Source organism: Pelodiscus sinensis, chromosome 10, assembly GCF_049634645.1.
Source record: "Pelodiscus sinensis isolate JC-2024 chromosome 10, ASM4963464v1, whole genome shotgun sequence".
Lineage (NCBI taxonomy): Eukaryota > Metazoa > Chordata > Testudines > Trionychidae > Pelodiscus > Pelodiscus sinensis.
Genome location: NC_134720.1, coordinates 54084342 through 54650450, shown reverse-complemented (window position 1 = coordinate 54650450; position 566109 = coordinate 54084342). Strand labels below are relative to the sequence as shown.

General features: G+C 54.1%; 5 protein-coding genes and 1 long non-coding RNA gene across 24 annotated transcripts; 2 read left to right on the top strand and 4 right to left on the bottom strand.

Moving 5' to 3' along the window:
* Positions 1-45344: 45344 nt before the first annotated feature.
* Positions 45345-119619, bottom strand: LOC142830822 (uncharacterized). Of its 7 annotated transcripts, none has more exons than XR_012906340.1 (4): positions 118737-119619; positions 99575-100453; positions 98397-98503; positions 45345-46439 (listed from the first exon to the last, which is right to left on the bottom strand). It is a non-coding gene; the product is annotated as an uncharacterized LOC142830822 (long non-coding RNA). The 7 variants fall into 7 exon arrangements; XR_012906336.1 differs by lacking the exon at positions 118737-119619 and adding an exon at positions 102475-103515; XR_012906335.1 differs by lacking the exon at positions 118737-119619 and adding an exon at positions 102862-103514.
* A 27724-nt stretch (positions 119620-147343) lies between these two features.
* On the bottom strand, positions 147344-235338 carry OPA1 (OPA1 mitochondrial dynamin like GTPase). Of its 4 annotated transcripts, XM_075938291.1 has the most exons (31): positions 235190-235338; positions 228979-229288; positions 228554-228650; positions 227634-227741; positions 226147-226200; positions 225435-225502; positions 214739-214849; positions 207291-207344; positions 205084-205188; positions 203387-203473; positions 202503-202616; positions 199012-199092; positions 198214-198288; positions 197439-197510; positions 197241-197340; positions 196414-196544; positions 195781-195853; positions 195616-195688; positions 195028-195143; positions 192268-192332; positions 191314-191390; positions 188978-189143; positions 188295-188447; positions 186118-186226; positions 185421-185500; positions 183378-183518; positions 181727-181843; positions 179981-180074; positions 178246-178356; positions 155499-155576; positions 147344-152247 (listed from the first exon to the last, which is right to left on the bottom strand). In XM_075938291.1, the coding sequence occupies exons 1-30, from the start codon at positions 235216-235218 to the stop codon at positions 155512-155514; spliced, it is 3036 nt and encodes a 1011-aa protein (XP_075794406.1). In that variant the 5' UTR covers positions 235219-235338; the 3' UTR covers positions 147344-152247; positions 155499-155511. The 4 variants fall into 4 exon arrangements, with proteins under 4 accessions (XP_075794406.1, XP_075794408.1, XP_075794407.1 ...); XM_075938293.1 differs by lacking the exon at positions 214739-214849; XM_075938292.1 differs by lacking the exon at positions 226147-226200.
* Positions 235339-245029: 9691 nt separating this feature from the next.
* Positions 245030-308848, top strand: LOC102458512 (putative cation-transporting ATPase 13A4). 3 transcript variants are annotated; one of them, XM_075938289.1, is made up of 30 exons: positions 245030-245441; positions 256992-257165; positions 257499-257636; positions 259028-259098; positions 259190-259270; positions 261916-261985; positions 262549-262656; positions 263447-263519; positions 264776-264907; positions 266054-266224; positions 268252-268409; positions 269215-269403; positions 270469-270530; positions 271234-271384; positions 280245-280331; positions 281637-281790; positions 283114-283225; positions 290537-290661; positions 291657-291820; positions 293509-293631; positions 295176-295255; positions 296053-296095; positions 296597-296706; positions 297765-297861; positions 298590-298662; positions 300075-300249; positions 300996-301216; positions 303252-303340; positions 305773-305853; positions 307199-308848. In XM_075938289.1, exons 1-30 carry the CDS (start codon positions 245379-245381, stop codon positions 307418-307420), a joined length of 3597 nt encoding a protein of 1198 aa, XP_075794404.1. In that variant the 5' UTR covers positions 245030-245378; the 3' UTR covers positions 307421-308848. The 3 variants fall into 3 exon arrangements, with proteins under 3 accessions (XP_075794404.1, XP_075794403.1, XP_075794405.1); XM_075938288.1 differs by having other exon boundaries at positions 245031-245441; positions 262522-262656; XM_075938290.1 differs by lacking the exons at positions 245030-245441; positions 256992-257165; positions 257499-257636 and adding an exon at positions 258563-258756 and having other exon boundaries at positions 262522-262656.
* Positions 308849-323271: 14423 nt separating this feature from the next.
* Positions 323272-383170, top strand: LOC102456702 (putative cation-transporting ATPase 13A5). 2 transcript variants are annotated; one of them, XM_025182497.2, is made up of 30 exons: positions 323272-323411; positions 333934-334107; positions 335648-335794; positions 335996-336066; positions 336156-336236; positions 338664-338733; positions 340869-341003; positions 346395-346467; positions 349802-349933; positions 350536-350706; positions 352044-352201; positions 353325-353513; positions 356670-356731; positions 359488-359638; positions 360838-360924; positions 363159-363315; positions 365301-365418; positions 366179-366303; positions 366624-366787; positions 371556-371678; positions 373444-373523; positions 375586-375628; positions 376150-376259; positions 376525-376621; positions 377449-377521; positions 378373-378547; positions 378757-378938; positions 379752-379840; positions 380805-380885; positions 382599-383170. In XM_025182497.2, the coding sequence occupies exons 1-30, from the start codon at positions 323349-323351 to the stop codon at positions 382797-382799; spliced, it is 3582 nt and encodes a 1193-aa protein (XP_025038282.2). In that variant the 5' UTR covers positions 323272-323348; the 3' UTR covers positions 382800-383170. The 2 variants fall into 2 exon arrangements, with proteins under 2 accessions (XP_025038282.2, XP_075794396.1); XM_075938281.1 differs by lacking the exon at positions 323272-323411 and adding an exon at positions 330401-330534.
* Positions 371675-394322, bottom strand: PLAAT1 (phospholipase A and acyltransferase 1). 5 transcript variants are annotated; one of them, XM_075938287.1, is made up of 5 exons: positions 394176-394322; positions 389287-389414; positions 388957-389095; positions 387692-387960; positions 371675-373245 (listed from the first exon to the last, which is right to left on the bottom strand). In XM_075938287.1, the coding sequence occupies exons 3-5, from the start codon at positions 389093-389095 to the stop codon at positions 373198-373200; spliced, it is 456 nt and encodes a 151-aa protein (XP_075794402.1). In that variant the 5' UTR covers positions 389287-389414; positions 394176-394322; the 3' UTR covers positions 371675-373197. The 5 variants fall into 5 exon arrangements, with proteins under 5 accessions (XP_075794402.1, XP_075794397.1, XP_075794399.1 ...); XM_075938282.1 differs by lacking the exon at positions 371675-373245 and adding an exon at positions 383479-386212 and having other exon boundaries at positions 394176-394321; XM_075938284.1 differs by lacking the exons at positions 371675-373245; positions 394176-394322 and adding exons at positions 383479-386212; positions 390481-391040.
* Positions 394323-396679: 2357 nt separating this feature from the next.
* On the bottom strand, positions 396680-501729 carry LOC102451664 (IgGFc-binding protein-like). Of its 3 annotated transcripts, XM_075938278.1 has the most exons (121): positions 501579-501729; positions 500574-500723; positions 499595-499857; positions 495391-495472; positions 493963-494043; positions 491237-491478; positions 490861-491147; positions 490485-490762; positions 489544-490142; positions 488620-489184; positions 487967-488169; positions 487480-487860; positions 486657-486943; positions 486038-486309; positions 485206-485262; positions 484953-485102; positions 484172-484428; positions 483985-484069; positions 483782-483871; positions 482624-482674; positions 481654-481901; positions 481137-481314; positions 480647-480755; positions 480006-480097; positions 479125-479301; positions 478555-478757; positions 477929-478073; positions 476976-477095; positions 476631-476893; positions 475908-475992; positions 475711-475761; positions 474201-474251; positions 473012-473259; positions 472495-472672; positions 472020-472128; positions 471378-471469; positions 470496-470672; positions 469926-470128; positions 469300-469444; positions 468347-468466; positions 468002-468264; positions 467279-467363; positions 467082-467132; positions 465572-465622; positions 464383-464630; positions 463866-464043; positions 463391-463499; positions 462749-462840; positions 461867-462043; positions 461297-461499; positions 460671-460815; positions 459718-459837; positions 459373-459635; positions 458650-458734; positions 458453-458503; positions 456943-456993; positions 455754-456001; positions 455237-455414; positions 454762-454870; positions 454120-454211; positions 453244-453420; positions 452672-452874; positions 452066-452210; positions 449768-449887; positions 449423-449685; positions 448709-448793; positions 448512-448562; positions 447177-447227; positions 445988-446235; positions 445471-445648; positions 444981-445089; positions 444337-444428; positions 443476-443652; positions 442904-443106; positions 442278-442422; positions 441443-441493; positions 441136-441222; positions 440806-440856; positions 440348-440598; positions 439831-440008; positions 439344-439452; positions 438700-438791; positions 437822-437998; positions 437250-437452; positions 436624-436768; positions 435789-435839; positions 435482-435568; positions 435152-435202; positions 434694-434944; positions 434177-434354; positions 431939-432047; positions 431310-431401; positions 430879-431055; positions 429713-429915; positions 429087-429231; positions 428250-428300; positions 427943-428029; positions 427607-427657; positions 427150-427400; positions 426843-427020; positions 424650-424758; positions 424022-424113; positions 423586-423762; positions 422419-422621; positions 421832-421976; positions 419138-419379; positions 418251-418415; positions 416701-416828; positions 415742-416010; positions 413718-413926; positions 408705-408849; positions 406406-406656; positions 404421-404550; positions 403068-403236; positions 402455-402634; positions 400756-400886; positions 399605-399804; positions 398550-398688; positions 398082-398228; positions 397117-397231; positions 396680-396947 (listed from the first exon to the last, which is right to left on the bottom strand). In XM_075938278.1, the coding sequence occupies exons 1-121, from the start codon at positions 501655-501657 to the stop codon at positions 396794-396796; spliced, it is 19305 nt and encodes a 6434-aa protein (XP_075794393.1). In that variant the 5' UTR covers positions 501658-501729; the 3' UTR covers positions 396680-396793. The 3 variants fall into 3 exon arrangements, with proteins under 3 accessions (XP_075794393.1, XP_075794394.1, XP_075794395.1); XM_075938279.1 differs by lacking the exon at positions 485206-485262; XM_075938280.1 differs by lacking the exons at positions 442278-442422; positions 442904-443106; positions 443476-443652; ... (7 more) ...; positions 449423-449685; positions 449768-449887.
* Between the last annotated feature and the right edge of the window lie 64380 nt (positions 501730-566109).

Below are 566109 nucleotides of genomic sequence, written 5' to 3'. Positions count from 1 at the left end.
GCGCAGAGCGGCCCCACGCAAACCAGGCGGCGGGCGAGGCGCCCCGCGCACCCCGCCCGGCCGCTCGCCCTGCCTGCTGCAGCCGGGGCGCGGCGGGCGGCCGCTGGCAGGAGCTGCGGGGCGGCGCCGGAGCAGCTGCCGCCGCGGGGCGGACACGTGGCGAGCGGCCGGCCTGGTCGGGGTCGGAGCCCGGGAGAGGCGGCGAAGGGGCTGGAGCGGGCGGGGCGAGGCGAAGCCGCTGGGAGAGGCCCCGGACCCCGGGCAGCGCTGGCGCCTCGGGCTCCTCCGAACTTGGCGCTCAGCTCTGTGGCCCGTGCGCCCAGCGCGCCCCGCCCCGGGGTGACACGGGGGGGGGGGCTGGTTTTACACTCTGCAGCGCGCTGGCCCTGGGGCTCAGGGTGTGTCGGGCCCTGCCGGGGGGGGGCAAGCACCCCCCGGCACCCGCCCTGGAAGAGTGACAGCTCCCGTACCCCGGCAGGCCCAGCCCTGCTGCCCCACACAGCCCCCGCCAGAGCAGTGGTTCTAAACCGGTCCTGTGGGCAGGGAACGAGCCAGCCAGCGATCCGATCCGTGGCCTTTCCTGGAGAGGGCCTAAGGCCCTGGTGTCCAGCACGCTAGCCACGTGTGGCTGTTGGGCCGTTGAGCGTGGCTAGTTCTCTCGAGCTACGGCCACTGCCGCGGCGGCTGCTTGAGAGCTGGTTGGCCCCGAGCCTAGGCCCTGTGGGCACAGTCTGGCTGATCACGGTGGCTGCCCGCGTGCGCTTTGCGCAGTCCCCCGGGGGCTCGGCTGCGGGCGCGGTGGGGAGCCAGAGCTCTGTGGCATTTCACACGAGGTCTGAGTGCACTTGGGGCTGCGCCCGGGCTAGCCGGGGGAAACCTTCACGCCCCGCAAGCAGCCTGGGCCTGTCTGGGGCTCAGTCGTTGCCGAACAATGCAGGGGAGGGGCGGAGAACTTGGATGCGGGTGGCAAACGGGTCCCCTACACGCCGCCCAGTTTGAGCAAAGGTTGGTGAGCGGCCGAATCCAGGAGGGCTCCGCTCATTTCTGTTGCAAGTGCCTCTCTGGGTAGGGGGGACGGTGAAGTGATTTCAGGCCTGGACATTAATGCCACTTACATGAGCATGACTCCCATGAGCTCGAGAGCCCCAGCGCATAACTCAGAGGAGCATTGGGCCTCGATGGGCCGAGGTCAAGAGGGAGAGGAGGATGCTTTTGCGGTGATCTGCTGTGGTCCTTTGGCATTCCCCTGGCTCAGGGAACTTGCTCTCCTGACAGGCAGGCGAATGAGGCAAGTCTTCCTCCTGCAGCGTCTCTCCCAAACTAGTGCTCATTTGGCGGCTTTGCTACTTCCGATGCCTTGGAATGTTTCCTTTCAAATCATAAACCAGCAACTGCAGAGGCAGACTTTGGGAGAGTGGTCTGCCCCTCTGCTTTGATACTGGGCTCTTGTCCCTTTGCGGTCCTTGATCTGGCTGGGATATTTCATGGGGTTGGTTTAAAAAAAATCGCTGAAGGACTTGCCTTTTTTCCCCCTCCGCTTGACTGACTTTCTCACACTCTGATTCCCATAGTCTGCCAGCTAAGCCTGAGTCACCCTGCCAAGAATTAGACTTGGCCTATTCAAAGGCTTTTTTTTTTTTTTTTTAAGTACACACAGCAATGTTTTTCCTACTGCTCAGTACCTGATCCACACCTGTACAGGGCCAGGCCCACACATATCACCTGATCTTGTCTTTTCAGAGAGCGTGAGAAAAATAAAGTTCAGGAAAGAAGAGACGTGTTTGCAGATCTCAGCAGTGCAAAAGCTCCGCTCCCTGCAGACCCTTGTGTACAGAGCCATCAGGGCTAAAGAGCCGGGTCATGTTTTAAACTACAGAAAAGCACAAATCTAGATTTTCTTTTTGATCCTGCTTCAGTGAGAAGTCTTTTGATTTAAAAGCAAATAAATCCTTCAGTGCGTTAAATTTAATTCTAGAGGAGCAATATTTGACTTAAGCTTCAATTAGTTAGAGACTTTGACAACTTATTAAAGAAGAGCTCAAGAGGGTGAACTAGAAGAGTAACTGCCAATGGCTCTTTTCTTACTATTCTTTCTTAGGCGCCCGTATGACTGCATAACGACTGGAATTTTTTTAAACTGGCCTATAGAATTCTACAGAGGAGATAAAATTCTCTATTTATAGGATTTGAAAACTCAGTAGAAAAGATCACTCTGAGTTAGTTCCATAAAATGTACACTTGAAATATGTAGAATTCCTGTTTCAATTCTGTTTTATAGCAGCGTTTCCCAAACTGTGGTCCGCGGCCTGGTACCAGTCCGGGGGAAAAAAATACCAGGCCTCAGAAAAATGTTTGCAAGAGAGCCCGCCTCGTTGCCCCCTACCCCCAAGATGAACGCCGCGCTGATGCTACCTCCAGGGACCACGGAGCCCAGAAGGGCGGGGTCGGGGGCCAGGTCTGCAGCTGTGTGCCAGGTCCCGGAGGTGCGCGGGCTGCTCTCCCCTCTGCCCCAACCACCGACGCGGTACCTACAATGCCGGTCCAGCACGTGCTGGGGACTTTGTTCCCTTGCTGCTTTCCTGCGCGTGGGAGGGGGGGATCCGGGAGTGTGCAGGCTCCGGCTGCTCGGGCGGCACATGCTGCCGTGGGGAGCGGAGGAGCAAGGCGCGCACTGCCCGAGCGGTTGAGGCTGGCGCAGTCCGGGACTCCCCCGCCCCCGCGCAGGAAGGCATCAGGCGTGCAACGGACCAGTGTGTTAGGCACCGTGCCGCTGTTTGGGGGACGGGGGAACAACCCGCACACTTCCTGGGCCTTGGCAGCTACAGGGTCCCCAGGTACCGGTCCCTGTCCCCTCCCCTCCAAACCTTCACAAGTACCCTGCCCCCGCACCCACACGCACCCTGTCCCCTGCCCCAGCACCCATTGGCACCCTTCCCCAGAACGCTGGCGCAGCCCCCACAAGCACAGCTGGGGCCACATTAGTGCGGTGTGAGGGTTTGGAGGGTTGTGTTTTTGTATCTCACTTGTGTGGCCCCGACTGACTTTTCTGTGGGCTAAACTTGGCCCCTGGGGGCTTTGGGAGGACCAGAAACAATTTATGTGCATAGTCGTCATTTGCTGAATGCAAATAAATGTTACCGGGCCTCCAAAAGCTCGTGACTGGATTTACTGGTCCCCGGTGTCAAAACATTTGGGAACCCGTTTTATTGGATTTTTTCATGAGGATGAAAAATAACTTGTTCCATTGGGTTTTAAACACTGGGTCTAGGTGGGGGCGTGCACTGGTATAAACACCTTGCCTAGCTATTCCATGTCTATACATTGTAGAGCGGCTGCCTGTCTGTCTGGCGCGAGTCCGTTGGTACAAGAACTCTTCCCCAATGGTGAGAGCTAGGACGGCCACACTGGGCAGGCGGCTTCCATCTCCTAACACGCAGCCAGGCCCGGGTTTGGTTGTGCCAGGAAAAGGGGCGTGCCTGGAATGGGACTTGGCCAGAGCAGCCGGGATCCCCTGCCAGAGGCTCCAAGATCCACCAGTCGATCCCGATCCCCTGCTGGCGGACCCCTGGCTTAGGAGACTGACAAAACCAATGCGCCGCTCAGGGGCACCTTAGCAACAAACAAATCCTAGATTCATGGAACCCCAGGGCTGGAGGAGACCTCAGGAGCCATCGGGTCCAGCCCCTGCCCAAGGCAGGACCCACCCAGCTCAATCAACCTGGCCAGGGCTTGGTCCAGCCGGGACCCAGAGTGTTCTGAGCGTTGGTGGCTCAGCCCCTGGGGGAGACAGACAGCAGACTTACTAATGTTCCTAGTGGAGTCACCTTCGTCCCCATCCGCCCTGCCCTCCCGCCTGCCACTAATGGCACTTGGTGAGGGACTAAGGGGAGCTCGGTGGTTCTCAAAGTGTGGTCCCCAGTCCACTCGTGAGCCGTGGCCACCTGCCAGGTGCTCCGTGGTTTCAGCTCAACCCCCACCCTGAAAAAGGTTCCCCTCCCTGCCATAAATGAAGAAAACATTGAAGCCTTTTTTGTTGGCCATAAGTTAACAGTTTACTTGATTTAAAATGAAGCTTGATAAACTAACGCGAGAAAGTGCATCTGTGTAATCGTTTGCATGACGCCGTTCTCCCTCGCTGCAGCACTAGCAACGGGGCTTGGGCACAATTACATAATTAACGGTCACTTTCCACTGGCGAATGCTGGTCCTCGGGAAGATTTGCATGGAGCCAGGGGGTCCACAGGCCCAAACGCTTGAGACCCCCGGGGGTAGAGGAAGGGTGTTCGTGTAGCCAAGGGTGTCTGCTGTTGTGTGACGGCGCGTTGGGGGTCCCCCGTCTCTGCACCCCGAAATGGCACAAACAGACTGCACCAGCTGGTGGAATAGAGGAAGTTTATTGCCTCTCCAGGATACAGCACAGCACAGATGGAATCTGGTCACAGAGCTGGGCTAGGATGCCTCAGGCCCCCTTGAGATGGGGGAGACTGGGCCCCTAACTCCAGCCCCTTTCCCTAGGCTGTCTCCTCCATGCTCCCAGACAGCCAGCCACTAACCAACTCTCTTCCAGCCTTGCCCCCCAGCCAGGGCAGCATCCACCTTCCTTTGTTCCTCTCCATGGGGGGTGTCTGGCCATACTGGTTTGCATAGTGACTCATCCTGTTTTGCTGGGTCGTGGTACCCACGGCAGCCAGTGGGGGTTACCCCAGAGCCAGCAGCATAGAAACCAGCCAGGTACCCCCACTACGTCACATGTTGTCATAGTTGAATGAACATGTCTCTGTCTGGAGGGAACTTTCTTTGTCCCGCATCCCCTTTATCGATCAGCTGAGCAGAGAACGTTGCAGGGTGAGTCAGCGTTCTCTTGTGGAGACGCACCTCTGATTGCGAGGCCCTGACAGGCAGCGCCTGCCTTCCTCCAGCGCTGGCCTCGGGGAGGCTGAGGCCCTGACACGTGCATTGATGGTGCTGGGGGGGCTTAGCGGCCGTTTGATTGCAGTTCCTAGCTTTAGGGTAGTAAGTTTGACGCGTCCGGCTTGTGGTTTCTGGGGTGTTCTCTGTTAATCGTTCGCTGGGCAACGTGCTGGCTGAGTTCACAGATCGACAGGAGAGCAGCAATTCGGTGGAAGTGCTCCCAGAAAAGTGCATTTTCACACTTTTCCCATGTATAAATGGGAAATCTATTCTACTCTGCGCTTCTGGGCTCCTGCCCTAGGTGTGATGGTTGGCCCAGGAGCTACTGACAGGACCAGCCAACAGCATCTGGCAGGACCAGCACCTGGGAATGACACTGGCAACAGAAGGAAACTGCACAGGTCTGTAACCGCGGCCGTGCTGGGGCACACCCCTGCGCTCACACCTACGTGCAGGCATCGCTCTACAAAGTGTGCCTGGCCAGGCATCATCTGGAAATGCCTCATTGGCTGGTCAGTATCGTCCTGCTAACACAGGCTGGAAACACTGCTGGCGACGCTCCCTCGTGTTGCATCCCCAGCCCTGCCCAAAGCAGAGAACAAAGGAGCACGTGGCTGCTTCCTGCGCACTGAAGCAGGAACCAGAGTCATGGAGCAGGAAGGGACGACAAAGGACGTTCTAAAAGGTGAAAAAGAGAAGCTGAGAATTTCCTCCCGCGTGGTTTCTGTGGCTCCTGGCTCTAGGCTGGGATTGGTTTCCCAGAGAGGGACTGGCACCCCAAGGTACTTTTCTCCTCCCTTCCCTGCCGCCGTGGGACGCTGGCGGAGGGGTGCTGGCCTGACGGGTGTGGGCGGGACGGCTGCAGGCAGCACGTCCCAGGAAAGCTGAGCTTGCGAGCTCATTCCGCTGGGTACCAGTTGTGTTTGTGGCTTGGAGTCACTTCTGACGTCTCGCGCCCACTTGCAAGCTCTGGGGAGTCCAGAACGGCTCATGCAGCGGGCGCCAGTGTGAGTGTGGGGGGCCATGGGGGGAACCAGTCGTGTGCGTGCTGGCCCCTTGACGGGGTCACAGGCAGCGTGGGCCTTCCTCTTGGGGGAGCCCTGGGACTGGGCGGCCTTGCTGGTAACTCTCAAGGCTGGTGGGAGCCGGGGCTGGTGGCTGCCGCTCCCCCGGAAGAAGGTGGGGGCGAGTCGCCGGCTGGCGGCAGATGGCCAGTGGCCGGGCAGGGAAGGGGAGCCCAGGTGAGGGGGACCCAGCTACTCGCTAGCCTGGCTTGTGCTCAGCTGTGGCCCATGACAGGGCAAGGAGGGGGTGTAGAGGGTGAGCTCATGGCAGATGCAACAGGAGACCCCTGCGCTGCTTGGGCTGACAGTGAAGTGCCGCTGGCTGCATCTTCCCACCCAAATCATTTCTGCCAACGGACGCGCCTGGTGAAACAGTGAACCTGGTTACCAGCCCCCACCCCCGTCAATATCCTAGAATCACAGAACACTAGGGCTGGAAGGGACCTCGAGAGTCATCGAGTCCAGTCCCCTGCCCCCATGGCAGGACCAAATACTGTCTAGACCATCCCTGATAGACATTTATCTAACCTGCTCTTCAATATCTCCAGAGATGGGGATTCCACAACCTCCCTGGGCAATTTATTCCAGTGTTTGACCACCCTGACAGTTAGGAACTTTTTCCTAATGTCCAACCTAAACCTCCCTTGTTGCAGTTTAAGCCCATTGCTTCTTGTTCTATCCTCTGAGGCCAAGATGAACAAGTTTTCTCCCTCCTCCTTGTGACACCCTTTTAGATACCTGAAAACCGCTCTCATGTCCCCCCTCAGTCTTCCTGTTGGGTTGTGCTAATTAGTTTAATGTTTCAATGACTTGTCCGGCAGTGGAGAAGAGGAGACTTCTGTACCGCACATGTGAGATTGTGCTAGAAAACGACCCTCCGATACCCAGGGGTTGGACGTGTTCTCATGAAGGGCGGCGTAGCTTCGTGTTGGTAAATACATGTGTGCACTTACCGTGTGCCTGGCATTTTACCCCGAGAGCATCTTCAGTTTTCTGGGTGCTTTAGTGAAACAATTTGCTACCCCATTAATGTTTCCGTGTGGGCCTTTTCCGAATCAGAGGGGTGTCCCAGAATCCGACATTTGTTTTTAACGTAGTATCCCAAGGGGGCAACATAATGAGACCCCTGCCCGCTCTCGCAGGATTAGTGTGTAACGGCGACATCAGTCTAGAGATGGTACTTTTTTGGGGAGGGACGTTCATGTCCCTTTGCAGCCCATTTAAGCAAACTGTTGGATTATTAGCCCCAGACAAGAGGCATGTTCTTTTTAATTAACAGCAAAGCCAAATTCTGCGCTGCTCTGATTTGCAGCCCCTTTGGAATCAACTGAATTGCACCAGGTTTAAGTCACTAAAGAATGTGAATGAAATCTGTCAATAATGTAAGTGTACACGGGCACGCACACATGCCATTGCTATTTGGTCGGTATTTCTTACACCAACCCTGGCTGCCTGCTCTCACTTCACTACGAAGATGTCAATATTGGCCTTTATGGTATCAGGTTACCTACAGAACTCATGTAATGCTGCAGAGTAGCTGGGTATTTGCAGAGCATATTACAGGGGATCATACATAGTCACATTTAAATCATGCCTGACACACAAAACCAGTGAGCAACATTCATTTTATGATCATGTCCTTGAATGGTTTTGCCCGTCTTTTAGTTCCCTCCTTAACTCCCAGTAAAAGGTCTCCTGGATGCGACTTTAGCTAAGCGCTGCTCCAATCAGTGGGCAGGTGTTTGCAACGCCATTGACACCTTTGCATTTGTTTGATGTTTGTGTGCGCCAGCGTGGAGCAGGATGTGCAAATCCAGAGTTGTGTGCACGTGGGCATTTGCACTCACACGTGAAGCAATGGCCTTTTTCCCTCCACAGAAGTAAAGTGCAAAAGGTTCAATTGTTCTACACTCCGGTGTCAGGAACCAACACGTCACAGATTCCAACCGTCTAAAAGACGAGTCTTCCTCTCAGAGGGAAGAAATCATTCTTTTTCAATCTTAAATTATTTGACTCAGGTTTTAATTATTCACAGCAACAATTCAATTAATTTGCATCGCAGCATTTCATTGGCCTAGAGTCCAACCCAACTGGGAGGTTTCAGACAGTAGACTGTCAATGGGTAAGAAAGCTGAGAAGTTGTATCAGAAATCGCACTTATTTCTGTATTTGTCTAAAGCAGCTAACCACAGATTTCAGGGACCCAACCCAGTTGCCTTTGAAGTCATTCAGTGGCAGAGCTCTCATTGACTTCGTTGGGAGCTGGCCTGGTCCCAGAGACGGTCGGTATGTGGAACACACCTTTGTCAGTTACAGACCTGTGAACATAAAGGCAGAAACTCCCCAAGGCCCAAACAGACCAACCGGCCGATCAGCTGCTACCTTACAGCTGATGTGACATTGTAACAGATTCCGCCCAAGCCCCGCCCTCAGATCCGTAACGCGCTACAGGTAGACACTAGCGTATTGGAAACGTTTTAAGACGGGAAGCCAAATGCAAACTCTCCTGGAAATCCTGGCCCCAGCAAAGTACACGACAAAACTCGCAGTGGGGCCCAGCTTGCTCTGCCCGCGCACCCGCTAGCTAGGGTGGGAACGCACTGAGGCCTGGCAGTGCGAGAAGTGAAACTCCCCTCGCCGCTAGTGTTGGCAGCTCTCACGCAGCCTCTTGCCGTGGGAGGGGGCTGGGGGCCATGGGACCTACAGCAATTTCAGTGTGTGGCCCTTGGGGGTGAACAGAGCCTCCTGCCCCAGTTCCCCTGCACACCTTCCCTTCTGGCCTGCCGGAGACTTTCCCCCAGTCTGCATCAATCCAGGCCACGGCCGTCTGCTACCTGTGGCACTGGGCTGGGGCACAGGCCACGGGAATAGGCACCTGCTCTTCCGTTGTTCCTGCTGGAATAGGCCTGGGCCGCGGAGGTGCCTATCTTTATTGGAGGCTGTTAAAGCCAAACCTCCAGCCAGCAATAATGCGACTACAAAGCATTTCTAGGGGGAAGTGCGTGGGAATGAGGGAGATAGCGAGATCCCAGCCAGTTCTAGAGCAATCAAAGCCAGACGCATCTGCAAAGTGCACAAGCCAGATTGAAAGGTGCGCCCGGGAGGGGGGCCAGCTGACGGACACGGTGCACCGCGGCCTCGCCGTGCCGTGGCCTTCGAACGCGCCACCGAGCGCGGTTATTCCCGCAGCCGCGGCCTCGCCGTGCCGTGGCCTTCGAACGCGCCACCGAGCGCGGTTATTCCCGCAGCCGCGGCCTCGCCGTGCCGTGGCCTTCGAACGCGCCACCGAGCGCGGTTATTCCCACAGCTACGGCCTCGCCGTGCCGTGGCCTTCGAACGCGCCACCGAGCGCGGTTATTCCCACAGCTACGGCCTCGCCATGCCGTGCTCTTCGAACGCGCCACCGAGCGTGGTTATTCCCGCAGCCGCGGCCTCGCCGTGCCGTGGCCTTCGAACGCGCCACTGAGCGCGGTTATTCCCACAGCCGCGGCCTCGCCGTGCCGTGGCCTTCGAACGCGCCACCGAGCGCGGTTATTCCTGCAGCCGCGGCCTCGCCGTGCCGTGGCCTTCGAACGCGCCACCGAGCGCGGTTATTCCCGCAGCCGCGGCCTCGCCGTGCCGTGGCCTTCAAACGCGCCACCGAGCGCGGTTATTCCCGCAGCCGCCGGAGAGAGATGAAATCCATCAGCAGAGCGTTTGGCGCATCACGCAGCGCCCAGCCCCGTGACTGATGCATTTTGGGCCACGGCGCAGACGCGGGCAGCGTTAGTTTTAATGCGGGGAAGAGCGCTCATTGAGCCACACTGCCGCTGTGCATGATGGGATTGCATGGGGGTGGAAGAGAGGAGCATCTGCCAAGGTTTCCTGTGACTTTAGCCAGGGGCTGCTGACTCTGGCGTATGAGAGCTGGGATCCCTCCCTGGCTCCCCTGGGTCTTGCCCTGTCCTGCGGGCATCAGACTTGCTAACTTTCCAGCCTCTGGTGAAACCGTCTTTTTCACATGCCCAAGGGGTGCTGCCGGCACCCGGATCCCATGCTCCCGAAGAGGGCGAGCGACGGTAAACAGCCTCCGTTTGCATCGCGTACCCATGGTCTTTGGAAAGGCCTTTCCAATGCTGGTCTGGGAATCCGTGAATTATACAGCACAAGAATCCGCAGGGAACCGACCCTGTCTGCCGTGACCCACGCCCACGGAGCCTGGCTGGTTTTACAGACAAGCAGCGAGAGACCTGCGGGAACTGTGCAGGGCAACGGGGGAGCCCTGTGCAGACTCACACCGTGGGGCCGCGTCCGATCTGCAGACGTGCCACGCGCAGAACGCGGACGCCTGCAGATTGGCCGGGCTCTAGGGAACCGTGGGGCCCTTGCCAAAGTAGATCCCCAAGCACCGTGGGTGCGAAGGTGCCGGCTCCCGCAGGAGGCGTTCGCTCCCCATCGATACAGCTGCCAGGAATCCTTGCAAGAATGGTCGCGAGAAGCAAAAGGCTCCTGCCCGGCCCAGCTCGCAGCCTTCCAGCTGTTTCCTTCTCCCGTCCGTCAACAGCCTGCTGGATTTATTCTCTCCCCTCCAGCCAGGGAGACGTGGCGATGCCAGGCGAGGCCGGCGACCTGTCGTAGCCCCCAGGCAAAGTGGCGTGGGAGCAGCTCCGAGGCTGCCGAGACCCAGCCCTCGAGAACAGCAAAGCCATCGGAGTCCGCTGGGGCTAGTTTGTGGCCAGGAAACAGGCCCACCGAGGTCTGGGAAATGACTGGCGAGGACGGGCCCAGCAGACCGGCAGGGAGCGACTCAGGGCTTGGGTTGCGGGGCTTTGTGAAACGTTCGTCAGAAACGACGCTGGACGATCTGCAGCAAGTCCCCAAGCACGTGCCTGAGAGGTGAAAGGAAGCAGCGCAGAAACCGGGGCGTTAAAAGCCAGAGAGCTGCCTGCCGGGCCGGAGCCGCCTGCCTGTTCACAGATCGGCGCTTGGCTCCTTTTTATACTTTGCTCCCAAAGGCGTCGCCAAGAACGTGCACCTGGCGGCCACCTGGGATTTCCTAGGCCTGCCGCTAGCCATGCTGAGCTGCCCTGAGCGCAGCAAACGGCCTGTCCCGACCCACGTCACCCTCCCTGCAGCAGCCACACGGCTCCGCTCCCTTGCTCAGAACGCGGCTGCAGGACACGGCTTAGCGGCTTCCCGACGACCAATGAGTGGAGATGAGCCTGAGCTGCAGTGTTGGGATTCAGAGTTGGGGGTCAAGGCTCTCCAGCTGCGGGTCGGGGTGCTCCGGCTGCGGGTCCAGGCGCTCCGGCTGTGGGTCCAGGCGCTCCGGCTGTGGGTCCAGGCGCTCCGGCTGTGGGTCCAGGCGCTCCGGCTGCGGGTCAGGGTGCTCTCCGGCTGTGGGTCCAGGCGCTCCGGCTGCGGGTCGGGGTGCTCCGGCTGTGGGTCCAGGCGCTCCGGCTGCGGGTCAGGGTGCTCTCCGGCTGCGGGTCGGGGTGCTCCGGCTGCGGGTCCAGGCGCTCCGGCTGCGGGTCAGGGTGCTCTCCGGCTGCGGGTCCAGGCGCTCCGGCTGTGGGTCCAGGCGCTCCGGCTGCGGGTCCAGGCACTCCGGCTGCGGGTCCAGGTGCTCTGGCTGCGGGTCAGGGTGTTCTCCGGCTGCGGGTCCAGGCGCTCCGGCTGTGGGTCCAGGCGCTCCGGCTGCGGGTCAGGGTGCTCTCCGGCTGCGGGTCCAGGCACTCCGGCTGCGGGTCAGGGTGCTCTCCGGCTGTGGGTCCAGGCGCTCCGGCTGCGGGTCCAGGCGCTCCGGCTGCGGGTCAGGGTGCTCTCCGGCTGCGGATCCAGGCGCTCCGGCTGCGGGTCCAGGCGCTCCGGCTGCGGGTCCAGGCGCTCCGGCTGCGGGTCAGGGTGCTCTCCGGCTGCGGATCCAGGCGCTCCGGCTGCGGGTCCAGGCGCTCCGGCTGCGGGTCCAGGCGCTCCGGCTGCGGGTCAGGGTGCTCTCCGGCTGTGGGTCCAGGCGCTCCGGCTGTGGGTCCAGACGCTCCGGCTGCGGGTCCAGGCACTCCGGCTGTGGGTCCAGGCACTCCGGCTGTGGGTCCAGGCGCTCCGGCTGCGGGTCAGGGTGCTCTCTGGCTGTGGGTCCAGGCGCTCCGGCTGTGGGTCCAGGCGCTCCGGCTGTGGGTCAGGGTGCTCTCCGGCTGCGGGTCCAGGCGCTCCGGCTGCGGGTCCAGGCGCTCCGGCTGTGGGTCCAGGCGCTCCGGCTGTGGGTCAGGGTGCTCTCCGGCTGTGGGTCGGGGTGCTCCGGCTGCGGGTCCAGGCACTCCGGCTGCGGGTCAGGGTGCTCTCCGGCTGTGGGTCCAGGCGCTCCGGCTGTGGGTCCAGGCGCTCCGGCTGTGGGTTGGGGTGCTCCGGCTGTGGGTCCAGGCGCTCCGGCTGCAGGTCCAGGCGCTCCGGCTGTGGGTCCAGGCGCTCCGGCTGCAGGTCCAGGCGCTCCGGCTGCGGGTCCAGGCGCTCCGGCTGCGGGTCAGGGTGCTCTCCGGCTGCGGGTCAGGGTGCTCTCTGGCTGCGGGTCCAGGCGCTCCGGCTGCGGGTCCAGGCGCTCCGGCTGTGGGTCCAGGCGCTCCGGCTGCAGGTCCAGGCGCTCCGGCTGCGGGTCAGGGTGCTCTCCGGCTGCGGGTCAGGGTGCTCTCCGGCTGCGGGTCAGGGTGCTCTCCGGCTGTGGGTCCAGGCGCTCCGGCTGCGGGTCCAGGCACTCCGGCTGTGGCTCCAGGCGCTCCGGCTGCGGGTCCAGGCACTCCGGCTGTGGGTCCAGGCGCTCCGGCTGCGGGTCAGGGTGCTCTCCGGCTGCGGGTCCAGGCGCTCCGGCTGTGGGTTGGGGTGCTCCGGCTGCGGGTCCAGGCGCTCCGGCTGCGGGTCCAGGCACTCCGGCTGTGGCTCCAGGCGCTCCGGCTGCGGGTCCAGGCGCTCCGGCTGCGGGTCCAGGCACTCCGGCTGTGGGTTGGGGTGCTCCGGCTGTGGGTCCAGGCACTCCGGCTGCGGGTCCAGGCACTCCAGCTGTGGGTCAGGGTGCTCTCTGGCTGCGGGTCCAGGCGCTCCAGCTGCGGGTCAGGGTGCTCTCCGGCTGTGGGTCCAGGCGCTCCGGCTGCAGGTCCAGGCGCTCCGGCTGCGGGTCCAGGCACTCCGGCTGCGGGTCCAGGCGCTCCAGCTGCGGGTCAGGGTGCTCTCCGGCTGTGGGTCCAGGCGCTCCGGCTGCAGGTCCAGGCGCTCCGGCTGCGGGTCCAGGCGCTCCGGCTGCGGGTCCAGGTGCTCTGGCTGCGGGTCCAGGCGCTCCGGCTGCGGGTCCAGGCGCTCCGGCTGCGGGTCCAGGCGCTCCGGCTGCGGGTCCAGGTGCTCTGGCTGCGGGTCCAGGCGCTCCGGCTGCGGGTCCAGGCGCTCCAGCTGCGGGTCAGGGTGTTCTCTGGCTGCGGGTCCAGGCGCTCCGGCTGCGGGTCCAGGCGCTCCAGCTGCGGGTCAGGGTGTTCTCTGGCTGCGGGTCCAGGCGCTCCGGCTGCGGGTCCAGGCGCTCCGGCTGCGGGTCAGGGTGCTCTCCGGCTGCGGGTCCAGGCGCTCCGGCTGTGGGTCCAGGCGCTCCGGCTGTGGGTCCAGGCACTCCGGCTGCGGGTCCAGGCGCTCTGGCTGCGGGTCAGGGTGCTCTCCGGCTGCGGGTCAGGGTGCTCTCCGGCTGCGGGTCAGGGTGCTCTCCGGCTGTGGGTCCAGGCGCTCCGGCTGCGGGTCCAGGCGCTCTGGCTGCGGGTCAGGGTGCTCTCCGGCTGCGGGTCAGGGTGCTCTCCGGCTGCGGGTCCAGGCGCTCCGGCTGCGGGTCCAGGCGCTCCGGCTGCGGGTCAGGGTGTTCTCTGGCTGCGGGTCCAGGCGCTCCGGCTGCGGGTCCAGGCGCTCCGGCTGTGGGTCCAGGCGCTCCGGCTGCGGGTCAGGGTGTTCTCTGGCTGCGGGTCCAGGCGCTCCGGCTGCGGGTCCAGGCGCTCCGGCTGTGGGTCAGGGTGCTCCGGCTGCGGGTCCAGGCGCTCCGGCTGAGGGTCCAGGCGCTCCGGCTGTGGGGCAGGGTGCTCTCCGGCTGCGGGTCCAGGCGCTCCGGCTGCGGGTCCAGGCGCTCCGGCTGTGGGTCCAGGCGCTCCGGCTGCGGGTCAGGGTGTTCTCTGGCTGCGGGTCCAGGCGCTCCGGCTGCGGGTCCAGGCGCTCCAGCTGTGGGTCAGGGTGCTCTCCGGCTGTGGGTCCAGGCGCTCCGGCTGTGGGTCAGGGTGCTCTCCGGCTGCAGGTCCAGGCGCTCCGGCTGTGGGTCCAGGCGCTCCGGCTGTGGGTCAGGGTGCTCTCCGGCTGCAGGTCCAGGCGCTCCGGCTGTGGGTCCAGGCGCTCCGGCTGTGGGTCAGGGTGCTCTCCGGCTGCAGGTCCAGGCGCTCTGGCTGCGGGTCCAGGCGCTCCGGCTGCGGGGCAGGCTGCTCTGATGGTGCACTTGTAGCGAGCTAGGGACTGCTACGAAGCTCACATCTGGATCTGAATTTGGTCCTAGCCTGAGTCCGGGAGCCAGGATTCCCCGTGCTGCTTTGCCGCCATAGGCGATTTGGGAGAGGAGAGGGGTAAGCAGTGCCTCCTTTGGGTCTCCTGCACCCCCCCATACACACGGCTGGACTGATTCTTCCACATAGGTTGTGATGAGGGTTTAACCATTATCAATTCAGCAGTGGGAGTGATGCCGGCAAAATAGCATCCCCGCGTTGAGATGGATGATTCATTCTAGCTGGAGCGACGCGTTTGATGTGGTCGGCTGGTTTGCTCAGGAGGAGGGTGAGTCACTGGGGAGGAATTTATGAACCACAAGTATTTGCTTATGGACAATAATTGGGGATCAGGGCGAGGGGGGGGGGCGATACACAGGGTGGAGGCGCAGCCTCTTGAGAGCAACTTGAGAAACTTTGACCTTCTCACATCTTACATCAAGGGGCCCTACCCCAGGCCCCCCTGGCCCCAGCTGCAAGGGGCCCTGTGCAGGGACAGGGCTCAAGTCCCCGGTGGGGGTGTGAGGTCCCGTTCCTGGTGCTGAGACCCACATCCCCACATTGCACCCTGCGCTCTGCAGTCTCAGCGCAGCGACCGGCAGCCAACGGCCAGTGGGGACCCCACTACTCCCCTAGCTCCTTGGCTGAGCGGTGCCCCCGTAGCGCCGCCTTCCTGTGGGCACAGAGCTGGCTGCTGGTGCCCCGCCGAGGGTGAGAGGCAGCCCAAGAGCTGGTGTGGCTGCAGCCCTCAGCACCATGTCACTGGCAGGCAGCTGCCCCTTCGAACCGGACCCAGGCTGTGGGCTGCACCCATTTCACAGACGGGAAAGCCGAGCTGCTGGAGGGGCCGTGGCTGGGTGCAAAGGGAGCCAGGAACAGAACCTCAGCTCAGGCTCCTGCCGCAGGCCCTGTGTAAATGGAGCTGGGATGGGTTTACACAGTCGGCTCCCGGGGGGTCTCAGAGGGGAGTCAGTTCCCGGGGGGGTCAGCTCCGGGGGGGTCTCAGAGGGGAGTCAGTTCCTGGGGGGGGTCAGCTCCCGGGGGGGTCTCAGAGGGGAGTCAGTTCCCGGGGGGGGTCGGGTCCTGGGGGGGTCTCAGAGGGGAGTCAGGTTCCGCGGGGGGGGTCGGCTCCTGGGGGGGTCTCAGAGGGGAGTCAGGTTCCGCGGGGGGGGTCGGCTCCTGGGGGGGTCTCAGAGGGGAGTCAGGTTCCGCGGGGGGGGAGGGTCGGCTCCTGGGGGGTCTCAGAGGGGAGTCACGTTCTGCGGGGGGGGGGGTCGGCTCCTGGGGGGGTCTCAGAGGGGAGTCAGTTCCCGGGGGGGGTCTCAGAGGGGAGTCAGGTTCCGCGGGGGGGGGGTCGGCTCCTGGGGGGGTCTCAGAGGGGAATCAGTTCCCGGGGGGGTCTCAGAGGGGAGTCAGGTTCCGCGGGGGGGGTCGGCTCCTGGGGGGGTCTCAGAGGGGAGTCAGTTCCCGGGGGGGGTCAGCTCCCGAGGGGGGTCTCAGAGGGGAGTCAGTTCCTGGGGGGGGGTCAGCTCCCGGGGGGGTCTCAGAGGGGAGTCAGTTCCCGGGGGGGGTCAGCTCCCGAGGGGGGTCTCAGAGGGGAGTCAGTTCCTGGGGGGGGTCAGCTCCCGGGGGGGTCTCAGAGGGGAGTCAGTTCCCGGGGGGGGTCGGGTCCTGGGGGGGTCTCAGAGGGGAGTCAGGTTCCGCGGGGGGGGGGGTCGGCTCCTGGGGGGGTCTCAGAGGGGAGTCAGGTTCCGCGGGGGGGGAGGGTCGGCTCCTGGGGGGTCTCAGAGGGGAGTCAGGTTCTGCGGGGGGGGGTCGGCTCCTGGGGGGGGTCTCAGAGGGGAATCAGTTCCCGGGGGGGTCTCAGAGGGGAGTCAGGTTCCGCGGGGGGGGGGGGTCGCCTCCTGGGGGGGTCTCAGAGGGGAGTCAGTTCCCGGGGGGGGGTCTCAGAGGGGAGTCAGGTTCCGCGGGGGGGGGGGTCGGCTCCTGGGGGGGTCTCAGAGGGGAGTCAGTTCCCGGGGGGGGTCTCAGAGGGGAGTCAGGTTCCGCGGGGGGGGGGTCGGCTCCTGGGGGGGTCTCAGAGGGGAATCAGTTCCCGGGTGGGTCTCAGAGGGGAGTCAGGTTCCGCGGGGGTGGGGTCGGCTCCTGGGGGGGTCTCAGAGGGGAGTCAGTTCCCGGGGGGGGTCTCAGAGGGGAGTCAGGTTCCGCGGGGGGGGGGTCGGCTCCTGGGGGGGTCTCAGAGGGGAGTCAGTTCCCAGGGGGGGTCTCAGAGGGGAGTCAGTTCCCGGGGGGGGGTCTCAGAGGGGAGTCAGTTCCCAGGGGGGTCTCAGAGGGGAGTCAGGTTCCGCGGGGGGGTCGGCTCCTGGGGGGGTCTCAGAGGGGAGTCAGTTCCCGGGGGGGGTCTCAGAGGGGAGTCAGGTTCCGCGGGGGGAGTCAGTTCCCAGGGGGGTCTCAGAGGGGAGTCAGGTTCCGCGGGGGGGGGGTCGGCTCCTGGGGGGGTCTCAGAGGGCAGTCTGCTCCCTGACATCGCAGCCGCGACCCTGCTCTGAGAGCCGTGGGGGGACTCGGCGCTTTGCAGGGGCTCCCCGTCTGTGTGAGACTGGGGGTCTCCGCCCACGGCCGCTCCCCCAAACATCTGGCAGAAGGAAGCCTCATGGCTCCAAGCCGCCTGGGCAGGTCCCTGGCACACGGGCCGTGACCAGTCCCTTGAGGGCCAGTTGTCCTGGGGCGCAGGCCTGGCAGGTGGCAGCTGCATCGGGCTGGTTGTGTGTGTGCCTGGGGGGGAGGGGGGACCCCAGTGCGCCTGCTGCTCTCGCCCGGTGTGGTCCAGGCACTCAGCACCCTGCCGGGATGGAGTCCTGCCCCTTTGGCACCAGCGGCCGCCCCCAGCCGCGGCTTTCTGCCCTCGGAGCCGCCCTTGGCCCCGGCCGCGTGCCCGTTACCCGCTGCGGGGCTGACGGGAGACCCCTCGCGGGGCCGTTCGCCTGCGCCCGGCTACGAAACACCCAGCAGCGGATCCCAGGGGCGGCGTCTCTGCCGGGTGACCTCACACCTGCAGCCGTTCCCCTGGTGTCGGTTTGCACCGCCTGTCAGCGCCACTTCATCACAGCCCGGCCTGACACCACCCTGTCGACCCCGGCCTGCGCCACGGCCTCCGGCTCCCCACTCGGCAGCGCCAGCAGCCTCTGGCTTCAATTAACCGCTGGGCAGGCGGGGGAGAGCTGTGGCACGGGGGGGCGGGGGTTCCTTTCTCTGCAGCGCGGCTGGAGAGTGCTGTGAAAGGGCGAGACGGACGCTTCCTGCTTTCTGTCTTTTCCTTAGGCTACGGCTAGACTGCCAGCCTCTTTCGAAACAGGGCGTCCAGACTACAGCCAGGACTGGCAAACGAGGAAGCCGCTTTTGCGACAGAGCGCCCAGGCAGTCTGGATGCTCTCTTTGGAAAAAGCACAGTTTGCATGATTGTTTCCAAAGAGCGCTTTCGAAAAAAGGCCTTCTTCCTTGTAAAACGAGGTTTTCCGCGGTCGAAAAAACTGCTGTGTTCTTTCGATTTACTTTAGAAAGAACGCGGCAGCAGTCTAGACGCAGGGACAGATTTCAAAGAAAGTCTAGACACGCCCTTATCGACTGGCTCATAGTTCACCGCCAGCCTTTGAAACGCAGGCACGCCGGCTCTGAGTGTGCTGGGCTGGCGTCTGAGCCACGAGCCTGCCGACGGATTTCATGGGCCTGCCCTGTGAGCAAACTCCCGGGTTTACCACAGGGCCAGACCCGCAAAAGCAGGAGGGCAGGGCCTTCGACATCTCCTGACCCTCTCCCTGGGGGACCGCGCCCCCTAAAACCATGAACATCAGGACTCTGGGCAGGGCCAGTTGTAAACTGTCAGTGCGGGCACAGCACCGAGTGGGCACAGCGCCGAGCGTTACTGCGGGCACAGCACCGAGTGTCGAGCGGGCACAGCGCCGAGCGTTACTGCGGGCACAGCACCGAGTGTCGAGCGGGCACAGCGCCGAGCGTTACTGCGGGCACAGCACCGAGTGTCGAGCGGGCACAGCGCCGAGCGTTACTGCGGGCACAGCACCGAGTGTCGAGCGGGCACAGCGCCGAGCGTTACTGCGGGCACAGCACCGAGTGTCGAGCGGGCACAGCGCCGAGCGTTACTGCGGGCACAGCACCGAGCGGGCACAGCGCCGAGCGTTACTGCGGGCACAGCACCGAGCGGGCACAGCGCCGAGAGTTACTGCGGGCACAGCACCGAGCGGGCACAGCGCCGAGAGTTACTGCGGGCACAGCACCGAGCGGGCACAGCGCCGAGCGTTACTGCGGGCACAGCACCGAGCGGGCACAGCGCCGAGCGTTACTGCGGGCACAGCACCGAGCGGGCACAGCGTCGAGCGTTACTGCGGGCACAGCACCGAGCGGGCACAGAGCCGAGTGTTACTGCAGGTACAGCGCCAAGCGTTACTGCGGGCACAGCACCGAGCGGGCACAGAGCCGAGCGTTACTGCGGGCACAGCACCGAGTGGGCACAGCGCCGAGCGTTACTGCGGGCACAGCACCAAGCGTTACTGCAGGCACAGCACTGAGTGGGCACAGCACCAAACGTTACTGCGGGCACAGCACCGAGTGTCGAGCGGGCACAGCGCCGAGCGTTAGTGAGGGCACAGCGCCGAGTGTCGAGCGGGCACAGTGCCGAGCGTTAGTGAGGGCACAGCGCCGAGTGTCGAGCGGGCACAGCGCCGAGCGTTGGTGAGGGCACAGCGCCGAGTGTCGAGCGGGCACAGCGCCGAGCGTTGGTGAGGGCACAGCGCCGAGTGTCGAGCGGGCACAGCGCCGAGCGTTAGTGAGGGCACAGCGCCGAGTGTCGAGCGGGCACAGCGCCGAGCGTTAGTGAGGGCACAGCGCCGAGTGTCGAGCGGGCACAGCGCCGAGCGTTGGTGAGGGCACAGCGCCGAGTGTCGAGCGGGCACAGCGCCGAGCGTTAGTGAGGGCACAGCGCCGAGTGTCGAGCGGGCACAGCGCCGAGCGTTGGTGAGGGCACAGCACCGAGTGTCGAGCGGGCACAGCGCCGAGCGTTACTGCGGGCACAGCGCCGAGTGTCGAGCGGGCACAGCGCCGAGTGTCGAGCGGGCACAGCGCCGAGCGTTAGTGCTGGTGGCTAACGGTGCCCGACGGCGCCTCTCCAGCCTCCAGCCTGGCGCGTGCACTGGGAGAGCCGGGCTGGCGTGCCAGGGTGGTACTGTCCTGTACTCAGTCCCCTGCCGGCCAGTGAAGCTCTCCCAGCTCTTGCTAGAACAGCGGCTCTGCAGGACTCTGGCCCAGGGCCAGGGCTGGTCTGAGGAAAGTGCGAGGCATCCTGCCAGGGTTATTCCCAGGGCGGTTCCTGTTTGCACCCCCTCCCCCGGCCCATGTTAATGCCGGTTTTACGTCCCGGCCAATGCCGGCTAGTTTGGAATATTTCTATTGCAGTGCAAGATGCTCTCGCTCTGCGGCGGTGCAGGCACGCGGACACTGCGCTCGCCAGCCCGAAACGGGGTTCCTGCTGCCCGCCGGGAACAAGCGGCGCCGAGCGCGGCCGCGTCCCCTTCCCTGCCAGGCCGGGAGCTGGCGCTTTGCTTCAGGAGTCCCCTGAGCCGACACAGTCTCCGGGAGCAGCCAGACGAGCCAGAATGGGAGTGAGCACCGGCCACTGGGCCTGGCCGTCCTTGGCCTAAGCCCTTGCCTCAGTGGCCCGTGTAGTGCCCGCACTGCAGTCGCACTGGGCTGCTCTTATCACTGCTGGGAGCGGTCTGGGGCTGCCTGCTGCTCTGGCCCCCAACCCCAGGGCCTTTTAGTAGCAGCCACCTCCTGCCCTCCTCCTGCTCACCCCTCCTGCCTTCTTCCCGGGCCACTGCCCCGTAGCCTCCACACCTGCTAGGCCCTTCTCCAGCGAGGTCCTAGTCGAGTGGCTGTCAGCCAGCGCCCCCCAGCCTCGACTGCCCTGCCCAGCACCGCTTTAGCAAGGTGCTCCTGGGCAGCCAGGGCCACCTCCCCTCAGCTCCAGGGGGAGACTGCCCCCAACGCTGCTGAGCAGGCCCTTTTATTATCGCTTTCCTCTGCTCTCATTGGCTGCCTCAGCAAGCCTCCTCCTTATTGGCTCCCTTGGCTTGCTTTAGCCCTTTCTCCTTCTGATTGGGCAGCTGCACCACTGCATCGCCCCTCCCCCAATTCCCTCTCACACAGGACTGGCCCCAGCACCCGGCCCAGCCAGGGGCAACCGCCCCGCTTGGATAAGTAAGAATGTTGCCCCAGATCTGGCCAAGGCGCTGCCAGCACTGGCCACTCCGCGCCCCTGGGCTGCGCTCTGGGCTCGCGAGCAGCACACGGGGGGTCCTGCCACTTCCCGCAGGCCTGCGCGTTCGCTCAGCACAGGCTCAGTTGCCAGACTCTGGTCCCCCAGGGCTGCCCCTCCCGCCGTCCCGTTCCACAGCCCAGTGCCAGCTGCCCGGTGGGGGCCCGGCGCCCGTGGAGCGCACTGGGACTTCGGGTTGCTGGACGCTCACACGCCCTCACGGTGCTGGTTGGGCTCAGCCCCCGCGTTGAAGGCTAGTCTCTCTGAGGAGCCGCCAGGAGCTGAGCCGGGGAGGAGGTGCCCGATGCGCGTCACGTCCTAACCTCCACCCGCAGGACACAAGCGTGGACGGGGCACGTGTGTCTAGCTAACGGGTCCGTGCCCTGCTGAGCTGTTCCATCTGCTCGCAGGCACAGGGGCCCGTCTCCCCCGGTTCAATGGTCCTGCTGAGCTTTTCCATCCATGGGTGGGATACATTTTGTTCTGTGCACTGAGGCAGGTGCAGATGTGCACCACCGGGGGAGCACAGCCCTAGCGGCGGGTGCTCTATCAGCAGGGCAGCATTGGCGAGGCCGCCCAGGCACACAGCTTGCAGGGGGCCCTGCCTGGCGGACTCCGGTTTTCCAGCAGCGCCCTGGCTGGGGACACGCTACACCCAAGGATGCTGCAGTGACGAGTCAGCGGCGTCTCTCACTGCCAGACTTCGAGCCCCTTCCTGGCCCTGGGCGGTACCTAGCCCCGAGCGGGCCGGCTGAGTCACAGGGCTCCTTGCAGACTGGGCGCTGCTCCCTGGGCGCGAGGGAGGCAGGACTTGGCCCTCTCCGTGTCCCGGCTCAGGCCCACGAGCCAACGGCCCGAATCCTGCCCAGAAGGCCCCCCCCCAGCACGAGACAAACGTGCCCAAGCCTGCGGGCCGGCCCTGCCACCCTCCAGCACAGACAGTGCCAGGAAAGTCTGCTGCCGTCCTGCCCTCAAAGGGTTAAGGGCTTTCGGCCCCCGCCCCAGCCAGAGAGCTCAGCCCTCTGCCCTGCTCCTTCCCCGCCCCGGCCGGTGCCAAATCCCCCGCTAATCAGCCGCTCTCTGTGCTGCCTTGAGCGCGGGCCAAGCGGGGCTGAGCCGCAGGCCATGTGGCAGCCCTGCCGACTGTGGGAAAGTGCTGCTCCAGTGAACTCCCAGCAGCTGCCGCGACCCGGCCTGGCCGTGTGGCGGGAGAAACCGGAGCCTGGCTCGGCAGCGCTCGCCGGCGCGTTTCCAGGCGGCTCCGCTGCCAGCCTAGGAGGCTGCCCCACGGCCGGGGCAGGGGGGCTCCTCCTGTGCCTGCCCCCGCACTGACCCGGGGGGGCGGATCTGCAAGCGAGGGGCACGTTGAAAGACGAGGATTAGTTGTGCTGCATTTTAAAGAGGGACGTGGGGGGGCCTACTATGGAGGGGGCAAGCAGCCACTGCCCTTCTCCTGGACAGACGCCAGCCCCCCCTCCCACCCATGGGGCTGGTAACCAGGCCACTCACTGGCAAAGCGTGTTGCGCACCCGGGGCTGAGGGCACCGAGCTGGCCGGGAGGGAGGCTGGCGAGGGGCTGCCGGGCTCTCCCAGACCCTGCTCCGCTGGGGGGCAGGGCCGCCAGGTGTCGGGTTTGGAACCGGACAGGCCAGTATTTGAGCTCTGTGTGCGGGGAGCAAACGGAGACAGTGGAACGGAGACAATGGAACGGAGACAATGGAACGGAGACAGACAATGGAACGGAGACAATGGAACGGAGACAATGGAACTGCCCGGTGTTTTCTGCAGCCGCTGTGCTGTCGAGCGGGATGGAATGGCAGGGGTGTCCGGGATTTTTGTTGCAACCACCTGGCCGCCCTGCTGGGAGCTGCAGGCCTCCGGGGCCCCTCGCAGCAGGGGGCCTGGGAACCCCGACAGAAGCAGCAACGCTGTGGGGAGAGGCCCAGGCCCCCAGCACATGGCACCGGCCTGGGGCCCTGGGGGGAGTGGGGCAAGGGATGAAATACTAAGGCTTCCCTGAAGACACCCGTAGGCCAGGCCAGCTCCCAGGGACCAGCAGCCCCTCTCCTCCCCGCCCCAGGCTGGGCCCTGGCTTGCGGGCTGCTCTGAGCCCAAAGAATCTGTCTCGGACAGGGGGGAGCTGGGCCCCCGCCCACCCGCTCCCCCTAGTGCTAGAGCGGCCAGGCTCCGCGCAGGGCATTCCCAGGGAGCGACGAAGGCCCTCGACGGGCTCCGCTGCCTCATGCTCTTGCCCCCCGAGCCGCGCGTCCCAAGAAAATACCCCGCCAGTGTCCCTGGAAGCCGGGCGCTTGGCGGCCGCTCAGCAGAGGCCGGTGCCGCCCCGCTGACGAGCAGAGCGCCCGGTAAGGTGTTTCTGCTGGCGGTGCACATCGGCACACGCATCGGGGCGGAGACATTTATTCTGCACATGGGTGGCACACACGAGAGGGAACGTTGCCTCTGTCTCTGTGCCAGGGGCATCCTGGGGGCTGGCTCGGGAGGCCGGCCCGGAGCCCTTCCCCTGGGGCAGATCATGGCCAGGCCTTCCTAGCGTGGGGTCTCCCTTGGGGCCCGGTGAGCTCCCCCCTGGCCAGAGGCGCCAGGGGCAGGGAGAGGGGCCCAGGGAGCCCGCGCCCTGCCCCCCCCCCCGGGGGTTCATTAGGCGGCTCTCACGAGCCAAATCAAACTGGCTAAGCTGCAGCCAAGGGAGCCCCCCCCCCCCGCCGCCCCCTGCCCCAAGCCCCCCTCAGCCAGAGGATCAGCTGCTGCAGCTGGGCTGGTGCGAGCGCACTCGGCAGGGTCACATGCGGGCCACGGCTGTCAGCCCCGTGACATGCTGGAGCAGCGGCTCCCCGGGGCAGCCCCCCCGTCACCCCTCTCGGCCCCTCTCCCTTTCCCAGGTCAGCGAGCGGGGTCCCAGGCAGCCCTGCTCTCTCCCCTGCTTCTCCCGCCCTGGGCGCTCGGGCCCCTAAGCCAGTGGGGGCAGGGAGCTAGCGGCTCTGCCCGAGGCCGGTCCCTTTGCGCTGGCTCCTGGGGGTTCCCCAGCCTCCTGCCTCGGACAGCGGAGCCCACGGTGCCACAGCCAGCACCTGCCATGTCCTTGGGCCACGCCTGGGACTCGGGCTCCAGGGACGGCCAGGGCCCTCGGCACCCTCTCTGGAGAGCAGTGACCCTCGGCACCCGCTGTCCTGCCACTCGGCCCAGCGCGCCGTGCGCCTCCCGGGGAAGCAAAGCCAGAGGTCTCTTCTGGGCAGGCTGGCCCCCGCTAGTGCACAGCAGACGCCTCCCTTGTGTGCAGCTGTCCCGGGGCGAGACGCGGCTGCCAAGGGCGGCCCGGCCTGGCGTTCGGTGCGAGGAGCCCTGTGGAGGCGCGGGGCTCGCCGGGGCCTCGGCATGCCGGGGCCGGTGCGTGACACACGCCCTCGCCTGGCGCCGGCCTGAGTCGGCCGCCGGCCGCCCTTTGCCCAGGTGCCGCGGGGCAGGGCCCTGGCGCCCAGCATGGCCTTTGTGAAGGCGCATGGGAAGGGGCGGTGCCGGGAGCCGCCCCCGGCCCTCGCTCACCGGAGAGCCCCGGCGCCGCGCAAGGCCCCTTTAAGGAAGCTGCGGCCCAGGAGAGGGAACGCTGGGCCGGGGCCAAGAAGTGTCGCATCCATGACCTCTCAGCAGCTGCCGCGCAGCAGCTCGTCCGTGTGGCCAGAGGCCGGCGCTCAGGCGGCCCCGTTCCCGCCCCGGGCCTCCGTGGGGCTCCCAGACGGTGCGGAGCGGGGCCGCCCCTCGCGCTCACAGGTGCAGGACGTCCAGATGCCTCCTCCCTGGGTCTCAGGGTTCTGAAGGGGCTTGCGGCTGCAGGGAAATCGCTGCTTGGCGGAGCAAACGCCCCCAGCACTGCCTAGGGCTGCCAAGCCTGGAGCCAGGCTGACATGGCTACAAACCCAACAGAAAGAAAGGGGAGGAAGGACGGACGGACGGACGGACACGATGCCAAGGACAGAAGAACAGGCTAGTCCAGGAGCTACAGGAGATGGGCCAGAACCACAAGCTTGGGATCTGGATGAAAACTTTGCAGGCAGCTGGCTCCTCTCGCCTGCATCCGAGCAGATCAGGAGGGGCTCCCCTGGAGTCCGCGTGTCCCGCGGGGATACAAGGGCGCAGAGGGGCCTTGGGGCCTTTGTCTCCAAAGCTGTGTCTAGACTGGCAAGTTTTTCTGCAAAATCATCTGCTTTTGCGGAAAAACTTGCTAGCTGTCTGCACTGGCCACTTGAATTTCCAGAAAAGCACTGACGATCTCATGTAAGATTGTCAGGGCTTTTGCGGAGATACTGTGCTGCTCCTGTTCAGGCAAAAGTCTTTTTCCGAAAAACTTTTGTGCAAAAGGGCCAGTGTAGACAGCACAGGACTGTTTTCCGCAAAAAAGCCCCTATGGCGAAAATGGCAATCGGGGCTTTTTTGCGGAAAAGCGCGTCTAGATTGGCCACGGACGCTTTTCCGCAAAAAGTGCTTTTCCGGAAAAGCGTCCTGCCAATCTGGACGCGCTTTTCCGAAAATGCTTTTAACGGAAAACTTTTCCATTAAAAGCATTTTCGGAAAATCCTGCCAGTGTAGACGTAGCCCAAGAGCCACGCTGGGGAGATTCGGGCCCAGCCTGCGCTCTGCACTGCGGGACTTGGGCTCGTGTCCAGATGGAGGAAGGACGTGGCTCAGCCCAGACAGGTCCCGAGCCCGGAGAAGCTGGGGCCTTGGTCCGGGAGGGTCAGACTGAGTCTCTTCTCCAGCTGGGCTTTCTGCCCTGAACTGCTCTCTGAAATGAATGCGGGGGCGGCTGAACTCCGAGTGAGAACTGGCTGCCGAGGCCAGTGCCAGCCACACACGAGCGCTGGCTCAAGTCGCACTCAGAAGTCACCCAGGTCAGCCACAGTCTCCACTCCTGGGCACGCCTGCCCCAGCTCGGGAGGGCTCCCGCCGGCTGGCAGCAAAGCAGGGCCCAGCCTGCAAGTGAACACGACGCTCCCAAACTGCAGCGTTTCCTGCGGGATCTGCAGCCGGGGGTTGAGGTTGGAACCAGGAAAACGTTCCTCACTGTCCGGGCGGTGAAACGCTGGGATACGTTGTGGAGTCTCCATCCCTGGGGATAGTTGAGAGCGGGTTGGACACACGCCTGTCAGGGACGGTCTAGAGGGTGCTGGGCCCTGCCGTGAGGGCCGGGGACCGGCTGGATGCCTCTTGAGGGCCCTGCCAGTCCGAGGGTTCTGTGGTTCATAGCGCCGGGGGCTAGCTCTGCTCTTCGGGGTGACAGATGGGTGTCTGCCTCCGGTCCAGCCTCTGAGCCTCCTGCGTGGGCCAATTGCAAGTCACCACGAATGGCAACAGGAGCACGACAGGGTCCTGAATTCAGGCTCCTGGCCCAGCGGCCTCCCCTGCCTCGAGCAAATTCGATATTCTTCCCGGTGTGCGCGGCCGCAGCCGAGCCGCGCGGGGACCCAGAGGTGCTGCAGGCCAGCCCCAGTGGGACGACAGGCTTGGATGCTCGCTTGGTTTCTTCAGGGTGCAAAGGCACGTTGATTCCCTTTCCTTTGCAGTAGCCCCTCGATTGCGGGGAGCCACATTCCCAGCGTCGCCCTGGCCACAGGCAGCAAGGAGAACGCTCCACAGGCCACAGGCGGCTTTGCCAACTCGGGCGAGCCTATTGCCGGTCGTGGGAGACTCGGCGCTACTTGAGAAGCTCGACTTTCACTTCAAACCCAGGGGAATTCTCCAGCTCGCACGGCTGCTGAGAGGAGCGCGGAGACCTGACCCCAGAGTGACCTGCAGACTCAGAAAGCAGGAGCCCAGGACCGGCCCCACGTGGATTGAGCTGTAAACTCTCATGTTTCGTAAGCCAGTCGCGGGACCCGAGGCCCGACTGCTGATTGCTGGAGGTTAAAGGCGCTGCCCAGGAATGCCGCATGCACGCTGTTCAGAATGAGTAACTGTGCTCTGCATTTCCTCTGAGGGTCTCGAAGCGCCTCCAGGCACGACGCTCCCAACAGCCTGGGGGTCAGAAATTGCATCGCTCACAGGTGCAAACGGCGGCCCGGACACACGCGAACGGCTTGCTCCTTTTCTTTGCCCAGGAGCCTTTTACACGCCAGGCCTGACTCCTGTGCGGTTTTCACCCCCTGCACGCTTTGCACACACAGCCTGCCTGTGGGCGCGAGTGGGAGCGGTTCCATTGGCCTTGTTCACTGTTTGCTCTTCACGGTGGGAGGCTGGCCCCCTAAACCACACGGAGTTCTTCTCTCCAGCTTGGTTTTTGGAAGTTTATGCAGGAAGAAAATAGCAAATAAAGGACTAACAGCATTGAGCAAGTACTCACAATCATACACAAGCAGCCCTCTGTGAGCGGCGTGGCGGCACCAAATGTAGAGGGTCAGCACAGGGGTTCTTTGAAGGCAATTTCAGTCGTATTTGGCCTTGCACTAGTCCAATCTGCACCATCATGGTGAATGCACAGCCATTTGCCACTGGTTTGTCTGAGCAAACTGCCATTCACACAGCTAGCCAAAAGGCCGGGGGCACGCTGGCACTGAACTCCGCACCAGAGTTTGCAACGTCTGTTTTCCAGTGTTTAAGAAGCTCTGACATTAAAGGATGTGCCCAAGGCCACACAACATGTCTGTGTCAGAGCCCAGAATAGAGCCCAGCTGGCCAGTCCTTGCACGGCAGCACAGTGCTAGCTAGGATGTGGCCAAACACCACTCAGGAGCCAGACAGTCCGGAGTGCAGGGGCATTCCAAGCCCAGACCTGCACTAGGTCCCAGTTGGGTGGCCCCTTTCGGCTCCCAGCTTTCAGACCTGATGGGAAGGGCCCCGCCCGTAGCTGTGGGGGTCCATTCCGAGGGGCAGAGCCAAGGGAAGTGCTAAGCACCGAAGGGCGGGGCGTGCGGGGTCCGAGGCGCTGGGCAGACGGAGAATCATGGGCGGACTCGGACGCCAGGATCCGGCTGCTGCTCCCTCCCGCCGCAGAGCAAGCAGCCTGGCAGCTCTCTGCATCCGGCCTGGCATCAGCTGCTCCCGCGGGGCCTGTTGCTCAGGGCTGGATAGGGTTTCCCCTGGCTCCTGAGCCCTGCTGACTGTGCGCATTGCTGGCGTGAGAAAGCCGACCCAGCCCTCGGGCACCAGCCTCACCTCCCAGCTCAGATTCAAGGCACCTGCTGCACCGAGCCGAGGGGAGAACTCGGCTCAGGAGCCCCCAGGCCAGGCTGCAATGACCCAGCTGTCAGCGCGTCCCGGCTAGGAGCTGGCCCAGCACCCACCGTCCAGCTGCAGGCGCCGCAGCCCCTCCCGTCGGGTCCTGCAAGGGACTGAGCCCGCTGACGTGAACTCCGCTCAGGGAAGCGAGCAGCTTTCCCCGGGGCTGGCTCTGCTGGGTGCCCCGTGGCGCTGGCACGCCCCTTCCTGGTGCAAAGTGCTTCTGAGCAAGGGACAAGGGCCGGGTGAGGCCCCCTCCTGTGCCCGCACCGGCACGCCCTGCTGCCAGGCCTTCTGCGACATCCACGCCGGGGCTGGGCCTTCTTCCCCGCCTGGAACCACCCCCTGGGCTTGCGCCCCCAGGTGCTCTCCCTCCTCAGCGCGGGCGCCAAGGGGCCAGTCCCTCCAGGGCACCCACTCAGGAGAGCAGGAGCCTGGGTGCCCCCCAGCGGAGAGGAGAGATCGGCTGGTTCCCAAACGGCCCCTCTAGGCTGCAGCCACGTCTCTCGCTGCCAAGCCCCCAAGGCAAGCGGGCGGTGGGGCAGCCTGGAGCCAGGGCAGCTGGCAGAGGTCCGGCAGCTCTCGGAGGGCGGCTGCTCCGGATTGCCGAGGGCCCTGCGGCTTTCACCAGCTGATGTGTGGGGAAGGCAGGTCCTGCAGCAGCGGCCCCTGGCCTGGCTTCTCCTGCCGCGTCCTTGTGACCCCCTCCCGCCAGCCCCTCCTGCTGGGACGCGGCTCCTTGTGCCACACGCGACCCCTCTCGTCTCAGCGACGACTCGGCCTCGTCAGGGCGCGTCCCCCTCCTGGCGTTTCTGGGTCGCCGGGAATCTACTGCTGCGCTAACTTGCACGTTCTCTGGGGCGGAGGCCTTGCATTGACTGGGCACAAGCAAGCACTTGGCACCTGACTAACGAAACAGCAGGGAATGACATCCTGGCCGTGCGAGGTGTCGGGAGCGCTCAGGTATCCCGGCACCACGGGGCGTGGGAGGTGATCCGGAGAAGTGACGTTGATTTTTAAACATTCCCATTAATTTGGTTAAGAAAACACGGAACTAAGACGGAAAAAGAGTTTAGAAAAGTTTTCAGTAAAACTCTGGTTTCCCGGACCATGAAGCGAGCGTGCGCGTCCTGAAAGCGGCGCTGGCAAACCAAACGCTGCGGCACAACCGGCCACTTTTTACCAGAAGATTTCAACCGACATGGAGATTCGCCTCCTTTCTGCTGCGCGGCTCACAAGGCTGCGTCTCAGCTGAACTCGCGCGTCAGAAAACGTGTGTGGGGCCAGTCCCGGGGCTGCTGAGCACGTTGCAGGCTCGGGCCCTACACCGTCCGTGCAAACCCAGAAAGCACGTCGCGCCGCGCCAGGGCAGGAAGTGCGAAGGGAGCCCCCAGAGCTAGACCTCGGCCGCTGCAGGCAGCCAGACGCGGGCAGGGCAGGACGGGAATGAATTCGAGCGGCCCATTCTGAAGCATTTCCAGATTGCAAATTGCCGCGAGTTTATTGGGCGCTAATTGAATCCACTCCGCGTGCAGCCCCTTTCAGAGCAGGCCCGGGCTGACTGCACCACCAGGCACATGTGCATCGGGTTAGCGTGGCGCAGCTGCGCACGCCGGGGGGTGTCTCCCTGCCTCAGTGCAAGGCAGAGCGGGAGCCCTGCAGAGCGCGTGGCCCGAGGGTTACTGGGGGTGCAGCTGCCGTGGTGTCGGACGCCCCAGGAGAGGAGCCAGCGGGTGGGCGCAGCGTGGACGGAGCAGGCCCCAGCCATGCAGCCCTGCACCTGCTCCGGGGCAGAGGCCACTGCTCCATTCGGCTTCTGGCGAGGGTGCCTGCATTGCCCGCTGCCGAATGACTCACGGACGCGGCGTCTCTCCCCCGCAGCCAAGCGGCGCCTTTGCAGAGCCGGGCTGGCGCGTGCGGAGAAGGCGAACCAGCAGCACCCAGCGGCAGAGCCCAGCACACCGGGGGAAGGTGCCGGGAGAGCCGGGCGCGTGCCGGAGCCGGGGCCCCGCCAACCTCCCCCGGCCGCTTTCGCGCAGATTCCAGCCTGAGCCCAAGTGTCTCCAGGCCGTGAGCCGTGGTCCACGGCCCGGCTCTGCCCCTCGGCGCGGGGGCTGCGCTTTGCAGTGGGGCACACCCGCCGCCGCTGCTCTAGAGAGCTCCAGGGCAGCCCAGGCTGGTGTGTGGTCCTGCGAGAGGGGGCCGCAAGGCTGCCGGAGCCAAGCCACTCTCGGGGCCAGGGCGGCCCTGGAGCGTGGGGCGGTGCCGGCCGAACTGGAGCAGCACCGGGGTGGCTGCAGAGGGAGCGCCCGGCTCTCCCAGGCACTGCTGTGTGCACGGGCCCCGGCTGGGCCGGCCTGTCACAGAAGTGCCGCTGGCAGGAACTGCCCCCCCCGGTGGAATCGGGCAGTCTCAGGGGCCGCACGCAGAGCCCCCGGGCGGCACGTGGCCCTCAGCCCGCAGGCTGCCCAGCGCTGCCCTAGGCCAAAGCAGACACGCCACGAGCGACTGAGCCGCCAAGCGGCCACCTCCCTGCTCAGCGTTCCCAGCGGCTCTGCGCTTTAGGGCCCCCCGTTTGCCAGCCTTGCCCCACTAACGCGCCTTTCCCGCGCCGGAGCCTCTGCCGCCGTGGGACGGGCCCGGTGTCCTGGCGTCCCGGCCCGGTGTGGGAAGGGAGGCAGGTCGGCGTAAGAGAGGAAAGAGGCTGCCAGGGCGGGGGCGGGGCACCATCCCTGCCCTGCGCTTTGCTCGGCACACGGCCCGAGGAATCCCCCAGAGCCCGGCCGGTGCGGGAGCTGCTACCCCCCAGCCCTGACCCGCGTGCGCACAGCTCCTCCGGGGAGGCGGGACCCACCCGGCTCTTAGGACGCCCCGGGTCTCTGGCCAGTTCCCGCCCCAGCCCTCGCAGGAGCACCGCGCGCCGTGCCGGGCGTGTTCTCCGTGCGGGCGCCACGCCCTGCCCTTGGGCCGGAGCTAACGCCACAACACGGGCCCAGCACAGAGCAACGTGACGCCGCGAGCCGGGCCGACCAGCCGGCCGGTAACTGGCCAAACTCTTCCCCCCGCTCGCTGTGCTGCGGCTCCCGGCGGGCAGCCCGGGAACACCGGCCGAGCCTGGCAGCACGGCACAGCCGGCGCTGGAAAGCAATCCCCAAGTCCAGGATCTCGGCTGCCGGCCTCCCCCGCTCAGCCACGGGCTGTCAGCTCCAGCGCAGCCGTTTGATGCTGGGAACAGCTGGAGGCCACATTGCAAACCCTTTCCGGGGGGGCGGGGGGGGGGGGGGGCCAGGCTGCGCACAAGAAGAAAAGCTGCAGGCCTGACGCCGAGCTGGCGGAATCTCACGGGAACCGGCTTTTCCAGGAGTTGGCCTGGGACCAAGTTTTCTCCTTCTAGTCTTTGGGTTAAGTGACTTGGCTGAGGTGACACAAGAAGTCTGTAGAAGAGCCAGCAAGTGACCCAACATTTCCAGCGTTCCATCCCAGGGCCCTACGCCCCTGGGACAGCGTCCTCAGCCTCCCGAGGGGCCCCAGCGAACACAAGAGCGTCCGCTGAGCCCTGCTGAGCATCCTTCCGACTGGACTAGGCTGAGTTTACAGGCCAGTTCTCGTTCCTATCCGAGATCTGAGCTGCACTTTCCCAAGTGACCTCGCCCCTCCCCTCCCCTCTGCAGCACTGAGTCCGGGCTGACCTTGTCCTGGGCAGGCCCTTGGTGTATGTCCTACCTTGTCTTGTCTGGGCTGCGTTTCCTGCCCGAGGTCCCTCCCACCCGATGCTCCGTGTCCGGGCTGCGCTTGAGTTCCAGGTGGCCGTTCGGCCCCAAGCTGGAGTGTTGGGCCATCAAACTCACAGGCCGCCCCAACCCTTTACCGTTATACATCTGAAGGGATTTTTTCCAGCACAGCCAGAGCCCGATGCATTGACTGGCCTGGCCTGTCCCTGCTGGTGTGTCCTCATGCGCCGTGCGCTGCACGATGGCCTCCTCTCCTCGCAGAGCCGCGTTCCGGCCTGGCCTGTCCCTGCTGGTGTGTCCTCGTGCGCCGTGCGCTGCACGATGGCCTCCTCTCCTCGCAGAGCCGCGTTCCGCCCTGGACTGTCCCTGTTGGTGTGTCCTCGTGCGCCGTGCGCTGCACGATGGCCTCCTCTCCTCGCAGAGCCGCGTTCCGCCCTGGACTGTCCCTGCTGGTGTGTCCTCGTGCGCCGTGCGCTGCAGGATGGCCTCCTCTCCTCGCAGAGCCGCGTTCCGGCCTGGCCTGTCCCTGCTGGTGTGTCCTCGTGCGCCGTGCGCTGCACGATGGCCTCCTCTACTCACAGAGCCGCGTTCCGGCCTGGCCTGTCCCTGCTGGTGTGTCCTCGTGCGCCGTGCGCTGAATGATGGCCTCCTCTCCTCGCAGAGCCGCGTTCCGGCCTGGCCTGTCCCTGCTGGTGTGTCCTCGTGCGCCGTGCGCTGCACGATGGCCTCCTCTCCTCGCAGAGCCGCGTTCCGGCCTGGCCTGTCCCTGCTGGTGTGTCCTCGTGCGCCGTGCGCTGCACGATGGCCTCCTCTCCTCGCAGAGCCGCGTTCCGCCCTGGACTGTCCCTGCTGGTGTGTCCTCGTGCGCCGTGCGCTGCACGATGGCCTCCTCTCCTCGCAGAGCCGCGTTCCGCCCTGGACTGTCCCTGCTGGTGTGTCCTCGTGCGCCGTGCGCTGCACGATGGCCTCCTCTCCTCGCAGAGCCGTGTTCCGCCCTGGACTGTCCCTGCTGGTGTGTCCTCGTGCGCCGTGCGCTGCAGGATGGCCTCCTCTCCTCGCAGAGCCGCGTTCCGGCCTGGCCTGTCCCTGCTGGTGTGTCCTCGTGCGCCGTGCGCTGCACGATGGCCTCCTCTCCTCGCAGAGCCGCGTTCCGGCCTGGCCTGTCCCTGCTGGTGTGTCCTCGTCCGCCGTGCGCTGCACGATGGCCTCCTCTCCTCGCAGAGCCGCGTTCCGGCCTGGCCTGTCCCTGCTGGTGTGTCCTCGTCCGCCGTGCGCTGCACGATGGCCTCCTCTCCTCGCAGAGCCGCGTTCTGCCCTGGACTGTCCCTGCTGGTGTGTCCTCGTGCGCCGTGCGCTGCACGATGGCCTCCTCTCCTCGCAGAGCCGCGTTCCGGCCTGGCCTGTCCCTGCTGGTGTGTCCTCGTGCGCCGTGCGCTGCACGATGGCCTCCTCTCCTCGCAGAGCCGCGTTCCGGCCTGGCCTGTCCCTGCTGGTGTGTCCTCGTGCGCCGTGCGCTGCACGATGGCCTCCTCTCCTCGCAGAGCCGCGTTCCGGCCTGGCCTGTCCCTGCTGGTGTGTCCTTGTCCGCCGTGCGCTGCACGATGGCCTCCTCTCCTCGCAGAGCCGCGTTCCGGCCTGGCCTGTCCCTGCTGGTGTGTCCTCGTGCGCCGTGCGCTGCACGATGGCCTCCTCTCCTCGCAGAGCCGCGTTCCGGCCTGGCCTGTCCCTGCTGGTGTGTCCTCGTGCGCCGTGCGCTGCACGATGGCCTCCTCTCCTCGCAGAGCCGCGTTCCGGCCTGGCCTGTCCCTGCTGGTGTGTCCTTGTCCGCCGTGCGCTGCACGATGGCCTCCTCTCCTCGCAGAGCCGCGTTCCGGCCTGGCCTGTCCCTGCTGGTGTGTCCTCGTGCGCCGTGCGCTGCACGATGGCCTCCTTGCTGTGGGGCACATGGGCTGTGACTGGGGCAGCCCGGAGACCGCCCAGAGCCATGTTCCGGCCTGGCCTGGCCCCCTCGCACCCCTGCTTCACGAGGGCGAGGCTCGCGGGTGGCGCAGCGCCAGATGTCAGGCCTGCTATGGCCATGGTACGGAGCGCGCCGCCCCTGCCCCGCGTCTTCCCGCCCCTGCCCCGCCCCCTTGCGCCTCAGGGCATCGGGGGGCTAGTGCCAGCAGCAGGGGTCCCCCCCACTCACCAGCGGCCGTGGGAAGCAGAGCGATCCGGCCCACTGCTCTCCCTTGAGCCCGGCTCCCAGCCTGGCGCCAGGCCGACCTGCTTCCCACCACCACTGGTGCCTTCAGGGAGGGGGCCGAGCCCTGCTGCTCCCACCAGGCCCCTGCGTAGCCCTTAGGCCCTGCAGTGCCCCCCCATGGATGGCCCAGCACTGCCCCCCCGTCCTATGGATGAGACGGCACTGCCCCCCCCATGGATGAGACGGCACTGCCCCCCCCATGGATGAGACGGCACTGCCCCCCCCCCAGGGCAGCAGGTGAGGCCGGCCTGTGCGCGCTTAGCTCTGCAATCGCCCTCCCGGGGCAGTGGGCTCGGCTTGCGGAACGGCCGCTTGGCGCTGAGACATCCCACCCGCGGCCGGACGGCCCTTCCCAGCCGAGCTCGGCCAGGGAATCCCTCGCCGGGTGGCAGGCGCTTGTGCGGCTCCTTCCCCACCGTATCCGAATTCCTCCTCCCAGCCCCATGGGACGGACGGGACCTGGGCCGTGCCCCACGCTGCACCGCCAGCCCTCCGCTTAGGGGGAAGGGGGCGCTGAGCGGGCCTGTCGGTATCTGTGTCCTTATCGCTGGAGCTGGGGCACCAGGAATTCCTCCCGATAAGATTCCTCCTGCCCAGCGAGGCTTATCAGATGGCCCCAGCGAGCTGTTCTCAGGGGGTCTGGCCACGCTCATTAATCACCCCCAGCCGCTCTGCCCTGCCTGCCCAGAGCCCCAGGCAAGGCAAACGGCCTGGCCCCCACCCTGCTTCCTGCCCCCGGCCTGCTAGGCAGGGCTGGTGTTTCCGGAGGGAGCCAGATAAGGGCCAGGGCGTGCGGTGAGAGAAGTGGGCCCGGGGAGGAGCACAGCGGCCGGCCATCCATCTCCCGAGGTCAGGGTGCCGGCCGGGTGGTGAGTGGCTGCGTGATGGATGCTGGCTCCCTGCCAGGCCCGTCTCCCGGGGAGTCCCTAAGACGGATGAGGTGGCGCCTGCGGGCGTGTCCAGGGCTTTGCAGAGGAGCTGACGGAGAAGAGCCAGGCCTGGTCGTCTCCCCCCGCCTCCTCCCAGCAAGGACGTGCCTCGGCCCACCCCCAGGCGCTGCGGGGGGGGGAGGGGGGGCGGGCAACGGCAGGCAGGAACAGCGGATGCCAAGGCCGCGCGTGTCGGTGACACCATGACCCCCAGAGCTGTGGGGCTGGACCCTCGGGCAGTCACCTGGTCCAGCCCCCCGCCCGCTCTGGCAGGGCCATCTCACCGAGCACACAACCCTGGCGCTCACCTGCTGGCCCGGGTGTCCCGCGTTCGAATGAGATTGTTTGGACTTCTACAGCCCTAAGCAGCCTGGGGATCCCGCTGCCAGGACCCCAGGGCACGTCCCACAAGAGAGCAGTACCATAGCACCCATTTTACAGCTGGGGAAACTGAGGCAGAATGCTCACTGAGCACACAAGTCACATCACCAGGGTCCCAGTGCACTAGCCGCTAGACCACACTGCTGTAGCAGCAGCTCCTGGGAAACCTCATGCTGGGAATGTCCCCCCCCCATGCATGCTTTGAAAGGCAGGGGCAGCGGAGAGCCCAGCGCAGGAGAGCAGTTCTCCCGACAAGCCCTGTTCGGATCCCTTCCACGGCCTGGGGGCACAGGCGGTCGGCGCGGGGGCCCCCATGGCCTGGCCTGGAATTGCGGACGCCCGCTGTTCGTTCCCGCCCTCCCGGGGCCAAGACGCTCCGCAGGGCCCCCCGGCGCAGAACGCCTGCCGGGCACTAGCGGGCTGGGTCTCGTGCTGCTGCTCGCCGGGTCGGGTCCCTGAGGCGCCGCGGAGCAGGGCTCTCGGCATCATCCGTCACCGGCTCAGGCCACCTGAGGGGGCTTGTGCCTCCTGCGCTGGGCTGCTCGGCCCCACAGAGGACGCCCGGCTGGATTCAGGTATCTGCCCCGTCGCTCCTCCGGGCTCCTGCTTGTCGGCTAGAGCCTTAGCTGCCAGAGTCCTCAGACTGCCACTCGCCCTCAGCCCCTTTGGCTCCACCGCACGCAGGAGCGGCCTGGTACCTGGCGGGACTGGGCACCGGCCGTTACACCCTCCGCGCGGTGCCCCTCCACACCCTGGCGGAAAGCAGCTGGCACGCTCCAGAGCCAACCGCGGTCGGCGGAAAACCCGGCCTTTTCTTCCACAGCTGGGCATTTTTTCAAAATATGGGTTTTTTCAATGATTTCTGTTTTCTCAAGGAGGCTACAAAATAAATGACCGGTCAGGTTTTCTCTTCAGTTTTTGGTTTTTATCATTTCCTGGCCCCTCGCTTTACTGCCCCCCTTTCCGGGGTCAAAATAGTAAAAGGAAGAGGGTGGGAGGAAGGGGGAGAAGCCCCCCCCCCCCCCCCGCCATACACACAGGCTACTGGCAGGTTTTTCTGCAAAAGTGGCCACTCTTGTGCAAAAACTTGCCAGCTGTCTACACTGGCCGCTTGATTTTGCGCAAAAGCCCTGACGTTCTACTGTCCGAAATCAGTGCTTCTTGCGCAAATGCTTTGACGTTCCCGTTCGGGCAAAAGCCCTTTCCCGGAAACGTGTTTGCGCAAGAGGGCCAGTGTAGACGCTAAAAACTGTTTTGCGCAAAAAAGCCCCGATGGTGAAAATGGCGATTGGGGCTTTTGTGCGCAAAACCGCGTCTAGATTGGCACGGACGCTTCTCTGCAAAAAGTGCTTTTGCGCAAAAGCTTCTGTGCCAATCTAGACGCTCTTTTCCGCAAATGCTTTTAATGGAAAAACTTTTCCGTTAAAAGCATTTGCGGAAAATCCTGCCCGTCTAGACGTAGCCACAATGTCTACAATCCAAACAGTTTCTACAAAAGTTTTCACAACTTTCGAAAGGGAATTTGAGAACACGCTCTTGGGGACTCTCATTTTCAGCACATTTGTGAATCCTCCTACGCTGCAGACTTGGCCAGTGCCACTGCTCTCTACCCACGACGAGTTATTATCAGTGTGACTAACAGCCAGGGCCACCCAGAACCCGGCACGCAGGCGGGAGCAGCAGAACGCTCCAAAGCCCCTTCCTTGACGGGTTGTTCGAGAGGTTTCTGAGCAGCAGCAAAGCTGAGTGGAACGCGAACGTGCAGCGTACGGGCCAGGCTGCGACGCTCTGCCGCCCGCAGACCGAGCCGCCCTCTCCGCTGGGAGCTGCTCTGTGTTCTGTACCCGGAGCTGCCTGGTTTCTCTCCTGCACCCTGCGCTGCGTGTGCACCCCCAAGGCAGAGCGGCCCCAAGAAACGTGTCTGACCCAGAGCCGGGCTGTGCTGCCTGCTCCCACTCAGCATGTCAGCTGGGAAGGCCCAGCACCATCCGGAGCCGGGCCAGGAGCTGGAACTGAAGCTGCGGTAGGGACACGGGTGGATGGTCCATGGGCAGAGGGCAGGATCCGTTCTCCCCTCGCCCTGTCTGCAGCACTGGATTCTGTCGGCTGCCGGGGGGCTCCCCTCTCACCTGGGGCCCAGGGCAACGGGCTAAAGAACTTTGAGTCCTTCCCCAGGGATGCTCCCAATGGACACTGCTGGAACCGCCCCTCCCCCAGGGCCAGGTCTGTCTCCAGCCCTTTCCAGCCCCTGCGTGCCGCCTGAGGGGAGCTGGTCGGCCGACAGGGACCCGCGTGCAGCGAGGCGCAGAGGACACGGCTCAGCCGTTCCTTGGCACGTGTGGCCCCACCACGGCCCCACCGCGCGCCCAGAGGAGCTGGTGCGGGCACTGGGAAGGGTCCTGAGGAGATGGTGGCTGTAGCGCCCAACGACGCCTCATGCCAGCCTGGCACATGGGAGCTCTCGGCCTTCCCCGCTGGCGCCCCGAGCGACACCAAGGCCCGGCCTCGGTTATTCCGCCTTCGCCGTCTCTTGGCCGAGCTGCAGCCACGCACTGGCCCTGGGCGGGCAGCTCTGCCTCCCCGGAGTGCAGCTGGGAATCCCCACGGGTCACATCCGCCCTGCGCTCCCTGCCCCGCCTTCCCGTAGAGCAGGGGCGCTTTTCCGGGTCGGAGGCCGCTGGCCCACGGAAAACTCAGTCGGGAGCTGCACACAAGGGAGAAGCAAAAAAAAAAAAAAAAACCCAAACAAAAAACCTCACAAAAACAACCCCCCCAAGCAACCCCCCCAAACCTTCACAGAGGCGGCAGCCCCCGACTGAGAAAGACCCTCCCCACAGTCCCCTCCCACACCCGAGCCTGGGGGCCCAAGCTGGTAGATTTTGTGAGCCCCAGGCCATGAGGGGATACCAGGGGGGCGGGGGGTGGCTAGAGCCCTGAGCCTCAGGGGCCAGGGCCAGGAAGGCTCTTAGGTTCCCACTGATGCCACGGAGTAGGGAACCACGTCCCGCTCTTCAGAGCCCCGCAAGGCCTGGCCTGAGGCCCCTGGTGCAGCGCGTGGTCGGCAGCTCACACCTCCGGCACGAGGGAAAACCCAGCAGGGAGGCTGAGTCTGTCGGTGCGGGGCCAGGCCCCTCCCTAGGAGCTGGCTGGGGCTGCGGCAGGATGCTCCCAAGACAAGGGGCCAGGCCAAACCTCTCCGCCTCCAGCCCCACGTGCAAGGGGCAGGTCCGGGACCTGCGTTCTCAGCAGAGAGCCCCGCGTCTGCACATGGCTCGCCCCTGGGGTTGCCAGATGGTTTTGACAAAAATACTGGACACACTTGATCTCAGATGGGGAGGGGGAACTGGCCGCGGGGCTGGTGGGAGAGATCGGGGGGCGGAGGGAACCAGCTGTCAGGGAGTAGGGCTGGCCGGGAGGGGGTCGGGAGGAGCGGGGCTGGCTGGAGGGTGGGAGTGGGCGGAGGGGGAACTGGCAGGCGAGAGTAGGGCTGTGGCGGCGCGTCGGGGTCCCCCGCCTCCTGCACCCCCAAAATGGCACGGACAGACTCCCCCAGCCAGTAGAATAGAGGGTGTTTATTGCTTCTCCAGGATACAGCACAGCACAGATGGAATCTGGTTCCAGGGCCTAGGATGCCTCAGCCCCCCTTGAGATGGGGGAGCCTGGGCCCCTAAATCCCAGCCCCTTGCTTAGGCTGCTTCCTCCATGATCCCAGCCAGAAACTCAAACTCTCTCCCAGCCCTGCCCCCAGCCAGGGGCTGGTCTCCGCCTCCCTCCCTTTGTCTCTCCCTGAGCGGCTGAGCCTGGGTGTCTGGTTAATCCACATTTGAGAATCCCCCATCCCAGTGCAGGGGGACCCCGGGTCACAGAGCAGGCAGCCCCCCACTGCGCCACAGGCTGGCCGGGAGGGGGTCGGAGGGAGCGGGGCCGGTGGGAAGTGGGGTTGGCCGGGATGCACACAGATCCCGGGGCGCTGTCCGTCCTGCTCAAAGTCCCGGCAGAGCACGAGCGAGTCCGGCCCGGGGATTCCATCCTGCCCCGGCTGCGCCCCCCCCCCACTGCGTAGTTGCGTACTGCCTGGCTGGTGGGCACACTGACACAGTGAGCGCATACCACCCAGGCAGTATGCAGCTACGTACTGATACTCATGATAATACTAAAACTTATTTAATTAGAAAAAACCCGACATTTCTCTGTCCGGTATTTTCTCAATTTGTTTCCTGGACAGAAAGCTCAAAAACCGGACTGTCCGGTTCAAAACCCAACATCTGGCAACCCTATCCTCTCCGGGAGAGAGGCTGGAAGAGCAGCCTCAGGCCAGATGTGTAGGCCCGTCGCTTCCTGCCCCACAGGACGGGGCTCGGGGACACAGTACGGAGCTGGCCCAGATGAGCACACAGCCAGGTCACCAGTGCACAGGAAGGGAGAGACAGGAGATCCTGGAGGCTGCACCGTGCCAAGGGCGAGCTGTCTGCAGGCGTCCCTGGCTTCCTACGGATCCATCCGGGGACAAAGAGGGAGCCGCGGGCTGCAAAGAGAAGAGGAGCCAAGCCCCAAGTCCAGTGGGCACGTTTGGCCAGCCCCCCGCAGATGACGCTCCCGCGGAACGAACTCCGGAGTCGGAGGGATGCGGATTCTGCTGCGCCTTGCAGGGGGCCATAGCTGCTGAAAGGTGCCTGGGGCTGCCCGTCATGCCCAGTCACACGTGTTTGCTCAGGGCTTCTCTGGGGACACGGCCAGGCGCACCTCGGCCTGGGAAGGGGGGTCAGGGAGGCCACCCAGCGGCACAGGGAGGGGTATGAGGAGGCTCCTGGTTTACAATTAGATCTACCGCGAGGCACCTCTGCAGGCAGCCCCGCGTGGAAACCCAGCGTGGGCGAGGGGGTGCGGCTGTGACTGATCCAGGACACGGCCGAGTCTTTTCACCTCCAACCGTGCTGCCCGGCCAGGTCATGCTGCCGCCGTGGGCCGGGCTGCGTGGCGGACACGTCAGACCACGGGGGAGCTGAGTGCGGGAAGGAGCAGCGGCCTTAGGGGTTGGATTTTTGCCGGCATGGGTCGGAGCGGTTCTGGCTGAGCACAAAGCCAGTTTCCCAGGAAAAGCCTTTATGGCGGCCAGGCAGTTTGCCCAGGGAGGGAGGGCTCTCGCTCGGTGCGCGGGGGCTGCTGCCAGCCGCTCGGAGCTAGGCCAAGCCCCTTGGCTTCACGAACGGCCGAGTCCCTTGCAGGTGAGATTCCTCCCTGGAACGGGGCTGTGCAAATGACGCGGGGGTCTGGGGGTTGTACCAAGGTGTGACGGCGCGTTGGGGGTCCCCCGTCTCCTGCACCCCGAAATGGCACAAACAGACTGCACCAGCCGGTGGAATAGGGGAAGTTTATTGCCTCTCCAGGATACAGCACAGCACAGATGGAATCTGGTCACAGAGCTGGGCTAGGATGCCTCAGGCCCCCTTGAGATGGGGGAGACTGGGCCCCTAAACTCCAGCCCCTTTCCCTAGGCTGTCTCCTCCCTGCTCCCAGCCAGCCACTAACTCACTCTCTTCCAGCCCTGCCCCCCAGCCAGGGCAGCATCCACCTTCCTTTGTTCCTCTCCATGGGGAGTGTCTGGCCATACTGGTTTGCATAGTGACTCATCCTGTTTTGCTGGGTCGTGGTACCCACGGCAGCCAGTGGGGGTTACCCCAGAGCCAGCAGCATAGAAACCAGCCAGGTCCCCCCACTACGTCACACAAGGATTCCCATGCTCAGCTCACAAGAGCGCGCCCCTAAGCACTAACCGCGCCGTCTCCCTTGGGCGCGGCAGGGAGGGGGAGCTAGGGGGCAGGAGCCGGAAAGGCACGGAACGAGTCTCGCCATTGGCCCCGCTCTCGCCACGGACTCAGGGAGTGGGATTTAACGGGCACGAGCGAGGTTACCTGGTGGGGCGGGGCTCTGGGGCGCTAACGCAGGCTCACCCACGCTCAGGGGCGCCGACTGAGGGCAGGAATGGGAAGCCAAGGCCATGGTGCCCCAGTGTGGATTTGATTAACCAGTAAGCCGAGGTTAATGTTATGGACCTCACGCATTTCTTCTCCCCCCCCCCCGCCCGTACATTGTTTAGCAGGCTGGCCAGCAGCCCGGCTCACGCCAGGCCCTGGACCTGCCCCTGCTGCAGCTCTGCATTTCATGTGTATTAGGAGCCGGGGGGCAGGCAGCCCAGCTCAGTTCCGGCTCGCATAGGATCTGGGAGCTCAGACCCACCTTAGACAGGGGCTGCTGCACCCCGCACTGCTGCCTCTGTCAGAGGTAGCAGCACAGGGCGACAGGCAGCCGGTCTGGGAGGGGAGCTGGTTTTTAAACTGGTTCCCCTCGTGGACCAGCTCCTGGCTGCCCCCCTCCCCCCCGCTGCTGCCTCAGATACAGAGGCAGCAGCACAGCCCCGCCCCCAGGGACTGTAGAATAGTCGACCAACCAATAAGAATTCATGAGGCTACTTGAATCAATTAAGCAATATTGACCATCCCTAGTGGAACCCCCACGTCCCCGAGCCTGGCGCCCCACGGAGCGGCGCCGCGCACACAGCCGGGGAGGCGGCTGCTCGCTCTGGTGGGAAATGGGTTTATTTGTCCACTCGCCAACAGTTTTGATGAAGATGAAACATTGTTCATTTTTGTCGATTTGTTTCCTTTGAAAACTTCCAATGTTCCCCTCCCCCCTCCCCAACCTGAAACTTTGGGGGTTTCTATTTCCCAACAAAAGCCGGGAATGGCTTCTATTTAGCCAGGAATCCGTTTCCATGGGACACCCTCATGCACTAAGCCCCGTGGCCGGCTGGGATTTCCGACATCACCTCAGCAGCCTGAACTTTGCCCCCGCCCTCGCTGAGAAAGCCCCTAAAACAGCAGAGATGCGAGGAAGTGTCGGGTCATTCGCTGCATCTGCCCAGCGTGTTACTGACCCGTCCAGTCCCCGTGTGCAACGAAGCATCAGCCCGTGTTACTAACAGGGACGTGGGGCCATGGCAGGCCCCACAATGCCGACGCTGCTGCTTTAACCACTAGGCCAGACTGTCTTGCCTCTGCTTTGTCAATGTCAGTCTAGAGAGGAGGGAAAGCAGCTTTGAAACTTGGCCTGTGTTTTCGGCTCCCCCCAGGGAGAGGAGCGGTTAAAAAGCAAGTGCATGTGTCTGCGAGCTGCCTGCTGGATGGCTGCCACGCTCCGCGCCGCTTATTTGTGGAGCTTTATCGGGGCCGTGGGCGGCGATAAAGTTTATGAAAATAAAAGGCGTCTCCAGCAAGCCCGGGCGAGAGCTGGGGCTGCGGCTTGGTTCCCACGCTGATTAGGATCTGGACGGGCTTCTGCGCGCCAGCCCTGCGATAAAAGCAGCCCCCCCGCACCGCCGTTGGAGGCAAGATCGGGGGCGGGGAGAGGGGGCCAGTGAGTCACCCGCCGGGACAGGGCCCTGACTCTCCTCTTGCTCCCGCTGCCCTGGAACAGGCGGAGCTGGGCAGCTGTCAAACCGGGGGGGGGAAGGGCGGCCCGCCCCTTGCTTCTAGACACATGGCACATGGGCAGGGGGCAGGGCGGGAATCTACGCACATGAAGCCAGAACCCCCTCCCAGCTGGGCGCACGGCCAGGAGCTGTACGCCGCCTCTTGCTCCCTCTTATCCCAAGTCCGGATCCTGCTGCCGCTTGCATCCCGCTGCCCGTGGGACCCAGGGATTTCTCTCTCGGCCAAGAGATCCAGGCAGAGCCTGGCCCAGCCCCTCTCCCCGGGCGTGGGGGGCAGCCGCGTGTCCATGCCCAGGCATGCACAGCCGGGGTCAGAATGGCCAGGGCCATGGTAATTTTCCAAGCCGTGGCGTGACTGAACGACGTAAGCCCCGCAGCGGCCGGAGCCTCGGGACAGTCACGGTGCCACGTGGCTGTCGCGCAACGTGGCACCATCCTGGGCATGCCTCTGGCAGCTGGAACCAGCAACGCTTCCCCCGGGCCAAGAGAATCCTCCTGGCCTGCCTCCCCCCCATCAAAGCTTCTACGCTCGGTAGGATCTGGCTTAAAGAGCCAGGTTCACACCAGGGTAACTCCAGCCTGGATTCCTGCAGCCTGCTCTGGATCCCTCCTGGGGAATTTAGACCGAACACGTCTTGGAAGCATTCTGGAGCCAAGGAGCGAGCCACTTCCAAACAATCTCTAGACTCCTCCACGCATCACGGGGCTAATGGAGCGTCCGGGGAGAACGACGAGAAAACGGGGAACATAAATCGGACAGAGATGGAAAGCTGGAAAATGGGGCTCTGATGCAGCCACCAGCCAAGAGCCCGGGAGCTTTGGCACTGACTTGCCTGGGAACGGCCCCCCAGACAGGGCTGGGAGTGGGAATAGTTACTTAGGCAACGTCTAGACTGTCGACAGAGGGGTGCAAATCAAGCACAAGGAAATTGCTAATGAAGCAGGGATTTAAATATCCCACGCTTCATTAGCATAAACATGGTCACCACGTTTTTTCAAAATGGAGGTTTTTTTCGAAAAAAACTGGCTGTCTAGACGTGGATCTGTTGAAAATAAAACTCTTTTCGACAGATCCTGTATTCCTCAAAAAACGAGCGGCGAGGAGTCCTGTGGCACCTTAGAGACTAACCGAAGTGTCGGAGCATAAGCTTTCGTGGGCAAAGACCCACTTGGTCAGATGCGTGTCACAGGACTCCTCGCCGCTTTTGCAGATTCAGACTAACACGGCGACCCCACTGATACTTCAAAAACTGAGGTTTACAGGATCTGTGGACAAAGGCTTTATTTTCGACAGATCCGTGTCTAGACTGCCTTTTGTTTTTTAAACTCCATTTTGAAAAAAGCAGCGGCCATGTTTACGCTAATGAAGCACTGGGTATTTAAATCCCTGCTTCATTAGCAATGTCCACGTAGTCTTAGTGGTGGGGTTGGTGGAGGATGGATTCGTTGGCCGACCCAGCCCCATCTTTGCCTCCAACGTGGGAACTGAAACACTTGAAAATAGCCCCGGTCGAACCCTCAAACCACAGAAATCTCACCTGCGCGGGCGGGGGCTGGGTTCAGGCCAGTTCATCGAGGGATTCCTGAAACTGTGAAGCAACCTGGGCTAGGTTTGTGGTTTTGCAAAGTCCTCACGCAGAAGGGAGGGGGAAGAGCAGCAACTCGCCGAGGGGGGAAACGTGCTGGTTTCCTTTGAGATCGGAGTTTGATTGAATTCCAAACTGGAAGGAGCCGGCGATAACGTTTGCCCGGGACAGACACCGAAAGGAGCTGTGGTCTCCCGCCTCACCCCGGCCTCTCCAGGGAGCCACTGAAATGGAACATGGAGCGGTTCTTGCCCGGGCTGGGCTTTGCACAAGCACAATCTACTCGGTGAGATTTTGCCAAACCACAAATGCCCCTTTTTGTGCGCTGGCCGGGATCAGGGGAAACCAAGCCCTCTGCGCCCGGGAGAGCCCAGTCCGGGGAGACCGGGCGCTGAAGTGGCCCTGGATGTGGTTTGCAAAAATCAAAACCTACTTGATGAGGTTTGGTAAACAGCAAACCGCTGCTGCTGGGCCCACCGCTGCCCCACGGCACAAAGCCAGCGTGCCGAGCGGGGCCAGTCACTGCATGGGGCTCAGCGCCCGCCCACCCCTGCCCGACCTGAAGTTTCTTTCTGTGCTGACCCGCACCCCCCCATCACTCTTCCCCAGGGCGGAAGCGAAGGGAAGCAGCAACACCAGCTGGGAAGGGACACGTCCCAGCCCCCGAGTCCCAGCTTTGCCACGGACGCCAGCAAATCCCTCTTGGTGCCTCAGTTTCTCCAGCTCCATTTATTCTGAGGGTAATAATGTGCCCCCATTTCACCAGGCTGGAAAAGGAGGGTGCTGGGGCGTGCCACGAGGGATGGCGATGGAACGTGCTGTAGACGTTCTATAGCACCGTACCACGTCGGGGGCAACTGGAAATGTTTCCTTCTTGGAAACAGGTAGCATAGAAATCGGATCCTCCTGCTCCAAGCGTACATGGCTGGAAGTTAATCTCCATTAGTTGTTTGCAATATAGGACCTATGACACACACAGCTGGGCCATCCCAAGCCATCTCGTAATGGGCAGTTGTGCAGACTTGTTAGCCGGTTAATTACAATATGCTTAGTATTTAAAGGGTCATGGTTGGAAGGAGAGAAGAAAAAACTCAGTAGAGGGGATGGCAGCAACACAACATCTGAGCTCACTAATAGGGCTGTCAAATTATTAAAACAATTGATTTTGATTAATAGTGAGATTAAAACATAAATTGGGATTAATAGTGAGAGTAAAAAGCTAATAGGAATAATTTGCAGCTTTAATTGCTCTGAATAATAGAGTACCTTTTATTTAAATATTTCTGGATATTTTCTACGTTTTCAAATATATGGATTTCAATGAGAGCACAGATTGCAAGGTGCAGCGTGCTCATTGCATATTATTTTTCATGACAAATACTTGCACCGCACGAGAGATAACCCAACAAAATAATATTATTCAGTTCATCTCACACGACTACAGCAGTGAAACATCTTTATTGTGAAAGTTCAACTTGCAAACGATTTTTTTACATAACTGCTCTCAAAACCAAAACAGTGCAAAGTTTTAGACTCTACAAGTCCACTCAGTCCTACTTCTTGCTCAGCCAATCACCGAGACAAACAAGTTTATTTAAATTTATGGGAGATGCAGCTCCCAATTGGTTTCTTATTTGCAATGTCACCTGAAAGTGAGAACAAGCAAGGTTCACATGGCACTGGTGCTGCAAGGTACTTGTGTGTCAGAGATACTAACCATGCATATGCCCCTTCGCAGTTCACTCACCATTCCAGACGACACACCTCCATGCTGGCTTTGGGTCAATAACTATTCAAGGTGGAGCAGACTGACACATGCTGGTTTGCACCACTGGCATCAGGCGCCCCCAGCAGAAAGTTGATTTTCTTTCTTGGTGGTGGGGTTCTGTGGTTTCCGCATAGGAGTGTTGCTCCTTCAAGACATCTGAAGCGTGCGGCGCGCCGTGGCCTGCCCGGATCTCGGAAAGCCCTTCACATCCTTGCGCCTGGGGTCGAGGGCCATAGCCGGCTGTAGAAATCAGACCTGCAGGGGAGCGAAACACATGGTTTGGAGCAGCATCCCAGACGGCTGCCACATGGCGTGCATGGCAGACGGGGGGTGAAACCACAGAGCAGAAGACGTGCTGGGCCGCTTTCCTGAGCCCAGAACCCCGTGCCGCATGTGGCGAAGCTGCTCCAGGACCTGAGCCTCCCCTCTTGGCTGCTCGGGGCCTTGTTTCCTGCCTCGCTCCTTTCCTGCTTCCACCGCTGCTGGGCTGGGAGAGCATCTGCGGCTGCACCTTGTCTGCTCGGCAGCGCCGCTGGCCCAGTCCGAAGCGGAATTCCTTGGGCCTGGGGCGCTGCCGGGTCTGTGCTGGCCGACACCCGTGCAAGAAAGGCCCAAACAAAGGAATCGTGGGGTTTACTGGCCTGTCTTCTGCCGGGCATCCCACAGTGCCCGACGGGAAAGGTCCCCGGTGCACTCTGCTCTGCAGGGACACCGGGGAGCGTGCGGGACCCCTGAGGCTGCCCGGCTCTGGTTTGGCAGCAGCCACCTGTGCGTCCTGCAATGGGCACCGGGAGCGGCACCCTGTCCCGGACGCATGGCGTGGCTGCGGCACGTGGAACACGCATCCGCCGATGCCCAGCGCCCTGGGTAGACAAACCTCAGCCCCAGCGGAGGGCAGCAGACTTTGCGCTCAGCAGTGCTTGCTTGGAAGACACGTGCGGATTGCCTGATAGCCAGGCAAAGCCGTAGGACAGTCACTCAGCTGGGTACCGCCGGCTGAGCGAGGCATGGAGAGCAAGTGGTCATTAATGTGACAATGTGCTTAGGTCTGATACAACACCCCCAGGGGAAACTCCTCAGGTCAAAACCTGGATAGAGGGGAGTGACGGTGAGTCGGGGTTCCTCCGATCCTGCAGCCCCGTAGCAGCAAGAACAGGCTCTGCCAGCCAGTAGAACAGGGGGGTTTATTGCATCCCCAGGATACAGCCCAGCACAGACATGACGGCTGCGTCTAGACTGGCAAGTTTTTCCGCAAAATCATCTGCTTTTGCGGAAACACTTGTCAGCTGTCTACTCTGGCCGCTTGAATTTCCGCAAGAACACTGGCGATCTCATGTAAGATTGTCCGTGTTATTGTGGAAATACTATGCTGCTCCCGTTCGGGCAAAAGCCCTCTGGCACAAATCATTTGCGCAAGAGGGCCAGTGTAGACAGCACAGTGCTGTTTTGTGGAAAACCCCCCGATGGCGAAAATGGCAATCGGGGCTTTTTTGTGCAAAACTGCGTCTAGATTGGCACAGACGCTTTTCCGCAAAAAGTGCCAATCTAGACGCTCTGTTCCAAAAATGCTTTTAACAGAAAAACTTTTCCGTTAAAAGCATTTCCGGAAAATCCTGCCAGTGTAGACGTAGCCGATGTGTCTACAGGAGTCTGGCCAGGACCCCTCAGCCCCCTTGAGATGGGTCCCTGGGCCCCTAGATTCCAGCCCCTCCTTAGTCTGTTTCCTTCGTGGTTCCAGCCCCAGACTCCTCGCTCCCAGACCCTGCCCCCAAACCAGGTGTTCGTCTCCGCCTCCCTCCCTTTGTCTCTCCCCTGGGGACAGAGCCTTGTTATCAGGTGTCTGGGCCAATCCCCATGTGGGTGAGTCAGTGGGAATCTCACAGCCCAGCGCAGGGGGACCCCAGGTTACAGAGCAGACACCCCCCCCCCCCACGGCATAAGGGGAGAGCAGAAGAATTCAGGGAATCAAAACCTCAGACCAAAGCTTGCTCACTTCACTGGAACAAACCCCAGAAAGGGACTCGGCACACAGCCCTGTCAGGGCTCCAAGCTGGTACGAGCATCCAAGCGGCCAGACGGGGTCAGACCAAAGGTCCCTCCAGCCCAGTGTCTGGCTGCCCACCGTGGCCAGTGCCAGGTGCCCCAGAGGGAGGGAACGCAACAGGGAATCCTCACGTGATCCCTCCTGTCACCCACTGCCAGACAAACAGAGGCCAGGGACCCCATTCCTACCCGTCCTGCCTAACAGCCCTTAATAGCCCTAAGCCCAGGAACCTATCTAGCTCTGTTTGAACCCTGTTACAGTCCTGGCCTTCACCACATCCTCTGGCAGGGAGTTCCCCAGGTTGGCTGTGCTCTGCGTGACAAAGCCCTGGCCAGGTTGATTTAGTTGGAATTGGTCCTGCCTAGAGCAGGGGGCTGGACTTGACCTTCTGAGGTCTCTTCCAGCTCTATGGTTCTAGGATTCTATAAGAAAAAAACTTTCTTTGGTTTGTTTTAAACCTGCTGCCTATTCATTTCCTGTGGTGCCCCTAGCTGTAAGGGACAGTCTGAGGCAATGGAAAAGGCCCACTTGTGTGACTGCTTGGCCTCTGGTGCAGCGTGTGAGAGCAGGCGCTACCGCGTGAGTGCGCCGATGGCCCTGTGTGGCGGAGGCCGTGCGAGCCCGCACAGGCAGGCGTCCGTGCCCCACGGCGCTGACAGACACAGACAGCAGGTGCGAGCAGCCAGCCGGCAGGGGCACAGCCCCATGGGGACATGAGCATCCGCCTGCCTGCGGGTGGGGCTGTCAGCTGCTCACACGAGAGGGCAAGAGGAGACTTTCCCCGGCACCAGTGCATCCTGGGAAGGTCAAATACGAGTTGCGGGGCCAACGCCTCGAGGCGGCCCAGCTGACACCTCAGTCCCCGGAGGCGGGCAGGTAGGAGGCTGGTTTTTCAGATGGGGAACCAGAGGCCGGAAGAGACTAAGTGACTCACAGCAAAGCGGTTAGCAAGGCTGTGGCAGCGTCAGGCACAGACCAAGGAGTCCTAGCACCCGCTGCTCTAACCACTAGCCCCTACTGCAGTGCGAGGGCAGGAGGAAATCCCAGCTCCCGGCTGAACACTGCTGCGGTGTGGATGCATCCCAGAGCAGAGCCCAGACCCCAGCAGAGACGAGAGCTAGCGACAGAGCCCCGAGGGTTGGATCTACCGCTGGGCAGTCCCTTCTCTTCCCTCCCTCCCTCCCTCCTTCCCTCCCTCCCAGGAAGTGGTGGGTCAATTGCACCCATGCATTGAATTGCGGGGGGGGGGGGGGAGTTTGCCATCCATCTGGCACTGGGGCTGCCCCCCTGCAATCTGGAAGGAGCCCAAACAATTCCAAACAGCATCTGCAAAGCCCCCCCGCTGCCACCCTCCAGGAGCAAACCGCTGGGCGGGGAACGTCCCTTCATCTTCTGTAGCGAGCGTCAGGCTGTGCGGGGCATTGGCAACACATCAGAAGCGCAGCCCGTCACTTACAGGAAAACCAGAGAGGGCAGAACTATGGCTACGGAGGAAGGTTAAAACACCTCGTTACAGGAACCAATTGTTCATCTGACATCAAAATAATGGGATTTATGTCTGTGCGGGCGGGAGCCAAGTTAGCGCCGCGCCGTGTGCCCAAGTGGCGCTGCCGGATTTCACTTTGCATACCGCTTGGGCACGATCCTGAAGCCTTCATACACTTAGGGCTCCATTCCCCCGCCCCTGAGTCCGGCCTTTGGCCCTGGCGCCGCAGAGCTCGTCCGCAGCAGTGTGCTGGGAGCCAGAGAGCCAAGTGTCGGCTCCCGGGTGGAGGAATTTGCTGGGGTGTGAGTAAGGCACCTCGGCCGCTGTCCTTTGTGTTGGGATCCAGGGAGCACAACGGAGAAAAGAACATCCGAGCGGCCAGGCGGGGTCAGACCCAGGGTCCCTCCAGCCCACGGTCCTGTCGGCCGCCAGCAGCCAGGGCCCCCGAGGGAGGGGACAGACCCAGGACTCACAGTGACCTCCTGCCGCCCTCTCCCACCCCACGGCCGGAGCGTGTGGAGAGCCGGGCTCAGGCGGGCCAGGTGGGTCACTGCACCCCGGGCTGTGCAGAGGGTGCGGAGGGGGACAGCGGTAGCAAGGCCCCAAGCTCAGAGCACCCCAAACATCTGTGTAAATAGGAGAACGGGGCTGGGTGGGGCACTGCCAAGCACGAGGGAGCAGCCCCCAGACGTCTCCCCAGTGGGGCCGAACGCCGCAGGCAGCGGTTCCCGGCTGACTCCAGACCCCACGAGCCAAGCAGGCTCCCTACTGCTCTGTGGGGAGCCTCCCGCAGGGAGGCCACCTGGCTGGGGGCCCTGGGTTGTCCCCTTCTGGGGTGGCTGGCCAGGGAAATGTGTCAGTGCCCGTGGCCGGCGGTCCCGTTGGATCCTCCTGAGCAAGCTGTGCCCAGTAGCAGGGGGCACACCAATAACCGCCGCCCGTCTGCCTCCTCCCCCCTCAGCTCTGCTCCCCTGGGCTGTGCCCGGTAGCAGGGGGCACGCCGAGAACCTCCGCCCGTCTGCCTCCTCCCCCCTCAGCTCTGCTCCCCTGGGCTGTGCCCGGTAGCAGGGGACACGCCGAGAACCGCCGCCCGTCTGCCTCCTCCCCCCTCAGCTCTGCTCCCCCCGGGCTGTGCCCGGTAGCAGGGGACACGCCGATAACCGCCGCCCGTCTGCCTCCTCCCCCCTCAGCTCTGCTCCCCTGGGCTGTGCCCAGTAGCAGGGGGCACACCAATAACCGCCGCCCGTCTGCCTCCTCCCCCCTCAGCTCTGCTCCCCTGGGCTGTGCCCGGTAGCAGGGGGCACGCCGAGAACCTCCGCCCGTCTGCCTCCTCCCCCCTCAGCTCTGCTCCCCTGGGCTGTGCCCGGTAGCAGGGGACACGCCGAGAACCGCCGCCCGTCTGCCTCCTCCCCCCTCAGCTCTGCTCCCCCCGGGCTGTGCCCGGTAGCAGGGGACACGCCGATAACCGCCGCCCGTCTGCCTCCTCCCCCCTCAGCTCTGCTCCCCCGGGCTGTGCCCGGTAGCAGGGGGCACGCCGATAACCGCCGCCCGTCTGCCTCCTCCCCCCTCAGCTCTGCTCCCCCGGGCTGTGCCCGGTAGCAGGGGGCATGCCAATAACCGCCGCCCGTCTGCCTCCTCCCCCCTCAGCTCTGCTCCCCGGGGCTGTGCCCGGTAGCAGGGGACACGCCGATAACCGCCGCCCGTCTGCCTCCTCCCCCCTCAGCTCTGCTCCCCTGGGCTGTGCCCGGTAGCAGGGGGCACGCCGATAACCGCCGCCCGTCTGCCTCCTCCCCCCTCAGCTCTGCTCCCCCGGGCTGTGCCCGGTAGCAGGGGGCACGCCGATAACCGCCGCCCGTCTGCCTCCTCCCCCCTCAGCTCTGCTCCCCCGGGCTGTGCCCGGTAGCAGGGGGCACGCCGATAACCGCCGCCCGTCTGCCTCCTCCCCCCTCAGCTCTGCTCCCCGGGGCTGTGCCCGGTAGCAGGGGACACGCCGATAACCACCGCCCGTCTGCCTCCTCTCCCCTCAGCTCTGCTCCCCTGGGCTGTGCCCGGTAGCAGGGGGCACGCCGATAACCACCGCCCGTCTGCCTCCTCTCCCCTCAGCTCTGCTCCCCTGGGCTGTGCCCGGTAGCAGGGGACACGCCAAGAACCGCCGCCCGTCTGCCTCCTCCCCCCTCAGCTCTGCTCCCCTGGGCTGTGCCCGGTAGCAGGGGACACGCCGATAACCGCCGCCCGTCTGCCTCCTCCCCCCTCAGCTCTGCTCCCCTGGGCTGTGCCCGGTAGCAGGGGACACGCCGAGAACCGCCGCCCGTCTGCCTCCTCCCCCCTCAGCTCTGCTCCCCCGGGCTGTGCCCGGTAGCAGGGGACACGCCGAGAACCACCGCCCGTCTGCCTCCTCCCCCCTCAGCTCTGCTCCCCTGGGCTGTGCCCGGTAGCAGGGGACACGCCGAGAACCGCCGCCCGTCTGCCTCCTCTCCCCTCAGCTCTGCTCCCCCTGGGCTGTGCCCGGTAGCAGGGGACACGCCGATAACCGCCGCCCGTCTGCCTCCTCCCCCCTCAGCTCTGCTCCCCTGGGCTGTGCCCGGTAGCAGGGGACACGCCGAGAACCGCCGCCCGTCTGCCTCCTCCCCCCTCAGCTCTGCTCCCCCGGGCTGTGCCCGCGCCCCCGGCACGGCCCCAAACCGGCAGCCGCGAAGTCGGAGCCAATCGCTCCGGCATCTCCTCATTGGGAACCGCCCCGCCTGCGACCGGGCCCCTCTCCGACCCCCCCGCACGGGGTAACCAACGCCAGGTCAGGCCCGGAGCGGAGGCGACCCAACGCGCCTGGCGGGGAGAGCGCGACTGACCGGGCTGCCCAGACCGTCTGCCCCGCTCGGCGCCAGTGGGGAGAGGGGTTGCGGGGGAGGGGGACGTCCGGGCGGTCGGTGGGAGCCTGGCCTGCGTGAGCGCCCAAGGGGAAGAGCAGCTTTGTGGGCGCGCTGGGAGACGTGGCTCATTGCAGCCCCCCCCCCAGCGGGCCGTGCTAAACGAAAAGGCCTGCGGGGTGATTTATTGCTGGCACCTGGCTCCAGGCCCTGGAAGCGCCGGTTTCCATGGCTAGCCTGGAGCCTGGCCACAGCAAGCCACACCCGCGCCCGGCCCGGGGGAGCATTTCCTGCCGCCCTCCTGGAGCTGGCAAAGGGCCCCTTTTCGGGGGGTCCCCGCCCCCAGAGGCTGCGGAGAAGCTGGGCATCGCCCGCCCAGTGGGTCTCACTTTTACGCTCGGCGCAATGCCATGGGGGGGCAGGAATGGAGCCAACGGAGGCGGGCCGCCCGCACGCCCTCCAGCCGTGGGAAGCGTGAGGCAGCGAGAGCGGGAATCCAGCCCCTCGGCAGGGGGCCTGGCACCGGCTCAGCCTCCTCCAGACACCCTAGCCGGGTCGGCCGGGACGAGGGGCAGGCAGCCGGGCCAGCGGGCGGGGAGGGGAAGAGCGAGAAGGGTTTTCCTCGGGCCGAGGGGGCGACGGGGCCGACACCAGCTCTTTCCGGCTGCTCTGAAGCCACAGGCCTGGCTGGACGGGGGCTGCCGTGACCCTGCCGTTTGGCTCGTAGGCCCTTGGCGGGTGGCTGCCGGGGGGGAGGAGCGGGAAGGGGGCAGGCAGCAGCTCAGGAGGGGGCACGCCACCAGCAAGGCGAGCCCGTAGGACAGGCCTTTCAGAACCGGCCCCAGCCCTCCATTACCAGGGGTCAGTTCTGGGGCCGCTGCAGCCTCATAAACTGGGCACAAAGGATCACGGCATGGCCTAGAAAACGGGGTTGCATGCCTGCCCCCCCAGATCGGCTGGGCTGCGTGCCCCCCCCACACAGATCGGCTGGGCTGCATGCCCCCCCCACACAGATCGGCTGGGCTGCGTGCCCTCCCCCCCACACAGATCGGCTGGGCTGCGTGCCCTCCCCCCCACACAGATCGGCTGGGCTGCGTGCCCCCCCCACACAGATCGGCTGGGCTGCGTGCCCTCCCCCCCCACAGATCGGCTGGGCTGCGTGCCCTCCCCCACACAGATCGGCTGGGCTGCGTGCCCCCCCCACACAGATCGGCTGGGCTGCGTGCCCTCCCCCCCCACAGATCGGCTGGGCTGCGTGCCCCCCCCACACAGATCGGCTGGGCTGCGTGCCCCCCCCTCAGATCGGCTGGGCTGCGTGCCCTCCCCCCCACACAGATCGGCTGGGCTGCGTGCCCCCCCCCCCACACAGATCGGCTGGGCTGCGTGCCCTCCCCCCCACAGATCGGCTGGGCTGCGTGCCCTCCCCCCCACAGATCGGCTGGGCTGCGTGCCCTCCCCCCCACACAGATCGGCTGGGCTGCGTGCCCTCCCCCCCACACAGATCGGCTGGGCTGCGTGCCCTCCCCCCACACAGATCGGCTGGGCTGCGTGCCCTCCCCCCACACAGATCGGCTGGGCTGCGTGCCCTCCCCCCCCACACAGATCGGCTGGGCTGCGTGCCCTCCCCCCACACAGATCGGCTGGGCTGCCTGCCCCCCCCCACAGATCGGCTGGGCTGCGTGCCCTCCCCCCTACACAGATCGGCTGGGCTGCGTGCCCTCCCCCCCACACAGATCGGCTGGGCTGCCTGCCCCCCCCCATACAGATCGGCTGGGCTGCGTGCCCTCCCCCCCACACAGATCGGCTGGGCTGCGTGCCCCCCCCCACACAGATCGGCTGGGCTGCGTGCCCTCCCCCCCACACAGATCGGCTGGGCTGCGTGCCCCCCCCCCCCACAGATCGGCTGGGCTGCGTGCCCTCCCCCCCACACAGATCGGCTGGGCTGCGTGCCCCCCCCCATACAGATCGGCTGGGCTGCGTGCCCTCCCCCCCACACAGATCGGCTGGGCTGCGTGCCCTCCCCCCACACAGATCGGCTGGGCTGCGTGCCCTCCCCCCCACACAGATCGGCTGGGCTGCGTGCCCCCCCCACACAGATCGGCTGGGCTGCGTGCCCTCCCCACACACAGATCGGCTGGGCTGCGTGCCCTCCCCCCCACACAGATCGGCTGGGCTGCGTGCCCTCCCCCCACACAGATCGGCTGGGCTGTGTGCCCCCCCCCCCCACACAGATCGGCTGGGCTGCGTGCCCCCCCCCCCACACAGATCGGCTGGGCTGCGTGCCCTCCCCCCCCCACAGATCGGCTGGGCTGCGTGCCCTCCCCCCCACACAGATCGGCTGGGCTGCGTGCCCCCTCCGGGCATTTCCATGGCTCTTAGTGTCAGGCACATAAGGGGCCGGGCTCACCTCTGGGAGCCGCTCTGCTTGGGGGCCGTGCCCTCCTGAGCCCCCTGGAGCTCACAGGCCCTTGGGGCTCCTGGGGCTTCCTCCTCATGCTCCGCTTTGGGCCCTTCCTCTGCTGCCTGCGCGTGGCCCCATCTGAGCCACTGGGCCCCGGACCCCCCTCCTTCTCAGTCACCTGGCTGAGCATCAGCTGAACTGGCTGGGCGGGGGGGGGGGGGGCAGCCGTGCCAGGGCTGCCCCCAGCCAAGAGGAGCGGCGCTGACTGACTCACCGTGACTCAGGGCAGGGCCCTGGCTGCAGCAAGCGGGTAAATCATCTCTCAGCCGTCGCTTCATGGAGCTGCGCGAGGGGGTGTCTCCTTAATGGGATTATGGCACCAATGAGCTCATAGGAGAGCGGAGTGGCTTTTACCACCGGCGTGGCGCCCATTGTCACTGGGGTGGTGGTGAGGGGCCGCAGGCTGGGGGCCGAATGGAGCCCAGACACGATGCTTCTGAGAGCGAGGCTGACGGGAGCACAGGGCCTGCCACGACTCCAGCACCCCCGGGAGCACCGCCAGGCCTGTCTACGCCACGTCCGGGAGCACGGGGCTCAGCAAGACCCCAGCACCCCCGGGAGCACCGCCAGGCCTGTCTACGCCGCGTCCGGGAGCACAGGGCTCAGCAAGACCCCAGCACCCCCGGGAGCACCGCCAGGCCTGTCTACGCCGCGTCCGGGAGCACAGGGCTCAGCAAGACCCCAGCACCTCCGGGAGCACCGCCTGGCCTGTCTACGCCGCGTCCGGGAGCACAGGGCTCAGCAAGACCCCAGCACCCCCGGGAGCACCGCCGGGCCTGTCTACGCCGCGTCCGGGAGCACAGGGATCAGCAAGACCCCAGCACCCCCGGGAGCACCGCCGGGCCTGTCTACGCCGCGTCCGGGAGCACGGGGCTCAGCAAGACCCCAGCACCCCCGGGAGCACCGCCGGGCCTGTCTACACCGCATCCGGGAGCACAGGGCTCAGCAAGACCCCAGCACCCCCGGGAGTACCGCCGGGCCTGTCTACGCCGCGTCCGGGAGCACGGGGCTCAGCAAGACCCCAGCACCCCCGGGAGCACCGCCGGGCCTGTCTACGCCGCGTCCGGGAGCACGGGGCTCAGCAAGACCCCAGCACCCCCGGGAGCACCGCCGGGCCTGTCTACGCCGCGTCCGGGAGCACGGGGCTCAGCAAGACCCCAGCACCCCCGGGAGCACCGCCGGGCCTGTCTACACCGCGTCCGGGAGCACAGGGCTCAGCATGACCCCAGCACCCCCGGGAGCACCGCCGGGCCTGTCTACGCCGCGTCCGGGAGCACAGGGCTCAGCATGACCCCAGCACCCCCGGGAGCACCGCCGGGCCTGTCTACGCCGCGTCCGGGAGCACAGGGATCAGCATGACCCCAGCACCCCCGGGAGCACCGCCGGGCCTGTCTACGCCGCGTCCGGGAGCACGGGGCTCAGCAAGACCCCAGCACCCCCGGGAGCACCGCCGGGCCTGTCTACACCGCGTCCGGGAGCACAGGGATCAGCATGACCCCAGCACCCCCGGGAGCACCGCCGGGCCTGTCTACACTGCGTCCAGGAGCACGGGGCTCAGCATGACCCCAGCACCCCCAGGAGTACCGCCGGGCCTGTCTACACTGCGTCCGGGAGCACGGGGCTCAGCATGACCCCAGCACCCCCAGGAGCACCGCCGGGCCTGTCTACACTGCGTCCGGGAGCACGGGGCTCAGCATGACCCCAGCATCCCCGGGAGCACCGCCGGGCCTGTCTACGCCGCGTCCGGGAGCACAGGGATCAGCATGACCCCAGCACCCCCGGGAGCACCGCCGGGCCTGTCTACACCGCGTCCGGAAGCACAGGGATCAGCAAGACCCCAGCACCCCCGGGAGCACCGCCGGGTCTGTCTACGCCGCGTCCGGGAGCACGGGGCTCAGCATGACCCCAGCACCCCTGGGAGCACCGCCGGGCCTGTCTACGCCGCGTCCAGGAGCACGGGGCTCAGCAAGACCCCAGCACCCCCGGGAGCACCACCGGGCCTGTCTACGCCGCGTCCAGGAGCACGGGGCTCAGCATGACCCCAGCACCCCCGGGAGCACCGCCGGGTCTGTCTACGCCGCGTCCGGGAGCACGGGGCTCAGCAAGACCCCAGCACCCCCGGGAGCACCACCGGGCCTGTCTACGCCGCGTCCAGGAGCACGGGGCTCAGCATGACCCCAGCACCCCCGGGAGCACCGCCGGGTCTGTCTACGCCGCGTCCGGGAGCACGGGGCTCAGCATGACCCCAGCACCCCCGGGAGCACCGCCGGGCCTGTCTACGCCGCGTCCGGGAGCACGGAGCTCAGCATGACCCCAGCACCCCCAGGAGCACCGCCGGGCCTGTCTACACTGCGTCCGGGAGCACGGGGATCAGCATGACCCCAGCACCCCCGGGAGCACCGCCGGGCCTGTCTACACCGCGTCCGGGAGCACGGGGATCAGCATGACCCCAGCACCCCCGGGAGCACCGCCGGGCCTGTCTACACCGCGTCCGGGAGCACGGGGCTCAGCATGACCCCAGCACCCCCGGGAGCACCGCCGGGCCTGTCTACACTGCGTCCGGGAGCACGGGGCTCAGCATGACCCCAGTACCCTCAGGAGCACCGCCGGGCCTGTCTACACTGCGTCCGGGAGCACAGGGATCAGCATGACCCCAGCACCCCCGGGAGCACCGCCGGGTCTGTCTACACCGCGTCCGGGAGCACGGGGATCAGCATGACCCCAGCACCTCCGGGAGCACCGCCTGGCCTGTCTACGCCGCGTCCGGGAGCACGGGGATCAGCATGACCCCAGCACCCCGGGAGCACCGCCGGGCCTGTCTACACCGCATCCGGGAGCACGGGGATCAGCATGACCCCAGCACCCCCGGGAGCACCGCCGGGCCTGTCTACGCCGCGTCCGGGAGCACGGGGCTCAGCATGACCCCAGCACCCCCGGGAGCACCGCCGGGCCTGTCTACGCCGTGGCCGGGAGCACGGGGCTCAGCATGACCCCAGCACCCCCGGGAGCACCGCTGGGCCTGTCTACGCCGCGGCCGGGAGCACGGGGCTCAGCATGACCCCAGCACCCCCGGGAGCACCGCCGGGCCTGTCTACGCCACGTCCGGGAGCGAGGCGGTGCAGAGGCGCGAGCAGGTCTCCACGGGACGCAGCAGGGCGCGTGGGGGCCAGGCCTGGTGGCAGAGGGACACGGCCGCGGGTGAGGGGCGGCCACGACGGGTCAGTCTGGGGCCGTCTCTGGTGCGCGGGGAGCACAGCGCTGCCGAGGCCCCTGTGCGTTCGGGGGCCTTTCTGGTGCGTGTCTCTATGTCTGGCACCCTTGGGAATAGGCACCTGAGGTAGCAAGTGCAGGGTGGCCAGGAGTCCAGTCTTCACCCCAACAGGCCGGTAAAACAATTCAGAGAATCCCGGACGCCTGAGATGTACTACAATGGCGCTATTTTCTGAATTTCTGGGCACCTGGCAACCGACAAATGCTCCGCACCCGGTCTCCCCCTCTGCTCTCAACACCCCCCGACCCCAGCCCCCATGCTTACCTGGTTCCCCAAGGATGCCGGCACAAAATGGCTGCTGGCCAAAAGACCTAGGGCCTTAGTGCTCAACCGCTCCCCTGTTGCTATCCCTGCACTCACTCTTAAAGGGGACCTGCTGTTTCAATGCTGGTTTTTGGTTTACTTGGAGTCCTTTTTTTTTTTGCTCAACAACTTCGGTCTGCCCCCCCCTTTTCCCCCTTCGACAGAATTTTTTCCCGGTGTTTTTTTTTGGGGGGGGAGAGGGGGACTCAGTGGTTTTGTTTCCACCATCTGGCAACCCTAAGCAAGAGGCCTAGGGCCTAGTGATGCTCCGGGCCCCTGCAGGGCCTGGAACTGGGCTGGGAAGCCAAGGACACGCCGGCCGCGTGGCCGACAGCTGCACAGGATGCGAGGCGGCTTGGCCCCGTGCTGAGCGTTCAGCCAGCGCCCGGCGAGGGAGTGGCCGGGGGGCAGGGCGCACCAGCCAGCGGCACTCGGCCAAGGTCGTTTACTGCTGGCCCAGGGGCGCAGCCCCTGCCGTCCCCGGGCCCCGGGCAGCTTTACGGCACCCCTGCCTGGAGCCGGGTCCTCGGGGGGCCGAGCTCACAGCCAGGGCAGCAACTGCAGGGGGCCCAGGCCTGTGGGCGAGTGGCAGAGCAGCGAAGCCGCCCCAAAGAGGAGAATTCAGGGGCTGCGCTGGTGGGGGCAAGCGAGCTGCCCGGATTCCCCCTTTCCACGGGGAACCCTGGTGCCTCCTGGGTGCCTGGGGCCTGCTCGTGGAGAGGCCGCGGAGACGGCGCTGGATTCAGAGAGCCCAGCCTGGGCAGTGAAACCTGCTCAAGCCAGGCTCGACCCCGAGGCCCCGGTGCCCTACTGATCTCCGGCTCCGCACGGGAGTCTCTGCTTGCGGCCACGGCTCTGTCGGTCGGACCCCCCTCCCGCGTGGCTCCCTCCGTCTCTCCTGGGACTCGGCGGCTCCCTCCCCGCGGCCTGGTTGCTGGAGCATCTCCTCTGGGGGCATCATCGTCTGCCACCCCAGCCCAGGCAGCTCTGAAGTCCCCTGCCCTGGCTGACTCGCACAAATGGTCCCAGGCCGGCTGCCCAGAGCCTGCCTCGGTGAGCGGCTGCAGGGACCCCAGGCCTGGCCCATCTCCTGGCTTTGTGCCACAAACCTTCCTGTCTAAACCACACTCTTCTTTCCCTCGCAGGCACCTGCCTGCTCACAGAGCCCTCAGCCTCTTCCTCCAGAGCTGCAAGGGGTGGCTACCAGCTTTGACCCTGGCGCAGTCTCGCTTTACTTGCCCGAATGCCACAAGCAACACAAAACTCCCCCAGAGGAGAGCTCGAAGCCCCCATAACGCCTGGCTTCTCCGCTGCGGCCCGGCCTGCAGCCTTGTGACACTAGAACAGAGCGCGGAGGGACCTGACGCTGGAGGAGCCGCTGCGCCGCTCGCCTCACCGAACCCGTTGCTGCCCCGCCCCCGACTTCCCGCAAAGACCCTGCCTCCGGGCATGGCAGGGTCTGGGGGGAGGGGAGAGAGGCTTGCGCAGAGCATGTAGCCGCCCGCAGCCCGTGGCCTTTGCCGACACAGACCGTCTGATAACGGGAGGATGCCTGTCCGCAAGGAGAGCCCGCTGTTCCACAGCGACTGTCCTGCTCACGCACAGGCGCGCGCACACACAGTGCACACAACTCTTCAGTTGGCTGCAACCGTGAATGCGTTCAGATACAGACTGGCTTGATCGCAGTCCAGCGGCGTAACCATGGCGATGCGGTCCAGCACACCAGACAGTTACATCAGCTCCACGCCCCTGTCCAGGGCGACTCCGTTTGATCTCAGAAACCAGACCTGACTCCTGGGCTTTGGCATGTCCTGTTTCCTACACGTGTAAACTCACTTTACCACCAGCCAGGAGGGATCCTCTGGTGGCGTGGCTGGAGCGCACGGCATGCTCTCACCAGTCGGGAGTGTTCCCGTGACCATTCCCGCGGCGTGGCTGGAGCGCACGGTGCCCGCCCCGTCAGCCCTGCTCTCACCGGCCGGGAGCGTTCCTGAGACCATTCCTGCAGCGCGGCTGAAGCACACGGCACGCGCCCCATCGGCCCTGCTCTTATTGGCCGGGAGTGTTCCCGTGACCTGTTCCCACGGCGTGGCTGGAGCACACGGTGCCCGCCCTGGCGGCCCTGCTCTTACTGGCCGGGAGCGTTCCCACGACTCGTTCCCATGGCGTGGCTGGAGCACACGGTGCCCGCCCTGGCGGCCCTGCTGTTACTGGCCAGGAACGTTCCCATGACTCGTTCCCACGGCGTGGCTGGAGCGCACGGTGCCCACCCTGGCGGCCCTGCTGTTACTGGCCGGGAGCGTTCCCACGACTCGTTCCCACGGCGTGGCTGGAGCGCACGGTGCCCACCCTGGCGGCCCTGCTGTTACTGGCCGGGAGCGTTCCCACGACTCGTTCCCACGGCGTGGCTGGAGCGCACGGTGCCCACCCTGGCGGCCCTGCTCTTACTGGCCGGGAGCATTCCCACGGCGTGGCTGGAGCGCACGGTGCCCACCCTGGCGGCCCTGCTCTTACTGGCCGGGAACGTTCGCACGACTCGTTCCCACGGTGTGGCTGGAGCGCACGGTGCCCGCCCTGGCGGCCCTGCTGTTACTGGCCGGGAGTGTTCCCGTGACCTGTTCCCACGGTGTGGCTGGAGCACACGGTGCCCACCCTGGTGGCCCTGTTGTTACTGGATGGGAGCGTTCCCACAACTCGTTCCCGCGGCGTGGCTGGAGCGCATGGTGCCCGCCCTGGCGCCCCTGCTCTTACTGGCCGGGAGCGTTCCCACGACTCATTCCCACGGCGTGGCTGGAGCGCATGGTGCCCGCCCTGGCAGCCCTGCTCTTACTGGCCGGGAGTGTTCCTGTGACCTGTTCCCCTGGCGTGGCTGGAGCACATGGTGCCCACCCTGGCGGCCCTGCTCTTACTGGCCGGGAGTGTTCCTGTGACCTGTTCCCATGGCGTGGTTGGAGCGCACGGTGCCCGCCCTGGCGCCCCTGTTCTCACCGGCCGGGAGTGTTCCTGTGACCTGTTCCCACGGCGTGGCTGGAGCGCACGGTGCCCACCCTGGCGGCCCTGTTGTTACTGGCCGGGAGCGTTCCCACGACTCGTTCCCGCGGCGTGGCTGGAGCGCATGGTGCCCGCCCTGGCGCCCCTGCTCTCACCGGCCGGGAGTGTTCCTGTAACCTGTTCCCACGGCGTGGCTGGAGCGCACGGTGCCCACCCTGGCGGCCCTGTTGTTACTGGCCGGGAGCGTTCCCACGACTCGTTCCCGCGGCGTGGCTGGAGCACATGGTGCCCGCCCTGGCGCCCCTGCTCTCACCGGCCGAGAGTGTTCCTGTAACCTGTTCCCACGGTGTGGCTGGAGCGCACGGTGCCCACCCTGGCGGCCCTGCTGTTACTGGCCGGGAGCGTTCCCACGACTCGTTCCCACGGCGTGGCTGGAGCACACGGTGCCCGCCCTGGCGGCCCTGCTGTTACTGGCCGGGAGCGTTCCCACGACTCATTCCCACGGCGTGGCTGGAGCACACGGTGCCCGCCCTGGCGGCCCTGCTGTTACTGGCCGGGAGCGTTCCCACGACTCGTTCCCACGGCGTGGCTGGAGCGCACAGTGCCCACCCTGGCGGCCCTGCTCTCACTGGCCAGAGAAATCTCTGAGCTGCTGCTTTGGCTTAGCCTGGGAGCTCTCTTGGGGAGGAAGGAGCTGGGTGTCCCTTTGCATTTGTACAGCACCTAGTGGGGGCAATGGGCCCCCAGCAGGACCGGGGCTTCTGGGCACCTCAGTCATATTCCTGTTCCAGGCTCTAGCCTCTGGTGCTTGGGAGAGTTGCTACCGCGCCCTCCGATCCCTCCTCAGAGCGTCCCTCAGCCGGGAGGCCCACGAAACGTGCTGGAGCAGGGCCCTGTGGGGCAGCTTGCAGAGACGTGAGCTGCTCCACAGCCACGGGGATGCGCCGGAGCCCGCCGAGTCTGGGCAGCGTGGGGGCCTCCGCTGTGAGCTCGCAGCTCAGGGACTGTCGCTCCATGGTCGGAGAGTCCTGAGCTCCATGGGGCCACGAGGATCTGAGAGCAGGGTGGACAGGCACCTGCAGGGATGGGCTAGAGAGTGCCTGGTCCTGCCGGGAGGGCAGGGGACTGGCCGTGATACTCTCCCGAGGTCCCTTCCCGGCAGCAATCGTCACCCTTGCAGTTAGCTCCGGGGAGCGGTCCGTGGCTGGCAGCCTGCCGTGCTGTGGCTCATGCCCAAGGACACACCCTGCCCTGGTTAACGTCTGAATTGCTCCCCTGGAGGGAGCCTGGGAGAGTCAGAAAGAATGACCCCTCCCCCCAAGCAATGAGACACACATTTCTGGTCCAGTGCCCTCCGCTGAGACTGCCAGCCAGGGGTGCTGGGGTAACGGCCACGCCGGAGCGGGCTGCTGAGATCCGTCCCCCCAGTAACTGTCACGTGGTGACGACGAGGGGTGTAAAACGCCGGTTAAAACGGTAACCGTGTAACCGCCGACAGTCTCAGCGGAGACGCGCTGTGGGCGCTGCCGTGTGAAGCTAGAATCAGCTCAAATAACCGTCATAGCGCAGAGCCTGCGGCGAAGCCACCCCAGGAGCAGGGCTGCGGGACAGAGAGGGGGAACCCGCCTGAGCTGCGCGTGAGCAGGTGGGCCCTGTCTCCCGAAACTGCTCTGGGTTCTGTGCCAGGCTGGAAACAGGCCCCGGCTCCCACAGGACGTCCCTGCCTGGACCCGAGGGGCTCGCCTGTCCCCTCAATTGCACAGCCCCCGGGAGGGGATGCGACGTCAGCCTCCAGCTTTGCACCTCGGGCGCTTTCCCGCGGCCGGGGCAGACACGTTCCCGTGGGAACCAATGGGAAACCTGTGCAGGTAAACGCTCACCCCTGCCGCGACAGTTCTACGATACTGGCCCAGGCCGGAGGGAAAAAGCGAAGTGCCAGACACTTCTGTGCTGCCCTGCAGCACCTGCATAGCCCGTCGTGCCGAGGAGAAGGACCCGCGATCTTGCCCATCGACTTCCCACTCTGCTGCTCACCTTAGCTCGCTCCATGCTCGTTGTGGGGAGGGGCCGGGGGCAGGCTGCTCTGACGTCTCTCCAGCCTCTTTTCTTTTCACCTGGGCGTTGTGTTTTCCTAAAGAAAACCCCCAAAACAACCCCCCTTCCAAAGCAAGCGCCCTCCAGACCCCACCTCTGGCCACGCCCAGCCGCCTTCCATTGGGAACGGATTTTCCTGCGGCTGGTTAGGAACTTGGAGCGCAGGCTCCGGGCTCTGGACGGCTCTGACAACAGGGATGTGAGGCCTCGCAAGGCAATCAGCCTCCTGTGCCAGAATGCTGTAGCCCCCCCACCCGGCAATCTCGCCACCCGCCGTTTTCAGTCAGACCAGCCCCCGGGGGGGAGACCCGTAACCCAGGGGAGGGGCCGCCTGGCTCCGCCCGGACTTGCCTGGAAACCTGGTTGGAACAAAGACAATCTGAGAAGGCGGAGGCAACGGAAACAGAAAACGATCCCGCCTGTGGCCCCCTCCCTGCTCCCACGCGAGCTCCCTCCAGCTGCAGGAAGGTCTCTAGGTGGGAGGAGAGGGACCATCTGGAACCAGACACGTTCAGGCCTAGGAGGCAAACATGGAGGCGCCCAAACTAGAGGCCAGTTTTGAACCCGTTTGGGGGCTGCTATTCCTCACTCTGCTGAGCTGGCCAGACTGACCTTGCCCTGTTCTGACCCGCGTGGGCAGAGACCCCCCTCCCGCCCTTCCGGGTGGTGCCCCTCCCCATGGCTCGGGAAGGGGCACCGGGTGTCCCTCGCGGTGACGTTCCTAGCCAGAGCTGCCCCCTTGTGCGCCACGTTCCTGCTGCGGCCACAGGAAACGCTGGGCAGAGACGCGCTGGGCGGGTCCGGCCGTGCCAGACGCCAGCAGCAGCGGAAAGCGTGAGAAAGCTTGTTCCCGGCGATGTTCGGCTACATTCTACAGACAGAAGGACTGTGGCTAATTAGTTCTAGCTCTTCAAAGGGCTTTAATGATCTCCGGATGGGCCCCCCACCCCCACACACTGGAACCAAACAACAAACCTCTGGGCAGCTCGAACCCAGAGACGAGTTTGGGAGCCATGCAATAACGGAGCTGGACGAACATCAGAACATGTATTAGCCTGGGATTAATTTTGTCAGCCAGTTCGTTTATTCAGTGAATAATATTCAGCCAGCAATCTGCATATGGGTCACAGACTGTGCAACGTGACAAGCAACATTCATTGAAGAATTATTGTCTCAATTGCTTTTAACTAGCTCCAGTTTCAATGAATTCAGCTCCTGGATACTCTAGAGAGAGGGGCAAACGTTAGCACTTGCATTGTTACGCTAGAGGTGGGAAACTGAGGCTCGGAGTGAGCAGCGATAAATAACCCGTCTAAGGACACAGAGAGATGTAGCAACTGGGACTGGAATCCACAAATTCCTGCTCCCTAAACCACCCTGGAAGGAAGCGCTGGTGAAATTCTGGCCTCGCTGTACTCTATGGGAATTTTGTCATTGACGTCAATAAGGCCAGAATTGCTCTTGTTCTTTGCTGGCTCTAGTACGTTTCCGAGAAGCAGTGCAACAAGCCACGCCTCCACAAAGTGCTTCCTACGGCTCCGTGCTCGAACCAGTCCCCTGCTCCAAGATGGAGACACGGCCTTGGTAAGGGCACTCCCTTGGAACCGGGCGGAGTTCTGCGGATGAAAAGCTGCGGCTGTAAATACGTTTAAGGTTTTTAATCGGCATTGCCACCACGATCTGGAGATGGAGACGAGGGGCTGGAGTCGGCTGTTGGCTGCGTGAGTGTAAAATCAGAGTCACTCCAAGGAAGTCAAATGCAGCGACTCTGGATTTACATGTGGGTAACTCAGAAAAGAATTTGTTCCCTGCCGTCTTAGGCAAGTCCGAGCACTGGCCACCTGGGCCCAACCCTGCCAGGGGCTCTCCTGGGTTCTGCTCATTCAGGGTTTGCCGTGCGAAGGCAGCAGGAAGGTGCTTTAAACGCCTGGCAGGGACAAAGCAAACCCTGCCAGTGGCAGAGCCCAGCACTGGACAGGCTGGAAAAGAGGAGTCAGGTCGCAGCAGAGCCAATCACTATCTCTCTTCTGCACTTGGAAAGCAGCAGGCGGGCGAAGTCCTTCCAGAGCCTGAGTAACTAAGGGTGGCGGCAAGGGATAGCTGTGCCCCGAGCACTTGCAGCCCAGCTCTCAAAGGGCTGGTGGAGGGATCACTGGCCCCTCGATGCTATTGGGGACTCGCCGGGGGGCAGCCGGGGAATTGCTGCAGGCCGGCAGACCGTTCCCGCGGTGCCGAGTTCGGAAAGGGAACGCGGGCCGGCCCCGAGAGCCACTGGCCCAGGCACAGCCCAGCAGAGCTGCTGGGGGCTTCCTGACAAATGGAAGGGGAGGACGGGAACTCGCGCCATTCAACATGGCTTTGGTGACGGCAGCTCTCCTCCCACAGCCCAGGGCAGCGCGGGTTCAGCTGAGCAAGGTGCAGAGCAGACGCGAATCCCGGCCGTGCTCACTTGGACTCGCTGCTGCGGCAAAGGCCCCCGCTGGCAAACTGCCGCCTGCTAGACGCTGGGCTCTTCGCATGCAGCCCCAAGCGCCCTGCAGAGCACGGGCTGGGAGATCAGCCGCTGGGGCCCGGGGCCCGTCGCCTCTTCATCCCGGAGACTCATTAGCCGAGTTCCATGCCGAGGCCTGATGAGCGCTTGGCTCCAGGAATGCGGCTCCCCAAGGGAAGCAGGTATCCCAGGAGTGGCTGGCCCGGCCCCCGGTGGGCAGTGGAATCCGACAGGGCGCTCCGCTCCTGTCTCCTGCAGCTGCTCAGCCACTTCTCCCCGAGCGCCGGGCTCGGACAAAGGCTCCGCATCCTGCCAAGCGCGCAGCTGGGTCAATCTGCAAAGACGAAGGCCAGCTCCTCCGTCGCCAGGCCCAAGCGCTCCGGTACCCCCCGAAGAGAGGGCAGCACGTCAAAGCACTTTCCCAGCCAGCCAACCCACCCCCTCCCAGGCAGAGGAACAGGCCCCAATTAGTGCTATTGAAAAGGATAATTAGATCTGCTCGCCGGCAATGGGGGAGGCGGCAACATGCATTTTCCATTGAGTTTTATTTTAATAACTAAGACGTGTCAGAAGATGCCAAAAATGCCTCCCTGAAAGCATTAGCAGCGCTCGCCGGGACACGAGTTCACGGCCGCTCAGCTGGGCGGTCGGAAGGCAGCACCGTGTGACACGGGAGCCTGGTTTTCTGCTCTCGGTCCTTAGCTAAATGCTACGTTATAAGCAGGACACGCTGCAAGGGGTCAGGTCGGGACAGGGAAATTCTGCCTCCCAAACACCACCCTCCCCGGCCCTGGAGCGCGTTTCTGTTCAGCAGTTAGTCGCTCTAGGAGACGTTACTAGAGTTGTCAGTGCCTCCTGTGGGCCTGCAGGGAGAGTCCTGTTCTCGGTGTGGGCGGAGCCTGTGGGCTGGGCGGAGCCTGCGGGCTGGGCGGAGCCTGCAGACGGGTTAGAAATCTGCAGAGCCCCAGGAGGGAGCAGGAGGCCTTTCCTTAGAGGCGCCACTGTCTACAGCACAGACCTCCTGGGCAGTGATGGGGGAGGAGCCAAGCATTGACCCCGCCCCCACGCTCCCTGCTGCTGGAGACAGGTGGGCATGAGGCCGAAGGAGCAAGGTATCACCCGGGAGAGGGGGGGACACGGCAGTGGGGCTCAGGCTTCAGCCCTGGAGCAGTTGGAGGCAGGATCAGGTGACGGGCCTGAGGGAGCTGGGTTCCAGGGGGGACTTGGGCATCAAGCCCCAGCCCTGCTGTTTCAGGTGCGACCTCCCCCCAGCCCTGCCTTCAGCCATGGGGCTCCAGGCCCCAGTCCCAGCACTGCAGGGGTGAGCTCTGCCCTATGGCACTAACCCACCGCCACTGGCTTTGCCCCCAGCCCTGACTGGTGGCCCAGCCCCTCGCCCCAGTCCCAGCCCCTCGCCCCAGGTGTATGGCAGCAGGCACTGACCTGGGCTCTCACAGGCAACAGCCCCCCCCCCCATTGCTCCGGCCCCAATGCCTCCCCCAGCCCTGCATCCATCAGCCTCCTCCATCGCCCCATTGCCTCTGGATCCTGCAGCCTTCCTGGCCCCAGACCCATCCCCACACTCCAGACCCTCCGTGCCTCCCGCAACTGCATCTGTCCCCTGTGACAGACCGGGCCGGTTTGGGCACAGCTGAGGCATCCACTCAGGGCAAATTGCCAAATTCGGGGCTCTCTCTAGCCCCCAGACCGGTGACCTTCCCAAACAGGCCACAAACCAGTCCCACAGAGCGCTTCAGCTGCCTGCCTGAAGCCTCCCGAGCAAAACCCCTCTGACACCCCAGCAATATCCGTGCCCCAGATGGCCCCGGGCCTCATACACCGGTGGGGGGTCCTAGCACCCAATCCCACCTACCCCGAACAAGTCCTGTCCGGTCCCAAGAAACCAGCCACAGATCCCTGGTCAATTTACCCTCTGGACCTTACCCACAAGTCACGCTGGGCCAATCCTTTAGAATCTATATCTAAAGGTTTATTACTACAAGAAAGAAAAGCATGAGAGTGAGGTTGTTAATGTATCATACGTTACATGCATCAAATCTTCCAGTTCTCAATGCTGGCTCTAGCAGAGATGTTATAGTTGCTGGCTTAGAAGTTCTTGTTGTACATCCTATGCCAGGATGGGTTCACAGGTCTTTCCGGCTCTTCGATCCCTGTACTGCTGCCTCTGGGATGAAGTGCTGAGCTGAGAACCAAGATGGAGACCACCACATGGCCTATTTATCCCTCCTTCCTGGTCTCTTCCTGGCTGCTGCAGGTCACCTGGCCAGCGGCCTATCCCTGTGTTCCCTGCTGGTAGCCCATAGGTGTCAGCCTCATTCCTGAGGTGTGTCCTTGGCCCATTGAGTGCTATTGTCCCACAGGGCCTCGCTAAATAGCATGTCCACAGGCCGGGCCCTGCCCAATGCTAAACCACATGCAGAGAAATATTCCTTATCCACACAAAGTACATGCTTACAACTTCACACACAGACATTATACAATCACACGAATAGTGTATACAGGATTAGCAGACAGTGAGCTTCTATTCAACACCTCTCATGGCCCCCTTTTATTCCATTTTTGGGGCCAACACCCCCACCTATGAGTGCAGCAGTGATCTGGCTGCTTCCCCCATATTCACATCCCCCCATTGCCCCGACCCTCGCTGGTCCCCCTCCCAACTCCCATCCAGGCTCAGTTCGCCCCGGGGCTTGCTGAGGAATTGCCATTAGCGAACCCGCACGTCTCACTTTTCCCAGCAGACGTGCTCGCTAGCCAGGAGGTGGTAAAAAGCGACATTGTACGTTTGTTACGCCCGCTTCTCCCGGACTCCCAGGTCGCCACCGAGTCCCCTGAAAACCAGCAGCCAGAGATAACGTCCCAGCGTTACTCTCATTGCTGCGGTGAGGGAAAAGCGGCCTAAATAAGTTGCAGTGATGATCACTGCGACTGTGGCAGGGGTCAGAGTCCTGGGCAACTGCCCCTCCTTCTGCCCCATGGGCAGGCCTGCCCACAGTGTAGCACTGCAGGGCAGGGGCGTCTGTAGCCTGCACACGTGGTGGGGCTGCCGGAAGCCCAGTATTGCCGGGAGGTGCTTTACATTGCTCTCTGGACCAGCAGCTGCAACCCAGCTCTCTGTCCCTTCCTCCGGAGCAGCTCGGGCCCCCATAGCATGCCCCCAGAAGCCTGCTTGGTGACCGCCTCCTCGTCAGCATCAGACACGGATACTCCCTCCGGGGACGGAGATCTCAGGAGTCGCTCCATCGCCCAGACGCCATGGGACCGTCCAAGGTTCCCTGCCCCAGTCGTGCCGCCGAAGCCCCCTGACTTTGACTGTTACCAGACTCGTCCACGTAGCCCCGCAGGAGACCCCACACGTGGAGAGGAGCACCAAGCGCCCGGCCCAAACCGCGCATTGTCCCGCCAAGTCACGGGGCCCTCACAGGCCCGAGATGGCGGAAGCTCCGGACTTGGCGCGCTCGCCCCAGCCTGGGCTGCATGCACCGGGACACGTCCCCTCCGGCAGGCTCAGCAGGCGAGATCGGCGAGAAGGCTTCTGTGGCTGCACAAGTCACAGGGGATGAGTTCATGAAGCAGAATGCTCAGAGCGCTCCCTGCTGCCCATGTCCTCCTCCCGTCACTGCCCTTCTCCAGGGAACCCTGGGCCTGAGGGCGTCTTCCCAGGGTACCTTAATAGCTCTGGAGCCGAGGGATGGAACCGGCCGGCAGCACGGTCTCTGACAGCCGCTCCTCAGGGCCGTCACAGAGATCTGACCTGGCCTTTGGGAAGCCAACCAGGAACTCCCACCCTCTTGGCTGTATCACACCAGCCCCGGAGAGCTGCTTCTGGCCAGGGCTGTGCCACTGGTAGGAGCAATGGTGCAGAATGACCAAGCAGGCTGCCAGCGCGCACTCAGCCTCGCCGACACACTGCGGCAGGGCTGCGGGGAAACCGTACACCTGCAGCCGCCACCATCGGCTTCCCCGCTGCCTAGGAGGCTGTGTGTGGGGAAAGGGAGGGGTGACGCTCTCCTGAGAGCCAGCGGTGGCCTCCCACCCATTCTTCCAAGGCATTTCCACCCGCCTTTGGGGGCACATTTTCCCTGCTCACCACGGCAGCTGGCGGCACACGCACAACCTCAGCCTGCCACAGAGCTCTGCCCAAGAAGCAGCCCTGTTTAACGTCTACCCAAGCGAGCGTCCTTAAGCGCCACTTGGCAACGGGCTGTGCCGATGTCAGCGCTCTGGCTGCACCGGCGTGGGAAGGCTCCACTATCGAAAAATGCCACCTGGTCTGCAGCTATGGAAGAATGTTTCTTACACGGTATCTGAAACCAAGCTCTGCTAGGCTGTGGTGTCAGCATTCCACGCAGACAGGCGGACTAGGGCCGAAATGCACAGGAGCGTCTGCACTCAGGAGAGAAGACTTGATCCCAGCCCAAACTATCTTGGTTTGACGTTCAACTGGAGCCTCACGTATCACCAGCGCCCGAAAAAGACCCACAGCAAAATAAAATGCGTGTAAATCGCATCCGGAAATGGACAGGGAAGACCCAGGAAGCCAATGCAAAAGCTCTGTAGACCTCCTCCTGGGAGCCCTTGTCTACTCCGCACCAGAACACTGCTCTGCGTCTGGGCACCCAGTTCCCACACGGCACTTGGCGACTCAATGCCACCCTGCAGATCGTTACCAGCACAGCCAAATCAGGGCCACAAACGTGGCTGTCCACACCCCAAATCCACCACGACAACGGGCTCCTTTGGGCGTTCCACTCTATTGGATGGAACACAGGTCTTCCCATGCACAACGACCTAAATAATATATCATGATTTGGACACAAATTAAACATTTTTTGGCTTGTGGTGCGAGAGCCCAGAGACCCGTGGTAGGACATCAATGGTCCAAGCACCCAGCTGACCAAGGACTTGACCGAATAACCCAGAAAACGCAGTCTGCTTTGATTCACATCCACACATCCCATGGCAGGGGTGCCTGCCTTCTTTGGAGACACAGCCCTGTTTGTGACGGCGAAAATGGGCTTTGAGTTGTGGAACGCCTCATCCATCAACGTCCCAAACAACCACAGCTCAGCAGTATCTCCATCTTCCACGCCACTCACCTGAAGCAATTCATTGGGTTGAAAGCAGAGTTTCGGTCAAGCGGGGACCAATATTTTCGAGTGGCCAGTAATAGAGGGTGCTTCAGGTATGGGGTGTCAATTGACAAGTCCAGAGTTGGGCGGGTGACTTGCCCAATGGTATGTAGTAAAGAAATGGCTGAACCAGAATCAATGTTTTCTGCCTGCTGACATGGATTTGATACAGAATTATACATCTGCTTTACAATCCTATATACTGGTTTAAAATGTGCATAGAAGAGATCTCAGTCTCTCAAGTTCTATAGGTGTTTAGAGTCATTTCTATAGAACTCTATGTGTTTCATACTTTTTACATTCCATGGGCTTTTCCTTCAAGGGAATTTGCAATATCTTGGAATTGCTAAACCAACATGTGATATCAACACAAGAACTGAAAATCCAAATTTGTGGGGCTCCTCAGCCTTCAAAGGTATAGACTGGGGGGGAAAAGGGAAATTTGAATGTGTGCGTCTCCAACTTTCAGCTTCTGAATCAATGGCCTTGGTTTGGTTTGTGACTCAAGAGATCTCCAAAACAAGGTATGTTTGAACAAAATCTAAGCGAAGAACAAAACCGACTATGTGTAAGCATTGTAAAGTTATGCATGTCCAAAATTCCTGCCAGGAACACATGGGTTTTTGGTATGTTTGAATTTTTACAAAGAAAGCACACACAGAACTCAGAAACAGCTAAAAAGATTTTGCTGAAATTATAAAAAACATCACCTCTGGGCAGAGACCAAAACCATGAGATGTGGATGAAATTTGGATATTTTGTGTTAGATAAGCATTCATAGATTTGTAATAATAAACACTGCAATTGAAGCTATTGGGCATGTCTGATAAAGACCTACAATTAAAACACAGTTCAAATTTGGACAGATAGAGCCAAAATTTGGGGAAGGTGAAATACGCACAGGGGAAAACAAGTAACATTAATTTTTCAAAAAATTAATCAAATTTCATCCAAAATAAAATTCAGCCAAGCCACTTTCTTCTTTTCTAATATATCCATCAGGACACAGGTATACAAACATATGAAGTTCTTTCTACATGCCATGTTTTTCTTTTAAAGTTAATCATATTTATTTTTATAAATGTCTAGTAATATAGCACCTGTAACCCTAATATATACAATCAGCCCTTCCAAGTGTATTCTGTACATAATGTGCATGTTATTTTCAGATAATAAATCACATGTATAAATCTTATTAATCATTTATACAGCCCCCTTCTAATACTGCTGGAAAGATTTTCCAACTCAAACACCTTTCAAGCCGCAATGACATCATGTCTGTCGGGACATTGTTATGTGATGAAGATTGTGAGATATTTTCCGCTATAAAATCACCGTAATAAAGTTTGTCGTTCACGTCATTACATTCAAGTTTTCTCCTCTTACCTTCTCCCCACTTTGGAGCCATTCATCATCAGGCTGAAAAAACCCGCCCTTGCTAAGGTGAAATAATTCAGGTCCAATCATGAAGTCTCCACCCTGGCAAAATGCCCATCAGATTCAGCTGGAGTTTTGTAGGCTTCCTTTGTAGGTAATTGTTTATAGGCCTTGACCTTGCCTAAGCCAGGAGAACTAGCCAGGAAAACTAGCTGGAAAGGGTAGCCAGAGGGAGAACCAGCCGGGACAACTAGCTGGAGGGAGAACTAACTGGTAGAACCAGCTGGGAGAACCAGCCGGAGGGAGAACAGGTTCCAAGTTGCATCCAGGATCTCACACCAGAAAAGGAAAAGGAAAAAGGTTCCATCTCATGGAGGCCACAACCTCGCCAGGACACTCACTCGTAGCCTTTCTTCCTGCAGCACCCCGAAGACAATGCAGCGAAAGCGTCCCTCTCGCAGAGCGATGGATTCAATGGATGTTTTGCCTGCATGCGAGTGGCTCGGCTGGCCCGGCGTCAGCCCCCCAAAGAGTAGTTGTTTACAGGTTCCTGTTATCCGCGGATGACAGATGCTACCGGATGGACAGTGGTACCCTCTGGCCTACAGAAGCAAAGACAAAAAAGGGACAGTAAATCCAGTTTGTCTGGATCATTCTGAATTTCAGTCCTGTCCTCCAAAGCACTTGCACCCCTCCCCACTTGGTATCGTCCACAGACTTTGTACACGTGCTCTCTACGCCATTGTCTGCTCATCCGTGAAGATCCGAAGCAGCAGGGTTTACACCGTACATGGGCCAGAACCTGGAACGTTGAGAGAAGGGGAAATGTGGGCCCAGAGCCAGTCCCTGTCCCTGCAACAGTGGGACCCCAGCCCTGAACTCTGAACATCCTGGAGCTTCCCCGGCGCTCGGGGCTCCGAACCAGCCGTTTTGGCTTGGGCCCACAGATCTCTGCATGCGCCGAATGTGCGGCCTGGTCTCAGAGCTGGCCAGGTCAGGTGACTTCTTGCCAGTTCTCCCACCAAGTGCTCGCCCCGTTTCGCCCACGCCACGTAGGAGTGAATTTCCCAGGCTTGCTGGGTTCATCCTTCCTCTGGGCAGGAGGGGGTGGGGCAGGAGGGATGGAATCGGTTTCAATCTTGGGCTTGACAATTGTCCTTCCAAATTAACAGACACAAGATCTAGGGCAGAGCCTGGCTTGGCCCAGCTGCCGTCTCCCAAGGGCTTTGTTGCTCAAAGATCCCCTCGCCGGCATAACGCCAGTTAGCAGAGAGACAAAGGCACCTGCCTGAGCCTGACACTCGGAGATTAGGACTCTTCTCCACAGGCCCATTCTAACGACGGGATTATCCCGCAGGCCCTGCGCCGGGGCAACATCGCCTCTTGCGTAGGTTCCCTCTTACCCATCTTCTGATCCCGCCGCACTGTCCGACCCAGCGAGAGGAGAACACGGCGTTTAGCGCTAGCTGAACAGCGAAGCTATTGCGCTACCTTGGTTGATGCGTTCGGTTTTCTCCATAATACATGGCTAACGACTTCATCCCATAAATCCAAGGGGCCAGCAATCTGAGGAGGACGCCTGTCACCATCATTTCAAGGTAGGAGAGATTTGTGTTTCTGGAGAGGACACACAGCCGGGGTGATGTATCCGGACCAGTCACCATATCGCCCATCTCTTTATTTGCCCTACAGGAAGTGGAGAGATGCGGGTTGTCAAGTCAAGATACCTGCTGTTTGAGTGACTGTCCCTTAACCTCCTCACCACAGCTTCATTGTGCACAGAGGAACACATCTCAGGAAGTCGCCATGGCGACCGCAGCCTTGGGATTCCATTGCCTCCAAACCCCGCATGTGAAACGTTCTTGTCCATCGCGGAGCTGACGCTGGCCTGTGGGAACGGACAGCGACACTTCCATGGGCGGCGTTTGTATCCAGGGCTGCCCAGCGCACACAGGCGTTCGGGTGCCAGCCTGAGAGTGGCTGTAGGACTGGGCCTGCGGGCAGTTTCTCACAGGTCTGGGGGCTGCGCGTTTAGATTGGCCATGGACTGACGAGGAAGCTGGAGTGTGGCAATACAAGGCAGCGTTTGTACACCGCAATGCAGCACAGTACACACAACACAACGGCCCTGAAGAACATGGGGGAGGGAGGTGTGTGCAGATAGCTAAGAAATGGACAATGAACGGGAATGTAGAAAGGCAAAAACGGCAATGCTGCCAGCCGAGCCCTAGGGTGAGAGCATCCACAGAGCCCATGGGAATGGGGCACTCAGACCCCCAGATCAAAGCACTCCTAGTTTCTGGCTGAGTTCACACCCAGATACTGCTTCTGGATCCCTGTGTCTAGGAGGGCAGAGGCAAACCCCAGATATGACACCCACTGGCCTGTCCAGCTTGGACCCATTTCTAGCTGAATAGGTGTGTTACGTGCCTGTCCAACCGTTACTAATCAGAGGTGTGCAGAAGGGTTCGGATAAAATAGGGGCCTGCCTGAACCTTTGCCTGAAATTCAGACCAGCCTTTTTGGAGGGTTGACACATTTGGGTTAACTCTGCCCACCCTCTGAATGCTCCAGCCAGGCCTGGAAGGACACTCATCGGAATATCCCATGTAAAGTCCTCTGCTCTTTCCTGGTGGCTCCCAAAGCAGGGATAGCTGAAAATTGACCAGGAAAGTCTATTCTTGTGAGAGATCCTGCTCGGCTTTGCAGGCTTGAAAGGCTCGGGAAAGTTCTGGAGAAACTTCCAGCGTTTTGATACTTTAACTGAAGTCAATTTCCCAAGTTCCTGAGGTTCATCCGTCCCTCTCGTGGAGCGAACGCAAACGCCGGACGAGACTTCTCTGTTACTGCTGCCAACGTCTGGATTCCTTCGACTCCAGGGAGCGAGCGCACGGCACTCGGTGCCTCCCAGAACATCTCGGAGCTCCCCTAGTCACCACGGGGACACGGTGAGGAGCTGCGGGGTACACAGAAGGCCTGTGAGGAGTCATTTTTAAAATCTCAATGTTTGGAACACGAACGCCCGGCTGGATCGCCAGCACCGTCGCTGTACAGGAGGCTAGAGGGTAGTGCTATCTGCGTGACAAACACCCACAGCCAGCCTGTCAGTTACAACAAAGGAAGAGCCACCAGTAGCCAGGTGGCGTTAATGCCTCATCAGCACCCATCCAAAAAAGCGTCCACGGTGCCAGAGACTCCTTAGAGGGGGCAGGGACGCAATGGAGTCTGCCTGGCCCCCTCCTCACAGCAAGGAGCCATCCAGCAAGCAGGAAGGAAGAATAATGGAGGGGAAGTGATGTCATCACCTCGCCCCCTCCCTGCTGGCAGAAGACGACTTAGCGGGGTCGCCGTGTGACGTGAAAACCGACGAGAAGTCCTGTGGCAGCTCAGAGACTCACCAAAACCTGGAGGGAGTGCCGTGAAGACGGTGACGTTGGATTGAGGGAGTTTGGTTCCAGCCTGTGATGTGCTGGTACCATTTCTCGGGGGAGGAACGCCTGTACGAGCCGACTCTTGCTTCGTCTACACATCTAGGACTTAGAGTGCATGTTTCTACATTGATTTCTTAAGGTCACTAACTTGGACCTGTCTGCCTCCCACTTACCACTTCCAGTACCCGTCTGTCCTTCCCGCTCACAGCAAGGGCCTGCCACGTATTTTAGGGGTTTACCCTCCCCAGGGAGTCTGTCTGAAATCTGCTCGGGTTGCAAAGGCGGGTGCCGTTCCTTTTGCCTAGGAAGACCTGGCGAGCTAAGTGAGGCGCTTACACCAGGGAGGTTTCTGACCAGTGCAAGATGGTTCAGCCCTGGGGCTCAGACTGGGAAGCACGTGGGAACTGGCTGGAGCCTCTGCTGGCGGCCCACGAGTAGCTGGGAGATCGTGTGGAAACGCAACGCCTGTCGGAGGCTGGTAGCTGGACATCAGCGTCCCGGTGCGAGCACAGCCCAGGCTGGTGGGTGGGGAGGGCTCAGCAGCCCCCCAGCCAGGTTGCGTTCCAGGGACCCTCTCGCAGGGAGGAAGGGGGATCAAATGGTGACGTGCGAGAGGAAATCAGAAGCGATTTGAGAGCTAAGGGTGTCAAATTCTAGGCTGCTTGGGAAACCGGCAGTACAAGCCGCATTGCTAGAGCGGGCATGGCTGCAGGACGGCCACCCGCCCTGGCTGTTCGTCCTCTTTCCTGCCCAGCCGTGCGGGAGCAAGAACTCTGGGGGCCCATTGCGGGGGCCCTTCCCAGTAATACTATTGAATCAGTTGAATCAAAGCATGCAAACAATGACGGATACAAAAGCACAACCAGTAACTGTCTGCAAAGACCTTCAGCACTAACCAAACGCACACATTGAAAGCCTGTTGCATTTGGTTCCTGTTGGTGGCTAACTACTGAAAAAACAGTTTTTCTTCCCTTGGTTATGCTGAATAATAGAGCGTTCCGTCGACAAATTCCTGTCACAACTTTGAACTCCAGTGTCTTGCTAATATCACTGCCGCCATGCTACCCAATGTTCTGCAGACTGGTAGACCTCAAAGACGTTTTTAGGAATGTAAGCTTTGAGAAACTTCTTTCTGTGCGTGAAGTTGTGAGAAGCACTCAGAGCAATCCACGCGTTTGGCTTCACGGCTGACAAACATCTCCTAAAAATGAATCGACACGCCTCAACTGCATCCACAGGCTTCAGCAAAACACCAGAAAGGTTTGGGAGTTCAGGTACCATGTCAGACCCCGCTACATCCACAGGACAGCCACCAGAACTCACCAGAGCCGAATGCTGGTGATGGAGCACGTTTTCCCAGTTACTCCTTGGAAAAAGGTTGCAGTGTTCTTCGCATCACACAGAGACCTGAACGTGTTCGTGGGCTCTCACAAAAACTCAGAACTTTCTCCCAGCTTCCTGAGATCAATGTCTATAGCACATGGCTGAAGTTACATTTACGTCTCTTCTCGGCATCTCCAGTGATTTGCTCCTCGGCTTTTTGCAGAACAGTGTCTTGTTGTTTTGGCTAGATCTGCAGGCCGGGGCGTTGCTTTTACTAGCTGGGTAGCAATGAACAAAGTCCCTTCAAATTGATTTTCATGATAATTCTGGATTTGTCTGAGTCACTTCAACGAATCTGCTGATTTCACCAGGACCGAGTACCAAGCTCTGCGCTTTTTGCTTACAGCGCTGATTTGAAACAGTTGTGCCCAAACCCACAAGCGAGATGATGAACTGAAACAAGCGGAGATCAGCCACGTGAATCTCATTCTCTTTCGCTGGTTCTCTCAACTTCAAAAGAGCTGGTTGCCCACGCTGAGTCTGAAACCGCCACGCTCTGACACTTCCCAATTTGCTCCCCCGCCTGGTCTCCCAGCAAGGCCGCAGGGCTGTTTGCACACCGGATTTCAAAACCCAGCCACTTCCTTGTTGAGCTGCAGATACAGTGCACGTTTGCACTGCGAAACACGGGGGAAAGGCTTTGCCTGGCTTGGGGAATGTGCTGTGTCCCTCAGCACTGGAGATCAGGAACCGGCATCTGCAAGGAGCCCAGCCACAGTGAATCTTCTCCTATTCTGTCTACCCTGCAGCTTCAGCAGCACGTGGAGCGTGCAAGGGGCCACACAACTGCACTTCCTTTCATCCGCTCGGCAGCAGTCGGAAGAGCCTCGGCGCTCTGGCCTGGGACTGAGGCGGCCATGGGCTTCACAGGGTGGGTTGCTGCGGCCCTGGGGACCCTCTGGCTCCCTCCGTCCCGCGGCCGGGAGATGTCAGGGGATCTCAGCTTTGCTGGAGAGCTGTGGGAACGACGGCTGGAGAAGCGTGACCTAGGCAAGGTGCCGATGCTGGTGCCGTTCCCACAGCAGAGTCACACTTGGCTCTCGGGCACATTGCGAAGGCCGCCAGGCTCGGAAATGGGTACGAGCGAGGGGGCGCTTCTGGGACACCACTGGATGGATTTTCGGAGGTGTAGAGGAGCCCCAAGCTCCCCCAGGGGGCTCCCTTGGGGGCCTCCAGCTGGGCATACAGCAGGGAAGTCCTGCAAATCAGTGGCCGCTTCTGAAAACGTTTTTCTCCACCCGCCGAACCCTCGGTCTCCCCGTCTGTAAAATGGTCCTGAGCCCCCTCCAACTCCCTCAGGGCCGTCTGGGGGCTCGTTCACACTCAGCAGCCCTTTGGGACCAAGGGACGCATGGACACGCACAGCCCGAGTCTTACACAAAGGGAACGTGGGTTGTGACAATCCATGGGCGGGGCACGTGACACAAGGCTGAGAGGGGCTGGCGGCCTCTCCTGGCTCAGGGGGCCTCAGCAGACATCCCAGGGGCTGACAGAGGAGCTAGTGCACACGACGAGGTGCAGGAAGGAGACCCACGCCAGGTGAGACACCAAGACGGGGCTCATGCGGGCTGCCTGCGGGCTCCAAAGACCAGCCTTGTTATCATCGGACGGGTTGGCTGAGCGAGGCGAAGGCTGCTGCTTTGTTTCGTCCTGGGCCACATAGACATTCTGGATGAAGGGCCCAACCCTGCAACGTGCCGAGTGGCAGCAACTCGCAGTGTGGGGCAGAGGCCTGTCACAGCCCCTCAACGTGCATGCATTCTCTCCTTGTGCAAAGCACCATAGGAGCACATCACCGTGATCCGTGAATAATACACAAGAGTCATTGGGCAGCAGGCGTCCGGCTTCACACAGGTGCCACGTTGCTGCTGTTTAAAGAGAAGCTAGATAATTTCATGGAGGTTAGGTCCATAAAAGGCTCTTAGCCAGGGGATAAAATGGTGTCCTTGGCCTCTGTTTGTCAGAGGCTGGAGATGGAGGACATGAGACAAATTGCTTGATCATTGTCTTTGGTCCACCCTCTCTGGGGCACCTGGTGCTGGCCACTGTCGGCAGACAGGATACTGGGCTAGATGGACCTTTGGTCTGACCCAGTACGGCCGTTCCTATGTTCTTATGCCTGGTCACTCGGCCACCTCCTTGAACCACATTTGTCAGGCCGGCCTCCTCCCCTGGCTCCAGGCCTTGCAAAACTTGCCTAGGAACCTTACTGTGCGCATCCTACCCCCTGTATGCAGATTCCAGCTCCCTTCCTCTGCTTGCGCCTCATGCTGCACCTCTGGGCCGCTACCCCCTCACTATCTGTGCGCAAAGTAGAGCGACCCAGCAGCATGTCGACTAGAAAGCAACAAGTCTGAGTCTCACACGCATAGAGCGGGATGCCAGAGACGAGAGACTACAGCCATTTCATTGTCAATCATTAACGAAACATGGCTAATCATAGAACCATAGAGCTGGAAGAGACCTCAGAAGGGCATCAAGTCCAGCCCCCTGCTCTAGGCAGGGCCAGTCCCAACTAATGACAGACCCTCCCTCGCCCTTTTACTAAGGGCTGCTGCCAGGTCAAACGGGGGGAACTGTTTAGTGTTTGTAAAATTGAACTTTTATGAAAACTTCTCTTCTTAGCAAATCGTCCTCCCTCCCCCCGTGTTGGTGAAAAGGGATTTGGTGGGGACTGAACCGTTTCCCTGCGGCGTGTGCAACTCATCCCGAGCGCTGAGAGGGAGACGGGGACTAGTCTAGTCTCCTCTCCTGACGGGAGACTGAATAATGGGCGTTCACTGGTGACAATAAATGAGGCTCTTAGACAGATCTCGGTTTAAGTGAGTGCGGGTGCTGGTATCTCAGCCAGCGAGCACGTTCCCGTTGTGTTATGGTGTGATGTGTCACCCGGCGGTGGCTCTTCAATCTTCCTGCAGACTTAATGCTGCATTTGCGATCTACTAATGCGGCTGCGAGGTGCCGTTTGAAAGGCTGGGGGAGGGGACGGCGCTAATGCACTTGGATGGGCCGTAAGAGCAGAGGGGATGAATCATTGCAATAAGGATGAAAATGCTCATGTTTCTGAGATACTGACACATCTCCCCCTGGAGAGAGAGACACACGCCGGGAACCCACCTTTCCTGCACTCCCCTGACTCCCTCCATCGGGCTGTGCTCCGCTGCACCATCCGAGAGACGGAGCCTCTGCACTGCGGCCACAAGAGCAAGGTGTTAGACTCAGTCCCTGACTGTTCAGCGGGATCCTACCCAGAAACCTCCCCTCTGCAGGCAGCTGCAGCTCACTCCCCGAGCCTGTCGGACAGAGGCCAGGGGAAAGCAGAGGCGCTCTCACCCTGTCAGGCTGCTCCCTGCTCAGCCACTCCGAGTGCAAGGTGGGGGCCTGCAAGAGACCTTCAAATACCTGGCCTGCTGCTTAAACTGCCCCGGTCACAGCTTCCCTGGCCTTGGGAGGTAGCTGCCACCATTACGTGAAAACCCCCTTCTTGGACCCAGGAAGGAAGCACTTGAACGTCTTCCAGAGGGCACCCCGAGCTCGTCCACCACACGAGAGCCTGAAGAGAAAGAGCAGACAGACGGCAGTCTCTGATCGCTGACTCGCAGTGCCAGGCAGACAGACAAGCCCTCCTGTCACCTTCCAGGACACAAGAATCAAATCACTGCCTGCAAAAGGGTGATTTTATTAACCACACAACATGGTATGCGTGATACAGCAGACGTGGTCGCTGGGTTTTACAGAGCAACTGAGAAAAGGACAGCTTAAAACCCAGAGAAAATGGTATCTCTGACCTACAGCTTAAAAAGCAGTGTATGGGGAGGGGCACATGGACTTAGCGCAGAGACGTTTACTCAGACAACACCGCAAAGAAAACCCGGCTGTGACTAAATAGACATTTTCCTGTCTATTTCCAATCGGGGGCAGCAGCCCCCCTCCGGAGTTTGACCCCCTGGATTTGATGGTTGGGGGGCTGCTAAAAGCCCATGCCCTGGCCCTGAGCCAGTTCTTAAACGCGACAGTTTGGGCTGCTCCCAGCTTTGCTTTTGGGGCAGGGAGTTTGTTATACACAGAGGGAGGGGCAGGGTGATTAAGAGTAACAAAAGGCTGGTTATTCAGGTAATTGAAGGCTCGTTAGAGCATCATGAAAACATTGCTGGCCGGATACTCCACTCCACAGATGGGCGGGGGTGTGTAGGAGTGAGTGTTGTGCTGCAGGGATCTGCATTTGCATCACTGCTGTCAAACTTCTCCTAAATGTTCTGGAAAAGGGGTGGACAGGGACTAGTCCGAAGGTGACTGCCAAGAGTGACAAAGGGTCTCGCAGAACCAGGTGACGGGGCAGCCGCACCGGAAGTTTCCAGCTCAAAGCTCCATTGGCAGGCAAGAACAAACGTGGCTTCGCTCACTCCAAAGCTACTCCCGCCCGGCCGAACCCCCCGGCAGGGTATTAACCCGGCAGCCCCTCACTGGCAATTGGCTGCCGACGTCAGAGCCTGACACTGCCGAGCCGGGAGCTCTGTCCCGCGCCCCCTGGCAGTGGGCTGGAGAGCCAGCGCCCAGCACGGAGCCCGGGCTGGGTGTGAGGGAGCTGTGCACTGCAAGCCACTGGCAGTTCTGGCAGGGGGACGCAGCACAAACCAGAGGGGTGTGGGGGGAGTCAGGGGTTTGCGCTCCAGCCCAGAGGTGCTGCCAGGCCGGAGAGAGACCCCAGGCTGTCGGCGCTCACGCTATGAACTGGGACAGCCCCACCCCACAGGCCCTGTGGAAAATGGGGCCAGAACACTGAGGACATGTGGCCTCACCTGAGAAAAGGGGCGAGGTCTCTTCCCTGCAGAATAACGAGGGAGCTGGGCCCCCTGCATGTCAGGGGCCGCCTCATCTCTCGAGCCGCCCGCTGCCCAGGTCCGACTCTCCTCTGCCCTGGCACCTGTCCGCCATTGCCCCCTGCAGCTGGCCCCAGCCACTCCCGGGCTGCATCTAGACGGGTATGATTTTGCGGAAATACTTTTAATGGAAAATTTTTTCTGTTAAAAGTATTTCCGCAAAAGAGCGCCTAGATTGGCACGGATGCTTTTGTGCAAAAGCATCCGTGCCCAGTATACTCGCGCTTTTGCGCAAGAAAGCTCCGATGGCTATTTTAGCCATTGGGCTTTCTTGTGCAAAAAATGAAGGTGCCTGTCTACACCGGCCTCTTGTGCAAGTATTCTTGTGCAAGAGGGCTTATCCCTGAGTGGGAGCGTCAGAGTATTTGTGCAAGAAGCCCTGAATTCTTACATGAGATCGTCAATGTTCTTGCGCAAATTCAAGCAGCCAGTGTAGACAGCTGGCAAGTTTTTGCGCAAAATCTTGCCAGTCTAGATGCACCCCCGGTGTTTAAATCACAATCACTGAGCTGCGACACACAAGCCCCCCGCCTGTGCGAGCTAACACCCCTTTCCCTCCCTCAGCTCCACACGCAGAGCGGCCACGCTGAGCCCTCCCCCGTCACTGGAACGCCACCGTCGGGGGACCCCGCGATGTCCGTGGGAACAAGGAGCAGTCCTGTGGCCCCTTAGAGCCTAAGCAAAATACAGAGACTCACGAGCTTCCGTGGGCACAGCCCACGTCCTCAGGCAAGCAGCTGGAGTAGGACTAACAGCAAACAAGTTATTTATAGCAGACAGAAGCGGGTGCTGTGGGTTTTGCCCACAAAAGCTCACGACTCTCTCTCTTTGGTGAGTCTCTAACGTGCCACAGGACGGCTCGTCGTTTTTAAAGTTCCAGACTCACCTGGCGACCCCGCTGAGACTTTCTATGGCAGGTCACCAGCCCGGCGATCGGGATCTACCGCTAGATCTGGAACCTCTGGCAGGGGATCCTGATGCTCTGGCCAAGAGGGTCTCAAGTGCAGCATTTCAGCTGCCCCCGCCCCCACTGCTGTGCAACTCCTGCCCCCCGAAGCCTCCTGCTTGCTGTGCAGAGCAGGGGAGGGGGGCGCTGACGTCAGGGTGCCCCCTCCCACCCTGTATCCTATCTCCACAGAATGGGCGAGGGGCACAACAGGGCCTGGGATGGAGGCAGTGTGCTGGCTGCCTTTGGGAGTGGTTCGGGGCCAGGGCAGGGGTGAGCCTGGCTCTGCCCCACTGCACCCCCACCCAGGAGCCACCTGTGGTAAGCAGGGCCCAGCTGGAGCCAGCTCTGAACCCCTGCCCCAGTCCTGAACCCCAAGCGCCTGCCCCAGACCTGAGCCTCCTGAACCCAAACTCCCTCCCAGAACCCCCTCCTGCACCCCAACTCCCTGCCCCAGGCTCAGCTCAGAGCCCCTCACACTCTGAATCCCTTAGCCCCAGACCCCAACCCTCTGCCCCTGCCTGGTGAAAGGGGGAGAGAGAATGGGGGGCGGGAGGGAGGGAGGACGGAGCGAGCAGGGGCGGGGCTCAGAGAAGGGGCACGAAGGCAGCGGGGCCTTGGGTATTTGGGTTCTGAGGTAGATCGTACGTTGCACTTACATTCAACAAGTGACCTTGCGCTTGAAAAGGCTGGAGGCCCCTGGGCTACGGGAATGTTCAATTGCCTGAACCCCCCGGGGCGGTGTTAGCTCCCCAGCTCTGCTGCGTGCGCCTGGGTTCCCTGCCGAGCGCGAACCCTCTCCCACTGGAGCAGAAAACTGGTGAATGGAAAGTCTTCCCCTTGCCCCATCTGCGCGTCGGGGCTCTGGAGGGGACGGGTTGCTTGCAGCACCGCTCTCTGGGAATCAAAGGCTCCCGATGGGTCGTTCTGGAAGCATGCTGAAAAGGACACGGTTTTGCCACGCCCCTCCTGGCTCGACTGCCGTGTGCTGTGTGCAACGGTCCAGAGAAAATCAATTGGACACTGCATTTTACAGATAAGGGTTAAGATTTTACTCTGAGTAACCTGGTGACCCCCATCAATCTCTGTCCCCCAAACCTTCTGAAGAGCTGATTCTTCAGTCAGTAATTAAGCCCCAATGTTCAGAATTGCAACAGATGTCCCAATCAAAACACCTTTATTAACTATTTATTTTCAGATGCATATCAAGGAACCATTGGCCAGCATGTTTGAGGGGAAACAATAGGTTACTGCTTAACTCACAAATCATTCCTTTAGCCTCGCAGGTATTTCTTTGAGGGGCCCTTTCAAGTTGATAAAAAAGCCGATAAGTTATGACGGTTCCCAGACGTCCCTTAGGAATGATTTATGTCCCTTTCCACAAGCTTACAAACAGCTTGCACCTGCCCAAGCCAAGAAGGGCACCTTCCAGTGCTGAACGGCCTATTAACCCACAGCCTCAAGTGCAGCAGCGTGCGGGGAGAGATAAGAGACGGCCACAAACTTTGACAAAGGAACCAACGCTCTCCTGGAGGGAGCCTGCGCTGGATGGTTACAAATGGATAAAGAGCCATTCGGGGCCTGCCCTTTGGGGCTGGAGTGCACACCTAGCTATAAATGCACACGAGTCACCATGGGGCCTCTTCTGTACAGTCCTCCCTCATGCAGGCGTGCACCCAAGTCACTGTGAGCCACAGGCGCGGAGCCGGGGTCCGTACGTGGTCCAAAACACGCAGCCAAGGATGGATAATTATCCACTTTGCTTGTCTAGCTCATGCATCACATGCAAAACTGGTCTCCCCTTCTGCAAATGCCACATGCCGCAGAAACCCGTCTGCCCGGCGTTATCACCTGCCTGCGGGGCAGCAGCGCCGCCGCCACCTTGGGAACAGTGGGGCTGGGTTATTTACCTGCAGACCAGCAGCAGGGAGAACCCCAAAAGCCTGGAACCACTGCAGTGTCTAAAGTCCCGAGCGGCTGGCTGGAGGGAGCAAACATCCCCTCGCAGCTCTGTCCAGGGGGCACAGGCTGGGGGAGATACCAGTGCTGTGGGCAACAGGAGACAGGCCAATGCCGTGCTCTGGAAACACCGCCCTTGCGTGTACACTCGCCACTCACGTCTCTACAAGCAGCTACGCGGGCCCAGACTGGCTGCCGGGGAAGCCAATGTCAAAGCCCCCGTGGATTTCAGCTGGGCAAGGACTGGGCTATGCCCGTGCAGACGCGCACGGCTCCGTGGCAGGCAGGCCGTGGCCGCAGGGCCCATCAGGGCTCTGTGCGTGGCCGGCGGGGCACTTTGTAACCGTCGCCCACACGCAGAGTCGCCAGATTCCGTCCGCGCAGCGTTTTCCGGAGGGCGTTGCTAGCGTGGCCGGCGCGTGAAGCCGAGGGCCCGTGGGGGGGGGGGGCGATGGCACTCAGCAGACTGGGAGAGCCGGGTGCTCCCTCCACAGCCCACCCTGGCGCTGCCACGGTCCCGTTGGCCCCGCCCGCACGTTCTAGGGCTGCCGGCGCAGGGAGCACCTCCGCCCTGCCCGGGACAGCGGCTTGGCTCCGGCAGCCTTGTGGCCATGGAGATGAAAGAGGGTCGCTCATGCAGCCGCTCCCTCGCCGAGGGTGCCCCTCGTGCGCTAAGTCCTTGGCTACAAGGGCACACGGTTGGCTCATCTCCAGCTTCTCATCCACTGGAACCCCCAGGTCCTTTTCTGCAGAACTGCTGCCCAGCCAGTCGGTCCCCAGCCTGTACCAATACTTGGGATTCTTCCGTCCCTAGGGCAGGACGCTGAACTAGTCCTTGTTGAACCTCATGCGATTATAAAAGAGGATCATCTCTACAGCTCTTTTCATTCACTGCTGGCCGAGCGTGGGGGAACTGGGCAGGGGAAGGGCTTGGGGCGGGGAGGGGGAGCCAGCTAGAGGGCGAAGGCGAGATTTAGGCAGTGACAAAATCCGGGGACAGATCTCCCCCGAGGGGACAGCGCTGGGGGAGTCGGAATCGGGTCCGGGCAGCAGTTGTTTTCTTACGAAAAAAGACGTGGAAGCCGCTCTGTTCCTGAGCAGCTGGGCGGGGAGAGGCATGGGGCAAGAGAGATGGGGTGAGATGCAGATGCCCCTCCGGGCAGGCATGGCGCATTGCACCCGCTGGAAAGCTGGAAGCGTGAGGACGGCCGGAGAAGCAGCGTGTTCACTTGCAGAAGGAGCTCTGGCACCTGGCTGTCGAGAGGAGAGGAGAGGAGAGGGAGGGGGAGGGGGCTGGCCAGCCTGCCCGTTCATTAGCTGGGGCGCCCAATGCGGCGCATTCCCTCTGGCTTTACCCACAAGCAGAATTGGGCCCATGCAGGCAGGGTGCCCGGGTGCGCTGGCAGCGTCTCAGGTCCCGGCTGCCGGAACAGAGCTGGCCAGCTGGCCGGCAGAGGCAAGGAGCTGCGGTGGCTTCCTGTGAAACCACGGAGACGCTGCGCTCTTCAAAGAGTCTTTCCATTTGGCCCTGGGCAGGACAAATAAAACTCCCCGCGTCCCTTCCCCCGCGCTGCACGTTCGCTTGGGTCTTGCGCCCATCGGGGCAAGATTAACGCCTATTCTAGTGTCTGACATGATCTGTCGGGAGAGCAGTCCCTCCCTGCTGCGCGCATAGCCCAGCGTGGCCGGCGACCCGGCCTGGGACAGTCCTCCGTGGGCTCTTTGCACCACTCGGCTGCAGTCTGGTTTGCCCTGCCGGGGGGGCTGGGGAGATCCCCTCCTGTCTGACGGCTCCAGAGTGCAGCAGACCTTGCACAGGGCGGGAAAACTACAAGCAAGTGTGTCACAGAACTCCACCCTGCGCGCCCTGGCTCTGCCATTGGCTGCCACGGGAGCAGGACTGGGTCTCCTGTAGGCCACGAACTCCCGGTGCAGTGCCCGCCTTCAGCGGTGTTTCCCCTTCCAGGCTGCCCTCGGGCCTGAGGGTCCCAGCGCCAGGGGGCACGTACCGACTCCGCAAGCTGCAAGAGAGCTGGTTACGCCGGGAGCGAGGGATATGAATGAATAACCGGCGGGTGCTGGAGCAGCCTCCCCCCACCCGCTGCAGGCAGGGGGCTGCTCCAGCCCCACAGGGCCTGCTGTGAGCAGAGGGTGCACCAGCCTGGCCAGAGCAGCCCTGGCCTGTGGTGTGTGTGTGTGTGAGGGGGGCACTCCAGCCCGGCCATGGTGCACTGGGGGGGGGAGGGGGACAGGGAGGACTCCAGCCAGGTTCAATTTCATGTTGAACTGGTTAACTCATTGAACAGGCTTTCAATCCCCACCGCCAGGAAGCTGCAAAGTTTCTCCAGCGAAGTGCTTCCGCTTTGGTTGCCTCCGGAGGCGGCAGCGGCTCACGCCCCCAGGCCCAGCAGGGCAAGGCTCTGGCAGCTCCTGCGTGGCGTGCCTGGAGCACCGCGCGGTGGCAGGGAACGAGGAAGAGCGCTCCCGGCAGGCTGTGTGCCGGGCTGCTCCGGGGCTGCCAGCCCATTCCCAAGAGGCACCCGCCGCGCCCGGCTGGAAGGAGCGCTTCCTTCCTGACCTCAGGGCGACTCGTCTGGGCCAGCGGACGGGGCCCTGTGACTGCCGGGCGGCCTGGCGGCTCCGTCCCGCCTCAGAGCCCAAAGGGCCTCGGGAGGGTGAGAAACAGCCCTGCCTCGTCTGCCCCCCCCCGCAGGCAGGGCCCAGGGCAGTTCCTCCTGGCCACGGCCGCTGTCTCACAGCCGGATACAGGCCACGACTCCTGTGTCCCAACCCCCTGGGGTCTATGAACCACGGAGCCACCAGCCACGTTCCTGCCCTTCCTCCAGCCCAGACCCCCTCTGGCCTGGCCTCGGTGCCGTGCCCTACTCGTGCCCATGCAGGGAATCCTGCGTGGTTTTGTGGCAGGAGGGGTCTCCACACCTCTCACGAGCCTGCCACGGAGTCGGACACCTTCCCTCCTGCCCATGATTCCCACAGGCCAGGTCTCCAGCTGGTCGTGCACGGCCAGATCCGGGCGTCCACCCCGAGGAAACGCTGAGCGGGGCCTTGCGGTTGGGCCAATACCGACAGTAACACAGATCGACGACCGGCACAGCACACCCCTGGGGTGCAGGGGGAGGTGGGTTCCTTCTGCCCCTTCCACCGCATCCCCGGAGCCCGTCCGGCCCAGGCTGCGTGTCCACGGGGCTCCCCTGGCCGGGACACAGGGCCTTTGGGCTGGAGGTGTCCTCCATCATACTGAAAGCCGTGTCCAATGGCTTTGTGGGAAGCAGCAGGTAGCTGTGAAAGGAAGGGTCACTCCTCTGACCGCTCGGAGCCCTATTGTGCAGCCATTCCCCGCAGGTGAAAGGTCAGCCCTCAGCCGGGGCGCTGCCCTGCCCCTGCCGTCACGACTGTCACAAGGTAAATTAATCAGATCTATGGAGCCGAGCTTGGGCAGCGCCGAGACGCTTTCAGCCCTTTCTCCGCCAAACAGACTCGCTCTTTGTCCGGCCTGCACGTGCACCGTTGTCATTTTGGGGGTGCGTGGTAACACCCCCTGCCTGGGCCAACGCTTTCCCTGCAGCTGTGGGGGGTTCCCCAGCACGGGGCACTGAAGCTGGTTTCAAACCTCCCCGCGGCCGCTCACTGGAGCGGTTTGTTGCATCCCAAAGCGCGAGCCGCGGCGGAGGGCCCTTTGCGTGGGGAGAGGCAATTTCCTCACTCGGAGACGAGCCACGCCATTAAAACAGAACGCTGCTCTGAGACTCCTTACGTCGGGGACAAACCTGCCCGCACCCAGCCGAAGGCACCCGTCGCCCCTTTCATCTGCTGACAGCGGGAGGGACCATAAACACTGATCCTTTCCCTGGTCGGCCTGACGTGCCATTGCTGCGTGCTACGAGGGGGGCTGTCGAAGGGCAGCTTCTGAGCCAGCGGGGTGCTCGCCGGAGGCGCTGTCCGCAGGAGGCCGCGCCGAGGTCACAGGCACCGTTCAGCCAGCCAGGCAGGAGAGCTCCCACTTCCTGCTGCTAGAAATTTGTCTGCAAATTTCTCTCATTGAGAAGAGCGACGGGCCCCGCTGGCCCGGACAGCGGCTGAGACGGTAACTTGATTAAGGACGGGCCGAGGACATGGAGCCGCGGAGCCGGCTCAAGAGAAGGTGGACTCCCAGGACTTCGCTCTTTGGGAGGCTGCCGTGCGCTTAGGTGTGGCGTTCCAGGCTCAGGACAGTGGCTAGGCGCAAGGATCCGTGTGTGTCTATAAACACAGGGCTGAGTTGCTTGCTTTCCATGTGTTGTGCACCAGACAAAATGCAAGACAATTAAGTGCAGCGTACACACAGGTATGGCAGGTGGGACAAACCCGCCGCCAGCGACCTAAAGCCCCATTCGGCCTGGTGCTTAACTGCAAGCTTGAAGTGAAACATGCAGTTGAGTGCTTTGCAGAACCACAGCCTGGCACTCTACAGGGAACGCACTAGTCCAAAACGACAGCAGGTCTCCCGCCATCCTTTGCACGCATCATCCATTTCCCTGACAGGAAACCCTTCCCATCGTGCTCCTCCGCGACACTGCGCAGTGTGGGCATTCATCTTTTGGCCACACGCATTGCGCCCACAGACTCTGCCACGTGGGTTCGTGTGAGTGGGGTCTCGTGGGAGAAGGAACAGGGGTCTCTCTAGGAGGTACCTGATCCAACAGTAAATGGAGCCTGTTTCCCCACAAAAGCCAGAACGTTCTGGCACTACCATGCCACGTGTGTTTAGGGCTTTACCGCATATAGCCCCATCTCCACTTCAGTGGCCCAGAGAGGTGCCAATGTACAAGCCTTCCATCTGGATCTGAACAGCCCAGCCACTCAGTCATCTGGTTCTGGTCCAACTCTACGAAAAACAGCAGCCAAGTTTTTCAACATTCCCGATGGATTTTGGCTGCCTCGATTCTCAGGTGCCCAACTTAAGTCAGCCTTAAAAGCTCCTAATGCTCAGAAAGCACCAAGCTAATAAATCTAGTATTAGAATGATCTAATATAAACATTAGGGTTGCGGGAAATACTTGCAATTCACTGAGCAATTCTCAGCATTCAAAGTTTTCACTTTTAATTTCCTTTCTGTACACGTGGGCCCATTTTGCAAAAGAGCCAGACCAAAATAAAGCGAACAATAAAACCCGGGAATGTCATGGCTGGGAAGGGCAGGAGGGATCACTGTGATCATCTTACAATTTTCTGAAGCCCATGGACAAGAGGACCCCCCCGTCCAGTAATCCATGCTTCTAGCCCATGACTTCTGTTTCAGTATATTTTATTCTAAGACAGGGACTTGTCTGGCGGGAGGCAGGGGTGGGGTTGATAAAACTGTGGGCCTGTTTTAAAGAGAAGGGTGAAATGTTTCACAGTTTCAAACATCGGCATTTTGTTCTCATGATCGAGTTGTGCATTGAACCCCACACGGTAACATTCGGAAATCCCAGCTGCACCCGCGCAATCCATCCGCTTGCATTACAGGGACACAACGTTCCATGCAGCTAAATGGAGACGTCTTTTAGAGAAGGAAAAAACAAATACTTGAGGTTTTCAGGCCCAGAGTTCAGATCAGTATCTCTCCAGTCTACATCAGCTGTGATTGTTTCCTTGGACCAAACAGACAGGCCCAAACATTCACGTCAATGAAGGAAAAGTTATGTGATTTTTTTGGCCACCTTCATTATTTTCATTTCCCTCCCAAACCTCTTCGTTCCCACCACAAATAAAATTATTGAAAAAATACCACACAGATGTCTGTCTTGTTTGATCTTGAGCCTGAATACAAAGGAAAAGGGATACAAGTCTCCGATTATGGAAAAGAAGTAGAAGAAACTATTAAAAAAAAACCCTAACATGAAAGCCACGAAGGAACCCATTTGGCTTTGATCTCTCCTTTGGGCGTACTTGGGGTTTTCTCTTCTCGCAGAGCTGTGCTGTTGTGTAACTCTTCCGCAGGATCACAAGGACACCATTTTACACGAGCTGCTCAAAAGAAGGCAAGTCACTTGAGGCAAGACCTCCAGCCATTGGCTAAAAAACCAAAGAAAATATGGATTCGATTTGTCAGTGGTGAGCCCGGTTTTCAAGTCATTGACGCGATTGTGACTCTTCGATGAAAGGTCTCTTTCAGCGTGCAAGGAGCCTTATTAAAAGGCTGGGAATCTTGGCCGGCTTGTTCATGTCAGTTCCTAATTTGCACATCCTCAGGTCTGCCCTGCTGAAGGAAGTCTAGGGTTTAGGAAGCAGCAGTTGGAAATCGGAGAGACAACATTAAGGAGCATTAGGAGGCATTCAAATCCTGCCTGCTCAAAAGGCTCTTGGTCATTTGTTAACAGTAAAAACAAGCCTGGGAATTCTAAAAGCTCCTTTGCTATAAATTCCCAGCTCACATGGGCTTCGGATAGGGTTGCCAGATGGTTGAAGCAAAAATACCGACCCCCCCCCCAAAAAAACGGGAAAAAATTCTGTTGAAGGGGGAAAAAAGGGGGGGAGGGAGATCAAAGTTGTTGAGCAAAAAATACAAGAAAGAAAAAAAAATTTAAACAGCATTAAAACAGCATGTCCCCTTTAAGAGTGAGTGCAGGGATAGGAACAGGGCAGCGCTTGAGCACTATGAAAGCATTGCTTCCCCTAGGTCTTTTGGCCAGCAGCCATTTTGTGCCGGCAGCCTTGGGGAACCAGGTAAGCATGGGGGCTGGGGTCGGGGTGTTGGGGGCCAAAGGGGAGCTGGGGAGGAGAAGGCCGGGTGCTGAGTGTTTGTAGGGTTGCCAGGTGCCCGGCATTTTTGCTTCCTGGCCGGGGAAAAATTCAGAGAATACCGGACATCTCAGGTGTCCGGTATTCTCTGAATTTTTTTACTGGACAGGAGCTGAAAATACCGGACTGTCCGGGTGAATGCCGGACACCTGGCAACCGTAGCTCAGGATATGGTAGAGACACAGATTTAGGATATTTGCATTATCTCAGAGTCTTGCCTCTTTCTCTATATGGACTTGTCATTTAAATCACACAAACTCCGACCGCTCTCGGGCTACTGCTCGACTCCAAACAGCCGACCAGAGATGAGCGGAAACGAGAACCTTTTACTCAAACCCTCTGAACTCCAGTGGTTCAGATAAAACGGAGCCTCGATGCAAATCGTTCTTTGCTGGGGTTGCAAAGTATCCCGCACGCTCGCCGTGCTGCCCCGTATAGAGATGAGCCACGACCCAACCCCGCACCCCCCCTCCCCGCCAAGCTTTCTGGCTCCACGGCACCTCGCTACAGACTCCCCTCTGGGTTTGATTTTTCAAAGCCAAACCGCGGCCTTCTGGGGCCTCGTCTGACAGGCAGGAGCAATCGAAGAAACACTTGGAGAACAGCACGTTCTGACTGTGCCAGGCTGGCCAAGGAGGACTGGCCAGTCATCTGGAAGCAAGCAAGAGCTTGAAGAGTTCACGTCAGATCACAAGTGTCGTGGAGGGTGCGGAGAACCTCACTGTCCCGGGCTGACATCACCTTCCACTGGTTAGGGGCTAGGATGGACTTTCATAGGCAGCAGAGTACACATCTGTCGCCGGCTCTCGCCCTTCCTTGGATGTAGCTGGTACAAGGGCCTCAGAGAGAGGATCCTGGTGAGACAGTGTGACGGACCGGGCCATTTCTGGGCACAGCTGAGGGCGTCCGCTCAGGGCGAATTGCTCAAATCCGGGGCTCCTTACAGCCCCCAGACTGGTGACCTCTCCAAACAGGCCACAAACCAGTCCCACAGAGCGCTTCAGCTGCCTGCCTGAAGCCTCCCGAGCAAAACCCCTCCAACACCCCAGCAATATCCGTGCCCCAGATGGCCCCGGGCCTCATACACAGGTGGGGGGTCCTAGCACCCAATCCCACCTACCCCAAACAAGTCCTGTCCGGTTCCAAGAAACCAGCCACAGATCCCTGGTCAATTTACCCTCTGGATCTTACCCACAAATCACGCTGGGCCAATCCTTTAGCATCTAACATCTAAAGGTTTATTACCACAATAAAGAAAAGCATGAGAGTAAGGTTGCTAAAGGATAGTACATTACATGCATCGAATCTCCCAATCCTCGATGCAGGCTCTAGCAGAGATGTTACAGCTGCTGGTTTAAAAGTCCTTGTTGCACATCTTAGGATCAGGATGGGTTCACAGGTCTTCCGGGCTCTTCGATCCCTGCACTGCTGCCTCTGGGATGAAGTGCTGAGCTGAAGACCAAGATGGAGTCCACCACATGGCCTATTTATCCCTCCTTCCTGGCCTCTTCTTGGCTACAGCAGGTCACCTGGCCCATGGCTCATTCCTCTGTGTTCCCTGCTGGTAGCCCTTAGGTATGAGTCACCATTCATTCTTTAGGTGTGTCCTTGGCCCATTGAGAGCCATTGTCCCACAGGGCCTCGCTAATTAGCATGTCCATAGGCCGGGCCCTGCCCAGTGCTCAACCACATGCAGAGAAATATTCAGTATCTACACAGATTACAGACTCCTAACTACACACACAGACATTATACAGTCACATGACCAGTGTACATAGGATCAGCAGACAGTGAGCTTCTATTCAACACCCCACATGGCCCCCTTCTATACCATTTTTGGGGCCAACACTTCCACCTATGGGTGCATCAGTGATCTGGCTGCTCCCCTCAAAATCCAGTAACGTGACAGACGGGCCGTGGGCCTGAGCCAGCCTGAGGTTCCTATGCTCCTGCGCAGGCAGGTGGATGTAACTATTCAGGGGAGGACACCGCAGTCTGGGTTCATTCCGCACCGTCACCGGTCAAAAATGCAGTGAGACGTATCCTGGCTGGGAAGGGCGGGCAGGGACCGTTCCGATTCTCTTACAGCCTTTGCACTGCATGGACCAGCGGACCCCTCCCCTAGGCATTTCTGCATCAAGCCCAGCGCTTCTGCGTTAGTGATTTGTTCTAAGGCAGGGACTTGTCTGGCGGAGGCAGGGGTGCGTTTGGTAAGTCCGGGTGTGATGGCGCGTTGGGCTTTTCTCGCCTCCTGCACCCCCGTAATGGCACGGACAGACTCCACCAGCCAGTAGAGCAGAGGGAGTTTATTGCTTCTCCAGGGTACAACACAGCACAGATGGAATCTGGTTCCAGGGCAGGCCTAGGATGCCTCAGCCCCCCTGGAGATGCGGGAGACTGGGCCCCTAAATTCCAGCCCGTTGCCTAGGCTGCTTCCTCCATGATCCCAGACTGAAACTAACTCTCCTCCAGCCCTGCCCCCAGCCAGGGGCGACATTCCACCTTCCTCTGTTCCTCTCCCTGGGGGGTAGCTGGTCGGACAGGTTGGGAGACCCTTGCCTAGTGACTCATCCCCTGACCTGCTGGGCCGTGGTACAGACAGCAGCCAGTGGGGTCACCCACAGCCCCAGCCTAGCAACCAGCAAGGTACCCGCACTACGTCACACCGGGGTCCTGCTTTAAAGAGAAGACTGCCACTGTCACCGTTTCAGCCGTTGGTTCTCACGACCAAGTGGTCCTTGGACCCCACGGTCCCCATCAGAAATCCCCGCTGCCCCCGCGCAATCCACCCGCTTGCCTTTCAGGGACGCAACGTTCCACGGAGCTAAATGATGCCTGGAGAACACGGCGGAACAGGCAGTGAGCAGCCAGGCATGGAGCCCTGGGGTACCCAGTGCCTGGAGAATCTGAGCCCCCCAGTGCTTCTCCGCAAGGCCGCGAGGCAGCCGGATCGCCAGGCAAGGGTAAGATTTATGAAAGGCTCATGCCCAGCCCCTGTGGGCTTTGACAGCCAGGGGACATGCGCTTCCAGACCGCCTGCAGGATGCACTCTTGAAGGCGCCCAGCTGGCGTCCTTTCCTGCTTGGCTCACGCTTGACGCACCCACATGCCACAGGGGTGAGGTGATGCTGCACGGCCCCCGGCCAGCACACACAGGGCAGCAGAAAACGTTTGAGAAGCGCAGCTGTTTACACTGACCTCACCTGAGGAACAATCCCAGCTTGTGCCGCTCAGTCACCCCTCCATGTGCCCTGGGCAGAGAGCTCCGGCCCGCCCTCCTTGGCACTGCATGGCCGAGCAGGCAACAGACCAGCAAGGGGATCACCCGCAGGAAAGGAACACCCCTGCCTCAGCCCCTTTCCCCCAGAGCGGGGAGAACAAGTCCAGCTGCGGTCAGAGCCAGGCCGGGGCCCTCGCTGCTAGGCATCAACTGGGGCACGTGGCACGGGTGGCGCAGGGTGTACGTTCCCACTGGCATGTGTGACAGGAGAGGGATCGCGTGACGATTCTCTGTTGTTTTCCCTCCCTCCGGGGCACCTGGAAGTGGCTGCTGTGGGCAGACAGGACACTGGGCCGGAGGGACCTTTGTTCTGACCCCGTCTGGCCGCTCTTATGTAACTAAACAAGCACGGTTATACCCATTCACGTGTAGGTAAACTGAGGCATTAAGTCACTTGCCATAGTGACACAGCTTGTCTGTGGCAGTAAGGTTTCCTGACTCCCAGGCATGAAGATAACCACTAGGCCATTCTTCTTCTCACACATGTTTACATGAACCTCTTGCGCTCACAAACGACTAGGAGGAAGTGTCTCTTGGACAAGCTCTCCGACAGGGTCTGGCTGTGCAGCAAGAAGCACAGAGCAAAGCAAAGCATGGGGAGTTCAGGACACTCCCGTACCTCAAGCAGGGCCAGGGCGAGCAGGTCTAGAAATAGGCAGGGCTCCAAGGAACTGCCATTCAGTGACTCATCCCATGGCACGCTCTCCTTTAACACCCACTGCTCCCTGTGGATGCGCTTCCTCCGGAGCAAGAGGGCTTTATTCCGAATGAATCTAATCCAACCGGAGACTACGCTGATTAGGAAGAAGGTATTCTTCACCCAGAGCAAGAGCCTCCACACACGGGTTAAAGCAGGAAGGGCGATTCGGCTGTCTACATACACTCCGCCGTCTTCTAGAGTAATGGGGCGTGTAGACAAGCCCTCCCGGTATGCCCACGCCCATGCACAGGCACAGCACTGAAATGGGAGGGGAGGGGCGGGTGCTGTTTACACTCATTGACGCTGAAGAACATGCACTAAAATAGAGCAAGGCGAAAAGTTCCTGGAACGTGATAAAAAATGGCCTTTTCTAGAAATGAAAACGGGAAAGGAAATTTTTCTTTAAATTTGACATTTTGTAGCATGGGAACACCACCACCAGAGGGGTTTTTTCTTCATTTTTCCGATGGTGAAATGTTTCGGGTTTTGAAAACCAACCCATGCAAACAGCTTTTTCCCCTTCACATAAAAAGCCATTTTCCAAGGGATCCTGGTGTTAAATAACTCGACTGTGCAAATCCACGGAGCGCATGCCACCTCCAGGGCCACGGGCTGTTCCCGAGATCTTCCTCCGGCCTGAAGCGTTGCTCTGTGCTGCTCCAAGCTTGTAACGTCCAACGAACCGGATCATCGTCCCCCACCTCGTCTCTCGCATGTCCAGTGAGTCAGTCACTCGATCCGCCCGTCGGTCTTCCTAGGCAGCCCTCTGGCCCTCAGCCCTTCGGTCTCTTAGCGCCTGTGGGAGTTTTCCCATTGACTTTAATGGCAAGAGGTCAGGCCCACAGCAGCTTCCCAAGGGCTCGTCAGGGGCCCTGCACGGCCGAGGACGACTCTGCCCCCAGAGCTTGTGCGACCTGCTCACGCTCAGAAGATTGACGCCTGGTTTACGTGACCAGAATCCTGCCCCGGGGGCTGGCAGGGGATGGCAGCAACACAGACGCTTCCAGAAAACCCTCTGTCCCCGCCTCGGACTGACAATCTCCCTCGGGGCTTTCCGGTCGCCAGCTGGGCCAGGGTGCCATGGCAACAGCCTGTTCTGACCACATCCCTTTGGTCCCCTGCCCGGCCTGCAGCTCCTCTCTTGCCCCCTGCAGGCCAGTGCTCCGGGGGGAGACCCAGGCTGTGGTCAGAACCTCCGCTTGCCTCTGTCACAAGCACTAGCTGCCCCCGGAGCGTAAAGCCCAGCTCCTGATCTTTCCTCCTGCTCCCCCCTGAGCTGCCCGGGGCGCGCCTCAGCCACGTCCAGCTCCCGCCGGCCGACCAGGGCGCAACTGCGGTTCGCTGCAAGCTCCCTGACCCCCAGCCAGCCGGCTCAGTGACTCACCCCCTTGTCATTTCCTTTCTGCTGCTTCCCAGGATGGCTGCTGGAAGCTGCACCCCATGGAAACCCTGGCTGAGCCGACGCAGGGTCAGTGCTGGTGGGGCCTGCCCCTCTCTATGGGTAATCCGTGCAGCCCTAAAGCAACGCCCTGCAATTGCCTGAGAGAACAACTGGCAGTGAAGCCGGGCTGCGGCACGTGAGACCTTCATGGCAGCCGCTGCTTTAAAAATCAAGGCGGACGCCCCTGTTCTCTTGGCGGCTCCATGTGGTTCTCACTCTGGATTCTCCTTCCAGAGGAACAACAATAAAACGCTTCACTCCAGTCCCGTCTAGCCCCGGGTCCCCACACACATTGCAGAGGTGGAGGGCTGGAGTCTCACAGCGTCCCTGTGAAAGACCCCTGCAGCGCATCACCCCCATGGTACAGGTGGGGAAACAACAGCACAGAGAACTCCAGCAATTTGACCAACACCGCGCAGAGTGCGCGGCAGAGTCAGGGACAGCATGCAGCTCTCCTGCCTCCCAGCCCCGTGCATTGCAAGCCTCTCCCGGGTTCCCCATCCTAGCGCCTTTGCTCTGTGAAATGTCTGTGACAAACTCCCCAAACTCCCTGGGGGGCTACAGATGTGAAACTGAGCTCCAGGGTCACGGACCCTTTGAGCAAATCCCAGATGAGCTGAGGAAGACAGAAACCCCTTTCTTTACAATTCCTTGGAGAAAAGTGCACACAGCGCACAGTCAACCTGTGGAACTCCTTGCCTGAGGAGGCTGTGCAGGCTAGGACTATAACAGGGTTTAAAAGAGTACGAGATAAATTCATAGCGGTTAAGTCCATTAATGGCTATTAGCCAGGCTGGGTAAGGAATGATGTCCCTAGACTCTGTTTGCCAGAAGGTGGAGATGGATGGCAGGAGAGAGATCGCATGATCATTACCTGTTCGGTTCCCTCCCTCTGGGGCACCTGGCTTTGGCCACTGTCGGCAGACAGGATACTGGGCTGGATGGACCTTTGGTCTGACCCCGTCTGGCCATTCTTATGTTCTTACGTAAAAAAATGAAACAAAGTGAGACTCTTCCAACCCAAACCTCTCCCAACCCACGCTGCCCAGGGATCTCTCACACGAGGGCACCGTGCTACCCCAGGATATAGAGAGGCCCCGATTCATAAGGAGTGCTCTGCGTGTGCTGGATGATGCCTAGGGAAGGGGCGGGACTGCAGAGAACAGAGAGGAGGGTGGTGGGAAGAGGGCGGACGGGCAGGAACAGTGGAGCGCGCACTCGCACTGAGGGACGTAGGCGGCAGGGAGCACCGAACCTCCAAACCGTGACAACTATTGACTCACACAAAGGCCCCTGTATCCCCCTTTCACCAGCATGCAGGCCTCCCCCAGACACCCTGGGCATGGCAGGAGCACAGGGCCCTGAATTTATACCCCTGCTGACAGGCCTGGGGCACAGCTGGAACTCGCCCTCCGCCAGAACATGCTTGGTGCCCCCACTGCGGAGCAATCCAGCTCCGGGCAGAGGCCTGCACAAGGCAAATGCATCACTTAGGCCCCCTTAAGGTTGCCAGATGGTTGAAACCCCCCCGCCCCCTCACCCCCCCCCCCCCAAAAAAAAACCTGGGAAAAAATTGTGTTGAAGGGGAAAAAAAAGAGAGGGAGACCAAAGCTGTTGAGCCAAAAAAAAAATAAATAAATAAAAAAAACCCACCAGCATTAAAACAGCATGTCCCCTTTAAGAGTGAGTGCAGGGATAGGAGCAGCTGACCACTAAGCCCCAGGGGAGTCATTGCTTCCCCTAGGTCTTTTGGCCGGCAGCCACTTTGTACCGGCAGCCTTGGGGAACTAGGTAAGCATGGGGGCTGGGGTCGGGGGGCTGGGAGGGGGGGAGAGGCCGGGCGCTGAGTGTTTGGAGGGTTTCCAGGTGCCCGGCATTTTTGCCTCCTGGCCGGGGAAAAATTCAGAAAATACCGGACATTTTAGGACATCTTAGGTGTCCAATATTCTCTGAATTTTTTTACCGGGCAGGAGCCGAAAATACCGGCCTGTCCGGGTGAACACTGGACCCCTGGCAGCCCTAGGCCCCCTTCAGCTCTGCTGGAGGACTTACCTAGCACTTTTACGCTGGCCAGTGGGCTGAACCCAGCCCCCAGGAGTTTGATGGTTCCACTGCAACTTTTGATTTGACCGTCCCGCTGAGAAAGGCACATGGCCCACTCCTCTGAAACGCCTCTAGGGCCCCGGGCGCAGCCGGGCAGGCACACCCCCGGAGCCCGCCCCGGACAGCAGCACGTGTGCGTGTGCGGACAAGCAGACCCCACTAAGGTCTCGGCCCGGCAGGCTGATCCGTGTGGACGAAGCCCAAGGCTCACTGAAGTCCGCGGAGGGCTGCAGCGATCACAGGCCCTGCCCGGGTTGGGTGGCAGGACACAGGCTGCCGCCGGGAAGAATCAGCAATTTCAGGTTCAACGTTCTTACAGTAAAATGTAGGAAGGAAAATCTCCCAGCGTTTGTTTTCTTTTTCCTTTGATTTTTTCTTCTTTATTTTTAGACCATTTCCCTTTGTTTTACTGCTGTCAGGTGCAGGGGGACAGTTCAATCGAATGCAACAGGATGGAACCTGCTGGAGTTACTCTGAAAGCACACAGCAAGAAATAAAGTGTGTGGCCCTTTCTGCAGAGTGTTTCAAGCAGTCAGGGGATTTAACACACAGCGCTCCCCCTGCTAGAGAATTCAACGGGGTTTTTTTCCTGCAGAAAGATCAGTTTTCCACAGTGGGAAATCTCCCCCTCCCCCCTCACAGCCTTTGCTAGAACAAATCTTTTGCAACCTAAAAGCAAGGAAAGCCTTCCCCGAGTCAGGTTTTGTTAGTAACTCAAAACTCAGCCGAGGTTCATCGTAAAAGTCCTGCTACCTTTTAAATCAACGCCAGGCCTCAGATCCAAACTCCGCCAATCCGGCAGCTCCTCCAGTTTCACATGGCTTGATCCTGAAATCATAAAATACTCAGGGTCACTCAAGAGTGGGCTTAGGACCGTGACATGCGGCAAAGCTCTCACGCTGCTGGCGTTCTTGTCACTGACTTTAGTGGCGAGACGACGGGCCTCTCAGGGCGAAATCCCCCTTGCCCAGGGCAAGCCACAACTCCGGTTTCACTCGAGCTCCGTTTTAGGGACAGCAGCCACACACACACACACACCTTGCAGTGGATTTCTGCACCGGGGGGCTGTCACAGAGCGAACACAACATGCATTCCATGCAGAACACGGCCCTGCCGCATTCAGAGACACCCTGGGGAGCCCCTCGCTCACAGAGAATTTCCGACAAGGACAGAAATGGGGGAGCCCTGCGCGACGAGACCAGCCCCCCAGACACAGGCCAGGAGTCCAGCCCAGCCTGCGGGGGGGCAGGGCCCGGTGCTAGACAGCCCCCGTGCAGAGGCGACGTCGCCGCTCTGGGTACCGGGATGCAGCCCGCAAGGTGGGGGTGGGGTTGCCGCGAGGCGGGTGCGCGCCGTGGAGCTGGGAGGAGAGGGAAGGAGCCGGGTTTGTGCGAAGCCGCACGAGAGGCAGACGTCGTCCCCTCCCCGGCCCACAGGTCACGAGAGCCTTCCAAAGGGGAGTTCCGAAGGCCTCCCGCGTGCACTGGGCCTGCCCGGGCCGCTCGCACAAGGCTGGGTCGCACCGGATGTTACGGCCCCACCGTCCAAAGGACAAACCCCAGGACTGCTCAGCTGCATCCCCCCCGCCAAGGCCAGACTTCAGCCGCCCTGTGTATTTAACGGCTTCAAAGACCCTCGAGCGCAGAGGCTAACTTGTAACTCGCCAGCACGGCTCCCACCCCCGCTCCCTGCAGCCTTCCGGGAAGTCAATATTGACAGAGGCCTGGGGCTGCACCCGCCTGGCTGGGACTCCGGTGAATGGGGAAGTTATTACTCAGGAACTGCTGGGTGGGGAGCAGCGGAGATTAAACACTCCCGGCCCCAGGGCCGGTTACGCTTCAACTGGCAAAAGCAACCAAAGTTTCCTCCCCCGGCGGCTGAGCGGCAGGCGACTTTGCACGTCCCCCTGGGCGGGATGGCCCGTGCACGCTGCTTGGGAGCCGCTGGGCACGGCTGTTCGGAGCAGTCAGGCGCACGTGGGACGCTCTGGGCACAGTGGGGCTGACAGCCACCCCAGGGCGGGCTCTGCACCCCGGGAAGGGGAGGGGCCTCGGCTGGAAGGGGTGGAGCCAGAGCAGGTACCCCTCTGCACCCCCCGGAGCGCCCGGCACAGTGCTCTGGCGCTCATGCAAAGGGCCCGGGGCTCTGGTGCTGGGGCACTTGCCCCTTTGCTGCCCCTGTCAGCAGGCCTGGCTGGCCATTAACGATCCTTGTGGGGAAGAAATGGATCCTGAGCTGTTTCCTGTAAGCTGGGCATTTGGGCGCCCACCCAGAAGAGATTCAAATGCCACCCAGCTGAGTAGCAGAGGGCCCGCAGCCTGGGTTTCCATGGGTGGTGCACATCCACACATGCCGTGGTGCACACAATAACATTTATTCTGCACGTGGGTGGGAAAGGAACATTGGCCCTGAATCACAGTAGTGGGATTCCGACTTGGATCCCACGCTTCCGGGTATTCCGAGATAGGTCACTCGCCCGGCCATTACTGCAGGGGAGTTTGGATTTGGTTCCAGATTAGGACCAGATTATCCCCACTGGGGATTTAGACCCAGCTTTCCATCCAGGCCCCCCACTCGGGAAGTAGCTGGTAGCTCTTTAATGTCTCTTGCTGTTTTCCAATGGGCTTTGTTTGCTCCCCTGCCCCCAACACAGAACGTTTTCCTCAATGGACGCAACAGAGTCCGTCTTCGAAAAACGTCCAGCCCCAAAGTCCAGATCCCAGAGGTGAAGCCAATTCAAATAGGTCTCTGGAAAAGACCAAACTGGGTGCCTGTCCAAACCGAACCTCAGGAGTTCGCCCTCCCACAACCAGTGGCGGGTTGTGCTCTATCTAGCTGCCTGCATTTACTGTGCTTGGTATTTTGGGAAACTCGTCCGCTGCAAACATCCCCAGCAGCTCCCAGCTAACAGAACTGGGAGGCAGGAGGCCTGCGTTCCACCGCCCGCTGAGCCAGAGTCACTGGGGGACCAACCGCAAGTCGCCCTTTGGATTCGTTTGCCAATACAAATCAGGCATGTTTTGTTCTTCTAGTGACTTCAAAATGCACCCGCAGGAGAGCTGGAAACAAAGGTGTTTGGTCCCTTTCTTCCGGCCTCCACTTTCTCGGAAAATCCCAGCCTTCCGCTCAGGAAGGAGAAACTACGCGTGTGGCTCCAGGGACCGGTCGGACAGCACCCATTTGGAATAGCAAATACGTTTGCTAAAATTAAAATCTGCTGGCAAATAACCACTTACGATCCTTCAGTGCTGGGTGCAAAGAACAGCCTGAGGTCCCAGACAGACACCGGACAATGCTTGTCGAATACATTATTCCCTCTGACTAGGTCTCATCTCTGTAGCTAGAAGCAGAAGCAATCCCCCAAGTGCCCATGCAATGCAGAGGATGGCTGTTGTCAGCTGGAACTAACCCTAAAGCTCCCAGAACACGCTCTGCCACCCCGGACAGGGAAGCTTCGGGTGTAAATTTCATGGCGCGTGCCCCAGCAGTCAGCTCTGCCTTTCCCAGGGTAGACAGGAAAAGCGGATTTGCTGTCAGGTCACTGTCAGAGTCCAGCTGGAGAAGAGGGATTTGCAAGGAGATCAGATTGCAGTCAGATTCAATGGTTAACCCGTTAGATTAATAAATGGCAGAAGGAGGAAACAGCAGCCAGGTTAAACAGAGAGAGGAGACGTTCCCCACAGAGGCACAGGATCTGACCTTTACAACAGATCTGTGACCTGTGGTGAAATCTCCTCAGCTCCAGCTCTTATGTGCTCCTGTGTTAACCAGCTGGTGGCAGCATCTTTGCAATGCGAGGGGCTGGGCTGTTCCATGCCAGCCTCCGCCCTCCTGCTGGAAATCCCAGATGGAACAGACTCCAGCGGATTGACAATTTTCTCTCAACTTTTTTTTTTCCCCAATGAAAAATGTCCATTCAAAACCCACCATTTTGGGGGTTATTTCTGGGCTTGTTTTCCATTGAAAACATGAGCAAACATTTCCATTTTCGGTTTCTCATCAGAACGTTGAAAAAGTGTTGATAGAAATGCCATTAAAAAGATCTTTCATGGTTTTGTGCAAAAATATTTACCCACCCCCCCGGCTGCACATTCGTCTGCTTGGGCACGTCGCCCGTGACCCAGAGGGGGTAGGAGCCCTCCCTTCAGAGCATCTGCAGGGGTTTGTCCCTCCCAACCGTAAATAAGTGAAGCAACGAGACTTCCTCCCACTTCCACAGTGTAATCGAGCGCAGCGTCTACAAGTGTAAGCCCCTTGGTAAATGCCGTGTAAACGGGATTTGCGAGATCCGAGTTAGCCCCCCTTCGGCATTAGAGGTGTATGTCCATGTTTGAGAAGTATTGGGGAGCCAGAGGTCGTGGCACAGCTGGCCAGGACAGGAGGGGCCCACTCCTAGCGGGGCCCAGTCCCAGTCAGACTGCCGGGGCTCAGGCGCACACCAGCCTGGGCTGCTGGCTCGGGGGAACAAGGCAAGGGGGACTTGAAAGAGGGGGCTGCGTGAAGGAATTACAAGCGGCCCCGCTGGCTGGTGAAAGTCTCCAAAAACCGGAAAGCCCCGAGATGATTTGGGGGTGCGGGTGACGCCGGCGTCTTGGCCGGCCGCTGATGAAAGAGCAGGTGGTTCCCGCACTGTCGCGCACTGCTGCAGCAAACGGAGGAACGGGCCGGCCGCACGCCCCTTGGCAAGCCAGGGCTTGTAAGCGCTGCTGAGAGACCGGCCTGGTGCTCAGGGGACGGAGCTGCTTTCTCTGCTCCCATCCAGATCAGCTGTGGAGTGTTTACTTGACCGTATTTCCTAGGTAATTTCCTGGAGCGGCTTTTGGCTTGGGCACGCTGTGCAAACGCTCTGGTGAGCACGTAACATTCCGCAAGTGAGCTGCGGGTTCGGCTGGGACGCGCCGCTCACACCACACGCCTGCCGTGCTCGCGCTGAACGGGCACAATCCCGGAGGCATTCGGAAGCGAAGGTCGCTCCCAGCGTGCCCCCCCCAGCGCGCCACACCAGGCGCGCACACGCCCCACCCACCTTCTGTTTTCACTAGCAGCAGCCAGCCAGCCTGCGCGTGAATGGCCGAGGCCGTAGCAGGCTGGCGAACCGCTCGTGGGTCCTTCGCCTCTGCGGCGTCTCAGAGGGCAGGCGGCGGCACACGCCGAGGGCAACGCGCCTTGGAGAACCGTGGCTCCTGCCCTGGGGAGCAGAGTTCTGGGGCTGCGCGCTCCAGTGCCCACCAGCGACCTGCGCAGGGTTTTCCAGGGAGGAAATAAAAGCCTCTTTTCCGTAGCCAGTGACTCCCTCCCAGGCCCTCGGCACCCAGCAAACCACGCAGCGAGCTCAGCCCAAGCGTGCACAACACGGTCGCACCAGGCTTGACGAGGAACCGAGGGCAGCTCGTTGGAGGTTAGCAGGGGGCCCCGTGGGCTCCTGGGCAAGATGGGGGGACCTGACTCCTGGAAGGTGGGACGGACGGGGACGGGGACGGGGCAGCCAGCCCTCCATGCTGCCTGATGTGTGGCACGTCCGCCCAGCCCTCAGAGCCGCAGAGCGGGCCGCACAGCGCTCCGTCGGCAATTTAAAGGGCCCGGGAAAACAGCCCGGCAGCCGGCAGGCCTGGCTGTCAGCAGCACGTGCACCAGCTAGTGCAAACCACCAGCCAAAGGCGCCCCCGGCTCTGCAGCGGTCACCCACAGGACACTCCCCAAAGAAGAATTTTACATTTTCTGGAAAAGCGGCGAGGAGTCCTGTGGCACCTTATAGACTGACTGAAGTGTAGCTGACCAAGCGGGTCTTTGCCCACGACTGCTTATGCTCCTCCACGTCGGTTAGTCTGTAAGGTGCCACAGGACTCCTCGCCGCTTCTGCAGATTCAGACTAACACGGCGACCCCTCGGATACATGGTCTGGGTTTAAGCATCTCATTTGGGAACACGGGAGCAGGAAACGAACCCAAAGGGCGGCGAGGCGGCCTCGGTCCGTCCGTCAGGTCTGTGGCCTGGGGCTGGCGGGAAGGCCGAAGGCAGGGCGGCTTGAACACACAAGCACCCAGACCAGAGCCAGCAGACAGCGCCCTAGCACAGAGAGGCCCCGTGCAGCCGGTCTTCCTCTAGGCTAGCAGGCTGCAGACTGGCGGCTGCTAGGCCCACAGCCCGGGAGTCTCCACAGAGCCCCCTGCTTTGCTAGCGTGACTGGGAAAGTACCCCGTAATGGAAAGCGATCCCTTGCCGTTTCAACAGGCTGCGGTGAGTCGCATTTACACTGCAGCCATGCGAGCACCGCGGTTTGCTGAGGTACCTGCCCAGCTCACCAGCTCACCAGCGATGACCTTTAACTTCCTTTAAGTAACATTTGCCTACTCATAGTGCTGCTACGGCCTGGTGATCTCATGAGACACCCCCTGGGAATCATCCCAAACCACCTATTCCTCCCCATTTCGTAGCCAGGTCAGCAGCCTTGTGATCTGCTGAGAGCCGAGAGAAGCCGCAACGGAGCAGTCTGAGGCTACTTACAACACTAGGGCTGTGTCTAGACGGGCATGATTTTCCGGAAATGCTTTTAACGGAAAAGTTTTCCGTTAAAAGCATTTCCGGAAAAGAGCGTCTAGATTGGCACGGACGCTTTTCCGCAAAAGCACTTTTTGCAGAAAAGCATCCGTGGCCAATCTAGACGCGCTTTTGCGCACAAAAGCCCCAATCGCCATTTTCGCGATCGGGCAAAAGTCCCTTTTGCACAAAACTTTTGCGCAAAAGGGCCAGTGTAGACGGCTCAGATTTGTTTTGCGCACAAAAGCCCCGAACGGGAGCAGCATAGTATTTCCGCAGGAAGCACTGATTTCTTACACGAGACCGGCAGTGCTTTTGCGGAAATTCAAGCGGCCAGTGTAGACAGCTGGCAAGTTTTTCCGGAAAAGTGGCTGATTTTCTGGAAAAACTGGCCAATCTAGACGCAGCCTTGGTTGGGTGGCGATCCGGGGGGATTCTTCCGTCCCACAGAGCCGTCTGATCAGCTGCCCATTGACGGGCCACGTACGCGCCCTTAGAGAGCTGGAAGGCCCCTGTTCAGGAAAGCCCTTGGCCTGGGCGTGCAGTGCGGCGATTTCAGTCAGGCCCGTGTGAGAGCCAGGGCTTGCTGAGGAGAGCTGAGCGGCGGAAGGTGCCCGCCTGTCCGGAGCACGCGGGAGAAGGTAAGAGTCTCGGGTGCTCTCTGAGGACAAGCTGCAAAGTAACACAGCAGCGAGCACACGACATGGACTAGCCTGAGGCCCCCTGGGGCGCCAGCGAGCGAGGAGACGCTGCTGCCGCCGGTCCCCGGCGATACGTAGACACCCGGTCGGCCTCCCACATGAATGAGGCTTTTCCGCCGCCCCTTCTGCCACGTCTCGTGCACGTTTCGTTTGCGACGCTCACGGCAGCGCCCCCGGAATGACTACCGCTCACCGCACCCCCTGGGGCACAGGGGCGGCGAGAACCCCCACACCAAACCATGCGCCCTGAGGGGGGTGGACAGCGAGCACCCAAGCGAGCCAGGGCCCAGCTATTTTATTTACAAAGCCAACCTCAGACCCTGCATAGCCCCCAGGGCTCCCCCGTAGCTGAGCCTGGTACAGCGATGGCACACGCACGCTGGGGCGTCGGGTGCAAACAGGCGGCTCTGCGGGAAGGCGGCTCCAGAACACAACCCGATTTCACAGAACTCGGGGCGGTAGCATCTGAGAAGCCTTAAGAGAGAGGTGGCTTCCAATTGCAGAGGTGTGCATCCTCCACCTCAGCCTGGGCCGGCTCCTTTCCCGCTCCCCTGCTCGGCCGCTTGGCCTCCTTGCAAGGCCCAGAAATCTCCACACCACAGTGCAGCGGGTCGTTTCGAACCCTTTGCAACCGCCACCCCCCGCCAGAGAGAACCCAGAAACAGGAGCGGTGTGGGGAGGGGAGAGGAGGGGAGAGGCGGCAGCGCGCATGGGAAAAGGGCACTTTACAAATATCGCAGCTGGACCTTCCCGGCCCGCAGCTCTGACTAACAAGCTCCTCTCGGGAGGCATCTAGCTCGTCAGGCCGTGTGCAGACCCGCGGAGCCTTTCTTGTGACCCGCTGGAAACAAAAGCGCCCAGAGCCCGGTTGCGCACGGTTAGATCTGTCGCCCGAGTCCTGGCAGCGCTTTCATGTGGCTGGAGGGGCCGGCGGGAGGAAGAAGGTGTAAATAATCGAGGCGTGTGCACTTGTTGGCAGAGCGGATTTACGTCCTGTCTTAATAAAGTGCCCTTTCATCTCTGGCCCCTGGACTCCGAAGCTCGTCTAGACAGGAATTACTGGAGCTCCTTCTCCGCTTACAGAGCTCGGGGGCTCTCGGCGCTGTCAGCTCCCGAGGGAGAACGTGGACTCGCAGGATCTGGCGGGAGCGCCATAAGCCACAGACGTTATTTTTCACCGAGTCTTTAAAGTGACAAAGAGCGGGAAACGCGTCGCTCACGCTCCGGACCGTCAGGGGACATGAAAATCTCGGCCGCCGCAACTCCCTAGCGACCCTCGGCATCGGGCAAACGCGGCTACGGTGCGGCTACGCTGCGGGGCTTACCTCAAGGTCAGCTACCCGCATGGAGCTGCAGCGGTTGGGTAGCTTATTTCGAAAGCGGGCGCGGCCGCACAGCACGTATTTGGAAACGGAGCACTCTCGCGCTGACGGCCCTTCCCCCTGCAATGGGGGGTGCAGGCGCCGGAGGGAGCAGGCCTCCAGCTTGACCGGATTGAAACACGATTTCGAAATAGCTGCCTGCTGTGTAGACGCGGAGGAAGTGATTTCGGAATAGCATTGCTGGGGAGACGTACCCTAAACGTCTGGCTCCCCGGGTTGAGCAGGGGCCAGGCCCGGCTGTGAACAGAGGACTGGGGGGCACGAAGGGAAGGCGACCCAGAGTGGATTGCCATGGACTCACAAGACTCTGGCCTGCGGGCAGTGGGGCCGTATGTTGGGGGGCTGTTGCCGAGTGGGAAGGTTTTATTGCAGGAGCATGAATGGCGGCTCAAGAGCCTCCCGCAGGGAACAGACAGTGGCAGTGTCACTGCCACGTGCCGTGGATGCAGGCTCCCCTGGCGTGGCTGGCACCCCCGGCCAAACGTCGTGATAACTCAGACAGCTGGTTCTGCTCTCACCCCGTCAGGGAAACGCCGAGGCTGCAAGGAGCCGGCCAGACCAGGAGCACTCCCATCTCTGACCCACCCCGGGCCCCGGCGGGGGCGTCTCTCCAGCCTCGCTCCAGCTAAGCTGGCAGCACGGGGCGTAAGTCTGGCTAACGCCGCGCAGCCGACCCGGAGGGCCACATTCTGCAGTGCCTGAGCTGGCCCATTAGCCACCCACCTTCCAAGGAAAGCTCCTCTCCTGCCTTGGGAAGGGGCAGCCGGGCCTGCAGTGTGTCCCCTGGCCTAGGGCATCCCGGGGAATCAAGTCGAGCAGAGGAGCATGGTCCCGATTTCCCACAGGAAAACAGGCCCAGCAAGCCGTGGCCGGTGTGCCTGACACGGGGTCCCTGCAGCGGCACCAGTGCACAGTGCAGCAGAAACGGTCACTTGAGCTGGTGAGAAGCCCTGTGATACGCGAGCAGCTTCTTCCGGTGCCTGCAGCGGCTAAAGAACTGGAATGAAATGCACCTGCAAGCTCAGCTCCCTCCTGCCGCCTCCCTCTCCCGTGGGCACGCTGCACAGGCGCCTCCGGGGCAGGAGAGCCCGACCGTTTCTCAGCCAGAGGTCCTTCGGGTCAGACGCAGCCGCCCAGCAATTCCCTCTCCCTTGTACGGCCTCAGTCATCTTACAGTAACCCCGGCCTAGAGGCGTGGAGCCGAAGGCCGAAGGGACCAGCCTGACCACACGTCTCTCCTCCAGTGCCCAGCCCAGCCCAGCCGATCCGACGGAGCGAGGGCGCTTTTGGAAAGAAGCATCGTGCTTAGGAGACTTGTCAGCTTCGCCACCTCTCTGGGGGCTCTGAGCCAGGCCAGCCCGGGGCTCTCGTGCCTTTGTGGACTGTGGGGAGGGGCAAAGGACTGGTTTGCCAACGCATGGGCCAAGGAGGAAAGAGACCGGGCCCTGGTGGTGTAGTGGGCCGGGTTTCTCGGGAGGAGAGAACGTGCCGGGCGCTGGGATACGAGGGGGCGTGTGAACGTGGGTGAGAAGTTCTGTGGCAACCCTCCTCCCTCCCAGTCCCCCGGGCAGCCCCACAAGGCCGGGGCCCGGGGCCGCCACAGGAGGCCACTGCACACGGGAGAAAGACGAGACCTGTCCGAGCCGACTGGTTCTAGGGCGGGGATGCTCATTCTCGCTCAGCAGTCAGGACTGACTTCCCCGGGAGCCGTGGGCACACGGCGCTTCTCTAACCGCCCGTCAGCGGGGGGCTCCTGGGGGCCAGGCTTCCGTGGCATGGAGGAGCTCTGAAGGGGCAGGAGCTTTCAGCACTTCACTAGCCCAGGCGGCCCTGCAGACCCGGCAGCTCTGGCCATCCTGCAAAGATTCTGGGGCATCGCCTGGATAGGCCATCCCGGCCAGAGGGCCTGATGCTTTGAGGCATTGGCTCGGGGAACAGGGGGACGTGTTCTCTTGCAGCCTCACCCGGGCTAGCACAGGCAAGCGGTTTGTACCACCGAACCCCAGGGCGGGCAGAGCCCTCAGGAGGCACCGAGTCCAGCCCCTGCCCAAAGCAGGACCAGCCCCGACTCAACCATCCCAGCCAGGGCTTTGGCAAGCCGGGACTGAAACACCTCTAGGGATGGAGACTCCACCCCCTCCCCTGGGAACCCAGCCCAGAATCTCTCCACCCTCCTAGGGAAACAGTTTGTCCTAATATCCCACCTAGACCTCCCTGTGACGTATGCTCAACAGTCTAGCCAGCTTTATCCGCCTTACAGTCCATTTCTCCAGTCCAGACGCCCTTCACTTGCTGGCAAGAATCCTGTGGGAGACCGTATCAAAGGCCTTGCTAAAGTCAAGGTCTATCCCATCCACCGACTTCCCCACGTCCACAGAGCCAGGGACCTCATCACAGAAGCTAATCAGATTGGCCAGGCACGACTTGCCCTCCCGATTTCTAGCCTGGCTCCGGGTCTCGGTGGAAAACGCTGTCCCCACTCTAGTGTCCAGCACATGCCAGGTGGAGGAGCTGCCCTCTGGCAGATTAACCCTTTCAGATCCCCCCGGTGCAGACGGGCTGCAGAAAATCCAGCCTGTGCGGGTGGTCTCGTAGGCAGCCTTGGCAATGGGGCCACAGGGCCAAGTGCCCACTCAGAGCCACATCCCCCCAACTGGCTGCAGCTTTGCACTTTGGCACAGTGCCTCAGAGGGCTGCATCTGAAACCTGGACACACAAATCTGGGAGGCTCACAGGCCTGTCTCCCCCCGGCCGCCCCTCCCCCGAGCGCGGAGGGCCACACGTCAGCTGTGCTCTGTGTGGTGGTAACGAATGAAGTTCGTGTGTTCCAGAGAAATCTTTACTCCACGGCATGAAAACCAGCAGGCAAGCAACCCTCCCCCCACCGCAACCGTCCCTCGTGCACTAAGTGCATCGCACAGACCAACCGGAGAGACCCCCTAGCAACGCAGCCCCTGCTCTCCGCCCCACAGCAACGGGACTGACTTTCAGCATCCACCTGCCGCCTCCAGGCATCCCTGATCCTTGCAGCCCCACGCTGGGTCTTGGGCCTTTCAGACTCCACCTCCAGGCGCCAGGCCTCAGTGGTGCAGCCCTGAGTGAAGCTTTCACCCTCCCCATCACAAATACAGAGGATACAGCGCAGCGATAACCAGAGAGATGGTATCGTTGGCCAGGTCCCGCTTCCTGTCGACACATCGCCAGCCGGCTTTCAAACGGCTCAGAGCACACGCCCCAGCCACTCGGCGCCTGCTCAGGCTGTTAGGGAACCGCTCCTTGCTGCCAACAAGGCTCCCAGCACACGGCGGCATGAGCCGGGCAGGCAGGGTCTCCAAGGATCACAACGGGCATCTCCACTTCCCCCTCGTGATCTTCTGCTCCAGTGGAAAGTCCCCACTTGCAGTTTCCTGGGCAGACCAGTGCTCTGAAGGATGCAGACGTTATCACAGGACCCTCGAACAGGGAGGGACCTGGAGAGGTCGTCGAGTCCAGCCCCCCCGCCCTCACAGCAGGACCCAGCACCGTCTAGACCATCCCCGACAGTGTCTGTCCAACCTGCTCTTCTATATCTCCAGTGATGGAGATTCCACAACCTCCCTAGGCAACTTATTCCAGCGTTTAACCACCCTGAGAGATAAGAACTTTTTCCTAATGTCTGACCTGACCCCCCCGGCTGTGCTGTGCACCTTTCCGAATCAGCCTGCGTTTGTCTGTGAAACGTCCCGGTGACCCCCCAGGCACCGAGGAAGAACCCCGGAGAAGCACCCCACGGCCCGAGGAGGCAGAGCGTGCAGCACAGAAGCCATGGAAAGACGGCACCAAATACGGATGGAAGCACAGGGGATGCTGGGATGCGAAGTGACTCACTACAGGGCGTTGGGACAGGACCCAGGCTGCCCCACACACCTCCGCGGCAGAGGCGGCGCTCGGTGGGAGAGCTGGCCGGAACGCACCGCTCGGAGAGCCACGGCAGGTGCCGCATGTGGGGCCGTGCTGCTGCGCTGGTGGCTGGCTGCGTGGACACCCCACAGCGTTTCCCTGCTGCGCTCGGCGCACGGCCCTGGCACTGCCAGCGCTCCCCGGCGGCCAGCGTAGACGTGTTCTAGGAGAGGGCCGCTGCACCAAGAGGGGAGATTCTTATGGGCGGCCCACAGGTTCCATACAAATCCGGTTACCCGCAACATCCCAGCTGGTTTGTACGTGTGGCTCGGAAACCATCCGTTTCCCGCATAAGCAAAGGAAGCGCGCGATAAAGCGGCCCCCTTCAGCCAGGAAGTCGCGCTAGCACGCGGCATGAATGGTTGCCATTCGTCACCCTTTCAGACTAGCCTGCCTATTTATGTGGGGTGGGAAAAGGACTGCTCCAGCACCACCCCCTCAAAGCGCCGCGCATTGCTCAGGGTGCTCGCCCCGCCTTTGTCCTCAACAGCCCTGGCGACCTACTAGCCCCGTCCTCCCCAGGACAGGATCACGTAGATGAGGGACATTTATAAACATATTTGGAGCTGAGCTGAGTCCTGTGTAAGTTAGCAAATTAACAATGGAATCGTTAATAAGGATGCAAGCTGACAGGCAGTCTGGTCTAATGGTTATGGCTCTCCTTTCTGGTCCTGGTGCTGCCCTTCATCCATACAGGGGAGCAGGGAGGATCACTCTGGCAAAGGGGCTTCTGAAATCCTTGCTCTAACTCAGTTCTCACCTACGCTGTAGTGGGAGGTCTGCAGGCTTTGTAGTGGTGCTGCCTTGGCCCTGTCCCTTAGCCCAGTCCGCAGCAAATGGCCCTCTGCTACTGCTGGATGCAGCGTTGTGTAGCCATGTGGGCCCCGGGGTATTACAGACAAGGTGGGTTAGGAGCTGTCGAGCGGCTCTGTGGAAGCGCCAACGCTCGTCTCCCTCTCCCCAGTGTACGTGGGCCCGAATAAAGCTATTCCCGCCCGCGGCTCTCCGCGTGGACCAGGGACCAGCTGTGGCGCAGTTCGAACGTGGCAGGGCCACCAATGCCGCTGGAGAAATGTGACACCCCGGGCTTGGGCCAGCACCGCCTTGTGCTGTGCACTCAGGCAGCATTTGCCTTCCCAGTGGCTTGCAAGGACAACGCCCCGCCTGCGTGCAGGAGAGCCAGGCCAGGGCCCGTATCCCGGCTCCAGCCAGCGGGGCTGCCTTTGCCTGGCCAGGGGCTGTAGGCGCTCGTTCCCTGGCGGGGCTGCGGGCTGGGGTTGCGAGGGAGGGGATGCAGCAGGCAGGTACCAGACATTTCTCCTGAGCGTCAGTTCAACAAGCCCTTGATTATGGGTAATTTTCGTCTTAAATGCGGTGCAATTTCAGTCATTTAGCAGCGCACGATGATGGATTAGAGTGCCGGGCGATAGACGCTCATGTTCCCCCGGCACAATTATCACACACTTTGCTTAATAACAGCGTCCTGTTCCAACCAAAACACATAGTGTCTAATTCCTTGCATCAGAGAGTCAGGGCAATTAGGGAGGGAAATGACTCATTAGGCCGTTGCCTGCGCCCTGCTGCCAGGCCAAGACTGCTCCCTGCAGTATATTGGGAGCATTTCGCTCCGGTGGCCCTGACACGGATCAGCACAGCAGCAAAGTCCAGCCGGGGGGGATTCGGAGTGGAGAGCAGGAAGCCCAGGAAGGTGCTGTCCACGGCCTTGTGTATCTGCCACAGCAGGAACAATATTGTCGGCTGAAAGGGCCTCGCCCCACCCCTCAGAACTGGGGCCGAGAGCGCAGACACTTGTCATGAAAAAAAAAGTTTGTAGCCAACGCTGAAGGCTTTGATTGACAACGGAGACCTTTTCTGCGCGACACTGGACACGTTTGGTTTCGAGGGGAAATTTTTCAGGGTTTGTGACTTTTCCCGTCCCCACACAATGGTTTTGTGCACATGGTTTTGACAAAAACATTCACTCTCATGGGAGCATTTGTCACTGGAAGAAAGGGCTCCTGGCCAGCCCTGGGACCTGGCGCTAGTTTGGGGCCTTGCCTGCCCGGCCCAGCCCCATGGAGCTCGGTGGCTGTGCAGTGCAATGGGATTCCTCTGCCAGGGGCCTGAGTCTGGAGGTCAGCTCCACCCGTGGCCATTTCCTCGCCCCGCCGTGGGGCTACCCGTGGAGCAGCCGAGACCCCACGGCCGGGATTTCCCTTCTGCTGGGTGGAACTCACCCACATTCTCATGACACTCCCCTTTGGGCCGGTGGCACCCATGCCCAGGGGTGCTCGCGCTCTGCCCGTAGCGAGGGGACAGGTGGAAACCGCAGCTAAAGGAGAAGGGGCTCGTGAAGCAGGCTGGGCGCCTCTCTCCATCCCAGAAAGCGGCGGCTGGGATCGCCCCTCTGATCAGAGAACAGAAGCAACGCCACGCAACCCGCGTTACCGGGCAAACCGCCCACCCGGCGCAGGCAACCAACGCTCACACACAAGGCCCACGCCTATTGCTGGGTACGCTGTCCCTCTGGCAGCGCCCGATCAGCCCCTTCCAGAGCCAGGGCTCCTTGCGCTAGAGTAGAGCGCAGACGCTGACAGACTGTTCCTGCCAGGCGAGGGCTCGTGGATAGCAAAGAGCAAGGCTGGAGCTGCTGTGACGGACCGGGCCAGGTCTGGGCACAGCTGAGGGCGTCCACTCAGGGCGAATTGCTCAAATCGGGGGCTCCTTACAGCCCCCAGACTGGTGACCTCTCCAAACAGGCCCACACCAGTCCCACAGGGCGCTTCAGCTGCCTGCCTGAAGCCACACGAGCAAAACCCCTCGACACCTCAGCAATATCCGTGCCCCAGATGGACCCGGGCCTCATACACAGGTGGGGGGTCTTAGAACCCAATCCCACCTACCCCGAACAAGTTCTGTCCGGTTCCAAAAAACCAGCAGGTCACCTGGCCAGCGGCCTATCCCTGTGTCCCCTGCTGGTAGCCCTTAGGCGTCGGTCACCATTCCCGAGGTGTGTCCTTGGCCCACTGAGAGCCATTGTCCCACAGGGCCTCGGTAATGTGCATGTCCATAGGCCTGGCTCTGCCCAATGCTCAGCCACATTCAGAGAGACTTCCAGTCTCCATACTGATTCCTAACTCCACACACAGACATTACACAGATCTCTGAAGAGCAGATACAGAATCAGAAGAAAGTAGCTTTTGTTTGACCCCTCCCATGGCCCCCTTGTACCACTCCTGGGGCGAACACCCCCCCACGGGCGCAGCAGTGAGCCGGCTGCTCCCCTCACAATCCAACAACGTGACAGCCGCCCCTGGACAATTCACGGAACTAGGAAAAGCCTCCACACACGTTAGCTGCTAGGCGCCATCCCTGGGCCCAGCTGCAGCCGTCTGACATCTTCCCCACCCCTCACCAGTGGCTGCTTTGGGCCAGGGGCCACCCAAGGCAAGCCGGGTAATGGAGTCAACGCTGGGCAGTTTGCTCGGCCCTTGATTATGCTTTCCACCCCCGACCACTGCTCTCTTTTCCCAAAGCAACAGCCAAATGCAAGCAGCGGCCGGGCAGGCAGCCTCGGTGCAGCGGGGGCCTGCAGGGACAACCTGAGATTTAGAAAGACCCCGCCAATGATCCTTGGCAGAACGCCCCGCACCTCCCAGACAAGACGAAAGGCCATTGCCTGCTGAATTCTGCTCTGAATATTACACTTCCCCCATCCAAGGAGTCCTGTGCATTGGCGAGGCACCGAGGGCTTTCAGAGGAAGGCGTGAAAGAAGCGTGCAGGACTAGTAACACTCGGAAAGAAACGCCGCTGGGATCACATGACCAGCATTGTGTGTCAGAGATGGGATACATCAATACTTGTCCGGTGTTGCCATCATGTCAGCTGATACCCGAGCAAGACTTTACACAACATCTTATCTTTGATAGGATAACGAGCCTTGTGGATAAGGGAGAAGCGGTGGATGTCATATACCTAGACTTTAGTAAGGCATTTGATACGGTCTCGCATGATATTCTTATTGATAAACTAGGCAAATATAACTTAGATAGGGCCACGATAAGGTGGGTGCATAATTGGCTGGATAACCGTAGTCAGAGAGTTGTTGTTAACGGTTCTAAATCCTGCTGGAAAGGGATAACAAGTGGAGTTCCTCAAGGGTCTGTTTTGGGACCCGTACTGTTCAATATCTTCATCAATGATGTAGATATTGGGATAGAGAGTACGCTTACTAAGTTTGCAGATGATACCAAACTGGGTGGGGTTGCGACTTCTTTGGAGGATAGGGACATAATTCAAAATGACCTTAGCAAGTTAGAGAAATGGTCAGAGGTAAACAGGATGAGGTTTAATAAAGAGAAATTCAAAGTGCTCCACTTAGGAAGGAACAATCAGTTCCATACATACAAGATGGGAAGCGACTGTCTAGGAAGGAGCATGGCGGAAAGGGATCTAGGGGTCATAGTGGACCACAAGTTGAATATGAGTCAACAGTGTGATGCTGTTGCAAAAAAAGCAAATATGATTCTAGGTTGTATCAACAGGTGTGTTGTAAGCAAAACTCGTGAAGTCATCCTGCCGCTCTACTCTGCACTAGTTAGGCCTCAGCTGGAGTACTGTGTCCAGTTCTGGGCGCCACATTTCAAGAAAGATGTGGAGAAAGTGCAGCAGGGGAGGTTTAGATTGGACATTAGGAAAAAATTCCTAACTGTCAGGGTGGTCAAATATTGGAATAAATTGCCAAGGGAGGTGGTGGAATCTCCCTCTCTGGAGATATTTAAGAACAGGTTAGATAGACATCTGTCAGGGATGGTGTAGACGGAGCTTGGTCCTGCCTTGAGGGCGGGGGGCTGGACTCGATGACCTCTTGAGGTCCCTTCCAGTCCTATTAGTCTATGATTCTATGATCACAGGCAAGGAATCTCATGTGGCAACCGCAGAATATTACAGAGATCTACACGAACTGAGAAAAATGAAAGGAAACTTACACAAATCTTGACATGCTTAGACAAACATTCCTGCGGATAAGCGCGTGTGTTTAAACCTCTCAGAGGGGTAGCTGTGTGAGTTTGGAACTTTAAAACAAATTTTAAAAAGTCCTGTGGCACCTTGGAGACTAACAACAATATTTCTATATAGTATCATGAGCTTTCGTGGGCAAACCCACTTCCTCGGGTGAGTGGCTCTTGGGTTTCGCCCAGGGAAGCGCATGAGTCTCTCTATTGCGGTCAGTCTCTGATGCCTCTGGACTGCTCAGTTGTTTCCAAGAGCACAGGTAGGTATGCATGTACCGGACACGAGCAGCGGTCAGGGGTGGTAGCAGACACGGGTATTTGGGGTGGGGTCCCCTCGAGGGGACTACATGTCAACGCTCTGGGCAATGTTCTTAAACACAGCAATGGGGAGCATCTTGCGGACTAGCCGGAGGCCTAAGGGAAAGAGCCAGCACGCCCAAGGGCGATTGCTGTGCTAAGCAGGAGGGGGCTGTTTACGCAGACGGTCCTGCGGTCCTGATTCTGTCAAACCCAACCACAGTCGCACCTTCCCCTGTTCGAGAGCAGGTGAGAGCTGGATTGCTGAGGCTGGCTTCCCTTGGAGCGAGGCCGAGCAAGCTCAGAGCTATACCCCGCATGCAGCATGAAAGGGGGCTCTGCATGCCACGATCAAGCCCACCAACCCGCGTGTCTTGGCTCACGCTCCTTGGGCCACCTTCCCGGGAGGTCGCTGGGACGTGCAACCCTCTGGGAGGGGGCAGTGTGATGGCGCGTTGGGGTTTCCCGTCTCCTGCACCCCCGTAATGGCACAAACAGACTCCACCAGCCAGTGGAATAGAGGGAGTTTATTGCCTCTACAGGATACAGCACAGCACGGATGTAAGCTGGTTCCAGGGCAGACCTAGGATGCCTCAGCCCCCCTTGAGATGGGGGAGCCTGGGCCCCTAAATCCCAGCCCCTTTCCCTAGGCTGTCTCCTCCATACCACCAGACAGAAACTAACTCTCTTCCAGCCCTGCCCCCCAGCCAGGGGCGGCATCCACCTCCCCTTGTTTCTTTCCCTGGGAGGTAACCGGTCGAACAGGTCACCTCCCTGACCCATCAGCTACTCGGCTGGGCCGTGGTACAGACAGCAGCCAGTGGGGGTCTCCCACAGCCCCAGCCTAGCAACCAGCAAGGTACCAACAGTACGTCACAGGCAGCACATCCCCTTAATTGCATACGCCCTCTGATCTTTTCCATCCATGTGTGGAATACATTTTGTTCTGTGCACTGAGGCATCTGCCACTGTGCACCCTGAGGAGAAACACAAACCGAGCTGTGGGCGGCCCCATAAGTGCATAACTTCTGGGAAACACTGCTTAGCTGCGTTCTATGTGTCTTTAGTATCTCTCATCCCCAAGCGTCCCCTCGGGCTGTAGTGATTACTAAGGCTGGCCAACATTTCTGGGGCTGCAACATTCCTCTCTTTTTAGAAATCATCTCTTTCCCCCAAAAGAATGAAACTCCTCATGCGGCTTCTCCCTGTAACCTGGTACCTCAGCTTCACGGTACTTACTGCGTCTCCGAGGGCTCCTGTGACCCTCCCGGATCTGACACGTCGTTCCAGTGAATTGAGCGCGTGGAAACCTGAAGCCGAGCGATTTCCTGCCTGTTGATCTTTCTTTTCAGATAAGGCCGGGCCTTCCCGCGCTCCAGGAATCATTGCACCCTCCCAGGCAGCGGCAGCGTGCTCTCCAGGGGGCAGGACATTCCAGCCGTCGAACCGTCCATCAACACCCTGGGAAGTTTCACAACAACACGCTCACCAGGGAGACGTCCCCTGAAGGCCAACAGACCCGGTTGTGCTGCTGCATCTCCATGCAGTGCCCTAGGCGGCTCCGTGCTTGCTTCGCACTGATTCTGGCCACGCCAAATGAATCCATTTTTTGTTCCCTGGGGCTCAGTGTGTCCGACACAAACGGGGCCTTTCTTGCTCTAGGGCCTGGCCAGGCCCTGGGTCACACTCCCACAGCCCCAGCGTCCTTGCTGGAGTCTTTCGGGTGAGCTCTGTGGAGGAGGCACAAGGAGGAATAGGAAGGGCTCATGTGGTCTTAGGGCTTTGCTCCATTTACCAGGAGATCAGCACTGTGGAAATTGATCTCCCGGGGTTTGATTGAGCGGGTCTAGTAAGGACCCACTAAATCAACTGCTGATGGTACTTCCATTGACTCCAGCATCCCACCAGGGCACGAGGAGTAAGGGAAGTTGACAGGAGAGTTTCTCCCATCGACCCGCTGCAGGGGTGTGTGGCAGAAATTCAGCCTAAGGTACATCAACTCCAGCCACGCTACGTTCATAGCTAGGGTTGCATATCTTAGGCTAACTATGCCCCCTAGTGTAGACCTGGCCTCAGCTGCCTGAAAGCAAGTTGTGACCTAGTGTGGGTACCTTGCTGGTTGCTATGCTGGGCAGTGGGTTGTGAGTGACCTCCACTGGCTGCTGGCTGCAGCACGGCCCAGCACTGCAGGGGATGAGTCATTATGCAAAGGGGGCTCCAAACCTGTCTGACCAGTTATCTCCCAGGGAGAGGAACAATGGGAAGAAGGGGAGTAGAGCCCTGGCTGGGGGCAGGGCTGGAAGTGAGTGAGTTAGGTTTCTGGCTGGTATCATGAAGGAAGCAGCCTAGGCAACGGGCTGGGATTTAGGGGCCCAGGCTCCCCCGTCTCAAGGGGGGCTGAGGCATCCTAGGCCTGCCCTGTGACCAGATGACATCTGTGCTATGCTGTATCCTGGAGAAGCAATAAACTCCCTCTGTTCTACTGGCTGGTGGAGTCTGTCCGTGCCATTACGGGGGTGCAGGAGACGGGAAAACCCCAACGCGCCGTCACACAAGTATAGTAAAAACCCCACAGAGTGAACGGCGCTGACGCTGGATGCACATAGGGAGTGAGTCTCGAGTGAGGAGATGCCACTTACATGGCACCGCGTTACAAGCTGGAACCTCCAGCTGTGCTGACGATCCTACCAAAGGCTCCTTCCTAACCAAGTGACCTCAAGGACAAGTACACCCCAGTGGGGGTGTGGCGGGAGGGGTTCACCGAGGACCCAGCAAAGCAACTAGGCCTAGCCCAAATGTTGGAAAATTTCAATGACATTTTGAATTTTGACACCCCCCCCCCCCCCCGTGAACATTTTCCTGAAAACATCCCCTCTCGGCCCTCGTGAAGCTTTCGCATTGGAAGGTTTGAAGAAGAAGAAAAGAGCTGAAATTCTCACCGAGAAGTCTGTGAGGACGTTGCCGTGTGTACAGCCTGCCCTAGAGCAAGACAGAGCCTCAAGCTTTATTACTAAAAGAAAGAAAAGCAGGAGAGTGAGGTTGTTAAAGTATCGTACATTACATGCATCGAATCACAAAGTCTTGATACAGGCTTGTAGAAGAGATGTTACAACTGCTGGCTTAAAAGTCTCTGGTGCACGTCCTATGTCAGGATGGGTCCAGTTCTTTCCAGCTCGTGGTTCCCTGCGAGGCTACTTCTGGGATCAAGAGCTGAGCTGAAGACAAGATGGAGGGTGGCACATGGCACTTATATCCCTCCTCTGGCATCTTCCTGGCCAGAGCAGGTTACTGCAGGTCCTATCTCTGTGTCCCGTGCTGGCAGCTCTCGGCCCTGGCTGGTCTGCAGGTATCACTCTCATTCCTGAGGTGTGTACTGGTACCTAGAGATTCATTGTCTCCTTGCTAATTAGCACAGCCACTGGCTGAGCATTCCTTCCCCATTGCTCTGCCTCAGACAGAGAGCCTGCCAGCATCCGCACAGAGCCCATGTTTATAACTCCACGCACAGATACCGTACAATAGCACGTACAGAATCTCGCATTCGACACTGCCCATGGCCCCCTGTACCAACTTTTGGGGCAAACACCCCCCATGGGTGCAGCAATGACCTTTAAAATTCAATAATGTGACACCTTGTAACACCCTTTTAGATACTAACAGCTGCTGCTATGTCCCGCCTCGGTCTGCTCCTTTCCAGACACCCTCCGTCTTGTCTGCTCCGGTCTCCCCGTACCCAGCCCCCTCCAGAGAGCGGGTGGGCCTCAGAACCGGGGACAGACAGCCCTGAACGGTCTCACTTCTGACTGACGTCAATAGAAGCTGTGTAAACGGGGGCTCCGCCCCTCACAGGACTAGGCCCTGAGTCAGGGAACCCGAGTTCTAGTCCCAGCCTTGCCAGTAAGGTACCATGGGCCGCTGGATCTCCCCTACTCCTCGGTCCCACGGACGCGGCAGTGTGACGTGGCAGGATGGGAGGGACCACAGCTCTGCAAAGCCCCTTGAGAGCCTCAGGTGAGAGGCCTGAATGGACCGATCTTGCTTTCAGTTGCATTGGTGTAAATCCAAAGTCAACGGGGGGGACTCCTGCTTTCGTTTACGCTCACGCCAAGCCAGTCTCGAATGACGTTCTCTGGATCGACACCCCCGTGCCTGAGGGCAGAGGTGGGCTGTTAACGTGCAATGTGTTCATCCGGGATACCTGGCCCTCGTCCTGCCCAAAGCACTCCCTGGGGGAGCGGCTCCCTGCACGGTTTCTGGAAAGAGACCAACCTGAACGGGCACTGCGCTTTCCACATGGGGTTTCATTACTAGCAATTAAAACCACCAGACTATTTCGATTCCACTTGCACTGAACCCAAGAGATCCTATTCCGGGAGCAAACAGCTAGAAAAGTAACTCGGCTGCTCTGAGAACAATTCTGTCCCACGCTTGAGCTGCCGAAGACTTGCGACGAAGACCCCAAAAAAGCAAAACATAAAACCGGGGAGCGGCTTGCGTGCGGCACAGAACCCCCGCTGCAGCCGGTGCACCAGCACGTTGAAGGAGACTGCGAGACACATGGCTCTATTTTTCTGTAGGCAAAACTTTAACCTGCAACCCTAGGGAAGCCAGAAAAACAAGGCAGGATAATTAATCGGCTAGTCAAGCAGCTTTAATTACACGGGGCTGGGCTGTGTAAGGACCATGCTTGCTCCAGACTCAGAGCTGTGTGGATAACCTGCAGGCCTAATTCTTCCTCCTGGAAAGTAGAACTGATCTCCTAGGTCGTCATGTGCGTGGGGTTGAGAATCACAGAAGAGACCCTCAGGGAAAGGCACTGGCTCCCCACCGCAAGGGGTGAAGAGAAGTGAATTGTCTGCATTTTAATCGCCCCATTAAGATCAATGGGGGTTTTAATGTTGTTTCATGGGGAGGAACGGCGGCGGGGGGAGGAGTAGAATCACATTTATTGATTCCCAGGCATCAGTGAAATGAGTAATAGGGTGAAATGTTCCACAAAAGTTCTTTGCAGGTCTTGTGAGAGCTGCCTGCGAAGGAAATGCAGCTCTGTATGTGGGGTGTGATTATGCTAACGAGGCACTAAATTAGTACATTACATGCCCCATTTAGCACTACTGTGCAAAATCTGAAAGTACTAATAAATTTTGTTACTAGGGTCAAGAGTGATTCAAGGATGGATTCTCAGCCATTAATTAGCCAGGAAATTAAAGTCTGACGGCTGCTTTTCAGGTCTGATTTCCCTTAAATGGCAGTATTAAATTGGCATTTTTTTTTGTAGGCTGCAGAATGCTCTGCGCTCTTCACACAGCCCAGCCCGTCTGTAACTCTGACAGACATACTGCTTACGACTGCTGCGTGCTCAGAGGGCTATTTACAGGGCTGGCAACGTTAGACCTGCTGTGGGACCCGGTGCCCCTTTCGGTTACGCCTCGTAAGTGACCAGGGCTGGGTGTCCTTAGTGCCACATCTGCCAGGTTTTTATTACAAAAGAGTCACTTGTGCTGCAGAGGAGACCACAAGGGCCTCTGCTGTGCACAGGCGAGTCCAGAGCGAATGGCATGTGCCCCTCTGCCATGTACACTGCCCACACGGGACAGCCCCTCTGTGCCAAAGGACCAACGGACACAAGTCAGACGTCAGGAACGGTCACACACCCCAACCTGGAGAGGAACATTCTAACGTCTCTGGCCATTTGGTCATGGATGTAAAAGCAGCCATCCTTCCACAAAGGAATTTCACTAACCCGCTACAGAGAGAGTCTGCAGAACTGGAATTTATCTTCAGATTTGACACCATTACCCTAGGCCTAAATAAAGACATTAACTAGTGGGCACATTACAAAACCAATTTCTCCTGCCTTTAACATCTGCATTTGCACATCAATAGCTATGAATGAGACACATCCAGCCCATTTAATTACCGTATATACTCGAGTATAAGTCGACCCGAATATAAGCCGAGGCACCTAATTTTACCCCAAAAAACTGGGAAAAAGTATTGACTCGAGTATAAGCCTAGGGTAGGAAATGAGGCAGCTACTGGTAAATGTAAAAAATGAAGATAGATACCAATAAAATTACATGAATATTTATTTCAAAGAAAAACAATAACCTAGCTCTGTAAGTGCAAAAGGGGGTCAACAAAAACAATATGGTATCAAAAATACCGTAACTTTAAAAGTACAACAACCTTAGCTCAATCAGCAACCAAGCTAACACACAAGAGCTAAAATCCTTCAAAACTGGAGTTCTCCTCCTCATCATCTGTATGTCCAAACAGAGCTTCAGCTGGTGTGAGGTTATCCGCATAGACATTGTCATCATCACTGACAAACTATTATGGAGTAGTTTTTTAAGAAAGCATATTGGAATGTATTTAACTCACTTAGAAGCAGTCCCAGCTCTACGAACATCAAAATGCAGTATGTAGAAAAAGTTGAAAGAAAAAATATAGTAAATCTGCCCTCTTCCACAACAAGTAAAAATAGCACCTAATGTAGCATCATTGCCAATCTACAGCAGCTATTCAAGTACATGAAAGTTTAAGTAAAATACTTCCAACTTAATCTTAGAAATGTTTTATACCCTTTTAATATATCATTTTTTAAAAAGTTCCTATAAAGCTACATGTGGCATTTCATTTCTTTTCACAAGTTTTAGGAACTGAACTGAGCACTTTTAATATGCTCTGGATTATAAATTCTCTTTAAAAGTTTATTGTGAAATACTGGCAAAACCAATTGTCATTCAACTGGTATATAAACGAGACCCAAGAGTATAATGAATTTCTATCTACAACATTTAGTCAAATCCACCAGGGAAGGGCAGTAATTTCTTTTAAAGTAGAACCCTTTAATTGTTCCTATGTACCTTCCAATATTCAGTTGTATTAAATACATTTCTTCAGACAATTGTCCTAGTATTCAGTCTTTCTTGTGTTTAGTGCACTAACAATCTGGCGTAAGTTACTGTACTAATATGAAACTATTCAGCAGTTTGACAGATTAAATATTTTTAATAAAACAGTACAGGCAGTCCCCGGGTTACATACAAGATAGGGACTGTAGGTTTGTTCTTAAGTTGATTCTGTATGTAAGTCGGAACTGGCGTCCAGATTCAGCCGCTGCTGAAACTGACCGCCAGTTCTGACTTACATACAGAATCAACTTAAGAACCCCAGGTGTCCCCAAGTCAGCTGCTGCTGAAACTGATCAGCAGCTGATTCCAGGAAGCCCGGGGCAGAGCAACTCTGCCTGGGGCTTCCTGTAGTCAGCGCTGGTCAGTTTCAGCAGAAGCTGACTTGGGGACGCCTGGGGCAGAGCAGCTGGGGTGCTGCTGGGTTGCTCCAGTAGCTCCACTCCTGGGTGCTACTGGACCAACCCAGCAGCACCCCATCTGCTCTGCCCCAGGCGTCCTGATTCAGCCGCTGCTGAAACTGACCAGCAGCGGCTGAATCAGGACCTGGGGCAGAGTAGCTGGGGTGCTGCCGGGTTGGTCCAGTAGTGCCCAGAGCGGCGCTGCGGGACCAACCGGCAGCGCCCCAGCTGCTCTGCCCCAGAGTCCAAAACAAAAGCCTGGTCTGCTGGGGGGAGAGGGGGGAGCACACTAGCTGTGCCCCCCCCCCCAGCAGACCAGGGACACGGGGAGCAGAGCCTCTGAGGCTTTGCTCTGGCAAAGCCTCAGAGGGAGGGACCCCGCCGCGGCTGCGGCTTCAGTCCGGGAGCCTGTGGCCAGAGCAAAGCCTCAGAGGCGCGGGGAACCGCCGCTGCTGCCGCTTCAATCTGGGTGCCTGTGGTCTGCTGGGGACCGTCCCCAGCAGACCACAGGCTCCCGGACTGAAGCCGCAGCCGCGGGGGGGTCCCGCGCCTCTGAGGCTTTGCTCTGGCAAAGCCTCAGAAGCGCGGGAACCCGCCCGGTGCCCCTGGTCTGCTGGAGACGGTCTCCAGCAGACCAGGGGCACCGGAGCAGCTGTCGCCCCGACTTCCGGGGCTAGACCCGGCTAGACCCGGCCAGCGGCAGAGACGCGCTGAGCCCGCCCGCCTCAGTTCTCGAGATGCTGACTCGAGTATAAGCCGAGGGGGGGCATTTTTCAGCACAAAAACTGTGCTGAAAAACTCGGCTTATACTCGAGTATATACGGTAACCTCATTAACACAGGTCCTACAACTGACAGGTACTACTTCTGCTGTTATACACATCTCTTGGTTTCTGTTATTTCCAGTCCAACTCATCTGAGGAAGTGGGTTTTACCCACAAAAGTTCATGATCCTGTCTATGTTGGTCAGTCTCTAAGGTGTGTTTATACTAGGAAACTCTTTGGAAATAACTAAATTCAACTTAACTCCCAATTTTACAAAATCAAACTAGCGTGTGCCCACTACAGGGAAGCCTCGAAATGAGTGCGAGGCAGCTCCCTTACTGCGGACGCGCTATCTCGACTTGGAGCCCCAGGAAGCACAGGGGAGTAATTAGTTCTGTTTTCCAGATGGGGTGCAGGCTCTGGGATGGAGGTTGGTGCAGAAGGGAGCTCAGGGTAGGGGACCGGGGTGCAGGAGAGGGGGTGGGGCCTGAGAAGGAGTTTGGGTGAAGGGGGAGGGGTTCACAGCATGCAAAGCTCCCTCCCCCCCAATGGTGCAGAGAAGCAGATGGAGCGGCCAGGTGGGACTGTTCCCTGCCTGTCAGTCCAGTGGGGTGGGCCGGGAGAAAGGCTTGGTGGGCTGGATCCAGCCCCCAGCCCGTGTCTGGCCCATCCCTGGTCTAGCTGGTGACATTTTAATCCAATGGAAAAAAGAAAAGATCAGTTCAGAGTCAAAGCTGGCTCCTCCCTGGCTCGTTTCAAGCTCAGATCCACGGCCCGGCACTGCCTGGTTTCTAGGTCGCCCGGGTATCAGCAAACCGGTTCCTTTGAGGCTACGCTCCCGTTTGCTCTTCCACAGGCACGAGCCTCGCACGCCCCATTTCCCATTAGACGGGCTCATGGGCCCATTTATAAAAAGGATAAATGGGGTGACCTGGGTGATTATTGGCCTGTCGACCGGACACCGATCCCAGGTAAGAGAATGGAGGGGCTGACGCAGGACTCTAGCCTCCTTTGTCAATAGTGTCAGTGATGCCAATCAACACGGGTCAATGGACAATAGATCCTGTGGAACTGACAGCTGTCTCTTCCCGGATCACTGGTAAGTTTGGCTGATAAAGGCTACAGCGTCGACACAGCGCACAGACTCTGTAAGGTTTGACGGGTGACAGCGTGATATTCTGATTGAAACACTACAGGGGTACCCGATGACTAGGGCCCACATGAAACGGATTAAAAACTGGCTGACTGATACGTGTCAACGTGAAACTGACACTGGGGAACCATGAAGGAGCAGGTCTGTTTCCAGCGGGCTCCTGCATTTTCATCAGTGCCCTGTGGGAAGCCAACCAACCGTCGCCGATACCACTGGCACGGGACCCAAGCGGAGGGGTGCGGGGTAGGGAATGCAGGGAAGTCGCCGATGCAGAGCAAGCCAGACGACTTGGCAAACCGGGCACAAGTCAACAACAGGCATTGAAATGCAATTCAATGTATCCGTGTGCCTCTGGGTCACACTTACATGTGGGGGGCTTTCGGGGGAAAGGGGTTTCTGACAAAGATTTGGGGTTCGTGGCAGACAAACAGCTCAAGCAGGACTCCCAGTGTAGCCAAAAGAGCTAAAGCCTCCTGGGACTCTTGCGAAGGCCTGGAGAGGTAATTCTCACTCTGTAGCTGGCACTGGACTCATGAGCATTGTTACCAAACTCTGCCCAAAGTCGTGCTCTCATCCGGACGCAGGGGCTCTCCCGCTCCGAGCAGACAGACAGCTGGGAGCTGGGATGATGGCCTCATGTCAAATCGAACTACGTCAATGATAGCGACAGTCCACTAGGGTTGCTTGGACGGCTGCAGGTATTTGTAGGACTGGGCACTAAAAGAATTACCCTCAGCCAATCAGGAGACAAAAACAATACCATGTGACTTATGGAACCCATCGCAACTAATTAAGATCACTCGATTATCAGCCACTGCAAGCTCAACTCACAGCAACCGGCAGCCACTCCAGAGTCAGCAACACACTTAGTCTAAACAAAGTGCCCCCAAGTACATTTGAAGAAATAACGGTCCATGTGGACGCCTTGGTGAGCAGAACCAGAGACTGATTTCACTAAAAGATTGGTTGGAGTCTCTTCCCTTCATGGCACCACACATAGGTCTGCGGCATTTTACAAGGAGGTGACATTTTACTCCTGCAGATCACATGCGCGTTACAAAATTTGAGCTAATTTTGCCACTGCCAAAATGCAGCCCCCTCTGGGGAGAAGAGCAGCAGCCACTTAACACAGTCCCACAACCACGTCGTGCAGGGTTCTAGCCCTTTGCTCAATCTGGTTTCCATGTCTCTGGCCTTGGGGCTTCCTCTTTCTTCCCTTGAAAGGTTCTTCTGCAGCCCAGGTACTGCATCACCCCCACCAGCATTTAACACACAGGAGTTGGCTCTCAGCATCGCCGAGAATGGCTTACACGTCACGAGACGAAGACCTGCTGGGTTACTTTGCTTTGCTTTCTGCTCTCTGCTCTCTGAAGTTGCTTCACATTTTCTGACTTTCCTCTGTGACCACAAACATTCTCTGTGGCCTCTGACTGTTTAAAACACGGCGAGCGGAATCACAGGATTCCCAGAGCTGGGGCTATAAAGAAGCACACAGAGCTCATGAGCCTCGTGGCAAAATCACAAGAACTAGCAACTCGGTTCGGTCGTATTTTCTGTTATTCAACCTAAATTCTGGTTTTTGTGGTTGGCTGCTCTCACTCCCCATTTTGCCTTCTTGCGTCACCCTGAAACCGTCGGCCTCGAATGCGATACCCCAAATGTCTTTTGTGCTGTGAACGGTACGAAATTTGGACTCCAGTATGTCACGTTACTGGATTTTGAGGGAAGCAGCCAGATCACTGCTGCACCCATAAGTGGGGGTGTTGGCCCCAAAAATGGTATGTAAGTGGGCCATGTGGGGTGTTGAATAGGAGCTCACTGTCTGCTAATCCTGTGTACGCTGGTCATGTGATTGTATAATGTCTGTGTGTGAAATTATAAGCCTGTACTTTGTATGGATACTGAATATTTCCCTGCATGTGGTTGAGCATTGGGCAGAGCCCGGCCTATGGACATGCTAATTAGCGAGGCCCTGTGGGACAATGGCACTCAATGGGCCAAGGACACACCTGGGGAATGGTGACCGACACCTATGGGCTACCTGCAGGGAACACAGTGATAGGCCGCTGGCCAGGTGACCTGCTGCAGACAAGAAGAGACCAGGAAGGATGTATAAAGATGCCACATTGCTGACTCCATCTTGGTACTCAGCTCAGCACTTCATCCCAGAGGCAGCATTGCAGGGATCGAAGAGCCGGAAAGACCTGTGAACCCATCCTGGTCCTAGGATGTGCAACAAGGACTTTTAAACCAGCAGTTGTAACATCTCTGCTAGAGCCTGCATCGAGAACTGGGAGATTCGGTGCATGTAACGTATGATTCTTTAGCAACCTTACTCTCATGCTTTTGTTTCTGGTAGTAATAAACCTTTAGATGTTAGATGCTAAAGGATTGGCCCAGCGTGATTTGTGGGTAAGATCCAGAGGGTAAATTGACCAGGGATCTGTGGCTGGTTTCTTGGAACCGGACAGAACTTGTTCGGGGTAGGTGGGATTGGGTGCTAGGACCCCCCACCTGTGTATGAGGCCCGGGGCCATCTGGGGCACGGATATTGCTGGGGTGTCGGAGGGGTTTTGCTTGGGAGGCTTCAGGCAGGCTGCTGAAGCGCTCTGTGGGACTGGTTTGTGGCCTGTTTGGAGAGGTCACCAGTCTGGGGGCTGTAAGGAGCCCTGGATTTGAGCAATTCGCCCTGAGCGGACGCCCTCAGCTGTGCCCAGACACGGCCCGGTCCGCCACACAGCATAGTGTTGTCTTTTTCTTGCTGAGAGCAGGGAGCTCGGCTCCAGCCATCCCACGATGACCACGTCCCTGGAGCTGAACTCCCAGGCAGGCTGCAAAGAGCTGGACATTATCCCCCGGCAGGCAGAAAAAAGGCAAATCTAATTCGTGCCCTTGATGGAGAAAAGCTCCCTGTTTCCCCAGCAAAGGCGGCTGAGGCGGCAGCTGTGTAAGAAAGGGGCGATTGGGAGGGTGCTTGAAAACGTTTGATGAGTCTCCTGACTTGAGCGTTATCTCCTATTTCCTTTGAGAGCCCCCAGGAGACGGCCTTCCCAGTGCAGCCTCTGAGGTGGCCTGTTCCGCTTTTGTCTCCCTCAGCAAAAAAATTTCTGCCCCAGTAGCTCTGGACAAGGCTTCCATTAACTCTGGCCCTGTGAGGGCAGCACGTGGAACAAAAAGCCCAAGGCTGCGTCCCAGCCCTCAGACAAGCCTGGAAACAAATGTTGCAGGAATTTGTCCGAATAGAATCATCCGCTCAGTGTCACCGCATACATTTACCTACCTCAGCGCCTATTCAGGGCCTTTCAGAGAGGGGAAAACCAACAGAGAGAGATGGGACACCGTCTCCACGGCAACATCGCCGCGGAAAAAATGATAGCTGCCAGAAGAGAGGGAATCTTTTTATTTTTCAATTGCCAAGCGCCCTAAGTAGTCTCCCCCCCACCCCGATGAAAACAACGAGGTGTCCTATGGCCCTTAAAGACTAAGACATTTATTAGGGCATCAGCGTTTGTGGGCTGCTGGGCCCTCCCCCAGAGCTCTGTGGCAAGGCAGGAGAAGGTTAACCCAGGGATGTGCTGCGCCGGAGAGTGCGCAAAGAATGAAGACGTGGATCTCTGGCGCACTCAGATTGGTCAGCCAAGCAGACAGGCTGGCGGAGGAAGGTGCCGCTGGGAGCGAGGAGAGGGAATGGAAGACAAGGCAGGGTAGAGCCATTTCAGGGCTTGGTTGCTTTCCAGAGCGGTCCGGGATCCATCCCGGCGGGAAGCGCTGTACCAGTAGAGCACGTCGACGTAGCCATACGTGCACCTGTTTCGGTGAAGTCATCCCGCCTCTTGGGGAACGGTTACGTCCCACAGGACCATCAGGGCTTCGACTGGGAGCAGCCGGGCCTGCCTGCGGGAGGCACGTGCCGTCAGGTTCTCCTGTCTCGCGACGTATGTGCCTGCCAGCAGCCCTTCCTCCAATTTTATTTTAAAGCACCTCTGCCATTATTAAACACCCCCCTTTTTCCCCCCCACGGTACTCTGAAAGCTCCAGAAATCAACAGGCTTTGGGCCACGAGAGCAGAATATTGCTCCCTTGTACAGCATGTGCGTGCACATGTAACATGCGTGTGCACACGCAGAAAGTGTGATCGACACACTGACCCAACAATGTCAGTATCTGAGCAGCCCCCGTGGGCAAAGTCTGTTCTCTGCTCACCACTTGGGAAACATCCCAGGCAGCCGACACCGGCCACAGAACAGAAACTGGAGCAGACTCTGGTTTGCACCAGTGTCAGTTAGGAGTAACCCCAGTGACACAAGGAGCATTCAACATAAACAAATGGAAAGTGCCGCCGTGAAGATCATTTCGTCCTCCGAGGGAACTCAAGCGCCACAGGGAAGAATTCCACGTAAGCGCCGTGGAAAGCCGTGACTGATAATCGGATGCTGAATTACTGCTTCCCCGTCCACTAGCGCACAGCAGTTCCCAAGCCCCAGAGCGACAGTGAAGGCCACGCACGCAGGTGCGAATTGCCCCGGAGCGCCTGGCTTGCAGAGGTTGCTTTGACCCAGTAGCGAAAGCGAGGGACTGAGCAGCTGCTGCATTTGGATCTGAACCCAGAACTCCCAAGCCCGGCAGTGTTTGGGGCCGTGTCTATTAGTGGGAAGGGAGACAAGCCGCCAACCCGAGAGGCACGGGGTCAGCCGCTCAGAATCCAGTCCTAAGAAATCCACAGGCGTTCCAGCGGGCGGGAAGGGGATTCCCTGAATGCCTGCTCCAAAGCCGCCTGGCACCCAGAGCGTGTTGCGGATACTGACTGTACTGGGGCAGCACGTGGAAGGTGCCAGGGGGTGAGCAAGGGGACAGACAGGCAGGGGCAGAGGCACCGGCACACCAGAGGGGATGCGAAAGGAAGAGATTTCTTAAAAACCACTTCCAAATCCCTGGATTCAGTCCAAGTCGGGGAAAACGTCCGTCCCCCCCCAGCCACGGCGATAAGAACATAGGAACGGCCGTACTGGGTCAGACCAAAGGTCCATCTAGCCCAGTATCCTGTCTGCCGACAGTGGCCAGCACCAGGTGCCCCAGAGGTGGGGGACCGAAGACAATGATCAAGCGATTTGTCTCCCGCCATCCCTCTCCAGCCTCTGACAGACAGAGGCCAAGGACACCATTTCTATCCGCTGGCCAATAGCCTTTTATGGACCTAACCTCCATGAAATTATCTAGCTTCTCTTTAAACTCTATTATAGTCCTAGCCTTCACAGCCTCCTCCGGCAAGGAGTTCCACAGGTTGACTACGCGCTGTGTGAAGAAGAACTTTCTTTCATTAGTTTTAAACCTGCTCCCCATTAATTTCATTTGGTGTCCTCTAGTTCTTCTATTGAGGGAACTAATAAATAACTTTTCTTTATCGGCCCTCTCCACACCACTCATGATTTTATAGACCTCTATCGTATCCCCCCTCAGTCTCCTCTTTTCTAAACTGAAAAGTCCCAGTCGCTTTAACCTCTCCTCATATGGGACCCGTTCCAAACCCCTAATCATTTTAGTTGCCCTTTTCTGAACCCTTTCCAAGGCCAAAATATCTTTTTTGAGGTGAGGAGACCACATCTGTACACAGTATTCCAGATGTGGGCGTACCATAGTTTTATACAGGGGCAGTAAGAGATTCTGGGTATTATTTTCTATCCCTTTCTTAATAATTCCTAGCATCCTATTTGCCTTTTTGACTGCCGCTGCACACTGTGTGGAAGTTTTCAGAGAACTGTCCACGATAATTCCAAGATCTCTTTCCTGATTTGTCGTAGCCAAATTAGCCCCCATCATACTGTACGTATAGTTGGGGTTATTTTTCCCGATGTGCATTACTTTACACTTATCCACATTAAATTTCATTTGCCATTTTGCTGCCCAATCACTCAGTTTGGCGAGATCTTCTTGGAGTCCCTCACAGTCTGCTTCTGTCTTACCCATTACCAAGATAGCTTCCCCAATTATCACCTCTAATACCATTAACTCACAAACATCCCACTCTCCCCACCTCTAATATCATCAATTCACAGACACTTACCTTCCTTCCTCCCCCCTCCCCTGCATCCCCCTCCTGTTCTGCAATGTGATTTGTCCTTTTCATATGTGTTCATTTTTTAATTGTATCCTTTGGTATATATGGCTGTGACTATTTTCTTCCACTATTTGATCTGAGGAAGTGGGTCTGGCCCACGAAAGCTCATCACCTAATAAACCATCTTGTTAGTCTTTAAAGTGCTACATTGGCCTGCATTTTGCGTCTGTCTTGACTACCCTAAACAGTTTGGTATCATCTGCAAACTTTACCACCTCACTGCTTACCCCTTTCTCCAGATCATTTATGAATAAGTTGAACAGGATTGGTCCCAGGACTGACCCTTGGGGGACACCACTAGTTACCCCTCTCCATTCTGAAAATACAGCTTTCTACCTCCGCCTCCCCAGAGCGCCATCTCCCGTCGGGCACCTCGCCCCCGCTGGAGAAGTTCAACCCTCTCAGGACCACGCGGCACCGGCCCTGGGGGGAGAGCAGGCCCCCCTGAGAAGTCAATCGTCTGCTGGAAGGCCCAGCTAAGCTGTGCCGCGGGGCTGGCGAGAGGGGGAACACGGGGGAGGTTTCCCCTCCAGCTGGCCGCCGGCGACACGACCTGCTCTGCGAGGTGGCCACGCTGCCATGGATACGAACATGCCCAGGGCCTGGCCACTGGGGCAGGTGTGCAGAGCTGTACTGAGTAAGACAGGGCCCCGGAGGGAGGCCGGGAGCGGAGCAGCCCTGCGTGCACGGGCCGGTCAAGCCTCCTCGCAGCACTGATCAGTGTCAACACGGGAGGAGAAGGCGAGAAACGGCCTCGTGGTTACACCGAGGCCAGGCCGCAAGCGACCCCCTGTTAGCGCCTGCTCCGCACTGCGTGCCACATTGATCTCGCGCTGGCACCGAAAGCCCGGGTGGGGGGATTCAGGGGAGTGCGCCGCGGTGCCCAGGGCTACTCTGGGCTGCCGGCACCCCCAGGAAGGTTTCCTAGGAGGTTTGTGTTCCCAGGGAGAATGAGACTCTCCAGCCCCGAGCCACGAAAACAGCCCGGTTCCAGAAAGCCCTGGGCCCAGGGCCGTGACTCGGCGGCTTTGTACATCACCAACCGGAGCCCATGGAAGCCAAAGGACTGTCTGTTCCCCCGGGTCCTGCTCTTCCAGGGTCCGTGTGCGAAAGACAGTGGGTCCAGGCTGAGAGCAGGCAAGGGCCAATGCTCATCCAGGGTGGGAAGGGAGGCACGGTTGCAAACCCACCGCTGTCCGTGCCATGCGCCAGCAGAGCTGAGCCCGGCTCTGGGCATGCCACGCCTGGGTGCTAAGTCCCAGAGGGGCAGTCGGGCTAGTATCTGCAAAACAGCGAGGAGTCTCGTGGTACCGTAAAGACTGACGCTAGGTCTGCACCAGACCTACAAGGTCAGATTAAGGGACGCAACTCCAGCGCCGCAGAATGGTAGAACATGTTTTGGCGTGCTCCCAAAAGAACCGGATGCCAGCGGGAGCGCCCTCTGAGTTCAATTTAGTGAGTCTAAATCTAGACTCGCTAAATCAAACTCCAGAAGATCGATCACGGCAGAGGCAACCTTCCGTTTAACGTAGACAAGGCCTAACCGATGTATTTGGGCACGAGCTTTCGTGAGTAAAAACCACTTAGATGTGTTGGTGACATTTCCACACCCATGCATCTGACAAAGTGGATCTTTGCCCACGAAAGCTGATGCCCAAAGATCTGCAAGACTCTACGGCACCCCAGGACTCCTCTCTGGTTTTGCACCGAATGTAGCCTGCGTCCGGGCGCGACGGACGCTGAGACAGCGATACCGAGTCGAGGCAAAGCACGCAAACGTTTGTCTGTGAGAAATCGTCTCAGAACGAATTTGCCGCAGCTTTGTTTGGGTGCCTGTGGGCTCACGGACACGGGGAAGGATTAGCAGAAGCTGACTCTTAAATTCACAAGCACCAGTGTTCATGATGGTAGGACTTGTGGGCCTCTCTAGCTGGGAGCAGAGACCCTGCCACACAACGTAACGAGGGCATGAACTCCTTGCTGCTTCTGTACCCGAGCACATCGCGTCCTGCAGGGACTCCTGGCATCTCTCCACTTGCTGTAGCCAGGCTGGGGCGATCTGGGGGTGGAGCCCCAGCCGTGAGGCTGGGTGTGGGTCTGCGGGGGTGGAGCTCCGGCCATGGGGGGCCCAACAGCTGGGGAGAGGGGTCCGAGAATGGGGTAGTCCTGAGAGCAGGGGGGCCGAGCGTAGGACCAGCGGCCGGGACCCAAGGCCCAGGCGAGTGAAGGCTGGAGAGCGGAGGGTGGGCTGAGGATCGGGCAGGGGGCATCGCTGTGGGAAAGCCCCCCCAGCATTTACAGGTAGACCAACGACCGGGGAGCAGGATGCGGGCCAGCAGCCCCGCATAGAACCTGAGGGGGTGCAGCACCCCCCATCCCGGCTGCCCACGTCTCTGCAGGGCCCACTAAAGCCCTAGGCCACTGCTACTCCCCGGACAGCCCAGAGCAGCCGCCGAGGGGAACGAGTGTCTGTGCTCCCGCCAGCAGCGCTGCCATGGAACCGAGACGCAGCTGGGGGCAGAGTCGAGGGGCTGACACCGGGACACACAACGGGGTCCGTGGCCGACCAAGGGCAGAGGAACGTGGCTCCCCCGTCCCCTCACACACATGCTGACACACCGGGAACCGAAGGCTCGTAGGCCGGCTACAAGCCGGATGAAATGCTGGGGGACGGGCGGGAGCCTGGCCCGTTCCAGCTGACGAGCAGCGGCTCTCGCTCCGTGCCGAGGCGGCGCTTGGCCTCGATCTATCTTCTTAACGAAGGCGGCGGGGAAAGCTCCCGGGAGCCCGCAGAGCAGGGCACGCCGGCGGCAGGCCGGGCCGCGCTAATGGGAGCTGTCACTGGGGCTTTTCCAGGTCACCAGCTAAGAGCAATTAAATCAAATTGGCGGCTGCGCGGGCAGGTAGGGAAATCATTAGCGAGGTGGGTCCTTTCCATGATAAATGGTCCGGGGAGTCCGACGTGCTGCTGGCCATTCATCTGGGCTAATCAGCTTGAAGACTGGGTTGGTTTATTTAGTAATTAACTGGCTTGTTGAAAAACCTGCTCCATGGCCCCGTGCGAGTGGCTCCGGCGGGCGGGCGGGGACAAGAATGCGGAGCAGCGGGGACTCTCTCGAGAGCAATTCCTGCCTTTTCAATCACAGCCTGAGAAATGGCTCCGGGTTCGTATTGACGCCTCGGAAAGAAAAGCCGCCAGTGCCCGAGCCGAGGGCTGGTAATTGCTCTCCGCCGCTCGCGGGAAGGGCGCTCAGCAAAGCCCGGCCTTTCAAAGTGCCTTGTGTCCCCCCGGCCATCAGCAATAAAGGAGCCAGAGGGGGCATTGAAAGCCGGCAGTGAAATAATGGGGGGCCGGAACAGACGGATCCTTTGTCGCTGTGGGGGCTTGACCGGCAGCCCCGAGTCTCCCCACTCCAGTGCACAGGCAAAATGGGGAGCAGACGGGGCCTTTCCGGCTCCCAGGGGCATCCGGAGCTGGCAGAGAGAGGGGGAAGTGAGCAGGACAAAGGAGCTGGAGACTTTTCCAAGGACGGGAGGCACTTCAGCATCGATTGGCGCCGTCCCGCCAGCGAACACGGGAGCAGCCGCCCAGCCCAGTGCTGCGGGACAGGGGGTTCACGGCGCAGCACGCGGGAAGGACTGGCCAGGCCAGCCTGCCGCGCCGGGTCCTGCCCAGGGACGGCTTGCTCCAGCCACGCCCCACCGGGCGGCCCGGGGACCAAACGAGACACGCCCAGGCCCTGCAGCATAACCCCTTCTCCGCAGCAGGCTCTGGGCCACAGGCCTACAACCAGCTCAATTCTCCTGGGGCAGCGCTGGCCACGGAGAAGCTGGCTGGTTGCAGGGGCGGGTTTTACACACCTCCCCGGCCTTGTTTCCGGCCCCGCTGCCACCACCGGGGGAACCGAATTTGGGGAACCCGCCAGCAACCTCTGGTTCCCACAGAGCACGGGACACGCACATGGAACAGCACAGAGGCCCCTCCGTCGGGGGAGCGGCCATACAAACCCCAGAGCCAGGGAGAGACTCGGGGCCGGGGGAGCGGCCGTACGATCCCCGGCCCCAGGGACAGGCCCAGGGGAGCCGCCATACGATCCCCGGCCCCAGGGACAGGCCCAGGCCCGGGGGACCCGCCGTATGACCCCCGGCCCCAGGGACAGGCCTAGGCCCAGGGGAGCCGCCGTATGACCCCCGGCCCCAGGGACAGGCCCAGGGGAGCCGCCGTATGACCCCCGGCCCCAGGGACAGGCCCAGGGGAGCCGCCGTATGACCCCCGGCCCCAGGGACAGGCCCAGGGGAGCCGCCGTATGACCCCCGGCCCCAGGGACAGGCGCAGGGCTGCTCCGGGGACGTGGAAGGGGCGCGCAGAAGTGCCATGCAGCTGGCCTAAGCCCCGCTGCTCGGTTGCGCTGCTGTTTCCAACCAACTGCACGTCTCAGCTATTTGCTCTTGGGGCGCCTTTGATGCAAGCGGGGGGGGGGGGGGCGGGGACGGAGCGGGGCCCCGCCAAAGGCCACGGAACAGGCTGCTGGGAGCAGAAAGCTGGTGGCAGCAGGCAGCCCCGTGTGCGAGCCCCACCGCGAGGACCAGCCCCGCAGGAATGCGCAAGCCCCAGCAGGCTGGGCCTAGAGCCGGTTAATGAAAACCTCCCCCGGGAAGCGGCTCACACCAAGGCCACACAGAAGCGTCAGATCCCCTTAAGCTGCACTTTGAAGAGCAGCCGCGCAGCAGAGAGATCAAGGGAAGGTCAGAGCCCCCGAGCCGCCTCCCATCGGCCGCACACTTGAGTTAGAAAATCATTGTTGCCATTTGATGAAACTTTGCAAGCGGACGACGCGGGATCCCCGATTAGGAGCGTTCCCGGGGTCCGTGCTCCCTGCCTCTCGCGCTCTCAGGACGGGCCGTGGGGACTAGACCAGAGCGGGACTCTGGAGGGGCGTAGGGCATGGTCTGCCGAGGGCTGTGCCAAGGGGCCTTTGCACCCCCCAGACAGCTACCTGCACCCGAGGGAGCTGCAAAGAGCAGCGACCCCGGCACCAGCCAGCAGGGCTCCCGGGAACGCAAGTTGTGTGCGGGCAATTCTAAGCGGTAACAGCTGTCCCCACGGACGCTGGCGAGAGGGACGGGATGGGCGCCACTGGGTTTATTTCCATGAAATCCCCCCGCCCGGCCTTTTTAGCTCCTACTTTAAAAAACACCCCTTGAGCGATCATTTCCAAACCAGCGTCGCTTCGCTGCCCGCGCCAGCCCAGAGGGCAAGTCAAAGCGCCCGGGGCGCGGCAGAGCCCCTGGAAAGCCAGGGTGGAAAAGGCAAAGCGGAAAGGGGCCCAGCAGCCAAGTGCCGGGAGCAGGAAGCGTGATCCCGTGTTTGGTTCCTTTCACGCACCCCAGACTTCACCAGGCCTAAGGAATTCACGAGCACAAGGGCTCATGGGGTGGGGAGTTAGGACCCGTGGGCTCCATTTCTGCCTGAGTCACTTGAGGGCTCTGTGCCTCAGTTTACCCACCGTAAATTGGGGCTCAGGCTCTTTGTACGTGCTGATTACTCAAAAAGCAGCAAGACAAAGTGATGAGTAGCCAGCATCCTGCTAGATTCCTCCCCCTCCACCCCTTCTGCTGGCATTCCCCCAGGCTCCCCAACGCTCGTCAGAGCTGCTCACTCCTTCCTCGGGCAGGTGACGCAGGCCTGGGGAATCGTGCAGCACAGCTGCCCCGACTGTGTTGGCTGGGGACAGTGCCAGTCCTGCAGAGCCTGGCACGGAACGCCCACTCCCAGAGGAGAGTTGATGGCGGAGGGCTGGGTGCCGGGGAAGCCAAGAGACTGTTGCCGGCTCCCCGCACTCAGCTCAGGCCTCCAGGGATGGGGAACGGCTTGGCCAGCTGCTCCTAGGGGCTGGGAGCAGCGGCCCTTGCTGGTGTCGGTCTGTACGCGTTCGCCGCCCCGAGGAAGCACCGTGTGGAGAAGGGGGGTTTGATCCGACGGGCTCAGCTGAAGGGTGCAGCCGAAAGCCAGGCAGCTGCAGCTGCCCCCGTCACGCTGCCCCACTGGGTCCGGATCTTGGCCTCACACGTCCCAGCTCTCCGGCCTTGAGAGAAGCAGGCTGAGGGGGCCGGAGACCGGTCTCCCCGCATGCTCAGCTCTGGCAGGGACGACCCGGCTCCCTTGTTCTCCGTGGCCAGCTCGGGGGGCAGGAAGGGGCTGAAATCGGCAGCAAGGGAGGTTATGGGGTGCCCTGAGCTCTCAGGGGCGGCGGCGGGGCCCGATCATTGGAAGCTTTACAGACACGTTGGCCAATCCCAGCTGGGACGGCCCATGTGCGCTTGGCCCTGCCTCCACACGGGGGCCAGGCTCGATGGCGTCTCCAGGGCCCCCGCCGGACGCGTGGGTCTGCGCAGGAGGCTGAGCCGAGACAAGGATTTCCCCGGGACTGGTTCCCACCGAAGGGTGCCCTGGCTTCCGCCGAGTCCTGCGCCTGCCGCGGGTGCGTTGACCGAACGGCCCCGTCCGGCAAATGCTCGAGAAACTTCCCGAAAGGCAGCTTGGGAGCTTGCGCAAGGGCTCGCCGGGGCTGAGACGCCCACCCACTGAGGGTCCGGAAACGGCCACCTGGGGCCACTGTCCATTCCCAATAGACTCCTGGAGAAGATCCCGGGGACCAGCCAGTGCTGCGGCCTAGCGAACAACGGCAGGTGGTGGCCAGAGCCGGAAGCGGAGAACCATTTCCCGGGGCGGAACGAGCTTTGGACCAAGCTCCCCGGCAGGGCCGGGCTCCCCGCCGCTCTCCAGCGAGGCCCAGGCGACGGGCTGGCCAAAGGAGCCGCCCGCTGGCTTTCTCCGCCTGCGTCTGGAGAGGGGAGAGCAGGCGGCTCGAATGCTCCTGCCAGGCCCCCGAGCAGGCGATGGCTGACGGACAGAGGAGAAACCGCCAAAGTGCTGGTGGTGCCGGCACGCCCAGTCGCTCCACAGGGGCCTGCGCCGCGCCGGAACCAGCAAAGGGAAACGCAGCAGAGGCGGGACCCGGCTAATCCCCCCTGCTCTGGTCGCCGGCGCTGCGAGAGCTGGTCTGGCCGCCACAGGATGTTGGAGCAAGTCGCCCAGCCCAGGCGGGCAGACCCGGCTAGCAGGGCCCAGCCACGGCGTCTGCCGAGGCTCGGATGGCCACCCCCTGCTCCAGCCCGAGAGGCTTCGTTTCCCTGCCCTGGGCACGTGCCCTGTGCCCGCCTGCCGCCCCCGCCCCACGGCCTGGCGAGCAAACGGCCGCGCGGCGGGAGGTAACCATGGCAGGGGCCGGCTGGCCGCGGGGCAGGGCCTGGCTCTATTGGCAGAGCAAACACTCGGCCCGGCTGTTGACAGAGCCGGATGCCGGGAGGCCGGCCCATGCCGCACTTCAGGGGACAATCCCCTGATCCTGCCACTGTCAACAGTGCTCCAGGCCTGGAGCCTTTCGGTCAATATTTGCCGGGGCCGCTCGGCCTGTTGACTTAGACGCCTCAATTACTAGAGAAACAAGGCGGATTCAGCGGCAGCTGCTGGCGCCCGAATTCCAGCCCAGCCCCGGCAACCGGGGGTTCCCTGCAGAGCACCAGGCAGCTCCCCTCCCCCGGCTCCCAGGGGGTTCCCCACAGAGCACCAGGCAGCCCCCCCGGCTCCCAGGGGGTTCCCCACAGAGCACCAGGCAGCCCCCCCGGCTCCCAGGGGGTTCCCCACAGAGCACCAGGCAGCTCCCCTCCCCCCGGCTCCCAGGGGGTTCCCCACAGAGCACCAGGCAGCCCCCTCCCCCCGGCTCCCAGGGGGTTCCCCACAGAGCACCAGGCAGCCCCCTCCCCCCGGCTCCCAGGGGGTTCCCCACAGAGCACCAGGCAGCCCCCTCCCCCCGGCTCCCAGGGGGTTCCCCACAGAGCACCAGGCAGCCCCCCCGGCTCCCAGGGGGTTCCCCACAGAGCACCAGGCAGCCCCCCCGGCTCCCAGGGGGTTCCCCACAGAGCACCAGGCAGCTCCCCTCCCCCCGGCTCCCAGGGGGTTCCCCACAGAGCACCAGGCAGCCCCCTCCCCCCGGCTCCCAGGGGGTTCCCCACAGAGCACCAGGCAGCCCCCTCCCCCCGGCTCCCAGGGGGTTCCCCACAGAGCACCAGGCAGCCCCCTCCCCCCGGCTCCCAGGGGGTTCCCCACAGAGCACCAGGCAGCTCCCCTCCCCCGGCTCCCAGGGGGTTCCCCGCAGAGCACCAGGCAGCCCCCCTCCCCCGGCTCCCAGGGGGTTCCCCGTGGCGCTCCTGAGAATCCCCTCCCCCGCGCCCTTCTGGGGCGCTCGGAAGTGCCGCTTGGGTGAGCGCCTGGCAGGCTGGGCCCAGGGCCCCCTGCAAACGCAGGCTCGGAAAAGCGAGAGTCTAACCCTGACGCCTACAGCCCCGGGCAGCCCACGCGGCCACAATGGGCCGTTCGCTCGGCCACACGCCCGGGCAGGTCCTGGCTTTGGGGTGAAGCCTCCCAGAGCGAAATCAGCCCTGCCGCCCGCCAGCACCAGCACGCGGGAACGGGAGGCGAGCGGCTCTGGCCGAGCGACCACCAGGCACGTTTCCCTGCCCCCGAACTGCTGGGTCCATTGCTGGTCCCGGGGGAAACACCCAACCCGAATCCAGTTACAAGCAACGTCTCCGGCGCTCCCTGCGCAGGCGCCCAGTGGGACGGGGCCTGGCGGTGCCGACAGGCCAGTAGACGTCCGGGGGCGGGGCTCAGGCAGGCTCCCTGCTGGTCCGGAGTCTGCGCCGCTCCCAGGACCCTGCAGCTCCTAGGCATCTGGGGTAGGTGGGGGGAGGCGCCCTATGCTGGCCCTGCCCCATCTCAGCTCCCATAGGCCAGGAACCCTGACCAATGGGAGCTGCAGGGGCGGTGCCTGCAGGTGTGGAACCGCCCTGGCCCCCAGCCTAGGAGCCGCAGGGACCTGCTGGCCATTTCCAGGGAGCCGCCTGGGGTAAGTGCTGCCCAGACCATGCACCCCAACCCCCTTCTGCAACCCTGAGTCCCTTCGGGCATCCCCTCGGCCCCAGCCTAGAGCCCCTTCTGCACCCCAAACGCAGCCTGGTCCCACCCCAGAACTTGCATCCCTCCTGCAGGTCAACCCTCTGCCCCAACTGCCCTCCCAGAGCTGCCCCAGAACCCCGCCCCAGCCCTGGGAAAGCGAGGAAGGGGGGAGGGGGACAGGTCCTTGGGGGAGGGGAGGAGGGAAGCGGGGCCTCAGGCTGGGACAAACCTGCTCAGTTTCGGGTGGTTGGCAGCCCTGCCCCCTTGCTCCCAAAGAGAGGGAGCCCCAGCCCTGCCTGGGTGCAGGTATACGCTGCGCTGAGCGGACGAGCATCTCGGCGCCGCATGCGGTGAGAAAGTCTGTGCAGAACGCGGCCCCCCCCCCCCCCGGGCTCCCGGAGGTGGCAACTTGGAAAACTTGCCCCCCGCCAGCGCCACAAAGCGAGGGAGCCTTGGACCCAGCTGGACTGGGCAGCGCAGCCTGGGTCTGCCTTGGGCACGGCCGGCCGACTGGACAGCCCTCTCCTGGGCGCCCGGCCCCACGGAGGCAGCGTTGCACTGGCCATTCGGTCTGCACACCACAACTGGCAAGCCCCAGGGGAGAAGCTGCGCCCCAGAGGCTGGGCGGCTCCGTCCTCGGACACTGAGCTGGTGCCCGGTGCTTCCCGGCAGCGAGGGCTTCGCTTGGGGCCCGAAGGCTGCGCCCGGCAGGTCACGTGCCGTCGGGCTGGGCCGGGCAGCGGTGCTTGAGAAACGCGAGCGGCCGGCCCTGCGCCTGCTCAGGCCAAGCAGCCAGAGCCCGTGAAAAGGAGAGAGCAGGAACGCGCCGTGGGGCCGGGCCTTTGTGCTCTGTTTGCCGAAGGGATGAGCCACCCGGCCTCCCTGGGGCTCGTCCTCAAGAGTCATGAATATTCCCCTGATCCGCCTTTTCATCCCGGCGCCGGGCCCTGGCCGAGCTCGTCCTGCGCCCCGAGGGTGCCACATGAAAGGCAGCGCCGCCCCCCCACCCCCCAGCTCGTCCCTCACTGAGCCACTCCTCAGACTGGCGCCGAGGCCACCAGCATGTCGGGCTGCTGCCAGCCCTGGCCCAAAGCAGGGCAGCTTTCCCCGACGCACGGCTGAATGCACTCCCTGCCCCCTGCAGATCGCACAGGGGGGGCGGAAGAGAGGAGGGGTGTGTGTGTGTGTGTGTGCGCGCGCGCACACCCCCTTCTGCAGTAGGCAGGGCTCGCCAGCCGCACGGTTTGGCATGGTGCGCAGACTGCACTACGCAGCTGTGCCAGCCTGTAATTTACTCGCCATAGGCAAGTAGATTACACTACTTGTCGAGCCCTGGCAATAGGGGTGTGATAGGTGTGTGTGTGTCTCCTCCTGCAATAGGGGGAGTGTCCTTCTGCAATAGGGGTGTGATGGGGTGTGTAGGTCTCCTCCTGCAATAGGGGTGTGATGGGGTGTGTGTGTGTCTCCTCCTGCAATAGGGGTGTGATGGGGGGTGCCTCTCCCTGGCAGGTGGTCGTATTTAGCACGGGAGAAGGGCTGTGGGATGGCAGAGTTTGTGCTTCCCTGACTTGAGTCTGATTTCCCAGGGGCTACTGGGGAGGCCCTTCCAATTAACACGCCTGCGCCAGGGCCTGGCTGCTGGGGGCCGAGGGCAGCCTGACCACAAGGCACCTTTCACTCCCACCTGCACAGAAGGTCGATACTGAAGGAGGATGGCAAAGCTGAAGAGCAGTGGCTGTCGCTTCGCAGGGGTGGGGGCGGCCCTGTACCACCGGGCACCAGGCCGCCTTGCTCCCCCTTTCCGGGAATGGGTCTGAGATGGATCCCTGAGCGCAGGGCACGAGGGCCCGATCCTGGAAACGTTCTTAGGGTAGACCCTGATCAGGGGATGGGCAATCAACTCCTGTTCTAACCGCCCAGGACGTCAGCACCCAGCTGGAGACCGTGCTCTTCGCTCCAGCTCCTCTGCACGTCTCCAGCCGGGATGCGGGGCAGCGTCCCTTCCCGGCCGTTGGTTTAGTAGCGCCTGGCCCCGCTTTCCTGGAGGCCGGGCTCAGTGGCTCCGGGTGCGGCAGATGAGCCTTGCCAGGCAGAGCGGAGGAAGCGAACACTCTGCAGAACAGGTGCCCAGGTGGCCACCGTGGTCACGTGCGAAATGACTCCCTCTGGCAGCTTCCCCCTTTAATCCGGCCCTACGGAAACAGCCGAGCACGTCTCCGCTTGTACCCAGAATGCTTTCTGCTCGGGCGGCTTCAGACAAGGGCTGCATTAACTCCCCAACCTGCAGGAAAACCACTGGACACAAAGGATTCTGCGATGTCCCTTTCCCTCCGACAAGCCTGGAAACAAATGGTACAGGGATGAGGTCAGCAAGGAATCATCCGCCCACCATCCTGCTGAATTCATTTACCTACCTCAGAGCCCATTGAGGAGAGGGGCGGGCCGGGGAACAAGGGATGCTATAAAGCAAATGAAGCGTTGGGGTCGGTTGCTACATTACAAGATTTGACAGGCCTTTACCAGCCTTCAGCTTCTTTGTGTCTCTCGCATAATGGAGAAACACAAACTGAGCAGCCCAAGATCTGGGGTTGCACTAGCAGACAGAGTAAAGCCTTTGCAAATGCTAATAGTATTGTAGCATCCTGTCAGGCAGTTACACAAAAAGGATGTTGATTTTCACATGAACCAGAACAGCCCCATTGTAGGGCGCGGCAATGAATGTGCCATATCTAAACGGCAAGCGGGCCAGGCAAGCACGCGGATTTGGCCCAACACTGTGCTAAGACTTCCCTGGCCTGGACGGCTCTCAGAGAGCTTCACTCGCATTCAGAAAGGAGAATGAGAGGAGACCGGCCTGGAAACTAACGGCTGGTGGGTTGGATGCAGAACTCACCGCGCGAAAGTCTGTGCAGGAGACCCGGCTAAATGTTCCCAATAATTTCTGCCGGCCCGTCTTGGCTGGGACGATTCCTGTAGGACGGAGGTAGCAGTAAAAGCAGTAACTTGGGTTCAGGTTGGCAGGAAGGCTGAGCAGATTCTCCAAGGACTGTAGCCAAATCTGTTTCCTCTTCCTGCTCTCCTGGAAACACAGCAGGTTTTAGACCTTGACAAATGCTGACCGGCAGCCAGCCCTGTCCTGCGAAAGGGGGACGCATGCATGGGGAGGCAGCAGATTGGTTAGTTACGAACTAGCTGCAGGGATTACAGGTTGGTGAGCACAAGGCCCTGACAGACTAGTTGGGCGAGGACTTTATTGTACGTTTGAAAACGTGATGAATATCCCCATAAGATCTGTGCAGCCCCAACTCTGCACATTCTACCCTCTAGAAACACATTGAACGGTATTTGTCAGCCAGCGCTGTGGTCACCTAAACTAGCAGATGAATTGCAACTAAGTAATAGCTAATAACACCCTGTTGATCCAAAATAGAACCCCCACTTCTCGCTGGCTAACAGATTGACTTGGGTTTCGGTTTCCAATCTGACTATACTCTAGCTCTGAACGCTTTGCTTTTCGCACATTTCTAGGGCTTTCATCTGTCCCCTACCTGAGGATTAATTTGATAGCAACACCCAGACCAGTGGTTCTCAAACTTTTTTGGCTCGTTGCAGACCCTTCTGTGGGCCACCAGCCAACCGCCCATGATGGCAAAATGGATGTAGGAGTGGGTGGGAATGCAGTCTGGCCAGGAGGGGGGATACAGGAGTGGGCTGAGGAGAGGGCAGTCTGGGAGGGAGGGCGCAGGAGCAGGCTGAAGGGTCTTGGCAGGACGACGGGTGCGTGAGGGGAATGGGAGTGCAGGGTCTCGGCCTGAGGGACACTTACCTGTATCCTTGCATCCCACTGCTCCCAGACACCGCCCCCGGTTGCTCCCATTGGTCGTAATTCCAGCCAATGGGAGCAGTGGGGAAAGCCTCCAGGTGAGCGGTTTCCTGCGCTGCGGTTCCTCCAGCTGGGGAGAGGGGGAGGGGCAGCGCATGGAGCCGCTCCCCCCCCCCACAAGTCAAATCCAGCCCCCAAGGCTCTTCCGCTGCCCCCTCCCTGCAGCGGGAAGGTTCAGGGCTGGAGCACCAGCACAGCCCCCCCCCCCGCGGCGGGCGGGGTAGGAAGCCCCTTTCTCCCAGCCCACCTGCAAGATGGTCACAGATCTAGACGCAAGGAGCCCGTATACTTGAAAATAACCAACATACCCGCTCCAGGCCTTTGTGACTTTTTCCAAAGAAATTTCAGGAGACGCTCCCCACCCCACCCCACCCCACCAATGGAAAACTCAAACATCAGGTGCGATAGCAAGTGTTGTGCATTCAAGGGAAATCGTCCCTCCTGTAGACAGCCAAGGGGCGGGGAATGGAAATCGAGCCTCTCTCCGAAAGCGGCGCTGATGTTAATCCTCACGGCTTGAAATAGGCAGGAATTACAATTGCATTACACAGACTCACTCCATAAGGTGTCCGTTCTCTCTCTGCTCAAGTCCCTGCCACACCGGCTTTACTAGTCTCTAAATATCCTGGGTTGGCTAGCTTGACTTTTTCAAGTACATAATAAGATTTTGGAGAATTTGCGCTCACTCTTGTACAAATCATAACAGTAATTAATTTTATTTTAATATAGTTTCAAGATAAATGTAGACAGCAAATCTCTCTCATTATGCTGATTTTACATCATTAAAAGGAAAAATCCATTAAGGGTTTTCTTTGCACTCAGAGATCTTCATAAATGTCTAACTTCTGGTCTTTCACCAACTGTAATCTATCTCATCTGGCTTTGTGGCTGTCTGATTAATCTTTCATTATTAACGAGTTAAGTGCAACCTAACTCCTAAAAACCAACCCACTCCCCGGGCAAAAACCACTAAACAAAAGATCAACATAAAAATCACCACTGGGAAACTGGTAGGCTGATTGGTCATTCCAGCATACTTTGAGGTTGAGCCAATCAGATAGCATCTTTTTAGTGCATTCAGAGCTAGGACATTTTCTGATCTGTTTAAAATTGCACATTAATGTAATCGCTAGCACAACTCTACCCCTTTCAAATCTCTACTGTTGGCAGGGTGAATTCTTTTGAATTGACATTCAGTTCCTGGACACAGACAAACCACCTCCTTCCTTAAGGCAGGAGGCGCTTTAAAAGAGGCAGGAACATGTAAAGCCAACTGATGCATGTGCACAGACCAGGACGTAAATGCTTCACATCTGTTTTGCTTTCCGAATGTTTCGGTGTTTCACCTGGACCTTGAATTTTACAATCTGTTTAATATAACTGGCACGCCTTCTCAGTTGTCAATGGGTAGCTGTTAATCTGCACTGTATACTCAAGGCCTGTCATTTTCAGTTTTTAATTGGTTTAAATTTGCCAGAAATTCATGAGTGTTTATAACAAAAAAGGTGAAAGAAAGAATAAATATCCAGGTTAATATTTTGGGGCAGGAGGACAAAAAAAAAGCAACATATGGAGAAAAGAGTATTGAAAACAAAAGCAGTTTTATGCTGTGGTTTTATTTCATAAACTGTTAAAACTGTGCACACATAACAGACGTACCCATGTGTATCTTCTGCTACATTGCATTACGTTAACAGGCAACCTCATATTTACACTTAGTCTAACTCTGTACCATAAACACATCTACCTAATGAAAGGTACTAGATTTGCCTAACATATTTGAGGTTTTCACCTTCTCGAGCGCTCCCAAAATGTAGGTGAAATAAATCAGCAAAACAAAACTAATAGTTTTTATAAAACCCAAGAATTTTTCAGTAAAAATCTGTGGAAGCTGACAACAAAGAGCCTTCGACATGACAATGTGTTAAACTACTTCAATAGGCAGAGAGAACTTTTAAAAGCCTGACATTAAATCAGAATTATACCAGATGCATTCCTTTACTGGAACCAATACTTCTGTGTCCTTGATTGAATCTTTGCAAAACAGGTAACCAACATGTTTAATTTCAGAGTGTTACTTGTTCATTTTATTATCGCTTTTGTAACATTTTCTGAATCTGCAAGGTAAGTTTTAGCGCTTCAGAATTTACCTGATTTGTTGACTCCCACTTTGTGATCATTTCCGATTCCACTGTCTTACTAAGCATTTGTGTGCTATAGCAGAACCTAACAAACAAATGTTAATAAATGCAAAGTAATGCATACAGGAAAACTTAATCCCAACTCTACGTATAAAATGATGGGGACTGAATTAGCTGTTACCACTCAGGAGAGAGATCTTGAAATCTTTGTGGATAGTTCTCTGAAAACATCCACTCAGTGTGCAGCAGCAGACAAAAAGCAAACAGAATGTTAGGAATATTTTAAAAAAGGATAGAGAATAAGACAGAGGACATCTTATTGCAACAGCATAAATCCATGGTGCACCCACATCTTCAATATTGCCTACAGATGTGGTTGCTTCATCTCAAAAAAGATACCTTGGCCCTAGAAAAAGTTCAGAAAAAGGCACCAAAAATGATTAGAGATATGGAACAGCTGCCATATGAGGAGAGATTAGTAAGCCTGGGACTTTTCAGCTTGGAAAAGAGATGACTAGAAAGGGAGGTGATAGAGGACTATAAAATCATGCCTGGTATGGAAAAAGTAAATAAGGAACAGTTTAACACAAGAACTAGGAGTCACCAAATGAAATTAATAGGTAGCAAGTTTAAAACAAACAAAAGGAAGTTTTTCTTCACACAACACACAGTCAACCTGTGGAACTCCTTGCCAGAGGATATTGTGAAAGCCAGAACTTTAACAGTGTTCAAAAAAGAGCTTGTGGAGGTTGGGTCCATCAATGCCTATTAGCTAAGATGGGCAGGGATGGTGTCCCTAGCCACTGTCAGAAGCTGGGAATGGGCGACAGGAGGTGGATCACAGTGATTATCTGTTCTGTTCATTCCCTTGAGGGGACCTGGCATTGGCCACTGTTGGCAGACAAGATGCTGAGCTAGATGGACCTTTGATCTGACCCAATCTGGCCGTTCTTCTGCTCCTATTAAAGTGCAGTACACTCAGGCTACGTCGACACTGCAGGCTTTTTGCACAAGAACTGTTTTGCGCAAGAGTTCTTGCACAAAAGCGCGTCCACACTGCCACGTACTTTTGCGCAAGAATGTCCATGGCGGTGTGGACGCTCTCTTGCGCAAGAAACCCGTTGCCCGTCCACACTGCCTTCTTGGGCAAGAGGGCTTATTCCCCATGGGGAGAGGAATAGCTCTTGCACAAGAAGCCCTCTGTTCCGACGCTTTACTGTAAATTTACTTGCACAAGAACGCGCGTGCAGCTTAGATGCTCTGCAAGTTTTTGCGTGAGAACCCTTCAGTGTAGATGTAGCCTCAGTATAAAAGTCTGAGAAAATTTCAGGCACACAGAGAAAAGCATCTATGCACTGCATAAACATGGGAGAGCTGGCAAGCTTCTCACGCAGGGCCCGTGTCTTGTTTGCCTGGAAAGCACTATGCCGTCTCTGGTGCAGTACTAACGCTAACGGAGAAATCCCCTCGGGTACGTGTAAGGCCCTTTGGTTTTGGTTTTTATTTTGTTTTGGGAATTTATCAGTCCGCATAAACAAATTAAACAGCTGAAAATCAGTGAAAGAAGAAAATGAAGGGCCAGAGGGCAAGGGGATTCTTCTGTTCCCCCCAGGCCTGGCTCTGCAGCGGTCGGCATTTTTGGCTGCCAGGACCTGGCTGCTTGCCCATCTTGCTCCCCCGCAGCACATGGGGCCATGCTGAAAGCCTGGGCCGGAGGGGACCCTGTCCAGTACAGAGAGCAGACAGGGGCTGTTCCCTGGCTCCCTTCCCATCTCTGGGGCAGTGAGAGCAGCAGGGATCTGTGTAGGGTAGTGAGGCAGGCAGGCAGGCAGCCCCTCTCAGCTTCCGGGACTCAGCTCCCTGCCGGTCTTACTCTCTCTCTGAACAGCAGCAGCCAGGAGACGGCAGTGACTCTCCTTTGTGCAGCTCCGTGGGGACTCGGTGAGGGGGGAGTTCCAATGCTGGCAAAATGGGGGTTAAACCTGGGCTTTTTCAGAACCCGGGAAGTTGTCAGGAAACGTTGGTAAAAACCAGACCCAGGGGGTGGTATTTAGACCTGAAAAGAGTAAGTGCATTGAGCTGTGGCATAACGCTCTATGCTCAGAGATCTCAGCCCACTGAAAGTGGGGCACACTTCTCCTCCTCTTGGCTCTAGTTCCCTCTCTGTCGAGCGGTGAGGAGTGACTTTTAAACTGTGCATACAACATGAACGTTTAGTGGTCCAAGCCCGAATTTTATTATTTTCCCTTCAATTACATCTGCTTTCAATAAATACCCAACTCCCAAGGAATACATCATGCCAAGTCGCAGGTCAGCAACAGAGAAATTATAACCAAAATGTGTACTGATCTCACACTGAAAAAAGCTGCACACTGGACCACTGGAGGAGACATTTTGCAACATTTACACTACGCAGAGATTTCAAACAGTGATCAAGTAAACCGAAAAAGGATTTTTGTACAGAGGAATTTCATATAAGTATAGACTCATTCACATGATAGGCAATCCATGGAATATGCTTTCCTTCACCATTGTGGAAACAACTTAAGTTTCTGAAATTAACCAGTCTGCGCCAAAAGATCACAAACTGATTTACCATTTCCCCCCTTGTTTTCCTGTAATAAAATGGTTTTAAGTAAAAAGAAGTCCCAATGCTCAAGCTGTTAAGATTATCCTGTGATGTTTAATTTTAAGCACCACGGTATGAAAAACTACACAATGGTGTTTAGTTTTATTTTTGATTATCAAAGTGTTAGGGGTTTCCTGTTCCAGTTCTAGAATTGCTCTGTGCCAATCACAATGAGAAATGTGTTTACATACGGACTCCTCCTTGCTCTCAATTACCAGTAATTCAAATCATTCGCCTCTTTCAGAGGGCAGACTACAAGCCTGTGTCGATTTCTTATCCTACCCTTGGGGGTAATTGTACAATGAGCTGTTCCAACATCCTTTTCCAGGGCAGCATTCGCGCATTCAGCACCATTTGTCAAATCTAGCTGGGCTACTACACTAGTATTAAAAACAATGCGGGAAAAACAGAAAAGGAGCTTTAAAAAAAGTACTGGACGGTCTGTGAAATTGTATTTAGACCATTTTCTTAAATCTGTCCCATTGACAATTTAACAGCAAGAGTAGCTAAGTTGAGATATGTAAAAAAGACTACGTTCTTTTAAGGGAGGCTGATGTTAGACAATTTATAACTGGTAGGCAAGTTAACAGAAGAAACAAGTAAAAGCGAGCGAGGACAATGCTATGCGATACCTCAAGAAATTGATGAATATTGGTTCAATACACCACACTCTTGTATGTCAATTACATCCTCTTTCTGGGCAATATGACAGACTGAAGGAAATGAACACCACCGAACATTTAGACCACACTACACTACACAAGGCAAGTGGCTCTGAAGGTACTTTACGTGTTACATCACTTTAAAGCAATTTGGGCCTTAAAAATTCTCAGTAAAAAGAAAATATTAAAAAATGTGTTTTTTTCTGAAATATTTATTTGAGAGGGTCAGACAAACTGAGTTACACTGTTGAATTATTTTTCTGTCTTACCCACACACAATCAGCTCACTTTCCAACGGGACATGGGGAAAGTTAACAGGAAACCCAGTTAGTGTCCATGCAACCCCTCGAAATGAAATGTTATTGGCTATGGGTCAGCGTATCACCATCTAGGAGGAAAGCATCCATCAAATGAGCAGCTGTTGACATTATTTCCTGAGCCAAATTTTTTAAGGAGTCAATGAATGGCAGATCGTGCTTTTCAAGTGAAAGGAGCTAGAAGAATTCCTTGGATGATAATAGCTCTGAAATGCTTAAGCAAAGTCCACAACTTTCTCTCTCAGATCTCCGCTCTCACCACAATGAATTTAAACGTTGTGTACGCTAGTGACTGAGGATGCTTCAACATAACATATACAGGTACAAACAATATTAGTTAGCAGGGCATTAATTCATGTATGTACAGATGATAAATCTTTATTTCAAACTCCCAGGATTATTTGCAGGCAAGAAACTAACACTGCCATACTCGACTGCTGCCAACAAATAAAAACCTCTCCTTGCTCTGAGAAACCAAACTGAATTGAACTTTGGCAGTCTCTCATCTTGCCATTTCATCCCAACAAAACCTGGATTCTGCTGTCATGTTTGCTTGCTTCAAAAATTCTAATGGCAGGTTTCATTCAATTCTTCTCAATCTCATGTGAGAACAACTTCCCTCACCCCCTTGGCATCCAGGTGCTTCCAAAAGATACGTCAGAAAGAAGAATGGGACAGAAAAGCCATTTCATTCAGTTGTCTTTGTGCAATGCATTTTGGGAAAGGACTGCATTCTCATGGTAAACGTTCCGCTGAAATATAAAAAGGCAACAAATGTAATTAAAACAGGCGCAATCATATTCTATATGAGTCGAGAATTAACACAAGAACTAGGTGACAGACACGAAAGAAGTCTGAAAAGGACAGTCAGGTCTGAGTGCTGACAAAAATAATTTTCACGTACACTAGCACTTTTCAGACACAGAACTCAAAATCCTTTACAAAACAGGTATCACCACATGTTACTGACAATGAGCTGTAACTGATCTCACATTTCAATGCTGACAAATTGTGCACTCAACGTGCATCGTAGAGCAGTTTCACAAGACCTGAATAACGACCCTAGAGAATGGAGCTGTGATACTTTTTTTGGACCAACTTCTGCACATGAGACAGACAAGCTTCTGACACACACACAACTCTCCTTCAGGTCTGGGAAAGAAACTCACAGTGTCCACCTAAAAACTCTCTGACTCCACCTACTATAAAGAACTCAGAAGTGACCTCCCAAACATAGTTTAATCAGGAACTTATGGTATCATCCAATCCTCCCTCAAACACCTCTTGGACAAACTCTACAGACTCATTTCCCACACATCCAGCCCCGGGGCCTTCTACATGCTTCGCAAGCCAAACAATCAAGAGGACCCAGGTTGAACTATCATGTCTGGCCATGGCACTCATTGAAGGGACACTGGGATTCATGCAAACCACTCAGCACACAAAGGACCAGCTTTCTCCAAGGTGTGTGTGTTCGTCCATCGAGGTCGATGAGGACCACCCAGTGTCATCAGTTTAGTTGGGGGTGGGTTCAGAGATGGCTGATTAGTCCAATCCGAGCCCGAAATTGACGGTTACAGTGGGGACATGAAAGATCGGACTGCCGACCGGAGGAAGAGAAGATACCTGTCCTGGACTTGCGAAGAAGACGTTTCTCTGCAGCATAACGCAGTCTCTTTTGTTCGTGGGCTATTGCACCATCATGTATTCGTCTGTGCCAGGCGGAACGATCATCAGCAATACTCTCCCAATTTCCAGGATCCATGTTACAGTTCTTAAGGGAGGCCTTAAGGGTGTCTTTGAATCTCTTCTTTTGACCTCTAAGAGATCGCTTGCCGTGTTCTAATTCACCATAGAGCATCTTCTTGGGCAATCGATCATCAGACATGCGCACAACATGGCCAGTCCATCTGAGTTGTGCCTTGCAAAGCATGGTGTGAATGCTTGTCATATTAGCCTGTAGAAGAACATCAGTATCTGGAACTTTGTACTGCCATCTTATCTGCAGCAGTTTCCGTAGACAGTTCAGGTGGAAGTGATTCAGCTTTTTCGCATGCCGACTATATACAGTCCAGGTCTCACAAGCATAGAGGAGGGTGGGCAAGACGACCGCCGAGTAGACTTTTAGCTTGGTCTCAGTCTTAATGCCTCTTCGATTCCAAACATTAGGTTGAAGTCTTTCAAAAGCTGCACTGGCTCTGGCGATTCTCCAAGGTACCAGTGAACTCCTTGACAAACACCACACCATAAACAGTCTCCTTTGGCACACCATCCTCACCACCAGGGGTGTCACTGCCCTACACACCAACAACCCTCAGACTGACATCACTACACACCTCCAATATTGACAAGACAATGGACAGTCCCCAGATCTTCACCCCAAACACCATACCATGATCATCCTCACCGATAACAATTTTACATTCAGTAACAAACTTTGTCCAGAGCCCGGGTACCAGGGTGATTCTCAAAATGCTAGACTCTTCATAGGCCACCCTGAAGAAGAATTTCTGAACAAATGTACCATGAAACCAAATGATATAGCTGAGATGCCTCAATAGCTCATCTTCTAAGCAGACTGCTTAAACTCCTTCATAGATTCCCACAACCTCAACCACCATCACTCATCCATCAGGCTCTCTCCAATGTTCCCGCTCCAGCATTGACTTCTGGGACATCACAGTCAGCTTCCACAATGGAAACCACAGACAACCCATGGCTCCCCATAGCTACCTTCAGAGATCCAGTAAGCACCAGAACTCACCAAGAAATTTGTAATCTACAGCCAGGCACTCAGATTCCCTTGAGAGCATATTCTGTGGTAAGTCCAGGATGAACATCTGAACATGCTCAAAACTGCTTTCACCAAAAACGGACATGCCACACACAAGCTTACATCATGGACTGAGCCATCCAAATACCCCAAGAGACTCTCCTTTAATACATAAACAAACCCCTCTCCAATCTCACACCCCAGCTGTCACCTACCACCTCACACTGGAACCCACGAGGGGTGCTATCAAACCACCACAACTTGAGCTTGATGTGGACCTGAGCCTGAAAAAAAATCTTTCCTGAACCTCCACATCTGGCCTTCAAACAACCCTGCCCAAACTCATCATCCGAAGCAAGCTCTTCGCAGAACAGGATGCACCAAAACAGAACAGCACCAGACCCTACCAGAACAACAGATGCAAACCCTGCAGCCAGATCTCAACTGCCACCATGCTCAACACCCCCCCACAGCGCATCTAAGTTCCGGGGACACACACATGCCTATCACAACACGTGGCGTACTTCATACAGTGCACTACGTCCCGAGTAACAACGATGTGGGCGAAACCAGACAATCCCTGTGCTCTCAAACAAACTCGCAAAGGTAAATGAGAAGAGTCAAAAACACCGTCACCATGGGTGAACACTCTCCACAAAACGATCACTCTGTCAGACCTCTCAGTCCTCTGCCTCCCAGGAAACCTGCAGAACACTTCCAAGCCACAAGCCTGGGAGTTTCAATTAATAACTCTGCAAGACACGGAAATCATGGACCAAACAGACCCTGCATTCCTGGCTCTCTGCAGCAATCTGCAACCCACCAGCCTCTTGTTTTGTCCCAGGGCTGCAGAGGTACCTTGAACTGCTTGTTACTATATAGCGAACTCCTTCTGCTAAGCAATCTGCTCCACCTTCAATTCAGCTGCCACATCATGTGTTTGCTTCCCAGACCTGAGACAGCTCTGTGTGGCTTGAAAGTACACCTCTGTCACCAACAGAAGCTGGTCCAATAAAAGTTATTTTACCCCCTTCCTCGCCTTGTGTCTCTAACCTGGAGAAAGTGTTTACACTACACTTCATGTTCTCTTGCAGTCAAAGGTGAATCCTGACACTGACCATTGGAAAGAGGCCAGGGAAAGCTGTAAAATAACATGGATATTCTGGAAGCAATTCCTTCAGCAGCGTGTGGGAGGGGCTGCTGGGTGTGGAGATGGTGAGAACGTGATACCTGCTTGATCAATCTACTTCTCCTGATGGAGGGCTTCAATGAAGACTTCAAGTTTTTCCTGGATTTCCCGAACTTTTTCTAGAAAGATGAAAAAGATTGCCATTCACATATCTAGCCATTTGACTGAGGATAGCTACATAGCCCCCCAACTATAAATCAGAACGAAATCCAAGTTTGGAAGCAAGCATTATCTTAGATGTGTGATGCATTGAATGCCTTTGTGTGCAGTTTCTGTATTAGACATTAATTAATACACAACCTCTTCAGGATGTTTTTTTTCTTTAAAGAACTTTTACAAGTATGCACCTTTTTTCCATAAATGCTAATTTAATAATTCCAAAATGCAGCAAAGCAATCTGACACTGAAATCACTGTGTTTTGAAAAGCTTAGATTTCCACGGATTCTCACACATCAAGTCTACAATGTGCCTGTTGTTACACGGTGGAAATTGTTGTCCATTAAGTGAAGTGCACTAATTTCTCTCTCTTTTAGCCAAATATTATTTGCCACGTTAGCAGCACAAACACCATTAATCATTCAAGAAACAGTTACAAGTTAGTGACCTGGTACTAGATAGAATTTCAAGTGATCAGAGCTCAGCATGCAACACGCTGGTACAAAAGACCTGTAGTGGCTGCAGTGAAGAACTCTACCTGAGTTGAATATTCAGTTAGTATTTAGTCTTGACCCTTGCATCTCAGCACTGCCCAAAAGGATGCAGTCAATTATATTCTGCACAACCTCTAAATCTGGAATCATTTTCCCCATCAGGAAAATCACTAACAGGGCAAAACTATATGCTGTTACTGACAATGAAATGTAAGGAAGAAACAACCCCCCCCCCCACCTTTATTTTCTACCCTCATTATGCACCTCTCCCCCACTAAAGATCTGGTACAACATGCCTTACTGTCTATGTATCTTAGAGCGCGTCTGCCTGAGTCCATTTGTTCAAGAACCCCCCTGAACAGTAAGAGCTAGGGCCATCACATTTGCTATGCAGTTTCTTCTCCTACCAAATCAAGGTCAGGGTTGGGTTGTGCCAGGACAACCGGAAGCCCCAGGAAAAGGACTGGTTTCCATAATGTGCTCAGGGAGGGGCAGCGAGCCATATCACATATCACTGGTGGCAGCGAGCCAGCAGGGTCCGCCAGGGACAGCCACACCACCACCGGCTGCCAGCAGAAAAGGTAAGTTGGGCCCCTCTGTCCAAGAAACAGCCCCTGTTGGAGCCCTCCACCCTGGTAGGGGCAATAGAGGAGGGAGAGAGCCTCCAACCCTGAGACAGGGGAGAGGAAGAGAGCCCCCGCCAGCCTCAAAGAGGTCAGGAGGGGAGGGGAGGGGGGGAAAGAGCCCTTGCAGCCCGCAGGGAGGAGCCGGTGGGAAAAGCGTGCAGTCCCTGCTGTCCAGTGAACACCCCCACCCTCTGCCCTGACTCCTACACCCCCCATCTCTTGCCCTGACACCCTTCTCTTCCCCCCCCCCAGCCTCCTGCCCTGAGCTCCCCACAACCCCACGGCCCTGCCCTGACTCCTGCACCCCTCTGCACTGCCAGCCCCCTGCCCTGAAGGCCCCAAGCAATGCCAGGTAAATTGTCTAGTAGTATCTATACGTTAGGTGTAAACTGCAATGATTGACAGAACAGACTTTAAACCCGAATGGGATTTACAAGCCTCCATGCTTTTCCCTCCCTGCTTGAAGTTGCTTCTTGTAAAGCCGTGCTGAGACAGATACTCCTTTGTCAGTATGGGAAGGGAGGGCGGAAGTAGCTCGCTGCACTTCGAATAACCCTGACAAACCATTCAGTCTAATAAAAGGCAGAATGTGTGTGCACACGCTCACATCCAGTTTTGGCAAACTAAAAATATCAGCTGGGACAAGCCCAAGAGTCCCTTTCGGGAGGCTATAAGGGAAACACCTCGCTCTATTCTATTTGTAGGTTTCTTCATTTTCATGGCTACTTATTACATTTACAAAAGCCCAAGTACCCCCTAGTCGTCACCAAACAGGATACGCACACAGCTGGGAGGAAGCACCAAATGTGGTCACCAGGGGAGTGTTTGTAGGAGATTGCTAGGGGAAGCAGTAGTTTCATTGAACAATGGCACTATCTTCATGCTTTACACTAACGTGTTTCACAAGCAAGATTAATGTACTCTAATAAAGGAAAAATCGGCAGCTGAACCAGACTGTTAACATGATTTGGCTGGCCCTTGAAACAAACAGTGAAACAAGGCAGTCCTCCTTCTGTCAGGGTTTCCTGGTGCTTTAACAGCCTGGCAGAAATGGAAATTTGACTCTTGTCCACAGCCAGGTGTGGACAGGCAGCTGGTGGGTAAGCTCTTCCATTGCTCTGTCTGTGATCTCTGGCTGGACTAACCTCTTGAGGGCCAGACACAGTGTTGTCTCCTTACCAAGTTGGTCCTGGGGATTGCAAGGAGCAAAGGAAGGATGTGTATGCCAGAGAAAACTTAAGGACAGTGTGTGCTGACTTGTGTTCATGGCTACCCTACACAGAGCTAAAACATCTACAAAGCACGTCACTGAAGACTTCAGGCGATATACAGAGTTCAGCCCGGTGGTGTCTGAATGCCTTCCAAAGCTAAGAATTAAATATTGACATGTCTGCTTTTCAACTGCAGCTTCCTCTCCATTCCCCCATCCTCATGTCCTGCCTTGGAAAGGACACCCGGGTTTGTTTGGTTAATCTGAGTGCATTCCTAGGCATCTCTCAGGAGTGGTGCTATCCAGGGCAGCCAGTCTTGGAGCTTGAAACAATCTTTCAGGTATCCCGGGGGTTAGCATTTCTACTCTTGCACATACAGAAGGTGACTTCCTGGCCCCATTAGAGTTAATGGCACAAGTCCTATGGACACCAGAAAAGCCCTGGTGCAAAAGAAGAAGTAGAGAGGGGTGTGTGTGTGCGTGCGCGTGAACGCGCGCGAGAGAGGGGACACAAGAGGTATCTTTAAAAGACTAATTTTGTATTATGTTTGAGAAATGCATCTCAATTTTTTTGAACATTTTGAAACATACATTACTACCCAAAGCAAGAAATAATTCTGAATTAATTATTTCTGATTTGGATTGCTTTATTCCGCCCAACATTCTTTCCTCAAATATGATTTTTATATTGATCAAGCTATTAGTTCCATTGAAAGCAGACATTTAACAGCATTAAATGCAAATATTTTCCCTACTCAACCCTTGGTTAGTGAAGTGTTCCAGGGCTGGAAATTCACAGCATCAGCAAAACCATAATTTATGAGTTCACCCTTTAGGGAAAAAGGGGCTGTGCTGGCAATACCTACGTTAATTTTTCAATCAAGGCATGTTAAAGTAACTGGATAGCCAGTATTTATTCCCCGGACTGTAGTTGTCAGTTGTGTTTGCGCCTAGAGAACAGACATACTAAACTAAAGTTGTCTCTACAGTATCATAAGCACTTTTATTCATTTTTATACCTACATGGAATTGAAGTGACTCCATAACTGTAATAATTACGAGGTCTTCAAGTAACTTAACACTCTGAAAAAAGATTCTTAAAAAAAACAGTCAAACAGCCTGCCCAGAAGCTGCAATACAGCCTTACTAAGCTTTGCACTCCTTGAAGGAACACAGCTTACCACACAAACAGATACGAATCAACAGGCAAAATGTATTTCAGTCTAAGGTGCACAATGCAATAGTGCTCTGTTTAGTTTGCTTTTCATTGCATCGTGGCAGAAAGCATATTTACACAACTGTGGCCAGTAAGACGGTCATTTTAAATCCTCAGAGATCCTTATTTTAATGAGCAGCAAGGTGCCGTGACTGAGTTGGTAAGTATGTCATTACTTCATATCATTTACATTCAAACGACAGGACAGTAAGGCTAACTGGCCAAACAGAAACATTATATATTAACTACCTGAAGCTGGCTTCTGGCTTGAGCATGCTTTGCTGCGAGAGAGATTAACACTGCCGCTTCCCCCAACACACCCCATTTTGGAGGGGTCCTGCTCCAGTTCTAGATCCAAGCTTCTTGGTTTGAGCCCATCTCTAATTAAGCAGGACAATGTCAATACATTTTATATTGCAAATTAATACTTTCCAAAAAAACCAAACGCCTCCATGGGTTTCAAACCATGACACCTCTTCACATGAATACGCATTAAGGAGATGGCTAAGACATACAAAGGATATTTATGTAGCAATATTGTAGTCATCTAAATACAAATAATTAATTTTTATCCTCTGACTACAAGATAAACTAAACCTGCTAACGAGCATTCCTGTTTCTAACACACTGAACTTTCTCCAGAGTGACTGCCCAATGCTCCAATGTCACATCAGGCTTCTAAGTGCTATACTGCTGCTATAATTTACTTCACATGTTTGTATTTAGACCATTGCTCACAACTCTAATCACGTCAAAACAGATTTTGGCGTTATGAATGCATGATTCTTACATTTCTATCACTGTTCAACAGGTGGGGTAAGTGAAACCAGTGCCGGAAAATGAGAAGAAACCCCTTGGTTCTAACTTTGGAACAATGACATGCACAGGCCTACAAGCAATGAATGCTCATTGTACTTTCCATTTACCCGATGTTTACCTAAAAGATGAGCTCTTCCATACATCAATTCATTATGTCTCCTGATCTGGTCATGAATATTCCCATAATCCTTTCCCAATATCCGATAAACCTCCACTGACACAGAATGAAGAAATTCTTTATTCAAACGGCTCAAGAGACCCATTCATGTTTGTTCCCTCTTTATCTCCACATGAAATGATACCGCTGCCCACTCATTTTCTTTTCATTAATCCTCTGATCCTGACTCTAAAAGGCTCAAACCCAGACTAATTGATCTGTAATTAGGATTTGAATACATAGTGAATACAGAAAGACCCAGCCTTAGATAAGGTTTACTTTTGCTGTTAACATCAATTTAAAAAGGAGAAAAAAGCTGCAAAATATTCAGTCCTATAAAGACAGTCTACTTACTGGTCCCAGCGTATAGCTACATTGTTAACAGGCCTCACCAGTACAAGCATGCAACTGAGTGCAAGAGCTGTGCTGTTAAAAATCGAGGCCAGTTACTTTCCAAGAAAAGCTGATGAGTTGGGGGAATAACCAAAACAATATAGCTAAAAGAAACATGAGTAATGTTTCAAACCTGCACTTAAACATTGCATATACTGCAGTCCGAGAAAGAAAAATAATCAGCTTTATAATCAAATAACTATTTTTAAGAGAGATATTTAGTTTTCCGGCGTCAAACATTTCTCTTGTGACTGAAAAACCATGGTGTGTAAGTTTCCTCAGAGGCTAGAAATTCTCCACACCTAAATGCAGAGATGCAACCTGGCTGCTTTGAAACAACTCAAGAAAATGGGGCAGCCAACACTCTGTAGGAATCTATTCCTCAGACCAACACGCCTCTGTCGAACGTTTCTGCTGCTTTTCAGCCTGAAACTTTTGCTCAGCATCAAACTACCACCTATAAAGTTTATACTTTAAAAAGAGGAGGAAATCTTTGCACAGCCATGACATAAGCGTGCCTCAAAGCAGTGACCATAAAAGGCAGGCAGGCCTGTGACCCTTGTGCTTCATTGCCCTCCTTCCCTTTTGCTGTTTCTTGCATCCTCACTTATCTGTCAGCCTATCATTCAAGATTTCATTGTACAGTCTGATCTGCACAGGGCGTCACCAAAATCAATGGAGCCCATTTATAGATATTTAACTGCAAGATTAGGGTCTGAGAATATAAACTCCTCGACAATAGATCTCTCTTCTACAGGTGGAACCTCTCCAGCCCGGCATTCTCTGGCCTGACATGATTTTAATTAGCTGGATGTCCATTCATATGAGAGTGGCTAAGTTTCCCATGGCCCCATACAATTGGTTTAGAGCCACCAATCCTGGCTCTAAGTGCTCTGTGCTGTCATTTAGCTCTAATTTACTCCTAAATGTCTTCTAAGAGCCCAGTAAGCAGTGGATGTGCTGGTAATGCTGCTGGTAAGACAATACTGAAGTCCCGTGGTGTGGCAAATTCTCTGGTTTGGTACCTGTCAGATCCAGAGAGTGCTGGACTAGAGAGATTCAACCTGTATGATTAACTTTGCTGGAAGATGCTAGTAGACTGGGGGTAGTACATCACCCCCGTAGCTATGGGTTCTCTCTCTTTGTTAAATAATTCCTCTGCTTTTTGTGTGTTTACACCTTTCTGATATTCACAGGTTTTGATCTGTCCTTTTATCTGGCGCTTACTTTAGTTCTTTTAAATCCTTCCTCAAGTCCATTTTCTCCATTCCGTTCCCTGAATTCTTTCTACACGAGAAATTAGTGTGTGACAGTTCCTTTAGAAAAAATCTTTGATTTGCTCTTGTGAACACACCATCTTTCCTTCAGTAAGCAGAAATTCCAGTCCATGGTCAGATTTCACTAGAATGCCCCGCATGACACACTTCATAACTGGTAACAAAGATTCCCAGTCCACTGAAGGAAATGGAATTTTAACTTATGGCTAACTAGCCCATCATCCCAGTTACATAAACAAAACCACACAGAACAAAAATAAAAGGGTCGAAGTGAAATAATCTCTTCTTGGTTCAGCCCTTTGTGCCATGTTCCTCCATATTCTATAGGACCAAAGACAACTCCAGTTCTTGCTAAAACAAGGTGGGGGCAGCATGCTAAAGACTGTCCAAAAGTCAAATCCCAAAACATCCCCTATATCCACAAGTTGTAAAACTTGCATCAACATGCTTTCTCCCACCTCAAAAGGCTAAGAGGTGCTATAATTTACTGATCATTGCAGGGTCATGTCCTGCTGTCTGTTTTTTTTTAAACTCTGAAATTGCTCATCACATTTTTTGCCAGTTTCCTCTTGTTCACATACCATATTTTCCTCTGGACATGTCAGGAACGCCAAAACTAAGAAAAAAGAAAAACCACCCAGGCAGCTCTTAAAGAGACAGAACATCATTAATCACCTGCAAAGACAGATTTATAAGAAGAGGGCCCCCTCTGTTCCTTTAAGACTGCAAAACAGATGGGAAGTGAATGGACAGTCAATGGGTCAAGAAAACACATGGGTGGTGCTGCTTGTCTGCTGTATGTATGTTCCCAGCATAAGAAAGAGGTCAAGATTGTAACTGCATGGCTGGGTGCTGGAAAGGCCCTTTCTTCAAGCTGATACAAAGACAAATGCTGTTCCTCATCCTGCTGTCAAACTGTTATAAATATTGGTTTGTCAAAAGCCCTTCAGTGGCTGAAAGTTTTTAAAAAGACAGAACAGGAGGATGAATCATGTGAATGATTCTTAAACAATTAGCTCAGTGTAATAAAAGCACTGCAGTACCGGAGAAGTTTAAATGGCATTTATAATAGTTCATACAGTAAATCCATGAATCATTAAAAGCACACAGCCTTAAAATGCAAGCTTGCAGAAAAGTTAGTGTACCACTTTGTTACTGGTAGCCAGAGTCGAATGAACAAAGCCAAAGTCGAATGATGTTACATTGGAAAAAAAACAACTTTCATTGTTATCAGAGTGCTTCTCAAATCTACTGCACCATGCAACTGATTCAAATATATGGCAAGACTTAAATAATACTTTCTGCACATTTTGAACTTTGAAGTATATTCATTGCCACTGGCTAATCAAGACACAAAAGCATTAAGCACATTTGAAAATAAGACTTCACATAGCTAGACAGATAAAAATAGCACTAATATGTTTTACTAGCCAGATCCCAAAGCTCCTGACAGAATTTAATCATAGTGGCACTAAGGCACCTTTCTAGCCCTTGCAAGTAGGTGGCTCATTTTTGGGTGCTACAAGAATCTGGATATTCCTCGTGGAGGAAGGAGGTGTTCTGAATGGCTGAGAGCCTATGTGAGATGCTTTTATAACGTATTTTCAGTGGATAGCATCATCTGAGAGATACTATCTCTCCGCCCTAAAACAAAAACCAAATATTTAGCACATCCATTTTTATAGCTACCCAAATATAACCAAAGTTTCAAGAGTGGACATGAGCTTCTCTCTGACCTCCTGCTGGTGAACCGACCAAGTACTTTGTTAAACTAGTGCACAACAGGAAAAATCAGGGGACCCTGCTCCCCCACCAGAAAGAATGTCTCACTCTTTCCTGTTTTAGAGGAGGATTCAGCCAAAGGAAATTTAGCTACCTCAGCTTGTATGGCTAACACACTATAAGCCAGAACCATGACACTAGGTCAAACACGGCAAGAAATGGATACTAGGAACAGTCTGGATAGACAATGTATAATCACCATCATTCATGTCAATTTAGTTACTGGCATTAATGATACTTTGTCCTCAAATCACATTTCAAAGAAGTTATCAACTGCCACTTAAGACCCACCGTTGCTTCATCCGAGGGGACAGGGCAAAGCCAGCTTATTTGAAGACATGAAAGCTACTTTTACCAAGCACTCAGTGCTTGTTTTAACATTGCTAAAAAGCTTTTAGAAAAAAAAAAAGACCAGCATAAAACATGAATTGTGCATTGTTCTGACGAAAGCGTAGGCTACTAATTAATCAACGTCTTGACCCACACTGGCCCGAGGTCTGCACACGAGCCCGTCTCGGCTAATGAAACTGTTTCAGCAAGACACTTTACCCTCCCCAATTAAAGAGAACAGAAGCTGGCTGTATGCCTCAGGCTGTCCCCAGGGCTCCACAGACTGGCAAACATGAAGTTATCATGCCGTTTGACAGCACAGGAGCACAGCAGAAAAGCCAAGGTAGCTTGGCTGAGGTGAAAATGACAACTACTGAGACTTTTGTCCTGACACTAGTCATGTTTCTGTGAACATGTCACGTGTCAGATCCCCTATCCTATAAAAGGGAGGTTAATTAATGCCACAGCACAACCATAAACAGTTCTCAGAGCCTACCACAGGTTTCAAAATTTTCATTAAGCACAGGATTTCCAATTAACATTGCCAAAAATGAAACCGAATGGACATTAGTCCATTAGTCACATTACTATCTGGGTGCCTACCAGTCATCATTAAGACAGTGACCAAGAACCTATGGCTTGAATCAGCACTACAACTGTGGAAAGAAAACGATCATTTTCATTCCCTGTAGCAGAAAATGTGTCCATTAACTACAGAGCAAGTAAATGAAAAACCAACTAAAAGCAGACCATGAACACTATGTCATGACTCATCCAAATACATATAAAGTTTAAATTCCTTCAGCTGATGCACAGAAGTCTTATGAGACTAACCTTATTACTAAAGGCGATTATCTGGGTAAAACCAGTACAGCAATGTGAATATAAATCCTTTTAAAGAAATTGATACATTGGGGTCCTCAAACCAAAGGACGATTGTACTCAATAGTTACTTGGATAACAAACCAGTGAAGTCCATCTACTACGACATTTATGTTAACTACATCATTAAAACATAATTTCAGACATTTTCTAACTAGAAAAATGTTTAGAGATAAGATAGACATCATGGTTCCTCTCTTCCGGCCAGGAATACAGAGTAATTGCTTAAGTGTTCCTGTTCTGAAAGACAAGATGTTACCTTATTCTTCATTTTCTTTTTTGCTGTTATTGTCATATTAATTACTATACTTCCTTCTTTCGTTTTATACTGCCCTCCATTTTGGAAACTAGATGAAAAAAATCACCACCACAATACCGAATAGCCTGGTAAAGACACACTGATGACCGTAGTTTCTTAGGACTTTGGGGGTTTGATTGATATATTTCACAGCTCAATAGTGGTTGAAAGGAAAAGCTGACCCTTTAATTCAGCTACCTGCAATAACTTTGCATTTCTACAAACACTATTATTTGTACATGAGAATCCAATTAATGCTGTGTATGGCATCTGTACATATAACTGATCAGATTTTTTAAAACTAGTGCCCAATATTTCCATTTTTGTAATATGCAGCAAACCATAGGAGGAGATTAAATTTAGTAAACATAACACTAGAACTCCATGCGTCGAAGGGTAGATTGCTGGACTAGGACAAGATTAATAGGCAGCAGATATACCTTCAGTCCTACACTGATTTATCATTATCTTTCTGTGCTGACTTTAAATGATGGGCTTAGTTGGTGAAGAATGTGCTAAACTTTGTAAGGGCCCAGTTTTGAACCTGGACATTAGCGCCTGGCTCTTCAGCAATAACTTCAAGTAACCACAGCACTTGGATTTTTACCATCTGGGATTCTGAAGTTAAGAAAACCACAGTGCTCCGCCAGAGGAGGTTTCGAATTGATGCATGCTCTCCCTTGAGGATTACTTCTCTCTTTGACAGGATGCGGCTCTTTAAAGCCCTTTCTGCCATGACACAAAGCAGGAGCTACCTTATCTGCACTTTGACACAAATAATCCTACACATTCCTCCAGCAACTGCTTTACTTTTTCTGTTTCACACAGCTGTCCAAAACTAAGTAAATTCAAGATGCCTCCACTTCCACAAAATACTTTAGACAGGCTCGTATGCTGGGATTAATTGAATTAAAAGTAAGGCAACGGTGACTAGGTAAATTCAGCTATCTGCACTATAACTGAACAGATTGGAGTAGGAACACTCAACACAAATAGCTGAATACATTTTATTATCAATGATAATAATCTTATTCAGTGTGCATGTGCAAACTATACATGTGTTCGCTCTCTCTCCTCCCCCGCCCCGCACACGCACACCCTCTCCCCACAATTCAGCATGCACCTGGGGAGTGTTGTGAAGAAGCACGACATGTTGCCTCTAACATATCCACCTTATCAGATAAAGATGTAGGTGAGCACTCAACTGAGACAGGGGCATAGCTGGGGGTGCACTAAACAAGGAGCAAATCCAGAAAAGACTGAGGTGATATCGGTGTGTTGGGAGGAACCAGTGGAAGGTCTGAGGAAGATAACAGCGTCTCATAACGGAGGGCATATACCGACTTGAATCCACAGGCTTTTTAGTTACTCAGCTGCTGCAGATGATCAGATAGCCAGGCCTGCTGTTTGATCTGCACCTGTTCAGAAACTTACAGCATTTTCAGATGCAGGCCTCAATACTATTATCCTTGCCTTTGTCACCTCAAGATTAGACTACAGCAATGGATTCTTAAGAGAAAACCCTAAGGCCATCAGGAAACTTGTGCATACCCCAAGCTGCCCTTTGTTAAGTGGTGTATCTCACTATTTGTAAACGTACCATCCTCTCTCCAGTCAAATCTCTTCTAAAATCTCACTCCTTCTATGGCAATAATTAGCTCTAAAGATCCATGTATGTTCTTCCTGCCTTTGGATTTTCAAGTCCAAGTCCATCTCCTGGAGTCCCTCTTGGGGCAGAGACTATATTTGGACCCCACAGCAAATGCTTACAGCATGAGATCCTTCAAACTTTGTCTTGCAGATCCAAACATATTGTTGGCAACTAACATTGTAAGCACCAATATGAAATAAAAATAGCCGCCGGGCCGCTGCACTGCAAACTGGTTACTTGTTGGTTTCCAGGGAGAGTTTAAGGTGTCGGTTTTGCCCTAGCGATTTGAGCCTTCCACCTTGAGAGACTACCCCTCGCCCATGGGTGTGACCAGTCGAGAGTTCTATCGGTCCTTACGTTTAAAAGGAGGAAGATCCGATTTCGAAGGAAGAGAATCTAGAGCAAATGGAGGACAAGACTTTAAGGAACGTGTATGACCAGCAGTATGGCAGAGGAGGGTGGAGGATAGATTATAAGCTCAGTCCAGGAAAAGGTCATTAGAAACCTTGTAGTCATCCCAGAGGAGTGAAATACAAATACAGGATAGCCGGGAGGGAGGCGAATGGTTAGCTTGCGGAGTAGCCCTCTGCCTGCTGTGGGCATGAATTCTTATTGGTTACTCGACTATTCTACAGTCCCGGGGTTGGGACAGGCAGCCAGTGCGCTCTGGCCTCACTCTCAAGGAGCCCCTGCCACTCCGTGCTGCTGCCTCTGCATCAGAGGCAGTAGAACACGGTGCCAGGTGGGAGCTGATCTATGAGGGGAGCCAGTTTAAAAATCAGCTCCCTTTGTGGACCAGCTGCCTGTCACCCTGTGCTGCTTCTTCTGATAAAGAGGCAGCAGCGCGGGGTGGCAGCAGCCCCTGCCTGGGGCGGGGGGGGGGGCCGGGGGGGGGGGGGGGCGGAAGGGGAAATTGAGCTCCTGCACCCAGCGTGAGCTGGAACTGAGCTGGACTTTAAATGCAGAGCTGCAGCGGGAGTAGGTCCCGGCCCCAGTGTGAGCCAGAACTGAACTGGGCTGTCTGAATGCCCTGCTCCTAATACACTTTAAATGCAGAGCCACAGTAGAGGTAGATCCTGAATCCATTGTAAGCCAGGACTGAGCTGGGCTGCTGGCCAGCCTGCCAAAAAACGTACTGGTGTTGCAGGGGGAGGGAAATGCCTGAAGTCTATAGCATTAACCGATAAGCTTTTGCTTATCATTCTTACATCTCTAGATTAAATGGGATTTTACATCCCTACTTGGCACCACACTATAAAGTTAGTTTCATGCAACATTTTCATTCCGCAGCTCATAGCAATGTAGAAAATAATGTCACCACAGAATCACAACACACCAGAACTGGAAGGAACCTTGAGAGGTCATCAAGCCCAGATTCCTGTCCTCATGGCAGGACCAAGCACTGTCTAGAGTGACCATCCCTGACAAAAGCCTATCCAAGCTGCTCTTAAATATCTCCAGTGATGGAGATGCCACACCATGCAGTATTATGCTATAGCTGCCCCCCAATTATTGCTAATGGATTCTGGCCCCCAGCTACACTTAATGTAACTAAACTGAGGTGTGTTTTTAACCACACTTCACTGTAAAGAGACATCCCAACAGACTCCAGGAACACCCTTACTTGAATGGAATCTAGCAAATGGTCATCTATAATCCATACACTTCAAAACCTGGCTCCACTAAAACCTCAGTATTTTAATTATCAGGCTAATCTGGTGAGAAACTGGACAAAGATTAGGAATTTAGATGGCAGTTGGCTGATAGGTTGTTACATTCACACTGAGGCTTGAATCCAATTCTGATAAATTCACAACACAGGAAACAATTTAATACAATGACTTCAATAGGCAATTAAACAGCAGAAAAGTGTTTTGAAGTATTAATTATCTTTGATCTTAAGAAGAAAACAAACAACAGCTAATTCAGTGCATCCAGATTGTATTTTAGAATTATGACAGAATTTAAGAAAATAGCCCTGAGGTAAGAAATTTTGTGTGCGCACGTTTAAAACCTTCGTCTGATTCAATAGGTCTTTGTGTAGGAAGAAGTCTTGACTCGTCTGTGACACCTGCACAGGTGTAAATGCCTCATGCGCTGATAAAACTACTTGGGGATTGACCCCTCCACAGTCACACAATGTCATTTCAGAATCAGGTGTCCATCATTTGCTGCTGATCCCTCCCCTTCCAACTGTGTTTCCTGCCAACCCCCACACCACAAATCTGAGCTGCATGGGGTTTTGTTCCTGTTTTAGGGTTTGTTTGTTGTTAAATTACCGGAATTATAAGGGAACACAGTGAATGGCACACAGAACAGCAGAAAGATGCTTTTCATATTAAACAATTCTTACATGCCATGTACTATGCAGAAACTGGATTTTTAAGACAAGCGTTTTTGTTTTTTCTTTCAGCATTCATCGTTAAGCTCTTCAAAAGAAAGGACAGCCTGAGATCTAGATTAAGTTTCTTGGAGGAGAAACCCTGGTGAAACTTCGGCACTACCAAAGTCAAAAGCAAAGTCCCAGGGACTTCAATGGGGCCAGACCTTTATGTCTGTATTGATGGCTCCCACAGTGCGAAGTGCTATTACAAGCTACATCTATAGTCTCTTATGTATCTTCAGAAGTGAAAAAGGCCTCATGAACTGTTCTGTGGCTTATTTTCCAAATGATTTGCAAGATTATTTTTTGTTTATAATAGCAGCTACTTACTGAAATTACTTTGTAAAGCCAAACTTTACAGTCCAGCCATGGCTAAGAACTTGGCCATGTAGCTACGACAAAGGAAAAAGCTTCACCACCAGTTGAGCAGTGCAAAGTGCTGAGGAAGAAAGAGCAAGAGCACGGAAAATAAGAGGCATGCCCAGACAAGTGCTGTATCCTCCCAAAGAAAACCACCCAACATCTGAGCAACACATGCTCATTGCCCGGGCTGCCAAGAAACAAACGCTCGGTGCCTGGATGATGCTTAGGGTTCAAAGAGTAAAGCACAGTAACCATAGGTGGGAGGCCTGGCAAGGCACAGCGCCTGCCTGCTGATCCTTCCAAGTGCCGCCTCAAAGGCCGGATGTTGCCACCTTGTGTTAGAAAGCTGCTCAGCAACTCTGAAAAATCTCCAGTGATGGCGATTCCACAACCCCCAGGCCATTTATTCCAGTGCTTCACCACCTGGACAGGCAGGAAGTTTTTCCTGATGTCAAACCTAGAAGAAGTCAGTCGGAGTGGAACTCTTCACACAGACAGATATTTCTGGGATCCATTGCACTGACACACTCAACTGCAAAGACCATCTCAGTTGGGAAGAGTTTTGCTGTACGATGAAAGCCACTCCCACCACATTCATCTCCTATATAGCTACAGAGTCTAGGTGCTAAAGTAATGGTCTGCATAACAGCACTGCCCAGATACAGTGCTTCTAATTGACCCACTCAAAAGGTCTGAGAGCCTGCACAAAGCAGCATGCCCATTAGCAATTGCTTACCCCTGTGATTGGTGCCACTGAAAAGCTTTTTGATGGTAAGAGGAGCCAGTAACCAACCACCTACTATCTCCCTAACAGCACAAGCACATGCATACTAGCAGAACCACCGCTTTAACATTCTGAGTAGCTATTTGCTAGCTCTTTGAATGTACAAGGCCAACAGAGAAACAATATCCTGAAGTGTGCAGCATGGACTATATTAACGAACACAAAGAAAGCAGAAATGCAGGAGAAATCATTATGTACAGGTAAAACACAATCAAAGATAGCATATTCTAGTCAAGGTGATGCATAGACGAGCCCTTTCCCAAGCTGTAACCATTCAGGTAGCAGTATGCCAGCTCTCCTTTATTTAAGCAGCAGAACTCAGGCTATAGAACTAGAACTAGAACTGTAAACTGTTCTCTGTGCATGCGGCCTTAGGCATTAGCATGGATTTTATGTTGCTATCAATATACGATACAGGTCGTGTTCATGGTAAGCTGAGCACTTAGGCTGCTTTTATGAATGCAAAATTTACTTTGTACAACATTTTAAACCATTACCACTTTAATCCTCACCCCTATGTACTGATGCTAGTAGATTCCGCGTATAAAGTACAGATTTAAGGAGCTGTCCTGTGTGATGTTAAGGGTTGCTTTGTAACCTGTGCTTCACAAGTGAAGCTTACTCTTGTTCCATCTGGGGTCCATGTGAACTACAAATACCAACAAGGCAGAGGACTCAATTACAAAGCATTTTTGTAGCACAGACAGGACTTCAACAGTAGCCTACAGATAAATGAAAGAATTGGATGTGTTTCGACTCAAGCTATAAAACACAGGTAAGGTCCCATCTAGGAGTTAGGGGACAAGTGAGTTGCCAGCAGGTCCCACCAACTGCCAAGTTTGTAATCTAGAAGCACTAGAAGTGCCCAGTTAGAAAGAGAACAAGACATTTAGGTGATCCATGCAACTTCCTCCTGTCTGCAAATATTATGCAAGATAATGAGGATGGCTAAATGTTCCTTACAAGTAATAAATAATCTGTGGCTTTCTGGTAGCAAATCATTTGTGCTTTGTTCAATGTAACACAAGTCAAGCTTCTAGGTCGGTCTGTAGACAAGACATTTAAAAAAAAAATCACACTCTCTCCAGTCAATTACTTTTCCCCCCCGCTTTGTCCCCCTTTTCCAGGTGTTTCTGGTTCCACAATTAGTGTTATTTCGATCACAAAGAGTAAGGTGGCTGCTCTGCATTTCTCTGAAATGAATGATGATAATACCGACATGCACATGCACCCACACACCCTTACACTTCCCCCCAAAAGAACTTGAATACAACTTTCAACATTGGCTGTATTTTACAGTTTGTGCTTAGCTGTGGAAGGAATCCATCATGAACAGGCTTTGGAATAGCCATCAATAAAATGTGGAAAGTAAGCTACTGTGACACTGTTTGATTCAGGGCCAGAGTGATATTACTGAAATACGTATAATAATAAAACCACCATTCCACGATTTACAATACGTACAACAAAAACATGCATCAGTCTCCTTATGAGGCTGTATCACCTCACCTCAAATACTTAACATGCCATCAGTTGGCATTTCAGGGCAAAAACAAACCAAACATTTTCAATGCTTCGGTGTTAAAAATGTGATGTACCATAGCAACACCGCCAGACTTTTGTTATCAGGAAACAAGTCTTGACATGTCCAAGGTATTTCAATAACCTAGACTTCCGTTACAAGGAGAGCTTCAAAGTCGGAAGCTAAATCTCAACTGGCAAATTAAAATCCAAACATGTAATGAGTGCAGATTGTTACTGAAGATTTCCTTTCCTGAAGTAGTCCAGTTCTGTTTGCCATTTCATGCTTAAGGAGGAGATTACTTGCAGGTTTTATTGAGACATCAGTGCCCAGTGAGATCAGAAAGGATCTCTCCCGTGTATGAAAATGGCAACAAAGACAAATATTCCCGGTACACTAAAGAGAAAGCCAAGAAATCTTCTCAACCATCTGCTCATAACATTAGTACCAATTAGCAAGGAAAGCACGCACAGGACAGCGAGGAATATGTTTCTGAGTGGACTGCAGAGCCAAGCACTGATGGTTTTAAAATCTTCCCAAAGGTACAATAAAACAGAACAATGTCAGCATACATCATCTTTGCCTCTGTATTCATGGACAAGGTGGGCTCTCGGACTAATGTGCTAAGTGACGCAAGATGGGATGAAGATGGACAGCCCTTGGTGGGTAAAGAACAGGTTAGGAACTATTTAGAAAAGCTAAACGTATACAAATCCATGGGTCCGGACTTAATGCATCCGAGGGTACTGAGGGAGTTGGCAAATGTCATTGAGGAGCTTTTGGCCATTATCTTTGAAAAGTCATGGAGATCGGGAGAAATCCCGGATGATTGGAAAAAGGCAAATGTAGTGCCCATCTTCAGAAAAGGGAAGGATGATCCAGGGAACTATAGGCCGGTTAGTCTTACCTCGGTTCCTGGAAAATTCATGGAAGGGATCCTTAAGGAATCCATTTTGAGGCACTTGGAAGAGAGGAAAGTGATTAGGAATAGTCAGCATGGATTCACAAAGGGAAAGTCGTGCCTGACCAATCTAATTAGCTTCTATGATGAGCTAGCTGGCTCTGTGGACGTGGGAAAGTCAGTGGATGTGATATACATTGACTTTAGCAAGGCTTTTGATACGGTCTCCCACAATATTCTTGCCAGCAAGTTAAGGGAACGTGGATTGGATAAATGGACAGCAAGATGGATAGAAAGATGGCTAGAAGGCCGGGCCCAGCGGGTAGTGATCAATGGCTTGATGTCAGGATGGCGGTCGGTTTCTAGTGGAGTGCCCCAAGGTTCGGTTCTAGGACCGGTTTTGTTCAATATCTTTATTAATGATCTGGACGAGGGGATGGATTGCATCCTCAGCAAGTTTGTGGATGAAACTAAGCTAGGGGGAGCGGTAGATACACTGGAGGGCAGAGATAGGGTCCAGAGGGACTTAGACAAATTGGAGGATTGGGACACAAGAAATCTGATGAGGTTCAACAAGGACAAGTGCAGAGTCCTGCACTTGGGAAGAAAGAATCCCAAGCATTGGTACAGGCTGGGGACCGACTGGCTAAGCAGCCATTCTGCAGAAAAGGACCTGGGGGTTACAGTGGAGGAGAAGCTGGATATGAGCCAACCGTGTGCCCTTGTAGCCAAGAAGTCTAATGACATATTAGGTTGCATTAAGTGGAGCATTGCCAGCAGATCCAGAGATGTGATTATTCCTCTTTACTCGGCTCTGGTGAGGCCTCATCTGGAGTATTGTGTCCAGTTCTGGGCCCCCCCACTACAAAAAGGATGTGGACGCATTGGAGAGGGTCCAGCGGAGGGCAACCAAAATGATTAGGGGGCTGGAGCATATGACTTACGAGGAGAGGCTGAGGGAGTTGGGTCTGTTTAGTCTGCAGAAGCGAAGAGTGAGGGGGGATTTGAGAGCAGCCTTCAACTTCCTGAAGGGAGGTTCCAAAGAGGATGGAGAAAGGCGCCATGGGCTCAAGTTGTGGAGAGAATATCCAACCTGGACCTCTAGGAAAAACTATTTCACTAAGAGGGTGGTGAAGCACTGGAATGGGTTACCTAGGGAAGTAGTAGAGTCTCCATCCCTAGAGGTGTTTACGTCTCAGCTTGACAAGATTGGGATTGGTCCTGCCTAGAGCAGGGGGCTGGACTTGATGACCTTCTGAGGTCTCTTCCAGCTCTAGGATTCACTGGAACTGTGCACTGGATGAGGATTAGTTAGTTAAAAAAAAAAAATCCATACTTCTGGCTACGGCCTGGACTGGCAAGAAACAGACTTGGGCATTTTTTGTTGAAACATTTTATTTCATTAATATAAACTACTGGAGACTCATTGACATTCGTGGACTGAATTCACAGCATGTATGTAGGGCCCTACCAATGTGAAAGCCATGAAAAGCGTATCATAGACAGTGAAATCTTAATGTATATCCCAAATTAAAAAACACACTAAGAGAACCAAAAAAAAAGCGCCACCGGAGGCCCCGGGCTGCACGTGGAGTGTCAAAGCGGCAGCGCCGTGTGGAGTCCGGGGTCAGCTGGGGACTCAGAGTCCCCAGCTAAGCCCAGGCTCCATGTGGTGCTGTCAATTTGAAATGCCGCAAGGAACACAGGGCCAGCAGGGGTTCTCCCTGCAGTGCTTTCACCTCTGAAGTATAGCCCTCCAAAGGTGGAGATGCCCTAACCGACTAATTGAATAGTCCATGCAAATTGCATCAACTATTCGATTAGCAGAATTAATCTAAATGTAACATCCCTAAATCCGAGTGTGACAAATGGCCCTTGCACCTCCAGCTGGGGTAGGGACACCCATTCCCCAGGGAGTACCTAAACTGGCAAGGGCACAATGCAGTAAGTTGCCAGTGGCCAGGACTAACAGCTGGGAGAGACTGTACCCACCTCCACCCCCGCAATGTCCTCTAGCAACAGGAAGCTCAGTGGCGTAGGAATGAGGATGGCAAGCCTTTGACACCCCCCCGCCCAGCCTATTTTTGGTTGGGACCAACACAGTTACATCAGGTGTAAACATCTGACATCGTGAACTGGACTAACTTGAATTGGACTACACCCTCTGGCTGTAAAATTGACCCAAATGGTTCATGAATTTGGCAGGGCCCCATATACAAGATGTCTGTGGTCACAAGTCATCCTACTGTCACTGGAAGTCTTGCTTTCTGCTTTAGATACCTTGTGGCAAGAAGCAAAGGTCGTGTCCTTCAGCGAACACAACTGGAAACCACAACAGTCTAGAAATATTCTACGGCAAGTAACACTTCCAAGGTTGTCTTATTGTCCAACTTTTAGCTTTTATAACTTACGTTTACTTCTCAGCACTAGGTAAGTAAGTAAAATCACCAATTCATCTCTGAATACTTGTGACAGCAGAATTTTCCAAAGCCCCCCCTTAGCAGCTGCCTAGCACCTCTCCATCTCCTCACTGGCCATTCCCTACGGCAGTGACTCACCACCATCATTCCCATGATCACTTAAAGTTATTTCCATCTCCTTCCTCACATGACCAAAGGACCCAAGTCTGTGTCTCCTGGTTTCTAACAGCAGGCTCTGCTTCCTCCCAGGTCATATTTCTAACATCAATAGTCATCTTGTTTCAATCCAGGGAATACACAAGAATCTTTGCCAGCATCACATCTTCAAGGCTTCAATTTTCTCCTCGTTTGCAGCACCAATTTACCAAACTTCCCAAGCATTTGTTTTACACACGTACTGATTATTTCTAAAACAGGGCTACTCAACACGCAGCTCACGGGGCCACATGCGGCCCACAGCCCGTTTATTTGCGGCCCACGGTGAGGTTTGGGTTTACGCAGGGCTCAACACGCGGCCCGCAGGTGGGATCCTTTGAACATGGCCTCCACTGGGAACACGCTCTACAATGGCGAGGCGTCTCCCAGGTGGGGCGGGCATTGAAAGATGCAAGCAGACGGGCTGGCTGGAACAGACAGTACAGGATGTCGGCATTTCTAGCCCCCAGGGAGGAAGTGCCAGGAGCACTGGGGCATTGTGGGAAGTGCTGGCTGCTTAGCCTGGCGGGCAGAGCCTGAGAGGTGCTGACTGGCTCACACTGGCCGCGTTCGGGTCTGGTGCCCTGGTTTAAGGCTTAATCTTGGTATTCATGCCCGTCAGTGTGAAAGAAGCTATTTTCATACATCTGCATATCAACGTGCATGTCTATGCAACCACGCTTACGTTGGGGCCCTTGGCATGTGCCGTGTCATTGTGACGCCCGGGGCTTCCAAAGTTGAGTAGCCCTGTTCTAAAAGATATCACCCATACAGCACTGAATACTGAAGGACAAACCAATGCTAGCAGAGAATGATGCTGTCATCCGAAGCTTTTGCAAACAAGAAGAATAGTGGATAGGCATCAAAGCAGCAAAAGGAGTATTAAAAACACAATATTAAGCAACAGAAAATGAACAGCACTTCTCACCAATCAAGGAAATCATTTCTCCCTTAAACTCATACTACCCTGTAGTTTAAATATCAGATTACTTCTCGTTTTTCTTTAAGCAGCTCGAAGGCACAGAGGTAAAACCTGGTACTAATAAAAGATTTACCCGGTGTTGCTGAAATCTTTAACTCAAATAAGTCTGGTTTTTTTCTTCATTTAAATCATTGCTCTTGGGCAGGGCTGGGGATGAGGGGTTTGGGATGCAGGCTGCCCCAGGAAGCGAGGACAATCCCGGCCCCCTCTCACTGCACCTGTCCATGGCTGCTGCAGCCAGGGGAGGGATCCATGTCCCCCAGCTGAGGGAGAAAGAGACACCCCGATCTACTACGTATTTCAGAAAGTGTAAGATAGCTGTCCCTTTCTCCACCCCTGCTGGCCCAGTGGGGTTATAGTTGTCCCAGTCCCCATCTCTGGCCCCTGGCTGCCCCTTGTGGCCATTCTGCTGCATAACTATCCCACCAATCAGACCCTCCCTTTCCATTGTATGAGAAACAGTCGCATTCCAGGCACATCCCATTGTCCAAGTACAACCAAGCCAAACCTTACTTTAAGTTATGATAAGAGGAAGCCGCATACCAAATTCGCTGGCGCTAGCACTTACTTTTTAGGAGGAGATCTTGAATAAATGGACAGATGCGCATTTCTAAAATACATAGTAAGATTATTGTGGGGCTGACGTGGGGCTTCTGAAGCAATACTGATACTTTGTATCAACAACCAGCTCCAGCTCCCTATTTCACATAGACACTAAGATCAAGAAATAGACTAAGGATCTGGACTAAGCCACTTCAACAGCCAAAATTCTCCTTCACAATAATCCCAAAATACTAGAGCAACACCTTCTATGGGAACTCCTCCCCCCAATTTGTTTACACTTTTAATTTAAAGACAACACTGCAGGTTGTCTCTGTAACCATATGAACTGGTGATGTCAACAGCATGTCCTATTAGCCATGGAATTTGTTTTCGTATAGGATTGTTAACATTAGCTATCATACCCTTTGCTAAAGAAAAACATACATATACTAGGAAGATATAGCAGCAATGAGAGATGCAGCTTTCTACGAGATTAGAACGGCTTAGCTAAGTGAGGGAAAGCTGAGGAACATGCTAGGCTACGCTGGATAGCCTTCACTACTTACACTAACGCTATGCTAAAAGACAATTACTTAGTCGCTAAGTCCAGTTTTTGAAGTTAGGAAATACATATACTAGGAAAATGTATTGTTTCCTAGTATATGTATGTTTTTCTTTAGCAACGGTCCCCTGCAACTGTCTCCTGTGACCTTAATTTGGACCCCTTGTATAGCCCTCAATTATGTGATCAGGCTTTTTTTGCACAGTACATTTTCCTCTCATGGAGGCTCTGCTCTGCTTGCAGGTCACAGGAGGTACAGGGGCACCATGCTCATGACATGAAGGATTTTGGTGTGATGCCCCAAAAACCAATCTGTGCTGGGTGAGCAATGGCACTTTTCGTTGGTTTACAGGTAGGCCAATTCTGAGCAGCTTTTCACGAGGCCAGCACAAGACACTTCCCTGACGCGAGGACCATGCCCATGCCCAGGCTACATTTTAAATGCCTGCTGCAGTCATTGACTGTACAATGCTTCAGAAAGGGGTGAAAGAATCTATTACAATGGAAAGCATTAAGCGGCCTACAAGTAGAGGCAGCTTGTGTTCCCTGATCAGAAAGAAACAGATCTTAACCCTTCCACCCCGACAGCCTGAAGGAGACATGTACGTGGGATCCAAACATTCACTTTCATCAGGACACCACAATGAGCAACACACTAGTCCTCCAGCATAGCATGGCGTTGTTCGTATATTGGGTAAGATCCAGACCTAGCTCGAGGATCAGGATCTATATTAACATTTAGTATTGTCAGCAAACAGGCAAATTCCATGCAAGAAAGGGCCAGTGCATTATCTATTTCCTTTCCCAGCGTATGTGAAGTACGCGTAGAACAGCTACTCACTGAGATCCTCTGCCAGCTGGACCCTTTTGCCTGTTAGTAACTTCACCTTCTTGTCGCTGTCCTCAGCAAAGTCCTCTAGCACCTCCTTTACATTCTTCTCCAAACGTCTGACTGCAAAACACAGGGCAAAAGAGTGCTGAATTGTGTGACAGGGTTTAAAATGAAAGAAATGTGCTTTCTTTTGCAGATTCCTCTTTTTTTGGAATGGGATGGAAAAAAAGAAAGAAAATTCCTGGTGTTTTGCGCTTTTAAAGTTTTGGGGATGATGGTCTGGGCAGACTGAGTTCACACAATTATTTAAACAACTAATTAAGTTTCCAAGTTTATCTTGCCTTAGATTTAATAAAACCTATGTATTGGATATTAAGCTATTAATTGAACTTAATTTTTAATGTCTAAAATACGATATCTAGACACACCTACAAACTCTGGTCTTCCCTAGAAAATCACATTTGTGCATTAATCAATTAACACCATGACAACCACTACTAAGGAACTCCCAAACACTCAACCAATCTCTCAGGAAAAGCCTGAGCAAACAGATAAACTCTGCCATTTGCCCTGAAAAATCAACACTGTCCACAGAGACACTCTAGCCCCAGATGTACAAATCTCCCAATTGTCCTCTCCAAATAGTTCAGCTGATCTCCAGGTCTGGCTTGGAGCATAACGAGAGATGGTCTCTAAAATACACAGGACAAAAGCGTAAAGGGACTCTAGCTTGGATTCCTGGAAGGAAGGCTGTTAAGACTCTTGTAGAGCATGAGGATTTTGTGCTCCATGTGTAAAATGCCCCCCTTCCCTTCAAAAAAGCCTCTCTCTCTTTAAGTAGTGAAGGCGGACAAAAGTATTCTTGGGTATCACGTTATCTCGGCATCCAACAGGAGCGTAGGAGCCAAAAGAACCACTAAATGGCAAACTGTTGGAGAAAAGTTCTGAGGGGTGAGGGTCTCATGTTCCCTGCACTATTTCTTCAGGCTGTAGAGCCATCTCCTTCATTTTCCATGGGCACAATCTCCACCAGATGCTTGGGAAGCCGAGAGAACGTCCAGTGTAGGAAACAAAAACCAGGACCATGTAGCACTTTAAAGACTAACAAGATGGTTTATTAGATGATGAGCTTTCGTGGGCCAGACCCACTTCCTCAGATCAAATAGTGGAAGAAAATTGGCATGACCAGATATACCAAAGGATACAATTAAAAAAATGTAGGAAGTGAGAGGTCAAGAGCTGACGAAGGCAGTGCAGCTTTCCAGCCTCATCTACACGCCCTGACATCAGAACTAACAGCCACGTTCGGCAATGAGCCTTCAATTGCCCTTCCCAAGAGGAATCTAGGTGACAGGAGACTCTGCCCTGCAGCCAAATAACTCAGAGTTGTGAATCTCCTCTGGCTAGAGTCAGGCTTTGTCATGATTCTCCCTCTGTTCCTTGCTGAGCATTTTCATACCACACCCCCTTGTGCCCATTTCCTCCTGCATCCTCTGGGCTTGCTCGGAACAACCTTCAACCTTTTGAGGAGCGTACAATGAGTTAGCACCGGAAACTAGTTGGTGGTTGGCTGTTTCCCTGGTTTATGATATTTAACACGTTCCCAACATGAAAGCCAACTGAATGTTTCACACCTCTCTTTGCCCAAAGCCAGCCTTGCAGCGTAATGAACCTGGCAGTAGCATCCAGACGGGAGAGAATATTAGCACTGTGCTGCAAACAGGGCAGTCGAGCCAAGCCTCACCTTCAGTGTTAGTGAGTTGTTGCCTCAGCGTGTTCGCTGTAATCGCCAGCATTCGCTGTATGCGCCAGAACAGAACCACGTCGTTGCATTCGAGCTGGAACAGAGGAAGGTGTTAGCGCTGGCTGCCTTCCCTGCGGAGCCCTTGCACTAGAACGGTGACATTGCTCTGACACACACCCCGAGAACAGCGACTGTAGCAGAGACATGTTTTCTGCATGTCTTCGCACAAGTTAAGATGGGCTGTGTATGACCAAAAAAACAGCCAAAATCCCTATGCCCAAGGCCGCTCTCGACCTCGTTAAATATTTCTCCTACCCCTGCTGGCATGCAGTTGTTCACCCTTCTCCAGAGAAAGGTTGTGAAGGGACACAGAGGAAGCGACCTGCAGGCACGACATACAAACTGCGTTTGTGCACATGGTGCTCTCGGCTGGATCAGATCCACAAGGCGGAGACAGGCTAACTCCAAACTTTGTCTTGCTGCCTGACAAAAGCTTCCCAAGACAATGTAGGAGTTAGGGGTTGCACACGTGGTTGCAGGAGATAGCCCGGGTCCACTGGAAGCTCCAGTGTCTTAGAGGGATTGCCAAAGAGAGTAGAACATGGAAGGGACGCTGACATATCAACTACAGCTGGGTTTGCTGCCTTTAAGCCTGGTGTCAGTGGATGGCAACTCCCCAGCTTCTCCCTGAAACCCATCTTATGCCAACTGCCCCGCCCACACCAGTCCTGCAGAAAGGCTTCTATGGGAGGGACAAGGAGGGTTTCAGACTGTGTACATTGATTCTTTCCCATTAATCACGGGGAGATTCTTCGGTTTTCGTTTTTTGGCAATTTTCCCTTTATTTCAGCACACTGATTAAAGAGCCTAAAAACAAGCCTCCCTTTTGTACCTCTGCAGACAGCACTGCACTCATCCAACTCCCACAGTTTAAAATACCAACCATATATGAAGCTACAAAAGGTGGCTCTCTCAACAGACGAAATATTGTCAGCTTTATCATCCCATAATTGTGAGTATAAATCTGTGAAACGTGCTGAGCCATTTCCAACCTCCAGGGATGATGTCCATTAGCAGGATCAAAAATAGATTTCCAAACCACTGCACCAGAGCAAAAATCACCATCTTTCTTCTAGCGTTTCTTTTACAAATACTGACAGTTCCCCTGATACGCTAAAAGGTTCAACAGAGGAAGTCTGAATGTTAGCTCTGTGGCGGATTGTTAAAAATGAAAATTACTTACACATGGCCCACATTTTATTGTGCCAAATATTAACCCTTACTTCTCTTTCCAACATTACTTTCCTACCCTCTTTGCAGAAAAGCCACTCTCCTTAGCATTAAGGCTTTTCTTCTACTACAGCTTTGAAATCTAGAAGTAAGAAGAGAAGACTTTAATTGGAGAAGGAGGGTGGGGGTGGGGGTAGAAATAAGAGGATACCAGCGAGATGCCAATAGTCCACCAGGACAGTTGTAACATTAAATTGTCATAACACACTGAAGAGTGAGAATCAGGTAAATAGATGCTTAGTTGATTACTGACATCTAGTGGGCGTTTTATATAATTACCACCTCATGGAATTTTGTCCATTTAAAGCAGTGAGCTGGGATTATAAATACCATATTGAATATTTAAAAGCTTATAAAAAAAGATTAATTTTAAATGGCTGCTTTCTTTTTGACTAGGTCTCAATAGACATTGCAACAGTATGCATTCCCTAAATTCCCTTGTTTTCCTTAAGTTACCTCAGAGTCCACAAAATGCCTTTGGTAGTAATAAAAACCTCTTCGACACAGATTACAGTGGCTCAAAGCAGTCTTCAAGAAATGTCTTCTATAAACTTGGTGCCATGTGTCTTTAATCTAAGAAGAAAGTGGATTAATTGCATAAGCATTCTCCGGTTAATATTGTATGTATTTTAATAAGCACATCTCATCCGCAAGCACAAGAAAAAAGTTCAGAACTGATTTAAACATTGAGGGAAAAGGATTGTGCAAATGTTATGCGGTTAACAGATAGTAAATTAATGAAAGCTACATATAATCAACATCTTAACTGAATCCAAAGCAAACATTAAAAAGGATTCTGTCAAATAGCATGTTTACATTTCTGCTCTACAAAGTCTGCAACATCCTCCCAGAAGCTTAACATGATTGTGTGCAGACACTGTCTGCATGTTTAAATGGCACACAGTTACTCTGAGTTAAATGCAAGTAACATCATACGCTGCAAAGACTCATTTGAGCACAATGGATCGAGCGCTCTGAATGACCTACGCTAGTTAACTTGCTGTTTAGCCAGGTAAGCATATGAGTGGGTCTTAGGTTTCTGAAGGAAGTGCTCACACTTAGAACTTTCCTTGAGCAGATTTCTTTAAGCCCCAAATCTTGAAAACTCTTCAGCACACACTCTGGTTTCTTCTCACAGCAGTGTGTTCTAGCACATGAAGGACTGTGCTTGAACTCTGAAGAAATGGATTCTGTTCTGACTGCCACTGACTAGCTGAGGGCCCTGGGCAAGTCATGTCACTTGACCTCTCTGCCTCAATTTCTCTCAACTCTAAGCAGGGGAAAATGCCACTACTTTCTTCTGTAAAGTGCTTTGAGATCCTCTGATGGGAACTGCTGTATAATAGTTAAGTATTACAACTATGTACTTAGCTTGAGTGTTCATGGTAGTAAAGTTAAGCATGTGCTTAAGTGTGTGCAGGATTGGGGCCAGAGTTACTACCAAACAACACAGCACTGAAGAAAATGTTCATGTACCTAATACTGACAACATCTGAAATTTCACTTAACTAATTTTATAAGCTGAATGTTTAATGAAATGAAGAGCCTAGGACTTGAAGAACTTTATATGACTGGAACTGTTGACCTTTTTCCACAAGATGCTAACCCTGCTGGCCCAGCCCTTGGACAGAACATGCTCCCTTTGGCCAGAGCGAACTTCAACCTCCTTGGCTACTTCACCTCATGGACATAAAACATGAACTTCAGTCAAACGCAACTGCACATACAATTAAATACAAATCACAGAGTCTTTGTAAATAACTCAGAATAGATATAATTATTACTCTGTTCTCTGTGGAAGATTTGCCTCCCCTACACACTGTATGGACTATGCTATTTAGGGACAGACATGCTACCATATGGGCTTTTGTCACAGGCAATATATCTGCATAGCAGATTCGGATTCCACCCTGAACTGCTGAACTTCGGTTATTTGAGCCAACAAATAAGGCCTACAACAATGTGTGTATTGCGTGAAAACATTCATTTAATCATTTATTTTGAAACATCTGAATTCCAAGTTTAGTTACTTAGATAGTTATTTTTAGGACACCTTGGAAGAGCATACAAATACTTCCATATGTTCTGCTAGTAAGTTGCATCTTACCAAACACGGGTCCACTGTTACGCCTTTTGCTTCAAGGTTCTTTCGGACAGTTGTCACCTCGTCATTTGCAAGGTAAGCTGCGTGGTCTTCATTGCATTTGATCATCTTCTCAAGTTCATTTTTTGTTTCACTGCGAATATTCTTAAATAGAAGAGATTCAATTCAAACACAAACACTCCCACAATACTTGCAGTTGGTCATTTCCCAGCACTACCATTTGTGTGAAGTTGTCACTCTGTTTGCACGGCATACTATATCTATGCCATTAGGCCATACTAAAGAAACCCTTAACTAGACTTAACCCTTGAGCATGTGTAGTAATAATAAATATATCACACACACACACACACACACACACACACACACACACGCTACGTCTAGACTGGCATGATTTTCCAAAAATGCTTTTAACGGAAAAGTTTTCCGTTAAAAGCATTTTCGAAACAGAGCGTCTAGATTGGCACTTTTTGCGGAAAAGCGTCCGTGCCAATCTAGACGCGCTTTTCCGCAAAAAAGCCCCGATTGCCATTTTCACGATCGGGGCTTTTTTACGGAAAAGAAATCTCAGCTGTCTACACTGGCCCTTTTGCGCAAAAGTCTTTCGGAAAAAGACTTTTGCCTGAACGGGAGCAGCATAGTATTTCCACAAAAGCACTGACAATCTTACATGAGATCGTTAGTGCTTTTGCGGAAATTCAAGAGGCCAGTGTAGACAGCTAGCAAGTTTTTCCGCAAAAGCAGATGATTTTGCGGAAAAACTTGCTGGTCTAGACACAGCCAATATGGACAAAACATCTGAAGTGCAGATTGCTTGACAAGAAAGGTTTTAATTAAAGACTGCATTGAAAACTCCACCCAGCTGCACTGTAATTTCACAGCCTGTTATCTGCTCCTTAGACAAAGTACCACATTCAGTCTTAACTTCTCACAGAACCAACCTTTTTCGAGTCACCCTGAATATCGAATGCTGAGAAAGCAAGCCATGGAAAGAAAATGGATCCGTGAACTCTGTCAACCCAATAGGAAAATTTTCAAAACTCTTTCTTATCTTGATCTTGCTGCTGTTAAATATTATTCACGATGCAGTCTCCTGCCTGTGCTATGTTATAGCATGGTCCCCCCCTCCAAGGTCTTTCTACAGCAGAACCTCAGGGAATGAAACTCCCAGGAAGTGGAAGCTTTTCACAACCCTGAAAAGCTCAGAACTCTAAACAAAACATTATGGTTGGTCTTGCAAAAAGTTGACAACTGAACACTGATTTATGACAGCTTTGAAACTTTACTACTCAGAAGAAAAATGCTGCTTTTCTTTTTTTTTAGTTAATGTTTTTACACAGCATTGTTCTGTACTGGCCTCTTTTTTGAAGGGTGTGTGTTCTGTCTAATTACATACTTCTGGTTCTAAATGAGGTTGTGGTTGACTGGTCAGTTTGTAATGCTGGTATTCACAGCTTTGAGGACCTATTGTATACAGATATTCTCAAGATTACTCAAAGGGGAGTTGAGTCCCAACAGACACATTACATTTAATGGAAAAAAGTTTCTCACTTGCTCATAACTTAGAAGAGTGTGTTAGACAACATTAACTATCCACGGGCCAGATGTAAAACTGTAGTTTGTTACTGAAACAACATTATTTAGGCATGGTGGAATACTTCACTGTGTGATGCAAAAGACTAAATTAATTAACCTCCTGCTTACATATAGGTTTATCTACCAAGAATAGAACTTTCCTCATTACTGCAAACATCCAGCGTAACAACTGAAGAGTAAAACACATAATTCCAATGAAGTAGAAAGGAAGTAAGTTTATAATCTTTTATCTAATGCACGTGGCAGATCTCCAAGAGAAATAATGTCCTCTGGGCTGACACAAGCTTAGAAATGATCACTGGGAAATGTAACTGTGTACACAATCACCTATTTGGCATGTGCAATAGCACCAGAGTGCACAGGCCCATAATTTTAAACTTTAGTCACTAATAATCACCATGCCCATAAGAGTATGCAGCTGCAAGCCATCCAGTATTTGTTTGCTTTTACCTGTTCTTTAGTGCGGCCTACCCAGTAGAACCATCTCTTTTTCCAGTCTGGGCCCACCATGTCTTCAATTACAGATTCAGCTAGAAAAGGAAACAAGATATTAGGTATCACTCAGAGGCCTTGTTTATACTTACCAGAGGATCAATGCTCCGGCGATCAATCTTCCAAATTCGATTTAGAGGGTCTACTAAACACCCATTAAATCAAATGCTCAAGGTGCCCCCATCGACTGTGGTACTCCTTGCAGTCACAAGGAGTCAGGGAAGTTGATGGGAGAATTTCTCCCATTGACCTCCCGCTATGGGGCTGCCCCGATAATCAACGTCAGGTATGTCGACTCTAGCTATGCAACTGATGTAGCTGGAATTGCGCAACTTATGTCGATTTTCTCCACCAGTGCCGACTAAGCCTCAGTAAAATACATGCTACTAGAAAAGTTGCTTCTTAAGCTAAAACCTTAAGTATGATAAAAAAAAGTGGACTTTAACTCCTCGTATTCACTTTTTAAATGAGGTTTGAAATTTTCAAAGCTGTCTAGGGGATTTAGATCTATCGTTCATTAATTCTAAGTGTGCGAGTATTGCATCATCAGTGAGTCTGATGTGTACTCCACACCGAACACCACTGTAATTAAACACCCCCACAGCCCTGCACAGAAAGCTTTTCCCTGTCAGCAAATAGAAAATATGACACTCACTATCTTTGAGGCGACTCTGGAGAGTCTCCTCCATGAAGTGAATAGCTGCATCCCACTGCTGTTTATCCGATATTGACCGATCTTCCAAAGCATTGTGCTGTATCACTCGCTGGCAATGCAGACAAACAAGATTAGGGTTTACAGAGCATCTTTTCAGTTGGCAAAATAAATGTAGAACCTACCTTAAAGACTGAAAGTGGCAAACAAAAAGTCAAACTTAAAACAATATTTCTTACAATGAAAACATGCCCCATTCAAAAGTGATTTCTGAAAACTACTCCGTTTTAGCAGTAAGTGCTAGTCAGAAAATCTTCATGGACATAGCACTTACTCTGTGTAGTACACCAGTAGGACAAACTTTCTGCACATCACCTAACATTGCTTTGTCTTGATATTCAGCCTCCTATGTTTCTGACAAAAGGCAAAACATGTGGAATGATAAGTAGAAGAAAGACAAGATGGGTACAGTAACCTCTCTTTTATTGAACTAACGTCTATCGGTGAGACACACAGGCTTTTGAACATAGAGGTTTTTCTTCATGTCTGGGAAACAGGCTCGGTGTCACAGCCAAATATAATGTGGAAAAGATTGTTTGGGTTAAGTATTAAGGCATATTAAGGTGAACTGGACCATTAACATCCTTCCGGTCACAGGAAGAAAGGAACTGGGTGAGTGCGAGCTGTTAGTGAGTTATAAATTGTTGTTATAAGCTATAAATCCAGCACCTCTATTCAGTCCATGATTTTTAGTATCTAGCAAAGTTCTGAATTTAGTTACCAGGCTCATGTTTTGAAAATGCTGTGCAGGCTTCCTTTAAGTATGAGGACAGAGGTCAGATTTAGAGTGATTTAGAGAGTGCCACTGGGAAAAGTGTTCACCCACAGGTAACAAGACGTTTTTGTCTTTTATCATTTTTCTATGCGAGTTCATGCAAAAGACATAGTTTCAAGGACATAGCTCTTGTTGGGACGTGTTGTGGTAGGTATGTCTAGGATCCATAGAACATGAAAGATGTTTTGAGGAGAATGTTGTTCATTGTAGCAGCAGAGATCTAGCTGCAGGTTTTGCTTTGTTCTGGCAGGGTCTAGTGCCGCTTTGAATTGGTTTGTCCAGGTTTGTGGGGAGCTTGCTTCTAATTAGGAGTTTGGAGAGGCTAGGGGGTTGTTTCAAGGCAGATTCCGTTCAGGTTGGGATCTTCATTGATTACGACTGCAGTTGTTTGAGGATACCTCACATGCGTTCCAGTGAGAGGTGGTAGGTGACAGCTGGGGGTGAGAGGTCAGAGGCATTTTGTTTCTGTATTGAAGCATTTTCCTCAGAGTATCTGAGTGGCCCATTCCACGGTGCAATCGATTTCTCTAGTGAAGAGTCCTTATACATCACAGGTGGTTTTGAACGGGTGACGGTGCATATGCCAAACTTTCTCCTTTGAGCATATTCTGTGGTACCCAAGTGCCGGTGTGTAGAGAACAGAAGGCTTGTGTGCTTGGGGTGGTTACTGTATCTATGAAGGTAGGTGTGGGAATCAATGGGTTTCTTGTTTATAGCTGTCTGTTGGGTTGCCTTACTGAGGCTGATCAGACAGATATACACAAGAAACACACTGCTCAGCTTGACTCCCCCCAACAGAAGTTGGTCTGATAAAAGATATTATTTCCTCACCTTATCTCATCTCTCTAGTATCCTGGGACCAACACAACTACATTCGACTGTCAGCCAGGAATCCCTCTGGATCATGGACCCAGCCTACCAGAGGGGCACATAACTACTATTTACTACACTCTTAAGTTTACATTATTCATTCATTTTACTTATTTATGTGATTTTCATCCAGTGGGTCGTGGGGCACAAGAAAAAAAAACCTCAATAAACCTGAGGACCAAACAGTGAGATTATTGGGTACTGGGAAGGTACCTGTCCATGAAAGGTATGGTTAAAATGAAATAAAGTAAAATAAAATACAAAATAATAAAAAATAAAATGAAACAACCCCCCCCCCAAAGAACCACTCATTCACATCATGCCATTCAAAAGCAAAGATTCAATTCCCTAGAACTTCTCCCAACAGTTTTATGATTTAACACAAAAATGCAAGTAAAACGAACAATGCCTCTTAAATCAAAATGAGTTCAAAGGCAATAGCTTGGCAGCCACACGAATGACTACCACACCGTACCAGGCTGTCTTCTGCTCTCTCATTCCACTTGTGTCGTTTTATACTTTCTTCTTTGACAGCTTGTTTCAGTTTGTCAAAGATGTCATCATGCTCTTTTCCTTTCCTTTCTGTCATGAAGAGAGAAAATTCTTCCTGCAGAGTCTCCCAGGCCACCTAGAAAATTAACAGAAAGTTTCCTTCTGGAGCAGTCCATTGCTGTGCATGTATCGCAGTGACTAGCACAATCTCGCAAGCATGCAAATACTCGCTCACCAAGACACGAGAATGTAGTGATCTGCTTCCGTGGCTCACATATCAGAGAAAGGAACACTAAACTTTGCTCACTTAGCGGCAACAGAGGAACAGAAAGATGAATTATTCAGGTGGGACTGGGGGAATATGGATACATTTAGCTTCCAGCTTTGACACTTAAGAGGAATTTGTATTGGAAAATATTTAGTGGAACAGTCAAATAATGTTTCCAGTGGTTTTGTGGCTCTGAGCTCTTACAGATTAGCTGGAATGGGCAGGAGCACGGCTGTCAGAACAACAATCAGAACTGCTCTTCTGGTGCCATTTAGTTTTAATTCCTAACCTTCCTTTCAGGAGGCTTGCCAACAGAAAAATGAAGAGTTGTGAATATGAAAGCAAGGAGATATTTTTAATTAGAAAACTAAAATGCATTCTACCAAATAAATTCTAACCTCTACTGCTTTATTAGGCAGTTGTTTGTCAGTCCACTGCTTCAGCTTGATGTCCACAGTGGTGTTGAATGTCCCTGAATTTGTGGTCTGTGCTGCCGGCAGGTAGATGTTCTCAATCACGTGAGTAGATACTCTTTCCCACAATGTTTTCTGAAGAATCTCCTCCCTAAATTGAAAAGTAGAACATCTCTGATGACTTCCAGTCCACAGAGCTCTAATCCATATGGCCAATCCACCTTAACCTACTTTAATAAACTAACAAAACAGATGTCCTCTTGTATTGTCATTATTCCTAACGCAAACCCCTATCCATGAACTGCCTGGAACTTTTACCAATGTTCAGAGGCCTGACGAATAATGAAACTAGCTAAGGAGTCATCATGAATATATGACACAGTTCATTTGTTATATTAGATTCTCATGTTGCTATGGACCGAACAACCATTTTTCCTAATTGTATTGTATAGACAGTAAAGAAAACACAGGCTTTATTAGTGATGATTTAGCTCCCCCAAATCATTTTTAAATACTGTTTTAAAACATTTTAGAGAGACAAGGTGATTGAGGTGACAACTTTTATTAGACCCTTTTCTGTTGTTGAGAAAGACAAGCTTTGGCACTGACAGAGTTCATCTTCAGCTCCTCACCCACCTTTTTCTATATCATCTTGGGACTAACACAGCTACAGGGACACTGTATGAAAATATTTTGGAAAATTTCACATAATAGGCGCTAAAGGGGACAGCGTTGTCATTCAAATATTCAGGACACAGCAGGCTCAAGGCCAGCTGATATGCCAACTCAAGAGGAATGTCTGAGGAACTTTTCAGAAGTGTCGCTCCACCTCCTTCCATTTCACTAGCATACTAGTAAGTCGGCCTTTGCTGTACTTTTATTAAATATCTTTATTCTCCTCAAGCTGTAGTAACTTCAAATCTGTCTGCCTGCCACATCAATACAGACGGGGCTGAAGTCACTCCATTCTTTACATTTGGGAAAGGATTTTGGTTTAAATATGTTTTCAAAGCTTGTAAAACTATTCATAGGAACCTTCAAAAAACAAGAAAGAATTCTGGAAAATTTACCATTAGTAAATAAAAATGGCTATGGTCTCTAGCAAAAATGATGGTTTCCTGAAAAGCTTTTGTTCACACCACAGTAAGTGTGAACGACAAAGCACAAACTCCTTTACTGGAGTAAGGAGAGCTCTACTGAGAGTGATGATATTGCATGATACTTTTGCTTAGGCCAGGATGCTGGAACCATCAGGGAAGGTGTTTGTCCCTTACAATGAGTAACAGAGCGAGGCTGGATCCTCTGACTATGAGCAAATGCAATCTCAAAAGCTTCCTTATTGTCAGGCCAGTTTCATCAGATCAACAAATCAACCTTAAAAAGACACAATGGAAAGTGTAACACGTTAGAACAATATGCAGTCCTCAGCAACTCGTCACTATCACTTTGCATGTGCTGATCACTTGTTGCATATCATTCTGTACTCAGTGTCTAACACATGGATATTTTTATGGCCCAGGTTGCCAGTTTCCCTGTCACCAACAGCAGACTTTTTAATAATTAAATTGGATCATAGTGGTGACATGTTAGCATCTGACAGATCACAAGTATAGCAATATTGGTACTTCTCACACATGTGATACAATGGGTAGAACAGAGGAACCTGGGTCAGATTAGGCAATGAATGCACTGAGCTCTGAAACCTTAGGCCAAAATAGGAACCCAGAAGAACGTACTGCACAGAAAACAGTCACAGCCGAGATCTGTTTTGAGGGAATTGTTTTCTTTAATGGACTGCAATTGCCCCAGATTCTAACCTGTGACCAAGCTGCAGTTTCCGAGGCAGAGGGTGCAAAAGTGGCTGAAGCTAGAATGTGGGAATGTTTGGGCTATGCTCTTTCCCCTAGCTCTCCTGTCTTACTGGATAAAAGACAGTTAGAAGTAGAATGGTGTCTCTGTTAGCCAGGGACTCCTCTGTGTAGAGGGAAACCTCAAAAGGAACCGTTAATTCTTAGCCTTGAAGTTGGCTTATCTTGTCTTTCAACCCCCAGTCTCTGATTTTCAAAGAAATTACAGAAATTAATATTTTCAAGATTGTGTATGGAAAACATGTGCGCTACCTCAGCACACTTGGTGGTACATGAATCAAGAAAATTAGAAGGATTACAAAAATTCACACTTAGTGAGAACATGACCAACTGTTGATCCATTATCAAAATGTAAAAGCATCCTTGCTTTTGCATGTTCAGGTTCACGCCTGGGACTATCATTTTTGGAAGAGGAACATATAGCATAAACGTGGAATTGAATAGTTACTGTACCAGTGCTTTGGTGTGACCTGGCTCAAACTTATAACCTCATCAAGGATTTCATTCTTCGCTTTCTCAAACAGTTCATTCTGTGCAAAGACAAGGATGGAAATCAATGAAGACCCTGTGATGATGTCTTTACCTTGAATATGTCCAGACTTTAGTTTTCTATGAGGTGCAAATGAATACTTTTTCATGGCTTGCAAATCTAAACCACAACCTTCCAGTTGTGTTCTGGACAGCATTCACTCTTACACATGCTAGCCCAGTGCATAGTCCTTAGTCGTTTGTTCCGCCCAGCTGCTCAATTCCTAGGAGCAAGCTGGGGGATTAAAACAGAAAAGAACCTTTACAAAGGACCAGAGAGAAAGACAATTTCCTGTCTTCCTGCAAGGACAGAGAAAACAGGATGAGCTGACAGAACAATAATCTACATGATTACCAAGAAGCATCATTCCTTGTTAGAACATAAGAACAGCCAGACTGGGTCAGACCAATGGTCCCTCTAGCCCGGTGTCCTGTCTGCTGACAGTGGCCAGCGTCAGGTGCTCCAGGGGGAGTGAACAGAACAGGGAATCATCAGGTGATCCCTCTCCTGTTTCCCATTCCCAGCTTCTGGCAAACAGAGGCTAGGGCGAGTAGATTGACTCAGTAGAGAATACAGGATTTCGGCAGCACTGCAGCTATTTGAAAACTGAGACTTACGTTTTGTTAAGCTCAAGTGACTAAATTTTTGAAGCAACTGATTTCATATTACCTAAGATCTGATTCTCATTTACACAGTTCTGGTGGCTGCAAGAGGCCTTAAAAGTGAAATGAAGATGAATTATGCCTTTAAGGTCCCTTTACAAAGCCAGAGTGCTGCAAAGGAGCCATAGTACGAACGAGGATGAGACCTATCATTTCTAACCCATAATATTAACACACAATTTCTAATGTATCAAGTAAATGTGCAATGGAATTTACCCGATCAAGCTCTCGCAACCGGGGGTAGTTGTTCTTCCACTCGGTCTCAAGATTAAAACGTGTTGCTATCAAAAGAAAAAGCAAAGAGATGCAATTAAGACATTTATACTCTGTTCAGAATGCTTAGCTGACATGTTTTATTTTGCTTAGTAACTTACTTTGATTTGTCTGCTGTTACATGCAATCACTTAAATCCTACCTTTTATACCTAATGAAGTCACTCTTGTTTATTAATAATTACTTACACTGAGTAGTGATTATAATCTGGGGGAAGGGAGGGAGGAGATAACAGCTGTGCACAGCTCTCTTTCACTGATAAAGGGGGCTAACAACTTACGAGCTCACTCTGAATAAGGATTTTGGTCCCACTGGGGCTGTGCACCTGATGGCTGTGCCAAGTCCCTTTGATTGAGCCTTCCCAGAGCTGAATGGCTCTTGGAAGAGCAGCCCACAGGAAGGGAAGAGAGCAGGAAATCTCCAGTTTCATCCCCCCTTCCGTTTTCTCAGCTGGGGCCCCACACTGGGCGAGTGATTCTCAGCCTGTGGCCCATCAGCGGTAGATGGGGGTGAAGTGGGTCAGGATCCTGCTCCCACACCCCGTTCTCCTTGTGCTGCGGAATCTCAGCTGCTCCATCACCCACAGCCAGGAGAGCCCAGCACCCAGCCTTCTCATTCTGGGGCCGGGCCGGGCTTCCACTTCTGGGGCACCTACGGCAAGATGCTTCTTGGAGGATTGTCCACCCCAGGTCTTACCCTTCCCCCCTGTAAGACAGACACAGCGCCTCCCTCAGAAGGAGCGGCGGGTCTTCTTTCCCCTCCTCCTTTCCAGAGGGAGGCAGGGCCGGCTGCCAGCTCTCTTCCTAGAGAAGGTCGTGGGATTCCTGATCTCCACTCACACAGCTGCAGGCTCCTTAATCCCATGTTACATTCAGGCATGTCTCCCCCTCTCCCTCCCTCCCTGAATGTCCCCACAGCGGTCTCCAATCAGTGCAAAGGATTCTGGGGCACATCTGAGGAGGTGTCCCACATGCTGTGGGCTGTGACCCCAAATCTGTGCCATTGCTGGGGGAGTCACCAGAGGTGCTACCTCAGCAGGACAGTGTGGTGGGGTGCCCCAGAGGACAGGCATGCAGGCTCAGTGGTATGATCAGCACATCAGGTTACAGTCTCAAGGGGATCTCTGTTATGGGCTCAGTCTCAATCAAGAACACTTTATGCACATCTCTGTTGTGTTACATTTATCAGCTTAGCAGCGGAGTGAATTCAGTTACTGTAAGAACACAAAGGCTGAAACTTTCTTTTCAGCTCTCCTTGTGCCTAAAAAGCTTGTGAGGGGTAGCAAAGTTAGTCTGTTACTGGAAAAAACAAAAAAACCATAAAAAAACCAAGCTTCAAATTCGTTATTTTACTATTTTTCTTGTAAAATTTCTCTTTGTGGCTAAAGATATTATTTAGCAAACTGCAAAGGGTTCCCAAACTGGAGAGATGCCAGTTCCTTTACAGAGAAAGGAGCAGGAGATCCCCATTATATCTGTACAGGAGGAAAATGTGGACTTCTCAGCACAAAAAAGAAAAACGTCTAACAAATTGGACTCAAATAGGAAGGCCTCTCCGCAGCAGTGGGAAGACAGGCAGAACCCTTAGTGCCACTGCAAAGATGGTAGGGCCCGTGGGAGGAGGAGACCCAGCTGCAGCACATGTAGAAGGCTAGGAAAATGGTTTCCGTGGGAGGAGGAGGAGGATTCGGTTAGGGTTTTACAGTAACTGGGATGAAGCTTGGCGGAGCACGTTGCCACCAGAATGTCAAGAAGAGGAAAGATCATTTAAGGACACTGTGGATTGGTCAGAGCGATGACTCATGTTCAGCAACAAACAGTTAGGCCCCTCACTAGCACAGTATGAATTTGGTCAGCCCTGGACAGCCCTACCTTCCACAAATTCATAGGACAGCGGAGATGGAGTTGGCTTTCCTGCGGGTTTCCTGTGTGGATGCCAGGGCTTCTCATCCCTCCTGACTTAGTTACAGCCCAGCTCAGCGTCGGGCTGTGCCATAGGTCGCTCCTCTGGATCTAAGGAGCCCTCTTAGGGCTTGCCTACCCTGCAGCTGACAAAGAGACTCCCAGCTTAGCCACGCAGTCTTGTGTTAGTGGGACTCAAGTTAGCATGCTGCAAAAGCAGCCTGGATGTTGTTACTTGGGCATGAGATACACAGCTCCGCCCAAGCGGCCAGGCCAAACTGCTATCTGCAGCCCGGCTAGCGTCAGTCTGTTGGCCTGAGTAGCTGGCTGGCTGCCGGCTGCAGTGCAGGCAGACCATTAGTGGCTGGGAGGGGCTGAGCTGCACCCGGTTAGCTGAGCTGGGAGAGACGCAAAGGGCCATTCAGTTTCTCCTTCTGCACCAAGGTTTTCCCTCTTATCCATCCACTAGCAGGGGAGGGCACATGCCCAATGGTTCTTTTCTCGGGGAGGTTGGTTTATTGCTGACTGTATCATGGTGAGATGTTAATTTGTTTATTTAATAAAGTCGAGGCCTTTGAGCCACAAACTACCCTTCACTTGAGATCCCTAAGGCAGCACGACACGGCAATTTCTCATGAATGATTCCATACAAGACAACGCGCAGATGCGCACTGGCCAGAGGACGCCAAACACTGGAATTACAGATCATTCATGCAACTGTGCACAGGACATTAGCAAAGCTCCATGACACACTATGGCTAACACTAGCCAATACTAGCAGACTTTGTCGTTGGGGTATTACCTTTAAAAGCATCCGCTTGCTGCTCCACCGACTCTCTCACCATGTTCCAAAAGCAATCAGACACAGCAAGACTCAGGTTCCGCGTTGTCACCTGGTGTGCCTTCAGCATACACGTCCTGTACAGACAGAGCAGCATTTTAAAAGTGCCTTTGCTCCAGCAATAAATCTTTGCTTTCTATACTGAAGAACAATTTAACACCAGAATATGCATCATCCGAACCTAAAACCTTGACTCTCCCCACAAAATATCTAATGTACATAACGGTATTCAGAGTTCTCCTTGAATAACAAGGGGAAAAAAAGTGTCCTGCAACCCCAGAAGGAAAGTCTGGACTTCACTGCCTAAGCAACATGAATCCTACTTCTTTCCTGAGCTCAAGTGTAAGTTTGCTAAATCAGGGTGGGCCACACAGCTGCACGTCTGAAAGGACAGCTCTGCTTGCCACCAAAAGCTCTGAGGATTAGTAGACCCTGTAACATATACATAGAGCTTTCATGCTAAAGGTCTGCAGCAGAGTTAAGCTACAGGAATGTATGCTAGCTTACTGATGAGAGTCACTTTAGTATTAAGTATAAATAGCAACCTACTTCAACAATTTTGAATTTTGAAAAAATTCCTCTTCATAGTCTTTAATAGATTCAATACTTTCACTGCTGTTTCCTGGAGAAGGGAGAGAGAGCCATAACAATTCCATTTAGACTTTGATTCTGTATCAACAAATAAAAAAGAACCAGGAACAGAACTCTGATTACCTTTTCCTGTAACGACTGCAAAGTAACCCAAAGCCTTCATTGGGAAGAGTTTACCTTCAATGATTTGTTGTATCTACGGAAATAAAGTACAAAAGTATGCTGATCTTGTATCCATTCTCTTTTTAAATCCATATATTAAAATGTCTCCAATATATACCACAGATAGACTATATAGGAGACTATATAGGAGATTATACAGAGGTTTTATTGCACTTTGAAAATGATAATTAAAGAAAGACTCGAATACAGGACAAACTCAATACCAAAATCCACAATAAATAGCTCGAGGGTGGAAAGCCACTTCAAAATCAATGTTCACTGGACTGAAAGTTCTCACAACAATTAAACTTAAATAAACTTATGAATAATAAATGTTTTCTTGACTGTCTTGGATATTACTTAAAAGAAAAATACATTTTAATAGCAAGCTATTTAGCGTTTTACTTCCATATATTACAAATAAGGGAAATATATACCTATTTTACAAATGGAGAAAATAAGAGAGTTGAAAGGTCTTTTGAAAACCTTCCCCAAAAGTTAGGTGTGATTTTATGTTTGTATTTGCACCACAATCTTCTGCACTAGTGCCCTTTTATATGCTTTGACATAGAAACAGAGGGCTTATATAGTTACCCTGTTTGGGCTGGCCACGTTTTTCTCAGCAAGGTCCACTTTAGTCAAAACAAAGATGGTCCTTTTCCCATGAGGATCCATTTGACTGACTAAATCAGTGACGATACTACGTTCAGCATCCACCGACCCATCTGAAAAGATTTTTAAAATGCCATTTCAAGAACTACTGTACAATCTTCAGTGCTCAATCTCTGACTACTCAGCTGGCACTACAGTTATTTTGTAGCAAATTGTTTAAGTTAAAAATAGTAATGTCAGAATGCTCCTCATTATTTTGCTTTTAGTACAAGTAGCACAAATTTGCATCAGAAAATTATTTTCACCTGGTGACTAATAATGCAAGTAAGTTTCCACCAAAACTAAAATACACCAAGACTTGAAAGTATTCACCAAAATTATTTGGAAAAAGTACATGATACAATTCTTTGTACAAAAATCTCTCTACTGTTGTTAAGCGCAGGAGAACACTGTTTTGGGGAAACCTTAAGTATAAACAGTTCTATTGCGGTCTTGGTTATATTTTAAAAGTAATAAAAATAAATATAATATTTTTTGTGTTAGAGGCAAAAGGGTCAAACAATGGCATGAGTTTAAGAAAAAAAATGTAGATATCACAGTGTACACTGTGGAGCCCACAGTGCAAATTCCCACAATATTTCAAATGACCTGCCTCGAGAGCATTTCCTAAAACTGCACTGAGAAATTAAGAGCTTTTTGACTTCTGTTCAGGGTTACTGTTCTAGAAATCTAGATGAATGATCTAAAGAACACACTGCAAGGTTTTAATTAGCACAATTTGCCATTTATTGTCTAGAATCCTAATTTACCTTGAATACAAAGGATGATGGCATTAGGGTTCTGCATGTAGGCCTTGCTGATGCTAAAGATAGTATCCTTCGTGTCCGGAGCCATACCAGATGTCACAGTCTTAAAAAAACCAACAGAACGTATTTTTTAAAAGAAAGATGGAATGAAAGATTGCATCCTTTGGGGAAGACTGCATTAATTGACTGCTCTCTACTTACACTAATGACACCGGGTAAATCTACCAACACCATCCTCTGCAGACCAGGACCTTTCACATTTAAGGAGATAGTCTATAAAAAAAAAGTTGGAATAAACTTTTCACTGAGGGGGATATGATAGAGGTCTATAAAATCATGAGTGGTGTGGAGAGGGCTGATAAAGAAAAGTTATTTATTAGTTCCCATAATAGAAGAACTAGAGGACACCAAATGAAATTAATGGGTAGCAGGTTTAAAACTAATAAAAGGAAGTTCTTCTTCACACAGCGTGTTGTCAACCTGTGGAACTCCTTGCCAGAGGAGGCGGTGAAGGCTAGGACTATAAAAGAGTTTAAAGAGAAGCTAGATAATTTCATGGAGGTTAGGTCCATAAAAGGCTATTAGCCAGGGGATAAAATGGTGTCCTTGGCCTCTGTTTGTCAGAGGCTGGAGAGGGATGGCAGGAGACAAATCGCTTGATCATTGTCTTCGGTCAACCCTCTCTGGGGTACCTGGTGCTGGCCACTGTCGGTAGACAGGATACTGGGCTAGATGGACCTTTGGTCTGACCCAGTACGGCCGTTCTTATGTTCTTATGTTCACTAGGGGGTATGACTTTTTTTTTTTTTTTTAAATAAGAGGCCAGCTGACCAAGATACTCAACAGCAGAACCATTTTCATGGTATAAATATGTTTCTCTATACAGTACAAGATCTTGAAATAGCTACAAACTGATCAGGCAGAGCCTCATAGTCGATGGGACAAGACTTCGCATGAAATGAATGGTGAACCTCACCTCAGCACTGACGGTACAGCCTTCTTTCACACTCTTCCTCATTCGGATCTCTATCTCATGTCTCAAGGCTGCAAGCTGGGGTCACACACAGAGATCACATTATATTCATCACAAGCAAATACTACTTAATACTCAAGAACAGACACCAACTGTGGCAAGCAGGATGACTTAGCGGCTGTACAAAGCCCCTCCCCCAAAGGTCAGCGTTACAGTCACTGACTCAGCCTCAAAACAAAGCAGAATATCAATTTGATAGTTTGGTAAATGGAAACATGGTGAGGGTTACTGACTTGTCCCAGGACTCTCAAAACTCAGTCACCTACCAGGGAGCAGGAGTGGTTGCACTCAGTTTTCTGCTATATTATGCTCACTTCATTGCCATTCAAATCTAGGCAGCAATGACACAAACTGAGGCCAAGTCTTTGCTTATCCAGAAGTTCAAATTAAGATACGCAACTCCAGCTACGTTAACTGCATGGCTGGAGTCAACATACCTTCATCTGATCTTTTGCGCCAGCTTCACAGCAGGAGGTCGATGGGAGCAAATGCCTCCCTTACTCCTTATGAATCCAAAAGGACCAACATTGATGGGGGCACACCTCCGAGTTTGATTTAGCAGGTCTTTACTAGCCACCGTAGCATCAATATTCTCCCTACTATAGACCTAGCCATCATGTAATAGTTAACAAAGTGCCCCACTTGGTTCAACAGTCTTCTCCTTGTTTTACTCAGTGGGCAATAGCCAGCACAGACATCTATTTTTCCACACAAAGAGGTGATCAAGATTCTTGTACTTACATCCTCTTCCTTGGACAGATCAAACTCCCGAGAGCTGTCTTTGAACACAGCCACGTGATGGGGACCCTCGCTAAGCGTCACCTAATGGTTGGAACGAAGAGATGGGTAACTAAGAACATTTGAATAGCCAAGATTTACAAGACAGAAAAAACCCAAAAGCAAGAAACAAAATTGGGGTTTTTAACATTTACCATCTTTAGTTAAAGGAGTTTACTACCGAAGAAAGGCATTTGATTGACAGCTCTCTAAATGGAAGCCCTGTAAAGATTCTCGGAACTGATAAAGTGTGGCTGAGCGATGATTTTCACATGCATTCGTAGCAATCATGAATCTGAATAAAGCCCATGACAAGCCCACCCCGTAGCAGCAGTTCCTGTGTTACGGGGCTAGGCCTAGCATCAGCAACAGAAATGGGGGAACCAAAGGGCCAGGCATTCCCCCTCTGTTTAAACATGGCTGGGAGGGAGGATGACGTGGTCCATCCCGAGAGTCTGGCCCCCACCCACGCTGCTTTGTTCCATGTGCCAGCTGAGACGCACTACGTATCACGCCACGTGACAATGGCCAGGCCCGCACCTGCCAAAACCAAGGTGGCAGCAACTCTTGGCATCAGGGACCAGCTGGGTCCAGGAAAATGGACAAACCCATCGCCCAAGGGCTTTGGGCTAACCAGCAGGGAGCGTGAGGACAGGAGCGTGGGAGGGTTTCAGGATCTGTCGAAAAAGGCTTTCTCTCTCGGCAGATCCCCCTATAGACTGCCGCTTTTTGCCGACAAAGTGCTGAATCGGCAAAACGCTGTGGCCATTTTTATGCAAATTAGGCACAGGATATTTAAATCCCTGCCTCATTTGCAATGTCGACCTGCCTAATCTGCATAAACAGAGGGCTGCAGTCTATACACACCCAGAGGGAAGGGAATCAGAAGCTTCAGGAGGGTTGGACCTGTGGGGGAAGGGACAGTAGGTGCTGGGGGGTGGGGACCTGGCTGCCAGAGTCATTCTGGAGCCCCCAGATGGACGGGGAAGAGCACATAAACTAAACCAGAGTGGGGCTGTGACTGTGTATGTCAGGTCACAACACCTGCACCAGGGAAATGGGCCCACTGCTGCAGAGTAAGTGAAGGGGGGTTCTCTCTCCAACCTCCCTGCCAGCTCCCGGCCCTCCCCTTTCAGCACCCACTCATAATTCAGTTACCCCTGCCCGGAGTCTGCTCTTGTCTTCTGTAACCAAACATACTGCCACTAACAAAATCTGCTGTTTAAATTATTGGGGGGGGGGGGGGAGAGAAAGGGGGAGGGGGAGAGGAGGCGGAAGGAAGGAAAGCATTAGTGTAATAGTTCTTGGTGACAGCACGGATTCAATCATCATTTCTGGTAAATCTGACGGTTTCAAAGGAGGAAATGTATAGCTTTCCCTTGTTAAGGACGGCAGGTGGAAATACATTATTTGGTGACCTTTCAAGACTTTCAGTTTTCTCCCTGCACTTCTACCATGCAATTTACTATAAACTTCTGTGCCAGATTTGTAGGCGTAAGAACGGACAATGGCTGCACATACCTTCAGTTGTGTGTGTCAGACATGACTGCACTGGCTACCTCTAGAAATAAGAGCTACTCCGTGCTCATTCAACCGGTGGGCGTCTCTAGTGAGTGCTGATTAGTGGTAATGCCTGTCCGCTGGTCCCCAGGCCAGTTCTTAAGTCAGATGGCAGCAGCATTTCATCCCAAACCAAACACTTACACATTTTTTCAATTTTTTTGCCATCTACACAATCGGTTTCTAGTAACTTTTTATCTTAAGCAAGTTTTGTTAGAAGCTTGTATGATCCATGAATAAAAAATGGCCTTGCTAACCTACAAAGTGCAGGCATACAACTGATTTGCCCCTTCACTGATGTCAGAGGGGCTCTCAGCTCAATAACGATACAACTAATAGCCCTCCCCCACACACTTCAGCTGATAGTAGCACTTTCCATCAGTATGTAGCAGGGCACTTCACAATCTTTCCAAAGCATTTCTCATCAAATCACCCCAGGAGTTAGAGAAATAGTATTCATTAAAATAGAGGATGAGGCAGAACTACTATGGAGAGACATAAGCAGCCCACATTTATATATTATTTTGCATTTAAAAATTACAGCCCCAATTCTTCAAATACCTCCAGGCATAATGTTTACTTAGCATGAGTAACCCCAACTGAAACCAGTGGGGCCGCTCACATTTGGAACTGCTACACCCTGATACAAAGTAGTGGTAGGAGACCGGCAACAGCCCATTTATACTGAACGCTTTAAAAACACACCGAGATATGCAAACAGAGATAATTTGGCTTGGTTTCAGTCAGCTTATAGTACTTGGACATTTTACAGTATTTTGAACTTGAAGACTTGCCCAGCATTGTGCGGGTCATTTGGGGTAGGGGGCTGGTGGTATGGGGGGGTGGGGTGCAGGAGTCAGAGCAGGGTCACGGGGATATGAGGGGGTCTCTCTGCAGGAGGCTGGAGACATGGGGGTGAAGGAGTCAGGGCAGAGGGTTGGGGGGGGGGGGGGGCTCAGGGGAAGGGTTGGAGCAGTTGCCGACTTCTCCCGGGATCTGGCACAAGGCGCAATGGGGGCCACATGGCAGCTGCTCCCCGGGGCAGGCTGAGGTGGCAGGCACTATGCTGCTGGGCTACTTGCTGCCCTCCCTCCACCCTCATGGTCATGCATGAGTATAACTGTCCCTGCTATTACACCCTCCTTTTCCCTATGACATGAAACAATCAATCACTTTCCCCACACATCCTATTTTCCCAGCACAACCCAAGCCTGGCCTTGCTTTAAGTCATAAGACCTACCTGCCTAACAAATGTGGTGGTCCCAGCTCTTACCATTTAGGAAGAAAACAATGAGTAGTCCTGTAGCACCTTAGAGATTTTTGTTAGTCTCTAAGGGTCTGCAGGAGTGGCTTGAGGCCGGCTGCGGCCGTGACATCATCATCGGGCGCCCGGGCCAGCGGCACCCTAGGCAACTGCCTAGTTTGCCTAGGCTCATGGGCCACCCCTGAGGGTGTGTCTAGACTACAGGGCTGTCGACAAAACTATACCTGAGTCTACACTACTGCCGAGTTCTGTCGACATAACGTCGACAGAACTTGGCAGTTTTGTCAACGGCGGTAAACCTCATTCTACGAGGAATAACGCCTTTTGTCAACAAAGTTCTGTCACCAGAAGGTGTTATTGCATCTACACTGTCCTTTGCATCTACACTCTCATGTCGACCAAGCAGCTTGCATTGTCGACAGAACTGGGTGTAGTCTAGATGCTCTTTTCCTCTGTGTACAAAAGCCTGTAGTCTAGATGTACCCTAAGGTACTACAGAACTACTTGTTTTTTTCAAGTTACAGACTAACCCGGCTCCTCCTCTGAGACATTCAGGAGGAGTTCTTGAACACATGGACTGACAGATGGACAGACAGACATAGCAAGACACGGTTAGGATACTGTTTCTTACCTTAACAGGGGAGCGTGTCATCATTTCCCCCGAGCCTCGCGGGAATATCCGGGCTTGAGCAATCATCTCTAGCACACTGGTTTTTCCTGCACTCTGATCTCCAACCACGACAACCTTCAATGAAGGTATCAGTAGTCACTGGCTTCTCATACTTAAGTTAGTTTCTTCAGTAGAACAGTTTAGTTACATAATACACTGTAGCAACCATCTGAAAACCCATAGTAGAGCTGGATACATTTGTTAAGTTTTGACAACAGAAGTAGTGCCACAAGCAATGCATTCCTTAATAGATTCACATCCATTTATTCATTTATTTTTCCAGTTAAGGAAAAGCAACAGCATCTGGATCCGGATCAGGCCTTGTCTATGGTTCAAAGCCAAATTAGGCTTTGATTCAATGATGATGAAGCCACATGGTGTATTCTCACAAGATTTTGGTCACATCTGAACTGAAAAATAAGCCTTTTTCGATCTGGATCTGAATTTGTATCCAACTGCAAATTGGATGCAGACATTCAAATCCAAAATGATAGCATCCCTGGGCATTCAAAGAAATGGTTCATATTCAAGGCTGCTGGTTTAACCAATCATTTAATAGTGAAATGGACCAAACATCCAGAAGTACACAAGAGAGAAAAGTCCTGCATTATCAGGCTTATGGACTCTCTCTACTTTTCATTATTCTAGGATATATGACGGTCTTTAGATTAAATGCGTAAATTACATTTCTAGAATGTAATATTAAAATTGCCTGTAACTCTTCATTTGGGGTCTGCAAACCAATGCATATAACTTATTCATGCACTTTATACTACAGTACTTGTTCCACAAAGTACAATTTTCTGCACAAAGTTAGGAAGCCCTTTCAGACTTCACTGACTTACCCGAGGTAGATGATCTTGGGTATTATAGCTGGCATCATAGTCAGACAGAGTGTCTAGAACCTCAGAGTACATATCAATCAAAGATTTCTAAAAATAATTGAAATACAAGGGAAAAAAACTCAACTGGTTTCAAGAGTTAAGACCAAGTGCTAAGAGTTTTCATCTTTAGGACCTACAAGAGAAAATTATTGCATGCTTATCCCTTAACAAGGTTTGAGCCTTAAACTTTCATCACTACAGCCCACATCTCTTCTGTTTTAGCTAAAGTATTAACGACAATAACTGGCAGCATTAGTAGTCTGTCACCCTCCACAAGAGCATTTCTAGCTTGCTATAACGATGGGTACATATATACGTGATGCCCCATTTTATAAACCACATAGCCGAGTCCTTAGGCATGGCAGATTCTGAAAGTGGCTGAGGGATTCTCACTGTAAGAGATCTAGGTTCAGTTTTCAGTTCAGATAGAGGGTTTGCTCAATAAGAAGAGTTGAGAAGGAAACAGAACTAATAACCTGTCAGTACAATGAACTCATTAGATCCTGGTTCCCAAGAAGAAGATTAATTTTGTCTGTGCCTCATCTGGAAGGGCTCTACACAAGGAACAGTGGAGAGCGCTGATGGATGCACGGTGCCGATAGAACACTCAGAATTTTTTACAGCTAGTGAAGAATGAGCTGTCCTAGGCAAAACATTTGGAAAATGGTGGGTCTTTTTCAACACGTCTTTACTCATTAAAATCTGCATGAATTTATATGGGGGTATCAGAAGACACTTCCTCGTCCTCAGAACTGCCCCTCTGCCAAATTTCAAAGTCCCTTTTCAAACCATGAAAGGCCTAGAGATAGCATACAAACATCTAGAATAATATTTTTATAATTAAATAAAAATGGAGATTTTAGTTATATTATGATGCACAAACCACAAATCCAACTTTTTTACTTCTGCAATCTTCAAGATAGACGTAGTAACTTCAGCAGTGTTCTTGGTATGAAGTTACTGACACATGTAAGTACATCCAGTGAAAGCAGTTAGAAATGCGGTTCATCCAATTGCATAGCCAGTATCCTTAAATGCAAAGTGCCACTCATCAACAGCTAAAAATGCTAAGATGAATTTTTAAGGCTAAAAAAAACCCCAACCGCTACGTAAGAATTAATGAAGTTAAGCAGTTTAGAGTAGCACTGTAGAGCGAATGGCTGTGACGTAGTGGGGGGTACCTTGCTGGTTGCTATGCTGGGCAGTGGATTGTGAGTGACCCCCACTGGCTGCAGCACGGCCCAGCAGGGCAGGGGATGAGTTATTATGCAAAGGGGGCTTTGAACCTGTCTGACGAGCTCTTCCCCAGGGAGTGGAACAGTGTGAAGAAGGGGGAGTGGAACCCTGACTGGGGGGCAGGGCTGGAAATGAGGAAGTTAGTTTCTGTCTGGGAGCATGGAGGAGACAGCCTAAGGAAAGGGGCTGGAATTTAGGGGCTCAGCCTCCCCCATCTCAAGGGGGGCTGAGGCATCCTAGGCCTGCCCTGGAACCAGATTACATCTGAGCTGTATTCTGGAGAAGCAATAAACACCCTCTGTTCTACTGGCTGGTGGAGTCTGTCCGTGCCACTACGGCGGTGCAGGAGACGGGAAAACCCCAATGCACCGTCACACTGGCCTAATTCTGTTTTGACACTTGTGAGAGACTGTTAACAGTACCTTTAGCTTCCTTTGATGAATGCCCTTGTCATCCTTCTGCAACACCAGCTTTCTTAGTTCTTTGTTTTCCTTCTCTAAGCGCTCAAGAATTCGTTGATATTTCAGCTACAAAACAGTCATACAGAGTAACCAAGTAAAACAGAGTGCACAGATCAGTAAACTTTTCCCTAAGAATTTTACTACATGAGGAAAAAAAAAATCATTCTCCAAACAAGTCCTTCCGAATCTCAGAAAATATTTAAACTACTGAAAGCTTGTTAAAATCCTATATAATCAAGTGAAAACTATTCAAAAATGACAGACTGAAGAACCAATTTGGCTATACCATCATCATGAATGAAATGAAAAGTTTTAAACCATCAGAAAAACAATCAAACCACACTGAAAGCCATGGATACAAGAGACCCCCTCATTAAAGTATCCTTTCATTTGATAGTCCATTCTTAATGAAACTAGATAGAGATACAACATAGCAAACTATGGTCCATGAAAGATTTCTTGGTGAAGCAAGACAGGGCAGGAATGCAGCTCTCTGATAGGTCTTCTACAAATTGGCTGTGTCTACATTGGCCCCTATTCCGTAATAGGGATGCAAATGTAGCACTTTGGAATAGGAAAATATTGAAAGTAGGAATAAGAGATCCTCCGGAAAAGAGCTTATTTTCCAGAGGATCGCGTCCAGACTGGCGCTTTTCTCCGGCTTATCTACAAGCCGGAAAAAAGCGGCAGCCATGATAATGCAAATGCCGCGGGGGATATTTAAATCCCCCGCGGATTTGCCTATTCCAAAGTGCTACATTTGCATCCCTATTACGGAATAGAGGCCAATGTAGACACAGCCATCGTGTACACTCACCATTCCCATAGACATCACTTATATACCAGTGAGAGCTGTGGATGCTTGCTATCACCAAGACAAAGACCCTTATTATTTAGTGTCTACATGTGAATGTAGATGCCTGCTTTAGATCTATAATTGACCATTGTGACTCTACTGCCTGTCACAGCCTCCAGAACAACTGTTCCAATTCAATCCTGGCTGACATGAAAGAGACTATTTTACATTATGTCAGCTCAAGGAAAAAAGAAAGCTGTTTTAGAAGTTGTGCAACATCAGCTAGTTTTAGAAAAAAAATTAAAAAAGTGCTGGGTCATCTGCACAGGTTGGAAAATTGAAGCGCTCTGCCTGTAGTAGTCAGCATGGCTCAAAGTTTTAAGATACTTCCCCCAAACAGTTCTATGGGGTTCAGTGTCCTAAGCCCATGGATAAATGGGTCAAAATACCCAAAGGAAAACATTCCAGAACTCTACCATTAGCACCTTTTCACACTGCAAGCATAGCACCACATATTTTAATTGTGTCTATGCCAACAATGCCACTCTGCTCGTAGAAAACGAAACACACCGGTTCTTGTGAATTCCCATCTGGCCATAAACAGAATAGACTATCGCTTTCTGTGGTTTGTATTTTACAAGTCATTCTTCTCCTATTCTACATTCAGGCTTTGTCTACACTGCAAGTTTTTGCGGCAGAAAATATGCTAATGAGACTAATTAGCATAAGTCACGATGTCATTAGAATATTTTCTGCTGTTTCTTTTTGCGCAAAGGTTTTTGTGCAAAAGGCAGTGTAGCCGCTTCCGTTTTGTGCAAAACCCCCAGAGAGGATCTTGAGCAAAACGGGGGTTTTGCGCAAAACGGAAGCAGCTACACTGCTTTTTGTGCAAAAACCCCTTGCGCAAAAAGAAATGGCAGAAAATATGCTAATGACATCACGATTTATGCAAATTAGTCTCATTAGCATATTTTCTGCTGCAAAAACTTGCCATCTAGACAAAGCCTCAGACCCCCGAGCTTGATCATCTAATTCACTTTAAGAGCTTTTTGTCTCTCCTAGAAATGCCATTTAATAGATTAAGAGATTCAAATGTCATTTTACCATATATAATCCCATTTCCCATGTATAGCAAAAGCATGCTAAGGAAGCAATCATTAAAAATATCAACACATCAAAATATCAAAAACGGTAAATAAAAACCGCTGCCCAATTAAGGAAGGAATTAAAGGCTTCTTCTCCAGCCATAATTTTTTAAAAAATTCCTTCAATTTCTGCAAGATGTCTTACATTTTCAGTCCATTTTGTTCAGTGATTTCAGTTTTGCACACACGGTGCTCTGATTTTAGGCCCTTTTTACTAGACTACATACCTGAGTGTGCAGAAGTTCTTCTTGAAGCTGATCAATCTTCTCCTTGTCAGAGACCTATAATGTTAAGAAACATAATCATAGCCACTGCTTGGTTAAACAGCACAAATGTTTAGTTTATCCTCAGGATGCAACTGAATCCCAAACCAGAAGCTTTACTGAACATAAAATAACTGATTTAGCATGCCTTTTGAGTCAAATCAAGTTCTTAAATCAAATCATTTGGGATGGAAGGTGGCTAAAAGTTCCGTCCAGAGCAGGAAAATCCTATCAAACGAAGTCTAAATCTTTGTTCAAGCCAATATAAAAATTATCGCCTTCAGGACCAAATACTGAGAAATTGGGCTTAATGATAAACAAAATTCAGTAGCTTCCTCAGAGAATCTCCCCTCCACCAACGGATTAATAAAGTCAGGTAGCCAAACTGTCTGGGCCTTACTTTATTTTTTTAAGGGATTCTAAAGGTGCAAACACTAACTTGTATCAATTTGGTTCCAACACGATTTTCCACTAGGTATGCCAAAACACAAAATCTTTCTAAACTATCAGCATCCTCTAGATTGCACAGTGGCTTTTTGTTTGGTGTTTATATTTAAAATGCATGAACGCCAGAGGCTAGGCATCACATTCTTATTTGTGTCTTGCACACAACTGAGCACCACATGAATTTATTTATGTAGCCAAATGTAACAGGAACAATGTATTCTGCAAATAGTATTAAGTATATTTTACTGTTCTATTATTTTCATTTTTCAGTATGGAATCTTGATGGGATGCTTTACATTACCATACATAGTCACACAGACAATAGTAAAAAGTAGGAAACAACGCCGAAGAGTGATCAGAATGTAAAATTTATCAGTAGACAATGACCTGAAGTCTGATCCTACTATAGCTGTGAAAACATGAAGGGATTTTTAGTTAAATCCTTTCAAAAATGAAACTGTAAAATAAAGTAGCTCTTAAAAAAAGATAGGAAAATCAGATGTTCAAAACAACTTTTACATCTGTTTCTTCAAAAACATACAAAGTCACAAGCTCAGTATGCAATACTGAAATAGGCTTTTATGCAAGTCTTTTAAAAATAATGTAGAGCCTAAAGGACAATCAAGAAGAAATGATTCATGAAAAGTTAATGAAATAATTATAGCAATATAAAGAAATTCAACTCAACTTTAAATGAAGTCACTAACAATTCAAGCAAATTAGATTAAAGTCAAGGGAGTGAATCAACTCAATGCATGGATGAGATGTTTACAGGACATAAACCAACGCAGTCACGCCAATTCATAGTAACTGTTGGCCAATTAACAATTCCCAGTTCTTCGTGGCACTTGGTTTGTGGGAGTTACTTAACCTACAAGCGTCACATGAGTATGCATTTAATTTGCAAAAGGCAATGACAAATTACAATTCTCCCTCCATCCCATTGTTTTCTTATTCATGAGCTGATCCTTGAAGCAGTGAAGATGACGTGTTGGAAGTGGGCCACCTTCTGTTTCTACCATGGACCAGCAGCAAGGGGAACATGTTCTCTTAGCATCCCAATGCAAGAGAACGAAGAAGAGTTCTGCCACAGGGATGGTGGCCTGATGCCTTTAGGCCCCCTCCCCCCCACACACACCCCACACACTTTCCATTTAAAGTATGTATATAGAGGTGAGCACTAGGATGTGAAAGGTTAACTGGTAAGCACCACCCTAAACAGATAACGCTTACTGGCTCCCGTTAACTAGTAACCAGTGGGGGCTGGAGCAGCTCCCTGCCCATCGCAGACAGGAGGCTGCTCCAGCCCCACAGAGGACAAGGGCTACTCTAGTGTGGGCTGCAAGCTGGCAGAGCTAGAGCCAGCACCAGTGCAGGGCTGGAGGTGGGAGCCCCATGGGGAGGGGGCTGTTCCAGCTGGCTCGTAGCCGTTCCCAGCTTGGATCCCACTATAGTCGTTTAACCAGTTAAACGTTAAGTTAACCCAATATTTAACCAGTTCATTGATTAATGGGGATTTTACATCCCTAGTGTGAGCACCACCCACCCAAACAGAAAGCACCCCAGAGATACGACAGGGCAGACAGGGATAAGAAGCGAAGAAAAGAGGACAGACACAAAAAAGGGAATACAGACAATGTTTCTGGGCTATGCAAACATCCAAAGAACAGCTATGTCCCTCTTCTCATAAGCATTTCCTGGGGGATTGAGAAATCTAGACAAACATTCCACATCCTCTCCCCCAAAATGATTACTGAAAACGTTTAAAGAATACAAGGAAATATTACAACGCTCTCAAAGAATGCTCTAACGCAGCCCTCAAAGTGGGGCATGACTCTTTTCTCCACTAACGGCACTGTACCCTTCAGGAGAAGGTGGGTAGATAATGCGCTAACTTCTCTTCTCAGAAGAGCAGGGATTGTGGTAGCCTTAATCTAGTTCCTAGAAAGCAGCCCTCTAATAATGTGCCACAAAACAGAGCAGGAAAATACCCAGCAGTGTGACCCTTCTAGCAGTAACGTACAGACAAGTGAACTACGTCAGAACTAAGGGCATGTCTACACTACACACCTAAATCGACCTATGTTAGGTCAACTTATAGCCACTGCAATAATTACTGCAGGGGGCTGATGTCCACGCTACCCTCCTTCTGTTGGTGGCGAGAGTCCCCACCAGGCAGGCTTCCACTGACTGAATGGGGCCGGGGAGAGCAAGAGCCAAGGCTCTCAGCTTGACCCCTAGGCTTCTTGCCTCAGGGACCATGGGGGTTTACATAGGATTCTCGGCTTCCAGAGCAGGGAGCTTGCAGGCAGCAGCCCAGCTGGGAGTGGGAAGCCAGTTTCTAGTTGCCTGGCTTTCTTGTCAACAAGACAGCCATAGCTGATGGAAGTAACAGTGTCCACCCAGACGTTGCGTCGCCTAACTACACCAACTGGAGCTCTACACCTCTCGTGGAGGCGGAGTCATGTCAGCGTAGTTGGACACCTAGGGTGTGTCTAGACTACAGGGTTGTGTCAACAAAAGTGGACTTTTGTCGACAAAACTAAACCTGCGTCTACACTACCGCTGAGTTCTGTCGACATAATGTCGACAGAACTCAGCAGTTTTGTCGATGCTAGTAAACATAATTTTACGAGGAATAACGCCTTTTGTCGACAGAGTTCTGTCAACAGAAGGCGTTATTGCATCTAAACTGTCCTTTGCCGTCTACACTGCCATGTCGACAAAGCAGCTTGCTTTGTCGACAGAACTGAATGTAGTCTAGACGCTCTTTGTTGACAGAAGCTTTGTCGACAGTATCTGTCGACAAAACTTCTGTCAACAAAAGCCTGTAGTCTAGACGTACCCCATCATTGGTGAGACCAGGCTGTAGCACACACACTGACACAATCAGGTCAGCTTACATCCACCTCACTGTGGTACTGGCCAGGCCTCAGGGGCACCCGCAGAGGAGCACAGTGAAATATGCAGCTCCACTGACTTCCCACTGAACCGGAGCGTCACTGATTTCAATGGACCTGCTCAAGTGTTCCACTGGTCTGGAAGGTCTGTGTCACCACGGTCACTTTGAACATTTCATTCACAACAATACTCCCAAGCATTTCAACTCTGCTCATTGATGCAGTACTGGGCAGCAAGCTACAGAGTAATAAATGGCCACCCATGCCTGATGATAATTGACATGACAAAAGAAACTGTCGACTTTTTTACCAAACATACATGGCTATTTACGACTCGTTTTAGAACAGATTTCAATTGTTGCATGGATAGAAATGTTTGATGTTCCATTTCATCCAAAAAGCCATAGACAACACCACGACTACCATCCCACAGGGCCAGATAGGGATCTAAGCGGTATGTCTGAAAAGCCTCAGAAGGCACTTATCTGCATCTTTAGGCAAATAAGTGCCTGTAAAAATCTGTGTCTGAGTCACTGACATGCGATCACAGAACAATGACAAACCATGGACATCTCACACTCATACATTCAGAGCTAGAACAATTCTCACTGGCATCACTGAAAACGTCAGTGCACAGAGAGATGCAGCCATGGGTTCTTGCGATACAACACACCCCCTCAGGTAAATACAGTATTTGTTAAGTGGGTAATAATAGTCTACAAGGAAAGAATTACAAGTATATGAAGGGATTAAAAATGAGAGATGGAGTTATAAATTTGCATCTAAAATAGACAATCTATATTATATAAAGAGTCTAGACTGAAGATCAGGGCTGTGCAAAATATAGCCCAGGGGCCGGATCAGGCCTGCCAAGCCACCAGATCCAGCCTGTGGACACAGCGGGGGACATCAGGCAGACTCCCTGCTCGTCCTGTGCCCCACTTGCACGGCTCAGAAAAGCAGCTGTGGCAGCCGTTTCTCTTTCAGCTGTAAGCCCTAGAGGGAGGAGTGGTGCTTTACTGGCAGCTCCTGCCCCCAGCACAATCCCATTGGATGATTTCTGGGCAATGAGAGCTGCCCATCTGAAGAACAGGCAGCGAGCAGTGCACCCTCCCCACTACCCTCAGGCATAGTCTCCATCGCACATGGTCCCTGCAGCCTATGAGAGGGCGGGACAGCAGGGAAGCGGTCCAATAACCCTACAGGGCTGCTGCCAGGAGTCACCCAGGTAAGTCTCCCAGACAGAGCCTTCCTCTGGCACCCCAGGCTCACTCTCCCCTCAACCCTCTGCCCCCTCACTCCTCCCCCCCACTCAACACAAGCCAAACCCTCTGTCTCCCTCCTGAGCCCATATCTCCCAGACCCTGCACCTCAATCCCCTGCCCAAGGTCACAACTCAAATCCCTGCACCCCCTACTGCACTCCAATCCCCTGTCCCAGGTCACAACCCCCTCCTGTCCTAGGTCCCAACCCATACCCCCGCATCCCAAACCAGTGCCCCAGGTCACAACTACTTCCTTCACCCAAGCTCTCAGACACCACACCACCCTTGTGCACCCCAATCCCTTACCCTAAGCTCCCTTCTACACCCAACTTCCATCCCAGATGCTGTACCTTCTCCATCAGTATCATGGAAGAATGGGGCCCTCAATCACTTTCTAAAATCTTGGAGTGGACCCCCCATCAAAAATTATTTTATATCATTGTTAGGAGGATTTGTAGACCATGGCACTGGTAAGTCCTTCTGCTGCTTGATTTGTTTATTCTGCATTCTGACAATGCCAATGAAATATTAAAGTAACAGGAATATTCAAGCTTAGAGGAATGGAAATGAAACAAAATCATATTTTTAAGTCGATAGGAAACAGATAATCTTGCAAAATAAAAGCAGACCAAGTTGAGCCTGGTATAAGTGGGAGCAACTTGGCAGATTTCAGTGGGAATCGCACCTGTTTCTACCAAGACACAGTTTGGCCCTATGACTGGAATCTTTAAATTTTATCATTTTAAGGTGTGTACTGCAAGAGCTCTGTTTACTCAGCCATTCAATTTTTCACAACAAATGGGTTAGTTGCAGCAAAATAAAATGCATCACCATTCCTTGCCACTGGCATGCATCAAAGTACACACATCCAGGTGATAGCCCTGCAAGTAGCCTGCCTCTTACTGAGACACATCGAAATGTGTTTGCCAAATAGCTTTGATATTTCTACAAGGCATGTGATGCTCAAGCATCTTGGACACAAATTTAAGACTTTCCCTTATGGGACTGTAAATCATTTACTGCTAGAGACATACTTTTTTTCCTGCAATTCCGAGGCCATGGGATTAGTAGCAAGAAAACGCTAATGATGGTGAATTGTCTGTAAGAATAGATTCATCCTCTCTGTGCTAGGTCCTTAGAAGATGGAGCTTTTAAATATCAATTACTGCATTCCCTTTCCAGCAGCCGTAAGGTTTCATAGATCCAACACTACACAAATAGGAACTCTTCTTAATAGCCTTTTTAAAAAGTGGGAATTACACTTGGAAAAGTTCTAGAATGTAGTCCCCTTCAGCACAAGTCAATTTAATGCATTGCACTCGAGACAAAAATCCTACCCAGCTCTGTCTTAAATACAGACACTGCGTGCAACCTGACAAAAGACTGAAGGAGTCACTCTTAATACGCAAAGGAATCCGTAAACTAACAAGCCGGTTTAGTATGCTGAAGGTATCTCTGGTCTTTTGCCAGCAACACTGCTCTGGACGGGAAGTAGGAAGGACTATGTAGCCTACCATGGGACAAATTCGGCTCAGAGTAGTCAGACTCCAGTGCATTACTCTTCCAGCATCTTTATTACAGATCATTAAGTGCCTCACTGAGGGCAGGACTGGCCAATTGTCTCTAAAATCCAATGTTACATTACCTAGATGAGAGAATACCTCTCGCCCCTTCACTACTCATCTGTCCTACAGTTGTACAGAGGAGGAGGAAGGGCAGTTCTTGAACTGCAACGTGGAATGGAATGTTTGCTTAACATTCAACAGTAGCTTGAAAAAGGGCGGTAGATTTTAAACTTCTTCAAGCCCTTTGGTGCAAATCAAACACTTAACTTCAGACAATGTTACGCACGGAACTTTAAGTCTTTCCCATCTCTCTCAGATACAACCACAGAGGCAGCCTGCTGAAGGCGTGTATCTAGTGATTAGTTCAAAAGCTATGGAACTATGGAAATTCAGAAGGAACTGTAGGCTCTATGGACACGGAAACTAGAGATAACTTTGTTTTCAAAGTCACAGAAGCAGTAAAGAATTACACTAGCTACAAAAATTAGCTCTGAAGAAATCTAGACTACTAAAATCATCTCAATCTAGTAGGTAGTATGCCAGTAGCATTCTAATGCTAAAAAATTACTCCAGCGCCTAGTAAAACAATGGAGAGATGACCAACAGCCTAGCTACACAAAATCAGCTACTGAGATATATTTATTAGGTTTGTATTTACAAATACGAAACTTTGCCCACTGACAAGCCTACTAATTTTGTCATGGGGAATTTTTATCATTGCAACTATATTGGGGAATTCAATTACTACAGTTTCATCCTAACACAATGTTACAGGTTGCTTTACACAGCATTATCACTCCACTGGGAATAAACTGAACTAGGCTGTCTGAAGTATCCTTTTAAAAAACTGCATCTGATGTCAGAATTGGAAAGCTAAATCAGCATTTGCTCAGCTTGAGACTGACTTGGATTCTTTGTTTTCCCTAAATCCAATTTCTAGAAATACAGTAACTTAAAACACAAGTCAATTTAGAAGTAAACCAAGGTTTCAGAAGCAGAAGCTAAATTACTTGTGAGACTGCCCCCCCCCCGGATATCCCCAATCATTTAATGGCACCCCAATTAGAGCAACTGGAAGCAGGACCAATTTAGCACCACGTGCTCTTGCAAAAAGATTTTTGTAACAATCATTTCAGCCTGTGATCACATTAAAATGAGCTGCTTCCACACCGAGTGAAGGCAGCTGAAGTGCTTGGTTAGTGCGAATATAGTACATAGCGCCCTTTGAACCATCACCTTTCGCTTCTGCTGGGAGGAGCCCGTGCTATATTGGCCAGCGGCTCTGCGTGCTTCCTCTTCATGCTGCTGGACTTGCTGTTGTAATAGAATGAGCTCACCAAGCAGGCCCTGCCATGAGTTTACAACAAGGAGAAGGAAGGGAAAAATTGGGGGTGGAAGGAAAACAATGTTAAACCAAGGAGTGTTACATAAAAACAGATGAAAAAGACAGGACTGAATGGGTCACTTCAAACAAAAAACGGAAACCTAATTGCAATTACTATCCAGCTGGGACTGGAAACAACTAGCCAGCCTATAAGTCATGTAGCACAACAAACAGGCTCCATTTTAGAATTAAAATAGATTTTTAAACAGTGTCCAAATCCTAAAAAAAGGTTTAAATTAGCCTTGGTTAGAGAGAATTTGTGGAGATTTTCAGCACCTCATCCTCAATTATTCACTTCATGATATTTGAAAACACTTTTGATTTTTTAAAAACAAGGCATAGAAGAAAGTTTAACAAAAAAAATCTGACGTTTGGATTAGGGTTGTTAAATTCAGATCAACTAATCGAATAGTCGATGGAATCTGCACCGATTATTTGATTAGTCGATAAGGGCGCCTCTGCCTTTGAAATGTAGCAACAGCTCCACCAGTTCTTGCCACGTTTCAAAGACAGAAGTGCGTCGGGAGCACAGGGCCAGTGAGGACTCAAGCAGGCCCCCGCTGGCCCGGTGCTCCCCGTGTGCTTCGCTTCTGAAATGTACTAGAGGCCCCTGGGGCTCTTGTTTAGTTCAAAAGCAGGGAGCACAAGGCCAGCGGGGGACTGCTTGAGGCCCCCGCTCACCCCATGCTCCCCGCAGCACTTCTGCTTTTGAAATGCAGCAAGAGCCCCACTTTTGCTACATTTCAAAGACAAAAGCGCCACCAGTTCCCTGCTGCGCACTGCCCTGACACCTCTACAGAGACAGTGCTGGGGGAACTGGCTTCTAAGCCAGCTCCTCCCTGCACTGGCTATTGCTCCCCCCCTCACCTTGCTGTCTCTCTCTGACAGAGGCAGCAAGGGGGCGGGGAGCAACTAGTCGAGTCACTAGTCAACTAGTCACTTACATCCCCAGTTTGGATGCTCTTCCAAAGTTGTACACAGAGCCATATGTGTAACAGTTAAAACACTCAACTTCATTAAGAATAAACAAAGGTTTTTTTTTTATTCTTACCTACCTCAGCTGCATGGATAGTGTATCAAAAGAGGATTTGCCCTGATGCACCACCTCCAAACTTGAAGGAATGAAAGACTTAAAAAAGAATATTTAGGGGGAGAGAGAGAGAGAGAGAGAGCTCTCTTCCTCTCTATAGCAGCTTGGCAATGTCTAAACAAACTTCATAGTTCCTCTTACCCATTGCAAAAATATGACATGCTTAATAACTTCAACTTACTTTCTAGTTTCTCCATGGACAAAGTGCCTAAATTGCTTTTGTCCAATTATCCTATAAATGTGTCTTTAAAAACTCATATTTTTTCAGAATAGTGTGTAAATTAATTTTTACTGAATTTCTCATACAACCAGTTTTAAAAGTTGGAGATTAATATTAAATATATTAACATATTTAAAAAACATTAAGAAGTCTTTGAACGATATTCTGCTCTACATGTTCATTTAATGAAAACATTTAATAGGATTATCCATTTCAAAATATATAGTGTTAAAAATCAAACTTCTGACATTTGAGGCTTGTTTTTAAAGAAAAACAATTTAGTTCTTCAGAGCTCATGTATCAAACACACACACTATATATATATTTTCACAGCACCAAAAACCCACGTACATAGGCATGTACACATAAGTAAAGGCATACACTATATGGATGGATACAAAAATTGAACAGACACTGTCGAACAGGATACAGTGCAAATAAGATTTTTTTTTTTAAAGATTTATCAATCTTTGTAGGAAGAGAAAGATTCTCATATTTATATTGCAATAAACATAAAGGGAAGATGTTGTTTTGTTTTGTGTGTGTTTGTTTTTAAAATCTCTGCACTGCTGGAAAAAAATCAAAAGCATCGTGCTAATGCATGAGAACCAGAAATTAAACCAATCCATCAAGTTTCACTGTCCATGAGCAAAAAAGCTAACAAATAAAAATGACGCCAGTTTCTAGAATTCGGCTAAGTAACACTGTCATAGCTAATGAGAAAGGAATTTCTCAAAATGACTTGACAGTGTCCCTTTAAAAATTACGGTAAGGGTCAGGACAAACAAAAGGATGGACCTATGGAATGTAAGCTGCTGTTGAAGCCTTTAGTATTTAAACAGGCACAGCATATCGTGTAACACTGTTCCACATTATCAAACGTAGTTTTTGTTGACTTTATGATTACTTGCAGTAATATGTTCTCTGGGCTTAATGTTCCCTGGGGAACTAAGAAAAAAGCTTCTGAGGGTATGTAATTGTCTTTAATACAGTGTCGGAGCACAAATGGTGGCAGTGTGAGGAACAAGGGTACTTTAACTGCTTTTCCTTGGTTTATCGTCAGAGCCATAGCAGTATTACATACATTTCCTCTGGCTTTTTCTTTTCTTTAATGACAGCATTGAATTTGAAAGAAAATTCTCTGAATGCCATAATGGCACACACAAGAACCATGTTGGCATAGACAACAAAAGCAAACAATGGTTACTTACCCTACAGGAACAGAGGCTCTTCGAGAGGGTGTGGCCTGTGAGAGTCCCCCTGTCGGTGTGCATGCTCTTCTTGAGCACAAGTTTGGGGTCTTTGGAACAGCGGTGTCCTTAGGAACCACACACGCGCACACACCCTGAGTCTCCTTGTGCTCCCTTGTGAGGGTATAAAAGGTGGAGGAGCTGCAACCCCCCCCCCCCCCAGTGGCCTACAATCCACACCCTATCTCTGCTGAAAACTCCAGAAGTGGGCCAGGCGGGAAGGCAGCTGTGAGAGCCACGCACACGAAAACATTTCAAAGAAACCGTTATTACAGGATAAGTAACTGTTCTCTTTTGAATGCACCTCAGGGTAGGCCTCACTGTATTTGACTGGCAACCACCACCAGATGGGGGAAAATTAGGAGTTTCAGCAACATCCGTCAAGCAGCGATGGCAGTACTGCACTCCCAACCTTGGCATCCGAACTTTTGGCTAGATCCAAGCACAGTTTAACAAAGGTCAATGGTTGGGTGGAATGTGACTAGAAGAATGGGTTTTCAATGAAGGTGTTTGTAAATAAGCTACAGAAAGCACGAACAGAAGTGGGCTGGACAGTGCTAGGTTTCAGCTCAAGGCCACGGGCAGTAGGAGAGAATGGAGAGAGGATCTGCGTCTTTCCACCCTTTATGTCCTCACACAGGAATATGGTGAAGTCCCAGAGCACCTGCATGGCTCAGACAGGCACTGATATCCAAGACTAACGTTGCATGCACACCTAGAGGGGCATCTACACTGACAGACACATGCTCAAAGAACCATCTCTCCTTCCACTGACCTTGCCATTGTTTTCTCCTAACAAAGTTAACCACCACTAAAAAGTAAAATTCTATTAAAAATAACAGAATTTTACTCAGTGAAACCACCATGAATGATTATATAAAGCTATTCATGGGATTTTGCATGAGAAGACACTGAATTAATTATTAAAATGCCACTTCTGTTATAAAGATCAATAGTTTTATCCATTTGCTGATGAAGTACAAATCGCACAGAAGGAATGCACAATCACATGAAATGATGACAAACTACTGTATAGGTTACAACTTTTACAAATGATTGCTTTTCATAACACAAAAGTAATTAGTTTACATTAACAGATGTATTTCTCAACTTACTCTATCAGGTTTTAGTTATATAGGGTCAAATTTTCAAAAGAACTTTAATGGCATAGGAGCCTTGGCCTATAGACACTTAAGTTTATGCAGGATGCAGTCCTAACACATGTGCTTAACTTTACTCCCCTGAGTACAGCAGAAACTCAGAGTTATGAACACTAGGGGTACTAAGGGAATGTCTCCACTACAGGGAGATCAACATTGCAGCAACTGATCCACAGGAGGTTGATTTAGCGAGTCTAGTGGAGACTCACTAAATTGACCGCAGATCGCTCTCCAATTGATTCCAGTACGAGAAGCATAGGTAAGTCAACCGGAGAGTTTCTCCCATCAACCCAGCAGAGTGTACACACTGCAGTAAGTTGACCTAAGCTATGTTGACCCCAGCTACTTTATTTACATAGCTGGAATTACATAACTTAGGCTGACTTAACCCTGTACAGTACACCTGACTTAACTGACTAGTCAACCACACACCTCTTTTGGAACTGGAAGTATGCAATCAAGTAGCAGCAGAGTAAAAATCCAAATAAAGGACAGTACAGGTTGAACCTCTGTAAACTGGGACTCTTGTCCTGGACCATCCATGGTCCTGCCAGAGCAGAGAGAGTCCAGATGGAGGGCTGGTGCCTAGGAGCCCTGCGGACTGGCAGGGTTGTGGGCTGCTGCCAGTAGGGCCAGGAGCCTAGATCCCTGCAGCAGGGCAGCCAGGCATGCCCCAGCAGGGCTGCTCATCTAGGCTGCCCAGCACACCACCCCTGCCACAGGGCTGCCTGGCGGGGCTGGAGCCTGGCACGCCACAGTGAGGCTGGCCAGTGAGGCAGGAGCGTAGTGCACTGCGAGCTAGGCTGCCCAGCATGGCAGGCAAGTGGGAGGCAGAGACCAGCAGGGCAACAGAGCCTGTAACTGGTCCAGCCACCAGGGGAGGGAGTGTGGTAGGAGAGAGCCAGATACGACCTTTTCTGGTCTAGCAAAATCCCTCATCTGGGACTGGTCAGGTCCTGAGAGTGCCAGGCCAGGGAGGTCCAACCTGTAGTGCATACTGTTACAAAAATACAGGGAAAGTTAAAAAGGCAAGAAAAGTGTTTCTGGACTTGTTTCATTTGAATTAGGATAGTTAAAAGCAGCCTTTTTCTTCTGCATTATAACATTTCAAAGCTGTGTCATCTCACTGTTCAATTGTAAACTTTTGAGAGAACCAGTGTAACATTTTGTTCTGAGTTACAAACATTTCAGAATTACAAATAAGCTCTATTCCCAAGGTGTTCATACCTCTTCAAGTTCCTCAATGGGGCTATTCGTGATGGTGAAGCACACACACCAATCTTTTGCAGGATCAGGGCCTATGATAGATAATGGGATTCTGGCTTCTTTATATCATCTAAGAGCTTTTGAAAACTGTACCCACAGAGCCTAATGAGAGAAGACTTATATCAGGGATGTTAAAATGTGCTTATTTATGCAATTTCATTGTGTAACCACTGACATTTTCAGCAGTTACACATTTACATGGGGAGGGGGCAGCAGACGGCTCTCACGGAGTCACCTGTTCCCTCTTGCTGCCTTTGCAGAGGCAGCAGCAGAGGGAGTGGGGAGGGAGGCTGCTCCCCAGGAGCCGGTGCGCACACAAGTTGGTTTGAAATCCAGTTCCCTGTGTGCACTGTCTCTTGCCTTCCCCCACCCCCTGCACAGCTGCTTCTGATACAGAGGTAGCAGCATTGGGTGAGAAGGCTGCGTGTAACCGTGCACATTAACGTTACAGGCTCACATCCCTAATCCATACATTAAGTTGAGATCTCTGACCAGAAAAAGATTGACCAAAAGTTGCCAGAGCAAACTACTTCATAGTGTAAATCAGAAGTCACTGTACTTCTTAAAATAATTAATACAACAATAAAATCAAAATCACCGTAAGACTGACAACATATCAGACCTATATAATTTGAAATGGTAAGCCTTTGAAAACAAATTTAGAGAAATCAGCAACAGTAACTTCAGAGCTGTGCTCTCTGGAAAGATGGAGTCATGAGAACAAGAATACGTTAATGCAGAACCAAGGAAGTAACCAACGTCAGGGACTTCTGTATTAAGGTATGCATACTACTTCTTACTCTTTAACATAGCCTAATATTGGCTTGAAATGAACAACCCAATGCTGATCAGAAATGGAATGTACAGTATGAAGAAAAGTCATCTAACCCACTGTGCAGAAAACAAAACATTTTGGTTGTCAATGACCCAAGTTGCTATGCTAGCCTCATTATCCAATCCATCAGTGAAAGTCAAGCTTCAATCACAGTCTTAAGACCAACATCAAGTCCTGAACAGCCAGGATACCTTTAACTCTTCGTTTTGAGGAGTCATTCCCTGACAGTAAGAAAGTTATTCCATTAGCAGAGCTGCTGGATAGAATTAATATAGTTAAGGCAGAATTAACTTTAAGAGGCCCACAGATTTAATCAGAGGCCTGTTTTCCACAATACAGCCATGAGCTGTGTGTATAACAAAGCTCTTTGGTTACAAAGGCATGAAAAAAAAAAAGGAGAGGGTTTCCTCTTTGTCCCAGTCAATTTAGTCCTCGGAATGCAAAACGAGGTCGAAGATGCATAGGACAAGGTGAACAAGAAAATGGAATAAGAATTATTCCACTGCCCACAGGGTATAAAGAAAGGAAAGAGCAGGCAGAGGCAATTATGAGATAAACAAATTATTGCTAACTCACTAAAGAGGGTCTGTGGTACAGTAACAGCCATTACTGGACACCTGATTTCTAATTCTAAGGCTTCCATAAAACCTTCATTTCACTAAATAAAAGGATAGCCATTGACTTCTGTGGCAATTGTAGCAGGCCCATAAGCAGCAAATTCAAGTCTAGAAATGCTTTCTTGTGACCGTAATATTGCTTACCATCCAAATACTCCCACAGTGAATGCCACAGACAAGCCAATCTCCAATCAAAGATTTGTAGACTCCTCTTTCTCTGTTTTCATATTCCCAGTAATACAGAATTCAGCGTAGCCAGTTACAAACATAGGTGAAGAAAATCTTCATATGAAGAGAAGATCCTTGGATGAATTTTCACTAGGAATTCAGATGAGTGGCCATAGCATTTTGTCTGACTAGGGGGCAGTTAGTCATTCAAAGATAAGTGGGGCTTCCACTAAAAGTTATGAAAGAATGAAACACCTTCTTAAAATTGATTTATTATAAAACTACTTATTGCCTCTGTTTTATGACTTGATCTTTGCATTTGGAAATCAAGCTTAGTGAGCATTCATTACATGTGTGGTACTCAACAAAATATAGACAAAAGCAAGTAATTTGGCTTAGCCTCATAAATGAGTTGTACGACAACAGTTAAGAACTTCGCTTCACAGTCCAAGCGGAAAACACTTCAACTTTTGAACTGAAAACGCCTTTCATAAGCAATCTTTCAAGGCAGACAAATCTATTCAAAAAAAGATCGGCCCCTGGATGATCGAGATAAGGAACACTCAAAGACGATAAAGTCATTGCAGAGAAACTAAATTATTTTTTTCCTTCAGTCTTCACGGTTCAGGATGTCAGGGAGATTTCCAAACCGGAGTCATTCTTTTTAGGTGACAAATCTGAGGAATTGTCCCACACTAAGGGGTCATTACAGGAGGTTTTGGAACAAATTGATAAACTGAACCGTAACAAGTCACCGGGACCAGGTGGCATTCACTGAAGAGTTCTGAAAGAACCCAAATGGGAAACTGTGGAACTTAACTGTGGTTTGTAACTGATCCTTTAAATGGGCTTCTATGCCTACTGACTGGAAGATAGCTAATGTGCTGCCAATATTTAAGAAGGGCTCTAACGGTGATCCTGGCAAGTACATACTGGTAAGTCTAATGTCAGTACCGGGCAAATTAGTTGAAACTATAATAAAGAATAAAATTGTCAGACACATGGATGAATTTAATTTGTTTGGGGAAAGTCAACATGGTTTCTGTAAAGAGAAATCCTGTCTTACTAATCAGCTAGAGTTCTTTGAGGGGGTTAAACAAGTATGTTGGCAAGGGGGATCCAGTAGCTATAGTATACTTAGATTTCCAGAAAGCCTTTGACAAGGTCCCTCACCAAAGTAAAGTAAGTTGTCATGGGATAAGAAGGAAGGTCCTTTCACAGATTGATAACTGGTTAAAAGACAGGAAACAAAAGGCAGGAATAAATGGTGAGAATAGAGAGAGGTAATTAGTGGTGTTTCCCAAGGGGTCCGTACTGGGGCCATTCCTATACAACCTATTTATAAGTGATCTGGACAAAGGGGTAAACTATGAGGTGGCAAAATTTGCAGATGATACTAAAATGCTACAGATAGTTAAGACCAAAGCAGACTGTGAAGAGCTTAAAAAAAGATCTCACAAAACTAAGTGATTGGGCAACAAAATGGCAAATAAAATTTAATGCTGATAAATGTAAAGTAATGCACATGGGAAAAAATAATCCCAGCTATACATACAATATGATGGGGACTAATTTAGCTATGCCGACGCAAGAGAGATCTTGGAGTCACTGTGGATAGTTCTCTGAAAATATCCACTCAATGTGCAGCAGCAGTCAAAAAAGCAAATACAATGCTAGGAATAATGTTAAAAGGGATAGAAAATAAAGACAGAATATATCTTATTGCCTCTATACAAAACCATGGTACACTCACATCTTGAATACTGCGTACAGACGTGGTCACCTCATCTCAAAAAAAGATATATTGGCATTGGAAATGGTTTAGAGAAGGGCAACAAAAACCATTAGGGCTTTGGAATGGGTCCTATATGAAGAGAGATTAAAAAGACTTGGACTTTGCAGTTTAGAAAAGAGGAGACTAAGGAGGGATATGATAGAGGTCTAATAAAATCATGACTGGTATAGAAAAAGCGAGTAAGGAAAAGTTATGTATTTGTTCCCATAACCGAAGACCTAGGGGTCACCAAATGAAATTAACAGGTAGCAGGTTTAAAACAAACCAACAAAAGGACGTTTTTCTTCAAGCAGTGCACAGTCAGCTTGTGGAACTCCTTGCCAGAGGATATTGTGAAGGCCAGGACTTTAACAGGGCTCAAAAAAAAGCTAGATAGATTCATGGAGGTTGGGTCCATCAATGGCTACTAGCCAAGATGGGTAGGAATGGTGTCCCTAGCCTCTGTTTGTCTAGAAAAAGGGTGACAGGAGAGGGATCACGTGAGGATTACCTGTTGTGTTCCCTCCCTCTGCGGCATCTGGTATTAGCCACTGTCGGCAGACAGGACACTGGGCTAGATGGACCGCTGGTCTGACACAGTATGGCCTCTCTTATGTAATAAGAGGGAAAACAGAACATTTCAAAATGCAGAGACTTTGCAGTGCTCCTAAGACAAGAGATTGACCAATAAAAGGTGCTTTCTTGTACTGTTTTCACCGTAAGCATGTATAGTAAGTATGCAAATGTAATAGTAATATCTTGTGTGTGACTCCTGTGTGAATGTATTAGATTTCATTCTGATTTGTGCAGAATTTTTCAAAATGTACAATGGCAAAAATGAAAACTACAGGTTGAACCTCTATAGTCGGGCACCCTCGGGACTTGACAGAAGCTGAACCAGAGAATTTGCTGAACCATGGGAGGTCAATATTGTAGCAAGTGGGTCTCTTTTGATCTCTAGTTCGCTGAGGCGAATAAACAGAATTATGCTTAATAATGTATGATTATGCTGATACACCCTATATACCTATGCCTAGCCAAGGCATATCAGCTTGCTTCATAATGAAGTGTTAGCGTTACACAATTTTACTGTATTGGCACAAGGAGATAAGCAGATATATTACAAAAGTTATGCTTATGCTCAATGATATTACCAACACTTCCACTGTTTCCTGGGCTCTTAAAAGGCATTTAATGATAAATTAGAGCTAAACAGCACAGAATATGGAGCGCCACAATTGGTGGCTGTAAACAAACTTCACGGGACGGCAGGAAATTTGGCCGTACCCATAATAAGTGGACATCCAGATAACTAAAAACATACCGGACCACAGATGTTAACAGACCAGAGTGTGCCTGGACTAGAGAGATTCAATCTGTACTATAAAATGAAATTTATCAGACAGTGCTGTTAATCATGAAATGCCATAATAAAAATAAAATCTATGATCTACAAGTATGCAATTCTAAACTTTACTTCTCTCTCCTCACTGGCAAGGCAAAAATTAATGATGCAGGCTAATAAACTTTTTTAACCAGCTGATGTGACATTTCACAAAGCAAAGTCATCTTCCAGGACCAAAACCAACCAACCAAACAAACCCACCCCAACCTTTTCTAGAAAATAAGCAGGCCCATAAAAACAATTGCAACACTACGTTTTAAGCAGAAAAAAAATTAAATCCAAAACTTGGTACATAATAGTTCAATGGAAAGGTTTATCAGATGAAATGCTTTAGGACATACAACTAAAGCTGGGGTATGATGCAGCACTCTGAATTTTATATAACAGCCTGAGACGACAACACCGTCACAGTCACAAGCAGTAAGTGCTAGCATGGTCAGGCTGCATACAAATTCAAAATAAATAAAGAATGACTTCAGTAACATGTCCATTACAACTCAAGTCTTTAGAGAATATCATTGTGAAAGAAGATTTAATGACTTTACATTACTCTCTCCTTCAGCACAAGACATGTTAACTGTTAATCTAGCTGCTATAAATTACAGTATTACTAAATCATTTCAATTCTCTCAAGCTTCTTTAAACTGCAGTTAGATTTATTATTGAAGTGCCCTTTTAAAAATGTAACTGTTACAGAAAAACACAGATTTTAATTTTTAAAAAGCTTTATTATTGAATGACTAAATATTTTCTGTAAACATACCTTTTTGTACTGCTTGTCATTTTCATATCCCTGGTCTGTAGCTCTGAATGCTGTTTCTCCCTGGGAACCTAAGACATAATTACAGAAAATTAACTGAAATGTCTTAATACCCCGTTCGAAACCCAAAACTAAGTCTAACAGGAGGTCCACTTTTTAGTGCAACTCAGTACCCAGGAATTTACTATACAAATAACTTTTTGAAATTATAATAATTCTACAGATTATTATTAATAAGCATAGAAACAGCTTAAAACTGATTTATTATGTGTACCAGTCTAGTATCCACCTCAAACGGAATGGGCTATTATAAAAGGTAATAGGAAACTTCAATTAGACCATTTAAGTTCTGAAGACATGTTGCTGATGAAATGACTGCGTGTGCTAGACATCTGATGACGGGACATATGTTATTTTATCATTTGTGTTAAGAAACACAAAATATTCCCACATATTGTAAAGAATGTTGTTTCTGAGCACACTTCTGAAAAAAGTCTAGCTATAGGCATCTGTTTAGTGGTCTGACAGTGAGCCATTAACTGTTTGTTGCCACTGTAGGAACTGAATTTAAATAGTTATGAAACGTTTCCAATTCAAGATTGAATTGCTGCAATTAACTGCATTTTTGTTGTTATTCACTTCCTTTTTAGTGTACAAGTATTTAATTTATTTTAAAGAGGCATGTTAAGGGCAGTAAAAAGGGCTTTTTACACACCTAACAAGAGAAGCAGATCAGAAGCTCCTATGACTTCACTAACCAAATTGTAACCTGTGAAAAACCAGCAAAAAAGGGGAAATAAAAATTATAAATACAAACAAATGGCAAAGCAAAGATGTGAGGGATTTCAGTCTTAGAGTTGAGGGACCAAGCAGTCATAAGAGCAAATATGCCAATCTTGGTAAGCTAAAAAACGCAGCAAAAAGGATAACAAGTAATTCACACCAAAGTCCAGATTACATTCCAATTAAGAATACCTTAAACGCATAGGAGGTCTCATCTACTTATCTCTGGGTTCTGATATTGACCTTCTCATCACCCTCACACTCGAATCCCATTTAGATTCTGCTCTCTGCACATTTGTTTTTAGACATATTATGCTTTCTAATAATATTAAATACACATTCCTTGCATGAAACAATTTTGTTTCAGACAATGCAAGTACAACATGCAAATAGAACACCAACAGTTACAACATTTTCACACAAATGAAAAAAAGTGTGACTAAGACGTTTATACGTACATCTACGTCTTTCTAGCTCCATCTACATTTACAAAATGCTGGTATTAGGCAAGATTAGATGTGTTTCTAAAAGATCATCTTCATTTCAGCCACAAGTTTAGGGGGCTGATAATGTTACACCTGTGTAAAAGGGAAGGAGAATTCTCACCACTGCAGGAATGGCTGGCTAAATGTCTACGCAGTAAGTCCATCTAGAGTCTCAGGCCCTACCGGCTAGAAGGAACCTCCCCTGATGACTACTATGAATCTTTTTGGATTTAAAATCTATTAATTTTCAATGCCAGAACAGATTTTTAGAACATGTTAAAATGAAAAAAAAAAGATTAGAGATGAAAATCACTAGAGGATGGACAATTAATAGGGTGTGCAAAATCATAAAATGGTCATCCATTTTCCATGTAGTATTTGAGTTTTAGAAGTCATTCATCGCCCTTGCTTTCAGTCAGCCTGTCTTGTAGTCCTTACACTTTTACTCAAGTAGAAAACAGCCAGGACAGCCCCTGAGAGATTACTAAGTCAGTCACAAATCTTCTGCAGTCTACTTACTGCTACACCTAAGGCAAATGGAGATATTTTGGTAGGGTGGTAATTTTTTTTTTTAATCTACCACCCAGTGCCTGAAGCATATTTCTTTAATAAAAGCATTCTTTCCTCCTATCATGAGCAAAGTGTTGAAGAGTGCTAACTAGACTTCTCCTTGTGCCATCATTGGCAACTTAGCTCAAGCACCTCATTGAAACATTTACATTCTAAATGTATCTGTTTTTAGTTTGATTGGAATTCTACAGTTCCCTGTTCAGTTTCACATCTCTCAGGTCTCACCAAATATTTGTTACCACAATTTATTGGTGCACAATTTCCATAAACCTTTTTCTTTTGTTGTTTAAAGACATATTTGTGATCTCATATGATAAGAATAAACATTCTCATAAGTTAAACAAAGTTGAAAAATTGTTCTCACCAGGTGAGAAAAAGCCCTTCAGTGAACTGAAGCTCTCTCCAATCTTGTCAAAGTCAGGCAGAAGTTTGGCAAGGTCTTCTGCATCAGGAAGAGCCTTACTAAGTTTTTCTAGGGAAAAAGTATAAACATTTTTTATAAGCGACAATATTTTACACTGTAAAAATCTAATAAACATCTAAAAATTAAAACACATTCACATGCTCAATCCATTTTTCTTTATCAGGAACCAAAATGTTTCTCTTAAAGTTTGTTTATATTTCTGTATATATGAGACAGTGAGAAAGAGCATCTGTATAATATAATTACTACAAACAAACATTTCAAAGATAATATTTTCGTATGTTTCAGTTTATTTGGTGTATTCAGCAGCACTTATAGACAGGATGTTTCATGGTTCCTTTTGCATATTCAGTCAGGTGGCCCTATGATTTGTATGAGTCTTTCACACAACAACCAGAAAGATAAATACTCACAAAAACAGACATTTTTGGAATACAATACCAAAAAACCTGCTGGAGTTTCCAGAGCCAACTGTAGCACCTTCTGCTACTTTTAATTGTTTTCTAACCAAAACCAAAACCAACCCTCTCTCACCATCCCCAATGGAATTTCAGGTTGAGAGCATATATGATTAAATTATAGATATGGAATATTTAGATTTTTTAAAATCTCTTCTTAAGCAATAATTCTATAGCAAGAATAGATGATTAATCACCTCCACATATTCATGTATTTTCCTCTTAGAATGCATATGTGAAGCACAAGTCTTTCTAAGACTCACCTCTTAGTGCATATCTTATTATCACGTTATAAGAACATCTATCTAGAAGCCATCAACTTCTAAGAACCCGTACTCTTAAATCCCAGTGTTGCATGCACTAGTATTTAGCAATTAAAACACATTTTAGTTTTTGTGATACCAAAGTCAATGTGCTCATCAAGCTCCCAGATGAAGTCAGGAACAATCCACTTATAGTCACTGAGATCAGGCAGCATCTCCTTCCATTGATCATATGTCTAATACAAACACAGAAAAAGAATGAAGCATATAAATCTTCCGCTTGAAAGAATTTACCTATTAATCTGCATTGTGCTGGCCTACCATTACAAACTGGCTTTGTGACACAGTTAAAGAGCATCTACAAAACAGTCACCAAAACCTCAACTGATTTCTGTCCAATAAAATCTACTATAGTATTTGAAATAACTTGACCCTCTCTAATCTCAGACTCATCTGTCATCAACTGACAGAACTCTACATTTCAGTGATTGCATCTATAACTACTATTCTGAAATGTCTATCAAGCAATATGAAACATAGAAAACGGCTTCGTCAAATAAATACCTTTTTTGCTGTATAGCCGCCACCAACAGCTGATCCTAATACAAGATAGCGAAGTTTTAGAAGTCTTGAAGCCAGTCTAGCTAGCCAGAAATTCCTATGGGGTGGGTAGCCATATTTTACAGATAAAAGTTTGGTTTTCCAAAAGGGAGGATGATTAAGAGAGGAGAAACGATGAACTGATATTCTTAATGGAAACTTTGAACTTGGATAATGGGGATGATGAATACTTCGGGAAACAAGGTGCACTTTTTGCAGTGGTAATTTTCTTTTTACTCCATAGCTGCTATTTGCTAAGCTTTGGCAGACAACACTGAAAGAAAAAAAAACAACAAATTAAGATTGCTTTGACAGCTCTACTCAAAACACCTTTAGTCCAGCTAGCCCTGTATCCTATCTTCAGCACACAAAATGTGTGTGACAGAGAGAGAGAGAGGGTGTGTTTTTACATTATATATAGCATATAAATATACAGTATATAGTATATAAATGTATATGCATAAATATAGAGTTCTGCAAATAAAATGTGCACACACTTGGTTTTGTGCATGTACCATAGGAGTGGAAAGTCCATACAGGAACATGGCTGCCATGTTTGATTCGCCTCTTAGAGAAAGAAGAAAAAACTTTTTACAAAAGACACACGATAGAGAGTTTACCAATCTACCTTTACACAGAACTGCATTCGAAAGCTCATCTGGGTTTCCCAACCTATGCATTGGGACCCAAATGTGGGTCGCCATTACATTTCAAAAAGGTCGCTAAGTGTCTCCCTAGGTGGCTCTGCCCTCCCTCCTCTCACCATTTTTGAATTGTCCTGGGTCATCAAGTCTTCCTGAATTGCCAAAATGGGGCCTCATCTGGAAAAGATTGGGAGCCCCTGTGCTAGAGGCACTTTCACATCAACAACTCCAAAGCCACAGTTTCTGTTAAAGCCTTAATTGATGAGTTTTAATCCTGTTGTGTTTTCATTTCAAGGTAGTGATGGTTGGAAGGGATTATGGGACTCCTATTGATTGGGCTCCTCGTCGCTTCCTCAGTGACACAACTTCTTAATTTATCAAAATAGAACAAACATCCTTCAATTATTTTTTCAAAACCATACTGTTTTTAGGAAAATGGACAGTTGGTAATTGCAACAGAGCCCCAGAGCCTCACTTCTTTTCACATATAGTGATCCTCTTTGAGAGCTGTGTGCAGGAGCGTGTGAAGGATTGAGTCTGTGGGGAAGGAAACACCGCCTTTCATGTACATTTCATTCCAACCTTTTAATCTCATTGCAGCCATAAAAGCTCACTTTCAGGCTCAAAGGTCCTTTTGCACCTTTGCCTTCTTCCTAAGGAAAGTCATCTTATGAGTTGTAGTGGAATGTTACGGCTGCAGGAGGAACACTCCCATGAAAGGAGCAGGCCATCAGACCTCTCTTTTCTTCTGGCAAATGTAACCAATTCACCGCCTCTAGTCAGAGAGCTAGGTAGGTGAATAGGGAAGATGGGATTTCCTCTGGCAGTGGGAGACTCATGCATATTGTTATAACAGCCTGGACGGATGGCTGGAGTGGGAGGACTACTGTCAAATGAAATACAGGGCATGCAAAGTATTTGTAAGTAAATGTAAAAAATGTCAGTTTGATTCTTGGTGCTTTCTGATTTAAGGCATCTTAATACTGATTTCTTTGGTGTTGTCAATAGTTAGGCCAGTGATCCATTGCTTGGCAGAAAGGCATTTCTGCAGTTCTCCAGCCATGCCCAGGGAGAACACTAAACGGAGTTCACAATCCTGCAGGCAGCTGTGTATAAAAAAGGTGTTATTTCCAGAATGTTAGTATCATTCGGTTTTTGGATTATTTTAAATAATTTTTTTTTACTGATGCTGATATGGTCAGATTGGGCAAGAACAAAAGGAATCACTCCTTGAAAAGCTATCCACTCTTCCCTGAGATAGCAAAATAGTTTCAACAAACTTTTATAGTTTAGCGTTGAATGTCTTATAGAACACTCAATAAAAATAACAGAGAATGGGTACAGGGCTTTGTTCCATCCTACAGATGGATTCCACTGATTATAGGCAGTGCAGGTGGCAATGTAAATACATGTTGAACCTCTGTGGTCCGGGACTCTCTCGTCTGGCAACATCCATGGTCTGGCAGGACCACGGATGTTGCGGTACTAGGAAGCCCCAGCGGCAAAAGTTGTTGGTGGCTCGGAGTAGGGCTGGCCAGTGGGGATAGCGGGGCAGCGGAGCTACAGCTGGGAGGAAAGGAAGACAGTGGTGGTGGTGGGGGTTGGCGCTCACAGAGCAGTGGAGCCTGTACCCGGTGCAGCCACCAGGAGCTCTTGTGGGGCTGCCACAACTTGCGAAGCTAGGAGGCTGGGGAGAGGAGCCCAGTGGGGAGGCTGTCACCCTTTCCCAAACCTCCTCTGGACTGAAACTTCCCTGAGGGTGCCGGACCAAGGAGGTCCAACCTGTATTTACAGTTGCTTGGCACTTTCCATGATAACATCCTGTTTTCAGTTGCTTATGACATTGTGAAATTTAGTTTGTTCATACTGAAATTTCCATACTGGTGTTGGCCCGAGGCTAAATTATTCTTGGAAAAGTTTAGGCCGAAATCGTTCAGCTGTTTTCATGAATGAGATTACGGTAAAATAAGTGATTTTTGCCCATGTTTAATTAAAAATAAAGTAAACTATTCTCCTGAAAAGCTAAAGCACATAAAAATCTGTGTCATGGAGTAATTATATCTATCATAAAACATATTCACAAGGGACTGAATTAAGGTTGCATACAATGACATTTCCTAATGTTTGAGTGCTTGACTTTGTGATCTTAATAATGACCTTTTAATGTAGAGCAGTGGTTCCCAACTTTTTCCAGATGGGGATCCATTTTGACAATTCAGGAAAACTTGGTGATGCAAGGCAATTAAAAAACGGGGCGAGGAAGGCGAGCAGAGCCACATGAGGAGACACTTGGCGACCCTTTTGAAATGTAATGGCAACCCATATTTGGATCATGACCCATAGGTTGGGAAACCCTGGGATAAATCATAAAATTATTATTCTGAAAAAAATTCACTGGGTGATTTTTTGGTTTATCCTGAACATTTATTTTTTGCCTTATATTCAAATTGCATTTCCTTAGCTTTCACAGCAACTAGAACTGAGTTGACGATCATATTATCATTTGAATAATATTTAAAATACCAAATCCCTTTTGCTTTAAAATGTTCGTAAGAATTTCATGCCACTTCTCATAAAAATAAAGGCATATTCCAGAGTCATGCCAGGATCTTAGTTATCCTCTATGCTGTCTCATACTTTGGTCAGAGCTGGTCAAAACATTCTCAACTGAACAAGTTCATCAAAAAGGCAGCTTTTCAAAGTCAAAATGTTTTGTGAGAACACGCTGATTGACAAAGGTTTTTAGTGTGATAAAGTTGAAATATTTAGTTTCAATAACGCTATTTTGATTATTTTTATTTCGACATTTAAAATACATTAATTTTAAAAGTATAGTATATAGTGTATAGTATGTTACATCTATTACAAAATATAGACGTTTTTTCTTCTGAATTCTCATGAGTAATTTTGGCTTTCCAGTTCCCAACCAGTTCAACTGATGGTGTATTCCTGGCTGCCACTTCAGCAACTGTTGTATTCTAGTACAGGCTGAACCTCTCTAATCTAGCGCCCTTTTGTCTAGCAACATCCATGGTCTGGCATGATTTTAATTAGCTGGATGTGCACTTATCATGGGTGTGGCCAAGTTTCCCACAGCCCCATAAAGTTTGTTTACAGCCACCAGTCCTGGCTCTCGGGGTTCTGCGCTGTTATTTAGCTCTAATTTACCCCTCAATGTCTTCTAATAGCCCAGCAAGCAGTGGCAGTGTTGGCAATGCTGCTAGACAATATTGACCTTCTATGGCTCAGTACCAGTCAGGTCCCAGACTAGAGAGTTTGAACCTGTACGGTTCTGTGGATATCTGTAAAACATTTTTTCTGATCTTATATAGTATTCTTTGGTACCACACACAAGCACCAGGGATGAAAGTCAGTAGAACTGTAAAATGTTAATCATTAGCATACTGTTTTCAACTACAAACACACCCAGCATCCAGTGTCCAGTGTCAGGACATGAGCCATCCATTTCTAATGTATAAGTATTAAGCGATTTTTTAGTTCATAGATAGATAACCTTCCAAATATGAACCTTCTTGAGTAAACAATTGGACAACACTAATGTTTCTACTGTTGCTTCCAAGTTTGCCAAGAAACAGCAGAGTGAAATTAACAAGACTGTTCAATTTCACTGTTGTTGGCACAACTGGGCAGCAGGAAACAGTTAAGAATCCTATTAATGTCATGCTACCTCTTGGAAAAGCTACTGGATTGGCTGGAGAAGCAGACAGTGGAGGAATTTATGAGCAGAACTCAAGAAGGATTATCGAATGGTAAAGCAGAGAAGACCTTTCCCTTTCCAGCAACCAAAAACTCTAGAGAGAGACAAGCTAAAGAGAATTTTCCAATAAGTACAGGATGTGTGGGTTTTTTTTTTATTTTTTAAATAGCTGCCAGGAAGGGCTCAGGTGAAAGAGAAAAAACTCCCAAGCAAAGCACAAAGAAAACAAAGGTAGAAAGTAGGCATCCTGCTGAGATGGCCATATTCAAGGAGAAGTAGATAGGAGAAAATGATTGACATTTGCATCTGTCTGTGTGATTTTTGTGCATGAAATGGTGTCTATCAGTCCAATGGAAGCAGAGAATCAAATAATGTATTTAGATTTTTAAAGGGACTTTGAGAAGATCCTTTAAAAAAGGCTGCTAAAGAGCCTAAGTAATTTATAGGTGTGAGACAAAGTATTGTAATGTGTGAAAAGCCAGTGAAGAGACAGGAAACAAGGTGTAGGAATAAATGGCCAGCTTTCCTTAGAGTAAATAACAAGATGCTTCAAGGTTCTACGTTAATTCTGGAGGCGTTTAATAATATTAATCTGGGAAAGGGGGTGTAGTGAAGGAGTAAAATTTGCAGATCACATGGTCATTTACATTAGTCCCTCCCCCTGCCCCCCCCAAAAATACTAGGAAGCCTTTCTGAGGGACTTAAACGAGCGAGGCAACTAGGTTACCCCAGAGCAGATACAATTCAACATGGAAAAAACCAAAGCAACACAGACTTGAGAAAGAAAAATCAATCGCCCAACCCCGTCAGGAAAGGGAACCAGCACATCGCCGCTGAGAGCTCTGCTCACACACAAACAGGATTTAAAAAATCAAACGGCCTGGCCGGGCACGCGAGGCGGCGGTGGCACGGGGGCGTTAGGACGCGTTCCCGGGTAGGGATCACCCTGAGCGGGGCGCTGCGCTCACTCGGTAACGGGCGCCCCGGCCCGGCTGGGGCAGCCCCCGGCCTGATGGGAGGGGGGGCGAGTTGCTCCAAGGATCCCACATCCCCACTCTACGGACCGCAGGGGGCGGGAAACCTCGAGGTAGCGCCGCTGGGTGGCTCCGGCCCGGCCCCCAGCAGGGTCTGCCCCCCCCGGCCCCCCCCGCCCGCCCCGCGGGGTGAGCCCTGGCCGAGCAAGGGGCGTTTCCCCCGTGACCCGCCCGAGCCCCCCCGCCCCCGTGACCCGCCCGAGCCCCCCAGCTCCCCCTCGTAACCCGCCCGAGCCCCCCAGCTCCCTCCGCCCCCAGCCCCCGTGACCCGCCCGGGCCCCCCAGCTCCCTCCGCCCCCCGCCCCCGTGACCCGCCCGAGCCCCCCAGCTCCCCCTCGTAACCCGCCCGAGCCCCCCAGCTCCCTCCGCCCCCAGCCCCCGTGACCCGCCCGGGCCCCCCAGCTCCCTCCGCCCCCCGCCCCCGTGACCCGCCCGAGCCCCCCAGCTCCCCCTCGTAACCCGCCCGAGCCCCCCAGCTCCCTCCGCCCCCAGCCCCCGTGACCCGCCCGGGCCCCCCAGCTCCCTCCGCCCCCCGTCCCCGTGACCCGCCCGAGCCCCCCAGCTCCCCCTCGTAACCCGCCCGAGCCCCCCAGCTCCCTCCGCCCCCAGCCCCCGTGACCCGCCCGGGCCCCCCAGCTCCCCCTCGTAACCCGCCCGAGCCCCCCAGCCCCCGTGACCCGCCCGGGCCCCCCCAGCCCCCGTGACCCGCCCCCCCCAGCCCCCGTGACCCGCCCGGGCCCCCCCGTCCCCGTGACCCGCCCGAGCCCCCCCGCTCTCACCAAACGGCCGCGGCCCGGGCCCGCCACATCCTGGGGCCGCCCCGCCTCAGCAGCAGGCCGCGCGCCGGCTGGGTTCGCTGGCTCGGGCAGCGCGAGCGCTTCCGGGGGGGGGCGGGGTCCGTCGCCGGGCCGGGCCCGGGCCGGGAACGCGGCCACGGCGAGAAAGGTTCCGGGCGGCGGCCGCGGCGCGCGCGAGGGGGCGGGGCGCCCCTAGCGCGGGGGCGTGGGAACGCAGCTGAGGCGCGCGGGGCTCGGCTTCGCAGCTGGGAGCTGCCGCTGCATCCCCGTGTGCACGAGGGATTGACACTAACTTGTCCTGGGGTGACCCCTCGCTCCTGGGGGAGGGGCCAGTCCCCGCCTGCAGCAGCCACCAGCACAGCTCCAGCATCCTGAGCCAGGAGCCCAGCCCTGCAATCAGCAGGTGCAGCTCTGTCCACACAGCTGCACCCGACCCCATCCTAGGGCCCACCCACATCAGCGCCACATCAGAGGCTCCCACAACTGCTCCTCCACCAATGCCCCTCTGCCATGTGTACAGCCACTCCCCGCGTTACGGCCACCTCCACTTACCCCATCCGCACGTACCACCAAAGCGCTCGTAAATGCGGATCCGAGTTACGAACGGCGATCTGCGCTTACGAACAGCGCGGTCATCACGTAACTCTATGGGATCCGAGTTACGAACGGCGATCTGCGCTTACGAACAGCGCGGTCACCACGTAACTCTATGGGATCCGAGTTACGAACGGCGATCTGCGCTTACGAACAGCGCGGTCACCACATAACTCTATGGGATCCGAGTTACGAACGGCGATCTGCGCTTACGAACAGCGCGGTCACCACGTAACTCTATGGGATCCGAGTTACGAACGGCGATCTGCGCTTATGAACAGCACGGTCACCACATAACTCTATGGGATCCGAGTTACGAACGGCGATCTGCGCTTACGAACAGCGCGGTCATCACGTAACTCTATGGGATCCGAGTTACGAACGGCGATCTGCGCTTATGAACAGCGCGGTCACCACATAACTCTATGGGATCCGAGTTACGAACGGCGATCTGCGCTTACGAACAGCGCGGTCACCACGTAACTCTATGGGATCCGAGTTACGAACGGCGATCTGCGCTTACGAACAGCGCGGTCACCACGTAACACTATGGGATCCGAGTTACGAACGGCGATCTGCGCTTACGAACAGCGCGGTCACCACGTAACTCTATGGGATCCGAGTTACGAACGGCGATCTGCGCTTACGAACAGCGCGGTCACCACATAACTCTATGGGATCCGAGTTACGAACGGCGATCTGCGCTTACGAACAGCGCGGTCACCACGTAACTCTATGGGATCCGAGTTACGAACGGCGATCTGCGCTTACGAACAGCGCGGTCACCACGTAACACTATGGGATCCGAGTTACGAACGGCGATCTGCGCTTACGAACAGCGCGGTCACCACGTAACTCTATGGGATCCGAGTTACGAACGGCGATCTGCGCTTACGAACAGCGCGGTCATCACGTAACTCTATGGGATCCGAGTTACGAACGGCGATCTGCGCTTACGAACAGCGCGGTCACCACGTAACTCTATGGGATCCGAGTTACGAACGGCGATCTGCGCTTACGAACAGCGCGGTCACCACGTAACTCTATGGGATCCGAGTTACGAACGGCGATCTGCGCTTACGAACAGCGCGGTCACCACGTAACTCTATGGGATCCGAGTTACGAACGGCGATATGCGCTTATGAACAGCGCGGTCACCACATAACTCTATGGGATCCGAGTTACGAACGGCGATCTGCGCTTACGAACAGCGCGGTCACCACGTAACTCTATGGGATCCGAGTTACGAACACTTCGAGTTACGGACCAAGCGTTGGTCCGTAACCTGTTCGTAACTCGGGGAGCGGCTGTACTGGCCAAACTGGACAGTCTCAGCCATAAAGGTTTAATGGACACAAATCAGATCGTCAAAAAGGTAACACACAGAAACCTGTTGGGGAACATTTTAACTTGCCCGGAGGACTCACTAATGGATCTAAAAGTGACCATATTGTTGCAAAGCAATTTCAAAACCCAACTTGAGAGAAAAGCTGCAGAACTTGGTTTCCTTGACAAGTTTGACACCTGGAATTGTGGTCTGAACAAAGCCGCAACCTCAATGGGCCGCTACATTCCACACCCTAGTGCAGCGTTTCCCAATTTAAAAAAAAATCACACAAAACGCTGGCCTGCCCCTAAGATCCTTGAAAATAGCAGCCCGGGCGACCTCCCAGCTCGTCCACCCTATAAACCACCTCTGGGGGGAGGTGATCGAGTTCTCGTGGAACCCTTACTTTCACTTCACTTTCACTTTGGGAAACACCGCCCTAGTGACGTAAAAAGCTAAGCACCAGGTACTTAGAGCCCACTCTCGTAGCCTTGTTTAGCAGGGACACTCTAATTGACAATTTGTTTCTGCATTCCCCCCCCCCTTTTTTCCGTCTCTTTCCCTCCCCGGTCCCTCTCTTTCTCTGCTATTTATTTGTAGCCTGGGCTCCTTACTCCAGTCATCTGAAGAAGTGGTCTGGGCCCACAAAAGCTCATGATCCCATCTACATCAGTGGTCGCCAACCAGTTGATCGGGATCTACCTGTAGATCTTGGAGCCTTTGACAGGTGACCCTGACTGGTTTGGCCGGAAGCCTGTCAAGTGCCGGCCCTTCATCTCCCCCTCTCAGCACTGCCGTGCTGCTCCTGCCCTTTGCCTTGGAGCTGTCTTCTCCTCCCACCCCCTGCTTGCTGCGCAAAGCATGCAAAGAAGAGGAGGGGTGCTGATATCTGGGTGCCCTTCCCCCCGTACCTCATCTCCACAGAGCAGAGGATGAAGAGAGTTTGTTGTCTGCTTTTCGAGTGGTGCAGGGCCAGGATAGGGGTGAGCCTGGCTCTGCCCCACTGCACCACCACCCAGAAGCCATCTGTGGTAAGCAGTGTCCAGTTGGAGCCTGCTTTCCGAACCCTGGCCCCTCCTGCACTCCAGCTCCCTGCTCCAGGCTCAGCTCAGAGCCCCTCCCACACTCGAAATGCTTTAGCCCAGGATCAGAGCCTGCATCCTCCTCCCCCTAACCCCAGCCCTCTGCCCCCAGCCTGATAAAAGTGAATGAGGGTGGGGGAGGGAGGAAGGGAGGATGGAGTAGACGGGGCGGGGCCCTGGAGAAGGGATGGGAAGGAGGCGGGGCCAGGGTATTTGCCAGGATAAATCTGAACTGAAACCCATGGAAGTCAATGGAAAAAATCCATCAGCTACAGTGAGGCCTTCTAAGTTACACACGGGGCTCTAAATACAAGTGTATCAAATCGCCAGAAATATAACAAAACCCAAATGTCTAATCTCTTTTAAACGGCTTTTCCTTTGCTTTCAGCACAGAGAAGGAACCCTCCATGCCACAGACTTTTCATTGGAGCCTTTCCATTTGTTTTAATCCAAGGACTGGGCCAAGACAGTGGAAAGATACGTGAGCCCGTGACCTTCCCCTAGAGCCTTGCATGGGGAGCTCCTTCTGCATACAGTTCACCCCCTTCCAGTGGTTCAGCCACTTCCGCTGCATCCGGCTCTGTTCCCTGGCCCTGCGGTCCAGAAGCAGAGACTGAGCAAGTCGGGGAAGGCCGAGTGCTAAGGCGATGCAGTGGGGGCTCTGTATGTTGGCTCCCACATTAGAGTCATTAGAGTCACCTGTTCAAATTTCCTCTGCAAACATGAGGACTAGACAGAAACGGAAAGTGATGCTTCTCAGGTCACAGCTTGACTTCTGCAGGTGGCGCTTAAAGAGAAACAGCAGCCATCATGGCAGGCGTGTTACGCACCCAGGGGCAAAAGCAAACTTTGTGCCCGCTGTCGCCATGCGGCGGGGCCCCGAGCCTGGCGCACGGCTGAGCCCGACCCTGGGAGGAGGGGGGAGAGCTTGTACCGTGTCTTCCCCCGCCCCCTCCAGTTTGGAGCCAGGCCCCCGCATGCACTAACCCACTGGCAGAGATGGAGGAGGGTTGGGCTGGGGATGGAGAGGCAGGAAGGAGACTCCAGTTGGCGGCGGCAGGCGGAGGAGGAGCAGGTGAGCCGAGGGGTGGTAGGGAGAATGGAGGGGGACTAAATTGGTGCCCCCCTCGCATGGCGCTTGGGGGTAACTGCCCCCCCTCACTACGCCAGTGCATCAGAAGGCTTGTGATAACATAGCAGCTGGCAACACCATGGGTGGGATAGAGTGTTCTGTGTTGGAGAGACCTATTGTTCCCTCTCCAGCCTCGGGAAATCAAGAAAGAAATCAGTTTGATCGCCCAGGGAAAGCCCTGGTAGCATGGCCCTGCCACAAGCAGATTTTAGCCATTGTTTTAGCCATTGTTTCATTAGCCAATGGCAAATGAAATGTAATGTGGATAAGTGTAAAGTAATGCACAGCAGGAAAAATAACCCCAACTATATGTACAGTATGATGGGGGCTAATTTGGATACGATAAATCAGGAAAGAGATCGTGGAGTTATCGTAGATAGTTCTCTGAAAACTTCCACACAGTGTGCAGTGATGGTCAAAAAGGCAAATGGGATGCTAGGAATTATTAGGAAAGGGATAGAAAATAAGACCCAGAATATCTTACTGTCCCTGTATAAAACTATGGTACGCCCACATCTGGAATACTGTGTACAGATGTGGTCTCCTCACCTCAAAAAAGATATTTTGGCCTTGGAAAGGGTTCAGAAAAGGGCAACTAAAATGATTAGGGGTTTGGAACGGGTCCCATATGAGGAGAGGTTAAAGCGACTGGGACTTTTCAGTTTGGAAAAGAGGAGACTGAGGGGAGATATGATAGAGGTCTATAAAATCATGAGTGGTGTGGAGAGGGCAGATAAAGAAAAGTTATTTATTAGTTCTCATAATAGCAGAACTAGAGGACACCAAATAAAGTTAATGGGTAGCAGGTTTAAAACTAATAAAAGAAAGTTCTTCTTCACACAGCGCATAGTCAACCTGTGGAACTCCTTGCCAGAGGAGGCTGTGAAGGCTAGGACTATAACAGAGTTTAAAGAGAAGCTAGATAATTTCATGGAGGTTAAGTCCATAAAAGGCTATTAGCCAGGGGATAAAATGGTGTCCTGGCCTCTGTTTGTCAGAGGCTGGAGAGGGATGGCAGGAGACAAATCTCTTGATCATTGTCTTCGGTCCACCCTCTCTGGGGCACCTGGTGCTGGCAGACCTGTGGGCAGACAGGCTACTGGGCTAGATGGGCCTTTGGTCTGACCCAGTACGGCCGTTCTTATGTTCTTATGTTTCTGGAATGAGTTTGAATGCGATTCAGTTTGCCAGAGCCTCCACTGGCCTTTACATGACGTCCTCTTCCGATTCCTTGCGCTGTTCCTGACAGACGTTGCTGCACCCGCTTCCCCACTCCCTGGGCTCCCAAGGGCACCCACTGGCAGGCTTCCAGCTCCCCAGCCACGGCCTTCCATGGGCAGAGACATGGGACTCTCCCTCCTCACTGGGGTATTTCTAGGTGGAACAGTCCCCTCCACGCCCGGGGCTATCCCCAGCAAGACATAATGCCCAAACGCTAGGCGCTGTGGAGCGCGTTCTCTCCCCAGATCCGTGGTACCGAGCAGCCATCTTCACGCAAGCGCATTTGTTCTCAGGGTGAAAGCATAAACACCTCCCGAACGAGACAAGAATCGACCCGCTTCAGAGGGGAGCCCTGGTAATCTGTCAGCAAAACCAGCGAGGAGTCTGTGGGGCTTAAAGACTAAGCCATTGATTTGGGCATCTGGAGCTCAGGGCGAGACTCTATGTGCACGCTGACAAGCTGGTGCCAGAGAGCATCTCCAACGTCAGTCCCTCAGAGCCCACACAGGCCTTGTCCGTGCTTACGGGTTCCTCAGAGCAGCACCTGCGTGAACAGGTCCCTCTTTGCTTTGGCAGCTTGTGCCTTTGATCTTCCGATTCCAGGCCTGCGTAACCAGCGGGCAGCGGTTCTTTCCTCAGGGCAAGACTTCAAAAGGCCGAGTTCTTGTGTAACAATGCGGAAATTTGCATTGATCTCCCCCTACAGATCCTCCCCAAAAAAATACTTGCCAGTGTTTGCCCCCACAGTCCCCTCCTCTCACACTCGGTCACAGCAGTCTCTTGAAAACCACAGCTCTTGCCAGGGGTCACACCCCAGCTCCCCCGAGAAGTTGCTTGCAATCCTGGCCCACAATAAGAAATCACCTTGAACCCAAAGGTCTCTAGAGACACAAACTCAGTTCAAGCATTTTTTCACGCATGTTGCAGCAAATTGCCCCCTTGGCAGGGTGGCCCCTGCTGGAAATGATTTCTACGGCTAATGTACAAACATTATGGACAACCAAACTTTGTGAACCACACGTTCTTGTGCAGTGGGCGAAAGATTTCTATGCTCTGGAGCGAAACCCGAGCAGATATAAAGATGACTCAAGAGGCAAAACGAGAACAACATTCCGTGTTTTTATTCGTGCATCACAACAGCAAGGTTATTCTGCTAGGCTAACTCTACACTGGCACGATTTCCCAAAAATGCTTTTAACGGAAAAGTTTGCCGTTAAAAGCATGTTCGGAAAAGCACGTCTAGATTGGCAGGATGCTTTTCCGCAAAAGCACTTTTTGTGGAAAAGCGTCCGTGGCCAATCTAGACGCGGTTTTCCGCAAAAAAGCCCCGATCACCATTTTCACAATCGGGGCTTTTTTGCGGAAAACGCTACTGTGCTGTCTACACTGGCCCTTTTGGGCAAAAGTCTTTCAGAAAAAGATTTTTGCCCGAACGGGAGCAGCATAGTATTTCCTCAAGAAGCACTGATTTCTTACAGTAGGAAGTCAGTGCTTTTGCGGCAATTCAAACGGCCAGTGTAGACAGCTGGCAAGTTTTTCTGCAAAAGCAGATGATTTTGTGGAAAAACTGGCCAGTCTAGACACAGCCAAAGTGTACGCTACTCACTAGCTGCATCGGCGGCCTCCAGAGGGAGATCCTGCACTGTGGCCCCCACGCTGCCACCCATCTTTGCTGGCCCATTTCTGACAGTCAATAATCCAGGATAGCAGGGGGCAGATTATTTCTTATATTTAAGTGACTGCCCTGCTCTGTAACTTACCGGCAGGAGCCTGTGGGAGACTGCAACACCCGGCCACTGTTCCCCGGCCCTCGCCCATCCCTGGCCACGTGGAGCCTGGCGGGGGTGGGGTGCTGCGCACATGCCCCCCAAACGCTGCTGCAGTGCGGGCACTAGTGAGGACGATGAATTCACAGTTGGAGGCCGAGACAAGCAATCCCCCCAGCAGCTGGCAGCAATGTTGGGGGTGCCTACAATGCCCAGAGTCCTGCCCCCTGCCCCACTCAAACTCCTTCCCTTCTGCCAGCCTAAGGCTCTAGGAGGGATGGGTGAGGGGTGGGTGAGGGGTGCGGGCTGTGGTCTGGGGCAGGGGATTGGGCTGCAGGTGGGGTGCAGCCTCTGGGAGGGAGTGTGAGTGCAGGAGGGAGTGAGGGGTGCTGGCTCTGGCCTGGGGCGGGGAGTGGGGGTGTAGGAGGGGGCCAGGGTGAAGCTCTGGGAAGGAGTTTGGGGACTGGAAGTGGAAACGGGGGGATGGGGGTAGGTTCTGGGAGGGAGTGGGGGATGCGCGGATGGAAGGGAGGAGCCACACTTACCTGGGGGGCGGGGGTCTACATGTGCTGCTGTCTGCCTGCTGCCCTGAGCCCTGAGCTTCCCCTCTCCCTTTTCCCCTGGCTTCCCCCTTCCAGCTCCCTCCTCCCAGGTTTCCCCCTCCCCTCTCCCACCCTCTCTCTTCCCCTCTCCCACCTCCTTTCCCCAGTCTCCCCAGAGGTCCATCCCCCCCCCAGTTTTGTTCAATAAACCCAGTTTCTATTTTTGAACATACGTGTCTTTTATTTAACATCAGGAAGGGGGGCTAGGTAGGGGTAAGTGGAAGGATGTGAGGGAGGAATGGGGCACAAGCCCCCGGTGGGGAGGACCAGGGTGGCTCTGAAGGCTCCTCGGGGTGGACGCTCTCCCTCAGGGCCTCTTGGAGCCTGACAGCCCCCCGATGGACCCCCTGGATGGCAGCCTGCAGTAAGTGCAGCCGGGCTGATGGCAACGACCCCACAAGATGCACCGGCCTGCCCAGGGGCAGCTCTGGCTCCATGTGGCCGAGTGCTGTGGTGTCCCAAGTGCGGGCGCTCAGGGCACTCCAAGACAGGACTGCTTTGCTGTCCCTCGTCAAGGTAGACAAGCAAGCGGGGAACCCTGAGAACTGTCTGTCCGGGGTGGGGGTAGGGTCCCTTTAAGCACAGAGCTCACTTAGCCTCAGGCAGCAGCCCCACACACTAAGTCCTAGCCTGATGCCCTGCAGCACTGGTTCCGGCCAACCTTAACTTCGGTTCAGGGTCCACTATTTCGAAATAGTTTTTGCGTATAGATGCATTATTTCCAATTAGCTTAATTTGAATTAACTATTTTGAATTAAGTTAATTTGAAATAGCATTGTAGTGTAGACAGACCCTTAATGCTTTCATGGACAAGTCCGAGTTTAGCTCCTTTTTACAGATGGTCCATGAATTTACAGACACTTGGGACCCTACCTCTGTCACAGGTAGCAGACGGTCATTCCCAGGGGGGCTGGCCCTGGCTCTCCACCTCCCTCTTCTTCTGGCTCTTCTGGTCGTGGTCACTCCAGGCAGCAGAACATTGGACCAGAACTTGCCCCGTGCTGGGGATGTCTGGGTCTGGCGTTACCGTGGGCCGTCTTGGAGGAAAATAAAACCCCAGCGTGTAGGAGCTATTTTGTGGATCTCTGGATTCTTCTGCCAGGTTCCGGCCACAGTGCGATACACAGAGGAGTTTTGTTTGCTTGTTTTACTATGGCCCAGTTCCTCTCTTCCTTGCAGATTTCTAAGCCGTGGTCGTCCCCCGGGCTCTGAGCCTCGGCCTGGAAAAACAAGGATAAGACAGGAAGAGGGAAAGGGCCCATAAAACAGAGGGCAGGACAAATCATAAAAACGAGGGTGAGTTACCCATGGACGGACTTTGCAAAGCCACATGGGCCTAGGATTGCCAGGTGTCCAGTGTCTGTGGCCTTTGTCCAGTAAAAAAACAGACAATACCGGCCGGAAGGCCACTTGGGACAGTCCCCCGCAGCCGCACCTGACGGGACTGGGCCAAAGTGGGGAGATTTAATGGCGTGGATTTGGTGCGGGTTTTTTGTTCAGCAACTTTGCTCCTTTTTTTAACTAATTTTTTCCCTGCTGCGTTTGGTATTTTTCGTGGAAGTATCAGGCAGCCCTATATGCAGCCCAGTTCAAAAACTAGCAGGGCAGGTCCAAAGGCAAAGGAAGAGCTAGAAGAGGCAAGGCTGGGGATTAAAATCATCCCAGAGGCAAAGGGAAGGGAGCGGGGAAATGTCTGTGTTGCCCCTGCCTGCTTCCTCTGCCCAGCCTCTCTGCTGCCCCCAGATCTGCTCAGGAGCGACACTGATGTCAGGGATGCTCCCCCCCCCCGCGGATTCCAGGATCCCCAGTGGCAAGATCAGGGCCCAGTGCTGCACCTAGTGCTTAGACCCTGACGCATGCAGCTTAGGGGGCGACCTGCCTGATCGGGGCCGGGGGTTGCAGTGCCAGGGCCCGGTGCTGTGTGCTCCCACTGAAGAGGATGTGATCAGACCAGGCCCTGGTTTCGGCCGGCTGCTCCGCGTGTGATAGCGTGGGGCCTGCTTCTCTCTCAGGCACGCTCCCCAGCCCAAACAAATCCCATAATCTCTCAAGGTGAAGCCTTCTCTTTCTGCCCTCCCCTTGCGGCTGCCTGCCAGCTGCACTGGCTGTGTGACTGGCGCTGGGACTGGAACATGGCAGACACTCCGCAGAGCTCCCTTCTCTCTCCCTCCACCCCCTGAGCCGGCCTGCTCCGTGGGAAGTCCCTTCCCAGCAGCAAGTTCAGGCAAGGAAGCCGGGAAAGAGGCGACAGGAGGGGCGGACACACCTGAAAGCCCTGCAGGCGGGGAGGGGCCGCCTCTCGGAATATTGGTGGAGTCCTAAGGGAGGTGTGCAGGTAGCATGGGAGCTGATTAATCCCTTCAGTCGACGCAAGCGACACTCGCCCGGTGACCTGTCCTGGCCGTGCTGGAGGTGGAGGACTCCAGAGAGACGCTCCGTTCCATTTCATGGGGGAAAAGTTTGCCAGGAGTCACCATGCATTGCTCAGCCAGGGAGAAGAGAATGAAATGGTAAGTCACTGGCATTCCCCTTATCTCTCCCAGCCTGAAACAATCGCCCTAGTGTTCTGGCCTCTTCGCCGCAGCAAAGCTCTGCACGCCTGTCATGGGAGTGTACTGTCTGCCAGGGGACTCGGGAATATTTAAACGCCAGGGAGTGAAATGGCGTGGGCTCCGTCTGAGCCAGCTGGCAGCTGAGGGATGCCTGTGCTGCCGTCAGGGATTTGATTTCCACTTGGATAGGCTTTAAGCGAGCCAACGGCAGCGAGGATGCTGCGGCACGGGCTGCTAACCCAAAGGAGTCGAGCTGTCTTAGCCAGGTTAGTGGTGGGGCCGGGGCCAGGGCGTCGTGCTGCGCTGCAGACCCGTTGCCGGTGGCGATGCAGACGGTCCCTGCGAGCAGCGCTCTGACGCGGGAGAGGAGCCCCATCAGCCTGCCCGGGCTGTAACTGGTGATTTGCATCTGTGCATGCTGCTGAACGGAAAGAGAGCATGGGCACTAAGCCATGTACGGTCTAAGGCCTCTGTGGCGCGGCGCCTCTTATTCTTTATGGAAATGTGCTTATGAATAGGAATAGGCCATAAATATGCTTTATGCAAAATACTCCCTGTGAGATCTTTGTGGGCATGTAGCATTCCTGTATTGGAAGTTGGAAATCTGAAGTGTAGAAGTATGAGGTATGTTTACTACTCTAGACGTGCTAAGGGAGGGCTGTTACGAGTACCCACGGAGCTTAATGGCCCAGTACTCAGGGCAATGATCTGTGAGCCAGGACCTGGGTTGGTCCTGCCAAGATCTGTGGACAGGTCACCTGAGGCTGGAACCCATTTTGGACGCTGGTTTTTTTCCATTGAAGATGAGAAAAGTTTGAACTGAACACAAAGTGTCCCCCCTTGGGCAAAACCTAGACACCTGCGGGAAACCAAACGATTTGTGGCTGCCAGATGCACATGCCTGGTTAGCACCTAAGGTGTCTGCTGCAGCCACCTGGACCTGAACATTGAGAAGGATCATGCCCAAGCTGGGGGCTTCCCAGCTTGTGAGAAAAGATGATTAGAAGCACGTCTAGGGGAAGGAAGGGCAGGTAACAAGTTTCTTGGGCCATGAGGCTTAGCTGGCGTCTTTTGGTTTTCGATTAGTGACTTACTTTGATCTGTCCACTAGAACTTGCAACCGCTTAAATCCTACTTCTTGTACTTAATAAAATCATGGTGTGTGCTAATTAGCCCAGTGTAAATCATTGTTACCTGGGGAAAGACAGCACAGAATCCTAGAGCACTAGGACTGGAAGGGACCTTGCGAGGTCATCGAGTCCAGCCCCCTGCCCTCATGGCAGGACCCAGCAGTGTCTAGACCATCCCTGACAGGCGTGTGTCCAACCCGTTCTTAAATATCCCCAGAGATGGAGACTCCACAACCCCCTAGGCAATTGATTCCAGTGTTTAACCACCCTGAGAGTTGGGAAGTGTTTCCTAATGTCCAACCTAAACCTCCCCTGCTGCAGGTTAAGCCCCTTGCATCTGTGCATCCCTCTCTTTCGTTGCTAGTGGGGACAGAGCTTTCTCTGCAGCATGAGATGGATTTATCTGGGGTTCTGGTCCCACCGGGGCTGGGCACCTGGCTGCTGTGACGGACCCTTCCCAGAGGGGGTGGCTCTCAGTCTGAGCTGCTCTGCTGTGGGCTGCAACCCCGACTCTGTGCCGTTGCTGTGGGAGACACCGGGGGCCTGGCTCAGCAGGGCAGGGTGGTGGGGTGCCCCACAGGGCAGGCAGGCAGGCTCCGGGGTGCTTCAGCCTCTCAAGTGACAGTCTCAAGAGGATCTCTGGCTGAACCCATGTCAGCCTCAGTCCTGCAGAGGGACGGAGTCACTGAGCAATCTGCCTAAAGCCGGACAGAATTTGACAATGGGGTTTGCAAGCAGGGGGTGGGACAGGTTGGGGTAACAGCAACACGGCCAGGTGGATGTTTTGTCTGATGAGTCTTATACAGCGAGGGGTCCAAGGAATGTGCGTGTGCAAGTGTGTGTGTGTGTGTGTGTGTGAGCGCATGTGTGTGTATGAGTGCATGTGTGTGTGTGCATGTGAGGGCGTGTGTGTGTGAGCGCGTGCATGTGTGAGTGTGTGCGTGTGCATCCGTGTGTGTGTGAGTGTGTGAGTGCGTGCGTGTGTGAGTGTGTGTGTGTGTGTGTGAGCGCATGTGTGTGTATGAGTGCATGTGTGTGTGTGCATGTGAGGGCGTGTGTGTGTGAGCGCGTGCATGTGTGAGTGTGTGCGTGTGCATCCGTGTGTGTGTGAGTGTGTGAGTGCGTGCGTGTGTGAGTGTGTGTGTGTGTGTGTGTGAGCGCATGTGTGTGTATGAGTGCATGTGTGTGTGTGCATGTGAGGGCGTGTGTGTGTGAGCGCGTGCATGTGTGAGTGTGTGCGTGTGCATCCGTGTGTGTGTGAGTGTGTGAGTGCGTGCGTGTGTGAGTGTGTGTGTGTGTGTGTGTGAGCGCATGTGTGTGTATGAGTGCATGTGTGTTTGTGCATGTGAGGGCGTGTGTGTGTGAGCGTATGTGTGTGAGCGCGCGTGTCTGTGAGTGTGTGTGTGTGCGCACATGTGCGTGTTTGTGAGAGCGCGTGCATGTGGATGCGTGTGTGAGCACATGCATGTGTGTGTGTGAGCGTGTGCATGTGTGCGTGCGCGAGCATGTGCGGGCTTGTACGTGTGCGTGTGTGTGCGCGCGCGCATGCACAGAGAGCAAGAAAGACCATTTCTTTCATTAAACATCTCATCTGTAACGTTGGCTGCTGTGCAGAATGGCCCCGCATGTGCCTCCTACAAACTCTAGCGTGTCCCGCGGGGGCGACGTGGGTATTTTTAGGCAGCAGGGTAGAAAGGGGCCGCTTGCTCACAGAGCAGGCTAGAACACAGGGATCTAAGCGGGCTGAAATCCCCGTGCTGTCGGCGAACCCGTCAAAGAGACAATGGCAAATCCAGTCACTGGGGCGTTGCACCCAAGACTCTGGATGTCCCCCTCTCTGGAGGAAGTCCAGCTGCATTTCTCCACTTGGAGTACCCTGAGTGTGAAGTGGAGTCAAGTGTTGGCCGCTGCAGGCTGAGGGGCTGGCGGAGCAGGCGGGGTTAGAGAACCAGAACGGGCTTCGCTGGAGCCTGTTTCTTTACAGCTTACTCTGCTGTGTTGCAGGCAGCTAATAGACTCCTCATGTGAAGAGGTGGGCTGTGCCCACGCAGGCTCATGACACCCTCTATGTTTGCTAGAGCCTAAGGCAGGGCTACCCAACACGCAGCCTGTCGGGTTCGTTTGCGCGGGGCTCGACATACGGCCCGGGCCTGGGAGCCAAAACAAACAAGGCGTCACTAGAATGGTCTTGTGCTGATACAAGTGGGGTGGTGACATTCCTGGGCTGCATTTTATTAATATCAGCAGAACTGACTTAAATGCGTCTAGACTACACAGCTCTGTCGACGGAGCCATGTGAACCAGTTTACCCGACATAGTCAATGAAACTCCCCCAGCCGACAGATCCGTGTCTAGTCTGCCGCGCTGGGCCGGATCAGCTGATTGTCGGCACAGTGCGGCGGTCGTGTTTATTTTTATGAAGCGGGGATTATTTAAATCCCCGCTTCATTGACTGTGCCGGGTAAACAAGTTTGCATGACTCCGTCGACAGAGCCATGTAGTCTAGACGTACCCTGCATGTGGTGTAGTCTTGCCTTAAGCTCTGTATTCATGCCTGGCCGTGTGAAAGAAGCTATGTGCATCTGTTTGCATATGGATTTGCATGTATATGCAACCGCACTTAAGTGAGTATCATTGTGGCCCTCGGGGCTTCCCAAGTAGCCCTGCTTTACCTCCCGTAGCTGGCGACCCTGACCCAGGGGAGGGCTTCCTACAGGGGGCTCAGGGCCCCATCCCAGGGGACACAGGGTCCAGCCAGGCTGGGACTCCGGATCTAGGCAAGAGTGGGGAACAGGTCCCGATCCCTGCCCCAGTGGCTGAATTCCAGGCTGAGGTGCAGGCAGACCCCTTCTTGCAGAGGCTGAAGGACCAGGCTGGCCTCCGTGCAGCTCAGCCCCTGGGGAGAGGTGGCCAGGAGAGATTCCTGTGGGAGCGGGGATCCCTGTTCCGGGAATGGCTTCCCCCCAGGAAGGTGAGGGCATGGGGGGTCCAGCGGCAGCTGGTCGTCCCCCGAAAGCATCGCCGCAAGCTGCTGTATTTGGCCCACGACGTCCCCGTTGGGGGCCACCGGGGGATCCGGAGCACCCGGCTGAGGCTGCTCCAGCACTTCTGCTGGCCGGGGATGTTTGCGGCCGTGCAGCGGTACTGCCGGTCCTGCGACTCCTGCCGGGGGGGGGGGGGGGGAGGGTTGGAGAAGGCCCTAGATGGGAGGAAAGCTGCTTGGAAACCCCTACCCCATCTAGAGGAGCAGTTCTGCAAGGCAGCATTAGAGATAGTGGGGCCTGTGGGCCAGGCAACCCGGACAGGGAACAAATGCATCCTGGTAGCCGTGGATACGGCTACCCGCTGCCCCGAGGCCGTGTCCCTGCCCTCTAGCGAGGCAGACGCGCTGCTGGCTCTTTTCAGTGGGGGGTCCCCAGGAGTCCTCACGGACCAGGGGTCCCACTTCATGTCGGCCCCGCTCCGGCGCTTGTGGGAGACGCACGGGGCCCGGCTCACCTGGACCCCAGCATATGGTGCCCGGCACAGTGGGCTGGTGGGGAGGTTCATGGGGACCCTGAAGCAGATGCTGGAGGCCTTTATGCTCTGGCACCCGCAGGACTGGGACAAGTACCTGCCCCACCTGCTGTCTGCACAGGGGGAGGCGCCCCGAGGGTCTGTCAGGCTCTCCTGAACCGGGCCGGGGTGCGGAAGGGGGAAGGACCCTCTGGGCTTGCTGAGAGAGTTATGGGAGGGGAAGACACCCCCCGGATGGAGCGTTGGGGTTGGAAGACGTCCTGGCTTTCCGTGAAAGGCTCGCTGGGCTCATGGGCCCGGCCAGAGAGACCCTGGCCAGAGCCCAAGGGCAGTGGAAGGGATGGTACAGCCACCGAGGATGAACCCGTGTCGGTCCCCCCGGAGCTGTGCAGCAACGGGACAGGGGGGAGCCGGCTCCTGCAGGACAGCGCCGCAGCCAGCCCAAGCCAAGGGGAGCGCCAATGTCACTGCTGCGGCTTTCCCGGGCAGGGGACCTGAACCTCCCTAGGCCACAAGTGGAGTGACCCTGCTCAGTTCGCTCTCGGAGGGGGGCAGCTGTGGCGCGGGGGGGGGGCTGCCTGCTCTGTGACCCGGGGCCCCCTGCGCTGGGATGGGAGATTCTCACTGACTCTCCCAGGTGTGTATTAACCCGACACCCAGGCTCAGCCGCCCAGGGAGAGACAAAGGGAGGGGGGCGGAGACCAGCACCTGGCTGGGGGCAGGGCTGGAAGAGAGGTTTTTAGTTTCTGTCTGGTATCATGGAGGAAGCAGCCTAGGGAAGGGGCTGGGATTTAGGGGCCCAGGCTCCCCCATCTCAAGGGGGGCTGAGGCATCCTAGGCCTGCCCTGGAACCAGATTCCATCTGTGCTGCGCTGTATCCTGGAGAAGCAATAAACTCCCTCTGCTCTACTGGCTGGTGGAGTCTGTTCGTGCCACTACGGGGGTGCAGGGGAACCCCAACGCGCCACCACACATATATATTTGCATGTATATGCAAGCGCACTTAAGTGAGTATCATTGTGGCCCCCAGGGCTTCCGAAGTCGAGTAGCCCTGCTCTGCCTCTCGGTTAAGGTTTCCTGGAGGAAGCGTGAGAGCCGCAGGGGCCTGGAGCACTGAAAGGGCCTCCAGAAACGGTCCTAAAGCTGGGCCCGCAGCACTGGTCCTGCGGAGCGGTGACGATTATTTTTTAACGTGAATTTGAATCGTCCTGAGCCAAGCGATTGGCCGGCAGTTTCTGACTCTCTGGAGACGCGCGTCTCCCTCGGAGTCCTGGCGTGCGCTGCTGGGTAAGAGGAATTCCATCGATCGTTTGACAGTCTGCCGGCTCCTTTGAGAGCTGGAGAAGATAGCAATCTCCTTCCCCAGACACACTCTGCCCCTGGGTGGAGCTGGGTGCGGAGTGGCGGTGGGACGGGATGTGGAACTTTTCTACGGTCACGCCCGGCACTGGGCCTGCTTTGCTGCCCTAGCTACCGCCAATGCCCATGTGTGTCAGAGCTGCCAGTCCCGCCTCACGTCCAGCACGGGTCTGTTGCTGAGACTAAGGCCCTCACGCGACCGGCAGGAGGGGATCTTTGCAAAGCTGGGTTCATTTTCCTGGGGTCCCCCAGAGCCAGGGCTGGATTAACCATCAGGCTAATAAGCTTTAGGCCCCCCTTGCTCAGGCAGGGGGCAGGGCTGGGCCGAGGGAGGGAGGGAGGGGACGGAAGGACTGTAAGGAAGGACTCTGATACTGTAATGCGGGGAATGGAGGGGGAAGAGGAGGAAAGGGAGAAGGGGAAACACAATGTAACAGGAGAGGGGGTGGAAGGTAATTAACATACGCTCAGATCCATACTTTCTTGGCAGCCCAGGCAAGAGATTTTGCATAATCATAGTTCCTGCTCATCTGGTTTCTACAGTCTTGGCCAGCCAGACCGTGTGGGGCCAAACCGTGCTGGAAATATTTGAAAAATGTGTTCAGCTCTAGTAGAGATTTCAGCCTGATTCTTGTGTGGTTTGACCTGTCCAGGCAAAGGTGACAGACTCGAGTTGACATTGAACAAGTTCCATAAACCAAATCCCAATACTCCTGGGGCCTGCAGTAATAGCTGTGCCTACAAATTTACCCTTTCACAACCATGAAAGGCAAACCAAAATGATAAAGATGTCACACTGACCTGTAACAATAAACATTGATTTCCTTCTCCCCACCCCTCTCTCCTTCCCTTATTTATTCTTGGTCTGGACTTCTACACTCCTGTCATCTGAAGAAGTGGGCCGTGCCCACGAAAGCTCATGATCCCATCGACACGTTTTGTTAGTCTTTAAGGTGTGCTACTAGACTATTTGTTGTTTTTTTAAGTTTTTCCTGTTACAGACTAACTAGGCTACCCCTCTGAAGCTTTTGAACAAGCAAGGCACTGCATTCAGCCATATGGAGTGGAAATCCATCAACTACACAAAGAAACTCACGCAGCTCCAAATAGTTATCATCTTCCGACAACCCCCTGGCCACAAACAAATTCTTTCCAGTCACCACGCAGCACATCTCCGTCATTTCATCCAGGAACCCACCCCTGCAATCAGCCCCGGTGCCAACTCTGCCCACATATATTCACCAGCAACACCATCACAGGACCTAACCAGATCAGCCATACTGTCACTGGTTCATTCTCCTGCACATCCACCAACGTAATATATGCCATCATGTGCCAACAATGCCCCACTGCTATATACATCGGCCAAACTGGACAGTCCCTACGTAAAAGAATCAATGGACACAAATCAGATATTAGGAATGGCAACATACAAAAACCTGTAGGGGAACACTTCAATCTCCCTGGACACACAATTGCAGATCTAAAAGTAGCCATCCTGCAGCAAAAAAACTTCAGGACCAGACTTCAAAGAGAAACTGCTGAGCTACAGTTCATCTTCAAGTTTGACACAATCAACTCTGGATTAAACAAAGACTGTGAATGGCTCGCTAACTACAAAAGCAGCTTCTCCTCTCTTGGAATTCACACCTCCAGATCAGCTACTAGAAGTGGGCCTCATCCTCCTTGATTGGATCCACCTCCTCATCTCCAGCCTGATCCTGGGCTGCATATTTATACCTGCCTCTGGAAATATCCACGACATGCATCTGACGAAGTGGGTCTTTGCCCACGAAAGCTTATGCTCCTACACTTCAGTTAGTCTATAAGGTGCCACAGGACTCCTCGCCACTTTTATCCTGCCTGGACACTCATTAATGGATCTGCAAGTCACAGTTTTGTTTCAGGCCAATTCCACAAGCCAAATACACAGAGAAGGGTTGGAACTTAACTTCATTCACAAGTTTAATTCTTATGTAAATGGTATGAACGGGGCTGTTGGCTGGCTCACACACGACCTTCCACATCCTACAACTTAACCAACCAACCCAACAATGGAGGTGCTAATTGTTAAAACTCTTGGAACCATCTACTCATTGTCTCTCTTTTTTCCTCCCCTCCTTTTTTCTCTTTTTTCCTTCTCCTCGCCCTCTCTCCTCCCCTTATTTATTCTTGGATCTGGACTTCTAACGCTCCTGTCATCTGAAGAAGTGGGCTCACACACGACCTTCCACATCCGAATGACTTAACCAGCCAACCCAACAACGAAGGTGCTAACGGTTCTTATCAGCCTCTTGTAACTACTGGAACACTGGCATAAGTTGCCTGGGGGGCGTTGTGGAGTCTCCATCCCTGGAGATATTTCAGAGCAGGTTGGACACACACCTGTCAGGGATGGTCTAGATGGTGCTTGGTCCTGCTGTGAGGGCAGGAAACTGGACTCGACAACCTCACAAGGTCCCTCCCAGTTCTAGTGTGCTATGATTTGGTGAAACCAGACTGACTCACAGTGCCCCAGGGTGCAACCCAAATGAGCCACCTCGATGTTCTGCAAGAAGAAGCCACTGTTTCCCAAACACATTCCGCTGGGTGGAGTCGCTGCGGCTTGCTCCCGTTGGGTTATCGTTGTAGGCCAGGCGTGTCTCAGGTGATTTGGCATCGGAATGCAGCATGTTCCAAGCAGGGAAGGACCACTTCCAAATGACAATGAATTGCTCTAATTGCCTGCCAGTACGGAAACACGCCAGGACACCCTGTGGTAGTCATTGTAAACATAGGCCTCCTGGCTGCCCAGCTGGGTGTAGGGCACAAGGGAGTGACTCAGACGCTGGGACATTTCCCACCCCGGTATTTCCAGCCCATGTTTCCTGGAAAGGATCTTGGTTTTCCATGCGGAGATGTTAATGAGAAGCAGTTGAAGGGCAGGCCAGTCAGTGATTCTGCCTGCTGGAATTCGCTTCTCCCTGGGAGGTCTCTGGGCAGCTTGACAAAACGAAATAGCCGGTGTGTCTGGGGGTGCCTGGGGTGGCCCTCACTAGGAACGCCAAGGTCTGAGCAGGCTGGAAAAAGGCAGCAAATGCTCCCAAGGCTGGTGGGAAACATGGAACCAGACACAAACGGGGCTTCTGACCCCCCTGGGCTGGTTATCCAGAACAAGAAGGAACCACACACACATACCCCTTTGCTGCATCCCAGGTTTCTGGGTCCCCATCAGCACCTCGGTCCAGCACAGTGAGAAGTGATTTTAAAACTCTGCTCACAGATACCCATTACCAGGTCACTGTAGGGTTGGATCTTCCCCCATACCAGGCTTCCAGCCAGTCCGGTAGAGCCTGAAACAACGGGCGTGGTAAGAGAAAGAAAGGCCGAGAAGAGAGCGATGAAATGGCCAGTCACACCCACAACAGCTGCCAAGTCCGCCAGGCTGGGTGAGTTCTCTGGCTGGCTGGTCCCCCAGGAGCACGGCGAGACCTTGGATGGCCTTCAGCCCTTTGTCCAGCGCTTCCTGTGTAGAAGTCTTGGGAAGCAGCGGCGAAGACTAGCTGGAGAAGATGCAGCTGCCTTTTATACATAGGCGGCAGGGCTGAGAGGCAGGGGCCCTGTGACGTAGTGGGGGTACCTTGCTGGTTGCTAGGCTGGGGCTGTGGGTGACCCCCACTGGCTGCTGCCTGTACCACGGCCCAGCAGAGTAGCTGATGGGTCAGGTAGGTGACCTGTCTGACCAGTTACCCCCCCAGGGAGAGGAACAAAGGGAGGTGGGATGCCGCCCCTGGCTGGGGGCAGGGCTGGAAGGGATGGGTCTTTAGTGGCTGTCTGGGAAGCAGGGGAGAAGGAGCTAGGGAGGGGGGCTGGGATTGCAGGGCCCAGCCACCCCCCTCTCAAGGGGGGCACTGAGGCCTCCTAGCCCCAGTTCCTGTGACCAGATTACATCTGTGCTGTGCTGTATCCTGGAGAAGCAATAAACTCCCTCTGTTCTACTGGCTGGTGGAGTCTGTCCGTGCCACTACGGGGGTGCAGGAGGCGGGGGACCCCGACGCGCCGTCACAGGCCCTGCCCACGCTCCCTAGCCCCACTTCCCCCAGTTCTCCTGGGGCTGTCTGGGTTTCAGCCCTGCCGAGGTGGGGCCATGCAGCCAGCCCTCTCAGGGCTACGGAGTCTGGGCCTGGGGGGGCACCCTCCCCATGTGCCAGGGAAGCCTGAGGCAATGTGCTGCCTGCCCTCCCCAGCTGAGGAGGACTGGGGTCGCCTGCCGTCCGCCCTCCCTCTCCCCCCATTTGGTCTGGGGAAGGCTGAGGCGCTGCACCACCCGCACCTCCCCACCCCCCATGCTTCTGCCAGGGCCGGGGAAGGCCTGGGGCCATGTTCTGCCTGCTGGGAAGGGGTGGCCTGCCCCTACAGTGGGGGGGGGGGCACTTGGCTTCCACGGGGTCCTGGTTGGCAGGGGAGGGGCATGAGTGGAAGGGGCGGGGCTAGGAGTCACCTAGGGTCACCCACTGCCCGTGTTTTAATATTCCGTTTGGCACGTGGCTTCTCCTTCCTTTGTCCCAAGGAGATGCTGCCCAGCACAGGGCCTTGGCGGCCTGAGAGTTCAGACCATAGACAGGCCCCTTCATGCCCTGCTGGGTCACAGGGTGTATCCCCAGCCTTCTCTCAGCTGGTCAGCGGAAGAGCTGAGGGCCTGGATGAGCCCTGCAGCAGGCGAGTGCATCACCATAGCGCCCGTGGGCATCACCCGGCCGCCTCGCAGACAGACAGAGCCCGGAGGTGGTGCAAGCCCAGAGCTGCAATTCATACCTCTGGCAGAGCAGAACAGCTGGGCAGATGCTGTATGTGGTCTCCGGGCATCACTCAGGGCCACCCCAGCACCCTGCCAGGCCTCGTGCCCGGACGTGTCCCCCGCGCTCCACGCAGCGCCACAGCTGGGTCAGGAGAGTCAGGGCCGGCCCTCCTCGGGCGGGGGCTGGGCTCAGCGTCCCCACACTCTCTGCCCTCTCTGGGAGTCTGTGGAGCGGCCTGGCAGGTAAGGCAGCACCGGGTTGCAACAGCAATGGCCCCGGGGTGAGATCCAGAGCCCCGCGTCTAGAACCACGCTGGAAGGCGGCAACGGCCCATTCTTCACCGGCCGCCACACCCTGCCCCTGGAAATGGCTGAGGTCCCGGGCTGGCTCCAGGCCTAACACTTGATATTGGTCCATGCAGGTCTCCGTGTCTCCCGGCAGAATTTTACACCCCGCCCAGTTCTCCGGGCCATGCTTATCCGCCCAGGGCCCCTGCAAAACTCCCGGCTTGCCAAACCCCTGCATGACACAGGCAGCGCTTTGCACAGAGGTGGCCGCAGGCTGCGATGAACCGGTCTGCGGCTGGGCCTTTCACGCACAACGCCAGCAATTCCCGCTGGACCCGGGGGCACTGGCAGAGGCCGGGCCAAAAGGACAATGTGCTGCTCTCGGCCTCTCTTTACCGAAAACGCCTCTTATCCCTTTCCCCTCTCTTGGCTCCACAGGAGCTCTTTGGCTACCGGAGCCAGGGCTGCCGGAGAGCCCTGTGTATCGCTGGGTACGTCCTGTCCTGCGGGCTTCTCCGGCTCGTGTTTTACTGGAAACCAGCCTGGCACGTGTGGGCAAACTGCACCCCCTGCAGCTTGGGAGAAGCAGACGTCACGCTCCTTAGAACCACGGTAGGTGCACCCTTGCCTTTGGACCCTACTTGCTAGCACGCCGGTCATGGGAAGTGGAGGGAATCCACGTACCCTGGGCCGGAGGGTCCCCACCCCCGTGATAAAACCTTCTGTACCTTTTGTTCTTGTGAACAAAGCCATAGAGACAGCTCAAAGTAACATCCCACCTTCCATTTAGACTGTCATTGAAACCAACAGCAAGCTGCGGGCTCAAAGCAGCTGAGACGCAGGCCCTCTGCATTCTCCGAGGGACTGTATTACACCTGCTCTCGAACCCTACGGCAGGGCTGCCTCCGGCAAACTCAGCATGGCTCCTGGTTTCTGTTTCTCTAGGACGAATTTCAGATTTATTCCCGGAAGACGGTGACGTGGGTCTCTGTGTCTGCAGTGAACAACTTTACATCAGATTGTCCAGTCACTGCGGATGAACGCTCGCTCGTAAACAGAGCCATAATGAAACCAGAGTTAAAAGTACGTGAGTTGAAAACCTGGGGCATCTGATAGGCGTTACGCAGAGACGGGCATGTGGGCCACTTCCTCAGATGTGCCCTGATCGGAGACCGCTGTGGGGACATGCTAAGTACATAAACACACAAGCATGTACGGGGGTGTAAGCACCATTCCACAGGTCGGGCAAGTGTCCCATGGAGAAATGAAGTGACATGGCCAAGGTCACGCAGTAAGTCGGTGTAATCCCTTGAGACTAGACGCCCAGGTCTCCTGCCAGCAAAGCAGCATTCACACATGCGCGTGCAGCAGCAGAACTTCGTTGTTCGTAGGCAGGGGCTAGCACCTGTGAACCACAACACGTTATTGTGAGTACGTGTCAACAGCCTCGCTTGCCAGCCTTCTGCCCTTGCCACGGGGCTGGGAGCCCACGTGGGGGATCCCTGAATCGTCAGCAATGGCAGTCCCCACTTGCTAGCGCTTCCTGGGATGTCTCCAATGAGATGTGTAGCAAAAGCTACTGATACGTCCTTGCAGCCGGAACAGGGTCTGAACCAAGCTTTCTTCCTGCTGGGAATACAGAAGCCTCCACTTGTACCTGTGGTGCCGGTCACTTCAGTCCACAGGCAGAGAGCGAGTCATAACATTCTTCAGGGGATGAAATTAATCACGTTTTAACCCCCCCCCCCCCGCTCCCCTAGCCCTCACATAACAGAGCCTTTGAGCAAACCGTTCATCTCGAGCAAAACATGTCCGTGGGCCAAACAAAGTTCTCAAAGCAGCCAGTTAATCCTCCAATCCCAGGTCACAGGCCCCTTCCTAAAAACTAGCATAACCCCCCCCCTCGCCGTCTAACCTATCACAACAGAAAGCTATTGTCATGTGACAGGGTGTCCCGCAAGGAGCGGAGCTGGCTCCTCTCGCATTCAATGCACAGCCTGTCCCGGGCTGGCCGGCGGAGGGTCAGTCAGAGAACACGGGAGCAGGATTTCCCTCCACGCTGCTCATTAAAGTGCATGGCCTGGCGTGAGGCCTGGTGTTCCCTGACAAGCCAGGGCAGTGACCGGAGCCAGGCCTGACGCTCTGTGAGCTGAGGATGCTGCATTTTGTACCAGTTCGTTTCCAGAGGCTGATGGCTTCCCAGGTAGATACATCAGCGCCTCGCCCGAGAGTGAGAAACGGGGGCATCTCTCGAGCTGGCGTGAACTAAACAATTGTCGGTGTGTCCCTCCAACCCCAGGAGGCTGCCCCGCGGCTGCAAACACCGCCCAGTGCTTTCCTCGCCCCGCCGGTCTAATAGGTCTGGCCTAAGATCCGCCCCGCTAGCAGCCCCGTATGTACAAAACCAGGAGCAGAACTGGGCCCATTCATGTCCCACATCTTGCAAATGCTGCTGCGGCTCTTTGGTTTGGCAGGTGAGAAGCATCGAGGTGCAGAAAATCCGGTATGTTTGGAACCAGTCGGAACAGCAGTTCCAACGAGCGGGGTGAGTGAACCTCCTGGGTGCAAAGTTCTTTTAGGCCACGGAGCGCCTTTTGGAATGACGTCATCAGGAAACCTTTCCCTCTGTCATCCAGGTGCCTAGAAGACGGTCACACGTGTTCAGACATACATGCCAAATTTGGGTCGGGTTTGTCGCAGGAGGAACGGGACATCAGGTAAGACTACAACAAGTCCGGAGTAGCTAAAGCAGAGTTCGAAGACCAGGTGTTGACCCCTTTTATAAACACTGGTGCTGAAAGGGGCCATTGTTTGAATGTGGCTGATCATTTTGGTGGTGCGTGCAATTTTGCTTGTACTATTGTGCACACATATGTATGTGCATGCAGGGCTGGACACGAACAGGATTTTATTTGAAAAATGATCTACAGACAACTAAAGGATGGGCTCCGTTTCCCGGAGTAGCCTTTGAAAATGTGTTTCTGACTGTTTTATTACTGCCTTCCCTTTCCAGTCATACAGTAACCAGAGCCTTTCGATCGGAATTTGTTTTGTGAAAGAGAAACAGCAAACTGAGAGCCAAAGTAAAGTGTCCATAAAACAGCCCAGATTAGCTCCTCATGGAGCTCCCTCAGCAGAGCTCCGTGTGAATATTGTTAGACATTAATGAGTCCTAACTGCTGAGTTTATCCCTATACATGAATACATTTCTGGAAAATAGGTCCCTGGCTCTGTCATGGCTCAGTCCCCAACCTGACACTCTGAATGCAGAGATGAGGGGCCAGCTAGCAAAATAAACTCTGTAAAACCTCTCTCTAGCACTCTCAGAGAAAAGCGTGTCTGGTCTCAGTCTCCCTGAGATCCAAGAAAAAAAAACAATTAAAAATTTGCTGCCACCACTCAAGTGTACTTAAAAAGATATAAAATAAACCCTTTTCCAGGGGAAAGGTCACTTGGGAATCCCCTCCGTAAGGCAAAGTTCCCTCTGCCTCCCCGAACAGCCGTTTTGCCTGGAGTTGGGAAAACAAACAGAGGGAATCCGCAGAGAACAATGTACGGATCTGCATGGAACTCTAAAGACACAACAATCAATCAATACCGGTTAATCAAAACAAAAGGAAAACTCTTTTATTATCAAAACAAAACTACTGTTGCAAGCATAGTAATTTGACTAGGTGGTAAATAGTCACAATTGACATAGACTCAGGGAAAGTCCCTGAGCTGTAATGCTTAGTTACAAAAGAGAAAAACAATTAGACAGCTCAGACATGATTTCCAAACCCCCAAACAAGGAAAACAATACAGCCGGTCCCCGAGTTGCGAACGGTCGACTTACGACCGTTCACAGTTACGACCAAAAATGTCATAAACGGCGGACCCCGAGTTACGAACGCAATCCGTGCTTATGAACAGCGCGGTCGCGTGTAACTCAATGGGGTCCGACTTACGAACAAACCGAGTTACGACCAATTTCTTGGTCCGTAACCGGTTTGTAAGTCGGAGACAGGCTGTAAACTCTGACAGACTATCTAAACTGTCCCCTACTTCCACATTTCAAGAAGTCCATTCTTGGAGAGAGAAAGAGTCTCCCATCTCCCTCAGTCCCTGGGAGAAACTGCTCTGATCTCAAACAAAGAAGAGAGAGAGAAAAACTCCTCTTTTCCAGTTCAAAATTCCTATCTGCTTTTTTATTGGCTGACTGTCCTAACCCCCTTCTCTAGGTGCATCTCCAATTGCTTAAGCTTTTCCTCACTTCAGGTAAGTCAGACTCGCCTTAGCTGCTCCTATTGATGACAGCCCCTGACCAGAGTCTTTGGGTGTTTCTACAGTCCAAATGCAAAACAAATAAATGAAGAGTTGCATTCGTTTGTTTGTGTATTGCAAATCATCTGGCTTCTAACCTGGGTCCAAAGTCGCCAGTAAATCAGAATACTCTGCATTATATTCTGAGCTGTGGAGAAGGGTCCTTGTAAGTGTGTCAGTCCCGGCACATTAAGGGGACAAGACGGGGGAGGGGAGGAATATCTTTGATGGGACCAGCTGCTATTGGTGGGAGAGACCTCACCCACCTTGTTGCACTAATGCAGTGAGAGTTGCACTTCAACCCTTTAGTGTTCGAATAGTACTAGAGAGGCAGCCGTGTTAGTCTGGTCTTGCTGAAACAAAAGACAGAACTACGGAGCACTTTAAAGACTAACAAGATGGTTTATTAGGTGATGAGCTTCCGTGGGCCAGACGAAAGCTCATCACCTAATAAACCGTCTTGTTAGTCTTTAAAGTGCTGCATAGTCCTGTCTTTTGTTTCACCTTTAGTGTTCGGTCCCCCAGTTACAAGGGATCAGTGCAGGAGAGAAACGTTCATTGCTGCTTTCAGGCCGCTGCGCATTTAGTTCTTCCTGATGGAGAGGCCTGTTCTGACGCTAGCGTCTCTGGCACAGACACAGTGCGCATGCAAAGATGTGGGCTAGTCACGTGTCACGCCTGCTCTTGCAAGCGGCCAGGTTTGCATCTCGCTGCCGGTGAGCGCCTGCAGTGTCTTTGTGCTCGACAGTGACTGGGCGTGCAAAGCGTGCACTCACGGTTTGTGTTTACCACCGTGCACAAAGAATGGGGCTGCCCTGGGGCCGCATTGCTTCCTGCACAGACCTGGTGCAGCTACACAACTAGCACGTGGAAAACACCACACCCGGCCTCCTTCTCTGTGGAGCCCAGGCTCGGCCAGGCTGGGGGTTGTGTTTTCAGACGGGACCCGTTCTGACTCCCCACGGAGCCGGGGGCCGGAGCTGCTTGAGGTGCGTTGTTGGGGCCCAGCAAGTGGAGCGAGAAAACCAGCTTTCCCGTTCATAATCCTTCCCCCCCACAGGAGGCTTGTCTGTGGGCCAAACACCATCGACGTGCCTGTGGTCCCTGTGTGGAAGCTGCTCGTCAGAGAGGTGAGCTGCATTTCCATTGCCACGCGGACATGGAGCGTAGACAGGTGGCACGTGGCTGGTTTGGCGCGTGGACCCCCCTCTCCGCGCCTCCTCCACTGAGCACGCTCCCGCTCCCGCTCCCGCTCCTCCAAATTCCCACTGGGAACCCGCCCAGGGAACGGTCCCACGCTGCCTCCTTGCCAGTCCTCCCTCGGCTGGCTGCAGTGCCCGGGTAATAAATCCAGCGGCACCGGCAGGCCAGGCTGGTTCCTCCTGCCAGCACCACGTGGCCTGTGTGACTCCCACCTCGTGCCACCGTCCAACCCTTCTCTGCTCCACTTCACAGGAGACCGTCGCAGCCAAACTCACATCCCCACTGATCAAGGTGCTTGGCTCCAGCGCCCTGGCTCTGACCCAGCCAGGCTGCCTAGTCTGGAGCCGGGGCTATGCAAGTTAGCCCGGGCCTGGGGCTCAGCCAGTCTCTCCCGGGGCGGAGCGTCTCTGAGCAGTGTAAATGCGGCTTCCTAACTCCCCGCTACTGCTCCGTCTCCACACAGGTCCTGAATCCCTTTTACGTCTTCCAGCTCTTCAGCGTCTGCCTGTGGTTCGCAGAGGATTATAAGGAGTACGCCCTGGCGATCATAGTCATGTCCCTCCTGTCCATCGCCGTCACCGTGTACGACCTCCGACAGGTGCGCTGCCCTGCCTGGTGGCAGGGGCCAGGGTCACTGCCGCTGCCAGCCAGCTCGGAGGACTTGGCAGGTTGCACCCAGCCTGGTACAACACGGCTGCAGCTCCGCTCCCTATTTCATAATAAAACTCGGCTGAAGCTGAGCCTGTGTCGGGCCCCCAGTGCCTGGGGGCACCGGAGTCCGAGCCCTGAGACTCAGTGACAAGGTCCTAGCAAAGGGCGTATTGAGCAGGTCTGCACTGCAGGTGTGTCCGCGGGCTCACTGCAAAACCTGGAAGGGGTTTGCTGGGGCGGGGGCCTTGGGTTGTTCCCCGTCCTGCTCAGGGAGTGGACGCTGCCGCGGGAAGGTGCAGCCGAGAGACGATCAGCTGTTCCCAGCGTGCGATAAATCACAGGCACTCAACGGTGATTTGCCTCGCCCTTAAACAAGTGCGAAAGCATGGAGGGAATTCCCCGGGCTGGAGTGGGGACGCTCCCCCAGGGAATCGAGAGCAGGACAGAGAGAATGGAAGAGTTAGACGTGGCCAAGGGCCTGCCCAGTCCCTTTGTCTGGGAAGACTCAGGCTCTGGGATGTGCATGCAGCGGCACGAGGGAACGCTGTGGAGTACGAGAGGCTGGCGCGTCGCCGGGATGCGGCTCTGTGAGCTGCTGCAGAGGGCGGATTAGAGCGGCCGGGTGGAGGCTCTGCAGGGGAGCCCGGCGTGGGGCTTGTTACGCCTAGTGAGCGGCACGAGGCCTTTCTCTGGACGGTCACTAACACCGGACTCTTCCTTCTCTCTCGGACTTGCAGCAATCCAGGAAACTGCACAAGCTGGTGGAGTCTCACAACAGTGTCCGGGTCACCGTGTGCAGGAAAGGGGAAGGTGCGTCCTGGTCCCCTTTTCTCTTTCTTTTCTCTTCAGTTCCCGTGGGACAGTCGCTCCTGTGGGCACCGGGAGCCAGTCAGGGCTCTGACAGTTTCCCCTTTCCTCCCCGGCCGGCCGATTGGCTTCTCGTGCGTCAGTCTCACACCTACAGTATCAGTCGCGTGGTGGCCACGCCTGGCCCGGGTCGAACAACCCACTGCCCTGGGGAGCGGAGCTAGCGGGGGCCTGTCTCCCTCCGTGGGCCCATCGACTCTGCCGCTGGCTGTTCCCGTTGGCGAGGGCTCCGGGCAGCAACAAGAAGCAGGGCCAAGCGGGTGTCTGGGGCCACTGCGCAGAGACGTCCCAGACCCACGTGCTCCCCAGCTGTGGGACGGTTTGGTTCTGTAGCGATGGCGACTGTTGCGGGGGACCCCTGGGGGGGGTTTAGGTTGGGGCGCTCACCCATTCTGGAAATCACAGCGCCACATGGCGAGTGTTTAGCTCGAACCCCCCCGAGGCGGAGGAGAGGAAAGCCCCCCGAGAGGCGCAGGTCTCCTGAGCGGCCCAGACACTCACCCCCCAAGCACGAGGGGCTGCCACCTTCTCCAACGCCGCTCACTCGGATTCAGCCCAGCTTCCCGCGCTCCCCCAGCACCTCCCAGAAAGTTCAGTGCACCCCCACAGCTGGGAACCGAGGCCGTGGCGGCGGGGGACGGTAGGGCTGGGGCAGGCAAGCCTACAGCCACACCCCCAGCCCGGGGAGGACAGGCGGCGCCTGCCCCTGAGCACGGGAAGGACGGACGCTGGGTGCCCCCAGAATTCCTCCAGCAGGCGCTCTGGGGCGTAGTGTGGGCGGGCTGGGAAGGCAGAGCCTACCCCTGCCTCGCGCACCGGCCGCCCCGCCTGAGGGTTTGTCGGGAGGCACCAGCTGGAAAGGCCGGGATGGCTCAGGATAACGCCCTTCTCCAGAGGCCTGGGGGATGCCGGGGCGGGAGGAGGCTGGGGCACACACAGGCAGGGCCCACAGGGCCTCTCTCACGAGCGCGGCTGTTTGCTGAGGGCAGCCAGACTGAGACGCCGGGACCCGCCGGGCTGCCTGAGTGAGGCCTGCGTCGGTTGCCATGGGGATGCGAAATCGTAGGACAGATCCGCGTGGACCCCCATGGCTCCTTGCCAGCCCCTTTCCTCTCAAAGCCTGTGGCAGCCACCGGACGCGGGGTCAGCCGGCTGGCCCCTGTGCACAGCGCTACAGGTTCGCCCCCGCTTTGCCGCAGGTTTCCAGGAGCTGGAATCAAGCCACCTCGTGCCCGGAGACATGCTGGCTGTGACCGGGGCCAAAGCCCTCCTGCCGTGCGACGCCATCCTGCTCAGCGGCGGGTGCGTCGTCAACGAGAGCACGCTGACAGGTACGGTGCGGGGGGGTGACCGGTTACCCCTGGGGGCGGGGCCAGCTCAGGCGGTTAAGCGGTTAACCATTAGGCTGACCTAACGATTAACCAGCTAACTCATTAAGGGGATTTTGCATCCCTAGCATGGAGCGTGCATGGCCCGTCTAACGGCACCGCCTCACCCCGGTGGGCTCTGGAGCGCTTGCCTCAGACGCATTCCTGTGGAGAGAGCGAGTCCTTCAGAGAAAGCCGGCCTGCCGCGGGGGGGGCAGGGCAGGGCCAGGGACGCAGGGGCCCAGGGAGGCTGAGCTGCCGGCAGACACAGCCTGACGTCCCGCTGCAGCCCAGGGGCAGGGCAGGGCGCAAAGCAGCTGGTCTGCCTGGCCGCCCTGGGGCGCGTTCTGCCGGGACGTAGCTCAGAGACCTGGCAGCAGCCAGGCACGTGACTAAAAGCTTCCCCTCTCGGGCGGGAAGTAGTCCAGCAGCCAGGGACCCGCTGCCCGGTCCCAGCCGGACGCCGGGGAGCCACCGACTCAGCTCCACGCTGATGGGGCACAGCCGCTGCCTGGCCTGAGGAGAGGCCCTGCCCCCGGCTGTCCCCGGCGAGTCAGGATTCAGGCCTTGCCCCCCTGCCCTGCGCCAGGACAGTTCCCATGCAGCCTGTGTGCCCTCGTTCCTTTGCCTGAGCAGCCGCATGCCCCGGGAGGGACCCTGCACGGCTGCGCTAGTGGCCAGGGCGCTTGCAAGGGCCCGGAGAGCACGGGTGGCTCATGGCAGCACTCGGGAGAGGCGCTGTCCCCATATGCCCCTGCCAGTATTTTAACTGCCAAATGCGGGGGCCTCACATGCCACCTTGCTCCTCTGGGTGGCTCTTCCTGCACCCCTCCCTCCGCAGGCACCGGCTGTCCTGCTTGGGAGAGCCAGGTTCCCCTCCCTGCTGCGCCAGGGACTCACTTGTGTGACCTTGGTCAAGTCCCTGTGCCCTCTGCCCTGCGCCCCCGGGGCTGGCGGCAGGCGGCAGGAGGAGGGAGAACACACTGAGGCTGGGAGATGCTCGGACACTAGGGCGATGAGGGTCAGAGGCAGAACCGGGCAGCGGCGAACCCCCGCCCAGCCCGCGAAGGGAGGAGGCAGGTTTCCCTCATGTGCCCCACTCTCCTCCAGGGGAAAGCATCCCAGTCACCAAGACGCCCTTGCCCCGGTCGGGGGACGCCAGGCCCTGGAGAACCTGCTGCGCGGAGGATTACAAACGCCACGTCCTCTTCTGCGGAACGGAGATCGTCCAGAGCCAGGCCGACGGCAGCGGGCCAGCGCGAGCCGTGGTGCTGCGGACCGGTCAGCCCATTCCCTCTTCACGGGGCTCCTCCCTCAGGCAGGGGCCGGGCCGGGGGCACGTCTACACTGCCCAGGGGAGACCTCGGCAGCAAGGAGCCGAGCCGGGCGCCCTGGGCGCGGGCTGCAAGGCTGGCAGGAGCCGGGGAGGCGTTGGGCTCAGGCTGGCCAGGCGGGAGGCTCTGAGAGCACCGGCTCCAGCCCAAGGCCCAAGGGCTGCATGGCTGGTGTGAGGCATGTGGGAGAGTTGCAGGGTGGCTGTTGTGGGCAGCTGGGGGAGGCAAGCCCCCAACCCCGCCCCTAGCCCCGCCCCTTCTGCCCAGGCCACGCCCCTGTCACGGGGAGGGCGGGACACAGTCCTGGAGCACGGGGAGCTGGTGCCCTAGGCAGCCACACTCCATCCCCAGTCCATGTTCTGGGGGCGGGGCCAGGCTGGCGGGTTGGGAAGGCGACGCCTCCCCCTGCCTAGCGCACCGGCCGCCCGTGGGAGCTGTGCCTACGAGTCCTGCTATGTCTTGTCTGTGCGGTTTGGCATCACCCGCAACCACCCACCACAGCATCGCACTGCACGGGCCCAGGAACCTGCAGCTGCCAGGTGTGTGGGGTGTCCCAGTGCCCAGCTACCCGCCCTCTGGGCACCTGGCTCGCGAGGGATGGGCCCCGCCGGCTCCGGCCCAATGGCAGCTCGGCTCCAGCGTCCTGGTTGGGGGGGCTTTCGGCAAGGGGTCCCCCTGAGGAAATTGCTCCTCGGCCCCATCCAACCCAGGCAGGCTGAGCATAGCACCCTGCAAGGCCCAGCCCCGGCGCTGGGTTGGGGTGGGCTAGGGAGGGAGGCTCTTGTATTGCTGGCGATTTACGTTGTGAGCGCCCTTGGGCGGGGCCTGGCATTCCGGGCGCGTGGCCGTGTCCGGGCACGAGCACCTGGGGCATGCCCGGCGGCAGGGCTGGCCCGACAGGGCTCGTGGGGGTGTGGCCCAGAGGAGACACCCGGCAGTGCAAAGGGAGAAGCCGGCTTGGCGAGGCAAGAGGCTGCCCGGCTCTGACCCAGCCAGACCTTAGCCAACCCGGGTGCAAACTGCAGGCGGCTCCGACCACAGGCTGCCTAAGGCCTGGCGCGGCGCCGAGCGTGGGGAGCGCACAGCCAGGAGGAGGCCGAACCGGCGCACGACTGCACAAAGGCCGCTCTGCCGCGCTGGCGTCCGCGGGGTCCTGCACGCTCCGGGAAAATGGCTTTTCTGAGCTGACCAACGCGCGGCTCAACTTCAGGGCCCCACTTTCCCGCCCCCGTGTCCCGGTTGCCCCACAAGTCTCTTTCCCCCAGTTACACCGATCGTCGGCACCAGCCCCTTCCCTGGGAGTTTTGTGACGTCCCTGGGGAGCTCCTCTTGCAGAAGCCCCGGAGGCCAAATTTCCAACTGAAATGTCGGGTGAATTTGAAACTCGAGGCACAAAACGACTTTCCCGAGACCCAGTAGTGAGGATCCCTGAGACTCACCCTCCCCCAAGCCCACAGGTGTCTGGGAGCCCCCCGAGGGCGGGGTTAGCCGGGGATGGCACAGCTCCGCCCCGAAACCGTGCACAGTGCTCCTCATCCCTCCTGCTCTGTGAAACCAGCCCGAGCGCCCAGCGCCTGCCCCCGGGGCCCGTTAGCACAAGCCATCGCTTCCAACGCTCCCCCCGGCGGACAGGACTGTCTGACCTGTATCGCGGGGCAAACCTACCCGGCAATCGGCGTGTCTTGCGCACTGAGTGGCCAGTCACACCGTTACTCGCTGCTGTGTTTAGCCCCGCGGAAGTTCCCCCGGCTCTGCTCTTGGCGCGTGTGCGGCACTGCCCGTGCTGATGGCGGCTTAGGACAAGCACCGCCGTCTCTGGCATGAGCGGGTCCACACAGCCGCTTTTATGAGTCAGGACGTGGGATGGGAAGCTGCGGTCGCTTGAACCGTTTCGTTCCACTGCGGCTCTGCCGGGACGCTTGGTCCCAGGGCCACTGTTGACTTGATGTCGCTGGGTATGGTTTGTCACTCCAGGTTTCAACACCGCCAAAGGGGGCTTGGTGAGATCCATTCTCTACCCCAAACCCATGGATTTCAAGCTGTACCGAGACGCCATACGGTTCCTGACGTGCCTCGTGCTGCTGGCGATGGTGGGGATGGTCTACGCGGTGTGCGTCTTCGCGCTCAGCGGGGTGAGTGGGGGGAGCCCCGGGGGGGCACGGCCATTTGGCGCGTACGGAGCTGGCTGCACTTTCGAAACGTGCTCGTATCTGCAGGACATTCTTGCCCTGACGTGGGATCATTTTAAAATGACGTTGCGTTTCCAGACACAAGGCCTGTTTGTTTTCATGGCAAGGTCCAAGACCCCACAAGTATCCCACAAGTTAACATCCCCTCCAAGGTCTCCCCAGTGTCTCTGAGCGTCCTCTTCGAGGTACAGATTCTCCCCACAGGTTTATCTCCTTCCTCCTCCAGACATCCTAGCACAGGGCCAGGGAACCCGTTTTTGATGGGGGCCACAGACGCACGGGAAAATCAGTCGGGGGCCGCACACCAGAGCCTGGGGCCCAGGCTGGTAGTTGTTGGGGGCCCAGCCTCCCGGGGGAACAGCAGGGATCTGGAGCACCATTGCTGGGGGCGGGGGGCTGAGACTCGGGGGTCAGATTGAGGGAAGCGGGAGCAGCATCCGGCCCCCAGGCCGCAGGTTCCCAGCCCCTGTTCTATAGCCAGGCCTGCAGGGCCAGCCCAGTTCCCCAGTCACTGCACGTGGGCCTGGTCTCAGCTCAGTACAGGCCCACAGCTGCAGCTGCTCTCGGTGGGCTCCCCATCATGTCCCGCGGGCTCCCGCTGCACAGCGCAATGCGGGAGCTCCTGGGCATTACGGGCCCTTCTGAGCGTGGGCCCAGGGCCCCGGGCGCCGTGGTAAATCCGCGGCTGATCTGCTCCCAGGAGACACCGGAGAGGTACGACCCGCGCTTGTTCCCTCCCCGCTCACAGGAAGCGGCGGGAGAGGTGGTGAAGAAGGCGCTGGACGTCATCACGATCGCCGTCCCCCCGGCGCTGCCCGCGGCGCTGGCCACGGGGGTCATGTACACGCAGGGCAGGCTGAAGAAAAAGGGAATCTTCTGCATCAGCCCCCAGAGGATCAACGTGTGCGGGCAGCTGAACCTGGTCTGCTTCGACAAAGTGAGTGCAGCGCCCCGGGGAGGGAGGGAGCCGCCCTTCGGACGGGCGCCCGGGGCAGCGTCCCGGCTTCTCCTCTCCTCTCCTCCCGGCGCTTTCACAGATTCTGTCTCCCTGGGGCGGGGGAGCCTGCCAGGGACTTGGTCCGAAAGGGGCTCGGGCCCAAACCAAGGGGAAGCTACGGCCCGAGCTCCCTGGCCCCCCCGCAACCCGCGCCACATCAGCACCCGCTGGGGCGTGGCCTTGCCGTCCAGCGCAGTTGTGCAGCACGTGGCCTGGGCGGAACCCGAACCAGCCCGTCTGGACCGTTCCGTGCGCTGCCCACTCTGTGCCTGCGCGAGGGGAGCAGTCCTGGCGGGCGCTGCCAGTCGGCGTTCACGGTGCACTGCGAGGGGGTCCTAACGGCCGGTCGAGTCAGCGTGTTACTGGCGTCGGGGGCTGGCCACCTCCCCTGGACGGGAGCCCCCGCAGAAGCGAGGCCACGCCGTGACGTGGCTGTCGTCCCCTCGTGGCACTCTGGGGTCAGACCCTCCTCACACTCCGGCTGCTGCCCCGCAAAGCACCGGCGACACACCGGCCTGAGCTCCCGGCCAGGGAGCGTGGCAAAGCTAGTGGGACCATGCAGGTCTGGGCAAGCGCCCGTGGGCCATGCTCACATTACAGCCCACGCCGCAGCCTTTGCCGCTGTTCCGAGCTGGGCTAGCCAGCGCAAAGCCAGCAGGGCCACGCTTAGCCACGCTGCAAAGCAGCCCCCCAAGCGCACGGCACACGTGGCCGAGACGTCACAGCCCCACGCTGGAACGGCCAGCCCTCTCCGCGCTCCCCTGGTGTGTCCCTGCCAACACCAGCAGGCTCCGGGTCTGGCTCCACTGTCCGCACACAGGGCGTTCGCGCCAAATGCCGCCCCCGGGCTGTTCTGTCTCCCTGTGGCAGCGGCTCAGGGCCCGGTGCTTGGAAGGGGTCTGGCGGTTCCTGTGTCCCCGCAGGGACCCGGTGAGCCAGAGCCTGTTCTGCGCGCTCGTGTGTCCTTCCAAAGTGACGCTCACGCCAGTGTCCATTTCCCCCTAGACGGGCACCTTAACGGAAGATGGACTGGACCTGTGGGGGGTGATCCCTTCGGAAGCAAACAGGTAACGGCCCTGGGCCCGCGGGGGGTGGATTGTGCTGGGAGTCGTGCTCGGTCGCTCTCCTTCCTTTCGCAGCAGCCGGGGGACCCCAGGCTGGGATTCTCACATGTGGCAGGCTGAGTTCAGGCCCTGTTAGGAGTGATGGACATTGGCGACTTGCCGTGGCCTTGTGAAATGGGTGGCCCCAGCCAGCTCCTGCAGAACAAGGGTCCCTGTCCCAGGACACCACCGTGCCTGTCCATATTTCCTGCCTCTGCTGACAGTCCCAGCGGACGGAAGGGCCCAGGGAGCCAGGGAGGCTGAACCCCCCTGCCCACAGCTGAGGCACATGGGCCGTCTGGCCGGGTCTCTTGAGGGCTCCATAGAGGTTGCCGGTTTCTGGTACTGTCCACTGAACACTTTGCCCTCGCTGGGGCCAACTTCATGACCAATGAAAGCTTTGCTATTTCAGCGCCACTAAAGGCAGCCCGGCCCCGAGCCGGCGGCTAGGTCTGCGTTGCAGGTGGCATTCGAGCTCCACGGGGCCGCCCTGCCCCTGGAGTGCCGCGGCCTGCCCAGAGGAGCGCGCGAAGGGACGAGCGTGGGCGCGAGCCGTGCCGCTCCCGGAGAGGGGTGGGGTCCCCCGGGTCGCGGTGCGGGGTCACAGCGAGAGGAAGTGTCGTTAAGCCACGAACCGCAGCGAGTCGTCTGCTTTCTTACAAACCAGCTTTCAGAATGTTCACCGCTTCGCCGCGGGGCGCAGCTTGTCCTGGGGACCCGTGTGCGGCGCCATGGCGAGCTGCCATTCCCTGCTCCTTCTGGACGGGAAGATACAGGGAGACCCCCTGGACCTGAAAATGTTTGAGGCAACTAACTGGGTAAAGCCTGTTTGACTGTTGCTCTAAGATGGGTACTGGCTCGGGGGGGGGGGGGGGATTCCTCGCTCCCGGGTGCAGGGCCATCTCCCTCAGAAGAGCCAGCGTTCTCACCGCTCCGCTAGCTGCCTTTTCCGGCAGACCTTAAGCCGACCTTCGGCTGTGTGGGGCAACTGGCCTAAGTGGCCAATGTGATTAAGTGCAAACTAATGGCCCTCGGAAAATATCATCCCAGCTGTACACACCATACGATGGGGGCTCAGTGAGCTGTTACCGCCAAGAGAGATCCCGGAGTCACTGCGATAGTTTTCTGTAACATGCACTCCACGTGCAGCAGCAGTCAAAAAAGCAAACGCCATGGTGTGACGGACCGGGCACAGCTTAGGGCGTCCGCTCAGGGCGAATTGCTCAAATCCGGGGCTCTTTACAGTCCCCCTGACTGGCGACCTCTCCAAACAGGCCACAAACCAGTCTCACAGAGCGCTTCAGCTGCCTGCCTGAAGCCTCCCGAGCAAAACCCCTCCGACACCCCAGCAATATCCGTGCCCCAGATGGCCCCGGGCCTATACACAGGTGGGGGGTCCTAGCACCCAATCCCACCTACCCCGAACAAGTCCTGTCCGGTTCCAAGAAACCAGCCACAGATCCCTGGTCAATTTACCCTCTGGATCTTACCCACAAATCACGCTGGGCCAATCCTTTAGAATCTATATCTAAAGGTTTATTATTACAAGAAAGAAAAGCATGAGAGTAAGGTTATTAAAGTACAGTACGTTACATGCACCGAATCTCCCAGTTCTCGATGCAGGCTCTAGCAGAGATGTTGCAGCTGCTGGTTTAAAAGTTCTTATTGCACATCCTACGATCAGGATGGGTTCACGGGTCTTCCGGGCTCTTCAATCCCTGCAGTGCTGCCTCTGGGATGAAGTGCTGAGCTGAGAACAAAATGGCATCGACCACATGGCCTCTTTATACTCCTTCCTGGCCTCTCTTCTTGTATGCAGCAAGTCACCTGGTCAGAGGCCAATCTCTATATCTCCTGCTGGCTGCCCTCAGGTGACAAATCCCATTCTTTGGGTGTGTCCATAGCCTATTGAGAGTCATTGTTCCACAGGGCTTTGCTACTCAGCCTGTCCATAGCCATGCTTAACCACATTCACAGAAATATTCAGCTTCCACACAGATTACAGATTCCTACCCACACACACAGACATTATACACTCACATAAATAGCATACATAAGATTAACAAACAGTAATCTCCCATTCAATGCCCCACATGGCTCCCCCCATACCAATTTCTGGGGCCAACACCCCCACCTAGGGGTGCAGCAGCGATCTGGCTGCTTCCCTCCAATTCAGCAACGTGACACCCCCAACGCAAAATTAATGCAGGAAGTGATGCCAGTAACCTCACTGAGGGCATCACAGGCCTCCCCCAACAAAATGGTGGTGTGCCTCAGTTTCCCTTCTTACACAGGACCTTCTGGCTGGAACCCTTTTTGTCCTGTAAGAAGTTCCAAGACCAGTTACAAGTGTTAACCACGAAATAGCAACATCAAAATGTCCCCTTACATACCGTCTGTCGTTTGGTACATCTCCAGACAGATCACATGGTATTTTCATAAGATCATGCACATTGTATACCGTTACAATTCTCTGCAACAATAATACATTGGTTACAAGAATTAACATCAGTAACAAGAACAATCCTATATCAGGTGTATATTGACATTCTCCATCAGGCCCCTTCTCTGGCCCCACACCATTGCAGTTTTGGCCCTTCAGGTTTAAACTGCAAATCTTCTTGGCCAAAGCAAGTCCTGCCCCTCCCCCTTGTCCTGTGGGCTCCAGGCCTGAAACCTCTGGCCAGACCAAGACAAAGGGCTGGCTGGGCGTGACTCCCTGGCTCACAATGGCCCTGGAATTTTCCCCCTTCCCCCACTCAGTGGGGTAACAGCAGTGAGCTGTAGACCCCCAAGTCTCTCCTCTGTCCACCTCCAACCTCTGTTTCCACATGGAACCAGATATCAACCTCCCTGATTGAGTATGAGTGTCCACTGTGTCCAGAGATGGGAGCATAACTGCCATCTCCTGCATCCTAGGGAGAGTGACCACACAGCTGTTCTGCTCTGCATACTTAGCTACCCAGCCCTTCTCCTGAATCTGAGACACTAAGTTCCCACTCTCCTCATTCACCTGGGAACAATCCTGTCCCACACACACTGACTTCCCAGCAAGCTGGTCACCCACAGTCAGTGGGTTAGCAGCCTGCTCCAGTTCTCTGGCTGTTCCTGCCTCCTCTGGAACAACCCTCAGTCCCTCCGAGACCTCTCCACCACCATCCACACTGGGTTTCCCTAAACCCAAGTCAGTGGAGTCACTGTTAACAGACAAGTTCTGTCTGTCAGGCACCAAAACAAGTGCCTCACACAAGAAGCTGCTGCCGTTTACAGGCAGAGCTTTCTCCTGAATGCCTTCTCCCAGCAAGGCCCTGTCACCTCCCTCAGTTACAGCAAACTGCTTGCTACAAGCACTGCCAGGACTCTCCTCCCTATGAGCTTCCTTAAGCGGCAGTTCACCCTTCCCTGGCTCTGCAGTAGCATTGCCCTGCTGAGCCCCAACCAATTCCTCCTGCAATTCCCTTACTCCCTGAGTCATCTCTGGCCCCTCAGGTGGATTCACAGACAATCCCCTCTCAGGCACACAGACAGACTCACAAGAGACAGGGTCAGAGGCACCTTCACTCCCTGTGCAGCTCTCTAGATGGCTGTAAACGGCCACACCATCATTAGGCACCAGAGTTAACACACCCTCATTCTCTCCTTGTGCCTGGGCTAAGGGGTCTCCCTGCTCCCACCGAGCAGCTCCCCCCTCTTCCAGCAACACAGCAGCATCAGGCACAATATCAGGGTCACCACTGTCCGGTCTCTGGGGTTCTGGTAAAACAATGACTGACTCTACCTGAGTCACCTCATCCCTCTCCCCAGCAGACACAAACCTTGGGCCACCCCCTTCCTGGGCCTTAGCCATATCCAGACCCAACTCTGGGACAACAACACTGCTCTCAGCCTTCACAGGCTGTGGGGCATCTTCCTCAGACACAGGAAGAAACTCTTCCCCACACACAGCCAGACAACCAGAGACAGTTTCACCCTTGTCCCAACACCCCTGGCTAATCTCAGGCACATAGCTAGCCACTGGGACAGCTTCCTTTACTGCCCCACTGCTACTTCCACCAGCCAAATCGCCAGCTTGCACACACTGTGCTTCTTCACACAAATCAACTTCAGCTTGTGCAGGTTCAATTCCACAAACCTCACCAGCCACCAGCTCCTCAACTAAAACTTCACTCTGGCCAGCCACTCCAGCCTGCCTCAGAGAAACATTTCCCTGATTTCTGGGCTCTTCCTGCCCTGGTTCTGATTCCAGCCTCACCTCTGAGGCATCAGACGGGCCCTCACCCACAGGCTCACTGCCCCCCTGCACAGACACACAGCTGTCTGCCACAGGCACACATGTAGAGACACTTTCCCCTTGGTTACAGGGAGACTGACCAGCTCCAGGAAACTTTCCATACCCACATGCACCCCCTTCCCAAACCTCCCTGTTAGCTACAGGTAACACAAAAGGTTTGCATTCACACATGCTTTGGGGTTGGGTCATCACATCAGCTGGGCAAAATACGTCTGCCATATCATAAGCACACCGCATACCCACAGAGTTACACATTGAACCTTCAGGAGAATACAGTCTCTCTTGTTCTTTTAGTCTCTTAAGCTGGAGGTCAAGTCTAGCATGTTCCTCCTTGGCTAGGGCCATCTTCTTCGCATGCTCTACCTCTTCCCTCCGCTGTCTCTCCGCATATTCTGCCTTTTTCTCCTCAAGTTCTGCTTTTCTCATCTCAAGTTCCCGATCCAGCTCCTTCTGTCTCTTAGCAATTTCTTCATCTGCCTTCTGCCTTCTTTCAGCAGCTTCCTTGGCTTGCTTCTGATCCCTTTCATCCACATCTCTGGTTAATAACAACACTACCAGATCTAGTTTAGAGGCCCTTTTCCTAAAGGCAATGCCTCTCCCCAAGCACAAATCCTTCAGAGCACTTTTGCTCAGACTCTCATATAATTCCGGGTTCATTGCAGCGGCTCTTTAATCAACCAAACTCTCAACACCAAAAATCAAATTTAGACAGCGTGGGGTCCTGATCCCAAAGCTCAATTGACCAAGATCTGTGGATCCTGCCAACTACACCACTGTGACGGACCGGGCCGTGTCTGGGCACAGCTTAGGGCGTCCGCTCAGGGCGAATTGCTCAAATCCGGGGCTCTTTACAGTCCCCCTGACTGGTGACCTCTCCAAACAGGCCACAAACCAGTCTCACAGAGCGCTTCAGCAGCCTGCCTGAAGCCTCCCGAGCAAAACCCCTCCGACACCCCAGCAATATCCGTGCCCCAGATGGCCCCGGGCCTATACACAGGTGGGGGGTCCTAGCACCCAATCCCACCTACCCCGAACAAGTTCTGTCCGGTTCCAAGAAACCAGCCACAGATCCCTGGTCAATTTACCCTCTGGACCTTACCCACAAATCACGCTGGGCCAATCCTTTAGAATCTATATCTAAAGGTTTATTATTACAAGAAAGAAAAGCATGAGAGTAAGGTTATTAAAGTACAGTACGTTACATGCACCGAATCTCCCAGTTCTCGATGCAGGCTCTAGCAGAGGTGTTGCAGCTGCTGGTTAAAAGTCCTTATTGCACATCCTAGGATCAGGATGGGTTCACAGGTCTTCCGGGCTCTTCAATCCCTGCAGTGCTGCCTCTGGGATGAAGTGCTGAGCTGAGAACAAAATGGCATCGACCACATGGCCTCTTTATACTCCTTCCTGGCCTCTCTTCTAGTCTGCAGCAAGTCACCTGGTCAGAGGCCAATCTCTATATCTCCTGCTGGCTGCCCTCAGGTGACAAATCCCATTCTTTGGGTGTGTCCATAGCCTATTGAGAGTCATTGTTCCACAGGGCTTTGCTACTCAGCCTGTCCATAGCCATGCTTAACCACATTCACAGAAATATTCAGCTTCCACACAGATTACAGATTCCTACCCACACACACAAACATTATACACTCACATAAATAGCGTACATAAGATTAACAAACAGTAATCTCCCATTCAATGCCCCACATAGCTCCCCCCATACCAATTTCTGGGGCCAACACCCCCACCTAGGGGTGCAGCAGCGATCTGGCTGCTTCCCTCCAATTCAGCAACGTGACACATGGTAGGAGCCATTAGGAGACACCAGAAAATACCATAACACCACTCTGCAAATCCACGCTACGCCCACACCTTGAACACTGCGTGCAGCTCTGGGCAGCCCACCTAAAACAGATATATTCAAATTGGAAAAAGTGCCGAGAAGGGCAACCAGAATGTTTAACAGCCCATCTGAGCAGAGATTAAAAAGACTGGGAGTGTTCAGCTTAAGAAAGAAATAACTAAGAGGGGATATGATAGAGGGCAATGGATCATCACTAGTGTGCAGACAGTAAGTGGAAGAGTTATTTCCTCCTCCTCAGAACACAAGAAACAGGGGTTGCCCAATGAAATTAACAGGCAGCAGGTATAAAACAAACCAAAGGAAGTATTTCTTCAAACAATGCACAACCTGTGGAACTCCTTGCCAGAGGATGTTGTGAAGGCCAGGACTTTAACAGGGTTTAAAAAAGAGCTGGATAGATTCCTGGAGGTTAGGTCCATCAATGGCTGTTAGCCAGGATGGGTAGGGATGGTATCCCTCGCCTCTGTTTGTCAGAAGCTGAGAATGGATCGCTCAGGGTATGTCTACACTACCCCGCTAGTTCGAACTAGGGTGGTAATGTAGGCATACCGCACTTGCAAATGAAGCCCGGGATTTGAATTTCCCGGGCTTCATTTGCATAAGCCGGCCGGCGCCATTTTTAAATGCCGGCTTGTTCGAACCCCGTGCCGTGCGGCTACACGCGGCACGGGCTAGATAGTTCAAACTAGCAAGCCATTCCGAACTATCTGTACACCTCGTTCCTCGTTCCACGAGGCGTACAGATAGTTCGGAATGGCTTGCTAGTTCGAACTATCTAGCCCGTGCCGCGTGTAGCCGCACGGCACGGGGTTCGAACAAGCCGGCATTTAAAAATGGCGCCGGCCGGCTTATGCAAATGAAGCCCGGGAAATTCAAATCCCGGGCTTCATTTGCAAGTGCGGTATGCCTACATTACCCTCCTACTGCGAACTAGCGGGGTAGTGTAGACATACCCTCAGTGATTCCCAGTTCTGTTCACTCCCTCTAGGGCACCTGTTGGAATCAGGCTCCGGGGCTGGGGGTGGACAATGGATCTGACCCACTGTGGCTGTTCTTCTGTCCTTAACTAAGTTGCATGGCCTGTGTGCTCTTTAAACACCAAGCCACACCCAAAACAGAACCTGCTGCGTAAGCAGTCACCTCCTGAAGGACGTATCTTGTCAAGGGGCACAGTGTGGGGAGGGGTCCTGGGAGCCGGGATTTCTGGGTTCTGTTCCCAGTTCTGCTATTACCTCCTGCATGGCCGTGGGCAACTTGGGAGTGTTGCCCTCCCCCCTGGCTCCCATCTTCTGATTCTGGCTGCACCCCGGCTTCCTGCCTCCCTCTGGCTCCTGCCGTTCCCTCTCCTGCTCCCTCCTGCCGCCCTCTGGCTCCTGCCGTTCCCTCTCCTGCTCCCTCCTGCCGCCCTCTGGCTCCTGCCGTTCCCTCTCCTGCTCCCTCCTGCCGCCCTCTGGCTCCTGCCGTTCCCTCTCCTGCTCCCTCCTGCCGCCCTCTGGCTCCTGCCGTTCCCTCTCCTGCTCCCTCCTGCCGCCCCCTGGCTCCTGCCGTTCCCTCTCCTGCTCCCTCCTGCTGCCCTCTGGCTCCTGCCGTTCCCTCTCCTGCTCCCTCCTGCCACCCCCTGGCTCCTGCCGTTCCCTCTCCTGCTCCCTCCTGCCGCCCCCTGGCTCCTGCCGTTCCCTCTCCTGCTCCCTCCTGCTGCCCTCTGGCTCCTGCCGTTCCCTCTCCTGCTCCCTCCTGCTGCCCTCTGGCTCCTGCCGTTCCCTCTCCTGCTCCCTCCTGCCACCCCCTGGCTCCTGCCGTTCCCTCTCCTGCTCCCTCCTGCCGCCCCCTGGCTCCTGCCGTTCCCTCTCCTGCTCCCTCCTGCTGCCCTCTGGCTCCTGCCGTTCCCTCTCCTGCTCCCTCCTGCCGCCCCCTGGCTCCTGCTGTTCCCTCTCCTGCTCCCTCCTGCCACCCTCTGGCTCCTACCGTTCCCTCTCCTGCTCCCTCCTGCCACCCCCTGGCTCCTGCCGTTCCCTCTCCTGCTCCCTCCTGCCACCCCCTGGCTCCTGCCGTTCCCTCTCCTGCTCCCTCCTGCCACCCCCTGGCTCCTGCCGTTCCCTCTCCTGCTCCCTCCTGCCGCCCCCTGGCTCCTGCCGTTCCCTCTCCTGCTCCCTCCTGCCGCCCGTCAGGGAGCCCTGAAACAAGCCCAAGCTCCTTGCTCTCTCCAGCCACAGTGGCCCCGGGCACGGAGAGCCCAGGCCAGCCCCGGCAGGACGGCGCTTGCTCCTTGTGTGGGATGGGCCGGTGCGCTGGTCTCACCCGGGGTGTGAAGATGCTCAGTCCTGGGAGAGCCCAGCAGCCACTCGAGGGAATCGACGGCAGGGGCCCAGAGCTGCTAGAAACCCTACAAGTCATTTGCTAACCGGTGCAGCACAGCGCTCCCCCGAATCTCACCCCACTAGCCGCTGAGTCCCATTGCAGAGCCCGGCACGGGAGGTTTCCAGCCTACGGGCGGTTTGCCAGGTCCTGGATGGCAGCCGGCCGTTGTGAGCCCCAGCGCAGCCCAGTCACCCTGCGTTCTGCGGCTGTGTCGCCAGCGGCCCCACGCCCCACCCTCGGCACAGACTGCGCGGGCGTGAGGCGCGGGGCTGGAGAACAGAGGTGGCGCCTTGCTAGCGCTTTCCTTTCCACTGGCTCGGCTGTATGCCCTCCTGTGATGGCGCGTTGGGGTTTTCCCGTCTCCTGCACCCCCGTATGGCACAGACAGACTCCACCAGCCAGTAGAACAGAGGGAGTTTATTGCTTCTCCAGGACGCAGCACAGCACAGATGGAATCTGGTTCCAGGGCAGGCCTAAGATGCCTCAGCCCCCCTTGAGATGGGGAGCCTGGGCCCCTAAATCCCAGCCCCTTGCCTAGGCTGCTTCCTCCATGATCCCAGACAGAAACCTAACTCCCTCACTTCCAGCCCTGCCCCCAGCCAGGGCTCCACTCCCCTTCTTCCCATTGTCCCGCTCCCTGGGAGATCACTGGTCAGACAGGTTCGAAGCCCCCTTGCATAATGACTCATCCCCTGTCCTGCTGGGCCGTGCTGCAGCCAGCAGCCAGTGGGGGTCACCCACAACCCACTGCCCAGCGTAACCACCAGCAAGGTACCTCCACTAGGTCACACCTCCCCCGCAGGCTGGGTCGGTGACAGGGACCTGTCAGGCTCCCTGTGCCACAGAAGAATGTGATTCTGAGGGGCGATTCCATATTGCGGGGTCCTGGGAGGGTCAATCCAAGTTTGCTGTAAAAGGCTACGGAAGCAGGGGATGGAGCCTGCTGCGTCCGTGCAAAGCCTTGTCCATCACCCCCTTCCCTCACACTGCATCCCAATAAGGGACCGTGCCTAGTTCTCAGGCCCGGGATCAATGGCCCAGGGGCGTTGGCTAGGGTGGGCGTGTGGTGGCCCCGCGGGTTCGTTCACCGCTGGCCCTCGCGAAGGGCCCGTTGGAGAATTGCTCTTGGCGCCGGTGACTGAAAAGCTCCTCTCCCTCTGTACATAACCAGGAGCTGCGAGAGCCCAGGGAAGGGCTGGTTAGCGAGGGGCAGTTCGCGCACGCGCTGGTTATCAAACCCGGCCCCAACGCCGGCCACGTAAGTTTTCCATCCCCCACGCCATCCAGAGCTGAGTTCCGTCAGAGGCGACAGTCACTGGGGGCCCTGCTGGGACGGGCTCGGCCCCCCACCCCCAAACATCTCTTCCCTGCCCCGCTGTGCCTCGGGGGGACAGCAACGCGTTTCTCTCCAGCCACGCGGGACAAGGCACGCCGCGCCGTTGGGGCGCCGTGGGCCCAAGCAGGGCACTGAGCCGGGAGGTCTTCTCTCTCCGCTTTGCCAGCGCTGCCCTTCCCCTCAGCACTGCGCCGCTCTGGAGCAAAGGCGGGGGCGGGGGGTGGAGATAACCCCCCAGGGCTGGGCTGGGCTCCATAGGGCCAGAGTAGGCTGGGAGCCCTGAGGGGAGGAAGGGCGCTAGGACCCCTCCTCTCCTTGTCAGCCTGTGCCAAGGCCAGTAGAGTCCAGGCCTCTCTGCTTGTGGGAATCAGGGGCTGCCAAGGCCCTGCTCCCCTGGGGCGCTGGATACCCCAAAGGGGGCAGGACCATGGACTGGGCTCGTCCCAGGCCAGTACAGTCAGTTCCTGGCTGGTGGGCGGGGTTGTGCCCATCCCCTTGGCGTCGGTGGCTCTGCTAGGGGCTGCTCCCCGGCGGGGGCGGGGTCTCTCCACGGTCTATCAGCTGGGGCTGCGCACCCGCCCGCCAGCGCTCTCCTGTGTGAACTCACCCGTGGCTGAGCACAGAGCCTGCCGCCGGCCTGTCTGCGCAGGGTCAAACTGGATCTAGCGCCCAGGAAATTCAGCCCACAGCTTTCCCGCCGAGCTGTCAGCCTGATGCGCCTGGCCCCTCCAGCCTCCCTGGGCGTTATCACCCCTCCGGGGCTGGCCAGGGCTGGAGACACCGGCCGGGGCAGCCCGGGGCCCTGGGGTGACACAGACTCTCCCTCAGGCCGGGCTCCCACGCACAGGGGCTAACTCATGGCCATTGGTGCGGCCGGGTAGGACTTTCCCCCCAGAGCAGCCGGGAGCGACCTTGGGGCTCCCTCCCCTTCCTCCTCAGCGTGTGGCGAGAGTCACTTGTCAGGATCATTGGGGCGTCTCCCCTCACCGCTTCCCTGCCCGCCCCGGGGCCTGGGGGCCGAACCCAGCCCCTCCCGTCCGCTGCCCGTGGCACGTCGTGGTCCCGTCTCCTGAGCTGTGGTGCTAATGCGGGTGCAGGGCTGGCATGAGGGCGCTGGGCGGCCAAGGAGATCCAGCCGCTCAGCGCAGATGGGCCCGTCGCTTGCGCCGGTAAGCGCCGCCGGCTCCAGCCGGGCTGCAGCACGTGGTGCCTGCGCTTCTCTCCTAGGTCCCGGTGGAAGGCATTGCCGTCTTACGCCAGTTCCCGTTCTCCTCAGCCCTGCAGAGGATGTCGGTCCTCGCACAGGAAATCGGAGGGGAGCAGCGGGTCTTCATGAAGGGGGCGCCGGAGACGGTGGCCAAGTTCTGCAGACCAGAGACCGGTGAGCAGCATCTCGCCCGGCGCTGAAAGGCGGCTCTGGAAGGGCGCGGGTCCCGCACCGCGGGGGGAGAGAGCCGGCGTCAATGCCTGGGGCCAGACGCTCGCGCGCAGCCTGAGCGGGAGCGCCTCTCGGCAGCGACTCGCTCTGGCCGCTCGGGGCGGGTATCCTCTAGCCCAGCTCGGCCAGAGGGCGCCGCTGAGAGAAGAGCCGAAGGTGCAAACTGGTGGCATCCTCCACAGCAGACCTTGCCCAGGCCCCAGCCGACAGCAGCCAAGCAGAATTGTCTTTTCTTTGCTCTTGGCTACAGCGACCCACATGAGTCGCAGACTGAGCTAATGGTTAGAGCTGGGGAGTAGAAGTCAAGAGTCCTGGGTTCCGAGCCAGCCTCAGCCACTTGCTCGCCATGTGCCCTTAGTCAAGTCACTTAATCTGCCTGAGCATTGTTTAGCCATCTGTAAAATGGTGAGAAAGACACGGCCTGAGGAGGGTTTACCAGCGGCAGGAAAGCAATCGGGGGCCGTGGCCGGACGGTGACAGGGAAGGGCAGTGTTGTCACTGGGGGTATGTCTACACTAGCCCCCTAGTTCGAACTAGGGTGGTTAATGTAGGCAACCAGAGTTGCAAATGAAGCCCGGGATTTGAATTTCCTGGGCTTCATTTGCATAAAGACGGGCGCCACCATTTTTAAATGTCCGCTAGTGCGGACTCCGTGCCACGCGGCTACACGCGGCACGGACTAGGTAGTTCGGACTAGGCTTCCTATTCCAAACTCCCGTTACTCCTCGTGGGACGTCCAGGCCGCAGGGTTTCCTGCCTTCTCTATGTATTTCCCAGCAGCGAGTGTCTGCCCACGCTGGTCTGCCGGCTGCCTCGCCCGGCCATGGCCCCAGCCCTTTGGATGCAGCCTGTGTCCTCCCGGCACCCAGAGAAAACGCGGTTAAACCAGTGAGCGCCGCTGCTCTTGCTAAGTTCACCAGCCCCCCTCCCCCCCCCCGGGGCTCGCTTGCAGTGACCAGGCCAGCGCCTCGGCTCCCAACAAGCGCACGGTCCTATGAGACGCAGTCAGCCCAGCCCCCCAATCCCCACCCCGGGGGCCCGAGGCTCCAGCCAGGCTGCAGCCCAAAGTCTGTTCTTTGTGGGTCCCTGGAGAACCACGATGCACCTCCCCTGCCCCGGGGCTGGCTTCCCAGGCTGAGGGGGGACAGCCCTGACCCCCCCCACGACTACCGCAGGAACGGGAGGGGCCGCGGCAACAGGGGCTGGGCCTCGCCCCCGCGGTTTGCTCTGGAGGCCAGCGGGACGCCCCTCTTCTCTCCTGCACAGTGCCGCCCAGCTTCGGCCAGGAGCTCCAGTTCCACGCGGCGCGGGGCTTCCGGGTCATCGGCCTGGCGCACAGAACGCTGCCGCCGGGGACGCAGGCCGCTGGCTCCCCCAGGTGAGAGGCTCCCGTAGGCTATTCTGCGCTGCTCAGATACCAGGGTGATGGGCACCCGGCTCTGAGCATTGGGCTAGGGGCGTCCTCGCAGCAACGCCCCACCCGTCTCCTCGCTCTCCTCGCCCGGGCGTGTCCGGGGACAGGTCCCGTTACTGAGTGTGACGGCGTGCGACAGGGGCCGTTGATGGCGGGACAACATGTGACGGCGCGTTGGGGGTTCCCCGTCTCCTGCACCCCGAAATGGCACAAACAGACTGCACCAGCCAGTGGAATAGAGGAAGTTTATTGCCTCTCCAGGATACAGCATAGCACAGATGTAGTCTGGTCACAGAACTGGGCTAGGATGCCTCAGGCCCCCTTGAGTTGGGGGGAGACTGGGCCCCTAAACTCCAGCTCCTCTCCCTAGGCTGTCTCCTCCATGCTCTCCCACAGTAACAACTAAATTCCCTTGCAGCCCTGCCCCCCAGTCCAGGGCAGCATTCACCTTCCTTTGTTCCTCTCCATGGGGGGTGTCTGGCCACTGGTTCGACAAGTTTGGCCTTATCTCTGCCTAGCGAGATTTTCCCTGCTGGGTCTTGCTCCAGACAGCAGGGGTCACCACATCCCAGCAAGTACCCCCACTACGTCACAGTTCTCCCCCCTTCGAGAGCGAACTGAGCAGGGTCACTCCGCTCGTGACCTGGGGAAGTTCGGGCCCCTCGCTACGGGACAGCGCGTCGGCGATGATGTTGGCGCTCCCCTTGACGTGGATCACTTCCATGTCGTAGTCCTGCAGGAGCAGGCTCCACCGCAGCAGCTTGGCGTTCGTCCCTTTCACCTGGTGCAGCCAGGTCAGGGGGCAGTGGTCGGTGAACACCGTGAAACGCCGGCCAAACAGGTACGGCTGCAGCTTTTGCAGGGCCCACACCATGGCCAGGCATTCCCTCTCTACGGTCGCGTAGCTCCGCTCCCGGGGCAGCAGCTTCCTGCTCAGGTACACGATGGGGTGACGTTCCCCTTTCTCGTCCGCCTGCATCAGCACCGCCCCCAGCCCAGTGTCCGAGGCGTCCGTAAACACGATAAAGGGCTTGTCGAAGTCTGGGTTTACCAGCACTGGGGCCTTGGCCAGGGCTTCCTTCAGTGCACAGAGAGCCCTCTGGCACTGCTCCGTCCAGACCACCCTGTCGGGCCTCCCCTTCCTGCACAGCTCTGTGATCGGGGCAGCGATGGAGCTGAAGTTGGGCACAAACCTCCGGTAGTACCCCGCCATCCCAATGAAAGCCTGGACCTGCTTCTTGGTCTGGGGCACAGGCCAGTCTCTGATGGCCTCCACTTTGGCCGGCTCTGGCTTCAAGCAGCCGCTCCCCACCTTATGGCCCAGGTAGGACACTTCGGCCATTCCAACCTTGCACTTCCCAGCCTTTACGGTCAGCCCAGCCTCCCTCAGCCGATCCAGTACCTGGCTGACCTGGGCCACGTGGTCCTCCCAGGACTGGCTGAAGACGCAGATGTCATCGATGTACGCTAGGGCACAGTTCTCCATTCCCCTCAGCAGCTGGTCCACCAGGCGCTGGAAGGTGGCCGGCGCCCCTTTGAGGCCAAAGGGTAGGACCAGGAACTCATAGAGCCCCAGCGGCGTGATGAAAGCCGATTTCAGTCTGGCCTCCTGGTCTAGCGGCACCTGCCAGTAGCCCTTGGTTAGGTCCAGGGTGGTGAGATAGCGAGCTCCCCCCAGCTTGTCCAGGAGCTCGTCGGGCCTTGGCATCGGGTAGGCGTCGGACACCGTGATGGCGTTGAGCTTCCGGTAGTCCACGCAGAACCGGATCGACCCGTCCTTCTTGGGAACCAGCACCACGGGAGAGGCCCAGGGGCTGGAGGACGGCTGGATCACCCCCAGGGCCAACATGTCCTGGACCTCTCTCTCCAGGTCCTGGGCTGTTTTCCCTGTGACTCTGAATGGGGAGCAGCGCACCGGGGGGTGAGTGCCCGTCTGCACCCGGTGGACAGCCAGGTTGGTAAGACCCGGCTTGTTGGAGAACAGCTGCTGGTGGGAGCGCAGCACCTCCCGGATCTCGGCCTGCTGGGCCGGGGTGAGCTGGTCCGAGAGGGAAATTGACTCCAGCGAAGAGTCCTCTCCGGTCCCAGGGAACAGGCCCACCAGGGGATCCTCCCCCTGCTCCTCCCAGGGCTTACACACGGCCAGCACCAAGTTCTCCCTGTCCCAGTACGGCTTCATCATGTTAACATGATATACCCGCTGGCCGCGCGTCCGGCCCGTCAGCTCCACCACGTAGTTCACCTCGTTCAGCTGCTTAACCACCTTGAAGGGGCCGTCCCAGGCGGCTTGCAGCTTGTTCTTCCGCACGGGGATCAGGACCATCACCTGGTCCCCGGTAGCGTAGGCGCGGGCCCGTGCATTGCGGTCGTACCAGACCTTCTGCTTCCTCTGGGCCCTGCTCAGGTTCTCTCTGGCCAGGCCCATGAGCTCGGCAAGTCTTTCCCGGAATGTCAGGACGTATTCCACGACCGGCTCACCCTCCGGGGAGACCTTCCCCTCCCACTCGTCTTTCAATAAGTCCAGGGGGCCCCTCACTCGCCTCCCATATAACAGCTCGAACGGCGAGAACCCCGTGGACTCCTGGGGCACTTCCCTGTACGCAAACAGCAGGTGGGGTAGGTACTTGTCCCAGTCCTGCGGGTGTTTGTGCATAAAGGTCCGTAGCATCTGCTTCAGAGTCCCATTGAACCTCTCCACCAACCCGTTGGTCTGGGGGTGATACGCCGAGGCCCAGGTGTGTTGCACCCCACTCTTCTCCCACAAGCACCGGAGCAGGGCCGACATGAAGTTGGATCCCTGGTCCGTGAGAACCTCCTGGGGAAACCCCACCCTGCTGAAAATGGTCAGCAGTGCGTCTGCCACCGTGTCTGCCTCGATGGAGGGCAGGGCCACGGCCTCAGGGTAGCGGGTGGCGAAGTCCACCACCACCAGGATGTATTTCTTCCCTGTCCGGGTCGCTCTGTTGAAGGGCCCCACAATATCCATCGCCACCTTCTGGAAAGGCTCCTCTATGATGGGCAGGGGTCTCAATGCAGCTTTCCTCCTGTCTTGGGCCTTCCCCACCCGTTGGCAGGAGTCGCAGGACCGGCAGTACCGCTGGACAGCTGCAAACATCCCCGGCCAGTAGAAGTTTTGGAGCAGCCTCAGCCGCGTGCGCCGGATCCCCTGGTGTCCCGAGAACGGGATGTCATGGGCCAGGTGTAGCAGCTTGTGGCGATACCTTTGGGGAACCACCAGCTGCCGCTGGAGCCCCCACTTGCCTACCGTCCCGGGGGAAAGCCATTCCCGGTACAGAAATCCCCTCTCCCACCGGAACTTCTCCTGGCAATCTCCTCCTAGGGGTTGAGCGGCACCCAGGTCAGCCCGGTCCCTCAGGGCCTGCAGGGAGGGATCCGCTCGCACCTCCGCCTGGAATTCAGCGGCTGGGGCTGGGACAGGGCCGTGGTTCCCCCCACTGCCTAGGTCCAACTCTAGGTCTGCTGGGACGGGGCCCTGGGCCCCCTGTTGGGGAACCTCCTCGAGTTCCGGGCCGCCAGCCCCTCGCTTGCTCTGGCTACGGGTGGTGACCAGCGTCCTGTGGGGTCCGTCTGGCCACTCCTCTAGGTCACTCCCCATTAGCACGTCGGTGGGCAAGTGCGGGTGCACCCCCACTTCCTTGGGGCCCTCCTTGGCCTCCCATTTCAGATGCACCCTGGCTACAGGTACCTCAAAGGGGGTGCCGCCTATGCCCCTCAGTGTCAGCTGAGTGTCGGGTAGCATACGGTCTGGGGCCACTATGTCGGGCCGGGCCAGCGTCACCTCCGCCCCCGTGTCCCAGAAACCCGTCACCTTCCTGCCATCCACCTCCAGGGGTACGAGGCAGTCCCTCCGTAGGGGCCGCCCTGCCCCCACCCGGTGCACGGATAAATCTGTCTCCCGAGGGTCAGACCTCCCAGGGGAGGTGCACTGAGCATCCTTCCCCCCTCCCCGAGCGGAGGTTTGCCGGCCAGCCCCTGCCACTGGGGCAGCCTGCCCTTCCTCCCGCCCCAGCCAGTTAACCCTGGAACGTCCCAGGTCATGGGACCTGTTCTTGCGCCTGGTGCATTGAGCCCTCTTGTGGCCTCGTTGCCCACAGCGATGGCAAGTTAGGTTCTGTGGGCCCATTCGGGTCGGCTCTGCCCGGGCCCTGGCTGGTTTTCTGGGGTATCGACGACTGGTCCTGGTCCCTGGGGCTCGCCTCGGAGGTGTCTCTCTCCGTTGCTCCGCCGAGAACCGGTCTCTGCGCGATTCTCTTTCTCTCCGGGACTCCCGTTCACCCCCGGACCGGCTCTCCGTGAACTCATCCGCCAGTCTCCCGGCCTCCTGGGGGTTCTCTGGTCTCCGGTCCTTGAGCCACAGCCTCAGTTTGGGTGGGCACACTTCATAGAACTGCTCCATCATGACCAGCTTGAGCAGCTTCTCTGCGGTCTGGGCTCCGACTCCCGAGACCCACTTGCGGCCGTATTGCGCCAGGCGGGAGGCCAGGTCCACATAGGTCTCCCGTGGCCCTTTCTGTACCCCCCGGAACTTCTTCCTGTACATCTCGGGGGTCAGCCCGAACTTGTGCAGCAGGGCCTCCTTGACTCGGTTGTAATCCCCTGGCTGTAGGTCCTCCAGCTGACTGAGCACTCCGGCCGCCTCCTGGTTCAGTGCGGGGACGAGCTCCTGCAGCCAGTCAGCTGGGGGGACCTGTTGCAGCCCACAGGCCCTCTCAAAGGAGCTGAGGAACCCGTCTATGTCGCCCACGTCCTTCAATTGGGCCACTGTGAGCCTCTCCAAGCGCCTGGCATCCCCGGGACTCTGGGGCCCATCCACTCTTGGCGCAGCCGGGGCCCCGCAGGTTCTCCGCTCTGCCATGGCCAGCTCATGCTGTCGCTGCCTCTCTCGGTCCTGGCGCTCCTTCTCTCGGTCCTGGCGTTCCTTCTCTCTGTCCTGTACTTCCAATTCCTTCATCCGCAGCTGGATCTCCAGCCGCCGCAGCTCCGCTGGGCTGGCCCCTGCCCTAGATGGGCTACGGCTTGCAGGCCTCCCGGGAGACGCTGTCTCATCTCTCCGGTGGGTCCCAGCGCTCCTCCCCCTCTCTGAGCCTGACACACTCTCAGGGGGGGTCTGGCTGCTTCCCCTGGGGACAAGATCCTGGCCCCGTGGCTGGTCATTCTCTTCCAGCTGGGTAATCAGCTGGGCCTTGGTTGCTTTCCGCACCGGCAAGCCCCTCTCTCTGCACAGCCCCACCAGCTCTGCCTTCAAGAGTCGGGCGTAGGCCATCTGCCCGCTGGGCCCCTCGGTGCAGACTCACCAGTCTAGTGCTGCAGCGCCCCACGATTCCCAGGAACCGCTTCGCTCTGTCTCCAGCACGCCTGGCTCCAGGGCTCTTGCTTCTACTGCGCCTTGTCGCTCGCCGCTGGAAGCTCCATCCACGGGGTGCAGTGCATCCCACTTCTGACACCAGTGTGACGGCGCGTTGGGGGTTCCCCGTCTCCTGCACCCCGAGATGGCACAAACAGACTGCACCAGCCAGTGGAATAGAGGAAGTTTATTGCCTCTCCAGGATACAGCATAGCACAGATGTAGTCTGGTCACAGAACTGGGCTAGGATGCCTCAGGCCCCCTTGAGTTGGGGGGAGACTGGGCCCCTAAACTCCAGCTCCTCTCCCTAGGCTGTCTCCTCCATGCTCTCCCACAGTAACAACTAAATTCCCTTGCAGCCCTGCCCCCCAGTCCAGGGCAGCATTCACCTTCCTTTGTTCCTCTCCATGGGGGGTGTCTGGCCACTGGTTCGACAAGTTTGGCCTTATCTCTGCCTAGCGAGATTTTCCCTGCTGGGTCTTGCTCCAGACAGCAGGGGTCACCACATCCCAGCAAGTACCCCCACTACGTCACACAACACGCCTGTCCCTGTGGGGCAGCAGGAGGGGGCGGGATTGTGGGAAGGGCTTTGGAGGGCAGGCCACACACTTGTGATCTGACTGGCATCCTCTGTGCCACGTGGCCTGGTTCCAGCCCCCGCCGTGTGCGCAGGGCCCAGAGCGCAACAAGCAGGCGCCTGAGGCCGGTGTGTGTGGATGGGCGGGCGGAGCGACAGGCGCCTCGGAGCATGAGGCTGTAGGTGCGTTATCCGCCCTCTCGCCCGGGCGAGCGTGCTACTGGAGGGGCAGGCTGGATGTCCAGGCGGCGGGTCTCAGGGGGCTCACTGTAACACCAGGCTGTGGCGCTGGCCAGGGACGCAGGGAGCTTTCTGCTGGCATGGACAGGAGGGTAACTGAGCTCTCAGCCGAACGCCCAGAGCCCTCAGCTGCAGCGTGGCTGCCCGACGCGTGTAGCGGGACACCCAGCCACCGCTGGCAGCATTTCCCGTGCAGTTGTGGGTCACACGGCGAGACGCGTGACCGTGGAAGGGCCTGATTCCGGGGACCCGCTCACGGGCGCCTTGGCAACGTCAGCCCCTCCCCGCCAGAGTGAGCAGCTCAAGGCTGGGTCTTTGGCCTCCAGCCTGCCCCAGGCATCCAGCCCGCGTCTGGGAGAGGGAGCCGGACTCGTTGTGCAGCATCGAGATTGTTACCCGCGTCCTGGGCAGGGCCACACTGCGCTCCCTGACACTTGTGCAACCCTGTTCACGCCAGCAGCCTGGCCCCCGGGTGAGTCAGGGCAGCGGGTGAAGATGCCGAGGCTGACGAGGGTGGAATTTGCTGCCAGTGATGACACACGAGACAAGAAGAACCCACCCAGCCTGGCGCCCAGATCGGAAGCTGGGTTGGCAGAGCTGGGAGTTACCAAGCAAACAGCTTTTTCTTTATTAACCACGTAACCACGATCCGGTGTCTCTGTGAGACACTGGGCCCCTTCCTAGCCCACCCCCATGCCACTGCCACAGTCCCCTGCAGACTAGACCAGCCAGGGGACTGTCGCTCCACATGGCTCCCGGCCACAATGACTCTAGCAGCCCCCGCCAAGGCTACTTATATACTGAGCTCCGCCCCCAGGCTGAGGAGAGTCCAGAGGGAAAGAGGGCGTCTCCTTTCCAAATACAACCAGTGCCACCTAGTGTCCCTGTCAGGCGATGCTTCTAGGCGCAGGGAACTTCTCCACGGGCGTGCTTCAGGAGGGTGCGGGAAGGGCTAATTAGTTCACCGGAAAGGCTGTTTGGGATGGCAATAGACGTGCATCCAGCATGCTGGCTAGTGAGCTGATTCAACAGTAAAACCAGACTGAGATTCCGGAAAGTTCCTCAGAGACGTCTCTTTCTTCCTCGTGCCCAGGGAGGAGCTGGAGAGCGACCTGACGTTCCTGGGCCTGCTGATCATGGAAAACCGGCTGAAGGCCGAGACCAAGCCCGTGCTGGAAGAGCTCAGCGCTGCCCGGATCAGGAGCGTGATGGTCACAGGTAGCTCCCGCGAGAGATGCCTTGTGGGCGCTGTCGCTGAACAGCAGAAGTGGCGCTTTCCAGTGACTCGTGTCCCAGAAGCCGCCGTGGCTCCTGCCTGTTCCTGTGTCCCCTCGACCCCGAGCACAGCCCTGGCTTCCTCCTCCGTCCACAGTCAAGCCGCTGGGCTGACTCGCACTCACAATCTCTCTCCTTGGTTCTACCGGTGGCTCTGTCCCTCTCCCTTCTCGGCCTGCGCTCCCCTCGCCCTGCGATGCAAGTGGGAGGGAGGGCCGGCCGGGGAAGGGCTGCGTGAGCTCCCCCATGCTACCGTTGCATTGCTCTGGCCTTCTTGGGTTTCCGATACTCATCTTACCCCTAGGCTGTGCCAGGACAATCGAGCTATTTCCCTCAACGCCACAGTTAATTCCCTTTTCATTCTTTTACCTTCTACTCGGCTGAAGGGATACACGTGCCCCCTTCTGGCAGGCGACCCAGTAGAGTTTCCTCAGCCGGATTCAGTCCAGACCAGATAAAATGTGAATTTCAAAGGCAGGAAAAATTCATCACATCCAAAATGGCTGTGGAGCATTGCTCTGTGCGGTTAAACTACGGCCATTTCCCACACCAGAGGTGGCTGCATTTCAACAGTGGGTGAAGTGAAATCTGTATCAAAGGGACTTTCCAGTTCCTCTGGATCCTTGGGATGCAAGTGATGGTCAGGTGCAAGGCAGAGGTATTACAGAAACATGCAGATACCCACATTGAACGTGAGAACAGCAGAACGGCCACACTGGGTCCGACCAAAGGTCCATCTAGCCCCGTGCCCTGTCTGCCGGTAGTTACCTCTGTCATAAACCTGCTTCACTGTCTCTCTTCCGAGCTGAAATCTCTCTGGCCCCCAGCTGTGCGATCACATGGATGTCAGGGAAAGGTTTTCATTTCCTCCAGCCTCAAGGTCTAAAATCGGCAGAAGGCAAACTTGCAGATAACACCCCTACCCCCGCTTTTCCTAGGTGACAACGTTCAGACAGCGATTACGGTTGCCAAAAACTCCGGCATGATTTCTCCTACCAGTCAAGTGATTCTCGTTGAAGCTAATGAGCGATCAGGGTCCCCCGCAGCCTCCATCAGCTGGCAGCTAACGGAAGCAAGCAGCCCCAATGGCCATGGAAACCTGGTGAGTGCTAAATGGGCAGGTCTCGTGGGGGGGAGAGGAACTGAGCACTGGCAGGTGGGGGCAGGTCTAACTCGCTGGCGTATCTCTGGCACCCCGTCTGCTCGTCCCTCCTGCGCTTCAGAACGTGCTGGGTCAGGATAGCGATGAAAAGGGATCGTTAAATCGCTGTCCCCTTCGTGCCCCGTCCTGCTAGTGCCCTGGGACGGGTCTGTGCTGATGCTGGCTTTGCACGTTCGTCTAGGGCAGTGTTTCTCAACCTTTTTTAGAAAGTACCCCTGTGACGGCGCGTTGGGGGTCCCCTGTCTCCTGCACCCCCGAAATGGCACGAACAGACCCTGCCAGCCAGTAGAATAGAGGTGGTTTATTGCTTCCCCAGTATACAGCACAGCACAGATGTCACCAGGTTACAGGGCAGGCCTAGGATGCCTCAGCCCCCCCTTGATATGGGGGGGGTCTCGGCTTCTAAACCCCCCAGCCTGTTGCTGAGGCTGCCTCCTCCATCCTCCCAGACAGAAACTAACTAACGCTCCTCCAGCCCTGCCCCCCAGCCAGGGCAGCATCCACCTTCCTTTGTTCCTCTCCATGGGGGGTAGCTGGTCCCACCGGTTGAGAGATCCCTTTGCATAATGACCCATCCCTGTCCTTCTGGGCTGTGGTGCAGGCGGCAGCCAGTGGGGTGTGATGTAGCGGGGGTAACCTGCTAACTCTCTGGCTGCTGTCTGGAGCACCACCGAGCAGACAAGCGATGAGTCACTATGCAAAGAGGGTATCCCAACTGGTTAGGCCAGCTGACCCCCATGGAGAGGAACAAAGGGAGGTGGATGCTGCCCTGGCTGGGGGCAGGGCTGGAAGAGGGGAGTTAGTTCCTGGCTGGAAAGCAGGGAAGAAGGAACTGGGGAGGGGGCTGGGATCCCCCCATCTCAAGGGGGGCCTGAGGCCTCTTAGCCCCCAGTTCCTGTAACCAGATTACATCTGTGCTGTATCCTGGAGGAGCAATAAACCACCCTCAATTCCACTGGCTGGTGGAGTCTGTTTGTGCCATTTCGGGGTGCAGGAGACAGGGGACCCCCAACGCGCCGTCACATGGGGTTACCACAGACCCATAGAAACCAGCAAGTTCCCCCCCACTACGTCACAACCCCTTTTTCAAAAAAATTAGACGTACCCCCAGGACCTACAGTTTTCAGACACACACAATTTTTGTCTCCCTTTGGAACACATTTATTTAAACAACTGAATTGTAGCTGGGTAGGCGATGACATTTTTGGGTGTAAAAAGTAGAAAAATAATAAAGCTCTGTAAAACTTCAAACCAAAATTCAGTTTTCTCCAAATGTCAGTTGTGTTGATGCAGAGTGGATCCCACTTGCCCTGTAATCCCATTTCAGCTGCACTGCCAGGGCCCTCTGGCCCCCATTCCCACAGCCTCTGAGCACCTTGCCGTCTTTCGGGATGATCCTCACTCCACCCCGGGAGGCAGGAACGGTCATCTCCCCATCGTACGGGGAGGGGAACTGAGGGGCTAATTGACTCGCCCAAGGTCCCGCAGAAGCAGGGAACTGAATCAAGGTCTCCAGCATCCAAGTGTTCTCACCACTGGGCCACACTTCCTCTCGACATGGCTATTTGAGTGCCTCTCGGCAGCCTCTTCAGCCCTTGGCATGGAGATAACCCTGGCCTGGTTCACAGGAGACCCGCATTCCCGTCGGGGGGAGAGGCAGAGCCGAAGTGGAACGTCGCAGTTACCACTTTGCCATGAGTGGAAGATCTTACCAGGTCATTACCCAGCATTTCGGCTATTTACTCCCAAAGGTAAGTGCTGGGCTGTCTGAGCCAGGGCCTGCCCCGAGTGACTCTGGGGGAGAGCGTTCGCAGGCGCGGTGTCTGCTGGGTTTGTTCACAACTGTCCAGTTCATGGGTTTCCAAACTGGGGCACATGAAGAAATTCCGGGGGGCGTGAGGCAACCCAGCTCTCCCCCCATTAATTCCCTCTCCCCCAAGTTTTGCTGCTATTTTTGTTTTTCGGCCCTGGTCATAAAATCATAGAATCATAGAACCATAGAGCTGGAAGAGACCTCAGAAGGTCAAGTCCAGCCCCCTGCTCTAGGCAGGACCAATCCCAACTAAATCAGCCCAGCCAGGGCTTTGTCAAGCCGAGACTTAAACACCTCTAGGGATGGAGACTCCCCTACTCCCTAGGGAACCCAGCCCAGCGCTTCCCCACCCGCCTAGGGAAATAATTTTTCCTAATATCCAACCTGCACCTCTCCCACCACAACTTGAGCCCATTGCTCCTTGTTCTGCCACCTGCCCCCACCGAGAACAGCCTCTTTCCAGCCTCTTTGGAACCCCCTTCAGCAAGTTGCAGGCTGCTCTCAAATCCCCCCTCACCCTTCTCTTCTGCAGACTAAACAGACCCAACTCCCTCAGCCTCTCCTCGTAGTTCATATGCTCCAGCCCCCTCAGCATTTTGGTTGCCCTCTGCTGGACCCTCTCCAATGTGCTCACATCCTTTTTGTAGTGGGGGGCCCAGAACTGGACACAATACTCCAGATGTGGCCTCACCAGAGCCGAATAAAGGGGAATAATGACACCTCTGGATCTGCTGGCAATGCTCCTCTTAATGCAACCTAATATGCCACTAGCCTTCTTGACTACAAGGGCACACTGTTGACTCATCTCCAGCTTCTCCTCCACTGTAACCCCCAGGTCCTTTTCTGCAGAACTACTACTTAACTGGTTGGTCCCCAGCCTGTAACAATACTTGGGATTCTCCCGTCCCAAGTGCAGGACTCTACACTTGTCCTTGTTGAACCTCATCAGATTCCTTGTGGCCCAATCCTCCAATTTGTCTAAGTCACTCTGGACCCGATCCCTGCCCTCAAGCGTATCTACCTCTCCCCCTAGCTTAGTGTCATCTGCAAACTTGCTGAGGGTGCAACCCATCCCCTCAGCCAGGTCATTAATAAAGATATTGAACAAAACCGGTCCTAGAACCGAACCTTGGGGCACTCCGCTAGAAACCGACCGCCATCCTGACATCGAGCGTTGATCACTACCCGCTGGGCCCGACAGTCTAACCAGCTTTCTATCCTTTTTTTTCTCAACAAGTTTTGCTGTTATTGGGGGGAAGGGGGGCGTGAGGGTTTCTCAAAAATCAAAAAAGGGGCGTGATGCCGAAAAGTTTGGGAACCACTGGTCTAGTTAAACCAGAGCCTTGAGAGGTCAGGGGTCAGGGGTCACCCAGAGACTCGAGTGACCTACCAGGCCTTTGTTCCCGGATTTCCTTTTGCACCATCTTAGCCCTGCAGGCCCATGTGTGGCCAGTCCTGCGTCCAATCGCTTTCTCCTTTCAGCTCCTGCTTCAGGGGACTGTTTTCGCTAGAATGTCCCCGGGTCAGAAGTCCAGCCTAGTGGAGGAGTTTCAAAAGTTGGGGTAAGTTCTATTGGGCCATGGACAGGGCTGGAGCCATTTGCAGACCGGAGGGGAGTCCAAGGCCAATCAGCTCCTGTCCAGACGCTTGGGATGGGCACGGGGAAGTGTGGGCCGGACGGGGATCCCAAATCCGAGTCCCCTCCAGAAATGCAGCTCGGCAGATAGTTCCCGTGCACCCCGGAGGGGGTCTGTGATCGCCGTCCCGTCCCGGCTCGCAGGCCAGGCACACGGGGCGGGTCGAGGTCGGGGCTCAGGTTGGAGGGACGTGGTCTGAGGTCACGGTGAAGGCCTGAAGCAGCGGTGCGGGCCAGGCCATGCTGTAGGAGCAGGTCGAGGAGCTGCACTGGGCTCGCCAAGGGAGCCAGCCGAAGTGGGGCATTCGGGGCAGCTAGGAGGGGCGAGATGTCAGGAGTGGAGCAGGGGACCAGGGACAGGAGCTCGACTGGGCCCCAGGAGGGCCCCAGGCTCTGTGGGCAGCAGCAAGCCAGGCCACTGCCTAGGCCCGGGCAGCCTCCAGCTGTGTTCCTGTGCGTGAAATTGTGAGCCTGGGCCAGGCAGGGAATGCAGAAGGCTCCACCGGCCAGGACCTCCAGGGCATCCGGTGACGCTGGAAATGGCCGGGCTCTTCGGCTGCTGTGCCCCAGCCCCAGAGCAGCCCCCTGGGAGCCAGCAGCGCTGGGGTCCAGACCGGCCAGCCTTGCAGCCCTTCCCCTGGAAAGCGCCCGACCCTTTGCAAACTAACCCCAGGCGGGGGCTGCCTGGCTCCCTGCTGACGTGCTGTTTGCTTTGGCTTGCAGCTACTTTGTGGGCATGTGTGGAGACGGAGCCAATGACTGCGGGGTGAGTGCACTGACAGGAGGGGACCCGCCGGGCCGGGGACAGCCCGGTGCAGTCACCTGGGGAGGCGAGTTCTCCGCAGAGCAGCCGCAGCAAGGACAGAGACCTCCCTCCTGCCGCAAGCCCCCCCGGGCCCAGCGGGCGCAGCCTGCTGCAGAGTTAGGGCCGTCGGACTGATCCGGCTCCACGCTGGGCCGTGGGAGGGTGGCTGAAGTGACTGGCGGGCAGGGAGGGGGGGTTGCCCGATGGGACAGTCAGGCTTTCGGACCCGCCCTTCCCGGTGCAGACTAGGAGAGGCGGCTGTGCACGGGAGGTGGGTCGCACAGAGCTCGTAGGTCCTGCCTGCACACGCCCGGCGCCTCACTCTTCCTGGCCTCCGCTCACAGAGAGCCCTGGGCCGGAGCAATGCGCCCCGGGGCGGGCAGCAGGGTCTACACTGGGGTCGGACGGGGGGGGGGGGGGGGGGGCGGATTCCTCGGGGCTGACCCGGGCTGCGCATTTCAGGCTTTGAAAGTGGCCCACGCCGGGATCTCGCTGTCGGAGCAGGAGGCCTCGGTGGCTTCGCCGTTCACCTCCCGCACTCCCAGCATAGCGTGTGTGCCCGAGCTGATCAGGTGAGCCCCCGGCACCCGCCGTTGGCAGGGAAATCGGCCCCTGTCCCGTGCCAAGGCCCGGCTGCCCCAGCGGAACACGCATCCAGCTCCGTGGCCTGCTGCTGGCGGACAGAACGGCGCTGGGTCCGGCAGCGCGGGGGAGGAGGCCATGGCTGCGGCGCAAGGGGCTCTGAGCGGTTTCCGTGCCAGGGGGATGGCAGGAAAGAAGCTATAGAAGGGGACCCGTGTCCAGGGTGCTCGCCGGGGGCACCGTTCCAGTGCCCTCCACCCAGGGCCCTGCCGCGGGCGAACCCCAGAGCGCTGACTGGCCTCCCAACACCCCGCGGGGCAGGGACGTAGCATCGCCCCATTTCACTGACTGGCCTGCAGCAGGACTGGGACCCAAGTGAGCTGCCCAAGGCCGTGTGCGTCATGGAACAACGGTCCCGAGTCACAGAACAAGCCCCCTCCTTCCCATACCGAGCAAGGAACCCGTAACACTCCCTCCCTCGCTGCTTTCCTGCAGAGCCCCGCCTAGCGCCCTTCCTGAGAACACGCCCCACAGCTTCACCAGATGGGACTTGTGTCCTCACCGCCCAGCCAGCCAGTAGGACAGCTGGGAAAAGAACCCAGGAGTGCTAGAGTACTGCTCTAACCACTAGGCTTGCTGCCTCCCAGGACACTGCTCTGAAAGGAAGGCAGAGTATTCTGAATCCATGCTGTTCCGTTTGCCCTCGAAATCCGCCGGTGACTGGCTTTCTCGTCGGATTGCCCCCAGCGGGGACAGCTGCCTTCTGCCCTTGGTCTGGGGGCTGGGGCGGAGCGCCCCGGCGTGGTGCTGGCAGGCTGAGAGCTCCTAGCAACCCGCCGGGCACTTTGCATGGGCACTGTCCGTGCCGCTGCCTGAGAGGAATGGCCCTGGGGTGGCTGGTGCGAGCCCGGGTTGGCGGCACCACCACGTTTCCGCCAAGGGATTCACGTGCAAAACGACGCCCGTGTGCTTTGTGCCTCGGGGACCGAGCAGCCTGTCGCTCTCGCCCTCCGCCCTCTAACCGTCACCTTCTCTCTCCCTTCCGCAGGCAGGGGCGCGCGGCCCTCGTCACCTCCTTCTGCGTGTTTAAGTACATGGCGCTGTACAGCACCATCCAGTACCTCGGGGTTCTCCTGCTTTACTGGGTACGGCGCTGGGACCAGCCAGAGCCAAGGCGGGATGCTGCTCCCGTCGCGGGGAGGCGGGCGTCACAGCCGAGGCCCACCCAGGGGAGCTGCCTTCTCCCCACTGAACCTCAGACTCCCTGTGTGACCTAGGGCAAGTGGCTGAACCTGCCTCAGTTTCCCCATGTGAAATGGAGGGACTTTTGCCAGTGACTTAGGGGGGAAGGGCCAGGCAGACGCCCACGCGCAAGGCAAGCCGTGGCAGGCCAGCACGTGGCAGCAGTGAGGGAGGCTGAGAAGGGAGGCTAAGGGCCCGCGGAAGGGCCCTGCCGGGGAGGCGAGAAGTGCATTGGCAGGTGAACACGAGGCACTTTTCAGCCGTTCCAAAGGGCGTTGGCTACAAATGCCAGAGCGCCCTGAACCGCCCTGGGCTGGAGCCTTCCCCGGGGTGAGGAGGGGGCTGCATTCAGGAATCACCGGGCAGCCGCCGCAGCTCAGGCCGGTGGCATTTTTGACTGAGCGGGAAGGATCATTCACCATGCACCAACCGGCTGCATTTCGTGCAAGCTCCGTGACAGCGCCTCTCGTGCGAGGGCTGGGCCTCGTGCGGGACGCATCCTGCCCAGGCTCTCTAGGCAGACTGCAGAGCACTAGCCTCATGAAACACTGACCGGAGGAGGGGGCTGAAGATGAAACACGTGAGCCCCCAGCAAATGTCTGACGTGTGGTTTCTTGATCTTTCCTTTCAGCAACTAAACTCCTTTGGGAATTACCAGTTTTTATTCCAAGATCTGGCTATTACCACTGTCATTGGCATAACAAGTAAGCTCCGTCGCTATCGCCTGTGTAGGGGGAGAACAGCTCGCAGCTAGTCCCCACCTGCCAAGCATGCACAATCCTGCGCACCGAGAAAGACAGAGACTTTGCAGCAAGTGCAGGGCAACACACATGATGAAAGATCTAGAGAATATGGAACGATGAGGGAGGGCTGAAAGAACTGGGCTTGTTTAGTTTGGAAAAGAGAAGACTGAGAGGGAGTTACATGGAGAAGGCATCTCTAGAAAGGAGGCCGGACCATTCTAGAAAGGAGGCCAGACCGCTCTAGAAAGGAGGCCAGACCGCTCTAGAAAGGAGGCCGGACTGCTCTAGAAAGGAGGCCGGACTGTTCTAAAAGGAGGCCGGACCGATCTAGAAAGGAGGCTGGACCGCTCTAGAAAGGAGGCCGGACCGCTCTAGAAAGGAGGCCAGACCGCTCTAGAAAGGAGGCCGGACTGCTCTAGAAAGGAGGCCGGACTGTTCTAAAAGGAGGCCGGACCGATCTAGAAAGGAGGCTGGACCGCTCTAGAAAGGAGGCCGGACTGTTCTAGAAAGGAGGCCAGACCGCTCTAGAAAGGAGGCCAGACCACTCTAGAAAGGAGGCCAGACCGCTCTAGAAAGGAGGCCAGACCGCTCTAGAAAGGAGGCCGGACTGTTCTAGAAAGGAGGCCAGACCGCTCTAGAAAGGAGGCTGGACCGCTCTAGAAAGGAGGCCGGACCGCTCTAGAAAGGAGGCCAGACTGCTCTAGAAAGGAGGCCAGACTGTTCTAGAAAGGAGGCTGGGCCACTCTAGAAAGGAGGCCGGACCGTTCTAGAAAGGAGGCCGGGCTGCTGTAGAAAGGAGGCTGGGCTGCTCTAGAAAGGGCTTTCCTCCATGGCTGAACATGCTGTGGAAAGCCGAGGCGGCGACATGCCGTGAGGATGTGCCGGATGGGACGCGCAGCGGAGGAGAAAGCGGGCATGGGGGTCAGGGGAAAGCAGCGCTCGACGAGGGGGAACGGAGCAGAGACAGACACGTTGGAGTCAGTCCCGGGGGGTCTGGGTCCCAGGAGAGCGGTGACCCGGGTGCTGTGGCAGGAGCTCGGTGTGGGGGTGTGACGGGCTGTGTGCATGGTGGGGGGCAGAGAGCTGGGGAGACCGCGATGACGCCAGTCCTGAGAGTGGCAGCCTGGGCCCTTGGAGCCAGTGACAGTAGCCCCGCGTGGCGCTTTTCCTCGCCTCGATGCTCGTGCGAAGCAGGCGTAAGCCCTGCAGGCGGGCGCTGCCCCAGCATGCACCCAGCAGGCCTTTCAGAGAGGTGAAGGGATGCTGGGGAACTGGCAGGCAGTAGAGGCTGCTCATTAGCCCAAGTGGCCCACGATTCAGGTCTAGCGCCTGGCCCCTTGGCTGGCCTGTGAAACCCATTCTTCTTTCATCAGTGAGTTTGAATGGGGCCTACCCAAAGCTGGTCCCCTACAGGCCTCCCAGCCAGCTGATCTCGCCCCCACTGCTGCTGTCCGTGGTGCTGAACATCCTGTTCAGCCTGGCCATGCAGGTCTTTGGCTTTGTGATGGTCCAGCAGCAGCCCTGGTACGCGCAGCACAACATCCACAGGTAAGGCCGGGCTTGGGCCCCAGACCAGCGGGGCCGGTGTGCAGGCAGCCGCTGGCGAGGGTGGGAACGGGGCAGCAGTGATACCATGCCAGATAGCTTCTGTGGAGGGGGTGGGGTGTAAATCTACTTGCCCTAGTGGAAGTTTGAGTGAAGTTCGGCAAACCCACCCAACAAGGTCCGCGGTCAGGGTGACATTTACAACCCAAGGCCATGGAGCCCCACCCCAGCAGGCTGGCCGCATGGCAGGGCCAGAGAGCGAGCTCCCAGAGCACCGGGGCCAGGAGGGCCGGGCTCCCGCGCCATCAGCGTGGCTCTGCATTGGCAGCCCTGGGCGGAGGCTGGGGCCGACCAGCTGGAGTTTGCCTTGAACAAGTCATTGTCCCTCGTGTGTTCCGCGCAGCCCGGGAGCTCCAGGTCCCCTGGCTACGGAGTGGAATAGCCAAGGGAAGAGGCCCAGAGGTGGTAGCTCTCTGCTGCAAAGGCTCCTGCTTGTACCAATACAACTGATGGCAAAGGGGTGTCCGGAGGCTGGGGACCTACTGCCGTCTCTGCCACTGCCTCACCATTGGCCAAGTCAGCTCCCCTCTCCAGGACGCTGTTTCCTTCTCCGCAGAGCAGGGATAGCCCAGCGTCCCGCCTCGCAGCGCTGCTGGACTTCACTGGGATCGTGCGGCCTGGGAGGCCCAGCTGGAGGCTGGTACATCTGGGCTGGCTGCATTACTGACCGCAGGGCTCCTCTTTCACAGTGCCTGTCATCCCAGGAATAACAGCCAAGTGGAGAATTCTTCCTTGGCGCCTGCCCTCGGCGCCAACGGGACGGGGAACGCGGCAGCCGGAGAGGTAGCGGCCAATGGCTACAAGAGCTATGAAAACACCACGGTCTGGCTCCTCAGCACCATGAACTGCCTCCTGGTGGCGCTGGTGTTCTCCAAGGGGAAGCCCTTCCGGCAGCCCGTCTACACGAACTGTGAGTGCAGTGCCCGGGGCGGGGCGGCAGAGCACGGCCGGGCACAGCGCCCCAGGGAGCCGGCTTGCCAGGGAACTCCTGGGCAAACGCTTCCCTGGCCAAAACTCTGCACAAGGATTTTTCCAAAGCGTCTCGCCAGTGGAGACGCAGCTCCCTGGATCCCGGTGCTCAGCCCTTCTGAGTGTGGCCCAGGCGCTGTGGATCTACGGTGCTCAGGGTCCGAGCTGTGGCGATCGGGGAGTCTAGCAAATGGCAGCTTGTTTATCAGCTCACCTGACCCGCTCTGAGCAAACCACAATCCACTGGTATTTGGGGGCCGGTTCGCTGGCGGGGGTGGGAGGCAGCTTGCCAAGGCTAGCGTGTATTGGGCACACAGGTCACCAAGAGACGCACCCAAATCAAAACACCCCCTGCCCACCAGCCTTCACCTGGGTATCACTGATAGGCCTGCACCCGGCAGCATGCGGCTGGACCAGAGTTGGAGAGGATTCGGATTCAGGGCTTCTGTCTGGGTCCAGCCCAAGGGAAAACTGAACCGAAACCAGAACGTTTTCTAAGGCTACGTCACCCAGACAAGGGCCAGCGTAGCAGGGAGAATCCAGAGCCGACGGCCTGGGAACTCCTGCCTGGCCCCCAAAATGCACCCCACACGGACAAACCGAAATGGCGACAGACTAGCAGTGCCCTCTGAAGGCCGCTGGCATCGGTGGAACTGTGTTAGTCTCTAAGGGGGACACCGCTTGAAATAAGATACGCAATTTGTGCTATGCAAGTTGCGTATCTTATCTCGACTCTATTTCGAAATAGAGCAGCCAAATTTCAAATAACGCGCTATTTCAAGACATCCCTTAACTCTCCGGGAACGAGGGTCACCGGTATGCCGACACAGCGCGCCTGTTATTTCGAAAAATATTGTGAAATAACGGGCAACTTGCGTAGCTGCAGGGTGGCTATTTCGGGATATCTCCAGTATCCTGAACTAGCCCTGGAGCGTAGCTGTATCCTAAGGGAACACATTTAAAACCAGTGTAAGGTCCCGCAGCATCTCAGAGACTAACACCACGTGCCGGCGAGATGAGGGGCCTTTGTGGGCACAACCACAACTGCGTCTGAAGCAGTGGCCCGTGCCCAGGAGAGCTCCTGATCCCACTGACATTTGTGGTTCGTCTCCAAGGCGCTGCAGGACCAGGCGGCTTTGAGCACCCACAAGACCCAGCTGCCTGCTCACCAAGCCACAAGCCAGAGGTGACCCAAAGCCAGGACGCTCTCTAGCGAAGTGCCCAGCAGGCCTAGCCCACCAGCCGCAATGGGAGCGCTCGATTGGCTGAGCCCTGCATGAGGGACGTTCCCCGTTGGGCAAGGCTCGCTTGGGATAACCCGGCTGGGCCCTTGTCCGGGTCGCGGGCGGGAAAGGCCTGGGCCTCGCGCTGCTCCAGGAGCTGGGGAAGAGGAGACAGTCGTGACGCCTCGTATCCCCCTGGAGAGATCAGCCGGGGGCTTCTCGGTCCAGCACAGGGCAAGGTCCCGGGGCTGGGCGCTGGCGTGAGACCCGTTCACCTAGGAATGTGGGAGCAGTCTAGCAGGGCGGCGAGGAGGCCCAGGAGAGCTGCCTCTCGGGATGCGATGGCCCCACTGCCACGTGCCGTCTGTCACGGAGACCGGACGTGACCTCCTGGCCCCACCAAAGCCAAGGGCAGCGCTCTCAGGGCACCAGCCGGCAGGACTCCCCGGCTTCTCTCCGGCACGAGTCCTCAGGCCCCCCGGGATCGCAGGGGCAGGTTGTCCAGCCGCTGGGGTGCAGGAGGTGTGACCAGCTCCCCGCGGCCCTTCCGGCCTAGCAATCTAAGGCTGTCCCAGCCTTGCAGGGTGCCCTGGACCCACCAACACTGGAGGGTTTTGCTCCGTTTCCTTTCCTTTGGCTGCAGACTCTTCCCCATTGCAGGGCCGTGGTGCGGGCTGGCCTGGGGTGCGAAGGGCTCGGGGGTGGCTGAGGACACTCCTAACCCCCGTGTCCCCGGCTGCCCCTGTCCCTCAGATCTGTTTGTCCTCGTGCTGGCCGTGCAGCTGGGCGTCTGCATCTTCCTGGTGTTCGCCGACATCGACGGGCTCTACTCCCATATGGACGTAAGTCGTGTGCCGGGCGAGTGCTCCGAGTGCAAGGCCCCGCGTGGGCCAGCCGGCGGGAGAGGGAGCCGGGCGGTCGGGCTCCCCCGAACTCTCCCTCAGGTCGGGGGAGGGAGGAGCGAGAGCTCGTCTCCCCAACTGAAGCTGCTCTAATGACTGGCATTAGCTGCCCTGCCTCGTCTCCCAAGGCCTGGGCATGACGCAGCCACCTCCCACTGCCGGCTGCACGCACCAACGGCCGTGCTGGGCCGCAGCCGACACCCGGCACAGGCTCCCCCGAGTGTCCCAGTAGGTCAGGAGCCAAGGCCAGTGTCAAGTGGATCTGAGTCGTTTCCTGGGGCCCTGGGACATGCACTCTGCCCCCACTACATCGCCAGCTGGAAGCAGCCTGGCCCTGGGCTCTGACCGTGTATGGGTCAGTCCAGTCCCCCCCGGACAGGTGCCTACGTCACCAAAGCCACCGCCCCCATGCCCTGCTGGCCGTCTCGGGAGGGCCAAGATGATCGGGGTGCACCCGGAGGCGGCTGCGCCGGGTGAGTGTAAAGCGCAGCGGCAGGCAGGGCCTGGCTGCCGTCTGGGCTGGCCCTGCTCGGCAGGCGGAGGGAGGACTGCACTCCCGGGGCTGCCAGCAGTCACAGCCTAAGGGAGCCCAGCTGATCGTAGCAGTTTAACGTGGCTCGAGCTCGTGGCCAGGGTCCACCACGGCGTGGCCCCAGTGCGCTAGCGGCGCAGTTGGGTTCAGCTAGTAATGCACAGTCCACCAGAAACAGCCTGAGGTTTCACTGCTCCTTCCCAGCCCACCAGACTCCCTCCTCCCCAGAAATCCCAGCAAGCCGGGCGCGTGGGAACCAGCAGCCCTGGTTAGCAGGCTCTGCCACGAGGTGGCACTTTTCAGGCAGCAGGATCCCTGCTCACTCCATACCCCCGGGCACCCACTCACCAGGGACTAGACCGGCTGTAGGGAGAGGGCTCGTGGCAGCGTCCCACGGGTCTCTGCTGGGGGAGAGGGACCCGCTGCAGTTTACACCCTAGATGAAGCCTCGGAAAACTAGGAAACCGCGGGCAACCGAAGGCTGGCTCGGAAAGCCCCTGGCCCTGCTGAAAGCAGCCAGCCCCGCTCCAGATCTGCGCTCCGCTCTCCAGGGAGCTGAACCCACCCAGCACCCGACCTTTGGAAGCTGGGATCTGGCTTTGGGGTTAATCATAGAACCATAGAACTGGAAGAGACCTCAGAAGGTCAAGTCCAGCCTCCTGCTCTAGGCAGGACCAATCCCAACTAAATCAACCCGGCCAGGGCTTTGTCAAGCCGAGACGTAAACACCTCTAGGGATGGAGACTCCACTACTTCCCTAGGGAACCCAGCCCAGCGCTTCACCACCCGCCTAGGGAAATAGTTTTTCCTAATATCCAATCTGGACCTCTCCCACCACAACTTGAGCCCATTGCTCCTTGTTCTGCCACCTGCCCCCACTGAGAACAGCCTCTCTCCATCCTCTTTGGAACCTCCCTTCAGGGAGTTGCAGGCTGCTCTCAAATCCCCCCTCACTCTTCGCTTCTGCAGACTAAACAGACCCAACTCCCTCAGCCTCTCCGCATAGGTCATATGCTCCAGCCCCCTAATCATTTTGGTTGCCCTCCGCTGGACTCTCTCCAATGCGTCCACATCCTTTTTGTAGTGGGGGGCCCAGAACTGGACACAATACTCCAGATGCGGCCTCACCAAAGCCGAATAAAGGGGAATAATCACTTCTCTGGATCTGCTGGCAATGCTCCTCCTAATGCACCTAATTTGCCATTAGCCCTCTTGGCTACAAGGACACACGGTTGACTCATATCCAGCTTCTCATCCACTGGAACCCCCAGGTCCTTTTCTGCAGAATGGCTGCTTAGCCAGTCAGTCCCCAGCCTGTACCAATGCTTGGGATTCTTCCGTCCCAAGTGCAGGACTCTGCACTTGTCCTTGTTGAACCTCATCAGATTTCTTGTGGCCCAATCCTCCAATGTGTCTAAGTCCCTCTGGACCCTGTCTCTGCCCTTAAGCGTATCGACCTCTCCCCCCAGCTTAGTGTCATCCGCACTTCCCCCTCTCTCCGCCAGGGCCTCCACACAGAGAGGAAAAGGGGAGACACTTTCCTGGGGTCCGAGGCCCGGGGGGCTGCAGATTGCAGCATGCGTGAGGAAAGGGGCCCTCACAAGCTCGCCCATGGCCCCCCAGAACGAGGCTTGTGCCCGGCTGCAGAGTCATGGGATGGAAGGCGACATCGGCGCTTCTTTGTCAGGGCTGCATCGGGCCAGGCAGCGAGTTGACCCACCCACCGGCCGGTCGCGGCGAATGCGCCCGTCCCGGGGGCTGTAGCACTCAGACGGGGGCCGCTCGCACAGCCCCTCTGGGGGGGACACTCTGCTGACAGGTTCCGCCCCCTTTCCCACAGCTCGTGTGCACCCCCACCTCCTGGCGAGCTTCCCTGCTGCTCATGCTGCTGGTCACGTTCGCCGTGTCCTTCGTTGTGGAGGTGAGCGCGCGTTTCGGGGAACCTGGGGGTTGTGCCTGGACACCCCTCCCCGCCCCTGCTCCCTGGCCTGGCTCCCGGCGAGCTGAAAGGAAGGGCGCGGATGCGTGGGAGCCGGGGGTGGCACTGGCTGCCCCGCTGGCGCGTCGTGCCGGATGCTGGCTCTGCAGATGGACCGGTCCATAACCAACAGTCTCCCTGGGGCAGCGTGGCTAGGAACAGCCGGCAGAAGCCCTGAGCTTCAGGGGTACGTTGACCACGCCAGGGGCCAAGCAGAACGGGGCACAGCCTCCACGCCTCCGCTCTCCTGGCCAATGCCTCACAGTGCCCAGCTGCCTACTGATGGGTTATATCCCTGGCATCAGGCCCTGGGCATGTCAGGGGCCCGAGGTCTGAGCTGGTGGGGGACTCCTGTTCATCTTCCCCTCCCTGCAGTGGATTAGGGGCAGGGCTGTAGCCTGACCAGCTCCCAAACCCCCCCTGTGCAGGCCCCGGGCTCGGCACAGTGTTCCCGTGTGGGCTAGGTGCCCCCTGCCCAGGCGTGGGAACATCTAGCCACAGCTGCCCGTGGGTGGGCGGGAGGAAGGGAGGCAGCCGTGGCGGCTTCTCAAGGGGAGGTCAGACCTGACTGGCCGTGTCGGGGAGGAGGGACTCAGCCCCACAGGGTCAGTTCCCCCAAAGGTGGCTGAGCCCAGGGCAGGCCCGGGGCAGCTGCTGGTTCCTGGTGAGTAACTTTCCATCCGCCCGCCATGGACTCACCCGGCAGCAGCCTCGGGGCTGCCCCAGCTCCTGCTGAAACTGCCAGTCAGTCTCCGAGTCGGCGTTTGCTGGGGACAAGGACCCGCCTGTGGGCGGAGAGGACGGCTCAGGGGCTTGGTCACGGGCACCTTTAATCTTTAGGTCCCGGCTCCATCCCACGTCAAAAGCAGCCAAACGTGCCGGCTGTGGCTGCTGGGAAGCCCCTGTGGGCGGCACGGGGATCCCTCCCGGTGGCAGGGCACACTTGGCCCTGCTCAGCCCCATCTCTGGCAGCCACCCCGAGGGACCTGGGCCGGCAAGAATACGGAGAGTTGAACTCGCCCACCCTCCAGTACTCGGCGGTGCAAGCGAAGCTCCAGGCCCCCAGCAGCCCTCCGTGCCGGGGCTGGCGCTCAGCGCCGCGGGGGCCCAGGGGTTCGAGTGGGGCTGCTCCGGTGCAGGGAGGGGAGGCGCTGGAGCGGGCAGCCCAGGGCTCGCGAGGGGAGATGAAGCAGCAAGCCAGGGCCGGAGAGCTGCTCTCGCTCCCTGCCCTGAGCCTGGCCGGCAGAGGCAGGGCTAAGCCGGGCTCACTGTGGCCTTGCTCTTGCAGGAGGCTGTCATTGAAAACAGGGCTCTCTGGCTGCTGCTGAAGAAGTGGGCCCGGTACCAGTCCCAGAGCCCGTACAAGCGGCTGGAGAGGACGCTGGCGCAGGACTCCGCCTGGCCTCCCCTCAACAAAACCGTCTTCTCGGAGCCCCGGGGGAGCCCCGGGGAGGCCAGCAAGGCAGCGTATGGGAACCCGGCCTTCGAGAGCCACGAGGACGTGCTCTGAGCGGAGCAGCAGGCCAGGTGCCCGGGGCCAGGCAGCCGCAGGCTGTGACAGGACTAGACCTGGCACCCGGCTTGGCCAGCCCCCCCTACCTGGCTGCTCTGGGCCACCTTCCCGTGCCAGGGCCACTTGGTGACGCGCCAGACACAGCGTGGCCCTGAGTCCGCTCGGGTGGGCGGAGCCACGAGACCGGGTCCCCTGCTAGCGCCCCGGCCCTGCCCCCGCTAGCGATGGCTGCTGCCCCGGGGCTAAGCTGGGGGGGTCGGGCCTCGCCGGGAGAGTGCAGCGGGGGCGGAAGGATGTCGCCTCTGCAGCCCCCGCCGGAGCGCGGGCCCGGGCCTGGGCTGGCTACCCAGCAGCGCCAGCCCCTGGGAGCAGCAGCAGCCGGCTCCCCTGGCTCCCTGCCTCTGCTGCCTGGTGCTGCCATGCAAGCGCTCCCAAGGCCCGGCCTGGCCTGAGCCATCCTGGGCACTTCAAGGTGGAAACCTGGAGCCCACGTGAACAGGCCCAGTATCCAGGGTGTCAGAGAGCGACAGACGAGGGCGGGGGGCTCAGATCCCAAGCCAGGGCCCCCCAGCGGAGATGCACGCAGGGCAGGGACAGAGCTGAAGGGACCCAGGCAGATTTTCTGGACCTGGCTCACTCCCGCAGTACGCTAGAGCAGCCTCACAGCTGCTCCGATGTTGGCTCGAGCAGCACGTGGCCCAATAGGGGGCTTGGCAGCCAACGGGGCTGGACCCCTCCCGGAGCCGCCCAGCCAGGGCTGCAGCAGGGCCAGAGCAGAGAGCCCGACCCCCCTCCCGGAGCCGCCCAGCCAGGGCTGCAGCAGGGCCAGAGCAGAGAGCCCGACCCCCCTCCCAGAGCCTCCCAGCCAGGGCTGCAGCAGGGGCTCAGGACAGTTGCTCCTGGGTCCTAGCACCCCCCCTGTTTCCTGTGCAATGGCAAGTGCCCAGAGGGTGGGGCACAGGGCAAGGAGCGGGGTGGGGCAGGGGACGAGACAGTGGGGAGGGGTCTGGGATGGGCAAGGGGGCAGGGGAGAGGAGGGGGAAGGGAAGGGGCCATGGAAATAGGCCTGGGGGAGAAGCAGGAGCCGGGCACACGGCAGCCCCTTGGCAGCAGCAGCAGAGCAGCGACATCCCTGCAGCAGGGGGCCGAGAGGCTACCAGCAGCACCAGGAGCTCCCCCGTGTCGCCAGCTGTGACGTAGTGGGGGGGAACTTGCTGGTTTCTATGGGTCTGTGGTAACCCCCACTGGCTGCCACCGGTGAATGCTGCCCTGGCTGGGGGGCAGGGCTGGAGGAGAGTTAGTCAGTTGCTGTCTGGGAGCATGGAGGAAGCAGCCTCAGCTGGGGGGTTTAGAAGCCGAGACCCCTGCCCCATAGCAAGTATCTTGTGCTGTATCTTGAAGAAGCAATAAACCACCTCTATTCTACTGGCTGGTGCAGTCTGTTCGTGCCATGATGGGGGTGCAGGAGGCGGGGACCCCAACGCGCCGTCACACCAGCCCGGCAGCCCAGGCACCGCTCCAGGTGGGGAGGGAGCCAGGGAGCCGGGGCACTGGGCTCGGTGCACACACGTGAGCGTGCGAGTGCCCTCGTCACACTCCCCCCGTGCCCACTCCCGTGGCCTGCAGGGCAGGGTTACTGCGGTGGGGATGTTGGTGCCGAAGCTGGAGCCCGGGCGCTAGGAGCCTGCGAGCTGAGGGTCCCAAGCCCCACACGCCACACTGCAGAGAAGCTGCCCCTTGGCCTGCGGCAGCCGAGGGGGCCGCACTGCCATGGAGACAGACCCTGGGAGACCTGCAGCCCCTCCTTCCGATGCCAGGGTCGCGTACGGGGCCGTCGGGCCCTGCAGTGTCGCCCATCCCCGGGCCTGGGGGTGGACTGGGATCGGGGCAGGCCCGGCTCTAATCATGCTCCCTAGGGGCCCCTGCCTCCTGCTGGGATGTGAAATGCTGGGGGTCACTGAGACTGCACTTTGCTTTCCAATAAAAATCGATTTCCCTGCTACCGAAGCCCCGGCTCCAGCGCAGGGGTCGTGATGGGCTCCGCTGGGGGACGAGTGCCGGGAGGGGGGAGGCGTCTTCCAAAAATCCAGGAACGCTGCCGAGATTTGCAAAGACACCCCAGGCTTCCAGTGACTGGGTGCAGGCCTGCCAGATGTTCCCAGCCAGCCCTGCTCACCTCCTCCGGCTCTGGGGCTGTGCACAACTGCAGCCCTGCAAAGCTGCTCAACTAGGCCGCAGCAAGCTTTTGTGGGGCTTGTGACGGGCTGGGCCAAGTCTGGGCACCGCTGAGGGCATCTGCTCAGGGCGAATTGCTCAAACTCGGGGCTCTCTATAGCCCCTGACTGGAGACCTTCCCAAATTGGCCACAAACCAGTCCCACAGAGCACTTCAGCTGCCTGTCTGGCCAGCCTGAAGCCTCATGAGCAAAACCCCTCGGACACCCCAGCTCTCTCCGTGCCCCAAACAGCCCCGGGCCTGCCCACAGGTGAGGGGTTTTAAAACCCAATCCCACCTCCCCCGAACAGGTTCTGTCCAGTCCCAAGAAACCAGCCACAGGTTCCCAGTCAATTTACTCTCTGGACCTTACCCACGAATCACGCTGAGCCAATCCTTTAGAATCTATCCTCTAAAGGTTTATTACTACAAGAAAGAAAAGCATGAGAGTGAGGTTGTTAAAGTATCATACGTTACATGCACCGAATCTCCCAGTTCTCGATGTAGGCTCTAGCAGAGATGTTACAGCTGCTGGTTTAAAAGTCCTTGGTGCACATCCTATGTCAGGATGGGTCCACAGGTCTTCCTGGCTCGTAGTTCCCTGCGAAGCAGCATCTGGGATTAAGAGCAAATCTGGAGACAAAATGGAGCGCGCTGCATGGCACTTTTTATCCCTCCTTCCTGGTCTCCTCTTGGCTGCAGCAGGTCACCTGGCCAGCGGCCTGTCCCTGTGTTCCCTGCTGGTAGCCCTCAGGTATCAGTCCCCACTCTTGAGGTGTCCTTGGCCTACAGAGGGCCATTGTTCCACAGAGACTTGCTCATTAGCATGTCCATAGGCCGAGCTTTTTCGCCCATTGCTCAACCACATACAGAGAAGCATTCGGTATCACACAAAGTACATGCTTAGAACTTCACACACAGACATTCTACAATCACATGAAGAGCAGATATGGAATCAGAAGAAAGTAGCTTCTATTTGACCCCTCACATGGCCCCCTTTGTACCACTTTTGGGGCAAACACCCCTCCCCCCATGGTGCAGCAGTGATCCAGTAACGTGACAGGGCTCATTCCCATGACTTCTGTCCCCCAGGCGGTTGCTTGCTGTGCTGCTTCAGGAGACTGGGGATTTTTCACACCGATGCAGGTGAAGCACTGGCAAGCCACTTTCACGCAGAGGAACATGAGTGAGTGTGTGCGCGCGTGTATGCGTGTGTGTGGGTGCATGTGCCTGCGTGTGCGTGCATGTGTGAGCGCACTCCATCCGAGCCTGCGGCCTTGCTTCCACTTAGTAGCAATAATAACGGCAGCTTTTCGCAAGCAGCCAAGGGGCGGCTAAGAGGCAGGAGCTACAGGACCTCAGATCCAGAGCTGGTGTGTAGCTGAAAGGCCAGTCCATGCAGATGTGGATCCTAGAACCCCAGGGCGGGCAGAGACCTCAGGAGCCATCGAGTCAACCCCCTGCTCAAAGCAGGACCAACCCAACTCAACCCTCCCAGCCAGGGCTTGGTCAAGCTGGGACTGAAAAACCTCCAGGGATGGAGATTCCACCCCCTCCCTTGGGAACCCAGCCCAGGGCTTCCCCCCCTCCTGGGGAAAGCCGTTGTCCTAATCTCCAACCTAGACCTTCCCCACTGCAACTTGAGCCCATTGCTCCTCGTTCTGCCCCCACTGAGAACAGCCTCTCTCCAGCCTCTCTGGAACCTCCCTTCAGGGAGTTGAAGGCTGCTCTCAAATCCCCCCTCGCTCTGCTCTTCTGCAGACTAAATAAGCCCAAATCCCTCAGCCTCTCCTCGTAGGTCATGTGCTCCAGCCCCCTCAGCATTTTGGCTGCCTCTGCTGGCCCCTCTCCAATGTGTCCACATCCTTTCTGTAGTGGGGGGCCCAGAACTGGACACAACACTCCAGATGTGGCCTCCCCAGAGCCGAATAAAGGGGAATAATGACACCTCTGGATCTGCTGGCAATGCTCCTCCTAATGCACCTAATATGCCATTAGCCTTCTTGGCTACAAGGGCACACTGCTGACTCATATCCAGCTTCTCCTCCACTGGAACCCCCAGGCTCTTTTCTGCAGAATGGCTGCTTAGCCAGTCGGTCCCCAGCCTGTGGCAGCGCTGGAACAGCTCTCGGTGACCCCAGCTCCACGCCTTGCGCTCAGTCCCATGACACCTGCTGCCGCTGGCCCACACGTATTGGTGAGAACTCTTCTCTCTTCCCTGCAGGGACGTCAGCAACCCTGAGAGCTCGGCCCCCCACAGCGTGAAACCCAGTCCCAGCCCCCCACTTTCACTGGGCTGTGACGCAAACCCAATCTGTCCATGAATCGCTCACCAGAGCTGGGGTGAGCTAGTCAGTGACACAGCCTGGCCCCAGCCCAGGGTGTCGCAGGGTCAGATCTTGCAATAGCATTTCCCACGGCAGCGGGGTGCATTGGGGGTCAGGCTAGTGTGGGCTTCCCCGCCTGTCTGTCCCCAGAGCCCATGGGACTATGCCCCCGGAGGTCAGATCTGCTCCACGGCCATTGAGGTAGCAAAAGAACAAGTTCTCAGAAGGCCTGTACAGAACCGCACCCCTCACGTGAGCAGGCAGCTGCTGGCTCCCTATAGGCTCACTACACATAGCTGCCGGCTCGCTACAGGCTCACTACACACAGCTTTCGGCTTGCTACAGGCTCACTACATGCAGCTTCCGGCTCGCTACAGGCTCACTACACCCAGCTTCTGGCTTGCTACAGGCTCACTACACGCAGCTGCCGGCTCGCTACAGGCTCACTACATGCAGCTTCCGGCTCGCTACAGGCTCACTACACCCAGCTTCCGGCTTGCTACAGGCTCACTACACCCAGCTTCCGGCTTGCTACAGGCTCACTACATGCAGCTTTCGGCTTGCTACAGGCTCACTACATGCAGCTTCCGGCTCGCTACAGGCTCACTACACCCAGCTTCCGGCTTGCTACAGGCTCACTACACCCAGCTTCCGGCTTGCTACAGGCTCACTACATGCAGCTGCCAGCTCGCTACAGGCTCACTACACGCAGCTTTCGGCTTGCTACAGGCTCACTACATGCAGGTTTCGGCTTGCTACAGGCTCACTACATGCAGCTTTCGGCTTGCTACAGGCTCACTACATGCGGCTGCCGGCTCGCTACTGGCTCACTACATGCAGCTGCCGGCTCGCTACAGGCTCACTACACCCAGCTTCCGGCTTGCTACAGGCTCACTACACGCAGCTGCTTGCTTGCTACAGGCTCGCTACAGGCTCACTACATGCAGCTTCCGGCTTGCTACAGGCTCACTACATGCAGCTTCCGGCTTGCTACAGGCTCACTACACGCAGCTGCCGGCTCGCTACAGACTCACTACACGCAGCTGCCGGCTCGCTACAGACTCACTACACACAGCTGCCGGCTCGCTACAGGCTCACTACACGCAGCTGCCGGCTTGCTACAGGCTCACTACACGCAGCTACCGGCTTGCTACAGGCTCACTACACCCAGCTGCTGGCTCGCTACAGGCTCACTACACGCAGCTGCTGGCTCGCTACAGGCTCACTACACGCAGCTACCGGCTTGCTACAGGCTCACTACACCCAGCTGCTGGCTCGCTACAGGCTCACTACACGCAGCTGCCGGCTTGCTACAGGCTCACTACACGCAGCTACCGGCTTGCTACAGGCTCACTACACCCAGCTGCTGGCTCGCTACAGGCTCACTACACGCAGCTGCCGGCTCGCTACAGGCTCACTACACGCAGCTACCGGCTTGCTACAGGCTCACTACACCCAGCTGCTGGCTCGCTACAGGCTCACTACACGCAGCTGCCGGCTTGCTACAGGCTCACTACACGCAGCTACCGGCTTGCTACAGGCTCACTACACCCAGCTGCTGGCTCGCTACAGGCTCACTACACGCAGCTGCCGGCTCGCTACAGGCTCACTACACGCAGCTACCGGCTTGCTACAGGCTCACTACACCCAGCTGCTGGCTCGCTACAGGCTCACTACACGCAGCTGCCGGCTCGCTACAGGATCACCTGCTGGGCACCTTCTTCCCACTTAGTTGTTGGTGCGCACTCCTCAGAGCAGCCGTGCCGTCTTCAAGGACTCCAGGCTGGTCGCTATTCCAAATGGTTCCCCCCCCCCCCCCACCCCAGGAAAGTGAGGCTGGGCTCTATCTAGGGACAGAAAGGGAAATTGTCATGTTTAAAGAAAAGTCCAGCCCCACACACTCCTGCCGCTTCGGGAGTCCGGAAGCCAGATCCACCTCCCGTCTGAGGGCTAAACCTAGGTCTGGTTCGTCCGTGTCATGCGCTGCCAGAGGACACAGGGACCCCTCCTGCTGCGCTGTCGGCCAGCAAAGCCAGCAGAGAACTGGGGTGCTGCTTGTGCCAACCTGACCCGAGGGCAGCAGGCGCGGTGCAGGCTGCGAGTTGCTGGACCCAGGGCCTGGGACTGACACTCTGTGGCAAGGCAGGGTGGGGGCTGACACTGGGGACGTTGGCTTGGTGCTTGCAATGACGCTTCCCAAAGCCTCCCAGGGCCGGGATACAATCGCGAGTCAAAGCGCTACCAAGAGACACAGATGAATAGGGCTGGAGCCTGAACAATGGGCCCCCGCGGTGCAGCGTGCGTCACTGCTGACTCACAGGTCTGTGTGCCTGTTTGCTCTCGGCCTCCCTGAGCCGGCCAGCAGGTACCAGCCACGCCGACTGTGCCAACCCTCGCACCAGGCACAAATACTGTAGCATGTTCCAGTCCAGCTGGCGTTGAACCAGGACCCCCAGGGCACAGGGGAGTTTCACATCAATTCCTGCTTTGCTTTTGTCTGGTCACCAGCAGGCGTTGGGACGTTGCTCTGCAAGGCACGCTGGACCCTGGCCGCCCCGCCACGCAAAGGCAGCCCACGCACAAGAGCAGGGACTAAGATTCTGACCAAGGTGCGTGTCCATCCACAAGCATGGCAAGTCCTACTTGCAAAATGCCAAGAATCATATTGGCAGCACGTGAATCCTCTGAGGCCTTGGTGCTCGCCTGGCGCCTTCCACCCAGGGCTTCGATGCATTTCGCAACCCGTCCTGGCCTGCCTGGCTGGTAAGGGAGGGTTAGTCTCCCCAGGGAGGGACTGGACCCTACCCAAGGTCACCCAGGAAGGGCGTATGGTAGAGGAGTAGACCCTGGATCTCTGGACTGACAGGAGCCCTGCTCTCACACGGCCTGGAGCCTGCCTCCTGCGCTGAGCAGCATCGAGCGGCACCGTCTATTGCATCATGTGATAAAAGTACAGAACTCCGACAGCCTGGTTTTATATTCTCACACTGGGAGGCTGGGCCCGTCCTTAACCAGCAGCTACTGCGGGCGGGCCAGGCCATCGCAAAGAAGGCATTGCACTGTGTTCTCCTTTCAGAGCTCCTGCTTGGCCACGCAAACCAGCGGCCAGCTTTGCTCCCCCAGATCCAGCATCCAGCCAGTACCTTCACCACGCTCCGCCGACACCGTGTGCCCGAACCGCGCGGCTCCGGAGCGGGCAGCTCTGCCCAGGCCAAAATGCGTGGGCCCGTGGGGCAGCTCTGTGGGAATGTTGCTTAAGAGAAAACGTTTCCCTTTCCCGTGGCGACCCGACGTCGGTTCCTTTTCTTTTACGTGTGTGTCGTGAAATGGTGCGAAACAGGGAGCAGTGATACCGGCCTGAGTCCTGGCCCACGCGAAATGGTTAACGCGGCCCGGATCTTTCCCCAGAATTTTCCTTCATGGAGAATTTTGAAGTGTTGGGATTTGGGGCCTGGTTGGAACAAAGCCAAATTTCAACTCCCCTCCCCCCGCCAGTGGGTGTCCTCATGTGCCCCCGGGCTCCCTCAGAACAGCTCCCGCCAGCACAGCTCGGTTACCTGGTGGCATACAGCACTGCCCACCTCAGAAGGGGAGGGGGCGTGTGGTAGCCATAGCATCATCCACCCCTTGTGACCAAGCCAGCAAGCCTCGGCTGGGCAGGGCATGTGCCTACTACACCCCCGGGTGCCCGAGGGACAACAGGCCAGCTCAGCCTGCTGCGTAACATTGCGTTGAAAAGTCAGCAATGGTGGAAGGTGGAGTCGAGTAATCCAGACACAAGGGACTTTTAAAACCGCGCCAAGACTCGGTGGCTGGTCAATACACGTTGGCTCGCACGCTCCGCTGTGACGCTCCCACTAGGGGGACGCTGCTCTGTCTACACTGAGCACAAATATTCCCATCGCCAGAGTGGCCAGGGAGCCCAGACTGGCCTGCAGCTTTTTACAGCCCTGTTGACTTATGCCAGGTGCCCTGCACACCGGCCGCCACACGCTTTGGCTTACACGGCCGGGAAGATTGCCAATATTGAGATTATTTCCTCCTAGTAACAGAAAGGGAGACACCCGCCCCAGCCTCTTCCCTGTCCCCAGACTCTCACACCCTCTGGTACCTGGACGCAGCAGTTCAGGACAACAAGAAGGGGGACCCCGTGCACCCGGAAAAACACGGTGAGAAGCAGATTGGGGGAATCTGGTTTCAAAGGCGGCAGCTTTACTGGTGCTCGAGTGGGCCGTGGAAGAAGGGTGATGGGGATTACTCTGGGGGTGTGCACCTTCCACATAAGGTGAGTCTAACCTCCTGGCATGGGGATGGTCTGACGGCGCGTCGGGGTCCCCCACCTCCTGCACCCTTGTAGTGGCACGAACAGACTCCACCAGCCAGTAGAACAGAGGGAGTTTATTGCTTCTCCAGGATACAGCACAGCACAGATGGAATCTGGTTCCAGGGCAGGCCTAGGATGCCTCAGCCCCCCTTGAGATGGGGGAGACTGGGCCCCTAAATCCCAGCCTGTTGCCTAGGCTGCTTCCTCCATGATCCCAGACAGAAACAGATGCTGTCCACTGTGAACAGCCCTGCCCCCAGCCAGGGCTCCACTCCCCTTCTTCCCATTGTTCCGCTCCCTGGGAGATAACTGGTCGGACAGGTTCAAAGCCCCCTTGCATAATGACTCATCCCCTGCCCTGCTGGGCCGTGCTGCAGCCAGCAGCCAGTGGGGGTCACTCACAACCCAAGCCCAGCAACCAGCAAGGTACCCCCACTACGTCACAGAAGCAAACAGAACCGGCCGTCCAAGGACCCCGATCGGTGTGTCAGGAGGTAGGCCTGCCTAGCAGACGAAATAGGGAGGGGGATGGGCTCTTTTTCCTTTCCCACTTTATTTCTTCTACCCTCTCACCTTCCCTTGGCGACCCGGCAGGCAGCAAAAAGCAGGGCCTGAAACAGCCAGAGGCTGGTGCCTCTTTGCCAGCGCTCAGAGTGGCTGAGCAGCCCGTGTGCTGCCAGACCTGTGTTCTCCAGCCATTAACCTGCTAGTGGGCTGCAGTGTTCTCAGGAAGCTGAGCACTTGGACGGCCACCCAGCAGAGATTCAGGTGCCGCCTAGCTGATTAGCAGAGCGCCCACCACTGTTCACAGTGGACAGCATCTGTTTCCATTGGTGGTGCACATCTGCACATGTCTTGGCACATGAAACAAAATGTATTCTGCACATGGATGGAAAAACTTAAAGGGAACCTTGGTGGATGCAGCAGCTGCACCAGGAAGTGCATTTTCTGTCTTTTGTTCTTTCCTCTCCCCCTTTGTGGTTTTCTTGTTTTCTTTGTAGAGCAATGGGATCAGATTGTAACCACAACCCGGCCGCTCCATCCCTACAAACCAGCAGTGCTAACACCCTCTAAAACTGTCACAAGGGGGTGTCCTTCCTCGCCTCCACAAACCTGCTACAGCCACCAGGCCAGCGAACAAGGACTGCTGGTCCAGGAATGCCTCTCTCAGGACTTCCAGCTTCAAATGCATTAACCGTCCCACCCCTTTCCCCGTGTCTTTAACGAGTTAGAAAGAGTTCTGATGGCGAGTTTGCCGGGGACGGAGCAGGCTGCAGCCTCTGCCCTCAGAGCCCAGGACCGTGTCTCACTGTGCAGTGTGCTACAGCGCCGAGGTCACGTTGACACCCTTAGAGTCACGGCTCCTTTGAATCGGTGCAGCCGGGGGATTTGCCAGATGCACGTAGAACCACAGCAAGCAATGGCATTGGTACCAGGCCAGATGCGATCTGGCTGCATTCTGCTTCCTGGCTGGCTGCCAACCCATGGGAGGGACGTGGCTGGTTTAGATTCTGGGCAGGGCTGGTGTGGAACAAGTCTCTTCACCGGGCCTGCCGGCGTGGCAGTGCCTTGCTCCAGTGCCCTGCATTGCTCGCCGAGGGCAGTGAGGGTGTGGGGCGTGCGGGGGGTCTGTTTACCCGGGTCATTCGAGGCCATTCTGGAAGGAAGCACGCCCTGAATTCTTGCGAGGAACAAGCTATTCTCCTGGCGCGGTGGTTCGGAATCGCAGAGCCGTTTGTGCCAGATTAGTAGACCTTGGGGAAGGGACTGTGAATTCTGCGGCCACTGATGCTATTTGTTACCTTTTCAGGGAGGCTGGCGTTCCCGGGCCACGTGGTCACCGAGGCAGCCCGACCGTAGCCAGCTGGGAGGGATGCGCTGGGTTTCTGTGTCTCTGCTACACGGTGTTCACGGCTCACACTCCAGCCCGGCCACGCTTCTCCGGCCCGAGGCTCAGCATCGAGAGCTCTGACAGCCGAGCCAGCAGGGCCAGTCGGCCTCCCCCCCGTCGTAAGAGCCTGGCAGGACCCATAGACTGGCTCCTGCAGGCGCAGATCGGCCGCCGCTGTGGGGCCAGGCCCACACCGAGGGTCTGCGCGAGCTGCTCAGCACAGGGCTGTTGGGTAACTTGCTACTCGGGGTTAGTCACCGAGGCCCCTGCCCAAAGGGCTCGCCAGGCTGCCGGGGCTTGTCCAGGGGCGCGTCTGGGGCCCAGCGCTGGGTCGCGGGGGTGACTCAAGGAGGGGTTTGGCGGTGCGGAGGGCAGGGGCGTGGAACAGGGACAGGGAGGGTGCGGAGGGGCTCCCTGGCAGCAGGAGGCACAGGCCGGGTGGGGGGAGCGACGGTGGAGCTGGAGGCTGGGGTAGCCCTGCTCAAGGCCAGGGCTAAGACGCTTACACCTCATGGAAGTGCAGGGAGCCAGTGACGTTGCCACCTCGCTGGTGCCCTGCCTCCTTTCTACAGCCCAGGCCCAGTTCCCTGGGGTCTCTTTTCACGCCATCCAGCTGGCCACATCCTTAATGTCTAAACATGGCAGAGACCAAGCTTCCTGCTCTGCAGCCATGGGCAGGTCAGACCCAGCTCCCCTCCTCCTGCCTGGCATGCCTTGACACCCGGCTCCTGGAGCCCTTCTGCTAGCACACTCTGGTTTCTTCCCAGAGCAAGGCTGTGAGTTCAGAAAAGGGCAACCAAAACGATGAGGGTTAGGAAGGGTATATGAAGAGAGAAGAAAAAGACGGGGATTTTTCAGCTTAGAAAAGAGGACACAAAGGGGGGATAGGACAGAGGTCTATAAAATCATGAGTGGTATGAAAAAAGCGAATAAGAAAAAGTTATTTACTTATTCCCACAATATAAGAACTAGGGGTCACCAAATGAAATTAATGGGAAGCAGGTTTAAAACAAACAAAAGGAAGTTTTCTTCACTCAGTGCACAGTCAACCAGTGGAACTCCTTGCCAGAGGAGGTTGTTGTGACGTAGTGTGGGTACCTTGCTGGTTGCTAGGCTTGGATAGTGAGTGACCTCCACTGGCTGCTGTTTGCAGCAGGGCCCAGCAGGGCAGGGGATGAGTCATTATGCAAGGGGGCTAAGAACCTGTCTGACCAGTGATCTCCCAGGGAGCGGAACAATGGGAAGAAGGGGAGTGAAGCCCTGGCTGGGGGCAGGGCTGGAAGTGAGGGAGTTAGGTTTCTGTCTGGTATCATGGAGGAAGCAGCCTAGGCAACGGGCTGGGATTTAGGGGCCCAGGCTCCCCCATCTCAAGGGGGGCTGAGGCATCCTAGGCCTGCCCTGTAACCAGATGACATCTGTGCTGTATCCTGGAGAGGCAATATACTCCCTCTATTCTGCTGGCTGGGGGAGTCTGTCCATGCCATTACGGGGGTGCAGGAGGTGGGAAAACCCCAGCGCGTCGTCACAGTTGTGAAGGCCAGGACTTTAACAGGGTTCAAAAAAGAGTGAGATAGATTCCTGGAGGTTAGGTCCATCGGTGGTTATTAGCCCAGATGGGTAGGGATGGTGGGGATAGGCAACAGGGGAGGGATCACGTGAGGATTCCCTGTTCTATTCCCTCCCTCTGGGGCACCTGGCACTGGCCACTGTTGGCCGACAGGACACTGGGCTGAATGGGCCTCTGGTCTGACCCAGGGTAGCCGCTTTTACATTCTCCGTTTGCTCCAGATTTCACTCCGCCTGGAGCAGGAGCCTGGGCTCTCGGCAGAGGATCACGCGCTGCGGTGACTGACGTTGGCGGAAGGACAGAAAACGATGCTCCTCTTGCGGCCTCCTTTGCAGACAGGTGTGTATGCGCCGCACCGAGTGCAGAGCTCCGTGGGAGCCTGGGGCAGCCTGAGGCCAGATGGGAGCAGTACGCAGGAAAGTCCCAGAGGGGCAGGCGTGTTAATCTGCGTAGGCAGAAACAAGGAGGAGTCCCAGGTCGTGTTCCCTGTAAGAGGAGTGCTTGGGCAGCCGGCCAGGTAAGATTCAGGTGCCGCCCAGCTGATTATCAGAGCCCCGCAGCGCGTGGCATGAGTTTCTATTGGCGGTGCACATCTGCATGTGCCTTGGTGCACAGAACAAAACATATTCCGCAGATGAAAACAATTAGCGATAACACGTCCCGTGGCACCTTAGGGACTAAGAGATGAGTCAGGGCATAAATAAGCAGGCCACGAGAGCCTGGTTAGTCTTCAAGGTGCCACAGGCAAGTAAAAGCAGCAATCGATCACAGCGGAGTGAATGGGTGGGACGGAACGTGAGTGACCCACGCCTGGCCGAGCTGTTACTACAAAGGAGCCAATTCCTTGGGGAGCCAGCAAAGAGCCTACGGCAGAGGTACCCCTTGGCGTTCACACAGCCCTACCCCCCACTGCCCCAAATAGACGGGCTGGGGTGGGTGGGCAGCCAGGAACCCCCCGACGCAAGAACAGCTCATCATTTTTAGCAGAACATTTTCCCATCAGAAATGGAGTTTTGATTTTTTTTTTCCATGGGAAGTTTCACAACAAAACAACATCTCGTGCTTAGCGCCACACCGAGCTCTTGGCTTTTGTCTAGCTGCTAGCCTCCCACATTTTTGGGTTTGAGTCTGGATATTTAGAGAGGCCCGGGGAGGGGTCTCCCTCCTTCCCTGGAGAGGGGAAACCCCCCAGACCTCTCCAATATTTACTTCCCACCTTTTCTGGTGGCAAATCGGGGAGGAGAGTAGAAAAGGGAGAGAAAATTGGGGACCCCCAATTAACAATTGAGTTCCATCTCTCCGTTTGCATTTCATCTGAAATGTCCCGCTGAAAGGTATCCGGGGGGAACGGCCCATGGCTTTTAAATCAGAAAACAATCCCGGCTTGTCAAACAGCCTGAGCACTTAGCCCATGTGTGCTGTCGCCCGGTGCTCCAGCAAACACGGTCCCGCTGGCAGAGCCTCCGGGGCGGGCAGCCGCTGGAGCACCCTGAGCCAGAATGGGGTGAATCTCTCCCGGACACGGGGGCAGGGAGATTCGGCAGCAGCCTCTGGGCCCGCTGGAGCTCATCCTCTGTACAGTGAAGAAGGAAGCCCCCAGCCGTGGGGAGCACAAAACTTTTGCACAAAAGGGCCAGTGTAGACAGCTCAGATTTGTTTTCTGCAAAAAAGCCCCGATGGCGAAAATGGCGATTGGGGCTTTTTTGCGGAAAAGTGCGTCTGGATTGGCAAGGACGCTGTTCCGCTAAAAGTGCTTTTGCAGAAAAGCATCCATGGCAATCTAGACGCTCTTTTCCGAAAATGCTTTTAGCGGAAAACTTTTCCATTAAAAGCATTTCCAGAAAATCATGCCCAGGGGTCTCAGCCGCCCCACACCAGGCCCTCTAGCTGTTATGCTTATAAAAAGCCCCCGGGATCTTCTCAGGGAAAAGGCAACTCGCCACGTTTCCTGAGAAGACAGTAGAGAAGCTGTTAGCATCTGCTTTATAAGATTCCACCCCCCCCCAGGGCCTACAGATGATGCGTAGTTACCAGTCCGTCCTCGTACTGGCCAGGCAAGGCTGGCCGAGTGAGGAGTCGGGGTCTTTCGACTGCGAGTCAAGGCTCCTTTCAGGCTGGGCTTGCAGGATGGAACCCAGAGTTCCAATGACCAGAGCTCCCCTTCTTAGCCATGTCAGTTCCCATTCGTCTGTGGGTTTTGCAGTGTGGTGCTGCCCTCATCCGCCCTCAGGAGGTGTTGTCCAGAGTTCTCCTCCGACGGGGATTGTCAGGCTGCCCACCCTTGTCACTCACTCTTGCAGGGACAGGGGGGTGTCTCTGCTTGTCTCCGGGGCTGTCAACGCTGCCAATTTAATTCAGCCTCAGACACAATGGCTGCTTCAAAGTTTCCACTTCTTGATCACCTGGGCATTGTGCTGGCTGTCGCACTCACACACCTCCTGCACTAGCACCGCACAATGGTGCAGTGTTTCAGGCGAGATTAATCATTACTTAAAGGAACGGCACAAAGAAAGCAACCCTGCACAACTTAGTTGGTGCTGCAGACAAGGGGTACAACTGAATTTGTTAGCTAACAGGAAGCAAGGCCTTACAGTAAATATTATCGAATCTCGAGAGACAGGGTGAGCTAGAAGCCCACCAAACTTATAAGCAAGTCATTAGACATCAAATCATTATGCACCACACTTACAATCTGATAACCAAGACTACAACGTACATTTTTGCTACATAGTGAGTCCCCAAAGCTGCATCCGGGGTCCTGGGTGCCATGTGGGGGGAGCAGCTGGGGCAATGGCAGGATGGGGTGGGGCTTGGGGAATGGTAACACAGTCTCCCTCCCCCCCCCCCCCCCCGCATGCCAGGGCTCCTGGGCTGGATTGCACAATTGCCCCAGCTGGGGATGACCTGTGGGCCGGGTGTTTGAGACCCCGCTATAGGTGCCAAGTTGTACTTTGTGCCAGTGGAACAAGACAAAGTGCATCTTAAACCCCCAGGCACATTTTAAAGCCCAAGAGCTCCTGTTCCTGCCTGGCTAACAGCGCCTGTCCCAGCGTGTCCCAGCCCTTGTGTCCGGGAGCGCCAGAGCCGGGAACACAAAGCGATAGCTCTTTACAGTCTTGCCTCAAGCGCCTAACTCAGAACCAGCTCAGCAAAACCTTTTGACCCACTACTGGCAACTTCTCTCCAATGAACTGAACCAGACCCCGTCTCTCTGGAAGCCAGTCCCCTCCCAGCCTCCTCTCATTGCTGCTCCAGTCTGCCTGCCCGCTTGGCTCTGGGGCGCCCAGCACTCCTGGCTGGCCCGGCAGGAGGCACCAACCACTTGCTCCCTTTGGTGGGTGTCACTTTAAGTAGGAACTCTCCTGCCGTTCAGCAAGAGGACACCAGGCGGGAGAGGCGTGCAGGAGTTGCATACGTGCCTACCTGAGAATGGGGTTTCTCTCCCTGTCTCTCCAGTTTAGCAAGGAAGGTGCCTGCTGCAGGACTTCCAAGGCAGGGTGCGAGCATGGTGAGAACTGCGCCTTGAGTTCAAGCTGGGAGCAGTGACCAGGAGCTCTCTCCCCGCCACGGGCTAACCCCCTGGAGCGCCACTCCCCGGCCTGATGGAAGAGGAGTCCGGGAAGGGCCACCATGCCTTGCTCAGCCCCATGGAGGACAACGAGCTGGTAAAGGCGGGGGCGGTGATTTCTGCTTTCCGGTTACACCTGGCGGGGCGCGCAGCAGCGGCGTTTCCAAGGCTCCCTGGGGTTTCCAGCTAAACGCAGCATGCCACGTGGGGGGCGTTTCCAGCCGAGGCTCTGACCCCGAGGGCTGAGGTCATTTCTTCACCGACGGCAGCGGGGGAGGCCGTCCAGGTCCAGCCCACAGACCCCCAGAGAGGAGAGGCTGTAGCGCCTCTGCCACTGCTTTTCCTCACGCCTCTTCCAGCCTAACCATCACACCCCAGCAGCAGGGCCTCCGCCCCTGCAGGTGGGAGCCGCCTCACGGGAGCAGCTCCCAGGAAAGATGCTGAGAAACCAGCCCTGGTTTGCTGTTTCCTGGCCTGAGAGCTGCCCTGCACAGCTCTGTGAGCGGTGACTGAGACACAGCCGGCTGGAAACGCCCGAGGGGCTGGGGGGTCCTGCCCTGCACAGCTCTGTGAGCGGTGACTGAGACACAGCCGGCTGGAAACGCCCGAGGGGCTGGGGGGTCCTGCCCTGCACAGCTCTGTGAGTGGTGACTGAGACACAGCCGGCTGGAAACGCCCGAGGGGCTGGGGGGTCCTGCCCTGCACAGCTCTGTGAGTGGTGACTGAGACACAGCCGGCTGGAATCGCCCGAGGGGCTGGGGGGTCCTGCCCTGCACAGCTCTGTGAGCGGTGACTGAGACACAGCCGGCTGGAATCGCCCGAGGGGCTGGGGGGTCCTGCCCTGCATAGCTCTGTGAGCGGTGACTGAGACACAGCCGGCTGGAATCGCCCGAGGGGCTGGGGGGTCCTGCCCTGCATAGCTCTGCAGGGCGGTGGCTGAGCCAGAGCCGGCTGGAAACGCCCGAGGGGCTGGGGGGTCCTGCCCTGCATAGCTCTGCAGGGCAGTGGCTGAGCCAGAGCCAGAGCCAGAGCCAGAGCTGGCTGGAATCGCCCCAGAGGGGCTGGGGGGTCCTGCCCTTCATGCTGTAGTTCAGGGGTAACTGAGCTTTGCAGCGGCAGCCCCCAGGGTGGAATCCATTGGTGCTCGCCAGTCCTGGCCCTGGCCTTGGGACGCTTTGGTTAATGTCCATACAATCAGCTTCTTTCTTTGCCATGTGGCTGGCAGCACCCGGGGTGGGAAAGGTGGAGTGGGGGGCAGTGCTTTGGAAGCACCAGCCTGTGCAGTGGACGCAAAGGAGCCGTGTGGGGAAAGCAAGGGGGGGGGAGAGAGAGTGTGGCTACGTCTAGACTGGCATGATTTTCCAAAAATGCTTTTAACGGAAAAGTTTTCCGTTAAAAGCATTTTCGGAACAGAGCGTCCAGATTGGCAGGATGCTTTTCCACAAAAGCACTTTTTGCGGAAAAATGTCCGTGGCCAATCTAGACGCGCTTTTCCACAAAAAAGCCCCGATCGCCATTTTCACAATCGGGGCTTTTTTGCAGAAAACAGCACTGTGCTGTCTACACTGGCCCTTTTGCGCAAAAGGCTTTCAGAAAAAGACTTTTGCCCTTACAGGAGCAGCATAGTATTTCCGGAGCAGCACTGATGATTTTACAGGAGATCGTCAGGGCTTTTCCGGAAATTCAAACGGCCAGTGTAGACAGCAGGAAAGTTTTTCTGCAAAATCCGCCAGTCTAGACACAGCCTGTGTGTGCGTGTGTATGTTGAGGGACGTATCTCACACACACACTCTCTCCAGCTGGCAGTGTGTGCGTGTGTGCGTGCGCTGAGGGATGTATCACACATTCTCTCAGGCTAGCTGAAGTGCCCCTTTGCACTCACCTGTGGCAGGGAAGGGTGTGCGTACGGGCAGCTGAAGGCTGCAGCTCAGCGCGCTGCGTGACAGTTCATCTGCACTAGGGACACTGCTGCTGTGGGGCTGTGTCGCCATGGGGCTGTCACCCTGCTCCCTGTGCTAGCGTCATGGCAGCCTGATTCTCAAGCAGCCAGGGCCTTGGGGTGCCAGCACCCTGCGACACATAGAACGTCGCAGGCTGGGGCCTTGGCTCCGCAGAAGCAATTCAGCCTCCACGGTCCCCTGGCTGCCTTGTGCTGGGTCTGCGCCGGAGGAGCCCGGCGGGGGATCGTCTTCGGGGTGGGGCTCTGTCCCAGGGGGTGGCACGGAGCCCACGTCCGGCGAGAACGACTGAGTCTGCTCCTCAGCCTTAGCTCCTGCGGTGGAGGCTCATGCACTAGGCCCCAGCGGGCCCAGGTTTGGCTCTGCCTGTGTTACACAGAGCTCTAACTCTGCCGCGTGGGGAGGTGGAGTTAACCCCTGTGAAAGGTGAGCGACAATGGCCAGAGTGAAATTTTAGGGCAGACAGTTACCACCTGAGGTCAACATCATCTGCCTGGAGTCAGCCTCCCTCTGTGGTGTGCCCTGACCCTGTCTGCAAGCAGCGTGGCACGGGTCTCACGTGGCTCCATCGCTCGGGGGTGGGGGGTTCACACCCCTGACCGACAAAACAAAGCTGATAAAAACCTTTCAGCAGAGACCGGCCTTAACAATGTGGGTTTCAGGCAGATTACTCAAACCAGTGCCGAAGGCAACGTGGATATTCTTATTTCAGTTTAACCGGGCTGTAATTTGAATGCATTAGGAAGAGGTGGAAGCTAAATCAAAGAGGCCACTTTCAACCTGCATGGTTCTTCAGCTCGGCTTAACTAAATCCATGTAAAATCCCACCTGAAATGAAACTGGTGAAACCTACTTGCTGAGGGGTTGGCGTCTCTTGCCGAATTCCAACGTGTGCAATTACATTCTGCTTTTCTACAGGCCCGGTGGATTCCACCACATATGATCTTCTGTGGTTTCTGTCCCGTAGAAAATTAAGTAGTGGAGACTCCTCCCTGCCCCGGTACTGAGGTGATTGTGTTTTGGTGCTGGAGTATGTAATCCCCACCCTGGAGAGTGTATTGTTCTGTTAAGCAGTCTGAGAATCCTTTGGGATGAAATCAAATAGAAATGCAAGACAATTTTCGTTTTAAAATATACTTAACCGACCCGGGTCTGCAGAGTCCCTCACCTCCAAACAAGCGGGGACCTAGTACCCTGTGCCGCATGAGTGGTTTTAGTGGTCAAGTATGTTAGCTAGCCTGCGTGGATGACACAATGTTTCTGGCATACTGTGATAATCAGAAACCGGCATTCCTTGCAAAGCCTTTTACATGTGGGTGGCTGGCAACCTTTGCTGTCCTGAGCAAGGTGTGACTTGCTGGGATTACAGAGGCGGGAAGAGGAATTAAGAGGCTTTATAGTCATGTGCAGCATGTTGTGTTGAACCCATGGGAAATTCCAGCCATTTCTGAACGGGGGGTCTCCCATGTTTTAGTTGATCTAAATCTAAAGTGGGGTCCAGGTCATTCTCTGAGGATTTTCTCAGGGAGAGAGAGAGGAAGAGACCTTGGCAGTCTAGAAAAGGCACGAAAGAGGGATCTGTAAAGATGCAGCAGAAGAAAAAAACCCTAAATCATACTGGCAAACAATGGAAAGGACCCATCCTGTTTTAAAGCCCAATCGAGTTATACAAGAGTTGAATCTACAGATACAGTTGCTCCTGCCAGAGGAATTTTAAAGTTTGTAGCTGGGAGAGGGATGAATATTAAAGATGGGCACGAATCCAAGCATCAAAATGTGCCCACATCTGCCAGGTGTTTCACAATCTCAAAGGACAAATTGTCAGTTAACTCAGGTCTTGATACTGAACCACACTGCAGAATTCAGTGTTTGAAACCAGACTGGAATGAAACGTCTTGTCCCTTTCACTAGTTAAGAATGTAAATCCGGATGGACTTGTGACATACCAGGAAACAGTTCAGACCGGGGGGAGTGAAGGGGCTGTAACACCCCTGCACGGCAATCTGGGGAGCCCCACAATGCCTAGCTGAACTAGCTTCCACCTGGGCCACTCACAACCAGTCTTCCAGCGAGCACACCACACCCTGAGTGTCTGTGTGTAACTGCAGCCTGCCACCCACACTTCGGTTATACTCTGGCTCTCGCCAGTTGGGCTGAAGGGTGACCCCAACACATCCCCAGTCTTACATTTCCAGGGTGGAGTCAATGGCCTGTACCGCTCAGCCCTCTCCTGGGCAGCACAATTTATTTGTAAGTCCATCATTCCGTACAGGGACTAATATGCCAGTTTATTACCTCCAGGAGTCATTCAGATGCTTCACTTTAAATGCACAGGATTAGATAAACCAGTAAAACCAGCCCATGAACTACAAAGAGATGTTAAGGGAGTACAAATAGCGAGGCCTAAGTCACAACCGGTAACAAGCAAAATAAAAAGACTCTTTGCTAGCGCTTAACTGCAACCATAGCAGGGTCAACCCGAGATTCTCACTACGTGGTTTCAGCAGCGTGGCTGATCGATCTCTGTAGGCGGGACCCCCCCCAGAGCCCACTGAATGCTTCCATTTTCGTTCTAAGTGCAGGGACTGTGATGGGCAGGGAGACAGACGAATGCCTTGGGGTGTTTGTCCCTCCTTTTATCGCCCTCTCGGAAAGAGCATTTCCAGCTTTTCTAGCCCGCTGAGACAAAGCACAGGTAGAAGGAAGGACCCTGCTGGTCCCCCCCCACCGTGTTTGAACTTCCTTCGCCTTCCGTCCTGCAGGATTACTCTGTTTACTGGTCACAGGCGCCTCCTGCTGGACACTCTGGGAATCAGCTTTTCTGCTCTGGGGCACCCCGTTAGCTGGCATCTCGCTTGCTCTTACCTATCATCCTCCATCACCTAGGCTATGTCTATACTGGAGGCTTCTTGCGCAATAACATCTTGAGCAAGGGTTCTTGTGCAAGAAAACACCCACACTGCCATGTGCAAGCTGTGCTCTTGCACAAGAGCGCCCATGGCAGTGTGGACGCTCCCTTGCACAAGAAAGCTCTGATGGCCATTTTAACCATAGGGCTTTCTTGCACAAGAAATCCCTGCCGAGCATCCACACTGCCCTCTGGCGCAAGAGCTCCTGCAAAAGGGGGTTTATACCTGTTAAAGAGCATAGCTCTTGCACAAGAAGCCCTCCCTCACCGCGCCGTGCTGTAAATTTCCTTGCGCAAGAGCAGGGGGGCAGTGTGGGTGCTCTGCGGATTCTTGCGCAAAAACAGCCATACTTGCCAAGAAGACGTGAGTATAGACGTAGCCCTAGTGTTAGGGCCCATGTCCCTCCCAGACCACCATTTGAGTACTGCCCTGCCGCAGGGCCCCACGCTCTGGGGTCTGCGCCCTCAGGGACCTCCAACCCCTTATGCCCACCTTGCCTCACTGACCCACTGCCAGTCGCCAGACAGCCCCTGCCACAAGGGCAAACTGTGGCCATTTCAGGCCGCTTCTCATGGGAAAGGGTGTGGACCTGCTGCCTCCCCACAGCCCTAGTACCCTGAGGCCTTGCTTCAGGCCCTGCAGCCTAGGAGCTTGCCCGGCCGGCGCTTCCCCAGCCCTGCCTGCCTTCCAAGCCCTGCTCTAAGCCAGGAAGCCTCCAGCTTCCCTGGCAGCCTGGTCCCTCCTGCTCTACAGCTAGTGTGAGTCTGAGACTTTCATCTGCTGCAGGAGCTTTTATTTATACTGCCCTCAGCTGGGCCCTCATTGGCTGTATCTGCCCCAGCTGCTGGCTCCACAGCCCCAGCCCTTTCCCAGGGCTGTTTTAACCCTTAAAGGGCCGGTGTGGGGCAGATGACCAGTCACATTACAGCTTAAATGAAAAATAAGCAGAGTGCATGATTCCTTTGTTTAGGACAGCCATGTCTGTCAACTGTTGTTTGGGCAGGGGGTGGATTTGGAACTTGCATTAACATAACCATCCAGGGGAATCTTATAACACATTTCAATAAGGATGATACTGATCAGCAACTTATGAGCTTTTAAATGATGCAAGACACACCTTGTACAATCTTATTGTAGTAGCATGTAGGTGTAACCCACACGTCTAGGCTATGCCTACACTGTGCCCATTTTGCGCAAGAAATATGCAAATGAGGCAAAGCATGGAATATTGCCATGCCTTATTTGCATAATTAGTGAGGCTCTGTTTTTGTGCAAAACCCCGCTCTTGCGCAAGAGCCATTTTTCCTGAAAAAAATGCGCAAGAGGGGGGTTTTGCGCAAAAACGGAGCCCGGAGAGGTGGGCAACAGCAGGTGGCAAACGGATGTCAGGAGTGATGTGTAAAGTCCTGCCCATTGCTGTCTAGGCCTCAGGCCTGCGATACCTGGGCTTGTAGTTCAGGCCTTCCTCTCGCTACAGGACTAAGCTTCCAGTCCCCTTAAAACCTGTGTGTGTCCATAGTTTGCAACCTGTGTGTGTCCATAGTTTGCAACCTGTGTGTGTCCATAGTTTGCACAGCATCACAGGACTGGAAGGGATCCTGAGAGGCCATCTCGTCCCGTGCCCTGCACTGGTGGCAGGGCTAAGTCTCCCCTCCCCTGCCCCAGGAGAGGAGACGTAGGTGTCTCCAGCCCTACACCGCTTTGTCTGAATGCAGCTCTCTGTTACCGGGGGACTGGAGCCACGAACAAGCTACGGCCAATGCCGGCTGTTGAGGGGTGTCGGTGGTGTGGCAGGCGGGAGGGGGGCAGGTAGAAACGTGTCGGGGGCTCCGTGTGCCCAGCCCGCTGCAGGGATATGGGGGTGCAACTGGGAGCTGGCGGAAGGGGGGGCAGGTAGAAACGTGTCGGGGGCTCCGTGTGCCCAGCCCGCTGCAGGGTTATGGGGGTGCAACTGGGAGGTGGCGGAAGGGGGGGCAGGTAGAAACGTGTCGGGGGCACCGTGTGCCCAGCCGCTGCAGGGTTATGGGGGTGCGACTGGGAGGTGGCGGAAGGGGGACAGGTAGAAACGTGTCGGGGGCACCGTGTGCCCAGCCGGTGCAGGGTTATGGGGTGCGACTGGGAGGTGGCGGAAGGGGGCGCAGGCCGGGGGTGGGGGGCGCCTGGCTGGGCGCTCCCTGCCGTGCAGTGCCGCCCCGGGAGCAGGGCCCGCAGCCTGGCGGAGTTCCTGCCCGCCACGGGGCCCCGCAGCGGCTCAGCCCTGGCTGCCTCCCGCTCCTTCTCCGGCCTCCTGGCCGCCAGCCACAGCGCCAACAGCACCGCCCCCGCCGACCCCGAGAGCCCCGGGGTGGAGCATGTGCGCGGGGGCAGGGCCCGGGGGGGCAGGGCCCGTGTGCGGGGGGCAGGGCCTGTGTGTGGGGGGGGCAGGGCCCGTGTGCGGGGGGCAGGGCCCGTGTGCGGGGGGGCAGGGCCCGTGTGTGTGGGGGCAGGGCCCGTGTGCGGGGGGGCAGGGCCCGTGTGTGAGGGGGGGCAGGGCCTGTGTGTGAGGGGGGGCAGGGCCCGTGTGCGTGGGGGCAGGGCCTGTGTGTGTGGGGGGCAGGGCCCGTGTGCGTGGGGGCAGGGCCTGTGTGTGTGGGGGGCAGGGCCTGTGTGTGTGGGGGGCAGGGCCCATGTGCGTGGAGGCAGGGCCTGTGTGTGTGGGGGGCAGGGCCCGTGTGCGTGGAGGCAGGGCCTGTGTGTGTGGGGGGCAGGGCCCGTGTGCGGGGGGGCAGGGCCTGTGTGTGTGGGGGGCAGGGCCCGTGTGCGGGGGGGCAGGGCCTGTGTGTGTGGGGGGCAGGGCCCGTGTGCGTGGGGGCAGGGCCTGTGTGTGTGGGGGGCAGGGCCCGTGTGCGGGGGGGCAGGGCCTGTGTGCGTGGGGGCAGGGCCCGTGTGCGTGGGGGCAGGGCCTGTGTGTGCGGGGGGGCAGGGCCCGTGTGTGTGGGGGGCAGGGCCCATGTGCGTGGAGGCAGGGCCTGTGTGTGTGGGGGGCAGGGCCCATGTGCGTGGAGGCAGGGCCTGTGTGTGTGGGGGGCAGGGCCCGTGTGCATGGGGGCAGGGCCTGTGTGTGTGGGGGGCAGGGCCCGTGTGCGTGGGGGCAGGGCCTGTGTGTGTGGGGGGCAGGGCCCGTATGCGGGGGGGCAGGGCCCGTGTGTGTGGGGGGCAGGGCTCGTGTGCGGGGGGGCAGGGCCTGTATGTGGGGGGGCAGGGTTTGCAGGCGTGGGGGGTAGGGTCCATGTGCGAGGGGGGCAGGGCTCGTGTTTGAGGAGGACAGGGTTCGCAGGCATGGGGGGTAGGGTCCATGTGCAAGGGGGGCAGGGTTCGCAGGCGTGGTGGTTGGGTCCATGTGTGAGGAGGAAAGGGTTCACGGGTGTGGGGGGCAGGACCCATGTGTGAGGGGGGCAGGGCTCGTGTATACCGGGGGAGGGGCAGGGCCATTGTGTGAGGCAGGGGCAGGGCCTGTACGTGGGGCAGGCGGCTCATGTGGGAGGCCGGGGGGGGGCCTGTCTGTGAGGTGGGGGTAGGGCCCATGTCTGAGGTGGTGGGTCAAAGGGCCTGTGTGTGAGGCAAGGAGTCAAGGGGCTTATGTGGGAGGCAAAGTGCAGGAGCCCCCCCGTGCGAGGCAGCGGGATACGGGACCTGTGTGGGAGGTGGGAAGGGTCGCCAGGTGTCCGGTTTTGAACCGGACAGTCCAGTAGTTGAGCTTTCTGTTTGGGAAACAAATTGACACAATAGAACTGTCCGGTATTTTCTAAATCAGATGTAATGTTGATTGTGATGTAATGTCAAGTGTGTCCGGTGTTTGTGTTGAAACCATCTGGCAACCCTAGAGGTGGGGGGCAGGAACCTGCGTGTGAGGCGAGAGGGCTAAGGGCCCACATGCAAGGTGGAGGGGAATGGGACCCGTGTGTGAGAGGGGGCAGGAGCCCGTGTGCGAGGCAGGAGTGCAAAGGGCCTCGTCTGTACATGCTAGGGGAAAATGGCAGTCCAGGAATGACGCAGACAGAGGATGCTGTGTACGCTCGCCTTGTGGCTGCTTTGCTGGCTGTACAGAGCTCTGCTGAGAGCCGTTGCACAGAGCCCTCCAGGGCTGAGCAGAAAGGGGTCCTTTGTACTGACAGCCGACTGTTTAGTCTCAGTAACGGTGAAGCATTGGCTGTGTCACTCCAAGTGGGTACTTGGTGAACCAGCAGGTCTTCCCAGAAGCTGCTGGTCACAGAACACCAGCGTGGGAGTGGAATGGTCTATCTGTGGAGTGGGGAAGGAGCAGACACCGGGGTGAAAATCCTGGCCCTGTTAAACTCAACAGCAAGACACCTATTGGACATGAGTGAGGCCAGGCTGGTACTCCAGGCTTGTTTGCCTTAGACAAGGTGTTGAGGGGGGAGGTCTGGCACAGGCGCCTCTCCTGGGTCCTGAGTGTGAGGGAAGGAACAACATAAAAGCATTCCTGGGGGTTACACGACACATCATTGGTTATTGTCAGCAGTGGGGACCAAGCATAAAGCAGGCTGGTCTATAGGAGAATTCAAGATGCAGTTGGAAGAGAAATGTCTGGAGTAGTAAATCAGCCGGTGTTGGAAGAATGATTTTTTAACAACAGGATGCCACTATGACTACAAGAGCACGCTGGTTGTCAGGGTAGAAGGACAAGCAGGGAAGGATCTCAGAAAGCTGCTCAGGGATGATTCAGAGCTACATTTTGGGACACCAGGCAGGAAAAGAAATGCATCCAGCTGGCATCCAGACACTACCTTGATGGCACACTACCCAGCACAGATACATTGAGGAGCCTGAAAAGTCTTCTGCATTCGAGGGGGTTCCCTGTCCTGCAGGGTGGATTCCCATGGACAACACTGAGCTCCTGTAGAAACACATTCCATTGCTGCAGGACACATGGGCTGCGTCTAGACTGGCAAGTTTTTCCGCAAAAGCAAATGCTTCTGCGGAAAAACTTGCCAGCTGTCTACACTGGCCACTTGAATTTGCGCAAGAACACTGATGATCTAATGTATGATCGTCAGTGTTCTTGCGCAAATACAATGACTCTCCCGCTCAGGAAAAAGCCCTCTTGCACAAATGCTTTTGCGCAAGAGGGCCAGTGTAGACAACTGAGAACCGGTTTGCGCGAAAAAGCCCCGATGGTGAAAATGGTGATCAGGGCTTTCTTGCGCAAAGCCGCGTCAAGATTGGCACGGACGCTTTTCCGCAAAAAGTGCTTTTGCGCAAAAGCGCCCATGCCAATCTAGACGCTCTTTTCCACAAATGCTTTTAACGGAAAAACTTTTCCGTTAAAAGCATTTGTGGAAAATCATGCCAGTCTAGACGCAGCCATGGGGTTTTAAGGCTCTGGGGTTGAATTATCTAGGTAGAAGTGTTATTGGGGCAGACCAGCTGGATTAAGGCAGTGAAATCTATAGGGTGAAGCTAATTCTTCAAGGTTACATGGAGCGAGGATTAAAAATGGGCACCAGAATGGCCTTTCCTTCCACACTAAGTATGTGGGACTGCCTGGCATTGATGGGGTTGGTCTATATTTTGCCTTAATTTTAATGGCATGTCTAACTGACACAGTTTCTTCTCCCAATCTGAAGACTGAATGGCTTATAAGAGGCATGTTACCTAGAGAGTCTTCTCAAGAAATGTTTGCAACTCTGCCCTTTAAAACAAGTCTCCAGGTCAAACCATTTCAGAATATCGTCTTGTCTTTGTTCCACAGGAGATATTCGGCTACAAAACCCAAGGCTGGCGGAAAGCCATGTGCATTGCAGGGTATATCTTCTCCTGCGGGGCTCTTCTCCTTCTGTTTTACTGGAAGCCAGCATGGCACGTGTGGGCAAACTGCACCCCATGTAACTTGCAGGAAGCAGATGTCATATTGCTTAGAACAACAGTAAGTGCACACAGTTGCGTGTAATTTTAACCTGACCATCTCATTAGTTACGATATTCTTTCTGGGGATGTCTACACTTGCCTGTAGTTCGAACTAGGGAGGCAAATGAAGCATACCGAAGTTGCTAATGAAGCGTGGGATTTAAATATCCCACGCATGATTAGCATATTCACGGCCGGTCGCCATTTTAAAATGCCAGTCGCCCGATTTTACTTGCCACGTGTAGATGCAGTAGTCCGATCCAAAACCCTTCCCTTGAATTAACTGTTACTCTTCTTTGCACGAGGCGTAACAGTTAATTCGAGGGAAGGGTTTTGGATCAGACTACTGTGTCTACACGCGGCAAGTTAAATCGGGTGACTGGCATTTTAAAATGGCGACCAACTGCGAATATGCCAATCAAGCGCGGGATGTTTAAATCCTGTGCTTCATTAGCAACTTCAGTATGCTTCATTTGCCTCCCTAGTTCAAACCAGGGGACAAGTGTAGACATACCCTCTCTCTCTTTCTCTCTCTCTCTCACAAGCAGCTTGTCGGACTCTTTCACTGTGAAATAGCAATTTTCTAGTAGTTCCCAGTGGAAATACTTAGCTTCAGATGTGCCCTGGCATGGAGAAGTCAGGCATTTGAGGAGCCAACTAACCCCAAATCGTTTCCATGGAGACATTTTCAGAGAAAGCAGTTTAAAAATATTGTGCAGAGGTTATGGTTACACTAGCAAGAATTCAAATACTTTAACACTCTCCAAATGCGCCCTGCATATCCTCATTGCGTATCCAGCAGTGTGAGAGCAGGTCTTGTTCCAATACTGTTGCTGCAGAATTCTGCAGAAAGCAGAGTTCTTGTCTATGTGCTAACGCTACCTACACACAGGAATGCAGAAGAGAGGACACAACAGAGGGGTCATTCCAAATAAATATGGTTGAGCACATCTTGTGTGGTAATGAATGTGGGTAATATCATGAGCGAAACCCCATGGGACTGAATTTTAGAGAGCTTGTATCTTAAGTATTAGCTATGGAAGACTTCCTTTAGAGTTACTAAAATGATTTGGTTATACAGAGCACACAACTAATATGCATTTGCTTCAATCCCTGCACTATATCCCCAATATAGATGCACTTTAAACAATTAGTAACTTACTACTTTGTTGTAAAAGTGATTAATAGCTGACCACACTGAGCTACACTGAGTAAGGCACAATTTCAGCTGGTTTAAGTGCATTTCTATTAGGCATTTGCACAGTGTAATTAGATCAACGTTAGTTACACTTGTTTGCATTTTCTACTATAACAAAGATTTAGTTATAAAGCAGTTGCTTTTGCGGAAAAACTTGCCAATCTAGATGCAGCCATGATGTTTTGGGCCTAGACAGTGTTCATTAGGTGAAGCAGACCGGAATGAAGTTCTCTGATCTTGGCTCCTAAGCAAGAGTTCTGTAATTATGTACAGACAGTCTCTAGAATGATTGTACACAGAGACCTATACTAAGAATATGCCACTCCTTCAAAACACATTGAACTTTACTTTATTCTTTCAGGATGAATTTCAAAAATATACCAGAAAGAAGGTGACCTTGATTGACTTGTCCACATTGAATCTGTTGGTTAGAGATACATCAGATAGACTCTTCATTGCTGACAAAGATTCTGTCATAAACAGGGCCATAAGGAAGCCAGAATTAAAAGTAAGTCATGAATGGATGGAATACGTGGTATTGGATGGATGGCACAGGATGAGGTGTATGGAAGCTCTTATTTCAATGTCCTTCTGCAGCTCACATTGACTTTACCTAGAATTATACCCAGGCATCAAGGAAGATAACTGACCCTGGTAACAGAGTTAATCTGGGTGCTGTAAATGGCTTTTGTGCTGTTTGGGTTTACAGGTCCGAAGCATCCAGGTGCAGAAAATCCGGTATGTTTGGGATTTCTCCATGAATCAGTTCCAGAAAGTTGGGTGAGTTTTATCACTGGTTGCAAAGTTCTTTGCGGAGCAAAAGCCCCTTTCAGAACATGGTTGCCTGAGCTCGCTCATTGTTATCCTAGATCGCTAGATGACAGCAACTCCTGTTCCGACATACATCAGAAGTTTGGAGATGGTCTCACAAGCGAAGAACAGGGGATCAGGTACAATCCACAGCGTTTCCAGTTTATGTGGCATTTCAGGCTGAACGAGGGATCCAGTTCTTTTTTCCCTTGCTCACATTTCATGTCAGTTGCACTGATGAGATTGAGAGGATGGACAAAATGAGTGTAACTTGCACTCTGGGAAGAAGAGGCATGAAGGTCACTTCCAGTAAAGTAAATCTGGAGAAAGGAGGGTAGAACTGGCCGTAGGAATGGGAGATGAAGGAAGGGGGGTGCTGCTATGTTTCACATGTCTGCCCAGCCAGGCTGACCGCAAGTCAGTGGTAGACCAAAGACTCTTTTTGGCTTTTTGAAAGACTTTCAGGAATGCAACAATTGAACATGGGTCTCAGATATCCTTCAGATTCTATAGCTTTTTGATAGACCAGCCATTTGTGACAACTCTCAAAGGGGCAGCCATGTCAGTCTGTATTTGCAAAAATGAGTCCTGTGGCATCTTATACACTTAGGGTATGTCTACACTACAGCACTAATTCGAACTAACTTAATTCGAATTAGTTAATTTGAACTAAGCTAATTCGAACTAGTGCATCTAGACCTAAAAACTAGTTCGAATTAGCGTTTTGCTAATTTGTGTGTTCCCATAATTAGCGTTTTGCTAATTCGAACTAGCATGTCCACATTGAGTGGACCCTGAATCAAGGTTAAGGATGGCCGGAAGCAGTGCCGGCAGGGCATCAGATTAGGACTTAGAGCGTGGAGCTGCTGTCTCAGGCTAGCCGAGGGCTGTGCTTAAAGGGACCCGACCCCCACCCCAGACAGACAGTTCTCAGGGCTTCCCCGCTTGCAAAGCAGTCCTGGCTTGGAGTGCCCTGAATGCCCACACTTGGCACATCACAGCACTCGGACATCAGCCTGGCTGCACTTGCCACAGGCTGCCATCTGGGGAGGGGGTCAATCGGGGGGCTGCAGGAGAGCTTCCACCCCGAGGAGCCCGCAGAGCCACCCCAGTCCTCCCCATCGGGGGCTCGTACCCCATTCCTCCCTCACCTCCTTCCACTTACCCTTCTCTAGCCCCCCTTCCTGATGTACAAAATAAAGGACACGTGTGTTCAAAAATAGAAACTCTCTTTATTGAACAAAACTCGGGGAGACTGGGAAAAGGAGGTGGGAAAGGGGAAGAGAGAGGGTGCGAGAGGGGAGGGCAACTAAAATGATCAGGGGTTTGGAACAGGTCCCATATGAAGAGAGGCTAAAGAGACTGGGACTTCTCAGCTTAGAAAAGAGGAGACTGAGGGGGGATATGATAGAGGTCTATAAAAGCACGAGTGGTGTGAAGAGGGTGCATAAAGAAAAGTTCTTCATTAGTTCCCATAATAGGAGGAGTAGAGGACACTAAATGAAATGAATGGGTAGCAGGCTTCAAACTAACTACAGAAAGTTCTTCTTCACAAAGCAAATAGTAAACCTGTGGAACTCCTTGCTGCAGGAGGCTGTGAAGGCTAGAACTAGAACAGAGTTTAAAGAGAAGTTAGATAAATTCATGGAGGTAGGTCCCTGGCCTCTGTTTTGGAAGGCTGGAGATGGATGGCACGAGACAAATGGCTTGGTCATTGTCTTTGGTCCATCCCCTCCGGGGTAGCTGGTGTTGGCTGCTGTCAGCAGTCAGGCTACTGGGCTAGATGGACCTTTGGTCTGACCTAGTATGGCCGTTCTAAGATCAGGGCTCAGGGTCGGGGGTCTCACTGGACCACCTTGATTTTCATGCAAAGCTGCTCCTAGGTGGCCAGGCTGGCAGCTCTCCTGCCCTAGACGGCCACTTTCCTGTGCCTAGTGCGGAGGTCGTGGATGAGGTCCACGATGTCCGCACTAGACCAGGCGGGCGCCCGCCTCTTGCGGCCCCGGGCAGGCTCCTGGGAGCCGCCAGCCTGGTCCCGGGAAGAGGCGGAGGGCTGGGTGGCAGCGGGTGGCTGGTTCGTGCCGTGCCAGGTGCAGGGTCTGCTGGCTGGGTGCTGGCAGGCTTGCACCTGGCACGGGCACCGTGGCCAGACCGTGCCCCTTTAAGGGCTCCGGAGCCGGGAGGGGGGCATACGAGTTTCCCTGGTGGTGCCCAGAGTGGCCACCAGGGAAAGCTGGGGAGGGCTAGCCTCCCACTAGTTCGAATTAAGTGGATACACAGCCCTTAATTCGAACTACTTAATTTGAACTAGGCGTTAGTCCTCGTGGAATGAAGTTTACCTAGTTTGAATTAAGCGCTCTCTAGTTCGAATTAAGTTCGAACTAGCGGTTTGCATGTGTAGCGCCTATCAAAGTTAATTCGAACTAACGTCTGTTAGTTCGAATTAACTTTGTAGTGTAGACATACCCTTACAGATTTGTTTGGTTTCATGGGCTAGGGACCTTCTGTAGAGCGTACACCAGGGAACTTTGTTTCTCTGATATTAACCAATTCATGTTCTCCCACAGGAGGTTAGTGTGTGGCCCCAATGCCATTGAAGTTGAAATTCGTCCGATTTGGAAGTTACTTTTTAAAGAGGTAAGCTGCAGCTATACTTTTAAGTCTTCGTATTTGAAGAGATTGTTCAGAAATATTTTAAGTGTAAAACTTCTTTTTTCTACCCTGGAATTCAGCAGTTAATAGCCTAGATCCTTACTAAAACAAAGCGGCGTAGAAAAACCTCAATGATATGTGGTAGAATCTTATGTCAGTTCCATTCCATCACCTACAATGGAGTTGTGCTGGTATAACAGAGGACAAATGACCCTTTATGTACATTTAAAAAAAATAGCTAGATGTACACAATATACAGCTGGCCTAGGGCTCATTAAAAAGAAAAATGCAATTTCTGGGTCTTGTTCTGACCTCGTTGACACTGTGGTATAAATCCAGAGTAACTCCATTGAGTTACATTGGAATGAAGCTTCCATAAGAGAGACATCGGGACTATCCTGCATGTTAGTACCTCCAAACAGGGTGTAGCCACATCACTTCAGATTACAGACTCATTACATCTCATAGGAATAATGTGTCAGACATGAGCAATACCTTGATGGGCGACCAACCACCCATGCAACCATAGGTTTCACAGGACGTGGCATTGGTGATTATAAGCTCTTCACCGTTCCCTCGGGATCAGTACTAGGCTGGTTCCCATCATGGTGTGAGGAGTCACCATCGTTTAGATAAGCTGTAGAATTTCAGATTGGATCATTAATAATCCCATGGTGCTTTTTGCGAGGATAGCGGTTAGCCTAGTGCCCCAGGTATTTACATTCTGTCTCCTTACATACCCCTTGTCAATTGAAATACAGAAAAGATTTTGATTTTGTATCCTAAACTGCTCTTTAGTCCTGCTGAGCTCTGCTAAACTAAAGTTGCTCAGTACTGAGTGCGGGGATTGCCATGCCTGGAGCATGTCCGGACAGCACTTTACATCGAATTGGAACTTTGTGCTTGTGTCAAAGCCTACAGCTGTGTGCGTGATTTTGTTAGGATTGTGCCTCCAGGCAGGTTTCCAAAAACGGGTGCTTTGCTTTCCATGCACAAGGAAGGGTTAACGATGGGGCACCTGGATGATACTATTGGCCAGGATACTACTGTATTGGCTGATGATCTTTGTTTTGGTCCGGACTCTTCATCCCTTAGACCTGGGTGAATATTGCACCAGCAGGTTCCCATCCTTTTCATGAAAGGGTTAATTTTTTCGGTAAATTATTTACTCAGTGCCAGCCTGATGCATGCAAAGATCTTGTTGTCTTCAGTGGGCGTGTTGGCTATTCCAGGATGAAGCCTTTGGTTTGCTGACTGAAGAAAGGGCTGGTAACTGAAGCTCTTTACTCAGTTCCTGTATTGGCTATTTCTGATGCTGGACTCACCAATCTTATTGGGCCACATTATGTCTTCACTTATCCCCATATGTAGAGCTCAGTGAAGCTATGTGGGGGTAAGTAAAGACATAATTTGACCTCGGGATGTGGGCCCGTTTCTCCATTCCAGGATGAAACTGATGTAAAATTAGAAAATATATCAACCTCCCCCTTTTGAATTACATCCAAGCATTGGTCCAGTTAATGGCAAGTCCCAAAGAAAAGTCCTGTAGAAGGTTTTCATGTATTGTTACGTTTCTCTACTAAATTCAGTAGGTTTTCTGGAGTAATTTCTGTTGAACCATATTGGCTTTTCCTCAGCTGAGTGCCATAGGACTGTGCTATAAGGGAGTAGTTTTCTTTCTAACTTTCCAAATAAATTAGAATCAAGAATCAATCACCTTTTCTCAATATGAAACATTCAATGCCAAAGGATTCAGGATCTTTTGAGTAGCTCAGTGGTTTATTCATTGCCTCTGCTGAGACCACTTATGAGTGCCACACGTGATGGCCATTTTTGTGTTATAGACAGCTTGAGACCACCGATTCCTTTTGGATAAGTCACTGCCCAGCCATCAGATGACAACTTTTCATTCTGAGCCATATTTAAATCAACAAAAGGGAGGGGAAAGGCCCTCGGTGCCCTGCATTGCCATGGGAGAATGCTGGCTGGCAACAAGCACCACAATTCTGTTTAAATGACATTGGAAAGATTCCATGAAACCATTTTATCTTGTCCCACGTGCGAGCGACAGCCGAACTCTGTGGATTTCTCCTGACTGTGTGACGTATTTGTGTTTGCAGATTTTAAATCCCTTTTATGTGTTCCAAACCTTCACTCTGACTCTGTGGTTGACCCAAGGGTACATCGAGTATTCTGTGGCTATCATAATCTTGTCCATCATTTCTATTGGCTTAAGCGTGTATGATCTCAGACAGGTAAGGCTGCTATTCATGTCATCAGCTTCCCCGTCCGGCCCATAGTAATAATCTCATTGGTCACAGACACAGAATAAGAAGCAATTTCTGCACTGAGTCCTTTTGGTTAGCTGGTGGGATTTCAGATGCCACAAATTTGCTGGTGATTAGAGATGGTCCATCCATGAATTTTGGATCCCGCTTGGAATTTCCCCAAAGTGCTAGTGGCTTCAGGACCAGCACTGTTTCCAAGAGCCATAAAATAACGTGTTGTAACATCAAAAAGAAATGTGGTATTGGTCTTAAATCGTCAAACAAATTAGTATATTTCTGCCCTTTAGACAATCTTCCAGTAATTTTGCTTTACCTCTGTTGTTCTCTGAGGAACAGGATATTGTGCTTTTCAGATGAAGCCTGGGAGCAGGCAGGCAGGCCACAAAAACATTCAGAGTTGGGGTTGGCATAGGTAGCCCAAAACCACTGTGCTTCTCCAAGACGTACCTGTATTTTGTTAGAATGCTTGAATTCAGTCCCAAGAAGCACTTCCTTGCTGTTGTGGGATTCAGCACTTTGCAGGACCAGGCTGTTTGCGAGGAAAAAACTCTTGAGATTCCAGGCAGGCTAAAAGCAGAGTGAAAAGCCTCTCTCCTGGCATTTCAGATCTATCAGCCATCCTGGGCAAGCACAGAACTCCTACTGTAAAAAATGACAGATAGACAAATAATTGTTTTCATAGCTCAAGGAACATGCAATTCAGGGCTGCGTCTAGACTGGCAAGTTTTTCTGCAAAAGCAGCTGCTTTTGCGGAAAAACTTGCCAGCTGTCTACACTGGCCACTTGAATTTCCACAAGAACACTGACGTCCTACTGTCTGAAATCAGTGCTTCTTGCGGGAATGCTATGCTGCTCCTGTTCGGGCAAAAGCTCTCTTGCGCAAATGCTTTTGCACAAGAGGGACAGTGTAGACAACACGGGATTGTTTTAAGCAAAAAAGCCCCAATGGTGAAAATGGCAATTGGGGCTTTCTTGCACAAAACCGCATCTAGATTGGCACGGACGCTTTTCCGCAAAAAGTGCTTTTGCGGAAAACGTCCGTGCCAATCTAGTCGCTCTTTTCTGCAAATGCTTTTAACGGAAAACTTTTCTGTTAAAAGCATTTGAGGAAAATCATGCCAGGCTAGACGTAGCCCAGGTGTTTTAGACAAGGTTCAGCAGGGTAGTGGTGGTATTGTTTCAGGGGAAACATTTTGCTGATCCTCAGGTGAAACCATTAGCTGCATGAGAGTGAAGCCTTTAAGTGTAAATAACATGAGCTAAACCATCCCCAGTATAAGCAAACTGACATTCTCATGGAAACCTTTGGGAAAAATAGTTGGTGATCAGGGGCTGCACTCCACAATGTTATCTCTTTCCAGCGCCTTCTAGCAGGACACTTGAAACCTATTTTGGAGCACTGTATCTAACCCCTATATAAAAGAAAACTAAATATTAGATCCACTCATCTCCAATACTAACATGTTTTGACATCTTGTGGCAAGTCACGTAAGTTACACAGCTTAGGCTTAAAATTGTAATGTACATTTTTACTTTATTACTGACTTTGGAGAGAGAGATCCTGTCAGAACTCCTGGGCTTTATCTCAGCTCTGGGAGGTCAGTGAGGTCTAGTCGGTTACAGCAGGGGGAAGAAAAATCTGGGTTCTTGATAAGAATGTCAGAATGCTCAGACTGGGTCAGGCCAAAGGTCTGTCTAGCCCAGTGTCCTGTCTGCTGACAGGTGCCCAGAGGGAGTGAACAGAACAGGGAACCATCAAGTGATCCCTCCCCTGTCGCCCATTCCCAGCTTCTGACAAACAGAAGCCAGGGACACCATCGCTGCCCAGCCTGGCTAACAGCCATTGACGGACCCAACCTCCTTGAACTTATTTCATCGTTGTTGGAACCCTCTTACAGTTTAGGCCTTTCCACCATCTCCTGGCAAAGCGTTCCACAAGTTAACTATGATGAAATCATTTGTTTTAAATCTGCTGCCTATAAATTTAATTGGGTCAGCTTCTTGTGTTATGTTAGTGAAGGAATAAATAACATTTCCTTAGTCTCTGTTCCCACACTGTTCACGGTTTTCTAGACCTCTATCATATCCCCCCACCCTTTCGTCATTTCTTTTCCAAGCTGAAAAGTCCCACTCTTGTTAATCTCTCCTTATATGGAAGCTGTTCCATACCCCTAGTCATTCCTGTTGCCCTTTCTGTACCTTTGCCAAATCCAATAGATCTTTTTTTAGCTGGGGTGACCAAATTATTCAAGATGCGGGCATATCATGACTTTATATAGAGGCAATATATTTTCTATTTTAGTAGCTAATCCTTTCCTAATGATTCCCAATAGTCTGTTAGTTTTTATTAATTTTTAGACTGCCACTGCCCATTGAGCAGATGTTTTCAGGTAACTTTCCATAATGAGTCCAAGATCTTTTTCTTGAGTGGTAGCAGCAAATTTAAACCCCTCATTTTGCATGTACAGTTGGGATTATACTTTGCCACATGCATTACTTTGCATCTATCACCACTGAATTTCATCTGCCCAGGTATTGCCCAATCATCCCTTTGTAACTCTTTGCAGTCAGCTTTGGACTTAACTGTTTTGGTAATTTTGTAGCATCTGCAAATCTTGTCACTTCACTATTTACCCCTTTTTCAAGAACATGTGTAAGTGTAACACGGCACTGGTCCAAATTCAGATCCCAGAAGCACAACACTCATTGCTACTCTTCCCCTTCACCCCTGTCTGTTAAGTACCCGGCAATGTTTTCATAATGATCTAACCATCCTTCAATTACCTGAATAACCAGCCTTTTGTTACTCTTAATCACCTGCCCCTCTCCTTTTATAACAAACTCCCTGCCCCAAAGGCAAAGCTGGGAGCAGCTACCTCTGGAGCCAGGGCAGGGGCTTTAAGCAGACCTTAGGTATGAAATCCAGGAGTTTCAGACTTTAGGAGGGGCTACTCCACTTTACCCTCCCAAATGGCGCCCTTGGCCAATACTCCTGCTCCTGCAAGGAGTAAAGGAAGCTGATGGGAGCGTTTGCTCCCACTGGCCTCCTGCTGTGGGGGTGGCAGGGAAACCAGAAACAAGGAATGTTGATTGTTGCCTGTGTTGATTTGACTTTCCCTTTTAGTAAAAATATTTTTAAAAAGAGCAGCCTGGTAGCACCTCTGGGTCTGTCTTCACTGCCACCCAAGTTCGAACTAGGGTGGCTAATGGAGGCATTCGAACTTGCAAATGAAGCCTGGGATTTAAATATCCCGGGCTTCATTTGCATGTTCCTGGGCAGGCGCCATTTTTAAATGCCCGTAGTTCGAACTCCCTGCCCACGGCTACACGCGGCACGGACTAGGTAGTTCGAATTAAAGCTCCTAATTTGAACGACCATTAAACCTCCTTGCAGGTCATCTGAAGAAGTGGGCTGTGCCCACGAAAGCTCATAGCACCAGCTACATGTTTTGTTAGTCTATAAAGGGCTACCAGACCATTTGTTGTTTTTTAAGTTTATCCTGCACAGACTAACTTGGCTCCCCCCTGAAGCACCTTAGTTTAAGCCACCAATAAAAATGGCCTTAAATCTTTTAGGCCTTTGAATTATGAATTCATGTACAGGTTGGACCTCCCTGCTCTGACACTCTTAGGACCTTGCTGGTCCTGAATGAGGGGATTTGCCAGAACAGGGGAGGTCCCTCCCCTCATCGTCTCTTCTGAACTGCTGCCCCTTCACCCCTACTAGGGCTCCAGCACGATGCCACTGCTGCCTGGCCAGCTGTTGCACCCTGGGCTGGAGTTTTCTAACTGCCGCTAGGCCGGAGCTTTCTAGCTGCCGCTAGGGCTGGGGCTGGAAATCCACAGCAACAGCCGGCCCCCCGCTACTGCCCAGCCACTGGGGCCAGAACTCCCGCTGTACCATCCTCCCCCTCCCCAACACAGGGCTCCCAGCTGAGCCTGCCCTGCCGCGCTCCTGCCCCGTGGTCAGACCTCCCTATTCCTGGGCTGTGTGGCCCAGGAACATCCTGGAGCAGAGAGTCCCAGTTAAGGGAGGTACAACCTGTACTTACAGGAACTGAATTCAAGTACTGGTGACAACGGGCTTTGCTCTGCCATCCACTTAGAGAGGCAGTAGATTGTCCATGCTGGAGTAGACTGTCACTGAGCTACTTCCAGTCTGTTACTGTAACAGCCCAAATGTGCAGCACAATCCTCACGCCTGGCGTTCCAACTGGAGTGCGCACGTGGAACCCACAAACCCACAATGGGCTGCGGGGGGCACCCTGTGCCCGAGGGGACTCTCTGTGTGGCCCAGGGGGCATTTTGTTACTGCTGCCCAGGCACAGGGTTGCCAGGTGTTGCTGGTTCCCATCTGCGTAGTTGTTTTCCAACTAGTATCACTAAAGCCACACAGGTACAGCAAGGGCATGTGAAGTGAGGGGCAGGCCGGTTACACACAGCACTGACAGCCAGAGCCGTGCGCTCCCTCTGCAGCCAGTGAAGGCGCTGCTACGGCCCCGTCCGCTCAGCCCGCAAATTCCAGGTGTGCAAGTGCAGCTAGCAAGATCGTCTTGGTTCCAACAGCCTTGTGGCCACTGAGATGCAGGAGGCCACTCACGCGGCCCCTCACTAGCCTGGTTGCCCATCGCTGGCAGGCAGTGTGCTTGAGCAAGTCAGAGCCCAAGCGTTCAGCCTGACGAGTGCTGTGAGCCAGAGGTCTCTCCCAAGTGGCCTGATTAGGAAGGCCATGCCTCTGAGTAGACTTTAAGTTAAGGCGACCTACCCAGCTACAACACTGTTTGCAGCCCAAACCAGCGATAATTCACCTCATCAGTTTAGAACTCTGGACAGGCACGTTCCTAAGTCGGATTCCAACCAGGCAGCCCCCTGCCATGTAGACACTCAGCTAAAAAGATCAAAGTTTTAGATTCCGGGTCTGGTTTTTCTGCAGTCGTAATCTCTGTAATAACTGGATATTGACCCTCAGGTGTTCTACTGAGCCATTTCTTGCAGGGAAAAACATGAATCAGTGTGTGGAAATTCACTACTAGGGACTGGAAATGTGACTGAAAACAGCAACGGGCTCATTTCCCAGTGCTGCAAAGCAGGAGTAACTACTGATGTGAAATTGGCATAAGTAGAAAATCAGGTTCACATCACACTACGGATTTTTCTGTTGCCTGACTGGGGGCAAACACTTTCAACACATTTCCTGATTGGTAAGGGGAACAGCGGGAGTATGAATCTTACCACTCGTAATCCAATTAAGTTAGTTTCGCTGTTACAAAGCTTACCCGGGTCACTGAAGTACTGTATAGTGTATTGCCTGGCACAAGTACTGGTATTTTGACACTTAATTTGCTGCCTAATCCACAGCAATCTATCAAGCTCCATGACCTTGTTGAGGAACACAACAAAGTCCAGATTACAGCATGCACAAAGGATGAAGGTGAGTGACAGCCGGTTGGCTTTCTTCCCCCTTCCCCTTCTAATTCAGTGGAGGGGGGGGGGGGAGGGAGGGCTGGTGTCAAACTCTGCCGTTGGAAGTACACAGGCATTATTCCAGGACCAATAACAAAGTGGGTAAGTAATTCTAGAATGCAGTGACTAGGAAGCAGGCCGTGTACATGGGAGACCAGGACTCAATTCCCTGTTTTACTACAGGCTTCCTCCCCTCAGTTTGTCTCTCTGCACCTTGGTTTTCACCTACAGACAACCCCCCAACATCAAACCAATTCTTTCCAGTCACCACGCAGCACACCTCCCTCATAATCATCCAGGAACCCAGCCCTGCAATCAGCCCTGGTGCCAACTCTGTCCACACATCTGCACCAGCGATTTCATCACTCGACCCAACCACATCAACCCCAAATCAGAGGCTCATTTAACTGTGTGGCGGCGCGTCGGGGTCCCCCACCTCCTGCACCCTTGTAGTGGCACGAACAGACTCCACCAGCCAGTAGAATAGAGGGAGTTTATTGCTTCTCCAAGATACAGCACAGCACAGATGTCATCTGGTTACAGGAACTGGGGCTAGGAGGCCTCAGTGCCCTCCCTTGAATGGGGGGTGGCTGGGCCCTACAATCCCAGCCCTCCTCCCTAGCTCCTTCTCCCCTGCTTCCCAGACCAAAACTAACTAATTAACTTCCAGCCCTGCCCCCAGCCACGGCTCCACTCCGCCTTCTTCCCATTGTTCCGCTCCCTGGGAGATAACTGGTCAGACAGGTTCTAAGCCCCCTGGCATAACAACTCATCCCCTGCCCTGCTGGGCCGTGCTACAGACAGCAGCCAGTTGAGGTCAACCACAGCGCGCTGCCCAGCATAGCAACCAGCAAGGTACCCCCCACTACATCACAAACTGCACATCCACTAATGTGATCTATACCATCAAATGCCAACAATACCTCACTGCCATGGATATTGGCCAGACTGGTCAGTCTCTACGGGAAAGAATTAATGGGCACAAATCAGATCTCCGCAAAGGCAACACACACAAATATGTTGGAGACACTTTAACCTGCCTGGACACTCATTAATGGATCTGCAAGTCACAGTTTTGTTTCAGGCCAATTCCACAAGCCAAATACACAGAGAAGGGTTGGAACTTAACTTCATTCACAAGTTTAATTCTTATACAAATGGTATGAACGGGGCTATTGGCTGGCTCACACACGACCTTCCACATCCTACGATTTAACCAACCAACCCAACAATGGAGGTGCTAATTGTTCTTATCCGCCTCTTGGAACTATTGGAACCATCTACTCATTGTCTCTCTTTTTTCCTCCCCTCCTTTTTTCTCTTTTTTCTTTCTCCCCGCCCTCTCCCCTCCCCTTATTTATTCTTGGATCTGGACTTCTAATGCTCTTGTCATCTGAAGAAGTGGGCTGTGCCCATGAAAGCTCATGATCCCATCTCCATGTTTTGTTAGTCTGTAAGATGCTACTAGACTACTTGTTGTTTTTTAAGTGGTGTTGGTGTGATGAGAATTATGCCCTACCTCCAGAGATCATAGAATCATAGAATCATAGGACTGGAAGGGACCTCGAGAGGTCATTGAGTCCAGCCCCCCGCCCTCAAGGCAGGACCAAGCTCCATCTACACCATCCCTGACAGATGTCTATTTAACCTGTTCTTAAATATCTCCAGAGAGGGAGATTCCACCACCTCCCTTGGCAATTTATTCCAATATTTGACCACCCTGACAGTTAGGAATTTTTTCCTAATGTCCAATCTAAACCTCCCTTGCTGCACTTTAAGCCCATTACTCCTTGTCCTGTCCTCAGAAACCAAGAGGAACAAATTTTCTCCTTCCTCCTTGTGACACCCTTTTAGATATTTGAAAACCGCTATCATGTCCCCCCTTAATCTTCTTTTTTCCAAACTAAACAAGCCCAGTTCATGAAGCCTGGCTTCATAGGTCATGTTCTCTAAACCTTTAATCATTCTTGTCGCTCTTCTCTTACCCTTTCCAATTTCTCCACATCTTTCTTGAAATGTGGCGCCCAGAACTGGACACAGTACTCCAGCTGAGGCCTAACTAGTGCAGATGTTATGAGGCTGAGTCCATGAGAGATTGGGAGGTGCTCAGATGCCTTGGACCTCCCTGGTCCAGCACGGTGGGGGCATGACCGGTCCTGAATGACTAAATTTGCCAGACCAGGGGAGGTGTCCTCTGCCATGGGCCCTGAGCCAGCCAACCCCCTGCCTGTGACCCCCTCTCCCCTCTCTGCTGCCACCAGCCCTGTCCCACCTTTGGTGGTGGGTTCTCCAGCCCTGGCCCATGCTGGTGCATGCAACCACATTTCCCCACCCCTGTGCTGGGCTTTTCCAGCTCCTGACCCTGCACTGCTGCTGGCTGTCAAGATTCTCCGGCTCTGTGCCACTGCGGGCTGCCACAGGCAGCTGGGCTTCTCTGGCCCTGGACTCCGGGCTGCCGTGCCTGAAATTCCCTAGCCCCCGGCTCCGCACTGCTGTGGGCTGCCGGGTTCTCCAGTCCCTGGCTCCAGCACTGCTGTGGGGCTCCTCCGGCCTCACTGTCCCCAGCCTCGGCCGGGCTGCTCGCCCTCTTGCCATTCAGCTCCCGGGGCTCTCTGGTCCAGGAACATCCATGGTCCGGCAGGACCACAGATGTTGCCAGACCAGAAAGTATCGGTTTTCACAGGTGCAACCTGTAATGGGGCCATCGGTACCTTTGTCAGATTCTCTTATGTCTACGCTAAAAGATGCCGTTGAATTTATTAAGGTCGATTTCTTGTCACCCAGTTTTGTAAAGTTGAAGATCCATGTCTCTTCTGTGTGCAAGAATTCAATATAGTTCAAAGCCATGCGTTCCCAGTGGGGAGACTGCTGTCGAATTTGAGAGCAATGCACTCTGGGTAGCTATCCCACAGTGCGTCGCCAGTTTGCATTCTGGGTTACGCTCCCTCTGTATGCTGGTACCAAAACCAGATGTTCTCTTGAAACATCTGGACTCGTCTGAACTCACATGGTTTCATTGTTTAGAAAACAATCGATCTTTTGCGGATAAATTTGATCTGAACTCCTAGTGTAGATCAGCCAAGGCAATTTACAGACATTAACTAATTAGTCCAGACTATTACTTTGAGGTAGGCCGGTAGACATGTTTCTTCACTTGTACCACTATAGATACACGAGTGCAATTCCTCCAAGACAGCAATGTAGAAGAGCAGTTCGGCAGTAAAGTGCAGACCTTACTATGCTCCTGTGGGTCACGACCTGCTTGTAAGTGAACGCTCGCTTCCTTTTGTGTCGTATGACAGGGTGCAAAAAGCTGGAGTCTCGCTATTTGGTCCCAGGAGACATCATTGTTTTAGACGAAAGGAAGCATTCTTTGCCGTGTGATGCTATCCTGATAGACGGAGGCTGTATTGTGGACGAAGGCATGCTCACAGGTACACACTTGGCTTCTGATTTCTCTCGTGTCTCCAGGCAGCCCTTTGCTCTCTTTCTCAGGAGGTGTGGTTTCATCCGTTCCGAGTACAAATGGTTTATCATAAATCCGAATGAGCTGATGCAAACCAGGGAAAGATGGTGTTTGGAATAATGTGCAATCTCGTTGGGAAGGGCTTTGATAAATTCTAAACTGCCCCGCATAACTCAGTTTCTTAAAAATGCAACCAAGTCTATGAAAGTATTGTCAGGGACAGGAAGTTCAGCAATACAGACTCTTCTTTAAAATGCTTGGATGCTGAACTGAGGTCCACGTGGGCAGACAATATTACACTCACTTCAGGAGCAGAACGCACTGTTACCCATATACTTACAGTGGCTATCTGAGGGCAAAGTCTGCCCCAAGTTTTCAGACTGAAAACTACCAGGGAGGTAGGTGTCTGAAGTGCAGGGCTGTTAAAAATCACAGCCATCAGTCTGTCCATGAATTAATTAATTAAAAATCCTTGACTGGAAATGTGCTCTGCATAGCTATAGAGATATATCTCCAGAGACAGATGGACTGAAATACACCCTAACTGGAACTATACCACACTATCTTTAGGTGAAAGTATTCCGGTAACTAAAACCCCTTTGCCCCATACGGAGAACACCAACTCCTGGAAAACACACAGTGCCGAGGATTACCGAAGACACGTCCTCTTCTGTGGAACGGAGGTCATCCAGACGAAGCCCTCCGGCAAAGGCCCAGTGAGAGCTGTTGTGCTGCAAACTGGTATTTATTTTGGAGTTTGTCAGGGCGGTGGGGGCCAGGAGGAGCAGGGAACGTATCTAAAGCTGTTCTCTCTACAGCCCTGGTCCAGCCCATGCCAGAGACCGAACGTTATTTTCCCTTCCGATGGCTCTGCACTGGGGGTCTCAGTCCAGTTCCTAGTGGGCAGGGGCCACATTCCAGACCACCGGTGTCCCTGGGCTCCTGACGGCAGTCCCAGTAGACAGGCCTGGGATTTTCCTATCTCACAAAACCCTCCGGGGCCTCGTTTACACCCAAAAGCTTTAGCCAGACCCGTAGGAATGGGCACAACCCACAGCTGTGTCCGTGCCAGGTTGCTCCGTAGCAGTGTTGCTGTTCCCACCCGGGAAGGGAAATAAGATGCACACGCCTTTCTGCCTGTGCCTGGCATTCACACTAGCCTTTGCACAGGTACATGTGTTGCATGAAATCACACTAGTTTGGGAAGCACAAGAACTGTGCACACCGGGCCTAGGGGCACTGCCAGGACAGCTCAGGAAGCTTCGTGCTCTCCCTCTCCTCTCACCGACTCCGGTCTCCACGGCTGCCACCGTAAACGCCTCCCGAGAAGAGCTCTCGCTTCTCCCGTTCAATGGGCAGGGGCTGCTCTGTTTTGGAAAGAAATACGCTCAGCCAGCTGCAGTCTGGGTTAGTGATGGCAGGTGGCATTCATGGCCCGCCCCAACCTCACACACAAAGGCTGAGCGACCGATCTCACTGCCTCGCTGGGGGGAGGTGACGTCTCTGCTGCCGCTGAGAGAGCCCCGCCCGGGCCCCCCGGCTGGTGCGAGCAGAGCACAGGTAGTGCACTCAACCCAGCCGGACACGGGGAAGGGAGGGGGCTATAGTGGAGTTCAGACTGGAGCTTTCACTTTTGAGCCCACGCCACCCTGAGGCACAAGGCGGAAGCTGGGTCAGCACGGCTGGGCTTAGCATGCACCGGGCTAGCAGAGTCAGTGGGCCCAGGCTGGGAGCTGGCTTCCAGATGCAATAGACAGACCTTATGGACGTCAGCCCAGATCCACAGCAAAGATCCTGTGCGGTTGCTACTGCAGCCCTGGTTCAGAGCAGGGGTGCAATCTGCTTCCTGGGGCACCGAATGCACGGAGGGATCCACCACCTCCCATGTTAAGGTGCAAGACTGGGAGGACTTGGAGGGTCTTTGCCGCCTGGTGAATTTCACCCTCCATGAGCTGGCCAGACATTGGTGTTGAGACTTTCTGCAAGCGAGTCCAATACCCGCAATGTGCTGACGCATTGTGCTCAGCCTGCCCTGCCCTTCGATAACACATACAACGGGTGGGGTTGTCTTGCTGCAGGGTTCAACACCGCCAAAGGCTATCTGGTGAGGTCCATCCTCTACCCCAAACCCATGAATTTCAAACTCTACAGAGATGCCTTCAAATTCATCATCGGCCTTACACTGATCGGTGTGCTCGGACTGATCTACACAGTGTGTGTGTATGTGCACCACAAGGTGAGCATCCGCGGTGGTGTACGGGAAGGCCTTCCTGCCGAACCCCAAGGCAGGTGTTGGCACTCGCACCAGTCAGACGGCTTCGGCTGAGTCCCAGCTGTCTGACCTTCCAAGAGCGAGAGAAGGTAGAATATCAGCAGTTCAGCCCGGGATTCCCTGGAGCAGTTTCTCAGCCTTTCCGTGCTGGCGACCCCTTTGGACTTACTATCCCTGCCCCCCCACGAAGACTTGAGAAAATGGCGACCCCCCCATCTTAAATATGGTTCCATAGATTATGAATAACACTCCAGGCCGTCACTCTGGGGAGGGAGCCTGATCCCGCTGCCCAGGGCTGAAGCATGTATTTCAGCTTTGCCGGACTCCCTCCGGTGGGAGCCCTGGGCAGCTGCCCTGTTTGTCATCCCCAACTGACGGCCCCACACTTGCGACCCCAGGAAACCCGCCCCCCCATTGAGAAACACTGCTCGGTAGGAAGGGACCAAGGCACGCGCATGCTGGGGGAGCTCGCAGCTCTGCAGGGAGTGCGAGTGTAACAGGCTGGCTTTGTGCCAGTGATCACACCCTTCTCCCGAGTGACTGCCTGCTACTTACTGGGCAGCTAGAACCGCCCCGCGACAGTGACCCACGTGGTAGGGGCTGGTGGTTTTGATGCTGGAGGCCTGGCTCTGGACCTGGCTAGTTATAGTTGGCCATTTTCTGACTTCCCTGGATACAGCTGTGGCAGTGACATGGTAGGTAGGGAAGAGGAATTTTTACCACCGCCCTGTATAACCCAGAAGGTAACAGTACCGCACCTTCCTTAATGGGGCGTGCTGACCCTTGCTCGTGCCGGTGGAGCTGCACCAGCCTTTAAGAAGAGCCTAGAAGTGCAGACGGGCTCTAAGGGTCATGAGCGCTGCCAGGCAATGATACTGGTGCTATAGTCACAGCCGAACTGTACAAACTGCAACGCCGACTCCAAAATAGACACGGGAGGCATTGAGGTGGCTCATCTGGGATAGCGATGGGGACCCAGCACCTAGCAGCGTCTCCTCCTTTCCAAAGCCGCAGACAACACAACGCCTATAGCTACGTATGCGCAAAGCCGTCCCCATCACGGTTCGCGTGTTCCTTTCTGTTCCAGAAACCAGTCGCTGAGACAGTGGCCATGGCTCTCCTCCTCTTCACTGTCTCCGTCCCTCCGGCCATTCCCGCTGCTCTGACCACGGGCATTGTTTATGCCCAGAAGAGGCTGAAGAATAAGAAAATTTTCTGCATCAGCCCCCAGCGGATCAATATATGCGGGCAAATCAACCTGGTCTGCTTTGACAAAGTAAGACGCTCGCTTCGGCTTCCCAAGCCTCCTGCAGTGGGCGACAGCAAAGCTTTCCGTGGCTTGGGTGGTTTTCTCTAAAATGTTCTTGCTCATTCACAGCCTAGAAATCAAGTCCGGGCTGCTTCCCTGGCTATGCTGGAGAAGGGCCAGTACGAAGCCTTCCAGGCACAATGCTTCTTCTTCAGGGAGCTAAAGGCAGGGGAGGGGGTATTAGCCACACAGGCATGCGTGCCACCACCCAGCCTGCCTGCCAGCCAGGGCGCTGAGCCAGCTCGCTGGCATTGTGGGATCTGGGCTTGCCTGGGAAGCACCACCTGGACAAAGGTCATGGGGTGACCGCGCCCGCCCCCCGCCCCAGTACAGCTTAGCACCCACAAGCCCCGTTTCCCAAGTCTCCTGGGCCTTTGAGCATCTCTCACGGGGCCTGTTCCCAGGAGGAGGCCGGGCCCCTCGCCTGTGACCTCAGCTTCACAGGGCTCACACTTATCTCCCCGCCTCAGGCAGGGACAATGAGTGCAGGGGCTCTGTGTAGGGCTGAAACTGGATCAAATGTGGACTCACCCCCCTGGCGGAGACTGCCTCCAGACTGGGACCAGACCACGGTCCCCCGTCCCCTCCGGAGCACTGCCTCCAGACCGGGACCAGACCACGGTCCCCCGTCCCCCCCGGAGCACTGCCTCCAGACCGGGACCAGTCCACGGTCCCCCGTCCCCTCCGGAGCACTGCCTCCAGACCGGGACCAGACCACGATCCCCCGTCCCCCCCAGAGCACTGCCTCCAGACCGGGACCAGTCCACGGTCCCCCGTCCCCTCCGGAGCACTGCCTCCAGACCGGGACCAGACCACGGTCCCCCGTCCCCTCCGGAGCGCTGCCTCCAGACTGGGACCAGACCACGGTCCCCCGTCCCCTCCGGAGCACTGCCTCCAGACTGGGACCAGACCACGGTCCCCCGTCCCCTCCGGAGCACTGCCTTCAGACCGGGACCAGACCACGGTCCCCCGTCCCCTCCGGAGCACTGCCTCCAGACTGGGACCAGACCACGGTCCCCCGTCCCCTCCGGAGCACTGCCTCCAGACTGGGACCAGACCACGGTCCCCCGTCCCCTCCGGAGCACTGCCTTCAGACCGGGACCAGACCACGGTCCCCCGTCCCCTCCGGAGCACTGCCTCCAGACCGGGACCAGACCACGGTCCTCTGTCCCCCCCAGAGCACTGCCTCCAGACCGGGACCAGACCACGGTCCTCTGTCCCCCCCAGAGCACTGCCTCCAGACTGGGACCAGACCACGGTCCCCCGTCCCCTCCGGAGCACTGCCTTCAGACCGGGACCAGACCACGGTCCCCCGTCCCCTCCGGAGCACTGCCTCCAGACTGGGACCAGACCACGGTCCCCCGTCCCCTCCGGAGCACTGCCTCCAGACTGGGACCAGACCACGGTCCCCCGTCCCCTCCGGAGCACTGCCTTCAGACCGGGACCAGACCACGGTCCCCCGTCCCCTCCGGAGCACTGCCTCCAGACCGGGACCAGACCACGGTCCTCTGTCCCCCCCAGAGCACTGCCTCCAGACTGGGACCAGACCACGGTCCCCCGTCCCCCCCGGAGCGCTGCCTCCAGACTGGGACCAGACTACGGTCCCCCGTCCCCTCCGGAGCGCTGCCTCCAGACTGGGACCAGACCACGGTCCCCCGTCCCCTCCGGAGCGCTGCCTCCAGACCGGGACCAGACCACGGTCCCCCGTCCCCTCCGGAGCGCTGCCTCCAGACTGGGACCAGACCACGGTCCCCCGTCCCCTCCGGAGCACTGCCTCCAGACTGGGACCAGTCCACGGTCCCCCGTCCCCCCCAGAGCACTGCCTCCAGACTGGGACCAGACCACGGTCCCCCGTCCCCTCCGGAGCACTGCCTCCAGACCGGGACCAGATCACGGTCCCCCGTCCCCCCCGGAGCGCTGCCTCCAGACTGGGACCAGATCACGGTCCCCCATCCCCCCCCCCCGGAGCGCTGCCTCCAGACCGGGACCAGACCACGGTCCCCCATCCTCACCGGAGCGCTGCCTCCAGACCGGGACCAGACCACGGTCCCCCATCCTCACCGGAGCACTGCCTCCAGACCGGGACCAGACCACGGTCCCCCGTCCCCTCCGGAGCACTGCCTCCAGACCGGGACCAGACCACGGTCCCCCGTCCCCCCCCCCCGGAGCGCTGCCTCCAGACCGGGACCAGACCACGGTCCCCCATTCCCCCCGGAGCGCTGCCTCCAGACTGGGACCAGACCACGGTCCCCCATTCCCCCCGGAGCGCTGCCTCCAGACCGGGACCAGACCACGGTCCCCCGTCCCCTCCGGAGCACTGCCTCCAGACTGGGACCAGATCACGGTCCCCCGTCCCCCCCCCCCGGAGCGCTGCCTCCAGACCGGGACCAGACCACGGTCCCCCGTCCCCTCCGGAGCACTGCCTCCAGACTGGGACCAGATCACGGTCCCCCGTCCCCCCCCCCCGGAGCGCTGCCTCCAGACCGGGACCAGACCACGGTCCCCCATCCTCACCGGAGCACTGCCTCCAGACCGGGACCAGACCACGGTCCCCCATCCTCACCGGAGCACTGCCTCCAGACCGGGACCAGATCACGGTCCCCCATCCTCACCGGAGCACTGCCTCCAGACCGGGACCAGACCACGGTCCCCCCCCCCCGGAGCGCTGCCTCCAGACCGGGACCAGACCACGGTCCCCCGTCCTCTCCGGAGCGCTGCCTCCAGACCGGGACCAGACCACGGTTCCCGCCCCCCCCCCAGAGCGCTGCCTCCAGACTGGGACCAGACCACAGTCTGTCTCCCCTCTCTCTGTCCCCCCCGGAGCGCTGACTCGGTTACACTTTCCCCGCCTCCAGACTCACCTCTGGCTCTTTCTGTGGTTTCACACTACTCTGGTGTATTTGAACACGGGGTGGATAATTTACCTCCAGGCACTGGAATGCGCCTGGAAACAATGGGCCAGGTTTACAGAACCGCACTGGGCAGGGTGTAAGTGGCCACCGGAGGCAAGCTGGGAATTTGGCCCACAAGGGGGCAGACGCGGGTGCAGTGAGACTTACGCCCGCCTTGGAGAACCAGGGCTTGACCCGCTACTAAAATAATCAGATGTTTGTTTGAACCTAGACGGGCACCCTGACAGAAGATGGGCTGGACCTCTGGGGGCTGATCCCTTCGCAAGGACGCAGGTAAGGGTCTCTGTCCACGAGTGGGGTTTGTATTTTGGGGTTGTGTTTAGTGACGGGCAGATCTCAGATACATTGTCTAAACAGAGTCCACGGGAACCTTACGCAGCAGGGAGCTGCCTCAAACGCACAGCTGTAGTGAAGAGAGGGGCAGTGTGGGCTAGTGGCTAGGACACTGGCGCGGGACGTGGAGGAGCGGGGCTCTCTTCACAGCTCATTCACCGGCCTGACAGCACATTGTTTTGCTTCTTTCACATCCCTTGTTATTCTGTCTTGTCTAGACAACTGTGTGTCCCCCAAGTGCTTTACAAATAAATGCAGCCGCTACCTGGGCCACTGCTGACACCCAGACCCCTCAGCGGCTGCCAGCCGGACTCGGCAGACTTCACCGTTCAGATGCTGGCCCTGTGCAGCAAGCTGCATTGCAATCCTATTCCAAAATCCTTGGCCAGCCCAAGGTGACCAGTGGTGCGTAATTGCACAGCTTGTTGATTGTAGCAAAACCAGCAGCTGTTTATTGTTCGTTCCAAGGGGGGATAATGGGGCAGGTCGGCATGGTGACCTTCCCCTCCCCCTTCCCTGATTGGCTGCTTGGCTTGTATTGTGCATGTGCCCACAGACTGAGCATGCTCAGTAACACTGCTGAAGCCGGCTGCCCTCACTACACCCTCCCCTCCACTATTGTCAGGCCTGGGTGGCCATGCACTGTCTATATTCCATTTAGCTCAGGGGGCCAGCACGTGCATGGTATCAACATCCCACATGTTAGCAGTGGTTGCCAAGGTAACAGGTACTTCAACAGAGATGAGATAGTCGTACCATGGTGAGTGATGGAGTGAACTCCTGGTGAGAGGGAAAAACGATATTCCCAAGCCCCTCGGGACAGAGACAACTGCTCTCAGCTGCTCATTCGAGAAGGTTCATTAGTGCATGCCACCCAATAAAGGATTTCTTGGAAAGGATGAATCCAGGAAGTAATGCGTTCCCTACCCGGCTCCTGTGCTTGAGCCAAGAGAGGTCGCATGCACAATTCTCACCAGACAGAATGTTTTGTTTTGCCGAGAGCAACGAAACCTCGACAAGGAAAGTAGCCCCAAATAACGTCCCGTTTATTTCCCGTGAGGCAGTTGGGCGTTTCAGTGCCTGCTCATGTGACTAAGGAAACAAAATTAGCTGCACGTACAAACAGCTTTGTATTCAGTGTTGTTGTAGCCCTGTGGCTCCCAGGCTACTAGAGAGACAAGAAGGGGCAGGTGATATCTCTTAACGGCCAGCTTCTGTTCTCAGCTTAGCTAAGTTCTGCTAAGCTTACACCGAGCTCTTCAGGCCCTGCCCACCAGGGTGTCTCACCAGCAGAGGCTGGTCCAATAAAAAATATTTCCTGCCAAAAACCTGACTTGTATGTACTAGAAATTCTATAAGGTGCAACGGGAGCACCATTCAGAGTTGGATGGGTGAGGGACAGCTTTCAGTGGAGACCCAGGGACAGAACCCCTGTACTTGGTGTCTGGAAGATGTAGATCCTGGGGAGGTGTGGTGTGACAGAGGGACAGACAAGCCAAATTTGGGTGGCATTGAACAATCCTATGCTACAGGTTGCAGTGGCGCACATTATGGGGGCGGCTGGGCAGATAACCTGGGTCCTGCCTTAGCAAAATGCTGGTTTCTCCTTGACTCAGGCATCAGCGGGGCTGGGCAGAGCTGTGGGCCAGCCCCTGTGAGCACAGGGAGTGGGGCAATGCCCCTACGCGGCGCGCCTGGTGCCACCCTGCAAGGATGCCTGCTCCAGGCTGACTTTGCATATTCAGGGACTGCGGCATTACACTGCAGTGCTCAGGGCCTGGGTCTCTTCCGACTTAGCCCAGTGTAACTCCGTGGAGTGACACAGGTGTAAGCGACTAGTGAATCAGGTCCTCGCTTGCCCAAGCCACTAGCTTGGACATAACTCTCTGCCCTGCCGTGCTAACACACCAGAGTTCCCCGCGTGCACCAGCAGTGGCCTTTCAGAGCTGTGGCACAAGGGTGAATAGCTCCCAGTGCAAGGCAGCGGAGAATCAGGCACGGCAAAGGCAAGTGTGTCACGAAGACACTTCACCAGCGCTCCCTTGGGCTCCCTTGGGGCCCCGTTGGTGGGACGTTTGCAGCGGCGTGGCCGGGTCAGTGCCAGGCGAGAGCGAGACAAGCGGGGGAGGTGAGAGCTCTTTGAAAGTGGCCAGTTAGCCAGAGAGAACCTCGCGCCCTTTTCCCCTCAGTGAGCTGGGCAGGCGACAGGAAGTGTCATCGCTCTGCTCTTTGTCTTAAGTGCCAAGATCCCTCTTTTAAGGAATTAAACCAGGTGGTGTCCAACAGGGCTCCACAGCCCTCTGGGCTGGTCTTTCCAGTCACAACCCAATAGAAAGTCGACGTGTAATGCTCCATGCTTATTATGTTTGAGACGCCTTTGGTTCGCCGAGCAGAGTAGACTTACTCCAGACAGAGGGGCCTAGACCCTCAGCTGCTGTACCGGCAGGGGCGGCCTTAGACTGAACCGTGCAATCTGCACCCCCCCTCCAAACCCCTCACTGATATTGCAGCACCATTTGGCGCCCCATTTAACTTGGTGCTCTAGGCGATCGCCTAGTTCATCTATACGAACGGCTGCCCCTGTGCACAGGGCATTGCTCCACCGACGCCAGCCGCGAGGAACCTGCTTACCCCAGTGGAGGATCTGTCCCCGTGCACATTAGGAGATGGGACACTAACGCTCTGTTTTCCACCAGTTTCCAGGAGGTGCACAGCTTTGCCTCTGGCCGTCCCTTGCCTTGGGGGCTGCCGTGTGGAGCCATGGCGAGCTGCCATTCACTCGTCCTGCTGGATGAGAAGATCCAGGGAGACCCACTGGACAAGAAAATGTTTGAGGGCACTTGCTGGGTAACGTGACTCTTCTGACTGCTTTGACAGTGTGCAAGTCCTGGCGGCACCCCCCAAGCCTGAGACATGCTGCACGCCCATGGCAGCCAAACAGAACCGTGCCTGGAGCACAGCACCGGCCACTGCTCCTGCCATAGGCTAGCCAATGGTACTAAATGCTGAGGCATTGTCACAGGTCTGCCTCTGCCCCGGAGTTCTAGCAGGTCACAGTGGGGGACAGGGCTCAAGATGGGGCTGTACATGCCTCTTGCCACCTGTTTGCTCCACTATGCCACTTCCTCGGCTTGCTGTGAGCGCTGGGGACAGGGAGGGGTTTGTTTGAGTAGGGAAGCCAGGTAAATAGCCCACTCTAAACCCCTCTTCCCCCGGCACCTGTTGGGGACAGAGAACCGTGGCCTGGGAGCTGGGGAGGGTGGTGGCCGTGTGGTCAATGTCAGCAAAACGTCCCATGTTAAGGGTCTCTTTTGAAACACTGCCTTGCAGGTGCAGCTGTGTTTTTTATATAAGGGTGTCACGTCGCTAGCACTCAGGAGACGTGGGTGTTACACGCTGGGATTTACCCACAGAGAACAGGTGTTCACAGCATGAGCCCCTGAAAAATTCAATTTAACATCATCATAAACTCCCCAGACTGCGGCTGTCAAGCCCCACCCTGCATGTCTAGCCTAATGCTCTGACTGAAGCAGGAAGGGTCCAATGCTCCTTTCTTCAGAGACTTACTGAACCTGTTTTAAACAAGGGATTTATGATGTAACCAACTGGTCCATTGTCTGAGCGAGTCTAGCTTTAACATCCACAAAGGTTGAATTTACCCATATTCCATCAGCCTTGGTGAACACCCTGGTGACAGAGAATATAAAAGTGTGGATGAGCACACATGGGATCAGCTATGGGGAGCAGAGACATCTTGGCTTTTGCTGGGTGTTTAGTGAGCATGGCATTTTGTATGAAAGGCAAGTTTTCTGGCTAGGTGACCGAAACAAACCTCAGCTATAAAATATTGCAAAGCCAAATTTCCAAAGTGCAAGGAAACCAAAATGAAATGGTGACAATTTAAGCACAAAGTTAAACCCCCAAAAGACTGGACCTTTTGCATATCTCTAAGTATACCTGGGGTCACAGGTGGAAGCTCGAAGTTTTAACTGCTTCTTAGTCAATGTCCTAATTTTACTATTGACTTACATTTTCCCCCCCCACAGGAAATGGAAAATTCCAGTTCAGCTCATAGTAAGATTGGAGTACCAGATACAAGTGTGATCATTAAACCAGGACCAAACGCTAGCAATGTGAGTTCTGTGTCTTTAACTGAAAGAATGTGGGGTGTGTGCATAGGCGTGCGCAAGGGGTGTGCCGGGTGTTCCCAGGCACACCCTAATGTCTCAAAAAAAAAGTGGCTTTGTGTTTTAAGTTAATCGCATGATATGCTCTTTTAAGTAAAGTGTAGTTGCTAATTTAAAAAAATTAAGTTTAGTTAAGTTTTAGTTTCTTTAGTTTGTTTGATGAATAAAAATACTGTCTTTTATGACTAAGTATTCAATAAATGTTCGCCTTTCAAAAAAATAAAAAATAAATTTCCCTGGGTACAGACCCTAATGAAATGTGCTGCGCACGCCTATGGATGTGTGTAACTACTAGCACAAGTAACATTCATTTACCTCTCCAATTCTGAGAGTTTCTGGAAGCTGTAAACTTCCTCAGTCCTTTTGTGTTATTTTTGTATCTTATGAAAGGTATCCCTTTGAAACCGTGTCAAAATGTGTCCCAAGGAAAGTGAGCTGCCTGTTAAATTGGGGGAATTTAAACTGGCTGCTTGGAGGTGTATAGGAGGAAAGAATCACTTTTAATCAGTTTGCTGACTGATCAGCAAAGCTGCATTTACCTCAGAGAGAATACACTGGGGGAGGAGGGGCACGTGGGGGAGAGAACAGAGGAAAAGTGTTTTAAAAAAAACCTCAACAGTATAAGGAGGAACAAAATAAATGATCAGAAGCAGAGACCCAAAACCAGACAACAGCGGTGTCGGAGGCAAAAACTATTGACTGTACTAACTGCAGCAACGTTTTCCCGCTCATCTCTTTACTCACTTGGGAAGCAGCTTAGAGATAAAAAATAGAGCTGCTAAGCAGTTAAAGCAAATGCCTTACTGAAAAAGCAAAGTGAAATGGGTGCGGGAAAGAGCTAACTAACTGCATATGAACTGGATCATATGCACTGGATACCGGACTGAAATAATCTAGAGGAAGAGACACATGAATTGTAATATACTGGTGTGGAAAAAGCAAATAAGGAAAAGTTATTTACTTATTCCCACAATATAACAAACTAGGGGTCACCAAATGAAATTTATAGGTAGCAGGTTTAAAACAAACCAACAAAAGGAAGTTTTTCTTCACTCAGCACACAGTCAACCTTTAGACCTCCTTGCCAGACGATCCGGTAAAGACCAGGACTTTAACAGGGCTCAAAAAAGAGCTAGATAGATTCATGGAGGTTGGGTCCATCAACGTCTGTTAGCCAGGATGGGTGGGAGGGGTGTCCCTGGCCTCTGTTTGTCTGGAAATGGATGACTGGAGAGGGATCACGTGAGGATTACCTGTTGTGATCCCTCTTTTTGGGGCACCTGGCATTGGCCACTGTGAGCAGACAGGACACTGGGCTAGATGGACCTTTGACCTGACCCAGTGTGGCCGCTCTTATGTTCTACTAAAATAAATACATAGATAAATAAAATACAACTATTACTTCACTCCAAGACTGCATCTCTTTTTCGTAAAAGGGATGCAAATTAGACGTATCGCAATTTTATCCCTCTTAAAATAAGGATAAGGGATCTTTCGGAAAAGGCTTTATTTTCTGAAAGATCCGCGTCTAGACTGGCGCTTTTTTCCGGCAAAGCTCCGTGCCGAAAAAAAGCAGCAGCCATTTTTATGCTAATGAAGCGGGGAAGATTTAAATCCCCGCTTCATTAGCAATTGCGATACATCTAATTTGCATCCCTTTTATGAAAAAGGGATGCAGTCTAGATGTAGCCCAAGTGTTTCTCCTTTAGCTCTCAGAGGGCCCCATACATAAATGCAAAATACCTAATGAAAAAAAGAATAGAACAGAACAGAAAGCAGAATGGAAACCATAACCTGAATATCAGAAACCCAGCCGAGGCCTGCGAGCTGCGGGCTAGCTTGTCTCAAGAAGCAGTGGTGGTAGGAAGCCCCATCTCCAGGGACACTTAAAAGCTCCCCTGGACTGAGCACTGAAGAACGTGCTATTGGGAACAACCCCAAATTTTCTAGGCGAAAGCATATGGGGAATGGATGACATGATCCAGTTGTGCAGTCTCTGGTCCCTATGATCCCCTGGGCAAAAGGTAGCAAGCGGACCCCCTCGTGTACCACTTAACTCACCCCCCCATGACAATTCAGGGTAGCAATCAAATACCAAGCTTGCCAAGGCATCCATTTTCTGTCTACAAAGTGAATTCAGTGTCTAAATAACCTCCCATATCTTCCGGCCTTTTCCTCAGGCTCCAGTGGACGGGATAGTAATCCTCCATCAGTTCCCGTTTTCCTCTGGGCTGCAGAGGATGTCTGTCATCACACAGCTGATTGGGAGGGACCACTATGATCTCTATATGAAGGGAGCACCCGAAATGGTGTCCAGCTTTTGCAGACCCGAAACTGGTATGGAAATGTATCTGTGTGGCCCCAACGGGGAGGAAGGCTTTGGGAACATTATCTTGGCTCAGTCCAAAAGGCAATTTCCCCTGAGGCTGTCTGGGCTCTTGCCAATCTCATTGATGTAGTTAGCATGGCTCCGTATGCATGATCCAGTAGCTGATTCGATGCATAGTCAAATATTCAGCAGGTGAAAATCATTGCAGCTTTATTGACTTAAATAGTGGAGGACCTGGCCCATAACTGGACGTAAACATGTGCAAATACCTGATTTAGATATGCAGTCATGGTGACTGTACATGCAGTTGCCTGCACATCTTTGCTTAACCAAAGAGTTGAGAGCATGAATGATTTCCAGATACGTATATTCACTGTTGTAATACTGACTTCTCACAGAAGCTTAAAATCTTAGGGTACATCTACACAGTGGCGCTATTTTGGGATAGTTCTGGTATCCTGAAATAGCTATTCTGCATCTTGACAGCATGCCTGTTATTTCAAAATATCTTTTAAAATAATGGGCATGCTATTCCAACGTCGATGTAAGCCTCATTCCACAAGGATTAAGTGACGTTTCGGAATAGCCGTTTCTTTTGAAATTTGGTGCTGTGCAGACAGTGGCAAATTACAAAATAAGCTATTTTGAAAATAACACAAAATAAACCATGTAATTTGCATAACTTATCTGTTTCCAGATAAGGGTGCAGTGTAGACGCACCCCTAGTGGTGGGAGAAGAACTATGTAAATATACGTACAGTTAGCAATGACCAGGGCTCGCCGAACCGCAGCGAGCCCCGCTTTCCAGCCGCACGGTCCGGTGATCTATGCCGTGCTGTATCCCGGAGCAGCAATAAACCCTCTCTATTCTACTGGCTGGTGGAGTCTATTCTTGCTGCTACAGGGGTTCAGGATCGGGGGAACCCCGACGCGCCATCACAGTGCTTACCCAGCAAAACGCTGCTTTTCCTCAAATTAAATAGGTAGCCCTTTCTAAAGTTATATTTGCCTTTAAAATCTCTGTATGGAATTAGAGGCAATTGTAGATTGTGGACTTGACCCTTAGCTACTTCCAACTCACACGCAGCACAACGGAGAGAGGGACAAGAGGCAAAAGTAGCTTAAATTCACTTTTGTGCCTCTCTTGGTCCTGGCGGCCCTTTTCCTTGTGTAAACTGTGGCAGCCACAGAAGCCGCTCATGTCTCTGTCTTGCCTTGGGCCCAGCCCAGAACATTCTCAAAACCAGCTGCTTGCCATCAGACAACCCTCCCACTGAGGCACAGAGCTATTAAGTGATCCCTCCAAAAAGGTACGTAGCATTTACGTGGCAGAACACAGACTCAGAACGGTCAGAGCAGGGTCAGACCTGAAGCTGAGAGCAGTGGAGAAGTTCATAGTCAAGTTCCATGCCAGGGTGGATTCCAAGTCAGGTTTCAGGATCTGTGTCAGGAGGTGAGGCCCAAGTCAAGTTGAGGCTGAAGCCAAGCACTCAAGAGCAGGAATGGCTGTGGAAGCTACAGAAGAGCCACACCATTGCTTGGAGATGTCTTGGAACCATGAAACTGCTGTCTCTCCAACCCCTTGAGGCAGGGATTCCCGTGATCTGTGTCCACAGTGGCTCACGGGTACTGGCGCAAACACCTGCTACAGTTAGTGTTGGGTGGTAAAACAGTGCGGAGTTTAGCAGTTAGCTAGTCCATAGGCCCCACTGAAGGTGCCAGGAGGTCCTGTGGTTAGAACAGAGCTTACTCCACGCCTTGTAGTTTAAATGACACTGTAGCCCAATGATTAGAAATGCTCAGATCTAGTTGTTAGCTCCAGAGCCTTTGGATCAGACCCAGGTGATTGGCAGAGAAAGGCCATAGCACTGGTAAATGGTGAGTGTGTCACATGCAGAGTTGAAGCCACCAAAGAAAAGCGTCAAAGATCGGATGTTCTAGACATCACAGAAACTGTAAGACTTGCCCACATGTTCTTTTCTCCTCTACACAGTCCCAGCTGATTTCACAAAGGAGCTTCACATGTCCACAGCCCAAGGCTTCAGAGTGATTGCCCTGGCACATAAAGAACTAAACATGGACAAGGCTGTGGAATTGGGCAGCTTAGAGAGGTAAGTGCTGCTGGGTGCTTCTCCAGGTCAATTCTGCACGACCTGTCAGAGAAGAGGGGCTCAGGAATGGCTAAGCCATTAGCATGATCTCTCTGGGGGTACGTCTACACTAGCTCGTTAGTTCGAGCTAGGTAGGGTAATTAGGGCAAGTGGAGTTGCAAATGAAGCCCGGGATTTAAATATCCCGGGCTTCATTTGCATGTTCCTGGGCGCCGCCATTTTTAAATCCCCCGTAGTCCAAACTCCGTGCTCGCGGCTACACGCGGCACAGAATAGGCAGTTTAAATTAAAGATCCTAATTCGAACTACTGTTACTCCTCATTCCACAATATTTAAATCCCAGGCTTCATTTGCAATTCTGCTTGCCCTAATTACCTTACCTAGCTCGAACTAACGAGCTAGTGTAGACATTCCGAGAGAACCAGTTACACTGTTATGTTATGCCAAGTGTGTGTGATACATACATCCGATTTCTGTTCCTGCAGATAACGTGTGTGTGTGTGCGCGCGCACTGTGCTTCCTGCTTAGTCCACACAACGGTGTTGTTCAGGTTTGGCAGCTTGTCCAAACTGCAGAGACCTAAAGGCTCCGTGAATCCGTTTTGTTTGGAATGCAGTATCGGTTACGGTTTCCTGGAAAGAAAAGTGCATTTCAATCCTAGTGTGGGTTCTGTATAAAAAAAAAATGCCACCCTAAGACTTTCCTCCCACCCCAACCACTATCCAAACAATCTCTGGGCGTTTGTCATCATCATTCCCAGGGAGAAGCTGGAGAGCAACCTGACGTTCCTGGGCCTGCTGATCATGGAAAACCGGCTGAAGGCCGAGACCAAGCCCGTGCTGGAAGAGCTCAGCGCTGCCCGGATCAGGAGCGTGATGGTCACAGGTATCGTCTCTGGGCCTGACCCTGTAGCCCTCTAGGTACAGAACTGCCGCACCGGACAATAGGAGTTCCATGAGCAGATGTCTTGCCGAATCTGGTCCTCTGACTTGCCGGCCCCTTGCATGAGCTCTAGCGTAATGCAACGCTGCTGAATTAAAGAATTACTGCGAGAGTGACAGTGCAGAGCCAGCCCTCTGGCCTGTAGCGAAAGCTGGTGAGAGGGAAGCCTGGGGTGGGCCCAGTGTGTAGCATAGCAACAGCAGTAAAGTCACAGTAGATTGCTCATTTCTTGCCCCAATCTGCCTCACGCGTTTATGTTCCAGGGGACAACCTTCAGACAGCCGTTACTGTGGCCAAGAGCGCCGCAATGATTTCCGAGACCAGCAAAGTGATTCTCATTGAAGCAAGTGAACCACGAGGACTCGTCCCAGCATCCATTGCCTGGCAACTGCTGGAAGATAGCAGACACAGCGCAGCTGGAATTAGTGTAAGACCCGCCGGGTCACTTGGCAAAGGCTGGGGGCACTGAGGCTTTGGAAATGTGAAAAGTGGGTTTCTTACTGCTTTGCCCAATAGCCTTGAAGCTGCAGTGGCATGAAGGGACTGAGGAAATGTGGGAGCTTTTTAAAAGTCTTCCACAAAGATTTGTTTTAATCTTCCATCAACTTGGGGAGAGATATTTGACAGAGCCAAACAACTTATAGGGTGTGTCTAGACTACATGCCTCCTTCGACGGAGGCATGTAGATTAGCCAGATCGGAAGAGGGAAATGAAGCCGCGATTAAAATAATCGCGGCTTCATTTAAATTTAAATGGCTGCCCCGATCTGCCGATCAGCTGTTTGTCGGCAGATCGGGGGAGTCTGGACGCGATGCCCCGACAAAGAAGCCTTTCTTCATCGACACAGGTAAGCCTGGTTTCACGAGGCTTACCTGTGTCGATGAAGAAAGGCTTCTTTGTCGGGGCATCGCGTCCAGACTCCCCCGATCTGCCGACAAACAGCTGATCGGCAGATCGGGGCAGCCATTTAAATTTAAATGAAGCCGCGATTATTTTAATCGCGGCTTCATTTCCCTCTTCCGATCTGGCTAATCTACATGCCTCCGTCGAAGGAGGCATGTAGTCTAGACACACCCATACAGTGTAACCATAGAAATGGAAGGAACCTGGAGAGGTCATCAAGTCCAGTCCCCTGCACTCATGGCAGGATCAAGACCATAGAGCATCTAGACCAGGGGTTCCCAACCGGGGTACTAGTACACCCAGGGGGCACGAGAAGCTTGTCAAGGAGATACGGGGAGTATTTGGTGAATAACTAGATCATCATAATTGAAATATTCCAAAAGTAGTCGTGTGAGTGAAAAAAGTTGTGGATTCTAGAGTCTAGAATTTATTTCCTTTCATATTGAGTAGGGGTACGGGAACGTTTACTAAAAGCCAAGGGGCTATGGGGACCGAAAAAGGTTGGGAACCCCTGATCTAGACCATAGACCACAACCACCCTGACAGGAAGCTTTTCCTAATCTCCAACCTAAATCTCCCTCGCTGCAATTGAAACCCATTGCTTCTGGTCCTATCATTGGGAGTTAAGGAGAATAATGTTTCTTCCTCTGTCACAACACTCCTGTGAATACATCACAGAATGATATTTGCTTTTTTTGTAACAGTGTTACCTTGTTGACTCATATTTTGCTTGTGGTCCATTGTGACCCCAGATCCCTTTCTATCGTACTTCTTCCTATTGTGGCAGGGTCTGTCCCGCTCCTGGGCCCCTGACTCCTGTTCAGCCCACTGTCCCTCAGTCTAGAAGTCACAGTAATATGGCTTACTTGCCTGGGTTTGAGTTTTGTTGTCTCCCTGTAGTCTTTTAACAAGGTCGATGCCATTCTCTTGACTCCTCCAGTGTCTTTCTTTCTTTCTTTCTTTCTTTCTTTCTTTCTTTCTTTCTTTCTTTCTTTCTTTCTTTCTTTCTTTCTCCAAACTCCTCTTCCACTCTCCAAACTCCTCCACAGCTCTCCAAACTTCTTCTCAATTCGCTCCACACTCTCCAAACTCCTTCCCAACTCTCCCTCCTCTCACCCCCACAGGGAGGGTTCTTAAATGGGCCTCCAGGCAGCCTCAATTGGTTTCATCTGGGCCTTAATTCATTTTGCAGACGCCCTGTCTCAGCTGCCCCTAATTAGCCAGGATTGCTGACTCTCTCTGCCTCTTTCCCCTTCCATCAAGCTCTTTAACCTGCTGAATCGCCCCTGCTCTGTCACACTATGCAGTCATTTCCCATGTTGCATGCATGTAACTGATTGTTCCTCCCTAATAGGAGTACCCGTTTGCATTTGCCCTTGTTGAATTTCATCTTTCCCTCTGACCAATTCTCCAGTACTGTCCAGATAACTCTGAATGAAAATCCAATCCTCCATAGCACCTGCAGCCTCGTCCATCTTGGCATCATCTGCGCTCTCCTTGCCATTATCTAAATTTGTTGATGAAGCTGTGGAAAAGAACTAGACCCAGAACTAATCCCTGTGGAACCCCACTCTTCCAGCCTGACAGTGAACCACTGATAACTACTCTCTGGGAACAGTTAACCAACCAGTTAACCTAGTTTATTAATGAGAACTTTCTTAATTTCTCTAGTTTATTAATGAGAAAGTCAAGCACAACTGACTTAAATGCCTTACTAGAAGTCTAGATACACGCTGTCCTCGCTATAAGTCCAAGATACATTCCAAAAAACTTGAACTTATAGTGAAACAACTTGAAGTGGGGAATTTTTCCCCACGACTGACTTCCAGTTGCGCAAATTGGGGTTTTTTTTGTGCAACTTAAGAGCAGGGAATGGAAGGCCCTTGTAACTCATCAGTTCCTACAAGTGTCAATGACTTTAGTGTGGAACGGATGTATACTGTGGCAGCTTGTAGCGGGGACGCCCAGTATACTACACCTACTGCTTCCTCCTTATCCAAAAGGCTTGTTATCCTATTGAAGAAAGCTACCTGTTCTTTACAAATCCATGCTGGCTGTTACCTTATTATATTACAGATGTTGCAGATGAATTCCTTAATTATTTGTTCCATTATCTTTCCGGGCACAGAAATTAGGCTGACTGGTTTGTAATTCCCTGGCTTGTCCCTATTTCTCTTTTTATAGATTGGCATTATATTTGCCCTTGTCCAGGCATCTGGAATCTCTCCCATATTCTATGACTTTTCAAAGATACTAGCTAATAGCTCAGATATCTGCTCAGTCAGTCCCTTGAGTACTCTAGGATGTACTTCATCAGGCCAAGGTGACTTGAAGACATCGACTTGTCCAAGTAATTTTTAACTTGTTTTTCCCCATTTAAACTTCTTAACCCACCCCATTTCCACTGGCATTCACTATGTTAGGTGTCCAATCACCACCTACCTTCTTGGTGAAAACGGAAAGAAAGAAGTCATTAAGTACCTCTGCCATTTCCGCATTTTGTTATTGTTTTTCCCTCATCATTGAGTAATTGGCCTACCCTGTCTTTGGTCTTCCCCCTGCTTCTAATATATTTGTAGAATGTTTTCTTGTTCCCCTTTATGGCTACGTCTAGACTGCAAGCCTCTTTCGAAAGAGGCTTTTTTGAAAGATACTTTTGAAAAAGCCTCTTTCGAAAAAGAGTGTCTAGCATACAACCAGTTCTTTTGAAAAAGCAAGCCGCTTTTTTGAAAGAGAGCACCCAGATAGTCTGGATGCTCTTTTTCGAAAAAGCACAGTTTGCATTACGAAAGAGCACTTTTGAAAAAAATCGTTATTCCTCGTAAAACAAGGTTTTCCGCGGTCGAAAAAACTGCCTCGTTCTTTTGATTTACTTTTGAAAGAATGTGGCAGCAGTCTAGACCCAGGGGAAGTTTTTTCAAAAAAAGGCCACTTTTTATGAAAAAACCTGTAGTCTAGACACATCCTTTGTCTCTAGCTTGTTTGAGCTCTTTTTGTGCCTTCACCTTTCTAATTTTGCCCCTGAATACCTATGTTATCTGTTTATATATATTCATCCTTTGTAATTTGATGTAGTTTTTACTTATTGTGGGACTCCTTCATTTTTAGATCATTTAAGGTCTTCTTGGTAAGCCAGTTTGGTCTCTTGCCATACTTCCTATCTTTCCTGCGCAGTGGATTAGTTTGCTCTTCTGCCCTTTAATAATGTGTCTTTGAAAAATTGCCAATTGTCTTCAGTTGTTTTGCTCTTAGATTTGCTTAGAATGGATCTTACCTCGCAATTCCCTGAGTTTGCTGAAGTCTGCTTTCTTGAAATCCATTGTCTTTATTTTGCTGTTTTCTCTGCTTCCCATTTCTTACAATCAACTCTAGAACAGCCTCCCCCCAGTAGCTTTCTCCACCTTCTGAAATAAAAAAAAACTGTCTCTAATACAGTCCAAGAACTTCTTTGGATAACCTGTGCCCTGCTGAGTTATTTTCCCAACAGAAGTCTGGATAGTTGACGTCCCCGACCACCATCAAGTTCTGTTCTTTGGATGATTTATTAGTTGTTCAAAAGAAAAATCCTGATCCACTTCTTCTTCTTGGCTTGGTGGTCTGCAGTAGACCCCCTACCATGACATCACCCTTATTTTTTACCCCTTTTATCCTAACCCAGGATAAGAACATAAGAACGGCCGTACTGGGTCAGACCAATGGTCCATCTAGCCCAGTATCCTGTCTGCCGACAGTGGCCAGCACCAGGTGCCCCAGAGAGGGTGGACCGAAGATAATGATCAAGCGATTTGTCTCCTGCCATCCCTCTGACAAACAGAGGCCAAGGACACCATTTTATCCCCTGGCGAATAGCCTGTTATGGACCTAACCTCCATGAAATTATCTAGCTTCTCTTTAAACTCTATTATAGTCAACTCTGCAAATATAGAGCATCTCTTGTTCACCTAGGTGGTTCCTAGGGTTAACTACAACTAAAAACATATACCGTGTGGAAACAAACTTCTGTGTCATTTCTATAGCTTAATTTACAATCATGTTTGTTAACACGTAGTAATGAACAAGTGTTACAACACAACAAAGCAGTGACTTGGAGACAAACCCACAATGTTTTATAAAGGGAGGGTGGGTGAGTTAAATATAATCCCCATTGTACTGATGGGAAACTGAGGCACGAGGTAGCTACCAGTTCTCTAGCAACCAAGACCATAATACAATAACTGGATTTGTTCCTTTCCTTACTCACATGTTAGAACATTGCAACCCCCGTCTGAGAACAACTCTTGTCTGATTTCTAGGACATACATATTAATATTGAGGGAAGGACCATTCCTGGAAGGGAAAGCAACAATTACCATTTTGCCATGAATGGAAGATCCTATCAGGCTATAATGAAGCATTTTAAGAGTTTGCTGCCCAAAGTAAGTTTGCGAGGTAACAAATTGCTACGTTCCCCGTTTTTCACAGAAACGTTGAAAGATGCAAAGCCGATAAACAGCTGTGAGAGTCACTCAGCTCATTCTGAACCAAGAGACCATGGCCGTGCAATGGCCCCAGTGTTCCCCGATTTCATCCCGAGTGCTCCTCCCCTCGTGGGGCTCAGTGCTCATTCTCTGAGGCTTCAACTAAGAGTGGCAGTTGGGGGTTGGTCTACATCATGGAATTGCTGCTTTCCTTAGAACTGAATGAAGAACATCAATTCATTTCTTGGTGGCTACCAGCAGCCATTGACTTGTGGCCACGATCAACCTGGGCTGCATTTAAAGTGTGAACATTTGAATTTAAAAGCAAAAAACTTGCCCTCCTGCTGGCAACCCTGCATGGGCAGTGGGTGAATCGAGGACTGGGGGAGGCGACCCCCCAGCTCCACCTCTTCCACCTGGCCCCCCCCTCCTCAGGAGCCAAGTTCCCCTCACCTCAGGGGCAGGGCTCCAGCTCCCCCGCTCTCCCCACAACCTACCCTACACTGCAGGGGCAGATCTCCCATCTCCCTGCAGCCCCCGTGTGAGCCTTCCCAGCTCCGGAGCACGGGAAGGGCGGGTGGCACGTGGTCCTAGCCTCAGCGTGGCTGAAGCAGGGGACGGAATGTGGGAGGGGCCACACCTGGCAGTTTGGGTAGGAAACGCCTTCCCCTGCCTCGTATACCTGCCGCCCGAGGCTCTGTGATACATGCGGTGACCACCGGGGTGTTTTTAAAATCCCTGAGCCAGCGTCTCAGCCGCCGCAATTCACCACAGCACCATCGACTGTAACGCAGCTGCACCGCTTTACGCCAGCGAGGATTTGTCACTGTCGAGAAGTTGGCAAATCCTGCTACAGCCTTAGTTTCACCTGAGCAGTGTATAAAACAGACCGTCTGGCGCAATTTGAATATGCATCTCGCTCACAAGGAGTTAAGGGAAGCGCAGAATTCATTTCATGTGAGCAGTCTAATGAGGGAAACACGTGGGCATGAGTCACTGGTAGTAGCTAATGAATCTGGTGACTCGTGTTACTGGAGAATGATAGAGTGAGGATTCCCAGAGGCTGGAGATCCTGCTGGATCCTGGAACACTGAGCTGTATTTAAAGGGATCATCAGTGCTGCTGGAACATTTTTAATAGTTTAATATCCGGGGTGCAGAAAGCCAGTTCCCTAACCCCAGTCCCCTCCTTCCCTGCAGTTGGAGCCCAAGACCAGACTCTGCCTCCGGGAGGGAGACACAGACAGGGGTTAGGGGTCCAAGGCTGGGGCTGGTGCGGGGCCAGGAACAGAGCCCCGGGTGCAGGACAGTGGCTGGGACCCACATAAAATGTGAGGGTGCTGCAAAACGCCCTGCATCCCTAGCTCCTGCACCTATGGGGATAATGTTCATGGGTCAGGAAAATGATCACAGAGAGATGGGGTCACGTTGCAAACTCCTACGGGCTGATCCAAGGTCCATTATGAGAAAAATCAGGCTCAGATTCCAAAAATTACAGCATGTGGAAGGCTCTGGTCCCAGGCCATCTATAGATCAAAGAGGAAAAGTTAATGGTTTTATAAAAACCAATAACCTGCCATTGCAGAGATTCAATAATGAAACAGGGCTGGATCCTCCATTATGCTACTAAATATCATACATGGGACACTGGGTTCCTAATAGCATGAACACTATTTGGGTTCATTTTTCAATCTAGTACCACCACAATGTTCTTCTTTCTACAGATACTAGTGAACGGGACTGTTTTTGCTAGAATGTCTCCTGGGCAGAAATCCAGCCTCGTGGAAGAATTTCAAAATCTAAAGTAGGTTCAGTGAACGTTTTCTAACCATAATCACAACAGAGCCACTGTGCTTCACTCCTCTCTGCTGCAGTATCTGGTGATTACAGAGCTCAGCTTCCTCACTCTCCTTTTCTCCAGGCTCAAAACCTCTGCATGCCCTCTGAACTCCCGCTGTATGGTCCCCTTCCTCCCAAATTCACACCTAATCTACCTATGCACAATTGCAGTGACTTAGCCTTAGACCAATGGTAGCCACTGCTCTCCATTATAATATATAAAAGGCACCATCAAACATGAGTGGCAGGGTGAAAGAACAATACATGGGTCAAATCCTAATCTCAGGGTACATCTAGACTGCAGGGTTTTTCCGTGATACTGGAGGTATCCTGGAAAAAAAAATTCAGGAAAGCAGATGTGGTTTTTTGGCATCCCTGTAAACCTCGTTCTGCGAGGAAGAAGGGATGTTCTGAAAGAGGCTTGTTTTCTGAAATTTGGCCCCATGTAGACAATTGCTGGAAAAGCCTCTTCCGAAAGAAAAGCGGGAAAAGATATGCAAATCGCGGTTTGCAATTTGTGTATCTTTTTATGACTTTTCTTTGTAGTCTAGACACAGCCTAACTGAGCCGAGTGGAGTTACCCCAGACTGCGTAAACCAGATCAGAAACTGGCACCGGACACTGGACTGAAACATAGAACTCTAGAATCCCAGAGCTGGCAGAGACCTCAGGAGTCATCGAGTCCTGCCCCCAGCCCAAAGCAGGACCAGCCCCAACTCAACCATCCCAGCCAGGACTGTGTCAAACTGGGATGTAAACACCTCTAGAGATGGAGATTTCACTCCCTCCCTCGGGAACTCATCCCAGTGCTTCCCCACCTGCCTAGTGAAATAGTTTGTCCTATGCTCACTCAGGCATTCCTGTGGGCATGACTGTTTCCCACAGCCAGACCTCGCACACTTTTAAACACTGGCTGCAGTGCAGAAGCCACAACAAACATTTCTGGAACTTCACAGTAAAACGATTGCTCATGCAATGGCCATTGGAGAGCGATAACTCGGACGATCTCCCGTGGAAGCGGGGCAGGGCAGGGACTAGACCGCGCTGGTCCCCCCACGCTGAACACTGAAGTGTCCTGCGTTACTCCGTGATGGGGGGCGCCACTGACCGCTCCAGAGCATGTTCTCGCACGATGGGTAGATAGTAGAGCAGAGGCCCCAGTCTGCCTGTGGAGAACTGGCTGGTCACGTGGGGCTGAGGCTGCCTCTTGCCAGCTGCACTCAGTGATAAGAGTATGATTAAATCCCGTTGAAATGTCTGAACCGCTCCCCACACAGCGCTCACTCTGCACCGCTGTGTGTCTTTGGGCTGCCCGAAGGCTGTGACAAAGCCCTGCACCAAAGGCTCTAAAGCGAAGTTCGTTGTCATGGGATCAGAGGGAAAGTCCTTTGGGAACTGGTTAAAAGACAGGAAACAAAGGGGAGGAGTAAATGGTCAGTTCTCAGTGGAGAGAGGTAACTAGCGGGGTCCCCTAGGGATCTTTTCTAGGGCTGTGCCGACATATTCATAAATGATTTGGCAAGGAGGGCGAACAGGGAGGTGGCCGAATGTGCAGATGTTCCTCAAGGAAGCAGCCAGCCACAAGAGGATCAATCAGTAACTGCCCTGCTCTGTACATTCCCTCTGAAGCACCTGGCACCGGCCATGGTCCCAGTCGATCCTGGGCTAGGAGGACCACAGGTCTGACCCAGGAGGGCCGTTCTTACCTTGCTGTAGCCTAGGAAAAGCCTGACAATATTTTATGCCACCCCAATTCCACTTCCATGTGTGGACTCTTGTGAAAGGCAGGCAAGTTAAAGCCACAACACAACACTGGGGTAAGTATCATCCACAAAGAGCCACCACTGCAGCTGTGAGCCCACCAATGCACTCTCCTGCCCCAGGGCAGTGGGGAAGGCAGGCAGTCTCCTCTCTGCTCTCATCTGACAGAGCTGAAGATCCTAAACGAGCCTACGGGAGAGTTTGTAAAATGAAAACATAGTTCAGTCCAAAGTTCACCTGTCCGTGTTTTCCTTTGTCCCTCTCAGCTACTACGTGGGCATGTGCGGAGACGGCGCCAATGATTGTGGGGTACGTAGAAACAAAATCCCTCGTCCTCCCAAAACGAGGGACCACGAACAGAGGAGATGACTCTGCTGCCTAGAACCATTGCAACCGCACTGTCCGACTCCGGTTGTCAGCACAGACAATCCAGATCTCCTTCACGTGTCCCCTTCTTTCCTGGAGTTCTTCATGTCACAGCAGCAGCTCCCCTGTTGGCAGTAGCAGGTTCACCAGCACAGCTGTGCCAGGGTAGCCCTGTCTGTGAACACGAGCCCTACGGAGGGAGGTCCCAGCCTACAGGCTGTGGAAGGGTGTAAAGAAAGCAATGAGGGTCCAGGAGGAGATAAGTAGGAGCCATGGGATGACAAGCAGCAAGGGAAGGAATGAGAAGGCATTAGCTGGACTTTGGAATGGAGGCAGCTCAGTTCGTCGGGACATTCAAACCAAGACAGGACCAAACACCTGAAAACAGGGGGAGCAAGTTCACACGGGTGGGGGAGGGGCTCTCTCGCAGGGGCGTATCCTGACCAGACACTGGTGTATTTCAGGCGTTGAAAATGGCCCATGCAGGGATATCATTGTCAGAGCAGGAGGCATCGGTGGCTTCGCCTTTCACGTCCCAAATCCCCAACGTAGAGTGCGTGCCAGAGCTAATCAGGTAACGCGGCCCCTCCGGGGTGTCAGGTACACAGTGGTGGAAGCAGGGCTGTGCCCGCTGCAACGTCTGTTACCAGGAGTCACACAACAGTCACCACTTCCCCTGAGCCCCAGGAGCACGCCCTCAACGGGCCCTGAGAAAACAGCCCATGGCCTCATGACACCGCGAACGAAAACCCAACACGCGGAGCCGGTCCTCAGGCAGAGCCCTGCGCCCTGTTACCATGGCTGGTTCTACGCTCACCACAGAACGTTTTTCCCAACAGGGAAGGCCGGGCCGCTTTGGTTGCTTCTTTTGCTGTGTTTAAGTACCTGACCCTGTACGGCCTCACGCAGTTCATTGGCACTTCTCTGCTTTACTGGGTACGTCATCTCCCCGCAACGAGGTGCGTCTCTCTCCAGGTTTCACCCCTGCTAGCATCCCACCGCTAGCGGGAGAAGTCCGGCACTCACCAGCTGGGAGAGGGGATGCAGCAAGCAGGTCTGGTAACAAAATGGCTCCTTAAGGAGTACAGTGCAGTTTTGGTATAAAAATCAGCTCGGCAGGACTTCTGGAGGAAAGGAAAGGAATCTGGTTTCCTATCGGGATAGCGGAAAGCAGGCACCAGGTCTTCCCCCTCTGCACAGCCACCAGCGTGGCCTGTGTTCCCCTCACGCTGGACAGTGGCAGGCCCGGCACGGGCAGCACAGCCACTGCCACGGGACTTACTGCCTACTACAGGGCTGTGCAGTTACTGGAACCCTGCACCGACATCCACCGCAGTCCCAGGCTCCTTCGCTGGGAACCTCGGCCCTGGCCTCCGTGGGGCTGCTCCCTGCCGCTTACTGGGCTGTGCCTTCGACCGGAGAGACGTGGACAGGCCCCACGGAGCCCTAAGGCACAGGACGAGTTAGGATTTCGCAGCAGCAGCACAAAGGCCGATGGACTGGGCTGATTCTCGCGGGAAGCCCACAGGCAGAGCCAACCCTGGGGCCTCGGGAGCTTAGTGCAGCAGCCTCTGCTGCTTGCACCCCAAGCCAGCTGGCTCCCAGCTAAGGCTGTGGAGCTGACACTGCATGTGGTCTCAGTCCGCTCCATGGGCAGGGGGGTGGGCTGCAGTCAGCTGATGGGAGCCATGGGGCCGTGCACAGTAATGAAATAACCACAACCCGGCCAGCCTGGGAACCTGACGGGCTCTCTTCCCTTTCAGCAACTGCAGATCTTTGGGAACTACCAGTACCTCATCCAGGACGTCGTCATCACCCTGCTGGTTTGCTTAACAAGTAAGGGGCCCGCGTCAGCCTTTGCCTGTGTGAACAGTCCACCGGGCTGGGCTCTGCTGCGTTCACACCACAGCCACTGACCTCAGTGGGGCTGCCTGGCGGGGTCTGAGAACCCCACGCTTCCCCTGGCCAGAGGCACCGCAGGGCGGCTGGAAGGCGAAGGGGAGGGTGGCTGAGACGTCAGGCCGGAGCTCTGAAGTGCAGGGGTCCAGTCCCAGCTCTGCCATGGCCCCTGTATGACCTGGAGGAACCCCCTGCCCCTCAGTTCCCTGTCCGCACACAGGGGCAATGCTGACCGTGCCTCCCTTGCCGATTCCATCCTAAGCTCCGTGCGGGGCGGCTCTCCCTGTGGGCGACACGCTGTTCAGCGCCAGGGCCTGGCCTGCGGGAAAGCAAGTCGTTCAGCATCAAACAGCCCCATGGAAACCCAGGGCAGGTCCTTCGCCATGGCAACAGCCCACGGCCCTGGCATGGGACGTTTTCAGCGCGTTGTGCAGACTCTGGCGGTGATTTCGAATGGCAACGGGCCAAGGGCCACCAGGACTCCCCCACGGCTCCCAGCAGAGTGGGGGGGGGGGTGGGGCCGGACATGGGAGTGGAGAAGGGAGCTTTGCTTTGCTATGCAGGGGGCACAGCTCACCTAGTGAGGGGGGGCCAGAGGCATTCCCAGGCGGACGGAGAATCAGGCCGTAGCATCCCATTATACTGGGCTCCCAGTGATCCGTGAATGCCAAAGGGCTTCCGTGGGGATGAGGGTCAGGCAGGGACCACAGTCACCCCCCAGCCTAGCAGGGGAGTAGCCGGGGGGCTGCCCTGTGTCTGAGAGGAGACGCCTGTGTTCTCTTTTCCAGTGAGCCTGACCCACGCCTACCCAAAGCTGGCCCCGTACCGACCGCCAGGCCAGCTCCTCTCTCCTCCTTTGCTGCTCTCCGTCACGCTCCACGTGGGCATCACGGCAACCATGCAGATCTGCGGCTTCCTCTTTGTGAAGCAGCAGCCGTGGTACGTGGAGCTGGCCCACCACAGGTAACTCCGCTGCTCCCCTTTCCAGTCCGTCTTGCGAAGCCACGCGGCTGGGCTCCAAGACGGCCTTGCAGCACCCGGGGCCCTGCCAGGACTCCCCCATCCTGCGCTAGGGTGGATACGATACGATAGAGGAAGCGGCTTTATTCTAGCCAGTCGCCGCTGAGAGAGCATCAGCAAGTGCTTCCGAAATACCGGTGCTTCTTTTCCAGAGAGTGCCCTCCAGCAAACGGCTCCCTGGCCTCTGTGAGCACCGCGAATGCCACCGGTGTCTCCAGCAGCGTTCTAAGCTACGAAGACACCACTCTCTGGCCACTCACTACAATCAACTGCATCATTGTAGCCTTCGTCTTTTCCAAGGGAAAGCCATTCAGGAAACCCATCTATACGAACTGTAAGTATAACTGCACCGCCGCGTGCTCTGCAGGCACGGCCTCTTAAAGTAACAGGGCAACTAGTCGGCAAAGAGTAGAGCTTTGTTTGTGACTTCTCTGGCCCTGAGCCCAAGGCCAGCAGAGCAAACCGTCACTGACAGGAGCCGGCTCCCATCTCACCAGCTGCACGCCAGGCTCAGCCAAAGCCCCACGTGCAGGTTTTCCCCTCAAGGAAAGGAGTCCCTGGCCGTCTCTGGGAGGCGGGCGATTAGAGAGCAACGCCGCGGTTATTGCCAGGCCTGTTCGTTAAAGTGTGAAGGGGCACAACAGAAACGGGAGATTTATTGGCTGAAATTCCATCCGTGAAACGGCCTCCTTGTGATCTGTGAGGCACCCGGCTCTGTGCGGGACACGTGCTCTGCCCTGATGTGGTGGGATTGCCCCTCGGGGTCACCGAGCAGTTCCCTCATCGTGGCCCATTCATCCTTACCTAGGCAACGGCCAAGACTGCCACTTGTGCAGCGTTTTGTGCGGCCTGGAAACCCGGCCACTGGGAATTGCTCGGCAGCCAGCAGCTCCGTGCACGTGGGCAGGCAGAGGATGGCCACAGCTTTCATTCCTGCAGGGCGTGGGCAAGCTACGTCAGCCACGTGGAAGCTATGGCCATGTCTGCTTAGAATTCGGGAGCTTTGCTACACTATGAGATGTGCTGCGCAGCAGTTCTGCAGCACCCCAGGAGCTGCCAGCCAGCCCTTTACAAATCATCACCCAGTCCTGTCGCTGGGGCTGGTCACCAAACCACGTCCCTGTGACACGGTGCTCTTGTTCACCAGATCTGTTCTCAGTCCTGCTGCTCATCCAGCTGGGAGTGTGCCTGTTCCTCCTCTTCGCGGACATCACTGCTGTGTACAAGGGAATGGAGGTGAGTGGAACTGGAGTTGCACGTGCTTTTCACCCTCCCACCATTTTCACTGATCACAGAAATGTAGGGCTGGAAGGGTCCCCTTGTCTGGAGCAGGCCAAGTAAATCTAGACCAGTCCTGGGAGGTGTTTGCCCAGCCTGTTGTCCAAAATCTCCAGGGAAGGGCAGTTCTCAACCTCCCTTGGAAGCCTCGTGCAGTTTCACTGCTCCTGGAGTTAGAAACCTTCTCCTAAGATTGAGCCGAAATCTCCCCAGCTGCAGATTCAGCCCGTTGCTGCTTCTCCTACCTTCAGCAGAGGTGGAGAACCACTGAGCATTGCCCTCTAAAACAGCCCCTAAGACATCTGAAGTCTCCTCAGGTCCCCTCCCCGTCCGCTTTTCTCACGACTAACCAGGGCCGGTTTTTAAATCTATCCTCATGGGTCTGATTTTCTAAAAATACTCATCCCTCTCTTGCTCTCTGCTGGGCTGATTGAGTTGGGTTGGTCCTGCTTTGGGCAGGGGCTGGACTCGATGGCTCCTGAGGTCTCTGCCCGCCCTGGAGTTCCATGATTCTAAGATTTACCGACTGAGGCTACGTCTACACTACGCGTTTTCCCGGGAAAACATTCGGTGAGACGCGATGTCATTTGCATATTTTCTGCTGATCCGTTTTTGTGCGAGGCTTTTTGCGCAAGAACAAGCAGCGTGAACGTTTTCTTTTTGCATAAAACCCTTGTGCCCCAAAAAGGAGGTGGACCCATCTTGCCCTCTTTGACACTCAATTCATTGCAAGCAGCTGCTTGAGATCACTGAAGTCACTGCACCCTAGGAAAGCAGCGGGACCCAGGCTGGCACTAAGATCTCTTTAATACAGTGCTGGTTTGTGGAACATCAAACCAGCTGGTCTCGCAGGTTGTGAGGAATCCAGGAGAATATTAAACCACGTTCGAAACTCAAGTGACTTGTGTTTCTTCCCCAACAGCTTCTCTGCACTCCCACCCTCTGGAGGGTTTCCATCTTCCTCATGCTCGTGGTCACGTTTTGTGTGTCGTTCTTTGTGGAGGTGGGTGCTTCTATTGACCAGTTGACTTAAGATCGGAAAGCCCAGTGGAAGTGCTGGTTCTTCCCTTTGGCATACAGGGTGGGGAAGGGCTGGCGGGGGGGCAGGAGGGCTGCCCAGGAGCTGCGGGTCTCAGGGAACAGGGGCTATGTGCCAACAGGGCCATGGTCCACCAACGAGGGGGAGCACGTACAGGGGAGGGCTGGGGCAAAGGTGGGGCCTCAGGGGAGGGAAGAGGCAGAGCAAGACTGGGGCCAGGCGATGGGGCGGAGCGAGGGCAGGGCATCAGGGCAGAGCAGGGGTGGGGCACCCACTGGAAAGGAGGAGAGCATCCCCTGAGGCCAGGAGAGGCCTAGGCGCGGCCCACGAGGCACTGGGGAGGCCCTGCTGGAGTCCTGGATGCAGGTCTGGGCGCCAGAGCAAGACGTGGACAAATGGGAGCAAATGGGTCCCAGCCGTGGCGACCGAGAGCCGCAGTAGGGGCCAGAGGGGAGCGAGTGGAGAGAGGCGGGAGCAGCGCTGACTGGTGCCTGGGGATGGGCCGCGGGCCAGGGTCCGTGGATAAGTCCAGGCAGGCCTGCACACAAACGGGAGGTAGCCCGAGGGTCAGCGCTGCGGAGGAGTCAGTCGCGAGGCAGGCGCAGGGCATGGGCAGGACGGAGGAGGCCGGAAGAAGGCTCGGGCAGGGAGGGGCAGGCTATCGGCGAGGAAATGACGCACTCCAAGGCAGCAGAGCTCCTCGGAGGAGCCCGGGACAGGGGCTGCAGCAGGCGCACTCGAGGCCGGTGGGTGCCAGGGTTCCCGTCGTGCCGTGAAGTGCCAGGTGGGGTGGTGGGGCTGTCCTGCACCCAGGACAGGCGTGTGCGCACGGCTCCTGGAACAAGCGAGTGGCGGGAGCAGCCCAGGCTGGCGGCGGGTTTGCCTCTGAGGCCCAGGGCAAGAAACCAGGCCTGCCTAGTCCTCAGAAAAGCGGAAGGGAGGCGTGGGGCCCGCTGAGAGCCCTCCAGTGCGAGGGGGCCATTACAGAGGGACAGAGCAGCTGGTCCCCGTGCCCGCGGGAGCCAGGACGAGAAGGAACAGGCCGAGTGCGCCACAAGGGGGAGCGGAGCCTTACGAAGCCCTGGAACCGCTTCCCAGGGAGGCTGCGGAGCCCCCAGGACTGGGGCGTTTAGCCACAGGCTGGACAAACCCCACCAGGGCTGCTCTGGTTAAGTGGCCCTGAGGCGGGAGCAGCGAAAGCCACGCCAGCCCGCGAGCGATGTCTGCAGGCCCAGCCCTGAACCCGCAGCCACCTGTCCCTTTGCAGGAGTGCACATTCTGAGGGCTGGAGGGAGGCGGGGGGGCAGCACCATGGTCCAGGCAGCTCTAAGGGCTGCCCCTGGCCCCACCCCTTCCACCGGAGGCCCCACCCCTTCTGGGGCCTGGAGCCCCCCCCGGTCTGGTGCCTGTGGACGCTGTCAGCCCCCCGGAGATGAATGCCGCGTTGCAAAGGTGCGTGCGTTGTAATCCCCATAGAACAGGTCAGTAAGGGCCTGACCCCGCCTAGCTCACAGCCTGGGAGAGTTCTGGGTCAGGCCCAGCTAGGCAATAATTCCACGTGTCCACGAGGGCAAGATGCTGCTGCTGGGGGGGAGGGGCCTGGCGGGGGTAGGACTGCGCCACTCGCACCAGAGCAGCAACGGGGACCCGCCTGACCAGATCCATCTCCCTGCACAGGACGTCGTCCTGCAGAACCGGCGCCTCTGGCAGCTGATTAAGAAATGCTTCCGGTTCCGGTCTCAGAGCCAGTATCGCAAGTGGCAGAGGGCGCTGGAGAGGGATCCAACGTGGCCTCCTTTGAACAGAAAAGACGTGGCACAAAGCAGCAAGACTGAAGTCTACGTCAACCCAAGCTACGAGCACAGCCAAGAGGGCTAGACCCCAAAGCTGGCGACTTCCGAATTTCTGCTGAACCCAGACTGCTTCCAGTGTCACCGGTACAAGATTCAGGGTTGTCATGACAACACATCTGCACAACGTCACCTGAGAGGTGCAGGCCGCGTCTCCTACAGCTGTCCCTTTGCAGGAGTTATTCCATGGACAATTACCATTGTCTGCAACGTGTTATTGACCTGTTGGGCACTTTTTCTGTCCTACAAGTCTGCTCAAGATGATTAGAGTTTTGCAAACTCCCTGTAAAACAAGGAGCATCTGATTTTCCTCTGTTACTGCCAGGCTAGACAGGGTACAGTGCTAAGACGCATGTGGAAGCTGCTAAACTGTCAATAAAACCCATGAGAGTTAGTCGATTTCCTGGGTAAAATCAAGTGGTTTTGCTTCTGGAGTTCTCGGGGAGGATTTCAGGTGGCAGGCTCGGGGGTCGTGCTCTTTGTGAATTTGCAAAACGCAGCCCAACAGGGAAACCTCAAGGCCAAACTGCAAAGAGCAAATTTCTTCCCTGCCTGACGTGACAGGGGATGTACGCTGTGGTCGCAAAGCCCGACGTTATCCCCGCCAGCCCCCACGTCACCCCACATCGATCCCATCCTCCAGCGGCAGAGCTGGGATCAGGAGAAGAGCCACGCTAGAAGCCAGCTGACGAAGGCTAACACTGGGCTGGGGGTGGGCACGGTCAAGCCCAGTTTTATTTAGGAGAATGAGCCACAATCTCCACTCACATCCCTCTTTTCAGCAGGGCAGCCCCAGGCCCTTCAGCTGGGTGCGCGGGCCAATTGGAGTTGTAAGGCAGGTCGAGTTTTAGGTCAGACTTGTCCCTGGAATGGGAATTTGGAGGCAGAACAAGGGAGAAAATGCCAGTTACTCAGCTGCTCAGAACCTGGTTCAGGTTCATACGACTGAACCACGGATACGTACTGAGCCGTGTTCGGCCCTCATGTAACAACCTCGGCATGCCACTGAGCTCAAGGGATTAACCCGGGTAAATTGAGGCACCGTCTGGTCGCCTTTGCTTTCACACACAACTCCCTGGTGGAGCAAGCAGAAACACTGCCCTCCAGGGCTCAGACATTGCACACGCACGAGGCTCAGCCTCTACCGACCTCGGTTAAATGCAGCTTCTTGGAAAGTGCTGAACTGTCCAATAACATCTGCCAAGAAACGGCGCTCGGCCACGGCCCGCAGGCTGGGACTGACGTTCAGACTGAGCACCGCAGGAAGCAGGGACGTGCTGGTTTGTCGCTGTATTTGAACTCCAGATCCGCTGACGAGGGAAGGGAAACACGGGACGATGTGCTACAAGACACGCCCGACTGCCAGACTCAGGCCCACAAGCACGGACACAAGCAGCACTGAAGCAGCTCGGGTCCAGCGCGGGGATGTTCAGCTGCCACAGCTGGGCAGCCATCCCGGGCCAGGCGCTGCAGTCAGAGGAGGGCACAGTGGGACGGCCCGCACAGGAGCCAGCATCCTGTTGTAAGGCTTCAAATCACGGTTCCAAACCGGGGGGCCAGTTCCACTCGCTGGCAGCCAGTGAGAAACTGCCAAGTCCCGCAGCTGTTACTGAAACCCAGGCGCCACGCCCATGGGACCGGCAGGCAGGGCTGTTCGGAGAGGGGCCTGGGGCAGCCCCTCCCTCCAGTGCTGCCAGCGTAGGGACTGGGGCAACCTCCCGCCCTGCCCTTCTGCACCCTCCTCCAAGTCCTGCCCCATCCCCGTGCTCCCTCCCTGGCCCAAGGCCTGGCTCGGCGGCAGCAGGGCTCACCTCGCAGGGGTGGGAGCCGGAGCAGACCAGCAGCCTGTTCTGCCAGGCTGCGCCGCCCTCCTGGCCCACTGCCCCTTGCTTCGCCCTGGGGCGGGGCGCTCTGTTCCCCACTGCTGTGGAGAGGGGTGCTGCAGGCCAGGAAGGGCAGAGGGGCAGGGCAGAGCAGAGCAGGATGCCAGGTTGCTCCAGCTCCTGCCGCCCCATGGCAAGTGGGGAAGGCAACGTGTGCTGCCGCTGTGCCAGGGCTCTGTAATCCCCCGCTCCCTCTCGTCCATAGGAAGGATGGGATGGCGCCGTGGGGCCCCCCAAAGGCGCAGGGGCTGGGGCGGCCCCCCAGTTCGTCCTATGGACTGGACGGCTCTGCCGGCAGGTGAACGGACGCTACCAGAATCTGAAGTGCAGCGTATTCCCCACGGCACTGCCGGCGCGTTGGTTCCCCTCCGGCCAGCCGGCAAACGGCCAAGAGCTGAACTTAAACCCCAGCCTGAGCTCAGTGTCTGGCCGATTTACGCTCAGATTTGTTATAATACGGAGGAAGTGCTTGTGCGTTTGCTGCTGTGTTTAAAACCCAGATCAGTTTCAGAAGCGGGAAACACGGGACGATGTGCTAAGGACACGCCCGACTGCCAGACTCAGGCCCACAAACACTGAAACAACAGGACGGGCGTGTTTCCAGGCTGGCTCAGTGTAGGTCCAAGGCCCGGGGGTCACGAAGAAGTCACATTGGTAGGTGCAGGCAGTTACCTCTGCATCAGGGCAGTCCAGCAAAACTGCAGGTGCTGGGCAGGGGCACAGAGTAGCCAGAAAATGGAGCGGTCGTGGTCTAGGCTCTGCCTCCCCGTGGCGGGCAGAGAGAGTGAACCCGACGGGCGCAGGGGAACAGCACGCTGGGAGAAAGGTCTGGTGTAGCAAGCCAAAGAGCATCACATCCAAGAGAAAAGGCCCGTATGGCAATCCAGGGAGACCCCTCCCTCCCTTGCCAAGAGAAGGGCCTGCTCTTGCGCCCGTCTCCCGCGACGTGGAGAGCGGCAGGGAGTGCCTCACGTACCTGGCATACCCCCTCGCGCCCAGCACCTCCCCACAGCACACCGCAACGCTCAGCAGCCGGGACGGGCTCTTGTAAAAGCCACGGGTCCTGGGTGGGGAAAAGGCCCCTCCGAACAGTTTAGTTTCATTCACATTCTTCTTAAAAGCACACACAAACATTTCTCCAAGCAGGTAAAAAAATATGAATGATTGACTGAGACACCCAGCCGCGGAGTCTGAGACCGGTCAGCAGCCGGCGTGCACGAAGGCCCCGGGCCCAGGCGCCAGCACAGCAGGAGAAACTGCCAAGAGTCCAGTGAGGCGAGCAGGAAAATCATCTGTCACCGGGTACCAGTCGCTATGACGCTCGCTCCAGCCAGCCGCCTAGCAACCGCGGCGCCCTTAGCAACAAGTGTCTGTTGTAGCGTTAGCCGCGGGCTGAGCTGGTCCGTCCCCCGCTGGGATCCAGCCCCTGCCCGCTGGGCGCTCTCTTGGGAGCTGGTCAATACTGCCGGTCCCTGGATCGGTTCTGGAAAAAGCCCAGCAGGGAGACGGCGCCGGCGGCAGCGGTTACAAACCCCACGGCGCCCATTGCTCGGCTGGCCTGCAAGGGGAAACAAAACAGCCTGACGACGTCTCACGCGCAGGGGCGGCCCGTCCATACAGGCGCACGAGGCGGTCGCCTAGGGCGCCAAACGGTGGCGCAATATCAAGGGGTCTGGAGGGGGGGCGCCGAGTGCCTGGCTCGCCTAGGGCACCGGTTGCTGGCAGCTCATCTCACGCTGGCCGCCCCGCTCACGCGACCCATCTCACGATGGGCACGGCAGCCGCAGGCGGTGCACGCGCCAGACAGGGCCGAGCAGGCCGAACACTGCTCTCGCTGGACGCTGGCTTCACGCCTGGGGATTCAGGGACTGCCAAGTAGATTCCCCTGCGTCCAGGCTGTCTTCACGCCCAGTAGGCCACGGCGCCTTTGAGCAGGGCCACGCCTGCACGGGGCCAGACGCTGCTCTCGGCTGAGCCACGGCGTATCTGGGGGAATTCCCTCGGCTCCCTTTCACAGTCCGGGCACAGCTCCTAGCCACGGGCCCGATGCCAAGCGCACGGACGTCAGGAGGGGCCCGGCTCAGGCGCCACGTGGCTCAGGCCTGTGGCCAGAGACGAGGCGGGTTTAAGGAGCGAGTGGCCAGGCCTCCCTCTGCTCTGCTCTGCTCAACCCCAGTGTCTACCTGTCCCAGCCGGCAGAGAGCCTCCCGCCACAAAGCCCAGGGAGGACGAGGGATGGACAATCCCGGCTAATCCGTTAACCGGTTAAATGCTGGGTTAGCCTCACGTTTCACTGCTTAACGGACGAGTGGGATCCGGTCGGGGGACCCCGCAGCCCCCAGCCTGTGCGGCTCCGACTCCCACCCCGTGGTGGGGCTGCTACCGGCTCCCGTCCCTCATCGGAGCAGCCCCTCTCCGCGCCGGCCCCCACTGGTTACCAGTTACCCTTTCGCCTCCCTCCTGAGGATTCACCACCAGGCCTTTGCGTTGCCAACGTGTTCCTTTACCAGGCTGGTTCTCGACAAAACCACCCAAGTCCCAGGCTCTGTCTGTGTCGGAGAACAGGCCAGATTCTGCATGAGCCTGACGCCAAGCAAACCTCCCTGCACTCCTCCGGGAGCTAGTGAGAGCCCCCACCCGCCCACCCCAGTGGGGTACTAGAGCAGGGCATGCTGGGACTGCAGCTGTCCCCCCCGGGGCAGATCCTCACTCACTGTGCCACCAAAGGAGCAAAATGGCGATGGGGGGGCTCAGTCAGAGGGGCAGACGGAGGCAGAGCAGCAGCCACAGCCGGGCCAGACTCAGCCGCTCTGTACGGGGGCGTTGCTGTCCCCGGGCATTAGCGGCGGGTGCTGCATTGCACCCCACCAGCCTTGCCCCTCGCAGGGACTGTGCCGCCGCTGCGGTGCCTGGCCGTGGCCTCTGCTGCGGGGCTGGCCAGGCTGGCGGGGCGCGGACACAGTGCAGGACACCCCGGAGCCAGGGGAGCTGCGCGTCCGAGCATTCAGACACCAGCCTGCCCCTGCGCGGCACCCACCTGCTCGGAGACCCCCTCCCCGTAGCGCAGCAGCGTCACAAAGTGCTCGCAGTTGTTGCCCAGCAGGTCGTAGGACACTTCCTGGCCGACGAGGAGCTCGGCGCGCCGGAGGATGTGCTCCGTGGGCAGCGGGGCGTAGGCGGCGTCGTACTTGTTGTTGATTCGGTACCTGTCGCTCCCCACCACGTCCTTCAGGAGCTGCATCTTCACCAGGGCCTTCCGGCTGAACACCGACTTGGCGCTGGCCAGCGACGACGCGGCACCTTCCTCTGGGACAGGCAGAGACGAGGCTGAGCCGGCCGGCCTGCACGCGGCACGGCCACCGCACCCGCGCCCTGCTGGCCACGCTCGGCTCCCTGGCACGCTGCCCCGAGGGCGCCCGGAGACCAGAACGTGGCCCCTCACGTCCAGCGGGTTCTCAGTCCTTCCCCCAGCTGAGCGAGATGACAGGAAGGGGGGGCCCTCGGGGGAGAGGGCAGGAGAAGGAGCCGTCCCCCCGCGCGCTCCGGAACACCAGCTGCTTTTCCTCTCGTCCTAGGCCAAGGATCTCGATGCAGGAGCCTCCGCCAGGAAAGGGAGAGGTGCGGGGCATCACGTGCGCCAGGGCACGTCGGGGTGGGGCTGCCACTGCCCGCGGGTCACCGCATCGGGTAGGAAAGTCAGATAATTGCGGAACCCCGGCTCCTCTCTCGTACAACTGAGGCACTGGAGAGACCCCCTCGGGGGGCAGAGCAGCAGGGGCGTGGCAGAACTCCCTGAGGCACAGGGCCTCCCGCAGACAGCTCTGCACCACCCCAGAGTGCACAGGGCCTGGCGGGCAGAGAGCCACAGGACGGCTGCTCCCGCCTGCCCAGACCGGCAGAGCCCAGCACAGCCTGGGGCGCTGCCGTTCACCCAGGGATCTTGGGGCCAGGTAGCAAATGTTACCAGATGCCCCAGGCCCAGGTAAGTGTTACAGCTTTCAGGAGGTGAAGCTAAGGGATGTGCCCACGGCCACTCAGTGGCCAGTAGCAGAGCGAGGAACATCCCCTGCGTTAGCCACTGGGCCCCACTTCCTGCCCCCAGGCCCATCTGTACCACGGCCCTACACAAGACACCCAAAGCGCCCACGGTCCCCAACTCCAGCCCTTTCCGAGGGACCGGGACGGCCATAGCTCGCCCCCTTTTGTCTGAGAGCCGCCGCATTCGCCCCGCCGGGCACCGCCGCTCTGGCTGGGCAGGAAGCGGCTCCTCCCCCAAAGGCGGCAGCGCGGTGCAGCTCTTACCGACAGGCGCCACATTGATGACGTACCCATCCCCCAGATACAGAGCCCAGTGCTGATAGGCCGGCCGGAAAATCTCAATCAGGTCCCCGGGCTGGGGGTTGCCCGGATACAGCACAGAGAAGCCGCCATTCGCCGTCATCTGCAGGGGGACAGAGGGAGATGCCGGCTCAACATGCCCTTCCCGCTGGGCTCAGCGCGCACCGCGCCAGGGGGCTGGAGCGTGGAAAGGGGAGCGCTTAGGGAGGCGCGGGGAAGACCGGGAGCCGGAGAGGAACAGAACACTTAGACTGAGAGCGCGTGTCAATTCCCCACAAGGTGCCACATACTCACACAGCATGGCTGGAGGGTAACAACCTACTCCTGCGACCAGCTCAGAGCTGTTCCTGGAGCCCCAGAGGCGGCGAGCTCTGTGCGTCGGTCTGGGATGCAAATCCCGCTGGGGCTCACCGTCCGGGACTCTTTGGGGGAGACAGGGATTCAGGTGAGGGCCCCAGGCTACGGCTAGGCTGGGGTGGGCTCTCGGTGCCGCCTACTGACGCTGTCGAGCCAGTCCTCAGACCGTCCTAGCTCTCCACCCCACCTCGCCCACCCTTGCACGCCCCGCGACTCCGGTGGTGGCCACCAGGAGAAAACTCTAACGCGGGCGGAGAGGACACGCACTGAGCATGGGAGGGGCAGTCAGCGGGCGCCCTGGGGCCAGCCGAAGAGCCGTCAGGGCCCCGGGCTGCAATAGGACAGCGCCTGTAAGAAACGTGAAGTTACTTTCACCGCTGCTGAGCACGTGTGGCCTCCACTCCTCATCCCTAGGCCGGTGCCCTGCTCCTCTCTGTGCCTGCGCCCCCGTCACCCGCAGTGACTGTAACGTGGCAGCGGTGTCACGATCGACTAGTCGATAAGGGGGAAACCGCAGAGCCGCAGCGGGTTGGCTCCCAGCTAGGAGCTCTGCCTTTTAACTGTATCGTGAGCCACCGGGCTCTTCGAACATTTCAGACAGAAGCGCAGCGGGAGACGGGGCGCGAGCCGAAATCAGCTGTGCCAGGGCGCGCCTGGTCCAGACACTGCGCCTCTGCGCTGCATGCCTTGAGCCACCGTCCATTTCAAATGCAGCAGCGGAGCAAGGAGGCTGGGAGCTGCACCTGGTTCCTCGCTGCGCCTCTGCCTCCCCTGCCCCCCGACACGGTGCTAGGGGAACCAGATTTTAAGCCGGCTCCCTCCAGCACCGGCCCCTGCTCCCCTGCTGGCTGTCACTGCTCCACTGCCCCAGGCATATTCTTAGCGTCGCTCACATCCCGGCCACAGACAGCGGGCTCGGTGCCACTGCTGTGCCAGGGGCCGTTTTGTGCACTGCAGCCCAAGCTGCACTGGGGTCCCTGCCCCACTGCAAGCTCCGGCCGGGCTCGCCGTCCTCTCCCGTGACTCGCTCGCTCGCTATTGCTGCGTCTCAGGCTCCCAGCCCCGCAGGAAGCAGGGGGGCTTACGGGGGGTTCCCTGCACTATCTACTCTGAGGGGAAAGCTGCACTTGCCAAGAGACGCGCAGGCTGGTCTCTCCTGCCCAGCCTGGGGGCTCGCCGGGCCCCTGCTCTAGGCCCAGAGCTCCGTCCTGCAACGGGCACCAGCCTGCAGCCACCTCCCAGGAAGGCTCTGAGCCCCGGCACCAGCACGGAAGGGGCAGGGATAAAATGACCTTGTTCGGGCACAGCCGGGTGTCTGGCCCAGATTTAAAGGGCCAGCTACCAGGGGAGCCTGCCGGGAAGGGCCCCTCGGAAAGGCCGGCCCGCTGAGCTCAGTGTGGGGAAGCCATGGGGCTGGCAGACAAGGCGCGGCTTGGGATGCACAGGGCCCTTGAGGTGCCTCAGCCAGTGAGATCTGTGTGCTCCAGAGCCGCAGCTCCCTGCTGCACGGCCCCTCCCTGCACGGCTGCCCGCCCCGCGCCCGCCCCACCCCATGCGATCCCCTTGGCAGACGAATCCCCGAGGGCCAGGCCCCCTGTGGCTGGCTGCCATCCCTTCCAGAGCTGCCCTCCCCAGCAGGCCACCCGCAGGTGCCACCGGTCCTGGAACTACCCATTTCAGGGGGCAGAGAGATGGCTGCTTCCTGCCCTGAAGGGCACAATGCACCCAGCCCATGCAGTGCCCACGCCGCACAGCACCCACACAGCGCCCACGCCGCTCAGCACCCACACAGCACCCACACCGCTCAGCACCCACACAGCGCCCACGCCACACAGCACCCACACAGCACCCACACCGCTCAGCACCCACACAGCGCCCACACAGCACCCACGCCGCACAGCACCCACACAGCGCCCACGCCACTCAGCACCCACACAGCACCCACACCGCTCAGCACCCACACAGCACCCACGCCACACAGCACCCACACAGCACCCACACCGCTCAGCACCCACACAGCACCCACGCCGCACAGCACCCACACAGCACCCACACAGCGCCCACGCCACTCAGCACCCACACAGCACCCACGCCGCTCAGCACCCACACAGCACCCACACCGCTCAGCACCCACACAGCGCCCACACAGCGCCCACGCCACTCAGCACCCACACAGCGCCCACGCCACACAGCACCCACACAGCACCCACGCCGCTCAGCACCCACACAGCGCCCATGCCACACTGCGCCCACGCAGCACCCACACCGCTCAGCACCCACACAGCGCCCACGCCGCTCAGCACCCACACAGCACCCACGCCGCTCAGCACCCACACAGCGCCCATTCCGCACAGCGCCCATGCCGCTCAGCACCCACACAGCGCCCACGCCGCTCAGCACCCACACAGCGTCCACGCCGCTCAGCGCCCACACAGCGCCCACGCCACACAGCACCCACACAGCACCCACGCCACTCAGCACCCACACAGCGCCCACGCCGCTCAGCACCCACACAGCACCCACGCCGCTCAGCACCCACACAGCGCCCACGCCGCTCAGCACCCACACAGCGCCCACGCCGCTCAGCGCCCACACAGCGCCCACGCCACACAGCGCCCACACAGCGCCCACGCCGCACAGCACCCACACAGCGCCCACGCCGCTCAGCACCCACACAGCACCCACACAGCGCCCACGCCACACAGCGCCCACACAGCGCCCACGCCGCACAGCACCCACACAGCGCCCACGCCGCTCAGCACCCACACAGCACCCACACAGCGCCCACGCCGCTCAGCACCCACACAGCGCCCACGCCGCTCAGCACCCACACAGCACCCACACAGCGCCCACACAGCGCCCACGCCGCTCAGCACCCACACAGCGCCCACGCCGCTCAGCACCCGCTCAGCACCCACACAGCACCCACGCCGCTCAGCACCCACACAGCGCCCACGCCGCTCAGCACCCACACTGCTCAGCACCCACACAGCACCCACACAGCGCCCACGCCGCTCAGCACCCACACAGCGCCCATGCCGCTCAGCACCCACACAGCACCCACGTCGCTCAGCACCCACACAGCGCCCACGTCGCTCAGCACCCTCACAGCGCCCACGCCGCTCAGCTCACGCACCATCCCTTGCGCTCTGCACCGAGGCCACTCAGCGCCCACAGCCCTCAGCGCCATCCACTGCCCACGAGGCCACCCCACGGCCCTGCCCTCCCTTGCGCCGGCTGCCCGGCTCTGCTGGCTGAGGAGCAGGCAGCAGCCAGGGCCACCTCCGCCTGCGTCCGCAGCCGAAACCCAGCGCCCAGGGCAGGAGCGGCCTTCAGGTCTGTACCCCCAGCACCAAGCCCTCGGCCACGGGCAGCGCCTGGCCCCGCACTGAGACCCAGGGGAGACACACACACGCACGCACACATAGACAGGCACAAACACACACACACACAGGCACACGCACAGGCGCGCACACACACACATGTCCCACCTAGCACCAGGCTGTGTGCCAGTGCACTACAGACACACTCGGCCTAGGCTGCACGCACCCAGCCAGTGAGCACAGGTGGGGAGACACACACACACACGCTGTGCTCAGAGCCCCCCCCGCAAACACACAATGATCAGAGCCGCACATACACACACACACACACACACACGCGCTGTGCTCAGAGCCCCCCCCGCAAACACACAATGATCAGAGCCGCGCACACACACACACACACACACACACGCGCTGTGCTCAGAGCCCCCCCCGCAAACACACAATGATCAGAGCCGCGCACACACACACACACACACACACGCGCTGTGCTCAGAGCCCCCCCCGCAAACACACAATGATCAGAGCCGCGCACACACACACACACACACACACGCTGTGCTCAGAGCCCCCCCCGCAAACACACAATGATCAGAGCCGCACACACACACACACACACACACACACACACACACACGCGCTGTGCTCAGAGCCCCCCCCGCAAACACACAATGATCAGAGCCGCGCGCACACACACACACACACACACACACACACACACACACGCTGTGCTCAGAGCCCCCCCCGCAAACACACAATGATCAGAGCCGCGCACACACACACACACACACACACACACACACACACACACGCGCTGTGCTCAGAGCCCCCCCCGCAAACACACAATGATCAGAGCCGCGCACACACACACACACACACACACACACACACACGCGCTGTGCTCAGAGCCCCCCCCGCAAACACACAATGATCAGAGCCGCACACACACACACACACACACACGCGCTGTGCTCAGAGCCCCCCCCGCAAACACACAATGATCAGAGCCGCACACACACACACACACACACACACACACACGCTGTGCTCAGAGCCCCCCCCGCAAACACACAATGATCAGAGCCGCACATACACACACACACACACACACACGCGCTGTGCTCAGAGCCCCCCCCCCGCAAACACACAATGATCAGAGCCGCACATACACACACACACACACACACGCGCGCTGTGCTCAGAGCCCCCCCGCAAACACACAATGATCAGAGCCGCGCACACACACACACACACACACACACACACACGCTGTGCTCAGAGCCCCCCCCGCAAACACACAATGATCAGAGCCGCACACACACACACACACACACACACGCTGTGCTCAGAGCCCCCCCCGCAAACACACAATGATCAGAGCCGCACACACACACACACACACACACACACACACACGCTGTGCTCAGAGCCCCCCCCGCAAACACACAATGATCAGAGCCGCACACACACTCACACACACGCGCGCGCGCCCCGCAATCCAACCTGGCTGTTGCCGGCGGCAGCTGCCCCGCGCGGCCCGGACCCGCAGCCCGACGGAGCGGGGCCCGGAGAGACCGGGGGGCGGAGCCAGGCCGGGGGGCGGGGTCTGCAGCCGGGCCCTGCACGGGGGGGCGGTCCTGAGCCGGGCCCCCTGTGCGCGCGGTGCGGGCTGAACCCCCGGGCTGGGGGCCGAGCACGCGGCCCTGGGTTGCAGCGCGCCCCCCGCCCGGGCACCCCGCGCTCCCCAGTGCCGGGCGCTGCCCCAGCTGCACCCTAGTGTCCGGAGCCCCTGGGCCCCAGGGCAGAGCCCGCCGCTCCCCAGGGCTTTAGCCCAGTTCCCCCTCCCCTGGTGGTGGGGCCGGGCAGAGGAGGCGGCTGCCCTGCGGTACCGGTTGGCATTTCCTGCCAGGCAAAGGCTCCTCCCTAGGCAGGTTCCCCCACGGCTGTTTGACGAGGCTTTGTGCTGCACCCATGGCACGGCCCGATGCCCGGTCACAGCCCAGGTCCCAAGGGCTACACCAGAAAGAATTCCCTTGCGCCAGGCGCCAGCGGGTATCTGTCTGCCCTCCTGGGCACGTGGCCTAGAGTCTAGACCCTGGGGACCAACAGGAGCCAGCACAGTAACGCACACGGGATCCTGTGCGTTCGCGCCGGAGGACAGCGGTTCCCAATCCCACGTTGCACACATGTACACTGACAAACATCCCTACCTCGTGGCGTCAGTGCGACACGACTGCACAGTGCCCTGGAGGCCGGGCGCCCGTGCAGCCGCTCAGGAGAGATTTCAGTGCCGCCCAGCTGACTAGCAGAACGCCCGCAGCCAGGTTTGTGTTTCTACTGGTGGTGCACGTTGGTACAGGAGTTGGTGCACATCACATTTATTCTACACATGGATGGAAAAGATTAGCGGGAACATTGCTGCCCATGCAGTGCACTCTGCATCTGACTCTCTGCACGTCACTGCAGGTGTGTGTGTGGGGAGGGACAGCTGACCCATCTGGCTGGTGTGGGAAAAGCCCGTCCTGAGGAACTGGGATTCAGCAGTCCTAGAGGGGAAGAGGTAATGTTGGTCCAGTCCTTCCCACCTCTGCAGCAGGGAGATAAAGGGTGTGGGGTGAATCCCTAGGGGTTCTCCGGAGCACCACGCCATCCTCCCCTTCCCCCCGACAGAACAACCGGGGGGAATTGGAATCTCCTCCCTTGCAGCGTGGTTTGGGCCTTGGGTTTTGAACATCAGTGAAAGCCCCGCTAGTGAAAACGAGCCTGCAGCTCTCAGTGATTGTGTTCTGCAGACGCTCCTGGCTGGGACGGGGTGGGGTGAGCAGGGGGACACAGCGGGAAGCTGGCCTGGCACCTGGCGTCCGGCTCACTCTGGTGTGATCGGAGAGTAAATGGAATCGCTCCTAGTGACACGCACACAAAGCCTGGGCAGCTCGCGTCAGGGATCACGGGACCCAGGGGAGAGCGAGAACAATACGCAGCCGTCTCTGTCCTTTTGCAGGGGCAGTGCTGACACTGGCCGGTTCATTCAGTACAGCAGAGCCCCTGCGCTGCTACTTTGGCCTGGGTTCAGGGGTGAGGTGCGGATCCTCCCTGCATTCACGTGGGAAAATGGCCGACTCCATGGAAACCCAGGGATCGGTTCAATGTGCAGACAGGCCCGGCAGTTCAGGGACACCAGGGGCTGAGTTCCCTCAACTCCTGCTGGCTGGGTCCAGTGGCTCCTTCCACTTGCTGGGGGTGGGGCCTTTAGAAGTGGGTGGGCCCTGCCTGCCCACCTCCTAGTATTTCGGTAAGGCTGCCATGGGCGCTGAGTGGAAGTACTCCGAGTGATGCAGAATCGGGCTTTGCCCATGTAAGAGAAAGAGGCTGCGCATTGTAAAATGGAGCTTTTAACTGCCACGAAATTCCAACGGCAACAATTCGTGTTTGCCAGAGAAGGTCCTAAACCCCCCTTCCCCCACACCTCAATAGCTGCACATTCTGACCGTGCGTACAATGGGCAGGGGCAGAACAATGCACTTTTCATCCACCCAGCCATTCGTGTAGCTTCCAAATGCTCTCCTGGCTGATGGGACGCGAATGAATCAGCACAGAAGAGTGTGTGTGCACGTGCGTGTGTGCGTGCATGTGCCCATGCACGTGCACATGCACAAGAGGGTAAATAACATTACAGCAGGAACAAAGGAACTTTATTGCTCAGCCCCTATATAATCAACAGCAAAAACAACGCAAGACGGACAAATAGATCTAGCTCAAACCCTCTTGGTGTAATCAAGGTAACCTTTTGATTTCAGTGGAGATGTGTGCGGAGCCAGCACTAGGTTCTTGGGGCGGAAGTGGGGCGTTACTGTGTCTAGGTCATGAGGGAAATAGTTGTTGCTAGCCCTTGCACGAGGTGAATGCCAGCCAGGCCTGACTCACACAAACAGTGCCGCTGAACTCAATGGGATCTCTAACAAGTTTGCAGGAGATATTTAGGAAGAAGAGAGCATACCAGAGCATCCAAGAAATACTTTATTAGAAATAATTTATTAGAAATTATTATTGCTTAACATTAGAAATACTTATTAGAATACAACAGCAAAAAAAAAAAATCAGGTAGAAGAAAAAAAATGCCACTAATTAAAACGTGGTTGATTTTCATCCTGAGCGAAGGCAGCATTCACCATGTAGTTGTAGTCTGGCCGGTGTGTGTCCTGGTCCAACGAGTCCCTGGACTGGTTCAAAGACAGATTCCTCCTGGGGAATTCCAGTGCGTTTTTCCTGTTATTTCTGTACAGAAAAGTGAACAAAGAGTAAAAAGCTGCAGCCCTGTCCCTCCTCTGGAGATCAGACATGACATCACATGGTGCCTTGAGCTGTCTGAGCCCATGCTGGTTTGAGGCATGGGAGCCACGTGAACGCCCTGAGAGCCGACCCACCGTGACATGGACACCCGTACCTTGACTTGGCTAGCCACACAGCCAGGGCGATGAGCACGGCGAGGACGAGGATTCCTGCTGCAATTCCCACAAGGATGTAGACTAGAGGGTCCACGGGTGGTTTAGGCTTGTTAACTGAGGGGGATACAGAAGCCCAGTTGAGGACACAGCAGAGGAGCGGAGCCCTGCAAACCCGCTTTGTACCGGCGGGTACCCACATCCGCACGTGTGCAAGTCCACGGATCATTGTTGCAGACACGGAAACATTTGCATCTCTGCAGGGCTCTACAGACCAGCTCCTCCCTTGTGGGAGTTCTTGCCCTCTCCCCCCCAGATAGCACCCACAACTGCACCACGGTGATCCGGCGCACGTGCCTTCGGCAGCGAGCAGGGCTGTGCGCTGCAGGAGGCTGTGCTACGCATACCCCAATGCAGCAGTGCAGGTGCCTGGTGTGATGTGAATACTCCCTGGGCAAGGCAGTTGGAGCCCCAGCCATGATGCCATCCCAAAGCAGGTGTGCCAAGGCCTCTCCTAACCCAGCAGGGTGTGGCACGGCCAGCCCAGCTAATGATGACGAGCTGCTCTCCTAAGCAGTCCAGCGTTACCGAGACGATGCTATTCAGTTGGAAGGCCTGCAGTGTGAGTCCTGCTTGGCACAGAGGCAATCCTCCCATTGACTCTCGGGACCTGACCCTGCAGGCCCTAACGCACGGGAGTGCTGTACAGGGCTTCACTGGGTGCAGGATTGGGCCCTTAGCCCAGGCTGGTTAAATCTAGTGCCCTAAACACACGGCACAGGCCTGATCCTGCTCTTTCCTGGCCTCATCACTGCACTGACGTCAGCAGAGCAACTCAGATTAGCACCAGTGTGACCGAGAACAGCACCTTTCTGTGACCACCGGGCCCTCCCTCCCATACTCAGCGCACACGGCATTGGCTCTGCAGCACCTCGCTTTGCCAGTGATGCCCCAAATCGCTTTTTACCTTGTGTGATCACTTCATCTTCGCAGCGAAGGCCCTGGTACCCTTCCGGGCACACGCAGCTGAAGTTGGCAGAGCTGTTGCTGGATTGGTCTGTAGCCTCCGTACAAATCCCCCCATTGTCACAAGGATCCGCCAGGCATGGGCCAGCTGGAGAACGAGAGAAACACGTGAGCATCTCAGGACTGCCTGTGCCCAGGCTGCCGTCTGCTGTAGGTTCCAGTAACTGGCCATTCTGGACCTGCCCAGTATTTTAGGGAATCCTTATTTGAGGCCTGTCTCCCATAACAGCTCGATTAGGGATGTTCGTCCTGGGTTCCAGTCCCAATGGTTTCTCTGTACAGACAGTGTTGGGGAGGTGACAGCTCTGATTGAATCAGCTTCTGGCGGTGAGAGGGACATGCTCCCCCACCCCCACCCCTAGCGACAAAACCAGCAAAGGCCACGCGCCGTGGCCAGCGACTGACTCACGCGCATAGCACCCGCGAGTGAAGTTAGCGACGGCGCAGATCTCGCTGCGTGCGCACGTTGCCCTGGAACAGGCGATGCTGGAACTTTCTGTGCACACACACGTCTGCGAGCAGTCCTCAGTCGTGAACTTTTCTCCAGCCTACAAGAGAACAGCTAAGAGTCAGAGGCATCGACTCAAACCAGCCGACAACAGGAAGATGAAACAGGGACCCAGTCCAGGTCCCAAGAAGTCTGTACCAATCTGCCATTCACATCAGTGGGGGCAGGAGCAGGCCCTTTGCAGTGTGGGGAAGGTACGTACAGAAAACAAACCAGCAGCCTAGAAACCCCTGTGGCTCAGGCCCGCTAAGGACTCAAGGAGGGCCCAAGTCAAAAGGCCGCCAGTGGGTCTGAGAGAGCGATGGAGTCCTCGCCCCAGCTCAGCACGTGGGGCAGCCAGCAACGTCCCATTAGACTTGGGACCAGACATAGGAGCAGCCCACTGAGCCGCTAGCCAGCGGGGGCTTCTGGCCATCTAGATGTGTCAGCCTCTGGCACAGACCCAGCATGTCCCTTGGAGGCCCGCTCAGAGCTGGCTGGCTCAGTCCTGGTGACAGCGTTTCAGCGCAAAGCTATGGAGCTGCTTCCTGTCCTTCCGCAAGCGCGTGAAGCAGCTTCCGTGAGGTCAGGCCCTGCTTACAGAGCTCTTCACGCAGGGGCTAGTTCTGCCAGCTTTTGAACACGTCCCGTGTCAGCCCCACTGGCAGGACGGGCCCCAGCGAGGGCACGAATCAGAAGTTTTGTAACATCAGGGAAACCTTGCCCCTGGATTCCCATGTGCCATTGTTCAGAGCAGCGACGGGACATATTGACACAGGCTTCACCAAGCAAGCACCGGAGATCGCCAAGGGCACGCTTCCCACGCACAGCGCGTCAGATACACTCGCAGTGCCTGCTGCTCCCTTCCTGGCCTTCCCTCTCCCCAGGGCCCAGAGCTGCATGCCCGCAAGAGCGGGAAGGGGTGGGAGTAACTAACTCGACATCACCCCTGCCAGTGCGGCACCTTCCTACTGTACCTGATAGTATGTGCCGAGGAAGGTGCAGCCGCACGCCTTGTAGGGCACACAGTTATAGCCACTGAGGACGTATCCAGAGAGGCATTCGCAGCCTTCAACGCAGGGGGCCTCGCACTCGGAGGAGGCCGCCAGGTTGCTGCAGGAATCCGGGCACGCGCTCATGCAGCTGCTGTACTTGCTGTTCAGGGGACACTGCATCTCTGCAATAAAACCCAGGAGTCAGAGAATATCAGCAGGCTGCTACTGCCTGGGAATGTGTACTGAAGGCATTCTTCCCCCCAGGCCTGAACCACGGCTCTGCCTTTCCTACCCAGAGGTGGCTGCATTTCAGAGGTAGGTGAAATGGATCACGTAGGTGTTAGAAGAACATTACGGTTGCAGATCAAGCACTGGAAAGTCAGGAAACGGCAGAATTAATCCTGCACGTGCTTCCCACTCTCAGGTCTGCAGTTCAGTGATCTCAATGGGACCATTCCCAGGCATAGAATTGCCATGTGAGCGGGTTGGGAATTTTTTGGTGAATGGTTTTATTCTCCAAAAAAACGCGGCTTGACCGAACCTGCCTGTCTGCAAACCCCACATGGCTCTGATGAATCTTCTGACTCAATCGGTTTGGGGGGAAAGTTTCAAAATGTCCCTTTTTGGCATTTATAAAATGAAGAGTTTTTGTTTTTTTCAAGTCAAAATGACTTTCTGTTCCAAAATTGCAGTAAATATAGACAAAACCGTTAAACCTGAAGCAAAACGTTTCAAAATGATCAAATTGAAGCGATTCAGTTGACCCCAACAGACTTGTGGTTTGTGAACATTTTCAAGATTTGGCTTTTCATCCTGATTCGAGATGAGAAAATTACAGAGTCTCTTAAGAATGTTCATGGGGTGGGAAAAACATTGATCTCCTAGCTCGGTCAAGCACCTTGCTGAAGCAGGGGACAGACAAGCCAGCACAGGACTGAGAGGGATGGGTCAGAAGAGGGGGGCTGGTTGCCCAACTTTCTAACTGGCCTGTGCCCCAGGAGCCATGCGAAGGCACCACAAGAGCTGAGAGGAAAAGTGCTGACTCTAAAAGAGCCAAACCTCAGATCCTGTGGATTCTTCCTAGCGGCAAACCCAGATTTCTGGGTCCGATAAAGGACTCTGATTGTTCTCACCACAAGACGTCTGCTGTCTCCAGTTTTCCAGAGTGACCCCGTTCTGCTGACAGGTCTGTGCGTACTGCTCCAGATGCCGACACAGCACAGCACTGTTATCAGCTTCCGCACACAGGTCAAAGACACAGCCCCTGCGTGCCCAAAACAATGGTTACGGCACCGCCAGCTGCTTTGCCCTGGACTCCCCATTGGAGCCCTCTCAAAGCACCCTGGGCACGGCTGGCTGAGGAACGTGCGAGAGGAGGAAACGGGGCCCTTGGGAAGATGAGGCGCAGGTTCTGCAGCTGCTGCTGGCGTGCAGCGTGTGTGCCCACCCGCGAAGAGACAGGGACGGGAGGGCATTTCAGAGCAGGGCCACCCTGTCCACGCTGTTCCTGGTGTCAGTGAGTGGCTGTTGGCGAGGAGACAAGGGATGGCCTCGTGCCGCTCTGTTTTGAGGACACTCCCACGTCAGGGCAGGTCTAAATGCTGCACTGGCACCGCATAGTGCTGCAGGGAAGCTGCTAGTGTGCAAACAGCAGAGCTCCTGTCAGCATGGTTACTCCAGCTCTGTGAGAGGTGGTGGCGGTATGGACAGGAGCAGCCGCCTGGCCAACACAGCCCTGTCTGCACGGGATGGGAAGGACTCGTCAATTGGCTAGTCGACTAGTCGCTCCCCACCCCCCATGCTGCCTCTGTTGGAAAGAGGTACTTCAAAGTTGCAGCACCACATGGAGCCTGGGGCCAGACCCTGGGCTCCATGGGGCGCTGCCACTTTGAAATGCCGCGAGAAGCCTGATGCCGTGCGTCTCACTGCGTTTCAAAGTGGCAGCGCCGCATGGGGCCCGGGGTCAACCTCCAGCTGATCCTGGGCTCCACACGGCGCTTTCGCCTTTGAAGTGTAGCACCAGCCCGAGAGTTGCTCGTTGCACAATGCACCGACTATCAATTCGTCAGAGACTCGATGGTCAACACCCCTCGTCTGCACGGGGGTTAGGGCGGGACAGCGACGTTGCCGGGGGAGGATTGCTATCGCCCCTGAGTGGCTGCGCGCTGCAAGCTGCCAGCCATTACAGCTGGGATTGCCAAGGAGGAAGTGCTGGCTGGGGTGACTGAGTTGGGTTGGTCCTGCTGTGGGCAGGGGGTTGGACTCGATGCCTCCTGAGGTCTCTGCCGGCCTGGGGGTTCTAGGACTCTAGAATTAGGCACCCAGATTAATATGCATTTGGTTCCTAAATCCCTTAGGCTCCCCCTGTATGCCATGGGGTGCAGCCGTGTTGGTCCCAGGCAAGTTCTGTCACTGGCCCCATGTCTGCTCGTGAGAGACAAGCCCTAGAGCCACACACAGCTGCACAAGCGTGAGACTCGGGCGGCTCTCACCCCCACAGGCATTGTTGGTTCAGTAAGGGATATTCCTTCCCCCCCATCCCCCTTGTGTCTCTGAAGCCCAGCTTGCAGGTGCCAGGGTTCCCCTTGCAGGCGTGGCTGGGGACAAGAGGAAAGCTCCGTTCAGAGCGCGGTCACTGCGAATTCCTCGCCCGACAAACGCAACGGTCGGTATGCATAGGCCGATGCTCAGGCCTTGTTAATGCAGATCTTGGGCCTGATCCTCCAGTCCCGCTCAGTGCCCAGGGGGTACACAGGCGTTGCTTGCCAGGGTCAGGCCCTGAACGACTCGGAGACCGTGACTGAGAGCGGCGCACGCCCCCAGGATACTCACATCTGGGAGAAGCTGACGGAGACGTTGGGGTGACACTTCGCAAAGGGGCCATTTGGATCGGTAAGAATCCCACACTTGGAAGTGGAGTTCACAAGGCTCAGCTGGCTGGAACTGCACCCTCTGGTGAGCCCCGTGTTTAACTCGAGAGCATCCAGCTGCTCATCGGAAAGGACGTCTCGCCTGCAATGAGTCAAAGGTTGGCCGGAGTGCCATGGCTAGGGCAAGGCGGCTAGGCCTGGCCTGGCATGAGGCTGAGGGAGACGGGTGAGCACACTCCAGCGCGGTATCGAAACACCTCCCTTGCAATGATTCGCGGCGCTAAAGTCGGTGGGGCAGTTGCGGCCAGCCAGTGGGATATGCTGCAGACAGCAGCTGGGAGAGTTCACTTGCAGTTCCCGCCCCAGCCCACCAGAGCCCTCTCGGGTGATGGCCTCTGGGACACTGCCGGACTAAGAGAAAAGTACCTCAAAGGTGCAATCTCTCTTCAATGCCACTGGCACTAGTGGGCCGTTGGCAGGTGCCTGAAGGCCAAACCGACTCTGTATCTGGCTCCTGGACACAACTGCCCCCTCTCCCCCCCACAGCCTGCTCCGTATTTATGTAGGGCCAGTACCTGCGGCGGGAGACTGTTCTTGTGACGGGGACTTTCCAGCTCTCCCCAAACACGTCCACATCCTGGACGCGAGTGCCGTCTGGCTTGGTAAAGTCGTTTTTATACTTCCCATCAAAGTTGCCGCACAGGCCTTCGACTTTGTTCTTGTAGGTGTTGGCCAGGACCATATCTAATGGGGCCAGAAGGAAAGAAACCTGTAGTCACAAGTGCACCAGGGATGTGGAATGGAATAGCAGGCAGCCTCGCGTCGTGAGCCATACCATAGGCTGATGCCGTGGCAGGAGCCCTGTGCCGGGGGGAGAGACCAGCCCACGTATCCTGGTGACTCAGCTCTCTGGGACATATGCCTACTCGGCATTAAACAACCTGCTGCACACTGCGGCTTGCCTGGTCAGCTGACTCAGGCTTGTGGGGTGCCAAGCTAAAAATAGCAGAGCAGCTGTTTGGGCTCACGCGGGAGCCTGGGATCTGAGGCCCTGTGGAGAGGGTGGATCTCAGCGCCGGGGCTTTAGCCTGAGTCCATGTGACTACACTGCTATTTTTACCCCCGGAAGCCCAAGTCAGCTGGCTCAGGCTTGGTGCTGTGGGTTTTTTATTGCAGTGCAGACTTAACCTAAGGGATCTCCCGCCCTGCAGGGTGCATTCTATTGGATATCACTGAGTTCCTGGAAAGCAGACCTTCCCTTCCTGCAGGACGACTGGGATTTTAAGGCTTTGTGACTAGGAGTATGGGAATAAGCACCCCCCCACAGACACATACTCCCTAGCCACCTTGCTTATGTAATATGGCAGGATTCTGGTCTCCCGTACCTCTGCTGCAAGTCAGGAATAAAGGCATTCAAGTCAATGGAGATGTAGTCATGTAAAATGGGTGCAAGTGAGAAGGGCCCCAGATCTATTAAGGGGGGCTTCTGAGAAGGGGAGAGGTAGTGAGGGCCCCCACTGCAGCCCTAGGGCTTGGGGCAAAGCACCAAACTTCACTGGCCATTTGGAAAATCAGCCAAGGGTCTGGTCCAACCTTTGTCCATTGATCTCAGGAGCAAATTCGGTTGTTTGCTTTTGCTAAACCTCCATCAGGTGTCAGTGCTGCATTAACAAAGCTAGGAACAGTCTGCACCCAGGCCCCATTCTACCCAAACCAAGGCTATTTGGGGGAGCCAGGCAGAAGGTGCCGGCTTTGCTGGCTCTCTAGTTCCTGGGAAGTAATCTGCCCACGGTTATCTGGGATTTCACGCTGCAAAGAAGAATCTTGTAGTTAGACAAGGCAAGTTCGCAGGTTCCTCTGGGATTGGCCTCTCCTATAGGACGTGGCATTCGATGCATTCTACAGGGGGTTCTCTTGATTGTTCTTACCTAAGTTTTCAACACCATCGTAGCTGAGTGATAAGCCAAAATCTGTCTCCAGGTAGATTCTCATTGGTTTCTGGTATATGCGAAGACCTTCATGAGGCTGGGCTGGGGGAATGGTGTTCACTCCATCCACCTAACAGAGAGAGAATTATTTATAACTCAGTGGACGGATCACATTCAAACCTGCTCCCAGCTGAGGTCTGGAGCACACAGCTATATTTTCTGGTTTCAGATTTTGTAATGAAATTTTCAGACAGCCATAGCCATAAACAACTGATCTTCAGTGCCTAGCTCTAAATGTGGTATGGACTGAGCTGAATTTCAGTATTTTCACGCCACTTTGGGAGACTTCTGGTTTTTGGCTAGAAAAGAAGTTGACACATTTCCATAAGCAAAATGTGTACTAGTAAGTGATGATGATAGTGTGCGTAAGGCAATATAATTCCTGCAGTATCATTATGTGCTTTCTCTTCCGTACTAGTGAAGCCAGATCTCGGTGTTATTGTGAATCTTGTGATGTTTGGTGGTGTTTGCAAAGAGCCAACACCAGTAGGCAGGGAAGCCCAGGGGAACCTCAGTTTTCAGTAACAAATAAAGAAGTGAATGAGCATCCCTTGGAGAAAAGCTGGAAAATGTGACCCTTAAATCTTAAAAAGGCAAAGCAACACGACACGGAATTTATTATTTTTTACAAACCACCCTGATTTTTAAGGCAATCTTGTGATTTCTGTGGCCTGACTCCTGATTTCTGCACACCCCAGGTTAGCAATCCTGAGGCTGTTCTCTCTCTCTCTCCTCTCACTCTCCCCATCTCACTCCCTTTGGCTACATCTAGACTGCAGAATTCTTTCGGAAGAAGCTTTCCCGGAAGAGATCTTCTGAAAAAAACTTCTTCCAAAAGACAGCATCCACACTGCCACAATGCATCAGAAAAGTGATCTGCTTTTTCGAAAGATAGCATCCAGACTGAATGGACGCTCTCTCTCATTTCAGCTGTGATTACTACGGGTGGAGTGGCCACCAGGGCACCTGCGCTTTTTCCTCTTCTTCTGGAAGAATTCCCTCTTCCCTATCCACACATGCCTTTTTCCGAAAGAGCTCTTTCGGAAAAAGGCTTCTTCCTTGTAGAAAGAGGCTTACCAATGTCGGAAAAACCCCTCTGTTCTTTCGATTTTTTGTTGAAAGAACGTGATTGCCGTGTGGACATAATTGAAGGGTTTTCTGACAAAACTCTGCAGTGTAGACACACCCTGAATGTCAGCAGGGTTTGTGCCACTGAACAGCGCTCCTCGCTTTCACTGCCAGGAGTGTTCACAGCAGCACAAGGCGCACCATTAGTGATTCCATGCTGGGAAGCCATCCCTGTGAACCAGGCATAGCTGCAAGTCATTGCTGGGAAGAGCCGACTGTTGGGTTCAGAGTGCCCTGTTGCTTATCGACCTCACTAAATGAGACTGTGAGCCAGGCACTCAGGGATTTTAAACCCAGCCCTGACACTCCCATCATCATCAAGTCCCTTGACTGCTCCGTGCCTCAGTTTCCCCATCTATCCCTATTCACTACCTCACAGGCAGCTGTGAAGGATACTGGCATAATGTAGGCCAAGCATGATGAGATGCTGAGACCCATTGTGAGCTGCTGGTTTTCAGGATGGGCCCAGATCCAGTGCTGGGTGTTCTGTGCAGTGCCTACTTCCATACAGCCCAGCGTCTGCACTCACACATCATTCCTGAGGCCAACAAGCGATTTCTCTGTGAGCAGACACCCAGCAGAGTCCCGTGGTTATGCTTCAAGTCCATTTTGGAACCAGACAGCAGCATTTATGCTCGTCTGAGGCCCATTCAGCGACCACGAGAGAGTCTGCTGCAGTCTAGAAACCCAAGGCGACCACACCCCTTATAAATGGTCAGGAATCCCTACTGATTACTCCACGTTTTTTGATGTTACACAGAAAAACAACGGTGTGTGCAGCTCCATGCACTTCTTACCACTAGCTGCTTCTTCTGCCCCAACCACACGGTGTGATTGTAAACGCTGATATGTATCTCCTGGAGAAAGGAAAGGTCTGGCCTTTTAGTCACTAGCTTGTTCTTCCCCTCGATGCTGAAGGCTGGCAGACGGTCAGAGATGCTGGAGACCGTCTGAGACAGCACATATGTCTTTTTGCCTTGGAAGTGATGCATCAAGCCATCAAACGTCATGTAGTGTGGGTCTCCGATGACGAGGCATTTCCCAAAGCCTAACAGAGAACAGAGAACCTTAGCGTCCAGTCCCACAGGGCAGAGGCTGTGCTGGGGCTGGTGAGTTATGACCATTGCTAACCTGGGAAAGCGAAGATAGCCCAGTGGCCACAACATGGACACACAGACCAGCTGACAGACAGTGAAACTCATCCCTGTGCTGAGCCGGGGACTCCTCGGGGCCGGGGCAAGGGCAAGGTCTGAGTGGTTCCCAGGCCTGGGGAGATGGTGCATGCAGACCCCCTGCCAAGGAGCGAGTCTCCCCAAACACTGTCGTGGGCTTAACGTGGCCTCTGAGAAGTGCCAATTTGGTCACTGCCTGACAGCAGCATTTCAGCAAGTTGTAACACAATGCGGGGGCGTGCACAGGGCGTGTCTGTATTTGAAATGTCACTCTGTCTGGCTCTGACCCACCTCGGAGGTCTTTATCTTTACTCCTATCTTGTAACCCAGCCACTTTGCACACTGGGCAAAAGCAATAGAGGGTCAGGGTGTATCTGACCCCCATGCAGGTGTGAAAAGGGGAAGGGCAGTGATGCACAGAGTCTTCTCTCCTCTTTGATCATCCCATGCAGGGGCCAGACTCAGTCCAAATCCCCACCTCTCCTACGCACAGGTTCATTCTGGTGCCGCCAAAGTATTAGGAGAGCACAGATGGGGAGGGGAGGAGGTAGGGATATAAGAGTTTAACCATTTAACCAGTATCAGCTTATCAGTCACGGTTGCAGTTAAACTCTTCTGCCAGCGTGTGCAAGGTCCTGGCCCTGCTCCTGAGAGCCAGCTGCCCTCCCCACTCCCCGCTGACACCCCCCGCCACTGGACCCAACATGTGCCAGGACCAGGAGCGGCCCAAGGCCGGCTGTAGCAGCTGGTGCCCCAGGCGGAAGGCGCGATCGGCACCCCTGCCTGCATGGCCGTCAATGGCCGTGACGTAATCACGGGGCGCCCTGGCACCCTGTGATGTGATCATCGGGCGCCCAGGCTGGCGACGCCCTAGGCAACTGCCTAGTTTGCCAAGGCTCACGGGCTGCCCCTGGCCAGGACTAAGCAATCCCGGTTCAGTCCTGGCTAGTCCCAGGTCCAGGAGATACCCCCACTGTAGCTCTGCAGTTTAAATGTAGTAGGAACTAGGCTGCCTGTGTGCCCGGCTCTTTCTATGTTAAAACTGCAGAACTACAGTGGGGGGATATGCCTTCCCTCATTAACTAACCGTGTAGTCGATATAAATTGTATCAATGACTTGATTGCCTTGTTACCCACCTCTTACCATCCTTATTACCAACCAAATATCAGGCGAGTTTCTATTTAAAAATACATCAGTCTGGTTTTCCCTTTCACCTCACAAATTCAGCGTCTGTGAGGAGAGCAGCTCACGCAGCAAGCTGAGACCTGGCCACGTCCTCTCAACCATTCAAACAGGCAGGACTGAAAGGGATCACCCTTCCTGGGAGCCTGATTCTCCACTGCTTTACGCCTTGCGCCATCATTTCAAGCTGGGCAAAGTCAGTGGAACTCCCTGCCCTGCTCATGTGTGAGCATTGTACGCCCCATTTGCCCCACCTTTCTGCAGGAGAATGAGCAAGGCCATGGAGGATCAGGGCCCTTGTGTCCTGTGATGTTTTGTATTCACTTATCCTTTTCCAAAGTGCTGGGGGCCAATCCTCGTTTGCATTAGAAGCCCTGTGCAGTGCAGTGTCGAGAGGCCATAGCATGGACATACGTTACTATTACCAGGGCCAGTCCTAACCAATTGGCAGCCCCGGGGGGGAAAAAAAAAGCCGGGGAAAATTTATCAAGCAAACAAACAAAACAGACATCAAAAAGGGTCGGGGAGGTCGGGTTGAAATGTGGTCGCGGCCTGCAGCTAAGACCGGCTCTGTCAGCGGCCCCAGGCAACCGCCTGGCTCGCCCGCCCCTAAGACCGGCTCTGACTTACTCCTCCTTCCAAAGTTGCTTTGCACTGGTGAATGGCTCTCCCTTGGGAAACAACCCTTGGCGCCCAGCCCCATGCCTCCCCCCACAGCTGCCCGGCCCCACTTGCACATACCTGTTGGTTTACAGTGGTATTTCCCCTTGTTGTTGAGGACACAGACCTCTGAAGCATCGCAGCCATAGGGCTGGCACTTGATGATGTTGTCCTTCTGACACTTGCACTTGTAGGTACAATGGGCAGTTATCCAGCTCTCCCCCGCCTGCAGGAACGAGGCTGGGTTAATGACACTACCCTGCTCTCCTGCGATTCGCATCGGAGCAAGTCAACAGTCACCTACTGTACAGGCTGTTCCTTGGCTGCCCAGTCTGCTGGCGAGCCTGCGTGGGGAAGCCAGACTCGGCTGGCTGCGTTAAGGCCACAGAGAAATCCCCACTCAATAAATACGTTCCCTTTGGATTCTCCGCAGCAGACTCATCTTTCCTCCACTTTGCTACCACACTACAGTGACAAGACCTGCTGGTTGAACTGCCTCGTGTGTGCTGCTTTAGACATACAACAGGACAGGGCAAATCTCCAGAGTGACCTTTGGCAAATCACCAGCAGCCATGTTTTCAACAGGGGCCCCTGACTCTGGGCCCACCTGCGCTACGGTCTCAGTATGGGGGATGGCTGAGAGGGCTCAGGTCCTGCCCTGCCCGACTCTGAGATGACTCAGTGAGCCCTTGGCCTGAGCTGCCAAAGCAGAGCACTGCAGCTTCCCCGGCGTCGCCCGGAGCCAGAGCTGCTCCGAAGCCGGCCGCTCCCACCCAAGGGCGTGGTCCCTGCAGCCAGTCAGAGCGGCCCCCCGCTGACCCCGAGGGGGGAGCCCGGCCCTAGCACAGCGGGAGGTGGGGGAGAGCGATCCGAGGCCAGCCCTCCCGGGGGCCAGTCAGCGCCCCGCCGCCGGAGCAGCCGGATCTGCCCCGCGCCCCCCTCTGGAGCGGGAGCTGGGCCTTGGAGAGCCAGGGAGCGGCCCGGACCGCTGGCCCGTGACAGGCGCCTGCCGTGGAGCCAGGTGAGCCGGGAGGGGCAGCCCCCCGGACTGGCTGGGCCAGAGCCTGGCAGGCGCTGAGGCGGGACCGGGGCAGGCAGGGCGCTGGGCTGGGAGGCAGCAGGCGGGCGGGCCGGCATCCCCCCCCCGAGCCGTGGGGGTCTCTTCCCCCCGCCGCGATGGAGAGCCTGGGGGTGGCGGCGCCTCGGCAGGGCAGGGAGACCCGGCTGTGTGACCCCCCCGAACCCGGCCCTGGTACCTCAGGACTGTCTGTGTCCCCCCCCCCCGAACCCGGCCCTGGGCTGGTACCTCAGGACTGTCTGTGCTGCCCCCCCCCCCCCCCGAACCCGGCCCTGGGCTGGTACCTCAGGACTGTCTGTGCTGCCCCCCCCCTCCCGAACCCGGCCCTGGGCTGGTACCTCAGGACTGTCTGTGCTGCCCCCCCCCCCGAACCCGGCCCTGGGCTGGTACCTCAGGACTGTCTGTGCTGCCCCCCCCCCGAACCCGGCCCTGGGCTGGTACCTCAGGACTGTCTGTGCTGCCCCCCCCCCTGAACCCGGCCCTGGGCTGGTACCTCAGGACTGTCTGTGCTGCCCCCCCCCCCCCCGAACCCGGCCCTGGGCTGGTACCTCAGGACTGTCTGTGCTGCCCCCCCCCTCCCGAACCCGGCCCTGGGCTGGTACCTCAGGACTGTCTGTGCTGCCCCCCCCCCGAACCCGGCCCTGGGCTGGTACCTCAGGACTGTCTGTGCTGCCCCCCCCCCGAACCCGGCCCTGGGCTGGTACCTCAGGACTGTCTGTGCTGCCCCCCCCCCTGAACCCGGCCCTGGGCTGGTACCTCAGGACTGTCTGTGCTGCCCCCCCCCCGAACCCGGCCCTGGGCTGGTACCTCAGGACTGTCTGTGCTGCCCCCCCCCTGAACCCGGCCCTGGGCTGGTACCTCAGGACTGTCTGTGCTGCCCCCCCCCCTGAACCCGGCCCTGGGATGGTACCTCAGGACTGTCTGTGCTGCCCCCCCCCCGAACCCGGCCCTGGGCTGGTACCTCAGGACTGTCTGTGCTGCCCCCCCCTCGAACCCGGCCCTGGGCTGGTACCTCAGGACTGTCTGTGTCCCCCCCCCCGAACCCGGCCCTGGGCTGGTACCTCAGGACTGTCTGTGTGCCCCCCCCCGAACCCGGCCCTGGGCTGGTACCTCAGGACTGTCTGTGTCCCCCCCCCCTGAACCCAGCCCTGGGCTGGTACCTCAGGACTGTCTGTGTGTCCCCCCCCCCGAACCCGGCCCTGGGCTGGTACCTCAGGACTGTCTGTGTGCCCCCCCCCGAACCCGGCCCTGGGCTGGTACCTCAGGACTGTCTGTGTGTCCCCCCCCCCTGAACCCAGCCCTGGGCTGGTACCTCAGGACTGTCTGTGTCTCCCCCCCCGAACCCGGCCCTGGGCTGGTACCTCAGGACTGTCTGTGTCCCCCCCCCCCCCGAACCCGGCCCTGGGCTGGTCCCTGAGGACTGTCTGTGCTGCCCCCCCCCCCCCGAACCCGGCCCTGGGCTGGTACCTCAGGACTGTCTGTGCTGCCCCCCCCCCCCCCGAACCCGGCCCTGGGCTGGTACCTCAGGACTGTCTGTGCTGCCCCCCCCCCTGAACCCAGCCCTGGGCTGGTACCTCAGGACTGTCTGTGTGTCCCCCCCCCGAACCCGGCCCTGGGCTGGTCCCTCAGGACTGTCTGTGTGTCCCCCCCCCGAACCCGGCCCTGGGCTGGTCCCTCAGGACTGTCTGTGTGTCCCCCCCCCGAACCCGGCCCTGGGCTGGTCCCTCAGGACTGTCTGTGTGACCCCCCCGTCCCCCCGAACCCGGCCCTGGGCTGGTACCTCAGGACTGTCTGTGTGACCCCCCCGTCCCCCCGAACCCGGCCCTGGGCTGGTACCTCAGGACTGTCTGTGTGACCCCCCCCCCCGAACCCGGCCCTGGGCTGGTACCTCAGGACTGTCTGTGTGACCCCCCCGTCCCCCCGAACCCGGCCCTGGTACCTCAGCACTGTCTGTGCTGCCCCCCCCCCCGAACCCGGCCCTGGGCTGGTACCTCAGGACTGTCTGTGCTGCCCCCCCCCTGAACCCAGCCCTGGGCTGGTACCTCAGGACTGTCTGTGCTGCCCCCCCCCGAACCCGGCCCTGGGCTGGTACCTCAGGACTGTCTGTGCTGCCCCCCCCCCGAACCCAGCCCTGGGCTGGTACCTCAGGACTGTCTGTGCTGCCCCCCCCCCCCGAACCCGGCCCTGGGCTGGTACCTCAGGACTGTCTGTGCTGCCCCCCCCCCCTCGAACCCGGCCCTGGGCTGGTACCTCAGGACTGTCTGTGCTGCCCCCCCCTCGAACCCGGCCCTGGGCTGGTACCTCAGGACTGTCTGTGCTGCCCCCCCCCCGAACCCGGCCCTGGGCTGGTACCTCAGGACTGTCTGTGCTGCCCCCCCCCCCGAACCCGGCCCTGAGCTGGTACCTCAGGACTGTCTGTGCTGCCCCCCCCCCCCCCGAACCCGGCCCTGGGCTGGTACCTCAGGACTGTCTGTGTCCCCCCCCTCCCTGAACCCGGCCCTGGGCTGGTACCTCAGGACTGTCTGTGCTGCCCCCCCCCGAACCCGGCCCTGGGCTGGTACCTCAGGACTGTCTGTGCTGCCCCCCCCCGAACCCGGCCCTGGGCTGGTACCTCAGGACTGTCTGTGTCCCCCCCCCCCGAACCCGGCCCTGGGCTGGTACCTCAGGACTGTCTGTGCTGCCCCCCCCCCGAACCCGGCCCTGGGCTGGTACCTCAGGACTGTCTGTGTCCCCACCCTCCCTGAACCCGGCCCTGGGCTGGTCCCTCAGGACTGTCTGTGCTGCCCCCCCCCGAACCCGGCCCTGGGCTGGTACCTCAGGACTGTCTGTGTCCCCCCCCCCCGAACCCGGCCCTGGGCTGGTACCTCAGGACTGTCTGTGCTGCCCCCCCCCCCCGAACCCGGCCCTGGGCTGGTACCTCAGGACTGTCTGTGTCCCCCCCCCGAACCCAGCCCTGGGCTGGTACCTCAGGACTGTCTGTGCTGCCCCCCCCCGAACCCAGCCCTGGGCTGGTCCCTCAGGACTGTCTGTGTGCCCCCCCCCGAACCCGGCCCTGGGCTGGTACCTCAGGACTGTCTGTGTGTCCCCCCCTCCCGAACCCGGCCCTGGGCTGGTACCTCAGGACTGTCTGTGTGCCCCCCCCCGAACCCGGCCCTGGGCTGGTACCTCAGGACTGTCTGTGTGTCCCCCCCCCGAACCCGGCCCTGGGCTGGTACCTCAGGACTGTCTGTGTGTCCCCCCCTCCCGAACCCAGCCCTGGGCTGGTACCTCAGGACTGTCTGTGTGCCCCCCCCGAACCCGGCCCTGGGCTGGTACCTCAGGACTGTCTGTGTGCCCCCCCCGAACCCGGCCCTGGGCTGGTACCTCAGGACTGTCTGTGTGTCCCCCCCCCGAACCCGGCCCTGGGCTGGTACCTCAGGACTGTCTGTGTGTCCCCCCCCCCCGAACCCGACCCTGGCCTGGTACCTCAGGAGTGTCTGTGTGTCCCCCCCCGAACCCGGCCCTGGGCTGGTACCTCAGGACTGTCTGTGTGCCCCCCCCGAACCCGGCCCTGGGCTGGTACCTCAGGACTGTCTGTGTGCCCCCCCCGAACCCGGCCCTGGGCTGGTACCTCAGGGCTCTGTGTTTGCTGCCCCTCTGTACCCTCAGGACTGAACCTGGTACCTCAGGGCTGTTTGCTGTCCCCTAGCTCCCCACCTTGAACCCGGGACTGGGTCTGAAACCCTGGTCTATTGTCTCTAGCGCTCAGCATAATTGACTCCCGGCTCGACCTGGTGACAGACCCAAGCCCCTGGAAGTAGCGACTGCAGGAGTGGACCGACCAGAGGCCAGAGCCCCGAACTCTTGATACCACTGATTCCCCAAGTGAGACTAGGCAAGGATGCAGTGAGGCGCCGGGGCTGCCCACTGACCCAGAGCAGGAGGGCCCCCTCCCACCACCCTGGTGGGCCACACCGACCCTCCAGCGCAGGAGGCAGAAGGCTTATGAACTGTTTGCAGCGTAGAATACTACTTACACTGTAGTAGCTATCGTCCTTATCCCTGCAACCGCACTCGCTCAGTGGCACACACTGGTCATCGCTCAGCACGTAGCCCTCGCTGCACACACAGCCTTCCGCACACTCGTCTGGCTTTTCACACAGGGAGGGCGCGTAGATGTCATTGCATGTCGCAGGGCAGGGAGAAGCACAGTCTGTGTAATAGCTGTTGGATGGACAAGGCAGCGCTGGGAAGAGAATAAAAACAGGCTTATTACAAAGCTCAAGAGAACTTTTTGATGTCCCAGAGTGGACATGCCTGGTGCTGGCTGGAAGTCAGCGCCTGGATGGCGACAGATCAGTGAAGGTTACTTCTTTCCTTTCCGGTAATGGCATAGCTGTGGATTCCTGTTCTCTTTCAAACAGGTCAGCCTCTCTGAAACTATCCATTCAATTCTAGCATGAGCACGTCTGCATGTGTGGCCTTTGGTTGAGGTGTGCTACCGGTTGAACATCTCCAGTCTGGGACCCTCAGGACCAGAGAATTTTCAAGATTATGGGAGGTCAGTATTGTCTAGCAGCATGACCAACACTGCCACTGCTTACTGGGCAAGACACGGTGGGGTAAATTAGAGCTAAATAACTGCACAGAACACGGAGAGCCAGGACTGGTGGTTGTAAACAAACTTTATGGAATTGTTGGAAATTTGGCCACACTCATTTTAAGGGGACATCTGGCTAACTACAATCCTGTCAGACCACAGATGTTGCTGGACCAGAAAGTGCCAGATTAGAGAGGTTTAACCTGTAGTTCAGTATCACATGCAGTCTTGGTCATTGTTCCCAAAATAAATATACAAGAAGACTCAGAGGGGTAGCCGTGTTAGTCTGTAACTTTAAAAACAACAAGTGGCCCTGTAGCACCTAAGGGTATGTCTACACTACCACCCTAGTTTGAACTAGGGTGGTTAATGTAGGCAACCGAAGTTGCAAATGAAGCCCAGGATTTGAATTTCCCGGGCTTCATTTGCATCTTGCCAGGCGCCGCCATTTTTAAATCCCGGCTAGTTTGGACTCTGTGCCCACGGCTACACGCGGCACGGACTAGGTAGTTCGGATTAGGCTTCCTATTCCGAACTATCTGTACACCTCGTTCCACACCTTGTGCTTCATTTGCATAATGTTGGCCGCATGTTCTTTTTCGAAAGAGGGATGTAGTCTAGACATGCCCTAACAGCTCAAGCTAGTACTTGCTACTTTTGACTCAGAAGAGCCAGAACTCCACCACATAGCAAAGATCTGGCCAAAGCTTTGAATTTCAGAACTGAGCTCAGAAAACAGCTGCGTGATCATGCAGGCACACAGCTTGGCTTACAGGGAACTATATTACAGTATTATGTATTTTCGTTGGTAAAACCCTCTTCCTCAGATGAGCAGAGAAGTGGGTTTTGCTTATGAAAGCTCATGATACTATATATATATATATTTGTTAGTCTTTAAGGTGCTACAGGACCACTTGCCATACAAAAAGAGTGTGAGGGCCAGACCCACCCATGTGCTCCAGGGGCTTTGCATTACTCTGTGACCCAAAACTGCTAGAATTGTGCTTTAACTGAGTGGCTACATTTGCATTTCTGTCTCTTGCAGTGTAAGTGAAGCTGGCTTTGAATATACACCAGGCCATCGTTAGGCCTTCCTTCAGCAGCACTGCCACCAGGAGGTTTGGAGGTATGCTCTCTAATACTCTTATCTCCCGTCTTCATTGTAGCCTCATTACAGTTTTTAAAAGGCCTTTTTGACTGCTCAAACCAACCCACCTCAGGGCTGCTTTTCATAAGTGGGCCTAGTCATGAAAGGGGCTGATCACTTTTCACTCCCACTGACTTCAACAGGAGATGGGATTTGTCCCAGTTATGAACACAGCTCAGTGCACCTAATGACTGTATCTTCCTGGCATCTTTGAGCCAGAGTGTTAATTAACTAACCCAGGCCACACTGCTAGATAATTCTCACATCCGTGCCAGCCACCCAAAGGCCAGGCTGCAGACTGGGAGTGGACTTACGGCAAAACGTGCTGTTCCTCCATTTAAGGATGACTCCTTGCTGCTTGCAGGTGTCCACATAGGCCTGAGCGATGCCACAGAGAGTGGACAGCATGCCGTTGTATTTACACATGTCATAGACGCAAGTCTGGATGAAGAGGTCAGGCTCGACCAGATGGTGACATGGTTTGAAGATGTCCGACTTTAAAACATTGCACTGCTTTTCCACAACTGGTTTGTCCTCCACGCTGCAAGGTGGGCCCAGATCTTCTCGTGTGTCTGGCAAGCAGCTGCAAGGAAGCACAGACAGGGCGTATTTCAGGGGGGAGAGGAGTGTGTCAGCTGAAACCCAGCCTAGGACCGTGGCTGCTGGGGAGAGGAGCCAGGCAACCTCTAGTCGCCATACGCGAGCAGCACTGCCGGCTTTCCCCATGCCATGTGTCTCTTAGCCTCATGCGGAGGGAAACCTCCCTGGTTCATTCCAATGAGCATACAGTGCTCATGCAAGCCTTGACATCCCTGCTGGCCCTGCCAGTGGGTGGTCACTGGGACACCCTTTGGGGAATGCACCCATATCAGTAATTCACTCCACTTGGCTATCACATCAGTGACTTCAGATTGTTCTGCAGTTGGACTGGATGTGACCTGAGAAAATGCTGGTGCATGGCTCAGTAGGAAACCTTTGAGCCATCGCCACACATAATCAGTGTCCCTAAACTTCATCGCAGAGGGCAGAAAAACGTTCACTTTCTGCCCCTGCGACCCACAAGACTTAAGAGCCTCTTTTCTTCTGGGGCGACACCTTTGCTGGAGCCCCTGCCAAATCCCAGCTTCTCAAAGAAGGAGTAGGAGGTACACAACACCAGTGTGTTTTCTTGTGCCTGGCATATTTTAGACCATGGCCGTGGTTAAAATGTCTGCAAGACGGAGTGTGGTTTGAATCCAGTCTAGTGGAGGGGATGAAAAAGAGCCGTGTTTACCCTGCATCACTGTCGGCTTGCACTTTCCAGCTGTTTCCAAACTGTGTGACATTGCTAGCCTGCATGCCATTGGGCATGAGCAGCTCGTCCCCACGCTGGTCATTGTAGTTACCGCACATGCCACATACCTACAACAGAAGAGGACAATGTCATAAGCACGCAGGTCTCCTCCCATCCCCTTTGCTGAGCAAGGACAGACATGGACAATATTGCAAGAGGTTGCTTAGTGGCTTGCACAGTGCTTCCCAGTCCAAGCCATCGCTGTAAAGTCACAGTGCACCAGTGGGGAAACGAAATGCTCCTGCAACACATCTCTGGCTTCCTAAGACGTCCTGGTATTTACCTTGTGAGGGGGCACGTGCTCCTTCTAGCGGAGAGGAGTCAAACAAGCTCTTGAACCAGAACTAACCACTCATGCCTGGAAGTCCTACCTGAGCTGGGCTGGAGGGATCAAAATTAAAGAGGGAAAGCCCTCCACAGACAGAGGCAATGACCAGGTTTCTGGCTAAATGGACAGACCGGCCAAGAGGATGACACTCACAGGCCTTGCTGCCCCTAAGGCTGCATGGGCCAGGAATGAAGCAGGGGTACCTGAAAGGAGATATAGGTAAGCCCTAACCCTGAATAAAGACACTGAACCTGCAGAGAAACCAAACCCCAAAGGCGTGGCCAAAGAGACTGCCTCAGGGTATGTCTACACTACCCCGCTAGTTCGAACTAGCGGGGTAATGTAGGCATACCGAACGTGCAAATGAAGCCCGGGATTTGAATTTCCCGGGCTTCATTTGCATAAGCCGGCCGGCGCCATTTTTAAATGCCGGCTTGTTCGAACCCCGTGCCGCGCGGCTACACGCGGCACGGGCTAGATATAGTTCGAACTAGCAAGCCATTCCGAACTATCTGTACGCCTTGTGGAACGAGGAATGGCTTGCTAGTTCGAACTATCTAGCCCGTGCCGCGTGTAGCCGCGCGGCATGGGGTTCGAACAAGCCGGCATTTAAAAATGGCGCCGGCCGGCTTATGCAAATGAAGCCCGGGAAATTCAAATCCCGGGCTTCATTTGCACGTTCGGTATGCCTACATTACCCCGCTAGTTCGAACTAGCGGGGTAGTGTAGACATACCCTCAGCGACTGGCCCTTTTTTTCATTCTCAGTCAGTAGGGCAAGGAGGGGGAAAAGGGCCTTTTTATTTGGTTTGTTTGGAGAATCCCTTGAGTACCACAGACAGGGAAGGACTCTCTAAACAGCTCAATCCGTGGGAGGCCACCCACCAAACACCCGTATAACCCAAGGGTCTGTCTCTGTAACTAACTGCCAGCTATGCCCCCAGCTCTGTCACTGCCTGCAACTAGACCTTTGACACACTCGAAAATGGTTGTAAAAAAATGGTTGAAAAGAGAAGCAAATAACTCATGTGTGCAGGCAGCAATGCTGCAAGCAGTCTTAATAAGGGAAGAGAAGGAACTACATTCCAATCAAACCGCGAAGCAGAAGAGGAAGTCCTTCTCGGAAGTGATGCCTTTGATTTTCTTAACATCCTGAAACTCACCTTGGAGAAGTAAGATTTTGGAAGGCTGATTTCCAAGTGCTGATTTCCATCATATTTCACTAGCAGTCCAAAGTCAGTTTCCACCACCAGGTAAATGCCCACGTTCCCTATGGATACACCTCGTAAACGGTTCTTCACTGGAGTGCGGATTCTCTCCTTATTGAACTGGTGACAACAGACCGCTTGTCAACATAGAACATAATCTCCTAGTCAAGTTTTCTCTGCTCATAGTTTATTTTCTCCAGGGTATCTAGAGGATTCCCCCACAGAACTTTATGCCCTTTACACTTTCAGCCTTTGAGGTCACATAGGCCATAGTGCCCACCCTTCCGGCCAAGGATTGGGCAGAATTCCTATGTTATGCCTTTGTCAGGCAGTTGGAAGGGTCACTACTGGGCCGCAAGTCCCTCCCGTTCGTCGGGTTGAGGCTACATCTCCAGTGCCTGGTTAGCCATGCCAGAATATTGTAACCCAGCGCCACCTGGGGCAGCTCTCTATAACCTCAAGTGCCTAAGCCAGATAGAGATGTTTCCTTGTGAAGCCTGGTTCTTCAGCTCGCTCAAGCAGCGGAATCAGATTAGATCCAGAGATTTTAAGCTCAAACCCTGTGGACAGTGACTCATGCATGGGCATTGGTAGCACAGCATACTCAAAATAGGTGCCTCTTACAGCTGTGCTGTGGGAAATTACTTCACACCTCAATGTCACTATGCTGGGAGACACGTGGTGAGTGGGTACAACTGCACCACACAGACTGGAGCGCACATGGCTACCAACAAAAGGCATGCCTGGCCCTTAGTAAGACATGAGGATCCCTTTTTCTGCAGCTGTCTTTGTATGCGGCTTTTAAGATATGTGTCCTCAAAATACAAGTCCCCCCCACATACCAGGATTGCCCTGTCCTTCTGCAGGGTGATCCGGTTGCCATAGACGTCGATGTAGACCTCTTTGAGATATGTGGCCCCTCTTAGTCCTCGCTCTTCGTTTTTGCCGCTGATGGTGACTGGAACGACGCTGCTGCTGTTGCAGACTTTCATCAGGGTGTAGGTGCAGGTGCCCAAGAAGGTGTGCATCACTTTGTCAAAGGTGAAGTAGTGGGGATCTCCTGCCACCTGACAGGATGCTCTCCCTGACGGTTCAAGAAATGCCTCGTGAGTTTGGAGGACTGTATAGTGACCTCAGCTGGCTAATCGTTTCTGTGTGGCTGTCAGGTGTTGTGGATGTGAAAGAGCCTCACGTAGGCTCCAGTGGCCTGAGCTACCCCTCCTCACCAAGGCAAACTCGCACTCAGATTAATGCCAAAAACAGTCACAGGCAAATGTTGTGAAAGAGACACCTCAGCTGGTCTGCACAAAAAAGTACAAACTGCTCGCTGTGCAGACAAACGCAGGAACCGTTACTGCTCTGCAAGCTTTAGGCATGGTGCCTATTACCCGAGGGCACCCCCAAGTGTGTGGATCTTACCCAAGCAATGTAGACTCTAACTATTTTTCTATCTGGCCTTCACGATTGGTATTTTTTCTGTGCGTTCAATGTTTTCATTTATGGGGTTGGGCGATTTGGGGCTTGATTCTGTATTCCCCATTCAAGTAAAACACCAGTGATTATATGCCAGCTCCACTCCCTTTGCAGCTGGAAGCTTGAGGATTGCGAGATAGGGCATTAGTCACTGAAGGTATGTCTACACTACCACCCTAGTTCAAACTAGGGTGGTTAATGTAGGCAACCGAAGTTGCAAATGAAGCCCGGGATTTAAATATCCCAGGCTTCATTTGCATCTTGCCGGGCGCCACCATTTTTAAAGCCCCTCTAGTTCGGATTCCGTGCCCATGGCTACACGCAGCACGGACTAGGTAGTTCGGATTAGGCTCTCTAATCCAAACTACTGGTACACCTCATTCCATGAGGAGTAACAGTAGTTCGGAATAGGAAGCCTAATCCGAACTACCTACTCCGTGCCGCGTGTAGCCGTGGGCACGGAGTCCGAACTAGCGGGGCTTTAAAAATGGCGGCGCCCGGCAAGATGCAAATGACGCTTGGGATATTTAAATCCCGGGCTTCATTTGCAACTTCGGTTGCCTACATTAACCACTCTAGTTCGAACTAGGGTGGCAGTGTAGACATACTCAGAGTGTCTCTGCACTAGCAAGCATCAGCAGCCAGCTCCTTCCTGTGCCATTACAGATGGGTCAGGTATCCAGAGAAACTCTTAGAATAGAATCATAGAACACTAGGGCTGGAAGGAACCTCGAGTGGTCATCGAGTCCAGTCCCCTGCCCCCATGGCAGGACCCAGCACTGTCTAGACCATCCCTGATAGACATTTATCTAACCTACTCTTCAATATCTCCAGAGATGGGGATTCCACAACCTCCCTGGGCAATTTATTCCAGTGTTTGACCACCCTGACAGTTAGGAACTTTTTCCTAATGTCCAACCTAAACCTCCCTTGCTGCAGTTTAAGCCCATTGCTTCTTGTTCTATCCTCGGAGGCCAAGATGAATAAGTTTTCTCCCTCCTCCTTATGACACCCTCTTAGATACCTGAAAACTGCTATCATGTCCCCCCTCAATCTTCTCTTTTCTAAACTAAACAAACCCAGTTCTTTCAGCCTTCCTTCATAGCTCATGTTCTCTAGACCTTTCATCATTCTTGTTGCTCTTCTCTGGACCCTCTCCAATTTCTCCACATTCTTCTTGAAATGGGGGTGCCCAGAACTGGACACAATACTCCAACTGAGGCCTAACCAGCACAGAGTAGAGCGGAAGAATGACTCCTCGTGTCTTGCTCACAACACACCTGTTAATGCATCCCAGAATCATGTTTGCTTTTTTTGCAACAGCATCACACTGGTGACTCATATTCACCTTGGCTGTGTCCAGACTCCATGCCTCCGTCGACGGAGGCATGTAGATTAGCCAGCTCGGAAGAGGGAAATGAAGCCGCGATTAAAATAATCGCGGCTTCATTTAAATTTAAATGGCTGCCCCGATCTGCCGATCAGCTGTTTGTCGGCAGATCGGGAGAGTCTGGACGCGATGCCCCGACAAAGAAGCCTTTCTTCATCGACACAGGTAAGCCTCGTGAAACCAGGTTTACCTGTGTCGATGAAGAAAGGCTTCTTTGTCGGGGCATCGCGTCCAGACTCTCCCGATCTGCCGACAAACAGCTGATCGGCAGATCGGGGCAGCCATTTAAATTTAAATGAAGCCGCGATTATTTTAATCGCGGCTTCATTTCCCTCTTCCGAGCTGGCTAATCTACATGCCTCCGTCGACGGAGGCATGGAGTCTGGACACAGCCCTTGTGGTCCACTATGACCCCTAGATCCCTTTCTGCCGTACTCCTTCTTAGACAGTCACTTCCCATTCTGTATGTGTGAAACTGATTGTTCCTTCCTATGTGGAGCACTTTGCATTTGTCTTTGTTAAACTTCATCCTGTTTACCTCAGACCATTTCTCCGATTTGTCCAGATAATTTTGAATTATGACCCTGTCCTCCAGAGCAGTTGCAACCCTTTGTGAACAAGGAAGAGCTAATGACTGAGCTCACACTTAGAAGCATTTTCAGGGAGAACTCACCAGAGGAGTAACAACCCAACACCCCCTCCTCCACTCTGCATTCCTCCAGCGTCCCACACTCCCAGGCTGCGCACGCAATGCTGTTATTGCTGTTACAGGTGCAGCGCTCCTTGCAGGCATCGTGGGTAAACCAGCTTTCACCCAGCTGTTAGAGAAAGGAGAGGCACTTGAATATAAAATAGTATAACGTCTATGGAGGAGTTTCTCCCTAGGGGACAATGAAAGGAGTTCAATGCCTGTGATACTCTCCAGGCCACTGACTTTCTCCGTAGGGAGAGAGTGTGGCCTAGGAGATGGTGTCTACTCATAGACCTGGGCTTTAATCTTGGCTTTTCTGCTGGCAGATCTTAAACAATTCATGTGACAACACTCTGCCTCTGTTTCCCCACCTGTTAAATGAAACTGACCTCATCTTTAAAGTGCTTTGAGACCTCCTCTTGAACAATAATATACAAAGCTAGGCATGGTTATTATTTGCACCCACAACCCACTGACTGAGCACAGACGTAGTGAATCTTTCTTCATCAATGATTCTCAGCTACAGAGACTCAGAGAGAACCTGGGATTGATGTCTCGGGATAACTTGCCTGATGATAGTGGTTGTTTCCATCCACACAGCCGCATTTGCTCTCAGGCACACAGGTGTCTCCGCTCAGAGTGTAGCCTTCCTCACAGAAACAGCCTTCCACGGGCAAGGAGCTGCAAGGGCTAAATGCAGAGGGAGTCACGCAGCTGGAAGGACACCTGCTCCCACAGGCCTTGTACTGGCTTCCTCCAGGACAGGAGATTGCTACAAGTGAGGAGAAAACCGCAGATTACTGAAAGGAAATGGTGCCAACTCCATTCTCTTCACTCCGCCCCTGTTTGTTCCAGACAAACAAAGGGTTGTAAGAAGCTCTGCTCATGGGCTTCAGTGCAGGGCTGCCCACGGCTGGTCATCCTGGACCTTGAGCAATGGGCCTCCATCTCAGCTGGTGTCCTAGGTAACATGTGTGACCGGGCATGTGAACAACGTAGGGGTAAGGAGGAGACATTACCTGGGGCAGACTTCCCCAAAATTGCCTACTGCAAATATTTTTGCACCTTTCTCTGAAGCAGCCTGGTATAGGGCGGCCAGAGAGAGGATCCCAAGTTTGCTGTGCACGGCTCTATTCCACGGAGAGCTTGCACTAGGGTCTGCTCATTGTCGCCACCGGATCCCTCCAGAACAGAGCTGATGCGCACATGGTGAAAAAGGGTGGGAGAAGGGTTCCCTACTGCCTCCTGTGCAGCACCTCTACTGTGGGCTAATGGAGCACTGCTGGGCCCGATTCCCCTCTGCCTAACTCCCGCTTGACATGGGAGAATCTGCATGGCCTTCAGAGGCTGCGGCTGACTCATATCCATGGAATCGAGTGGCGATCCTGGCCCCTCCCTCCCCAGGACCTTGCACAAGGATTACATTGGGGATGTAAAATTACGGTTAAAAAGTTAAACGTTACGCTTAACCGGTTAACAAGGCCTGGTGGGCTGCTCCAGCCAGGCCTGGTGTGCCATGCTGTAGGCTGGGGGCAATGCTCACTTGGTAACCGATTAACTGGTTACCCCTTTACATCGTAATTAACATTCTTAACCACTCCAAACAGAATGGACTGGGGCTAGTTTCACTCATGTTGGCCAGTGGTACCATAGCAGAAAGGTCTATTTTTTAAGAACTTCTTGCATTACAAATGGCTGAATCCCAGAAGTGACTAGCTATCCATTACAGCACTCACGGCACAGAGTACTATTTCTCCATTCTCTGCAGATCCCGGCATTTGTGCACGACTCCGCATAAGCCTGCAGTCCGTTGCATAAGGACGCTGTTGGGTCATCAGTGTGACACATGTCGTACACACAGTTTTCCAGGAATTGCTGTGGAGCTACGTGGCCGTGGCAGTCCTTGAAGATGCCTGGGTAAGTGGAGAAGGATACAGTCTCAGAAAGACAAGAGGGAATCAGCTGAACTTCACCTCTACCCGTCCACTCTCCTGGCAAGGAGTCCGTGCTCCCTGGCAGGGGTAGGGTAATTGGGTCTCCGAAATGAGCCATTCCAAATCTTGGAGCTGAATACACCCACATGCTTAGCAAGCTCTTGATGTAGGCAAATGCACGCTGCAGACTGGATTGATTTCTATCAGCGTGCCCAGAGCTCAGCCATGGCCACACTACCTGAGGGGTCGGTGATCATGCCACAGGCCGTGTTCTTCCTCGCTTCACTCTCCAGCTGAGGGTCACAGATCCCAGGTTCGTCAGGGGAGCACCTGGCAAGGGAAAGACACTCTTCGATGGACGTTCCTTTATCTCCCAGGCCAGATGTGCAAAGGATGGCACCATCCCTGCAGTGCAGGCCTGACTCGGTCACAGCCACGGAGCAGAGTCGGGCTCAGGGAAAGGCTGAGCTCTGCTCCCCACTCCCACACTGCAGCAAGGGCTCCGTTCCAGCTCGGGGGAATTGGGGTGCTCCGCCACTAACCAGTGGAATTGGGAGTGCGACAAGCCTGCGCAGGAAGCAGTGGCTCTGTCAGGCCCCTGAGTGGGACAGTGGGTCACACCCAGCCACCCAGCAGCTCTTCCTGCACTGGGGGACAGGCAGGTGGTAGCAGCTGCTCACTCCCTGCTTATGGTAAATGGTAGGGGGAGTTCCAGGATGCACTGGAGAGGATGGGAGCTGTGTTCATCCCAGAAGGGCCCGGGGGGTGGGGAGGAGTCATGGATGGCACCCTGTGGCAGGGCATGCAGCCTGCTTTCCTAGAGCTTCCTGAGCAGAGACCCCGGATCTGCTTCCGTCTGTACGTACACGGTGTTGTTCTCTACCACTAGCCAGCTCTCGCCCAGTTCTGTGGAATCTGCTGCAATGCTGCCGTTCGGCTTCCTGTTGTCGTCCTTCGGATCGCCATTGTAATTACCTGTCACGAGGGAAAACTCGTTGAGTGTGTGAAGGGCAGAACCGCAGCTTAGTGCATGGCTGTCAAACCAACGGTATGAACGGGCTGGCCTGTGTGTGCACCAGTACCTTCCCCGGGAAGGTGGAGGAATTGCTTACCTATATGTCTCAGACCCCACACTGCTACCAGCTGATGAAGATTCCCCTTTGGAGTAAACCGTAGGGACTATGTTCTTTTGGAGGAACAGGGACTCAGATAAACAAGGTACAATCACCCTGCACTTAAACTCCCTCATCTCTGGGGCTTGAAGCCATGTGAGGAACAGTCTGGGAATAGCAGAACACCCCAGGAAAGGTCATTCCCCTGGGAATTTCCAGTCCCTCCAGAATCTGGGGAACCAGGAAGACCCAGACAGCTCACAACACAACTTTCTCCTGCAATTTAATTCCAGGCGTTGGGTTGCGGTAGAGGAGGCAAAGCTGAGTGTGCACTTCGGTGCCGGAGGACGGGCTTTAATCTGGGATACCGTGGATGGTTTTGCACAGTTGCTTTGAGTAAGACCTGCCCCGGATTGGAGTGCGCATAGCCACAAGGGGGAGCTCACTGACCCTGCCTCAGGAGGTTCATGTAGTGCTATGCTTATCTGCTGGAAATCTAACTGGTCTTGGCTAGCTCCAGCGGAGTCTTGCACACTTCTTACCCCTGCCTTAATCTTCACCCTTCTTTGCTGTTCTAGGAACACTTGAACTAGCAAAGTGTCTCCCAGCAAACAGGGAGGAGCTCTCCCTGGCAGAGGCAGACAGGAAAAGGCAGTTCCTGTATAGCAAGGCTTGTCTGCTGGAGACCTAATTGGTGTCTGCTAGCTCTGGAGGGGCCTTGCTCACCCTTCACTGCCCTTTCTTAGTCTGAAGGTTCCTTTGCTGCGTCACTAGCTCAGAACTGAGTCGCCTACATTCACCACAAACGTACTTCTGACACGTCAGTCGTATCTGTTCTGTTCTGTCTCACTTGACTCTCCAGGGGGTTCTGGAGTTCGTACCCTGTACTGCACCAAACACTGGGTGGCACGTATCAAAGAACAGCAAATAAAGGTGGAGATTAAGCATGAAAAGGATTCATAGCGGGTTATCTAGTCCATCCTTGTCACTATGCCATGAGTGTTCCATAGAGAGGGATTTTCTCATGCTTTGCCTTGCAGTACAACTACCTTCTGCAGCAGCTGGAGAACAGAAAGCAACTCTAAACAGAAGGCTCAGTGATCAGAGGAGCCTCAGGCCAGGGATACATGGCAAAGAGCCGAGGGAAAGAAGTTGTTGAGGAAAAACAAATAATCAAATGAAAAAGCTGCCCCTTTAAGAGCCACGTATCATGTTTCTAAGCCCCCCTCAAGCGATGCCCAGACCAGACAAGAAAAAAAGGTGAGAGCGGGGGAACGCAGAACAGCCACGGGTGAGGGAGCCGAGCCGCGGCGGTTGCAGGATTTTTTCTTTGAAGAGCCGCATGCGGCTTGCAATCCGTGGGCTGGCTACCCCTGCCTTAGGCTGTGCACATGCCATAACTGTGTTCACACAGTAGTTATGTGCCAGTCCAAGGAACAACATAGCAGAGTGGAAAACCTTGGAATGGCTGTCCTTAGCCGCAAGAAGGGCCTGAAGGTTTTAGTATCGTTTTGAAGATTAAAGAAATAAAGAGCACGGGTTGGGCTGGAGAATCCCCTTCAAAGAGAGACAGACACAGTTGACATCGGAAAGAGACAAGGGGGCTTTGACCAGGGCATCTGTGGTAGAACTGGCATAATAACCAGACTGCAGATCAGAATGTGAGATTCCTTTTCTGTTAATGAGACCTGCAGTTGTCATTCCTGACATTCAAGTTAACCACTTCGTAACCAGAGTTCTTGCAAGTCATGCTAGCCAGATACCCAATCAATTATGATGATTCCTTTTCTCCAGTTCCCTCAATCCCAGTCCACACAAGACGGACCAGACGACTGTGGCATAAACAAAGCACAACATATAACAAACCAGCCGGTCCCCACGGTGAACAGGTAATTGAGAGGCTCCTGATGCGATGATCTGAAGGTTTTCAGGAACAGGGATACTCACCACACAGACCACAGAGCTGGCCCTGGTAGTCACAGGGCACTGACACCTCCGCATAGTGATTGCCGTCGAATCTGACCCAGAGTCCAAAATCGGTTTCCAAGAGCACGTAGCCCCCGCTGATCTGGATCTTGATCTTGTTTTCAATCTCCACAGGCAGGTTCCTTCTGGTGCCGTTCACCTGCAGAACATATTGGGAAAATGTAGTCACCAGGAGTAACCACCGATTCCCAGTGAGTAGCCCGTGAATAGGCTGTTCAGGGACTTCACTGGACGGAGCGATATTGCTGTTAAATCACCTTTCACTTACATTCACTTTCCTGTTCTTCAGCAAGGAAATCTGAGTTCCATAGACCTCCACGTTCACGGACTTTACATAGGACACTTTGGTATTGGAGCCCCTGTGCTCATTGGTGGTGGAGACGTCGAAAGGTGGGAGCCCCCCGGAGGCGTTGCAGACTTTGGAGAGGGTGTAGGTGCAGTTTCCCATGAAATGGTGAACTCTGCCATCAAAAGTGTTATAATGTGGGTCCCCTGAGGCACTGCAGGTGCCACGGACACCTTAGGAGGAAAAACGGTGGATTAATGCCAGGCAATTCTCAGCCGTGTTATGAATAACATGAGCTGAGAGATTAGTCTGCATTTCAGTTAATGCTGAGATTTCAAAGTATTCAACAAATCTAACCCTATTCTGCACTGAGGCACCAATTTTTACCCCACTGGAGAATGGGAGAGACATTGTTATAGTCCTGAGGACTCCACCTTACCTGTCTGACAAGGGTCTTCTGTAGTTGGACTTGCTGTGGTCGGGGATTCTCCTGGTGAAATATATAAAGAAATTACAGTTAAGACGTTGGCCATTAAGACGTTCCACTATGAAGAGTGGAATAGGATGAGCCTTTTACACTTTTGCATTCAATTGCAAATGATCTAGTGTGAGAACTGTCATCTGAGGAACACAGCGTGCATAGCCTGTATGCAAGCAGCAGCAGCTCAAACAACTCCTTACAATGCACAGGCTGTATGTGCCCTCAGCATACAAGCGCTCTTGTGTGACCAAAGAGGGGGATTTTCTCTCAACCCCAGTGTCCGGGCAAACTTACCTGTGGTACTTGCATCTGCAGGGGTGCTCGTTGTGTGGTGCGGAGTGGTCTCTGTAGGAGAGCTGGTTCCTTTCTCTGTTGTGGAATCTAACACGAGATGATCCCAGAATTGGTTAGTAAGACCCAAGAACCGCAAGAGTGAGGGTCGGTAGCATACACAGGGAAACTGGGACCTACACTTCAAAATGAACCTTTCTGCATCCCAACTGCTGTGTTATTTGTAACCTCATGTGAAACCAGCCGCCAATTTCACGGCCCACCAGGAAAGGACAAGGAGACTGAGAAAGGTCTGAGGGAAACACATTACCTGATGGACTGGTGCCTACGATAGTTGGACTTGAAGTGGTTGAGGGTTCTCCTGGGAAAAGATACAAGGAAATTAAGGTTGAGAATGTGCTCATTCTGGTCTATGAAAAGAGTCACAGAATATCCCTTCAAAACACCAGACTCTGCAGCGAGGACCAAATCCATTCTGAGTTAGGTTAAGGCATCTCAAAATACAACCTACGGCTAAACTTGGAAAGAAAAGATTATTCTTAGGAAACTTACGGTGATCGTAGGAGCGTATGGTCTAAATACTTCCTAAGTGCCTTCAATCTGTAACAGTCAAGTATGCCTACTACCGATGTAAGTGAGACGGACCCATGAGAAAGTGTACACATTTCATGTTGAGTGCAATGTTGATGAAGCAATGGCATGTATTGTTTTTATTAACAATTGAGGATGGATGTTAAGGCTGGCCTTGGTGTATTTTTCACAGTCTTTAAGACAATGTAAAGGTGGAGTCATTTGCAAGAGCAATTTTGACTTCAAATTTGTTCCCCTCCCTCGGCATTATCCTAAATCGACACTTTTGTGTTCAATATTTTCATTTGCAGGAATGGGCGTTTTGGGGGTTGATTCTCCATTCCCCACTCAAGTAAAATGCAAGTGACTCTACGCCAGCTCCACTTCCTCTGCGGCTGAAATCTTGAGGATTGCGAGACAAGGGATTAGTCATTGAGTGTCTCTGTACTGGCAAGCATCAGCAGTCAGCTCCTTCCTGTGCCATCACGGATTGGTCAGGTATCCGGAGAAACCCTTCTGAGCAAGGACGGGCTAATGAATGAGCTCACACGTGGAAGCGTTTGCAGGGAGAACTCACCAGAGGGGTAACAACCCAACACCCCGTCCTGCACTCGGCATTCCTCCAGCGCCCCACACTCCCAAGCGGTGCAGGTGATGCTGTTGTTGCCGTGACAGGAGCAGCGCTCCTTGCAGGTGTCACGGGGGAACCAGCTTTCGTTCAGCTGTTAGAGAAAGGAGAGGCTCTTGAATATGAAATACTATAATGTCTCCGGAGGAGTGTCTCCATGGGGCACAATGAAAGGAGTTTGGCAGGGATCAATGCCTGTAATACTCTCCAGGCCACCGGCTGCCTCCCCAGTGAAACCGTGTGGCCCCAGAAAAGGTGTCCGGAACTCGGACTCAAGAGACCTGATTTCTGTTCGCAACGGTGGCCTGCTGGCAAGCTTATGCAATCATGCGATTGCTCCGTGCCTTAGTTTCCCCCTCTTTAAAAGGGGGATGGTAACACTGATGCCTTTTGGCACTTACGTACTTGGGGATCTCCCCGTGAGACGAGCTAGGCATGGTTACTATTGAAATGAACAATGACATCCACACAACCCACTGGCCTGAGCCCATGTGAGGAGAGACGCTGTTAATTCAATTTTTACCAGTTACGGAAACACTAAAAGAACCTGGGATTGTTGTCTCGGGGTAACTTGCCTGATGATAGTGGTTGTTTCCATCCACACAGCCGCATTGGATCTCCGGCACACAGATGTCTCCGCTCAGAGTGTAGCCTTCCTTACAGAAACAGCCTTCCACGGGCAAGGAGCTGCAAGGGCTAAATTCAGAGGGAGTCACGCAGCTGGAAGGACACCTGCTCCCACAGGCCTTGTACTGGCTTCCTCCAGGACAGGAGATTGCTACAAGTGAGGAGAAAACCGCAGATTACTGAAAGGAAACGGTGCCAACTCCATTCTCTTCACTCCGCCCCTGTTTGTTCCAGACAAACAAAGGGTTGTAAGAAGCTCTGCTCATGGGCTTCAGTGCAGGGCTGCCCACGGCTGGTCATCCTGGACCTTGAGCAATGGGCCTCCATCTCAGCTGGTGTCCTAGGTAACATTGTGACCGGGCATGTGAACAACGTAGGGGTAAGGAGGAGACATCACTGGGGGCAGACTGCCCCAAAATTGCCTACTGCAAATATTTTTGCACCTTTCTCTGAAGCAGCCTGGTATAGGGCGGCCAGAGAGAGGATCCCAAGTTTGCTGTGCACGGCTCTATTCCACGGAGAGCTTGCACTAGGGTCTGCTCATTGTCGCCACCGGATCCCTCCAGAACAGAGCTGATGCGCACATGGTGAAAAAGGGTGGGGGAAGGGTTCCCTACTGCCTCCTGTGCAGCACCTCTACTGTGGGCTAATGGAGCACTGCTGGGCCCGATTCCCCTCTGCCTAACTCCCGCTTGACATGGGAGAATCTGCATGGCCTTCAGAGGCTGCGGCTGACTCATATCCATGGAATCGAGTGGAGATCCTGGCCCCTCCCTCCCCAGGACCTTGCACAAGGATTACATTGGGGATGTAAAATTACGGTTAAAAAGTTAAACGTTACGCTTAACCGGTTAACAAGGCCTGGTGGGCTGCTCCAGCCAGGCCTGGTGTGCCATGCCGTAGGCTGGGGGCAATGCTCACTTGGTAACCGATTAACTGGTTACCCCTTTACATCGTAATTAACATTCTTAACCGCTCCAAACAGAATGGACTGGGGCTAGTTTCACTCATGTTGGCCAGTGGTACCATAGCAGAAAGGTCTATTTTTTAAGAACTTCTTGCATTACAAATGGCTGAATCCCAGAAGTGACTAGCTATCCATTACAGCACTCACGGCACAGAGTACTATTTCTCCATTCTCTGCAGATCCCGGCATTTGTGCACGACTCCGCATAAGCCTGCAGTCCGTTGCATAAGGACGCTGTCGGGTCATCAGTGTGACACATGTCGTACACACAGTTTTCCAGGAATTGCTGTGGAGCTACGTGGCCGTGGCAGTCCTTGAAGATGCCTGGGTAAGTGGAGAAAGATACAGTCTCAGAAAGACAAGAGGGAATCAGCTGAACTTCACCTCTACCCGTCCACTATCCTGGCAAGGAGTCTGTGCTCCCTGGCAGGGGTAGGGTGATTGGGTCTCCGAAATGAGCCATTCCAAATCTTGGAGCTGAATACACCCACATGCTGAATACACCCACGTACAAACGCACGCTGCAGACTGGATTGATTTCTATCAGCGTGCCCAGAGCTCAGCCACGGCCACACTACCTGAGGGGTCGGTGATCATGCCGCAGGCCGTGTTCTTCCTCGCTTCACTCTCCAGCTCAGGGTCACAGATCCCAGGTTCGTCAGGGGAGCACCTGGCAAGGGAAAGACACTCTTCAATGGACGTTCCTTTATCTCCCAGGCCAGATGTGCAAAGGATGGCACCATCCCTGCAGTGCAGGCCTGACTCGGTCACAGCCACGGAGCAGAGTCGGGCTCAGGGAAAGGCTGAGCTCTGCTCCCCACTCCCACACTGCAGCAAGGGCTCCGTTCCAGCTCGGGGGAATTGGGGTGCTCCGCCACTAACCAGTGGAATTGGGAGTGTGACAAGCCTGTGCAGGAAGCAGTGGCTCTGTCAGGCCCGTGAGTGGGACAGTGGGTCACGCCCAGCCACCCAGCAGCTCTTCCTGCACTGGGGGACAGGCAGGTGGTAGCAGCTGCTCACTCCCTGCTTATGGTAAATGATGGGGGGAGTTCCAGGATGCACTGGAGAGGATGGGAACTGTGTTCATCCCAGAAGAGCCCGAGGGGGTGGGGAGGAGTCATGGATGGCACCCTGTGGCTGGGCATGCAGCCTGCTTTCCTAGAGCTTCCTGAGCAGAGACCCCGGATCTGCTTCCGTCTGTACATACACGGTGTTGTTCTCCACCGCTAGCCAGCTCTCGCCCAGTTCTGTGGAATCTGCTGCAATGCTGCCGTTCGGCTTCCTGTTGTCGTCCTTCGGATCGCCATTGTAATTACCTGTCACGAGGGAAAACTCGTTGAGAGTGTGAAGGGCAGAACCGCAGCTTAGTGCGTGGCTGTCAAACCAACGGTATGAACGGGCTGGCCTGTGTGTGCACCAGTACCTTCCCCGGGAAGGTGGAGGAATTGCTTACCTATATGTCTCAGATCCCACACTGCTACCAGCTGATGAAGATTCCCCTTTGGAGTAAACCGTAGGGGCTATGTTCTTTTGGAGGAACAGGGACTCGGATAAACAAGGTACAATTACCCTGCACTCATACTCCCTTATCTCTGGGGCTTGAAGCCATGTGAGGAACAGTCTGGGAATAGCAGAACACCCCAGGAAAGGTCATTCCCCTGGGAATTTCCAGTCCCTCCAGAATCTGGGGAACCAGGAAGACCCAGACAGCTCACAACACAACTTTCTCCTGCAATTTAATTCCAGGAGTTGGGTTGCGGTAGAGGAGGCAAAGCTGAGTGTGCACTTCGGTGCCGGGGGACGGGCTTTAATCTGGGATACCGTGGATGCTTTTGCACAGTTGCTTTGAGTAAGACCAGCCCCGGATTGGAGTGCGCATAGCCACAAGGTGGAGCTCACGAGGCAGGTGCCTTGGCCTGTTCCCACTGAACCTGCCGTAGGAGGTTCATGTAGTGCTATGCTTATCTGCTGGGACTCTAACTGGTCTTGGCTAGCTCCAGCGGAGTCTTGCACACTTCTTACCTCTGCCTTAATCTTCACCATTATTTGCTGTTCTAGGAACACTTGAACTAGCAACGTGTCTCCCAGCAAACGGAGGAGCTCTCCCTGGCAGAGGCAGACAGGAGAAGGAAGTTCCTGTATTGCAAGGCTTGTTTGCTGCAGACCTAATTGGTCTCTGCTAGCTCCGGAGGGGCCTTGCTCACCCTTCACTGCCCTTTGTTAGCCTGAAGGTTCCTTTGCTGCGTCACTAGCTAAGAACTGAGTCACCTACATTCACCACAAACGTACTTCTGACACATCAGTCGTATCTGTTCTGTTCTGTCTCGCTTGACTCTCTAGGGGGTTCTGGCGTTCATATCCTGCACTGCACCAAATACTGGATGGCACGTATCAAAGAACAGCAAATAAAGGTGGAGATTAAGCATGAAAAGGATTCATAGCGGGTTATCTAGTCCATCCCTGTCACTATGCCAGTAGTATTCCAGAGAGAGGGATTTTCTCATGCTTTGCCTTCCAGTAGAACTACCTTCTGCAGCAGCTGGAGAACAGAAAGCACCTCTAAACAGAAGGCTCAGTGATCAGAGGAGCCTCAGGCCAGGGACACAGCACAAAGAGCGGAGGGAAAGAAGTTGTTGAGAAAAAACAAACAAACAAAAGCTGCCCCTTTAAAAGCCACGTATCATATTTCTAAGCCCCCCACAAGCAATGCCCAGATCAGACAAGGAGAAAAGGTGAGAGCGGGGGAACGCAGAACAGCCACAGGTGCGGGAACTGAGCCGTGGCTGCGGGATTTTTTTTTGAAGAGCCACATGCGGCTTGCAATCCGTGGGCTGGCTACCCCTGCCTTAGGCTGTGCACATGCTATAACTGTGTTCACACAGTAGTTATGTGCCTGTCCAAGGAACAACATAGCAGAGAGGAAAATCTTGGAATGGCTGTTAAGCAGCCACTTGGAAATCTGTCCTTAGCCGCAAGAAGGGCCTGAAGGTTTTAGTATCGTTTTGAAGATTAAAGAAATAAAGAGCACGGGTTAGGCTGGAGAATCCCCTTCAAAGAGAGACAGACACAATTGACATCGGAAAGAGGCAAGGGGGCTTTGACCAAGGGGGCTTTGATCTGTGGTAGAACTGGCATAATAATCAGACTGCAGATCGGAATGTGAGATTCCTTTTGTGTTAATGAGACCTGCAGTTGTCATTCCTGACATTTAAGTTAACCACTTGGTAACCAGAGTTCTTGCAAGTCATGGTAGCCATGTACCCAGTCAATTATGATGATTCCTTTTCTCCAGTTCTCTCAATCCCAGTCCACACAAGACGGACCAGACGACTGTGGCATAAACAGAGCACAACAGATAACAAACCAGCCGGTCCCCACAGTGTATGGGTAATTGAGAGGCTCCTGATGCGATGATCTGAAGGTTCTCAGGAACAGGGATACTCACCACACAGGCCACAGAGCTGGCCCTGGTAGTCACAGGGCACTGACACCTCCGCATAGTGATTGCCGTCGAATCTGACCCAGAGTCCGAAATCGGTTTCCAAGAGCACGTAGCCCCCGCTGACCTGGATCTTGATCTTGTTTTCAATCTCCACAGGCAGGTTCCTTCTGGTGCCGTTCACCTGCAGAACACATTGGGAAAATATAGTCACCAGGAGTAACCACCGATTCCCAGTGAGTAGCCCGTGAATAGGCTGTTCAGGGACTTCACTGGACATAGCGATCTCATTCACCCTGGGAATGGGAAGCAAATATGGCAGAAAATTGACAGAAAGCAAAATTCAACTACCAGTCTTCAGAGATCTCAGCGCAAACCTAATTCCAAGAAGCGCACACAGCCAGTGAGAAAAGAGAAACCCACCAGGTGACCTGTCAGTGCAATCCAATGTCTCAGTTTTCACAACTCTCAGTTAGGAATGTCAGATGTTTGGAATATTGCTGTTAAATCACCTTTCACTTACATTCACTTTCCTGTTCTTCAGCAAGGAAATCTGAGTTCCGTAGACCTCCACGTGCACGGACTTTACATAGGACACTTTGGTATTGGAGCCCCTGTGCTCGTTGGTGGTGGAGACATCGAAAGGTGGGAGCCCCCCGGAGGCGTTGCAGACTTTGGAGAGGGTGTAGGTGCAGTTTCCCATGAAATGGTGAACTCTGCCGTCAAAGGTGTTGTAATGTGGGTCCCCTGAGGCACTGCAGGTGCCACGGACACCTTAGGAGGAAAAACGGTGGATTAATTCCAGGCAACACTCAGCCGTGTTATGAATAACATGAGCTGAGAGATTAGTCTGCATTTCAGTTAATGCTGAGATTTCAAAGTATTCAACAAATCTAACCCTATTCTGCATTCAGGCTCCAATTTTTCACCCCACAGGAGAATGGGAAGGACATTGTTATAGTCCTGAGGAATCCACTTTACCTGTCTGACAAGGTCCTTCTGTAGTTGGACTTGCTGTGGTCGGGGATTCTCCTGGTGAAGTATATAAAGGAATTACAGTTACGACGTTGGCCATTCTGTTCTATGAAGAGTGGAATAGGATGAGTCTTTTACACTTTTGCATTCGATTGCAAATGATCTAGTGTGAGAACTGTCATCTGAGGAACGCAGTGCGCATAGCCTGTATGCAAGCAGCAGTAGCTCAAACAATTCCTTACACCGCACAGGCTTTATGTGCCCTCCGCACACAAGCGCTCTTGTGTGACCAAAGAGGGGGATTTCCTCTCAACCCCAGTGTCCGGGCACACTTACCTGTGGTACTTGCATCTGCAGGGATGCTCGTTGTGTGGTGCGGAGTGGTCTCTGTAGGAGGACTGGTTCCCTGCTCTGTTGTGGAATCTAACGCGAGAAGATCCCAGAATTGGTTAGTAAGACCCGAGAACCGCAAGAGTGAGGGTCGGTAGCATACACGGGGGAACTGGGACCTATACTTCAAAATGAACCTTTCTGCCTCCCAATTGCTGTGTTATTTGAAACGTCATGTGAAACCAGCTGCCAATTTCACGGCCTACCAGGAAAGGACAAGGAGACTGAGAAAGGTCTGAGGGAAACACGTTACCTGATGGACTGGTGTCTACTGTAGTTGGACTTGAAGTGCTTGTGGTTTCTCCTGGGAAAAGATACAAGGAAATTAAGGTTGACAATGTGCTCATTCTGGTCTATGCAAAGTATCACAGAATATCCCTTCAAAACACCAGACTCTGCAGCGAAGACCAAATCCATTCTGACTTAGGTTATTGCATCTCAAAATACAACCTACGGCTAAACTTGGAAAGAAATGATTATTCTTAGGAAACTTACGGTGATCGTAGGAGCGTATGGTCTAAATACTTCCTAAGTGCCTTCAATCTGTAACAGTCAAGTATGCCTACTACCGATGTAAGTGAGACGGACCCATGAGAAAGTGTACACATTTCATGTTGAGTGCAATGTTGATAATGCAATGGCATGTATTGTTTTTATTAACAATTGAGGATGGATGTTAAGGCTGGCCTTGGTGTATTTTTCACAGTCTTTAAGACAATGTAAAGGTGGAGTCATTTGCAAGAGGAATTTTGACTTCACATTTGTTCCCCTCCCTCGGCATTATCCTAAATCGACACTTTTGTGTTCAATGTTTTCATTTGCGGGAATGGGTGTTTTGGGGGTTGATTCTCCATTCCCCACTCAAGTAAAATGTGAGTGATTCTACGCCAGCTCCACTTCCTCTGCGGCTGAAATCTTGAGGATTGCGAGACGGGATTAGTCATTGAGTGTCTCTGCACTGGCAAGCATCAGCAGTCAGCTCCTTCCTGTGCCATCACGGATGGGTCAGGTATCCAGAGAAACCCTTCTGGGCAAGGACGGGCTAATGACTGAGCTCACATGTGGAAGCGTTTGCAGGGGGGACTCACCATAGGGGTAACAACCCAACACCCCGTCCTGCACTCGGCATTCCTCCAGCGCCCCACACTCCCAAGCGGTGCAGGTGATGCTGTTGTTGCCGTGACAGGAGCAGCGCTCCTTGCAGGTGTCACGGGGGAACCAGCTTTCGTTCAGCTGTTAGAGAAAGGAGAGGCTCTTGAATATGAAATACTATAATGTCTCCGGAGGAGTGTCTCCATGGGGCACAATGAAAGGAGTGTGGCATGGATCAATGCCTGTAATACTCTCCAGGCCACCGGCTGCCTCCCCAGTGAAACCGTGTGGCCCCAGAAAAGGTGTCCCGCACTCGGACTCAAGAGACCTGATTTCTGTTCGCAACGGTGGCCTGCTGGCAAGCTTATGCAATCATGCGATTGCTCCGTGCCTCAGTTTCCCCCTCTTTAAAAAGGGAATGAAAACACTGATTCCTTTTGGCACTTACGTACTTGGGGATCTCCCCGTGAGATGAGCTAGGCATGGTTACTATTGAAATGAACAATGACATCCACACAACCCACTGGCCTGAGCCCATGTGAGGAGAGACGCTGTTAATTCAATTTTTACCAGTTACGGAAACACTAAAAGAACCTGGGATTGTTGTCTCGGGGTAACTTGCCTGATGATAGTGGTTGTTTTCATCCACACAGCCGCATTGGCTCTCCGGCACACAGGTGTCTCCGCTCAGAGTGTAGCCTTCCTTACAGAAACAGCCTTCCACGGGCAAGGAGCTGCAAGGGCTAAATGCAGAGGGAGTCACGCAGCTGGAAGGACACCTGCTCCCACAGCTCTTGTACTGGCTTCCTTCGGCACAGGAGATTGCTACAAGTGAGGAGAAAGCCGCAGATTACTAACAGGAAACTCCCAACGCCATTCTCTTCACACCGCCCCTGTTTGTTCCAGAAGAGCGTAGTGTGGCCAGAAAGCCGTTCACATGGGGAATGCTGCATTCTAAGGCTTTTCTCCAGGGAAACCCTCTGTGCGGGGAATGACACAGCACCAAGCCCGGCAGGATCCAGTGAAGAACTGGACCAGACAGAGGAGCGGAGGATGGAGAGACGACCCGCAAAGCATTACGGGACTGGAAAGTCCAGGCCATCAGAAGAGGCAGAAAGGTCTATTTCTGAAGGAAGTCTTGCATTACAAAGGGCTGAATCTCAGAAGGGAATAGCTATCGATTACAGCACTCACGGCACAGAGTACTATTTCTCCATTCTCTGCAGACCCCGGCATTTGTGCACGACTCCGCATAAGCCTGCAGCCCGTGGCATAAGGACGCTGTCTTGTCATCAGTGTAACACCAGTCGTACACACAGTTTTCCAGGAATTGGTCTGGAGCTACGTGGGCGTGACAGTCCTTGAAGATGCCTGGGTAAGTGAAGAAAGATACAGTCTCAGACAGGCAAGAGGGAAGCAATCAGCTGAGCTCCACCTCTATCCTGGCAAGCACTCTCCTGGCAAGGAGTCTCTGCTCCCTGGCAGGGGTAGGTTGACCAGGTGTCTTTAATGAACCCAAACCAAACCTGAAGCTGAATACACCCAAATGCTGCTGAGACTTGGCTTTGCTTGGCTTGGGACCGCCCCTTCTCGGCCAGGGGATCGCAATGTAGCTCAAAGTGGACACGCTTCTAGCTAGACAGCGAGCTGTGGGCTGGGAGGTAAGGTACGCTGGTACCGGAGACACCCCGCCCATTCCCTGTCTGGAGGAGGGAATGCCTCACGCACTTCGATTCCCCGGTCAGAAAGGCCATTGGGGCCACTGCGCTATGTGAATGCGAGGCAATGGGAGGTCTGGGCAGGCAAGGGCTGCAGAACTCGGCTCTCGAAAAGCAAGTCCCAAAGAATCCGCACAACCTGGTGCCGTGTGAATGCACAATCCGGTCGGAGCACGGAAGCCTCCCCAACTCGGGGGACTTCTAGTGTGGCGTTCAGTATTGGGGGCTGTGCTCGTTCCAAGGGGAGCTCATAGCAATGGGCTCAGGGGGTAAGGTCCAGATGCAGGCAAGTGCACCATGAAGTATGGAGTGATTTCAATCCGTTTGCCCCTGGCTCAGCCACGGCCACACTACCTGAGGGGTCGGTGATCATGCCGCAGGCCGTGTTCTTCCTCGCTTCACTCTCCAGCTCAGGGTCACAGATCCCGGATTCGTCAGGGGAGCACCTGGCAAGGGAAAGACACTCTTCGATGGACGTTCCTTTATCTCCCAGGCCAGATGTGCAAAGGATGGCACCATCCCTGCAGTGCAGGCCTGACTCGGTCACAGCCACGGAGCAGAGTCGGGCTCAGGGAAAGGCTGAGAGCTCTGCTCCCCACTGCCACACTGCAGCAAGGGCTCCGTTCCCTCTCGGGGGAATTGGGCTGCTCCGCCACTCACCAGTGGAATTGGGAGTGCGACAAGCCTGCGTAGGAAACAGTGGCTCTGTCTGTCCCCTGAGTGGGACAGCGGGTCACGCCCAGCCACCCAGCAGCTCTTCCTGCACTGGAGGACAGGCGACCCAAGGAGGCAGGCTGTAGGAGGCCTGCTACTCGCTCGCTGCCTATGGTCAACGGTGGGGGGAGTTCCAGGGTGCACTGGAGAGGGTGGGAGTTGTGCTCAGCCTAGTAGGGTACTGAGGGGATCGGTCATGGATGGCACCCTGTGGCAGGGCATGCAGCCTGCTTTCCTAGATCTTCCCAAGCAGAGACCCCGGATTTGCTTCCGTCTGTACGTACACGGTGTTGTTCTCTACCGCTAGCCAGCTCTCGCCCAGCTCTGTGGAATCTGCTGCAATGCTGCCGTTCGGCTTTCTGTTGTCGTCCTTTGGATCGCCATTGTAATTACCTGTCACGAGGGAAAGTTCGTTGGGTGTGCGAAGGGCGGAACCGCAGCTTAGTGCGTGGCTGTCAAACCCATCGGTCTGAAAGAGTTGGCGTTTGTGTGTACCAGTACCTTCCCCGGGAAGGAGTAGGTATTGTTCACCTATGGGTATGTCTACACCATGGGTTCCCAACCTGGAGGGCATGAAGAAATTCTGGGGGGCGGCGTGAGGCAATACAGCTCCTGCCCCCATCAAGTTTTCTTGTCCCGGTCAGTTCCTTTTTTTTTTGCTCAACAAGTTTTGCTGTTCGTCGGGAGGGGGCGTGCGGGATTTTCAAAAATCAAGAAGGAGGCGTGATGCCGAAAAGTCTGGGAACCTCTGCTCAACACAGGGATACTCACCACACAGGCCACAGAGCTGGCCCTGGTAGTCACAGGGCACTGACACCTCCGCATAGTGATTGCCGTCGAATCTGACCCAGAGTCCGAAATCGGTTTCCAAGAGCACGTAGCCCCCGCTGACCTGGATCTTGATCTTGTTTTCAATCTCCACAGGCAGGTTCCTTCTGGTGCCGTTCACCTGCAGAACACATTGGGAAAATGTAGTCACCAGGAGTAACCACCGATTCCCAGTGAGTAGCCCGTGAATAGGCTGTTCAGGGACTTCACTGGACATAGCGATCTCATTCACACTGGGAATGGGAAGCAAATATGGCAGAAAATTGACAGAAAGCAAAATTCAACTACCAGTCTTCAGAGATCTCAGCGCAAACCTAATTCCAAGAAGCGCACACAGCCAGTGAGAAAAGAGAAACCCACCAGGTGACCTGTCAGTGCAATCCAATGTCTCAGTTTTCACAACTCTCAGTTAGGAATGTCAGATGATTGGAATATTGCTGTTAAATCACCTTTCACTTACATTCACTTTCCTGTTCTTCAGCAAGGAAATCTGAGTTCCGTAGACCTCCACGTGCACGGACTTTACATAGGACACTTTGGTATTGGAGCCCCTGTGCTCGTTGGTGGTGGAGACGTCGAAAGGTGGGAGCCCCCCGGAGGCGTTGCAGACTTTGGAGAGGGTGTAGGTGCAGTTTCCCATGAAATGGTGAACTCTGCCGTCAAAGGTGTTGTAATGTGGGTCCCCTGAGGCACTGCAGGTGCCACGGACACCTTAGGAGGAAAAACGGTGGATTAATTCCAGGCAACACTCAGCCGTGTTATGAATAACATGAGCTGAGAGATTAGTCTGCATTTCAGTTAATGCTGAGATTTCAAAGTATTCAACAAATCTAACCCTATTCTGCATTCAGGCTCCAATTTTTCACCCCACAGGAGAATGGGAAGGACATTGTTATAGTCCTGAGGAATCCACTTTACCTGTCTGACAAGGTCCTTCTGTAGTTGGACTTGCTGTGGTCGGGGATTCTCCTGGTGAAGTATATAAAGGAATTACAGTTACGACGTTGGCCATTCTGTTCTATGAAGAGTGGAATAGGATGAGTCTTTTACACTTTTGCATTCGATTGCAAATGATCTAGTGTGAGAACTGTCATCTGAGGAACGCAGTGCGCATAGCCTGTATGCAAGCAGCAGTAGCGCAAACAACTCCTTACAACGCACAGGCTTTATGTGCCCTCCGCACACAAGCGCTCTTGTGTGACCAAAGAGGGGGATTTCCTCTCAACCCCAGTGTCCGGGCACACTTACCTGTGGTACTTGCATCTGCAGGGATGCTCGTTGTGTGGTGCGGAGTGGTCTCTGTAGGAGGACTGGTTCCCTGCTCTGTTGTGGAATCTAACGCGAGAAGATCCCAGAATTGGTTAGTAAGACCCGAGAACCGCAAGAGTGAGGGTCGGTAGCATACACGGGGGAACTGGGACCTATACTTCAAAATGAACCTTTCTGCCTCCCAATTGCTGTGTTATTTGAAACGTCATGTGAAACCAGCTGCCAATTTCACGGCCTACCAGGAAAGGACAAGGAGACTGAGAAAGGTCTGAGGGAAACACGTTACCTGATGGACTGGTGTCTACTGTAGTTGGACTTGAAGTGCTTGTGGTTTCTCCTGGGAAAAGATACAAGGAAATTAAGGTTGACAATGTGCTCATTCTGGTCTATGCAAAGTATCACAGAATATCCCTTCAAAACACCAGACTCTGCAGCGAAGACCAAATCCATTCTGACTTAGGTTATTGCATCTCAAAATACAACCTACGGCTAAACTTGGAAAGAAATGATTATTCTTAGGAAACTTACGGTGATCGTAGGAGCGTATGGTCTAAATACTTCCTAAGTGCCTTCAATCTGTAACAGTCAAGTATGCCTACTACCGATGTAAGTGAGACGGACCCATGAGAAAGTGTACACATTTCATGTTGAGTGCAATGTTGATAATGCAATGGCATGTATTGTTTTTATTAACAATTGAGGATGGATGTTAAGGCTGGCCTTGGTGTATTTTTCACAGTCTTTAAGACAATGTAAAGGTGGAGTCATTTGCAAGAGGAATTTTGACTTCACATTTGTTCCCCTCCCTCGGCATTATCCTAAATCGACACTTTTGTGTTCAATGTTTTCATTTGCGGGAATGGGTGTTTTGGGGGTTGATTCTCCATTCCCCACTCAAGTAAAATGTGAGTGATTCTACGCCAGCTCCACTTCCTCTGCGGCTGAAATCTTGAGGATTGCGAGACGGGATTAGTCATTGAGTGTCTCTGCACTGGCAAGCATCAGCAGTCAGCTCCTTCCTGTGCCATCACGGATGGGTCAGGTATCCAGAGAAACCCTTCTGGGCAAGGACGGGCTAATGACTGAGCTCACATGTGGAAGCGTTTGCAGGGGGGACTCACCATAGGGGTAACAACCCAACACCCCGTCCTGCACTCGGCATTCCTCCAGCGCCCCACACTCCCAAGCGGTGCAGGTGATGCTGTTGTTGCCGTGACAGGAGCAGCGCTCCTTGCAGGTGTCACGGGGGAACCAGCTTTCGTTCAGCTGTTAGAGAAAGGAGAGGCTCTTGAATATGAAATACTATAATGTCTCCGGAGGAGTGTCTCCATGGGGCACAATGAAAGGAGTGTGGCATGGATCAATGCCTGTAATACTCTCCAGGCCACCGGCTGCCTCCCCAGTGAAACCGTGTGGCCCCAGAAAAGGTGTCCCGCACTCGGACTCAAGAGACCTGATTTCTGTTCGCAACGGAGGCCTGCTGGCAAGCTTATGCAATCATGCGATTGCTCCGTGCCTCAGTTTCCCCCTCTTTAAAAAGGGAATGAAAACACTGATTCCTTTTGGCACTTACGTACTTGGGGATCTCCCCGTGAGATGAGCTAGGCATGGTTACTATTGAAATGAACAATGACATCCACACAACCCACTGGCCTGAGCCCATGTGAGGAGAGACGCTGTTAATTCAATTTTTACCAGTTACGGAAACACTAAAAGAACCTGGGATTGTTGTCTCGGGGTAACTTGCCTGATGATAGTGGTTGTTTTCATCCACACAGCCGCATTGGCTCTCCGGCACACAGGTGTCTCCGCTCAGAGTGTAGCCTTCCTTACAGAAACAGCCTTCCACGGGCAAGGAGCTGCAAGGGCTAAATGCAGAGGGAGTCACGCAGCTGGAAGGACACCTGCTCCCACAGCTCTTGTACTGGCTTCCTTCGGCACAGGAGATTGCTACAAGTGAGGAGAAAGCCGCAGATTACTAACAGGAAACTCCCAACGCCATTCTCTTCACACCGCCCCTGTTTGTTCCAGAAGAGCGTAGTGTGGCCAGAAAGCCGTTCACATGGGGAATGCTGCATTCTAAGGCTTTTCTCCAGGGAAACCCTCTGTGCGGGGAATGACACAGCACCAAGCCCGGCAGGATCCAGTGAAGAACTGGACCAGACAGAGGAGCGGAGGATGGAGAGACGACCCGCAAAGCATTACGGGACTGGAAAGTCCAGGCCATCAGAAGAGGCAGAAAGGTCTATTTCTGAAGGAAGTCTTGCATTACAAAGGGCTGAATCTCAGAAGGGAATAGCTATCGATTATAGCACTCACGGCACAGAGTACTATTTCTCCATTCTCTGCAGACCCCGGCATTGGTGCACGACTCCGCATAAGCCTGCAGCCCGTGGCATAAGGACGCTGTCTTGTCATCAGTGTAACACCAGTCGTACACACAGTTTTCCAGGAATTGGTCTGGAGCTACGTGGGCGTGACAGTCCTTGAAGATGCCTGGGTAAGTGGAGAAAGATACAGTCTCAGACAGGCAAGAGGGAAGCAATCAGCTGAGCTCCACCTCTATCCTGGCAAGCACTCTCCTGGCAAGGAGTCTCTGCTCCCTGGCAGGGGTAGGTTGACCAGGTCTCTTTTATGAACCCAAACCAAACCTGAAGCTGAATACACCCAAATGCTGATGAGACTTGGCTTTGCTTGGCTTGGGACCGCACCTTCTTGGCCAGGGGATCGCAATGTAGCTCAAAGTGGACACGCTTCTTCTAGCTAGACAGCGAGCTGTGGGCTGGGAGGTAAGGTACGCTGGTACCGGAGACAGCCCGCCCATTCCCTGTCTGGAGGAGGGAATGCCTCACGCGCTTCGATACCCCGGTCATAAAGGCCATTGGGGCCACTGTGCTATGTGAATGCGAGGCAATGGGAGGTCTGGGCAGGCAAGGGCTGCAGAACTCGGCTCTCGAAAAGCAAGTCCCAAATAATCCGCACAACCTGGTGCCGTGTGAATGCACAATCCGGTCGGAGCACGGAAGCCTCCCCAACTCAGGGGACTTTTAGTGTGGCGTTCAGTATTGGGGGCTCATAGCAATGGGCTCCAGGGGGTAAGGTCCAGATGCAGGCAAGTGCACCATGAAGTATGGAGTGATTTCAATCCGTTTGCCCCTGGCTCAGCCACGGCCACACTACCTGTGGGGTCGGTGATCATGCCGCAGGCCGTGTTCTTCCTCGCTTCACTCTCCAGCTCAGGGTCACAGATCCCGGATTCGTCAGGGGAGCACCTGGCAAGGGAAAGACACTCTTCGATGGACGTTCCTTTATCTCCCAGGCCAGATGTGCAAAGGATGGCACCATCCCTGCAGTGCAGGCCTGACTCGGTCACAGCCACGGAGCAGAGTCGGGCTCAGGGAAAGGCTGAGAGCTCTGCTCCCCACTGCCACACTGCAGCAAGGGCTCCGTTCCCGCTCGGGGGAATTGGGCTGCTCCGCCACTCACCAGTGGAATTGGGAGTGCGACAAGCCTGCGTAGGAAGCAGTGGCTCTGTCTGTCCCCTGAGTGGGACAGCGGGTCACGCCCAGCCACCCAGCAGCTCTTCCTGCACTGGAGGACAGGCGATCCAAGGAGGCAGGCTGTAGGAGGCCTGCTACTCGCTCGCTGCCTATGGTCAACGGTGGGGGGAGTTCCAGGGTGCACTGGAGAGGGTGGGAGTTGTGCTCAGCCTAGTAGGGTACTGAGGGGATCGGTCATGGATGGCACCCTGTGGCAGGGCATGCAGCCTGCTTTCCTAGATCTTCCCAAGCAGAGACCCCGGATTTGCTTCCGTCTGTACGTACACGGTGTTGTTCTCTACCGCTAGCCAGCTCTCGCCCAGCTCTGTGGAATCTGCTGCAATGCTGCCGTTCGGCTTTCTGTTGTCGTCCTTTGGATCGCCATTGTAATTACCTGTCACGAGGGAAAGTTCGTTGGGTGTGTGAAGGGCAGAACCGCAACTTAGTGCGTGGTTGTCAAACCCATCGTTATGAAAGTGGTGGCGTGTGTGTGTTCCAGTACCTTCTCCAGGAAGGAGTAGAAATTGTTCACCTATGGGTATGTCTATACCATGGGTTCCCAAACTGGAGGGCATGAAGAAATTCCGGGGGGTGGCATGAGGCAATACAACCCCCCGTCCCCATACCAAATTTTCTTGCTCCGGTCAGTTCCTTTTTTTTTTGCTCAACAAGTTTTGCTGTTCGTCGGGAGGGGTCGTGCGGGCTTTTCAAAAATCAAGAAGGAGGCGTGATGCCGAAAAGTTTAGGAACCTCTGCTCTACACAGGGATACTCACCACACAGGCCACAGAGCTGGCCCTGGTAGTCACAGGGCACTGACACCTCTGCATAGTGATTGCCGTCGAATCTGACCCAGAGTCCGAAATCGGTTTCCAAGAGCACGTAGCCCCCGCTGACCTGGATCTTGATCTTGTTTTCAATGTCCACAGGCAGGTTCCTTCTGGTGCCGTTCACCTGCACAACACGTTGGGAAAATGTAGTCACCAGGAGTAACCACCGATTCCCAGTGAGTAGCCCGTGAATAGGCTGTTCAGGGACTTCACTGGACATAGCGATCTCATTCACCCTGGGAATGGGAAGCAAATATGGCAGAAAATTGACAGAAAGCAAAATTCAACTACCAGTCCTGAGCGTTCTCAGCGCAAACCGAATTCCAAGAAGCGCACACAGCCAGTGAGAAAAGAGAAACCCACCAGGTGACCTGTCAGTGCAATCCAATGTCTCAGTTTTCACAAGTCTCAGTTAGGAATGTCAGATGATTGGAATATTGCTGTTAAATCACCTTTCACTTACATTCACTTTCCTGTTCTTCAGCAAGGAAATCTGAGTTCCGTAGACCTCCACGTGCACGGACTTTACATAGGACACTTTGGTATTGGAGCCCCTGTGCTCGTTGGTGGTGGAGACGTCGAAAGGTGGGAGCCCCCCGGAGGCGTTGCAGACTTTGGAGAGGGTGTAGGTGCAGTTTCCCATGAAATGGTGAACTCTGCCGTCAAAGGTGTTATAATGTGGGTCCCCTGAGGCACTGCAGGTGCCGCGGCCTTAGGAGGAAGAAAGGTGGATTAGTCCCAGCAAATCCCCGTCACACGCTGTTACTTTTTGCTCCAGCGAGCACATGGTGTTGGTGTGCACTTCCAGCTCATGCCACAGGAGTTGGCCTTTTGAGAAGCAGGTAGAGATCATGTCATGTTTATTTCTATCATTGCAGATCTCCAGAGGAAGCTCCCCTGAATATCGACCCATTTTGCCACTTGAGAAGCTAAGTGATGAGCACAAGGCTCCACTGCTAGTCAGTGGCCTCTTGACGTACAGTAACAAAATGGTGAAAGCATCCTGCTCTCGCCATAAGAGGCCCCTTCCTTTTACAACCAATCTAGTTGTGAATCTAATCCTGTAACTGCTCATGTTGCTGGGCCACACTCGGCTATCTGATCTCTGAACACAAAGGAAATACCAATAGTAGGGAGGTGACGTGAAATCCCGTGGAAATACATCATGGAGTTTTCAAATGATATTACCCAGCAAGTTGAAATCGGAACCAAAGAATACTTTTTGAAAGCAGCACTCTTGGTCCAGTTGGAATCCCCTAGTTCAGTGAAACAGTGTGGCTGCAAAACGGATGCAAATCCAGACAGTACTAAATTTACTGCAGCCTATGATAGGTGGGTAAATGCTGCTGAATTTCCTCTGTCCGATCTGATCCCTGGCAGCAGGCTAGCCTCAGGTTGTCCTCCTGCGAGATTCAGATAGTCAGACAAACCTGGACTACTTGTACCCGGTGAGTCACTTTATCATTTGCAAGGTGGAAGGGATTCGGGTAGAAGCAGTGAATAACATGAGCTGAGGGATTGGTCTGCATTACAGTTAATGCTGAGATTTCAAAGTATTCAACAAATCTAACCCTATTCTGCACTCAGGTACCAATCTCAGCCCGCACGAGAATGGGAAGGACGCTGTTCCAGTATGGAGGAATCCACCTTACCTGTCTGACAAGGTACTTCTGAAGTTGGACTTCCTGTGGTCGGGGATTCTCCTGGTGAAATAGATCAAGAAATTACCGTTAAGACATTGGCCATTCTGTTCTATGAAGAATGGAATAGAATGAGTCTTACACTTTTGCATTCAATTGCAAATGATCCAGTGTGAGAACTGTCATCCAAGAAATACAGAGAGCATGTCCTGTGTGCAAACAGCAGTAGCTCATACCAGGGCGGCCCTAGACTAGCTGCCAGCAACTGGCGCCCTAGGCAAATCATATAATCGGCGCCCCGACCTCCAAACCCCTCAACGATACTGCGCCACCATTTGGCGCCCCATTAAACTGGGTGCCCTAAGCAACCGCCTCGTTCGCCTATCTGGACGGGCTGCCCCTGAGCTCATACAACTCCTTACAACACACAGGCCGCATGTGCCCTCTTGTGTGACCAAAGAGGGGGATTTCCTCTCAGCCCCAGTCTCCGTGCAAACTAACGTGTGGTACTTGCGACTGCAGGGGTGCTCGTTGTGTGGAACGGAGTGGTTTCTGAGACAGGGCTTGTTCCTCGCACTGTTGTGGAATTTAATAACGCTGTTGTGGAATCTGAGGCTAGTCCAGTTCTGGGCACCACATTTCAAGAAAGATGTGGAGAAATTGGAAAGGGTACAGAGAAGAGCGACAAGAATGATTCAAGGTTTAGAGAACATGACCTATGAAGCCAGGCTTCATGAACTGGGCTTGTTTAGTTTGGAAAAAAGAAGATTAAGAGGGGACATGATAGCGGTTTTCAAATAAAAGGGTGTCACAAGGAGGAAGGAGAAAATTTGTTCCTCTTGGTTTCTGAGGACAGGACAAGGAGTAATGGGCTTAAAGTGCAGCAGGGGAGGTTTAGATTGGACATTAGGAAAAAATTCCTAACTGTCAGGGTGGTCAAACATTGGAATAAATTGCCAAGGGAGGTGGTGGAATCTCCCTCTCTGGAGATATTTAAGAACAGGTTAGATAGATATCTGTCAGGGATGGTGTAGATGGAGCTTGGTCCTGCCTTGAGGGCGGGGGGCTGGACTCGATGACCTCTCGAGGTCCCTTCCAGTCCTATGATTCTATAATCTATGAATCTACAAACACGAGATGATCCCAGAATTGGTCATTGTGAACCAGGAACCCCCAGCGTGAGGGTCATTAACATACACAGGGAAACTGGGACCTACACTTCAAAATGAACCTTTCTGCATCCCAACTGCTGTGTTATTTGTAACCTCATGTGAAACCAGCCGCCAATTCCACAGCCCACCAGGAAAGGTCAAGGAGACTGAGAAAGCTCTGAGGGAAACACGTTACCTGTTGGACTGGTGCCTACGGTAGTGGGACTTGAAGTGGTTGAGGGTTCTCCTGGGAAAAGATAAGACGACATTAAGGTTGAGAAGTTTCTCATTCTGGTCTATGGAAAGAATAACCCTTGGGGAGGTTTTAATTAATGTGCAAATGATCATGTGTGAGAAGTGTGATTCCAGAAACACAAAGCAAGTGGCAAATACCCAAACAGCAACCAGGATCCAGGAACACGTCATCCACAGAGACCCGCGTTCGGTTGTCCGTGCCAGTCACACTTTCCAACACAACCTGCAGGAACAGTCAAACGACAGTTTGTCATGCATCTGATATAGAATTGCACCACAGGCGTTAATGAGTAGCAGTGACCTGGATGTTAGACTGATGAGGACACGTGTTCTTTCCTGTTCTGGGCAGGACGATGGTAACTTGATCACAATACACCTACCATGCTGAATTATGTAAAAGTTTCACTTGTGTTCTGTGGCATTGTGACGGGAGCCCAGACCCCATTCAGTGACTGGGGGTGAAAGCGTTAATACTCTTTGTCTGAGGGCCTAAAGAGAATGTCTGTCAGAGAATCAGTGCTTTGGGGTATGAGGCTAACTTGGCTGCAGAACCCATGAAATGCTGAATTAAAAGAGTTCCATGAGGAAGGGCAGAGACATTTTTCTTTAATCTCGATCCCTAAGCTCGTGTAATGTTTGGAGTTCCACTGGGCTGTGGGTTCCCTGCCAATGTTACCTCAAGGTCTATCAAGTTTTGTGCTCCCCAAAGAGATGCAACACACATAAACATGCATCACAAGTTCCCAGTGTCACTTCATGGCCAGCACGTCTCTCTGACTTGGACACAACGACCTTTCTTCCCCCGTAATCGCAAAGGTACCACCAAGCCGGTTTCTTTGGTTGCATCATCACCTGAAATCTGCCCGAAATGTGCAAATCCACTGCTGCTTCAAGCCAGCTGTCTCCCTTGCTTCCAGTCGTTAGCCACAGCAGAAGAGGTTTGCCGTCCGCTTCCTGAAGCAGGTACACCTTCAGCGCCCCATCGTCTGCGACTCCTGCTATGTGGTATCGGAATCGGAAACACGCAGCCTGCCTGGCCGTGCAGTGGGGGCTTATTAGCTGTCCTTTCTCCTCTGGGCGCGCGTAGCGGCTGTCGGTGGAGATGTAATAGCCACCTGTGAACAAAAGGGCAGCAGTCAGACCATGGGCACCTTCTCCTCAAGAAGCCTCAGTTACCGTGTATGACGAAATACTTGCCATGTGATATGTTGCCGTATGGAGGTGCCACGGAGATGCGTCTCCAGTCAAAGTCATCGGACGTGGACTGTGTCCATTCACAGAAGTTATCATCGAATGAGCAGTTGAAGCGACAGCCCTCTGAAAAGAAGAGTCATGATTCATTGTGTTATTGGAAGAGACACGTGTTATCGGGCTTATTCACCGCTGAGTCAACTGAGATCCACGTTCAAAAGAATATTTACAATTTATTGTCAAATCCCTTCAAAACACCAGATTCTGCACCACGGACCAAATCCATTCTGACTTAGGTTAGTGCATCTCCCAATACAACTTATAGCTAAAGTTGGAAAGAAATGATTATTCTTAGGAAACTTACGGTGATCGTATGGTCTAAATACTTCCTAAGTGCCTTCAATCTGTAACAGTCAAGTATGCCTACCACCAATGTAAGTGAGACGGACCCATGAGAATGTGTACACATTTCATGTTGAGTGCAATGTTGATGAAGCAATGGCATGTATTGTTTTTATTAACAATTGAGGATGGATGTTAAGGCTGTCCTTGGTGTATTTTTCACAGTCTTTAAGACAATGTAAAGGTGGAGTCATTTGCAAGAGAAATTTTGACTTCAAATTTGTTCCCCTCCCTCGGTATTATCCTAAATCGACACTTTTGTGTTCAATGTTTTCATTTGCGGGAATGGGCATTTTGGGGGTTGATTCTCCATTCCCCACTCAAGTAAAACGCGAGTGATTCTACGCCAGCTCCATTTCCTCTGCGGCTGAAATCTTGAGGATTGCGAGACGGGATTAGTCATTGAGTCTCTCTGCACTGGCAAGCATCAGCAGTCATAGACTCATAGACTCATAGACTTTAAGGTCAGAAGGGACCATTATGATCATCTAGTCTGACCCCCTGCACAGTGCAGGCCACAGAATCTCGCCCACCCCTCTTAGAGTAATCCTCTCACCTATGTCTCAGATATTGAAGCCTTCAAATACTTTGAAGGCTCCAACATGCAGAGAGTCCTTCAGCTGTGATCTGTGCCCAATGCTACAGAGGAAGGCGAAAAACCTCCAGGGCCTCTGCCAATCTACCCTGGAGGAAAATTCCTTCCTGACCCCAAATATGGCGATCAGCTAAACCCTGAGCATGTGGGCAAGACTCACCAGCCAGACCCCCAGAAAGTTCCCTATAATGAATGGTCAATTAGTTACCAAGATCATGTTATTTCATCCAACCATCCCCTTATCATAGAATCATAGAACTGGAAGAGACCTCAGAAGGTCGTCAAGTCCAGCCCTCCGCTCTAGGCAGGACCAATCCCATCTAAATCAACCCGGCCAGGGCTTTGTCAAGCCGCGACTTAAACACCTCTAGGGATGGAGACTCCACTACTTCCCTAGGTAACCCATTCCAATGCTTCACTACCCTCCTAGTAAAATAGTTTTTCCTAATATCCAATCTGGACCTCTCCCACCACAACTTGAGACCATTGCTCCTTGTTCTGCCATCTGTTACTACTGAGAACAGCCTCTCTCCATCCTCTTTGGAACCTCCCTTCAGGAAGTTGAAGGCTGCTATCAAGTCCCCCCTCACTCTTCGCTTCTGCAGACTAAACAGACCCAAGTCCCTCAGCCTCTCCTCGTAGGTCATATGCTCCAGACCCCTAATCATTTTGGTTGCCCTCCGCTGGACCCTCTCCAATGCGTCCGCATCCTTTTTGTAGTGGGGGGCCCAGAACTGGACACAATACTCCAGATGTGGCCTCACCAAAGCCGAATAAAGGGGAATAATGACATCTCTGGATCTGCTGGCAATGCTCCTCTTAATGCATCCTAATATGCCATTAGCCTTCTTGGCTACAAGGGCACACTGTTGACTCATATCTAGCTTCTAATCCACTGTAACCCCCAGGTCCTTTTCTGCAGAACTACTACTTAACTGGTTGGTCCCCAGCCTGTAACTATGCTTGGGATTCTTCCGTCCCAAGTGCAGGACTCTGCACTTGTCCTTGTTGAATCTCAAGAGATTTCTAGTGGCCCAATCCTCCAATTTGTCTAAGTCACTCTGGACCCTATCTCTGCCCTTAAGCGTATCTACCTCTCCCCCTAGCTTAGTGTCATCTGCAAACTTGCTGAGGGTGCAATCTATCCCCTCATCCAGGTCATTAATAAAGATATTGAACAAAACCGGTCCTAGAACCGAACCTTCCTGGGCCATCACGGATGGGTCAGGTATCCAGAGAAACCCTTCTGGGCAAGGAAGGGCTAATGACTGAGCTCACACGTGGAAGCGTTTGCAGGGGGGACTCACCAGAGGGGTAACAACCCAACACCCCGTCCTGCACTCGGCATTCCTCCAGCGCCCCACACTCCCAAGCGGTGCAGGTGATGCTGTTGTTGCCGTGACAGGAGCAGCGCTCCTTGCAGGTGTCACGGGGGAACCAGCTTTCGTTCAGCTGTTAGAGAAAGGAGAGGCTCTTGAATATGAAATAGTATAATGTCTCCGGAGGAGTGTCTCCATGGGGCACAATGAAAGGAGTGTGGCATGGATCAATGCCTGTAATACTCTCCAGGCCACCGGCTGCCTCCCCAGTGAAACCGTGTGGCCCCAGAAAAGGTGTGCCGCACTCGGACTCAAGAGACCTGATTTCTGTTCGCAACGGTGGCCTGCTGGCAAGCTTATGCAATCATGCGATTGCTCCGTGCCTCAGTTTCCCCCTCTTTAAAAAGGGAATGAAAACACTGATGCCTTTTGGCACGTACGTACTTGGGGATCTCCCCGTGAGACGAGCTAGGCATGGTTACTATTGAAATGAACAATGACATCCACACAACCCACTGGCCTGCTGTCAATTCAATTTTTACCAGTTACGGAAACACTAAAAGAACCTGGGATTGTTGTCTCGGGGTAACTTGCCTGATGATAGTGGTTGTTTTCATCCACACAGCCGCATTGGCTCTCCAGCACACAGGTGTCTCCGCTCAGAGTGTAGCCTTCCTTACAGAAACAGCCTTCCACGGGCAAGGAGCTGCAAGGGCTAAATGCAGAGGGAGTCACGCAGCTGGAAGGACACCTGCTCCCACAGCTCTTGTACTGGCTTCCTTCGGCACAGGAGATTGCTACAAGTGAGGAGAAAACCGCAGATTACTAACAGGAAACTCCCAACGCCATTCTCTTCACACCGCCCCTGTTTGTTCCAGAACAGCGTAGTGTGGCCAGAAAGCCGTTCACATGGGGAATGCTGCAGGCTGAGGCTTTTCTCCAGGAAAACCCTCTGTGCGGGGAATGACACAGCACCAAGCCCGGCAGGATCCAGTGAAGAACTGGACCAGACAGAGGAGCGGAGGATGGAGAGACGACCCGCAAAGCATTACGGGACTGGAAAGTCCAGGCCATCAGAAGAGGCAGAAAGGTCTATTTCTGAAGGAAGTCTTGCATTACAAAGGGCTGAATCTCAGAAGGGAATAGCTATCGATTACAGCACTCACGGCACAGAGTACTATTTCTCCATTCTCTGCAGACCCCGGCATTTGTGCACGACTCCGCATAAGCCTGCAGCCCGTGGCATAAGGACGCTGTCTTGTCATCAGTGTAACACCAGTCGTATACACAGTTTTCCAGGAATTGGTCTGGAGCTACGTGGGCGTGACAGTCCTTGAAGATGCCTGGGTAAGTGGAGAAAGATACAGTCTCAGACAGGCAAGAGGGAATCAATCAGCTGAGCTCCACCTCTGCCCTGGCAAGCACTCTCCTGGCAAGGAGTCTCTGCTCCCTGGCAGGGGTAGGTTGACCAGGTCTCTTTAATGAACCCAAACCAAACCTGAAGCTGAATACACCCAAATGCTGATGAGACTTGGCTTTGCTTGGCTGGGGCCGCCACTTCTCGGCCAGGGGATCGCAATGTAGCTCAAAGTGGACACGCTTCTAGCTAGACAGCGAGCTGTGAGCTGGGAGGTAAGATACGCTGGTACCGGAGACACCCCGCCCATTCCCTGTCTGGAGGAGGGAATGCCTCACGCACTTCGATACCCCGGTCATAGGCTATTGGGGCCACTGCGCTATGTGAATGCGAGGCAATGGGAGGTCTGGGCAGGCAAGGGCTGCAGAACTTGGCTCTCGAAATGCAAGTCCCAAAAAATCCGCACAACCTGGTGCCGTGTGAATGCACAATCCGGTCTGAGCACGGAAGGCTCCCCAACTCGGGGGACTTCTAGTGTGGCGTTCAGTATTGGGGGCTGTGCCCGTTCCAATGGGAGCTCATAGCAATGGGCTCCAGGGGGTAAGGTCCAGATGCAGGCAAGTGCACCATGAAGTATGGAGTGATTTCAATCCGTTTGCCCCTGGCTCAGCCACAGCCACACTACCTGTGGGGTCGGTGATCATGCCGCAGGCCGTGTTCTTCCTCGCTTCACTCTCCAGCTCAGGGTGACAGATCCCGGATTCGTCAGGGGAGCACCTGGCAAGGGAAAGACACTCTTCGATGGACGTTCCTTTATCTCCCAGGCCAGATGTGCAAAGGATGGCACCATCCCTGCAGTGCAGGCCTGACTCGGTCACAGCCACAGAGCAGAGTCGGGCTCAGGGAAAGGCTGAGCTCTGCTCCCCACTCCCACACTGCAGCAAGGGCTCCGTTCCCGCTCGGGGAAATTGGGGTGCTCCGCCACTCACCAGTGGAATTGGGAGTGCGACAAGCCTGTGCAGGAAGCAGTGGCTCTGTCTGTCCCCTGAGTGGGACAGCGGGTCACGCCCAGCCACCCAGCAGCTCTTCCTGCACTGGAAGACAGGCGACCCAAGGAGGCAGGCTGTAGGAGGCCTGCTACTCGCTCCCTGCCTATGGACAATGGTGGGGGGAGTTCCAGGGTGCACTGGAGAGGGTGGGAGTTTTGCTCAACCTAGTAGGGTACTGAGGGGATCGGTCATGGATGGCACCCTGTGGCAGGGCATGCAGCCTGCTTTCCTAGATCTTCCCGAGCAGAGACCCCGGATTTGCTTCCGTCTGTACGTACACGGTGTTGTTCTCTACCGCTAGCCAGCTCTCGCCCAGCTCTGTGGAATCTGCCGCAATGCTGCCGTTCGGCTTTCTGTTGTCATCCTTTGGATCGCCATTGTAATTACCTGTCACGAGGGAAAGTTCGTTGGGTGTGTGAAGGGCTTAGTGCGTGGCTGTCAAACCCATCGGTCTCAAAGAGTTGGCATTTGTGTGTACCAGTACCTTCCCGGGGAAGGAGTAGGTATTGTTCACCTATGGGTATGTCTATACCATGGGTTCCCAAACTGGAGGGCATGAAGAAATTCCGGGGGGCAGCGTGAGGCAATACAGCCCCTGCCCCCATCAAGTTTTCTTGTCCCGGTCAGTTCCTTTTTTTTTGCTCAACAACTTTTGCTGTTCGTCAGGAGGGGGCGTGCGGGATTTTCAAAAATCAAAAAGGAGGCGTGATGCCGAAAAGTCTGGGAACCTCTGCTCAACACAGGGATACTCACCACACAGGCCACAGAGCTGGCCCCGGTAGTCACAGGGCACTGACACCTCCGCATAGTGATTGCCGTCGAATCTGACCCAGAGTCCGAAATCGGTTTCCAAGAGCACGTAGCCCCCGCTGACCTGGATCTTGATCTTGTTTTCAATCTCCACAGGCAGGTTCCTTCTGGTGCCGTTCACCTGCACAACACGTTAGGAAAATGTAGTCACCAGGAGTAACCACCGATTCCCAGTGAGTAGCCCGTGAATAGGCTGTTCAGGGACTTCACTGGACATAGCGATCTCATTCACCCTGGGAATGGGAAGCAAATATGGCAGAAAATTGACAGAAAGCAAAATTCAACTACCAGTCCTGAGCGTTCTCAGCGCAAACCTAATTCCAAGAAGCGCACACAGCCAGTGAGAAAAGAGAAACCCACCAGGTGACCTGCCAGTGCAATCCAATGTCTCAGTTTTCACAAGTCTCAGTTAGGAATGTCAGATGATTGGAATATTGCTGTTAAATCACCTTTCACTTACATTCACTTTCCTGTTCTGCAGCAAGGAAATCTGAGTTCCGTAGACGTCCACGTTCACGGACTTTACATAGGACACTTTGGTATTGGAGCCCCTGTGCTCGTTGGTGGTGGAGACGTCGAAAGGTGGGAGCCCCCCGGAGGCGTTGCAGACTTTGGAGAGGGTGTAGGTGCAGTTTCCCATGAAATGGTGAACTCTGCCGTCAAAGGTGTTGTAATGTGGGTCCCCTGAGGCACTGCAGGTGCCGCGGCCTTAGGAGGAAGAAAGGTGGATTAGTCCCAGCAAATCCCCGTCACACGCTGTTACTTTTTGCTCCAGCGAGCACATGGTGTTGGTGTGCACTTCCAGCTCATGCCACAGGAGTTGGCCTTTTGAGAAGCAGGTAGAGGTCATGTCATGTTTATTTCTATCATTGCAGATCTCCAGAGGAAGCTCCCCTGAATATCGACCCATTTTGCCACTTGAGAAGCTAAGTGATGAGCACAAGGCTCCACTGCTAGTCAGTGGCCTCTTGACATACAGTAGCAAAATGGTGAAAGCATCCTGCTCTCGCCATAAGTGGCCCCTTCCTTTTACAACCAATCCAGTTGTGATTCTAATCCTGTAACTGCTCGTGTTGCTGTGCCACACTCGGCTATCTGATCTCTGAACACAAAGGAAATACCAATAGTAGGGAGGTGATGTGAAATCCCGTGGAAATACATCATGGAGTTTTCAAATGATATTACCCAGCAAGTTGAAATCGGAACCAAAGAATCCTTTTTGAAAGCAGCACTCTTGGTCCAGGGGGAATCCCCTAGGTCAGTGAAACAGTGTGCCTGAAGCCAGTGTGGCAAAGCCAGACAGTACTAAGTTTACTGAAGCCTATGACAGGTGGGTAAATGCTGCTGAATTTCCTCTGTCTGGTCTGATCCCTGGCAGCAGGCTAGCCTCAGGTTGTCCTCCTGCGAGATTCAGATATCAGACAAACCTGGACTAGTTGCACCCGGTGAGTCACTTTATCATTTGCAAGGTGGAAGGGATTCGGGTAGAAGCAGTGAATAACATGAGCTGAGGGATTGGTCTGCATTACAGTTAATGCTGAGATTTCAAAGTATTCAACAAATCCAATCCTATTCTGCACTCAGGTACCAATCTCAGCCCGCACGAGAATGGGAAGGACACTGTTCCAGTATGGAGGAATCCACCTTACCTGTCTGACAAGGTACTTCTGAAGTTGGACTTCCTGTGGTCGGGGATTCTCCTGGTGAAATATATCAAGAAATTACCGTTAAGACATTGGCCATTCTGTTCTATGAAGAATGTTCTATGGGCTGTGTGCAAACAGCAGTAGCTCATACAAGGGCGGCCCTAGACTAGCTGCCAGCAACTGGCGCCCTAGGCAAATCATGTAATCGGCGCCCCGACCTCCAAACCCCTCAACGAAACTGCACCACCATTTGGCGCCCCATTAAACTGGGCGCCCTAGTCAACCGCTTCGTTCACCTATATGGATGGTGTGATGGGGCGGAGGCGCCCTGCACTCCAGTCCCACCGGCGGCTGCTTATCTGGCGGCTCTCGGGGTAGAGGGCAGGGTGGCGGCATCGGGCACACCGTGTGACATAGGCCGAGCGGTGCAGGGGCCGGCCTACTGGCTGTGTGGCAGCTGTTCCCGGGCGGCTGCCCCGGCAGCATGCCCATGTATCGCCTGGAGGCCGGGCGCCGGCGTGGGGGGGAGTAACGTCGGACCACAGCCCCACCAACGGACCGGAAGCGGGGCACGCCGGAAGGGGCGGGATCCCACGGTCCAGTGGTCTGCGCGGGGATTTAAACCCTGGGAGATGCCGCAGAGAGGAGAGGTCCGAGGAAGCGGCCTCTCGCCAAGGCCCAGCAGCGGATGGAACCCAAGGCGACGAGGTGAGCCCGGAGGCAAGGGGATATCTGACCGCGGAGAGAGGAAGTAGCCCAGGGCGGGCAGAGGGAGCCTGTGGGTTGGCGAGTTACGGCTGACGCCCCACCAGCAAGACCGGACACAGAAGCATCCGTGTTCTTAGGGCCCTGAGCTGGGGGTCTGTGAGAGGGGGCGGGCCAGAACCTCCGTCTCCCCGCGGCCTGTGCGAGACCAGTCTCTGCTTAGGGGTCAGCAAAATCCCAGGCAAGTGAGGGCCCGGAGAGCCTTGGACAAAACAGACTCAAATGCCGAAGGGTGCTCAAAAGGGTAAAGGAAACATGGGGAAAGGGAAGTGGTACCAGGTGAAAACGGGGCGCACGGCCCAACTCGTTTACAGATGGGCTGCCCCTGAGCTCATACAACTCCTTACAACGCACAGGCTGCATGTGCCCTCAGCATACAAGCGCTCTTGTGTGACCAAAGAGGGGGATTTCCCCTCAGCCCCAGTCTCCGTGCAAACTAACGTGTGGTACTTGCGACTGCAGGGGTTCTCGTTGTGTGGAACGGAGTGGTTTCTGAAACAGGGCTTGTTCCTTGCATTGTTGTGGAATCTAACACGAGATGATCCCAGAATTGGTCATTGTGAACCAGGAACCCCCAGCGTGAGGGTCAGTAACATACACAGGGGAACTGGGACCTACACTTCAAAATGAACCTTTCTGCATCCCAACTGCTGTGTTATTTGTAACCTCATGTGAAACCAGCCGTCAATTCCACAGCCCACCAGGAAAGGTCAAGGAGACTGAGAAAGCTCTGAGGGAAACACGTTACCTGTTGGACTGGTGCCTACGGTAGTGGGACTTGAAGTGGTTGAGGGTTCTCCTGGGAAAAGATAAGACGACATTAAGGTTGAGAAGTTTCTCATTCTGGTCTATGGAAAGAATAACCCTTGGGGAGGTTTTAATTAATGTGCAAATGATCATGTGTGAGAAGTGTGATTCCAGAAACACAAAGCAAGTGGCAAATACCCAAACAGCAACCAGGATCCAGGAACACGTCATCCACAGAGACCCGCGTTCGGTTGTCCGTGCCAGTCACACCTTCCAACACAACCTGCAGGAGGAGTCAAACAACAGTTTGTCATGCATCTGATATAGAATTGCACCACAGGCGTTAATGAGTAGCAGTGACCTGGATGTTAGACTGATGAGGACATGTTTTCTTTCCTGTTCTGGGCAGGACGATGGTAACTTGATCACAGTACACCTCCCATGCTGAATTTTGTAAAAGTTTCACTTGTGTTCTGTGGCATTGTGACGGGAGCCCAGACCCCATTCAGTGACTGGGGGTGAAAGAGTTAATACTCGTTGTCTGAGGGCCTAAACACCCACCCACAGCTGTCTGTCAGAGAATCAGTGCTTTGGGGTATGAGGCTAACTTGGCTGTAGAACCCATGAAACGCTGAATTGAAAGAGTTCCATGAGGAAGGGCAGAGATATTTTTCTTTAATCTCGATCCCTAAGCTCGTTTAATGTTTGGGGTTCCACTGGGCTGTGGGTTCCCTGCCAGTGTTACCTCAAGGTCTATCAACTTTTGCGCTCCCCAAAGAGATGCAACACACATAAACATGCATCACAAGTTCCCAGTGTCACTTCATGGCCAGCACGTCTCTCTGACTTGGACACAACGACCTTTCTTCCCCCGTAATCGCAAAGGTACCACCAAGCCGGTTTCTTTGGTTGCGTCATCACCTGAAATCTGCCCGAAATGTGCAAATCCACTGCTGCTTCAAGCCAGCTGTCTCCCTTGCTTCCAGTCGTTAGCCACAGCAGAAGAGGTTTGCCGTCCGCTTCCTGAAGCAGGTACACCTTCAGCGCCCCATCGTCTGCGACTCCTGCTACGTGGTATCGGAATCGGAAACACGCAGCCTGCCTGGCCGTGCAGTGGGGGCTTATTAGCTGTCCTTTCTCCTCTGGGCGCGCGTAGCGGCTGTCGGTGGAGATGTAATAGCCACCTGTGAACAAAAGGGCAGCAGTCAGAACATGGGCACCTTCTCCTCAAGAAGCCTCAGTTACCGTGTATGACGAAATACTTGCCATGTGATATGTTGCCGTACGGAGGTGCCACGGAGATGCGTCTCCAGTCAAAGTCATCGGACGTGGACTGTGTCCATTCACAGAAGTTATCATCGAATGAGCAGTTGAAGCGACAGCCCTCTGAAAAGAAGAGTCATGATTCATTGTGTTATTGGAAGAGACACGTGTTATCGGGCTTATTCACCGCTGAGTCAACGGAGATCCACGTTCAAAAGAATATTTACAATTTATTGTCAAATCCCTTCAAAACACCAGATTCTGCACCAAGGACCAAATCCATTCTGACTTAGGTTAGTGCATCTCCCAATACAACTTATAGCTAAAGTTGGAAAGAAATGATTATTCTTAGGAAACTTACGGTGATCGCAGGAGCGTATGGTCTAAATACTTCCTAAGTGCCTTCAATCTGTAACAGTCAAGTATGCCTACCACCAATGTAAGTGAGACGGACCCATGAGAATGTGTACACATTTCATGTTGAGTGCAATGTTGATGAAGCAATGGCATGTATTGTTTTTATTAACAATTGAGGATGGATGTTAAGGCTGGCCTTGGTGTATTTTTCACAGTCTTTAAGACAATGTAAAGGTGGAGTCATTTGCAAGAGCAATTTTGACTTCAAATTTGTTCCCCTCCCTCGGTATTATCCTAAATCGACACTTTTGTGTTCAACGTTTTCATTTGCGGGAATGGGCGTTTTGGGGGTTGATTCTCCATTCCCCACTCAAGTAAAACGCGAGTGATTCTACGCCAGCTCCACTTCCTCTGCGGCTGAAATCTTGAGGATTGCAAGACAGGGGATTAGTCATTGAGTGTCTCTGCACTGGCAAGCATCAGCAGTCAGCTCCTTCCTGTGCCATCACGGATGCGTCAGGTATCCAGAGAAACCCTTCTGGGCAAGGAAGGGCTAATGACTGAGCTCACACGTGGAAGCGTTTGCAGGGGGAACTCACCAGAGGGGTAACAACCCAACACCCCGTCCTGCACTCGGCATTCCTCCAGCGCCCCACACTCCCAAGCGGTGCAGGTGATGCTGTTGTTGCCGTGACAGGAGCAGCGCTCCTTGCAGGTGTCACGGGGGAACCAGCTTTCGTTCAGCTGTTAGAGAAAGGAGAGGCTCTTGAATATGAACTAGTATAATGTCTCCGGAGGAGTGTCTCCATGGGGCACAATGAAAGGAGTTTGGCATGGATCAATGCCTGTAATACTCTCCAGGCCACCGGCTGCCTCCCCAGTGAAACCGTGTGGCCCCAGAAAAGGTGTCCCGCACTCGGACTCAAGAGACCTGATTTCTGTTCGCAACGGTGGCCTGCTGGCAAGCTTATGCAATCATGCGATTGCTCTGTGCCTCAGTTTCCCCCTCTTTAAAAAGGGAATGAAAACACTGATGCCTTTTGGCACGTACGTACTTGGGGATCTCCCCGTGAGACGAGCTAAGCATGGTTACTATTGAAATGAACAATGACATCCACACAACCCACTGACCCGAGCCCATGTGAGGAGAGACGCTGTTAATTCAATTTTTACCAGTTACGGAAACACTAAAAGAACTTGAGATTGTTGTCTAGGGGTAACTTGCCTGATGATAGTGGTTGTTTTCATCCACACAGCCGCATTCGCTCTCCGGCACACAGGTGTCTCCGCTCAGAGTGTAGCCTTTCTTACAGAAACAGCCTTCCACGGGCAAGGAGCTACAAGGGCTAAATGCAGAGGGAGTCATGCAGCTGGAAGGGCACCTGCTCCCACAGCTCTTGTACTGGCTTCCTTCGGCACAGGAGATTGCTACAAGTGAGGAGAAAACCGCAGATTACTAACAGGGAACTCCCAACGCCATTCTCTTCACACCGCCCGTTTGTTCCAGAACAGCGTAGTGTGGCCAGAAAGCCGTTCACATGGGGAATGCTGCAGGCAGAGGCTTTTCTCCAGGAAAACCCTCTGTGCGGGGAATGACACAGCACCAAGCCCGGCAGGATCCAGTGAAGAACTGGACCAGACAGAGGAGCAGAGGACGGAGAGACGACCCGCAAAGCATTACGGGACTGGAAAGTCCAGGCCATCAGAAGAGGCAGAAAGGTCTATTTCTGAAGGAAGTCTTGCATTACAAAGGGCTGAATCTCAGAAGGGAATAGCTATCGATTACAGCACTCACAGCACAGAGTACTATTTCTCCATTCTCTGCAGACCCCGGCATTTGTGCACGACTCCGCATAAGCCTGCAGCCCGTGGCATAAGGACGCTGTCTTGTCATCAGTGTAACACCAATCGTACACACAGTTTTCCAGGAATTGGTCTGGAGCTACGTGGGCGTGACAGTCCTTGAAGATGCCTGGGTAAGTGGAGAAAGATACAGTCTCAGACAGGCAAGAGGGAATCAATCAGTTGAGCTCCACCTCTACCCTGGCAAGCACTCTCCTGGCAAGGAGTCTCTGATCCCTGGCAGGGGTAGGTTGACTAGGTCTCTTTAATGAACCCAAACCAAACCTGAAGCTGAATACACCCAAATGCTGATGAGACTTGGCTTTGCTTGGCTTGGGACCGCCCCTTCTCGGCCAGGGGATCGCAATGTAGCTCAAAGTGGACACGCTTCTTCTAGCTAGACAGCGAGCTGTGGGCTGGGAGGTAAGGTACGCTGGTACCGGAGACACCCCGCCCATTCCCTGTCTGGAGGAGGGAATGCCTCACGCACTTCGATACCCCGGTCATAAAGGCTATTGGGGCCAATGCGCTATGTCAATGCGAGGCAATGGGAGGTCTGGGCAGGCAAGGGCTGCAGAACTTGGCTCTCGAAATGCAAGTCCCAAAAAATCCGCACAACCTGGTGCCGTGTGAATGCACAATCCGGTCTGAGCACGGAAGGCTCCCCAACTCGGGGGACTTCTAGTGTGGCGTTCAGTATTGGGGGCTGTGCCCGTTCCAATGGGAGCTCATAGCAATGGGCTCCAGGGGGTAAGGTCCAGATGCAGGCAAGTGCACCATGAAGTATGGAGTGATTTCAATCCGTTTGCCCCTGGCTCAGCCACGGCCACACTACCTGTGGGGTCGGTGATCATGCCGCAGGCCGTGTTCTTCCTCGCTTCACTCTCCAGCTCAGGGTGACAGATCCCGGATTCGTCAGGGGAGCACCTGGCAAGGGAAAGACACTCTTCGATGGACGTTCCTTTATCTCCCAGGCCAGATGTGCAAAGGATGGCACCATCCCTGCAGTGCAGGCCTGACTCGGTCACAGCCACAGAGCAGAGTCGGGCTCAGGGAAAGGCTGAGCTCTGCTCCCCACTCCCACACTGCAGCAAGGGCTCCGTTCCCGCTCGGGGAAATTGGGGTGCTCCGCCACTCACCAGTGGAATTGGGAGTGCGACAAGCCTGTGCAGGAAGCAGTGGCTCTGTCTGTCCCCTGAGTGGGACAGCGGGTCACGCCCAGCCACCCAGCAGCTCTTCCTGCACTGGAAGACAGGCGACCCAAGGAGGCAGGCTGTAGGAGGCCTGCTACTCGCTCCCTGCCTATGGACAATGGTGGGGGGAGTTCCAGGGTGCACTGGAGAGGGTGGGAGTTTTGCTCAACCTAGTAGGGTACTGAGGGGATCGGTCATGGATGGCACCCTGTGGCAGGGCATGCAGCCTGCTTTCCTAGATCTTCCCGAGCAGAGACCCCGGATTTGCTTCCGTCTGTACGTACACGGTGTTGTTCTCTACCGCTAGCCAGCTCTCGCCCAGCTCTGTGGAATCTGCCGCAATGCTGCCGTTCGGCTTTCTGTTGTCATCCTTTGGATCGCCATTGTAATTACCTGTCACGAGGGAAAGTTCGTTGGGTGTGTGAAGGGCTTAGTGCGTGGCTGTCAAACCCATCGGTCTCAAAGAGTTGGCATTTGTGTGTACCAGTACCTTCCCGGGGAAGGAGTAGGTATTGTTCACCTATGGGTATGTCTATACCATGGGTTCCCAAACTGGAGGGCATGAAGAAATTCCGGGGGGCAGCGTGAGGCAATACAGCCCCTGCCCCCATCAAGTTTTCTTGTCCCGGTCAGTTCCTTTTTTTTTGCTCAACAACTTTTGCTGTTCGTCAGGAGGGGGCGTGCGGGATTTTCAAAAATCAAAAAGGAGGCGTGATGCCGAAAAGTCTGGGAACCTCTGCTCAACACAGGGATACTCACCACACAGGCCACAGAGCTGGCCCCGGTAGTCACAGGGCACTGACACCTCCGCATAGTGATTGCCGTCGAATCTGACCCAGAGTCCGAAATCGGTTTCCAAGAGCACGTAGCCCCCGCTGACCTGGATCTTGATCTTGTTTTCAATCTCCACAGGCAGGTTCCTTCTGGTGCCGTTCACCTGCACAACACGTTAGGAAAATGTAGTCACCAGGAGTAACCACCGATTCCCAGTGAGTAGCCCGTGAATAGGCTGTTCAGGGACTTCACTGGACATAGCGATCTCATTCACCCTGGGAATGGGAAGCAAATATGGCAGAAAATTGACAGAAAGCAAAATTCAACTACCAGTCCTGAGCGTTCTCAGCGCAAACCTAATTCCAAGAAGCGCACACAGCCAGTGAGAAAAGAGAAACCCACCAGGTGACCTGCCAGTGCAATCCAATGTCTCAGTTTTCACAAGTCTCAGTTAGGAATGTCAGATGATTGGAATATTGCTGTTAAATCACCTTTCACTTACATTCACTTTCCTGTTCTGCAGCAAGGAAATCTGAGTTCCGTAGACGTCCACGTTCACGGACTTTACATAGGACACTTTGGTATTGGAGCCCCTGTGCTCGTTGGTGGTGGAGACGTCGAAAGGTGGGAGCCCCCCGGAGGCGTTGCAGACTTTGGAGAGGGTGTAGGTGCAGTTTCCCATGAAATGGTGAACTCTGCCGTCAAAGGTGTTGTAATGTGGGTCCCCTGAGGCACTGCAGGTGCCGCGGCCTTAGGAGGAAGAAAGGTGGATTAGTCCCAGCAAATCCCCGTCACACGCTGTTACTTTTTGCTCCAGCGAGCACATGGTGTTGGTGTGCACTTCCAGCTCATGCCACAGGAGTTGGCCTTTTGAGAAGCAGGTAGAGGTCATGTCATGTTTATTTCTATCATTGCAGATCTCCAGAGGAAGCTCCCCTGAATATCGACCCATTTTGCCACTTGAGAAGCTAAGTGATGAGCACAAGGCTCCACTGCTAGTCAGTGGCCACTTGACATACAGTAGCAAAATGGTGAAAGCATCCTGCTCTCGCCATAAGTGGCCCCTTCCTTTTACAACCAATCCAGTTGTGATTCTAATCCTGTAACTGCTCGTGTTGCTGTGCCACACTCGGCTATCTGATCTCTGAACACAAAGGAAATACCAATAGTAGGGAGGTGATGTGAAATCCCGTGGAAATACATCATGGAGTTTTCAAATGATATTACCCAGCAAGTTGAAATCGGAACCAAAGAATCCTTTTTGAAAGCAGCACTCTTGGTCCAGGGGGAATCCCCTAGGTCAGTGAAACAGTGTGCCTGAAGCCAGTGTGGCAAAGCCAGACAGTACTAAGTTTACTGAAGCCTATGACAGGTGGGTAAATGCTGCTGAATTTCCTCTGTCTGGTCTGATCCCTGGCAGCAGGCTAGCCTCAGGTTGTCCTCCTGCGAGATTCAGATATCAGACAAACCTGGACTAGTTGCACCCGGTGAGTCACTTTATCATTTGCAAGGTGGAAGGGATTCGGGTAGAAGCAGTGAATAACATGAGCTGAGGGATTGGTCTGCATTACAGTTAATGCTGAGATTTCAAAGTATTCAACAAATCCAATCCTATTCTGCACTCAGGTACCAATCTCAGCCCGCACGAGAATGGGAAGGACACTGTTCCAGTATGGAGGAATCCACCTTACCTGTCTGACAAGGTACTTCTGAAGTTGGACTTCCTGTGGTCGGGGATTCTCCTGGTGAAATATATCAAGAAATTACCGTTAAGACATTGGCCATTCTGTTCTATGAAGAATGTTCTATGGGCTGTGTGCAAACAGCAGTAGCTCATACAAGGGCGGCCCTAGACTAGCTGCCAGCAACTGGCGCCCTAGGCAAATCATGTAATCGGCGCCCCGACCTCCAAACCCCTCAACGAAACTGCACCACCATTTGGCGCCCCATTAAACTGGGCGCCCTAGTCAACCGCTTCGTTCACCTATATGGATGGTGTGATGGGGCGGAGGCGCCCTGCACTCCAGTCCCACCGGCGGCTGCTTATCTGGCGGCTCTCGGGGTAGAGGGCAGGGTGGCGGCATCGGGCACACCGTGTGACATAGGCCGAGCGGTGCAGGGGCCGGCCTACTGGCTGTGTGGCAGCTGTTCCCGGGCGGCTGCCCCGGCAGCATGCCCATGTATCGCCTGGAGGCCGGGCGCCGGCGTGGGGGGGAGTAACGTCGGACCACAGCCCCACCAACGGACCGGAAGCGGGGCACGCCGGAAGGGGCGGGATCCCACGGTCCAGTGGTCTGCGCGGGGATTTAAACCCTGGGAGATGCCGCAGAGAGGAGAGGTCCGAGGAAGCGGCCTCTCGCCAAGGCCCAGCAGCGGATGGAACCCAAGGCGACGAGGTGAGCCCGGAGGCAAGGGGATATCTGACCGCGGAGAGAGGAAGTAGCCCAGGGCGGGCAGAGGGAGCCTGTGGGTTGGCGAGTTACGGCTGACGCCCCACCAGCAAGACCGGACACAGAAGCATCCGTGTTCTTAGGGCCCTGAGCTGGGGGTCTGTGAGAGGGGGCGGGCCAGAACCTCCGTCTCCCCGCGGCCTGTGCGAGACCAGTCTCTGCTTAGGGGTCAGCAAAATCCCAGGCAAGTGAGGGCCCGGAGAGCCTTGGACAAAACAGACTCAAATGCCGAAGGGTGCTCAAAAGGGTAAAGGAAACATGGGGAAAGGGAAGTGGTACCAGGTGAAAACGGGGCGCACGGCCCAACTCGTTTACAGATGGGCTGCCCCTGAGCTCATACAACTCCTTACAACGCACAGGCTGCATGTGCCCTCAGCATACAAGCGCTCTTGTGTGACCAAAGAGGGGGATTTCCCCTCAGCCCCAGTCTCCGTGCAAACTAACGTGTGGTACTTGCGACTGCAGGGGTTCTCGTTGTGTGGAACGGAGTGGTTTCTGAAACAGGGCTTGTTCCTTGCATTGTTGTGGAATCTAACACGAGATGATCCCAGAATTGGTCATTGTGAACCAGGAACCCCCAGCGTGAGGGTCAGTAACATACACAGGGGAACTGGGACCTACACTTCAAAATGAACCTTTCTGCATCCCAACTGCTGTGTTATTTGTAACCTCATGTGAAACCAGCCGTCAATTCCACAGCCCACCAGGAAAGGTCAAGGAGACTGAGAAAGCTCTGAGGGAAACACGTTACCTGTTGGACTGGTGCCTACGGTAGTGGGACTTGAAGTGGTTGAGGGTTCTCCTGGGAAAAGATAAGACGACATTAAGGTTGAGAAGTTTCTCATTCTGGTCTATGGAAAGAATAACCCTTGGGGAGGTTTTAATTAATGTGCAAATGATCATGTGTGAGAAGTGTGATTCCAGAAACACAAAGCAAGTGGCAAATACCCAAACAGCAACCAGGATCCAGGAACACGTCATCCACAGAGACCCGCGTTCGGTTGTCCGTGCCAGTCACACCTTCCAACACAACCTGCAGGAGGAGTCAAACAACAGTTTGTCATGCATCTGATATAGAATTGCACCACAGGCGTTAATGAGTAGCAGTGACCTGGATGTTAGACTGATGAGGACATGTTTTCTTTCCTGTTCTGGGCAGGACGATGGTAACTTGATCACAGTACACCTCCCATGCTGAATTTTGTAAAAGTTTCACTTGTGTTCTGTGGCATTGTGACGGGAGCCCAGACCCCATTCAGTGACTGGGGGTGAAAGAGTTAATACTCGTTGTCTGAGGGCCTAAACACCCACCCACAGCTGTCTGTCAGAGAATCAGTGCTTTGGGGTATGAGGCTAACTTGGCTGTAGAACCCATGAAACGCTGAATTGAAAGAGTTCCATGAGGAAGGGCAGAGATATTTTTCTTTAATCTCGATCCCTAAGCTCGTTTAATGTTTGGGGTTCCACTGGGCTGTGGGTTCCCTGCCAGTGTTACCTCAAGGTCTATCAACTTTTGCGCTCCCCAAAGAGATGCAACACACATAAACATGCATCACAAGTTCCCAGTGTCACTTCATGGCCAGCACGTCTCTCTGACTTGGACACAACGACCTTTCTTCCCCCGTAATCGCAAAGGTACCACCAAGCCGGTTTCTTTGGTTGCGTCATCACCTGAAATCTGCCCGAAATGTGCAAATCCACTGCTGCTTCAAGCCAGCTGTCTCCCTTGCTTCCAGTCGTTAGCCACAGCAGAAGAGGTTTGCCGTCCGCTTCCTGAAGCAGGTACACCTTCAGCGCCCCATCGTCTGCGACTCCTGCTACGTGGTATCGGAATCGGAAACACGCAGCCTGCCTGGCCGTGCAGTGGGGGCTTATTAGCTGTCCTTTCTCCTCTGGGCGCGCGTAGCGGCTGTCGGTGGAGATGTAATAGCCACCTGTGAACAAAAGGGCAGCAGTCAGAACATGGGCACCTTCTCCTCAAGAAGCCTCAGTTACCGTGTATGACGAAATACTTGCCATGTGATATGTTGCCGTACGGAGGTGCCACGGAGATGCGTCTCCAGTCAAAGTCATCGGACGTGGACTGTGTCCATTCACAGAAGTTATCATCGAATGAGCAGTTGAAGCGACAGCCCTCTGAAAAGAAGAGTCATGATTCATTGTGTTATTGGAAGAGACACGTGTTATCGGGCTTATTCACCGCTGAGTCAACGGAGATCCACGTTCAAAAGAATATTTACAATTTATTGTCAAATCCCTTCAAAACACCAGATTCTGCACCAAGGACCAAATCCATTCTGACTTAGGTTAGTGCATCTCCCAATACAACTTATAGCTAAAGTTGGAAAGAAATGATTATTCTTAGGAAACTTACGGTGATCGCAGGAGCGTATGGTCTAAATACTTCCTAAGTGCCTTCAATCTGTAACAGTCAAGTATGCCTACCACCAATGTAAGTGAGACGGACCCATGAGAATGTGTACACATTTCATGTTGAGTGCAATGTTGATGAAGCAATGGCATGTATTGTTTTTATTAACAATTGAGGATGGATGTTAAGGCTGGCCTTGGTGTATTTTTCACAGTCTTTAAGACAATGTAAAGGTGGAGTCATTTGCAAGAGCAATTTTGACTTCAAATTTGTTCCCCTCCCTCGGTATTATCCTAAATCGACACTTTTGTGTTCAACGTTTTCATTTGCGGGAATGGGCGTTTTGGGGGTTGATTCTCCATTCCCCACTCAAGTAAAACGCGAGTGATTCTACGCCAGCTCCACTTCCTCTGCGGCTGAAATCTTGAGGATTGCAAGACAGGGGATTAGTCATTGAGTGTCTCTGCACTGGCAAGCATCAGCAGTCAGCTCCTTCCTGTGCCATCACGGATGCGTCAGGTATCCAGAGAAACCCTTCTGGGCAAGGAAGGGCTAATGACTGAGCTCACACGTGGAAGCGTTTGCAGGGGGAACTCACCAGAGGGGTAACAACCCAACACCCCGTCCTGCACTCGGCATTCCTCCAGCGCCCCACACTCCCAAGCGGTGCAGGTGATGCTGTTGTTGCCGTGACAGGAGCAGCGCTCCTTGCAGGTGTCACGGGGGAACCAGCTTTCGTTCAGCTGTTAGAGAAAGGAGAGGCTCTTGAATATGAACTAGTATAATGTCTCCGGAGGAGTGTCTCCATGGGGCACAATGAAAGGAGTTTGGCATGGATCAATGCCTGTAATACTCTCCAGGCCACCGGCTGCCTCCCCAGTGAAACCGTGTGGCCCCAGAAAAGGTGTCCCGCACTCGGACTCAAGAGACCTGATTTCTGTTCGCAACGGTGGCCTGCTGGCAAGCTTATGCAATCATGCGATTGCTCCGTGCCTCAGTTTCCCCCTCTTTAAAAAGGGAATGAAAACACTGATGCCTTTTGGCACGTACGTACTTGGGGATCTCCCCGTGAGACGAGCTAAGCATGGTTACTATTGAAATGAACAATGACATCCACACAACCCACTGACCCGAGCCCATGTGAGGAGAGACGCTGTTAATTCAATTTTTACCAGTTACGGAAACACTAAAAGAACTTGAGATTGTTGTCTAGGGGTAACTTGCCTGATGATAGTGGTTGTTTTCATCCACACAGCCGCATTCGCTCTCCGGCACACAGGTGTCTCCGCTCAGAGTGTAGCCTTTCTTACAGAAACAGCCTTCCACGGGCAAGGAGCTACAAGGGCTAAATGCAGAGGGAGTCATGCAGCTGGAAGGGCACCTGCTCCCACAGCTCTTGTACTGGCTTCCTTCGGCACAGGAGATTGCTACAAGTGAGGAGAAAACCGCAGATTACTAACAGGGAACTCCCAACGCCATTCTCTTCACACCGCCCGTTTGTTCCAGAACAGCGTAGTGTGGCCAGAAAGCCGTTCACATGGGGAATGCTGCAGGCAGAGGCTTTTCTCCAGGAAAACCCTCTGTGCGGGGAATGACACAGCACCAAGCCCGGCAGGATCCAGTGAAGAACTGGACCAGACAGAGGAGCAGAGGACGGAGAGACGACCCGCAAAGCATTACGGGACTGGAAAGTCCAGGCCATCAGAAGAGGCAGAAAGGTCTATTTCTGAAGGAAGTCTTGCATTACAAAGGGCTGAATCTCAGAAGGGAATAGCTATCGATTACAGCACTCACAGCACAGAGTACTATTTCTCCATTCTCTGCAGACCCCGGCATTTGTGCACGACTCCGCATAAGCCTGCAGCCCGTGGCATAAGGACGCTGTCTTGTCATCAGTGTAACACCAATCGTACACACAGTTTTCCAGGAATTGGTCTGGAGCTACGTGGGCGTGACAGTCCTTGAAGATGCCTGGGTAAGTGGAGAAAGATACAGTCTCAGACAGGCAAGAGGGAATCAATCAGTTGAGCTCCACCTCTACCCTGGCAAGCACTCTCCTGGCAAGGAGTCTCTGATCCCTGGCAGGGGTAGGTTGACTAGGTCTCTTTAATGAACCCAAACCAAACCTGAAGCTGAATACACCCAAATGCTGATGAGACTTGGCTTTGCTTGGCTTGGGACCGCCCCTTCTCGGCCAGGGGATCGCAATGTAGCTCAAAGTGGACACGCTTCTTCTAGCTAGACAGCGAGCTGTGGGCTGGGAGGTAAGGTACGCTGGTACCGGAGACACCCCGCCCATTCCCTGTCTGGAGGAGGGAATGCCTCACGCACTTCGATACCCCGGTCATAAAGGCTATTGGGGCCAATGCGCTATGTCAATGCGAGGCAATGGGAGGTCTGGGCAGGCAAGGGCTGCAGAACTTGGCTCTCGAAATGCAAGTCCCAAAAAATCCGCACAACCTGGTGCCGTGTGAATGCACAATCCGGTCTGAGCACGGAAGGCTCCCCAACTCGGGGGACTTCTAGTGTGGCGTTCAGTATTGGGGGCTGTGCCCGTTCCAATGGGAGCTCATAGCAATGGGCTCCAGGGGGTAAGGTCCAGATGCAGGCAAGTGCACCATGAAGTATGGAGTGATTTCAATCCGTTTGCCCCTGGCTCAGCCACGGCCACACTACCTGTGGGGTCGGTGATCATGCCGCAGGCCGTGTTCTTCCTCGCTTCACTCTCCAGCTCAGGGTGACAGATCCCGGATTCGTCAGGGGAGCACCTGGCAAGGGAAAGACACTCTTCGATGGACGTTCCTTTATCTCCCAGGCCAGATGTGCAAAGGATGGCACCATCCCTGCAGTGCAGGCCTGACTCGGTCACAGCCACAGAGCAGAGTCGGGCTCAGGGAAAGGCTGAGCTCTGCTCCCCACTCCCACACTGCAGCAAGGGCTCCGTTCCCGCTCGGGGAAATTGGGGTGCTCCGCCACTCACCAGTGGAATTGGGAGTGCGACAAGCCTGTGCAGGAAGCAGTGGCTCTGTCTGTCCCCTGAGTGGGACAGCGGGTCACGCCCAGCCACCCAGCAGCTCTTCCTGCACTGGAAGACAGGCGACCCAAGGAGGCAGGCTGTAGGAGGCCTGCTACTCGCTCCCTGCCTATGGACAATGGTGGGGGGAGTTCCAGGGTGCACTGGAGAGGGTGGGAGTTTTGCTCAACCTAGTAGGGTACTGAGGGGATCGGTCATGGATGGCACCCTGTGGCAGGGCATGCAGCCTGCTTTCCTAGATCTTCCCGAGCAGAGACCCCGGATTTGCTTCCGTCTGTACGTACACGGTGTTGTTCTCTACCGCTAGCCAGCTCTCGCCCAGCTCTGTGGAATCTGCCGCAATGCTGCCGTTCGGCTTTCTGTTGTCATCCTTTGGATCGCCATTGTAATTACCTGTCACGAGGGAAAGTTCGTTGGGTGTGTGAAGGGCTTAGTGCGTGGCTGTCAAACCCATCGGTCTCAAAGAGTTGGCATTTGTGTGTACCAGTACCTTCCCGGGGAAGGAGTAGGTATTGTTCACCTATGGGTATGTCTATACCATGGGTTCCCAAACTGGAGGGCATGAAGAAATTCCGGGGGGCAGCGTGAGGCAATACAGCCCCTGCCCCCATCAAGTTTTCTTGTCCCGGTCAGTTCCTTTTTTTTTGCTCAACAACTTTTGCTGTTCGTCAGGAGGGGGCGTGCGGGATTTTCAAAAATCAAAAAGGAGGCGTGATGCCGAAAAGTCTGGGAACCTCTGCTCAACACAGGGATACTCACCACACAGGCCACAGAGCTGGCCCCGGTAGTCACAGGGCACTGACACCTCCGCATAGTGATTGCCGTCGAATCTGACCCAGAGTCCGAAATCGGTTTCCAAGAGCACGTAGCCCCCGCTGACCTGGATCTTGATCTTGTTTTCAATCTCCACAGGCAGGTTCCTTCTGGTGCCGTTCACCTGCACAACACGTTAGGAAAATGTAGTCACCAGGAGTAACCACCGATTCCCAGTGAGTAGCCCGTGAATAGGCTGTTCAGGGACTTCACTGGACATAGCGATCTCATTCACCCTGGGAATGGGAAGCAAATATGGCAGAAAATTGACAGAAAGCAAAATTCAACTACCAGTCCTGAGCGTTCTCAGCGCAAACCTAATTCCAAGAAGCGCACACAGCCAGTGAGAAAAGAGAAACCCACCAGGTGACCTGCCAGTGCAATCCAATGTCTCAGTTTTCACAAGTCTCAGTTAGGAATGTCAGATGATTGGAATATTGCTGTTAAATCACCTTTCACTTACATTCACTTTCCTGTTCTGCAGCAAGGAAATCTGAGTTCCGTAGACGTCCACGTTCACGGACTTTACATAGGACACTTTGGTATTGGAGCCCCTGTGCTCGTTGGTGGTGGAGACGTCGAAAGGTGGGAGCCCCCCGGAGGCGTTGCAGACTTTGGAGAGGGTGTAGGTGCAGTTTCCCATGAAATGGTGAACTCTGCCGTCAAAGGTGTTGTAATGTGGGTCCCCTGAGGCACTGCAGGTGCCGCGGCCTTAGGAGGAAGAAAGGTGGATTAGTCCCAGCAAATCCCCGTCACACGCTGTTACTTTTTGCTCCAGCGAGCACATGGTGTTGGTGTGCACTTCCAGCTCATGCCACAGGAGTTGGCCTTTTGAGAAGCAGGTAGAGGTCATGTCATGTTTATTTCTATCATTGCAGATCTCCAGAGGAAGCTCCCCTGAATATCGACCCATTTTGCCACTTGAGAAGCTAAGTGATGAGCACAAGGCTCCACTGCTAGTCAGTGGCCTCTTGACATACAGTAGCAAAATGGTGAAAGCATCCTGCTCTCGCCATAAGTGGCCCCTTCCTTTTACAACCAATTCAGTTGTGATTCTAATCCTGTAACTGCTCGTGTTGCTGTGCCACACTCGGCTATCTGATCTCTGAACACAAAGGAAATACCAATAGTAGGGAGGTGATGTGAAATCCCGTGGAAATACATCATGGAGTTTTCAAATGATATTACCCAGCAAGTTGAAATCGGAACCAAAGAATCCTTTTTGAAAGCAGCACTCTTGGTCCAGGGGGAATCCCCTAGGTCAGTGAAACAGTGTGCCTGAAGCCAGTGTGGCAAAGCCAGACAGTACTAAGTTTACTGAAGCCTATGACAGGTGGGTAAATGCTGCTGAATTTCCTCTGTCTGGTCTGATCCCTGGCAGCAGGCTAGCCTCAGGTTGTCCTCCTGCGAGATTCAGATATCAGACAAACCTGGACTAGTTGCACCCGGTGAGTCACTTTATCATTTGCAAGGTGGAAGGGATTCGGGTAGAAGCAGTGAATAACATGAGCTGAGGGATTGGTCTGCATTACAGTTAATGCTGAGATTTCAAAGTATTCAACAAATCCAATCCTATTCTGCACTCAGGTACCAATCTCAGCCCGCACGAGAATGGGAAGGACACTGTTCCAGTATGGAGGAATCCACCTTACCTGTCTGACAAGGTACTTCTGAAGTTGGACTTCCTGTGGTCGGGGATTCTCCTGGTGAAATATATCAAGAAATTACCGTTAAGACATTGGCCATTCTGTTCTATGAAGAATGTTCTATGGGCTGTGTGCAAACAGCAGTAGCTCATACAAGGGCGGCCCTAGACTAGCTGCCAGCAACTGGCGCCCTAGGCAAATCATGTAATCGGCGCCCCGACCTCCAAACCCCTCAACGAAACTGCACCACCATTTGGCGCCCCATTAAACTGGGCGCCCTAGTCAACCGCTTCGTTCACCTATATGGATGGTGTGATGGGGCGGAGGCGCCCTGCACTCCAGTCCCACCGGCGGCTGCTTATCTGGCGGCTCTCGGGGTAGAGGGCAGGGTGGCGGCATCGGGCACACCGTGTGACATAGGCCGAGCGGTGCAGGGGCCGGCCTACTGGCTGTGTGGCAGCTGTTCCCGGGCGGCTGCCCCGGCAGCATGCCCATGTATCGCCTGGAGGCCGGGCGCCGGCGTGGGGGGGAGTAACGTCGGACCACAGCCCCACCAACGGACCGGAAGCGGGGCACGCCGGAAGGGGCGGGATCCCACGGTCCAGTGGTCTGCGCGGGGATTTAAACCCTGGGAGATGCCGCAGAGAGGAGAGGTCCGAGGAAGCGGCCTCTCGCCAAGGCCCAGCAGCGGATGGAACCCAAGGCGACGAGGTGAGCCCGGAGGCAAGGGGATATCTGACCGCGGAGAGAGGAAGTAGCCCAGGGCGGGCAGAGGGAGCCTGTGGGTTGGCGAGTTACGGCTGACGCCCCACCAGCAAGACCGGACACAGAAGCATCCGTGTTCTTAGGGCCCTGAGCTGGGGGTCTGTGAGAGGGGGCGGGCCAGAACCTCCGTCTCCCCGCGGCCTGTGCGAGACCAGTCTCTGCTTAGGGGTCAGCAAAATCCCAGGCAAGTGAGGGCCCGGAGAGCCTTGGACAAAACAGACTCAAATGCCGAAGGGTGCTCAAAAGGGTAAAGGAAACATGGGGAAAGGGAAGTGGTACCAGGTGAAAACGGGGCGCACGGCCCAACTCGTTTACAGATGGGCTGCCCCTGAGCTCATACAACTCCTTACAACGCACAGGCTGCATGTGCCCTCAGCATACAAGCGCTCTTGTGTGACCAAAGAGGGGGATTTCCCCTCAGCCCCAGTCTCCGTGCAAACTAACGTGTGGTACTTGCGACTGCAGGGGTTCTCGTTGTGTGGAACGGAGTGGTTTCTGAAACAGGGCTTGTTCCTTGCATTGTTGTGGAATCTAACACGAGATGATCCCAGAATTGGTCATTGTGAACCAGGAACCCCCAGCGTGAGGGTCAGTAACATACACAGGGGAACTGGGACCTACACTTCAAAATGAACCTTTCTGCATCCCAACTGCTGTGTTATTTGTAACCTCATGTGAAACCAGCCGTCAATTCCACAGCCCACCAGGAAAGGTCAAGGAGACTGAGAAAGCTCTGAGGGAAACACGTTACCTGTTGGACTGGTGCCTACGGTAGTGGGACTTGAAGTGGTTGAGGGTTCTCCTGGGAAAAGATAAGACGACATTAAGGTTGAGAAGTTTCTCATTCTGGTCTATGGAAAGAATAACCCTTGGGGAGGTTTTAATTAATGTGCAAATGATCATGTGTGAGAAGTGTGATTCCAGAAACACAAAGCAAGTGGCAAATACCCAAACAGCAACCAGGATCCAGGAACACGTCATCCACAGAGACCCGCGTTCGGTTGTCCGTGCCAGTCACACCTTCCAACACAACCTGCAGGAGGAGTCAAACAACAGTTTGTCATGCATCTGATATAGAATTGCACCACAGGCGTTAATGAGTAGCAGTGACCTGGATGTTAGACTGATGAGGACATGTTTTCTTTCCTGTTCTGGGCAGGACGATGGTAACTTGATCACAGTACACCTCCCATGCTGAATTTTGTAAAAGTTTCACTTGTGTTCTGTGGCATTGTGACGGGAGCCCAGACCCCATTCAGTGACTGGGGGTGAAAGAGTTAATACTCGTTGTCTGAGGGCCTAAACACCCACCCACAGCTGTCTGTCAGAGAATCAGTGCTTTGGGGTATGAGGCTAACTTGGCTGTAGAACCCATGAAACGCTGAATTGAAAGAGTTCCATGAGGAAGGGCAGAGATATTTTTCTTTAATCTCGATCCCTAAGCTCGTTTAATGTTTGGGGTTCCACTGGGCTGTGGGTTCCCTGCCAGTGTTACCTCAAGGTCTATCAACTTTTGCGCTCCCCAAAGAGATGCAACACACATAAACATGCATCACAAGTTCCCAGTGTCACTTCATGGCCAGCACGTCTCTCTGACTTGGACACAACGACCTTTCTTCCCCCGTAATCGCAAAGGTACCACCAAGCCGGTTTCTTTGGTTGCGTCATCACCTGAAATCTGCCCGAAATGTGCAAATCCACTGCTGCTTCAAGCCAGCTGTCTCCCTTGCTTCCAGTCGTTAGCCACAGCAGAAGAGGTTTGCCGTCCGCTTCCTGAAGCAGGTACACCTTCAGCGCCCCATCGTCTGCGACTCCTGCTACGTGGTATCGGAATCGGAAACACGCAGCCTGCCTGGCCGTGCAGTGGGGGCTTATTAGCTGTCCTTTCTCCTCTGGGCGCGCGTAGCGGCTGTCGGTGGAGATGTAATAGCCACCTGTGAACAAAAGGGCAGCAGTCAGAACATGGGCACCTTCTCCTCAAGAAGCCTCAGTTACCGTGTATGACGAAATACTTGCCATGTGATATGTTGCCGTACGGAGGTGCCACGGAGATGCGTCTCCAGTCAAAGTCATCGGACGTGGACTGTGTCCATTCACAGAAGTTATCATCGAATGAGCAGTTGAAGCGACAGCCCTCTGAAAAGAAGAGTCATGATTCATTGTGTTATTGGAAGAGACACGTGTTATCGGGCTTATTCACCGCTGAGTCAACGGAGATCCACGTTCAAAAGAATATTTACAATTTATTGTCAAATCCCTTCAAAACACCAGATTCTGCACCAAGGACCAAATCCATTCTGACTTAGGTTAGTGCATCTCCCAATACAACTTATAGCTAAAGTTGGAAAGAAATGATTATTCTTAGGAAACTTACGGTGATCGCAGGAGCGTATGGTCTAAATACTTCCTAAGTGCCTTCAATCTGTAACAGTCAAGTATGCCTACCACCAATGTAAGTGAGACGGACCCATGAGAATGTGTACACATTTCATGTTGAGTGCAATGTTGATGAAGCAATGGCATGTATTGTTTTTATTAACAATTGAGGATGGATGTTAAGGCTGGCCTTGGTGTATTTTTCACAGTCTTTAAGACAATGTAAAGGTGGAGTCATTTGCAAGAGCAATTTTGACTTCAAATTTGTTCCCCTCCCTCGGTATTATCCTAAATCGACACTTTTGTGTTCAACGTTTTCATTTGCGGGAATGGGCGTTTTGGGGGTTGATTCTCCATTCCCCACTCAAGTAAAACGCGAGTGATTCTACGCCAGCTCCACTTCCTCTGCGGCTGAAATCTTGAGGATTGCAAGACAGGGGATTAGTCATTGAGTGTCTCTGCACTGGCAAGCATCAGCAGTCAGCTCCTTCCTGTGCCATCACGGATGCGTCAGGTATCCAGAGAAACCCTTCTGGGCAAGGAAGGGCTAATGACTGAGCTCACACGTGGAAGCGTTTGCAGGGGGAACTCACCAGAGGGGTAACAACCCAACACCCCGTCCTGCACTCGGCATTCCTCCAGCGCCCCACACTCCCAAGCGGTGCAGGTGATGCTGTTGTTGCCGTGACAGGAGCAGCGCTCCTTGCAGGTGTCACGGGGGAACCAGCTTTCGTTCAGCTGTTAGAGAAAGGAGAGGCTCTTGAATATGAACTAGTATAATGTCTCCGGAGGAGTGTCTCCATGGGGCACAATGAAAGGAGTTTGGCATGGATCAATGCCTGTAATACTCTCCAGGCCACCGGCTGCCTCCCCAGTGAAACCGTGTGGCCCCAGAAAAGGTGTCCCGCACTCGGACTCAAGAGACCTGATTTCTGTTCGCAACGGTGGCCTGCTGGCAAGCTTATGCAATCATGCGATTGCTCCGTGCCTCAGTTTCCCCCTCTTTAAAAAGGGAATGAAAACACTGATGCCTTTTGGCACGTACGTACTTGGGGATCTCCCCGTGAGACGAGCTAAGCATGGTTACTATTGAAATGAACAATGACATCCACACAACCCACTGACCCGAGCCCATGTGAGGAGAGACGCTGTTAATTCAATTTTTACCAGTTACGGAAACACTAAAAGAACTTGAGATTGTTGTCTAGGGGTAACTTGCCTGATGATAGTGGTTGTTTTCATCCACACAGCCGCATTCGCTCTCCGGCACACAGGTGTCTCCGCTCAGAGTGTAGCCTTTCTTACAGAAACAGCCTTCCACGGGCAAGGAGCTACAAGGGCTAAATGCAGAGGGAGTCATGCAGCTGGAAGGGCACCTGCTCCCACAGCTCTTGTACTGGCTTCCTTCGGCACAGGAGATTGCTACAAGTGAGGAGAAAACCGCAGATTACTAACAGGGAACTCCCAACGCCATTCTCTTCACACCGCCCGTTTGTTCCAGAACAGCGTAGTGTGGCCAGAAAGCCGTTCACATGGGGAATGCTGCAGGCAGAGGCTTTTCTCCAGGAAAACCCTCTGTGCGGGGAATGACACAGCACCAAGCCCGGCAGGATCCAGTGAAGAACTGGACCAGACAGAGGAGCAGAGGACGGAGAGACGACCCGCAAAGCATTACGGGACTGGAAAGTCCAGGCCATCAGAAGAGGCAGAAAGGTCTATTTCTGAAGGAAGTCTTGCATTACAAAGGGCTGAATCTCAGAAGGGAATAGCTATCGATTACAGCACTCACAGCACAGAGTACTATTTCTCCATTCTCTGCAGACCCCGGCATTTGTGCACGACTCCGCATAAGCCTGCAGCCCGTGGCATAAGGACGCTGTCTTGTCATCAGTGTAACACCAATCGTACACACAGTTTTCCAGGAATTGGTCTGGAGCTACGTGGGCGTGACAGTCCTTGAAGATGCCTGGGTAAGTGGAGAAAGATACAGTCTCAGACAGGCAAGAGGGAATCAATCAGTTGAGCTCCACCTCTACCCTGGCAAGCACTCTCCTGGCAAGGAGTCTCTGATCCCTGGCAGGGGTAGGTTGACTAGGTCTCTTTAATGAACCCAAACCAAACCTGAAGCTGAATACACCCAAATGCTGATGAGACTTGGCTTTGCTTGGCTTGGGACCGCCCCTTCTCGGCCAGGGGATCGCAATGTAGCTCAAAGTGGACACGCTTCTTCTAGCTAGACAGCGAGCTGTGGGCTGGGAGGTAAGGTACGCTGGTACCGGAGACACCCCGCCCATTCCCTGTCTGGAGGAGGGAATGCCTCACGCACTTCGATACCCCGGTCATAAAGGCTATTGGGGCCAATGCGCTATGTCAATGCGAGGCAATGGGAGGTCTGGGCAGGCAAGGGCTGCAGAACTCGGCTCTCGAAAAGCAAGTCCCAAATAATCCGCACAACCTGGTGCCGTGTGAATGCACAATCCGGTCTGAGCACGGAAGCCTCCCCAACTCGGGGGACTTCTAGTGTGGCGTTCAGTATTGGGGGCTGTGCTCGTTCCAATGGGAGCTCATAGCAATGGGCTCTGGGGGTAAGGTCCAGATGCAGGCAAGTGCACCCTGAAGTATGGAGTGATTTCAATCCGTTTGCCCCTGGCTCAGCCACGGCCACACTACCTGTGGGGTCGGTGATCATGCCGCAGGCCGTGTTCTTCCTCGCTTCACTCTCCAGCTCAGGGTCACAGATCCCGGATTCGTCAGGGGAGCACCTGGCAAGGGAAAGACACTCTTCAATGGACGTTCCTTTATCTCCCAGGCCAGATGTGCAAAGGATGGCACCATCCCTGCAGTGCAGGCCTGACTCGGTCACAGCCACGGAGCAGAGTCGGGCTCAGGGAAAGGCTGAGCTCTGCTCCCCACTCCCACACTGCACAAGAGCTCCGTTCCCGCTCGGGGGAATTGGGGTGCTCCGCCACTAACCAGTGGAATTGGGAGTGCGACAAGCCTGCGTAGGAAGCAGTGGCTCTGTCTGTCCCCTGAGTGGGACAGCGGGTCACGCCCAGCCACCCAGCAGCTCTTCCTGCACTGGAGGACAGGCGACCCAAGGAGGCAGGCTGTAGGAGGCCTGCTACTCGCTCCCTGCCTATGGTCAATGGTGGGGGGAGTTCCAGGGTGCACTGGAGAGGGTGGGAGTTGTGCTCAACCTAGTAGGGTACTGAGGGGATCGGTCATGGATGGCACGCTGTGGCAGGGCATGCAGCCTGCTTTCCTAGATCTTCCCGAGCAGAGACCCCGGATTTGCTTCCGTCTGTACGTACACGGTGTTGTTCTCTACCGCTAGCCAGCTCTCGCCCAGCTCAGTGGAATCTGCTGCAATGCTGCCGTTTGGCTTTCTGTTGTCGTCCTTCGGATCGCCATTGTAATTACCTGTCACGAGGGAAAGTTCGTTGGGTGTGTGAAGGGCGGAACCGCAGCTTAGTGCGTGGCTGTCAAACCCATCGTTATGAAAGTGGTGGCGTGTGTGTGTTCCAGTACCTTCTCCGGGAAGGATTAGAAATTGTTCACCTATGGGTATGTCTACACCATGGGTTCCCAAACTGGAGGGCATGAAGAAATTCCAGGGGGCGGCGTGAGGCAATACAACCCCCCATGCCCATATCAAGTTTTCTTGCCCCGGTCAGTTCCTTTTTTTTGTGCTAAACAAGTTTTGCTGTTCGTCGGGAGGGGTCGTGCGGGCTTTTCAAAAATCAAGAAGGAGGCGTGATGCCGAAAAGTTTAGGAACCTCTGCTCTACACAGGGATACTCACCACACAGGCCACAGAGCTGGCCCTGGTAGTCACAGGGCACTGACACCTCCGCATAGTGATTGCCGTCGAATCTGACCCAGAGTCCGAAATCGGTTTCCAAGAGCACGTAGCCCCCGCTGACCTTGATCTTGATCTTGTTTTCAATGTCCACAGGCAGGTTCCTTCTGGTGCCGTTCACCTGCACAACACGTTGGGAAAATGTAGTCACCAGGAGTAACCACCGATTCCCAGTGAGTAGCCCGTGAATAGGGAGTTCAGGGACTTCACTGGATGGAGCGATCTCATTCACACTGGGAATGGGAAGCAAATATGGCAGAAACTTGACAGAAAGCAAAATTCAACTACCAGTCGTGAGCGTTCTTAGTGAAAACCTAATTCCAAGAAGCGCACACAGCCAGTGAGAAAAGAGAAACCTACCAGGTGACCTGTCAGTGCAATCCAATGTCTCAGTTTTCACAAGTCTCAGTTAGGAATGTCAGATGATTGGAATATTGCTGTTAAATCACCTTTCACTTACATTCACTTTCCTGTTCTGCAGCAAGGAAATCTGAGTTCCATAGACGTCCACGTTCACGGACTTTACATAGGACACTTTGGTATTGGAGCCCCTGTGCTCGTTGGTGGTGGAGACGTCGAAAGGTGGGAGCCCCCTGGAGGCGTTGCAGACTTTGGAGAGGGTGTAGGTGCAGTTTCCCATGAAATGGTGAACTCTGCCATCAAAGGTGTTGTAATGTGGGTCCCCTGAGGCACTGCAGGTACCGCGACCTAAGGAGGAAGAAAGGTGGATTAGTCTCAGCAAATCTCCGTCACACGCTGTTACTTTTTGCTCCAGCGAGCACATGGTGTTGGTGTGCACTTCCAGCTCATACCAGGGGAGTCGGCCTCTTGAGAAGCAGGAAGAGGTCATGTCATGTTTATTTCTATTGTTGCAGATCTCCAGAAAGGAAGCTTCACTGAATATCGACTCATATTTCCTCTGGAGAAGCTAAGTGATGAGCACAAGGCTCCACTGCTAATCAGTGGCCTCTTGACGTACAGTAGGAAAGAGGTGAAAGCATCCTGCTCTCGCCATAGGAGGCCCCTTAGCTCCACTCATTCAGTGAAACAGTGTGACTGCAATTTGAGTAGAAAGGCAGACTGTACTAAGTTTACTGAAACCTGACAGATGGGTAAATGCTGATGTATTTTCTCTGCCCAGTCGGATCCCTGGCAGCAGGCTAGCCTCAGGTTGTCCTCCTGCGAGATTCAGATGGTCAGACAAACCTGGACTAGTTCCACCTGGTCAGTCACTTTATCATTTGCAAGGTGGAAGGGATTCAGGTAGAAGCAGTGAATAACATGAGCTAAGGGATTGGTCTGCTTTAAAGTTAATGCAGAAATTTCAAACTATTAAATAAGTCTCATCCTATTCTGCACTCAGACACCAATTTCTCACCCCAAACAAGAATGAGAAGGACATTGTTCCCGTCCTGAGGAATCCACTTTACCTGTCTGACAAGGTTTTTCTGTAGTTGGACTTCCTGTGGTCGGGGATCCTCCTGGTGAAATATATAAAGAAATTACCGTTAAGACACTGGCCATTCTGTTGTATGCTGAGTGGAATAGAATGACTCTTGTACAGTTCTGAATGAGATTGCAAATGATCCAGTATGAGAACTGTCATCTGAGAAACACAGAGAGAATGGCCTTTATGCAAACAGCAGTAGTTCTTACAACTCCTTACAACACACTGCCTGCATGTGGTCTCAGCATACAAGCCCTCTTGTGTAACCAAACAGGGGGATTTCTGGTCTGTCGGAAACAGCGTCTGGTCTGGCTGAAACAGAACCTGGGCTTTGACAACTTATGGTGAGGCGGGCAGCCTGACTCTGTCCCGGAACAAAATCAGGGCCCCAAACTGACATTGCACACAAGGGTTCTTCTTTCATCATCACTCTGAAGAACTAATTTGAGAGCTGACAACACTTCTCTATCATCATCAGATCTTCTCTATCAACACCAATAACAGATATTCACCCACCTTCTCTCTTTAATATCCTAGTATCAAGATGGCCAGATGCACACTATTATTCCCATAGGATACGTCTAAACTACACACTTATTTTGAAATAAGCTGGAACAGTTATTCCGAAATAGCTTATTTTGAAATAGCACATCTACACTGCACGGAAGCCTCAAAATTAGTCCGAGGCAGCCTTCCCTAATGTACACATGCTATCTCGATTTAGAGCCCTGGGAGGCATTGGGGAGGAATAAATTAGAATGGTCCGGAGGAGGGGCTATTTTGAAATAGCAGCAGTGGAGCATCGACACACGCCTTATTTCGAAATAGCTATTTTGGAGTAGGCGTTATTCCACGTCGAGTGAGGTTTACAGATTTTGGAATGAGACGTCCGTTATTTCAAATTATTTTGAAATACCAGAATAGCTGTGTAGATGCTCGAGTTGTTTTTCCGAAATCATGGTAGGTATCTCGAAATAAAGGTGCAGACACACGCACCCATAGAGAATCTCTAAACCTTTGGGACATATTCCGCCCTCGCGTTCATACAAAGAGAAGAGGAACCATGCGAAATCTGACGCTCGGGGTAACCTGCCAATTCATTACAGACATTTAAGGAGACAGTCATGTCAGAGAAATTCACCTGAACTCGGTGGAGGAAGTGACGTGGTCGTCCCAGAAGAAGAAGAAGTGGTGACCGATCCAGTGCTCGCTGTTGTTGTTGGTTCATCTCCTATAATGAGAGAATGCCATGGAATTTACTGTATATTCTTGTTCCAGAAAATGATAATGGAGGGCATGAGTTCCTGTCCATGCAAACAGGAACTCAGATGTGATGCACTGTACCTGGGCAATATCCATCCACCAGAGATACATCATCCACTGCTAAGTCACTGCGGAAATCTTCACCCCTCTCCCCCTCCAGCAGGATCTAGGTGAAGGGGAAGAAGCCAGTGGTAGTTGATTCTGTATTCATTAATTATTCATGCAAAGCCCAGTCATTATAAGATCCCAGGCAAGTGACTTCACCTACCAGCATGTTGCCTCTGTTGTGCACAGTGACTTCAGCAAAGTTCCACCTGTCGCCATTATTTCCTCTCTGTGACCAGACCATCTCTAGATCTCCGTCATCCTGGACGTAAACTCTTAGTGCCATTGCACGAGCCACTCCGAACATGTGATACCAGAAGCGGAAACAGTGCGGTCCACTGGCACTGCACACAGGACTCACCAAGTGAGCCCTGTCTCCCTGTCCGGCCTCGCTCCCTTGCAGATAGATGAAGTAACCGTCTGAAACAAACAGTGTGTTACAAAGCAATGCACAGTCCACAGGGCATGGCAGACAATGACAATGCTCCCAACAGCATAAAGGGCGCTGGCGAATTTCCATCCTTAATGTAAGAGAAACCACATGGAATCCCGTTCCCAATGGATGGAAGAAAAGCTCAGAGAATTCTATCCTCTTTTTATTTGTTTATCCAGTCATTTGTAGATGTTGCTTTGCAAGCACGACTGCTGGTTTTGCAGGAGCCGGTTTCTGATACAGAAAGTAAGCACTCCCTTCCATATAGGGAAGTTCCTAATTTTTGATGATGTAATTCTTTCACCCCAGTTGCCATTACACCTGTAATAATCCACGGTTGCTGATCTTAATAGCAGACTTTTCATTGACCCCGTGGTTCCTGGCTCAGCCCCTACGGGCATGGAATCTATATGTCATCCAAAACCCCTCCAGCCTGCTCCTGAATTCCTGTCCCACTGGCCATGAATTCGTGAATTATACAACAGAGCCGGGCATAGGCTGCAGTCCCTACCTCCTGTGGTGTGATCGTAGGAGGGTCCCGTGTTTGGTGAGTCGGTTGGTCCCCTGTGACGTTTCCAGTCCAAGGTGTCAGAGATCGACTGCGTCCAGTCACAGAAGCCATCGTCAAATGAACAGGACATGGTACAGTGCCCCGGAGGAACTGGGGAAGGAACACACGAGAGAAGATATTTCCTGTGACTATTCTAAAAAAGGCTTCTCCCGGACCTCAACGGTAGCTCCCAGAGCATGCGTTTGCCACTCACCTGTGGCATTCGTGACACTCGGTGATATGGAGGGTTCCACAGTGGAAGAGATGGTGGCTATGGGAACAGGGAAAATCATGTGAAGACATGAAACGGTCTATGGCAGTATACACCCTAATGTCCTCTTGTACACACATGGGAGTAGCAGAGACAGGAGAGATGATAACATTATTGCTATTCAGATGAAATATTTCTATATCCTACCATGACTGAATCTTCAAGGCAAGTTACAAAAATAATTACAGAGGAACAAAAGGAATCATATGGAGCTTTGCACAGGAAATCAGAAAGCCAATACCAATAACCAATATATGGAGATATACCTATCTCATAGAACTGGAAGGGACCTTGAGAGGTCATCAAGTTCAGTACCAAGCAGGACCAAGTACCATCCCTGACAGATTTGCCCCATATCCCTAAATGGCCCCTCAAGGATTGAGCTCACAACCCTGGGTTTAAGCAAGTCAATGCTCAAACCACTGAGCTCTCCCTTACCGCCCTCCCCCCCAAGACAGAGCTTCTCAATGGGAATGAATAAACTGCCAATATTGGGAAGTGAAAACAACACCACAATAACTTTCTCCTTCATATTATAGACACTAGAAAATACAGCATGTGAACATTGGTAAAGAGATGTTCTTACTCCTTTGTGGTTGCAGCCAATTCACCTGTATTGGAGACGGACTTCTTTGCAAGAACATCTGCACGTTCTACCATGCAAGTTGTGTTTTGCCAATGGAATGGAGGAACGGCAACTGAATTTGCATCCCCACAAATACTGTGGGCATGTAATTCGGCCGATGTGCATTTCCTGATACCAGCTGACACCTACCGCAGATAGTGCCCGCCGTCCATTCTCCCAGGCTGACTCCCGCCTCTGCACAGGCTGTTGCATAGGATTCCAGATCATTGCAGAGCTGCTCAGAGCTTCCCCCTGCAGCACACTGATCGTAGACGCAGCTCTCAAAGTAGAGGTGAGGTGGCACCGCAGCATGGCACGGGGCGAACGGGCCATCTCGGTCTGTCAGGATTCTGCACCGCCCCTCGGCTGCCTGCTGCTCGGAGGAAGAGCACGTTACCGGTGGGGCCACAGTTGAGTTGCAACTGAAAGACAAAAAGCAAAAGGATTAAATACTCCAAAAAGCCACAGAGACAATAATATCACTGAACTGGAGAGCAGTCAGTCACAGCTACTGCAGAGCAACCCAATCCCCAGTTCAACATAAAACAGAAAGATGAAAACTGAGTTCACTGCATAAAACAAGAGAAAGGAGGACCTAAAACTTTGGCCACAACTCCCCTACAGCTTGTGAAGTTTACAGCTGGATAAACGTTCAGACTGGCATTATTATGTATCGGTGAGTCTAACATAGGTACTGATTCCACAGTCAGCAAGTTCCCTTAAGTTCCTAATTAAATACATGGCCATACGATCTAGAACGTCTACTCACGGCCACTCGTCGTCAGGCACGCTCCAGCTGGCTCCAAATTCATTGACGTCTGCCACCACGACCCCATCGGGTCTGGTGAAGTCGTCCTGCTGGGTCCCTGTGTACGTCCCGCACAATCCGCACAGACTCCCTTTGTGCTTCTCCGTCACTCTTACAAAGAGCTCATGGTCCCCATTGAACTGTAGCTGCAGGCCCAGGGGTGTAGTCACGTGTACGTAGTGTCCGATGAGCGAAACGGTCACTCCGGGGAGAGGAGTTACAGGGGGAGAGGCCAGGGCACCGTTAATCTGAATGGGAATGAGAGACAGAAGGAAAGTAGAAAGAGACAGCAGAGAGAAAAGCACATGTTCTCCACTGTGATGTTCTCAAAAGCTCTTTTTTCTGTACTTTGCACCTAGTGTAGAATGAAGAAGAATATTCTGGGGCACAAACATTTCTAGACACGACGGTCTGCAACGTATAAACTAAAGCCATGTGTGGATCATTTCTCAGCTGTTAAAAAGCACTGAAAGTTATGCAGTATGGACTGCTGAAAACCACTCAAGGCAGGAGAGGGTTGGCATGCTGCCTGTACAGAGAGGTGCCCTGAGAAACAGAGAGGAAAAGCGGGTCACCCAGGCCCAGATGGTAATCCGGACACTTGATTCCAAGATGTTAATTCAAATGACTGGGCAGTGACAAGGAGTCTAAGATATCACAGAGTCTATTTCTTGTAACAAGTTGACAGCTTAAGGAGCTGACTCTAGGCTGGTTAAAGCAGATTCCCACGAGCTGACATGCACACAGGGGCTACAGTCCGGATTACGACGAGGAAGACACTTACATAGACGATCCTGTTCTTCCGGAGAGCAATGTGGACGCCCTGCAGGGTGAGAGCGACGGAGTTAATGGCTGTCCAGCTGGGGTTGCCCCTGTGCTCATTTCGGGTGGTAAGCTTAAATCCGCCGGAGGAGTTATTGCAGGTCTCCACCACGGTGTAGTTGCAGGCCCCCTGGAAGTGGTGAAGTTTCCCATCGAAGGTGGTGTAGTGGGGGTCGCCGTAGATGTGGCAGGTAGCGGTGCTTGGTGGATAACACCCCCGCAGGCCGTTCTGAATCTTGCAGATCTCATGTGGCTGACAAGACAGCGCGCTGCACGTCATGTTGCCATTTCCCAGACACTGGCACCGGCTGGTGCAGTCCTCGGTCACCACGCTCTCTCCTTCCTGCGGGGAGACACACGCAAGAAATACAAAAAGGAACGCCGTCAAAGGGGGTGATGCTGGCAGATCAGTCTCCTGCCAGCGTCCTGAAGTCAGCGGGGTCACTCACACTGTAGTACCGGTCCTGGAACACACAGCCGCACTTGCCCACCGGCACACAGGTGCCTCCGCTGAGGACGAACCCAGAATTACACGCGCATCCCTCCACACAGGGCTTGCTGCAGTTCTCAGGAGCAAGGCGGTCCAGACAGGTGGCAGGGCAGGCAGTCATACAAGGCTCATAGTGGCTGTTGGAATCGTGACACGTGGGAGCTGAAAGGGTAAGAGGGGGAGGGGAATTACTACCAAGAAAGACAGCTTGGGAACACACCCCACCCGGAGAGAAATGCGGTGACAAGGTATAAGGAGGTGGGTCGGCTCCCCTATGACCCAGATGGGATGGCCACCCTAATGGAACCCAGACTCACAGGAGCTCCAAGCCCCAACAGGTGCTCCATTGCCTGAAGACCCGGGAGACCTGCTGCCAAGCCTGGTATGGCCAGAAAGGGAGTTTGTAAGTAGCCCTGCGGTGGCCGACCCTGGTATGGCTGAAACAGAACCTGGGCTTTGACAACTTGTGGTGAGGCGGGCAGCCTTCCTCTGTCCCGGAACAAAATCGGGGCCCCGACCTGATGTAGCACACAAGGGCTCTTCTTTCATCATCACTCTGAAGAATTAATTTGGGAGCTGCCAAATTGCGGATGCTCCGCGTTTGCTACTCACGGCAGAAGGTGGCGTTTCTCCACTGGGAGAGCATGACTCCGGCGGTCTGACACGCGTCGGCGTAGGCCTCCAGAGTTCTGCACAGGACCCCCTCACTCCCGTTTAGGGCGCAGAGGTCATAGACACAGCTCTCAAAGAAGCTCTCAGGGTTGATCACGGAGTGGCAGGCTGCGAAGGGCCCCAGCCTTTTAGTTATGAGGCCACAGTATCTGTCCGTTTTGTAGAGGTTCTCCTTCTCCACAGGGCAGATATCTGGTGGAACGGGGTCATCGCAAGAGGGATCGTCGTCTCTTACGCGCCAGCTGTTTCCCAGCTCATTGGAATTCTTGGCTTGCTGCCCGTCGGGCATCATGTAGTCATCGTCTCTCCGATTGTTAAAGTTACCGCACATGCCACAGGTGCTGTTGAAATAGGTGGTGGGCACCCTCACTTCCACCGAGTGATCGGTGTCATAGGAAACCCGCAGTCTGAAATCCGTCTCTAGGGTGACGTATCGTCCACTCCTGCTCACTGTGATTGAGCCACCAACGGCGCTTACGGGAAGGGTCATTAGCACCTTGTTGACCTAATGGGAAACAGAAGGAAAAGTACCATGTGATTTCCACAGAGGGAGGCCCTAGGAAGAAATTGGAAACGGAATGGGTGCATTCCCTGCAAATGATTCTATGTGAATCAGTGACATAACTTTCCAGATAGTTTCTAGCTCGGAGCAAGTTGCCCGGATGTAACATGGAAACCTCAGTAAGGCTCCTGGTGTCTCCTGCGGACGGTCTCTTCAGACCGTCTCGATACAAAGTTTGAAAGTCCAAGAGTCATGGATTGCTATTCCATGGCTCAGAGTGAGAAAGGGTCACTTCTACAGAAGGACCCAGAGCCAAGCTCCATCCTAATTTGCCATCCCCCTCCCAAGGGGATGCTCCTTACCAGCACTTGGCTTGGATGGTTCTTGAGAATTTCTATGTGTTCTCCATAAACCTCCACCAGGACTTTCTGCACGTAGGACACCGTGGGGTTCCCTCGATGCTCGTTCTTGGCTTCGATGTTGAAATAAGGCAGAGAGCTGGAGTTGACGCATTCTTTGGCCAGCGTGTAGGTGCAGATCCCCATGAAGTGGTGAGTCTCTCTGTCAAAGGTGTTGTAATGGGGATCGTTGTGCACTCGGCAGATCCCGTAAGTCTCGGGGTAGCAGCCAGGTTCTCCGTTCTGAACCCCACAGTAATGGTCACTTGGGCAGGAAGCGCTGGAGCACGTTACTTTGCTCCCCTGAGATGGACACCTGCATTTAGAGGAGCAGGTGTCATCTGTCCAGAATTCGGCACCAACCGGGTAGTGTTTGCCATTGTGCCAGCACCCACACTGGCTGCTGGGGACACAGCCGTCGTTGTAGAGAAGATAGCCACTGTCGCACACGCATCCTTCCACACACGGCAGGCTGCAGCTGGCAGGAGCCCTTGGGTTGGCACAGGTGGCAGGGCAGGCTGCCGTGCATGCTTCATAGTGACTGTTGGGTTGACAGAGAATTGCTGGAGAAACAAAAGCATTGTCATTAGACCAGAAGGGGTTGGAATAATCACATGGCAAGGAACTCATATGCAGTGTGAGGAAATGCTCTTTTCAGGCCTCCTTAGGTGCAGCATCAGCTGCGTCAATCGATTCCTTTTTGATGTCTCTGAAAAGGAGACTCACAAGGCTCTGCTGCATCTACAGAAGAGCCCGATGCACAATCCCCCTCAAAGAACAAGTTAGCACATGCGAGGCTTTCACGTTGTCCTGGTTCCAAACAATTTCCTGCCTTGAGCCAGGGAAGCCATTCCAAAGCCATGCAAGAAATCACAGTGGCAAAGCTCTCGGGTACTTGTACTTACGACAGAAGGTAGCATTCCTCCAGGAATCTATCTGAGCGCCACCTGCGCGACAGGCATCTGCATAAGCTTGCAGGCTCTTGCAGAGAGAGTCGGGATCCATTTGCAATTCACATTGGTCATAAAAGCAGCTGCTGAAGTAACTGTTGGGGTCTAGCACCGGGTGGCACTTCCTAAATGGGCCATTCACATCTGTCAGGAGACCGCAGAAAGCACCGCTGGCAATGATTTGCTTATCGCTGTCGTCGCACACTGGATCGTGGCCTGGTGCTGGAGGACAACTGAGAGAAAGGAGAGAAGTCCACGGTTTGTTGGGTGGCTTTCCCTTGACATTCCATACCTCTCCGAGAACTGCAGATCTGCCACGAGAGCTACAAACCTGGTGTGGTTGGAGACCTGCCAGCTGTTGCCAAGGCTGGTAGAGTCTGGCTCCAAGGCCCCGTCTGGATTCAGAAAGTCGTCTGTGGCATTCCCGTTGTAATTCCCACACATCCCACACACCTTCCCTTCAAAGGAGCCGGGAAGGGTCACTTCCACTCGATGGTCCCCATCAAACTTCACGGTCAACCCGAAGTCTGTGCTGACGACGACATAAAGCCCACTGGAAGAGATTTGCACACCCGGCGATGGTGCGAAGGGGATGATAATGTCTCCCTCTCCATTGACCTGGACATCGGAAAGGTTAGACATGCTGGTAAGTCTTCGGTCATCCAAGGGCATTCTCAGCAACTACTCCAACCCCAGCCTGCACCTACCTTCACGGCTCTCCCCTTCTCTAGTGTTATCCGGAGGCCATAAACATCGACGTTCACAGACCGGACGTAGGAGACGTGAGTGTTGCCTCCTCTGTGCTCGTTCTCTGCTTCCACGTTGAAGTTGGGCAGCGTGCTGTTTGCATCACACAGCTTGGACAACGTGTAGGCGCAGGTCCCCATGAAATGATGGGTTTGTTTATCAAAGGTGTAGTAGTGAGGGTCCCCGGCCACCACGCAGGACTCTGGGGAGGCAAAGCTCAGTGAATCACACCTTTAGTTCATTCACCATCCAACAGCCATGAACATTGGAGTACTTACTATTGCATCTCCTGCCTGGGCTTCCAGACAGGAATTAAACTATTAATCTAGCAAGACAAGATTGGAAAGGGGAAACTATAGCAGGGTTCAAAAAGAACTAGAGAAGTTCATGGGCTATCAATGGCTATTAGCCATGACGGGCAGGTATGGTGTCCCTATCCTGTGTCTCCCAGAAGGAGGTAGTGGGTGGCAAGGTGGATCACTGATTCCCCGTTCTGTTCATTCCCTCTGGGGCACCTGGCATTGGCCACTTTTGGTAGACTAGAGACTGGTCTAGGTAGTTCTTTGGTCTGACCCAATATGGACCTGCTTATGTTCTTATCTGTGTTTTTATGTTGAGATAGATGAGGTAATATATCATATCTGATCAACTTCTGTTGGTGAGAGAGACAAAATATTGAGTGCACACTGAGCTCCCTTCGAATTTCCCAGAGCAGCCAAGAGTGTCACTGCAGAATAGAAGGTGAAATGTCCAACACTTGTCTATTATCATCATATCTTAGTCTAATAACAGATATTACCTCACCCACCTTGTCTCTCTAATATCCTAGGATCAAGATGGCCAGAAGCACACTATTATTCCCATGGGGTACGTCTACACTACACACTTATTTCAAAATAAGCTGGAACAGTTATTCCGAAATAGCTTATTTTGAAATAGAACGTCTACACTGCACGGAAGCCTGAAAATTAGTCTGAATCAGCCTTCTGTAATGTAGACGTGCTATCTCGATTTAGAGCCCTGGGAGGCACTGGGGAGGAATAACTTAGAATGATCCGGAGGAGGGGCTATTTTGAAATAGCAGCAGTGGAGCATCGACACACGCCTTATTTCGAAATAGCTATTTTGGAGTAGGCATTATTCCACGTCGAGTGAGGTTTACAGATTTTGGAATAAGACGTCCGTTATTTCAAAATTATTTTGAAATACCAGAATAGCTGTGTAGATGCTCGAGTTTTTTTTCTGAAATCATGCTAGTTATCTTGAAATAAAGGTACAGGCAGTCCCCGGGTTACGTACAAGATAGGGACTATAGGTTTGTTCTTAAGTTGAATTTGTATGTAAGTCGGAACTGGCTCCAGATTCAGCCGCTGCTGCTGAAACTGACCAGTGGCTGACTATAGGATGCCCCGGGCTTCCTGGAATCAGCCGCTGATCAGTTTCAACAGCGGCTGAATCTGGACGCCTGGGACAGAACAGCTGGGGCGCTGCCGGGTAGGTCGCCGCAGGACCAACCCGGCAGCACCCCAGCTGCTCTACCCGAGGTGTCCCCAAGTCAGCTGCTGCTGAAACTGATCAGCGGCTGATTCCAGTAAGCCCAGGGCATCCTATAGTCAGCCACTGGTCAGTTTCAGCAGTGGGTGACTTGGGGACACCTGGGGCAGAGCAGCTGGGGTGCTGCTGGGTTGCTCCAGTAGCACCGCTCCTCGGCGTTACTGGACCAACCGGGCAGCACCCCAGATGCTCTACCCCAGGCGTCCTGATTCAGTCGCTGCTGAAACTGACCAGCAGCGGCTGAATCAGAACGCCTGGGGCAGAGCAGCTGGGTTGCTGCCGGGTTGGTCCAGTAGCGCCGAGGAGCAGCGCTGCAGGACCAACCCGGTAGCCCCCAGCTGCTCTACCCCAGGCGTCCGCAACAAAAGCCTGGATTGCTGGGGGGGAGGGGCGCACTAGCTGCGCACCTCACCCCCCAGCAGACCAGGGAGACCCGGAGCAAAGCCACGGAGGAGGGGGCCCCGCTTTGCTGGAACCCCCAGCAGACCAGAGAGACAGGAGCAAAGCCGCTCGGGGGGGGGGGGGGGGGTCCCCGCCTGGGCGGCTTTGCTCCTGTCTCCCTGGTCTGATGGGGGGGTCCAGCAAAGCCACTGGACCCCCCCCCCCAACAGACCAGGGAGACAGGAGCAAAGCTGCACAGGCAGGGGGAGGGTCCCCTGCCTGGGCGGCTTTGCCCCGGAGCAAAGGAGCAAAGCCGCACAGGCGGCGGCTTTGCTCCTTTCCCGGAGCAAAGCCACCCAGGTTGGGGGGGGGGGGGGGGTTCCCCGCCTGGGTGGCTTTGCTCCTGTCTCCCTGGTCTGCTGGGGGTTTCAGCAAAGCTGCTGGACCCCCCCAGCAGACCAGGGAGAGCGGAGCAGTTTTTCTCGCCCCGGAGGACACGGGTGGCAGACCCGCCGCCCGTGAGCTCCGGGGCGAGAAAAGCCCAGTTCGTATGTGCAGAAAGTCGGATCCGCGTAAGTCGGGGACTGCCTGTACAGATACACACACCCTTAGAGAATTTCTAAGCATTTGGGACATATTCTGCCCTCGCGTTCATACAAAGAGAAGAGGAACCATGCGAAATTTGACACTTGCGATGACGTGCCAATTCAGTACAGACGTTTAAGGAGACAGTCATGTCAGAGAAATTCACCTGAACTCGGTGGAGGAAGTGACGTGGAAGAAGAGGAAGTGGTGACTGATCCAGGGCTCGCTGTTGTTGTAGGTCCATCTCCTGTAATGAGAGAATGCCATGGAATTTACTGTATATTCTTGTTCCAGAAAATCCTAGAATTATAGAATACTAGGACTGGAAGGGACCTTGAGTGGTCATCGAGTCCAGTCCCCTGCCCCCATGGCAGGACCCAGTACTGTCTAGACCATCCCTGATAGACATTTATCTAACCTACTCTTCAATATCTCCAGAGATGGGGATTCCACAGCCTCCCTGGGCAATTTATTCCAGTGTTTGACCACCCCTACAGTTAGGAACTTTTTCCTAATGTCCAACCTAAACCTCCCTTGCTGCAGTTTAAGCTCATTGCTTCTTGTTCTGTCCCCAGAGTCCAAGATGAACAAGTTTTCTCCATCCTCCTTATGACACCCTTTTAGATACCTGGAATAAGATTTAAATTCAGGCATAAGGGATCTTCCAGAAAAGGCTTTATTTTCCAAAAGATCCCGTCTAGACTGGCACTTTTCTCCGGCAAAGCTCCGAGCCGGAAAAAAGCGGCAGCCATGTTCATGCAAATGCCGTGGGGGATATTTAAATCACCCACAGCATTTGCAATTCCGAAGTGTCTCATTAGCATCCCTTTTCCGGAAAAGGGTGCCAATGTAGACACAGCCGGTGGGTATATCAAGAGCAGCCCTGCAGGGGTCAGTCGTAGCTGCACTACTAGTCCATGTTTTCATTCGTAACTTGGCTAATGGAGTATAGAGTATGCTCATAAAATGTGCATGGGAAGGCTTGCAAGCCCTTTGGAGGACAGGACAGTTCCATAGTGTAGATGTTTTTAGATGTGTTCGGAGCTGGGATTTTGTTTTGGTAAATATAAAGATATCGACCAGCCTCAAAATCTATCTGAGAATCAGACTTCTCCAAAGCCCGTGCTATTATGGTCTGAGAGTTTGGGCTGTGCTTCACTCCCACTCACTGGCATTTCTCTGTGCAATGTCACAGAGCAGTATGCTTTGCAGAGCTCCTATGCAAAGAGTTCTGGCTCTTTCTTGCTTTACAGTTACAAGCTGAATTGAGGAGCCCAGTGAAACCACGGGGCGGGTGACATTCAGCTGCTTTGGGGGTTGATTAAAAACCTACATTTGCTGAATTTCAGGAAAATGGACTGATTTTCAGACCACCTTGCAGCTTGTGTGGAAGCAAATGGCAATGCTTGAGAAAGGAGTTGGGTGTACATGAGGGAGAACCCCCAGTAAATTTAGACAAGTTTCACTGTGAATGTTTTGAGCTTTTTAAATAAGGTTTGACCCTTTGGGGGTCCCTTAGTCTCTGTTGGACTGGGGTACGGCAAACAAGTGGAAAAGGGGGATGGAGATCACTGGGGCATAGGGACAGACTTACCACAAGGTCCATTCCTGACACCCACGTTGTCCACTGCTGTGTCCCCGTATTCTGTCAATCCTCGAACAGCCTCAAAAATGACCTAGGCAAGATGCAAAGTGAATCAGACATGTTTGGGCGATGAAAAGGGACAGCCTCACAGCCAAAGCAGGATCCTTCCCTGCACTGTATTTCCAGAGCGCTTTTTCTATATTTTAGACATCTCACGTGAGAGTTGGGCACTTCTCTGGCTTTCCGTGGAATAACGTTTTGTATTAAAGCAAAGACTGAAAGAGACACTACAATTCTGCTTTTCCTGGCAAAAGGTGGTACTGAGAGAGAAAAAATATACTTACATACATATCATCTAACTAAAAGCAACAATGAAACTTACTAATACTGACTGCTGTCTTAATTTTCCTGGTGTGAAGTAGTAGCTTTGTTTGAGGGGATGGTAAATTTACTGGAAGTGAGCAGAGAATTAAACTCAAATAAGATGTTTTTCTAATCAGGAACAACTCATGGGCCTAAGTTGCAATGTTAAGAACTGAATGTAGATCCAAATGTTTGTACAGTCTTGTTCACAACCCACATTCTGCAGGGAACCCATGATAAAGGGTTCACCAATATAAAGAATGAAAAACTGAAATCAATGGCTTGCCCAGATGGCATCAAGATTCGAACCTTTGTAACATAGGCCTGAAAAAGCAATGATCGCTTTGTAAGTCAAGTATTTCCAGTAGAGCCTACAGGCACAGTAAACTTCTGATAATCCGGCACCTTTAGGACCCAGGGGGTGCTGGATTATCAGATATGCCGGACTATCGGAAAGGGGGGCTATGAGGGGTCTGGGATGGGGGGGATGCCACCCCAGACCTCTCATAGGCCCCCCTTCCGATAGTCCGGCTCTGCCCCAGGCGTCCCCGATTCAGCCGCTGCTGGTCAGTTTCAGCAGCGGCTGAATCAGGGATGCCTGGGGCAGAGCAGCTGGGATGCTGCCGGGTTGGTCCCGTAGCGCTGCCCCTCGGCGCTGCGGGACCAACCCAGCAGCACCCCAGCTGCTCTGCCCCCAGCTTCCCTGATTCAGCTGCTTGTCAATTTCAGCAGCGGCTGAATCGGGGAAGCCGGGCACAGAGCAGCTCCAATGGTCCGGCTGCCGAGCACTTTTGGGTTCCCAATGGTGCCGGACCATCAGGAGTGCCGGAGCATTGGATGCCGGACCAATGGAGTTTTACTGTATATAGACCAAGGCTACATTGTACAAGGTGATGAACAAATACATGACAAAAAGACTATTCTGATCCCAACCTTACAACTTAAGTATAAGATAATGTATGCATGTATAAGTGTACATCAGTCTTATGATACTTCCAAGGTGCTATAGCGGATGGCAATGTCTAAAAAGCCAGCAGATTACAAGAGTATTTGAAATAAACAATTTATTCAGATGGCAGTTATCTGATGTATATTTTAAGCAGTTACTGAAATTTCAAGGGCAGGAATATGCCAAAATGGGAATTGTTCCAAATTCCTCCCCTCTCCCATAACAGCTTTTGTAAGCAGAATATTTTGGTTACATTTTATAGTACAGGCAGTCCCCAGGTTACGTACAAGATAGGGACTGTAAATTTGTTCTTAAGTTGAATTTGTATGTAAGTCGGAACTGGTACATATTGTAGGGGAAACTCTAGCCAAACATTTCTCCAGAGCTCAGTTTTAATCTCCCACATCTCACTTCCCTCAGTCCTTTATTCTCAAGCTGAGGTGTCTTCTGAGAAATGCTGCTCTGTGTCTCCCTGGTCTGCTGGGGAGGGGGCGCTAGCTTCGTGTCTCCCTGGTCTGCTGGGGGGAAGCAGCTAGTGTGGGGTTGCCTCACCCCGTTTGTAAGTAGGGATCCGATGTAAGTCGGATCCATGTAACCCGGGGACTGCCTGTACAGTGATCTTAAATTATCATGTAATTGAAGTCCAGTTATAGTGTAAATATATTGTGCTTATGCTTTTTGACAGTTACTATGGATGTAAATGATTGAAGCTAACAGCATGGCTAACTCACTCATTCTCACATCTTTCCTAGTGGATATCATTTTAGAATCCAGGTTCATAAACTACATTGTGGTTACACCCTAATTAAGAGCATAAGACTGATCACACTGGGTCAGAGCAACGATCCATTTACTCCAGTATCCTGCCTTCTGACAGTGGCCAATGCCAGATGCTCCAGAGGGAATGAACAGAACAGGGAATCATCAAGGGTAAGTCTACACAGCAATGCCATTTCGAAATAACTTAGTCCACATCTACACAGCAGGCAGATATTTTGAAATAGTGTCAGAATAGTGTCAAGCTGGAGGACTTCTTACTCCAACTCCTGTAACCCTCATTGTACGAGGAGTAAGGGAAGTGGGAGGAAGAGCGCTAAATTTCAAAATAAGTGCTATGTAGATGCTCCCTATTTCGAAATAAGATACACAATAGACATAGTTCAATTTGTGTCGCTTATTTCGAGTTAAGCCCTTCAATGTAGATTTACCCCCAGTGATCTATCCCCTGTCATTCTCTCCCAGCTTCTGGCAAACAGAGGCTAGGAACACCCAGAGCATTCTGTTACATCCCAGTTCTGCCGGGCTAATAAACACTGATGGATCTATCCTCTGTGAATTTACTTAGTTCTTTTTTTACCCTGTTATAATTTTAGCCTTCACAACATCACCTGACAAAGAGTTCCATAGGTTGACTGTGTGTTGTGTGAAGAAACACTTCCTTTTGTTGATTTTAAACCTGTTTATTAATTTCACTGGGTGACCTCTATTTCTGGTGTTATGTGAACGAGTAAATAACATTTCCTTGTTCCTTTTCTCCATATCAGTCATGATTTTACAGACCTCTATCATGTCTCCCTGCCTTACCTATCTCTTTTCCTAGCAGAAAAGTCCCCATCTTTTTAATCTCTGTTCATACAGAAGTTGTTCCATACCTCTCATCATTTTGGTTGTCATTCTCTGTACCTTTTCCAATTCCAAAATATCTTCTTTGAGATGGGGCAACCAGAGCTGCCCACAGTATTTGGATTTATATAGAGGGCGTGATATTTTCTGCCTTGTTCTCTATTAGTTTCCTAATGCTTCCTAACATTCTGTTAGCTCTTTTGACTGCTGCTGCACATTGAATGGATGTTTTCAGAAAACTAGCCACAGCGACTCTAAAATCTTTTTTGAGTGGTAGCAGCTAGTTAAGAGCCCATTATTTTGTGTGTGTATTGCCAAAGCAGCTCTCAGTTATACTCTGCCATGCGGTTAACATAGCAGGAGGAGTACTCGGAGGAGTGGGGCACAAACACTGTCATGACACTGTCATTGTAATGTAACTACCGAGCATTTTATTTAAGATCGTTGTATCTCAAGATGTAACCAAGATGTTCTTGATTTTTGGCACAACTCCTTCAAGCTTGCAAGGGCAGGGCAAAAACATGGCAGATACTATACAGAGTGAGCTAGACAGATTAGAGGATTGGGCCAAAAGAAATCTGAGAAGGTTCAACAAGGACAACTGCAGAGTCTGTCCGTGGGATGAAAGAATCCCAAGCACTGTTACAGGCTGGGGACCGACTGGCTAAGTAGCAGTTCAGCAGAAAAGGTCCTGGGGGTTACAGTGGATAAGAAGCTGGATATGAGTCAACAGTGCGCCCTTGTAGCCAAGAAGGCTCTGGTGAGGCCACATCTGGAATATTGTGTCCAATTGCCCCCTGCCCCCACTACAGAAAGGATGTGGATGCATTGGAGAGGGTCCAGCAGAGAGCAACCAAAATGATTAGGGGGCTGGAGCACTTGACCTACGAGGAGAGGCTGAGGGACTTGGGTCTGTTTAGTCTGCAGAAGCGAAGAGTGAGGGGGGATTTGAGAGCAGCCTTCAACTCCCTGAAGGGAGGTTCCAAAGAGGATGGAGAGAGGCTGTTCTCAGTGGTGACACGTTACAGTGGGTGAGGTCTAGGTTGGATATTCAGAAAAACTGTTTCCCTAGGAGGGTAGTGAAGTACTGGAATGGGCTCCCTAAGGAGGGGGTGGAATCTCTATCCCTAGAAGTTGTTAAGTCTTGGCTTGACAAAGCCCTGGCTGGATTGATTTAATTGGGGTTGGTCCTGCTTTGGGGTTGGACTCGATGACTCCTGAGGTCTCTTCCAGCCCTTGTGTTCTTGGATTCTAGTAGTATGTTCCCAGTGTAATTACCTTTATCCTTCTCTCATTCGGAAAGGGAACAGTGGTGAAACCATGCATCCAAGAAGAACTCTGGTTTCCTTTCCGACTCCACACTAGATCTTCCAGTCCCTCATTCTGGACAATCACTTTAAGCTCATTCTGGTCCTCTGACCCAGACATGTGATACTGGAAGTCTATGCATATGTCTCCAGAAACCACAATTTCAGGGCTCTCAATCCTGTTGGTGTCAAATGGGATGAGGTTACTGGCCTCTTGGTAAATAAAATAGCCACCTGTAGGGTGAAAAGAGCAAATCAATTGCAAAATCCTGGTGTTTTACAGGTGTAATTTAAAATTAAAGTGTTAACCATGTCTAGAGTAGGGCTTGGACATTATTTAATAGCACAGAGCAACACTACATTACAAATAGGGATGAGAAATGAAGTGAATATTGTTTCTGGCAGTTGTAGGCAGAAAGCAATTACTCAGACCTGAATATAATCTGGAGACCAGAGTTAAAACACCCCATTTCGTACAAGCAGTGCTATGGAATTTTTCATGACCACACCTAGTCAAAACCTTTTATGTCACTTCTAAAATATGGCATAGTACCCCCTTCTGCCATGCGTGGTTCTGTTCTGACTCAGAAACTTATCAACTACTGACTCCCTCCTGCAGCACCTAAGTTCACTTTTAAGATCTCTGCTCTACAGCGGAGCAAAATTCTGATTTTGCAACCTGCAGGAAATGCCAACATTTATTTTTATAGTGAAACAGGATGAAAAGGTGCAATTTTGAAATTTACATGAAACGAAATAGTACAAAAAATTGGGTTAATTTGTCTGTGATTGACAAAGAATCTTGCATTTAGCAAAGTCAGGAAAGCAAATTAGCAGCAGAAAGAACATTTTTAAAAGCTTAATGAGCCTCATTTTGTTAAGAAAGGAAGAAAAGCCCAGCAGATGTCACATCTAGAGGAAAATGAATGGGGTTATAGATGAGTTCCTACTTCCATCGGGGTAGTCTCCATCGGGCCCCGTTCCCATGGTTGGTGTGGCATGCTTAGTTCTTATCCAGGCTCCTTGGTTCACTTTACAGGGCAGGGTCCAGTCACAAAACGGTCTCGAGTTGTTGTTAAAATCACACCAGGCGATGTAAGCTGAAATGCAGCATGGGATTAAAGGATAATGCTTTCTGGGCAGCACTGATACATTACATTTCAGGGGAAACTTCCTTCCTGTAAGCACAGCAGGACAATGGAGCAAACTGCACAGGTTGGCTGGGGAAGCCCTTTCACTGGATGATTTCCAAAGGAGACTGGAGCCACCTGTCTTGGGTGGGTTAGACCAGCGGGTTTCAAACTCTTTTTCTCATGACTCCATGGAAGAAAATTGTTGCTGCTGCAGCCCAACAGAATGTGGCCGGAGCACGGGCTCCAAGGCAGGGCTGAGCATGGAGCTCTGGCCCGTAACAGGGGACTCTGCCTCTGGGGAGGGTCAGGGCTGGGGCAGGAGGGGTTTACCTCAAATGGCTCCTGGTCAGCGGGGGGGTGGGGGGGCTAAGGCAGTTTCCTGCCTCTCCTGGCACCACAGACCAGGCTGCCCCCAGAAGCAGCTGGCAGCAGGTTCCCAGCCCATGGGAATGTGGAGCTAGTGCTCGGGGCAGGGGCAGTGCACGGAGCCCTGCCCCTGTGCGTTCTCCCTTCCCCGCCAGGAGCAGGGCCTGCTGCCAGCCGCTTCTGGAGCATGGCACAGTCTGTGGTGCAGGGACAGGCAGGGAGTCACCTTAGCCTTCACCCCTTCCCTCTCCCACTGCTCACCTGATCCCCCTGCAGAAACCAAACCCACCCCCCAGCACTGGGTCACAACCCATCCTTTGAAAACCACTGGTTTAAACACAACACAGCCTGCATCTTTGCAGGGGGTTAGGCTACAGGACCTTTGCGGTCCCTTCTAGCCCTGCGATTTATAGGACATTAACAATAAAAGGGAGGGAGAGAGAGAGAGGTAAATACCTGTCCCAGGATCCCAGGGTCCAAAGCCATTGCTTGTTTCTCTTTGCTTGAGCCTGCCAAGGAAAATGCTCAATAACATTCATGTGCACTTTAAAACGTTGTCAGAAAAGCAATAGTTTTAACACCACACACTAGAGAGGAAAGGCAAAGAGATGTAGCCCTGTCAGTCTGGTCTTGCTGAAACGAAAGAGAGGACTGTGCAGCCCTTTAAAGATTAACAAGATGGTTTATTAGGTGATGAGCTCATTATCTAGTAAACCATCTTGTTAGCCTCTAAAGGGCTGCACAGCCCTGTCCTTTGTTTAGAAGGAAAGGGAGAACCCTCAGTGCTCCTGGGGCAAGGTGCCCGGAGGACAGATGGTCTTTCTACACCCTCTTAGTTTGTTTATTGCCAGAGCCAAGGTCCCTCTCACAGCTGCACCACAAGGTCTCATTGTGTCTTCCTACGGCTGTGGGGCTGTGGCAGAAACGAGCCGAGTTCTCTTCATCATATGGTAGAGATTCAACTCCTTGTCTGCTGAACAAAGGAAGGGGGTGAGTGACAGGTGGCTGGGAGAAGGGGCATTCTTAACTGGGGGGAGAATGAAGGAAGCAGACTAAGCCCAAGATGAGGGGGGGGGGTTCAGCCGCCTGTGAACCCCTCCCCCCGAAAGGACTAAGGCTCTGCCCTGGCTCCTATGTCAACATGGAGCCTGCTGTATCTCGGAGAAGCAACAAACCCTTTTTACTCCACTGGCTGGCAGACAGTCACATCTGGCTGTGGATGGGGGTGCAGGGTCGGGGGCTCCCCGACACTGTGGGGACGGAACTGGTGCCCCTCTCGTGGTTGGGATCTGGCTGAGGGATCACTGGACAAGGCAGAGTTCAGATAAAGAGGCTGATTCACCGCTACCTCACAGACTGTGTCTTCACTTCCCGCTATCCAAACGGGGCTTACATCCTGCCGTTTCGATGTGCACTTAGCCAGAATATGTCTCGTGGCCATTGCTAGAATGCCTGTTTTTCCTGCACCTTCTCCACACGCTCTACCACCTTCATCAGGCCTTGCGACCCATTCCCTAAACTCCATCAAAGGCTCCTCCAGGCAGGGACCCGTCCTACCATATGCGTGTAATGCCCCATGCACACCTGGCAGTGCTACAGACATAAGAAAGCCCCGAGCACGGTAGATACAGGCCAGAGCCAAAGCTGGGATCTGAGCACCAGCATGGAGCAGGAAGGCTGTCTCTCCGGTTATCAGATCCATTGACTCTGCACCCCATACACAGCAGCGGGAATGTGGAACAAGGAGAAGTGGAGGGCAGACAGGTTAAGGCTGCCACAGCAGCTCTGGACTGACTCTCCTGATGCTCTATAGCTAGTGAGAGTCAGGATTCTGTTTCCTTCCTCCAGTCTCCATGGTAACCCTTCTTCAAGCCCCTTCATTCAGGCCTGAAGTGGGGTGGAGAAGTCCTCAAGTGAATACCTCACACTTGTCCAGTAAATTATCTACCATTCAAATCTAAGCAATAACAAGCACAATAGGAACCAATGATAGCATTCAGCAGAGAGGCATGAAGTAAGGAAACACACGGTAACTAGAAAAGGCTTCCTGAAGCACGCTGCCTTACAGCTAAGCAGGAAAGCTGAAGACTGAAGATGGGCAAACCAAAGCAAGCGGAGCCACCCAACCCTAGACTCCAGGAACACGACCAAGCTGGAAGAATATCACCATTTAAAGTGCGCTCAGTACGGTCTTTAACTCATTGCACTGCATTCAGATTCCATAGTGATACGCATCTTAGAAATATCTGGCTAGCAAGACAGTCAGACAGGCACTTAAGTTCACGGCACTCAAAAAGAATCTGATAACGTAGTGGACCATTTGTTCAAGTTCTCTCCCCTCCCCCAGATGTGCCATGGTGCAATCCAGATGTGTTCCAGAGCTTTATCATGGCCAGTGACCAACACAAAACAGGTTTCAATAGAATGAAATTATTGCCTTATTTTCAACATAACAGATTCATTTGAATAATATCCTTCATTTCAAAGGGCGAAATGCATATTTGCCTTTAACATTATCCCAAGTAGCTGCATGAAGATACATTCAGGACCCTGCTACTTACTCTGTGGCATCCGGTGTGAGAGAGCATAAAATTAAAATGCATTGTAAGAGCCAGAGTGTCCACATTCTAGATCGAGTTAAATGTTCTGTGCGATACTCCGCACATATTAATCCACTGGCTTTTCAGGAAGGAAAGGAGGATGAAGGGAGTACAACAGACAAATATATTGACTAGTGGGTGGAGACAGTCATAAAAACCTTTTCAGCCAGGTGTCAGCAAGCCGCAACATAAATTGCAACATCAGCAGAGATCTTTCTATTTTATAATGCTTTCATGCCTCTTAGATCCGTGTGTTGGAAAGGAAAGCAATTGGACCCTGATCGTGTTCTGAGCGCTAGATAAAACAGGTTCATATTTTTGAAGGCTAGCTTGTTCCTTTTACGTTGAAATAATCCTCTCTGCTTCCTCTCTCATCATTCATGGGAGGAAAGGCTTCTCCAGTTTCACTGTTTAGTGTATACAGATGTGGTTTCTGTTATTTGTCAGGTTTTCTCTCAGTCATTCATTTGATGCTACAGACCAGAATATAAGCTTTCAGTTTATTAACAGACACTGGAATTTCGGAGTCATTTTCAACAGCTTCCTGGAAAGGCAAAACCACTGGGCCTATGTGACCAACAGGGCAATTGCTTGTAATATTCTTTACTGATTTTAGGTTTAAGTAGGATAGGATTATAGTACTATAAGGCTGACACCATGTTCAATGTTTCTATTATTGTAGGTCAGGATTATAAGGAACCTTTCTTGTTGCGGGGAGACGCCATGAATGTGAGACCTCGGAGTTTGACTATAGCAGGGGTGGAGAACCTTTTGGGGGGTCAGGGCCACTGACCCACAGACAAATCAGTCAGGGGCTACACACAAGTGAGAACCCTCCACCCCCACGACCCCTCACCTGATTGGGATCCCCAATGTTGAGGGAGCCCCGAGCGTCAGGGCCAGATCCAGGCAAGCCAGGAGCTACATCTGGCCCCTGAGTCTTAGGTTCTCTGCCCCTGGATTACACTGAAAATGTGCCAGACAAATTGGGATTTGGGAACAAGAAGTGTTAAGTGGATTTCCTGGGCAATCCGTAGGGAGAGGTAAATACAAATTATCCAACTCCGGCTGTTCAAGAACGGAACCCTTTGAAGCTATACTCTGAGAACAGCCTTTTGTCTGCTGATCCTGGTTACAGAAAGTCAAGCTCAAAGGCCTCGGCAGTACAAAGAACTAATCTACCAGCTTTGTTCTGGTTTTGGATCCAAGCTGAATGAACTCAGGTGTGGGTTTTGAAGGACTAAATCCTACCAGTTCCGTGGGGGTGTCATTTGACAAGCTTCTGAGCATGCACATAGGAAATCTATTGTTTTTGTGTTTTCTCAGTGATGCTGTTACCTTAAGAATGAATGTGCTTGCTTAGCAAGAGCTGTACGGTAACCTATAACTACAGGCCATACACTGGGCATAGCCTGCAGAAAGCAAAGCACAGGCACTGGCCTTCAGCAGTCTGGCTCGCTGGCGGTAGCCCAGTGTAAGGAGAGAGCTGGGTGGCCTTAACTCCTGCTCAGGAAGTTGTGAGAGGTTGGTTTATGCCCAAGAAACATAATGGCTGGGAGCTAGAAACCTTTCAATAGATGCTTTCATGGGGGGAAACCAATGCAATTCCCCTGAGACTGCGATAGTCCTTAGTGAGGGCAACACAGGAATAATCTTTACATGGAACAGTGTGAATACTCTTTTATGCAGGCCAGATCCCCTGACTTCCCGGCCCTCCCCCTTAACATCCCTCCGTGGCAGCTAGGGTGGTGGGGTCTGCAGGGTAATCGCCCTTAGAGCCTTTAGCTTTTAACCTGGGGCCAGCCAAGTGTCATTCTGTGTTTCTGCTCATGCGTGTAGGTTTCATAGCAGATGGCTACATGTGTGCAACGTTTCCTTTTACTGGGTGGAAAACCTCAGATGTATACACTGCGGGGGGGGGGGGGGGGTTACATGGCGAGTGTGTGCAAGATATCTCAACCTCAAATTTTTGACCATGTTCCCTGTGTAGTTATTTTCCAGTAGCTAAAGTGGACTTTTGTACTTTGTACTTTTACCAAGCAGGAAATAATTTTTTCTTCCTCCTCTAAGTGCAGCATAATATAGTATATATAATAAGTAACAAGGAAGAGTTCTCAAAAAAATGAAGGAGTTACATGCCAGACGATCCTGCACTAGAATGTCGTGGCGACCGCATTTCAGTCAGGCATGAATCTGTGTACCTGTGTATAATGGGCCACAGCCCATTTCTGTTCCAAACCCATGAATCTGCCTTGGATTAGGCCTGACAGAAGCAGGCTGGGTGGATGGAACTCACAGGCGATCGAAGGAAATGATCGAAGTCATTTCCCATGTCCAGTATTTGAGTTTGTATCAACCAAGCAAGCAGCCAGGAACGAAAGCTTCTCAGTACCACCCCAAATCCCTCTGTGCATGGAAAACCCTGCAATGGCTCGTGGCGGGCTGCTTTGTGACAGCTGCACAGCTCAGTATGGTCCCGATACATCGACTGTCCCCAATGATTTGAGCCTGTGATGGTCTGTGAATCCCACACAGGCCCTGAAGGGATGATGGGTTTGCGGGGCCAATTAGGGCACCTGGAGGGAGAGCTGGGCCTAACTGAAGACGCCACCCGGCTGGGGGTGGGGTAGCTGGATTATAAAGCCGGAAGTTTGCAGCAGAAGGCGGCTGTAGAAAGCACATCCATGGTCATGCTCCCGGAGCAGAGAGGAGGGGGGAGCTCAAGATGGGGAATAAGCCCTGGGATTCTAGCCCCAGGAGGTGGGACAGCCCCACTGGAGATGTGGGGAAGGAAGCGAGAGAGAGAGACAGGTAGGAAGAAGCCGAAGAAAAGAGCAGGAAGGGCTCCTGGTTATAGGTCCAGGGGTTGAACTCCAGTGTGGAGGGTGGGTCCGGCTCCCCCAGCACAGGGGCACTGGAGATGCCAGACAGCTGGTCTAGAGAGACTTTGTCATCCGGCAAGGACTGAAGGGCGAGCTGGCCGGAAGGGTGAGTCGGGAAGACGGAGCACCCAGGGTCACAAAGAGGAAGAGAGCCCCAGCTTAAGGAACAGAGGGAGAGGGGCACCAGACTGGTGAGAGCAGCGTCAAGCAGGATCAAAGAGCTCCATTGGCCTGCCTCGTTAGGGCAAATTACCCTCGTCACCTCAATTCATCCCTACTGTCAATCCATCCAGCCATTCGGGTGCATGTGATCTCAGCTCTTCCTTTGCTGGTCTGACGCAGGCCTCTCCGCTCGTCCGCAGCAGGGTTGTCACTGCTGATTGCAGAGCCTCCTCTTCCCTCTGAAACAGCCTCCCTGCAGCTCTCTGCTGGACTTCCCTGATGCCCAGAGCTTTTATCCCTGTGTCTCAAAGGTCCTTCTTAAGATCTTATAGATAGGGAAATAGAGCAGAGTAGGGTCTGGCTCGTCGACTCCGGGTCTCTTCAAACTCCAGCTACAAACAGCTGTGGCCTGTTCTCGAAGGCGTTCTGACCACCTGCAGCTGCCTGGGATTTGTGGGTACTCAGCACCTCCGAGACTCAGACCAATCAGCTGACCACACCTCGTATTTGCTTTCTCTTACTGCACGCTGATAATGTAGTAAAGCTTCCTGGAAGACATTACAGTTGGTGCAGAGTTGTAACTAGCTAATTTGGCGCCTGAGGCAAGACCATCCTCGGCGCAGGCAGGGGTGCAGACGTGGTGCGAGGCACGAGCGAAGACAGAGTAGTAGCTGATTTTCTGCGCCCCCCTCAGCTATGCACCTGAGGCAAGTGCCTCACTCGTCTCGCCCTTGTTACGGCCCTGAGTTGGTATGAAGATGCTGCATTGGACAGAACAACAGCTGGTAGCTTAAATCCACATGATTTTCAATGCACTGAAATTGAAACCCACCCCCCAGCAGAACAAAGGCCTATACCCGACTTACTTCCCTCCTACCTCTCATACTAGGGACCTAAGAGGCGTCCCAGCCTTATGCTTGGCCTTGTGCACAGGGTGAATTTTACCTAGTACAGCTCGGGCTCAGTTTGGGTTTTTTAACCATTCGACAGATTACAGACCATTTGCAGCCTGTAGTACAAATTCCCCTCTTCTCCAAAGGCAATACACCATGTATAAAAATGGGGGTTGTCTACAGGGCCAGTTGCCTTTATTGAATTCCAAGAGATTCCCCTGTGATCTGCCTTATAGCAGATTTTATAAATGTTTTACTCGGCATCTATTGCAGCCATTCCAGAGCCGTATGAGAATGAAGGGATATTGGCTACGGATAAATCTCACCTCTGGTTAGAGTCAGAAAAGTGACCGTAATTTGAGCTGTTCCATTTTTTTTCCAACCTAGGCAGCAATTGTGCCACCTGTGAGCCTTTTTTAATTGCACTGGAAAACTTTTGCAGAAAGCAAATAGCACTTTTTGACCAACTCTACTCCTAGGCTACGTCTAGAGTGGCATGATTTTCCGGAAATGCTTTTAACGGAAAAGTTTTCCATTAAAAGCATTTTTGGAAAAGAGCGTCTAGATTGGCACGGATGCTTTTCCGCAAAAGCACTTTTTGTGGAAAAGCGTCCGTGGCCAATCTAGACGTACTTTTGCATGAAAAAGCCCCGATTGCCATTCTCATGATAGGAGCTTTTTTGCACAAAACAAATCTCAGCTGTCTACACTGGCCCTTTTGCGCAAGAGGGACTTTTGCCCGAACAGGATCAGCATAGTATTTCCGCAAAAAGCACTGATTTCTTACAGTAGGAAGTCAGTGCTTTTGCAGAAATTCAAGTGGCCAGTGTAAACAGTTGACAAGCTTTTCCGGAAAATCGGCTGATTTTCTGGAAAAACTGGCCAGTCTAGACACAGCCCTAATGTACTTTTCTATTCCACCGGTGACATATGTGAATGTTTTGTCTAATCTGCTTGGGCTGTCCATCTCAATAAGCCGAAATGTTGATACTCCAGTGTTATTTTAGTTACACCCACTTGTAGGACAACTGAAGGACAAGTATACTAAGGATCCATTATATATAAAAATGGCTTCTGAGAGCATCTACTGAGAGAACGCTCCTATGTGTTGCAGAATGTAAAAAACTCAAAGGATTTTCCCCCCACCAAATAGGCCTTTTAAAGAAATAGGGCAATTAAACAGGAAGCATAAAACAACTGGCCGTGGGAATAAAAAATAATAAAGGCCATAGACATAAGCTCCAGTGTATTCATCCTAGGGAGTCTTTTAATGCATGAGAACTTTCTTAAATGATGGTCGTCAAACATGTGATCTCCCTAAAACCAGCTGTACAGGGGGAAGTCTGGATGATTCATAGGATTAGCAATGGTGTCTGAATTTTTCTTCTTCCTCCACAACTAGTTGGAGTTTGGATCAAACTGGTAGTGACACCAATAGAACCTGGTTCTCTGCTGGCTGGCACATTGCGGAGAGAATACAAAGCGTATGTAAAATGCTACCATTCTGATGATGTAATTGTATACTCACAGCACCTACAAATACCAGGACATTGTCTAAGCTCATGCTTGGTCTAAACACAAAGATGAACAATTGTAATTAAAGGATTACCATATTTTAAAACTGGTTTAATGAAATTGCAAAACCCTGGGTGGATGTTCTTAAAAGATATCTTAGCATTGGAAAAGGTTCAGACAAGAGCAACAAAAGTTATTGGGGATTTGGAATGGCTGCCATATGAAGAGAGATTTAAAAGATTGGGACTTTTCATCTTAGAAAAAAGAGACTAAGGGGGGATAGGATAGAGGTCTATAAAGCTATAACTGGTGTGGAAGAAGTGAATAAGGAAAAGTTATTTACTTGTTCCCATAATATAAGATCTAGGAGTCACCAAATGAAATTAATAGGTAGAAGGTTTAAAACAAACAAAAGGAAGTATTTCTTGATGCAGTTCACAGCCAACGGCTGTGTCTACATTGGCCAGATTTTGCACAAAAGTGGCTGCTTTTGCGCAAAATCTTGCCAGCTGTCTAAACTGGCCGTGAGTTCTTGCGCAAGAACTCTGACACTCCCATTCAGGAAAAAGCCCTCTTGCACAAGTGCTCTTGCGCAAGAGGGCTGTGTAGACAGGGACAGGAATTTCTTGTGCAAGAAAGCCCCGATGGTGAAAATGGCTGCCGGAGCTTTCTTGTGCAAGAGAGCATCTACACTGGCACGGGATGCTCTTGCGCAAAAGCACATGCCAGTGTAGATTCTCTCTTGTGAAAATACTGTAACGCAAGAACTCTTGTGTTAAAAGTATTTGTGCAAGAGAGCGCCAGTCTAGACACAGCCAACCTGTGGAACTCCTTGCTGGAGGATGTTGTGAAGGCCAGGTCTTTAAAAGATTCAAAAAAGAGCTAGATATATTCATGGACGACAGGTTCATCAATGGCTATCAGCCAGGATGGGAAGGAATGGTATCCCTACCCTCTGTTTGTGAGAGACTGGGAATGGGGAACAGAAGGGATCATTTGATGATTCTCTGTTCTGATCATTCCCTCTGGGGGCACCTGGCACTGGCCACTGTCGGCAGACAGGCTACCAAGCTTGATGGACCTTTACTCTGACCCAGTGTGGCGGTTCTTATGTTCTATTGGTTAAATCTACAGATGCAAACTCAGTCCACATACCCAGTTTTAAATCCATACAAGTATATCCAGGCATGGGTTTGCACTGGTTCAGTTAAATTGCCTTTAACACTAATTTTCATTAAACTAATACAACTTGAGGGTGTGGGCAAAGCCCACTCTCTTCTTCTTTGCTATTTTCATTCCAATAACAATAGTCTTTTCTCAACCTCCCCCTTTCTCAACACTGAGAACAATGTACTGGGATCCAGCATGCTAGATCCCTCAGTTCTGTTTTGCTGTCTTCTGTTTACAGTCCAAAGCATTTTCTTTCTTTGCCTGTACTGCTGTCGGATACAAAAAGGGCATCGCCATATCTAGGGCCTGATCCTTTAACGCTCTAGGCTCTGGGAACTCCCATGGAGTATGGCCCTTAGTGACAGCTTGAATGATCATGCACTAGATATGATAGAACCCTTCAGTGTCATAACTAGATAAGACAGCGGTGCCACCGGTTCCACCTTTGCCTTATTTGCAGGTTGGCAGGCCAAGGAAAACATAAAGAGATATAAAATGTTATTGTGGGATACAATGTTGCTATGGAACAAAATGCTGTTGCCTAGCAAAGATTAAAGTACCGCCCTGCTCTGACAAAGGTTTCCATGAATGAGGCATCTGGGGCGTTTCTGATTGCTGTAACTCACTGAATAGCAGAGCAAACTTGCTCACGGTTTGAGTTCACAAGATTTTTTCCTAGCTACTGGCTCTTCAAACACAGGCTGAGATTTGAAAGTCAAGCTGTAGTTTTGTTTTGTTTTTTTCTGATTACCCACCAATACAGTTTTGTCCAATGGGAATTTAGCACTTCTGAGGAAGGTATGTGAGCCAGATCGAATTTAGTTCTCTCTTGTGTAGCTGTCTTGTCTTACACAGAGTTAATAAGCGAGAAAAGCAATAATAATGATTGTCGGTCATTCAGATAAGTAGCTGCACACTGAATATACATATGTAGCACAACTGTTGAGCACAGTCACTTTTCTAATCACACTTCAAAGTCAAAGACAGTGTGGTTGCTTTTCTCCTTCAAAGGATATGTCTACATTGCATTCCTCTTTCGAGAGAGGAATGCAAATGCAGCCGAGCAAAATTGCAAACGAAGCATGGATTTGAATTTCGAAAGAAGGGTTTTTTTCTCAAAATAACCGTCTAGACTGCGGTTTTTCTTTCAAAATAGGGTATTTCGATAAAGCGCCTGGACGCCATTATGCAAATGAAGCGCAGGAAATTCAAATCCGTGCTTCATATGAAATTTTGCTCGGCTGCATTTGCATTCCTCTCTCCAAAGAGGAATGCAGTGTAGACATACCCAAAGGGTTTGTAAAGTCCATTTGTAGTGAAGGTTGTGGGGTGCAGTGTTAATAGGGTGACCATACATCCTGTTCTGGCCAGGACAACCCCTTTTCTAAGTCCTGTCCCAACCTCCGACTTCTTTGTCAAAACTGGGCATTTGTCCCATTTGCTCTTGCCAACTGATGGCAAGAGCAAACCAAATGAAACAGTCTTGCCAAGAAAGTGGGATGTGACCCTCAGTGGGGCACCAGGGAATGTGAGGGTGGGAAGGGCAATGCCAGCCCCATGGGGGATGGAGAGCCCAGGAGAGCAGCTCTAGTGGGCCAACCCTGTGAGGTTGAGCAGCACAAGGTCAGAGGGGCCTCGGATTGGCCCCATGCATGTGGTGGCAGGGGAGCTTAAGAAGATAAGAATGGCTACACTGGGTCAGACCAAAGGTCCAGCTAGCCCAGTATCCTGTATGCTGACAGTGGACAATACCAGATGCCCCTGAGTGAGTGCACACAACAGGTAATTCTCACGTGATCCCTCCCTTGTCACCCACTTCCAGAGAAATAGCAGCTAGGACACCATTCCTACTCATCCTGGCTAATAGGCATCGATGGACCTAACCTCCATGAATCTATCTAGCTCTTTTTTGAACCCTGTTAAAGTTCTAGCCTTCACCACATCCTCTAGCAAGGAGTTCCACAGGTTAACTATGTGCTGAGCGAAGAAAAACTTCCTTTTGTTTGTTTTAAACCTGCTGCCTATTCATTTTATGTGGTAACCCCTAGTTCTTATTCACTCTTTCCATACCAGTCATGATTTTATAGACCTTGGACAAGTCCCACACTCTGGAGCAGGGGGGAGACATTAGGCTGGCTCTGGATGGGTGTGAGGTATGGAGGGCTCAGGCCAGCCCCACACATGGAGGATGGGGAAGCCTTGGGTCAGCCCCATAGGGTTTCCCAATTTCCCTTTGGGAAAATATGGTCACCCTAGCAGTGTATGGATTATCACACAGGGCCTGAGTCTGGTCTCACACCGTTTATCTGCTAGTGCAACATCATAGACTTTAGGGAAGTTGCTCTTGATTTACCCTGGTGAAAGTGAGAGGGGTTCATGGTGTGTGGCAAGGGTGAGATTGTAACTGGAGCAGCAGTAGTTTCAGCAAATCTGGTTTTGCTCTGCAGCTGCATGACTCCTGAGTTTTGCTTTGCATTTCAAGTTCATGTCTGAAGTTGGGGGAGTTCTGCTGAAACTGATTAAACTTGCTTGGTCCCCTCTGCTCTGAAGCCCCTCTGCCTTCCAAGCAATGTTCCCTCTAATCTTTTCCATTCATGTGTGGATTTTTCCATCCTTGTGTGGAATAATTTTATGTGCACTGAGGCATGTGCAAATGTGCACCACCAGCAGTAGAAATAAAACATGTAGGTTGGGTGCTCTGCCAATCAGCTGGGCAATCATTTGTGTTATGTCGTGGGGAGTTTCACAGTATAGGAAGAAATCCGTGGAAAGGCAGAGCGCTGGAGTAGTTGCAAGTGTCCATTTTATTGCATAGCACAGAACTGACTAGAACAAGCCCAAACCAGCTGGGCTGACCACAGTGACCTAACTCTGTTACTATAACAACAAGATCTATATCTACAACCCAATACACAACAATTTGAATCTCTTCTGAACAGCTGCACAAGTACCCAGCTTACAGGTAACACTGCCTCCAAGGTCCTGGGACCCCTCGCTTACCCAGGTCCTGAACTGCACAATCTTTGTGACCTGCTGACACCTCCCATCCCAGATCTTCTGGCCTGCTCCCCCGTTCCTTCTCCTCTCTGGGAGTCCAGGAAGCGGGAGTCGTTCCTTTCACATTTCCACCGCTGTTGCAACTCTTACACACATGCACAGACAATCCAGGGAATTTTTGGAGAATGTTGGAAGCAATTTCCTTGTGCAAGAGCTGGAGGAACTGTTCAGGGGCCATGCGCAGCTTGACCTACTGCTCACAAACGGGGAGGAACTAATAGGGGATGTAGAAGTAGATGGAAACCTGGGCAGCAGTGAACATGAGATGGCCGAGTTCAGGATCCTGTCCAAGGAAGAAAGGGGAGCAGCAAAATAAACCCCCTGGGCTTCAGAAAAGCAGACTGTGACTCCCTCAGGGAACTGACGGGCAGGATCTCTTGGGATGCTAACACGAGGGGAAAGGAGTCCAGGAGAGCTGGCTGCATTGTAAAGAAGCCTTATTGAAGGCGCAAGAACAAATCATTCTAATGCCAGTAAGAAAAGCTAATGTGGTAGGCAACCAGCTTAGCTTAGCAGTCAAATCCTTGGCAAGCTTAAACACAAAAAGGAATCTGACAAGAAGTGGAAAGTTGGGCAGGTGACTAGGGAGGTGTATAAATATATGGCTTGAGCACACAGGGGTATGCTCAGGAAGGCCAAATGCAATAGGAATTGCAGCCAGCAATGGATGTGAAAGGTAAGTAGAAAGGTTTCTACGGGCATGTTAGCAATAAAGAGATGGTCAGAAAGATGTGGGACTCTTAGGGTGTGTCTACACAGCAGTGCATACCTTGAAATAAGCTATGCAATTTGAGCTATGTAACTTACATAGCTTATTTCAAAATTTGGCACTGTCTACATAGCGCTTATTTCAAAATAAATCGCTGTTCCGCTGACTTCCTTAATCCTCATACAATGAGGTTTACGGGAAGTCAGAGAAAGAAACTTGTTACATCGGATTTATTTTGAAATAATGGACTTCTTATGTAGACAGTGCATAACGTTTTGTTGGAATAACGGATGTTATTCCAAAATAACTCTGCTGTGTAGACATACCCTTACTGAATGGGGGAGGCAACCTAGTGACAGAGATGTGGGAAAAACTGAAATACTCAATGCCTTTTTCTCTTCTGTCTTCAGAAGACTATGCAGCACATTATGAGGAGGAAGTGGGCAGCCTCGGTGGAGAAAGAACAGGTTAAGAACTATTTAGAAAAGCTGGATATAAACAAATCCATGAGGCCGGATTTAATGCATCCATGGGTGCTGAAGGAGTTGGCTGATCTGAGCCATTGGCCATTATCTTTGAAAGCTCATGGTGATCAAGGGAGATCCTGGACAACTGGGAAAAGGCAAATGCAGTGCCCATCTTTAGAAAAGGGAAGGAGAATATGGGGAACTACAGACCAGCCAGCCTCACCTCAGTCCCTGGAAAAATCAAGCAGGGGATCCTCAAGGAATCCACTCTGAAGCTCTCTGAAGAGGGGAAAGTGATCAAGAGCAGTAAACATGGATTCACCGAGGGCAAGTCGTGCCTGACCATCCTGGCTGCCTTCTATGATGAGGTAAGTGGCTCTGTGGACAAGGGGAAGTCAGTGGACGTGATAGAATTGACTTTAGCACAGCTTTTGATACGCTCTCTCACAGTATAAGAAGTGGGCTGTACCCATGAAAGCTCACGACCCCATCTCCATGTTTTGTCAGTCTCTAAGGTGCTACTAGACTCTTGGTTGTTTTTTAAGTTTTTCCCGTTCCAGACTCACTCGGCTCCCCCACTGAAGTATTTTTGCCAGCACAGTAAGGAAGCCTGGATTTGACAAATGGACTGTGAGATGGATAGAAAGCTGGCTAGTTCGTTGGGTTTAATGAGTAGTGCTCAATGGCTCGCTGTCTGGGTGGCAAGCAGAGTGCCCCAGGGGTTGGTCCTGGAGCGGTGTAGCCCACCAGGCCTCGGCGAGGGGTTCCTCCTTTTCAGTGTCAGTGAGCAGCCACTCTGCCTCACCACAGGCTGGCTTTGTTCAACATCTTTATCAGTGACCTGGCTGAGAGGATGGGTTGCACCCTCAGCAAGACTGCGGATGACACTAAGCTAGGGGGAGAGGTAGATATGCTGGAGGGCACTGAGAGGGTCCAGAGTGACTGAGACACATTGGAGGATTGGGCCAAAAGAAATCGGATGAGATTCAACAAGGACAAGTGCAGAGTCCTGCCCTTGGGACGGGAGAATCCCAAGCATTGTTACAGGCTGGGGACCGACTGGCTAAGCAGCAGTTCTGCAGAAAAGGACCTGGGGATTCCAGGGGATGAGAAGCTGGAGATGAGTGAACAGGATGCCCTTGTAGCCAAAAAGGCTAATGGCACATTGGGCTGCATTAGGAGGAACATTGCCAGAAGATTCAGAGAAGTGATTATTCCCCTTTATTTGGTGAGGCCACATCTGGGCTATGTCTATACTGTTGGCTTCTTGTGCAAGAACTGTTTTGCACAAGAGTTCTTGCGCAAAAATTCTTGTGCAAGAGCATGTCCACGCTGCCAGGTGCTTTTGTGCAAGAGATGTGAATTTGAGCAAGAGCATCCATGGCAGTGTGGATGCTCCCATGCACAAGAAAGCTCTGATGGCCATTTTAGCCAGAGGGGTTTCTTGCGCAAGAAACCCCTGTTGCCCGTCCACACTGCCCTCTTGCGCAAGAGAGCTTATTCCTCATGGGGAGAGGAATAACTTGCACAAGAAGCCCTCTGTTCCGATGCTGTACTGTAAATTTACTTGTTCAAGAATGCGCGTGCAGTGTAGATGCTCTGCAAATTTTTACATAAGAATAGCCATTCTTGTGCAAAAAGCCTGCAGTGTAGACGTAACCCTGGAGTACTGCGTCCAGTTCTGGGCCCCCCACTACAGGAAGGACGTGGACACATTGGAGAGAGTCCAGCGGAGGGCGACCAAAATGACCAGGGGGCTGGAGCACGTGACCTATGAGGAGAGGCTGAGGAATTTGGGTTTGTTTAGCCTGTAGAAGAGAAGATCGAGGGGGGATTTGAGAGCAGCCTTCAACTTCCTGAAGGGGGTTCCAAAGAGGCAGGAGAGAGGCTGTTCTCAGTGGGGGCAGGTGGCAGAACAAGGAGCAATGGGCTCAAGTTGCGGTGGGGTTGGAGATTAGGACAAACAATTTCCCTGGGAGGGTGGGGAAGCGCTGGGCTGGGTTCCCTAGAGGTGTTTGAGTTCCAGCTTGACCAAGCCCTGGCTGGGATGGTTTGGTTGGGGTTGTTTCTGCTTTGGCAGGGGTCTGCACTTGATGACTCCTGAGGTCTCTGCCCGCCCTGGGATCCCATGATTCTATGACTGCAGCTTCTTCCTGAGGCACTAGGGTCCCAATTAATTTGATTTCCTTCCTAATACAAATGTTGACAGTTTCTGGTGAAAATCTCTCCCTGAAGGAGAACAGCAGCACCTGGGCCCACCTTACTTCCAGGTCTGGGAGGGAACCCTGCTGAGAAATGGCTGTGTGGAGCAGAGGAGCGCATGCTGTATCTGCAGGAGTTGAGATATGGACCGGGGAGTTAACCCCCTGCTGAGTCTGCAGACTCACCCCGGGGATTTAGTGAAGTAGGAACCAGCTGTAAAATCTATTGCTATTTAGCCTTTGCTCTGCAAGTATCACAGGCAGTCACTGTCAAATGAGTTGAAATTGGGTGCACTTGATTTATTTGCTAGCTTAGAGGGTGTGGTCAGTGTTATGATGTTTGTTTTCTGCTTACCTTAGACTGTGTGAGTGACGCGTCAGGCAGAAAAGCAAGGCACTGGGCTGAGGAGCTGAGCACAGTGAGGGGAGAGGAATGCCTTTAGGAAAAGCTCCATGAATTTGGAGGCTTTGTGAGATGTCCACGTTTTCAGACTTCTATTTACACAGAGTGAAGTGCCAGGCAAGCCCTCTTCGGCCCCAGCGGTTGGTCTGGGTGGGGCCCCAGGAATCTCATACTGCACTTGGTACAATCTTGGTTACTGACGAGAACTGTACTAAGTGCTGCTCTTCCGAAAACATACACGTTCCACCCTGGAGGACGCTAACAATCGGAGTAGCCGCAATTTCGCAGTTCCAAGCCTCTAGAGCCCACAGACCCCAAAAACTCCCTTTCTCGGTTTTTCTAGGGGCACACTATGCTCACTGGCCGCTAGTCAGCTGTCTTGCTTTTTGTCTCTGTCCCCAGACTTGTCTCTCTCCCCTCCCCACCACACACGCTCACACCACTCAACAGAACCCCCTGCTTACCGGGGGCTCCTTTCGCTGCAGATTCTGAGAGGGGTGTTCTAGCCCTTTCAGCCTTTCTTACGACTGTCTGAAGGGTCTGGTCACAGCTCAGCTTGAATTCAGCCCAGAATAAGGTCACAACAAGGCCTCTCACCTCAGCTTTGTCCATCATCGTGATACGACCGAAAATGGTGAGACCCCCACAATGCAACGCCCGCCTGGACGCTTGAAACTACTGCCCGCGCTCGAGCCAGTGGTTCTCAACCGTGGGCCATGTGGATCCCCAGGGCCACGCCCTATCTCTAGGGGGCCACATGGAAAAAACAGAACATTAGGTAAATTACCTACCTTTTTTCCAACTAACAGCAGCTATGAGGGGGCCACAGAGGTAAAGGAGGCTCAGAAGGGGGCCATGAGCAAAAGAAAGGTTGAGACACACTGGACTAGGCAACCCCGGCCAGGCAGCGCTAAAGGGCTGGTGGGGGGAATCTAGCCCTGCCAGACCCTGCCTCCAGGGGCCTGGAGCCAGACCCTCTCCCCCTTACTTTCACAAGGGCTCAGCAGTTCTGTTGGCAGCCCTGATCCCAAGCAGACAAAAGAAATACAATGTTAACGGCTCACAAGTGACACAAGCTGAACTATTTACATGTAGACAGTTGTAATTTAATATTAGCCTTATTTAGAACAGACACTTTAATTGACAGGGATTTTCCCCTCCTCCCTCTCGCTTTTCTTTTTCTGCTTTATAATTCAACCTCTGTGCCTCTTGCTCCATATTTGTCATCCGAAAAAGTGGGTTGCTCCCACAAAAGCTCATAGAATCATAGAACTGGAAGGGACGTCGAGAGGTCATCGAGTCCTGTCCCCTGCCCTCATGGCAGGACTAAGCACCTTCTAGAAGACTCTAGATCATCCCTGATAGATGTCGATCCAACCTGCTCCTGAGTATCTCCAGGGATGGAGATTCCACAACCCCCCTAGGCAATTTATTCCAGTGTTTCACCACCTGTAAATTGGGAACTTTTTCCTAATGTCCAACCTCAACCTCCCTGGCTGCAGTTTAAGCCAATTACTTCTTATCCTGTCCTCAGAGACGAAGGAGAACAATTGCCCCTCCTCCTCCTTGTGACACCCTTGAAAAATATTCATGGTACTATCTGTATATTTTTGGTCAATCCCTAAGGGAATGTCTACACTTGCACCCTCTTTTGAGAGAGGGATGCAAACACAGACATTCAAAATTGCAAATGAAGCTGGGATTTAAATATTCCATGCTTCATTTGCATATTCATGTTATGGCACTATTTCGAAATAGCGCTATTTCGAAATAACAGACGCTGTTAAGAAGTGGTTATTTCAAGAGAAAACTCTTCTCTCGAAATGACTGGCAAACCTCATTGTATGAGGAATAAGGGTTATTTCGAGAGAAGGGTTTTCTCTTGAAATAACTGCATCTGTTATTTCGAAATAGCGCCATCACGCAAATATGCAAATGAAGCATGGGATATTTAAATCCCAGCTTCATTTGCAATTTCAAATGTCTTCGTTTGCATCCCTCTCTCGAAAGAGGGTGCAAGTGTAGACATACGCTAAGGTGCTGAAGGACCATTGTTGTGTTTTAAGTGTTTTTACATTTAGACAGAGCCCTTCTGCTAGGGTTGTTTCCCCATTGCTCACACAAGAATTTTATTTCCAGCCAAATCCCTCTGGGATGTTTCTTTCTCCCCACGCCCCGGGGAGGGGCCACATGCAGTCAGGCCTAACAGAATGATGATTACTGCAATGGGATTGGCTGGCTGAGGCCAGCCCCGCCCATTCTGCTCAGGGGCGGGGATCCTGACTGTCCCAACCGTCCCAGTTTCAATGGGTCCAGTTCAGCAGGCAGCCAAATTGAAATTCTGTCCCTGAGCAGTAAGCACCACCCTCTGTTTCCAGAATAAAAGCAGTTTTGAAACAGGGACAGGCTCTGTCCCAGGAGCCTTCAGCTCTGAGAATGCTCCCTCCCATGATGCTGACAGCTCACATCGCTTCCCTTCCTTACTACTTGCCGCTTGCCAATGTGCTTGCAAACAAACGGGTCAGTGTGATGCTGGGTAGAAGAAAGGGGACCATTTGTATCACCGTTGTTACCTCTTGGCACCATTTTCATCGCTTTTGGACCAAGCGTGTCATGTTGTAGTGGAAAGACGTGAGGCCTCGTATCAGAAACCTAGTGAGAGGCCTGAACTAAAGTCGTGGCCAAGTCTTGCTGATATAAAGCAAAGTTAGCAAGAGCCAGGCTGTGAGCAGGCTCGCAGAGTCTGGCAAGAATAGAAATGGGATTGCAACACCACACACATTCCTGAGATGCGCCAGGCAGGCAAATGCATCCCACATGGATGGTCTCAGAATTCCTCTGCTGCCAAGCTGATTCAAACACATTCCCCAAAGATAACAGGAACATGCTGAGCTCTCCCAGAGAGAAGGATAGGATGAGTTGGGTAGAGATGGATGGAGACAGTCTAATACAACCAGCATGCACAAAGCCGATGGTGATAATGAACAACATCAGAGGATGCCAACTAGCCATGTCAGAGGGCCAGCGCATTGGGGTATAAAATGAAGTCTGACAGGGAGTATCTTTGCCCAGCCTATGGGGCAGTGAAAAGTCCTGCAACTGACAGAGCTGGTCCGTTGTGGTGGCGACCCTGTAAAGTCTACGGGATAGCAGGATCTTGCTTTAACAACGGTGATGGGATGTACCAACCCTGCACTGACACTCAGGGAATTGCCTTGGCCCAGCTGGCTGAGAAGGCCCCACCCCCACAGCCCTGCTGGGCATGCTCCCACTGGACACAGACTATAAAAGCCTCTGGAGCAGCTCAGTCCGGGCTGACCACTGAAGGGGAAGGAGGTGCTGAGGGAGCTCCAGACACAGAGGAAGGCCCAAGCCCAGGCCACACAGCAGCAGCCAGACTGAGAGGAGCTACCTGAGGAGCTAGAGACCCAGAATGAGACTACGGAGAAGGCAGTTGCCCGATGATGGTAGAAAGTAGCCCAGGGTGGGGAATTGTTCTCTGGGCGCTCAGTGTGTTGCAGCAGGATTCCCTGCTGAGCGGGCAGGGGATCATGTCCCTGCTGTGATGGCGTGTTGGGGTTTTCCCGTTTCCTGCACCCCCATAATGGCCCAGACAGACTCCCCCAGCCAGTAGAATAGAAGGAGATTATTGCTTCTCCAGGACACAGCACAGCACAGATGTAATCTGGTTACAGGGCAGGCCTAGGATGCCTCAGCCCCCCTTGAGATGGGGGAGCCTGGGCCCCTAAATCCCAGCCTGTTGCCTAGGCTGCTTCCTCCATGATACCAGACAGAAACCAAACTCACTCACTTCCATCTCTGCCCCCAGCCAAGGCTCCACTCCCCTTCTTCCCATTGTTCTGCTCCCTGGGAGGTAACTGGTGAGACAGGTTCTTAGCCCCCTTGCATAATGACTCATCCCCTGCCCTGTTGGGCCGTGCTGCAGACAGCAGCCAGTGGAGGTCACTCACAACCCACTGCCCAGCCTAGCAACCAGCAAGGTACCCACACTACATCACACCTGCCAATAGGGCTCTGGGCTGGGACCCAGTGGAGTGGGAGGGCCCGGGTCCCTCCACCCTCTCTGTGGCTAGCTCACACGAGGGAAGTTTTCCTGTGGACCTATGGAGTAAGGGGCTGCATTACCCCAAGTAAAGTGAATTTGTGTATGAACTCTGGCTGCTAGGCCACGTTACACCCAGTAAAGGGGATTAGACTCAAGGAACCTCAAAGGGTAGGTCACCCCTCAACATTAACAATAACCCTCACCAAGTTCCTTTGCTACTAATGAATGTGCAATTGTTGGGCAGTTGGATCCAGGTCTGTGGTGTCAACTATCTGCGCAGAGCAGGGAGAGTACAGAAAGAACGCAGCCGTGCAGCCAACCTCTGACAACGCACGTAAGGCAGCAGTGTCACAATTATTATTTATAAGTATGATCATCCTCTTTGTATGCATGTGTCAGCTTTGTATCTGAAGTTGTGGCTATAGCTAGGTACTTGAATCTTAAACCTGTGCTGTGCTCCTGGGTAACACCCTCCACATGAAGATACATCCAGGCCAGACAGCTGAGCATTGATGGCCCCTCAAGGACACTCAGCTCTCACAGAAACTCATCCCCACCCAGCTCTCTCTTCTTGAGGATGCTAGAGGCAGCAGGGAGCCAAAGACCACACCCTACAACACAGCAAACCCGGAAGGGCATGTGATATGCTTGTGTGGCCCTGGACTTCAGCTGTAACATTCCAGAAACTGGGGCTCTGGATTTTGTTTGTGACAGTAAATTTTAAGGCATGTGGCAGAGGATATATGAGACCCCCCAGACACCCCCATTTTTACTCTTTCTTGCTCAGATATCTGCATTCACAATTTCAAAGAAGCATCTTGGACTATGGACTTGTGAGGATTGGGCCACAAGAAATCTGATGAGGTTCAACAAGGACAAGTGCAGAGTCCTGCCCTTGGGACGGAAGAATCCCAAGCATTGGTACAGGCTGGGGACCGACTGGCTGAGCAGCAGTTCTGCAGAAAAGGACCTGGGGGTTACAGTGGATGAGAAGCTGGAGATGAGTCAGCAGTGTGCCCTTGTCGCCAAGAAGGCTAATGGCATATTAGGCTGCATTAGGAGGAGCATTGCCGGCAGATCCAGAGAAGTGATTATTCCCTTTTATTCGGCTCTTGCGAGGCCACATCTGGAGTATTGTGTCCAGTTCTGGGCCCCCCAATTACAGGAAGGATGTGGACACATTGGAGAGGGTCCAGCGGAGGGCAACCAAAATGATTAGGGGGCTGGAGCATACGACCTACGAGGAGAGGCTGAGGGAGTTGGGTCTGTTTAGTCTGTAGAAGCGAAGAGTGAGGGGGGATTTGATAGTAGCCTTCAACTTCCTGAAGGGAGGTTCCAAAGAGGATGGAGAAAGGCTGTTCTCAGTAGTGACAGGTGGCAGAACAAGGAGCAATGGTCTCAAGTTGCGGTGGGAGAGGTCCAGGTTGGATATTAGGAAAAACTATTTCCCTAGGCGGGTGGTGAAGCACTGGAATGGGTTACCTAGGGAAGTAGTGGAGTCTCCATCCCTAGAGATGTTCAAGTCTCGGCTTGACAAAGCCCTGGCTGGATTGATTTAATTGGGATTGGTCCTGCCTTGGGCAGGGGGCTGGGCTTGACCTTCTGAGGTCTCGTCAAGCTCTATGGTTCTATGATTCTATGATTCAATCTTCTGGAAGCTACCAGAGAGATTTTACAAGCCAGCAATCTATTCCATCCACGCTGCAAACCTGAGATAAGGACTCTGCAATCGTTTACATGTGTCTTGTCCGTTAGTCATTTGTCCGTTAGTCATTTGTAACGCCCTTTTTATTAGTCTTTACTTGACCAAAGTTTGGCTGACACCGTGATATTTGGGTACGATTTGAGATTCCTAGTGACCTGGGAGTGTCTGACCCTCTGAGCAGAGGGTTGGACTAGACAAACTCCTGAGGTCTCTTCCAACCTTCATTTTTGATGGTTCCATGAGTTTATATGGGGGGATAGGTTTCCAAAAGCCTTTCACTATATTAGGCTGGGTTGTCTGGATGGGAGTCGGAGGCTGGGGCACCTACATGGCTCGACGTTGGGTTTCTTGTTAACAATGTGGCCCTGCAGAAGTTCCCTTGCTACAGACTTTGTTGGTGAATCTAATCCTAGAGCAGCTTTGGGGATTGTCTGCCCTATTTCTTGCCACCTGTCCTGAATGTGGCTTTCGCGGTATAGCCCATCTCAGGCACCCATTAGTTTTTGTTTCAGATCTGAAACCGCTTTACCAGCGATAGGTACGTCTACACAGCCCCTCTCCCCTCCCCAAAACCCCGACCCTGCAGCAGCTTGGGCCAAATGACTCAGGCTCCTGCTGTAGGGCTAAAAATAACAGTCCTGGAGGTTTCCGCTTGGGCTGAAGTTTGGGAAGAGGGAGGTGGGACTCAGCGCCTGGGCTCAATTGGGATTCTTTACAGTGCCAGTTTGAGCTCTGTAGCACAAGCCCACCAGCCCAAATCAGTTGGCCAGGGTTCTGAGACTTGGCGCTGCAGGTTTCTTGCTTTGTTGTGCGTAAACCTACCCACTGGTTCACCCAAAATCTTGTCTCCCCCCGTGGGTTTGTAGTGCTCCGCCCGTGACTGTTATAATGATTGCTGCCCTTTGGGGCAGGGCACTTTGTTCCTTGGAAACGAATGGTCTACAAACCATTATTCGTCTGGACTATCATTTACACGGGTCCCTTAAAGAGGCTAATTAAGTGGGCTGGATATGTCCCATTCATAGCACCAACCCGTTAATGTCTTTGTTCAAGCCCAGGATAACAGTGCCAAATCTGCCAATGAATTCCAGTTCTGCAGCCTCTCTCTGAAATTGGTCAGTGAAATTTCTTTGTAGAAGGAGGGCTACTTTTAAATCCATGACTGAGGGCCAAGTAGGTTAAAATATTCCCCAACAGGTTTCTATGTGTTAATATTCCTGATGTCTGATTTGTGTCCATTTGTTGTAGGGACTGCCCAATTTGGCCAATATACATGGCAGAGGGGCATTGCTGGCACTTGGTGGCATAAATCAATAGCCTTCCCTCCCTGCCCCTGACCCAAAAAACCCCAAGTTTCTAAGTAGGCTTCTTTCTTGCATTTTCTGGTCAGCTGTAAACTCTCTAATTAACAGGGTTCACGGCTGACCAGAATCTGTTGCTGTGATGTGGGTCAAAAAAAGTCTCGGTAAGTTTTTACCAAGGGTAGCACATGGCACCCGCTAAGTCTTTGGGGGTTCCAAAGTGCAAAAAAAGTCTAAGAAAAAAGGTCACTTTGTACGCATAGTGCTGCAGTCTGGAAGCATTCCAGTGCACATGTACCGTGCATGAGCGGGTGTCTCGTCAGCCACTGTATCTTGGGAGGGCTGCTCATGGGAATGTGTCAACCCTACAGCACTGGGGAACACCCTGCCCTTGCCATTTCCAGAGTGGACTCTGTACCCCTGTGGCAATAAAGATGTAATTGCCAGATTGTAACAAGCAATCAACTTGGCTATAACAATGTTCAGGCCCTCTCACTGGTCCCGAGAGGCCCGCCTGACCCCCGCTCCACCCTTGCCTGGCCCTGAGAGGGTTTCTAATGTAGAGGTTTGTGGTGCACCTAGCAGAAGGGCAGCAGCCGCTCTAAAACCACAAAGAGAGGAGACGTGTGTGTGTGCACATGCAGGCAGGTGGGGCGGGAAAGGAGGATGGGTGCTGGAGCAGCCTTGGATTGGTTGATTGGGGAAAATCTCCATTTTGCTAGCACAGGCCGGTGGTTGGGCAGATTAATGTGATATTTGCAAAGTGATGGAGCATGGAGGTTTGGCAGTTCTGTCCGATCCAATGTGCGCCTTGTGGGGAGGCGGCAGACGTTTCACAGAGAGCAAGGTGCGCTCCATGGAGTAGGCTCTGCTGACTACGGGCTGGGCAGGGTAGAGGGGTGAGCCGCGATGGCATTAGGTCTAACCAGTGACTCCAGAGGAAGTGAGCTACCGTATCTTGTGGGATTCATTCTGGAGGAAATGACCTGAGAGCTTACTCCTGGTGTACACCTCGTGGGACAGAACAGCAGCTTTGAATCAAATCAGAATGTCTGTGGCGAGGGGCTGTGAGTTTTCTCTGGCTATTCAGATGCTCAGCTACAATGAGGATATAAAAATGAATAAGAGTTGGAAGAACGTTAATTAGAAATTAGAAGGCTCACAGCTGAAGAGAAAGCGTGTGTACAGCACAGAGACAGTGCCAGCTCTGTCACCTCCCTGCTACAGCTAGTGGAGAGGGACCAGAGAGCTCTTCTCTAAAACATAAAACTGTCAGTATTTCAGAATAGAACCCTGGTCCGATTTCTCCCACTAGGCCTGGGACAGAGGCCTGGGGAAGTTATGGAAGCTCCTTCTTAGGAGATTTTCAAGAAGAGGCCAGATTGCCATGGTAGACATATTTCCAGGGAAGGTGCAGGAGCGGGCCAAACATGTGTGAATAATGAATACTGATTTTGGTAACGAATCACGTCAGCAATATAATACCTAACTGGTTTGGATCAGTGTCCAGGAGAAGTCACAGGGGGGGGCACCTATGTCTAGCCAAGGAGCAGCAGAGACTCCAACTGCTGACTGAGCCGGCCTACAGAATCATAGAACTGGATAGGACCTTGAGAGATCAACAAGTCCAGTCCCCTGCCCTCATAGCAGGACCAAATATTGTCTAGAGCATCCCTGATAGATGTCTATCCACCCAGCTCTTAAATATCTTCAGAGATGGCGATTCCACAACCTCCCTAGGCAATTTATTCCAGTGTTTCACCACCCTGACAGGTAGGAACTTTTTCCTACTGTCCAACCTCAGCCTCCCTTGCTACAGTTTAAGCCCGTTGCTTCTTGTCCTGTCCTCAGAGGCCAAGGAGAACAATTTTTCTCCCTCCTCCTTGTAACAACCTTTTAGATACTTAAAAACTGCTCTCATATCATAACATAAAAACAACCATTCTGGGTCAGACCAAAGGTCCATCTAGCCCAATGTCCTGTCTGCTGACAGTGGCCAATACCAGATGCCCCAGAGGAAGGGAACAACAGGTAATCCTCACGTGATCCCTCCCCTGTCACCCATCTGCAGATCTTCCCTCTTGTCCCATGATAACTTACTTTACTTAAAAGCCTTTGGTGAGGGACCTTGCCAAAGGCTTTCTGGAAATCTTAGTACACTATATCCACTGGATCCCCTTGTCCACATGGTTGTTGACCCCCTCAAAGAACTCTCGGGCTGTGTCTACATTGGCAAGATTTTGCGCAAATATTTTGAACGCAAGAGTTTTTGCATTAAAGTATTTGCGCAAGAGAGCATCTACACTGGCATGAGCTTTTGTGCAAAAGCATCCGTGCCAGTGTAGACGCTCTCTTGCGCAAGAAAGCTCCGATGGCTAAAATGGACATCGGGCTTTCTTGCGCAAGAAATTCATGTTGCCTGTCTACACTGGCCTCTTGCGCAAGAACACTTGCACAAGGGGGCTTCTTCCTGAGCAGGAGCATCATAGTTGTTGCGCAAGAAGCACGGATTTCTTACATTAGAATGTCAGTGTTCTTGCGCAAGAACTCGCGGCCAGTGTAGACAGGTGGCAAGTTTTTGTGCAAAATCTTGCCAATGTAGACACAGCCTCGTTGCTTAGTAAGGCATGATTTCCCTTTACAGAAACCATGTTGACTTCCCCCAACAAATTATGTGCATCTATGTGTCTGACAATTTTATTCTTTACTATAGTTTCAACTAATTTCTTGATAGTTATGGGGGAATAATTCCAAACCTGACATTAGACTTACCGGTCTGTAATTTCCAGGATCACCCCTAGAGCCCTTTTTTGTATTGGCATCACATCAGCTATCTTCCAGTCATTAGGTACAGAAGCCGATTTAAAGGATCAGTTACAAACCATAGTTAATAGTTCCACAATTTCACATTTGAGTTCTTTCAGAACTCTTAGGTGAATGCCATCTGGTCCCGGTGACTTGTTACTGTTAAATTTATCAATTTGTTCCAAAACCTTCTCTAATGACACCTCAGTGTGGAACAATTCCTCAGATTTGTCACCAAAAAAGAATGGCCCAGGCTTGGGAATCTCCCCAATATCCTCAGCTGTGAAGACTGAAACAAATAATTCTTCGCAATGATTTTATCATCTTTGAGTGCTCCTTTAGCATCTTAAACAACCAGTGTGGCTCTTTGACGATCAGCAGGGTTCCTGCTTCTGATGTACTTAAACATTTTGCTATTATTTTTTGAGTTTTTGTTTAGCTATTCTTCAAACTCCTTTTTGGCTTTTCTTATTATATTTTTACACTTAATTTGACAAAGTTTATGCTCCTTTCTATTTTCCTCACTCGGATTTGACTTCCACTTTTTAAAATATCTCTTTCTCTCTCATTGCTTCTTTTTCTTGATTGTTAAACCATGGGGGCACTTTTGTGGTTCTCTTACTGTTTTTTTTAATTCGGGGTATACATTTAACTTGGGATTCTATTATAGTGTCTTTGGAAAAAGTTACCATGCAGCTTGCAGAGGTTTTGCTTTTCTGACTGTACCTTTTAATTTCTGTTTAACGAACTTCCTCATTTTTGTGGCGTTCCCCTTTCTGAAATTCAATGCCACTGGGTTGGGCTGCTGAGGTTTTTTCCCCACAACAGGGATGTTAAATGTTATTACATTATGGTCACTATTTCTAAGTGGTCCACTTTTATTTACCTCTTGAACCAGATCCTGCGCTCCCTGTAGGAATAATCATAGAATCATAGAGCTGGAAGAGACCTCAAGAGGTCATCAAGTCCAGCCTCCTGCTCAAGGCAGGACCAATCCCAATTAAATCAACCCGGCCAGGGCTGTGTCAAGCCGAGATTGAAACACCTCTAGGGATGGAGACTCCACCCCCTCTCTAGGTAACCCATTCCAGTGCTTCCCCACCCACCTAGTGACAGTTTTCCCTAATATCCAACCTAGATCTCTCCCACTGTAACTTGAAATCAAGAATTGTTTCTCCCCTTGTGGGTTCCGGAACCAGCTGCTCCAAGAAGCAGCCATTTAAAGTATCAAGAAGTTTTCTCTCTGCATCCTGTCCTGAGGTGACGTGTATCCGTCAATATGGGGATAGTTGAAATCCCCCACTATTATTGAGTTTTTTAAATTTGATAACCTCTCTAATCTCCCTTAGCATTTCATAATCACTATGGGTACGTCTAGACTACATGCCTCTGTCGCCAGAGGCATGTAGATTAGGCTACCAGACATAGGAAAATGAAGCGGCGATTTAAATAATTGCCACTTCATTTAAATTTACATGGCTGCCACGCTGAGCTGACAAACAGCTAATCAGCTGTTTGTCGGCTCAGCGCGATAGTCTGGACGCGCGGGTGTCGACATCAAAGGTATTTGTCGACCACCCAGGTAAACCTCATCCCAGGAGGCACACCTGGGTGGTCGACAAATACCTTTGATGTCGCCACCCGTGCGTCCAGACTATCGCGCTGAGCCGACAAACAGCTGATCAGCTGTTTGTCTGCTCAGCGCGGCAGCCATGTAAATTTAAATGAAGCGGCAATTATTTAAATCGCCACTTCATTTTCCTATGTCGGGTAGCCTAATCTACATGCCTCTGGCGAAAGAGGCATGTAGTCTAGACGTACCCTATCACTGTCCTGATCAGGTGGCTGATTATATATCCCTACTGCTATATTCTTATTATTGGAGCATGGAATTACTTATCCATAGAGATTCTATGGAACATTTTGGCTCATTTAAGATTTTTACTTCATATGATTATACATTTTCTCTCATATATAGTGCCACTCCCCCACCGGCATGACCTGTTCTATCCTTCAGATTTTGTATCCTGGGACGACTGTGTCCCATTGATTGTCCTCATTCCACCAAGTTTCTGTGATGCCTATTATATCAATATCCTTTCAAACTCGGCACTCTAATTCACCCATTTTATTATTTAGACTTCTAGCATTTGTGTATAAGCCCTTTAAAAATGTGTCACTATTTATGCCTGCCATTTCCTGATGTGTTAGACTCTCTCATTTGATTGTGTCTCATCTGACTTGACCTACACTTCCATCCTCTTCTCCTGACTAGAACATGTTGTGGCTGGTTGGGGCTAAGCCCCTGAGTCCTGTACTTCCGTGCGGGTCTTTTTGTGTGCCTCAGAGGCTCGTGGTGTCCCTATCACTGCCGCGAAAGCACGGGTACCCCGCTATCAGAGCCCTTTTCATCACAGGCAAGTCCAAGCCATGGGAGTTCAGTCACTTCATTAGTCCACAGGGCCTCCCGGAAAGCCTCATCTACGTACCTCTATGCCTCCCTTAGCTCCTCCGGTTCAGCCACCCTGGCCTCCAAAGCCCATATATGGTCCAGGAGGGCCAGGAGCTCCTTGCACTGAATGCACCCATACACCCGCTGCCCACAGGCTTCTCAACCGACACGCCCATGTCTCCGTCACTGACACATTAGAACCCTCTCCTATTCCACCTCACTGCTCAGCTGGTACTGAAAGCCCGTCCCTGCGAATGACATATGCCATTCAATTGCGCGTAGACATTCTGCATCCTGAAAGTGTGTACACACCCCCACCCACACAACCCTCTTCCCTATCCTCAGACCCATCCGAGGGTGCAAAACATAGTTCTCCTCCTGCCACAATCACAGCTCTGTGTGTGTGTGGGTGTGTCAGATGCCCCAGATGTATCACACTCCTCAACAAACCCCACAGCTCTCAAATGCCTCTACCAACCGGAGCGCTCTTGCCTCTCCCACTCAGTACAGCTCCAGCTGACTCCAGCCACACACTCTCTGCGTGGTGTGCATGCAGATCATAAATGCTTAGCCTGCTCACATATCCCAGCTTATTACTGATAATACTCTTGTAATAGAACAAACACAATCCTCTTGTTAAGTGATTCATACTAGATCAGTGTTTCTTAAACTTTTTAAGACAGAGGAACAGCAAACAATAATTTTTTTATAAGGAACACCAAGGATTTTTTGTTGAGCAAAAAAAAAAAAGTTATGGGGGGGGGGGAATTCAACTGCCCCTTTAAGGGTGGCCATTTTGAACTCTGTTGTTCTCCGCAGCACACCTCCAACTGCCTCGTGGCACACCAGTGTGCCATGGAACACAGTTTAAGAAACACTGCACTAGATCCTGAAGGAGCGCATGTGGCTCTTCTCTTTGCTCACTCCCATCAAAGGGTGCAAAATACACATCTCATCCCAGCTGTTACATGCCCCAGATGTAGCCACACATGTCCTCAGACCACATATCCCTTTACGAAGCAGGCAGAACTGCCTATGTCATCATGTGTGGTAACACTTGACACTCTTACCTTACCTGGAGTATATGGAAATTGCCATTGGCTCCTGGGGAACAGAAGGACCTCCCCCCCTCTTTTTTTTTTTTTTGTCTTCTCATAAATGTTTAAAGAGAATAGGCTGTAACAGAAGATGACGAGCTTGTTCATTTAGGCAACTCTTGGGGTGGTAGAGTAAAGATGGGTGTGTCAACAGGACACATTGTTGAATGGGGGCAGAGTTAAGGTTGCAGGGGCAACCTTACCTGTGCATTTTCTGATTTTTTCAGAAGCTTGTAGAACACTCGAGTTGAGCAAAACTCAAAAGGACAATACACCGTCAAGTAACCTTAACTCTGTCTTAATGTACTTGTTGATACTGACTATACAACTTATTCCTAGCTCTGTATTCTATGCCACTCCATACCAGAATAGTTTATAGAATCAATTATAGCATGAGAATTAGAGGAGAGAAGACAATGCTTCCTTTGGCAAGCTGAAATCAGAGGCTTCCCTGGATTGTACAAAATACATCAGTCCCATGAATAGTCATGCCAACTTCAAGCTATGAAAAACCATGAGTCAGGCCTCAGCAATCATGAGTGGCTTAGCAATCAAAACATCTATTTAATGTGTGCATTCCTTTGCTCTCTGGTTTTTGACACTGTAGGATACAGTCAGGTCCCATTTTTCAAGTGTTTTCTCTCCACAGCCATGAGAGATAAAAACTGTTATTTTCATAAATTAGCAGCTCAAATATTCACTTAACTTGAGGAATCAAGGCTTATAAAAATGCCAAATTTCACAAGACAAAAAAAAAAGTCAGCAACACAGCATGAATATTTCAATACATTTTGAGCAAAGCAGCTGGAAAAAGTTCACTGATTTTAGGTCTATTGGCAAAGTAGGATGCAGACACGAGACCCTGAAAACCATCCCTTGATGGAAATCCTGTCACTTTTAATGCGAAGCCTCTGGATGCAGGGCTTGTGGTCTCTAATTCTGCTCCAGTTTTTACTGAGAATTCACTGCAGTTTTGCTGGTGTATTCCTCAGGTATCTCATGCTTTATTCTGGAACCGCTGAAAATTCTGTAGCTTCAGATAGAACTCCCTGTGACTTAAGGATTAATTTACTTTCACAGATAAGGATGACTAAAAATAGATCCATGATGAAGGAGGTTATGTCCCAGGAGGTCATTTACAAGAAATAGTTTTACTTAAACTACATCTCCACCCACACAGGTGTGGTGATCAGTGAAGAGTGGACATGAGGAAAATAGCTTTTATTATAGTTCCATTTTTACACTGGGGGTATGTCTACACAACAGATTTTTTTCAGAAAAATGACAGGTTTTCCAAAAAAAATTTCAATTATGTCCACACTGCAATCGCGTTCTTCTGAAAGAAAAATCGAAAGAACAGAGGGGTTTTTCCGACACTGGTAATCCTCGGTCTATGAGGAAGAAGCCTTTTTCCGAAAGAGCTCTTTTGGAAAAAGTGTGTGGGGATGGGGAATAGGGAGTTTTCAAAAGAAGAGGAAAAAGCACATGTGCCCTAGTGGCCACTCTGCCCATAGTAATCACAGCTTAAATGCGAGGTAGTGTTCACACTGAATGGACGCTATCTTTCAAAAAAGCAGATCACTTTTTCAATGGGCTTTTGCAGTATGGACACTCTCTTTCGGAAGAAGTTTTTCTGGAAGATCTCTTCCGGAAAAGCTTCTTCCGAAAGAAGTCTGCAATCTCGACATAGCCTGGATGATGCTAAACCATAAAACTAGAGAAAAAAAGAGCCAAACAACATGATTCTTTAAATCTTTAAGAAATGTTGCTCGTGTCCATGCATAATTGTTCAGATGCACAATAAACAGCTCTTACAGGAGCTAAATATGACTATTGGCACTTGAGGTTCAGATCTGCAGCTCGTGCGAATTGCTCTTGTTCCAGTGTCTGTATTGGAGTTACCATTTACACCAGCTGAGGAGCTACCCATGACATATAGCAGAGCGCTGGACTATGGCTCTACAGCCCAGGGTCTCAAACCATTGACAAGCATACTTGGAAGACCCAGAAAACATCGTCTTTTCAGTTTGGCAGAGTAGAGCAAAGAAACAATGAAACTAAGGAAGGTCACCCACAAAAACATGGCTGGGAAAAGAGCTCAGATCTCCTAACTCTTCTTCCTGTAACTTTACCACAGCTGACCCCTTCAAGGATTTCTTTTCAACCACAAAGAGCGGCCATGTACTTGAGATTGGAAGTGCCCGCATCTCCAATTTACTTCCTGGTGTGAGAGGAGGGAGAGGCCTCCTACCTTGAAGCACCCACTGAGGCAGACAGCAGATCCTTCCAATGCTGCACAGAAGCAGGAAGTAATTCTCTCCGTGCTCCAGGTTGGGGGAGGGGGAGAAGGACTGAACCAACCTCTTATGGGAACTCGGTGTGGCCCCAGCTGCGACTCCTGAGTTGTCTGGTGTGTGGAGAGGAAGACCCAACAAGCAGTTCAGCTGAGGTGGAAGCGACTGGCTCCCCCTTTGCTCCTGCAGGAGACCTTGTGCTAAGCCTGACTCCAGTGAGGTCTCTCAAGGAATGGTTCTTGGCCCTGCACGATAACGTGTTTATCAAATGGCCTGGAGGAAACTGTGAAACCACCGAACATCTGCAGATGACCCAAAATTTGTGGGGAATGGTAAATAATGGAAAGGACAGGTCGTTGACAGAAAGCAATCTGGGTTGCCCACTAACCAACTGACGGGTGTTAATGTGGCTACAGACAATTTGGCATATACAACATCTTCTGCATTTCTGTGTTCTGGCTCTTCTTCTTCTGATCATTTGAGGGTTTGAACTGGGGGAGCACCCAAAAGGAGCTAGATTCATTCCAAATACAGGTGAAGGCATGGCCTGTAATGTGTACAATCTAAAACTAGTTAAATTCTGTGTTTGAAGATTGTGGTTGGAAGATTGTCTGGAAAAAACAAACAAACAGATCTTCTTTACTTAAGAGACCCTGCATTATTAATTATATAACTGACTAACGTGACAAGTCTCTAGATAGAATTGTGAATAAGGAATAGCCACGGAGCAGGTGTGGCTCTACTGGCATCCCAGAGGGCTCAGTGTTTGGCTCTATACCATTTCAGGTTATCAGTGACCTGGAAGAAAACACAAAATCATCATGAATTAAGGTTGCAGATGATGCAAGGATTGGGAGAGCGGTAAATCACAATGAGGACAAGTGGTAGCTACCAAATGATCTGGATCAGTTGGTAAGCGAGGCAGAAGAATACCGTGTGGCCAGATGTAAAGTCAGATATCGAAGACCAAAGAATGCAGGCCATGCTTACAGGCGGGGGGACTCTGTCCTGAGAAGCAGTGATGGCAAAGACTTGGGCTACGTCTAGACTGCACTGTTAAACTGGAAAAAGATACGCAATTTGCATACAGCAAATTGCGTATCTTTTTTTGATTTACTTTTGGAAGAGACTCTTTTGAAATTTGGTGCATCTACATGGTGCCAAATTGCAAAAGAAAGTGCTCTTTCGAGCCATCCCTTATTCTCGTAGAACGAGGCTTACAGGGATAGTGAAAGAGCGTGTCCGTTCTTTTGAAAACGTTTTAGAAAAAGTGGACGCATTCCTTGGACGTGGCATTGCTATTTCAGGATACCACCAGTAACCCAAAAAAGCAATGCAGTCTAGACGTAGCCTTGGTGTTTATGATGGGAGTTGTGGATCATCAACTGAACATGAGCTCCCGGTACAATGCTGGGAAGTATCGAGCAACCTTGGAACAGTAGATTGGACTGGAAGAGTCCCCAGGAAGTCATCTACTCTAGTCTCATGCTTGAAGCAGGACCTTCCTAATAGACAATGACATCAGCTTCACAGCAGCACAAGAGCCAGCACTCGAGGACTTCACGGTTCCATCCAGCCCTACATTTCTGTCATTGTGTGGTAGCCGCCTCCATTTTCACAAGTGACTAGTGAGTTTGGGCATCTCAGTTTTTAGGTGCTCAGTGTGAGACCCCCTTGCCTTCCTCTGAAAAGCAGCCCCTTTGAAAGTGATTCAAGCGGTTACACCCAAAACCGCTCGCCCCTTTTGATAGTGTTGCCCTTTATATTGATAAAGATCATTTGCCTGCACCATTACAGCGGATGAGGAACTGAGGCTTTCAACATTCAGTGCTAGCTGTGAAGTTATTTTGTTAACGCTCCTCATTTGGTTACAGTTTTCTTACACTAGCTGGTGACCAAGAGATCCAAGCTGTTTGAGCAGATCCAAGGTCACTAAGGCTTTATGCACTTGTACAACTGCACAGCCCTCGTTGTGAGTCACATTATTATCATCTCTGAAAGCAGTCACGGAAGTTAGAAAATTAACAGGGATTTCCCCTAGGCACAACTGCAATCTTCTAAACAGTCCCCAATGAAATAGCTGACTCAGCCATGCGGCCTTATCAAACGTGAAACCAGGAATGTGAAACCAACACTTATTTTGACAATTAATGTGCTGTTTCCGTTAATGGAATGGAGCAGCGTGGCCGGCATTCACCTTTCAGTCATCACAATGTCAATTACTTGATTTGGAAATGCATCGACAAAGCCGTTTTTGAGAGCTCGCCTGGCAGGACACAAGCTGGATTTGAACACTGACATACAGCAGCAAGGCCTCCACTCAGGCCCTCATTAGCCTCCCTCGATCGAACTGGGGGCGAGTGTAGACAGACCCTCGGATCACAGAGCTTCCACCTGTATTAGAGTTCTTGGAGGGGGTTAAAAAGCAAGTGGGTGGGGTGATGTGAACAATGGAGCATAGTTGAATGTTCAGAAGGCCTTTGACAAGGTCCCTCACCAGAGGCTCTTACAGAGACTAAAGTAATCCTGGGATAGCAGAGGAGGTTTTCTCACATAGCAGTGACTAGCTAAAAAATAGGGAGCAAAGGGGTAAAAGGTGCGTTTTCAGAATGGAGAGCCAAACAGCCATGATGTGTCCTGTGACCTGTGCTGTTCAGCACGCTCATTCATGAGCTGGAAAAGAGAGTGAACGATGCAGTGGCAAAGTTTTCAGATAACTCTTTTCAATAATTATGTGTTAAGTCCAAAACTGCCCGAGAAGCATTACAGACGGCTAGCACCAAACTGAGCGACTGAGTTAGTCCTGCTGCAAAGCATCAGACAATCCCACAATCCTACACAGACATTTGCAGTTTCAATACCGTGGCCCCCAAAGGTTCTAACCGTAATTCCATAAGGTTTGCCTGGGACACTGCGAGATCCTGTCATGCCTGTGACAACAGTGACTTCCCTGGAGCCCAGCAGGCCCTGCCTGCCAAAAGAGAGTGCGTCCATACCGAAGAAATGAAACGACAAAGGCGTCAAACCCCAAACACGGGACGTTGCCTGAGAGCGGTAAATGCTGTTAATCTCCTCCAGACCTTCCGAAACCCACTGGAGAATAATCCTAATGACCCAGCCTCCACCGCTGGAGTTCAAGCCACGGAAAGCAAACGTTCTGGGATGCAGCAAGAATGGCAACGTGGGGCAATTTTCTGTTTCCTGATTGTGGGGCATAACTCTCCTCCAAGCAGTGTGGCTGCACATCAGCCTGTTACACACCATGCAGGTACTCAGGTCTGCGGGCAGGGAGTCTTTCCCTCAGTCCCAGACCCCACCCGACTCCAGACCTGCCACGGCTTGGAAAGAGGCACCCCTCTCCCTCCCTCCTCCACGTTGCTGCTGCAGGAAGAGAGCCGGTGGGAGTTTTTCCTCCTTGTTACAGCCCAAGGGCAGCCTGCACCCCAACCCACTCCCCACCACCAGCCCCATCCCAGAGCCTGTACCTCCAGCTGGAGCCCTCACCCCCCTTCCTCCCTCCCTAACTCTCTGTCCCAGCCCCGAACCCTTCATGCCCAGTCCCACCTCAAAGCCTGCACCCCAAGCCTCTGCCCAGCCCTGAGTCCCTCATCCTCAGCCCCACCCTATAGCCCGCACCCCAGCCCTGAGCCCCCTCCCACACTCCAACACCTTGGCCCCACCTCCACCCCATGAATTTTGTTATGTGATACATCACCTGCGTATTGGCGCACATAAATAATTCATTCCACGCGTGGGTGAGAACAATTCGCGGGAACACTGCACTGGGGACGAAGCAAAAGCAATGGCCACTGTATTTTTATTCTAACTTAGTAAGTACCTGGTTTCTTCCTCAGCTGACCTCTCTGTATGATGAGTAATAGATTCCGCTCTGGGTTTACGTGGGAGCTCCCATCTCTAAAAGCTTCAGTGGGAGAGCCGAGTTAGTCTGGAACTGGAAAAACCTTAAACAACAAATAGTCTAGCAGCACGGCACAGACTAACAAAACACGGAGATGGGATCGTGAGGTTTCGTAGGTGTACCCCACAAGTGGATTGTACCCGCGAAAGCTCATGATACCATCTCCATGTTTTGTTAGCCTTTAAGGTGCTGCTAGATTATGAATGTACAGTAATCCTTCTGGTATTCCTGCAATGAGAGATTCAGGCATTCTTTCTGTAATCTGGCACTGATTTCCCCTACCAGATGTGTTCCCTCATACAATACATAACTCAAAGATGAGTGATTTTTTTGATCCTTCTGGTTTTGTGAGCTTTGTCTCCATTTAGATGAGAGACTGGGCAAAAATGCACATTAAACAAACCAAGGGAAATGATTTCCCCCAACTGAAAATTCTTGCTTTTTTAGCATACAAAGGATTCTCTTTCTACCCTCAGCCTGCAGTAATGCTATGTAGTTTTATACTAGGGTATGTCTACACTTGCACCCTAGTTCGAACTAGGGATGCAAATGCAGGCATTCAAAATAGTCAATGAAGCGGGGATTTAAATATCCCGCGCTTCATTAGAATGATCTCGCCGGCGCGCTAGTTCAAATCACAGCTGATTCGAACCAGGAAGTGCACGCCGGGATGTGTTAGTTCAAACCAAACCCCTTGTTAAGAACCTTCCTTAACAGCACTGCATGGGTGAGGTGTACTGCAGAAATGCCCAGCAATGGCTCTCTGGGAAAACATCATCTGGCCATACCCACTTACGGCAAAAGGTCTTTTCCTTTTCCCAGGGATTCTAGAATACCGAAGACTCAGCAGAATCCCTTGGATGGGGGTGGGGAGGTATCTAACCCATTTCCCTGCCAATGTGGGATTGTCCAGGAGTCCGGGAGGCAAAACCTTGTTTGATCCGAACTTGGACGCCTCAGAGCGGAGAGTTGGAACTGGGATTTATGGCTCATCTCAGCCCAGAAGGGCCATTTGCAAAATGTTATCCCGGACGCCAGTTCACGCTGTGAACTCCCTGCTCCCCCAGCCAAACAGGGGTGTTTGTGTGGGGAGCCTAGCTCTGGAATGTCCTGCTGTCGTGGTAACACAAATGCTAGGGGCTCACACACGACAAGAGGATCTGTCAGCCTGCCCTTGTGAAACAGCCTTCTGCTGAACACACAGCAGGCCCAGTTCTGCCCCCAGCTGATCACAAGAGAGGATGTGCAAGGACACCAGCCAGGAGCAATTAGGCACATCACAATGCACGAACAGCCATGAGAGAACAAGAGCCTACAGCTCTGGCATGAAACCGCCAACATGCCAAGGCAGCTCCACGCGCTGGGTGTGAAACAGAGAGTTACAGGCCCAGTGCCTAAAGCCGGGACTTGGCGTCCGCGTGACCTCCTCTTCCCATCAGGCTGGCAGATGCCGAGGCACGCTCTGACCCTAGCAGCTTGGAGAGTTCTTCCCTGAGCCCTTGAGAGCTTGGAGCTCTGCTGCAGGAAACGAGCAGAGGCCCTCTGGGCAGTGGGCGTAGCACAGTCAGTGCGAGGGGCAGGGCCTACCTTAGACAGCTCCGCGCCGGTGGGCCTGGGGAGAGGCTGGTGCCATGTGCAGCAGTGGCCCTGATGTCACACCCTGCTCCGGTCAGGGCCGGACCCAGTTGTGCACGTCGTGAGAGGAGCCTCTCCTACCGCCCGATGGCACCTCTGCCTCCAGCCCTGCACACATATGGCGCTCGTGTTCGCTCGCAGTCATCCCTGTGCTGGTAGCGACACCCTCTGAGAATGCCTGGGCAACGGGGGAGGGCTGGAGACGAGCACACACGCTACCCCTCTCGGAAAAGGGAACATGGGCCCCAGGGCCTGACCGGCCCGTCAGCCAAACTGTGATGCCTTGAGAGACACCGCAGCAATTGCTAACCAGTCCCTTGGTAGGCACTCACAGGGGCGGGAACTAGGGGGCCGCAGGTGCTGCAGCCCCCCTCTCCCCAGGTTTCACAGCATCCTAAGGCTGGGAGAGCCTGCAGGAAGTTTCACTTTTCACTGTGAAGAGTTTGCTGGTGCGGCCAGAACAGAGCTAGCGAGATGCGTGAGAATCCCGGAGCTGTGCTGCACCCATGTGGTCCGAGTGGGAGTCGCACCTTTGCTCGCTGCTTTCAAACACCCACACTGCTCCGACCCCTGCAGCAAACCCCGGTGCCAACTCTGCCCACACATCTACACAACCGACACCATCCCAGCACCTACCCACATCAGACACCACATCGGGGCGCATACAACGGCACATCCTAATGTGCTATCTGCCTTTCAGTGTCGGCAATGCCCCTCGGCCACGGACACTGGCCAAACCGCACAGTCTCCGCGACAAAGCACAGATGGACACAAATCAGACATCAGGAACGGTCACACACGCAAACCTGTCGGGGACGTTTTAACCTGCCTGGGCCCTGTCACAGGTTGAAAGTAGCCAAACTTCTACAAAGGAATGTCACCAGCCAACTGCAGAGAGGCTGCAGAACTGGAATTCATCACCAGATTTGACACTGTTGCCCTGGGCTTGAACAAAGACATTATCAGGTTAACAGCACAAAGCCAACTTCCTCTGCCTTTGACATCCTTAGTTTGACATCGAAAGCTGTGAGTGGGACACATCCAGCCCATTTAATTAGCTTCATTAACATGGGTCCTACAATTGACAGGTGACTGCTTTGGCTGTTCTATATTACATATACGTCTTGGATGCTGTTAGTCCCACTCCAACTCATCTGAGGAAGTGGGTTTGACCCACAAAAGCCCCATGAGTCTCTATATTTTGGCTAGTGTCTTAGGTGCCCCAGGAACATTCGTTTTTATGCTTTGCCCCCGTTTCGCTAGCTGCCTTTCTGCACCCCCGCTACAGCGTGCCAGCATCCCGGGGAGCACCTAGTGGGTCATGGTGTTCTAAGGAGCAGCCAGCATGGATGTGCTAAGAACAAATCTTGCCAAACTCAACCTAATTTCCTTCTTCGAAAGGGTTGTTGGCCTAGTGCGAGGAGTAAGCCGTGGTTTCGTCGGGCTGTCAACAGTCCCACAGGAAAGTCTGATAAGAAAAGAGGGAAATGTGGTCTAGGTGAAGATATGGAGCGTGCACTGCAGATTGTCCGGCTGTACTCAGAGTCCTTATCAATGGTTCGCTGCTGGACGGGGAGTGTAGATCTAGTGACATCCTGAAAGAGTCAGTTCTGGGTCCTGTACTAGTCAATATTTTCACTAATGGCTTGGCCAATAGAGTGGGGCATATGCTTCTAAAGTTTGCAGGTGACACCAAGCCAGCCATTTTCCCTCTAATCTTTTCCATACATGTGCAGAATACATTTTTCTATGTGCAGCAACACGTGTGAATGTGCACCACCCCTAGAAACAGAAAACCTAGCTCTGGGTGTTCTGCATGTCAGCTGGGCAGCACTGGACTCTCTCCCGATTGGCTGCACACGCACACAGCTCCCAGGGTGCACTGCAAGCCGGGAGGGGGCTCCTGCACTTTGGAAGACACGATTAGCGTTCAAAATGGCCTGGACAGATCGGAGAATGGATCTGTGTGATGGGGTTTACAAATCCTGCACTGGAGAGCAAAGGGTTAAAGAGCAACCCTGGACCCAGCCCAGCCCCAGCCGCAGGGCCTGCACGAGGGGGAGGCAGGGCTGTAAAAGGGAAGCGCAGCAGCTCTCAGAGGAGCAAGCTGTGGAAAGCAGCCCTGAGGGGAAAGCACTGCCCAGGGTCGCCTAGCCCGAGGCCTCGCAACACAGACCAGAAGAACCTAGGGGAGAAGCCAGAGGCTAAGCAGGTGGCTCAGAGACCCAAGGGAAGTGAAAGGAACAGGGGTAAGAAGTAGTCCAGGGTGGGTGGACGATTAAGCACCCCCAGGGGCCAAGTGTAGCCACCCACTGAGGGGCCCTGGTGTCCATGGAGAGGACAGGTCTGGGACCCTTTATATCCTCTCAGGGACCTTCTCCTAAGGCAAGGGGCCTGCCGGAACGGGCCTTGGCTGTGTCACGACCCAGCCCCGGCAACCCTGAGGAAGGGAGGACTGGACCCATGGGGTGGGAGTGCTGAACGGCAGGACCACATTTTCACCAGGAAGGCGAGCGGCCAACCCCCGCCTCACCACTAGGCAGCACTGTGGCGGCATCTGCCACTCTCTGAATCAACCAGCTGAAATCTAAAATATCGATACACTACGAAGTATGGGAATCAGCTGCACAGCTACCAAACGGAGACGGGCTGCCGCGGGGGCGGCTCTGCTGGAGAGCACCCAGGAGTGGCGGTGGATCGAACTGAGGGTGTGTCTCGACTGCGGCGCTATCACCGGAGGTATCCCAAAACAGCCATTCTGCGTCTTTTCAATAGATTGCAAAATAATGGGAGCACTGTTCTGACATCCCCGGAACCCTCCTGCCGTGAGGGTGAAGGGGCGTTTCGGACTAGTGGTTTATTTTGAAAAATTCAAGATAAGCTATTTTGAAATGAGATCAAAATAAGATACGCAACCATCATGGAATCTCTCCCGTCACCCATTCCCAGCTTCTGACAAACAGAGGCTGAACACCATCTCTACCCACCCTTGCATCCCCTAGGTCTTTTGGCCGGCAGCCATTTTGTGTTGGCAGCCTTACGTACCAGGTAAGCATGGGGCTGGGAGGCTGGGGGTGTTGGAGGCCGAGGGAGGGGGGGGCAGCGACGGGCACTGAACGTTTGTAGGGTTGCCAGCTTCCGGACGGTTTTGCTGGGTCTGTCGTAATCCAGGGAGAGGCTTCACTTTGAACTCTGCTGAGAATGGATTTACGAGTTAAAAGTAGAGGCCCGGGGAGTTTGGAATTGGCTGCCGTCCCAGACTAGAAGACACACAAAAAATGAGCTCTCCACAGCAGCTTTGCCAGATAAAAGGGGATGGATGCAATTCCGAAGGAAAAGGTTTTGGCTCCCCCCTCCTGCATTCCAGAGTCCTGGCTGCCAGCTAACCATGCTGCAGAAAGCCGAATTGATAACGAGCCAGGGTACCTGACGTGACCTACACAACAGGATGTAGCGGGGCAAACTCTCTGCTGGGGAAATGCTACCGAAGTCCAAGAAGTTGCATGCGGGATTCATTTGGCCTATCGTGTGTTTTAGGCTGCGTTCAGATTTAAAATCCAGGACAAGTTCAATCCTGAGGTAAGCAGGCATTGAATTTGGCAGGGAGACATTGAACGTTCTCAGGGCTGTGTGTTGACTCTAGAATAGGTCAGCCAATCTCCTTCCTGCCATCCAGCACAGCCCCCAAAACAGGTTTTGTTACAAAACTGCTGCATAACATCGCGAAGAAAACCTTAGTGCAAGCAAGTGAAGCCGACGTCTCCGGCTTCTTTATCTCTGGAACTGAATGACCCTTTGTGCATGAACCAAAGAGCTTTGTGCATCTATCTCTAGGGAGGTTGAGAGTGAACTTTGGGGTCTAACCACATAATGGGATGTGTGCAATATATTTACTCTGACCCTGTTGACCTGTGGAAAAGCCAGATGTTCAGGAAAAGACCACTTGTGAGGGATACCTGTTATTAACAAGTCTCTGCTGACTGAGAGATGGATAGACTTATTATAGAAACCCCCCTTGGCAACAATTCCTACAAGAGATCAGTTACAGGTATTTGTAGCCTATCAATTAGATACCGTAGGACAGAGCCATTACAGAGACTGATAGCTCATTGATTAGGGAAGCTGAGATCTAAACTGAACTCCTGCTGCAGCTCAGTTATGGGAAAGGAAATTTTCTTAAAGAAGAACCCAAGGACGAGAGTTTGGGGAGTTAGTGAATGGAGCTGCAGTCACTCCTGCCTCCAGGTGGATTTGGTAACTGCAGCCTTTCTTGTTTTGTGTTGCATTCATCTGGGACAGACAATAATTCATTTAAAGGTACTAATTGAGCCTGACGATGTCACCTCTTATTAGTGGGAGGCTGCAAACCCAACACCAGACACGTGAGCCCCGTGTGAATTGAGGATGGTTTCATCTCCTGGAGTCTGCCGGCAACCTGACAGAAGAGCAGACAGATCTGCGCATGGGCCTGGCCCTCCCAACATGAGCTAACACAAGAGCAGCGGCTCTGGCAGCTTCGTTTCACTGCCACTCATTTTAGCCCAACCATCCAGCTAATTTACTTCTCTGATCACCCCAAAATGCTTCCCTCGCAGGGGGAGCAATGCCCCCCGCCATGCACTGTCGGTTCCAGGCACCTCCAGCTCATGCCTGCCAGCTTTTGCCATGCAGCTCTGAGCTATCGGCCCAGAGAGTCGGCGGCGCATCAGTGTGCAGGACAGAGCCAAGTGACCCGAACTGAGCACCGATATACAGGCCCCAGGCACTGAACTGCTCGTGTTCATAATGAATCCAGTGGAAACCAACATTTTTTAAGTTGCCTGACATCGTCACCATTTTCAACCTGCTGTATGGGAGTGCTCCCCGCTTGCAGGATCTAGTTTTGCTTCTTGCAGAGCTCATGGCTCCTTGACAGCGAGGGGTGTCCCACAATATTTGGGGGGGCTTAAGGGGGAAGCTTTGGACTCCAGGATGCTGCCTCCTTGGTTGTAGTTTTATGAGACGAGCAAAGCTTAAAGGCTGACTCTGCTTCCTCTTCTCAGAGGCTAACGTCTTTTGTGGGAAAATCTGAGCTGGAGCCTCGGGTAGGATCTGCTTGGCCACAAGATTTCCGTCACTGCTCACTGGACAGGAGAGCGGACAGCAAGATGGCAGCCTCGATAGCCAGACACACGTAGATGAGAGAAACAAGAGGGGAAATCCGGTAACAGCTACGCCAGCAAGACGGGCTCAGCAATAAGCAGCAGCCTCACCGCATCACCTGCCTACTCACCGCAGGGAGTCGTAAGGAAGAGGACACCGACGTGGGGTCACTTCAGGCCCATCTCGCTCGGCCAGCATGGTGTGACGCTGCTCGGGGCACATTCGATGGCGGCGGGGGTCTGTCCATCAGGGAGAGCCTGCACCTTCTCACCGCGATGCTCCTAGGCTAGTGCGTGGGCTGCATGCGTGGCCCCCTGCGTCTCAGTGGCCGCAAGATTGTCAGCACCAAACTGTCTCCCAGGACAGGAGACAGAACGCCCATGGCCCCATGTAGCCCTCAGGCCACAAGATGCCCACCGCCGCGATCGGCTGTGCAAATCTCCTCGTTACTATGCGACAGCACAGTAGTGAGGGGCCGGACCGCCCAGTGCTAGCCCTGCGCTGCTTGGGGCCATTGCAGGGCATTCGAGCAACACTGTCGCTGTCTCTTGAAAGGGCAGGAATCCAGGTCAATCGTTTGCAGACAGGACTGCCATTGCAGAGGGGCGCGTGTGTCGTACCTGGCTGCGGAGATGTGTTCTGGGGCACGCATGCCCGTCCCCTCAGGGGTAGGGCGCAAGGCCCTGACGCCTCTCGAAGGGTGCTTAGCCCCGCATGCGCATTGGCTCCAATGGGCCAGGACGAATAACCACACCTCATCTCTGCGGGGCAGTGAGGCCTATCTGCTAGAGTCCACAATAGCACTCCCTGCCCTCAAGGCAGTGAGGCCTAGCAGCCAGAGTCAGTAACATTCCTCCCTCCCCTCAGGGCAGTGGGGCCTAATGGTTGCAGTCACAGAGTCAATATCAATGCCTCTACACACAGGGCAGCTTGACTAGCAGCCAGAGTCCATAGCAACAGTTGTAGCCCCCACTTGGTGATTAATGGGGACAAGATAGGGGGACCCGGGCCCACCCTCTCCGCCGGCTCCCAGCCGAGAGCCCTGTCAACAGTGGGGTGGCCACTACTAGCTCAGCAGGGGTAAGAAGGTTCCCAGACCATGAAGTGGATCATAGTCACATATCAAACAGGTTATGGACTAGCACAGTCGCATTAGGGAGTGTCACCCAACAGTGCAAATACAGCATTCCCAGAGGCTCTCCAGGGAGCACCTCCAACATTGCCACGCGTGTGTGATAGAGGTTCCGGGCGTGGACTTACTTTGAAACATGATGCACACTTGTTGGGACCATGGCCAGAACAGAATGAAGGGAACACTCAAAATACTGGCGAGAGAGTTTCTCCTTCCTGGTCTCTACGGCCGAATAATCTCTGCTCTGAAGCAGGAATGGAAGCTGCTCTCGGCTGCTACATTGACACAGCAGAACCTGCGGAATAACGATTGCCCTTTGGATTCCCGTCGGTGGAGCTACGGCCCTGCCTTCCCGCAGGGGTGTCTGTCCGTCCGTCTGTCTCCGTGGTCCCTTGGTGGAGCAGGTGATCCCGGCTGTGTGCGCGTTTGTCCTCAGGCTAAGGATTAAGTACAGATCATTGTTAGCGGAGTTTCCTTTGAATTCTAGGGCTGGCTGAGAAGTGAAAACCCTGAGTTTGGTCAGTGCTGTCCCCCCCCCCCCCACGCCCAGCCTGGCCTGCGAGAGTCCCTGGGGTATAACAGAGTCAGGGAATGAACCCACCTTCCTTTTCCACTTCCGTTCTGGGCAGTGTCTTTGCAGACAAAGCTCCCGAGTGCTGCTCTGGTCTGGGGACGAAGGGGCCGTCAAACTCAGCGGAGTGAGTGAAGAACGACTGAAGAAAACGTCTGGCGAGAGGAAGTCGATGGCGTTGTGTAAGCACCCGGCGTCCGTTTACGAATGCAGGGGACCGCGCAGCCCTAAATACCCCCCACTCGTGCTCTACAGCCGGGCAGACTCCACTTCACGGCCGGATCACGTGGATTTCCATTCCTGTCCCGGGGAGACGGTCACGTGAGCCCACGGCGGATGCCAGAGCCCCGCTAACGAGGACCGAGCGCACAGTGAGATTGCAGGGAGGCTCTTGTATGGTGCCCAAATCTTGCAAACCGTGGGCCCTGCCTGCACTTTGCAGGAGCTCCAGGGCCACGCTGAGCTTTCTCTCAATGGACACATTTTGCAGCCAGCCCGTTGGCCTGCGCAGCGCCATGCGGCGGGGTGTGCGCGGTGCTCCAGAGGAGCTGCTTGTGGGACACACATCGTACGTGCCCCCATGTGCCGCAGCAGGCCCCGGGGCTGTGCTGTGCTCCCCCTCCGGCTCTAATCGGCTGGAGACAGAAGTGGTCCGGAGGGGTGATCCGGTCTGGAGATCCAGGCCCTCCCAATGCAATCCCCATTCTGCCGCTGTCTTCCTCTGAGCCTCAGTGCTACCGAGTGCTGGGCACTTTGTTCTCATTTATTCTGAGTCAATAGAAAAGACACTTCCCCGAGGCTCATCGTGCCCTATGACATCATTCACATTTCAACCCCCCCCCCCCGCCCTCCACCGACGCGCCTCCCCCCTGCACCGCTCTGCAAAGACCTGCGCAGACGGCAGTCAGAAGCCACGTGCACGTTCCGGCCATTTCGAAACACAGGGCCTAATGGTTGGGAAACTGGGTTCCCACCCGCGCTTCCGTTTGATTGCGTTGACAACGGGCATGTCATTACCTCCCGCCCTGGCGAGGGTGTCGAGAGGGGAACTTAGCCAGAGCAAGGTATGTTCCTGTTAAATATCAGGAGAGATTTTAGGACTCTCCCGACTGCCCTGTTTTAGTACAGCATGGTATTAAACACCGCCGAGATGCTATTGCAAAACACGTGCTCCTGTGACCCAGCCCTTGCCCCATGGAAGAGGGCAGACATCCATTTTACAGCTGGGCAGTCAGCGTAGTGGAGGCTTGATCCGGCTTACTGCCAAATGCCCTTAATTCCCGTGGACTTCAGCGGGAGCCCAGGCTGCTCTATTAGACCACGTCTACCCTCATAGGGAAGGCTGAAGCAAGATACTCAACTCCAGCTATGTTAATTACGTAGCTGGAATCAACACACCTTGATTCGAGTTTCCCCGCCGTCCCCACAGCAGGAGGCTGAAGGGAGCAAATGCTCCTGTTGGCTTCCCTTACTTCTTGCAGAAGTAGGAGTACTGACCATCAACAGAAGTGCCCTCTGAGTTTGATTTAGTGAGTCTTAACTAGACCTGCTAAATCAAACTCCGGAAGATCAAGCGCAACAACATTGATCTTCCATTTAGTGTAGACAAGGCCTTAGGCACAGGACTGAGCTCAGAGTGACACCTGATAAATCCACAGCAGAAGAGAATGCAGACTTCCCACCTCACTGCCTGGCCACAAAACCATCCGGGAGGTTTTGGTGACTTTGGCATAGCCCTGCTGAATTCTGGCCCTGCCTCATGGCACCTCATCCAAAGCAACTAAAGCCAGTGGGGTTTCAATCGGGCTCTAAATACAATGGAGATTGTTTCCTGCATAGTATGGACCTTAATGCCTCTGGCCAGAATATTCATGATTCTGCACTTCCAGCTGTATTAGTGCAAATGAGCTGAATACTGAAAAAGCCTTTGAAGCTGGGGCAGCTGAGGTGACCAGAACAACTTGGAATCTGTCAGCTTCTGCTTAGGTGCCTAAATATGGATTTAGCGGCCTGATTTGGGGGCATATGCTGGAACATATTGCCCCTAATTCCTTCTCTCCAGAAATACAGCCATGGTGTGGGTTTGGAGGGCAGTTGGCACTTTTTTTTGTACTAGTTCCATGATAATGTCCAGAGAGGCTGGATTTTATTTACAGGCGAGAAGGCCTCTGCATAAATATGGTCATAAACTTTCCTAATGCTGACACTTTCTTCTACACTACAACAACAGCGAAACATTTCATGTCTGTCTGAAATACGGCCAGGCCTAGGTTGGCTTTCTGCGAGTCTGGAAGACTTCCAGTGTTTTTTCTGTGAGTGTTTTCATTGTCCAAGGCCAGAAATCCTCCCTGTTGGCCTGGAAAGGCTGCAGTGATGCCCACTCTGTAAAACGGGGTGACAATACCAACCGCTCCAGGGGCTGGCAGGATGAACCCTGAAATGCCATGGGAGGGGCTCATACTATGGGCAGGGGCACAGCCGATTTGTTGAAGGCTTCATGCAGAATCGCATGCGTTTCCCTCGAGCCTGGGCCTGATTTGCGGTCTCACGTCAAAACAACGTGACGCTCAAGAGACCAAGAAAAGCCCGGAGGGTTTGGCTGAGTCCACAACGCCAAAAGCAGAACAGTAGCGAGGCTGCTGCCAGGCCTAGAACACGCCTTCCTTCTGAGCCGCACTGCCTCGCCGTTTCCTGGCCCTGCCTGTGTCTGACTGCGGTCTCTTGTCTTCTACCTGCAGGGAGAGATCTGAGGCTGGGCTCATCCCCGGTTCTGTGTTTGGACAGCACCTCCCGCCACAGCGCCTTAGCCCATGCCTCGGGGCTCTTAGGCACTAGTGTTATGCGAATAATTAAACCCTGTGAAGGATCATATGACCCCCCCACCCACTCCTGTCAGCCAGCGAGCAGCAGCCAGCGTGGTCAGGAGGCGCGGCGGGGGAGAGCAGAGCTGTGCTGGCAGAGCAGCGTGGGACCGGAGCTGGAGGAGCCAGGAGCAGTGCCGCTTAGGAGGGAGGTGGGTTATCAGAGCAGAGCTGTAAAATTTCTAGTTCCAGCCTCTGCAATTAGCCACCCTCAGTCAGGGACACTCAACTCCCTCCCATTTCCCCCCAAGCTGCCTCAGTGAGAACCCAGCACGGGGTGGCTGGTGATGTAGGCAAGGGAAGGCGTTGCCTTCCCCAAGTTGTGTACCTTGCCCGCCCAACCACCCAGGAGGGGCTGGAGCCGCACTGCATGGCAGCCCCAGGACGCAGCTGGGGTTGGGCGGGGCTTGGCTGGGGTGTGGGGGGAAGGTTACGAAGGGGCGTGGTCTCAGGAAGGGGCGTGGCTTTGGGCAGGGCTTCAGCTGCCTTCCCCAGCTGCACCTTCACCCACTGCCCATGGAATCCAGAGTCCCAGGCGAGGGCCACGCTGTCACCCTTAGGATCAGGCTGCTGGCACCTGCTTTGCTCATAGCTGCTGCTGAAGCGCTAGTCGCTCGAGGTAACCCGGGGGGGGGGGGGGGGGTTCCGCCCAGGGCTCTCACCCAGACCCTGGGAGAAGCGCAGGAGCTTTTATTCTGCCACACCTGGGAGGAGAATTCTCATGTTGGTTACGAGGCCTGCCTGGGGATTGACTCCTGCTCTTGTTTACACCCGGCTGAGCCCAGAGGAAGGCCGCTGAGCAGAATCAGCCCTTACAATCTGCATGTCATGGCAGTAAATGGGATCTCCTTTCATATTGTCATTGTTGAAACGAACAGCTGCTCCCAGGGCGGGGGTAGGACTCGAACCCACAATCCCAGGCTCTGGAAACCGTACCCATTAGGTCGCTGGGACCCATCCCACCTCCCTACTGTCAGCTGCTGCCAGCTCTAGACTGCGGGGAAGGTGGTCGTGGCTGCATCTACCAGGCCAGAGGAAGCAATCTAAAGACGTGCCTGTGACATAGTGGGGGTACCTGGCTGGTTTCTATGCTGCTGGCTCTGGGGTAACCCCCACTGGCTGCCGTGGGTACCACGACCCAGCAAAACAGGATGAGTCACTATGCAAACCAGTATGGCCAGACACCCCCCATGGAGAGGAACAAAGGAAGGTGGATGCTGCCCTGGCTGGGGGCCAGGGCTGGAAGAGAGAGTTAGTTAGTTGCTGTCTGAGAGCATGGAGGAGACAGCCTAGGGAAAGGGGCTGGAGTTTAGGGGCCCGGTCTCCCCCATCTCAAGGGGGCCTGAGGCATCCTAGCCCAGCTCTGTGACCAGATTCCATCTGTGCTGTATCCTGGAGAGGCAATAAACTTCCTCTATTCCACCGGCTGGTGCAGTCTCACACCCAGCCCTAGCCCAGCCCACAGCAGCATGTGGCACCGGGAGAGGCTCACGGGCTGTGGAGTTGGAGGGTATGTCTACACTACCCTGCTAGTGCAAACTAGCGGGGTAATGTATGCATACCGAACGTGCAAATGAAGCCCGGGATTTGAATTTCCCAGGCTTTATTTGCATAAGCCGGCCGGTGCCATTTTTAAATGCCGGCTTGTTCAAACCCCGTGCCGCGCGGCTACACGTGGCACGGGCTAGATAGTTCGGACTAGCAAGCCATTCCGAACTATCTGTACGCCTCGTTCCACTCAGGTTTCATTCGAACAAGGGGCTGTTTCCCGGCGTGGAGGTGACAGAGGGGGAAGCGCACGGAAAATTGGAGTAGTTCCTGGACATGGCGTGCCAACAGTCCGAGAGACCAGCAGTGCCCTGTTATAGTGCCCGTCATCTTGGAATGGATTGTGTTGCACGGGCAGAGTTGGGGGGGCTGGGTGGCAAAGCTGCCGGCTTTCCAGATATTATTTTGCCAGTTAAAATAACTGGATGGAAGACAGCCAAAAACCTACTGTACTCAGTGCACGAGAGCAAAGCTTGCCCCTTTAAACACGTGCCAATGTACCAGGTCAGCATTGATAGGGTTCACGTCTTTTCCCAAAGTCACCATCATCTGCTGGAAATGAAAGATCAGTGGACGGTGACAGCGCTACTTGCTTTGCAGCAGCTTTCATCTGCAGAGCCTCCAGGCACTTCCTGTGCCCATGCAAGACTCGTGCGTCACAAGGCTAGAACTTAAGTCTTCAAAACCAGACTTTGGTAGGACTCCTCGGGAGCATCAGCTTTGAGCTGGCATCCTGTGCTGGAGGAACTCATTCTCTAGTTAGTACAGCTCCTGTTTAGCTGGGTAGTTAAGCAAATTCTTAAGCCCTCAGCAGGATTTAAGCATGGGCTTAGGCAGGAATGGGCTTAAGTATTCTGCGGAATCAGGGCCAATGCCTCTTGCCGCCTCCTCAATCAGCTAAAGTCTTATTTTGTAGGTGGGGAAACTGAGGCACCGAGCAATGCAGTGACCTGCCCAAGAGTCACACAGCAAGCGAGGGTGGAACGTAGGCTGGTACATGGATCTCCTGACTCCTAGCCCCCGGCTCTGGCTGAACAGGCAGCACCGTCTCCGGGACCTTTTTGGTCTATATAAGAAGTTCTGCTAAAGTCATAAAGCATAAAAAGGTCGTGATGCAGAAACGCAAATAGCAACAGTCCAGATGAGCGCCAGTCTTCCCAGGACCTCGGGGCATTACGCTGGTATTTTGTAGTGGCTCTGTCCGGCCTTTGGCCTTGTTCCCTGGGACAGGTGTGCCGCCATGGGCGCGTTGCAGCGAAGATTTAGTTCTGCAAGCCCATTTGTTTCCGAACGCCTTGTAACCTACTTACCTTGCGTTCCTTTGCTGAGTGGCTGGGATTAAAAGTGGCTGGAGCAATGATGTAACCCAGTCAGGCTGTGAGGCTTTGTGGCAAAATGGGACACCAATATCAGCTCTCGGTCAGGGCGCTTTGCAACGCGCCGCCCGGTTCCAATCAATCACTCTGCCATGGAGAGGCAGGGAGCCAGCGGGCAGGTATCTGTCTCATGGCTAATTGCTGCCGTAATCCCAGCAGGAAGCCGAGCCGTTGATGTGGGTCGACTACACCTCTCAGTCACGAGCGGAGATGCGGCCGTAATGAGCATGTAGGAGAGCACAGTCTCTGCAGCCTTCAGTTCTCCAGTAATGCAAGAGGGCTTCTCCCAGACAGCCCCACTACTAATTAGCTTCATGCAGCCGCCGGCGGGTTTTATTTCCACATCACTGGTAGGGCCAGGGAGCCGCCAGTGGGAGAGGTGCACTAGCAGGAAGTAAATGCACGGGGCCAAAACAGCATGGGGAGTTATGCAGGCAGGACTCCTGGGCTCTCTTCCCAATGCTGCGAGTGGCCCTCACCCCACTTATGTAGGTCCCACACCTCAACAGGCCTAAGACACTGACCTGCCGCTGAAGTGAAGAGGAGCTAGGCCCCAAAGCCCCGAGGGCCTGCAGCTTGGCTTTTCTCGGTCTCCATGGAACTGGGGGAGAGGACGTTTGCTTGCAGTCTGCAGATGGAAAGTGCTACACAGTGTGAACAGCTATTACTAGCCTATGGGTAAGGCTCAATCCAGGGACAGGGGTGTGTGTGGGGTGGGCGGGTTAGGTCAAGGGAAGAGGCAGGCTCTAGGGAATGCACCAGGCAAACGTTTTTAGTAACCACGTGAGGACACCTGGATTGGGAACTGACCCATCTGGCCGTTCTACGGATGCATCCGATTAGAACAGAACTTGGGAGTGGGACGGGCCATCCACAGTCAGGACTCGCGCTTTGTGGCAAATACCAATTAAGGCCACGTCCTCTCTGCTTCACCAGGGTGATGAAAGTCACCACTCCAGATTTCTGGCAGGCAGTGTAGACCCAGAGAGCGTCTCCAAGGCAGTGTAGACCCAGAGAGGTTCAATGACTTGCCCCATTTCACAAAGGCCGTTAGCAGAGCTAGGAACAAAACCCACGTGAAAGTCTGGCCTCCGTGAAGTCAGTGACGGAACTCCCATCAGCTTTAGTGGGATCAAGCGGACACTCCTAGGTCCAATCCCCGCTTGTTAGCCAAGAGTTTGGGTCCCATTTCTCCCAGGTGTTCACCCCGGAGTCACTGGACCTTGCTTGGGGCTGCAGTTCCAGGGATGAACTTGGCCCCGTATCGCTAGGCACGTTACAGATGCTGTTTCAGGGTTTCTACCACCCTCTGTTTATTTTTCACCCCCTCCCCCCATTCATGGAGCGTAAACACCAGGTCTATCGGGGCTGCTCCCAGGTCAGCTAACCAGGAGCTGGAGGATAAAGCAGTGTTCATTCGCTCCTCACAGGAGCTGGGTGCAATGTACGGGAAATACCCTCCATTTGGACGTGGTATTCAGGACACCTGGAGCAGAAGTGGCTTTTAGACGGTCCCTCCCCAGGTGTGCTGGACAGGATGACACGGTGTTTCCATCAGAGCTAAGGGGGCAAGCCAAGCTGTGGTCCCTTTAGTACTGGACACCCGTGTGCTAACCAGCAAGGGGGGGCAGCATTTGGGGGTTTGTCTTGACTCCCCCACAAACACGGGGCCTAACCCAAGTGCCCATGTAACCACCACCAGATGGATTTGAACCTGGGACCGCGGTGTAGGAGCCTCTACAGCTTGAGCTATAAAAGCAGCCGGCTCCCAGCTAAGGCTGCAGAGCTCCCTTGTTCTTAGCTCGTTCTGTAAGTGGTCCAAGTTCCACCGCAGGGGCCCGTGACCCACACTCAGCATCAAGCCAGAGTCTGGCTCCTAGCCAGGACCACTGGGCTGTGGGAAAGACTCCTGCTGTCAGCTTTCTGGCTGGAACGCAGGGAGAAGGAGACTAAAGGAAACAGTTTGGTTTTTCCCTTGTGGAACAGCCGTGGGGCACACGAGGAGGGAGACACCAGCAGGGCTCCAGAGCCATTACGAAGGCGCCTGAGAGAGAGCGAGACCCTTGCTGAAGATTTTCTGAAGGATCCCATGGGAGTTGGTAACAGGGAGTGAATCCTCTACTGAATTCTATAGAATAGGGGTGGGGGTGGGGGGTAGCGTTTTCTGTAAGCTGAGCGCTTGGGCGGCCACCTAAGAGAAAATCAGGTGCAGCCCAGCTGATTAGCAGAGCACCCACAGCCACCCAGGGCTGGCAGCAGGTGTTTCTATTGGTGGTGCACATCTGCACTTGCCTTGGTGCACATAACATTTATACTGCACATGGACAAAAAAAAGTAGAAGGAACAGTGGTGGGGGAAGCCATTCAAGAGGCGTTACTGCTGATTAAAATCTAGGGGCCTCGCCCGTGAAAGGTTTTTTAAAAGCCATTTATGGACATGTACTAACCCCAGGCTCCATGTACAATAGATGTTAGCTAGGGCAGGTAAAGCCAGGAAGAGCAGTGGTCTGGCTTCAGTGCCCTGTGAGCAAGTCCCCACGTACTCCAGGACCACGTGGAAAGCCTGAGAGCCCATCTCCACAATCCCTGTGCCCGTCGGCCTATGGCCAGGCTGAACCGAAATAGACTAAGTCCCCCCTCATGCAGGGGGGCTCTATGCAGCCCCTGTGCCCCCCTAAACCCACAGCTCCAAGCACAGGGGACCCCCGTGGAATCACACCTTGGGGTGTAACTGAGCTACATTGCTCCTGGGCGTGTGTGGAGGAGTTTGGGGGTGGCCCCGCCCTGTACAGGACGAGTGCGCCTCTCTCAATTCTCCCGCACCCATGAATTCTCTGCTTTGTCTCCCCATCCGTGTCTATAGCACCATCCACAGTCCTATTGGGGAGTGGCCTACCTACTAAACTCAACCCCCCCCTTAGTCCACAGGGCAGGTGGCTCAATGGCCAGAGTCAGTAACTCACCCCTACTTGTGGGGGTGACCCAATGGCCACAGGGTACAATTCACCCCTATTCACAGGGCAGTGCAGTTCAATGGTCAGATTCAGAAACTGGCTCCTACTCATGGGGTAGCATGGCACAATGGCCAAAGTCAGTACGTTCCACCCAACTTACAGGGTTATGTAGTCCTATCTCCTGTCCCTTGAGATGGGGAGGGGGAGGGGTTTATATTCCGCAACAGGGGGGGTCCAGGCCCTCCCACTCCATTGGACCCCAGTCCAGGGGCCTGTTAGTGGCTTTCTCTCACCACTGAGTCAACAGGGAAAAGCTCCGACCGAAACACACTGACTCGCCGCGTCGGCTCACTCACCGTGTAGCTGTCGCCTCCCCTGGGCCGCTTCCTGCTACAGTCACCTCAGCTCCATCGCGGATCTCCATCTTCCCCTCCTTTGACTGGGATCCATCTGCTCCTGCTCGGCTCTGGAACCTGGAGGGTCACTGTCGCTTGCCTGGAGCAGAGGAGACTCATCCTCTCCCTCCAACTGCTGGCTCCAACTGAGCCCAGCTGCTCCCTTTTATAGCTGTGCAGGCTGAGCATGCCCAGTAGGGCAAAGGGGGTGTGGCTGTCTCAAGGCTGGGTTAACCTCCTGTGCCAGGTGCACTCCTTAGCACGCTCTCTTGCAGGCCTCCCTCCACTCTGGTGCGGGAGAGGGGTCAGGTTCATGCTCTGAGGCAGTTTCAGCCTTTCGTTCTCCACGTGGCTATCACTAGCGCCAAGCATTTCGAACAGCCGCCGTTAAAACTCTGCCATCCCGCGGCCCTTTGTGCCTCTGGCTTTCCAGGTGTTTGACAAGGGAAGGGACGAGTTTCTACAACAGTGAGGTGGCCAAGTGACTGTCCCAAGCACAGGCTGTGTTTTGGGGCAGGACTGGGAATAGGACCTGGTTCTCCTCCAAAACCACTGTCCGGGACCGCCCTGAGCCTCACACGGGCCACGGCACCAGAACGTTTCCATCCTGGAAGCTGCAATGTTTGCAGCCAAACTCGTCCCTCAGCTCCGTGGGAGTAACCCGGTCGCCCCCCAGTCAAGAGTGGGCAGCGGCACCTGGACACAGGGGAGAGTCTGGCTTCAATTGCCAACCCTTTGGACACGGCCCCTACCACAGTGGGGCCTCGGGCTCTAGCTGCCAGGGGAGCCGACAGCCTGCACGAGGGGGGCTCTGAGTTCCTGGAAGGGGGGGGCCTCAGGCTGCACCCCCTCTCCCAGCCCGCAGAGCCGCATGGAGCACACGGCACGGCACTCTGGCGGGGATTTAAAGGGCCGGGGCTCTGGCCTCTGCTGCTGCCACGGTAACAAAGGCCCCCGGGGCCCTGTGAGTTACCAGGCCCCAGGGCAACTGTCCAGTCTTCCCCTCCCCCACCCCTGCCCATACAAACCTGAACAGCCCCCAGCCAGGGCAGCTTGCCCCTGCCCTTGGCAGATGGCCGAGGGTCTCTTTCTGCTTCACGCATCAGCACGTGTCTCATTGACCTGGAGCCCCGGGCAAAGGAGAGCAGTGCTGCCGTGTAATGACTGTCCCGGCCCTTCGCGGTCGCTCGTCGGCGCCGATCCTCCCACGGGAGCTGTTCCAGAATTGGTGCTGCCCGTCTCTGCGCCTTTTCCAAACCCAATATGTCTTCTCTGAGAGGAGTCTTATATCACCCCGAGTGGCAGTTGGGCCGGAGATTGCTCACCTCATACCACCACGTCACGTCACACAGAACCACGTCACACAGCACCACGTCACGTCACACAGCACCACGTCACACAGCACCACGTCACGTCACACAGCACCACGTCACACAGCACCACGTCATGTCACACAGCACCACGTCACACAGCACCACGTCACGTCACACAGCACCACGTCACACAGCATCACATCATGTCACACAGCACCACGACACACAGCACCACTTTACACAGCACCACAGCACACCACACAGCACCATGTCACACAGCACCACGTCATGTCACACAGCACCATGTCACACAGCACCATGTCACACAGCACCATGTCATGTCACACAGCACCATGTCACACAGCACCATGTCACACAGCACCAGGTCATGTCACACAGCACCATGTCACACAGCACCATGTCATGTCACACAGCACCACGTCACACGCACCATGTCACACAGCACCACGTCACGTCACACAGCACCACGTCACATAGCACCACATCATGTCGCACAGCACCACGTCACAGAGCACCACGTCACGTCACACGCACCATGTCACACAGCACCACGTCACGTCACACAGCACCACATCATGTCACACAGCACCACGTCACAGAGCACCACGTCACGTCACACGCACCATATCACACAGCACCACGTCACGTCACACAGCACCACGTCACAGAGCACCACATCACGTCACACAGCACCACGTCACACAGCACTACGTCACAGAGCACCACGTCACGTCACACGCACCATGTCACACAGCACCATGTCACATCACACAGCACCACGGCCTTTAACAAAACTGCTCTCAGTTCCCAGGCTGCCCTCGGTGTGCCAGAGGGGAGCGCGGCCGGGATTCCTTCCCCCCATGCGGAGAGCAGGATTTGGCCCGATTTGTGCGATCTGCGTGAGGAGGCAGTTCGACGCTGTTCAGGGCCGTCCAAATCCTGGCCCGGCCCCCGCATCTTCCCCTCCCTCTGGGGAACCTTGTCGGACTGTCTGCACTTCCCCTGCCAGCACGGGGCACACGCCGTGCTCCGGGGCAGAGCCCGCCACCCGCACCGCCTGCAGCCAGAGCCCGGCTCTTCTGAAGGTCGTTTGCCACGTCCCTTCTGCAGCTAAGTGACCGGCAGGAACTTCGTCTCCCCAGGCTCTGCTCTGCCTAGCTGCCTGGGCCTTCCTGGGGTTTCATGCCCAGGGGTTTGCAGGGTGCAGGAGCTCTGCCAATCCCAGGGCCAGAAGGGGTTAAGCGGGTTAAAAAAGGGATAGAGAATAAGAGAATATCTTACTGCCGCTATATAACCCCATGGGATGCCCACTTCTGGAATACTGCGTGCAGATGTGGTCGCCTCCTCTCAAAAATGAACTCTTGGCATCGGAACAGGTTCAGAAAAGGGCAACCCCAACGAAGAGGGGTTTGGAACGGGTCCCCGATGAGGAGAGATTGAAAAGACGGGGACTTCTTAACTTAGAAAAGAGGAGACTAAGGGGTGTGACGGGGCGTCTGCCCTGCACTGGCCCTTTAAGGGCAAACCCAGCCCTGAGCCAGGGCTGCAGCAAAGCCCCAGCGGAGGTGGGTCTCGCTAAGGAGGGCCCAGCTGGGGGCCATAGAAGGGCTCCTGGAGGGAGAGGGGAGAACTCACTTTTGCTCTCGCTGGCAGCAGGAAGGGCCCGGCTGCCAGGGAAGCTGGAGGCTTCCTGGACATAGAGCAGGGCTGGGAAGGCAGGCAGGGCTGGGGCACTCTGGCCAGGCAAGCTCCCAGGCTGCAGGACCTGAGGCAAGGCCAGAGGGGACTAGGGCTGCAGGGAGGCAGCCAGGTTAGGCAAAGGCAGCAGGTCCACCCCTTTGCCAGTGATGTGTGGCCATTTCAGGCTGCAGTTTGCCCCGAGGCAGGGGCGAGATGGAGACTGTCCATGGGTCACTGAGGCAAGGAGGGTCCAGGGGAACTGGGTGTTCCCTGGGAGGGGAGGACCCTGGAGTGCAGAGACTGATAGACATGACCTCCCCCCAATCTCCCCCTACTCCCGGAAGGGGGCCGAGAGACACTGGAGTGGGCACCGCCGGCGGGCAGTATTGCAAGGAGGAGGATGCAGGCCGGGAGCGTCGTGGGTCCAGAAAGGAGTACGGGGAGTGAGGACACGGGGAGACACGTGCAGAGGAAGGCGCCCTGTGAGTATGTGAGCTAATTCCCAGGGCTACTGGTAGGAGGTGCCCTGGTCGTGAGTGCGCCCATGACTGGGGCGGGGGTAGGACAGAGGTCTATACAATCATGACCGGTGTGGAGAACGGGAATAAGGAAAAGTGATTGACTTGTCCCTGTAACACAAGAACTAGGGGTCACCAAATGAAATTAATAGGCAGTTGGTTTAAAACAAACCAAAGGAAGGTTTTTTTTCTTCACACAGCACATAGTCAACCTGCGGAACTCCTCGCCAGAGGATGTTGTGATGGTCAGGACTGCAACAGGGTTCAGAAGAGAGCTAGCTAGCCATTGCTGGACCTGTCCTTCATGACTCTATTGGCCAGGCTGGGCAGGGATGGTGCCCCGGGCCTGTGTGTGTCAGAAGCTGGGAATGGGTGATGGGGAGGGATCACTTGCTGATTCCCTGTTGTGTCCCTCCCTCTGGGGCACCCGGCACTGTGGGCAGACAGGACCCTGGGCCGGAGGGACCTTGGGTCTGTCCCCGTGTGACTGTTCTTACGCCGGCACCTCTCCCTGCTCCCCGTGCAGGCGCGCTCAGAGCGCGGACTAGAAGCTGTCTGCCCGATGCCTGCGCCAGGCTCTGATTAGCAGCCACTCTCACCGGCTCTGGGGGGCAGGGGGCGGCGTGTGTGTTTCTCTTCCCTGTTCTACAGCTGTTCGTTTGCCTTGCCGGCATGGTATAAAGATCAGCCCTTGAGGAAAAGGCCTGGCTGCTGACAGCTGTTCTCATCGCACCCTCCGACCGGCGCCACACAAACACGTCCCCCCACTAACGTTCCACGGCGCGGCCCCCACCCCTTGCACGCACCCCCTTCTGGCCAGTGTGTCTGCATGTCTCTGTCTGTGAGGCCCCTTCTGGGAGCTGCTAGTGACTCGGCCCTCTGGCCAGGCCCCACACATCCTGTCCAGAATGCACCTCCAACCCACCCCTTCTGGGCAGTTGTCCAACAAGGCCTCCAGGCGCTCCTGGACTCCAGAGCTTCCTTCTGGGGCCTTTTTGCCCACTCAGGTCTGTTCTGCCTCCCACTCTCCAGCTGGGCCTCTTAGCAGTACAGATCCTCTTCTGGAGTTTATTGCTGGCCAGTTGTAGGGCCACTTCCCCAGTGGCCTATGGGGGAGAGAACTAGGCCCACTCGGGGGCAGAGCCCAGGGAACCTCAGAGTAGCAGCCTCACACCACCATGTCCTCGTAACAAAGCTGCTTTCAATTCCCTAGGCCACTTCCCCACAGCCTTCACTGGGGCTTCCCCTTTTCCTTGGGGGCTCTCCTGAGCTCAGACTCAGCAGCCAACCAGCTGGGAGCGCCTCCTCACTCCCCCAGTTCCTGCCCACCCTGAGCTCTCCATGATGCTGCAGGGCCCTCTGGCCAGGCAGGAGCACCATCTGCACTCCTCTGGCTCCCGCAAGGAAATGACTCTGGTCCGCACCGCAGCTTGTTTTATGCCAGCCTTCAGCCTTCTCATTGGCTAGTCCCTTGCAGCCTCTCCTCCTGATTGGCTGGTTCCTGCACAGTCTGTCTGGGCCACTGGGAGGGCTTAGTCCCACTGCTCCCTTCCTGGGATGGCTCCTGAGGCCTCCAGCAGGGGGCGGCTGGGCCAGGGCCACCCCGTGGCAATGTACAGCACTTTGGAAAAGGGAGCGAGAGAGATTCCCTTGTGTCATTGGCGTTACAGGATGAACTGAACTGGAGAAGGCACAATCGGACCATACCGATTAGATCTCGGCTCCATCGGCCTGGTCTTATGAAACATTGTGGGCCACATAGCCCCCTGCTTCACACCTCGGCTACGTCTACACTGGCATGATTTTCCAAATATGCTTTTAACGGAAAAGTTTTCCGTTAAAAGCATTTTTGGAAAAATCGCGTCTAGATTGGCAGGATGCTTTTCCGCATGCGGAAAAGCGTCCGTGGCCAATCTAGACGCGGTTTTCCGCAAAAAAGCCCCGATCACCATTTTCGCAATCGGGACTTTTTTGTGGAAAACAAATCTGAGCTGTCTATACTGGCCCTTTTGCACAAAAGTCTTTCAGAAAAAGACTTTTGCCCGAATGGGAGCAGCATAGTATTTCCGGAAAAGCACTGATGATTTTACATGAGATCGTCAGTGCTTTTCTGGAAATTCAAGTGGCCAGCATAGACAGCTGGCAAGTTTTTCCGCAAAATCACATGATTTTGCGGAAAAACTTGCCAGTCTAGACACAGCCCCTGAGTCTATGAGTTCTGATCTCTCTTCTCTGAGATGGGTTGACCAGACCCGTAAGGTAATTCTGTCCTTTGCTGGCCTTCCAATGCCTTTGCCTCTACAGAGGTTGGCTCTACCATCCTGTACTTGCCAGAATCCCTGCTGGAGCCTGTGACGTAGTGGGGGTACCTGGCTGGTTTCTATGCTGCTGGCTCTGGGGTAACCCCCACTGTCTGCCGTGGGTACCACGACCCAGCAAAACAGGATGAGTCACTATGCAAACCAGTATGGCCAGACACCCCCCATGGAGAGGAACAAAGGAAGGTGGATGCTGCCCTGGCTGGGGGGCAGGGCTGGAAGAGTGTTGGCTAGTTGCTGTCTGGGAGCATGGAGGAGACAGCCTAGGGAAGGGGCTGGAGTTTAGGGGCCCGGTCTCCCCCATCTCAAGGGGGCCTGAGGCATCCTAGCCCAGCTCTGTGACCAGATTCCATCTGTGCTGTGCTGTATCCTGGAGAGGCAATAAACTTCCTCTATTCCACCGGCTGGTGCAGTCTGTTTGTGCCATTTCGGGGTGCAGGAGACGGGGGACCCCCAACGCGCCGTCACAGAGCCTTTTTTACAAACCGGAATATACAGACTTGTTCTGCAGCCCACGAGGAGGAGAGGCAGGCCACTGGATGGTGTCTGAGCAAAGAGACAAGGGAAACCCAGGGATGACGTCATGGTGAGGGTCTACTATGCACCCCATCAAATCGGAGGAGGAGGTTGGCGAGGCATTTCTAGAACGCACCGAAATATCCCAAGTCAGGGGCCGGTGCCTGTTCAAACCAACGCGCCAAACAACATCAAAATCAGAACAAGCGGCCAACACAGAGCCAGTGTGAAAGCCCGTTTGCATGGCTGAAACAGACAACTTGATGATATTGCGAATTGACGTGATGATTAATAACAGCATCAATGAAACGTTGACTCACAGACTTTCTGCTGCTGCTGGGGTGCAGGAATCAGGGTTGGGGTGGATGAGGGGCTCAGGGCAGGAGGCTGGAGATGTGGGGGTGTGGGAGTCAGGGTTGTAGTGGATGAGGGGCTCAGGGCAGGGGGTTGGGGTGTATGGGAGGTGCAGGAAGCAGGGCAGGGTGCTGGGGGTAGGAAGTAGAGTATGTGGGGAGGCCTTGGGGCCAGATTACCTTACCTGGCCAGGGCTGCCTGGGACCCCCCCCCCCCTTCCAAGAGCACAGAGCCACCCCCCACCTTGCTCAGGACTGGCGAGGCTGTCGGCTCCCCTGCCATATCCCAGGAGTGTAGACACAAAGCCTAAGGCAGAACTGAGTTACCCCTAGCAAGGGACATACAGTGCAGCAAGAAAGGTTCCATAAATCTGCCAGGGCCAGGAGGAAGAGAAAGGAAAGCAGGAAGGAGAGCTCATAATGGATGACAGCAAAGAAGCGGGGAGGTGTTTATTGCCTAGTTTGCTGTAATCGTCTCTGGGCCGTGGCTTCCAGCTACTCCACATGACGGACGTTGCCAAGGAGAAAGGAACTTCAAGGCACAGTCGGGAACGAGCGGGCTCAGGAACAGGGAAAGAAGCGAGATGGAGCGAGGCAGCCGGGCACGAAGAAATTCCTCGGCAGGTACCGGAGGAACTAGCTGAGGCAAGCTCGGAACTGCCAGGGCTTCTCGTCCAGGCGAAGGGCCGTTTGCACTGCGGTTCCAGAGCCCCTTGGGATGCGTGGCTGGGGGAGCAGGACGCGTGAGGGATCTTTGAACTTCGTAAGGGGACGGTGCCAAGAGCATGTGCCCCACTCAGGGCAGGCTCGAGGGCCGTTTGTTGTTCATCTCCCAGGCCACCCCCTGGACTCAGCTCTCTGGTGGGGCAGCGCCTCCTTCCCCAGCGCCCGAGGCGCAGAGCAGACGTCGGCTGAGCGAGGCGCCGTCGTGGCCCAGGGATGCACCCTGCGCCGCGAGACTGAGGCTCTGGGCGACCAGGGCAGTGAAAGGCGCCAGCGCGCTCTCGCCATCGGATTGCTTTCCCCTGGGGCTTGGAAGCAAAGGCACCCAGAGAGCTCTCACATCCTCCTGCCGTCACAGGAGGGGCCATGGAGCAGTCCCTGGTGGGACGAGCGCTCTGCCACAGGCGAGACCACTGAGGTGAAGACACAGGCGGGAGGGTTTGCTAGACACCTAATGGGGAGAAGGCCGATCTTACAGCCGCTTGGCGTCGCAGGCACAACGGGGAGACGGTGTTTTACTGCCAGGCCCAGGGATCCCTGCAACGTCAGCACTTCCCTAGCCAGCCTCCCCTACCCCCCTTCCACGCCTCTCCAGCAAGGAGCAGGCAGGACTCCAGGAGCCTGGAACGTTTTAAAAATGTGTGTGTCTATCGCATCGCTGCATCGCCCCTGGTTACGCCTCATCACACACGGAGGAGAAAAAGCCGGGTCCCCTATGAACCTGACGCTGGAATTTATAGAACAGGGATGATTATTTTACAAGGCAGCTCGGGCTAACTCACAGGAAAAGGTGCCAGCTGGCAGGAGAGGGGAGTGTGCAGAAGGCTACCCGGAGAATGGGGGTCATGAACAAGCTTGGGGACAGAGCCTGCAATAGGGGGCTCCTCCCGATTCCATACAGAGCCCATGTGTAGCCCCTGGCCCTGGGACCCCCTGCGGGAAAGGCCCGGCTGCAACCCCCTGGACCCTCTGCGAGAAAGGGCCGGCTGCAACCCCCCGGATCCCTGCAGGAAAGGGCCGGCTGCAAACCCCCGGACCCCTGCAGGAAAGGGCCGGCTGCAACCCCACGGATCCCTGCAGGAAAAGGCCGGCTGCGAACCCCCGGACCCCTGCAGGAAAGGGCCGGCTGCGAACCCCCAGACCCCTGCAGGAAAGGGCCGGCTGCAACCCCCCGGATCCCTGCAGGAAAGGGCCGGCTGCAACCCCCCGGACCCCTGCAGTAAAGGGCCGGCTGCAACCCCCCGGACCCCTGCAGTAAAGGGCCGGCTGCAACCCCCCGGACCCCTGCAGTAAAGGGCCGGCTGCAACCCCAGAAATGGCTCCAAGAAATGTTCCTTATGTTCCTCTGAAGCGGGAACAGCTGAGCCGTTGCGATGTTTTGTCCCCTTCGAGCCCAACATTCCGGTTTCCACTTCGAAGCGACTCTTTGTCCAGCCGAGGAAGCCAGTGACGGGAAACGAGACGAGGACATCGAGGTTGCGGGGAAACGGTTCAGCTGACTGGACAAAACCAAACTCAGATTTTTCGGTTTGCCAAACCTCGCGAGAGGTTGCCGTCCTGTGGCGGCTGGGGATGGAAACCTGGTCCTAGCTCTCGGGAAGGGGCCTACACCGAGGAGCGCACCACCTCCAGTCTGGGGGCGTCCCAAGCCATCCTTGTGGCTTCACCCCGATGGGAGAGGCTGGACCCTCATGGTCTCCCTCCAGCTCCTCGTGAGCAGGCGCCCTCGTCACAAATGTCACCATCCCTGCTGTCAGCCAGGAGAGCCACAGAGACTGAAACTTACAATCAGGCCCCCTCACTGCAGCAAATCCCTCCCTCTGAGCCAGGAGCACGTGCAGGCCCCGGGGGTTAGGAGCAGTGGGGGTGGGTGGCACGGTGGGGCTGCTACTCCCGGCAGGGTGGGGGGTATTAACTCGCATGGCCACTGGTAGGATGCACCGAGGACACTGCTCTCCACAGCTGCTGGCTGGTGCCCTTAGCAGGGGTGAACCTCACCTGAGCTACCCAGTGGCCTGGCAGGGGACTGATGGCCTCGGGCCACATCCCTGCACATTGGTGCCAGGAGATTCAGGATGCAAAGCGCTCCACTTAGGAAAAAAAATCCATCTCTCATACACAGAATGGGAAGTGACTGTCTAGGGAGGAGCCCTGCACAAAGGGATCTAGGGGTCAGAGTGGACCCCAAGCTAAACATGAGCCAACAGTGTGACGCTGTTGCAAAACCAGCAAACATGATTCCGGGCTGCATTAACGGGAGTGTTGTGAGCAAGACCCGAGAAGTCATTCTTCCGCTCTACTCCGCGCTGATTAGGCCTCAGTTGGAGTCTTGTGTCTGGTTCTGGGCACCACCTTTCGAGAAAGATGTGGAGAAATTGGAGAGGGCTCAGAGAAGAGCAACAAGAATGATGAAAGGTCTAGAGAACATGAGCTCTGAGGGAAGGCTGAAAGAACTGGGCTTGTTTAGTTTGGAAAATAGGAGACTGAGAGGGGACGTGACAGCTGCTTTCAGGTACGTAAAAGAGTGTCACAAGGAGGAGGGAGAAAAATTGGATAGGACAAGAAGCAAGGGGCTTAAAGTGCAGCAAGGGAGGTTTAGGTTGGACACGAGGAAAAACTTCCTGTCAGGGTGGTGAAACACTGGAATAAGTTGCCTAGGGAGGTTGTGGAGTCTCCATCCCTGGAGATATTTAAGAGCAGGACAGACATCTATCAGGGATGACCTAGATGGTGCTTGGTTCTGCTGTGAGGGCAGGGGACTGGACTTGATGCTTCTTGTGGTCCCTGCCAGTTCTAGTGTTCTTCGATTCTATGGAAACCTATCCTCTGTCACGTTACTGGATTTTAGGGGAGCAGCCAGATCACTGCTGCACCCATAGGTGGGGAGGGGGAGTGTTGGCCCCAAAAGTGGTACAAAGGGGGCCATGTGAGGTGTCGAATAGAAGCCTACTGTCTGCTGATTCCATATCTGCTATTCATGGGATTGTAGAATGTCTGTGTGTGAAGTTTTAAGCATGTACTTTGTGTGATACTGAATGTTTCTCGGTATGTGGTTGAGCAATGGGCAAAGTGCAGCCTATGGACAAGCTAATGAGCAAGTCGCTATGGAACAACAGCTCTCTATAGGCCAAGGACACACCTCAATGTGACTGATACCTAAGGGCTACCAGTAGGGGACACAGGGATAGGCCACTGGCCAGGTGACCTGCTGCAGCCAAGAAGAGACGAGGAAGAAGGTATATAGAGGCCATGTGGCATCCTCCATTTTGGTGCTCAGCTCAGCTCTTCATCCCAGATAGAGGATTGCAGGGGTCAATGAGCCGGAAAGAACTGTGGATCTATCTTGACGTAGGATGTACACCAAGGACTTTTAAGCCAGAAGCTATAACATCTCTGCTGTGAGCCTGCATCGAGAACTGGGAGATTCGGTGCATGTAATGTACTATCCTTAACAACCTTACTCTCATGCTTTTCTTTCTTTTAATAATAAACCTTTAGATGTTAGATGCTAAAGGATTGGCTCAGCGTGATTTGTGGGTAAGATCCAGAGTGTAAATTGACCTGGGATCTGTGGCTGGTTTCTTGGAACCAGACAGAACTTGTTCGGGGAAGGTGAGATTGGGTTCTAAAATATCCATCTGGGGCACGGATATTGCTGGGGTGTCGGAGGGGTTTTTGCTTATGAGGCTTCTGACTGGCTAGGCAGGCAGCTGAAGCGCTCTGTGGGACTGGTTTGTGGCCTATTTGGGAAGGTCTCCAGTCTGGGGGCTATAGAGAGCCCCGAATTTGAGAAATTCACCCTGAGCGGATACCCTCAGCTGTGCCCAGACCCGGCCCATCACATTCTCTAAATTAGCTTCTGTACTTAAAGACTGGAAGACAGCTAGTGTGATGCCAACATTTAAAAATGGCTCTAGAGGTGATCCTGGCAATTATAGACCGGTAAGTCTAACGTCAGTACCGGGAAATTAGTTGAAACTATAGTAAAGAATAAAATTATCAGACACATAGATGAGCATAATTTGTTGGGGGAAAGTCAACATGGTTTCTGTAAAGGGAAATCCTGCCTTACTAATCTATGAGAGTTCTTTGAGGGGGTTAACAATCATGTGGACAAGGGGGATCCAGTGGATATAGTGTGCTTAGATTTCCAGTAAGCCTTTGACAAGGTCCCTCACCAAAGGCTCTTAAGCAAAGTAAGGACCCAAAGAGGGAAGGTACTTTGATGGATTAA

Bases quoted from the DNA above. Each gene is read 5' to 3' on its own strand.
- OPA1 (XM_075938291.1), bottom strand. From the start codon at position 235,218: ATGTGGCGGGCCCGGGCCGCGGCCGTTTG. The intron at 198,289-199,011 runs GTAAGTACAAGA...GTGTGACCCCAG, and splicing joins ATCTGTCCAAGGAAGAGGAT to CTTGCAGCCTTGAGACATGA. The intron at 178,357-179,980 runs GTGAGGCTTGGC...TGTGTTTTGCAG, and splicing joins ACAACTCACTAACACTGAAG to TCAGACGTTTGGAGAAGAAT.
- LOC102458512 (XM_075938288.1), top strand. From the start codon at position 245,379: ATGGGGGAAAAGTTTGCCAGGAGTCACCATGCATTGCTCAGCCAGGGA. The intron at 291,821-293,508 runs GTGAGTGCTAAA...CCTGGTTCACAG, and splicing joins CCAATGGCCATGGAAACCTG to GAGACCCGCATTCCCGTCGG. The intron at 300,250-300,995 runs GTAAGGCCGGGC...CCTCTTTCACAG, and splicing joins GCGCAGCACAACATCCACAG to TGCCTGTCATCCCAGGAATA.
- LOC102456702 (XM_025182497.2), top strand. From the start codon at position 323,349: ATGGAAGAGGAGTCCGGGAAGGGCCACCATGCCTTGCTCAGCCCCATG. The intron at 366,304-366,623 runs GTATCGTCTCTG...TTTATGTTCCAG, and splicing joins CAGGAGCGTGATGGTCACAG to GGGACAACCTTCAGACAGCC. The intron at 378,939-379,751 runs GTAAGTATAACT...CTTGTTCACCAG, and splicing joins GAAACCCATCTATACGAACT to ATCTGTTCTCAGTCCTGCTG.
- PLAAT1 (XM_075938282.1), bottom strand. From the start codon at position 389,095: ATGACGGCGAATGGCGGCTTCTCTGTGCTGTATCCGGGCAACCCCCAG. The intron at 387,961-388,956 runs GTAAGAGCTGCA...TGCCTGTCCCAG, and splicing joins CATCAATGTGGCGCCTGTCG to AGGAAGGTGCCGCGTCGTCG. The intron at 386,213-387,691 runs GTGGGTGCCGCG...TTCCCCTTGCAG, and splicing joins GGGAGGGGGTCTCCGAGCAG to GCCAGCCGAGCAATGGGCGC.
- LOC102451664 (XM_075938278.1), bottom strand. From the start codon at position 501,657: ATGTTATTGAGCATTTTCCTTGGCAGGCTCAAGCAAAGAGAAACAAGC. The intron at 480,098-480,646 runs GTACGTACAGAC...TTCCCTTGCCAG, and splicing joins GCGGTAGAGAACAACACCGT to GTGCTCCCCTGACGAATCCG. The intron at 427,021-427,149 runs GTAAGTGAAAGG...TATGTTCTGCAG, and splicing joins TGAAGAACAGGAAAGTGAAT to GTGAACGGCACCAGAAGGAA.